The sequence below is a fragment of the Homo sapiens genome, chromosome 3, assembly GCF_000001405.40.
Source record: "Homo sapiens chromosome 3, GRCh38.p14 Primary Assembly".
NCBI lineage: Eukaryota > Metazoa > Chordata > Mammalia > Primates > Hominidae > Homo > Homo sapiens.
In genome coordinates, this window is record NC_000003.12 from 14,219,492 (window position 1) to 14,773,012 (window position 553,521).

Here is a 553,521-nt window from a genome sequence, read left to right on the forward strand (position 1 = left end):
CCGAAGTGCTGGGATTACAGGCATGAGCCACCGCACCTGGCCAGGGTATAATTTTTTTAACATGCTGCTAGAATCAGTTTGCTAGTATTCTGTTGAAGATCTTTACATCTATATTCATAGAATATGAGCCTCTACTTTTTTTTTCTTGTTATGTCTGTGTGTGACTTTGGTATCAGAGTAATTTTGGCCTCATAAAATGAGTTAAATAGTGTTTCTGCCTCTTCTATTTTTTGAAAGAGTTGAGAAACATTCATGTTAATTCTTCTTTAAACATTTGGTAGAATTCACCAATGAAGCTATTTGGTCCTGAGATTTTCTTTGTTAAAAGTTCTTTGATTACTAATTTCATCTCTTTACTTGTTATAGGTCTATTCAGCATTTCTATTTCTTCTTGAGTTAATTTTGGTAGTCTGTATGTTTCTAGGAATTTGTCCATTTTATCTGGGTTTTCTAATTTGTTGGTGTACAATTATTCGTATTATTTGCTTATACTCTTTTATTTCTGTAAGGTCGTTGGTAATGTCTCCACTTTTATTTCTGCTTTTTGAGTAATGTGAATCTTCTCTGTTTTTGCTTAGGTAATCTAGCTAAAGTTTTGTCAATTTTAAAACACCTTTTCAAGGAACCAACTTTTAATTTCATTGATTCTCTTTATTGTTTCTACTCCATTTCATGTATCTCTGCTCTTATCTTCATTATTTCCCTCCTTCTGCTTGCTTTGATTTAGTTTGCTCTTCTTTTTCTGCTTCCTTAAGGTATAAAGTTAGATTATTTGAGATCTTTCTTCTTTAATGTAGGCATTTACAGCTATATATATATCCATCTGCACACTGCTCTCACTGCATCCCATAATTTTTTATTGTGTTTTTATTTTCATTTATCTCAGAGTATTTTTTAATTTCCCTTGTGATTTTTTTATTGAACCATTGGTCATTTAAGAGTGTGTTTTTAAATTTCCACATACTTGTGAAATTTCCAGTTTTTCTTCTGTTATTCATTTCTAATTTCATCCCATTGAGATTGGAGAATATACATTTTATGATTTCAATCTTAAAATTTATTAAAACTTGTTTTGTGACCTAACATATGTTCTACCTGGAGAATGTTTCATGTGCACTTGAGAAGAATATGTACTTTGTTGTCCTTGGGTGTTTTGTATATGTGGTAGGTCTTGTTGGTTTATAACTATAACTATAATTATAGTGTTATAGTTATAACACTATAAACTTGTTCAAGTCTCCTATTTCTTTGTTTATCTTTCATCTAGTTTTTCTATCCGTCATTGAAAGTGAGGTGTTGAAATATCTAGAATATGTAGAGCTGTCTATTTCTTCCTTCAATTCTGTCAGTTTTTGCTTTATATATTTTGGGTCTCTTTTTTGGGGTGGATATATGTTTGTAATTTGTATATATCCTTGATGGATTGACCCTTTTATCATTATATAGTGTCCTTCTTTGTCTCTTGTGACAATTTATGCCTTAAAGTCTATTTTGTCTGATATCAGTGTAGCCACTTCAACTCTCTTTCAGTTACTATTTGCATGTGTTGCCTTTTTCTGTTCTCTCACTTTCATTCAATTCATGTCCTTGGAGACAGTGTAGAGTTTGATCATGGTTTGTTTGTTTAATCCATTCTGAAAAATCTGTCATTTAATTGTAGAGTTTAAACCATTTACATTTAATGTAATTGCTGATGGAGAGGGCCTTACTCCTGCCATTTTGCTATTTTTTCTATATCTCATATTTTTTGTCCCTCAATTTCATTTCATTGCTGCCTTCTTTTATGTTAGATAAATATTTTCCATATGCCATTTTGATTTCCTTCTCGTTTATTTTACTATATACTTTTTAGTTATTTTCTTAGTGGTTGCCTGGGGATTACAATTAATTTATAACAATTAGATAAGTTCAAATTAGTACCAACTAATTTCAATAGTATAACAAACATTACTTCTGTATTCTGTTCTCCCATCTGCTTATGTTGTTACTGTCATCAGTTACATCTTTATGCATCATGTGCCCATCAATGTATATTTATTATTATTTGTTTATGTAGTTATTTTTGAAATCATATAGAAAAAAAGAGGAGTTACAAACCACAAATGCCTTTATACTGACTTTTCTATTTATTTACATGATTACCTATACTGGTGTTCTTCATTTCTCCATGTAGATTCAAGTTTCTTTTTAGTGTCCTTTCATTTCAGTCTGAACGACCTCCTTTACACTTCTTGCAGGGCAGGTCTACTAGCAATGAACTCTCTCAGTTTTTCTTTATCTGGAAATGTCTTCATTTCTCTTTCATTTTTGAAGAATATTTTTCCTGGATATAAAAGTATTGGTTAACCATTTTATTCTTTCAATATTTTGAGTAAGTCATCCCACTGTCTTCTGGCCTCCTTCGTTTCTGATAAAAAACCAGCTGTATTTCTTATTAAGGATGCCTTGTATGTGATGAATCACCTCTCTTCTGCTGCTTTCAGGATTCTGTCTTTGGTTTTCAACAGTTTGATTATGAAGTGTTTCACTGAGACTTGAGGTCCTTGGATGTGTATATTCATGTCTTTGATCAAATTTGGCAAATTTTGGCCTTTATTACTTCAACTATTATTTCTCTCTCTCTCTCTCTCTCTCTCCTCTCTCCTCTCCTTTTCTTTCCTCTCCTCTCCTTCTGAAACTCCTAGGTACTCTTGAAAGTGTACCTCAGGTATCTTAGGCTTCATTCGTTTTTCTTTATTTTTTTCCTTTCTGCTCCTCATACTGAGTAATCTCAATTGACCTTTCTTCAAGATTGCTGATTCTTTCTTCTACTTGTTCAAATATGCTGTTGAATCTCTCTGAAAAAAAATTATTTTAATTATTGTAGTTTTCAACTTTAGATTTTCTCCTTGGTTCCCCTTACAATTTCTATCACATCATTGGTAATCTCTATTTTTTTGAAATATAATTCTCATTATTTCCTTTAGTTTTTTGTACATAGTTTCCTTTAGCTCTTTGGGTATATTTTAAATAGTTGGTTTATATTCTGTTTAGTAAGTTCAATGTCTTGTCTTCCTCAAGAACTGTTTCTATTATTTCTTTATTTCCTGTGTATGGGCTACACTTTCTCGTTTCATTGCATGACTCATAATTTTTTGTTGAAAGCTGAACATTTTGAATATTATGATATGGCACATCTGGAAATCATCTTCCTCCCACCAGGGTTTATTGCAGCTGCTTTTTGTGATTGTTGTTGTTTGATTGCTTAGTTCTCTTTCCTTAATTAATTTTGAAAAGACTTTATTTGTTGTTGTATATAGCCACTGAAGTCTTTGTTTTGTTAGCCTAGTGGTCAGCTGGTGATTTAAATACAGACATGTATTCTTTGCCTGGAACAAAAAAAGAAAATAAAATCTCTCGGTGTCAGCAAATGGACTCTATGTGCATGCTGGAGTATACCTTCAACACCTGGAGAAGCACTTTACCACTCTGCCTTAGTCTTCACTTCCTCCTTGTGGAGAGCCTTGAGGTCAGCCAGAAGTGAAAACTTCTCAGGTCTTTCCTGAGCATGCACCCATTTCTGGGCATGCAAGCAGGCTTCTAGATTCCCACAAATATGTGAGAGCTTTTCAAAGCCTTTATTTCCCAATGTGTTTTAATCCCCGCTCCTTTTTCCCAACCTTTTGGTTTGTCTTTAGTTTGTCCCAACCGTTATCTATTGCCCCAAGTGGCAGCAGCTGTTACATTTGCCTTTTAAAATTTTCAACAAATTCCCCTTGAGTAGCTGCCTTAGCCCTTGGAGATCTCAGCAATGAGTCAATTCTTCAGGGAGCCACAAGACAGGTCAAAACAAACAACCAAAGTTATTTGGAAATTAGGTCGATTCTGTCCCTTATGTACTAGGAGCCTATACAAGGAATATGGGTTGTTGGTTGTTATCTTCAAGGCCACTGCTGAGCCAGGGTAATTTAAATACCATGAAGCTCTATTATCAAGATTCTGGTGGTTTTTTGTTTTTTTCTTGATTAAATATTGTCTTGGTTGCTGTCAACTTTTAGTTAGTTTCCCAATTTCCAATAAAGTTGATTCTGACTGCTTTTGCCAGTTTATTTTCTCCTTTTGTGGAGGGATGGGCTTTTGTAGTTCCCTATTCTGCCATTTTCACTTTTGGGGTGCTGACTTTTGAGAAGCAACGTGCACTTCAAAACAGCAGGCATTATGTGGAGCTGGAGCCCCATCAGATAGACTACATGGGAAACAAGCAGTGGAAATAAAAGTGGCCCCATCACCATTGTACACAGTGACTCATCTCAAGAATACCTTTAACTTTAGGCTCCACTGGACCAGTAATGCTGGTCCCTCAGCATGTCTGGGGTTGATGGGGAGAAGATACTTATCCCAGGGATGCCTAAAGCTGTAGCTGCTCCTTGTCATTTTAGGTTTCTCATGCCAACAGAGCAGTAGGCAAAGAAAGGAGTTCTTACACTTGTAGGAATATCAGATTCTGCCTATCATGAGGAAATAGCACTGCTGCTAGATAGTGGGGTCAGAGAAGAGGATGCCCCAAAGCTCAGGGGATTCAGTGGGGCTCATTTTGGTGTTTCACAGCCCAATGACAACACTTATGGGCAATTGCAGCAATGATAGTCTGCCCAGTGCACAGTGACCAGGGCTTCAAACCTCTAGGGATGATGACCCAGTTACCTCAGCAGACCAGCAAGCTCATATGCAGGAGTGGTGGTCAAGTATGAGGGCTATGCAGAATGAGTAGTGACACACAGGGACAATGAACACCAATGATGACCTTAGAATTCATGGTAATTGATGGGGTCTGTAGCTTGTTTCACAAACCCTCTTTCTTAACTTCTTTGTAGAAATTGTGACAGGCAAAATCCTGAAAGAAGCAGTATCAGGAGGGAGTGGACTTAATATGGGAAAGCAGTATCCCCCAGGTCTCAGCATTCCTACACAAGCTGGCCTGACTTCTATATCCCAACACATGCATCTCTTTGCCGAGGGCTTCCTCTGGCTGCTGGAGCCTGCTGTAACCACAGGCATGGCAGCCTAGAAGTGCCTAGAGTACTAATGCCATATCCCCAACTGCAGCCCTCGACCAGCCCAACCTCAGATAAGATGTCATGGAGGACGTCAGGATATCATTGTGTCCTCCACTGGCTCCACGTACTCACGGGGGTAGGTTGTATGTTAACAATTCCTTTCTTGCCTCCTTGCATTCTGTCTCGGTTCACACTCCCCTACAGTACTGATTGGCATGAAATAAACTACTTGCACTCAAATCCGTGACTGAAGGTCTGCTTCTTGGGGAGCCCAGGATAAGATGCCCCACGTCTCTCCTCCTTCCTTCGAGGAAGCCTAGTGTCTTGCTTCTGACTGTTTTCCTTCTTTTTCAAGCACAGAAAAATGGGCCATTTCGACAGACATAACAGTTTGCTCACTGAATTGCTGCCCATTGTACTTGGAATGAGTAATAACAACAAAAGCCTCCCTAACACAGTCTACCAGAACCTGCAGTATCTGAGCCCAGCCTGCCTCCAGTCCTGTCCTCAATCACTGCTCATAGTTTTATTGCAGGGAGCCGAAGGCCCATGGGAAATGACCAACTCGGCATTCCACTGGAGGCTATATGATCAAACAGCAAACTGTTTATCATGAATGCAGGATGTGGGCAAACTCACGACTGCTCCTGCCGACAGAAGGTTTGCTGGAGGCAATCACTCCCTGGTACTGAGGTTATCTATGGTGACATCTAGAGCCTCTTGTTCGAGGAATGCAGTCTTGCAAGCCTACTCTGGACTGAGCAGCTGACCCCTTCTTCCACCCCTCTTCTCACTATCTCTTTTGCCTAATAAATATGGAGGGCTGTGTAAAGCTCAGGGTCCTTGTCCACTAGAGGCAAGGTGCCCCCTGACCCCTTCTTCCAAATATACTCTTTTGTCTCTTGTCTTTTATTCCCAGGTTCGCCCCCTTGGTTCAGTCCCCCTAGGTCCATGCAGGCTACAAGTGGCACTTGAACAGGCAACAGTCCGAACACAGGGACTATGAGGACATGAACGAAGAAGGTCTGCCGGAGCAGAGGAACTGAAATTGAAAGGTGAACAGGGATGCCGGGCCGGGTCTGCCAGCAGCGGATATAAGGTCAGTGCCCTAAGGAGGTACTGGGAGTAGTGCTTTAAGGAAGTGCTGGGAACCGGAAGTTTTCTGAATCAGGCTAACAAGGGGAAGAATTTGTCTGTTGAAGACAAACATTATGTGCAGCTGCTTAAAGTTCTGTTGAGACAGTCTGGAGCTCAGGTTAATTCGCAGGCACTAACTAACCTCCTGCAGAAGCCACAAAATGTTACTATGCATAACCCATGGTTTCCCCAGGCAGGCACTCTTGATGTGGAAAATTGGGACAGAGCACGAGAAGGATTAAAACGGGCTCATCAAAAAGGTCTTAAAGTTGATTCTTCTGTTTTCTTCACTTGGAGTTCAGTTCATACTGTACTTCTGACATTATCTTCTTCTTATTCTGCAGGAGAGCAGGCTGAATCTAAATCTGAAAGAATATGTTGTCCCACCCACAGCTCCAATTGAAAATAAAAAACAGGAGAGGGAGGATAAGAATTGACCTATACTCCCTCCTCCAATTGCAGAAACATCTGTACCGCCTCCTTTGGTAGCAGAAATAGAAACCCCAATACAAAGAATTTTATGCTCTGCTGCCATAGCTGGAGAGCCCTTAGGACCTCTATGCGTAATGCAAACACAGGTTGTAAATGTGCGCTGGCACCTGTGAGATGTACAAAAAACATGGGAAATTTTCTCAGAACTTGTCAAGATGTAGGAACTGAGCTTCATTGCTCTTCAATGTTAGCTGAAGCAATGGCTAATTTAGTAGTTGACAAATCTAAAAGGAGCCAAGGGTCAAACCCTAAAATGGGAAAATAATTGTGGAAAAACTGGACATTTAAAAAAGGAATGCCACCAGATCTCAGGACAGAAAGGATCTTACAATGCAGTTCCCCCCACCCTGCCCCACAGCGGAAAAAATGCCAGGACTTTGTCCTTGCTGTAACAAAGGAAATCACTGGGCTAATCAGTGCTGCTCAAAATTTCATCAGATTGGCACAGCCCTGTCGGGAAATGAGATGGGGGCCTGGACCCCAGCCCCACAAACAATGAGGGCATTCCCAGCCCAAACCTCAACCCTGTTTCAGGGATGGGTTCCCGGAGGTACATTGATTCCCTCCCCCCAGGAACACCAGGAAGTGCAGGATTAGATCTCGCAGTCAGAGAACAGGTAACGTTAGTTGGTGGAGACAAACCTATCAAAGTTCCCACTGGTATTTGGGGACTTTTACCAACAGGATACACAGGACTAATTTTAGGCAAAAGCCGGCTTAACTTGCAGGTCATTACTATAGTCCCAGGAGTTGCTGACTCTGATTATGAAAGAGAAATTCAAGTAGTTTTAATGTCACAAGATCTTTGGGTTTTTGAACCTGAAGAATATAATGCTCAATTATTGCTTGTTCCCTGCAAATTACACCCCTCTCCATGAAAGGAGAAATGAGGAAATAAAAGGTTTGGGAGCACAACTACATGGGAAATCTATCTATCCCAACCCATAGCCTCTAATAGACCCACATGTGTAGTACAAATTAAAGGAAAGAAATCTTATGGGCTTATGGATACGGGAACTGATGTGTCAGTAATATCTAAAGACAATTGCCCCCATCCTGGCCCTTGCAATTAACTTCTACATCCTTAGTGGGAGTAGGAACAGCTCAACGTGTTCAACAGAGTGCTGAGATTTTACCTCGTCTCAGTCCAGATGGACAGTCATGTACTTTTCAACTTTATGTTGCAAATATAGCCATCAATTTATGGGGTCGAGACTTACTTACAGCATGGGATGGGAGACTTACAAATGAAAACTTTGATAACTCAGAATTTAAAATGTAGAAGAACATGGGATATCAGAGTGGAAAAGGTTTGGGGAGGTTTCTACAATGAAATCCTAACCCGGTATCAGTAACTGGAAAAACAGATAGAAAAGGGCTAAGGTGTCAGGATTTCTGACAGGGGTCATTGATATTTCTCCTCCGCCCACTGCCTTACCATTAGAATGGCTCTTTCCACCTAATCAAACAGTCAAAACCTTGCAAATTTCTCTTTCTTTAATTACACAAATTGCATCTACGGGCAAGCATAGGTCAAAAATGCTTATGGGATATGATCCTGACAAAATTATTGTTCCTTTAGACTCCCAGCAACAAGCCGCAACTTGGGAAATGGTGACTGCCTGGCAAACTCTTTTGCAGATTTCGTGGGTGCTATAGATAACCACTACCCCTTAGACAAAATTTTACAATTTTATAAAATCCACTCTTTCATTCTTCTTGTGATTACTCATCACACGCCTATTCCAGGTGGACAGACTTATTTTACTGATGGCTCTTCCAAAGGTCATGCCACTATCTATGGACCTAAACACACTCAAACAATAATGACCCCTGGTGCTTTAGCTCAATGCTCAGAGCTAATTGTAGTCATTCAGGTTTTACAGCTTACAGCTTCAGATCCTGTCAACATTGTCTGTGATTCAGCTTATGTTGTAAATGTAGCCCATTGCATAAAAGCTTCTACAGTTAAAAGTACACTAGACCCAGAACTGCTTAATTTGTTTCACTTATTCTCATATGCTGCATGCTACATGCCAAACAGGTGAGACAGCTGTTCATGTACAGCTACACTGTCATCATTTGCTCATATGGGGCTACCTAAACAAAAACTGACAAGGGACCCACTTAATCTAGTCATGCTTTTCAAAATTTCTTACAGCTTTGGGCTATAACCCAAAAAACAGGAATTCCTTATAATCCTAGAGGACAAGGCATTATAGAACAGGCACATCAAATATTACAACGCATGCTGAAAAAACAAAAAAGGGGTATAGGAGGCCAACTACCACCTTAATCAAAACTACATTTAGCCTTATTTACTTTAAATTTTTTGACTGCTGGTATGGATGGTAAGACTCCAGCAGAAAGACATTGGCAAATGTTAGAGGAAAAGAGGAAAGTTTATCCAAAAGTGTTATGGAAAACGCCGGAAAAAGGAAAATGGAAAGGTCCAGTGGATTTACTGATGAGGGGAAGAAGGCATGCTTGTGTTTTTACAGGAGATGGACAAACCGTGTGGGTGCCCTCAAGGTGCGTGCGACTATGGAATGGGAGACTGGAGGAACACAGGGTGGCCAACCATGGGCCCAGTCCCTCTGATACAAGCCATGAGTCAGCTAAGCCTGAGTGCAAAGATGGAGAGAAGGCCAACCGGAGTCACGACACAGTTCTAATGTTACATTTGTAAAGAGTATCACCACTCAATTTACAGTTTGTGTTTTTAATCCTTATGTCTTTTTGGCAGCTAAGAAGGACCAGCTCTAGGTAAACAATACCCAATTGACCTATAAATCTTGCCAGTTATATCACTGCATTAATCATAGCACATTGCAAACATGTAATATCTCTACTTTGTTGATTTTAGGTCTCATCCCTGGGCTATGGATTCCCGTTAATCTGTCTGAGCCTTGGGCTGCCACACCTGCTTTGCATTTTGTAAAAACTTCTTCTAACTCAGCTAACTCATTGTGTCCATAGAGCCTTAGGCACGATAATTTTTGCTATTGTTTCCTTGATCACACCAATAACTTCTGTTGTGATATCTTCTGTAGCTTTGCATAGTTCTATTCAAACAGCTTAGTACATGGAGAACTGGACATGCACAGCCAGCCAAGCGTGGCTACTTCAGAATAAAATTAACACTGAGTTACAAACTGAAGTGGTAATGTTGAAATCCATGGTTCTATGGTTAGGGGAACAAGAACAAAGCTTGCAATTGCAGCAACAATTGTGTTGTCATTTTACTCACACTCATATTTGTGTAACCAACTTAGAATATAACCAAAGTAAGTATCCGTGGGACCTTGTGGAAGCCCATTTTCAGGGAGCTTTCACATCCAACATCACCTTTGATATTGGTGAATTACAAAACAAAATTCTTGATTTAAACAGGCAAACTCAAGAATTTGAGCCTTCTTTAGAAGACTGGACCGGATTCCAGCAAGGCCTGGAGAGCCTCAACCCTTGGAACTATCTAACACACCACAGTTACATCTTTTATGTGGTTCTTGGAATAATGTTGTTTTGTCTCTGTCTTCTGTTTATAGTCTGTAAAATCAGATGGACTGCCAATTGGAGAATGAGAGCTGCCCAGCCTGGCCTTATGTTCTTTCAATTAATTCATAAACAGAAAGGGGGATATGCAGGGAGCCGAAGGCCCGTAGGATTCGGCATTCCACTGGAGGCTATGTGATCAAACAGCAAACTGTTTATCATGAATGCAGAATGTGGGCAAACTCACAACTGCTCCTGCCGACAGAAGGTTTGCTGGAGGCAATCACTCCCTGGCACTGAGGTTATCTACTGCGACATCTAGAGCCTGTTGTTCGAGGAATGCAGTCTTGCAAGCCTACTCTGGACTGAGCAGCTGACCCCTTCTTCCACCCCCCTTCTCACTATCTCTTTTGCCTAATAAATATGGAGGGCTGTGTAAAGCTCAGGGCCCTTGTCTACTAGAAGCAAAGTGCCCCCTGACTCCTTCTTCCAAATACACTCTTTTGTCTCTTGTCTTTTATTCCCGCATTCACTCCCTTTGTTCGGTCCCCCTAGGTCTGTGTGGGTTACACAGTGGCACCCCGAATAGTGACAGAATCAGGTGTTCCACATTTTATGAACACCCTTCCCATCATTTGTCATTTGGTGAATTATTACTCATCCTTCAGATTTTAGCTTTCAAGCCATTTCCTTGGAGAGACTTCCCCCAAGCCCCCTCATATTGACCATTTCCCTCTATGATTCTCCTTCAAAGGACACTCTGCTTTTCCATTTTATGCTTATAGTAAGTTGCCTTCCTATATTTACTGGTGTGTTTATCTGATTAATATCTTTCTCCCAACTAAACTGCACAGAAATGTTGAGATGGGCCCTGAAGTTCTCCAAGGTAGATAGATGGTGGCAGTGAAGTTGTGATAAGGAGGGAGGGCAAGAGGGGACGTGGCCAGAAGCCCACAGGTCCCTGGCTGATGGAAACATGAGGTGTGAAGAGGGACAGCATTTTCAGAAACTTTGAGTGCCGTTTTCCCTCTTGACCCCACAACCCCCTCCACCTAGGTCCTCATTTCCTTGCTCCTCTTGATAATAAAAGTTTTCAAAAGAATCATTCATGCCCCTTGTCTCCTATTGCTCTCATCACAGTCACAAAATCAGGCTTTTGTACCCACTACACAACCAAAATATTTTGTCAAGGCCAGCTATGCGCCTCCAAGTGGCTGAATCCCAGGGACTACAGTCACTCCTCATTCTCTCTTGGCCCATCAGCGGCAGTAGACACAGCTGTGGGCCCCACCTTCCTGAAGCCTTCTCTTCCCCTTGCAGACCGCTCCTCTGCTTCTCCTCCCTCGCCAGCCACTCCTTCCCAGTCCCCTTTGCTGGTGTCTCCTGACTGCCTTGACCACTGAATGCTGGGGGCTCCCAGGTTCAGGCCTGGGTCTCCGCTTCTCTGACCACAATCACTCCCTTGGTGATGTTCATTCTGAGGCACACAGGTTTTAAATGCCTCCTGTAAGTCAACAGCTCCCAAATCAGTATTACTAGCTTAACCTCCTTCCTGGACGACTGACTCTATACTCAGCTGCCTGCCTGCAACCTCCCCTTAGAGATTGTAGATATGTCAAACTACACATGGCCCAAAGCAAGCTCCTGGCTCTCTTCTCACCCCACCCTGATCCTCCTGCTTTTTTCCCCATCCCAGTAAATGACAACTCTGTCTGTCCATGAGCTCAGGCCAAAACCTCTGTGTTGCCTTGACTCCTCCCCACGTCCAATTCATCACCATCGTCAGAGGTGGTCCTCCTGTGTCTGCCTTTGCCTTCTTGCCGCTCTTTCTCAACCGTGCAGCCTCAGCAACCTTTGGAAAGGAGAGTCAGGTCATGTCACTTCTTGGCTAAAAAGATTTCAGTGACTTGCATCTACTCAGAACAAATCCAAAGTCCCAACAGCAGTGCACAAGGCCCTACCTGACCTGCCCCCAACCAACTCTCCACCCTCCCTCCTCATCTCTGACCCCTCTCCTTCTTGCACCCTTTTCTCCAGCTTCCCTGGTTTCCCTGATGTTCCTTAAATGTGACAAGCTCACTCCTGCCCCAGGGTCTTTGCACCATTGGTTTTCCTGCCTGCAGTACTTTTTGCAGATGGCCCCGAGACTTGCTTCCTCATTTTTTCAGAGTTCTGCTCAATATCAGCGTCTCCATAATACCTTCCTTGACTGCCCTGTTATCAATGGCAACCCCATGTCCCCAGAGCTTCCTATGCCCTTAAGCTGCATTTTAAAATTTCACAGCATGTATCCCCATCTCATTTTCTATATTCGCTTGTTCGTTTATTGCCCATCTCACCGGCTAGAACCTGAGTTCCATGAAAGTGAGAACTGTATGCCCAGCTCACCTCTGCAGCTGGGAAGAGGCCCTGCTAAAGGAATGAATGAGACTCTGCTCAATAAATATTTATAGATTAAACCAACAAGTAAGTGGATTTATATTTACTTCCACGTGGATCTCAGGGTTATGTTCAAGATGTCATCTAGTAATGAGAGTTGTGAACTGGGATTCTGAGGAAACAGCTCATTCCTGACTCCTTACTAACCCTTTTGTATGTTTTCAAAGCAAACATGCAAAGCATGAAGACCTTCAAAAACCCTTCTCTTCCCTCTCAAACCCTGATTCAGCTTGCAAAGGACAAAAGAGCCCTTCCTTTTCTTGTAGGAGACCTGAGTCTCTTAGATGGTTTCCCTATATGACCTTGGTCAATCCAGATACTCTCGTTGGGCCTCATTTTCTCCTTCTGTAAAGCCTCCGAGATCTTCCAGCTCTGACGTTCTATGGTTCATTTCCACCTGAGATGGCTGTGGCACTTTGACTTCACTGGGGGAAGCATTTCAGATAAGCAGGCCCTGCTATCTCTGGAGCCTTTCTCTTCACCTTCATCCCTTCACGTGAAACCCAACGCCAGAGCTTCTGGGACAGCCTCCTCATTGATAAAGTGTTCCCTGACTTCTCAATGAGCTTGCACACTGTAGCTGCAGCGATAATGGGCTATATCTGGCTGGCCCGGAATCTTGCCTATGTTCCAGTCAGTGCTGTGACTATCAGTTGTCTGCTGAGCATGAATGGCCAGAGGCAGAAAAAGGACAAGGAGCCCCGCTGGTGAGAAGTGGAAGTGATTAACTTATGTCGCATGCTCCAGCGGGAGTCTCAGCCAGCGATAGGCGAATGAGTGTATGATGACAGCTGCCTTGGAGTTCACACCACACCATCAGCACTCTGCAGGAAACAGATTACTTCAGGGCTTGAGAGCTCGTTGACAGCTGGAGCTTTCTGATAAAGTTGTCAGAAAGTGAAAAGGACAGTCCCAGGAAGTTGTAAGCTTCCTGTCCTTGGAGGTGTTGTGGTAGAGGAGGAGAAGTGGTGGATGGGATGTTGTAGACGAGGTTGAAAGTGCACTGATGGGCTGGGTGCGGTGGCTCGTGCCTTTAATCCTAGCACTTTGAGAAGCCGAGGCAGGCGGATTGCCTGAGCTCAGGAGTTCGAGACCAGCCTGGGCAACATGGTAAAACCCCCGTTTCTATTAAAAATACAAAAAATTAGCTGGGTGTGGTGGTGCATGCCTGTAATCCCAGCTACATGGGAGGCTGAGGCACAAGAATGTCTTGAACCCAGGAGGCAAAGGTTGTAGTGAGCTGAGATCATGCCACTGCACTCCTGCCTTAGTGACAGATGAGACTCTGTCTCATAAAAGAAAGAAAAAGAAAGAAAGAAAGAAAGAAAGAAAGAAAGAAGAAAGAAAGAAAGAAAGAAAGAAAGAAAGAAAGAAAGAAAGAAAGAAAGAAAGAAAGAAAGAAAGAAAAGGGCAGTGATGGGCAGACCATGTCTGTCCTGTTCTTCACAATGTCATTATAACCTAACATGGTCTCCTCTTCTGTGCTCAGGGGCTCAGGGCCAAGGTGTATCTGTCTGGGCATCAGTTGGGGCCCCAGGAAATGGTGGAATGAGGGGAAGGTGGTATAAGCAAGTTGGGCTAAACTTCTAGAAGGAGAGCCAGGATCCAGGTGTCAGGAAAGGGCAAAATCCAGAGATAGTCAGAAAGAGAGAGGAATTCAGGGTGGGAAGCAAATATTCACAATAGGAGAAATGAGATAAAGTGAAAACAAGTCAAGATCAACTAAGATCGGAGGACAGTGGGTCCAAGTGGTCACTTATAAGTTGGAAAAGGTATGATGCCAGGTGCATTGGCCTAGATTTAAAAATGACCAGAAGTGGGGTGTACATTGTGTCTTGCTGATAACACTGCACTGCAGAACACTAGCGATCATCTTTTCAGGAAGGCCAATTCAGAAAAAACAGAAGGACTCATGGGCCACGTTTACCACCACCTAAAATACTTCTGTTAACTCTCATGAAAAAAAATACAGATATTCTTGTAACTTGGATTACATACTTTGTGCAATGTCACTTAGAAAATTGGTACTGCTTTTGGCCACTTTGATGTTACTCTCCAGGCCTATTTGAGAAGATGATAAGAGGTGGCAACTTTCTAATCTTTCACCTTAGTATAGCCCAAGCAAAGAGCTATATAGACCCTTGTGGGCTGTCCACATGATCTCATCTCTGCTGTAGAATTTCATCAAGTGGAATTTCAACTTTGGAGAAAGCAATATAAACTACATGGTTGCGTAAGGAGTCCACAAGTCTGAATACTTATTCTGTTAGCAGCCCCACCCCTCTCTTTTTCACTTTGATTTGCATGTAGTTTTCAGTCAGGCCAGAAAAAGCACTTAAAGCTCTCCATTCCATGACCCCCACCCTCCCAAAGGCGTGAGCCCTGTTGGGCTTTGGCGTCAGTCTGAAAGATCGTGCACGTTCTCTGTTTCTACCCAAGCATGTCACAGGAGAGAGCCTGACCTGGGTGGGGTGAGATGAGGAAACTGGATGACTTCCCAGCCTCTCATGAGTCAGGTGTTCATGGCCTCATTCTTTTATTCAGAGAGGATTCCTGGAACATAACCTATTTTCTGATATCAGTGCAAAAACACCTTTAGCGCCAAGTGGCACCCTTTGGGGTCACATCGATGGACCCTACAGGCAGCGTCCTCTTCAGAATGGGAGAGACGGACTGGGAGAAGCAGCCAGGAGGCCCTCTTTGCAGAGTCTCTGGGGCGATGGTGCAAAGTTTAAGTTTTATTCTAAGAGCAATGGGAAGTTATTAGAGAGTTTGATGCAGACAGGCCATGATGTGATAACCATTTTTAGAAGATATCTCTGTCCGCAGAGTGGGTGATGAAACTGAGGGAGGGAGGGGATGAGGGAGACAAGTTAGGAGGCTACTGAGGTCTCCATCCATTCGCATATTCATTCATTCTCCAAATATTTCCTGTACTCCAACTGTATGGGCAGCAGGCACTGGAGATGAGGCTCCCTACCCTGCCAGAGCTTAGGGGTGAGAACGACAATAAAAAAGGAAACAACTAAACAGAAGAGATCATTTCAAAGTGTGATGAGTGCTATGCAGAACATGAAACAAGGTGCTGTGATAAAAGGGACTGGAAGGGAGGTGACAGTCACTTCAGAGGGCTGAGGGGACAGAAAGCCTTTCTGAGGAAATGGCATTTGTGTTAAGACCTAATACTGGGACTGTGTGAGTCATATGAAAGTGTGGAGTGGGGGTAGGGGAGTGTTACAGGTAGAGGAAACCGTGAGTGCAAAGGCCTTGAGGCAGGAATGAGCTTGGCTTGTGACCAGGGAGTGACGTCTAGGAAGAGAGGTCAGCAGGGGCCAAGCTAGGCAGCTCCTTGAAGCCCCCAGTTAGTAGCTGGCTTTTATTCTGAGAGGATGAGGAGCCATGACAGAGGGTCCAATGATAGAATCCAGGGGCTGGCAAACTATAGCCCACAGGTCATGTTGGCCCACCTACTGTTTGTGTAAATAAAGTTTTATTGGAACACAGCCTCACCCATTCATTTACATGTTGTCTATGGCTGCTTTCACACTACAAGGCAGAGCTGAGCAGTTGTGACAGAAACCAGCTGGCCCACAAAGCCTAAAATACTTTCTCTCTTTCTGGCCTTTTGCAGGAAAGTTTGCTGATGTCTGATTTAGTTTGTGTTTTCAGAAGGTGACTGATTCTGGCTGCTGTGTGGGGTGGCATCATGACATGGAGCTACAAGGCCACTGTGGGACAAGAGATGAAGATGAGGTCTCTGCTTTGCATCAGTGCCTTTCGGCTGATGTTTCCTCCTCCCTCTGTCCCTCCATCAGACAGAGGGAGATGGTGGCTCAGCCTGGTGGGCTTATCTTTCTGGGTGCACACTGCTTCTAAGGACAGTGGCTGCCCGGCACACTGTGGCCAGCCAGGCAGACTCTGCTTTGCCGGGTGAACTTGGCAAGAGGAGTTCACTGCTGCTTCTGGAGCCTCCACCCAAACCAAAACTGCCTGTCTTTTGTCTGCGACACCTCGTCACCAATTTAGGGCTTAGGAGACAGCATGGGCCAAGCAGCTGCTTCCCATTCCCCGCTTGTCCCATGTCAGCAGCTGCTCATGATTGCCAAGCGTGCCCACACCACTCCCAGCAGACGGCAAGAGGCGCTGTGAGAAAAAGATCTAGTGTCCAAATTGCAGGGCAGATTGCTTTTGTTTTGTTTCTTAAGAAAAACATGAAATAAGTAAAATAGTTGAGTATTGTATTAGAAAACTAACCCCAAACATCTGGGTTTTTGGTACTGTGGTAGCTTATTTTCATTCTTTTGTTTGTAACTGACAAATATTCACAAAATAATTGAGTTGGTACAATTTTTTAAAGAAGGAAAACCATCCACGTTGTGTAAAGACATGGTGAGGATGAGAGCAGGGACAAGAACAGATGATTTGGAATGATATCACAGCTGTCCCCAAGTAGCTCTCTCTGGTGGAGCTTATTTCAACCAGAATTTATTGAGCACCTACTCTGTGCCAACTATTGTCAGGTACTCGGGAGGCTGAGTGAAATAAAACAAGGTCCCTGCTGTCTGGGCACTCACAATCAGATAACAATGACTATAAGAGTGGCAATATGACAATATAACCAAAACAAAGCACTTGTGATAGTCCTTCATCCCCACAACATCCCTCTAATGTAGGTATTCTCCTCCCAATTTTAAATTGACATTTGAAGAGGAAATGCCAGAGTTGGGATTTGAAACCCATTTATTTGCCTTCAGAGCCTTCTGCTGCCCCTTGGATTAGTAGAGCTAGAACTAGTCAGTGTAAGTTCTAGGGAGGTAGGTTTCAGCCCAAGAACAGAAGGGCAACTAAAAAGGTGATGAGCTGTGTGTCAAGGGTGTTGTGTAAATCAAGGCCTACGGAGGCATGGCTGAATCCAGACCCTCCAAAGAGATTCTCAGAAATTAATCTCTCTCCGTGTCTTGGCTCTGCTTTTCCCTGGCTTGACTGCAGTAGCAAGTAGATTTTTCCCTATGAAATGGCAGGATGCCATCAGGAGCTTCAAGCTAACATTCTATCTACTCCACAGAGTCTCAACAGAAAGAGGGCATCTTTTCTAAATGGTTTCAGCAAAAGTCCCAGGACTAACTCTCATTGGCCTAGTTTGAGTCACATGCCCGTGTCTGAGCAAATTTCTACAGCCACATGAATGTGGGACTCTCATTGAATAAACTCACCAACACACATGGACTGAGAGCAGTCCTCATCCCCTATCTTCTGGGGTCCCCTAATACCACTCTTCTCAATGGTATAAAGGTACTGGGCTCTTTGAGGTCTTTGGATCAGAGGTCATGGGTTCCATTATAATAGAAGGAGGGTGGATTTGGAGTTCAACAGCTTGGTTAGTCACTTAATGTGTGACCTTGAATAAATACCCTTCTCTGAGCCTCATCTATAAACTGGGTATCATAGCACCTTCCCTGCTGGCTGCAGGAATGATTAAACCGGCACTGGCTGCACAGTGGATGCCGAGTCTCAATATCCAGCTCCTGGGATAGGGGCCACTTGGACAAGGGCTGTTTGTAAAGGGCTGGCCAAGCCAGTTTCCCTCTCCAGCTTCTCTAGCTCCAGCCGGCTCCCCAGAACGACGTTCCCAGAATGAATTGGCTCAACTCCTTGCAGAAATGCTTCCAGAAAAGGCAATTCGGGATCAGGTCCTACACTTTTTAGCTGTGTTAGACACAGCTGAGTGGTAGAAAATGTACATTCTGGGTCTTCTTCATGGCATCATTAGGACAAAGGTGAACGGTTGACTTCAAGTAAAGGAGGTTACCCCAGATAATCAGTGTGGGCCTGCTTTGATCAGTTGAAAGTCCTTAAGAGCAGAACTGAGGCTTCTCTGAAGAAGAACTTCTGCCTGTGGACAGCAGCTTCAGTTCATGCCCAAGTCCAGCCTCCCCTTCCTGACAGCCCTCCAGTCTCCACAATCATGTAGGCCAATTCTTTGCAATAAATCCCTTAATATGTATCTCCTACTGGCTCTTTTTGTTCGAACCCTGGCTGATACAGACTTTGGTACTAGAAGTCACTCTAGAGGATCGCGATCTTAAGGAAGAGTTTTCCAAATCAGTTCAAGGTCTTCTGGAATTGGTTCTCTAATCTGATTAGATTTTAAAACACTAATGACTCTGTTTTCAGTGGCAAAGAACAGCCATCTCCAACATTTTGGGCATCATGGACCCGTCTCATGGAAGACGATTTTTCCACAGATGGTTGGGTTGGGGGATGGTTTAGGGATATAACTGTTCCACCTCAGATAATCAGACATTAGATTCTCATAAGGAACACGCGACCTAGATCCCTTGCATGTGCAGTTCACAATAAGATTCACACTGTGAGAATCTAATGCTGCTGCTGATTTGACAGGAGGTGGAGATCAGGTGGTAATGCTCACTCGCCTGCCCCTCATCTCCTGCTGTATGGCCCGGTTCCTAAGAGGCCACGGACCAGTACCGATCCGCAGCCCAGGGGTTGGGGACCCCTGGCAAAGAGGACACTGGTAGTACATGGCATGCCATAGCAATAGAGATATGCCAAATATTGCCATTGGTAAGGAAAGGAAGAACATGCCTGAAATACAAGAGCTCTATTAGGGCTTCTCTTAGTACTACCATGTCCTGTCAACCCAATTCAGGCAGAGCTATTAATGGCCTACACCCTTCAAAAATGAAAGTTTGGGTCACTCTACGAGGTAAAAAAGCATGACCAGCTGAGGTGCTTGCTGAGGGCAGAGGGACTATGGAATGGTTAGTGGAAGAAGGTGGTTATAAATGCCAGCTACGACCATGTGCAGTTGCAGAAATGAGGACTGTAATAGCTATAACTATTTCTGCCTTATTTTGTTATGTACATGTTGGTATATATCTGTTAAGCAAATATGTTTGTTTTCTTACCTTTCTTATGCCCTTATCATATGACATAAGGTGTATGAATAATAGTTAACTTTACATCACAGTATTTACAGGCTACCAAAGGGAAGGGTGAACATCACCCAAGGACTTTGCACACTGCTCTGGGAAAAGGGTTAATGTGTTTTCAGTTGTACTCAGGGTGTTTGTATCATGTTAGATGGAAGTGTGACTTAGCTATCTTGTTTATTTGGATAATTATGTATGGTTTAAGGAGATGATCTGGGTGCCAATTTGACAAAGGGTGGACTGTGATGGTCAGTTTTATCTGACAGCTTGGCTGGGCTTTCATCCCCAGTTATTCAATTAAATACTAATCTAGGTGTAGCTGTGATGGTATTTTGTAGATGTGATTAACATTCATAATCAGTTGTCTTAAAATAGATTATTTTTGGTTATCTGGGCGGGCCTAATTCAATTGAAAGATCTTACAAGCAGAACTGCAGTTTCCCTGAATTCCTGTGAAATTTCCCTGAAATTTTGCCTGTGGACTGCAGCTTCATGTTGTGCCCAAGAGGTTCAGACTGCCTGTACTGACAGCCCAGTTTCAGAGTGCCCAGCCAGATTCCACAGTAGTGTAGGCCCATTCCTTGCAATAAATCCTTTAGTATGTATCTCTTACTGGTTCTGTTTCAGTGGTTGCACCCTGGCCAATACCCTCCTATTTTCTAGAAGAGATTGTATAGAATTGATGTTAATTCTTCTTTGAACGTTTGGAGATTTCTTTTTTGACAGTTTTTTAAAATTACAAATTTAACTTCCTTAATATTGGAGCACTATTGAAATGATCTATTTCATATTGGGTGAGTTGTGGTAGTTTTTGTATTTCGAGAAGTTGTTTCATTTCATCTAAGTTGTCTAATTTATGTGTATAGAGTTGTTCATATTATTCCCTTATTATTGTTTTGATGTGGGTAGGGTCTGTAGGAATATCCTCTGTTTCCTTCTTGATGTTGGTAATTTGTGGCTTTTCTTTTTTTCTCTATCAGCTTTGCTAGAGGGTTAGAAATTTCATTTATTTTGTATGAAGAATCAGTTTTTTGTTTCATTGATTTTCTCTGTTTCTAGTTTCATCAATTTCTGCTCTTTATAGTTTCCTTTTTTCTGTTTGCTTTGGATTTGTCTTGCTTTTCTTTTTTAGGTTCTTGATATGAGAGCTTAGATGATTGATTTGAGACTTTTCCTCTTTTCTGACATTTGCACTTAGTGCTGTAAATTTCCTTCTCAGCACTGTGTTAGCTGTTTCCCATAAATTTTGGTATGTTGTATATTTTCATTCAATTCAATGGATTTTTTGTTTCCTTGAAGACTTTGCCTTTGATTATTTCGAAGTATGTCTTTTTGTTTTCCACAGGTTTGGAAATTTTCACTTTTTTTTTTTGTTATTGATTTCTAGTTTGATTCTATTGTATTCAAAAAAATACTGTGTCTGATTTCAATTCTTTTAAACTCAGTGACATTTTTCATGGCCTAGGATATGGTCTATCTTGATATGTGTCTTGTGGGCACCTAAAAATAATACGTACTCAGCTGTTAGTGGTGGAGTGGTCTATAAATGCCAATTAGATCCTGTCAGTTGGTCGTGTTGTTGAGTTTTCTATATCCTTGATGATTTTCCATACAGTTGGTCTATCAGTTGTTGAAAGAGCAGTGCAAAGTCTTCGACTATAATTGTGGATTTGTCTATTTCTCCTTTCAGTTCTATCAGTTTTTGCTTTACGTATTTTGCAACCCTTGTTTGGTGTAGACACATTTAGGATTGCTATGACTTCTTGATGGGTTATCTTTTTTATCATTATGTAATGTCCCTCTCGTCTCTGACTTCCTCTCCTTTGAAGTCTACCTTACCATTTATTAATATAGACATTCCTCCTTTCATTTAAGTAATGTTTGTATGATGTATCTTTTTCCATCCTTTTACTTTCAACCAGTCTATATTATCATATTTGAAGTAAGTTTCTTGTAGACATCATAGAGTTGGTCATGTTTTTGTTGTTGTTGTTGTTGTTTTTGAGACGGAGTCTCGCTCTGTCGCCCAGGCTGGAGTGCAGTGGTGCAATCTCGGCTCACTGCAAGCTCCGCCTCCCGGGTTCACGCCATTCTCCTGCCTCAGCCTCCCAAGTAGGTGGAACTACAGGTGCCCACCACCGCACCGGGCTAATTTTTTGTATTTTTAGTAGAGACGGGGTTTCACAGTGGTCTCGATCTCCTGACATCATGATCCGCCCACCTCGGCCTCCCAAAGTGCTGGGATTACAGGTGTGAGCCACCGCGCCCAGCCGAGTTGGTCATGTTTTTTAATCCACTGTGCCAATCTCTGTCTGTTAATTGGTGTAGCTGGCCCATTTATATTTAATATAAATATTGATATTATAAAGCTAGGTCTGTCATTTTTAAATGGTCTGTTTATTCTCTGTTTTTAATTTCTTTTTAATTCTTTTTTAATTATTATGTTAATGAGATGGGGTTTTACTCTGTCACCCAGGCTGGAGCACAGTGGTGCAATCATAGCTCACTGCAGCATTGAGCTCCTGGGCTCAAGTGATCCTCCCACCTCAGCCTCCTGAGTAGCTAGGACTATAAGCACCCAGATTCTGTTTTAAATTTCTTTGTTTACTTTCTTCTGCCTTCCTGTGGGTTACACTAGCATTTTTAAAATTCTATTTTGGAACAGACATGGTGGCTCATGCCTGTAATCCCAGCACTTTGGGAGACCAAGGTGGGAGAATCCCTCGAGCCCAGGAATTAGAGACCTGCCTGGGCAACATAGCAAGATTTGGGCTCTATATAAAACTTTTAAAAAAATAGCCAAGTTCCATGGTACGTACCTGTAGACCCAACTACTCGGGAGGGTGAGGTGGGAGGATCACTTGAGCCCAGGATACCAAGGATGCAGTGAACCATGATTACACTGCTGCACTCCAGCCTGGGTGGCAGAGTAAGGCCCTGTCTCTAAAAATAAAAGTAATTTTGTTTTGATTTATCAATAGTGTATTTGAGTGTATCTTTTCATATAGACTTTTGATGGTTTCTCTAAGTACTAAATTATGTATACATAACTTATCAGCCTACTGATGTAATTATTTTACCAGTTTAAGTGAAGTATAGAAACCTTAGCTCCCTTTCTGTCCCTTTACCTGCACCTGTTAATAGCTGTCTTAAATTTTTCTTCTACATACATGTGGAACCACAGCAGCCGGTGTTGTAATATTTGCTCCATCCATCAAACATGATTTAGGGAAGCTTATCTGGGGGAAAGGGAAAGCCTGTTTGGTTTACCCATTTTTTTTTTGTTATATTCTTTCTTTTTTCCTGATGTTCCAAAGGTCCTCCTTTTATAGCTTTCTTTCTGTTCTTTTTATTATGGCTATTTTGAGATCCTTTTCAGATGATTCTAATATCTCCATCACCTTCATCGATTAGTTGTCTTTTATTCATTCCATTTGAGATCTTCCTGATTCTTGATATGTCAAGTGAATTTTTATTAAAACCTGGAAATTTTTGTATTTCGATGAGACTCGGGGCCTTATGGAAGCCTTCTCTGTAGCTAGCTTTCTCTGAACTGTTCTCACTGGGGCATGTGTGTGGCACTCCTCGTGGCTGACATGTGAAAGTAGAAGTCCAGGTTTCCCACTCAGCCTCCGCTGACACCAAGGTGTGGGGGTTCTTATTACTGCCAAGTTGGGGGAGAGAGTTCCTGCTCCCCAGCAGTCTCACTGACAGTTTGATGGAGGTGGCCTCATTGCTGCTGGGTGCTGCTGAAAGTCCTGACCCTCCCAAGACCTCCTTGGACACACTGGAGAGTGGGGAGAGGGAGAGACTCCACATTATTGCTGAGTGGGAGTGAAAATCCAGAGTCTCCATGTGGGTGGACTCCATGAGGGTGGGGAAGGATGAGCTGATTGCCAGCCAGCGAGGGTGAGGCCTTCGGCTCTCTACTTGGCCTTCTTGGACACCGCTCCAGCCAGGCTACTGGGATCCTTGTTACAGCCTCACAAGTGGGGGCGTCTAGGCTCCCACTCACCATTTGCTTTGTATGATTTGTGTGGTGTTTAGCTGGAGTAGAACAGGTTGCCTAAAAGTTTTCTCTCTTGCTAAGCTGCCTTTTCCTGGCCATTTGGTGAGAGAGCAGGCTTTTGTTGAGGTTTTCTTTGTGTTTCCAGGTCACCAGCTTCTTCCGCTCCAAGTCTCTTCCGAGGACAATTTGATTCCTATCTGAGCTTGGGAAGTCTGTGCTCATATTACTCAGGGGAGTCGCAGCAGCACCGGACCTGCCTCAGAGGATCTCCTGAACTTGGAGAGAGATGATTATGGATTGCAGACAGGAACATAATATGAAAAATGGAAGAAAACCATGTCATTTGTACTTTCAGTATGTGTTGGGTGTTTGAAAAGTGATTTTTTTCATCACGTGTCCTATCTTTATTACTCCTTTTTTTTTTCTTTTTGTTATTACGATGAAAAGTTCATGGTCATTGTAGAAAAATGAGAAACCAAGGTTAAGTAAGAAGAAAACTTTGGGCAGGAGGATCACTTGAGCCCAGGAGTTCAGGCTGCAGTGAGCTATGATTACACCACTGCACTCCAGCCTGGGCAGCAGAGTGAGACCCCGACTCAAAAAACAAAAAATTTACAATAAAGTTGAACTTTACTGGGCATCAAGAAAAAAAAAAAAAGAAGAAGAAGAAAACATTGACCTAAATAAGAGATACTTGGAAGCTGTGTAAGTCGCAGGTGGTACGACCACAAAGCCGGCCTGCCTGTGTCCACCAATGCAGCCCCTCTGACATTTCTGTTTCCTCCCTCTAAGCCTTCAGGGGCATCTGCCCAGTGCCAGGTCCTATGCTGAGTGCAGGTGGTGGATGTACAAGTCAGACCTGCAGAGCAGAGCCTCTGCCTGTTGACAAGAAGGAGGGGAGGCTGCCCCAGGCAGAGGGAGTGGCATTGCAGAGACGCAGAGACATGAACAACTTGGTGCAGCCCTTTCAGCGTTGCTAGAGCATTGCGGGGAAGGAGGCTGCGGTGCTGGGCTGTGCAGTCCTAAGTTTGCACCTGTTCTGTGGGCCACAGGAGAGCAGAGTCTGAGATGAGGACAGTATTAGTTTGCTAGAGCTTCCATGACAAAATACACAGACTAGGGGGCTTAAGCAACAGACATTTATTTTCTAACAATTCGGGAGGCCGGAAGTCTAAGATCAAGGTGTTGGCAAGTTTGGGTTCTCCCAGGGCCTCTCTCCTCGGCTTGCAGGTGGTCACCTTCTCACTGTGTCTTCACAGTCTCTCCTCTGAATATGCCTAGCCCTGGGGTCTCTGTGTGTCCAATCTCCTCCTTTTATAAGACCTCCAGTCAGATTGGATGAGGGTCCACCTTAACAGCCTCATTTTAACTTGACTATCTCTTTAGAGGCCCTATCTCCAGATATGGGCATGCTCTGATATACTGGGGATTAGGACTTCAACATAAAAATTTCTGGGGTGGAGAAGGAGACGCAGCACAGCCCCTAACAGGAAGCGAGCAGAGGAGTGGCTGGATCCTAGCTCTGTTACATAATTGGATTTCTGGCATCATGGAGGATGGATTGCAGGGAGAGGGGGCTCAGAGACTGTCAGATTTTTAAAGAAAAGGCAAGAGACAGTGGAGATACAAACAAAGGTGGGAGCCATGGGCGTGGAGAGCAGCAGGTGGGTCAGGGTGGGAGGGACAAGCAGAGAGAGGCGAGAGGGGCATCAGTGAGCCCACGCACAGGTCTTGGAGGCTCCTGGCCCTGGCACCCCTCTAGGAGAAGCCCTCTCACTGGGATCAGCCTCCAAGGCTGGCCTCCTTCCTCTTCCCTCTTGATCCCATCTGGTAAACCTGCTTGCTGCTTTCCCCAAACAGAATGCATCCAAAGAGATCCACAGGAACACACAATGCAATTAAATTTCTGGAAACTAAAGACAGAAAAAAATTGTGAAAGTAGGTCAACTGCAGTGTAGCTGATTTACAGAGTCAATAATAACTCCACAGGTGTGCGCAGAGCGGCACACTCATTAATGGGCCCCTTTTGCCAGGTTTTCTGTATCAGAATTATGCTAGTTTCACAAAAGGAATTTGGAAGTTTTCCTTCTTTCTCTGTGCACTGAAATGCTTTAAATAGCATCGGAGTGATCGTTCCCTAAAGATTTGGTTGGGTTCACTTATAGGCCTGGTGATTTTCCCCCCTTTTCACATCTTTATGAAGGTGGTCCGTTGAGACCATCACCACAATCAAGATGGCAAGCATTTCCATTGCCCCCAAAGTCGCCTCGTGCCCTCCTGTTTACAACCCACCCCTCCTCCACCCCCGTCCCCAGGCAATCCTTGGCCTACTTTCTGTTTTTATAGATTTGTTTGCGTCTTCTAGAATTTTATGTAAATGGAATCAAACAGTACTTTCTTTGGCCTTTTTCACTTAGCATAATTATTTAGAGATTCACGCATGTTGTGGGTATCCAGAGTTTATTCATTTTTATTGCTGAGTAAAATTCCATTGTATGAATATACCACCATTTGTCTATATATTCACCAGTTGGGGGACATTTGAGTTGTTTCCAGTTTGAGGCTATTATAAATAAAGCTGCTATAAACATTCTCGTACAAGTCTTTGTGTAGACATATGTATTTTTTTCTCTCTTGGATAAATACCTAGAAGTGGAAAGATTGGGCCATATGGTAGGTGTATGTTTAATGTTTTAAGAAACTGCCCATTTTCCAAAGTGGCTGTTCCATTTTACATTCTCACCAGCAGCGTACGAGAGCATTCCGGTTGCTCCATATCCTTGCCAGCAGTAGATACAGTCTTCTTCTGATTTTTTGAGTGGTTGCAAATTGACAACTTTCTCAAATTCTTCTCTTTATCTTCGACTAGGTTACCTAACCCACAGATTCTCCAGTGAAGCTCAGGTACCTGTGTGTCATTCCAGGGTGTGAGCTGGGGGAAGACTGAGGGAAGACGGGAAGTGAAGCAGGGAAGGAGAGAAAGAAAACACAGGGTGGTGCATGATTGAGCATGTCACAGCTTCAGAGCAAAGCACACCAGGTCACTCAGCCATGTAACATCTCCAGAGAGCCAAGACTAGCAGAGGAAGAAAGAGGCATCTCCTGGTGATTTTCCATCATCTGTCTTTCACTGGTCCAAATTGACCCTACGGGCCTTAACTCCCCTGAAAGTGTTGTGGCCCCTTCAGACAGCTGCTGGGGAAGCCACATGCTACATCTCAGGGCAGAGTGCTTCATCTGGGTCTAGAAACAGTGAGACAAGCCAGAGCCTCTGCATGACCAGTCAGGTTGGACCAGGGCACCAGAGTTGCTGTGGTTCCACGGAAGGTAAGAGGCCAGGCCTAGGTGCAGACGTTGCCCCGTGGGAGGTGGAGCCCGTGGCAATTAGGAGATGAGCTGGTGTGGGGCCTGTGCTCCCCTGAGCAAGTAAGTGAGGCTGGGGGTGTTGGTGGGGGTGCAACCAGTGGAGCTGAGCAAACCCGGAGAGGTCCATGAGTTGAGTCAAGTACAAGCTTCACGGAGAGTTTGCATCTGTGAGCTCCTCTTATCTCCCGCACAGTCCTGGAATGTAAACAGGATGTAAAATCTGAAGCCCTGGATTTCTGATGAGGAAAGTCTGGTCTTCTCCAAGTGACCCATCCAGGATCACACATCAACCAAGGGTGGCACACATGGGTCTTCAGACTCTGAGCCCAGTGCTCTCTCCACTGTGCTAGGTAGTTTCAAAACATTCTCAGATTTACGTTTCTGGGACTATGTTTGGTTTGGGGGCACCTGCTGGAAGACCGAACAGCACATCCCGAATCTTGTTTTCTATTTTCAGCCACCTTGGGGGAGTGGAGCAGCAGCAGATCCAGGTAACAAGGCTGCCCAGGGGCCACATGGCAAGGAGATGGGGGATCTTGAGATCTAGTCCTGCTTTGTGTGACTTTGGGCTAATGATTGTTTGCCTTGAGTCTTGTTCACTCCCCTACTTCTGCCCTCATTCATTCAGCAAACATATGGCAAGAGGGTATGACCTATGTGCCAGATATTGTGCTATAGAGGGAATATCAAAATGAGTGAAGTCGTCATGAAATTTCTAATCCTGACCCACGTTACATGGGAAAATCATTAATGTACATCTTATAGGGACATTGGGTGAATTATAATAAATGAATTAATCCATGTAAAGCACTGATAGCATCTGCACATCACAGATATTCAATAAATGTGATGATGGTGATGATGATGGCAATGATGACAAAGACAGTGGCCTCCTGGGATGCTGACCTCCTTAGGTCTTTGTCTGTGAGTGGAGTGGGCAGTAACTCACAGGGGTTAATAACGTGTTGTCTGTAGAGTGATAAACACCGGGGTTTGAATCTCAACTCTATTAGCAGCTCCTTGAGCAAGCTCCTTTTCTTCTCTGTGCCTCAGCTGCTTTACCTGTAAAACTGAGCTTTGACTTTGTCTTTTTGAGGAAATGAGATAATACCTGTGAAATTGATTGTTTTCAAAAGTGACCCAATTTTTCACAACCTGCCATATCCATGTCCTTTTGCCTTGCTTCCTGTCAAGCGGCAGAGTCTCTTTCTTCACTTTCTTCAATATGGATGGCCTTGTAACTCGATGTGGCCAACTAACTATCCCTTCTCACTTTGAGTAGGTATCTCTTCTTATGCTGAGACCTCGCCACTACCATATGAAGAGGCCCAATCTCACCTGAAGGATGAAGACATATTAATCAGTCATCCCCACTGACCCAGCCAACAGTCAATCAATCCCCAGAAGCAGGGGCAGCCTGCTGGCCCACAGTTAACCACAGACATGTTAGAGAGGCCAGTCAACACCAGAAGAACTACCCCACCAAACCCAACTTGTACTGCCAACCCACAGAATTGTGACCAAAATAAATGGTTGTGATAATAAATCACTATTTTAGGCTGTTAAGTTCCACAGCAACAGCTAACCAATACAGCGTATAAAATGCTTGGCCTAATTAATGGAGCCCATGATGAAGATGATAATGATGATGAGGATGACAATATTGCCCATGTTTTGGCCTCTGTTGGGAATATAAGAAAAGGTTGTATCATGACTTCTGCCCAAAAGGAGTGCATAGCACTACATTATTCAAAGGAAAAGAAAGACAGCAAACAATGACTTCCAACAAACTCCCAGTCACTTGCTTGTTCTTCAAAGTCTTGACCAACTATTCTGACCTCAAGCCCTCGCTAAGGAGATTTGACGTTGCATCCACAGTAAAGAGTTATTGGAAGGTTCTAAGGCTGGGAATGGTGGGATAAGAGATGCTTTAGAAAGACCCTGCAGCAGGAAGGGTCAGAGGAAGAGCCTGCCTGTGGGAGGTCTCATGCGGTGGTCAAGGAGAGCAGGGACACCAACCTTCTGCTCACACCTGCATGGCTCCCCAGGGCTCTAAGAATAAACTCTAGACTCCACAGGGCCTGGTGTGACTGGCCCTCTACCCTTTTGAACCACTCTTCCCCGTTCTCATTCTGCTCAGCCCATGCTGTTCCTCTTACCTCCTCACACCTCCTCACTGTGCCCTGATTCCTCTTCCCTTGGTGCCTTTGCATGTGCTGTTCCATTGCCTCCCCTCCCTTCCTGTGCTCATCCTTCAGATCTCCATAGTTGAGATGTCACTGGACACTTCATCTAAGTCTAGTCCCCCTGATATGGTCACTTAAAAACCCTGTGTCCCTCTTTTGTGGCAGTCACCATGGTTTATACTTACGTATGTAATACATGAGTGATGGTTTCATGGGTATCTGCCCCCGCCAGGCTCTGAGCTCCTCTGGGGAGAGACCGAGTCTGTCCTGCTTGTTGCTGTGCCCAGAGTCTGGCCCAATGCCTGGTGTGCATCAGGCATAAATGGAATAGTTGTAAAATGAAGACTCCCTTGAGTAAAAACCCTTTGGGGCAGAACACTCGTGCTTATCCAGAATCTCCCAGTCCTGAAATCATGTGGGAGGAGAGACAGGCCACAATTCTTAGAGCTCTTCCCTCAGGAGACAAATCAGTCTCGTGCTGGAAGTGTGGCCCAAGACTCTGGCACCAGTTTTATAGCTTAAGGACACATTTAATCAGGCCAATAAATAATCCATCCCACCAGCCCCAGCAGCTGCATGGAAGGTCCTTAAGGAGAGAGAAACACCAATGTGGAACATTGAGTTCCCCAGCCCCAAGGACATGAAATTCTCCTGCAGGGTTTTAATCATCTAGTTGGACTGGAAATGCTTTCACAAGCCTTGCTTTGCAAACAAGTCTGTGATCAGAAGCAAACAAATAGGCTCTGTGTGGACATCTGACATCTAGGAGACTTCATTGGGGCCGCTACAGGAAGACGGATGCAACAGAGAAAAACACAGAGCTGAAAGCAACAAAAGACTCTGTGGCCTGACCCCATTGTCCCCAGAGAGGAGAGTCACTGACATCTCTCCCTTTCATCTTTTTTTTTTTTTTTTTTTGAGATGGAGTCTTATTCTGTTGCCCAGGCTGGAGTGCAGTGGCGTGTTCTCGGCCCACTGCAAGCTCCCCTTCCCGGGTTCACACCATTCTCCTGCCTCAGCCTCCCGAGTAGCTGGACTTTCATCTTACAGAATCCTTCTTCTCACTTGGAGGTGTGGGCTTGTATATAGCACTTGTGGGCTTATGTGTCCATCTGTCCGTGTCTCTCACTAGACCATATGCTCCAAGAGGGCAAGGACAGAGCTTACTCACCCATTGTTTCCCACTCATAGTGCAGTGCTTGGCATGGAGCTGGCTCCATAAATGTTTGCTGATTGAGTAAGCAAAAGAGAAACACTGAGCTGTAAGAAGGGATGGAAAGGTCAGCCTCACGCATACACAAAGATATAGCTGAAAGCATAGTAGAGAAATGGAGTGCGGTCTGGAGCCTCTGGATGGAGCCATTCCTGAAGACTTCACCACCAGTGGAGTTTTCATTCGTGTGCTCCAGGTTATTCCCTTTGTTGGTTAATCCAGATCCACACAAAGACTGTTATACAAATGTTCTCCTCATTCATAATAAATAGCCCCAAACTGGAAACAAACTTCATGTCCTTCAACAGGTGGTGAACAAACCAGTTGAGATATATTCATACAACAAATCCATGTAATGGAATACTACTCTGCAACTCAACCATGAAGGGAACAAATTGCTTGTTATGGACAGAATGTTTCTGACCCTCCAGAATGTGTATGCTGAAGCCCTAACCCCAGTATGTCTATATTTGGAGATGAGGCCTCTAAGGAAGTAATTAAGGTTAACTGAGGTCATAATTAAGGTTAAGTGAAGCTTTAATTCAGTAGGATTGGTGTCCTTATGGAGGAAACACCAGAAAGCACCCTCCTCCTCCTCTCTCCTCCCCCTCCCTCTCCTCACCCCCTCTCCCTCACTCCATGTACACACTGAGAGGAGGCTGCATGAAGACATAGCAAGAAAGGTGGCTGTCTGCAAGTCAAGAAAAGAGCCCTCATCAAACCAAATTGGCTGGCACCTTGATCATGGACTTCAGCCTCTGGAGCTGTGAGAAAATGAATTTCTGTCATCTAAGCCCCCCAGCCAGTGGTGTTTGTTATGACAGCCCAAGCAGACTAAGACACTGCAGATACACACAACAATACACCACGCTGAGCATAATGCGCCCGAGTCAGAGGCCTGCATCCAGTGTGAGTCCACTTAAATAAGGTCTATGAGCTTAAGCTGGTCCAGTCCACCTTATTTTGTTGTTGTTTTTGCTGTTGTTGCTGCTCTGTTTTGTTTTGTTTTGTTTTGTTTTAGGCTTTTAGCAGTCTGAAGCCATGGATTTTCACCTCTGTCTCTAGTGATAAGCGGAAAAGAGGGATGAGGAAGGGGATTTACTGGCCCAACCAGAAAGAGAAACTAAGAACCCATGACTATATTCTCTCCCTTGGACAGCACTGGACAAATCTGTAATCACCCAACAGGTTCTTCTTGCCCACTGCACAGACAAAATCCATTTACTGAGATAATGGTATTGCAGTAAAGACATTTCATTGACAGGAGATCAGTCATGCGGGAGACAGAGTTATTACTCAAATCAGTCTCCCCAAAGGCTCAGAGGTTAGGGTTTTTCAAGGATAGTTTGGTGTGGAGGGGTCTAAGGAATGGGGAATGTTGATTGGTTGGGGATGAAATCACAAGAGTATGGAAGACGGTCTTCAGGTGCTGAGTCTGCCTCTGGGTGGGGGCCACAGAACTGGATGAATCACAGGTCTGGGTGGAGTCAGCCAGTTATGAGAAATGCAAGAGTCTGAAAAGACATCCCAAAAGGTCAATCTTAGGCTCTGCAATAGTGATGTTATCTACAGGAGTAAGAGGGGACGTTCCAAATCTTGTGACCTCTGGGACAATGGCTGGTTACATTTAACTACACATACATCTTAGCAGAATTCAGGCCCCCCTCACAGCCCTAACCTTGTGGTCTTTCATTAGTTTTACAAAGGCAATTTAATTTTGGGATAGGTTATCATCATCCTTGCTATAGGTCAAACTATAAATTCCTCCCAAGGTTAGCTTGGTCCACACCATAATTGACCAAGGACAGCTTGGAGGTTAGAAGCAAGATGGAGTCAATTATGTCAGATTTCTCTTACTGTCAGAATGTTGCAAAAGGAGTTTTAGAACATGGTGAAAACAGGCCGGGCGCAGTGGCTCACGCCTGTAATCCCAGTACTTTGGGAGGCCGAGGTGGGCGGATCACGAGGTCAGGAGATCGAGACCATCCTGGCTAACATGGTGAAACCCCATCTCTACTAAAAATACAAAAAATGAGCCAGGTATGGTGGCGGGTGCCTGTAGTCCCAGCTACTCGGGAGGCTGAGGCAGGAGAATGGCGTGAACCCGGGAGGCGGAGCTTGCAGTGAGCCGAGATTGGGCCACTCCACTCCAGCCTGGGCAACAGAGCGAGACTCCATCTCAAAAAACAAAACAAAACAAAAAAAAAAACATGGTGAAAAGATTCAGACCAGTTGCTGCCTCTGGGAAGGTAGGAATTGACTGGATAGGGAGAAGAACTTTCAGAGGAGCTGGAGATGTGGCAGGTCTTGATGTGAGTGGCATTATGTGCATGTAGACATGTAGAAGCCATCAACCTGCACATTTAAGATGTATGCAGTTTACTGTATATAAATTACATCTTAATTGTTTTTTAGCTGGACTAGATCCTCTCTGAGCTTCTTCTAATTCTCTTGCCTTTAGGGTTCTGGGGTAGAGTGCAGCTACTCTGCAGCCTCACTTCTGTGGGCTCCTTTGGGGGCAGTGTGCTGTGGCCAGAGGGGCCAGGACAGGAATTCACAGACCTGGGCACTGGACACTGGCCAGGTACAGTCATGGGGAGCAGAAGCAGAATGAAAGCAGAGGAAGCCAGTCGGTGGCAAGAAGGTGAAGCAGAAAGAGAGAAGAAAGAAGAGAGGAGGAAAAGGGGAAAGAGAGAGATAAAGGAAGGCTAAGAGAGAGACGAAGAGGAGGGCAGAGAGCCCAAGAGTGACAGACGAAGGAAGAGACTGAGAGAGGTAGACACAGAGAGAGCTAGGGAAAGAGACAGAGAGAGGCCGATTGCCATGTGTGGCCCCAGCGAGGCAGCTGTTTTGCATTTTACTCAGTTTGTTTTCAGCCCTGACTTCCATATCCTATAAGGCCACCTGGGTTCCAAGCCTGTCCCTGAATCTCCACGACCCTGAGCTGTACTTGCTTCCAATGAAGACCCGATTACCTTGTGCGGACTTGAGGGAGGCCCTCTTTCTCGTGCAGCCTGAAATGTGTCCCCGGTGCTGGGTGGTCATTCCTTTCTTGTGTGTCAGCCTCACCTCAAGAACTAGGAGTGTCTGGAGGGTAGGAAGACGCTGCCACCCACTTGCATCCTCTAATCTTCCACAGCTGACCCCAGTGGGTGAAGGTCAGATAGCTGAGTTGAGCAGTTACTTCATCATCTCTACCAGGAAGCATTCAAGGGCGTTACAAGGTGCTCATACCCTTCAGATGTGCTTGGGACAATGGCCCCAGCCCCTGGGCCTCCCTGCTAGGTCCTGGTTGTGGGACTGGGGAGAAACTGGTGGGGGCAACAGAGGGGGTAGGGTGGGAGCAAGATGTCCAGGTTGGAAAACAGTGGAGGCATCTTCTGTGCTGGGCGAAGTAGGGTGGGCCCTAAATGGGAAGATTGGTCGCACAGTAGAACTGGAGGCATTAGAAGGTGGGGCTCACTCAGCCAAGAGGTGCAGGGTGAGTCAAGCAAGGCTGTGGGAAGGCCTTGGGGCCGGTATGCTGGAAAGACCTGGGCAGGCGTGGTATGTCTGTTGCACAATTTTCCAGTGGTCACTGGACTTTGGCTGAGTAGCCAGAACCCAAATCCTCCTCTGCCTGCCTTCCAGACAGCCAGAAGGCCCAGGGTCCCAGCTGAGTGGATTAACTACCAATCACCACATAAGCGGCCCAGTTTGAAATTTGAGGGATGGCACGAGGTCCAGCTTCTGCTAGGACTTCTCTCATCCACTGCCAAGAGAGTTTTGTCTGAAGGCAGCCCTAAGCGCATGCTAGGCATGCCTCAGTTTTGTGTCCGGGATGACTGGGCTTTCTGGAGTCTACAGTGTGCTTACCGACTGTGGGCTGTTTTCTGCCTGACGGCCCAGCCCTGAGATCTGGGACTTTCCATCTTTTTGTTCTCAGATGGCCTGGTCTGAGGCCTTAGATCTTTGGGAATGTCTTTGCCTGTGTCCCAAGGGTGACACTAAGGAGGTCTGAGTTCTCTTCCATTCCCTCTGGCTGGAATGCTGTGAGTGTGGCTGGAGGATGTCTTGCATGTGGTTCCCATCTGCATCTTCAATAGCCTTCCAGCAAGACAGGAGGCTGACAGGGTCTCTGTTCTAATGGGAGCTGCATGGGTGTTTTAGTCAACAGGGAGACTTGTCTTTGAGGAACTGGGGAGAAAGCAGAGATACTTTTCACTTCTCCCACATCACTTTTATTCCATGTTGTATCAACAGCCGATCTTGGGTGTAGAATTAAAATCTTATTTTTGAGCAGATTCTGGCCCCACCACTAAGTTGCTGTGTGACCTGGGGCCACCCACTTGCCATCTCTGTGCCTCAGGTTCCTCGCCTGGCTGTACCTCTTCCCACTTAGTGATCCATGGCTCCTGTGAGCTCCAAACCTGCCAGTCCTCTGAAAGAAATCACAATTTTCCTTGTGTTTCAAAAACCAAGGACAAGCACTGATATGCAATCGTTCATCGCTCTCCTGGCCCCCAACAATGTAAGCCTTGGTTTCTCTGTAGGTGGAGTTAGTGTAATCAGCCCTCCCAGGCTGCAGAAGGAACTGGTACTTGTGGGATTTGCAAACTGAAATAAGTGATGCAAAGATTTATACCAATATCCGCCCCAACCCTCCCAGGTCCCACGAGTGTAATTTCCTTGCCTGTGTTCCCCACAACACCCTGTGTTCCTCGGGCCTGTCCTCCCTCAGCAGGGCCTGCAATGGCCAGTCCTTACATTCTGAGAGCCTGTGCCTAATGTCTTGTGTCCCTAATATCTTGTGTGTGTGTGTTGGGGTGTGTATGTATTGGGGCGTATATGTGTTGGAGTATGTGTTTGTTGGGGTGTGTGTGTGTTGTGTGTGTGTGTATTGGGGTGTGTGTTGGAATGTGCCTAATGTCTTGTGTCCCTAATATCTCTGGGAGGTGGGGAGCAGTATCACTTCCACTTTAAGGACAAGACGCCTGGATCCCAGAGTTTAGACCACGTAACTGCACCTACGGTTCTTATTTCTCCCCAGGCTTAGCTTTAAGCTGTGCCTTGAAGCTGGGGATGTGTGAGACTGTGTGTGTGTGTGTGTGTGTGTGTCTGTGTATGAGTGCATTGGTCTGTGTGTGTATTGAACTGTGTGTGTTGGGTTGTGTGTGTGTTGGGGGTATGTGTTTTAAGGCGTGTGTTGGGGTATGTGTGTTGAAGTATGTGTGTGTTGGAGTATGTGGGTGTTGGTGTCCGTGGGGGGATTGTGTGTGTGTTGGGGTGTGTGGGTATTGGGCTATGTTGGAGTATGTGTGTGTCAGAATGTGTGTTTTGGGATGTTTGTGTTGGGGTGTGTGTGTTGGGGCATATGTGTATTAAGGTGTGTGTGTTGGAGTATGTGTGTGTTGGAGTATGTGTGTATTGATGTGTGTGTGTATTGGGGTGTGTGTGTTGGAGTATGTGCGTGTTGAAGTATGCGCGTGTTGCTGTGTGTGTGTGTGTTGGGGTGTGTATGTATTGGGGCATGTATGTGTTGGAGTATGTTTTTGTTGGGATGTGTGTGTGTTGGGTGTGTGTGCATTGGGGTGTGTGTTGGAATGTGTGTGTTGGGATGTGTGTTGGAGTGTGCATTGGGGTGTGTGTTGGGGTATATGTGTATTGGGGTGTGTGTGTTGGAGTGCGTGTGTTGGGGTGTGTATGTATTGGGGTGTGTGTGTGTTGGGGTGTGTGTGTGTTGGAGTATGTGTGTGTTAGGGAGTGTATGTGTTTTGAGGGTATGTGTGTTGGGGTGTGTGTTGAGGGCATATGTGTGTGTTGGGGTGTGTGTATTAGGATGTGTATGTATTGGAGTATATACGTGTTGGGGTGTGTGTGTGTTGAGGATGTATTTATGTATTTGTTGGGGTGTGTGTGTGTGTGTGTGTGTGTGTGTGCATGGAGTGATCTGCTGCATGAAATGACTGGCCCTGAAACACAGTAAGTTCTCAGTAAATGTGGGTCACTGTGAAGGCTTGGAACTTCTATTTCTTAACTTAGTTTTTTTTTATCAAGTGTAACATTCAGCAAAGTGCGTGCATCTTAAGGGTGGGGTTTGATTAACTTTTGCCTGTGTATATAAGCATACAACCACCCCCAGGGTCAATCAATATATTGGACACTTGCAGCTCCCCAGCAAGCTCCCTCCAGCCTCAATTTCTCCATTCTCCAGACTTCTATCATTACAGATTAGTTGTGCCTAGGTTTGGTCACCATGTAAATGGAGCCACACAAGTTGTGTGTACTGTGTATATACACACAGGATATGTGCACTCTTCTGTGCCTGGTTTCCTCTGTTGAACACAAAGCCTGTGTGTTGAATCCATGTTGTGTGTAGCAGCAGCCTTTTTCCTTTTGATGTGCTGTTAGCATTGCATTGAACTGCCCCCCACGTGTCTATCCATTCTCCTGATGATGGACATTTGGTCTGTTGCCAGTTGTGGCTATTACGCATCAAGCTTCTGTGAACAGGGCTTCTGAGGACATAAGCACTGATTTCAGTTGGGCATCTACCTAGAAGAGAATGTGCTAGGTCTTAGGGTCTATGTAGACTGAGTTTAGCATTAGAATACTAATATATAATATAATGCTGCCAAAAGTTTTCTGAAGTGGTGTTAAGTGATGATCCAAACAGCAATAGTTGAGGGTTCCAGTTGCTCCATACCCACATCCTCACTGTGCAGGCTGGTTTCTCTGGGAGCAGATTTGGCCATGGAGTTTGGATCTGGAGACAGTTATTGGGGATCCACACCTGTGAAGAGAAAAGGAAGGAACAAGTTGGGGCAGAGAGAAGAGCTGAGCTGTGACTCAGGCTAGACAAAGCCCCAGTTAACCTAGCAGGGAGCTGGCTGGCGTGAGTTCTGCCCAGCAGCGTGACCCACATCCAGTGGAAACAAAAGGCTGACCTCTAAGCCCTGCTGCACTCTGCCGCCTGATCTGGGCTGCCCCAGGAGGGCCATGACCTAGGGCGGGGTGGCTCTCCTAGCAGAGGTAGACCTTGGAGGAGCCGACAGCTGCAGGCCACCTGCTGACAGCAGTATAGCTGCCAGTGCACCACACCTGCTAGCCATTTTAGTGAGGAGTGTGATGGCATCTTCCTGTGACTTTAATCTGCATTTCCAAGATGTTAATAATGCTTATATGATAATTGGCTATTTAGATGTGCTTTTTGGTGCAGTCTCTGTTCACAGCTTTTTGCCCACTTTAAAAACTGGGATGTCTGTCTTTTTCTTTCTCTTTTTCTTTTTGAGACAGGGTCTTGCTCTGGCACCCAGGCTGAAGTGCAGTCACGTGATCACGGCTCACTGCAGTCTGGATCTCCAGGGCTCAAGCAATCCTCCCAACTCACCCTCACAAGTAGCTGGGAGCACAGGTGCCCCTACCACACCCAGCTATTTTTTTTTTTTTTTAATTTTAGTAGAGACATGGTCTCGCTGTGTTGCCCAGGCTGGCCTCAAGCTCCTGAGCTCAAGTGATCCTCCTGCCTCGGCTTCCCAAAGTGCTGCGATTACAGATATGAGCCACTGTGCCTAGCCTGTCTTTTTCTTATTAATTTATAAAAGTTCTTTGTATGTTCTGGATATTGGTATTTATTTTCATAGATGTATTTCAAACATCTCTCAACCTGTTTGGTTAAGAAATTTTTGTCTACCCCAGGGTCATGAAGATATTCTTGTATTTTATTTTCCAGAAGATTTTTTGTTTTAATTTAGGTCTATGATGGATCTCGAATTAATTTTGGGGTATGATATGAGGTAGGCCCATTTTTCCCCCATATGACTCTCCAATTGAACTAATACCATTTATTAAATATCACCTTTCCTCACTGAATTGTGCATCTTTCTTGTGAATCCAGGGATTGAACACGTGTGGGTTTGTTTCTGGGCTCCCTACTGTGTTGTATTGGTCCACTTGACTAGGATCACAGTATGCCACACTGCCTTCTTACTCTGGATTTAGAAAAAACCCTTGACATCCAGTACATTAAGTCATCCAGCTTCGTACTCTTGTGAGATTGCTTTACCTATTCTAGGTCCTTGGAATTTCCACATAAATTTTGAAAACAGCATGCCAATTTTCTTGTAAATACCTGCTGGAATGGGTTTGTATTAAACATACAGATCAATCTGGCAACTTAATATTGTAATAATATTAAGCTGGTCAAACAACAAGCAGGCTACAGTCCTCTATTTAGGTCTTCTTTAATTTCTCTACACTGTTTTGTGTCGTCATAGAGGTCTTGTGCTTCTTTCATTAGACTTACTCATAAGTATTTGATGATTATTTTGGTATTATTGTAAATGGCACCTCAAAATTTTCATTTGGTAATTGTTGCCAGCACATACACACTAAACTAATTTTTGTATGTTGATTATATCCAGCAATCTTGCTAAACTTACTCATTAATACTAATAGGTTATTATTGGATTTTGGATTTTTTCCATATACAATATTATCATCTTAAATAATGAGTTTGTATGTTTCATTTCAAACTTTATTATTTTTATTTTTATTTCTGCCTCATCGAAACAACTGGGCTCTGCTGTATAATGTTGAATAGAAATGATAGTGGCGGACATCCATTTCTTGTTCCTATCCTTAGGAGAAAAGCATTCAGTATTTTACCATTAATGATGATGTTAGCTGTGTGTGTGTGTGTGTGTGAGCGTGCGCGCACACACATTTCTTTGATGGAAACTCTTTATCAGATTAAGAAAGTTCTCCTCTGTGCCTCTTTTGCTGAGAGTTAAAAAAAAACATGAATAAGTATTGAATTTTAATGAATCTTTGCCCATATGTATTGATTTTCATTCACATCTTCAGCTGCACCTCTCGAAAGCTGGAAAGTGGTATGTGGCTGGTGTCAGGCCAGAGGTTTCAGAGGGAGTCCTGCCCCTGTGGAGACCGGATGTGACGGTTACAGGAGGGCCGGAATGGGAGACAGCCCTAAAGGCACAAGTCAGCCCCAAAGACACAAGTCAGTGACACTGACGTGATCACGCACCTCGGTCCTTGTGAACTCCTCTTCTACTCACTCCCAGCAAGCACTTGGGATCTGTTTTCTGAATGGTAACTAGTGCCATGCATATAACCCTGTGGCAGGAACTGTGCTAGGCATGATGGGAGGGCACAGGACATAGCTACTGCCCCTCCAGGGCGCTGGGGGTGTCTCCATGTATCACACCATCCTGCAGTTCCTAGGAGGGCCCCAACTCTGGGCTAGAGCTACAGGCCTGTGTCCCTTGCCTCCACCAGCCCCGCAGCACCCCCTCCCTGCCCCCGCCAGAGACCAGGGCCCTCAGGAGCAGTCAGACCGACCACGAACAAACAGGGCAAGAGCAGTGGAAAATGCCCCAAATGGTCCCCACCCTCACCCATCTCTCCCCGCTGGTCAGTTGTCTTGTGGATTCTTGGCCTTCCCAGTGCGGTCTGGGAAGACTTAGATGGTTTCCTTCCAAAGCCCCAAGAAGCCAAGAACAGGAGCTGCTCCAGGCCATTTCTGTCCCTGGGTCTCCTTTCAAAGGATTTCTGGGTCAATGAAGACACAATGTGGCTTGTGGGCAGTCAAGAGAGAGGGCCTATCGTTGTTTCAGATTTCTGGCTTGGCTCAGAGATTCAGACTCTCCAATTCCCACACTAGATGCCTCAGTCCACTGGGATAAAGGCCTTGCCTCCAAAGAATGGCCATGACATTTGTTGTTTCTGCCGTGTCTGCTCAGCCTCCCTCACTGTCTTCCATAGCAAGCCTCTGTTCCAGCCAGCTTAGTGTGGAACTTAGGAATTTTTGGGTTATAAATGATAGACACTCACGATAAACTAGCCCAACTCCTAAAGCGGGGATTTATTGGTTCACAGATCTAAAAAGCCTAGGAGAAAATGGCCTCAGGTTGGGCTGGATCCAGGTGCTCAAACACTGTCACCAGGAATGTGACTGTCTCCATCTGTGGCTCTGTTTTCTCCCGTATGGGTTTTATTATCTTCCTTTGTGGTGGCAAAGATTGGGCTTGCATCCTTCCAGCTTGACAACTCTGTTGGAAAGACAACACTTTTTTCAATAGGTGCAGCAACAATCTCAGGAAAGGCTCTCATTGGCCCAGCTGAATTCACACACCCATATCATGAGAATCAGCCTCACTAGAAACACATGATCTGAGGATGTGGGAAATGTGCATCCTCAGAGGAAAAAAAATGGGTGTTACAACCAGAATTAAGGGTTTTAAACAAGCAAAATCAGTAGGTGCCACCTCTTCTAGCTGCCCTGCCACCTCTATGCCTTTGTTCAAGTTTCCCTTTCTGGAATTCTGTTTGCCTTCCTGGGCTCAATGCTTCCTTTTCTTCAAGCTCCCCCTCCCTTAGGAAGCCTTCCCTAGCCTTTGAGCCTCCCCCTGCTCTGAACTCACCATGTGCCAATGGTCTAGACATTTGATTTTATTTTAAAATGAACATTATCTGATTTTTTTGATCATAGCAAAATAATACTTATTTCCCAAACAAATCAGAAGATACAAAAGTGAAATCCTATATCACCCACAGAGCCTGCTCTGAGGAGGCGGCATTGTGCCCAGGTTTGAGTAGAAATTGGCAGGGATGGGGCAGGGCCAGGATTGTCTCAGGGCCGGGAACCAGCAGTGGGTGGAAAGACCAGGATGGGAAAGAACTCAAAAGATTTGAGGACCTGAAGGAGCCCAGTGAGCAGGAGCAGAGAGAGAAGGGGTCAAGGGTATGGAACAAGGTTGGCTTGAGGGTGCTTTTACTCTAGTGAGGCAGGAAACTGCAGGAGGAGTTTAAGCAGGGAAGCAACATGATCCAGCTGGCGCTGGGGCCATTCTCCGGGCTGTGTACTGGAAAATGCAGAAGGGCAAGGTTGGAGGCCCCTGCAGTCATCCAGGCCAGACATGATGCTGGTCCGGCCAGAGGTGGTGGTCGTGGAGAGGATTACAAGCCGGTGGGCTTCAGAGACAGAACTGACTTGGCGATGCGCTGGTGTAACAGTCAGGGTGGGGGACATGAGGCTGAGTGATTTCTAGGTTTCTGGCTTGAGCAGCCATGTAAATGGGGTGCATTTACTGCCATGGGAAAGATGGTGAGTTGGGGACATTCTCTCTAGATGTGAGCCCGAAATGGATCTATACTTACATTTTGCATAAGTTGCATGGTGACACTCTGATTCCTGCTCTCTTCCCCACTCAACTGAGCATCTTTCCATGTCAGCATGGCACTCATGGCACTTATGACAATGCCTGCACACTATTCCCGAAGATGATATCCCATAATTTCTTTAACCAAGTCCCCATGGTGGACACATAAGTTGTTTCTGTAGTGCCCATTTAGGACTTGATTAGATTCCATATTACAATTTATTTTATTTTTATCGAATTATTTGTTTCTCAATCATTAGTCCCTTTATCTTTTCTCCAGCTTTCCCAATTTCAGGACCTGCAAACTTGTCTCCAAGTTCCTGCCCTCGGTGCCTTGCACTCTGGCCACTAGATGGCGGTGTTGCATAGGGTCCCCGCTGGCTCCAGTCCACAAGAGACTCCACTTAGCAGGACGCCTGACCTCCAGACTCCGACCTCCACCCAGCAGGGCAAGACCTTCCCTGGAGACCCATGGGTGGACCTCCCATTCTCAGTGCCCAAAGAATTCCTGCCCTAGGTGTGACCTGCGGCCCATTTGTAAACGGATGGCTTTGCTCTCCCCTGCAGAAATAGGTTGGGGGTTGAGGGACTGGCGTTTTTGGCAATGGCTTCTGAAATGTGGTATCCCAGTTGCCTGTGGTGCCTGAGATGGTTCGAGGTGCCAGGAGCTACGTTACCAGAGCTTATTTGGTCGGTTTTTAGAAAAATAGAATTTGTCCTTCAAACCCACAGTTTCATGTACTATTATTATTTAGAATGAGATTAAGTCCAAAGAAAAACTTTAAATTAAATTTAAATGTTAAATGTAAAGAAAAATAGCAGTACGGATAGAACATAGAGAAATCACTGGATTCACTGCAGATTGCTGGCTTCCAGCTCAGTCTAAATGGGAAATGTTGATGGCTTCATAAAATCTTAGAAGGACTGAATTTTAAAACTTAGACCCTGGAGAACATCACACCTAGAAGGAGAACCTTAGAACCACAGTATCTTTGCTGGCATTTTCAAAGATAACGCCATCTTAATCAATACTTTATCATCTTTATCTCCGTACTTAAGAAAATGATCTTGCAACTCTGAGAATCCATAACAGCTTGGGATCATAGTATTTTGGAAGATTAGACTTATGGAATCCTAGACTTCCAGAACTTTAGTGTGAAGAAGTCCACACTAAGGTCAGGTGGAAGAGGAAATTACAGTTGGAAAAGAGAGATTGAGGTCCTGCAGAATGGTGGCCCCTGAGGCTCTCACCTTCTTCCTCCTGCCTCCTGTCTGACCCTTCACCCCAGTGTGCTCAGGGCTCCCACTCTGGGCTCTGCTCCCAGCAGAGAGCATCACCCAGGACAGCTGTCTTCTCTTTAGCAACACTCACTCCCCCATCTCCTTCCTGGCACTCCTCTATGCTAGCTAATCTGACAGCTTAATGAATCCACACTGCCTCAGACTGATGGGCAAATGAGTGATTTATGTGAAGAAATGACCTCCCCCTCAAGTAATAAGTGCTTTCTACGGAATGTTGCAATCTACATGGTGGTGCTGATGGTGACATTTGAGGCAGGATGGCCAGCAATGAGGAAAATATCATGGCATCTTTGGATGTTTTTCAAATCATCACCTACTAGTGCCTCCATTTTTGCTTTTTATTTCCACCAGGGATTGCAGAGATTGGATTTGGGATTGCAGGGAGAGATATCCAGAGGAAACTTGCTTCTGCTTCTTTTCTGATCTCAAAGTTCAGATGTCCAACTAGAGACCAAACTCATTAGCTTCTGGAGGCCTGAATATTTACAACTCCTTCCCATCTTTCTTTCTTTTCTTTTGAGACAGGGTCACACTGTCACCCAGGCTGGAGTGCAGTGCTGCAATCATGGCTCACTGCAGCCTTGCCCTCCTGGGCTCAGGTGATCCTCCCACAGTTAGTGGTGGTGAATCCACACAGGTCTGCAGCAAACTCAGTTCTTGCCTCCTCAGAAGAAAGAGTCTGACCAAAGTGCATAAGGCAGAGTGAGAGACTGAGGAAAGTTTTAGAGCAGGAGTGAAAGTTTATTAGAAAGTTTTAGAGCAGGAGTGAAAGTTTATTAGAAAGTTTTAGAGCAGGAACGAAAGGAAGTAAAGTACACTCAAAAAGAGGGCCAGGCAGGAGACTTGAGAGGTGCAAGTGTATGGTTTGACCTTTGACTTGGGGTTTTATACATTGGAGTGCTTCCAGGGGGTCGTGTCCCTTCTCCCCTGATTCTTCCCTTTGGGTGGCTGTCCACATGCACAGTGGCCGGCCAGCACAGTGTGTTTACTGGAGTTGTGCACGTGCTCACTGGAGGTATTCTTCTCTTACCAGTCTAGCATTCCTAGAGGAAGTTCATATACCAATTAAACCCCACCGTTTTGCCTCTTAATGCACATGCTTGAGCCCACTCACCCAACTCCTGAGATCTTATCAGGAAGCGGCTGATCACCAGCTTCAGGTGTTTCTATCTATTGGGAGACCGGCTTTCCCAGCACTGGCTGTAACCAATTATCATTATTTTAGAGGGACAGTTAACAACCGCCTGACCGTCACCTGATGGTCACCTCACATTCCTGATCCGGAGGCAGGGCCCTCTCCTGCCCTGCTCATGTCTGACTAGCTACCTACTGTAACACTACCTCAGTCCCCTCCCCCAAGAGCTGAGACTATAGGAACACACCACCACATCCAGCAAATTTTTGAATTTTTTTGTATAGATGCTGTCTCAATGTTGCACAGGCTGGTCTCAAACTCCTCAGCTCAAGTGATCCTCCTGCCTTGGCCTCCCAAATCCTTCTCATTTTTCAAGACTACTGAGATGTCACCTCCTCTGGAAAGCCTTCTGGGATTGTTCTTCCTAGAGAGCTGAACATCTTCTGAGGACTTCGTATCAGCACCATGCATTTGTCTGCCAGCTGTACTCGCTGAACTGTGTTCACTAATAACCACTGGGGAATGATTATTCCCCAATGTCTTTCTAATGTCTTAGAATTCGTGACCTAGGGTTTGCCAACCTGAGGGCCCATAGCGGCCAGTTCAGGATGTCGGGGACTGCAGTAAACCAGAGGATTTATCCGGTGGTCGCTCCTTATTTTGGCCAGCAGGGCCGTCTGGAAATGACAGTTCAGTGTTGCCAAATCTTCTACCAGTTTTGAAACACTGACGATATGGTTTGGCTCTGTGTCCCCATCCAAATCTCATGTTGAATTATAATCCCCAGTGTTGGAGGTGATGCCTGGTGGGAGGTGATTGGATCATGGGGCGGACTTCCCCATTTGGTGCTGTTTTTGTGATAGAGTTCTCACGAGATCTGATTGTTTAAAAGTGTGTGGCACCTCCCCTCTCTCTTCCTCGCACTCTGGCCATGTGAAGTGCCTTGTTCCCCCTTCGCCTTCCGCCATGATTGGAAGCTTCCTGAGGCCCCCCAAGAAGCAGATGCTGCTGTGCTTCCTGTACAGCCTGTGGAACCATGAGCCAAATAAACCCATTTTCTTTATAATTACCCAGTCTCAAGTATTTCTTTATAGCAATTCAAGAATAGACTGATACAGCCGATAGTTATTTTTACATAAAAACCTCTCCTTCCAGGCAAATAAAGCATATCAACAGATTTATCACTGGAGCCCAGGACTCTGGGAGGCTCTGCTTTAGGTCCTTGTTGGTCTGCATGCTTCTGGGTGCTTGGAGTCATGCATGACAAGGGTGGTCCTTAGCGGACACTGCTACTCATTCACCTTCTGCCTGTCGGAGCATCTGGAACCTTACATTATTGAAGGCATGTTGCAGAAGTCAGGTGCGTCAGTTTTCACACATGACCCCCAAATTCTTTGATGTTCCTTCCATCAGGAGGCAGGGTGCAACCTAGCCCCTCCTTCCCCTGGAATCTGCAGCCTGTGGCTGCTTGACCAATGGAGTATGGCAGAAGAGCCACTATGACAGCTTTGGGATACTGGTTCTCAGAACCCAGACAGGCCCTGAGGAAGCCCAAGCAGCCCGTAAGGAGGCTGAGTGGAATGAAACCAAGACCCTCATCCCACCCTTATCCTCCCCTGAGCTCCCCCTCATAGCCAGCCCCAACTCGCCATGAGTGCACCATCTTGGAAATGGTCCCCCCCGCCAACCTGTCACAGCTGACACCACACAGAGCAGAGATGAGCCTTCCCCTCTAAGCCCTGCCTGAACTGTGGATTCATGAGCAAAATCAAACTACTAAGCATGGGGGTTGTTTGTCACACAGCAATAGATAACTGCAACATCCGTAGACCTGGGCTCCAGTACTGGCTCCTTTTGCCCCTGACTCTGGTATCTTGGACCCCTTGCCTCCCCACAATCTCAGCCTACACACTTAAGAAGGGAGGGTTTGGTCTGCTCACAGTGTGGAATGCTGTGATGTCTATGCAGCTGTGGGGGTGTGAAGTGGCATCCCCACCTTGGAAAGCAGTTGGGCATCATCAAGGGAAGCGCAAGACGCCCTGACCCTGTGACCCAGCCATTGCACTCTGAGGTTAACTCTGCACAAGTGCTCTGGAAGACAAGTTCAGCTGACTTGAGGGCAAACAACTGGAGACGGCCTAGGAGTCCATCCTCGGGAGAAGGGCTTCATGCATCGTGGCTTATGTACAGACTGCAGATGAATGGATTCACGCTCTGTGCAGCCGTGTGCAGGAGCCTCCATAACGTGATGTTGAGTCAAAACGATAAGCTGAAGGGTGACTCATCCAGCATAGTCCCATTAAGTTTGAGAGCAAACAAAACCAATGTTTATAGATACAGATGTATGTGTGAAAACAAATATGGGAAGGTAAACTCCAGATGCAAGGAGTTAATTCCCTCGGGAGGGAGACAAAGACAGAAATGCAATCAGAGAGGGCTGCCTGAGGGCTCTGACTATATCCCGAAAATGATCAGTGAAGGAGGAGGAGCAGGACCAGCAACCTGTTAGAACTGGAGCTGGAGCTAGTTGTGGTAGCAGACATCTGTAATCCCAGGGACTCAGGAGGCCAAGGCAGGAGGATTGCTTGAGGCCAGTTGGAGACTAGCCTGGGCAACATAATGAGACCCTGCGTCTAAAAATTAAAAATAAACTAGCCAGGTATGATGGCATGCACTTGACATCCCAGCTACTTGAGAGACTGAGGCAGAAGGATCGCTTGAGCCCAGGAGCTTGAACCTGGAGCAAATTGTAATTACACCACTGCACTCCATCCTGGGCAACAGAGCGAGACCCTGTCTCTAAAAAAAAATAATAAAATGAATTAATTAAAATAAAGAACTGGAGCCAAGTGAGAAATCCACAGGTGTTTGTTACATTACTTTCTGTACTTTTCTATATGTCTGAAATATTTCATAAGTAAAAAGAACAGATTTTCCAAATGAAGAGTTGAAGTCAGTGGTGAGCGGGGCCTCTTCCAGTTTTCTGAGTCATGCAGAAGCCTCTGGCAGTTCTAGAGGGTGCATCTGCGTCTCCCACTCTTCCAGCGCAAGCCGGCTCCATATTACGCTCCCAGTCCTAAAACAGAATGACTAACGTGGGATTCCCACCGTGGCGAGTGTGTGTGCATGTGTGTGTGCGCATGCACTCTCCCAGGGAATCTCCCACCCGCCTCCAGGCTGGCCCGCAGCCTCTCTGCCTTCTGTACATCTTCCAGAGTGGCCATGTGGGAAGCAGTCCACGTGAGAATGTCAGTACAGGGACTGAGGAGGCTGGGCCTTGGGGGGCCCCCCTGGCTCCCTGGCCTAATTGCCTCTGACCTTGGGTTTTGCATTCCTCACTTGCAAAGTGTATACAAGGGTAGTGTATGAATCTAAGCTTTCTTCTGGACCCTCACAGCCTCTCCATCTCTATGCCCTAGACAGCCTTCCCCACAATGAGATAGCAGTAAAAATGACAATTGCAGCTGCTGTTTACTCAGCACCAATAGTTGATTATCTCATTTAACCCCCACAACAGACCCCTGATGGATGAGAAGGCTGAGGATCAGCGAGGCCCCGTGGCTTGTCCCAGGAAACACAGTGGAGATGCAGTGTTGCTGGGGCTTTGAGGAGTGGAGGGAGGAAGGCTACCGTTGCACTGGCTTCTGCCCACCCCAGCCTTTGGCCACCCTGCCCGAGATGCCTCCCTCTCAGCCCCCGGCTCTGGATTTCCACCCTGAATCCTTCCCTAGCTCAGGCTGGATGGGCTTTGCTGGTTGAGAGTTCTGGGAGCCGGGCCCAGGGAAGCTGGGGCAGCTGGCAGAGGCCCCTAGGTCCCACGCACACCAGGGCTGCCCAGGGCCTCCAGCCGTGGAGGCAGGGGCAGTGGATAGAAGAGGACACGGGGCTCTCTCTTGGGAGCTCTTCCCACCAGAGGCCTCTGCTTCAAAAATTCGTGACCCACCATTTCCATGGTGGCCTCTCATGGGGCATCTCCACACCCACAAGTCACCTGCCATCATCTGACCCTCGCGACACCCTCAACAGGCAGGGCCATTTGTGAAATCTTCTTCCCAGAGGAGGAAACTGGGGGTCAGTGAGGCCCTGTCTCGGGTCACCACTTCCCAGCCCCTTGAAGAGTTGTCGAAAGTGAGCACATCTGTGCCCACCGTCCCCCAAAGCCTCTCTGCCTCTTCCCCAGAGGTCCCCGCGATCCTGATTTTTAACACCATAGGTGAGTTTTGCCTAGTTGAAACTCCATGTAAATGAGGTGGTCCAGTCTGTACTTTTCCTTCCCTGGTTTCTTTTGCTCATCACTCTTGGAGATCCCACGCTGCGTGTGACTGTAATTGCTCTTGTTCCTAGCTACATGATATTCCGTGCATGGGTGTGTCACAAGTTCCCCTGACACCTGCTGACAGGGGTCTGGGCCGTTCTCAGGTTTTGAAGCCAGCTGGCTTTCTGCAGCTCCTGCTGTCCCCTGCCTGAGCCCTGGAGCCTGGCAGCAGCCTGGGTCGGGAGCAGGTGTTGCAATGCTCCTCATTTTAAAGAAGGAATCAGAAGGCAAGTAGAGACAGGAGCCATCTGCCAAGGTGGGAGCTGGGGTCTACCCGGGAATACCTGCCTCTAAGCCCCAGCCTTTCCCAGCTCACTAGATCACTCCCGCCTCCCCTGCCCCAGCCCAGGGCTGCTCACATCTGCCTCTTTGACAGTCATCTTTGCCATTGGGTGGCCCTGTGTGCTGTCTGCCTGCCCTTCCCCAGCAGGATCCATGAGTGAGTCTGTGCCCGAGGCCAAGCAAGTGCTCAAGACATTTGTCATCCGCCCATCCTGCTGCTCCACCCCTGTGTCCTGTCACCTCAGCGTCCAGGGCCTGGGGCTGGTCAGGAGGCCTGAGGTGTTAGAGGGCTACAAAGTCAGGTAGGGCCTTGGGCAAGTCTCTTTGCCTCTCTGTGCCTCAGCTTCCTCCTCTGTACAGTGACATTGTTGAGAGGATAACGTGAGTTAACCCCTGAGAGGTGCTTGGCTGAGTGCCTGGCCTGCGGTGAGTGTCCACGGTTGTGGAGGCTGTGATGCCTACCCCTTGTTGCTGTTGTTATAACACAGGTGAAGAAGACGTCAATTCCCAGGCCTGGCCAACCTCAGCCCAGTGCCCTCCCTGCCCCATTAATTGTGTGTGTGTGTGTGTGTGTGTGTGTGTGTGTGTGTAGAGCCTCCCTTGAGCTTAACAAAATATTGACTTCCTGATAAAATCCTTGTCCCTAGGCTACTTTCCCTCTCCTTACTGAGCTGACCCTTCAAGGATCTCAGAGCCAAACTGATGGCTCCACAGTTCCCCCACTGCCTTGGGTCCTACTCTTAGTTTTTAAGACAATTAAATTTAAAAATTTACATGGAGATTGCTATGGTCTGAATGCCAAATCCATGTGTTGCAACCCTCATCCCCAAGGTGATGGTGTTGGGAGGTGGAAACTTTGGGAGGTGAGGAGGTCATGAGGGTGGGACCCTCATGAATGGGATTAGTGCCCTTATACAAGAGGCCCCAGAGAGCTCCCTTGCCCTTCCCACCATGTGAGGACACAGCAAGAAGGCACCATCTATGAATAAGACAGCAGGCTCTCCCTAGGCACCAAGTCTGCTGGCACCTTGGCCTTGAACTTTCCAGCCCCAGAACTGTGAGAAATAAATTTCTTTGTTTATAAAACCACCCAATCTATGGCATTTTGTTATAGCAGCAAGAACAAACTAAGACAGTGGTAGACACCTGCAGTAAAAAAGTCAAAATTCTCAGAGGAAAACTGGAAAATCAGGCTTTCTTTCTCATCCTTGTGCATTTTCGGTTGCATCTCATGTGGCTCCAGTATTCCCAGTTCCTTCTGTATCTTTCCAGAGATATTCTATCATACACAGGATGACTCCTGCATTTATCTTTCACACAAATGGTATTCTCTACATACCTTCTTCACCTTGCTATTATTTTTTACAGCAAGAAAAAAAAATCAAATTGAGCGAAACAGTCCCAAACCATTTCTACTTTAAAAATTTTTAGTTTGCAACAGTTTAAGACCCACATGAAGTTGCAAAAATAGTACAGAGTTCCCATGCACCTTTCACCCAGCTTCTCCCAGCTCCCCTAGTGCTAACATCTTACATAATCATGCTACATTGTCAAACCGGGAAATTGACATGGGTACAGTATTACTAAGTCAGACCTTATTTGGATGTTACCAGTTTTTACATGTAATAATTGTTTTGTTTGTTTTTGTTTTCTGGTGCATAATTCTCTGAAACTTTCCCATGTAGATAGATTTTGTAGCCATCAGGCTGTAGAACTATTCCAAGCACCGCAAAGAAATGCCCTCATGTTAACACTGTAGAATTGCACCTTCCCCCAACCCTATCCCTAGCAACCACTGATCTGTTCCCCATTACTATAATTATGTCACTGTGACAATGTTACATAAATGGAATTATATAGTATATAACCTTTTGAGATTGGCATGTTTTGCTCAGCATAGTGCCCTGAAGATCAACTCAAGTTGCTGTGCTTATCAATAGTCCATTCCCTTTTATTATTGTGCAGTCTTCCATTTCATGGGTGTCCCACAGTTTGTTTATTCACTCACCTGCTGAAGGACATTTGTGCTGTGTCCAACTTTTGGCTGTTATAAATAAAGCTGTGATAAATGTTCATATAAAAGTTTTTGCATAAACCTGTCTTCATTTTTCAGGGATAAATACCCAGAAGTAATAATTGCCAGGTTATATGGTAAGTGTGTGTTTAACTTGATAACGAACTTTCCAGAGAGGCCATACCCAGAAGCAAGTATGAGGACTCCAGCTGCCCTGCGTCCTTGCTAGCACTCGTCATTGTTCCTGTTTTTTATATTAGCCATTTTGATAGGTGGTAGTGATATCTCACCATAGCTTTAATTTGCGTCTCCCTGATACCCGTGATGCTGAACTTCTTTTCTTGTGCTTATGGATTTGCCATCCCCAGATCCTCTTTGGTGAAGTATCTGTATGTGTTTCTTGCCAGTTTTCTAATTGAAGTGTTTGTTTTCTTACTATTGAGTTTAGAGTGTTCTTATACATTCTAGATACAAGTCCTTCATCAGAGATCGGATTATTTGCAGATCTGCAAAGACTTCCTCCCAGTCTGGGGCTTGTCTTTCCATCCAGAGATTTTACATAGTGAACATTTTTATTTTCTTGAGACAGGGTCTTGCTCTGTCACCAGGCTGCAGTGCATTGGTACGACCACAGCTCACTGCAGCCTAGACCTCCTGGGCTCAAGTGATCCTCCTGCCTCAGCCTCCCAAGTAGCTGAGACTACAGGGGCATGCCATCACTCTTGGCTAATTTTTAAAATTTTTTTGTAGAGACAGGGTCTTCCTGTGTTGGCCAGGCTGGTCTCAAACTCCTGGCCTCAAGGGATCCTCTTGCCTCCGCCTCCCAAAATGTTAGGATTGCAGGTATGAACACCGTGCCTGGCTGAGTGAACATTTTCAATTTTGATGAAGTCCAATTTATCAATTTGTTCTTTAATGTCTAGACACCTTGCCTTTTACTTTAATATAGCTTATAGATAGTTCCCTATCATCATGTAAAGAACTCCCTTATTTCCATTGTACAGATAAAGCATAATTTATTTAACCAGTTCCCTGTTGGGGACCTAACTATCCAAACTTGTGCTACCCTAAACACCACTGCAACGAATAACTTTAAGCAGACATTCTTTCTCACACTGTGGGCTCCACATATCCACATGCTAGTCAAAGGGTTCAAGCATTTGACAGATTAATGGTGTCCTTCCCTTGCTCTCCCACTAATGTCTAGGTGATACTGTTCCCTTTACCTTTTACCAGCACAAGATGTTATCAGATTGTTTTGGTCTTTGCCAATTTAAAAAATGAAGAATGGTTTCTCTGTGTGATTTTAGTTTGGCTGTCTTGAAGAGCTTTCTGTGTTTTCTTTTTCTTTTTCTTTTTTTTTTAAGACAGTCTCTCTCTGACCCCCAGGCTGGAGTGCAGTGGCGTGATCTCGGCTCACTACAACCTCTGCCTCCCGGGTTCAAGTGATTCTCCTTCCTCAGCCTCCCAAGTAGCTGGGATGCTGGGATTACAGGCACCCGCCACCATACTAAGCTAATTTTTTGTTGTTGTTTGTTTGTTTTTTTTTTGAGACAGAGTCTTGCTCGGTCGCCAGGCCAGAATGCAATGGCACGATCTCGGCTCATGCAACCTCCACCTCCCGGGTTTAAGGGATTCCCCTGCCTCAGCCTCCCAAGTAGCTGGGATTACAGCCATGCGCCACCATGCCCAGCTAATTTTTGTATTTTTAGTAGAGGCGGGGTTTCACCATGATGGCCAGAATGGTCTCGATCTCTTGACCTGGTGATCTGCCCAGCTCAGCCTCTCAAAGTGCTGGGATGACAGGCGTGAGCCACCGCCACGCCCGGCCTAATTTTTGTATTTTTAGCGGATAGAGTTTCGTCATGTTGGCCAGGCTGGTCTCAAACTCCTGACCTCAGGTGATCCACCCGCCTTGGCCTCCCAAACTCTTGGGATTACAGGTGTGAGCCACCACGCCCAGCGCCTTCTGTATTTTCTTCCTCGCAACGTTCAGTTCCTGGCCCATGTATTCTTTCCTACTAGGCCCTGGCATTGTCAATTGGTAGGAGCCCACACTTGACTTTCTGAAGGGAGTGGGCCTGAAAATGCCAGGACTGCCTCCTGCGCCAGTCCTTACCCGCTGATGGGGCTGAGATCTTGGTTTATGCCTTGCCCCTAACTTGCTGCCAGGAGTCTCTCCTGCATGAGCTCAGTGTCTCCATCTGTGAAGTGGGGATAAAAGTAGCACCCACTCATAGAACTGCTGAGAGGATGTTTATTGATTTATTAGAGACAGGGTCTTGCTCTGCTGCCCAGGCTGGAGTGCAGTGGTGAGATCGCAGCTCACAAGAGACCACCAAACAGGCTTTGTGTGAGCAGTAAAGCTTTTAATCACCTGGGTGCAGGCGGGCTGAGTCCGAAAAGAGAGTCAGCGAAGGGAGGTAAGGGTGGGGCCGTTTTATAGGATTTGGGTAGGTAAAGGAAAATTACAAAGGGATTACAAAGGAAAATTACAAAGTTGTTCTCTGGCGGGCAGGAGTGGGGGGTCACAAGGTGCTCAGTGGAGGAGCTTTTTGAGCCAGGAGAAGGAATTTCACAAGACAATGTCATCAGTTAAGGCAAGGACCGGCCATTTTCACTTCTTTTGTGGTGGAATGTCATCAGTTAAGGCGGGGCAGGGCATTTTCACTTCTTTTGTGATTCTTCAGTTACTTCAGGCCATCTGGGCGTATACGTGCAAGTCACCGGGGATGCCATGGCTTAGCTTGGGCTCAGAGGCCTGACAGTGAGATCGCAGCTCACTGAAGCCTTGACCTCCTGGGCTCAGGTGATCCTCCCTGTGGGGAAAAGAAAGAGATCAGACTGTTACCGTGTCTATGTAGAAAGAAGTAGACATAAGAGACTCCATTTTGTTCTGTACTAGGAAAAATTCTTCTGCCTTGAGATGCTGTTAATCTGTAACCCTACCCCCAACCCTGTGCTCGCAGAAACATGTGCTGTGTCGACTCAAGGTTTAATGGATTTAGGGCTATGCAGGATGTGCTTTGTTAAACAAATGCTTGAAGGCAGCATGTTTGTTAAAAGTCATCACCACTCCCTAATCTCAAGTACCCAGGGACACAAAACACTGCGGAAGGCCGCAGGGACCTCTGCCTAGGAAAGCCAGGTATTGTCCAAGGTTTCTCCCCATGTGATAGTCTGAAATATGGCCTCGTGGGAAGGGAAAGACCTGACCATCCACCAGCCCAACACCCTTAAAGGGTCTGTGCTGAGGAGGATTAGTAAAAGAGGAAGGCCTCTTTGCAGTTGAGATAAGAGGAAGGCATCTGTCTCCTGCTTGTCCCTGGGCCATGGAATGTCTCGGTGTAAAACCCGATTGTATGTTCCATCTACTGAGATAGGAGAAAACTGCCTTAAGGCTGGAGGTGAGACATGCTGGAGGAAATACTGCTCTTTAATGCATCAGATATATTTATGTATGTGCACATCAAAGCACAGCACATTTTCTAACCTTGTTTATGACACAGAGACATTTTTGTTCACATGTTTTCCTGCTGACCCTCTCCCCACTATTACCCTATTATCCTGTTACAGCCCCCTCTCTGAGATGGCAGAGATAATGATCAATAAATACTGAGGGAACTCAGAGACCTGTGTCGGCATGGTTCTCCGTATGCTGAGTGCCAGTCCCCTGGGCCCACTTTTCTTTCTCTATACATTGTCTCTGTGTCTCTTTCTTTTCTCAGTCTCTCATCCCACCCAACGAGAAATGCCTACAGGTGTGGAGGGGCAGGTCACCCCTTCACTCCCACTTTAGCCTCCTGAGTAGCTGGGACAAAAGGCGCACGTCACCATGCCTGGCTAACTTTTTAAATTTTTTTGTAGAAATGGCGTCTCACTGTGTTGCACATGCTGGTCTCAAACTCCTGGCCTCAGGTGATCCTCCTGCCTTGGCCTCTCAGAGGGTTGGGATGACTACAGGCGTGAGTCACCCCGCCCAGTCAAGAGGATGCTTGAGTAAACTTGCATGATAGCGCTTAGAACCGTTTCTGGCACACAGTGAGTGCTATGCAAGCGTCAGCCCTTCTATTGTGGTCATCATCTGCAAGTACTGTGGCTCTAAGAAGCAGTCTTCCCACAAAGTGGTCGTCCAGCCCCCACTGCACTCTCCCACTGGCTGGGGGGCCTGCCTCTGAGGCAGGTGTATTGCAACCCAGAGGTCTGCAGGCAGCCACCAGACAGCTACATACTGCCCCAGGAGCCCCTGTGAGCACGGCTTCCTCCTGCTAGCTGCAAGCTATGGCCTTCCATTTACTCCATCCCTGAGGGAGGCCCCAGTGATGCAGAACAGGCAAGCCCCAAAATTGGAGCTCAGCTGGGGACGGTTCTTGGCTTCACCCAGGAAACAATTCAAGGATGAGCCAGTGGTGTTAGCAACTTTTACTGAAGTGGCAGTGTGCAGCAGTAGCAGAGGTACTGCTCCCTGCGGGGCAGGGCTACCCCATAGGTAGTGTGCCCAGAGTGGCAGCTCAGAGGCAGTTCTGCAGTCATATTTATACCCACTTTTGATTATATGCAAATTAAGGAGCAGATTATGCAGACATTTCTAGAAAAAGAGTGATAACTTCCGGGTCATCGGGTTGTTGCCATGGAAAGGGGTGGTAACGTCTGGGTGTTGCCATGGCAATGGTGAACTGACATGACACTGGTGGGCATGTCTTATGGAGAGGTGCTTTCACCTCTTCCCTGCTTCAGTCTGGTCTGGAGTTCAAGTCCCGGCCCTCAGAGTCAACCCCGCCTCCTAACTCACCTCTAGCCATCCCCAACCTGCGTGCCTAGTTCTGTGTCAGGGACAGGGCCTGTCTAAAGGTTGACCAAGGACAGGTTGGAGACAGGGACATTTGACATTGTACAGTCAAAACCACAGAGGGACGCTGCTTGAATGGGCAGCTCAGGCCCCTGGGAAGTCCCCCGGTGTGGAAGGTGTTGGCCTGGGTGACACCTCAGCAGGAGGGTTGGGGGCTTCCCTCCTGCCCCTGGTCTCTTTTCCCCAGGGCCTTTTAGACCCCTTACTCTCCTGAGGTGAGGGAATGGAGCACTGGAGAGGACCCACTGAGAAAGCAGGTCTGTGTTGATACCAAGAGCATGGACTTGAGCATCTTTATTTGAACCCTGGCTATTGGCTGTGTGACCTTGGGAGAGTCACTTAACCTCTCTGAGCCCCAGTTTCTCTATCTATAAAATAAGGCTGATAACAGTGTCTGCTTCTTAGAGTGGTTGTGAGAGTTAAATGTGGCAATGCTTGTGAAATGCTTGGCTGGCACTTGGCATATGGTGATCGCTCATTGGGGATAGCAGAGGTAGTAGTTGTTGTTGTTGAACAGAAGGATCTCAGGCCATTGCTCCTACCATGCCCTCTACCTGGAGCATCTTCCTCACTCCCTCCACTTGTCTAATCCCACTCATTCTCCAGGTCTTAGCCCATGCAAGCACCCACCATGTACCAGGCCTTGGGAACATGAGGGGAGCAGGTCACCCCCGATCCCTTGGGAGCACCTTGTCAAGCAGCTCCTTGCAGCTGAGTGGGGCCAGCCTGGGCTAGAATCAGAAGACCTGGGTTCTCATTCCACATCGGCCACCAACTGCCCAAGTGCCTCAGGCAAATGGCTTCCCCCAGGCCTTAGTTTACCCAACAAGAGATCTAAGGAAGCTCTGTAAGTTTTCCTCCCTCCCTACAGGGGGCGTCCAGACCACAAAGTGCACAGGCCCTTTCCCCATGTGATGCTGTTCAGCCAGAAAGCTTCCAAACTCCCCTCGAGAGCACCTGGCATGCGTCCTCTCCAGTCTGCTCTCCCAGGGCACTGTGAATGGTAATGCAGGCCTCGCTCACTGATGGTGGGCCCGCATTGTTTCACTTGCTCCCCACCACCTCTTCACTGATGATAGGTTTCACAGGAAGCATCATGGTGGCCACGTCTTTGTCGGGGTGAGCCTTGCTTCCCAGGAGTTGTGGGAAGGACTCAACTGTCTGGGATTCCCTATTTTGGGGGCTGTTTTCTGCTAGGCAGGTTTGGGTTCGTGCCTCAGCTCCTCTGTTGCATGAGTGGAATCTCTTGCAGTTCATTGCCTCTGACAGAAGACCTGGCTCAGAGGGTGGTGAGACATACTGTTTCCTATAACCGGCAAGCCCTGGGGTTTCAGGCATGGCTGGAACCACATGCTCAAATTATGTCTCCAATTGACAGATGAACAAATGGAAATCTGTGACTTACTGGAGAGAACACAGTACACATGTCCTTTCTCTTGACTCCGCTTCTTCTGTGTTGGCTTCATTCTCAGGAGCCATTCTCATCCTCCTCAGTGGGAAGGTGGCTGCCAGCAACTGCAGGCTGTTCTTGAGCAGAGAGAGGGTCTAGTTCCCCCAGCATCTCAGCAGAAGTCCCATTCAGGTCTGTCCCTGGCCAGGCTTGGGACTCCTGGCAATCCCTGGACAGGGGCTTGGAGATCCCAGCTGGGATGGTGGAGGCTGAAAGACACCCTCCTCGAGCCACACAGAGAGCTTCAGTGGAGTCCAGACACAGGAGGATCAGCTTCAGAGGTCAGAGCAGGGGTGTCCCTGCAGCTGGAGTCCCTGCAGCTGGGCAGAGTGTGCTGGACCACAGAGGCCTGGAGGTGAGGAAGGAGGAAGGAGGGCGCGGCCGGCCCGATGGCTGGGAAGGGGGCTGGGGCTCGCAGCTCTTCCTGGGAGGCCCCAGCAGGCAGCTGACCTGAGGGAGTGAACCCCACCCACTGGGAGCTGGAGAAGGGATGGAGCCTGTTTCTCCTGGGCTGGGGAGAACAGGTGGGTGCGAGGGGTCTGCCCACCTTCTCAGGGGAACATCAACACTGTATCCTGTCACACAAGCAAACACAACCCCACTGACCATTAGGGGTACAGCCTCCAGCACAGAGCATACATTTTAAAGACTTTTATTTATTTTTATTTCAATAGCTTTAGGGGTACCAGCGGTGTTTTGTTACATGGATAAATTGTATGGTGAAGTCTGGGCTTTTCATATACCCATCACCCAAATAGTGCACATTGTACCCAATAGGTGACTTTTCATCCCTCACCCCTCCCCCCACCCTCCCCACTTCTGAGAGTCCATTATACCACTCTGTCTGCCTTTGTGACCCATAGCTTAGCTCTCACTTATAGGTGAAGACATGCAGTCTTTGGTTTTCTGTTCCTAAGTCACTTCACTTAGGATAAGAGAGCGAGCATTTTAACCACCATTTATTAGATACCTACCACGTGCTGGGCACCTTGCCTCACGCCAGACATGCATTATTTGAAATCTTCACAACAGCTTTGAGAGGGAGTGGGTGTGTGGCCCACTTGCCAGGTGGGGAAGTTGAGGTTCATAGAGCTGGTCTGTTCAAAGTGTAGCTACAGTAGTGAGGGCACACAGCCAGACATACAGCAGATATATTGTAACAGTGTGTGTGCCAGGAACAGAACTGAAGTGGTTGAAATGTAGAGAGGGTTTGCAGACGAAGGGGTATGTCTGGTCAAGCTGGGGCGAGGAGAGGGGAAAAGGTGAAATTTTCGAGAAGGAGCAATGTTCCAGTGCAATCTGGAGGAATTTCCATGAGAAAATGATGGTGAGAGCGTGCACTGAGCAGAAGGCACAGTTGGCCTTTGGGGAGCTGGGAGCAGTTGGGTATTTCTGAGGCATGATGCGGACAGCAGAGGGGAAGTGGATGCTGAGGGTAAGGGACCTTGCCACAGTGGCCAGCAACAGCATCACAGCTGGCCAGTGGGGGCTGGTGGCAGAAGCAGTGACTCTGAGCTTGTTGCCAGGACAGGAAAGCTGAGGGACAGAAAGACCCAGGACTCAGGACCTGTCATGTGCAGGATTTCCAGAGAAGGCCACAGTCACCAAGTGAGCGGCCACACTGTGCCTGGTGTCCTCACCCTCGTGGCACTCTGAATACTCAGTAGAGACCCATGGGTACGGGAAAGGAGTATCTGCATTGTTTAGAGGGGAAGTTGAGGCTCAGAGACAGAAAGTGACCGGCCCCAGGCCACAGAGTCAGGAAAGGACAGAGTGGGACTGGAACCCAGGACCCTTCATCTCTTTCATCTCTGAGCTGCCCATCATCCCTGAGCAAGCTTTAAACCAAGTGTGCCCATTGCCACTGCCCTCCAGAGACACCTTGAGTGCCTTTCATTAAAAGTGTCCTGTTTTGTAGAGATGAGGCCTCACTATGTTGTTCAGGCTGGTCTCAAACTCCTGGGATCAAGCGATCCACCTGCCTCGGGCTCCCAAAGTGCTGCAATTACAGGCATGAGCCACTGTGCCTGGCCTCTCTTCCCATTTCTGACCCTGGTTTTCTATATAACTGTTTTTGTCTCTCTAGGCCTGGCCCCAGGTCCCCTCTCACAGCTCCCACCATCCCACATTTCACCACAACCTGCAGGCAGCCCTCCTTCCCGCACCAGCCTCAACGTCTATGAGGCTGAGCCAGAGAAAAGCAGATGTGGTTGCAGTGGGGTGGCGGGAGGCCTAGGCCCTGAGAGCTGTGCTGGGGCAGGGACACCCTGAGGAGGCACCCTAGGGGTGGGAGAGGGCAGCCCCAGGAAGGAAGGCCTTTCCCGGCCAAGGCTGCCCAGAATGGGCTCACTGAGTGGGAGGGAGTAAGCCTCCTCGCCTCCTTTCCCCACCCCAGAAGTTTAAGTGGGCTTGGGTGCTGCAAAAGGAATTTTGGAGCAGAAATGTGAGCTGAATCAGTCTCCTGTATGTCACCTGGGTCACATGTTAAAATGCAGATTCCTGGGCCCTGTCTCAGAAATGCTGACTCATTAGGTCTGGTGGGATGGGGAGATCTGCAACTCTGTATTTTAACAGCACCTCAGGGCATTCCCATGGGAACCACCGAGGAGGAACTGGGAGTTTTTCCTAACTCTGAGGCTCTGGGAAAAGTTGTCTATGCCCAGAAGCCAGCATCAGGCAAAGTTGCCCAAGACCTGCTCCGCCAGCCCCTTGCAGCTGGGCTGGGCTTCCAGGAGCAGACGCCCGGTGTCGCACTGCAGGAAGCAGACCTTTCTGAGCCTGGGGAGGACTCTGAGGGGCGAGGAGTGGGAATGCAAAAGAGGAGCCTGGGGATGGAGCAGTTAATGGGGGCAGCCACAGGCTCCTTCTCTCTGAGACCCTCAGTGACTCGCCCAAGGGCACACAGCTGGGTTCCCATAACCCAGCACTAGCAGCTGGGAGGGGGTTGGGGATGGTGGTGTGTGCCAGCTACACAGATAATTAGATGCAGTCCTGCCCTCCTGTGACTTGGAGTAAAGCAATCAAATGTTAACGGTTTTTAAACTGAGCAATGCAGACAGAGCTACAGGTGCAAGATGGGGAGGGAAGTCTCAAAAGTAAGTAGTGGGGAGGTGGAAGGTGCCCCAGGTCCAGCACTGCATGGATGGGTGGAGGTGTGGAGGGGCATCCCAGCGGCAGTGGGCGGGGGTGTCACGGGTGGAGCTGATTCCTGCCCTTCCGACCACTCCTGAACCCCATGGGGGAGCCTGTGAGCTGTCTGCGGGGAACTCAGACCATCTACCCTTGGACCCAGGAGGAGAAGACCCAGACATGTGCTTGAAGAGGTCTGCAGAGAAAGCTGAGGAGAGCTGAATGTGCCCAGCTCAGCTATTTGTGTGGATTGAGGCGCAGTATCACAGGCTGGCATGCAGGAGAGAGGGTTTTATTTAGAGAGCGGCCGTCTGGAGGGGCCTTGCCAGCAGAGAAGTTTAGAAATCATCTGATGCTGCCCCTCATTTAACAGAGAAGCCAGGGCCCAGAGAGGGCAGGAGACCATCTGAGGCCACACAGCCACAGCTGACAAACTCCGAGTTGGAACCTAGGTCTCCGATTCTGAACCAGCACCTTTCCAATGGGTGGCAAGTGCATAGCGTGGGCAGGACTTCCTAACCCCGCAGAGATCCCACTCTCCCCACCACCGCCTCGCACCCAGCCTCAGCTCCTTTATAGCACGCGTCCAGGCAGCTTCCACCAGGCATTCAAGGTTGGTTCCAGAGAGGAAAACTATGTGCCATCCCTGCTCAACATTCAAAAGGGCCTCTCCCAAATGTGTTCTCGGTGGCAGCACCTGCTAAAATTCTGGATTTTAAGGGGTCCTTCCCTGCCCATTATCACTGCAACCTTGACTCCTCCCCGACCCCACACCTGTGGCCTGGTGCCAAAGGCTTCTGCATCTTTGGCAGAGAAACGTATGTCCTCCCCAACCCCTTGGAACTGGTTGCAAACTTGGGTGGGGTTGTGCATTGGGGTGGGGGTAGAAGGACTCTAACGTTTACAGTTTTAAAATCAGATTTTCAAAGTCTGTGACTTCAAAAGGAACAGAGTCACTGATTTGCTTCATAGTATGTGCCATGAGTCAAGCATTTTTCTGTACTGTGCCTGGTGCTGTGGGTTAGAGCGCTTCTCTGGGGCCAGCCTGCTGGGTTCAAATTCTGACTCAGCAATGTGTTGTTACCTGTTTGACCTGGGACAAGTGACATCACCTGAAAACCCTCCAGAAGTGTTGGCTGTACTTATCCTCTCATTCCTTTGAAATAGCCCAATCCAAGAACTACTGTGTCAGAGAGGATGCTTTTTGGCTGCAGGAAACAGAGCATCTACAAGTAGTTTAAACAGCAAAGAGGTTTGCCATTTCACACCATGAGCAGTTCGGAGAAACCACTCAGAGTTAATTTTGCATCTCAAGAAAGTTCTCAAGGACTCAGTTTTTATCTCTCTGCTCTGCTGTCTCCTTAGCCAGCTGACAGACATATTGGGTGGACCAACAGACACCCCCGCAGCCAGGTGATCCAAGCCAAGGATTCCTTGGTGCCCCTGGCTAGTAGGTAGAGGTGTCGAGCATTTGTGATGGTTCATCTCAGGTGTCAGCCTGACTGGTTTAAGGGACACCTAGATAGCTGGTAATTCTGGGTGTACCTGTGAGTTTGTTTCAGGAAGAGACTGGCATTTGAATCAGCAGCTGAGTCAAGAAGATTGCCCTCACCCAATGTGAATGGGCACCATCCAATCAGCTGAGGACTTAGATAGAACGAGAAGGCAGAGGAAAGGTGGGCAAATTTCCTGTATCTTCTGGAGCAGGGATACCCTTGTCCCACCCTTGGACATTAGAACTGCAGGTTCTCAGTCCTTCAGCCTCCGACTAAGAGTTGCACCATCAGCTCCCTTTGTTCTCAGGCCTTTGGCCTTGAACAGAGCCACACTACTGGCTTCCCTGGTTCTCCAGCTTGCAGACAGCCTATCATGGGACTTCTCAGCCTCCATAATTGCATGAGCAAATTCCCCTAACCCGTCCACTTGCAGATTCTTGGCAATAAATGGTTCTTGTTTCCAGCCACTGTGTTTTGGGGTGGTGTGTTACTTTGCATTCTTATAGCACAGCTGACTGGTACATCCTTCCCAGAGAGACTGATGTTCAGAGATGACGGCCATCCCATTAGCCACCTGTCTGGCTCCTCTTTACTCGGACGCCTGATATAGCTTGGATGTCGCCTCCAAATCTCATGTTGAGATGTAATCTCCAATGCTGGAGGTGGGGCCTGGTAGGAGGTGTTTAAATCATGGGGGCGTCCATCCCTCATGAGTGGCTTGGACCATCCGCTTGGTGATAAGTGAGCTCTCACTCTGAGTTCGCACGAGATCTGGCCATTTTAAAGTGTGTGGCACCGCCCTCCCCAATTTGCTCCTGCTTTCACCATGTGACATGCCTGCTCCCACTTCACCTTCCACCATAATTGTTAGCTTCCTGAGGCCTCCCCAGAAGCTGATGCTGGAGCTGTGCTTCCTGTTCAGCCTACAGAACCATAAGCTAATTAAGCCTCTTTTTCTTTTATAAATTAGCCAGCCTCAGGTATTTCTTTATACTAATGCAAGAACAGCATAATACAACCCCCTTCCTATTGTGAATCTGTCCCCTTGCCGGTGGAGTTTTGGGGAAGGCAGGGCCCACCTCCCACTACAAAATTTAAAAGGGCAAGATCCTCCCTCTCTCTCCTTCCTAATGTCCAAATCATGGGCCCCGACCCAGAAACTAAATATGCTGTGACAGATGCAAAGATGCGGGGTGGAGGAGCAGTTACGCACAGAGATGGCGGCAGCCAAGGTGGCCCAGCAATGGCAAAGACCCCGTTCTCGTCGGTGCTCCCAGCTCATGGGAGTGGCCCCTCGGCAGTGCCCCCTCAGCCTCCCTCATCCTGGCTCCTACCTGTTTTTCTGAGTCTGGTTCTCCAGACTTCCTGAAGATTCCGTGAGCTACCTGATATCCCTCCAGGAAATTCCTTTACATCTTAAGAAGGCCAAGCTCTGCTTTAATGCCTGCAGACACGAGCCCTGACTGGCACACACAAGGAGCAAGTGACCTAACCTTTCTCTGCCTCGGGTCCTCAAGGGAGACAGGGATGATAATAGCACTTACTTTGTAGGACTGAAGTGAGGTCATCCATGCAGCAAGCATAGCACAGGGCCTGGCACACAGCAAGCACTCAATAAATGTTAGCTGTCAGCACTACACATCCTTCAGCTTCCAGGGAGGTCAAGGGAAATACAAAACTAAGATTCTTGAAGCCAGATATGTCTCTCTCTCCTTTAAAGTCATCCCAGAAGCCCAAAGGGTTGCCATCGCTGGTAAAGGGGTAATGGGAGTGACGGCGATGATGATAATGATGATGATGAAGACAGCAAACACTTCCAACGCTTGCATAGTGCTTTTTGTTTTCTTTTCTTTTGTTTTGTTTTACCGCCAGGAACTGTTCTAAGTACTCCACAAATTTTATCTCATTTAAACCCTCATAAGCATACCATAAGGAAGTGTTACTTCACATCGTGAGAAGTTCAGAGGAGCCACTTGAAGTCAGTTCTGCATCTCAAGAACGTTCAAGCAGATTGCCCTCACCTAATGTGAACAGGCACCATCCAATCAGCTGAGGACCTTGATAGAACAAGAAGGCAGAGGAAAGGTAGGCAAATTTCCTGTCTTTTCTGGAGCTGGGATACCCTTCTCACACCCTTGGACGTTAGAACTGCATTGGAACTCATTTTACAGATAAGAATACCAAGACACAGAGAGAGCAACCGGTTTGCCCAAGGTCATATGAGCTGTGGGCAGTGGCACTGGGGTTTGATCCCAGCGCTCTGGCTCCAGAGTCAGTGGCAGCAGGACGAAGCTGTGGAGAGCACAGCAGGTGCTCACTAGTGGTTTCTCTTGTGCAAGATCCCTCACTCACCCAGTCCCTTGGACTGGTCTGCCCCTGTGCCCACCAGAAACAGCAAGCTTGGGAGCCCTGGCTGAGTCACTGGCTTCAGGAATCTGGGGCATTTGGGACCTTGGTCCTTGGTGTGGATGTGTGGTTCTGGTCAGGACCATCTCTGCACCCTGGGGATGGTGCAGGGGTGGCAGGCCTCCCCTCCTTGGCCCCACCTCACTCTAGGGGCAGGAATACAGCCTTCCCACCACCAGCCTCCGAGTTTTGGGGTGGTGTGTTACTTCGCAATTTTGTGGTATGGCTGATTGGTACATCCTCTCCAGATAGGCTGATGTTCAGAAATGACAGCCATGGGACCATGGGAGGCGCCCACTAGCTCCTCAGCCCCCAGCCTGGCTGTGCTGACAGCTGACATCTAGACTTTAGGCTTGGTACCCAGGCAGAGCGGGCAGTCAGATGTGACCACTGGGGCCAAGAGGGCTGAGGTTACTTGCCTGGCACCTCATGGCTACTCATTGGTGGACTCTGGATTTGAACCTACATCTGCCCGCCTGAAGGCCCCTGTGGTGTAGCCAAAAGGAGCATGTGGCATCTGTTAGGCTCACATCTGGCTGACAGTGGCTGTTTTGTGCACTGTTTTTAATTTTAAAAACTATTTTAAAAACCAATCTCTGACATTTATGGAGTGTCGGTTACAGAGAGCCAGACCCTTACGTGTGTGACATCATTGAATCCCTCAGCTGCCCTTAAGGGCTGAGCCACACTCAGTCTTGTTTATAAAGGGGAAACCAAGGCACCCGAGGCAAGGGGCCTGGTGCACTTTTGTGTTCCTTGCCTGCCTAGCATTCTTCACCCCTTTTTCTAGGAGGGGCACCCCAGTTTCCCTTTGGGAAACCTCCCACCCTCATTGCTGCAGTTAGGTCAAGACTGTCAGTCAAGGTGCCCTATCCTCCTCTGACCAAGGGGTAGGCACATGACCTGGGCATGGCCAATCAGACACTCTCTCCTGGGCTGGCCCCACTCAAATCATATGACATAAACAGGCCACATCCAATGCTGCTTCACACTGAAGACTGTCTCCTTGTCCTTGCTACCTAGGCCCACTCATCTGAATCCCATAGATTTTGAGATGTTGACTCCAAGAATTGTATTTCATACTTCCTATAAGGCCCCATATCTCTAGCTGAAGTTAGCTGAGCCTGTTTTCTGTTGCTTGCTTGCAAGCCAGGGCCCTACCCAAATTTGAAGGAGCACCCCAGGTTCATGCAGGTAACACAGGAGTCACACCCAGGAGGTCTGATGCCAGAATCCGGAGTCTAGGCTGCTGCCTGGGGTAGGATCTCCCAGGTCAAAGAGGGAACCAACATTACCTGGGGCCCAGGGATATTGCCCACAGTAGCTAGCTGTGAATTTGCCTTCATTCCTACAAGAAAGCCACATTGTTTTCATGAAAGAGTAATGTCCTAAGCTATTCAGAAGTGATTTTCATTGTCCTCAATCTTCCCGGCTCCACAGATCCCACAGAACAGCTCCCCTGGCACCCTGAGAAGCATCTCCCTTACCCACCCCACCACATTCCCCTGCTGCTCTGGAGGCACTGGGAGGGCTTGGCCCCCTGGGACCCTCTCCGGGGGTCCAGGTGGATGGAATCCAACGTGGCAGTGTCTCTTAGAACCCTGCAGGTCAGCCCGTCAGGCTTTTTCCACCTCCACATTTGTGTCATAGCCACATCCCTCCTGTACTAACATTTTCTTTACTGAAATCACTTAAAAATCTAGAAGACTTCATTCACTTCACTGCTGGAAAGGGCACTAGTGTCGCCGTATGTAATCAGAATGCAGCCATGCACAGAAAACAACATGTGCTACTGTCCAGCTCGGCACCATGGCCTGCCCAGGGCTCGCCAGTGGCCAGGGCTTTGCCAGGGGGGTTGACAGGGGTTAGAGGGGTATCCCAGATACAGGCACCGCCCTGACCTTCCACCCTGGATGCGGTCAGAATCAAAGGTTCAAAAGGAACCAGGAGGGGCACATGTCATCAGGACCTCCTGAGGCTGTGTCATTTAAAAAAAAAAAAAGGAAGCAGGAGAGACGCAGTTTCTCCGTTAGTAAGCTGATGTTACTTAAGGCCATGGCATGTGCCATGAACTTCACATTTTGGGAAACACTGATCCTCACGGCACAAGTAAAAACAGAGAGGAAACGAGTCTTGTCCCAGCCACACAGCACATCGAAAGAAGAGAGGCTGGAACTAGGCTGTCCTGCCCACATGCCAGGTCTTCCAGCAGCACCTTGCTTTGTCTCTTTAAAGCATTTCAGATGCTCCCAGGCAACTCCTGGAGATCTAGGACCACATTAATCTCCGCAGCCACGCCCCTTCCATCTGTTGAGTTTGGGCTCTCCTCAATCCCCCCACCCCCACTGCACCCACAGCACCAGTTGGTGTGGGCTCTGCGAATGCAAACTCATTTAAACGTCAGCTGGAGCAACAGAGCTCAGCAAAACAAGCAGGCAACAGAAATAGACATGACAATCACTGGCATCCTAGACTGTCAGCAGGACTTCCAGACCCTCTTAGCCCTTCCTGGGACAGGTAGCCCTTGGAGACACAAGATAACTAGGGACCCCAGCCAGGGGAAACTCATGCATATGCATATTTTGCATGTAATTTTGGAGGGGTCATGGGACCCATCTCACCTCAACATCTTGTGGGGTTTTTTTCCGTCTAAATGAACTGAGGTTCCCAGAAAGATTTTGTTTGCAAAAAGTGATCTGATTCCAAGAATTTGGAAATGACTGGTCTCATTGATTTTTCAGGCAGCTTCCAGTTAATAAGCTGTGAAAAAATGCTCAAATCCACTCCAGAAGCAGCAGTTCAGGGTACCTCTGTTGCAACCAGAAACCTCTTCCAACCCTCGACTTATCTTTTTGGAAGGGTGAACCTTGGGGTTTATCTTAAACGTGGAGGCACTCCTGCAGCATCAGTAAAAGTCTTTGACACTTTGAAGAGGAACCAAGGTTAAATTTCAGCAGGGAGGAGACACCCCATCTCTGTTCCTCGCCTCCACGGCCATGGCTCCTACCTTCTGCCTTGCACAATTCAGGCACCATCTGACAGAATACAAAAGCAGCCATGCCCTGTGGATTATTTAACTCTGAGGTCACAGCCATTCCCTGTGGATTATTTAACTCTGAGGTCCCAGCCATGGTCCTGAGTGGCCTTAATGTGTAGGCCTTGCCTTTGTGATTTCAGTGTCCCCCATCTTTTTTTTTTTTTTGAAACATTGTCTTGCTGGGTCACCCAGGCTGGAGTGCAGGGGTGCAATCTCTGCTCACTGCAACCTCCGCCTCCCGGGTTCAAGCAATTCTCCTGTCTCAGCCTCCTGAGTAGCTGGGATTACAGGCACCCACCACCACGCCAGGCTAATTTTAGTATTTTTAGTAGAAACGGGGTTTCTCCATGTTGGCCAGAGTGGTCCAAACTCCTGGCCACAGGTGATCCACCCACCTTGGCCTCCCAAAGTGTTGATTACAGGCGTGAGCCACCGTGCTCGGCCAATGTCCCCATCCTAACCAAAGGAGAGAGTGGAAGGTTGAACCAAAGGAGAGAGTGGAAGGTTGGGACAGGGACCAGCCCCATGTTACGTTCCCCTTCTTGTTCTAGGACTTTGCATGCTTAAGTTCTTGGCATTTGAAATCTTCTCTGTTCTCCTGATTGCTTTGTTTCTTAGCAAGGATTGGGGTAAAAGATCTCCCCCAGAGGAAGTGGTAAGGACAGAAGCTGAACAATAGGGCTGAGAGGGCTCTGGCACAGGAAGGATGGGAGACTGATGAGAGGGAAGTAAGAAATTGTTGGAAAGAGGCCAGCAGGAGAGGAGGGAGGTACTGATGTTACCTGGCTGTGGCACCAGCAGTTTGAGACCTGGAGGGACAGGTGTCTATGTGGGGTATCACGTGGTTGGGGAGGGGTAATTTCCACCTGCAACTGGGGGCTGCCTGAAACCCGATCAGAAGACTCATGGCATGGTGCTAATGGCCTCAGGGAGCTGGCAGGAAGCAGCTGGGCTGAGAAGTGGCTGCTGTGGCTCAAGGTGCCTGCTGGGTCCCTCTGCACTGCATTTGCTGTCGAATGTGCTCTCTGGCCAGGAACGCTGGGCTTTCACGTGCCACCAAGCACAGGATCCAAGGAGGAGAGATGGCCTATACTTGGTTGCCCCGGTTTCCTCATCTGTGCTGTGAGGTTGATCATCCATGGCAGGCCCACTTCCCAGTGTTGATCATCCATGGCAGGCCCACTTCCCAGTGTTGATCATCCATGGCAGGCCCACTTCCCAGTGTTGATCATCCATGGCAGGCCCACTTCCCAGTGTTGATCATCCATGGCAGGCCCACTTCCCAGTGTTGATCATCCATGGCAGGCCCACTTCCCAGTGTTGCTGGGAGTCAGAGCCGGGTGGTGGACGGAGGGAGTCTGTCCTGGCTCAGAGAGTGGCACGTGTGTCTTCTCCTTGGGTCAGCCTTCAGATCCAGTAGATGACCTTCTGGAACCCACAGCTCAGAGGCTAAAACTCACATGCCAACAGCATTTGCAAATGAGGGACGCAGCCCCAGCGCCATTCCTCACGTCATTGAGGGGAAGAATAGTATAGTGGCCATGAGCACAGACTGGTTTTGGCTAGACTGGGTCCAAATCTTGGCTCTGCCACTTACCAACCGCAGACCTCTGAATCTCGGTTTCCTCGTCAACAAAGGGATTAATAAACAGTAAAATAAATCATTGGCAAATAGCATATCGATACCTTCTGTTCGCTTATCCTGCAGCCATGACAGACACTGCTAATCATTCAAGATATTCTTTCTCACTGACCCTCAGAATCTTCTGTATGTCCAGAGCTCCAGGCAGCCACTCCCAATAGGTAGGATTTGGCATGTGAGATGAATCTTTTTTGTCATCTCATTACGATACCTTTAGAGCACAGTTTCTGGCACATAGCAGATCCTGCATAAAAGCTACCATTCAGCCTCTGCTCATTGCAAGAATCCTTATCCATTATCCCCAACTTCTGCTTACTCACCTCCAGTGACGGGAAGCTCACTGTTTCCTGAGAGTAGCCATTCCATTGCTGGACAGTTCTGATGATTAGGAAGTTCTCAAATGACCCTCCCTTTTTCCTCAAACAGTCTATAATTCTATGGCAAAGAGCCCCCTTCCTTCCTGCATGAGCTGTCATTTACAGATTTAGGTGATTTATTTTTAGGTGATAAGTTTGAACCTCCTGAGGAGTAAACCCTTTCTCTCAGCTTGCATATAGTTGATCCCAGGCTAGCTAAGCATCTTCAGCACTTGATGGACATGTTTGGGGGAGTGAGAGTGTGTGTGTGTGCATGTGTGTGTGTGTGTCTGTGTCAGAATGTATGGGTGAGTAGGAGAGATTGAGAAAGAGAAAAAAGAGAGAGAAGACAGAATGAGAGAATGTATTTTAAAGCATACCAGCCAATGTCACTCCTTATGTAAGCCCAATAGCTTCCCAGGGGATTGGGGTTGTATTCAGGGCCCCATCATTAGCTGATTAAGGCTGATTATTCCAAGGGGAGGGGGTAGTGAAAAGGGACAAGAAGTTACATAACTATCCATTTATTTAGATTTAATCCATGTTTCTAAATTTAGGAGCTGGAAGAATTCAAAGGTGCGCCCCCTGGCATTAGAAGTGGTGCTGGCCACACAGGGGAACGTGGGTGTGGTGAGTGTTGGAGACCAATACCACCCAGGGTCACAGTGGGGGATTTTTCCCAGGGCACAGTTCAGGGACTTCATCTCACAATCCCAGGAGAACTGTAAAAGGACCCAGTATTGCTCAACCCATTTCATACCCTGGAGCAGGTGCATAATGTGACTAGGATGGGGGCAGTGTTACAGAGGGGTGGAGAGCATGCTGATGTGGGAGAGGGAACCAGAACTGAATGTCCTGTGAAGGGGAGCAGCTCTAGGAAAACCTGGACAGTCATGGTCACCCCCAGGGTATCGCATGTGTTCATGCATATGTCCTAGTGTGGCCATTTCCAGATGGATTCCCTTTCTGCGTGGACTCATAGCTTTGCTGTTCTAAACATTTTGTGCAGGGGTGTAGAAAATCATGAAAGTCATTCAGGTTCTGCCTTCCACAAGGTCGCTGCATTTAAGTGGGCCTCTCTCATATCAAAAATAGTGTAGGTTCACATACATAAAGAGGTAATTTATTTGCAGATGGCTGCAAAGGACACTCTAACAAAATAATTATTACAACTTTTTTGGAAGCTAGAAGTATCTTGAGCAAAGGGAGTCATTTTCTGATTTGAGCAAAGACACCACATGGGCTCACAGTGACCTGCCTCTAACTTCCACGGATGCTGACTGTATCCAACTCCGAGTTCACATCAATAGTGATCCTGTTTAGAGAGAAGCTGCTGAAAGCTGAGGATAAAGAACAGCTGCAGAGCTGTGACTCATCATTCAAGGTCTCAGAAACATTGCAAAGGCCATTGCAAAGAGGTGACAGCACTCTGTAAGAGCGCATGAGGTAAGGTGCATATAAAAGCACTTTATTAACTGTAAGGAATCCACATTCATTTGAGGAAAGGCTGTGAAGTTGTGTTATAGTAGAACACATGCCAGACTTGAACTCAGCGGCTTTCTAGTTCTGTTACCAGTAAGAATCACATGGAAAAAAGGCTGCAAGAGACCCTGCTCCAGAGCCTGGCTCACAACGAACCCTCTATGAATGATTGATTTCTCTCTCAACACTACTTTTAAAGCACCCCGGCAGTGTGGACACTGGAATGTGATATTTTCTTTGAAACCCTATGTACTTACAATAAAATTCCAATTTGTTACCCTGACTAAAAATCCTGTGTCTGACGCCCTGCCCCCCAGTCCCACTCATGCCCTGCCACACTCTCTGGGCTCACTCTACTCCTTCCCTTGAACACACCAAGCCCATTCCTACCCCAGGGACTTTGCACTCACCACTCCTCTTCCTGGAACACTCTTCCCTCATCTTTCCTTGACTGGCTGTTTATCCTCATTCATGTCTCAGCATGAATGTCACCTCCTAGATGGAAAATAGCCCCTGGTGCCTCCAACCACCTCACTCTACTTCAACTTTCTGCATTGTCCTTACTGCTTTCATACACTTTCATCCTCTGCTTGCTTATTTTCTGTCTCCACCACCAAAATTTAAGCTCCACAAGGGCAGAGATTTTTGTCTGTCTTGCTCACTACTGTAGTCCAAACGGCGGGTGTCTGACAGAGGGTGTTGATGAATGACCGCACTTTGTGAGAATGGAGAGGTCAGCACCTTCCACGCTTAGGAGCCCCTCTCAGCTTCATCCTTCCCCACTCCCCCGCTTTTTCTCTCCACGGATTGCCTCTCCTTTTGTCCACATTTCTCTCATATTCCACTAGATGACTTCCCACTCTTTTCCTTATCCCCTTGCTTGCTCTGCAGAGAGCTTTGAACATCTTGTTCTTTCTGTTCTCAAGGCTGGGATGACTTAACCTTCCCCCTGTCTCATCTTTCTGAATATCCGTCTGTTGGCTTGGATCCTCTTCTCTTTGACCCTGGGAGAAAAACATGAAGCCAGCATGGGAGTCAGGGGTGGGAGAGAGTTTAGATGACCAAGGAGCCACTGCCTCCAGAGGCAGGGAGTCCTCATTCCTGAGGCTGTGAGTGGAGGCTGAATGACCACGGCCTTCTCACAGTCCACCCCACCCTCTGGGGAGGCCTGCAGACTCTGCCGCTGCTGCAGACAAGCTTTTACTTCCCTTCTTCAAGCCACGCTTTTAAAAAATCTGCTATGTGAGCACTCCAATGAATTGGTTTGGCTTCTGCCGGCTGTTAGCTGGACTAAGGAATTTGAATGGCACTTTACAGCTTACAAGGCTCTTTCATCATTCATTAATTTGGCAAATGTTTACCTAGCATCTGCATGACAGGCATGCCTTTATTGTTTTATTGGGCTTCACTTTATGGCACTTCAAAGACATTGTGTTTTTTACAAATTGAAGGTTTCTGGCAACCCTGTGTTGAGCAAGTCTCTCGGCGCCATTGTTTTCAACAGTGCATGTGCACTTTGTGTCTCTGTGTCACGTCTTGGTAATTCTCAGAATATTTCAAACTTTTATCAGTATTATTATATCTGTTACGGTGATCTGTGATCAGTGATCTTTGATGTTACTATTGCAATCGTTTAGGGGCACCATGAACTGTGCCCATGTAAGACGTGAACTTAATCTATCAATATGTGTATTCTGCCTGTTCCACCAACCGGCTGTTCCTCCATCTCTCTCCCTCACCCCAGGCCTCCCTATTTCCTGAAACACAACAGTATTGAAGTTAGGCCAATGATGGCCTCTAAGTGTTCAAGTGAAAGAAGGAGCCATACATCTTTCACTTTAAACCAAACGCTAGAAATGATTAAGCTTAGTGAGGGAGGCACCTCGAAAGCCAAGACTGACTAAAAGTGAGTCCTTTTGTGCCAAATAGTTAGCCAATTGTGAATGCAAAGGAAAGTCTTTGAAAGAAATTAAAAGTGTTATTCTAGTGAATTCACAAACAATAAGACAGTGAAGCAGCCTTGTTGCTGATATGGAGTAAGTTTGAGTGGTCTGGACAGAAGATCAAACCAGCCGCAGCATTCCCTTAAGCCAAAGCCTAATCCAGAGCAAGGCCGTAACTCATCCATTCTTGTTTGTTTGTTTGTTTGTTTGTTGGTTTGTTTTGAGACACAGTCTCGCTCTGTTGCCCAGGCTGGAGTGCAGTGACACAATCTCAGCTCACCTCAACCTCCATCTCCCGGTTCAAGTGATTCTCCTGCCTCAGCCTCCCAAGTAGCTGGGACTATAGGCACGTGCCACCACGCCCAGCTAATTTTTGTATTTTTATTAGAGATGGGATTTCTCTATGTTGGCCAGGCTGGTCTTAAACTCCTGACTTCAAGTGATCCACCTGCCTCGGCCTCCCAAAGTGCTGGGATTACAGGTGTGAGCCACCACACCCGGCCCTTACTCATCAATTCTATGAAGGCTCAAGAGAGGAGAGAAAGCTGCAAAACAAAAGTTGGAAGCTAACAGAGGTTGATTTAGAGATTTAAGGAAAGAAGCCATTTCTGTAACATGAAAGTGCAAGGAAAAGCAGCAAGTGCTGATGTAGAAACTGCATCGAGTTGTCCAGATCTACTAGCTAAGAGCATTGATGAAGGTGGCAACACTAACAACAGGTTTTCAATATAGCTGAAACAGCCTTCACTGGAAGAATATGCCATCTAGGACTTACATAGCTGGAGAGGAGAAGTTAACGCCTGACTACAAAGCTTCAAAGGACAGGCTGACTCTCTTGTATAGGGGCTAGTGCAGCTGATGACTTTAAGTTGAAGCCAATGCTCATTGGCCATTTCCAAAACAGTAGGGCCCTGAAGAATGATGCTAAATCTACTCTGCCTGTGCTCTAGAAATGGAACAACAGAGCCTGGGTGGCAGCACATCTGTTTACAGCATGGCTTATTGAACACTTTAAGCCCATTGTTGACCTACTGCTCAGGAAAAAAATATTCCTTTCAAATATGACTGCCCATTAACAATAGACTTGGTCACCTGAGAGCTCCCACGGAGATGTGCAAGGACATGAATGCTGTTTTCATGCCTGCTAACACAACATCCATTCTGCAGCCCATGGATCAAGGAGTCATTTTGACTTTCTTATGATTGAAGAAACACATTTCATAATGAGAGGTGACAGTGTGCTGGCAGTCCTCACAGCCCTCGCTCACTCTCGGTGCCTCCTCTGCCTGGGCTCCCACTTTGGCGGCACTTGAGGAGCCCTTCAGCCTGCCGCTGCACTGTGGGAACCCCTTTCTGGAGCCGGCTCCCTTAGCTTGCGGGGAAGGTGTGGAGGGAGAGGCGCGGGTGGGAACCAGGGCTGCCCGCGGTGCTTGCGGGCCAGCACGAGTTCCGGGTGGGCGTGGGCTCGGCAGGCCCCGCACTCGGAGCGGCCGGCCGGCGGACCCCGCGGGCCCCGGGCAGTGAGGGGCTTAGCACCTGGGCCAGCAGCTTTTGTGCTCAATTTCTCGCGGGGCCTTAGCTGCCTCCCCGCGGGGCAGGGCTCGGGGGACCTGCAGCCCGCCATGCCTGAGCCTCCCCTCCCTGCCGTGTGCCCCTGCGCGGCCCAAGCCTCCCCGAGGAGTGCTGCGCCCTGCTCCACTGGCGCCCAGTCCCATCGACCACCCAAGTGCTGAGGAGTGCAGGCGCAGGGCGTGGGACTGGCAGGCAGCTCCACCTGCGGCCCCCGTGCGGGATCCACTGGGTGAAGCCAGCTGGGCTCCTGACTCTGGTGGGGACTGGGAGAACCTTTATGTCTAGCTAAGGGATTGTAAATACACCAATCAGCACCCTGTGTCTAGCTCAGGGTTTGTGAATGCACCAATCCACACTCTGTATCCAGCTACTCTGGTGGGGACTTGGATTGGAGAACCTTTATGTCTAGCTAAGGGATTGTAAATACACCAATCAGCACTCTGTATCTAGCTCAGGGTTTGTAAACACACCCATCAGCACCCTGTGTCTAGCTCAGGGTTTGTGAATGCACCAATCACACTCTGTCTCTAGCTACTCTGGTGGGGACTTGGAGAACCTTTATGTCTAGCTAAGGGATTGTAAATACACCAATGGGCACTCTGTATCTAGCTCAAGATTTGTAAACACACCAATCAGCACCCTGTGTCTAGCTCAGGGTTTGTGAATGCACCAGTTGACACTCTGTATCTAGCTACTTTGGTGCGGACTTGGAGAACCTTTGTGTCCACACTCTGTATCTAGCTAATCTAGTGGGGACGTGGAGAACCTTTGTGTCTAGCTCAGGGATTGTAAACGCACCAATCAGCACCCTGTCAAAACAGACCACTCTGGCTCTCTGTAAAATGGACCAATCAGCAGGATGTGGGTGGGGCCAGATAAGAGAATAAAAGCAGGCTGCCTGAGCCAGCAGTGGCAACCCGCTCGGGTCCCCTTCCACACTGTAGAAGCTTTGTTCTTTCGCTCTTTGCAATAAATCTTGCTGCTGCTCACTCTTTGGGTCCACACTGCCTTTATGAGCTGTAACACTCACCGCGAAGGTCCGCAGCTTCACTCCTGAGCCAGCGAGACCACGAACCCACCGGGAGGAAAGAACAACTCCAGACGTGCCGCCTTAAGAACTGTAACACTCACCGCGAAGGTCTGTAGCTTCACTCCTGAGCCAGCGAGACCACGAACCCCACCAGAAGGAAGAAACTCCGAACACATCTGAACATCAGAAGGAATGAATTCCGGACATGCCGTCTTTAAGACCTGTAACACTCACCGCGAGGGTCCGCAGCTTCATTCTTGAAGTCAGTGAGACCAAGAACCCACCAATTCCGGACACAATAAGGCTATAGCTCCCATAGATAGTGTGTACTCTGATGGATCTGGGCAAGGTACGCTGAAAACCTTCTGGAAAGGAGTTACCCTTCTAGATGCCTTACAAACATGCATGATTTATGGCAACAGGTCAAAATATCAACATTAGGAGTTTGTAAGAAGTTGATTTCAACCCTTGTGGATGACTTTGAAGGGTTCAAGACTCCAGTGGAGTAACTGTAGATGTGGTAGAAAAAGCAAGAGAACTAGAATTAGAGGTAGAGCTTGAAGATGGGACTGAATTGCTGCAATCTCATGATAAAAGTCAAGTGGATGATGAGTTGTTTCTTAGGGATGAGCAAAGAAAGTGGTTTCTTAAGATGGAATCTACTCCTGATGATGAGGCTGTGAACATTGTTTAAATGACAACAAAGAATTCAGAATATTACATAAACTTAGTTGATAAGGTAGCAGCAGAGTTTGTGAGGATTTACCACAATTTTGAAAGAATTTCTACTATGGGTGAAATACTACCAAACAGCATCGCAGGCTACAGAGAAATCTATCATGAAAGGAAGAGTCAATTGATTGCGCAAACTTCACTGTTGTCTTTGTTTTGTTTTGTTTTTGAGGCAGAGTCCGTCTCTGTCACTAGGCTGGAGTACAGTGGTGTGATCTTGGATCACTGCAACCTCTGCCTCCCAAGTTCAAGCAATTCTCCTGCCTCAGCCTCCCAAGTAGCTGGGACTACAGGCGCGCACCACCACGCCCGGCTAATTTTGTATTTTTAATAGAGATGGGGTTTCACCATGTTGGCCAGGACAGTCTCCATCTCCTGACCTCATGATCCACCTGCCTTGGCCTCCCAAAGTGCTGGGATTACAGGCGTGAGCCACCATGGCCGGCGCATTGTTGTCTTTTTTAAGAAATTGCCACAGTCACCCCAACCTTCAGCAACCACCACTCTGATAAGTCAGCAGCCATTAACGTTGAGGCAAGAGACCTTCCACCAGCAAAAAGATTAGGACTTGCTGAAGGTTCAGATGAGACTTAGCATTTCTTGGCAATACAGTATTTTTAAATTAAGGTCTGTATGTTTGTTAGACATAATACTATTGCACACAATAGGGTACTACTATTTTAGGCACAATCCTATTTCACACTTGTAGAGTGTAATGCTGTTGCACTCTACTGATTACAGTATAATGTAAACATTAACTTTTCTATGTACTGGGACACCAAAAGACTTGAGTGAGTCACTTTATTGTTATACTAGCTTTATTGCAGGAACAGAACCTTCAGTCCCTCTGAGCTATGCCTGTATTTGCTAGTCATGGCTCTAAGTGCTTTGCATATAATAACTTACTTACGAAGCAGGTAGTGGTATTATAATTATCCTTATTTTACAGACGAGGAATGTATGGCACAGGACCGGATTTATGATAAAGTTCAAAAACTTAAGCTTCAGAGTTTCGCACACAGGCTCATCCCCAGATACGGTCCACCACTGTGTCAGGTGTAAAATTAGCAAAAGTAATATAGTTTACCTGCGAACAGCTAAAATCACTGTCACTTTCTACTGTGAATCTCATCTCTGGCTCTTTCTCTCATCCTGATTAGCACTGGAGTGGCTGTGGGCATTTTGCGGACCCAGCTTAGGGTTAGTAGAGTTGAAAATACACTGAGTTTGGGTTTACTGAGCTAAATTTATGCAGTTCAAAGTCCTTCCATGCATAGTTAGGTTACCACTAGCCACCAGGTGTCGGAGATAGTTTCTAGGACCATCCTACCGCTCAGTTTGCTAACTAACCTAGATCTTGATTCAAAGACAGTGACTCAGAGTTCCCATCATGATATGAATTTATTCTCTGCCCCCCCAGCACAGAAGGTATGCAGAAAGTGAAGGAGAAGCTACTCTATAGAAAATTCCTTCAACCATTAACTACGTAAGACTGTAAATGGAGGATTGGCTTCTCTGTGTATCATCCATGTGCCTGCTTCCAAACAAAGCCCTCTCTTGTCAGGAATGTACTCAGTAATGCAGGGTATATCATAAATACACAATATGGTTTTTTTTTTCTTTTTGGGGAGGATTATACCAAATGCAATTCATCAGAATTTCTGTTTGTAGGGCACAGATTTATAGTGTTACTAAAGGCAGTGAGGATATCTGTAACCAACCAAAATATGAAAAAACTTCATGGAGGTTTTTCCAGATTTGACAGTGGTGCTAAAATGTGTTTGCGTGTGTGTGTGTGTGTGTGTGTGTGTGTGTGTGTGTCTGGGTTTATAGAAAACATTTCCAAGTACAAGTTGTGAAACTGAAAGAAACTTTCCTAAACTTTATTCAATAGGCCACATTAGAGGAAAGACGGAATTATCTTTTAATTTTCTATGAATATGACAAAATTGTCATCATATAAAGGTGATCAATGACATGTTGGGGAAAAAAGGATAAAAGTATGTCAGACAACTGATAAAAATGTTATTTTTCTGGATTTTGTGATGTTCGTGACATTTGTAAGCTTTCTAAAATTTCTAATTTCCTGTGATTCCTTTTTTCATCTTGGTACCTAATTTTCCATTATTTTTCTTAAGTGGGCCCCAAACTGGGCTCATCTAACTACCAGGATAAGGTATTATAGCTTCCTTATGCAAATATGAGCACAAACAATCCCTCTTCTTATTTTTTCTACCCTCTTTACAGTCAAGGTGGCTCACAGCAGCCTCACCGCCTGCTGCAGCAGGACAATTGGCGGAGTGAGGAGGCCACTGCCTAGTCCCGGGAGAGGGTGGTGGCTGGAGGGATACCTGGGGACTGCCGGGCTGTGAAGAGGTGGCTGGCGTTGCAATCAGTTTTAAAGAGGGTCAACAGGGGTTGCTGAGGGTGAAAGTGAGGGTAGGGGTGGAAGAAAGAAAGGATGGGTTCACAGCTCGTGTCTGCCACTCTGATTTTTCCCTGGGGGCTCTGACTCAGGAAGTCTGGATTTTGGGAGGGCTGGCGTTGGTAGCCGACAACAATACCTCTCACCTGGCATCCGCAGCACCTCCATGCCCCCAACGCCAGCGCTCCGGCCGTCGCCCGCGCAGAGCCGTGAGAACACCCGGGAAGCGCGCAGGCTCTGGGCACCCCGTCCCCGCCGCAGCCTGGCCCGACCCTCCTGGCCCTGCGTGGGCGAACACGTGCAGGCCCTCCTGGCGCGCGCCCCACGTGCAGCCCCGCGTGCGCTCTCCGCCTGCTCCCTCCCTGGCCCGCCGCCGCCTGGGCCGCTGCCAGCTCCTGGAGGCACTGACGCCCGCAGATGGGCAGGGGATGCGGGTGGGGGCTGCCCTTGGGGTGGAGGCCGTGGAGCGCATCCCGCTGTGTGATCGGGCACGTGGCTTCGCTGCCCTGAACCTCCCTTTCCCAGTTTAGGCCTAGGAATGCCGGCTTCCTGGAGAGCCTGTGCTGGCTTGTTGAGCGTTTCCAGCGCTTAGAAGACTATAACAATGATAGTAATCATAAGAATGACGGTCATTTACGGAGGGCTCACGCTGTGCCAGGCCCTGCCCTAAGCACTCAACCTTCCTAGCAACACCATGATGTCAGCCCGCTTATTGTCCCCATTTTAGGGGTGAGGAAATGAAGGTAGGGCGATAATAGGATGATTATTACTACTAAAAATCATAACACAATGGCTGTTGTCAATAAGAAGGATAGTAACAGGGCCATGGCTTACTGAGGGCTTAAATGTGCAAGCAACTGACACCTAGGCTCACATCAGCTCCTTACATCTTTCCAGCAGGGGCACTGGTATCATCCCCACTTTACAGATGAAGACTGAGTCTCCAGGAGGGAGGGTCACTTGCCCACGATGACCCAGTTGCTCCAGTGGGCGAGCCAGGACTCCAGCCCATGCCTGTCTGAACAGACTCTTAGCCATGGTCACTACCAGCCATTCCTGAAGGCATCTGTCACTCCAGGGTGGACTTCTCAGTTTAAGACGGACAGGGCACTTACTGTCTGTGACCACAGAATGATGATTTGGGCTCTGAGGCTCCACCAGGGAAGTGCTGCACCGGAAGGCACTCAGCGGGGTAGAGGAGGAGGTGGATTAAAAGTGGGGCTCAGGTCCTCACCCACCTACCACACCACCCTGGCCAGAGTCTGCTTCCTGTCTCAGGGTTCAGGTGAAGGAGCCCAGAAGAGCCACTTCCTGTAAATGTTCCTCCTCTTGTAGATTTCAGGCTGGGCAGTCTGGCAGAAGACACCTGTGCTTGTTTTCTGCCAAGTCCTGGTGGTCTTGCCATCTCCCCTGTAGATCTGCTGGCCCCGCCATTCGTGAGCCCCAGAGGCCTGGATTGAGAGGCTGCCAGGGAGGCCTGGAGCGTGTCTGAGGGGTCGGCACCTTGGCGCTTGTCTGGAAGTCTCCCAGGCTTGGCCCCAGCCCACTCTTTAGACCTCTGCTTCACCTCCCTGCCATGCAGACCCCTGGCCCAGCCCAGAAAGCCCCTGGGGCTTGTCAGGAACCCGGATCAACAGAACCTGATGGGCCAGAGAGGATGCCAGCCATGCAAGGTCGCACAACAATCAGGAGGCAAAGGCCACTCTCTGCCACCTGAGAAGGATGATGGGAATTGGGCCCCTGCCCCCTGCACCCCCATCCTGAGGTTAAGTGTGAGGCCTTGGAGAGGTGCCCATCTGTGTGCCCAGTAGGGGCTGTGTGGCTCTCTCTGACCCAGCCTGCTGGCATATAATTGAAGGTCATCCTGGGGATCAGTTGGGGCCCCCAGGAACTGGCCCCAGGCTGGCTGGCTAGCTGGGGTCCTCTGCACACGGATGTCCCCCTCCTCTACCCAAGGTCTTAACCTGAGAGACCCCTCTCCCTGCTGAAGGTGTAAGGGGGTGGCATCTTCTTCCTACACAAGAGGGCGGTACCCAGATCCCTGACTGTGGAAGAGGGAGTGTGGTTCATGAGAGAGCCCAGGCCAGGTAAGAAAGGCCCCAAATGTTTACGAGCACTGGCCTTGTGTCAGGGACCCAGCTGGCACAGGGTAGAAGGCCCCACTCACAGTGTCCCCATCATCAACACCCACCCCTACCCCACACACAGTGTCCTCACCACCAACACCCACCCCCACCCCGTACACAGTGTCCTCACCACCAACATGGGGCACCAGCAGGTGCACTTGTTAATGAGTGAACTACCTTGACACATCATCATCACCCCGACTCCATAGTCTATGTGAGGCTCACTCTTGGTGTTGCACATTCTATAGGTTTGAGCAAATGTATCATAACGTGTCTGCCATGACTAGATCATACTAGGTAGTTTCACTACCCTAAAATTCCTCTGGGCTTCACCTATTCTCTTTTTTCACTTTGTTTCTTCGTTTTCAGAATGAAAACAACTTTACTGATTTTAAAATCATGCATGCGCTTAATAGCACCCTCCTATTCCCCAGACAACCACTGCTGAGAGTGTGGGGTATGTTTCCTTTCAGGTGTTTTCTGTCTGTATCAACATAGCCCACCCAGAGTATATAAGGAGTACCCAAGAGTCCATAGGAGCTAATATTGGGAATTGGCATTGACTGAGTGCCTACTATGTGCTTGACCTCACTGGACATTAAAATTTTTTTTTTTTCTGAGACAAGATCTCACTCTGTCACCCAGGCTGCAATGCTGTGTGGCACGATCATAGCTCACTGCAGCCTTGAACTGAGCTCAAGCGATCCTCTCACCTCAGCCTCCTCAGTAGCTGGGACCACAGGTGCACACCACTGTGCCCTGCTAATTTTTTTTTTTTTCTGGTAGGGACAGGGTCTCTCTGTGTTGCCCAGGCTCGATCTCCTGGCCTCAAGCGATCCTTCCACCTTGGCCGCCCAAAGCGCTGGGATTACAGGCGTGAGTCACTCCACCTGTCAAACCTCACTGGACATTTAACACTCACAGCAACACTGTGCGGTGGCCACCATCTCTGCCTCCGTTTCACAGATGAGAAAACTTAAGGCTCAGAGAGTTGAAGGTCCTTGCCCAAGGTCCCAGGAATAGAAAGTGTCAGAGCTGTTTCTAATCAAGTGACAAAGAAAGAGTCAAGGCTGGAATTTGAGTCAAGTTAGCTCTGACTCTGCACTTGGAAAAGCAGAAAGCATCTTGACGTGAGGAATTCTCTCCTACCCCAACCGTGGGGACGGAGGTTCTGAGCCAACATGGAAAGGGCCTGAAGAAACAGCTTGCTGGGTGGCGGGCCCTTGGAAGATGGAGTGGGAAACCTCAGCACCCTGCGGGTGCCCTTCTCAATCCTGGCTCTTAAGACCCAGGAGCCTGAGCCTGGGAGAGAGGAGGTGATCTCTTTTCCTCAGCCTGTGTCTGTAGGACTCACATCAGCAGAAAGTACACACCCACTCAGAGGAACACACTGCCACATTCCACACACTCACATGTGCACACCCTACCCCTCATGACAGCCAAGCTCTCTCCTGTCCACTCTCCCATTTCCGCCTCATATCCGGGCCACCTCCTCCAGTTGCCTACATTGCGCACTGCACAGTTGCAAGGGGATCAGTCACATGGACTGCAATGTGAATGGCACCCCCTGGAGTTGTGTGACACTGCTCACGTTGAGCGGGGAGACTTGGCTTATTTTACACTTGGCAGAAACTGATGCTCAGAGACAGCCAGTGACTTACCCACTGGTCAAAGAGTGCGTCAGTGCTTGGAACAAAAATCTGTCATCTTTTATCTCCCTTCCCCCATGCCTTTCAAAAAGAATTATTTCTAAAACTTTGATATGTTTTAAAAACAAATTGTTGTTAAACTTCTATCTAGTTGTTTTTGAGGAGGTTCCATACAAAATCTTAAGGGTACCAAAGAGCATAAAAAGAAAGTCATTCCCCTCCCACCTGTGAGCCCGGGACACCGGTTCCTTTGCCCAGAGGCAGCCGCTGCTGCTGGTTGTCGTGTGTCTGGTCCAGAGACACTCTAAACATCGTTTACACAAATGGGAGCGTGTGATGCTGCCCGCACCCCAGTGAGGGCTTTGTATGCCCTGCACCGTGCCGGAACCTTGCAGCCGCCTGACTCTGTTTTACTGTCCACAGGATTCCCTTACATGGAGGCCCCGCTGGCTATTTCGCAACACCCACTGGCATTCACTTAGGGCGCTCTGATCTCTCGCTGAAGCAAACCATGCTGGTGAACTCCCTTGCCTGTGTGTCATTTCACATGTCGGAAAAATCACCTGAAAGGTAAAGTCTTCATTTCTTTTAGACCTAAATATTTCATTTTTGAAACAAACTGAAATGGCATAAAAGGACATATAATAAAGTAAAAGAGAAGGTCCGAGTTGCCCCCACCCCTATTGATTCTACTCCCTGAAAGTGGCCACTGTTTCATCTCATATTATTTCACAGTTGCTTATGGGGCTTAAGATATGTGGTTGATTTGCAAAAATGGCCGTAGGCCTTTCCCGGGGCCAGCTTGGTGGAGACGGCAATCCAGGAGTTCCCTGCATTGGGAATGGTGGTGGGATCAAGCATGTGGAAGCTTCCTGAAATCTGGAGTGAACCTCTCAACTCCAGCCCTCTCACCATGCCCATTCCCAGCAAAACTACAGTCCCTTTGTCCCTCCCAGCCTGACCCCTTCTGCCAACACCAGGGGCCAAGGGTGGGAACCTAGGGTCTCCACAGAGGTGAGCAGACAGGGCTAGGAGCTCAAGGCACAGGGGAAGGCTGTCCGCCTGCCCAGTCAGTGTGCAGAGGGTAAATAATTCCCAAGTGTGTCTTAGGGAGAAAAGATAGTCACCAGTGACTCTACCTCACCACCTCTCACCTGCTTCATTGGGTCACTTCTTTACCCAACACCCTTTTATTGAGCACCAACTGCATGCCTGGTACTAAGTGCCAGGCATACATCCAGGGCAAAACCAACAAATTCTCTGAGAGTTACATGTTCATTGGATGAGACAGAAAATAAGCAAATAAGACCATGAATATATACTATGTCAGGAAGTAGTATGTTCTCAGGAAAAAAGCAAAGCAGAATAAACAGGAGGTCAGGGAGAAGAGGGTGGCCGAGGAAGACCCATAAGAGGAGGAGACACGAGCACAGGTGAGTGATGACTAGGAGTGAGCCCTGCAGACAATGGGAGAAGGCTTTCTAGGCCAGGGGAACCCCACACACAAAGGCCTGGAGACAGGAGAGTGCAGCTATGCTGGAGGGGCAGCCAGGGGACCCACATGGCTGGAGCAGTGGGGTAGAGGGGTGGCGGGGAATGGTGGGAATGAGAACAGAGGTACCACCTGTCACCCTAATCCCCTATCCAGTCCTCAGCACCCCACTCCCAGCATCCACAAAACCACCCTCTGCCTTCTCCTTCCTTCTGCCCACCCTGAGGAAAAGGCATCTCTCCTCTTGCTCAGGGCGGGTTCCCTCTCTCCTCTGGGCTGAGTCCCTTCTCATCTTTCCTGCCACCGCAGATGCAGACGCTGGCTCCAGCTGCAGAGCCTTGGCCTCTGCTGTCGCCGCTCCTTCTGGGTCCTCCACACCCCTTTCCACCTACCTGGCTCCTGTTCAGCTTTTCAGATCCAGGCTAGGACCTGCATCCCCACAAAAGCCCTCCCTGCTGCCCAGGCTGGGCCAGCGGCTCCCTGGCTCCTCAACCACCTGCACTTTCCCTTTTCCACTTCTGACTGTTTGACAAGGCAATGAGCTCCTGGGGTCAGAGAAGTGCTCAATTCCCCTGTGTGTCCCCAGCTCAGAGCTTAGGGTTTGGCCAGATGTGCAGGCGACACTCCTGTGGCTTCAGGCTGAGGCCTCAGGCTCCCCAGAGCCTTTTGGCACCCTGTCTCCCTGCTCATCCCCTTGCTTGTCCTGCTACCCCAGGGACAATTGTGTCTTAACCACATTGACCTACTTGCTGCCCACAAAACTGATCTGGTGCTTCCTGTCCCTCCCCCTGGCCCTGAACTGCTACCACCACTCTCATCTTCCTAACCAAAATCTCCTCCATCAAAACCCAACTCCAGCCTACCTGGATGGGGGCAGAGGAAGACACGCCAGACAGGAAGGCCAGCGAGGCATATTCACTGTGTGACCTCCAGCACCTCCTCTTGTCTGGGTGACCCTCAGCTTCCTAGTCCACAGCCTGAGGATGCAGCGGTCCCCAGAGCACAGGGTGGGGGTGAGCGGCAGATGGCAAGACCCTGTCCTGGCTCCTCCCCTTGGCTTTGGGCTCCCTGAGATGCTGTAGTCATCTCTGGATCCCTCCCAGTGCCCAGAACTTAGAAGCTTCTCAGCAAATATTTATGAAATGTATGAGGACACCATACTTTATCGTTTACATTGGCACACACGTTATTGTGCTCTGTCCTTGCTGGCATCCCTCCATTACAGGCCTGCAAGCCCAGGTTGCTGGACTGAGTGGGCAGGGGATTGGTCATGAGCTTCAGAAAGAGCCCTACCAGACATTCAGGGAGGTTGTGGAACCCACCCAAGGCCACACAGTCAACAAATCACAGAGCCAGCCCTGGACCCCGCGCTCTGCAGAATCCAGGTCCTGTGCACATCACCTCCGTCCTCCCTGTGACTCTGCAAGGTGGGCCCTCTCGCTCTTTCCTTTGGCCTTTTGTTATTTCTGAGGGCTACAGATCCTGGAACTGCAGCCGTGATGGGAAGAACAGGACACAGGGTGCCCAGCAGGAAATGCCAGGCACTGAATGGAAGGTGGGGGCTGAGGAGCAGTTGGCACCTCTGTGCCACAATGCACCCCTGAAGGGTGGAGTTGCTTAGAGACCTGGTGAGGCAGGAGCCAGCTCCCCTCTGCAGTGGCCATGTGTTCACCTTGGAGCTGGATGTGGCTCTGGGCACTGCTTACAGATGGAAAGTGGCCAGAGTCCCAGGAGGGAAAATAAGCACTGTGTTGGTGTCCTGCCATCCCTCTTTGGTGTCCCTGGGCCATGACAGAAGGTTAAGGCTGAGGGCAGAGATGTGGTCTTGGGGCTTGGTTGCTTCTTGGCACTAGGAGGGAGCCTATGGGTGTCCTGCAGTGTTTGTCTGGCACTCACAACCAGTAAGGAAATTGTCTTCTGCTAGGAACGCTCCTGAATACTCAGTCTCCCTGCCTGCAACACACATGCACAGGCTTGGGGAGCCCTGGGGCTGAGAAATCCACTTCCAAGCACATATTCAGCACCTACTCTGTACCAGGCATGCCCAGCCAAAACGTCAGCTGGGGATGTTGCTGTGTGAGCTTGGCAAGCGCCTTCACCTCCTTGAGTCTCAGCTGCCTTAGCTGGAAGGTGGAAATAATGACCTCACCTGCCTCGCAATCCAGTGGGCAGAATTAACATGACTGTGGAAGTCTCAAGTGGGACCATTACAACTGCAAAAGCCCTGGTCAGCAACTAAGACCCTACAGGGTTTTTTTTTTGTTGTTTTTTTTTTGAGACAAGGTCTCACTCCATTGCCCAGGCTGGATGCAGTAGTGCAATAATAGCTCACTGCAGCCTCAACCTCCTGGTCTCAGGTGATCCTTCCAGCTCAGCCTCTGGAATAACTGGGACTACAGGCGCGCCACCACATCTGGCTAATTTTTGTGTCATTTTTTGGTAGAGACAGAGTTTTGCCATGTTGCCTAGGCTGGTCTTGAACTCCTGGACTCAAGCAATCCTCCCGCCTCGGCCTTCCTAAGTGTTTGGGATTATAGGCGTGAGCCACTGTGCCCAGCCTGAGACCCTATAGTTAAATCATTTGAGTCTTCCGAATCTCAGGAGAAAGAGAAGAGGGAGAAGAGTGCATGCTGAAGTACTTAGTAAATCATCCGAGAGAGATAAGCCAAGATGGGAGGCACGGGGGAAATCTTTCGCAAGTATTTCCTTCCAGCCTGAGGCTTGCCCTTTCACTTTCTGAAGGGTGTCTTTTGATGGAGAGAAGTTGTTAATTTTAATGAAGTCCAACATATCAATTTCTTCTTTCCCAGTTAGGGATCCTTGTGTCCTGTTGAAGAAACGCTTGTGTCACAGGGCCATGCAGACTGTCACCATGCTCCATGCCCAAGCCTGGCATCCCTTTCGAGTCATTTTTATATACAGATGAATTGAGGGCCGAGGTTCGCGGCTCTCCAAGCAGCCGTCCGGTAGTCCCGGCACGATGCATTGAAAACCGTTTCTGTTCCCAGTGAACTGCAGCGGTGGCCTTTGGTTATGGCGTACCACACAGCCATAAAAATGAGAAGTCACTGCCTCGTGCAACAGCATGGGTGAAGCCGGCCGACGAGATGGTAAACAGAAGGAGTACATGCCTGGGGATTCCATTTATGTGACATTCCAGGGAGGCCACGCTGACACAGGCCAGGCTTGGTCACCTTGGGTGGGTGTGGTGTGCCTTCTTGGGTGTGGAAATGATCTTGATCCGGGTGGTGGCTCCACGGGTGCGTGCAGACGAAAAAAAACGTGGAGGAGCCGTGCTGTGAAGATGAGCACGCTGAAGGGTCCGTATGCTGTACACAAATTTAAAAGAGTGTTTCTAAAGTGCAGAGGAGGAAAAGATGAAACCCTCAAACAGAGGTGTTTGCTGTGGAAGCTTTGAAGAGGCTTCTGAAAGGTGACGACTGAGAGAGAAAAAAAAGGGGCAGCTCCTGCCATCTGGAAGCTGGCTCAGTGCTCACAGCTGGGCCACGCCGTCCTTCTGTGGGACATAAACAATCTAACGAAACCAACCTCTGCCAAGGGCGCTCTGAGACCAAGATAAAGGGAGACAGAGTGAGGTCACTGGACAGAAGCACGGTCCCTGTATCACCCACGGAATACGAAACACCCCCTCTTGACTCCTTCCCTTGGCTTAAATGGGTGACTGCTAGGCCTCCACCAATTCTAGCTCATCCTCCTTCTACTCTCCCTCCCTGCAGGTTAGCATTATTGAGATCCACAATCATAGGATTGCCCCCACTTTCTGACAGCAGCCAATCTAACGAACCCTCACTTCCTCAGATTCTCCCCAAATCACCCACCCAAAGCCCCAATCCTATAATAGGTTCTTTCTAACACCCTCCTACTGAGACACCCACCCTTCCCCATGGGGGTGCATTCTCCCTCTCTGGCTGGAGGGCCCTGAAATCTTGCAGGATGATCAGATGAAAACAAAAAGTCCCTCAGAGCAGTCTGAAGAATGTGACGCATGCAAAATATATCAGGCCCATGGAGGTGTTTTTGTCCTTTCTTTCCTCATAATTTCAAGACTAGCTGATTAAGTTACCTAAAATGCCATCACAAGTTGCACAGTGCAACCCTCACCTATTATCTTCATGTTCCTGGAACTGGTGATACAAGAACAGTAGTCAATCAATTGCCTATGTTCAACTTAGAAACTGTGCCTTCTTTTTTCCTCTAAAACCCAGGAACAACTGCTGCTACTCGGAACACATATTCAGGGCAACTTGAATCTGTATCTATAAGGCTGCCGTCCTCAAATTCGGAGGGAAGGATGCTCTGAGCAAAAGCAGACACTGAGGGGCAGGTGGTGCTGACGGAAGAGGGAAAAACGTGCTGCCTCTGTGCAGGGCTGGGGTGGGGATGCAGGGGAGGTGGGTTGGAGCCAGAGTGGCATGACCTCGAATGCCAAACCACAGCTCTGAGACCTCAGTGGGAGCAGGGCAGGGCCAGGGTGAAATCGGTGAGGCCGGACTGAAACTAGTGAGTGCCTCCTTCAGTGGTGCCTCCTTTCTTCCCTCTCTCCCTGGTCCTGGGGAGGGGCCACAGCAGAGCTTCTGTAACTGTCTCTAATTCAAGACCTGGCCCTGAGCTGCTGGTGGCCACCCTGGCTTCTGGTCAGGATCAGCGTTGGCAGGGCTGTCACCAGCCCTGTCCATAGGGCAGCTCTGTCTCCCTCACGTGGCAGTGACCACTTCCAGCCTGGCACCCAGGCCTCCCACCTGCAGCAGGACACGGGGCATGGAATCCACAGGCAGGGGTGCTATCAGTCTCTCTCCCCCAATCGCCAGCCCCGCCGCGCCTCTCCCACTGGGACATTTCTCTTTTCTGCTTGTTTGCCACTGGGAATGTGGCTGTGGGCCCCTCCTCCTCGAGGCCAGCGCCTAAGCTCCTCAGGGCTTCTCAGCCTCTGGCCCCTCTCTCCTCCTTCTCCAGCATCTGCTCCAGCCCCTCCTCCTCCAGCACATACTGGCTTCCCACCAGAATTTAAACATGTCCCATGTGCACCCATCCCAAATAACAAACAACAAAAGCCGCCCTGGACTTCAGGCCCTTCTGGCCTCTGCCTCTGTTTTTCTGTCACCTCTTTCGAAGGAGTCGCCCACCCCGGCTCTTCCCTCTTCCCCGTGCTGGCCTGGTCTCCATCCCTCCTTGGGACCTCTCCTGTCTAAGGCCTGGCCAGTCCAGGGCCCTTTCTAGGTCCCATCTGACTCCCGATGCCCAGAGGCGTGCTCCTCCCTTGGCCTCCGGCCACCCTGGCCAGTTCCTCCTGGACATCTCAGGGCTCCTCCTCAAGTTCCTTGGCTGGCTCCTCCTCCCCCGGCTGGTGAGCCTCGAGTGCCGGGGCTTGAGGTATTTCTCAGCCTCTTCTCAGGCCTTAGGTTCTCCTTGGGTGATCTCACCCCCTCGGCTGATTTCTACCACCTCATCGACCCCCAGATCTCTTCATCTCTGGCCCCACCCTCTCTCCCAATTTCCAGACCTGTGCATCCTGCCACCTGCCAGATGTTTCCACCTGGGCCCCCAGAACTCCAAACACCCATCCCAACTTGGGTTCCCTGCATCACATCTTCATGTGCAAGGGATGGAAGAGGCAAAGACGTCAGAGAAGCAGGGTCATGGAGGGGAGGAAGCCAACCAAGCAGGGCTGCAGGAGGCAGCCCACCTGACCCAGGGAGCTCTGCAACAGGAATCACATCCTACAGCAAGCCTTCCAGATGGCAGGCAAGGGAGCTGTGCTTTCACATTTTTGCTCCAGGCTGGGACTGGGGGCCCAGCAGCATCTGGAAGGCAGCCTGCCCAGGAGCCCCTGGAGCAGCTGAAGGACACATGTAAGCAGGGGGTGGGGAGGACAAAGGGATCAGAGGAGACAACATCCAAGGCTACATTCACCATCTCCCTAGGGTCACTTCCCCTCTGGAGTTTGCCATCTCTGGGAACCAGCCAGTGAGTTGGAATCACCCTCAAGCCCAGTTCTCTTTAATTCAAACATCTTGGAGGTAGAGAGATGGCACAGAGAAGCCCCAGTTACGCCCTGCCCTCAAGGAACTCCTGGTCTAGCAAGAAAGGCACCCTTCCAAAGAGACCATTAGGAGTCCATGAGACCAATAAATGACAGAGGAAAAGGGCTGCCACTACCCTTCCACCCCAGGAAGAGCAGCTCAGGGGCTGGGGACCATTACGGAAGACAGTCAGCTTAGGATTGCAGCAGGATGGTGGGGTTGAGAAAGACACTCACAGAATGAGGAAGATTGATCAAGTAAGGAGGTAGAAAGGTGACCCAGGTGGGAGGAACAGCAAGAGCAAAGACAGGGAGGTCAGAAACAGCCCGGGGGTACAGAGAACAGCAAACACTATGGTTTCATTGAGAATTCCCTAAACTTTATCCACGTGCCACCTAGACTATTTTTGACCTAATGGTTTTCTCTAAATATGATTTTTTAACTTAAATAAATTTGTTTCAAAAGGAAACTTCATATTATTATTTATCTAGAAAGTAAACACTACTTGCTATAAAGAGAGATAACTAGAAGTCAAGATGGTGAAACGAAGCAAAACCATTCAACTCTAGCTGGAAGCTATTGCCTGCCTGGACTCCAAGCCTGAGTCCTGCCCGCTCTTCCATGAAAAAGAGTCCAGCTACACACACCAATTAGAATGTCCAAAATCCAGAGCACTGACATCACCAAATACTGGCAAGGATATGGAGCAACAGGAACTCTCATTCATTGCCGGTAGGAATGCAAAATGGCACAGCCACCTTGGAAGACAGTTTGGCAGTTTATTGCAAAACTAAACATACTCTCACCATATGACCGGGTAATCACATTCCCTGATATCTATCCAAAGGAATGGAAAACTTATGCCTACACAAAAAGTGCATGTGGATGTCTACAGTAGCTTTTTCCATAATTGCCAAAACCTGGAAGCAACCAAGATGTCCTTCAGCAGGTGAATGGGTAAATAAACTGTGGCATATCCAGACAATGGAATATTATTCAGTGCTAAAAAAAATGAACTATCCAGCCATGAAAAGACATGGAAAATGTAAATGCATATTACTAAGGGAAAGAAGCTGCTCTGAAAAGGCTGCATAGTATGTGATTCCAACTGTATGACATTCTGGAAAAAACAAAACGATGGAGACAGGAAAAGGATCAGTGGTTGCTAGGGGTTGGGGAGAGGAAGGGATGAATAGGCTGAGCACAGAGGGTTTTTAGGGCAGTGAAACTACTCTGTGTGATGCTATAACGTTGGATAAGTGCCATTATGCATTTGTCCAAACCCACAGAATGCACAGCACCAAGGGTGAACACTAATCTAAACCATGGACCTTGGGTGATACTAATGTGCCCACATAGGTTCATCGATTATAACAAATGTTCCATTCTGGTGGGGATGTTAGGCTGTTCTTGCATTGTAATAAAGAAATACCTGAGATTGAGTAATTAATAAAGAAAAGAGATGTAATTGGCTCACAGTTCTGCAGGCTCTACAGTAAGCATGGTGCCGGCATCTGTTCAGCTTCTGCGGAGTCCTCAGGAAACTTAGAATCATGGCGGAAGGCAAAGGGGGAGCAGGCATATCACATGGTGAAAGCAGGAGCAAGAGGGGAGCGGTGCTACATACTTTTAAACTACCAGATCTAAGGAGAACTCATTCACGATCATAAGGACAGCACCAAGAGGGTTAATGCTAAACCATTCATGAGAAAACTGTCCCCATGATCCAATCACCTCCCACCAGTCCCCACCTCCAACATTGGAGGCTATATTTCAATATGAGATTTGGGTGGGGACACAGATCCAAGCCATATTAAAGGGTGTATGGGAAATCTCTGTACTTCCCACTCAATTTTGCCATGAACTTAAAACTGCTCTAAAAAATAAATCCTATATTTTAAAAGTCTATCAATTACCTGAGAGGTGTGAAAGACACACCAGCAGCAAATGGACACTTGTGCTGGTGCTGTCTGGCAGTCACAGTCAGGCCGCGAGATCCACGTGATCCCATGCCAACACGTGGCCTGGCCTCGCTCTATGTCTTCCCAGGAGTAATCACTTCCTTCAAATTCTGGAGAACTCTGAATTTGGCCCGGTGAGACCACAAAGGAAGGCCAGGGTCAGGTTCTGAGGGTTCTCATGAGCCAGGCTAGGGGATTTGGGCTTTCTCATGAGGGCACTAGGGAAACATGGGAGAGCTGCAAGCAAGATAGGAATGCAAAATGGCACAGCCACTTTGGAAGACAGTTTGGCAGTTTATTACAAAACTAAACACACTCTCACCATATGATCCAGCAATCACACTCCTTCGTATCTACCCAAAGGAATGGAAAATACTGGCAAGGATATGACGTGGTCCATCATGGTGCAGTTTTTAGCCTGTGTCCTGGGGTCACCTTCTTACATGGCAGGGCCATGGATGGACTTCCCTGGAGTCCACGTGGCTGAATTTGATCCCTCCTCTTCCTACTAAATGGAGTCTGTGGCCACAGGGAACAAGGCATCCTCTCAACCTGGGAAGTTGTCTATGGGGAGACCTGCAGATCCACGGGGACAGGAGGTGAGCTTTCTTCAGACAGCTTTAGGTTTGCACATCACACATTTCCCACAGTCTCCCCGGGCACATCTGCAAATTAAAGAAACTCTGGGTTATACCCCAATGCTAGAGATGGTGACAGAAATGCAATGGACCTGTGGGATAAGTGTTCCAAAAAATGACTTTCATTCTCCTGCCTTTCTGTCTTCCCTCCTTCCTCCCTTCGTTTCTTCCTCCTTCCCTCTCTTCATTCCTTCCTTCTTCCATCCCTCCCTCTTTCCCCTCTCCCTTTCTTCCTTCTACTCTTTATTTTTTTCCTCCCTTCCTCCCTTCCTCCCTCCCTTCCTCCCTCCCTTCCTTCATTCTTTCCTCCCTTCCTACCCCCACCCTCTCTTTTGGATATGGGTTTGATTTATGTAATGTTTCATGGTCTGCAAAGTTCATTTGGATAGAGGTTGTCCATAATATGTGTCTCTCCCATTTGTCAATAAGGAAGTAGAGGCATCATGAAGTTGACAGCATTCTATGTGTATTCAGGGATAGAACTTGATCCCAAATATTCTGAATCTCAGTCCCATGTCAGCTAGGAGACTGCTGGACTAATGCAGGCAAGAGATGGTGGTGGCTTGAACACAGCAGTCCATGTGGAAGTGGTGAGAAGTGGTCAGATTTTGGATATAATTTGGTTGTTGGCACAGGAGAGAAATGGAGGTGTTAAAAGTGACTCTGAGGTTTTCACCTGATCAACTGAAGGAAGAGCAGGCACGGTGTGGGGGCACACAAGGGAGTAGGGGCATATGGGCATGCTCAGGTTCCATGAAACTCATCCTTTTCAAGTGGAGACATGTGAGGTTTGAGATGTCCATTAGACAACCGAGGGGCATCCAGGAGGCAGCTGCACACACAGGTCTGGAGCCTGGGGTGGGATCTGCAAGGAGATGCACGTTTGGCATCATCAGCATGTGGAACGAGGAAACCACCAAGGGGCATGCATGGACAGAGAAGACAGAAGGGCAACAGATTGAGCTCCCGGGTACCCCAACATTCATCAGTTGGGGAGCAGAGCGGACAATGAAGCCAGCTTGGAGTGGTCACGGCGCTAGGTGGAGCAGCAGGGAAGGCTCAGTCAGGGCTGAGCTGCTCCTGGCGGTGTAGGGCACAGGTGAGGAGGCAAGGGGCAAAGGAGGTGGGTCCCTTCGCAGGCAGACATGCACCTGGAGAAGAGCACACAGCCCTTGTGCAGTGCGTGGGCTGAAAGGTCAGAGTCCTCCTTTTGGCACACAGACCTCAGCATTTTGCTGTAAAATGCTTTTTCCACCACCGCATCCCACCCCGTCCAAATGTAAACTTCCCTTTAAAAAAATTTTTTTTGCAAGATAAACATGTGATGATTGATATCTTTCCAAGGGATTAAGTGACTAAAAACCAGCTTTCACTTGATCCAGAAATTGATATCTTCAACGCATCCCTTTCCAAAAATAACAAAGAAAAGAACAAAAGACATACACAGACACACACACACACACACACACCACACACACGTGGGCTATTAAACATCATGGTAGGAAAGTTTCCAGAAAGATAAAAAGAGTTTGTTGAAGATTTTAACAACTAAACGGACACTCCCTTGGCTTCCAGACTCTAATCAGAGCTGAGACATGAAGCAAAGAAAGGTGTGTTTTCCACAGGTTGCTGGCCCATGTCTGCAGATTAATCCATGGGTGTCTGGTCCTGTCCAGGCCTTCTAAGTTGGCTTCATGCTTCTGGGCTGCTGGGCAAAGTGACTCTGTGCTAGTCGGGATTCTGGTTTGGGTTTATAGTGTCTGTGCCTTCTTCCACAGCGTCTCCTTGGCACAATGGCCTTAGGGCTTCAAAGTGAAGCAGGAAACCCCCTCCTCCAGGAGACCCCCGGTTTGACCACAAGGGACTAGTCTTGGAGTTTGGCTGAGGACTACTAACTCTTGAGGGTAGCATTCAAGACTCTTCCTAGCTTCCCAATACTCTGAGATCTTCCCAGCATGCGTCTGGTGCTTTTTATTTTTTCCACCTCTGAGCCTTTGCAGCTGCTGTTCCCTTCATCAGATATGCCCTTCCTTCCTCTCCTCCTCAATCTCTGCATATTCAAATTCTCACCATCTCTTAAGACCAGGATGACCATAGAGTCTGGTTTACCTGGCATTGGTTTATATGTGCTCTCCTACTGTCATGATTAGCAGTGCCCCGTTTCACTTTCAAAAATAGCCTGTTGTAGACAATTGATTCCATAGTTACCCAACAAGAAGTCCAGCTCAAATGTCTCCTCTAGGAAGCCATCCCTGATTCCCAAGGAAAGATCTCCTTTATGCTGAACGTACATAGCTGCAGCCCTCCAAGTGTATCATGCTAACCTTCTCTGAATGTGGCCTCTCTCCCCTGCTGGGCAGATACAGTCCCTTTATGAAAAACATTTACACTGAGATACATTTGCATTGAAGATACATTGAAGTCTTACCTCCAGGTTTCTGGCAATATGCCCTTATTTGGAAATAAGGTCTTCGCAGATTTAACAAGGTTAAGATGAGCTCATTAAGGTGGGCTCCACTCCAGTATGACGGGTGTCCTTATAAAATGGGGGAATTTGGAACAGATACTGACACACACAGGGAGAAGATGGCTACGTGGCCGGGATGATGGGTCTACAAGCCAAGGGACACTCAGGACTGCCAGCAACCACCAGGCCTGGAAGAAGCAAGGAAGGAGCCCCCCTTGAAGCAGGCAGAGGGAGCAGGGTCCTGCCCACAACGTGGTAGGGGACTTCCAGCACCCAGAACTGTGAGACAATACCTTTCTGTTGAGGGCCCCCATTTTTGGTGCATTTTTACAGCAGCTCTAGGAAACTAGCATCTATAGTAACTACTTCTTTAAAAGACTACTTTATTTGGATACAATTCATACATCACAAAATTTTCCCCTTTAAAGTGTACAGTTCAATGGCTTTTGGTATATTCACTATATTTAGTATATTCATGCGTCACTAATTTTAGAACATTTTCACCACCCTCAAAAGAAATCCAATATCCATTAGCAGTCACTCCCCAGCCTCCTCACCTCCAGACAACCACAAATCTGTTTTCTGTTTTGGGGGCTCAGAAACAGATACCCCAAAATATGGCACTGTGACACACAGAACTGAAGAAGCCTCAAGGTCTGTCTGACTTCCCCCAACTCCATGCTTGCCTCTCACGTTCCCTTATCTGTGTAAAGTCTGGACTCACCAAAGAAGAAAACAATTACCATTTGTCCCTTCCCTGATTTTTCTTTAACGAATTCATATCGCAGGAAGACTGAAGTCTGTCAACACACCTGGACAGACTTTTGTCATAAACCATTGTCTGCTCTGCGGGCCCAACAGACTTTGTCCCAGGCCATTATATGTTCTTCAAGCCCAGTGAATTCCCCTAAAAGTCATTCGCTATCCTAACATCATCCACACTTCCCCATCTCCCTTTCCCCTAAGAAGTAGGGTAGAGAAGGATCCATACCCCATTGGGATATTGGATAGTCACTCTGTAATATTTCCCCAGTGCATGCTAATAAATGTGTATTCCATTTCTCCTCTTAATCTATCTTTTGTAGACTATGGAATGACTATGGGTGACTATGGAATCACGGGTCTAAAACAGGATATTTTTCAGCAAACCTTCTGAGAGTGAATGGAAAGTTTTTCCTTCACCCCTACACTGTCTCTATAGGTTTTCCTATTCTGGATATTTCACACAAATGGAATTATACACTATGTGGTCTTTTGTGATTGGCTTCTTTCACCTAGCATGATGTTTTCAAGGTTCATCCATGTTGTAGCATGTACCAGTACTTCATTCCCCTTTGTGGCTGGATAATACTCCATTGTGTGGATACACCACATTTTATGTGTCCATTCATCAGTTAATGAACATTTGAGTTTTTTTCAGTTTTTGGCTATTATGAATAGTGCTGCTTTGAACAGTCATGTAGGAGTTTTTGTGTGGGTGTGCGCTTTTAATCCTCTTGGATAAGGAACTCTTTTTCATTGAAAAATAATGCCTGTGCATGGTAAACAAAATTGCCAGTGCCAACCAAAAGTCAGCCCCTTTCCCTCCCCTGGCGGAGCCTCCCTCCCACAGACCAGCTATTCGTTTCTTTTGCGTCGTCTCAGAAATGTTTTCTGCACGTAGGCACGTAGGCACAAGGTGAGTGCACACTCCTGCTCTCCAGGGAGAATACCAGCCTGCTCTGTCCCTCATCCTTTTCCCAGATCGATGCTTCTGGATCTCTCAGCATTGGTGTATAGAGCTGCACTTTTTTTTCCTTTCAGTGACTGTCTCAATAAATTGTTTGAATGTGCCCCTGCTCCCCTTATTATTATTATTTTTTTTGAGACAAGGTCTCGCTGTCACCCAGAGAGTACAGTGGCGCGATCACAGCTCGCTGCAGCATCGACCTCCTGGGCTCAAGTGATCCTCCCACCTCAGCCTCTTGAGTAGCTAGGACCAAAGTCACGCACCACCACTCCCGGCTATTTTTTTTTTTAAGAGATGGGATCTCCCTATGTTGCCCTGGTTGGTCTCCAACTCCTGGACTCAAGAGATCCTCCTACCTCAGCCTCCCAAAGTGCTGGGCCACAGGCTGAATGTGCCCATTTTTACTGACCTATCTAAAGGCCATTTAGGCTGCTTCAAATCTTGCATCACTGCAAATATGGCACCCTAAATATGGTTGTGTGCTCATACAAAGATTTCTGGGAGTTTAAGTGCCACAGATGGACTTTGGTACATAGAAAGTGAACTTTTTTGGTTGGAAAAAGATGGCCCTGAGTTTCCCGATGTTGAGACTGAGTCGTAGTCACTGCTGGGCTCCTCCAAAGCCCATGCGCAGCATAGATGTAGAGGGGATGGGGATGCTTGCCCTCAACCTATTTCCTCCCTTAGACCTGAGAGGTTTGACTATCACTGCCAATTCACCAACCAGTTGATGACCCCATGTGGTCATCATAGAGACCCTTTGCCAACCAGTTTCCATTAAAGTTAAGAACCAAAATAAATTATCCTCTTAAAAAATAATAACTTTTAAGAAGTTGGAAACCTACAACTTTAAAACCAGCCAGATTTTTAAAAAAATCTTTCTGAATTATGAACCGGGTTTTAGACAGTCTTCTTTTTTTTCCATCTTGCTAAGTCAAGCACAGGCTTTGAAAACAAACCACATTGAATTTGCACCCACTCAACGAAGATTTTTTGACAAATCAATTTTATTGTGTGGTGTGCCTTCAAAACTGAGAATCCAGTGAGGCAAACTCTATCCCACCCTGACACTGAGTTAGCTGGGTGCCCTTGAGAAGAATGTTTTTTACCTTAACCAGGTGACAGTTTGCTAACAACAAACAGAGGGGTGAGATAAGACTAAGACTCTATGATCTTAAGCTTCTAAACCAAGCTAATCTATATACTTTCATAGCCTTTACCTGCCCACTGGTGGACAGAGAGGCCTTTCTTTTAATATGGAACCTTAACCACAGATTGGGTTTAATCTCAGACTTAACACTCTAAACTTTCTTTGAACTTGAAGTGCAAACAAAGCGCTAATGTCGGATGTAGCCATCTACACGGAATATGAAAGACACTTTAGGGATGCTGTTTGCCTAAGTAAGCTCCAGAGGCTGGGATTGCCAGTCTCCTTAGCCTGTGCAGGCACCTTTGGCAGAGGTTTCAGGTTGGATATGGGGCTTGGTAATGGCCCAGGGATGAATTCATATTTCCCCCCCTGGCTCATTACCAGGGGATAAAGGCACCTTCCGCAGCTCCCAGCAGGTTCGGAGCAGGAAGTGGGGTGGTTTGGACAGCAGGAATCTGACTCCTCAGAGGCAACTGAGAAGCCATTGTTCCAGGGCTTCCCGGGGCGCTTTTGTTGGCAATTCCTTCATGTCTCAACTGGAGCTAAGGTCTTCACCCAGCCACTGATAAACAACACAGTCAGTGCCAGAATAAGTCCCAGGACACTCCCCTTCGGCCAGTCACTACCCTGCTCAAGTACCTTCAATGACTCCCCAGTGCCCACTAAAGCACTGCGGTGCTCCAAGCTGGCCACAGTCTGGCCTAATTACCTGGCTATCCTTAATGCCTGCAACTTCTCATTACTTTATCTTGCCCAGCATGTATCTAGCATCCACTCTGGGCCAGGTACTGTGTTAAGTGCTCTGCAGGCATCTTCCAGGTTCATCTTGATGAGCATTCTAGAGGAAGACCTCATAGTATCATGTAGATGAGGAAACAGAGGCACCAAGTTGCTAAAGTAGCTTGCCTAATGCCACACAGCCGGGGAGCAAAGAGTCAACGCAAACCCCATCCCTGTGCACTCTCTGCTGCCCGGGACTGGGGCCATGCCCTGAGTACCAGTGTGTGCAGCGCAGAGTGACGAAGAAGCACCAGCCAGGCGATGAGTGGGGGAAGAACACTCCAGGCAGAGGCAGTAGCAAATGCATTTCTTTCTCTGAGCCTCAGTTTCCTCACCTGTTAAGTGTGTGCACGTATGCACACCCTTGTGTGCCCACTGTGTGTGTTTGTGTGGAGGTCGGGAGGCGTTGCCTTCCGGTTGTCTGAGACTCCCCCTGGAATCTGGAAATGATTTTTGGATGCCTCTTTAAATTTTGTGCCTCTCTTGTCTTACCCCTAGCCCTATCAGGCTGCTAGCTGTGATTGCCAATTCAGAAAATAGATAAGTAAACAGACTGACCAGGACCAGTGAGCTGGGGCATAGGGAGCATGAGATTGGGGTCTTCTGGCCACAGTCACCTGGGCTTGAGCAGGGGCTGTCCCTGTGAGACAGGGTGCCCTCTCTGCTACCCCTTGCTGTCTTGTAAACCTGGTCTGTTTTCCTGATCTTCATCCTCTGCAAGTCCCTTGCAGACGCTGGAGTTTGCGATTCCTGGGCAGCATGTTTCAGAAGGCTTATGAGGATATGCTGTTTAGTTTCTGTTCTATTTAACACATCTGCAGTGGCCATGTTACATCTCCTTTGCTGCTTTTCTTTTTTTCCTGTTTTCTGCTTTCTGTTCCATCATCTCCCACTCTTTTCCCCCAACTTCTCTCTCTTCAGCTCCCCAGAAAATCTCCTTTCCACCCCAACTTCTTTCTCTATCATATCATATCTAAACATTATTTGGCATAATAAGTCTTCCAGAAGTCAGGGAGGGCTTCAGAGAGGTGAGTAGGGCTCTTGAGCAGGGCTTCGAGGAATGAACAGGAGTTGGTTAGGAAGAGAAAGAAGGAAAGGGCAGGAAACTAAGGTGCTTAAATACAAAGGCTGGATCCATACAGGCAGGGTTTGAATCCTGGCTTAGCCACTCTGTGGCTGTGTGATCTGGGGCAAATTACATAACCTCATCAAGCCCGAGTTAACTCATCAGCATAATGGGAATTTCCAGATTATCTCAGTGTCAGAGTCTCTGGGCTGGTCCTACTGGCTGATGAGAGCCAACTGTGCATCTCTCTTCCAATGCTGCATTTGACAATGTCACCCTGGGAGCTTGAAATCTGCCACTGTGGAAGTATTTGCACCATGGAAATCGGCAGACTCTACAAGTCAGAACATTTTTTTCCCCCTCCAGAGAGCCAGTTCACCAACACATCACCACCTGCAGCTGGGAAGCTGGGTTAAGATTAGATTTGATTGCAAGGGGCTTTGAACAGCAAGGCCTGGAGATGTATTGTTCAAATGTTTGCTGTGGAACTTCAGAGACACAATTTGACCCTACCTAGTCTGAGGGGAAAAAAAAAAAATTTTTTTTCTTTTAGAAATAAAGAAGGCCTGAGTTTCTAAACTCAGAAGGCTTGAGTTTCTAAAAAAAAAAAATCCCAAACACATTCTCATATTATATTTACATAACTCTTCAAAAGATCTCCTAGAACACCTTAATTAAAAATACATATATATTATTTCTGTTGAATGAGCAAACCTTGAATAAGAAAATCACCAACGTTCTCAAGCTGAAAAACGGGGAGATTTTTAACTGGGAAAAACTGGGTGTGGAGGGGTCAGCAGTGGCCAGTTCACACGTAACTTAGCTGGGAAGGAAGCTGGCCTGTATCCTATTAGCAGTGGGAAATCATGGGAGGGTTTGAAGCAGACAAAGGCTATGATCAGATTCTGGTCTTGGAAAACATCCTTCTGGCTGCTCTTTGGAGAAGAGTCGGGAGAGAGCCGAAACAAATTCAAGGAGACCAGGCAAGAGATGAAGGGGATGTGGACAAGCATGTTTCTGGAGAGACAATGCTGTGTGTTTGCCTTACTTCCTTTTTCTCCTGGGCACTCAGCTGGACTACATTTCCCAGGCTCCTCTGCAGTGAGGTAGGACCATGTGATTTAGTTCCGGCCAATAGAATGTGGGCAGAAGTGATGTAAGGAACTTCCTGCCCTGGCCAAGGAAACTCTCCCATACAATCCTCTGGGCTGTTTCTCTTTCCCGCTTGCCTCCTGCAGAGGGTCCAATGCAGAACTCCAAGGCCTGAGGGGTGGCAAAGCCACTGGCTGGAAGGAGCCTGGGTTGCTGAATGACTGTATGGAGCAGAGACTCACCATTCACTGCATTGGACTGTGCTGAAAAGGACAAACCTTCCTTGTGTTGAGCCCTGAGACCTGGGACTGTTTGTTACAGCTGCCAACCTGATGGATGTTGGGTGATGAATCAGAGACAGGGGTGCAGACTAGAGAGCTCTTTGGGGTAAAGTCGTGGGACTTGGGATAGATTGGAAGTGGAATGAGAAAAGAGGAGGCATCGCGGACAGAGTCCATGTTTCTGATTGAGCAGTGGTGCCTTTTGCTCAGAGAATGTGAGGAGGTCTTTCTGGAGGGCTGTTTGGTGCATTTCAGATACTGGAGTAGAGCTGTCAAGAGGCTCTTTTCTTGGCCTGTGCCATGTGGGGCAGTCCAGCAGCTCCTCCAGAAGCATGTTATGGTGGCAAATGCTGCCCGTCATTCATCCGAAAGAGGAGACAGGGAACATCTGCCTGTGAAGTCATCGTGCTGCCCTCAGCCAGAGCCTACCCAGGAGAGCTGGGGAATACTAACTGCTTCCTGCCCAGCCCAGCAACACCCTACCATGTCCATATTTGTGACCCCAAGCTGTGACAAGGCTAATGTTGGGACCTAATTTATTTTTACTTCCTTTTAACAAATGTTTCCTGAGGGCCTATGATAATCATAATATTAAAACTATTATTTATTACCCACCGCTAGTCCCAATTACTCGAAAGACTGAGGCAGGAGGATCACTTGAGCTCAAGAGTTTGAGTCCAGCCTGGGCAACATAGCAAGACCCCGTCTCTAAAACAAAAACAATTTTTTAGAAAACTACTGAAACTACTGCTATTTCTTAAGCACTTACCATGTTCTAGACAGTATGCCAAGTGCTTTACTACATTTCATTAAATCTCCAACAGAGATGGGAACTATTATTGGCCGCATTTGACAGGTGGGGAAACTGAAGTTCAGAGAGCTAACTCTGCACGAGCTAGGCTTTGGACCCAGGTCATCAAATTCTATAGTCTGTTATCCCCATATGAAGCCAATTCTGCCTGGAGCACCAAGATTGACATGATCTCACAGAACTGAGCGTGGCCCCATCTCCTGCATTCCCCGGAGAGGCCCTTTTAGTCTCTCACAGTTCTTGTTCCACCAGAGTGGGTAGTGGCTGCTGTCTGCCACCCAGCACATTGGCACATTTTGGAGACCTCTTCCTTTGTCTTTGGGAAGCCTGGGGCTGGGCTACCCCATTGCATTTCCCTCCATGAGAGGAGACTGTCATTTTGCCAGGTCCTGGGTCCTAGGTTACTGGGCCACCCACTGTTGGCATGGTGACCAGATCATGACCCAAATCATGGCCCCTGATGGGCACAGATTCCTAGGCAGCCACCGTCCTCAGAAGGGGCCAATGGGCCTGGCATCCAGAGCAGTTCTTGAGCTAGTGTGGAAACCCATTTACACCACCTTAGCCCAAAAGTAGTGTTTAAGGAATCACAGAATCCAAGGGAAAGTTTGGGCCAAAATCTAGAATCAGCCACCCAGATGTCACCACAAGCCTCTCCCCATCCCTTATCGCTACTCCTTGAAGACTGCCACAGGACAGAGGCAGGTGGTTGCCCACCTAGCATCCCTTCTCATTTAAAAGAGCCCTGGCCGAGCCCTGCAGTGGGTCACACCTGTAATCCCAATACTTTGGGAGGTCGAGGCAGGAGAACCACTTGAGCCCAGGAGTTGGAAACCAGCCTGGGCAACAGAGCGAGACCCTACCTCTACAAAAAAATGAAAAAATTAACCAGGTATGGTGGGGCATGCTTGTGGTCCCAGTTACTTGGGAGGCTGATATAGGAGGATCACTTGAGCCCAAGAGGTTGAGGCTGCAGTAAGGTATGATTGCACCACTGTACTCTAGCCTGGGCTGCAGAGCCAGACCCTGTCTAAAATAAAATAAAATAAAATAAAATAAAATAAAATAAAATAAAATAAAATAAAATAAAATAAAATAAAATAAAATAAAATCCCTGATTTTCTTCAGCAGGATGCTCTTTCCCAGCCTCACCATCTCAGCCATGAGATGTAAGCAGACACCTGCTATGAGTTCTGGGAAAGTTTTTGTATCCTTGATAAAAAAAATGTCGAACACAACTGGCCTAGCCCTTCCCCTTTTTATCCTTCCTTGAATGCAGATGTAATGACTGGAGCAGAGGCAGCCATCTTATACCCATAAGAGAAAGGCAAGAAAACCACAAAATTCCAGTTCTAACCTCATTGAGTGGCCGAACCAATGCCTGTGGTCACCTGTCTCTAGATGTCTTGTCACATGAGGAAAATATAACTTTAGTTATTAAGCCATTGAGGGACAGATTTGTTCTGACTTGCAGGAGAAAGCCATCCTAATGGAGACTATTGCTGTCACCGTCACTGCTGCTACATAAATGGAAACATAGTTGCCTCTGGCCCCTGAGTTTTGTATTTTATAGGCTCTGAACTCAACCTTCTGTGTCCCAAGTTTTAAAAAAAACATTCCTGGGCTGAGACTCATTGGCCCAGTTTAGATTGTCTATGCCTGGGCCACTCTTCCATGGCCAGGGAGGGTGGACTGTGATTGACCCAGTTGGTGCCAACCCTTAACCCAATCAACCATGGCCAGAGGAATTGGTGGGGAGGGGGGGTGCCATTTGAATATGAAGATAAGAGAGCTCCAGGCAGCCTGGCTCATTAGTGTGTCATTCTGGTCACCCAGATCAAGGGCACTCACAAGGTCGTCCTCACTCCCGCCTCGCTTTCATCCACTCTACCATGTTTACTGCACGTTCACTGTGTGTGCTGCACGGTGCTAGGGCAAGATGGAATTTGAACTGGATTATCCAGAGTCCAAGATCTGGCCCGTATCCACTGCTAGACCCTGCAGGCAACCTGGCTCTGTCCCCTTAGAGTCCTTGGTCTCAGTTTACAGGCTCGGGTTCAAACTCGGGCTCTGCCACCCATGGCTGCTGACAGTTTCCCCCTGCTGCTCAGCTTTCTCGTCTGTAACAGGTAGGGGTTCCCTTGCTGAGTTCAGAGTCCTTTCCTGGCGTCAGTGAGCTTCGGAGTCAGCAGGCTGGATTCCATTCCCAGCTTACCCTCTCCTGGCTGTGTGACCTCAGGCGGCCACCTCACTTCTCTGCACCATGATCCCCTGTCTTTAAACCATGGGGATGACCCTGCCCCCAGGTTATGGGGTAGAGTAATTCATGAGATGACCCTGGGTCACACAGGAGGTGCTCAATAAATCCTAAAAATAAAAGCTTAGCAGCCCCAAGGGAATGTGTGACAAATTATAGGCAGGATTTCCTGAGGCTGGCAGTCCAGGAAGAGGTCAAGCATTGGGTGGGGTTTATCCCCCACCCCCCAGGCCTGGAGAAGCTCCTGAAACAGGCAGACAGGACAGGAATGGGGCTCCCAGACCCCTGCCCTTGCCTGCATAATCTTGTGGGACTGGTTGGCAGATGTGGGTCAGTGGTGCATACGCGTCCCTGGAGTGAGGGCAGCGGAAAGCTGTTCCTGTCCATCTGAGGGCTGGCAGCCACCAGGGCCACATCCGCATAGAAGAAAGAAACCAAGGGCAGCACTTGGGTCCTGTCACTGACAGCTGCTGGCCACAGAAGAGAGGCTGACCTTCTCTTTGTCCCCCCGGGAGGCAGGCGGGGCTGGTGAGGGGACGAGGGTTTCAATCCAGGCACTTGGGCAACCCTCCCCACGTAGCTGGCGTTTCTTCCCAAGCCACAGCCCCGGGACTACATGAAAAACAAAGCTTCCTGGCCCCAGCAGCATGTATCACTGCCTTCCTGGGCCAGTCCCTGGGTAGGGCTTTGGAGAAGGGGCAGCACTCACAGACTGATGGAGGATGGGAACTGCAGGCCAGGTTGGAAGAGCTCCCTTTACCGACAATCTGCAGAGCATTAGACACTGTGCCCAGCACATTCACTTAGGTACACTCTGGCCCTTGGAAGGAGGACCCGTTATTACCCCCATTGTACAGAAGAGGAAACTGACGCTCAGAGAGGCAGGCTGGCTTACTGTGGGTCACACAGAAAGTGGGAGCTTGGATTCCAGACCAAGTCTGCCCAACCCCTAAGAGTGGCCTCTTTCTCTCATGTGACGTAGTCTCCAGGAAACAGGCGAAAAGTCCAAATGGCATCATGGTAGGGTGGGAAGCATTTGGGCCGGGTGTCAGGGAACCGCTCCTAGTTCCTCAAGGGCTTGAACCACCCTTCCTTCCTTTCCCCAGCTGAGCTCTTCCTCCACCTCCAGGTCTCCATTTAGACGCCTCCTCCAGGAATCTCCCCTCGATTTCCCCTGCCTGGGACTCCACCTCTCAGCTCCCGTAGCCCCCTTGGTCTGAACCCATCTGTCCTCCCCAGGAGAATCTAAACTCCATAGGGCAAGACGACGTCTGCCAAATTCCCCACAGAATCTTCAGGGGTTGGCAGGGTGGCTGACACATAGTAGGCCCTCAATAAATATTTGTGGAATACATGATAGACCAGACACCCCAGCCCCAAAAGCATGGAGCATAGACCCTTTTCTGGGGTAAGGGCTGCATCTCTGGGCCAAGGAGAACAGGATGGGAGAGATCCCAGGAGTCCCAGGGGTCCCAGAGACTCCCTCTCAGGACCGTGCCCCCTGCCCACAGTAAAACGTGTCCCCAGAGCCCAGCCCATCACATTTTTTCCTGACAACTCACTCTGTGATTCATTCTTAGCCCCTGGCATGCCTGGGCCTACCCAGAAGCCATAGGCACTGGTGCTAAGTTTAGTGACTGCAAAATGTCCCCGTGAAATTCCAGACAGAGCCAAGGGGCTGGCGGCGCATTCCGCAGAGCTTTCTTGGGTCCTCCCACTCTGCTGCTGGGCGTGAAGGGGAACCAAAGCGTCCTTCCAGTAAATAGCCTGGAAGGGCCAGGTCCCTATCTGAGGGCCTTGACTAGTGGCCACAGAGCTCAAGGGCAAAGGTGGCCATTATTGTCAGAGGAACTTGGTGTGGAGGACTGGAAGCCTCGGAAAGCCTTCAAATAATACACCATAATGAAGAGGGGACTTGAGGTTCAGGACAAACCTCTCTCTCCCTTGGAATCCTATAGAGATGTTGAACAGTGCATGCCCAGGTAAAACTTCCCTGCTTAGAGCTGAGGTCTGCCTGCCTATGCCTATCTAGAAGATGGGAATGTCCTGGCTCTGCCCTTTGGACCTCAGAGCTACCTGTCTCCCGCTCTTCATAGGACAGGACCTCCAGCCCTCTCCCTGCTCTGTAGCCACCTCTAGATTTTTCTCTGTCTGCTCTGACCCTTTCTCAAAGATGAGCCAAAGATCCCAAAACAAGACAGAACAGAGGAGAGGGTCTGAGATGTACAGGAGGAAGGTCTCGAGCTTGTGGTCCATTAAGACCTTCAGATCTTATTCACATTAACATATTCCCTGGGAAGGCCTCCCTCGGCACACGTCTAGCAATTGGTTTCCATTAATTTCTCCTCCATGAGGGAGAAACCATATCCACCTCATTATTTGACTCAGCAATCTCAGTCTCATTGCTGGACTGTCAGCTCCACAGGGCCAGGGAGGGGCTGTCATAACACCACACTCTCCCCAGCCCTGAGCATGATATCTGCACAGAGGTGGCACTGAGAGGGCAGCCTTTTTTCAAATGTGAAATATAAATACAACAGAAGATTATAACCACTAAAAAATAATTTTAAAACAATAAGTCAAAGCAAATTAAGTCAAATCAATAGGGTAATAAAAGCACTTTTTTTCCTTTTTGAGACAATCATGATCACTGCAGCCTCAACTGCTGGGGCTCAAGCAATCCTCCTGCCTCAGCCTCCCAAGTTGCTGGGATCACAGGTGCATACGACCACACTTGGCTAATTTTTTTGTTTTTGTAGAGACAGAGTCCTGTTATGTTGCCAGTCTGGTCTCAAACTCCTGGCCTCAAGTGATCCTCCCACCTCAGCCTCCCAAAAGGAAGTGGGAGCTGTTGGCTCATACAGGCATGAACCAACATGCCTGGCCAAGGAAAGCACTTTCAACTAATGGTGCTGAAACAATGAGACATAGATATAGAAAAAAATATATATGTCAACTGCTGCAATTGATTCAAAAATCAATTTGAAATGGATCTAAATGTAAAAAGCAAAGCCAAGCTTATAAAGGAAACACATTAATATTTTTGCAACATTAGAGAGGCAAGGGTTTCTTGGTCAGGACACAAAAAGCACTAACTTTAAAAGAAAAAAAATGGATAAGTTGGATTTCATCCAAGTTCAAATTTTCTGCTCATTAAAAGACAGCATTAACAAAACTAATAGGCAAACCAAAGACTGGGAAACAATATTGACTCTGCGTGTGTGTGTGTGTGTGTGTGTGTGTGTGTGTGTGTCACAAAGGGTTTATTTGAGAACATATAAATAACTACAAATGAACAGTAACAAGATGAATAATCCTGGCCAGGCTCGGTGGCTCACGCCTGTAATCCCAGCACTTGGGGAGGCCGAGGCGGGCAGACCACTTGAGGTCAGGAGTTCAAGACCACCCTGGCCAACATGGTGAAACCCCGTCTCCACTAAAAATACAAAAATTAGCTGAGCCTGGTAGTGCCCACTTGTAGTCCTAGCTACTCGGGAGGCTGAGGCAGGAGAATCACTTGAACCCAGGAGCCGGAGGTTGTAGTGAGCCGAGACAGCGTCACTGTACTCCAGCCTATGTGACAGAGCGAGACTCCGTCATAAAAATAAAAAAAAAAAAAAAGAAAAGATGAATAATCCAATTGTGAAACATGGCAGAAGACTTGAACAGATACAAAAGAAGGTATCTGGCTGATAAGCACATAGAACGATGCTCAGCACCAAGGAAACACAAAATGTTAAAATTATAATTATAACCAGATGCCATTTTACACCTACCAGAATGGCTGCATTTTTTTTGTAAAACTTACAACACCAAGTGCCATGAGGATGAGGAGCGGCTGGGGCTCTGACTCTGCTGGAGGATGTGTGAACTGTGCAGATATTTGGGAAAACATCGGCAAGTTTCCTATAAAGTCAGGCAGCTAATGGGATTTTTAAGATACCTTAAATTAAGCAGACATCTACTGAATAACTCAATCATTCCACTCCCAGCTTCTTTACCCAGGAGAGATGAAAACATGTCTCCACAAAGACTCATATGCAAATATGTGTGACAGCTGTCACACACATATGAGCCCCAAACTGGAAACAACCCAAATTTCTATCACCAGGGATGTGGATAAATAAAACTGTGGAGCATCCGTACTATGGAATACTACTCAGTAATAAAAAGAAATGAACTACTGATAGACACAATAACCTGGATACATTTCCAAAACAGCACACTGAGGGAAAGATGCCAGACCCCAGAGAGAACATCCTGTACAAGTCCATTTACGTGAAGCTCTGGGACAGGCAAAGTTGAGCTGCGCTGAAAGATATCAACACACAAGGTGGGGTGTTGTGGCTCATGCCTGTAATCCCTGTAATCCCAGCACTTTGGGAGGCCGAGGTGGGTGAATCAACTTGAGGTCAGGAGTTCGAGATCAGCCTGGCCAACATGGTGAAACCCCGTCTCTACTAAAAATACAAAATTAGCTGGTCATGGTGGCATGTACGCCTGTAGTCCTGGCTACTCGGGAGACTGAGGTGGGAGAATTGGTAGAACCCAGGAGGTGAAGGTTGCAGTGATCTGAGATGGTGCCACTGCACTCCAGCCTGGGCGACAGAGTGAGACTCTGTATCAAAAAAGAAAGAAAGAAAGAAAGAAATCAATGCACAAGTTTCTGGGGGCTGAAGGTGATTGCAAATGAAAACAAGGGAAGTTTCTGGGGTGTGGGAAATCTCTCAAATCTTGCTCAAGTGATAATATCAAGGGCAACTACAAGTGTAAAAAACTCATTGAAGTGAACACTTAAGATGTATACAATTTATGCTGCCCTAGTTATATTTGTCTTCAGCAAAATATCTTTTATTTATTTATTTTTTTTTTTGAGACAGGGTCTTGCTCTGTCACCAAGGCTGAAATGCAAGTGGCACTATCATGGCACACTGCAGCCTTGACCTCCCAGGCTCAAACGATCTTCCCACCTCACCCTCCCAAGCCTCTGGTCCTACAGGTGTGAGCCACCATACCTGGCTAATTTTTAATTTTTTTGTAGAGACAGGGTCTCACTATGTTGCCCAGGCTGGTCTTGAACTTCTGGGCTCAAGCAATCCTCTTGCCTCAGCCTCCCAAAGTGCTGGGATTATAGGTGTGAGCCACCATGCCTGGCCAAAATATATCTTAAGAAAAAAAAAATTCTAAAACAACTAATATTAATAATAATTTAAAATAATAATAATATTGCAAACTGTGAACTTCTACCACCAGCTTATAAAATAGAACATTACTACTATGCATCCTTCTCCCTTTCTCAGAGGTAATCACTAGCTGGGATTTTACGTTCGTTATTCCTCTGATTTTCTTTTTAATTGTACTACCTCTAGTCTATTCCCTACATAGCATATTGTTTTGTATGCCTGTCTGGACACTCTATAGGAATGGACTCATTCTGTTTGTATTCTTCTGAGACCTGCTTTTTTCACTCACATTGTGTCTCCATCATTTATTCATCCATTCATTCATTTGTTCATTCACATAGCTATAACTCATTCATTTTCATTGCTGTATACTATTCCAACGTAGAGCTATTTATCATTCTTCTGCTGATGGCCATTGGGTTACTCTAGGTTATAGCAAATTGTGCTTGTGCATGTCTTCTGGTGGGTGTGGGTATGAGTTCCTCTAGGGTAAAAAGGCAGGACAGGACTTGCTGGGTCATGTTAAACATGTCTCTAATTTACTAAATAATTCCAAGTTTACTAGAAATTACTGGGTAGTTTCCAAAATGGCCACCCCAATTTAGACTGCCACAGTAGAGGATGAAAATTCCAGCTGCTGCACATCATCACCAAACCTTGGCATTATCAGAATTTTCTATGTTTGAAAACAAAAATAGGGATCACAAACTCAAATGCCCTGGGCACCATTAATGTAACCAGTGACTAGACTGGGAGGACAGTAAGGACTGGTGGGGACTGCAGCAAACATCTGAAAGAGGCAGACTTAGCTCCGCTCCCTGACTGTGGCCAGGAGGGAATGCAGACCTTGGGCTGCCAAAGCTCTGGCGTTTTCCAAGGAAGCTAGATATCTAGATTTTTACAGAAAGTCTTCTTTTGAAATGTCAGCAAAGATTTCAGATTTGTTTAAAACACAGTACGGCCGGGTGTGGTGGTTCACACCTGTAGTCTCAGCTACTCAGGAGGCTCAGGCAGGAGGATCGCTTGAGCCCAGTTGTTGGAGACCAGCCTGGGCAACACAGGGAAACCTCGTCTCTTAAATAAATAAATAAAACACAGTATGGACCGTGTATATTTGTGGGACAAGCCCAAACTATTCCTTTTAGATTTCTTCTGTTAAAATTTAACTCAGTTCAATGTGTAGCTCTTGGAGCCTATTGGAGCTTTGGCAAGTGACCTGACTCTCCACAACACAGGTGCCTATGCGCACCACCAGCTATTGTTCCGTTCTGTACCAGCGTGAGTTCATTGTTCTTCCTTCTGCTTTGTTGTTGAGAAAGCTCAGGTTTCCAGAAGTCCTGCTGACTCAGAGGAACAAGGGTAATGAGGGTAATTACTCTAGTGTGCTGTGAAGTAAAAGCTACTCACTCCAAGCTGCTGGAGGAATCGTTCCTCATTCATCCATGCATCCCCTCCAGCTCTCTGCGACTCATTCTTCTCTCAGCAGCCAGAGGGATTCTTCTATCTTTTTTCTTTTTTACTTTTCTTTTTTTTTTCTGAGACAGATTCTCACTCTGTTGCCTGGGCTAAAGTGCAGTGATGTGATCACAGCTCACTGCAGCCTCCACCACCTGGGCTCAAGCAATCCTCCCCCGTCAGCCTTCCAAGCAGCTGGGACTGGAGGCACGCACCACCACCCCTGGCTAAGTTTTTTTATTTTTAGTACAGATGGGGTCTCACTATGTTGCCCAGGCTTGTCTCAGACTCCTGGCTTCAAGTGATCTTCCCGCCTTGGCCTCCCAAAATGCATGGATTACAGGCGTGAGCCACCACGCCCAGCCCAGATGGATTCTTTCAAAACATAAATGAGATGATGTCACTCTCTTGCTTGACCTGTCCATTGATTCTCATCATCCCCATACCCTTGACCGGGGCTCATCATTTGCATCTTTGCCACCCGCCCCTCCCTGGCTCCCCTACAAGCCATCAACGCCCCACACTCAGTCTCACCTGGGGGTGTTTGCACATCAGTCTCCTCTGCCTGCATCACCTCTTCCTTCACCCCTCCCCTGGCTGCTTCCTTCTTAGCCCCCAGATCTGTCTGACATGAATGTCACCTCCCCAGGAAGGCCTCCCCTAATTCCTTCCTAAAATAGCAAATCACTACTCCAGCGGCTCTCCGCACAGCTCCCTGTGCATCTCACTCTTGGCACTCCACGCCCTGCAGGGACCTCCTGCATTTGTGTGCTTGTCACTGACTACCTTCCCTACCACGGTACGAGGTTCCCAAGGGGCAGGGACCTGGAACTGACCACCACATCCCCCGTCCCTAGCGTAGGGCCCAGCGTGTAGTAGCCTTGGAATGAATGCCTGCCTGTGAAGCACCTACTATGTGCCGGACCCTGTGCGCCAGGCCATGGCGCGGTGACATAATGGAGGACTGTGGCCCAGGCCTCAAGGAGCCCAAGACCTAGAAGAGGAGACAGAGACATCCACAGAGAACTGCAGTCCAAGGCAGGAAATGTCACTTGGGAGCAGGGATGCCGTTGGGTGCCCTGCAACATCCAGCTTGGCTGTTTGCTGCTGGCATCCATGCCAGTGGGTTGCTTTGTCCTGCCAGTTGTGAACTATTTTAATTTTCTCCCCCGGATAAAGCTAGAGGTTAGAGCAAACTCTGCTGGGGTTTTTTTTATTTATAAGAAAGGACTTAAGGGCAGATGAGCACTGGATGCAGAGTCAGAATCCCAGCTCTGCCCTCTTAGCTGTGGGCCTCGGGAAGTGTCAGTGTGGAGGGAGGACAAACACCACGCCCCACTCCACACACACAGGAGGGCAGAAGAAGTCAGCACTATCCTGTGTCGAGTGATGGGGAGCGTTTTAAGAAATGTGTCCTTAGGCAATCTCCTTGTCGTGCAGACAACAGAGAGTGTCCTTACACACCCACGTGGCACAGCCCACTATACACCTAGGCTGCATGGGATGGCCTGCTGCTCCTAGGCTACCCACCTGTACAGCGTATGACTGTACGGAACACTGCAGGCAGTTGGAACACAGTGAGAAGTATTTGTGGACCTGAACATATCCAAACATAAAAAAGAAACAGTGAAAATACGGTGTGAAAGATAAAAAGTGGTTCCCCTGTACAGGGCCCTTACCATGAATGGAGCTTGCAGGACTGGACGTTGCCCTGGGTGGGTCAGCGAGTGAGTGGTGAGTGCACGTGAAGGTGTAGGGCATGACTGCACCACTGCAGACTTCAGAAACACTGGAAACTTGGGCTACTCTAAATTCACTTTAGTTTACTGTCACTTTTTTACTTTATAAACTTTTAAACTTTTTAAACTTTTTGAGTCCTTTCTAATAACACTTAGCTTAAAACACCTTGTGCGGCTGTACAAAAATATTTTATTTCTTTATATCCTTATTCTATAAGCTATTTCCTATTTTAAAACTTTTAATTTTTTTTTTTTTACTTTGTAAACTTTTTTGTTAAAAACGAAGTCACGAACGCACACATTAGCCCAGGCCTACATAGGCTCGGGATCATCAAGACACCACTACGCGATAGGGATTTTTCAGCTTCATTAAAATATTGTGGGACCGCCATCACGTACACGGTCGGCCATTGACTAAAATGTCATTGTAATTGTATGACTGTGCTTACTCTGTGCCTGGCAGTATCCTCAGTGCTTTGCATATATTAACCCGTTTAATTCTCACAGCCATCCTTTGAGAAATGCGCTATTTTTTTCCACCTTTTATTTTATTTTATTTTTTGAGTTAGGGCCTTGCTCTGTCGCCCAGACTGGAATGCAGTGGTGTGATCACAGCTTACTGCAGCCTCGACATCCCAGGCTCAAGCAATCCTCCCACTTTAGCCTCCACAGTAGCTAGGACTATAGGTGTGCACTACCACGCCCAGCCAATTTTGTTTTAATTTATTTTTTGTAGAGGTCATGTCCCACTGTGTTACCCAGGCTTGTCTTAAACTCTAGGGCTCAAGTAATCCTCCCACATCAGCCTCCCAAACTGTTGGGATGACAGGCGTGAGCCACTGCACCAGGACTCTCCTCATTTTATAAATCAGGAAACTAAAGAAGGGAGAGGTTGAGTCCTTGCCCCCAGGTCTGTCTTACTCCTAAGCCTGGGCTTCACCAGCTGTGTGGTGCGCCTCCATACTGCGCCAAGGCAGCCCACTCAGACCTGTTCTGCAGCCCAGGAGGGCAATGCCAAGGCCAGCCTGAGAGGTAGCAAGCCTCCAGTCTCAGGGGGTGTGCAAACCAAGGAGGTCAAGGATGCTGTGGGGATGGGGCCCAGGGTGGCCTGTATGCTCCTCTCCCTGCTGCACTAGGGGGGCCCTGAGTTACATGACCCACTTGACCCCCGGCTGGTCACTTCTGCTGTGGGCACCAGCCAGGGCACATGGGACGATTTGGCCCAGATGTATCAGCTGCCTTGGGGACCAGCTTGGGTTGAAGCTCGGAATTCCAGGGGCTCCACAGGGCCTAGCAGGGCCCTGCCCTCACCTTGGGAAGGTAGTGACCTCTCCTGTGCCAGGGCTGTACACACCAAGGGGCTGAGCAGCCAGCAGAGCAGAAAACATTGCTCTAATTAGTCTAATTAGGCTCTGCGCAGTGGCATCTGAATCTGCCCCAAAATATTGTAGGTTTCTGTCCCCACAGGGGCCCAGCTGGGCCTAGCTGCTTGGTGGTGCCAGTGGGTGGGAAGCCTGCCAGGCCGGAATCTGCCATGAGCCCTTTCCTTTCCTTCCTTCTTTCCTCCCTTAGACATTTATTGAGCACCTACTTTGTGCCAGGCACACTCTGCTTGATGCCTTAATGGTTGGTGTTCTATGTCTTAAGGCTCCTGGGGTGGGGGTCACCTCCTCTCCTTCAGTCCACTGTGCTGAAGAGTAGGGCTCTGACAGTCCTAGGTGCAAATCCAGAGACTACCATGTGCTCACTGTGTGGCCTCAGGCAGGTTGCTTTTCACTCTGTAAAATGGGCTGACCACTCAGACCATGTAGAATGTGTCCATGGGAGCCCCTCCTCGAGGTTAGTTGAAGTCTCACCTCCTCCAGGAAGCCCTCCTGGTCTCCTAAACCCAACTAGCCTCTCTCTCCTGGACTCTGGTGGTGCCCCTTGCCCCTACCATGCACTGGGGAACATCAGGGCTGAAAGGCTGGAAGTGACCAATGAGTTCAACTTTTGCCCCATGTTACCCAGGGGAAACTGAGGCCCTCTCTGGGGATTGCTTGAGATAATACAATGAACCAATGGCAAAGTCAGCACTAGAACTCAGGTCTCAGGACTCCCTGCCCAGTGCTCTTCCCACAACAGGGCTCTCCTGGAGGCAGCTCGGCTGGTGGTGAAGACAATGGACTGAGGAGTCTGTTGGACCTGGGTTCGAATCCCAGCTCCACCACTTACCAGCTGGGAGACCCAAGGCAGGTCCCTCGGCTTGCTGAACTTTGGCCTCTGCATCTGTAAACAGGGGCGGTGATCACATTGTTGTCAGGGCATCTATTGCAGCGTGCCCTTGGGGAAGTCAGGGGTGTCAGTCTCACGGGCTTTCCTCTAGGCCCTGTCCGTGGGTAGATGCACTCTGGAACCAGGCCTGGCTTTGTTCCTTCCCAGCTGTGTGACCTTGGGCAAGTTACTTCACTGCTCTGCGCCTCAGTTTCCCCTCTGCTAAAACAGAGCTAACACAGAAACACTCCTTGTTAAGGATGAAATGAGTTACTGTTGTGAGGTGGTTAGAACAGACCTTGACACATGGATTAAATGTTAAAATACAAATGCCTGCCTTGCATTCCCCACCAATACCCTGGGGGAGGTTTAATCCCTCACTTCCCAGAGGGCTCTGCAGTTACTTCGGCCAGGTACCCCACAGGATGGGGGCACCCAGCCCAGCCCCCTCTGCCCAGAGTGTGAGCTCCGGGCAGCAGTCACTGGGTGGGTAAAGAAAAGATTACACATTTGTGAACCTTTTAGTTTCTATTTTGTGTTTGTTTTATAATGTACATAAGATACTAGCTCAGTAATCACATCTGTACTTTCCAAATAAGTATTCAACCATGAGGCCATATGCTCCCTCAAGTTTGGAGACCTTTGCCCTAAAATCCTAACATTCGTAACAGCAAACCCTCAGGCTGCCCCCCCAGGAGCCAGGCACTGTAAGGAACACCTTCCCTGTGTCCATCCACTGGGTCCCCTGACGACCCAACAAGGTGAGTGCCATCAGTGTCCCCACCTTCCAGCTGAAGCAACGAGGAAGTTGAGGACTCACTGAGAGGACACAGCTGGCACCAAGCTATGCCCTTGACCACTGGGCTATGCTGCCATTTTAAACCCAAAAGGTCTAAAAGGAAAGGAAAGATCTCCTTCATGAGGATGAGTTTTCTTCCTTTATCTCTCAACACACACACACACACGCACGCACACACACACACGCACAGACACACAAACACACACACGTACACAGAGACACACATGCACATGCACACAGGCATGCACACTCAACAGCCACTTGTACTACTGCTGGCTCGTTGGAAAAATTGATGTTACTTCTATTAGCATAATTTTTGCTCCATCTCCTTTGAACAAAGATCCCAGGCTTGGAAAGCTCAGCGAGCATCGTCTCCCTGCAGTGTCAAGGTCTCCAGTCACATCCTCTTCCCTCCAATTACAAGGCTTCTACCCAATGTCTCCCCTGGTAAGACTGGGGAAGAGAGTGCAGGCGAGCCAAGCCCAGGGCTGGGTGCAGTGGGTACATCTGTCTGTCTGTCTGATGGCGGCTGGAAGCCTCCGTTCTCCTCCACTTCATATGGTGCAGCCATCTGGGCCACGGCTCCCTCTTATTCATCTCTGCATCCGACTCAGGAGATGCTCATAAGCACTTCTTGCAGGAAGAAACACAGGAGCCACTCCTGCGAGTAGCCTCCTCTCTAAAATGAAAACCCCAGCCCCATCTTCAGAAAGTTGGCCGGGGCATTCTGGGCTCCTGGGGCAGGCTGAATTCCAAATTCAGCTCTGAGGAAGATTCTTGGGACAGAAGAGGAAACCAAAGGGACTTTGAAAGACCAGCACCCTTCAGTGTGGTGCTCAACCTTATATTAAAGAAAAGGACACTGAGGCCCAGAGAGACACGGTAAGTGGGCTAGAGTGTCTTGCCACAGCAAATGGCAAGGCTGAGACAGGGTCTGGGTCATTGGGATGGATGAGGGCATGCAGAGCAGGGCCTGGCACATCTCCCACCCCAGGAAAAAATCCTAGGCCTGTAGAACCCCACCCCCACCCCAGAGTTTCAAGGAAGGAGCTGCGAGAGCCTGCCATAGGCGAGGGGAACCAGTTGCCTCAGGCCTGAGACAGAGCCAAGGAAATAGCTAAGGCCAGGCCTTCACTTACTTGTCCCACCTGCCATATGTGGGTGTCTAGCATGTGTGTGTCCTCTGGGGTCCTGGAGGGGAAAGCCTGGCCAAGTGGGTTAAGATGAGGTGTTGGAAGCTGGCATGATTGCCTTCAACCCCAGCTCAGCCACTCCAAGGCAGCTTGGACAGATGAATGCCTCTTGTGAGCCTCAGTTTCTCCATCTTCACAACAGGAATAATGACAAAACCACAGCCCTACTAATAACAACAGGGGCCTCAGGTTCACCCCACTGAGCACTGTGCATGCCTGGCCTGGCCAGTCCTCGGGGCAGCACTGAGCAGCCAAGATTGTCACCGTCCCTGTTTACAGACAAGAAATAGAAGGCTACTACCCAGGAACGTGTCCACCTTTGCACAGCTGTGCAGCTGTCCAGGGTCAAGTTCGGGCACAGGTTGTCAATCTCCAAATGCAAGTTATTTTTACCACGGCTAGATTAATTACCCACCTGTCTTTTACCTGAGGGAACAAATGAAACAATATATGTGCAAAGGGTCTAGTACTGTGCCTGGCACAAAGGAGTGCTGGTAAGCAGTTAGGATTAGATTGACTGTGGTTACCATGGTAACACCAGACTTGTCCACTGTCCCCAACACTGGGAACTGCAGAGTAGTGGAAACACCTGCAAGCCAGAAGGAGGGGTGTTGAGCAAGAAAGTGTGGCCTCGGCATAGAAGCATTTACATTTTTCTTTTTTCTTTTTAAATCTTGTAACGATCAGTCACACTAGAGCCCCATCCCTAGGGCAGAAATTTTTTTCCCTTTGAGCCTCAGTGCTGAGTACTGAATTACACCCCCATCCCCGCCATGTGCCAGGCACATGATCCTCATTGGCCCAGGCAAGCACCACCCTCCATGCCAATTTCCTTATTTACTCTTCTCTTTTCCTGTTTGCCAATGCAGGTGACGAACTTGGCCAGCACAGGTGACCAGTCTACAGGGTGGAATGCCTGCCCTTTTGCACGCATTCTTGCAAAATGCATAAGCTTGTATTTCTCAGTAAACTTTTCAAAGTAAAACATTCATGCAGAAAAAAGCACAAATGACGCATGTAGAGCTTTATGCATTTTCACAACCTGAGCACACCCGTGTCACCCAGAATGAGAAGCAGAATATAACGGGCATTGTGGAAGCCCCCACATGCTCCTTCCCCCAAGGGGGTCACTCCCCTGACTCTGACTCCAGAAAGCAGAAGTAGCTGTCCTGTGCTCTATACAAATGGCATCCTGCACCATGTACCCCTTGGTGCTTGGCTGCTGTTGCTCAACTGCACATCTGTGAGATTCACCCAGGTGGTTGTGTCTGGTTTGCTCTGGTTCGTTCGCTCTCATGCTGTCACATATTCCCTTGTAGAAAACTACCCCAGGCCATTTGCCCAGTCTCCTGTTGTTAGATGTGTGGGTTGTTTCCAGCTTGGCGCTATTACAAACAGGGCTGCACATTCTGGAACAAGTCCTTCGGTGATCATAAGCACACGCTTCTGTTCGGTAAACGGCTAGGGGTGGTATTGCTGGGTCACAGCATATGTGTATGTTGAGCTTTGGTAGGTTCTGCCCAAGTTTTCCAACGTGCCTATACCGTCTGATACTCCTGCCAGCTGCACGTAAGAGTTCCAGTCGCTCCACCTCTTCACCAACTTGCCATTTGTCTGTGTTTCTCCTCGCAGCCACTGTGATGGGTGTGCCTGGTTTTGGATTGCTGTTTTAGTTCTCACTGTTGCCTCTGCATCCCTCTTGATAGCTGGAAGCAACAGCTCCTATGTGCTGGACACTTCATACATACTAGCCTCTAGAGCTTAATCTTACACACATTATCTCACTTAATCGTCACAGCCACCATTTGAGGGAAGTACATTTTACAGTCGAGGAAACCGAAGCACAGAGAGGGGAAGACTCCTCCTCCCAAGGCACAGCTGATGATTTCAATTGGCGGGAAGAGAAGGGGTCAAAGTGAGAACTTCAGCATGACTTGGGGGTGCTCTGACCTGACCCCTCCGTTGTCTCGAATGTGTCTAAGGGACAGGAAGGGTCCCCCGTACTTGAACTCACTTCCCTGATTCTGGGAAAATCCCAATCCTTCCTGGTCTTCAGTCTTCCCAGCTGTGAGATGACAGCAGCCAGCACAGGGCAGGAATAAACATGTGTTTGCTGCACTGACATCTACATCTTGTACTGAGCCCCTACAGCATGCCGGGCAGGCTTCAGATATCACATTTAATCCTCACAAAATCCCTTCGAGTTGGATGTTAATACCTCCCTTTCATAGCTGAGGACGCTGTGATCCTGAGAGGTGGAGACACTTGAGCAAAGTCACACAGCAAATGGCAAAGCAGGATTTGAACTCACTGAGACGTGCCTAGTCCCTTCAAGAACCCTCTATTTGGAGCTCAGCCCAAGCTTTGCAGATGCTACAGGATGGCTTGGCTGTTGGAATGTATTTTTAAATTGTTCAAGAAAGATTACCGTTAAATAGTTCCTGACCTCCTCCAAACTAAGAAGGAGCAAAATGCTAAGCGTAGAGTTCCTATAGGATTCATCAACTCCACTCCTAGGTATACACCCAAGAGAAAGGAAAACATCTTTTCACACAAAAACCTGTACACCGATATTTATAGCAACATTATGCATAATGGCCAAGAATTGAGAAAAAGTGACCATGAATTGATAAATGGATAAATAAAATGTGGTGTATCCGTACAGTGGAATATTATGCAGCCATAAAAAGGAATAAAGTACTGACACAAGCCACAACATGGATGAGCCTTGAAAACATTAGGCAGGTGAAAGAAGCCAGACACAAACGACCCCATCATGTACTATTGCATTTATATGAAGCGTCCAGGATAGGCAAATCCATAGAGACAAAAGTAGATTTGTGGTTGCCAGGGCATGGGGGTCAGGAGGTAGAGATGGGGAGGAGCTGCTAATGGGTAGAGAGTTTCTTTTGGGGTGATGAAAATGTTCTAAGATTAGATAGTGCTGATGGTTATGCAACTCTATAAATAAACTAAAAAAACCCACTTTACTGTACATTTTAAATGGTTTAATTTTTTGGCATATGATTATATTTCAATACATTTTTTTTTTAAATCTGAGTAAGTGACCCAGCAGGAAGCATGCTGGAGAGGACACTCTCTGGGGGCCTTCCAGGAGCTCAGCTGCCTCCTCACCTGGGCAGCGTGCCCCTTGTCACCCTGCATGGCCAGTCGTCTCAAGCACATAACAAAGGTTGTCAGAATGGACTTAGTGTCCACGTTCAACTCACTGCTGCTTCATTTGCAGGGGAAATTATGGGCCACCTTCCTCGCTGTTTATCTTTTTAGGCCTCTAAACCACCTCCTCTGGTTCATTCATTCTTTTGTTTATTCCCCAAGCATTTATTGAGCACCTACTGTGTACCAGGCTCTGTGCTGGTCATGAGACAAATACCAGCTTGTCCTGGCCTTCAAAGAGTAAAGATTTTATCAGGAACATAGACCCAGAAAAAGCAAAGTGTAATCTGATAGGATACTTCTTGTCATCCATTTGACAATGATTTATTGAACACCTACTACATGCTGGGTCTGTATGAGGTGCTGGGGAAGTAGCAGAGCCATGACTTGGGAACACAGACCGACTGCAGCTGTGCTGCTTGGGTTCAGGCCCGGGCTCTGCCACTGACCAGCTGCATGACCTTGGGGAAGCTGCTGCCCTCTCCGTGATGTGGAGGTGAAAATGGAGTCTATGTTATACGGCTGGTGTGAAAGTTAAATGACTCCACATACACAAAGTGCTTAGAAGTGCATGGTGACTACCAAGGACTAGATGAGCGTGAGCTATTGTCACTCTCCTTGTTGTTACACTAGATATGGGCAGCCTAGGGAAGCCAGGGGGCAGTGGGCTTCCAGCCCGTGGGAGACTCTGAGCCAGCCTGGTGATGGGCAGCAGAGGGGCATAACGAGCAGAGGGGACACACGCAGAGGCCTGGAGGCAGAGCCACCAGAGGCACAGGAGAGGTGGGCGAAGGTGAGAGATGAGATGGGCTCTGCGGACCCTTGGTTTGGGTTTTTTTGTTGTTTGTTTTTAGAGACAGAGTTTCACTTTGTTGCCCCAGCTGGAGTGCATGCAATGCGGTGTGATTACAGCTCACTGCATCTCGAACTCCTGGCTTCAGGCAATCCTCCCGCCTCAGCCCCACAAAGTGCTGGAGTGAGCCACTGTGCCTGGTGCTCTGCAGGCTCTTGAGTCTCCCGGTTCTGTCTGCTCTGCCTCTACGTCTTTCGAGGGGGTGGTGGTGGTCTCTCCCTCTAGGCCCCCGAGCCACCTCCCAGCCTTGACATCAGGGGAGGCCTCTGGGGCCAGCACAGGGGAAAAGGGCTGGTGGGAGTGGGCAGAGAGTGGCTGGGACGAGCTGGGTGCAGCTACTGAGGGCCGGATGTGCAGAAGGTATCGGCTTCACAGATTTCCTTCACTCCATCACCACTACTTCTAGGAGGGTGGCACATCATCATCCCCATTTTACAAATGATAAAACTGAGGTTCCAGGAAAGGAAGCACCTGGCCCAGGTCACCCAGACAGTGAGTGGAGGTGCTGAGGTTCAAACCACATCTATTTCCCAGAACCTTCTATCGTTAGCCATCAAGCCAGGGGGAGGGTGGTGACTGGGGAGGCTGAAGCCTTCGGTTAGGGCTAGGGTTAGTGTTAGTCAGTGTCAGTCTTATAGACGGGGGCTAGACTTCTTGTGAGCCCTGGTAAACCCTCCCCATTCCTGGACCTGTTTCCTTCTCTGTAAAATGGAGCCACCAACACCCAATTCACCCAGTGGTGGTCCGAGGGGCGTTTGAAAGTGCCAAGCACCACCCATGTGTCCAGGTCAGATACCCACTGTGTGGCTTCAGGCAAAGCCTTCCGCTGTCTGGACCTTGGATCACAAATGGGGAAATGTGTCACTCTCATCTGGGGCTTCTTGAAAATGTGTGCCTGGGCTTGAACCACAGGGGCCCTGGAGATAGTTTTGGAGTTTCTGTTGAGAGGTGAAGCTGTCACAGGCTAGGTAGAAGTAAGGTTGCAAAATTAAGCAAATACAATGAAAGATGTCCACTTACATTGGAATTTCAGATAGAGAACAAATAATTTTTTAGTATAAGCATGTCCTATGCAATATTTGGGACATACTTATATATATATTTTAAAACTGCTTGCTTATCTGAAATTCCAATTTAACGGAGTGTCTTGAGTTTGATCCTGTAGTCCAGGGCTAGATCGAATGTCTGCCTGCAGATGCTGGTCCTTGGTCTCTCTTTACCACAAAAACATGGCCCTGGGAAGCGAGGGGCTTTGTGGGAAGGTTTAGGAAAGTCAGAGGAAAAACATATCTGCCCCTCCAGCGTCCTCCTACTTCTGTTCTTGCTGTTTTGAAACTCACCCCTATGGTTGGCTAAGAGCTGGCACCATCAGTGCTGGGGGCTGAGAGAGACATGATGTAAGAATACCCTTTATCTGATGGGCAGGCTCAGAATGGCTGTTCAGGTATTTGGGGCCAGGACGCTGGTGGGTGGCTTAGGGCATTGGCAGGCTCCAGACCCCTGGCTATCTGTGCCACTCCCTCCCACTTTTGCCACCGCCCCACCATGATCTGTACCCAAAGAGCACCCCTGGGCGTGAGGACCACCCCCCTCCCAGAAAAGGCTGTATCCTGTGAACCGGCTTGCAGCCAAACAGGGTCTGGGCCGCTCAGAGGAAAGAGACCTTTCTTTCCGTGAGCCCTGTTTCCTCTCCCTGTGAAAGAGGATTTGATTACTCTGACCACTGCAGCCTGGGGAGAGGATGTGCCAAGTCCTCCAGACCTGGTGGGCGGCAGCCTGCTCCCTGCCCGCTTTCCTCTGTCCGGTCACAGTGCCTGCCTAGAGTCCTCGAATGTGTCCTGCCCCAGGTCCACTCCCTAATTTGCAGGGCCTCGTATAGAATGAATATCTAGGGCCCTGTTCGAAAGACTCTGTTTTATTTTATTTCTTCTTATTATTACTGAGACAGGATCTCGCTGTGTCTCCCAGGCTGAAGCGCAGTAGCGCGATCATGGTTCACTGCAGCCTCAACCTCCTGGGCTCAATCGATCATCCTTCCTCAGCTTCCTGAGTAGCTGGGACTACAGGTATGCGCCACTACAATTTGGTATTTCTTGTAGAGATGAAGTTTCGCCATGTTGCCCAGGCTGGTCTCAAACTCCTGGACTCAAGCAATTCACCCATCTCGGCTTCCCAAAGTGCTGGGATTATAGGTGTGAGCCACCGCATTCAGCCAAAAGGCTGTGTTTTGAAATGTCATTAAAAGTCTAAAATATGAAACTCTTCTATTCTTGCGTCGTTTTTTCTCAACCCATCGTGGTGTTTTTTCTTGGCCTGTCATGGTGTTTTGTGTTTACAATTTAATGTCACATTCTCTTGAGTGCAGGAATGCTCGTGGGGGACTCTCCCAGGGGCCTGGGACTCAGGCTCCCCTACTCATCGGGCACGTGTGAAGCAGCTTTCAGGTTTTCTCTCCTGCCAACTACCCAACAGCAGGCCATGCCGCAGACAAGTGGGGAGACCAAGTCAGGCATCTCCCCTTCCCGTGGGCATGCCACTCCAATGCATGGTAGACAGGCAACCCACAACGGTACCGACACTTCCCGGCTGGGGCAGGTCTCTTGTGTTAGGTGCCTTGCCCCCCGCCATCTGGAGCTGCCTACCCAATGTTTCCAGTGCTGCCAGTGTGGAGCAAGGCCTGCTCCTGCCTTGCCCTTCCCTGAGACACACACCCGATCCTGACCCTCTGTGTGCCAGCGCCCAGGCCCCTGGAGAAAGGCGGCAGCAGTGATTGGGTAGGGCCTGGGGTGCCAGAGGATGAGGTCATGGGTGGGACCTTTAATGTCCTGGAGAGGTGCCAGGAGGCAGGAGCCCATGTGAGCAAGCCAAGGCTCCAAGTCCCCTGGGCACACACTCCACTGTCCCACAGGCTTTCACTTACAAAACACACATTCAGCTGGGTGCGGTGGCGCACGCCTGTAATCCCAGCACTTTGGGAGACCGAGGCGGGCAGATCACGAGGTCAGGAGATCGAGATCATTGGGCTAACACGATGAAACCTCGTTTCTACTAAAAATACAAAAAATTAGCAGGGTGTGTTGGCGGGCGCCCGTAGTCCAAGCTACCCAGGAAGCTGAGGCAGGAGAATCGCTTGAACCCAGGAGGCGGAGGTTATAGTGAGCCAAGATTGCACCACTGCACTCCAGCCTGGGTGACAGAGCAAGACTCCATCTCAAACACACACACACACACATGCACACGCACACACACAGACACAAATTCAGGCCAGGCCTGGTGGCTCACATCTGTAATCCCAGCACTTTGGGAAGCCAAGGCAGGAGGATTGCTTAAGGCCAGGAGTTCAAGATCAGCCTGGGCAATATAGTGTGACCCCATTTCTAAAAAAGAAAAAAGGATCCTGGTGTGGTGGTGTGCACCTGTGGTCTCAGCTACTTGGGAGACTGAGGTGAGAAGAGGGTTTCAGCTTGGGAGGCAGAGGCTACAGTGAGTCGTGATTGTGCCACTGCACCCCAGCCTGGGTGACAGAGTGAGACCCTTTCTCAAAAAAAAGCAAACCCCAAAACATCACAAAATCAAAGATAAAGTTATTACAAATTTAAAGCCGGCAACCAGGAGCATTAAACACAAATGGCAGGCTCTGAGTGCCCAGCCTGGCCCAGGCGTGCGGCCAGCCTCACCCTGCTCCCACCCGCCTTAGGGCCCTTGCCATGCTATTCCCTCTGCTTGGAACACTCTATTCCTGCCCTCCTTCCTGATTCACTCCCACTCAGACACCGCCCCTGGGGAGCCCACCGGGATCTTTCAGCCCGTGTCACCCCTCCAGTGTCGTGTCCCTCACGTCTGAAGCCCCGTCCCAGCGTGTGCATTTATTTGTGTGCTCCTTTGAGTCATTTCTGTCCCCCAGCCCAGACTGGACGGGTCATGAGACCAGGGAACAGATTTTTGTTCTTCCATCTCAGAGTATCCAGGGCCTCTCACAGTGGGTTAGTAGTCAGTGTGGAATGAGTCATTAATGGGATGAATGGCCCAGAGGAGGGGACGAAAGAGCAGTGCAGAGGCCCAAAGTGTGAAGGACCAGTTGTGTTTGGAGATCGGTGTCTCTGGGTCCGAGGTCGCATGGGCGGTGCTGGTGCGAGATGAAGCCGGGATGTCTAGTTGGGGTCAGACCGTCAAGGGCCTTGAATGCCAGGCTGAGGACTCAGACTGGCTTTATAAAGGGGTTGTTATAAATGGTGAGATATGGTCACAGCTGTGCCAAGGACAGACTGGAGAGGGGTAAGACTGGAGGCCGGGAGCCCAGGGGGAGGCTGGTACCAGTATCCAGGCCAGGGGCAGGGAGGGAGGAAGGAGGGGAGCTGAACGGTTTAGCAGCTGCCCTGGGCATGGGGTCACTTGCAGCCTAATTCCTTTCTCCGGCACAGGTTAGAATGAGGTGTTTAAACATCACGTGGTGCTGAGCCCTGTCCCGTGGGATTACTGTGCACTCCTGTACTTCTTGGGCCCTGAGGAGGGGTGGGACCCACCTAGCCCACCTCTGAATCCCGTTGCTGCTGTGGAGTTTTTCTCACCTGATTCAGATGAGTCCCGAGTTGGAAAGCCCCCTCCTAGAACGAGAAGGGGCGTGAGAACACTGGAGAGTGTGCCGACAATTGGGAAAGGAAGAGCGCAGAGATGGGCTGACACCAAGCAAAGAGAGCAGTGGTGATTCTGAGCATCTGAGAGCCAGGGGCCTGGCGGTTGGAAGGGCTGAGACATCCTAGAAAGGCAGAGACACTGCTGAAAGGGAGGAGGGGACATGGGAATGTGAGTAAGGCAGCTGAGGACTGCAGGGGATAGTGTCGTGCTGAGCTTAGCCAACCTGTCTCAGCTGGAAAAAACTCACTGGATTGGGAAGAGACCCTGAGAAAGGGGGAGACACTGGGCTGAGCTGGGGACCTTGTGCTGGGCTATCCTGATCAGCCATGGAGCACAGCTGCTCACACTGCCCTCTCTGTCCAGGCTATGCCCAAGAGGAATGGAGGGGGTTAAGTTGCCAAGGAGTGGAGGTGGGGGAGCAGAAGAGCAAGTTAGCCAGTAAGTAAACTGTATAAAAGAGAGCTCTTAAAAGGCGTTAATTTAATGAGCACATGCCAGGCATGGTGATGGGGCCTTAGAAGACAGGGATGAAGCCGATGTCCCTTCTACTCTCAAGGACTTCCCAGTCCTGGGGGGAGAAACATCAGTAAGTTACTTTCAAGGCAAAAGAAGTTATCCTATTCCAAGAAAAGCACCTATTTTTGGTGGGGAGCCCAGAGGAAGAGGAAGGTGCAGCTAGAAGACAACCAGTTTGGGTTCTGGGCTCTGCCATGAGCGAGGGAGACCTCCCTGGGCCTCAGTTTCCTCTCTTGCATTGGACTAGGGCAGGACTTTTCAGCCTTGAGTGAACCTCAGAATCCCAGGGCAGGGCTGAGGGTTCACACAGAAGTAGGAGCATACCCCCACCAGAGCATCTGGTCTGAGGAGGGGCCAAGTTCCAGGGGAGGCTGCTGCTGCTCCGGGGAGCACACAGGGAGAACCAAGAGACTTGCAGCAGGACTGTCTTCAGGAAACCCTCCGAGGAGCTCTGAAAGAGCAGCGGGTGCAGCGGAGCGCATGGAAGGCACCACTGCAATGTTGACACGCTGCCTCCGGCCTCCTCCATTCCACGTACACTGAAGGCACCGCCACGATGCTGACACGCTGCCTCCGGCCTCCTCCATTCCACGAACTCAGACTCAGCTGGCTCTGGGTTGGGTGCTGGAGTATCCACAGGGTGAAGACCTGGTAGACTGTGTGCCCTGTCTCAACCTCTGTGAGCTGGTTTGTAAAACGGGCTGGGAATGCAGTCAACATTTCTGTTGTTGGGACTTTTCCTGATGCCCTTTAGTAGCCGAGCTGGCTCCAAGCCAAGAACCTGACTGTATTCAGCCTCCAACACCCCTAAACCAAAGGCATGTACAGCCCTTCTGGGGAGGAGCAGACCAAGGTCAGTCTGGGCCCCAGGATCCCACGGCCTCTGGCTTTGGGACAGGCAGGAGAACATTTCCAATTACAGAACCCCAGACAGAGCAGCGGCTATCTGGGGCTAGCTTCTCTCTCTGTCCACCCCTTGCAAAGTCCCTCAAGCAGGGGCTGAGTCACAGGGTGTTGTTTAGTGTTTTGTTACTGAATTCTTCTCTAAGAAAGAACCCAGTGTGTCAGAACGCCCAGGGGGCTGGTGGGGCAAGAGGATCAGCCCCCATCTCCTGTCTCCAGGGCGGGTTACAGAGGGTAGAGGGGCCCACAGCCAGTCCCAGGGGCTTAGTTTTCTTCTCCCAACAGCTCCTTCCTCCAGGAGCAGCTAGCAAGAAGTCACATGGGTGCCTTATGCCCAAATCTTGTGCTTGGCATTTGGGGCCTCTGGTATCACGTTCCTCCTCTTTCTCTCGTTCCTGCTCCCCAAGCCCAGCGGGGTTCCCCAAGCCAGGGCAGCCATATTTGCAGCTCACACACTTCCATTCCCACATCCCAGGCTTTGCAGGGGCTGGGCCTCCCCTCGGGCCCTCCCTTCCCTCGAGTGCAACCAGCAGTACCAATTTGCCCAGTCCTGAGATGTTTCCCAGGAGGCAAGACTTGCAGTGTGCAGAATGAGAACATCCCAGACAAACGGGGCGAGTCGGTCACCTGACTTCACTCTTCCCAGTCCACACAGAGGCCCCATGCACTCACAGGCAGATGGGACTCAGACACAGAGGTGATAGAAATCCAGGGTCCAGCCACTCTGAGTAGACCCGCTGGCTGCCTTACTTTGTGGAGTCTGAGGCCAGTTTTATAGAGAAAGGGGCCAGCCACTCTGAGTGGACCCACTGTGACCCACTGGCTGCCTTACTTTGTGGAGTCTGAGGCCAGTTTTATAGAGAAAGGGGCCAATCTTAGGGAAGCCAGAGGGACAGGGACTGAGCCAGAAGAGGCAGCTGGGGGTTCCAGCAGGGCGTGGATGTGCAACCTCCACCCCGAGCTGCTGTGTGGCCACTGAGAAACCACTCCCCTCTCTGAGCCCTTTTCCCCAACTGTGAAATCTGGCTTAGATACCATCCTTCTAAGGGCATCGGCAAATGGCAGATGGTTTTCTTATCAGGTTTAACCAGCAGGTGGAGGGTCCCGAACACTGCAGCCCAGTTTCCTGTGCTCCCCACACACTCAGGACAGAGACTCTGGGCCTGACAGTGAGCAGGTGCCCCCTCAGGCACTGAGACCACCCAGGGAATGAAGGTACAGCCAGCTGGGCTGACCCCATGCCTCCGGGGGCAGTCAGGAAAGCCATCTCTGAGGAGGTGACCTCTGGGCCGAGACCCCAAGAAGGGAAGGAGCCAACGTCTGGGAGAAGAGGGTTCAGGCAGAGGGAAGAGCCAGTGTAAAGGCCCTGAGGTGGGAGCCAGCTGAGAGTGCCCTAGGCTAATGGGGCAAAGGCAGGAGATGGGATCAGGGGGCCCCACATGGGCCAGGTCACACGGATATGGGTCTAGAGAGGTCACATGCCCCACCGGGGGTCACATGGCCAACTCAGGAATAAAAGGCTCAGGAGGGGGAGATTCAGAGCCACCATCAGAGCCCTGCGGCAGCCTGGGTGCAGCAGAGGATGCTGTTGCTCTGGTGTCCGTGGGCCAGAGGATACCAAGGTCCAAAGTATGGTCCCCAGGCCTCAGATGCCCCACTGAAATGACTGCGTTCCAAGCATTTCTGGGTAGCATCATTTGTCAGCAAGATGTGAGAGTGAAAGCCACTGGCTCTGGGGCTGAGCAAGCTCTGCCATCCCCAGGAGAAGGAGTGTGGCCCTGCACCCACTACCCACTCATGCGCTCATTCACCCATTCATTCATTCATTCAAAAAGCTTTCATGGAGAGCCAGGCTCCAGCTCGTGAAGGAAAGAACTCTCTTGGAGGACTCCCTTCATTAACTCAGAGGTTTTGCCTTTAATGTCTTCACGTTCCTTGTCAAGCCCCCCACTTTCCTTTCCCAATGCAGCCAGGTCTAATCTGGTTGAAGTAACATACGTTAACAAGGGTATTAATGTCCACTAAAGTGTTAGCTGAAAAAGAAGACATTAGCTGATAACCAAAGCATTGAGAAGTATGATGTTTAGCTGAAGACAAAGATGGTAATTGCTAATTAAAGCATTAGCTAAAAAACAAGGAGTTAACCGATCACCAAGCGTTGAGCCCGTCGATCTGGGCTGAAAGTGAGGGCTGGCTGATGATTGAAGTTTGGTTGAAAAACTAAGCAGTTAACACATGGCTAACTGGTGATAGTTTTTAATATATTAATCCAAAAGTAAGATTTCTACAACTCAATAATCAAATGACTACCTAAAATTGAAAACAGGAATTAGTCTGGGCATGGTGGCTCATGCCTGCAATCCTAGTACTTCAGGAGGCCAAGGCAGGTGGATCATTTGACCCCGGGAGTTCAAGACCAACCTGGGCAACATGACAAAACCCCCTCTCTACAAAAAATAACAAAAATTAGCTAGGTGTGTCGGTGCATGCTGGTAGTCCCACCTATTTGGGAGGGTGAGGTGGGAGGATCACTCCTGGGAGGTGGCGGCTGCAGTGAGCCAAGATCATGCCTCTGCACTCCAACCTGGGTACCACAGCAAGACCCTGTCTCAAAAAAAAGAAAAGAAAACAGGAATTCAAACAGATATATTTGCACTCATGTTCATCACAGTACTATTCATAATAACCAAAAGGTGGAACCAACCCAAGTGTTCATTAACAGATGAATGGATAAAGACAATTGATCTCTGCACACAATAGAATATTATTTAGCCTTAAAAAGGAAGGAAATTCTGACACATCATACAACATGGATAAACCTTCAGGCTATTATGTTCAGTGAAATAAGCCAGTCACAAAAGGACAAATACTGTATGGTTCAACTGGTATGAAGTTCCTTGATCCTGGTAGTCACATTCATAGAGACAGTCGGTAGAATGGCGGGGTGCCTGGGGCTGGGAGTTGAGGGGAGAGGAGAATGAGGAGTTAGTGTTTAATGGGGACAGGGGTTCAGTTTGGGAAGACAAAAAAGAGTTCTGGAGAAGGATGGTGGTGACAACTGCACAACACATGAATGCACTTAATGTCACTGAATTGATTAAATTAAGATGGTAAATTGTATGTTATGTATCTTTTACCACAATTTTCTAAATGACAACCCAATTAAAAATGGTTAAAAGAAATGTGACGACGAATAAACACATGGGAAGATGCTCAACTTCACCAGCCACCAGGGAAGTGCAAGTTAAACCACGAGATGCCAGTGCACACCCTTTAGAATTAAAGTGAAAAGGACTGAACTATCAATGTCGGAGCAATCAGGACCTCAAACACGGCTGATGGGGGTGTGGGAATCACCCTGCAAGGCAGTTATGAAGCTAAACACCCACCTCCCATGCAATCTAGCAATTTTACACCTAGGTGGGGAAACCAACTAGAAATGAAAAGCAGGGCCATAAAAGACCTGTGCCCAGATGTGAGTGGAAGCTTTACCCATCATGAGCCTGACCTGGAACTGTCAGTGTGTCCCTTACCTGGTGAGTGAAGAAGCAGACAGTGGCATATCCATTTACAGGAACACCACTCAGCAATGAAACGGGAAGCAGCACAGATGCACACAGCAACGGTCACAGTCCTCAAGGTCATTCTGTGGAGGGAAAACACCAGCCATGAAACGAACACACGGCATGATCCCACTTACCTGACACTCCAGAGAAGACAAACTAAGCCTGCACGACAGGGGGCCACCAGGCATTTTCACCTGGTGTGGGGGTGCGAGGTGGTGACTGTCTGCAGGGGCATGAGGGCACTACCTTGGGGCGATGATCTGCTCTGCATCTTGGCTGTCGCGTATGCATTTGTAAAAACTCCTCAGATTGTAAACTTAAAGAGGGGTGCTAGGGGCTGAACTGTGCCTCCCGCCCCCTACCCCAATTCCTATGCTAAAGCCCTAACCCCAGCACTTCAGAATAAGACTGTATTTTGCAGACAGGGTCTTTAAAGGGTCGACTAAGTTGAAACAAAGTCATTAGGGTGGGCCCTAATCGACTGGCATCTTTATAAGAGAAAATGACACAGACAGGCACAGAGGGAAGATGGATGTGAAGATGCAGGGAGAAGGCTACTGTTTGCAAGCCAAGGAGAGAGGCTCAGAAGAAATCAGCCCTGCCGAAACCTCGATCTGGGACTTCCAGCCTCCAGAACTGAGAAAATAAACTCCTGTTGTGGAAGTCCCCAGCCCAGCCTGTGATATTTTGTAATGGCAGCCCTACCAACCTAACACAGGGTAATCTTCCTACATATAAATTCTCCCTCTGTAAAATACAATTAAATGAATTTTTTTTTTGAGACGGAGTCTCACTCTGTCGCTAGGCTGGAGTGCATTGGCGCGATCTCAGCTCACTGCAACCTCCCTTCCAGGGTTCAAGTGATTCTCCTGCCTCAGCCTCCCGAGTAGCTGGGATTACAGGTGCCCACCACCATGCCTGGCTAATTTTTTATATCTTTAGTAGAGACGGGTTTTCACCATGTTGGCCAGGCTGGTCTCGAACTCCTGGCCTTGTGATCCGTCTGCCTCAAGCTCCCAAAGTGCTGGAATTACAGGCGTGAGCCACTGTGTCCGGCCAAAGGAGTATTGTTTTAAAGCGAGCAAGCGTAGGTTATAAGTGGATTGTACATGACTCTTCAGGGCTTCAATACCCAGCACTCTGCTATGTTCTCAGCAAGCCCTCCATAAAGCCTCAAATGCTAGTGAAAGTCGTGGCCACTACCTAATGCATTAACTGGTCACTGAGGTGCTCCCCACTCTTCCCAGCAGATTCTAGAGGTTTTTAAAAGCTCCTGCAGTTTAAAGCTATTCACACTACTGCCCTACCACCATTCCCTGAATACTGACTACGTACCAGGTGGAGTGCGCCATGGTGGTGGGATGGCAGGCCCATGAGGGGGTTACTTTCATCCTCATCTCACAGGTCGGCTTTCTGAGGCTTGGAGTGGGGCATGACTTGCCCAAAGTCACTCAGGGAGCTGGTGGCCATTTCGATGTCCAGATGAAAGGCTTTATTCCCACAGAGGTGACTCACGTTTCCACAGACTCCCATTCCTCAGGTGATGGCTCAGTCCTCCCAGGGGAGGTTTCTGCACAGCTTGTCTTTGTCCATTTGGACAGGCAGGCATTCCCTAAAGAGCTGTGGGGTTTCTTCTCTCCTGCCGGGAGGCTCTGGGCAGACACTGACCTCAAGGAGGCCGGGGTATTAGAATCTCCAGAGAAAATTTCCACAGGGCTGAAGGCGTTGGGGAGGCGGGCTGCACCATCATGGTGTAGCAGGTGTGGAGGCCTGGGTAGTTACTGGAGGCCCAGGAGGTGTGTCCTCAGTGATGGGAGGTAGTGGGGAGGGTCACATCCCCATGACCCACAGGGCTAGGGCTGTGGCTGTGGAGGTGGCTGCAGTGATGTGTTCAGGGCGGCCACACACCCTGTTTGTGGCCCAGAGCATGTCACTCTGCTTATTCCATTTCATGTCTTCTGGGCAGCCAGCTCTGACCCCGCAGGGTCGAGGACCCATCTGGCCCCCACAGCCCACAGAGCTACTCACACCTCCTGCTCTCTGCTTGAGCCTTCCTCCTCCACCAAACTGTGAGCTCTGTGCGGCAGAGCCGGTATCTGCCTTCTCTTTGAGACCCCGACACCCGGCCCAGGTGGGAGCTGGACAGTGAGGCAGGGCAAACACAGCTGCTACAGCCCAACCTGGCTCCACTCCCAGCTCACCCACCTACCAGCTGCGCAACCCCGGGCAAATCAGCACATCTCCTACAGCGGCAGTTTTCACCTCTGTCAAATGGGGCCACCGAGGACTGTCTTGCCTCCCTAATTGCAGAGGAAATCAGATAGTTCGCACTCCCTGGGCTGGGCCCTGGGATTCCCTTCCCTCTGGATCCTACTGTAGATGGAGTAGGTGGATGAGGAAAAGATAATTATAGGGCCAGGCCTGGGGGAGGATGCTTGCCTGGAGAGAACCAGAGACAGCTTCAGAGAGGAGATTCCTTAAACGGGGCTTTGAAGAGGGCAGGGGTCGTCATACCAAGAATCACCACTGTGATGGTGATGGCTGGCATCTCTGGAGGACCTACTGCGTGCTAGACACTGTTTTAAATGTTTGTGTGTTAACTTGTTTAATCCTCAGAATAACTTAAACTCATGTGATCCCCATTTTACAGAGGAGGAGGCTGAGACACAGAGAAGCTTGTGACTTGCCCGAGTAGGAGATCGCCCAGCAGGGCATAACAAGCGAAGGGGAAAGCTTGGGCGATGGTGCAGAGGCAGGAAACAGCCTGGCGCTCAGGGGAATTGGTCGTAGGTTGGTACAGCCATGAGTGCCCAGGAGCCACACCCCTCTTGTGTAATCCTCTCCTACATTGGCCGCCGGCTTGGTCACATGACCCGCTTTAGCCAATGGGACAGCAGCAAATGCAATGTAAGCAGCGGCTTGGGAAGCGGTTGCACATGTGGCTTGCTCTGGGAAGGCTGCATCCAATGGAGGAGCCCAGGCTAGCCTGCTGGAGATGTACGGCTCAGCCAACGGCAGCTACCCCAGGCCAGGCAAGGCCAACTTAGACCATGCTGCACCAAGGTGTCTTCAGCTGCCTGGGTGAGCCTAAATGAAACCAGCAGAATTGCCCAGCCTAACCTGGACCAGATGACAAAGCTAATTTAGTGTGGTTTGAGTGCATTAATAGATCATTGAGACAAACTTTCAAGTGTCCAGTATCTGAAGAGAACAAGATGACCAATGCTGTGCAGATGTGACAGAGCAGATAACTGTACCTGCAGTGTCCTGTCCTTGGAAGCACTGTGGGAAGACAAGGCTTAAAGGAAAACTTCTGGTGCTCTGGGTTCCTGACATCGGCAGCCCCAAGAGAGGGGTTCTCAGTTCACACTCCCCTCTGCATTCTGAATCCCAAAGAGGATCCTTAACTCCCACCTCACTGCCTGCTTCCAAAGCACCCAGCTAGCTTCAAAGGCCATCACCCTCCATCCAGTACCTGGCATGAAGCCAGCACATAGGAGCTGCTTTATTTTATTTTACGTTACTTTATTTTATTTTTGAGATGGAGTCTCGTTCAGCTGCCCAGGCTGGAGTGCAGTGGCGTGATCTTGGCTCACTGCAATCACCGTCTCCAGGTTCCCTGATTCTCCCATCTCAGCATCCCGAGTAGCTGGGACCACAGGCACCCACCATCATGCCCGGCTAATTTGTGTGTGTGTGTGTGTGTGTGTGTGTGTGTGTGTGTGTGTGTGTGTGTATTTTTAAGTAGAGACGGGGTTTCACCATGTTGGCCAGGCTGGTCTTGAACGCGTGACCTCAGATGATTCGCCCGCCTCGGCCTCCCAAAGTGCTAGGATTACAGAGGAGCTGCTTTATAAACAGTTTTTAAATGATGGGGAATGCATGCAGCCTCGCATATACACCAGGTACTCTGAACCACTGCAGAAACACTAAATACAAAATCAAAGCTGCCTGTCATATAGCTGGACAGGTGTGTCCACTGCTCCCACACCCCCAGAATGGATGGACTGTTCATTTCCTCCTTAGACTCAATTGCTCTTCCCTCCTCCAGTCCCCTGCCCAGGTTAGACAGCATCTGAATCCCCCACTTAGAATGAATGGAGTATCTGCCTCCCCCCTGAGACTGGATGGAATGTCCACCTTCTCCCTTAGACTGGGTAAGGTTAACCCACCTCTCCTTTTGGCCTGGGATCTCCTTAAAGGCAGAGGCCTGCCTAATCCATCCTGTGGCCCCAACACAGGATTTGGCCCTGAGGTCCTGCAGGGTAGAGCCCTGTGTTTCCCAGCAGGGCCCCCGCCTGGGTTAATCCTCCACTTCCTGATCTTCTAGTGGCCTTTCTCATGCCTGGAGTCTGTGTGGGATGGTCAGAAAGATGGATTGACACACAGCCCACTTTCATTTTTACTAGTTTTCCTCTTCCTAGTTCATCCCCTCCTCCCCAGCATATTTTTTGCCTGCATTTCACAGACTATGAAACCAAGTCTCAGGATGCATAATGTGGTCAAGTTCATGACAGGGAGTAGACGGTGAAGCCGGGACTTGAACCCAGGTCTGTCTGGTTGCAGCCCCAGCATTCCTGAGAGCCACACCCACTGCTACAATGCTGGAGGGGCTTGGGCCCCTGTGCTGTTTGCTGGGGTCCCAGGTGAGCATCATGCTTTAGTTTTGAAATTCTGCCCTGGAGAGGGGCCCTCTGGGAAGGGAAGGCTCTGCGGCTAGACAGGGTCTCTGACGGCCACCCGAGAAGGGCTGGAGAAAATGGCTCCCAGCCCACAGGGACTCGCTGGCCTTGCAAAGAGCACTGGACAGGGAGCCATAGACACCCAAAGCCAGTCTTGGCTCCACAGCTGGCCAGCCACTTTGCCTCAATTTCCTTATCCATGGGCACAATAACAGCCACCGAGAGCGTGGTGCCAAGTGCCCTGTAAACATGAATTCCCCTGGCTCACAGGTCCCCCAGCCCACCTTGGTATCTCCTTCTTCCCCTCTCGCATCTGCTCACCCCATTTCTGGATCAAATGCCTGCCACAAATTTCTTGCTCCTTTGTTTTAACCAAGGCAAGTTGATCACAGAACTGAATGCCTGAGGCCGGGCTCAGTGGCTCATGCCTATAATCCCAGCACTTTGAGAGGTCGAGGTGGGCGGATCACTTGAGGTCAGGAGTTTGAGTCCAGCAAAACCCTGTCTCTATTGAAAATACAAAAATTAGCTGGGCATGGTGGTGCACGCCTGTAATCCCGGCTACTTGGGCAGCTGAGGCAGAAGAATTGCTTGAACCTGGGAGACAGAGTTGGCAGTGAGCCGAGATCGTGCCACTGCACTCCAGCCTGGGGGACAGAAACTCCATCCCCCACCTCCAGAAAAAAATGAAAAACTAGACTTGTAGCACAAACAAGCCCCCCAGCCAGGATGCCTCTGAGTGACATGTGAGGTGGGGTCTGAGAGCAGAGACGTGCAGCCAGGTCCCATCTAGCTTCACTTGGACTGCCAGGGCTCCAGGAGTTGGAGGGCAGCCCGGGGCTCAGGGCTACCAAGCTCTGCCTGTGAGTCTCAGCTCCACCTTTTAGTCACTATGTGACCTTTGGAAGGTCACATTGCCACTCCCTACCTCAGTTTCCCCATCTGTGAAATAGATGCCTGCCGGTCTGATTACCCTCTTGTTTGCCCATCAGATGTTCTGCAGAGGTCAGGGCACCAGCACATCGTGAGGCACACAGCGACTGGTATTCTTCCATCATCAGTGGGCACCGTGGGGGAAATTCACTGCCATGGACTGAAAGGACCCCCAGTCTGCACGACCCCTGGACACCCACGAGGGCTATGAGTAAAGTAAAAATTTTGGAGAGAGCCTTTTATTGGCTCCCAAGAGCCTTCCCAGGGCCACACATGAAATAGGCCCTTAATCAGTAAGTGTTTCAGCCCTGGGAATTCATTTTATTTATTTATCTATTGATTGATTGATTGATTGATTGATTTACTTGAGACAGGGTCTCACTCTATTGCCCAGGCTGGAGTGCAGTGGTATGACCATGGCTCACAGTCACCTCAACCTTCTGGGCTCAATTGATCCTCCCACCTGAGCCTCCCCAGTAGCTGGGACCACAAGTACATATCACCATGCCCAGCTAATTTTTTAATTTATTTTTTGTAGAGATGAGGGCTCACTATGTTGCCCAGGCTGGTCTCAAACTTCTGGGCTCCAGCAATCCACCTGCCTCGGCCTCCCAAAGTGCTGGGATTATAGGTGTGAGCCACTGTGCCTGGCCAGCCCTGGCAATTCATATAACCAGTAGTCTTAAACATTTTTCATGGCAATATTTTTTAGCCTCCTTCCTCTTTCTTCAAAAGAATTCTTACAAAGTAATCTATTAGATTAAAAAATATCAAAAGGCTTCTGCCCTTGAAAGAAAGTGGGGCCCCAAATCCTGTCTGGTCCTTCTCCTGACTCCAGCCACCCTGGACACTGCCATGAAACACTGTGTACACCCCTGCTCAAGCCCAGTAGTGATCACACCTGCCTGTAGCTATAGTGCACCTGCTGTATACCTGGCACTGCCTGAGCCTGTTGTCACCATCCCCTCCACTTCTCAATCATAGTCCTAAAATTGAGATCTTATCATCCCATTTTCCAGGTGGGAAGACTAAGGCTAAGAGAGACTAAGTAAGTTAGCTGAGGTCATCCAGCATGTGTGGGGTGGGTCAAGATTCACACTGAAACCTATCAGCGCCTCAAAGACTGTGTTCCTTCTACTGCCCTACTTGAGGCATGGGAAAACTGTGACCTAGAGCAGGGGAGGGTTGGTGACCTTCTGAGGCCATACTCTTACCTGCTGAACCTGGGTCAAGGCCAGTGTGGCCTTGATGACTTCTGGGCTGGTCAGCTCTTGTCCAACCCTGGCTGTGAGTGCTGGGGGGAGAATGCACTGGGCTAGGTTTATAACCGCCCTGGACTCTGTTCTGTCACAGATTGACTTCCGGGGCAGCTCAGCCCACAGCTAAGTTCAGGGGCTCTGGGGACTGAGTGTTGCCATCACCTTTTCCTCTGAAATCCAGCTACAGGGCATCCAGGGGTGGCTGGAACAGACGGACCATCGAGTCTAACCCCACAATTTACAGATGGGGAAACTGAGGCCCAGCCATCCAGACAGCAGTCGTTGGCCTTCCACTGGGCAATCACTGTTGCCAAGTGTAGCATTAATGACTGCATCCTCCCAACAACCCCAGCAGTCCAGGAAGGGACACTTATTAAGCTCCAACTGTATGCCTCATATTGCATTAAGTGTATTCTTAACTGTTATCTCCTTCACACTGCACAACTGCCCATCTAGTAAAAGGAGAAACTGGCCGGGCGTGGTGGCTCACGCCTGTAATCCCAGCACTTTGGGAGGCCGAGGCGGGCGGATCATGAGGTCAGGAGATCGAGAACATCCTGGCTAACACAGTGAAACCCCGTCTCTACTAAAAATACAAATAATTAGCCAGGCGTGGTGGCGGGCACCTGTAGTCCCAGCTACTCGGGAGGCTGAAGCAGGAGAACGGCATGAACCTGGGAGGCGGAGCTTGCAGTGAGCCGAGATCGCGCCACTGCACTCCAGCCTGGGGGACAGAGCGAGACTCCGTCTCAAAAAAAAAAAAAAAAATGGGGAAACTGAGGGTTCAAGAGGAAAGGTGACTTGCTCCGTCTGCCTGACTCTAAGACTCATTTCTTAGTGCCATAGGAATCCACAGTGTAGGTGTGGTGGTGTAAGGGAGGAGAGGGAGGAAGGTAATTTATAACTCTGGAGACGCTGACTGAGAAGTCTTCCACCCCCCACTAAACAGAATGTGGGTTCCATAGCATATAATACATGCTTACTGAATGCACAGTGGAATGGACGAACACTAGGCTCATTGGTGGTGCTCAGTGCTTGGTGCTCAGTGTTTGCTGAATGAATGAATGACTCTCAATAGGGCATATTAAAAAACTTCCAGCTACTGTCCTTAGTAGAGCAGTCTGCTGCTCTTTCCCCCAATACCATATTTCCTCTTCTCCACTTTTCTATTTCTCTGGTGGGCTACTTGTCCAGCTCAGCTTCTCATGTTTGGAAGTAACTGTCTCTGCTTCTCTCTGACTCCTACCCCTCAAGGCTAAGCTGTTCCATGATCCATTCCTTCAAGAGCATCTCTTTCTTGACCAAGGAATGAGCACTAACAGGCTGACTTGGTTCTTCTTCAGGAGACAGGCTTATACTTTGAAAAGGGAGGCCTTGTGAAAATAGAATCTGAGAACTTGGTGTGTGGTCTGGCAGCATCCGGGACCAGGGCTCAGCTTGGGACTGGAGTTAGAGCTTAGTCTATGACCACAGTCAGGGCTGTCTGGAGTCAGGATCAGGGATTCAGTTAGGGCTCAGGACTCAGTCTATAACTTGGGTTAGGATTCAGCCTGGGTTAAGTTAATTAATTTATTTATTTATTATTTATTTATTTTTGAGATGGGGTCTCGCTCTGTCACCAAGGCTGGAGTGCAGTGGTGCGGTCTTGGCTTACTGCAACCTCCGCCTCCTGGGTTCAAGCAAACCAATCCTCCCACCTCAGCCTCCCGAGTAGCTGGGACTACAGGTGCACACCACCATACCTGGCTAATTTTGTGTATGTTTAGTAGAGACGGTGTTTCACCATGTTGGACAGGCTGGTCTCAAACTCCTGACTTCAGGTGATCTGTCCACCTCAGCCTCCCAAAGTACTGGGATTACAGGCGTGAGCCACCATGCCCGGCCAAGCCTTGGTTAATGTTTGAGCTCAGACAGGGGCCAGGTTTGCATTCATCCCATGAGCTAGGATGGTGGATTAGTCTATGGTTAGGGTCAGGGCTCTAGGACCACGATCAGGCCTAAGTCTGTGGCCAGGACTAGGGTGCGGTGTGTGACCAGGATCAAGCCTCAGCCTAATCAGAGCTTCCAGAACTACTAAGCTCCCTCCCAAAAGTTGATTCCCTGGAATCAACTAGATTTTCCTCTATTCCTTAAGACGTAGCTTCTTTCTAGAGAGTGCCCTCCTAGTGCTGCTCACACGGCCCTTGCAGCCCTGCAGGAGAGCTGCCTCAGCGCCTCCGCCGAGACCCTGCCTCCCGCCTCCCTGCCTCCTGGCTCCAGGGTTATTAAAGGAGGAATCTGTGGGAAGAAGAGAGTAAACAAAATCCATCACGCGGGGCTGGGGCTGGCGCCCGTTCCTCCTGCGGCTCCGCAAGCTGACTCGGAAACCAACAGCGCTGAGCGGACAATGTTGACAGGAGACTTAATGAAATCCAGAGGGAGGCGCCCTGGCAGGGCCTACCTGGAAGGAGGCCCGAGCTGATAATTACATTAATTCTGGTCTATGTCCCAACAAGCGCAGAAGCAAGGGCTGGGTCCAGGGCCCGTTCACCCAGGGCTCCAGGAGTCTGTCATAATTACGGGGAAAAATAAGTTTCGGAACTTACATAACCTCACTGCTTGGGCCCTGAGGGTTAGACCCACTTTGCTTTGCTTTTCCAGGAAATGCACATATGGCAAAGCTACACTTGTGTGCCAGGATCACCTCTGTGGGTCACAGAATGTGTGAGAGCACTGGGCAGGAGCTTGGTTCTTGTCCGCATTTCTCAGATGAGCCAAACTGAGGCTCGGGAGCAAAATGGTCTCATTCAGAGTCCTGCAACCAAAAGGCACAGGGCTAGCATCAAGCTCCGTATTCCAGTTTTCCCTCCTCGAAACCACTCCAGCATGGAGACTGTGGGTGACCGGGAGCGGGGAGATGCATTCTGCCCAAGAAAGGAAAGGAAGAGAATGGTGCCCTTCTCAAATGGTGCATTGGAGGGGGCCAGGCTAAGAAGAAGGAAGAGCCGGCCAGGCAGAGAACACAGCAGATAGAAAGGCACAGTGGCTGGGAAGGATACAGCGTGATGGGAGGAAGGGGTCATCCCATAGGGCTGAGTGCTAGTTCAAGGGCAGAACTGGGGTAAGGAAGTTGAGGCAGGGGCATGAGGAGCATCATATGTTGGAGCCACAGAAAAGTCTCCCACAGCTCCTCTTATTTGAGCCTCACGAACTAGATGCTTTCATTGTTCCCATCTTACAGATAAGTAAACTGAGGCTTAGGAAATTTGAGTCTCTTGCCCAGAGCAACGCAGCCCAAAAGTAGTACTGCTGGGATTAGAACCATGTCTGTTGGGCTTAAACTGCTCCTTCAAACACACTTCTTTCCTGCCTTGCATGCCCCCTGCCGACTTTCCTCACTTTCCAGTTTGGCTCAGCCTGAGATGCCAGCCTGAAGATGCTCCTGGCCAGTGTGGAAAACCACAGAACCTTCAAGAACAGGGTGGCAGCAGGGGCACACTGCATACTCAGGCCTCTGCAGGGCTGTCTCCGGGCGAGGAAGCGGAGGGTCAGGGCCCTAAGGCCTGTGGTGGCAGGAAAGGGGGGAATTAAGGGGAAGCCAGTTCCAGGTGGGGTGAAGACAAATTGACACCCAACAGAACAATGGGCTACTTGGACAGGAAGTGAGCACCCCAGCCTCGGAGGTATAGTATGAAGGGGACAGACAGGGAGACAGGAGATCTATACGTCTTGGTCCCAACCAAATCTGCACACCCGAGTTTCCAGGAGCCCCACCTCTCCTGGGAAAAACCATTCCTAGCCACCTGCCACTGAGGTCGGCTCCAGGAAGTGTCAAGGCCTGCCTGGGGGATCTGTTGCCTTCCAGGGGTTCCTCCTCAGACGTTTCCAGCCCCTTGAAAACAGCACCCAAACAGAACCTGAAGAAAAAGTGCTCACATGTGCGGGACTGCTCTGTGGGATCCTGTCTCTCCCCTGAGCACAGACACAGGAGCACAGAGAGGGGGAGTGAGTAACCAGGCGTCACACAGCACAGTCCAGGTGGGCCTCCTGGAGAACGGATGTGACCAGGCTCACCCTCAGGGTGAGACCTCTCGCTTGGGTCAGAGGGTCCTTGACGTTGCCCTAATCAGGAATGAGAGTGTTTGTTTTCAGCCAAATATTTCCCTGACCGCAGACGAGACGGGATGCGACTGCACATTCCAGAGTCCTGGCAGCTTAAGAAACCATGCTGTGGGGTCTGCCTGGTCCCCTTGCCTCCTCCTGGGGGCCTGGTGCCCACCCCCCAGGCCCTGGGGTCTGGCTGCCAGCTTGGATGAGAACGTTGTTTGTAGCAGAAGGTGTTGGCAACACCCCAACACCTCTTCTCTCCTCATCCTTCTGGACCCCCCAGGTCTCAGCCCCATGGATGCTAATCTGGCTTGTGGAGGTTTCACCAGACCCTGGGAGATGAGCATCCCAGGCAGGGAGACAGCATGTACTGTCTTGTGGCCCAGAGGCATGACAACGGTGTGGCCTCCCTGGAGAAGGCGTGTGTGCTCTGTGGCTGGAGCGTGAGTCTCCTGCCCAGCAAGGGTCGGGGTGAGAGAGGACAGGTATGGCCAGCTTGCAGAAGGCCCAGAGCACAAAGAATCTGTGGTCTTGGAGCAATAGGGGGCCGTGGAAGTTGAACAGGGGAGTGCCAGGGTTAGAAATGTGTTCCAGGAATTTCCCTCCAGTGGACATCAGTGGCCAATTGAGTGGACAGGCAAATGCATGGGCACCAGAAGGCTGGGGAGTAGGCTGAAGCAGGGACAGCCAAAGCGGGGTGCAGAGGGTGGGACAGGATGAGAGGAAAAGGCAGAGTCAGGTCATCAGCTAGCCGTGAGACTGATAGATGTGGATATTAGGGTCCTCGTTTACAGAAGAGGAAACTGAGGCTTAAAAGGATGAGAAGTGATTTGCCCAGCTGCCTGGGGAGCAGTGGAGCTGGCATCATGGACTCCGATTCCACTGCCATTTCTCTCTACTGTATCCACGTTGGTGGAGTTCACAGCCTTGACCACCTGTGGTCAGGATTTCTGAGGTAAGTCACATTCCCCACCCAGGGCCCTGGTCAGAGGCAGCATGTCTCCAACCCCGGCCCTGCTCAAGGCCCTGGCTCCTGCCAGAACTGTAGTAAGCCCACTCCCCCATACAGTCAATTTCTTCCTCTCCACTCCTTGGTGATTCCTGTTGAACTCCTACAGATCCCTTGATAGCCAACTGAAAATCACCTCCTCATGGTTGCCCTCCAGACGACTGCAGACAGAATCAGTCTCTCCTCCAGACCCTGGGGTAGACACTTCCCAGTGTCCCATCACCTGGGAAGGCCTTGGGGGCAGAGGGCTTGTATCGTCTCTGCCTTCTCAGGACCCAGAACAGGGCCCGGTATACAGTAGATACTCCATAACTATTGATTACAGCGAGTGAATGCATGAACAACTCGATGCTCACGCCCCAGCACAGATGATCAAAGATAGGTTTTGAAGCCAGGCAGCCCCGGCCAACTCCTGTCTCTGTCTCTGGCCAGCTGGGTGGCCCTGGGGCTTCAGCTGCCTGAACCTCAGTTTCCTTTTCTGTAGACCGTTGGCAACTGTCCTGAGCGTGCAGCCTGAAAAGCAAATTCAGTAACAGACATAGCCCAGCAGAGCACTTGAGAGCATGGTCCCTGAAGCCAGCTGGCCTGGGTTCAAATCCTGACTCTGCCATTGACCAGCTGTGTGGCTTTGGGCAAGTTACGTGACTGCTCTGGGCCTCAGTTTCCCCATCTGTAAAATGGAGGATAGTAGTGCCAGTCTCATGGGGTTGAGAGTGAAATGAGGACATGCAGGTAAAATGCTTACAACAGGATGTGGCAAGTAGGAAGTGCCGGACACACGCTCGTGAACATAAAATGCCTAACACACGGTGTGCACTTGAGCAGGGTGAATCCGACTCCATCTCCTCTCACCTTCCCTCCTGCAGCCCAGGGAGAGCGCTGTAGGGGCCCTGTGCAGAAGCAGGGGGGCTCTGATTAGCTGTCAGAGCCAAGGCCCCTCTCTGCAGAAACATCAGTGGGTCAAACACTGCAGGCCCCGCTGTTTCTCCAAGTAGAAACCCCACACAGATATGGAATTAACCACCCATGTCAGCATGAATGGCACTCATTTCAGAGCCTTCCGTGGAGGGGGAAAATATCAAGCAAGTCCTGCTGAGAGAGGATTTCAACTCAACGGCTGCAGCCTCTGAGCTTGCTCTAGAAGCGCCTTTTTAATGAGCTTCTTTTATTTATTTATTTGTTATTTTATTTTATTTAATTAATTTACTTATTTTGAGATGGAATCTCGCTCTGTTGCCCAGGCTGGAGTGTAGTGGCATGATCTCCGCTCACTGCAAGCTCCGCCTCCTGGGTTCACGCCATTCTCCCGCCTCAGCCTCCTGAGTAGCTGGGACTACAGGAGCCCACCGCCACGCCCGGCTAAATTTTTGTATTTTTAGTAGAGACGGGGTTTCACCGTATTAGCCAGGATGGTCTCGATTTCCTGACCTCGTGATCCACCCGCCTCAGCGTCCCAAATTTTGGGATTACAGGCGTGAGCCACTGCGCCCGGCCTGATGAGCTTCTTTTAAGTCTCAAATCAAGTGTTTTCTTCCACTTGGCAAGGTGAGTATTGCTGTGAGCATGATTATTTTAGTTACTGCATTTTCTGGGCTCTAAGTATAGGTGATGCACCCAAATTATGTGACTTAGTCCCTTTAGCCCAGTGATGAGAAAGTATCATTCCCAGTTGAGGGAGGGGGACACTGAGGCTCAGAGAGGTTGCCAACCAAGCCCAACGTCACACAGCATGGAAGCAGAGTCACGATTTGAACTTATGTGAGTCTGATGCCAAAGGCAGTGATCTGAAACACCGGTCTCAGCACTGGCTACACACTGGAATCAACAGGGGAGCTTTGAGCAGTCCTGATGGCTAGGTGGAGTCCCAGAGGGGCTGATCCTGAGCTGCTCCCCAGGAGATTGCACCCAGCAGCCAGATTGGCAGGTCAGGTCCAGGAGACAGAGACACCATATCCAGGGGAGACACATCCAATCAGAAAGAGATAATCCACAGAGCTCTAAACCTTGCCCTTCCCCAAGGATGGAGGGACCATCTGTGTCTTGTGAACTGAAAAAGCCCCTACCCCTACCTTGGTGCCAGTTAATTAGTACAAACCCCAACCCCAGCCAAATCCAAGGTCAGCACCCACTGCTCTAACACACTCTGCTGCCTTACACCGTGACCCTCCTGTGCTGGAGGTGAGGATGCCCAGGCACAGAGACATGGAAACACCTGCCCAAGGTCACACAGCTTTGAAGCACTCAGCCTCAGGCTTCTTCGACCCCGGCCTCCTTGCAGTGAGGGGTGAAGGTGATGAGCAGGGTCATGGAGGCACAGCTGGAGAAGCAGGTGGTGTTTAGCAAAGATCACAGCAGCCCTGGGGACCTGAGACTTGGTCCTCTGGACTCTGAGGAAGCAGATGGTAGGTTTGGGGGCCCAGAGGCAGCATCAAGTCCCTTAGCAGGGCAAGTCACGGGGGACAGGGGGCCATGTCCAGGGAAAATATGTGCAAATGAGAGAGATGCAATCATGAACCTCTAAACCTTGCCCCGCTCAAGGATGGAGTGACCATCTGTGCCTTGGTAAGCAGCTACCCTGGGTCCCCACACCCTAGTGCCAATTTAATCGTTAAAGACCCAGACCTCAGCCAAATGCAGACTCTGAATTTCTGGAAAGCTCCAACGGTCAGCAAGGAGACAGCAGGTCTTGGGATAGAATTTCTCCAGGAGCCCCTTCTGACCTCCCTGACCATCGTCTAGGCTGGAGACTCACCACATCCTCCCCATGTGTCCTGGGCCCCCGCTTCCTCTTAGGGCTCAGCAGAGGCCGGGGCTTTCCCAGTTTCTCTTCTCTTATTAGCAGTGGGATCATTGCTTCAAACAGAATCTTTGGAATTTGGTTGATCCAGACTTTGACTCAGGCCCATTTATTTTGACGTTCCAAAGAAATGTCTCTGAGCCTGCATCTTGCCTGTAGGGACAATGTTTTCCTTCCTCTAAAAGTTCCTCTCAAATCCAAACACCAGTCCACATTCCCTGAGGCTGGTGGATTCCACATCCTCCGAAAGATGCTCCGTTCTAATTCTAGTTCTGCTACCTCCCAGCAGAGTGGCCTTGGGCGGGTTACCAACTTCTCTGAGTCTCAGTTTCCTCATCTGTAAAATAGACCCCTAGCTCATACTCATAAACAGGCCACCAAAATTAAATGAGATAATGGCATGACGATCTTTGAGGCATGCGGGAGGCATTCGGTCATGGAAGCTTAATTGCAATAAGAGGGGAACTGCGAGCCACCCAAGGTCCTGCAGACTCTGGGATCCACATCCCCTGTGGCCTGCAGCTCTGACCCCAAATCATTCATTGTTCAGTTGCCAGTGATTGATCCCAAGTGGCCGTGCTATGACACAAATACCTATGCACTCTCTCTCTACACCCAGGCCAAAGTACACATTGGCTTTAATAATTAATATAACGAGCCTGAGCCCTGGCCAAGAGACCCATTGGGTGCCAGCACCTCTCACACCCACCTCTAAAGCTCTCATGCTCCATCCACACTGCCGCTGCGCTCATCTAGACCCCCACTGGTGCTCATTCCCTCACTCCCCACCCCACCCCTTGCCCTGCTTCCAGGGTCAGCCCCTCCAGTGGATTCTCTGCCCAGCTGGAGCCATAGAGGTTGTTTTAAAGCACTGCAGTCATCTGGCTACCACCCTCCATGGCTCCCCATTCCCCTCATATCAGTCTCTGGAAGCCTTTTGTGACCTGGCCACAGCCAACCTCTCCATCACCCCTGGGCTCCGCTATACGTTCTTCCTGCCCTGCACCTCTTGCAGCTTCCCAAATATGCCAAATTCTCTCTTGCCTCTGAACCTCTGCACAAGCTGTTCCTTCTTTCTACCAGATACCCTTTCCCCAATTTCCCCTGCTGACTAACTCTTTTTCATCCTTCAGCTCAAGTGCCTGGGGCCTTGAGTCTTTTCTGTGTAGGTCTTCATAGGTGACGTGGGCTTCCTCACAACATGGTGGCTGGATTCTAAACATGAGCATCCCAAGAGAATTGGATGGAAGGGGTATTGCCTTTATGACATAGCCACTCAGCATTGTCCTGCCATTGTCACAGGCCCACCCAAATTCAAGAAAAGAGAATATGTGGCCTCACCTCTCAGAGACGGGTGTGAGTGTCACCACAAGAAGAATGGGATGGGAGCTGTTGTGGCCATCTTTGGAAAATATAAAATGTCACCGAGGGGGAAGGTACATGTAAGAACTATGTAAGTACTGTGGCTGGGGACATTCAGTACGAGGGCAAATGTCCCTGATCCTCATTGTCTTAACAGCTAGCCCTTTGGTAGACAGCATGGCCCCGAATCAGTCAGGAAAGCTTAGCTGTGTCAGTCCTGTCTGCAAGTTCATGAAGCATTGGGGAAGATTTCTGTCAGTAATGGGAGCATTTACCATTTAACATGTTTTGAATTTTAAAGCTCCAAGTGTTGGTGATCTTGAAAATTCCTCGGTGGGCCTGAAAAAGTGAAATAGGCCACAGATAACTCCTAAGAGGTTTGGGGAAGGAAGGCCAGGGACTTTTCCAAGTATGCCTGGCCCACTAAGGGTCACGTCCCCCAAAAATTATCCGGAGAAAAGGATATGCCTGGCACCCATTCCCTCAACCACAGGAAAGGCCTGGAATATTCTGGGGAGATGTTCCAAAGGGATCTGGTGTGTGCACATTCCGTGCAGAGGTTGTGGAACAGAATCGTAGGGCGGGGGTGAGGGTGCTGGCGTGGGCAGAACCCAACCCTAATTTCCTCTCTTCTTGTTTTTAACCCTAGGCTCTGCCTCCTTTTTCCTCTTGCCAGTTGGAGCCAAATCATTCAGATTTCCAGATTGTGAGGAATCCTTCAGCCCCCGTGGTATAGCCACTGACACACTATCCAGCTGCCACAGTTGTGGGTGTTGAACCCTACCCTTACCCTTAGGCCTTCGGTGGAACCACGTGGATCTCCCCGGGGCCTCCAGGAGGAGAAACGTGCTCTGTCTCCTTGGCCAGGAAAGGTGAAGCTGTGTGACCTAGAACACACACTCCTGACCTCTCTGAGCCACTCCTAGTAGCAGGCTGTGAGCTGCTTGTCTCACTACGTAGCTAGGAAATAACAGCATGAAAGTGCCTCAGAAAGGAACTACCAGTGGCTGTACAGTTACTACACATCGTTAGTAATAACGGCACTCCCCTCCCAAGACGACAGCAGAAAGGGATTCAGCAGCAGAAGGCACAGCTCTTTTGCTTCTGGGTGCCAGCAAACCCTTCATTGAGCACATATTGAGCATCTGCTGTATATCAGGGCCTGGGCAGCACCATGGACACAATAATGCACTCGGTGTGCACAGCCCCTGCCCTCAAAGGCCCCCCATGTTGGCTGTTCCAGAAACACAGGAGCTGGGGAGGTGGCATCAAAGCAGAGACCTAAAAGATACTGAGGAATTAGCCGAATGGAAAAGACAGGGTGATTTCCTGATAGAGGAACTGCATATGCAAGGGCCCAGGGTCCAGGGATCAGGGGGCTCCTGGGGAAAGACCAGCCATTCTGATGGCTGGAGCGTAGAGCCTCAGCACCCATGCAGAGCTTGAGGGGGATTAAATAGTAAGCGAATAAAGAAAGAAAATGCACAGAGTGTTAGGAAGTGGTGAGAGCTACAGAGAATCATAAAGAGACGGGCGTAGGGATGGGGGTGGGTAGGAATGGGGGTGAGTAAGGATGGGACAGGGAGAGGGATGAGGTGGGTGTAAGGATGGCACAGAGGGTGAGGCTGCCATTTCAAATAGCAGGGAGCCTGCACTCACACGAGGACATTTGTGCAGAGGTCAAAGAAGTGAGGGAGTGAGCCCCGTGGGCATTTGGGGGAAGAGCATTCCCCGCAGGGGAAGCAAGAGCAAAGGCCATGGGCCATGCACTCCACACCTGAGGGGAGCTGGGGGGCGGGGGAGGGCCAGTGTGGCGGAGTGAGCCAGCAGGACAGAGGCGGAAGGAGAGGCGTGGGAATGTCGGGAGTCAGACCACTCAGTCTACTGTGGGGACCTGGGCTTCCATCCCAAATGAAAGGCAGCCACGGGGCTGCTCGCCAAGGCAGGGACGAGGGTAGATGTGGGTTTAACAGGATCCCTCTGGGGCCTAAGAGGAGAGGCTGAACGGGTAAGGGAGGAAGGAGCAAGGGAGGAGGCGAGAGAGATGATGCTGGCTGCACCAGGTGGTAGCAGTGGCCATGGTAAAGAGTGACTGGCTTCTGAATATATTTTGAAAGCAGAGCCACCAGAAACCGGAGCAAGAGAGGGGAGGGGAGGAGATGGGAGGGAAGAGAGGAGGGAAGGTGATGCGGGGAGGGGAGGAGAGGGGAGAGGAGGGGGTAGGGGACAATGGTGACTCCAGGGCACGCATACTTCTCTGTCCTCTCGCACTGCCTGACAGACATAATTAACACAGACCTTTCTCCCGTTGAGACCAGATTGGTTCTTGGAATCCTCCTCAACCCAGACCTACAAGGTGTCACTCCCACTAATCAGGATTGGATGTCCAATGAGGCCAGGAGGCAAAATGGGTTCACACAGGAATACGCGCCATCATTTGTGGGCATCTACCATGTGCTTGGCACTAACTAGTTGCTTTTCCAATTCTCTCATTTCAAGGAGAGACAAACTCTGGGATTGGCAGCAGCATCCTTAACAGATGACACCAGGGCTCTAGCAGTCCACACAGAACTCCCCAGCTAAGACGTTTAGAGCTAGGATTCAAATGCGGTGATCACTTATTCCAGTGCCAGCCCCAGCTCCCCATGGGAGACCCCCTCCTCACTCTGCTGAGGCCTCACCCACCACACCTGGGCCTCCTGGCCATGCCAGGACTCCACATTCCAACAGGCTGGTAGAGGCGGTTGTGGGCAGAGCATGCCTGGAGGCTGAGAACCGCAACTTCCAGCCCCGGTGCCATCCTGGGGCAGGGTGGCGCAGAGGGGCATGAGCGCCTGTGCCAGGAGCCAATGCTGCGGAGGGGCCCCACCCCACCTGGGGGCTGCCAGCCCGCCTGCCGGCCAAGGTCCTCACCAGTGCCTTCTCTCCTCTAGCACACCCATCAGCTCAGCATGAAGACTTGCTAAGGAAAAGGTACAACTGGGAACGCGAAGCTGTCCATGCCTGGAGATGATTCCAGCAGCCAGGAGGTGGGGCTGGCCTCTTACCTGGGTACACTGTCTCCATGGGAGCATCCTCCACGCAGTTAGAGTGGGCTGTTGATGTGTCTGTATGGACTGTGAAGGTAACTAAATGCCTGGGACTTAGAAGGCTCCACGGGCAGGCTCCAGAGGCCAGCCAGCATGAGCTCAGGTCCAGCTCTGCCACTTACTTGCTGTGCCATCTCAGGCCGGTTACATTACCCCTCTGGCCCTCTTTCCCGGTAAAAAAAGGGCTGGTAATAGCATCCACTTCATAAGGCTCTGCAAGTACTGGGGGCAGGGGTAACTCACATGAAACAGTTAGCACAGTAAGTGCTGAGGAAGGTTAACCATTATTACCATTATGGGCATTCATCCCCGAGTTCTCAAGATTGACATGGACTTGAGCAAGCACCCAGGAAATCTGTAGGAAGCACAGTGAGGGCCAAGCTCCTTGGGGTGGTAGTTGAAGGATGAGGGGGCAAAGAAGACTAGAGGAGAGAGGAAGGAGGAGCTGAGTGTAAGCCCCTGCCAGCCACTGCTTTGCTGTGTGACCTTGAGCAAATCCATTGCCCTCTCTGGACCTCCATGTCCCCGTTGTTTACATTTGGGACATGCACAAAGGCCCTCTCAGCTCTGCATCTGTTTTTTGGTACCTGCCATGAGCAGGTAGAGCAACTTAATTAAATTAATTTGAATTAATTTTTAAAATTTTTAAATTTTTATTTTAATAAAATAAAAAAGATTTGGAGTGGGCTTGAGTCCCCCAGGGCCTCCCAGTTTCTTGGAGGGGGGCTCACTTTCCAAGGAAGGTAATTGGGTCATACTGGCTATGTGTTTTTTCCTGTGCACAGCCCTTCTAGCCCCGCTTCCCCACCAGACTGTGACCTCCTGGGGGTGGCCATGCTTGCTCCCAGTGCTCTGTGAAGCTCAGGCTCAGGCCTCCTTAATGCCAGGCCAACTCTTCCTCCTCCTGCCAGACTCATCTGGGCTCCACCTCCTCCAGGAAGCCTTCCTAGACCCAGGCTGAGTTATCTGAGTGGGCCTTCTCATGGGAGGGGGTCTGGTTTGGGGCCTGTCTTCCTTCCAGGTACCCAGAACAGGAACCACACTGGCCTGGCATCTGGAGTGAACAAAGGGATGTTGCCCAGCAGATGTTTGTGGAATGGACAGGTCCTGAAGTGCCCACAGGAGCTTGAGAAGAAATCCAGGAAGCCTGGTCAGCCTCAGCTCAGCCCCACCTGACTGGGACCTCTGGCAAGTGACCAACCCTGCCGAGCCTCCCTCCTGCCACCTGTTGGATGGGGACTCTCAGCACTGTGGTGAGGATTAAGCGAGTCAGGAGACTCAGAGCCTGGCGCAGCCCTAAAGACAACAGACTCACCTGGGAGAGAGTTCATCCCCTGCAGATGCTGTCCCGGCCAGCCACCTGGCCCGGGAGTTCACCTCGGCTCCCCTCCGCCACTTGCTGTTCTGACCTTTTAGCAAACAGCAAGCAGGTCTCTGGCTCTGAACTCTCCCAGGTAACAGCATCTACAGAAAATGTGAGAACTGTGTCCTGTCTTTATTATCTTTGTTTTCATGGTACCTTCTGTTTATAGCAGCCTCTTCTCAGATATGATGTGGTGTTTCCTTTTTTAAATATGCTGACCTAAGCTGGGCACGGTGTCTTGTGCCTACAGTCCCAGCTACTTGGGAGGCTGAGGCAGGAAGATGGTTTGAGCCCAGGAAGTTGAGACTACAATTAGCTAAGACTGCGCACTGCACTTCAGCCGGGGCGATAGAGTGAGACCCTGTCTCTAAAAAGATAAATGAACAGGCTGGGTGCAGTGGCTCATACCTGGAATCCCAGTGCTTTACGAGGCCAAAGCAGGAGGATCGTTGAGCCCAGGAGGTCAAGGTTACAGTGAGCTATGATCGCACCAAAGTACTCCAGCCTGGATGACAGAGCAAGACCCTGTGGCCAAAATAAATAAGTGAATAAATCAGCTGACCCAGCCCATAGCATCAGGTAGCAGGAGAGCTAAGCACAAGGACTCTGAGACCACGTGAGCCAGGTTCAAATGCCAGCTGTGCCTCTTCATTGCTGTATGCCCTCAGGTGGGTCTCCTTGCCTCACTTTCCCCACCTGTACAGTGTAAGGATAGCAGCAGGACCCCTGTCTTGCCTGAGGGCTATTGTAAAGGTTGATGTGTGCAAAGTTCCTACACCCGGGCTTAGGGCACAGTCAGGGTTCCCTACTTCTGTGAAGACGTTTTACAAAGTGAGCTGACACAAGCGAGCCTGGTGACTTGCAGACACCACAGCCTGCGAAATGCCAGCCCAGTCCACCCCTTCTGCCTGCCCTGCCCCAGGAGGCCTGCTGCTACCTGCCTACCTCCCTGGCAAGCCCCCGGCAGCACTGCTGTAATCCCCAGGCTGGGTAAACACATGATTAGGTTTCTCAGCTTTTGTCCTGTTACTCGGAGCAATTCTCAGGCCCTGAGCACTCCTCCCACCAGCATCACCCCACACCCTGACTCCCAAAGCCCTAGGCCCCGGGACCAGCTCAGCCCCTAGCCCATGCCTCAGTTTCCTCATCTGTGAAATGGGCAATGATACCTGCGTGTCATTCATGAATAGGCATAATGCTGTTCTTACCTCACGACCCATGGTGAGAAGTGGGGCTGCTGTCATCATGCATACTCACCATTCTAGTGTCGCAGGTATTGTTCACCTGTTGACTGAGACCTTTACTGAGGGCCCCGAGGGATGCCACTGTGCCTTCACCAGCCTGCCCATTCCCACCTCTCAGCCTCTTCCTCAGCTGGGACCCTCCCGGGAAAGCCCTTCCACTATCGGCTCATCTTTCCCGGCCTCTGAACATCCCACAATGTGGAACCCAGGGGCCATTAATTGCCACCTGGAGTGTGGGTTAGGGTGAGGAGGGAGAGAGCAGAGGCCACTCAGATCTGGAGTACCAATGATGTGGCCTTGGGAAGGCCACTTAACCCTGTGTGTCTCTGTTTCTGCATCTATAAAATGGGAACAGTAACCTCTGCTCCTCGTGAGGTTATGGTGGTGATTTTATAAGCCACATACCCGGCACATGGCCAGACTCCCGTGGCTATGCCCACTGGGTGAGAAGGAAACGGGGAGGAAACCCTGCCTCCATGAGGTGGCTTCTGGCACTGTATTTGGCCTTATTACATAGGGAAAAAATTTACCTCATTTGCACTGTCCGATCTGACCTCCCTGGGGAGATGCCCAGCACTTCTCCATAGCACCCCCATTCATTCTGCCTCCACAGTGGCCAGTGCACAGCTCCCAGACCCCCTATCTGAGCAGCTCCTCCCCTGCTCGAAGCCTCTGATGAGTCCTTACTGCCCTCAGCCACTCCCCTACTGCCTCAGCTGGTGTCCCGGCCAGGCCCGGTGACAAGTGATTCCCCATAAGTGCCTCATGCTCTTCCGGTTTGGCCAGCAGCCCAGAAGCCTCTTGGGCCAGCCCCACCCCATGACCTGCTGAAATCTTATTTGTACTTCAAAGCCTCAGGCATGCCACCCTCCTGGACAGAGCTGGAGACCTGGGATCAGCCAGGCCTGCGTTTATATCACTGCCCACTACTCACTTGCTGCCTGGTCTAGGCTAAGTTGCCTTGCCTCTCTTAGCCTCAGTTTTCTGATCTGCAAAACAGGTTCCTGCTGGAGATTAAGGATGATGTAATTTATTGGATGGTTCCAATGCTCTAGACATGCAGCCAGGCATATTACCAGCAGGATTCATTTTCTCTTCCCAACTGTTCTGTGACCTGGGGCACAACCAGCATTCGGAAGCAATGACATCATGTATACTCATTCATCTAGTCCTCAAAGCAACACCATAGGAGAAGGACTGGGATTACCCCCACTTTATATATGGAGAAACTGAGGCACAGGATGGTGAAGTGAGCAGCCCGAGGCCACACCCTAATACATGACAGGGCTAGGATTCACTCCAGGCAGCCCCGCCCCTGGACCCTAGCACTCAGCCATTGTGTGACAGGATCTCTGAACATCCCCATTTTAGATGGTGGAACTGAGATCCAGAGGGAAAAATGACTCCCCCAGATCTGCACAGCTGGGACCCAGCAGAGCCCAACACACAGCAGGTGCTCTGGAAACATTTTCCTAATCCTACTTCTCAGACCTGGGGAAGTAGGGTGGTTCCTAGCTGACACTGTCCCTCCATTACCCTTTCCTCACCCCAGGGGTCCTACTGGATCCAAGCCGGACATGGTGGGCAGGGAGGAGTGCTCGGTAGGCTGAGGCTGCTTCAGCTGCTGCCTCCAGCTGCCCCACGTTGGGGCCCTGTGCCTGCTGTCTGGGGACGCGGCTGCTGGGCTCCCTGGTGCTCCCCACCCCCACATTCCAATCTATGTATCCCCACCCCCGTGTCTACCTGTGTGCAGTTGATTCTGTTCTCTCCACTTTTGTCCCTGACTGTATCTGACTCCTAGGCTTCTCTCTCTCTCTCTCCCTGCCCCCTCTCTCTCCTTCTCTTTTCTACTCCATCTTGTCTCTGCCTGCTGTCTCTGTGGGGTATCCACTCTCTGTCTGGGTTCCTCTCTGTCACTCTCTCTCATCATCTCTGAGATATGGGACATATATCCATGGTTCTTTGCCACAGACATTTGGGGCTCTCAAAAGTGAGAACGTGCAGCTGGAAATGCCTCAGAGACCACCTTGTTCCACCAATGGGCAGTCAAAGCCAGATGTGCCTTAAGACTTGCCTGAGATCGCTCGGCAGGTGAGAGAGGGTAAGAAATTTCCCCACCCCACGGATTCAGCCAGAGGTGTGCCGCCCACGGGGTCCAGGCTCTGCAGCCCCTCCTCCTCCTACCCAGCTCCGAGACTGCTGGGGTCTCCACACAGCAGCCCACCCAAGGCTGGCGGGTGAGGGCCAAGGGCTCTGTCTGGTGAAGAATAAACTCTGAGGAAGTTTTAGGGCAGAAGAGAACAACTGGACCATTCCGGAGGAAGTTGTAAGGGGGGTAGATACTACACATGTGCCTCAGTTCCTCCACCTGTCTCTCTGCATCCATGATTTTCCATCCCTTGGAGGGCCATGGCTGGGGAAGGACAGTGGGACCATCCTCAGGGCCCTCCGGAAGTGGTCTGCCTGCTGGCGTCGACAAGCACCAGTTTGGGGGACATGTCACCCTCCTGTCCTCAGTCACAATCAACTTCTCACTGGACCCTCTCCCCAGCCCAAAACCCAACCCTTCTATGGAGTCCTCCAGGCTCAGCTCAAGAGCCTTTCTTTCAGGAAGGTTCAGTGTGCCCCACCCACAGCGAGAATGTCCCCCTCCCTGGCTGCCTCACTTGTTGTCTCTCTAGGCTCTCCTGCCTTCTCTCTCTCTCTCTCTCTCCCCCTGTCTCTCTGGCTCTCTCCCTTTGCCACCTGCCCCCACACCTCCACACCTCCACACCCTGACACTTACCAGTCCCGCTTCCCTTGCTGTCGGCGTTCATCCTGGAGTCATGTGACATACTCCCCACCCTGCCCCTAAACTCTGTTTCCTGACCTCAATGCCAGCCCCTCTGCAGGGCACTGCCCCCTCCATGTCCCATGGAATCCCACACCCCCATGCAAGGGGTCCTCACTGGACAGAAGAGAACGCCGGGGCTCAGACAGAGCAGGCAACCTGCCTGAGGTCACACAGCCCAAGTGGCGGCAGCACCGATGTCAACACCCAAGCTGTCCGACCCGATTCCCAGGCTCTTGAATAGACCTGCCGTCTCTCCAGCTGGGGTAGGGCCTCTGTTCAGCCCATATCCCCTCACCATGGGGTCTTTCTGAAACAGATAAACCACAGGGGTGGAGTGGGGGCCTTGACACTCAGCAACACCCCGAGGAGGCTTCCCCTCAGGGCCTGGGCAGCCTGAGCCCTGAGCCGTTTCTGAGGGTGACCTGAATTGGCTCTTCCTGCCTGGTCTGTGTTTGTGTCAAGCTGGTGCCTGAGCGACGTGAGGGTGGGCAGGCTCCCCTGGCAGCAGCTGCCCCTGCCAGGATGGGCAGGGCCTGTGCAGGCACCAAGGATTGATGGTCTTTGCAGGGTGGGCAGCCGGGGCAGGCTGCGGAAATTCTGGGAGAAGCAGCTGCCTCACCCAGGGGAGTGGGAGGGAGGAGGAGAGAGGAGGGTGGCAGAGACAGCAGGAGGAGGGGTTTTCCTTGGGCTGTCCTTGCAGTGACATGCCTGCATGTCTGGGGCATGAGCTGACTGCCCAACTATGTCCACAGCCACCTACCAGGGCCCGCCCACCTTGGGGACAGGGCCGGCAGCCGGCAGCTTCAGGCTCCAAGATGCTCACCAGTGGCTTTGTAGCCTTCTCTCTGCCTAGGAACCCAGGAGGAAAGACACAGCCCCACTTCCTATAGCCAGGTGAGGGTCTAGGCACCTCCCAAAGCACATTCCACAAGGGAGGAAAGAGATGCGGAGGGAGCAGAGTGGCCTAGGGTCACACAGCCAGTACCCTCTCTGTGATGACAGCTTGTCTGCTGCCCCATTCTAGCTCCTAATTCTCAGTCATTCTCAGCCCCCCAGAGCCCTGTGTAGCATTTGCCCCTAAACAGATGTCCAGTGCTTGCTTGTTGAATGAGCGAATGAATAAAAACAGACAAAGCTGGGACAGAGGCACCTCAATGCCCTGAACAGTGTTCCAGCCTTCCTCTGGGCAGGTATGGTGATGATCCCCGTGTTATCAGTCAGGAAACTGAGGCTTAGAGTCTTAGAGTAGCATCCAGCTCAGGACTCTCCTATTTGGCGTCCTGGCAGGAGGTGTCTTACGGAGCCAGTGTCCACCCTGTGGCCTGCATGCTGTGTCCCCAAGCTACCTCTAGGGTGAAATGAGGTCATGGACGGATTTGGGGCTGGGAGTGGTTTCTGACCACTGGGCCACCTGCCCAGTGGATGCCAGGTCAAGCCCCCCTTCTTGGCCACCCCCTGAGAACTGAGGTGGCCCCAGGGCTAGGCCAACTGAATGTCTCTTCCCCTTTTTGATCATATTATTGAATATAAAGGAGCCTGGGAACCACACCCTTTGGAGCTCAACAGAGTTTTTTATGCCCTTAAGAAGCTGGCTGACCCCACACAGGCTCCTTAACCTCTCTGAGCCCCAGTTTTCCCACCCGTAACACAGGACCCCAAACCATGCCACCTGGATCAGAGGGAGTCAGACATAGGAACAACAAAAGGGGTTGCAGCCTTGCATGAAATACTACACAGCAGTGAGAATGCATGAATGGCAGCTACACATGCTGGCATCATGAGCCTCAGAAACACTACGGAAGGAGAAAAGGCAAGTTCCAGAAGAAGGCATTCAGTGTGATCCACTTTACATGAAGATTTAAAAAACACATATTTGGTATATATTATTTGTCAATACATTCATATGTATTAATAGTAAAAGAATAAAAATATACTTTGAACAAGAAGCATCAAGTTCCAGACAGTGGTTAGCTTTGGTGAAGACACGGAGGCATAGGTAGGTGTATGTTTTTGTTTTTGTTTTGAGACAGAGTCTCACTCTGTCGCCCAGGCCGGAGTGTAGTGGCACAATCTCAGCTCCCTGCAACCTCCGTCTCCCGGGTTCAAGAGATTCCCATGCCTCAGCCTCCCAAGTAGCTGAGATTACAGGTGCCTGGGCCCACACCTGGCTAATTTTTGTATTTTTAGTAGAGATGGGGTTTCACCATGTTGGCCAGGCTGGTCTCAAACCCCTGACCTCAGGTGATCCGCCCACCTCGGCCTCCCAAAGTGCTGGGATTACAGGCATGAGACACCACTCCCAGCCTGGTAGGTCTATGTTCAACCGATCCAAGATACAGGTTTGTTAAAATTTGACCTGTTCAGCATCAGTAGTCCTCCTCTCTCCAGCTGTCCAGCTGAGAGATAATGGGGATAAGTGCTGTTTTGGAGGTGTATTTTGACAGGACTTGCTTAGGGGTTGCATGTGCCTTCAGGCAACTACTTAACCTTGCCAAGCCTCAGTTTCCTCATCTGTGAAGTGGGGAAATAATCCCTGCATGGAGTGTTGAGAGGATTCAAGGCAGTCATGCATACACATAAAGCCCTCTGTGCAGTGCCTGGTGCACTGAGACACTCCTCCAGCAGTGGAAACAACTGAGGTCATCACTAACTTTCGAGGCGGACTGGGGGTGGGGGTCTGTGTGGCGAGCCTGAGACTTGGGGCCCCAGAGCTCATTAGCCCACTAGTAAGCCAGGCCTCTGTAGCTACCCCCATGGAAAGAGGTCAGGTCTGAAGACACTTCACTCCATAGCAATCCCTGCAAATCCCTTCCCGTGCAACTCACAGGCCCCACTAATCAGTCACATGGCTGACCTTGAACACGGAGGCTGACCCACACTTGAGTCCACCCACCCCCTCCCACTGTTGTGAAGCCCTGGCCTGAGGCGTCTGCTGCCCGGGGAGAAGAGAGGCCCATCCAGCACCAGAAGCCCGACATGTTTCTGGGAGCTGGGCTGAGAGCTGCCACACCTGCATCTGGGATCTGGGTGCCCACTTACAAGGGCGGAGAATAGGCCTGGCCCTGGCTTGGCCTGGCTCTGTGACCTTGACCGGTGCTTTGAGCTGTGACCCTTGTTTCCTCATGTGCTAAATGGGTGTATGATGGGCCCGCAGCAGGAAGATGATGTGTGGAAATTGCTTGGCTGGATGAAGCTACCTTTACTATTGGTATTTATCTCAAGGTCATCTCTAGGCCCTCTCCCAGACTCAGCATCATAACTTTAACCCCATGAGGTCAGAGGCCCTAACCCCCCATGTGACACTGTCCCCTACTTGCCTAAATTCTCCTGGACATCAAAACCAGCTCAAATGCTACCTCCTCCTGGGCCTTCCCTGATTCCTTCAGGGAAAGAATGTGTGTTTGACTCCCTCTGATCCAGCTTTCTCTGTTCTCTGAGGTCCTGCTGCCCTTCAGCCCAGCTTTCCTGGCACCTCTGGTTGTGAATCTGAGACTTGGCTGTGTGCAGTACTCTTGCTAAAGAGGCTGCTTCAGGCTTTGGTGGCTGCGTTCATCCTTGCGCGGTGCATAGGGCTCTGTTCACTGAATGAATCTTCTGCATGGAGAGAGTTCTGGGCTTAACTGGAAACTCCATGAGGCCAGGCCTGCTTGCTTCACCACTGGATGCCCAAGGCCTAGCATGGTGCCTGGCATACAGGATGCCTGGAGAATGGGCAAGGAGGCTAGAGGGCTGGTGAGGCTCTTTCCTGTTCTTTGCCATCTGATGCCTGTGTGCCTGCAAGCTAGGTCCTGGGTATTCTCACCTCCTGACAGCCACACCCTGTGTGGGCCCCTCCCACACTGAAGGGGACTGACCTGTGTGACCCATAGGATATTGCAGAAATGATGGTATGTGACTTCCGAGGTTAAGTCATATAGGCATTGCAGCTTCTGCCCCACTCTCTGGAACCACTTCCTTTAGGGGAAGCCACGGGTCTGGCACCCTGTGCAGAGGAACTGAGTCCTCCCACCAACAGCTAGCACCGACTCCCAGTTTTGTGAGTGAGCTGCCTGGACAGCAGAGCCTCTGGCCCCAGGCAAGCCTCCTGATGGCAGCAGCCCCCTCTGACACCTTGACAGTGACCCATGAGAGACCACCCCACACCCCCAAGCAGAAACACCCAGCTAAGCCACTCCCAAATTCCTGACCACAGAATATAACAAAGAGTTATGGTTTTGAGTCTTTCTGTTTGGGGCAATTTGTTACACAGTGATAGGTAACTGATATGAAAAACCTGAGCTCCAACCATGTCCCTTGGGGCCAGCAGGATTTCAGGCAGAGGCTGCCCCAGGTTGCTAGAGGATGGCCAGCCAAGTAAAGATCACACACAGGGCCGCAGAGGCCTGATCCTCACCTCCCAGACAAAGGCAGGGAGGTGTAAGCCTGAGCCCTAGGCAGGGGAGAGAGTTCTCTGTTCCAGCCCCCAGCTGGGAACTTTGTGTTCCCAAGAGGCAGACATTGTTTGTCACTCTGGGGTGACATGCATAGTGCTCCCTAAAGGCAGAGGAGAGACACTGGGCCTCCCCAGTGATTCATAGTGTTCAGAAAGGAGGGGTTGAGCATGTTCCTAATCAGAAGCTGCTGCAAGGCCTGCCTGGTCACCATTTGTTCTGTTTCTGTATCTCGGCGTCAAACCTGATAAGCCAAGGTTTCCCCGAATGCAAGCACACCCAAGTAGGACCAGCACATCTTCTCTGCCAGGCCCCAGGCTGGGCACACAAAGGTGAACTGGCCATGATCTCCATCCTCTGGAAGATCAGCTCAGGCAACTAACATTGACTGAGCTCCTTCTGTATGCAGGTGCTAGGAGTAGCACCATACTACTCAGAACCCAGCCACTTCACTGTGGAACCATCATCGCCTGCTGGAACTGGTGCAGTAGGCTCCTCACAGGTCTTCCTGCTCCTGACCTTGCCCCGAGCCTTACAATCCATTCTGCAAATGGAGCTCAGCAGGGTCTCTACAAATGATAAATCAGATCATGTCTTGGCTGCTCGAAACCCTCCACTGACCTTGACATAAAAATGAAAACTTGCCTTTAGAGTGGAGAGATCTGGGGGGTCACCACATGACCAATCTGAAATCATTGGGACCACCTGACATTTTGGGCCTCTTGGTGGCATGAGATATAAGGAAGACACAGCCACACTTGGGCTCAACTTATTCAAGGCATTTCTCTTTATATAAAGTCAGGGAGGCAGAACCCATTAAAAGTCACTGTAAGGAAACCATCAGATACCACAACTGTCCTGGACTCTTCTTTAGAGTCACAGTTGCCAAACACACCCCAAATAGCCCTCAGTGGGAGAATGGGTAAACTGTGCTTCATCTACAGAGTGCCTACGGTTCAGCTCAAAAGGCTGCAGGACACACTCCACAATGTGGAGAAGCGCTCACTTTGTCTGAGCAAAAGAGGCCTTGGACACAGTGTACACACTGCATGTTCCATTTCCATGAAGTTCTAGGACAGCCTAAACCAATCTGTGCTGATAGAAATGAGGATCTGTGGGTGCCTCAGGCGGGGGTAGGGATTGCCTGGCAGGAGCCAGAAGGACCTTCTGGGAGGCTGGAAATGTTCTGTATCTTGATCTGGGTGATTACACATGTACAAATTCCTGAGCTGCACATTTAAGATTTGTTCCCTATATGTCTGGCACATCTCAATATTTTTAAAAAATAATCAAATAAATAAGCTTTTTAAAAAGTCTATGTCAGGGCCAGGTGCAGTGGTTCATTGGAGGCTGAGGCAGAAGGATCGCTTGAGCCCAGATCTTTTTTTTTTTTTTTTTGAGACAGTGGTCTTGCTCTGTTGCCCAGGCTGGAGTGCAATGGCACAGTCTCAGCTCCCTGCCACCCCCACCTCCTGGGCTCGAGTGATCCTCCCACCTCAGCCTCTCAAGTAGCTGAGGCTACAGGCATGCACCATCACGCCCGGCTAAATTTTGTATTTGTTGTAGAGACGTGGTTTCGTCATGTTGCCCAGGCTGGTCTTGAGCTCCTGGACTCAAGTGATCCACCTGTCTCTGCCTCTCACAGTGCTGGGATTACAGGCATGAGCCGCTGCACCTGGCCCACAAACAATTTAAAAACAAAAAATTGGCTGGGCATGGTTGTTCACGCCTGTAATGCCAGCACTTTGCGGGGCCGAGGCGGGTGGATCACCTGAGGTCAGGAGTTTGAGACCAGCCTGGCCAACATGGTGAAACCCCGTCTCTACTAAAAATACAAAAATTAGCCAGGCATGGTGGCAGGCACTGTAATCTTAGCTACTCAGGAGACTGAGACAGGAGAATCGCTTGAACCCCAGAGGTGGAGGTTGCAGTGAGCTGAGATTGTGCCACTGCACTTCATCGTGGGCAGCAGAGTGTGACTCTGTCTCAAAAAAAAAAAAAAATTACCCAAGCATGATGGTGCACACCTGTAGCCCCAGCTTCCTAGGAGGCTAAGGCGGGAGGATGGCTTGAGTCTAGGAGTGTGATGCTGCAGTGAGCTGTGATCGCAGCACTGCACTCCAGCCTGGGTGACAGAGTGAGACCCTATCTCAAAATAAAATAAATCAAATAAAAAGTCAATGTCAAGGATAATGAGTGGGAGACTATCTGAGTTTAAAAGAATTTAAAGTGACATAGCAATCAAGTGCAACATGTAAATTTTCACTAGATCCTAGGAAAGAAATGAAGGGAGGGAATAAGACAGCGAAGAAGGAAGGAAGGAAAGAAGGGAGGGATGGAGGAAGGAAGAGAGAGAGGAGGAAAGGAAGGAAGGGAGGGAGGGAGCAGGGGAGGAAGGAAGGAAGGAAATGAGGGAGGGAGGGAGGGAGGAAGGAAGTCCACCAGCTAACCCAGGTATCTGAAACATTTTGGGATTTGAATATGGGTTGACTATTAGGGAGGTATTTGAATTTGATTTTCTCTGGTAATAATGGTATTTTGCTTAGATGGAGGAACAACCTTGCCTTTAAAAGACACATGAACAATATGTAGAAGTAGGAGGCACGAAGTTTGCAAGTTACCTTCCAATGGCTAGGCAAAAAAAGGGCAATGCACCAAAATATGAACAGTGGTGGAACCTAGGTTGGGTATATATGAGTGCTTATTCTATAGTCTTTAAATTTTTCTATATTTTAGGACATTTTTATTAAAAAGGGTTGAGGGTACAATGAATAAAATTTAAGGTCCTGGCTATGGCCTGTGAGGCTATGTCATCCAGCCCCTGCCTCCTCTGATCTCAGCCCCTTCAATCTCTCCCTCGTTCTCCCTGCCCCCAAAACCTCCCTACACACACACAGGCACACATGCACACACAGGCACACACATATACACACAGTCACGCATGCAGGCACGCACGCACATAACTTTCTCACTGGTCAACCCTGGAGCTGGGAGAAGTGGGGAAATGGATGCTCCCCCTGCACAAAGAGGAATCCCTCTTTTCTCCAGATGGGAAATCTTTCCCAAAAGGCCCCACGCAGACTTTCTCTTATGTCTCATTGGCCAGAACCTAGTCCCATGCCCACCACAGGCCTGTTGTTGGCCACAGAGAATGGGATGGCTGGTACTGCTGAACCAATACAGATAGGTCCCCTGTGGTGGTGCCTATTACCCCTCCCCCTAAATAAGAGTTCTCTTGGCCAAGAGGAAAGGGGGCGGCCACTGGAAGACAAGGCCAGGGGTGGACATAGTGCATTTCTGAAACTTGGAGATGGTGAGGCTCTTTTGCATCTGGGCCTTCCAGCAGGTGTGGGGAACAGCTGGTGGCCTCAAACCCTATTCTCCAGATGGGGCAATAGAAAATCAGAGTGGTGGAATGACTTCCCACTCCTGGCTGGTCCAAGCCTCAAATCTCTGTAAGTGGAAAGTCTGCGAGGGCAGGATGGGCAGAACCTGGTGTGTGAGAGGTTCCGCTGGGCGGGGAGATACAGCAAGGCTTCACGGAGAGGGGTAGTGCTCGGTGCTTGGAGCGTGGAGCGGATTTCAGTGGAGGTGGAGAAAGTGTCAGGTGGGGCACAGAGGGAGCAAGGACAAGGAGGGCAGAGCACCAGGCACATGTGGGCAAGAAGAAGGAGGAGGAGAGCTGGAAAGGAGGGTGGGGCCAGATCTGAAGGCCACCGGAGTGCTGGAGTACTGTTCTCTGTTTCACAGGCAAAGAGGAGCTGCTGAAGATTATAGGGATAAGGGCAGAAGCATCTTAGAGAAGCTGAGAGTACCAGAGGAGTGAGATGGAGACCAGGAGACCAGGAGACCATGGAGGAGGCTGGTGCAGGGCTGTGGACACAGAGGGGAGACTCAGAGACAGCTCTGGAGGCTGAGGCTTGTGGGGCCATTTCTTTTGGGAGAAAGCCACCCAGGAAGGAAGTCCCTTCTGTCCCTGGCAACCCACATCAGCACTTCATAGCACAGATGGAAAGTTCTGCCTACCCTAAATCAAACGTGCAATATCTCAGTCTCAGATTCCCACGCCACTGGGCCAACATCCACTGAATGCAGTAAATGGGTGAAAGCCAAATCGTGGAAAGGTTAACAGCGTGGTCCTGGTGGACTTGGGAGCCAGAACACCCCTGCTGCACCCCACCAGCTCTGTCCTGATGAGCTTTGTCCTCTGCCCCTGGAGCCCATTCCCTGTCTGTGCAACTGGGACCTTAGCAGTCACAGTGACAGTGTCCACATATGCTGGGCCCTGGCCGGGCACGAGGTCTGCTCCAGGCTCTTTCCCCACACTGATCCAGGTGGACCATGGGAGGTCCACATGGCCCCGTGGCAGGGGGCGTGGAGACCACATTTTACGGAGGGAGGGTAGAGCCTGCACTTATGGAGCTGTCCGGAGGGTGACACGCATCAACACACGGCAAGCACAGCTTCAGTGTGAACTTTGCCCTGGAGAGGGGATGCAGAAAGTCCCCACAGAGCCTGAAGAAACAGCCATGGAGATCTTCAGGAAAGACCCTGGGAGGTAGAGAGGAGGTGAGGGAAGACGGACCGGGGAGGTTGGGAGACAGTCCTGTGAGCTGCCAGCATGAGGCGGAGGTTGCGCAGGGGGCCTGTGGGAACAGCACTGCAGAAAGAGGGAACAGCCTTCTCCCTGGCTCCAAGCTCTGGGGTGGCAATATCAGCGCTACTGCTATGCCTGGAAAGGACCACGCTGATGAACCCCTCCTCCCCTCCCCTCCACTCACCTGTGTGTGGTCTTGGGCAAGGCCCCCATGCCCACGAAGCTGTAGCTTTCCTGACAGAGGGGTCAGCCTGGCCCAGCTCTGAAGTCAGCTCCACCCCTGACCCAAGGCAATGACTGAGTTGAACAGGATCACAGTGCCTCTAACTCTCCCGGGCCATGGCTGGCATCTTCCATGGCACATTCTATGCTCACACACAGGTGCTTTTCCCACAAGATTCCAGGGAGCCACTGGGAGGCTGGCTGGTGCCCGCTCAAAGCATCAAGCTGTTCCTAGCCCCTAGCCCCGGGCCTGAGAGCCCACCCCTCAGCCTTTGCAGTGATCGTGCCCAAAAGGGCTGGAGGAAGGGGAGAGCCCTAAGGAACAGGTGCTGAGCCCTGTGAGTTGGGGTCCTGGCCAGGATGTCATTTCACAGAGAAGGCCCAAGCACCCAGGACATGGCCTAGTGGGACTCCCAGGAGCCACACTCTCATGACCATTCCCTTCCTGCCCCCTTGCTAGAAATGACCACAGCAGGGAGCCCTGGCCCAGCTGTGGCCCTGAGCCTGGAACACAGGACAGGCCAGTTTTGCTGGCAGGGAGGTAGGACCCAAGTCAGGGCTAGGGTCTTGGGCGCCTATTAGGACAGTCTCCAAAGGTGGCAGGGGCCTGGGGGAGAGACTGAGTTGGGACTGACCACCTGGTGCCTTGAAGCCCTAAGAAGGAACAGGAAGCGGCCAGGCGTGGTGACTCATGCCTATAATCCCAGCATTGTGGGAGGCTGAGGCGGGAGGATCACCTGAGGTCAGGAGTTCGAGACCAGCCTAGCCAACATGATGAAACCTTGGTTCTATTAAAAATACAAAATAATTAGCTGGGTGTGGTGATGCATGCCTCTAATCCCAGCTACTCGGGAGGCTGAGGCAGGAGAATCTCTTGAACCCAGGAGGCAGAGGTTGCAGTGAGCCAAGATCGTGCCACTACACTCCAGCCTGGGTGACAGAGCCAGACTCCATCTCAAAAAAAGAGAAGCAGGAAAGCACCAAGAGATGGGAGGCCCCTAGACAACTCGAGAAGGTAGGGCTCAACCCTTTGTTGCACAAGGCTGTGAGCTCCTGATCCTTGGCGCTGTCTGCACAGACAGGCACCAACTCTGTGCCTCCTCTGGAGTCAGGCAGCCAGGATTCCAGTCCTGCCTCTGACCCACTCCCAGGTAGATTATTTCCTTGTTGGCAAAGTGGGGCTAATAATAGCACTAGTCTCATTAGGCTATTGTGAGGATTAAACGAATTGATGGCCAACAAAGACAACATTGCTGCTGCCATTACCCCCATCCTCTCCTTCCTCCTGCCTCCCCCCACCCCCCACCATGTAAGCCTTTCTCCACTTCCTTTTTCTTTCTAAAAAGAAACATAAAACTAGGCATCCACCTGGTCAGACATGGTTTTTGTTTATTTGTTTGTTTTGAGATGGAGTCTTGCTCTGTCGCACAGGCTGGAGTGCAGTGGTGCGATCTCGGCTCACTGCAACCTCTGCCTCTCAGGTTCAAGCAATTCTCCTGCCTCAGCCTCCTGAGTAGCTGAGATTACAGGTGCCTGCCAACACACCCGGCTAATTTTTGTATTTTGGTAGAGACGGGGTTTCACTACCTTGGTCAGGCTGGTCTTGAACTCCTGACCTCGTGATCCACCTGCCTAGGCCTTCCAAAGCGCTGAGATTACAGGGCGTGAGCCACCACACCCGCCCAGACATGCTTTATAAAAATAAAAAAAGGTGAAGCGCAGAGCTCCCTGGAGGCTTTGCCGGCCAAGGGGAGCCGCTCACACCCACAGCATTGTCCCTTTGTGGGATCTCACCGCTCCTCCTTACCAAAGAGCCTAAAGTGCTGGGCACTGTCCCAGCTCCACGATCTAGGTGAGGACGCAGAGGCCCATGCGGTGAGGTCGTTTGCCCAAGATCACACAGCTCAGACATGCCAGTGGGGCTGCCCTACTCTCTGTGCTGGGGTCCCTTGGTGGGGTCCCCAGTGAGACTTCACTCATCATCTGTCATTTATTCATTCCTCCTTCATCTTTGTGTTTCCTGATGGACCTCACATCTCTTAGAGAAATGCGCAGACTGTCCCATTTACTTCTGCCACCCCCAGTCCCTAGCACAGAAGGCAATCCTGGACGGAAGCTGAAGAAACACATACATAAGACAGTGTTTGAAAACATAATATGCATGTGCTTCAGCCCTTCACGTGTGCATGTGGCTTCCTCCTTGAGCCACTTCCAGCACCTCCACTCCATGGAATCCCATCTCGCTAGGGCCAGGGAGGGCTGATCTCCAGGTAGGCACATCCACATCACCTGTTAATCCTCTTGCACTGAACCTTCCTTCGACTCTGTTCACCTCCCTCCCTCCTGATTCCCACGCTCTTCTTTTGGCTTCCATGACACTCCGTCTTCTGGTTTCCTTCAGCCTCCTGCCATTCCTCTTCAGGCTTTTTTATGAGCTCCTCTTCTGAGACTGACTCCTTTGAAGTTGGAATTCTTGTCTCTCTTAATGAATGCTTTTCCTGGGTGTTCTTGTGAGTTCCCCATGGTCTAACACCCTGGTCAAGGAAGGCTTTCCTGAGGGACATCTAACCCCAAAGCACCAACAGGAGCCTCTCCCTTAACCAAGGCAAGGAGAAGGGAACCAGTCCCGGGTGAAATGTAATAGTAGTAAAAATCACCATGAGGAGAGGCTTCCTTCCTTTTCTTTGGGTCGATAACAAGTATTTTGACACAGAAGCAGGAGAATATCAGCATTTATTGGGCATCCTTTGTGCCGGGCACTGTCCAAAGTGTCATCTTATTTACTCCTCACCAGCCTAGAGAGGATTGGAGTGGAAGGTGTTTGTTAGCTTAATCTGTGTAACAAGCTATCCAGAAAGTAAGGGGTTTCAACAATAAAGATCTATTTGGCTGTCAGTTCTGCAGGTTGGCCGTCTGGGCTTGGCTCAGTTGGGTGGGTCTGCTGCTGGCCTGGAGGGGCTCCTTATGAGCAGGTAGTCAGCGGGTGGGCCTCCCCCCACATGGCCTCTGGTCCCCATGGCAAGGGAAATACAAAAATTAGCCGGGTGTGTTGGCAGGCGCCTGTAATCTCAGCTACTCTTGGTGTCAAGAGCAGAAGCTGAGAGGCCTCTAGGCACCCATGTTCCCACCACATTCTCTTACCCCAAGCAAGACACAGGGTCAGCCCAGATGCATCCTGCCTCTTGACGGGGAGGGCTGTCAAGTATTATGGCCACTTCCCAATCTGCCACGTGGTCACCCAGCTAGTAGGAACAAAACGGCCAGGTGGATTCCCAGTCCAGCACCCGCTCCACAGACCCAGACTGAGGTACCTTTGTTCGGCTCCTTTCTACGGGTAGAGCTCAGGCCTTTGAGACTGGAGAGACAGGCCTCACCAGGAGGGCTGCTCCAAGGGTCCCAGGCAGGCCGGTGACAAGCAGGGGCTTGACTGAAGAGGAGGATTAAGGGCACTAAATCTGTCCCTCGGGCTTGAAGGATGGCCAAGGCACAGGGCACCTGGCCAAATGCAGGTCTCCGAGGAAAGGGGACAAGTGCGCCAGCTTTGCCACCCTGGCCCAAGGGAACTCTGGGCCCCCAGCACACACCAGACACCCTGCTGGGTCCCAGGAGCCGATGGTAAGCCATGCAGACCTGGTCTTCACCCCAACTAGCAGCACACACAGATGCCACAGGCACCATCCCTCAAATGATGTTTCCACTTAAGGACCAAGGCTGTGAAATGAAGGGGCTTTGGGGCCTGCCTGGGTGGAACTCCATCCTTCCTACTTTCTAGCTGTCAGACCTTGGGCCAGTTACTTCTCTCTCTGAGCTCTGATTTCCTCCTTATGAAATGTGTTTGGAAATTATGCCTTCTTCCCAGGTAATGAGGATTTGAGAAGACAGCGCGTAAAGTACTTCTCTCCAGCCCAGCACATGGACACAGTCTAGAAAGTCAGCCATCATCAACTATAGCCCAGAGTCCACAGTTCCCTTTCCAAGTTCCTGAGTCCAAATGTGCCTGGCTATCAGAAGGACAACTCGGAGCATGTTCCATAAGTGTTACACGTCACCCCAGTGGGGTGTGGAGTCGCTTCCCATAATCAATCACATTGATATTTCTACAGCAAAATCTATGACTATTCACAGTAGGTGGGCTGGACATGATAGCTCAAGCCTGTAATTCCAACCCTTTGGGAGGCCAAGGCAGGAGGATCACTTGAGTGATCAAGGAGTTCAAAACCAGCCAGGGCAACATAGCGAGAGCCCCATCTCTAAAAAATAAAGAAGAAGAAAGAAAGAAAGAAAAGAAAAAGAACCACAGTATATGAGCTAAATTGTTTCTAAATAGTTTCACAAAATTTCAAGTTTTGCCACCAAATTTGGGTTTTTGTTTTGTTTTGTTTTTCAAAACTTTTTGAATATGGAAATTGTGGATAGAGGGTTCTTTGGATCATTATAATTTTTTTTTTTTTTTGAGATGGAATCTCACTCTGTCGCCCAGGGTGGAATGCAATGGTGTGATCTCAGCTCACTGCAACCTCCACCTCCTGAGTTCAAGCAATTCTTGTGCCTCAGCCTCCCAAGTAGCTGGGATTACAGGTGCCCGCCACTACGCCCGGCTAATTTTTGTATTTTTAGTAGAGACAGGGTTTCACCATGTTAGTCAGGCTGGTCTCAAACTCCTGACCTCAGGTGATCCGCCCACCTTGGCCTCTCAAAGAGCTGGGATTACAGGCATGAGCCACTGCACTTGGCCTGGATCATTATAATTCTTAGTGACTCTCAACCTTGGCTGTGTATGAGAGTGAGCTGGGGAGTTTCTTAAAGGCAGACTCTTGGACCTCACACCACACCACATGAATCCATCTCAGGGGGTGAGACATCTCTTTAAGAAGCTCCTAAGATGAGTCTGATGTGGACCCCAGGATGAACCATGGTTCTATAGATTATGAAACAGGAATGCGGTGGGGTCTTGCTCACATAGGGAGTACCAGGGAAGACTTCCCCAAGGACAGGACCAAAGGATGCACAGAAACCTGCCAAGTGAAGGGTGTCAGAATGTTCCCAGCAGAAGGAACAGTGTGAGCAAGCTCCCTGTGGTCAGAAGGGAGGCAGCTGCGAGTCAGAGGAACTGAAAGGTCCCCAGAGTGGTGGAAGCCTGGGAGCAAAAGGCGACACTGCCCAAGCTGAGTTCTCCTGCTTCCTCTGCAGCTGAGACGGGGACCGTTCCTGAGGGGGAAATCTGTGTAAACAGGCAAATAGACACTTTCTTCCCAGAGAAAATTAAGCAGCAGCCCTGGTCCTTTCTTCCTAGCCAGAGCAGGAGGGTACATTAAAATCAGAATGTGTGGGGCTGGGAGGAGACACAGATCCTCTAACCTAATTTTTTTTTTTTTTTTTCAAGACAGAGTCTTGCTCTGTCACCCAGGCTGGAGTGGAGTGGCTAGATCTTGGCTCACTGCAACCTCTACCTCCCGGGTTCAAGTGTTTCTCGTGCCTCAGCTTCCTGAGTAGCTGGGACCACAGGCACACACCACTTCACCCGGCTAAGTTTTATATTTTTAGTGGAGATGGTGTTTCACCATGTTTGCCAAGCTGGTCTCGAACTCCTGACCTCAGGTGATCCACCTGCCTCGGCCTCCCAAAGTGCTGGGATTACAGGCGTGAGCCACCACGCCTGGCCTAACCTGATGATTTTAAAGTGCTTTTATCTTTAAAATTATTTGGGTGCCTTTTAGTCAAACAATTTTGCCACTGCCCCTATAGTGGTTGGAGCAAAGTGGAGGTGATGTTGGGTGTCTGGAGATCTGGATCTCCCCAGATCTCCTAGGGACTCTATGGAACCCAGTTTGAAAATCCTAGGGAACCATGACTCAGGGAGAGACGTTGGGATTGTCCAAGTCGCCCCCAGCCACCCTGCACAGGGCCGGAGTCCCTCTCCCAAGAGATTGGCCTGAGCAGCTCTCCCCAGACTTTTAGCTGTCAGGTCTTCCTGCATAAATTTTCCTTTTGCTGCAACCCATCTGTTATGGGTCACGTTGTGTTTCCTCCAAAAGAGATGTTGAAGTCCTAACTCCTGCTACCTGTGAATGTGACCTTATTTGGAGATAGTGTCCTTGCAGATGTAATCAAGTTAAGATGACGTCATTAGGGTGGGTCCTAATGCAATAGACTAGAGTCCTTATAAGAAGAGGAAAATTTGGACACAGGGACACAGAGGAAGATGGCTATGTGATGACAGAGGCCAGGAGTGCAGTGACGCAGCTGCAAGCCAAGGAACGCCAAGAACTGAGAGAGGCCACCAGATGCCAGGAAGAGGCAAAGAAGGATTCCACCAGGAGCCTCAGAGGGAGCCACCACCTTGACTTAGGACTCCAGCCTCTGGATTGTGCGAGAACACATTTCTGTTGTTTTAAGCCACCAGGTTTGTGGCACTTCATCACAGCAGCCCTAGGAAACAAACTCACCTCCTAAATCATTATTCATTTAATTTTTTTTTTCAAACAGACTCACTTCTAAACAACTTGCACACATTTTGCCAAAAAGTAAAGCTTTCATCGCTGCTACAAATGCAAGACCACAATCCTTTCTATAAATAGAAGACGCCTTAAAAATGCACACAATGAAAACCAGCCAACCTTGCTGGCTGCAGGTGCTCGATGGCTCTGATCTGGGGCCGCTTTTGTTCATCAAGGAGATGAGCAAGTGACCAAGGGGGTGAAGATGCTGGAGCACTTCACTGAGGCTTCTTCTTCTTCTTCTTCTTCTCCTTCTCCCGCTCCTTCTCCTTCTCCTTCTTCTTCTTCTTTTTTTTTTTAGACAAGAGTTTCACTCTTTGTTGCCCAGGCTGGAGGGCAGTGGCACGATCTCGGCTCACTGTAACCTCTGCCTCTGGGTTCAAGGGATTCTCCTGTCTCAGCCTCCTGAGTAGCTAGGATTACAAGCACCCACCACCACACCCAGCGAATTTTTGTATTTTTAGTAGAGACGGCATTTCACCATGTTGGCCAGGCTGGTCTTGAACTCCTGACTTTGGGTGATCCACCCCGCTCAGCCTCTCAAAGTTCTGGGGTTACAGGCACAAGCCACTGTGCCTGGCAGCTTCTTCTTGATTGAGCAACTGAATAAATGAGAATTGAAAAGGGAAAATTTATAATAAGGAAGTTATAGTTAACAATCATTTATTGTATATTTCAAAGTAGCTAGAAGAAAAGAATTGAAATGTTCCCAACACAAAGAAAAGAGAATTTTTTTTTTTTTTTTGAGATGTAGTCTTTCTGTGTCACCCAGGCTGGAGTGCAGTGGCACAGTCTCAGCTCACTGCAACCTCCACCTCCAGGATTCAAGCTATTCTCTTGCCTCAGCTTCCGGAGTAGCTGGGACTACAGGCGCACACCACCATGCCCGGCTAATTTTTGTATTTTTAGTAGAGACCGTGTTGGCCAGGCTGGTCTCAAACTCCTGATGTCAAGTGATCTGCCCGCCTCAGCCTCCCAAAGTGCTGGGATTACAGGTGTGAGTCACCATGCCTGGTCAGAAAAGATAAATGTTTGAGGTGATGGAGATCCCAATTACCCTGATCTAATCACAGCACATCATATACAGGTATCACAATATCACATGGACCCCAAAAATATATAAAACTATTACATATCCATTTTTTAAATAACAAAAAAAAAAGAGAAAAACTCCCTTATTACCTGAATACGTCTCATTCTGGGATGCTTCTCATGATTGAGGCTTCAGGGGTGGGTGTCCCATCCCTGCCCACCTTCCCTCTATGTTTGAGGGAATTGATGCCCAGAAAGGTTCAGTCATTTGTCCACAGTCACACAGCAAGTTACCTGCCAAGTCTGGATCTGGGCCAAACTCCTATGTGCTTTCCAGGAAATCGCATGTTAGATATTTCTTGGTCCCATTCAGAAGTCCCAAGTCATGCATGGTGGCTATGAGCTGAGCACATGGACACAGCAGGGCATTAAACCCTGAAGGCTGAACAAACAGATTCAGTGTGTGTGTCGTAAGCACGAGCAGTGACAGCCGGTGGACTGCAGAATTATGACTGTGCTCCAAGGCAGCTGGACTTGGGCAAAATTTGGCTCACACAAAAGGTTATTATAACCCAAGTGAAGATTTTTTTTCCTTCTCACTTCCCTAGTCCATCAGTAAGGAAAAGCGGGGTGCCTGCAGGCAGCCGTCCTGCATCTTGTCAGTAAGGTCACACAGTAAATGACAGAGGTCATAGGGCTCATGTCCAAAACCAGACACCCCTTTCACCCTCGTCCTGGCTGTGTGGCGATCTCCTTCCTGCCCTATCTCTGCTGCTCTGTCATCTCCTCTTAGCTTTTGTTGCTCCTCTGGCCCACGGGAAGGAGCAGGGCTCATAGCTTAGGGTCTGATACACTTAGATTCAAATCCCAGCTCATCCACGAAATGGATCCCTCCTCCCAGGCTATTAGGAGAGGTCCATGAGAGAGCATCTGTGAGCACTTGGCTCAGTGCCTGGCACACAGTAGGAGCTCAGTAAATATTCATGCCTTCCCCCTGCCGGATTGTGAGTTCCTGTTTTTCTCTGTCTTATGTAGGGCCAGCCTTGGAGGCTTTCCATGTCACCATCAATAATAATACGAGGCCGGGCGAGGTGGCTCACGCCTGTAATCCCAGCACTTTGGGAGGCTGAGGCGGGTGGATCACTTGAGGTCAGGAGTTCAAAACCAGCCTGATCAACACGGTGAAACCCAGTCTCTACCACAAATACAAAATTAGCCGGGCATGGTGGTGCACACCTGTAACCCCAGCTACTTGGGAGGCTGAGGCAGGAAAATCACTTGAACCTGGGAGGCGGAGGTTGCGGTGAGCCAAGATCGCACCATTGCACTCCAGGCTGGGCAACAAGAGCAAAACTCTGTCTCAAAATAAATAAATAAATAAATAAAATAATAATAATAACACAAATTGTATGTCTTTCCATGACCAGCCCTTTCCTGCATTCGGCTCTGCATTGGTGCTGTGTGGGAGGCACTAGGACTACCCTTAGGCCCCAGACAGAGGAGCCCATGCCTATGGGTTCCCAGAGGGGCCCTCCTGTGGCTGCACACCTTCCCACAAGGTCATATACACATTCCACAGGGTCCAGGGGATGTGACCATCATAAGCCAGCGCCCTCTAGCTTCTAAATTGAACCCTGGGTACCCCAGGCCCCAGAGTCCCTGCCCGTGGGCCTCTCCCCCATTCATTCAGCTGAGGGCGGAGAGGCACACTGGTGTGTACCCAGGCTTAGGGGGGAAAGGTGGGCTGTGCTTGGGGGCTGAGCTTGAATGGAAGGTGGGTTGTCCCTCTGCATGGACCAGAGCTGCTCAAGGGGTAGGACGGAGCTTGGAATGGCAGGAGAGGAGGGGTGAGGGGCAGGCCACAGGCCAGGGCCTCAGATGGGGGCTGGCACTCCCCAGCCACCGCTTGCAGGATCCAGCTCCAAGGAGCCTGGGAATTTACATTCTAAGCTGGCCTCCAGCTCACCATGAAAATAAGCACACCAAGGCGGGAGGGCAGGGTGGTTTGTACCTAACAGCGTATTAGCCTGACATATAACTTTTCAATACTGAGACAGTATTTGCAGCATTTGTTGTCTCGGGGTAGAACTCTGCCAGTGTCAGGGGTGTCCTGGTGTCATCCCAGTGGTTTTCTCGACCACTGACCCACAGGGGACAACACATTTATCAAATAAGGAAAGTGCTGGGCCCGAGCCTTTCAATACACAAGTGTAGAATAACAGGCTTAAAGGCTACAAATAGCATCAAAGCACGAGGGATGATAATGCCTCTAGAGACCAGGTTCAAGTTCCCATGTGGCAAATGTCACCTCCACCCGAGGTGCCACTTGCACAACAAGGGTATTAACTTCTCTCCTTCCCCAGGGCCTGTCTAGGATCCCCTTTGGTAACCTGGACCTGTCTCTTCCCTTCCCATACTCCAGAATGAGCCCCTGGGCCCAGGTCAAGCACCTGAGACTCAGATGGACAACCTCCTGTGCCCCCTGCCCCTCTCTTCTTGCTCATTCTTGCTGGTTTTGTCATCCTGGCAGAAATCATCAGAATGACAGTGATAATTATGAACACTCACCTTGTGCAGGCTCTGACCTTCACATTCACCCTAGACGGGGCTCTAGTGCCATCCTCATTTTACAGATGGACAAAATGAGGCTCAATTTGGGGCTGATCCTGTGCCTAAGGTCACAGTTGGTAAGAGGCAGATCCTGGAATTGAACACACATCTCTCTGAATCCCAGATCCCACACATCTGCCCCCAAGGCTAGAAACCACAGATCAGAGGGACCTTCTGGGCATTGCGCTGTGTCATGGGACAAGTCACTTGCTGACCTCTGTTTCCCTGGGGAAGTGGCTTTGGGGAATACCTGGGGTCATCTAGAGCTGAGGGATCCTGGGAATCCAGGAGTGGAGCTGGGGCAGCCTGAGAACGGGGCCCACCCCACCCCGGCTCAGATGACCAGTCCCGAGGGCCCAATCAGGTCAGCCTTGGATCAGGCCATAAGTGGGAACAAAATAGTCAGGGAACTCTCCTCTCCCGCTTTGTTTATGGTCTGGGAGCTGAGAATATTTTGAATTGTTGTGTTTGGGGAGGGAGGGAGAAATAACCAAATATAAGAAGGCAGTCACTGGGAGGCCTGGGCAAGAATGCAGAGGAATCAGGCCTGCCTGGGGATGTCTGGGCCACCGGAATGCTTGGAGGCCCAGCACCCTCTAGCTCAAGGATCCGGCACTGATGAGACATTCACGTTGCCTGGAGAGCTTTATTTTAAACAACGAAGGAGAAAGAAGAAAAGAAGAAGAAGGAGAAGGAGAAGAAAAAGAAGCAGCAGCCGCCACCACCATCTCATGCCCATTTAAATGAGAATTTCTGAGCGTGGGACCCCAGGCATCAGATTTTTTTCAGTTTCTCCTTGGGCCACCAAGGTTGAGAACTGGTACCTCCTGTAGCAGTGGTTCTGAAACGCCAGCTGCCTCGGAAGCTCCTGGAGGGCTTGTTAGATAGGACTGTGTCCCACCACAGAGTTTCTGATTCAGGAGGTCTGGGTTGGGCTGGTGCTTTGCTTTTCTAACAAGTTCCCAGGTGAAGCTGCTAGTCTGGGGGCCAGACTTTGAGAGCCTCTCGCCTGCATTCTCAGGACTCCTTTTGTGGCTTGTGGACCCACAGCCTGGGGTGTCTCCCAGAAGCTTGTTAGAAATTCAGAATCTTGGCGCAGTAGCTCACACCTGTAATACCAGCATTTGAGGAGGCTAAGGCTGGAGGATTGCTTGAGCCCAGAAGTTTGAGATCAACCTGGGCAACATAGAGACACCTAGTCTCTAGTTAAAAAAGCAGTCTATGGCCATACTACCAGGAACGTGCCTGATCTCGTGAAGCTAAGCAGGTTTGGGCCTGGTTAGTACTTAGATGGGAGACCACCTGGGAATAACGGGTGCTGTAGGCTTTTGGCTTGGCTGGGCGCAGTGGCTCACACCTATAATCCCAGCACTTTGGGAGGCGAGGGGGGTGGATCACAAGGTCAGGAGTTCGAGACCAGCCTGGCCAACATGGTGAAACCCCATCTCTACTAAACATACAAACATTAGCTAGGTGTAGTGGCAGGCGCCTGTAATCCCAGCCACCCAGGAGGCTGAGGCAGGAGAATCATTTGAACCTGGGAGGCGGAGGTTGCAGTGAGCCGAGATCACACCATTGTACTCCAACCTGAGCGACAAGGCGAGACTGTCTCAAAAAATAAAAATAAAAAAATAAACAAAATAAAAATGTGGGATGTGATGGCTCACACCTGTAATCCCAGCACTTTGGGAGGCCAAGGCAGGTGGACTGCTTGAGCTCAGGAGTTTGAAACCAGCTTTGGCAACATGGTGAAACCCTCGTCTCTACAAAAAATACAAAAATTAGCTGGGCATGGTGGCTTATGGCTATAGTCCCAGCTACTTGGGAGGCTGAGGTGAGAGAATGGCTTGAGCCTAGAAGGTCGAGGCTGCAGTGAGCTGTGATTGTGCCACTTCACTCCAGCTTGGGTGACAGAGCAAGACCCTGTCTCAAAAATAAATAAATAAATAAATATAAATATAAATAATAAATAGAAGGCCGGGCGCAGTGGCTCGCCCCTGTAATCCCAGCACTTTGGGAGGCTGAGGTGGCCAGATCACCTGAGGTCGCAAGTTTGAGAGCAGCCTGACCAACATGGAGAAACCCCATCTCTACTAAAAACACAAAATTAGCCGGGCATGGTGGCGCATGCCTGTAATCCCAGCTACTCGGGAGGCTGAGGCGGGAGAATCACTTGAACCCAGGAGGCGGAGGTTGCAGTGAGCCGAGATCGCACCACTGCACTCCAGCCTGGGCAACAAGAGCAAAACTCCATCTCAATAATAATAATGATAATCAATAAAAATAATAAATAAATAAGAAATTCAGAATCTCCAACCCCACCCCAGACCTGCTGAGTCAAATTCGTATGTTAACAACATCCTGTCGTGAGTATATGCACTTTTCAGTTGAAGCAGGGCTGGAAGGTCACCTTGGCTAACCTCATGCCATCCATGGGGAGACTGAGGCAGAGGGAGGTGGAGGTCCCTCTGGGTTACACAGCCACTAAGGATCCACTCAGGGCTTGGAACCAGGTCTCTGCAGGGGAGATGGGGAGGGGAGGGGGCTCTTGTGGGTGGAGCCGAATGCACAGTCTTAAAGACTGGCCCCTTTCTCCATAGCTAAACAAATGGTTAGTTTTGCAGTTTGTGGAATGGGGGTGGGAGCGTGGGGGAAAATTGTAGGCAGCTCCAGCTCCGTTCATTCAGCAGAATTTGTTGGACATCTGCCATGGGGCTGGCCACTGCTGTAGGCCCTGGGGACACATGAAGTGGGCAGTCTAGTGTGAAAACAGACATAAACAGGTCAATATGTAAATGATCAAGGTCCACTCACCCATTATCCAAGTTAGAATGAGAATAAAATGAGGCGATGGCTCAGGGCTGGTGCAGGGCAGGCAGGAGGCAGCCGGGGCTGTCTGAGACATGGTGGTCTGGGAAGGTCTCTGGGGATGAGACACTGGAGCTGAGGCCTAGGGAGAAGGAGCCAGACCTGGGAAGGGCTGAGGGGAAGAGCCTGGGGCAGGGAGCAAGACAGGGGCAAAGGCCCTGAGGCAGAGAGAGGGGAGCCTGGAGTTGGAGGGAAAGCCAGGGGGCCAGAGAGGCTGGGAGTGAGGGAGGCAGAGGAGGAGAGTGGCGGAGGGTCAGGTAGGGGGTATCTCAGAGGCTGCCAGGAGTGTGGCTTAGTGGCAGTGTGGTGGGGGCCATGAGGTGGTTCAAAGCAGGAAGGAAGCCTGAGTGGGTCTGGGGGTTTTCCTTGGGATTTTTACTGAGGTCTACACTTCCTACAGTGAAACGCGACAGCACACACTGGAGTGACCTGCCCCAGGTAAGGATGGAGCCCCTTCCCATCCCGCAGGTTCTCTCATACCCCACCCACCCCACACCACCCCACACCACCTCACCCCATCCCACTTCACCTCTGGAGGCAACCACTGCTCCTATTCCCATGGCCCTCAATTCACTCTGCCTGACTTTGAAGGCCATGTAAAGGGACCCACTGCAGGGCATCTGGTCTGTGGCTCTGGCTTCTCTCACTGGGCTCGGTGTTTTGGAGACAAACTCCGCTGCTCCCTTGGTTTGGAGCCTCTCGTAGCCGGTTCCTTTTCACCTGTGAGTTGCAGTCCTTCCATCTGTTTTTCCATTCTATTGATAGATACAACCAGGGCTGTTTCCGTTTTGGACTGTATGAATACCACTGCCATTCACAAGTCTTTGGGTGAACAAATATTTTCATTTCTTTCTGGCCAATTACCTGAGCGTGCAATTGCTGGCTCATAGTGTTGTGTTTAATCTTACAATAAATTTATAACCTTATCAGAAACTGCCAGAGTAGCTGGGTGTGGTGGTGTGCCTATAGCCCCGGTTACTTAGGAGGCTGAGGTGCGAGGATCACTGGAGCCCAGGAGTTCAAGGCCAGTTTGGGCAACACAGCATTTTTTAGAGACTTTGTCTCAGAAAAAAAAAGAGAAAAAAGAAAGAAAAGAAAAGAAGAGAAACTACCAAATTGTTTGCTGCAATGGCTATATGCCATAGAGAGTCCCAGGAGTGGAGATGGGCTGTCGGGGAGGAGAGGAAGCCAGGGAGGAAAGCATCCCCTGCAGTCACCCAGAAGGGAGAGAACATGGCCTGGCCTGGGGTGTCTGTGAAGCTGGAGAGCATCTGTCTGCAGTGCTAGTGAATGAATAAATGTACTGTGGGTCCCCGGTCCCCTGCAGAGCTGTCTCCAGTACTGACACCTTCCCTGTCTGTCCAGTTCTGGGGCAGTTTTGCTGTGCCCACTGAGGGAGAAGAGGAAGTGAGCCCAGGCACTTGCCACCCACAGACCACATCCTGCAAGGGTTTCCTGGGGTCCACTGTGCTCCAGGCCCCATGCTGGGACTGCTTGGCATCCCCGCTTCCTGCGTGCTCCCTTTCTGGGGCTCCAAGTTTGGCAGAGACCCAGGTTGCAGAAGGGCAATGGGCAAAGTGCTTGGCAGGAGGGAGCAGCAAGGGTGAAGGCCTGGAGGCAAGAAAGCCTGGAGCACACAGGTGGCAGGGGTAGGTGGGGGTCCTGCTTTCCAGAGTGTTAGACTGTGTGCCAGGGACCTGGCTCAACGCTTCACATCAATCATCTCCACTCACTCCACACAACAATCTGCAGGAGAGGGGTTATGATTAATCAGGCTGTACAAATCAAGAAACCAAGGCACAGAGAGGTCACATTATTCACTCTAGGTCACACAGCCCATGAGGGATGGAGCTGAGATTTGCAGGCAGGCAAGAGGAGGGTAGTGGGCAGGAAGCAGATCCCTGAAGGCCCAGATGCTCTGACAAGGCTCTGCAGCCACCTACACACCCAGGGACGTGGACACACTGCAGTGTGCCCAGGAAATGCTGGCCAGGTCAGGGAGGCAGCCACTCAGCAGCCCCGCCACTGACCCTTGGTCTCTTCAGGGCTGCTCCCAGGGATGATGTTCTGAGAGTTGTAAGAGGCCGACCAGACAATCCTCGATCTCCAGCAGGATCCCTGAGCTGGCCAGGTGGCCCAGCGTGGGCTGCACCTCCCACAGGCATTGCAACAACTCTTGTTGGTGGCCTGATAGACGAGACAAACTCTTCCCTAGAAAGGGGCGAGAAGTTTTGTTCAAAGTCCTAGATCAATTTTATTTTACTGTTGAGAGCTGCTAAAGAAAGTAATCATAAAGTAGGCTTTGAAAAATTTCGTTCACTGCCTCTACGTGGACGGCTGTAGACTACAGCCTGAAAATTGGCCCTCCGGGAGCTCTGTCCAGCAATCGATTTTCATTCTTGAAATGAGAAGAATTAGTCCCAGTGGAATTTCAGGCTAGTCTATGGTTCTGAGGGGAACCTCGGCCTGGCTTTCCTTGAAGCTCCCTTCTTGTTGCCAAAGCTTTCCATTTCCCTTGGTACTCACAGTTATCTTTGAGGGGGCAGGGTGCACAAAGTGCATCATGGGTCTCAAATTCAGCTCCCTGCAAGGGCCGGTAGGTGACAGAAAAGAGCAAACTAGCTAGGAGGGAGCTGTGGCACCCTGGGGAGCCCATGTGAGAGGGTGGCTAATGCCCCTCAGCTCCAGGACATTGTAGACAGGGGGTTAATGGGCCTGGGTGGCCCCATTTTGCCATATTTCAAGATAAACCAGGCATTCAGATTTTGTTGTTGTTGTTGTTGTTTGGAGACAGGGTCTTGCTCTCGCACCTAGGCTGGAGTGCAGTGGTGTAGTCATAGCTTACCGCAGCCTTCACCTCCCGGGCTCAAGTGATCCTCCTGCCTCAGCCTCCTGAGTAGCTGGGACCATAGGCATGCACCACCATACCCGGCGAATTTCTAAAAAAAATTTTCATAGAGATGGAATTTTACTTTGTTGCCCAGCCTGGCCAGATTTTTTAAATGTGAAATCTTCCAAGCTTTTATTCATAAAAATTAACTCCAAACACATTAAAGCTCAGTGACAGCCAAAGAAGCACATCTGGGAGCTGGATTCGGTTTAAGGCCTCCAGTTCGAGACTTCTCCTCTCCTCAGAATGGCTCATTGAGGCAGGGTGTATTTTATCTCATATTACAATGAGGAAACTGAGGCTCAGAGAGCAGGCCTGCAGGCCCAAGTCACACAACTGGGAAGCCACAGGGCTGAGGTGGAGCTAGGGTCTGTGGCCTCCCGCACTGAGCTCTCTCCACCCTGTGCATGCCTCTAGCTTTGGCATTGGCTCCTCCTGGCCCCTTCTCCGGTCTGACCATCCCTTTTCCACCTCATCTGCCACCTCTCCCTGGGGCTGAGGTTGGGGCTCTTCTTGCCTCCTTCTCCTCCTTTCTCTCCTTGGGGCTGGGTTTTTTTGTCTGGCAATCGCCCACCCAGAATCCCCTCATTCAAGATTGTAACCTCTGGAGCCAGGTGGCCTAGGTTTGAATTCCAGCTCTACTATCTGCCAGCTGAGTGACCTTGGGGAAGTTACTTAACTTCTCTGTGGCTCGGTTTTACCTTCTATAAAACGGAAGAAATAATTGTACCAATCTCATAGGGGTGTTGTCGGGATGAAAAGGGTTAACTTATTAAAATGCATTTAACTGTGCAGGGTACATAGTTAAGTGCCAAAGAAAAGTAAGTTAAAGCCAGGCACGGTGGCTCACGCCTGTAATCTCAGCACTTTGGGAGGCCGAGGCAGGCAGATCACCTGAGGTTGGGAGTTTGAGACCAGCCTGATCAACATGGAGAAACCCCATCTCTACTAAAAACACAAAATTAGCCAGGCGTGGTGGCGCATGCCTGTAATGCCAGCTACTAGCGGGGCTGAGGCAGGAGAATCACTTGAACCCAGGAAGCGGAGGTTACAGTGAGCTGAGATTGCGCCATTGGACTCCAGCCTGGGCAACAAGAGCGAAACTCCGTTTTAAAAGAAAAAAAAGAAAAGTACGTTAAAATAAATGCAGCAAACACTTATTGAGTACCTACTGTGTGTCAGGCCTATGATAGACTCCAGGAGTTGATGGAGGCAAAAGAACAGATCCCATCCCTCATGGAGCTGGTAACTGGATAGATGGTTCACTCGTGTGTCTTGCGCTGGCACTACCTGCATGAGGCTCCGCTGGCCTACCTGGAGGTCAAAGGATCCCATGGGCCTTTCCAAGTTGCAGCTCTGAACACACAACTCTTCCCTCCTCCCACAGCCACTGCCCTTGCTCACTCTCTCAGACCCTCAAGCTCAGCCCTGCCACCAACAACCTTGCTCTCAGGCCTTCGCACGGCAGGCACCTCTGCTAGAACTTGCTTCCTCTCCTGCCGGCTTCACTGCTCGTGGCTTAGTCAAAGCCTCCTTTTGGTTCAAACTTCAATCCTGGAGTCCCCTCCCCACGCTAGGACCTGCCCCTTTGCTTCAGTCTTTGTGCCCTGTGCGACCACACATGCACAGGGCGTCTGAGGAGTTTTTGCTTGACGTCTATTCCTGCAGTTCATGAGGGAACCTCATAGCTGAAGCAGAGGGATGTGGGAGACCCAGTCACTCCTCTTCCTCAGCTTTCGTTTGCTCACCTATAAAAGGGTACAGTGACCCTGAACTCAAAGGAGAGTGCTCAGGTGGCCAGAAGCAGATGTCACGTGGGCCACTGGGACCCTAGAGGCACTGCTGATCCCCAGGTGCTTCCTGGAGGAAGGGGCCACCCGGGGCCCGCAGAGAAGGGTGGGAAGGGTGACAGGAAGGCAAGGAAGGGCATGTGCCCAGTGGTCCTCGTCTGTCTTGGCTGGAGCCAGTATGAGGAGCACCCACTGGAAGGTCAGGTTGGAGTCCGATGGCAGGGGCCTCCAGGGAGAGCCAGTGTCACTTCGGGATGCTCCTTAGCATCCTGGGGCTGTACAGGGAGAGTGGCTGCAGAGCCCTTCCAGGCAGGGATCCTGGCCTGAGTGGGGGCAGCTCTTGGTCGGACCTGTGTGGTATTTCTTCTTCTTCTTCTTTTTTGTTTTTTTGAGACTCATTCTTGTCACCCAGGCTGGAGTGCAGTGGCGTGATCTCGGCTCACTGCAACCTCCGCCTCCCGGGTTCAAGGGATTCTCCTGCCTCAGCCTCCTGAGTAGCTGGGATTATAGGCACCCGGCACCACGCCAGGCTAATTTTTGTACTTTTAGTAGAGACGGAGTTTCGCCATGTTGGCCAGGCTGGTCTCGAACTCCTGACCTCAGGTGATCTGCCCCCTCGGCCTCCCAAAGTGCTGGGATTACAGGCATGAGCCACCGCGCCTGGCCGGTATTTCTTCTTTCATTCTCCGTGTAAATGGTGGAAGGATCGGCTCTCTCCTCCCCGCCTCCCAGGTGCAGAGAGAGAGAGAGAGAGAGAGGGACAGGAGAAGGCTGGGGTTCGGGGTTCTCACAGCGTTTCCCTCTCATGCTGCCAGGGCGGGGCAGTGGAAAATGGTCCCTGAGGGCCCGTTCATTCAAATAAGGACAAGAATAATGGCACACTCCCCATCTCCATTTAAAAATAGTCACATTAGCTGACACTGGCTTGGCACTTCCTAGATGCCGGGTGCGTTCCGAGTTCTCTACGCTGTTAACCTTGGATCTTCATAACAGCCGGAGGAGACAAGCGCTACTATTTTCCTTTCCATTTTATAGATGAGGACACTGAGGCAGAGAAATTGAGTCACTTGCCCAGGGTCACACAGCCATGGCAAGGCCAGGATTCTGGAGCTCTGTACCTGGCTTCACACCACAAGCTCAGGCCACCCTCCCGGGGCATACCGAGTCTCCCAGAACGTGGACGATCGCCCAGGGCAACGCAGTGGAGTGCGAGCCCGGTCTGGTTTGCACCTGGCTGCTCCAGGAGCCCTGGGCCTCATCCTAGGAGCCTGGCGGAAGAGGCGAGCGGTGGAGTTTGGAGGCTGCTGTGAAGGAAAGGACTAGGCGGGTCGGGTCGGGTCTGTCCTGCTCTTCTTCCGCAGGCAGGAGGCGCCCAGGGCGGGCTGCCGCACCTGGCAACGAACGTTCGCCGCGCGGCATGAGGGTGTGCGCGCGCGCTCGGCGAGCCCGGGTTCTTTGTGTGTCCGAGCCCATGCGCGCGTGCGTGTTTGCGTGTATGTGTGTGCATGTGTATGTGTGCGCGCGTGTGTCCGCACTTGGGGCGGGGCTGGAAGCCCCGGCCCCGCCCCGGCCCCGCCCCCGGCCCGGCCGAGCTGGTATTTTTCCACCCAGCAGGATGGGTGATGCTGAGAGCTGCCTGCTCAGACAACAGACACGCGAGGTCAGGAAGAAGCCGCTTATAAATTACCGCTTCCTTCGCGCCGCCGCCAACGCCGAGCCCCGAGGACCGCAAGCCCAGAGGACAAGCTGCGCCAAGAGGGAGTGCGGAGCGTTCACCCAGCGGGTCAGAGAGCGAGCGGGCAGGCAGCCCCCGGCCGGCGGAACCCGGCACAGCCGAGCAGAGCGCGGGCGGCGCCGCAGCCACCCCAGGTACCGGAGGGACCGGGAGCTGGGCGCGCAGCCGGCGCTGCCCGCCGTCTGCAGCCCCTCCCCATCCCCGCGTCGCCGCAGTCCCGGCCTCCTCCCCTCCGCGTGCGCCCATCCGGCGCCCCTTTCACCACCGCGGAAGGGACCGAGAGTCGCCTGCTCAGTCCCGCTGGCGGGGCTGTTATTGTTTCCCCGGCAAAAGGGCTCCGGCTCTTGGTGCGGGCGGCAGGAGAGTGTGTGTGTGTGTGTGTGTGTGTGTGTGTGTGTGTGTGTGTGTGTGGCATATCTGTGTGCCTGTCTCCGTCAGGATGCCTACATGTGCCTCCGTATCCCTGTGTCTGTGTTTCTGAGGGTGACTGTTTCACCGTGTCCCCAGCAGCGTGCACATGTGTGTTCCGGTGCATGTCTGTTATTCTCTGCGTGCTGGGCTGTGTGTGTGTGCCTCTCTGTGTGTGATACCTGAGTGTGCTGTCTTTGGATGTGTGCTCTTGTGTGTCCCCGTTTGTGTCTGCATGAATCTGTGTGTGGGGGGCTGCGTCTTCCAGGCCCTGGCTAGGTGCACGTGCGTGTCCCTGAGTGTGGTTGTGTCTCCAGGTCCCTGGTTGTGGGCACTCGTGTGTCCTCGGCTGTACCCAAGAGGGTGTCCCTGGTGCCTAGAGGGTCCAATGGCCAGAGCTGGTTCTCCAGGGCCGGCGCTGAGTGGGGAGAGGTGATAGGGCAGCGTGGCTCCATAGGTGCATGCACTCCATAGGTGGTGTGCAGGTGGCAGCGCCAGCGTCCAGCAGTCCTGAGTGGTGGGACCAAGGCCCGGAGGGGCAGCCAAGGGGTAGTGGACAGCCGGCAGGGCCAGCAGGACACTTCCCCCTCCAGACTATTTCTCTTCCTTCTGTGGGTTCCTCTTTTGAGTAGGAGATTCTCGTCCCCCTCCCACTAGGGAAGCCACACAGAGAGAATTCCAGGGACCTCCTCCTACAGCCTCAAAGCTTCAGCCTGGACTTCAGCCTGGACTGGAGAGGAGACCTGTGGGCAGCTCTCCCAGGCAGGGAGGTGTGTGCCGGGTAGGGCCACCGGCCTGGCTATTTTGGTCACTGTTGGGCCTCTGCCAGATCCCGGCATCCCCAGGACCAGCCCCAAAAGCTTGGGAGGCAGCCTGGGCCCCCGTTTCCTGTCTGGGGAAATAAATCAGCTCAGTAATTGCCCAGACACTTGAATGGAGGGTCTTCGGGCTGAGGTTTACTGGCGCATGGCTCCATTTGGACTTCACTAAATTGGCCCCCGCTTTGGCACAGCTGACGTTCAAGTAAATGTCACTGAGGAGATCTTTTTAAAATTTCTTTTTAATTTTTTGTTGGCTAGAAGGGAGGGGATCTTGTCCAGAGTCTCCTAGCCAGAAGGAGTTTATTTTTATGAGAGAGAGAGCGGGTGAGTGCTTAGCAACCACCTGCCTCCCTCTCGACCAGGGAGTCACCCAGGGATTGTGGGGTGGGCATGAGGAGGTGGGGTGGGGGAGGAATTTCATCAAGATGGTGTTGGAGAGGATCCAAAGGGGGCCTAGCACGGCTAAGAACCCCCAACAGGGTGGGACTGGTAGAATGGTGGGAGGTGTTAGGCCTGGCTCAGCCCCCAGTTGACCTTGGGCAACCCTTTTTCTGCCTCAGTTTCCTTACCTGTAAAATGGGTGGGGCAGACTGGTTATAGAGTAAACCAGGGACCAGAGGTAGGAGCTTGTCCCCAGGGAACTGATTTAAGTCCTATGCTTTGTTTTAATGGGTGGGTGACCTTGGTTGATTCCCTTGGTTTCTTTGAGCCTCGGCTTGGCTGCCTGGGCAGCAAGGACACCAGTGCCGGCCTCACTACGTCCTTGAGGGGATTGAGGGAGATGAGGCTGAATAAGCTTGTAGTAAGCTGTAAAGCCGGGCTCGGCTGTAGAGCTGCTGATTAGAGGGTGTCACGAGGTCCTGGGTCACTGTGGTGTATGGCAAGGGCCAAGGTGCATTCTGGAGGCTTTGTCCTTTGGGGACACCCTTGTACTAACCCATGGCTCAGCTGCAATCATCCTCCCCTGCCTCCTTCCCGTCACCTCAACCTGTGGTGATTGGACCACATCTGCTTTTCAGAGTCTGGAGGCCTGGTGAGCAGTACCCATTTTATAGATGGACAAACTGAGAGCCACCTAAGGGACTTTGCCTTGACTGGACAAAATTAAGTTTCAAAAGGTTTTCCCTAGCTCAGCTGTGAGTTTTGGCCCCATGGGGCTTTGGTCACTGATATCCTCGGGAGTTGAAATTGAACCGGGGCCTGGGGAAAATGAGGAACAAAGGTGTCCCAGTCCTTAGGGCAGGAAAGTGAGCCTATGGGACCCATTTGCACCTTGCTTCTGTCCCTAGTTACTCATTCTCCCTTCCTTGTGCCTTCCCCTGAGCCCTGCTACCCATTCTGCTGCAGGGGTCAGCCCTCCACAAGGCAGTCCGGGCTCTGGGGACTCTGTTTTCTAACCTGAACTTGTCCGCCTGTCAGTTTGTCAAAGGATTTGGGAGGTGTACTTCTCTGAAAGTCTTTCCAAAAGTCCTGAATGATAAGAAACTTGTGAGTCATTGAACACATTCCCGTATATAGAAAAAGCTGAGAAGTAAATTATAAGGGCTCCCCAGAATGCAGCTTAGCTGCAGCCAGAGGGGGTCTGCCTGGGAATTGGGGTTGGCCTGAAATCCCAGGGCCACCCTGGCAGGTACATGCTGATTCCCCACTTCTGCAGAAGGTCATGAGCAAGAGTCAGATTCTTTGGGGCTGCATCTCATTTTCCTGTGTTTGCCAACTTGGCCAGAGCGTTCGTTTGAATTTATGGGTTCTGGGCAGGAGCTGTGGATCTGGAAATGCCTAAGGAAGCCTTCAAGTGAGAATGAGAGCGCTTTTTTAATGTGCTTCATTTAGTTGATTAATAGACCTTGGTTAAGGTCAGCTCTGGGCTGGCACTGGGTTCAAGGTAGAGTGTTGGCTTTCTAGGAGCTCCTGTCCCAGAGGTAGAAGCATGTGGTAACTGCAATGGCCATTACCATCCGTAGGATACAGTGAAGAAGACCCAAGGAGCAGCTGAGTGTGCAGTGAGGGTGGGGTAGTGGGCAGGAGGCACTTTCGCTTCCTAGAGGACACAGTGTCGGAGTTGCCATTGTCTGTGGGTGGAGAAACAGGATGGGCTGGCATTCTCCACAGGGGGCAGAGTAGCCACAAGGGCACAGTGGCGTGAAATAGCCAAGCATGTTTGTAGAACAGGTTCCCCGGGTCCTAGCTGGAGAGAGGAATAGGAGCCAGATGGTGGGGAGGGGGGCGTTTTATTTTTTCACATATAAAAATAGAGACAGGGTCTTACTATGTTGCCCAGGATGGTCTCAAGCTCCTGGGCTCAGGCAATCTTCTCGCCTCAGCCTCCCAAGTGTTGATTATAGGTGTGAGCCACCGTGCCAGCCGGAGGGCCTTGAATGCTGTGTAAGTGGGTTTGGGCTTTCTCCTGATGGCAGCAGGAGTCATACTGGGTTTAAGGATAGTGGGGCAGAAGCCAGTCAAGCCTGGAGCCCAGGAGAACCCTGATGGTGAGTAAGGAACGGAACTGGGGTCCAGGAGACGGAGAGTCACCGAGCCACTAAGCATTTTCTGTACCAATGAGTCTTGCCCTGAACTCTTTCTGTAAACATGGGGGTGAAGGCCTGGACATGCTATTTAACCGGTACACAGGCCATTAACTTGCTGGCTTTGACCTCCCTGGAGCACACAGCCCTAGTGTCTCTAGGTGAGTTATGCCAGTCCTGGACAGGTCTGCGGAGTTTCCTTTCCTGCCTTACCTGGTCAGAGGCTTCATTTGGAAACCTGGGCAGAGGCTGATGCCAAGGGTGGGAGTTAGGGTTACGAGAGGGAAAGCAGAGAGAGTGAGGAATTGCTGTTCTGTTTCTAAAGCTCCAGCGTTGTGTGGCCAACCACCCTTCTCTTGGAAAAACCAACATACAAATAATAAACCACCTGAAACAAAAGAGTGGGGAGGGAATGATGGGGGAGGCAGGTGGGCTGCCCTAACTGTGGTCAGGTATCAGAATTGCCTGGGATACTTAAAAACAAACAAACAAACATATTCAGACTCCCAGGCCCAGCCTGGACATACTGAATCAGAACCTCCAGGGGGATGGAGCCTGGGAATCTGTATTTTTAAAGTTTTTCTTGTGGTTTTTTTTTTTGAGACAGGGTCTGACTTCGTTGCCCAGGCTGGAGTGCAGTGGTGCCATCACAGTTCACTGCAGCCTCGATCTCCTGGGCTCAAGTGATCCTCCCACCTCAGCCTTCCAAGTAGCTGGGACTACAGGCATGCACCACCACTCCAGGCTAATTTTTGTATTTTTTGTACGGAGGAGGTTTCACCATGTTGCCTGGGCTGGTCTTGAACTCCTGAGCTCAAGCGATCCTCCCACCTTAGATGATTTTTAAAAAATGTTTTTTAAATTGAGTTATGATTTACATGCAGTAATATGCAAAGATTCTGTTACGGTTTGATGAGTTTTGACAAATGTATACACCTGTGTAACCACCACCCAAATCAAGATATAGAACATTTCCAGCACCTCAGAAAGTTGTCTTGTGCTCCTCACCTCACAAGACAGCCACTTTCTCCGTTTTCTTTTTCTTTTTTTTTTTTTTTGAGACAGAGTCTTATTCTGTTTCCCAGGCTGGAGTGCAGTGGCATGATCTCTACTGCAGCCTCGACCTCCCCAGTCTCAGATGATCCTCCCACCTCACTTCCCAAGTAGCTGGGACTACAGGCGCACGCCACCACACCTGGCTAGTTTCTTTTGTATTTCTTGTAGAGACAGGGTTTTGCTGTGTTGCCAGGCTGGTGTCAAACTACTAGGCTTAAACGATCCACCCTTGCGGGCCTCCCAGAGTGCTGGGATTACAGGCATGCCCCACCATACCAGGCCCACTTTCTGATTTCTGTCACCATAAATTAGTTTTGCCAGTCTAAATCCTCATATAAATGGACTTATTTAGTGTATACTCTTTTGTCCATTTTTTTCTGCCTCACATTGCTGGGATCCATCTGTGCTGTTGAGTATATCAGGAGTTGATTTTTTTTTTTATCGCTGAGTAGTCTCCCATTGTATGGATGTTCCACAATGCGTTCATCCATGCTGTTGATGGACATTTGGGTTGTTTCCAGCTGGGGGGCAGCTATTACTAATAAAGCTTCTATGTGCATATTTCTGTACAAGTGTTTTTGTGGACATATATTTTCCTTTCTCTAGGACTAGAGCTGCTGGGTTATAAGGTAGTAGATATGTGTTAACTTTTTGAGAAACTGGTAAACCATTCACTTTTAATTATAAAAGTAATATACCTCAAGCAATACGAAACTGCATAAACTAAAAAGTGATCCTTTCGGATCATTATAAAAAAGTACAATCTGATCTTCAGTCTGTCCACCTGCCTGATTGACAGTCTATCATATCTCTTTCTTTTTTTTTTTTTGAGACAGAGTCTTGCTCTGTCACCCAGGCTGGAGTGCAGTGGCTTGACCTCAGCTCACTGCAACCTCCGCCTCCCAGGTTCAAGCGATTCTCCTGCCTCAGCCTTCTGAGTAGCTGGGACTACCGGCACGTGCCATTATGCCTGGCTAATTTTTGTATTTTTAGTAGAGACAGGGTTTCACCATGTTGGCCAGGCTGGTCTCTAACTCCTGACCTCAAGTGATCCGCCTGCCTTGGCCTTCGAAAATGCTGGGCAGTCTATCATATCTCTTTTTAATATAAGGTTATACATTTCCCTCTGCATACAGCTTAAACTTTATCCAGGTGTGCATATGGACATAGACTCCTTTTTGTTACTTACTGGATCAGTTTTCACTTGAGTTTTGATTTCCTCTTTGATCCAGGCATTATTTGGGATCTGTTTGGAAGCTAGCTGTAGTTTTGTTTTGTTTTTTTTTTGTTTGTTTGTTTTTGGGACGGAGTCTCGCTCTGTCGCCCAGGCTGGAGTGCAGTGGCGTGATCTCAGCTCACTGCAAGCTCCGCCTCCTGGGTTCAGGCCATTCTCCTGCCTCAGCCTCCCAAGTAGCTGGGACTACAGGCACCCGCTACCACGCCCAGCTAATTTTTTTTGTATTTTTAGTAGAGACAGAGTTTCACCATGTTAGCCAGGATGGTCTCGATCTCCTGACCTGGTGATCTGCCCGCCTCGGCCTCCCAAAGTGCTGGGATTACTGGCGTGAGCCACCACGCCTGGCCAGTTTTGTTTTGTTTTGAACAAAAATGACATGGTACTGTTCTTGGTTCTGCCACTTGGTCTATCCCAATAGCAGGCCATGTGGACTGCATGTCAGAACACACGGATCTGCCAGGCCATTCCAAACAGCCAGCCTGCATTTGGGAGCCACTGACTTTGCGTGTCCTGTCTGATCACCCCCAGTGCTGCCAGCTCAGTAAATGAAATACCCCCACCCAGGACTTGCCCCGGAGGGTGCAGAGGAGCCGGCTGAGCCGATTCAGCATTCTGAGAAGGGAAGGAACTCATATTTATTGAGCATCCACGGTGCTTTATCCCCCTTCCTGTCTCAGAGATGAGTTCATCAGAAAAATGGGTGGCCCCAGCCCACACTCAGCTAGGAAAGGGTGGAAGGAGCGCTGGACCCAGAGTCCACCGGATGCCTCAGCCCATCCTCGTCCCACTGACCGCACGGCAAACGTTCATGAGTGCCTACTGTGTGCCAGGCACAGGGCCAGGGCCAAGAGGGCAGGGAGGAATACACAGCACCTGTGCTCAAGGAGGGAGGGGAGATCCCTATCAGGAGGAGGTTAGTGAACAGTCTAAGATGGTTTATGCCAAGGCAGGCCAAGGATCCAGTCTGGGAACGCCGCCTCAGGTCTGAGGGAGAGCAGCCCCAGGCTGTGGAGTGTGGGGACTTTGGGGTTGTGGGATCATCCAGTTAACCTTCTCTGCCCACCCACTTTATGGATGAGGACGCTGAGGCCCAAAGGAGGCACTTATCAACACAGGAAGATAAAGCCATCAAAAGAGCCATTGTTGGCCAGGCACACTGGCTCACGTCTGTAATCCCAGCACTTTGGGAGGCCCAGGCGGGCGGATCACGAGGTCAGGAGTTCGAGACCAGCCTGGCCAATATGGTGAAACCCCATTTCTACTAAAAATACAAAAATTAGTCAGGTGCAGTGGTGGGCACCTGTAATCCCAGCTGCTTGGGAGGCTGAGGCAGGAGAATCACTTGGGCAGAGGTTGCAGTGAGCCAACATCTCGCTACTGCCCTCCATCCTATGCGACAGAGTGAGACTCCATCTCAAAAAAAAAAAAAAAAAAAAAGCCATTGTTCACAGATGTGGCTCCCTGTGCTCCCCCCTCCCAGCCGCACCCATCATTCATTGCTTGTGTGAACCCCCCCTTGACAGGGAGGGATTTAAGGAAAGGGTTAATGCCTCCACCTCAAACCTTCGGTGATATTGTTCATGACTCTCACATCCTGGTTTTGTCACAAGTCACTGGAAAGTGGGTGGGAGGGCAAAACTGTATCAATTGCAAAGACTCCTTACAGTTTGGCTGCTCAGGAGACACCCCCAGAGCCCAGGATGGGGTTCCTGGAAAGCTCAAGAAGGAGCGTGGTGAGCAGCTCTGGCCACTGCATGGAATAGAACGTGGAAGGTAGGGAGAGGGCTGGTGGTCTCCAGGAGAAGGGTTGGGCTGGCAATGGAAGGCTTCCTCCCTCAGCAGGTATCTGAGCAGGCCTAGGCTGGAAGGCAGAGGGCTGAGCCCTCAGGGTTCTGCTCACATCGGGTCCTTGCCGACCCAGAGGCTCAGGACCACTTCTCTGCGTGGTCCCTCCTCATGCTGGGGTGCCCTGAGAGGCTCTTCCTTTCCAGGACTTTTCTTTGCACATAAATGCCAAGTGACTCACTGTCATGTTCCAGTGGAAAGTCCTTAACCCAAGGCTGCCAGTTGCTTGGTTGGAGGTGGAGGAGTGTGGTTGGCCAGCGATTTCAGCAGAGTCATGCTTACTGAGTGAAGGGTGCCGGAAGGGGGAGGTCCTAAGGGACATCCTCTCTTGCCCCAAGGCTAGTCAGCACCATGAGGGAAGACTCAGGTCATGATTTCAAGGACATTCATTCCTTCAGAGATGACACCTGGTGTTTCCTCTGCAGGTGGACATCACACCAGCCCAAGACAACAGCCTCCTCACTAGCCTCTGTGCCTCCTGGATACCTCTCTGTACCATCTGGGGACCAGCTCTCTGCATGTCACTCTCTTGCTCAAAAGCCTTCAGTGGTGGCTCCCTAGTGCTTTGTGAAATCAAGTCCAACCTCCTTAGCCTGGCATTGGAGGCCCTTCACGATCTGGCTCTTGGCCAGCGTTCACGCTCACCTACCACAACTTCTTTCCTTGTTTGTAGTCTGGCTGGTTTCTGCTCCTAGCTAGACCAAGCGTCCAGCTCTCTCAGCCCTGCCCATGCTGGTCCCTCAGCCCGCAAGGCCCTTCCTCCCATCACTCCTTATTCCCACTCTTAAGGGGCGAGCTTGGAGCTGCCTGCTCTGGGAAGCATTCCTTGAGCCTCTTAACAGTGCCTGGCACGTAGTAAGCACTCAAAAAAGATGACGTGAGTTAAAGTGGACTTCAGCTCGCCCTGCTCTGAGCCTTGTGGTCCTTTCCTCTGGCCTGAGCTCGGACCTTTATGGTCTTACCTTATACCCATGCACTTGACTGGGGACACATCAAGGGGAGGGATGGATGCTCCAGCATCCAGCCTAGGGGTGTGGCACACAGTTGTTGCTCAACATACAAATCAAGAGAGCCTAATTCCTTCTACTCTGAAATGGGAACCTATGGTTTGAACATCTGAGTGGCTCCAGGCTTGGAAATTATATTCACCTGTCACCATCCATCAATCCATCCATCCATCTCACAAATATTCACTTGTTCCAGGCCCTGTCCTAGGCCCTGGGGATGTGGCTGGTGAACAAGACAGACCAAACTGTACCCTCATGGAGCTGTCTGTCTGGCAGGGCTATGGACGTCAGACAAAAGATTACACATGCATGGCTAATGCCCTTTTAAAATCAAAGGCCCTGCATCAGGCACTGCAACACCAGGCTTAGAATACCCCTGTCCTCTGGCTTGCTCTGTGACCTAAGTGAGTCCTTTCTCCTCCCTGGCCCTGTAAGGGGTGGCCCAGATAGGTTTTGTGTTTAAGGGAAATACCTTCTGAATAAAGGGAGGAAAGACCATTCTATCCATTGTGGAAGCGCGTGCCACCACACGGGGTGCTGTTCCTGCGGGACTCCTTTAAGGATGCAGTCATCCTCTTGGTGGTTTTTCAAGATGTCCTAGCCCTGGCTCTGAAAGGAGGTGTCCCGATTTGGGGACAGGAGTTCCAGAGTTACTCTGAGCAGAGCTGTAGCAACAGGCTTTTAGTAAAGAACGTTGCCTCGAGGAACAATAATGTGGATTCCTCTTCTGCCACTGGTAGAATATCAATTAGAACAGACTTTTAAAAAAAGAAAAGCAAAAACTCGTCCAGGTGTGGTGGCTCACGCCTGTAATCCCAGTATTTTGGGAGACTGAGGCAGGTGGATTGCTTGAGCTCAGGAGTTCGAGACCAGCCTGGGCAACATGGCAAAACCCCATCTCTAAAAAAATGCAAAAATTCGCCGGGTGTGGTGGCACGCACCTGTAGTCCCAGCTATTTGGGAGGATGAGCCTGGTAGGCAGAGATTGTACTGAGCTGAGATCGTGCCACCGCACTCCAGCCTGGGTGACAACAGTGAGACAGCAGGCCTAAGTGGGGCCTGGGGCCCTGAATTTCTAACCAAATCCCAGGCACTGTGGACGGTGCTGGTCTGGGGACCACTCTTTGAGTCAAGGAGATAAATAGTGCAGTTGTGAGCCTCCTATACATTAAAAGCCAGATCCTGTGCTTCGTCAACTCCTCTTCTTAATCCTCACCAAAGACACCACTATTCCCATTTTGCACATGAAGACCCGAGGCCCTGCTGAGGGCAGGTAACTTGCCCAAGGTCACACAGCTGGGAGCCTGCCGGCATTCGTGCTGGGCCAGCGCCACCTTGGAAAGGTTGCTGTTGGGGAAGCCTTTCACTACTGAACAGTGTCCTCGCTCCAAAAGCCACAGGAGGCTTTTCAAGGCAGCCAAGTCGGATGTAAATCAGGGGAGAGCCCAGGGCTAGCCAGGCTGCTGACAGCAGGGCGGCCTGGGTCACTGTGTCCGGACAAGGCCCACAGCGGGATTTGGGGCTGGCATGATGCCTGGGAGTGGGGGAGCCACTGGGGATGCTCTGGGCGCCTGGAAAACCAGCCTGGAGCCTGCTGGAGCCCAAGGAAGCACCTTAGCCTCTGACAGCCTCCCCCATTATTTAAATACATTCCAGGGAACACAGCTGGCTGGAAGGGGCAGTGATGGGACCACAGGAGCTGGGACCTGCTGCTTCCGTTGTTTAAAGGCTGGTTCATCCCTGCAGCCACGCAGGCATTCTCCGTAATCGCCGTCTGCTTTGAGGACAGAGAGGTCGTGGTCTTCTGCTGGCTGGGGCTTTATTTTTGCACTGAGCACCTGTCCTCAGCAAACTGGGAAAAGTAGAACACGTAGTGACTCTGAGTCCTCAAAATGCTGTCCCTGGCCCAGCAGTATGGGCATCACGTGGGAGCCTGCAGAATGCAGAACCTCAGGCCCCACCCCAGACCTTCTCATTTAGACCTTGGGGGCAGGGCTCCGCATTCTGGGTTTTCAAGAGCCCTCCAGGCAATTCTGCTTTGTATTTAACTTTGGGAAGGGCTGATGACCTCTCTGGCTGTGTGCCTGGGGCCGGGGGTGGGGCTGGGGGAAGGGTCAGGCCTAATCCTTGCCCGTGATAACTAGAGTGCCAGGGCTGCGGGAACCTCAGGTGTTCTGTCATCTGCATCCTTCCTCTTTTTTATAATGGGAGGAGTGTGTCAGAGACATGCATAAAATTACGCAGCAAGTTCAAGGCAGGGTATAGGTCTGGATTCTTATCTTGCAAATGGCAGAAATCAGTTCAAACAGACTTCAGTTTTATTTTTTTTATTTATTTATTTTTGAGATGAGTCTTTCTGTGTCTCCCAGGCATGAGTCACCACACCCGGCCTAAACTGACATTAAAAATAAAAAAGAACATTTACTGACTCTTTTAACTTAAAAGCCTGGGGCCATACTTCAGCCTGGGGCTGAGTCCAGGTGCTGAAAGATGTCATCGGGACTCAGTTTCCTTCTCTCTGTCTCCCGGCTCCGGGTCTCTCTATGCCTGCTTCATTCTCCATGGATGCCCTAGCTGCTCACCAGTGTAGTGCCGCCCCCTGCCCCAATGTAGCCATCTCAACCAAGAAAGAGCCTTGTTTTTCCCCAATATTTTTGGCAAAAGTCCTAGTCATCACTGTTTTTGACCAGGCTGGTCAAGTGCCTATCTTTGAGCCAATCAAGACAGCCCCCTCTGATTGGCTAGGGCTGGCTCACGTGCCCACCTAGGAGGAGGAGGTGGGGTCAGTCCATCTAGACCCCTTGGGCTGAGAGCAGGCCTATGTGGGTCTCCTCCTGGAACAGGTTTAAGCTGTCCCCAGAAGGGGCATGGGTGCCAGCAGGCTAGACATATGGACTTTAGTGCTATTCTTTTTTTTTTCTTTTTTTTTAAGAGACAGGGTCTCACTCTGTCACCCTGGCTGGACTGCAGTGGTACGATCACTGCTCGCTGCAACCTCAAACTTCTGGGCTCAAGCAGTCCTCCCACCTCAGCCTCCCAAGTGGGTGGGACTACAGGCATGTGCCACCATACCCAGCTAATTTTTAAATTTTATTTTTTTGTAGAGACAGGTCTCCCTGTGTTGCTCAGGTTGGTCTTGAACTCTTGGGCTCATGAGCCTTCTGCCTCAGCCTCCAAGAGTGCTGGGATTGCAGACATGAGCACACCTAGCCTTTAGTGCCATTCTTATCCTCCTCTCTGAGATGGGCTGGCCTCTTGTAATTGGTAAGGTTTTGCCCTATGCAGAATTATGCTGTCCTTCCTCTGATTCTCTTAACCTCGTGCTTTAAACAGGCTGCCTTCATCTTTCACTTTATCCCACTTCCCTGTGTATGGTCTAGGATAGCAAGGTTTACGTTGCTACTTCCACCACCCAAACCCACAGCAGACATCACTAATCCAGCCCAGACTTCACAGAGCCTAGAATGAAGCCTTGATGGCCTCTCATGTGCCCAGCCTCTAGCCGGTGGTTCCAGGCCTCATGAGCTCAGGGACCTTGGCTCTGTCATCCACTGCTGAGCTTCATGTGCCCAGTGCAGTGCCTGGCACAGTAAGTGCACCATAAGTTGTTGACTGACTGTTCCTACTCCACAGTGCCTTGTACCCAGTGGGTGCCAGTGTGAGCCTGTTGAATGTGGAGGCCCTAACAAAGCAATGAGATCATCTAATTTGGGGGACAGGGAGCTCTGTAGGCTGCCGGGACTGGCATTTACTGACACTGGCAAGTGCGCCTCTGGGTCTGGGAAGGAGGCTGCCAGGGCAGGGCTACAGCTACAGCAAGGAAAGGGGTCCTGGAGGCCTCTGTCTGCTCTCCCAGACCCACCCTCCCATGCCCTCTCCCCCTGAGACACCCACTGCCCATTTCTGCTGATCCCAGTTTAACAGTTCATTGAAAATATCTCATTTGAGAAGAAATGATTTCCTGACTTTGTACACTTAGATTCCAGGAATCCAGGAGAGCCTTCCAGCCTCAGGGCAAGGAGCTTTGCTGGTAGGAGGAGGTGATCTGCCCCCAGCTGCCTATTTCCCAAACTGAGCTTCTACTGAAAAAGACAACAGAACCCCCCCGCTCCAAAAAAAGTCTTCTGGGTTAGTCACGTCCGGGACTGCTTGGCTCAGCAAAGCTCAGCAGATTTCCTAGGCACAGTGATTCTCGCCCCTGAACTGGTTGGTGAATACCACATCCCCCAAGGATCTTCTCTGAGGCCCCTCACTCTGGCCCTGGTGTGTCCCTGCGCCCCTTGGGAATAGTCAGGCTATGTGACTGAGCTGGTGGGGCGCTCAGGAGTGTGGGCTTTCTGTGGCTAGGGCTGTGGAACAGCTTACCCATTTGCAGCTGAAACCTTGTTCCCCTCTGACCAAGGGCAATGTGATGGTTCTTGCTGCTGACTAAGTTTTGGGGACCCTGCATCCAAGAGAGGGGCGTGTGTGAGTGAGTGGGAGTGCATGTGTGAGTGTGTGTCCCATGTGGGTCTGTGTGTGGCTGTGAACATGTGTGTGGCTGACACAGGCAAGTGTGTGGGGCTGGGAGTCTGCATATGATTACACTTGTGTCTGTGCGTCTGCATGTGAGCTTGTGTTGGCATGTGTGAGTATGCATGTGTGAGCCTCAGCGTCCTGGCCTTCCAAGGGGTTTGGTCAGCCCCTCCCCAGCACACACGTCTGGTGGTTACAAGTGGGTGGACAATTAGGGGCCCTGTGCACAGTCTGCCTCTGACCAGATCTCTTTCTTCCGTCTTCGCTTCCTCTCTTTGCAATAGATCCAGAACCAGAACCACAGCCCTTCTGAGGAGCTCCCAAACGTAAGTGACCTTGGACCTCCAGGTGGGATGGGTGTCTCACACGTTGTGCAGTGACCCAAGGTGGGGGGCTCAGGAGCTCCGTGTCTCCCCCAGGCTCTAGGAGGACAAGACGGGACCCCTGAGGCCCACAGACCTTGTCCACACCTCACCTCCAGGTGGCAGATCCCCTGGCCTGGCTTGGCCACTCTGTGCCTGCTTGGTCCCCAGCCAGTCTGTGCCAGAGGGCACAGGGACGCCCTGCAAATGGGCCAAGCACTGGTTTTGGAGATCCAGCCTGTGCCCTGTCCTGGCTCTGCTGCAGAGTAGCCTGGGGCAAGTCTGCCGTGGGGAGGATGCCCTCACTGAGTTGATTCTGAGGATTGGGGTCTGAGCTTGGCTCTGTCTCTGTTAAAGGTTTGTTTTTGTTTTGAGACAGGGTCACACTCTGTCGCCTACGCTGGGGTGCAGTGGTGTCATCAGGGCTCACTGCAGCCTCGATCTCCCCAGGTTCAGGTGATCCTCCCACCCCAGCCTCCCTAGCAGCTGGCACTACAGGCGCGTGCCGCCGTGCCCAGCTTATTTTTGTATTTTTTGGAGTAACGGGGTTTCACGATGTTGTCAAGGGCACAGTGGCTCACGCCTCCAATCCCTGCACTTTGGGAGGCCAAGGCAGGAGGATTGCTTGAGGCCAGGAGCTCGAGACCAGCGTGGGCAACATAATGAGCCCCATCTCAGCAAAAATTAAAAATAATATAAATAAAATTATAAATAAACAAGTAAAATGGAAAACCTTTGCTAAAGTTGCAAGAGTATTACAGTGGCCTCGCATTATGCCCTTCGTTGAGATTTTCCCATGGGTAACATTTGCCACATTCGCTTCATCTCTTTCTCACTAATATGTTAAATAAAAACAGTCACGTGAACATTCTTCCATTTTTGCTGAATCATTGGGGAGTAAATTGCAGGCATGATGCCCCTTCACCTCAATCCTTCAGGCCTTTCATAAGAGCAAGGCCAGGCCGGGCGCCGTGGCTCACGCCTGGGATCCCAGCACTTTGGGAGGCCAAGGTGGGCAGATCACGAGGTCAGGAGATCGAGACCATCCTGGCTAACACGGTGAAACCCTGTCTCTACTAAAAAACACAAAAAATTAGCCAGACGTGGTGGCGGGCGCCTGTAGTTCCAGCTACTCGGGAGGCTGAGGCAGGAGAATGGCGTGAACCCGGGGGATGGAGCTTGCAGCGAGCCGCGATCGTGCCACTGCACTCCAGCCTGGGCGACGCAGCGAGACTCCGTCTCGAAAAAAAAAAAAAAAAAGAGCAAGGCCATTCTCTTATATAACCCTAGCACAGTTATCTACCCCAGGACACTGATTTAACATTGACGTGATTCTGTTATCTGTGGATCTTAATGGCATTGCACTGATTGTCTCAGTGTTTACAGCAGCCTTATTTTTCTTTTAGTTCAGGATCGTCATTATGTTTTTAAAAAGGGTTTAAGGGATGTCTCCTTCGCTGATTAAGACATTGCCTGCTCTAGGGGCTTTCAGAGTCTTATTTAATCCTCAGCGTTCATTAAATACATTTTACAATGGGATGTGGCCTGCGTGTGCATGTACACAAACACACACGTCAAACTCAAACCCTGAAATTGAAGTTTCTCAGATCATCCTCGTACTCGCCATCTGCTGTGCTCTGGTCTGCTCTGTCTTCCTTTAGTAAAAAAGATGGCCTTGACCCCTTACATTGATGTCAAGACCCACTGTGGACTCTGCTTTGGAATTAGAAAACCCTGGCTTCCTGGGCAGAAATTTCTAAGGGGGAAGGTTAAGCTCCCACTGGTCCAGGGTTCGGATTGGTTGGAGTGGGGTCCCCTGTGAAGCCGGGACTAGGCAAGCGTTTGTTTGTGGCCCAGAGCTCCTCAACCTGCTGCTGCTAGCAGCTGGACCAAGTCCTTCCTTTTCATCAAGCTCAGCTGGCCTAGGTTGCTTGGTCACAAGCAGCCCCACCCCATGGAGACATATTCTTTGTGCTGTGACATCGGGCAGGGGTGTGTACCCAGCCAGCCACTGGGCAGGCATGGAGGTGACCTACTCGACGTCAGCCTCCACAGGCGTCATCATAATAGTTATAGACGTCAATAATAATGATTGCTACCGCTTCCTGGACTCAGCATGCTCATATACTGCCGAGAGGTTTACTGTGTTAACTCTGTCAACCCAAAGAAGTGGGTGTGCTCTTACTCTTTTTGAAAAAATATGAGAAATTCATTGAGCGCTTATTGCACATCAGGCACTGCTAAACACGTCACAGACTCATGCACAGCCTCCTCAGGAGCCTTGTGAGGTGGGCGCTGATGTCATCCCTATTGTACAGATCAGAAAACTGAGGCTTGGAGAGATGAATTGATTGTTTCCAAGACTACACAGCTGGGAAGGATTTGAACCTGATTGAGCTGACTCTAGCCCACTTCCTCAGGCTGGGAACGGCCTCTGGGCCCAGCCCCTTCCCCTTCCCCCGGGACTTCCTCCTGGTTAATGAGTAGTCAAAGCACCTGGGAAATGAGGCTCCTGCTGCCGTGAGGCTGGAATGTGAGTTCTGCTTCCAGATAGAGTCTTGTGCAAGGGGCCCTGCCTGGGATGGGCTGTTACAGGCAGTAAACAGAGGTTGCCAATGTTCCTCTTTTTGAGGCTTGCTGATGTATTTGCGCTTGGGAGCCCATTTTATAGAAAAGGCTGAGAGGCAGATTTGCCCTCAGACTTATCTGATGCTCCTCCAAGCAGCCCTCTTGGCTTAACACTTTCTGAAAGGGCTCCTCGGCCCCCTGACATGGCAGGGGTGTCTAGAGGAACAGGGTGGAAGAACAGACCTTGTCAGCTCTGAAGTCTGAGCACTGCTAGGTGTGCGCCCTCCTCACTGGGCACGTCACTTGAGGGCTCTGACCTTCAGGTTCTCATCTGAGAAGGGGCATGATGCGGACATGGGAATGTGTGTTAGTTGTTCAGCAGAGCCTGAACTATTAATGGACCAGCCCAAAAAAGTATTGCTGACAGGGGGCAACCCATGTAGTGGAGTCCATGGAGCTGGGGAGTCAGGCAGTCCCTAGTTCAAATCTCTGTTCCAGCCCTGCCGGCTTCGTGACCTGGAGGAGTCACAGAACTACCCTGAGCCTCAGGTAACCCACCCCTGAAATGGAGCAATAGTGGCACCCAGGAGGGTTAGAAAGACGGTGATACTGGGATTTTGGGGTGGGGGTGACCTCATCACTTTGTAAGCACAGTGAGGTTAAGTGTGCAAAAGGCCTAGCACATCAGTGCCAAGCACCCCACATGCAATTTCTCATTTTATCCCCCAAGGTGAGCCCCCCCTAGAGCAACTCCCCACCCCCTCAGCTATGGGGCTGAGTCCAGAAATCAGATTCACCCTCCCGGTGCCTGGGGCAGCTTAAGGAAGAAAGAAGATTCTTAACAGGGAGACCCTCTCTGGGCTTGTGGTGAGATCTCCCACGGGGTGTCTGCCCCCATGCCCCGCACCCATTGTAAACTGGTGCATATAGGAGTGTTGATATAACAGGCCCATGACTTCCAGTGTTGTCAGAAAAGGCCACCTCAGGCCTGTTCAACAGAAGTGCCAACCTCAACATTCGCTTCCTAGAAGGCTCAAGACCGTAATAAAATGATATTTATTATTTACTCTGGTTATAAAAGTCATACATTTTTGAACAGGCACAGTGGCTCACGCCTGTAATCCCAGCAGTTTGGGAGGCTGAGGCGGGTGGATCACTTGAGGTCAGAAGTTCAAGACCAGCCTGGCCAACATGGCAAAACCCCATCTCTACTAAAAATACAAAAATTAGCTGTGCGTGATGGTGCGCACCTGTAGTTCCAGCTACTCTGGAGGCTGAGGCAAGAGAAAACAAGCTGCTGGATTTGGCCCAGTGGCCAGTTTGCTGACCTTGTTGTAAGCCATGATTTGTTTGACTAAAGCAGTGTTTATTTAATTAATCCCATAGTGATGGGAAATTGGCTGGTTACAGTTTCTCTTGTAAACCACTCTGCTTTTTTTTTTTTTTTTTTTGAGACAGAGTCTTGCTCTGTCACCCAGGCTGGAGAGCAGTGGTGTGATCATAGCTCGCTACAGCCTTGACCTTCCAAACTCAAGCCTTCCTCCCACCTCAGCCTCCTGAGTACCTGGGATTACATGCATGCCTCCATGCCTGGCTAATTATTTTTTTTAGAGACTGGGTCTCACTATGTTGCCCAGGCTGGTTTCAAACTTCTGGGCTCAAGTGATCCTTCTGACTTGGCCTTCCAAAGTTCTGGGATTACAGGCATGAGCCACCGCGCCCAGCCTCTATTTTCAATTGTTGTAAAAGACAAATAACTTAAAGCTGACCATCTTAACCCCTTGAAAGTGTACAATTCAGTCATGGTAAGTAGATTTAAAGTGTTGTGCCGCCAATTTCCCGAACTTTTTTGTCTGGCAAAGCTGAAGCCAGTGAACTTCTTTTGAGTGGGCGTCTTTACACGTTGGTCTAAGCAAGAAGTGGGCTTGCTGGTCGAATGGGGTGCACGTGTTTGAGATGCTGCATACGTGTTGATGAATCATTGACCCCGCAGGGGTTGCCCTCATTTTCACTCTGGCCTAATATCAGTGACAGCCCTGGGGCATGGAGATGGAGGGGTGGCACCTCCCTGGGGAGCTCCTGCCTTCGGGACTTTAGGAAACGGGATTTAAAACAATTCATCCCAGAGAAGCAGCCCCCAGTCTGCCAGCCTTTCTCATTTGGGGGAGATGAGAAAAAGCCGGTAAGCAAAAAATAGCTCTGAGTACTGGGCCAGACTCGAGGTTGAAAAACATACTCCATCCTCTAGAGATGTACTGTTAGGACCTGAGCTCAGGGGTCCCGTGAGCCTGAGTGTGAATGTCATTCAGTTTCTACCCTGCTCTGTGACTCTGAGCACATCGTTTAACCTCGCTGTGGGCTTCAGTGTCCTCTGTCAAAACGGGCCTGATGTAGAAGCTCCCTTCTCTGGTTGTGAGGGTCAGGGAAGAAAAATGGTGAAAGTTAGCAGTTCTAACTGTGAACGTTAGCTCAGAACGGCACATAGCAGTTCTTCAATAAATGAAGTTAACATCGTTATTGCTCGTAGTATTGTGATTATGTTTGGTGCCTCTATCTCAGAGAAGTCTGAATATATGCATAGTAATCGCATCTGCAGCCCTCTACAGTTTGCACGGTTTTTCCAGCTTTGATACCTACATCATCTTGTAGGGTAGTTACTACTGCCCCCCATTTACAGGTGAGAAAACTGGGGCTCAGGAAGGCAGTGAGAAACTGGAAGTCAGCCACGTGTCAGGACAGGAGCCTGGATTTAGCCCACATCTTTGGCTTTGGTTTTGCACACAGCTGCTGCTGGGAGCTGGGGCCAGGGCAGGCAGGTGCCTCCTCTCTGGCCTCAGCCTCGTGGGAAAGCTTGGGCCTCAGGTGGAGTGAGGATGTCTTGGGTGCATCTTCTCGTCTCGGCTCTTGGACCCAGCAGGGGTCGGAGGGGGATTTCTTAAGGGAGGGGGCTTTTTCAGAAATGGACAGGGACTTTCGGGACCATGGCTGCCCACCTCAGTGAAGTCTGAGGGGAGTTCCTGGAAGGCATTTCCATCTGTCCATGTGTTCTAAGTCAGTGGACAATTAAGTCCAGAAACCTCCTGGACTTAAAAAGCAAGCACCGCCAGGATCCCTGGGGCTGCAGACAGCCTCGGGGGTTTTGGAGGGCTGGCTCCTCAGGCACCCATGAAGGAAGGTGTCCTGGGGTCAGTATTCAGACCCAAATGCCCGCAGGGACCCTCAGGGTGCCTTTATCTACTCATGTCTCCACACACTTGCTGGCAGAGCTGGGACAAGTCACTAACCCTCTGTGTGACCTCTGATTCGCCATGGAAAAAAGAGTGAATAGAATAAATCATTTATTCCCAGGGTAGGTTCTTGGGGTGGCAGTGCCGAGCTTGGGTGAGTCTCCACCCCTTCGATTTAGGAGCCGATGCCCTGGTGCGGATCTCTCCTCTGAGCTGAGCGTCCTCCACTAAGTCAGGCACAGAGCACGTGCAGCATAGGGCCGGTGTCCAGGCCCCACCCCAGCTTGGCCGCTTAGTGGCTCACCTTCTGGGGGCCTGCATGCAGGCCACCTTGGCTTCCTGTCATTGCTTCTCACCCCCACCCTCCTCCCAGCCAGAGGTAGAGTTGCATCCCTGCTCTTCAGCCTTTCAATTCCTAGCCCCAGCTTGGCTCCCACCTCCAAATCCCTACCCTCACTCCTCTTGCTCTGTGGGGTCCCACCTGGGCCATTGTGTTGCAAAGGACTCACGCCTCCTACCTCCTTTGCTACCTCTGTCACAAGGAGGGGGCTAGGTTCTCATTTATATTTTCTGGGTTGAGTTTTCCTGAGAGCTTCTGCTAGTCTCACAGCCCCTCAAGTCTCTTCTGGGCATCCTGCCAGTCCTGGACAAGGGTTCCCAGACAAGGGTCTGTCTCTTGTCCCTTAAGTTACTGGGGACCCAGAGAGACCAGATTCTGATGAGGAATCCAAGACTGGGTCCACATCAATGAGAAGGAAGCCAGGATTGATTAGCAGTGTCTGTCAAGGGGGCAAGGTGGGAAGAGGTGGCATGTGTGTTGTCCACATGACACCCTTAGTAATGGGCATTTGCTTTGGAAAAACTGTAGAGGAACCCAGAGGACTTCAAAAGGACTCTACAGCCAGCAGGCAAGAGGTGTCTTCTGGATAGGAAGAAGGGGACGAAGTGCCTCTGGAAGGACAGACAGTGTGTCCAGGGGAGGGAGCCCTGCTGTGCCAGGCCTTCTCATGCCTCGGTGTGATCTCACACCTGGGATGAGTGTGAGACACTCACACATGAATGTTGTGAGACAACATTCATTCACTTAGTAAATATTGAGCAACCACTATACACCAGGCACAGTGCAGTTGGTAAAGAGCCAGGAGGCTGGACCTTGTCTCAGGTGGGTAGAAGGAAGCTGTTTGTGACTGTGGGCTCATGAGCCTGTCTGCCTCCACCTTTTCATCCACTTTCCTCATAATAAGCCTCCTGAGGCTCAGAGAAGTACAGTGACCTGCTCAAGGTCACACAGCACCTTGAGACCTCAGGCCTCTGCTCCTCTCAGAACCACCTTCCTGTTTTGGTGCTGTCAAGAGAATAGTATTTGGTGCTACTTCTTTGGGCAAGTCCATCTTCTGCCTGGGCCTCAGTTGCCCCATCTGTAAAATGGGCCCTATGATAACTACTGGGTTAGCAAGTGCATGTAGGAGAAAGCATCTTGGTATTTTGAAAATACCAAATGTGTCTTATTAATTAATATTGGTCATAATTCAGGGGTGATTTATTCACATTTAACAATCCAGACATTCAGTGAAGTCTCTCACCCTAAAGGAGACAAAATCAGGGAGTGTGGCCTTCTGTGGGCCAAGCGATCCCTGTGTGGCCGAGTCTGGAAGTCTCATGGCTGGGTTCTGGACCTGCAGGATGATTCTGGGGAGAAGGGTCGTCCCAGCTTAAGGTCATGGAGTCAAGACCTTTTGTTTTCCTTTGGCCTTTCTAGTCCATTTGAGAAAGTCACCTTTTCAAACCCCTGCCAGCTCTGCCTAGTACTGGAAAGGCCCCAGCAAGAGTGTTTGACGTTAGGGGAAGTTTGGGGAAAAATCTCTAAGCATATAAACATTGAGAATTGAAAGTCTGATCAGTCATCCAAAAGTTATGGACTTTTGCTGTGGTTCAGGCCCCAGCTGGGGCTAGGGACCCTGAAATGAGCTGCCCTCTGTCCAGCCTGGGAGCTTGTGTGGGAAGATGCTACAAATCAGGACCCTGTCAGGGATGGGGAGGGCCTCTTGAAGGTGCTTTGGGCACGCAAAGTTAAAAAAAAAAAAAAGCTCCCTGAGGTCTTGAATATCAAAAATATGCCAGTTGGGCACCAGACAGTGAGGGCATTCCCAGTAGGGGAAACAGCCCGTGGAAAGGCCTGGTAGAGAGTGGAAGCCTGTAGAAGCCCTAAGGAGTGCAGCGTGGCTGGGGTGTCCTGCTCTGGGCAATGGGGAGGGGAGAGGAGCTGCCTGGGGTAGGGGGTGGGGTTGGGTCTGGCTCAGTGGCCTCGGATCTGTTCAGAGTGGTTGGTCTTGATTCACTCTGGGGAACCAGCCAGAAACAGGAATCCTTATTTCATGGTTCCAACTGCCCCTTAAAGGTAGTGCTTGTTGTTTTGACAACTGGCTCCTGAACAGACAAACCCTGCCTTCAACCAAACACCGCTGCAGGAGAATCACAGGCACGGCCACAAGTCTCCAGAGGAAACCCACTCTAACGAGGTGTCTAACCCAGTTTGCTGACTCACGTGGTTTTGGGAGCCCGTGAAGTGCATTGGGAGGGAGGGGACGGGGACACGGCGCTATTGAAGGAAGCTCGGTCGAAGCCGCCTGTTTGACACACAACACCGGCTGGAGAAACCGTTCAGCTGGTATTTTCCCAGTGTGGCAGATCTGGAGCCCAGGGGTGTTTGTTTCTGCCTCTCTCTGCACTTAGCTGGATGCTAAGAAGGGGCGGAGTCAAGGTCAAGTGTTGGTTGAACGAAGGCACGCCATGAAAGATGGCTAATCTTTCTTGGGCACAGAGTATCCTGTTTCTCCTGAGAGCAAATCCAATTGTGTATTCGAGGCACTTCCTTGTACCTTCCTTGTGTAATTCACGACGATGACCCATTTTACAGATGATGCAACTGAGCCCCCCAGGGGGAAGTGACATTCCTGAGGTCACCACTTGCAGCTGGGAAGGGGTGCAGTGTTAGGTTCCAACTAAAACATAGGTGATGCAGCATAGGCAAAGGGTGGAACTAGGCAAACCTTATTTGGGAAACAGAGTCCCGCAGGAGCTGCCTGCACTGGGAATACAGAGCCCAAGCAGCAGAGGCAGGGAGGGCCCCTCCTCTCCACACACATTGTCGGGAGGAATTATGTAGAACTCGGCCATCTGGGGGTCAGCAGGAACTGCTTGACCAAATAAATAGATGAGTCAATTAAAAAGGACGGATTTCTTGGCTATATATAGTTGTGGCCTAAATCTCAGGTATCCTTGCCCCCAAGGAGTAAAGGGAACCGTTTTCAGATGGCCCAGGCTGTACATGGGAGAATAAGCTGATTACACCCGGGGCTGCAGTGGGTGACACACTTTGCAGGAGTGAAAGGAAGCTCTAAGGAGGTGAGGGGTGGGTGGGGGACTCGGGGCAGGGAGGGTGGAAGGCAACAATTGCGTTTCCAAAAATGGTGTGGGTTGGGAGACTACCCATGGTCCTTCCCCTCATCAGTTTCATTGAGATTGGTCACACCCCTGGATATCAGCCACTTAATTTCTCTGGCCAGTCTGAATTTAAATGGCTAAACATTTCTTCCCTAGCCTGCGGGGTCAGTAGTTAGTAATCACGGCAGGTATGCATGACTCTCACCAATTATGAGTATAATTAAATGGGAAGATGCCTTGCAAGCATTGAGCACTGGGCCTCGCGCAGCCAGGGCTGTTAGCTGCTGCTCTTATGATTGAGGCCAGCTGCCACCCGGTCCGTGAAAATACTTTTGATCTGGGCTGATTCAAGAGACCTGGATTCTAATCCTTGAGTTAATTTGAAAAATAATTCCCCTGCCTCCTGCTGGTTTCAGTTTCCCCCTGTGTCAGGTTGAGGGGGAGAGACTTCCTGGTATCTAAGGTCACAGCCAGGCGGTGCCCCAGAGCGCAGTGGTTACCGATCCAGACTCCAGTCCACCACTTCCTGGCTGTGCAACCTCGGTCAAGTCGCTTATTGATTCTGAGCCGTAGTTCCTCATCTCCATTTGGGGTAAGTCCCCCCCCAGCCATCCCAAAGGGTGGCTGGTTAAGGATTGGGTAAAATACTGCGTCCACCTGCTGATCCCCAAACTGCACATGCAAGCCTGCAGCCCAGGGAGCTGGGATTGGCCACGAGGTTGGAGGATTTTGCATACATTTAAAGCATTTCGAGTGTGCTTTTAAGCCCCATTAGACTCTAAGATGCTACACAGTCTCGCTACTTTCGGACTAATTAGGAGAAAAGTAAGCAGCTGTAATCAGTGAAAAATGATTTAAGGAAAGAAAAAAATATTTAGCCTGATTAAAACATTTCTATTAGCTAGAATTATGTAAAGTGCCCGTCACAGTGCCAGACAGACAATGTCAGCTGCAGTTATTATTTCAGTTATACAAGAACAGGTGGAATTAGGAGAACCAAGGGTTGCTATGACAATAAGCCGGGACCCTCCTCATCCCTACCTGGGAGGAGGGCTGGCCCTGCCCTAGAGCTTCCTGCGGTCTTGGTGAGGAAGAAGAAACTTCTGGGCCGGCTTCCCAGGGGAAGGTGCACCTGAGGATGAGCAGGAATGTGTCCTTCAGGGCCTGGGAATGGCAGGGCCTCCCAGAAACGGCGTGGCGATGGGGGTTCTGTGATAAAGGAACCCCTCTCTGGCTTTAGTTCTGCTGCAGAGCGTTCTTATGTGGTGTACTTTCCTGGAAAACACAGCCTCCCAGCACCCTGCGCTGTGCTGGAAGGAGCATTGTGACCTCATGCTCAGGTACTCTGAGGCACAGAGACCCTGGGTGCTGGGTGTCTTCCGCACTCTCTGGCTGCTTCTGTGCCTCAGAGTAGAAGCCCTTTGGGAAGACCTAAGAGCCAACCACAATAATTGCAGCTGTCCTGAGTCCTGCTACAGGCAGGCAGCTCTTCCAGATTAGCCCCAGCATGAGTAGATGTTCCCCTTCACACCTGGAGTTTTAACGTACACTTCTCTGGGCACCTGGCCCTGTCCTGAGAAATTAACCTGGTGGGATCGCCATCCACCCTGTGAGGTCGATGCCATTATCAGCCATGTTTTACAGGTGAGGAAACCGAGGCACAGAGCATATGCTGCCCACGGTTGCAGAGCTGGGGTTTGAGCCCCATCAGCCTGGCTTCAGAGCTTCCTGGCTAGCCCCGCCTTCCTTCCCAGGCCTCTGTCTGCTTACTATATGTGAACTCTGGGCATCAAGTTGTTGGGCTGATCTGTCATTCAATAATGCCTAAAGGAGGGGTCCCCGGTGCCCAAGGACCTTCAGCCAGGAGCTGTGGGGTTTCAAAGCTGCCATGTTGAGGGGTCCCAGTGTCTGACTTCTGCAGTTGCAGCCATCCTGGGGGCCACCAGCAAGGTAACATTCCTCTCCTGAAGGTTTTCTCTCCAGCTGCCCAAGGTGTCCCAGGGGCCAGCAGGTGGAGAGAAGCTGCCTGGCCACCCTGCTCCAAGGAGCTGCCCTGCTCTTCCCTCCTGTGGGTTGTTGGGGTTGCTCTGCAGGTCCACAGCAAAGTCCTTTTCTACTCTCGAGTCCAGTTCCCAGCCCCTGTAACTTCCATCTCCCCAGCTTAGCAGGTGCCACCATCCCAAGGGCCAGAAGGGTACTCAGTACTTTGCATGGGGAACTGCAGGCCCTGATCTGGCCCTCGGCTCCTCCACTCTGCTTTCTGCCCTGAGATGCTCCCCTAACTGTATCCTAAGGGCTAGGGGAGGGAGGTGATGGCAGGTTTTCACATCTGTGCTCAGATCCCCAGGGACCCACCAACACAGGGGACCCACATTGCTCAGCAAGAATATTGATGGGGACCCCAGGATCCCCCAGTCACATGCACTGCAGAAGAGGAGGCTGGCCCCTGAGAGGCCTGGGAGAGAGACAGTTGGAATAGAAGGGAGGGGGCAGCTAGGAGGAGGCCCAGCTGTTAGGGTGACACCCTGAATCTCAGAAGCGGTTGGCCAGTGTTTGAGCCCTGGTCTTGGCCCTGTAAGATGATCTGTAAAGCACTCGGCGGGCATGGTGCCCAAGAGATGCTCAGCAGGGCCTCGGCTCAGAGCCCAGGCTGCCCATGAGTTGAGGAAGAATGCCGGTCAATTTTGTCATCATCCTGATAGCTTGAACTTTCTAAGTGCCTGCTGTATGCCAGGCACTGTTCTAAGCAGTCCATACATGTTTGGTTCTTTAATCTCTCAACAGCCTCACAACTTAGGTACTGTTATTACTCCCATTCTATATTTGAGGAACCTGAAGCAGAGACAGGTTTATTTATGGTGTACAACTTTCTCTCCTGGGGAGGGTGCCTTTGCTGAGAGAGGGGCCCTGTGTGCAGGTGTGTGGGAGGGACATTTGGGACCCTGCACCTCCAGGCTGCTGAGTCTCCTGAGAGCAGTTCTGAACCACAGTCCAGAGCAGGGCAAGCCTCACCTTGGTCAAGCAATGTCACCAGAGCCTCCGCTGGCCTTTCCTGCCATTGTTCCCTATGCCTGGGGAGGTGGTGTTTAAGGGACAGGTGTTTCTGCTGTTGGGGAAGTCCCACCTGCTGCCTCCACTGGAGAAAGTGACTCCTCTCTGCTGGGTGACAGTGAGGGGAGCCCCTAAGTCCCAGGCAATGTGCCTTGCAGCTCATTCCTGTCCTTAGAGACACTGCCTGGGGCCTGCTCAGCTGAACTGTGCCCCTCGCCTGCTGCAGAGACAAGGCCAGGCTTCTTTTTCCCTCTGCACCCCCCTACCCCCAGGAATCGGGGTTGGTCTCCAAGGCTTCTCCCCCCAGTCTCAAACATGCAGGCCTCACTCAGCTGCCCAGCTCCAGGAGCCCTAGGTCACCCCTGCCAGCCTTTGCCTTGATTTCTCAAACTCCCTTTCTCTTTAGCAAGTGGATAAAGGCATGTTGGCTCTGTCCTGGGTCCACATCTGGGCTCTGCCACTTGCTATGGAGTAACCTTGGCCAGGTCATTCTCCTCTGAGCCTCATTTTCCTTATTTGTAAGTTGAGGGCCAAGGTCTTCATCTGCCAGGGCCTGGTGAGGAGCAGCAGCAATAGGGAATAAGAGACTCTCTGGCAAACTCTCAAGTCCGGGATAAATGGCTGTTGGGATGATCCTGGACTTAGTGAGGCTGGCAGAAGTGAAACTCAGCCTGGCCCAGCCCCTAGATGCTCACAGTCTGGCAGATGAGACGTCTGTGTGCACACACGCATCACATGCACGCACTGTCATGAGCCAGCCTTAATCTCTTTCCTGAGCTGATTTTGTTTGATGTTTTGCCCAGGTGCCTCCCAGTTCATTATTAGCACCGCCATTCCCAACCTCACCTGATTTTCAGATTCACCTGGGAAGCTGGTTAAACAGGACAGATTCGTGGGCCCCCACCTTGAAAATTCAGTCAGTAGGGCTGCATGGGCCCAGGCATCTGCATTTTTAGCCAGTGTCTCAGGCAACTCTGATGTTCCTCATGTGAGGATTTTGGTCATCCACTAGTCCCTCCTAAGATCCCACAGACTTCAGCAATGAATGACTTTACAGATTATGAGGCCCGCTTACAGGTCAAGAAACTGAGGTTTCCCAAGGAGAACTTTGAACTTTATCCAAAGTTGCACAGTTCTGAATGAGAGTGCAGTGTCTGGTGAATGGTGGGGGTGATTTGAGCTGGAGGATGCTAAACGGAAGAGTCTTGGGTGGGCGGGAAGGGCTTTTGCTGGGAGGTGACACTTGGACCAGGGTCTTCCAGGTGGGTGGGATCTACCTAAATGTAAGAGAACCCACAAACCAAGCACAGACTTGAAAGGGGCAGTGCCGGGGAGAGAGTCATGCTGGGCAAAAGGAGAAATAAGGTGGCAGAGATTGGGGGCAAGTCAGACAACTCTAGTGAGCCTGGGATTCCAAGAGGAGAAGTTCAGATTATTATCTAGGCAGCTGGGAGTCACTGATAGTTCTTGAGCTGGGGGCTGACATGGCAGGCATTTGGGGTTTGCTAGAAACAAACCCGGCTAAGCACGTGGGAGCAGAGGTCAGGGCACGCCTCCAAGGAGTTTCCAATGGTTGGTGTGGCCTCTTGGGCCACACCACGAGTGACAGGCCATCAGAAGGTATACCATGTCCCCAGCACCCCCAGAGTTTAAGCTAAATTGCAATGGAAAGTTGAGGGAGATGGCTACCACTGGGGGTTGCCCTGGGAGATGGCCCCTGCACGTAGGAAGACCACAGTTGAGAAGCGTCGGTCCTCCCTGCATCCTAGCCCCACCCGAGTGTGGATTTTAGCGCTGAGCTTTTCTTCTGGCTGAGCAGTAGCCGCTGTTAGGCACCATCTTGTAGTGCTGGAAGTCGCTGCCACCACTGCACCAACAGTTGCCAACCTGACAGAATTAGATATGAGCCTCATCCTCCCAAGTTTGGAAGAAGAGCTTATGTTCAGCCTCTGGCGTCCACTGTATCCCACCAAGTTGGGGTTGTCGGGAATGTCCCGCCCCTCCACCACATCTTTCAGGCCTCAGTTTCCCCTCTGTGAAATGAGTTCCCTCCAGCTCTGATGGGGCCGTCTGTGGAGGAGGCTAGAGACTGTAGCTTTGTCTTGTCACTGATCTGCTATGTGGCCTGGGCCTCAGTTTCCTCATCTGTAAAATGGGCTTGGATGTGGACGTGCCAAGACCTCCAAAGCCCCACTGTGAGTCTTTGATTTTGTGTGGGATCCCAGGGCATCCCCTGGCACTTGGCAAACCTTTAGGGGCAGGAAAAATTAACTTCAAAGTCATTATTGGAAGATGCTCAGGAATGGACATCGTTTAATGAAAAGTGATTTCCTAAAGATCTGGTGTTCATCTGTAGAGTTTTGACCATCTGATGGGAAACTGTGCTCAGATGTTGGGAGCACATCCTGGTCCACCCTTCCCCACTGTCCACATACCCCAGCATCTGTCATTGCAGTTTGCTCTGTCGCCCTCGTAGAGGAGCTCTCAGAATGCCTGACGTGGAAGGCTGTTTCTCCCTATGCAGAGTGTCCCCAGAGCCCTAAGCCCTAAACATTCCATCTGAAAAATCCTCATCGTGCTGGGCCTTGTATTAATACTAGGTGTCAGGAAGCAGGACCCGGGTGACTGGGGAGTAACAGACAGCAACAGTACAGGCTGGGAACGCAGGGACAGAGCTGTCCTGGAGGCTGTCCCATCGAGGCTGTGAGGGGTACCTGCTCATTAGGCAGGGGAAGAGTGTACCGGGCTGAGGGCACAGCACAAGCCAAGGGTGTTGGGGCTTGAGAAACCACAGCGTGTGCTTCAGGAACCCCTGGGGATCTTGGGCTGGTTCTGGATGGTGGAGGGGGCCTAGGAATCGGCTTCCAGTTAAGTAGAGCAGGCACCTGTGCTCCAGAACACAGTGGGCACCGGTGACCGACAGTGCTAGTTCCCCACCCTGTCTTGCTAAATCCCAGGCTGTTTGGTTCCTCTAGCACCACACTCTGGTCGAGCTGAATTTCTGAGTCCGAGTGAGGTGGGGCGGAGGTAGGAAGGAAGAAGAAAGTACATCCTCGTCAGGGGGAAAAACATGTTTAAAAGAGGAACAAGGAGGGGGAGGTTGTTTGCAAACATTTAATGAGGTAGGAGTTTCACATACTGTAGATGGGATATTGTGCCTACTTTAGAGAGGGTAACACTGAGGCTGAAGAGAGAAGGTGACTTGCCCAAGGCTGTACAGCAGAGCGCCCTGACTGGTTTCCATGGCACTGTGGCATCCGGCAGAGCCACAGTGACAGAGTTGGGGCTGGCCCGGCTCCTGCACGTGCACCCTTAGCTGACTCTGTCACTGGGGCCTGTATCCTTCCAGTTTCTATAGAGCAAGGGAGGGGCTGCCCTCTGCTTTTCATAGCCAACAAGGAGCAGGGCTTTAGGCTTCTTACAGCTTAAAAGGAGAAGGTCAAGGAAATGGCAACCAACCTTTCTCTTTTCTTGAGTTTCTTTTTTGTGGCCTCCAGAAATAATCCTGGGCTCTGCAGAGCCTGTTTCAGGCTCATGGTCTACCCTACCCCGCCCCCATTTCCGGCAAAACCAGGCTGAGGGCTGGGCTGCTAGCGAAGCTGACAGCAAGAGTGACAGCCCTGTCCTGTCGCTGGTGAGTCAGTGCCAGGAGGTGGCTGCCTGCTGACTCACCCACTCCTTCCGCAGGCTCCAGGGGCCCCTACAGCAGCCTGACTCCAGCCAGCCCTGGGCCATGGGGGAAGGAGATGGAAAAGGGGCTTGGCTCCCTCTGACCCTTCACCCAGCCCCTGCACCCTGGAGCAGAGCTGCAGGCAGTGTGACCGTTGTGCTGTTATTGGCCTAAACACATAGCAACAGGAAAACAACCCCAAAACCCCAGCCTTAAGAGCAAGTCCAACAGTGCGCGACTCCCCAGGTCAGGAGAAGCCCCGATGTGTGCAGAATCTGCAGATGGGGCTGCTCTCGGCCCTGCCTCTGGCTGTGGAAACAGGCCTCCAAGTACCCAAGGTAGGCATTTTGGTGGCCCTCCCCAAGCTCCTCTTTCTCCTCCAGCCCAGCTGTGGGTACCAAGTGCCCTGGAAGTCTACTGAGTGGTGTCCAGGGTCCCCTCAGACAGCATCCCAGAGACTTGACCTTCCTCTGTGTGTCCAGGCTGTCAGGCCCAGCTCTCAGGGACTCTTTGACCAGAGACGTCTTTGAAGCCTACCCTTGACCAGACACGGAACCTTGTCCTTCCTCTGAACTTGTAGAATAATTTTTGTTTCTTTAACAAAACGAGCCCCTCCCTCCTTCTCTAGTCGTTAGTGCTGTGAAGGTGGGACGTTAGTGCTGTGAAGGTGGGACGGTGACCCAGTACCCCTGTGATGGCCCTGGGCCAGGTGTGTAGCAGGTGCTCAGTCAGCCAGAGCTTTTGTTCCCTCCCGCCACCTCCCCCAGAGAGAATTGCCCCAGGTAAGCGAGTGCCTGCTCAGAGCAGAGTGGGCAGATGACTTCCCAAGAGCACATTACAGCAAAGGGTGACCCTGTTCCTTTCAAAGCATGGCTTCACCCATGGAGCCGGCAGGGTTTGGGCTTCCTGCACAAGGATGTTGTGTTTGTGCCACCAGTCTTAGGTGTTAGGTCCTTGGTCAAGGGGAAGACATTCTGGCCACCCACCCCGCAGGTTCTCAGCTCATGGTGAGGAACCCAGGCGGCCGAGGTGTGGGGTTAACGACTCTACAGGCCCCACCAGAAAGTGTTAGCTGAGCACGGTAGCTCCCATCTATAATCTCAGCACTTTGGGAGGCCAAGGCAGGTGGATCACTTGAGGTCAGGAGTTTGAGACTAGCCTGGCCAACATGGTGAAACCCCATCTCTACTAAAAATACTAAATAATTAGCTGGGCGTGGTGGCAGGCACCTGTAATCCCAGCTATTCAGGAGGCTGAGAAACGAGAATCTCTTGGACCCAGGTGGCGGAGGTTGCAGAGAGCTGAGATCGCACCCTGCACTCCAGCTTGGGCAACAGAGCTAGACTCTGTCTCAAAAAAAAAAAAAAAAAAAAAAAAAAGTCATAAGTACCTGCAGGGAAAAACCCAACATGGGCCCTTAAGTTCCCTTTCAGAGTAGAAGGGAAGGGTTGGTGGTCAGGGACAATCCAGGGCTTTTAGCCAAAAGCGTTGAGCCCTCACTGGGGCAGCACAAAACTTGGGATAAATCCAGGTTCTAACTCTGGCCTTGGGGGCCCCGTCCCCTCTTCCTCTCTGCCACACTCTGGCTTTCTGTTTCTTCACTATGTGCACCATGGCCCTCTTTACACCTGCTGTTCTCTGCTCTTAGAACAGTGTTCCCCCAGTTCTTTGCCCCCAGTTCTTTGCCTCAGCTTCAGTGTGGCTAAAAGCTTGTTCCCTAGAGCCGAGCTTCTGGGTTTGAATCCAGCTGTATGACCCTGGGCAAGTGGCTTTACTTCTCTGGGCCTCTTTCCATCATCCGGGCTGGTGAGGAGTAAGTGAGTGAGTTGGTGTCTGGAAAGGGCTTGGCACAGGGCCTGCCCACAGTGAGTCCTCAGCGAGCTGCTGTTGTTATGAAATGTCACCTCCGCAGAGGGGCCTACTTTGTTGTTTTCTGTGTGCTGGGCACTGTCATAAATAATTGCTCATTTATGTGTTTAGTGTCTATCTCCCCTTCTGCAGGTCAGCTTGGTAGGGCTCACCCACTGTCTCCAGTTCCTAGAGCAGTGCCTGGCACATAGTAGGGTGAGTTAACAGCCACTGCTTGCCAAAGCCACTCAAACCTTTGTTCTAACCCTGGACCTCTGAGATGCAGAGGGGAAGTGACTTGGCCTGCATGACCCAGCTTTCTGACCTCGCCCACTGCCCTTTCCCCGACTTAGCTGCTTGGGCTCTGCTGTGGGGCACCTCCGTTTGGAGTATGGTGTGTGCCTCAAACACCTTCATCTGGGGCAGCGCCAGCCACCCTGCCTCATCCTGGCCCTTCTCAGGCCATCCTGCCACCGGGAGCCTGCCGTGCCTCCACCCCTCCCCCTGCAACTGGCACGGTGGCACTCTCCTTGCTGCCTCTCCTCTGCTGCCAGACTGTGGTTCTCTGGGGCTTTGGGCCAGGTCCTGCCACTTCCAAGGAGATGATAAAACAGTTTGGACCCAGTCCCCAGACCTTATGTTCACCTGCCAATGTTTTTATGAGGGGAAGGTGACAAGTTGGCTGTCTATTAGACTCATACCGTGTCTCGCCACCCCCGGCGTTGTTCCAGAGGCTTGTTCTTTGCAAAACCTGCTCACTGTCATCCACTCTTCCCCAGCAAACCACAGACTAAGAAGAACTACGTGGTCTGGCTGGTCCCCATCCAGAGGTCACCTTGCCCCAGGGTGGCACCAAGGTCATGGAGTTGGGACGTGGGTGCAAATCCTGGCCCACTGTCCTGTAGCTGTGGGACCTGGGATAAGGCTTCCCCCTTCTCTGAGCCTCAGTCTCCTGATCTGTGAAAGGCAAGGCTGATGAGGCCGGGGGTGAGGTAGAGGCTTTTCTGCAGGGCTTAGTGTGATCCAGGCAGGAGGCTTCTAGCGGAGGTCGGGGGTCTCTGAGGGTAGACCCGTACTTTGGTGGGGTGGAGGTTGCAGTTAAATCAGGAGAGGGGAGGACCTCACCCGAGGATGCTGAACCCCAGGTAGATAACAAGCCCCTGTCCCAGAGACGGCATGCTGAAACGATTTCCTCAACAGAATTCACTTTCACTACGACCAGAATATTTTTGCTCATTGTTTCGGCTTTGTTCCGGGCAAAACAATGCCTGGCTTCCTGGATGACCTCACCGGGACAAGCCATCAGGGCTGTAGGCCAGCCTGGTCAGCATCTCCGCACGAGCCCATTCTTCCCTTTGCCACGGCCACCTTAGGTGACCTGGGGGCAATAGTGTGACCAAAGAGAGCAGACTGGCCACAGGCTGAGTCTGGCCCCCTCTGTGTTTGTGTTTGACCCAGGTGGTGGTTTAGAAACTGAAAAATGTGTGTGTGCATATAAACCAGATTTCAACATCTCTTGAGAAGCTGGAGGATCCAGCCCCAGTGGGCACCAGTCCCGAAGGCACCTGCAGTAGTGGGAGCTAAGGAGAGCTGCCTGTGAGAGTCCAGACTCCTCCTGTCCCCTGGTTCCCACTCTTCCCTGCGACCTCCCCACCCCAGTGGACTCCTGTCCTTTGCCCACCAGGCCTCTGGAGGCTTTGGAGCTCGCCACGCTTGAGTTAGCCTTTCCTTGGGAGCAGATAACCAACAGATACAGACCTCATGATACAATTCAATGATTCAATCTCTTAAAGGTGTACTTTTAAAATATATATAAAAGAGAAAAAGAAAGGCTTTGATTAATTTCCACTTAAAACAGCTACTCCACTTAGAGTGATGGAAAGAGCTTCTACTTTATTATTATTATTTTTTCATCTTTTTAGAAACAGGGTCTTGCTCTGTCACCCAGCCTGGAGTGAGGTGGCATGATCACAACTCACTGCAGCCTCCAACTCCCGGGTGCAAGTGATCCTCCTACCGCAGCCTCCTGAGTAGCTGGGACTGCAGGCGCACGTGACCACACCTGGCTAATTTTTTTTTAACTTTTTGTACAGACAGGGTCCAAATGTGTTGCCCAGGCTTATCTGGAACTCCTGGCCTCAAGCCACCCTTTCACTTCAGCCTTCCAGAGTGTTGGGATTAAAGGTGTGAGCCACCACGCCCACCCAGGAATAGCACTCTTAACAACAACTCCCTTTTTTTTTTTTTTTTTTTTTTTTTTTTTTTTTTTTTTTTTTTTTTTTTTGGTGCTTAATTGTTAAACACTAGGGCCAAGGAGAGTGCCCTTGGCAGGCATCACTAATAGATCCTGGCCATCCTGCTCACTGAGCCTGTACCTAGCCCAGAATCTATGGAGACAGTGGTCCAGGGAGCCCCATCAGAGTTCCCTGTTTGCTAGAGGAGGGCTCCAGTCCAGCACGCCATCTGTCCTGCCTGAGTCTGTGCTGTTTCATTAGCTGGCCTGGCCCAGCCCTGTGGCCCTTGGCACTGACTGCTCCCCAGGCCCTGTCCAGCCTCCTGAGCCCCGTCTCCATCATGTGGCCCTTCACTTCCCTGTTTGCCTTTGCCTAGTTCCCCAGTTTGTCAGCCGGCTTGCAGCTGGCTCCTTAAAGACACCAGACCCCATTTCATTTGATCCATAGCAGCTACAGTAGTTGAGAACATGGACTTCAGAGGCCAAGACAGACCTGGGGGGCATTTGGAGCTTAAGTGGCCTTTTCCTCATGTGTGACTGTGGACAAGTGACTTCACATCTCTGTGCTTTATCAGCACAGGAAGGATGGGAGCAGCACCCACTGAGGGGATTAGCTAAGAAAATGAAAATGTGCTTGTAGTCAGTGCTCTTTTTAAAAAGATGCATATTCTGCTTGTGTATATGGTCAGTGCTTAATAAACACAGCTATCTTTTTCTTAAAAGTAACTTTTTTTGTTTTTTTTTGGAGACAGGGTCTCGCTCTGTCACCCAGGCTGGAGTGCAGTGGGGCAATCATGGCTCACTGCAGCCTTGACCTCCAAGGCTCAAGTGACCCTCCCACCTCAGCCTCCCGAGTAGCTGGGACTACAGGCATGTGCCACCACATCCAGCTAATTTTTGTAGTTTTTGTAAAGATGGGGTTTTGCCATATTGCCCAGGCTGGAAGTTTTAAAATTGATAAATAAAAATTGTATATATTTATGGTGTATAACATGATGTTTCACATCTGCGTATGTTGTAGAATGACTGGATCAAGCCAATTAACTTACGTATCACCTCGCTTCCTAAGCATTTTTTGTGTGTAGTGAGAACGCTTAAAATCTACTCTCAACAGTTTTCAAGTATACAATATGTTATTAATTTTAATCAGCATGACACCATGACATACATAATAGATCTATCAAACTTACTCCTCGTACATAACTGAAATTTTGTGGTTTTTGACCAGCAATTCCCCAATACCTCTAACCATCCACTTTTTCTTATTTATTTATTTATTTATTATTTTATTTTATTTTATTTATTTTATTTTTTTGAGATGGAGTCTTGCTCTGTCGCCCAGGCTAGACTGCAGTGGTGCGATCTTGGCTCACTGCAGTGTCCGCCTCCCGGATTCCAGCGATTCTTCTGCCGTAGCTTCTTGAGTAGCTGGGATTACAGGAGTGCATCACATCATCTGGCTAATTTTTTTTTTTTTTTTTTTTTTGTATTTTTAGTAGAGATGGGGTTTTACCATGTTGGCCAGGCTGGTCTTGAACTCCTGACCTCAAGTGATCTGCCCACCTCGGCCTCCCAAAGTGCTGGAATTACAGGCGTGAGCCACCACGCCTGGCCCACTTTTTCTTTTTTTAAAACAAACACAGGGTAGAATGGTTGCCACAAAGTATAATAGAATTGCAATGTGGCTGTTTTTTTTTTTTAAAGCTACTATTTATTGATCAATTGGTATGTGCTGGGCTGTGTGCTGAATAACATTAGGCAGCATCCTGCTTAGTCCCTGGTCTTGTTTTTACCCTCATTTTTTACCAGTGAGGAAGCGGAGGCACAGAGAGGTTGTTACTTGCTCTGGGTCACACAGCTTAGTCATGGCCTCAGCCCAGAATCTGGCTCTGGAATGGGCAGAAAAGTGAGGAAAGGAGAGAGATGCCTGCTGTGGAAAGGGCGGGGCAAGGGGTCCAGCCAGGCACTTGATTCCACAGCAAGCCTAGTGGGCAGGGAGTTGTTTAGGCCTCAGTTTTCCCCACCTGTAGAATGGATGTCATCCAGGTCTCTTCTTGCCCCTGTTCTGGGACTCTAGGAGCTGCTTGCCCAACCCGCTGATCAGTTTGCTTAACCAAGAGGTTTGCTGAGAAACCTGGCCCAGAGATCCTTCTTAAAGGCCAGGTATGTGCTAGGCAGTTTGGGATGGGAGAAGCAGGCAAAATAGGAAACAGACAAGGACCTGGCCTCTTCCTAAAAGCATGGCAGAAGCTCCTGAGTGGTTATGCCATTGACAATATGAGATTTAAATCATTGTTCTCCACCAGAAAGAGACATGTAGGACACTGGTTGTTAAATTGAGAAGTGCAGGGTCTGCAGGACGGCAGGGCAGGTGCAGAGAACTCTCGAGCCTCTGGGAAGGTTGCCCAGGAAAAATAGAGGCAAGGGCTTGACTTTCCCCAGAGCCTTGGACTGAGGTGGTAGATGCTGGGGGAGGCAGCATCTGCAACTCAACTCAAAGCCCAGCTGGCTGGTGCTCAGGGCACCGGGAGGGATGCAGAGCAAGATATAGGGGTCCCCATTTGCAAGCAGTGCAGAGACCTCTTTCTAAGCTTTGCTCGGTGCCGGAGGCCCAGGTGGCCAGGTGGGAACTCTGGCCTTGAGCCTCTCTCTCCTTTCCACCCGTGTGTGTAGCCTCAGCCAGGCTGCTCGCTTCCCTGCGTGAGCCTCAGCTTCCTTTATCTATAAACTACCAAAGTCTCTTCCACAATAGGAGTGTTGGAGAATAGGAAACTGTGTTCATAAACAGCTCAGCCCCCAGAATAAGTCCTCACAAATCTTAATATTAAACAGGGAGACAGCAAAGGGATATTGTGGCAAGCCATGGCATCGCTGGCACGGGGCTGCACCTGCCTGCGTGTGTGTCAAATCTGACCAGGTGATCTGCAGTTGGTTTCAGGCACAGCTGGCTCTGGCTGTCACCTCTGGAACACAGAGACAAGGAGAATGTTTAGCTGGGCACAGGGAGAGGCTTCATCCCATAGCCTCTGTATCAGTCAATTCTAATCACTTGTAGCTGTAATAACCAAAGAGGAAGCTCTTAAAATGGGGAATTATGTATCTCGGCTGCTGCAAAATAACCCTGGGCCCAGTGCCAAGGAAAACAGCCCTTGTCGGCGGGTGCAGGGACGCCTGTGGAGGAGGACTCGCTCCTGAGTACTCACTGCGCAGCGGGGTGACCACTTGTGTGTGTGTGAGGAAGCTGGGGTGACTGGCCTAATTGCAAGTTTGCAGAGGTGCACAGAGATACTCCGGGGACTCCCTGGAGGGTGTCCTCTGAGGTCAGACTGAGCCGCAGAGGGACAGTGGAGGCTAAGCTCCTAAGGGTTTGGATACATCACGGTCACTGTTACTCCCAGCGGAGTGACCTCAGGGCGTCTCTTGTCATCTCTGGGCCTTATTGATCTCACCCTGGGGAGGATGAAGGCTTTATATACCCCAAGGCCAGGGGTGGACTGGATAGTAGTGATAGCGGTAGTAAGAGGAGATAGTCTCAAGTCATAATGTAGTTGCTGTGCATGGAGTGTGTGCCACATCTTGTTCTAAGCACCTCCTGTGCACCCCCCCTCATTTAACCCTCACAACACTCCCACAGGGAAGGTACAGTTACCCCATTTTACAGATGAGGACACTGAAGACTAGTGGGGTTGAGTGACTTGCCTTAGGTCACCTGTTTGGGGAAGTGACTTTCAGCTTCTGGGTTGAGGCTTATATTCTGGTCCCTGTAGGGGCCAGGGTGCCTGGGGCAGCTGGCAGGGAGCCAGGGGGCTTTTTATACTGCGGCTCCAACAGCCAGTGGGGAAGGTTCAGAGGGGACTGAGCCTGAGCAGTAGGAGGGACTAAAGCAGTTCTGTGTGGCCCGTGTCCCAAGGAGAAGGGGAGAGGGAAGATGGGGCCAGAGGGTCGGCAGGGGCATGTGCTGGGACCTGGTGGGCAATGGTGAGGAGCCTGTGTTTTCTTCTAGGGGTGAGCAAAGGGTTGGGCGGGGGCATGAGGACCTGATTCTGCTTTTTAATCTGCCTTCAGCTGCTGCATTGAGAATAGATCAGGGGCGGGCAGAGTAGCAGCAGGGAGACCTGTGAGGAGGCTGCCACAGATGCCAGTGCAAGGGCTGAGGGGCCTGTAGCTCGTGGTTGCCATGGCGATAGAGAGCTGTGGGTGGATGCCAGGAATGTACAGGCGGGTCTTGCTGGAATGGGCTTCTTCAGGGGCAGGGCTGCTGGCTGTGTGTTCTTCAAGGCAGGTGGACCTGTGACTGCAGCCCCCACAGGTGGAGAGGTGGGTGCACCTTAGAAATGAGGAGTTGGGAGACCCCCACCATGCCAGGCACGTGACAGGTCCCCACTCTGCCCTGTTGAAAACCCCCACCCCCATCCTGGCTCAGCCCCAGGTGGTGGGACGATGGGGTCCTGAGTGTGGAAGGGGGTGGAGGCTTCATTTTGTAGGAAATCAGAGCCTAGAGCAAAGGGACTTGGGGAACCCCAGTTGCTCCTCCTCCATGTTTCTAGAGGGTTCTCGAATATTAGTGTGGCAAGTGGGTCTGTGTGCCCAGAGGGCAGAGCCGGGACTCTCAGGGTAGCCGCAGTGAAGCAGACCCCAGCTCCTAGCGGGGATGGACTTGGCCCATCCCAGCTGCCAATGAGGTCATGAGCTTCTGGGTGAGGAGGCTCCAGGGTCATTTCCTGAGAAACACCTTCACTCGGAGGGAGTTGAGTCTCACATCCTCCAATTATGCGCCCACCGAGCCAGCCCACAATGGGCTGCCCTGATAACCATCGGGGGGCTGTGCAAGTCAATGCTGGAACAATGCTGGCTGCTAGGACTATTTTTACAGTAGCCATTGGCCTGTCGAATCCCGCGCCCGGCCCCGAGGGAGCAGGGCAGAGAAAGGCGGCGCGGATGCTCTGGCAGACAGAGGAAGGGCTCCATGAGCTGCCCAGAGGCTTCAGGAAGCCTTTCTTGGTCTGCTGGCCGCCAGATAGTGAAACAATTGGGGTCCCCCACCCCGAGCCAGGGAGAGGAAGGAGGTGTGGGGGAAACGGGGGTTTTGTTGTGCTTTTGTGCCTCTGTTCCTCGAGCACAGCCCCTGTGGGCCCAGCAGCTGGGGCCAAGCCAGCACATCCCCTCTCCACACCCCAAGTCCTCAGGCAGCTACTGCCTCACCCTGCCTGCAAGGCCCTGAGGCCAAGTGACTCGCCTGGTCACAGGATTGGCAAAGCCAGGGTTTGCAGTTGTCACCAGCTGCCTGTGGATGCCACTCTGGGATCCACCTAACCCAGCAGCTCTTGCCTGACACCCTACTGTGTGCCAGGCATGGCGCCTGGCTCTGGGACACAGTTGTGAGCAAGGCAGGTGTGGTCCTTGTCCCCAGGAGCCTCTATTCTAGTTGAGGAGATAGACGACAGGGAAGCGAGGAATTGAACAAGATACTTTCAGGTAGTGTTTGGTTCTCTGATGAGAAGACAAACTCAGATGCCCACTGGAGCCAGCCAAGCGAGTGTGTCCTGAGCTGGGTGGTGAGCTGGCCAGGGTGTGGTCGTGTGACAAGGGTCACGTGACAAGGTGGTCACATCTGCTCCAGTCAGCAATCGCCATGAGGAGTATGAGCTCACTGTGGTCCAACCTTCCAATTTTTCAAGAGAACTCAGAATTCTTGACTTTTCTCTGAAATCTGATTATTTCAGTGTTGGCCACCAGTTTGATCATGAAGACAAACAAGTTGTGTCCCAGACTGCTTGGCTCTGAGTCAGCCACTTCTGCTGTCATCCTTTTTATTCTGCAGATGGGGAAACTGATGCTCAGAGAGGGGCGAGTAGGCCTAGTAGCTCTGGTTTTCCCAGCTCATCCGTTTTCTGTGTCCCTCTGTTATGTTGTGGGTCAGCCCTTGAAGGCAGGGGACCCAGCCTTGAGCTGTTTCCTCACGCTGTGGGCTAGAAATCAGGATGCTCTTGGTAACCCTTGTCAGTTCTCAGAGAGCCAGGGGTATCCACCTTCTGCACAGACGGCCACACTGGGTGTGACTGTGGCCCTCAGGGTCGAGCTGACAGGGTGAGTGAGCACTTGGGGACCTTAGGAAGTACAGAAAGAAGAGGCTCTGGCCTGGCTGGTGGCAGACCTCCCTCTAGACTGGGAGCCAAGCATAAGTGGGCTGAGGGTAACCATGAACAGCTCCGGGGGCTTAGAGATTTGACCTTCTCTGGGGCCTCCCGTTGGCCAAACCCAACAGGGAGCCGGAGGGCAAGGGAACCTGGCTTATAGGATCTACAGGGTCAGCCCCTGGAATCACAGCAAGCCAGAGGATGGTTAGAGAAGGGTGGACAAATGGGGATGAACAAGCACACTTGCATAATCCTCACCAGTGCAAATCCCTTATTTTTTTCTGCTAGAGATGTGACTGGTTAATAAATTGCACATCTATTTCATAAACATCCATTCTCTATACTTGGATGGCAACCCATCTCAAATATTGTTTCCATTCCAGCCTGAAACCCCATTCCTCGTTCGTTTCCGTCTATCTGTTTTTTTAACTTACAGTTATAAATGGTCATCCCTGTGGGCTGGGCACTGTATTAAGGCATTTGCAAAAGAGGAGCCTCCATTTTTTTAAATACAAATCCAAATTTAGAAAATAGTATCTGTTAATTTCTAGAAACTGCTTGCAGGCTGTTATTTGGCAGATGCCTAGAACTGCCTGGGTGTGTTGTGTTTTGTGAAAGACGATGCTAGGGCTGGGGTGCAGGCTGAAGTGTGACACCCAGACGACAAACCTGGGGGCCTCTGGTGCTTCTCTTCAGCAGGTGCCCGGGGAATGGACCTGCCGATTCTGTGGGTTGCAAGTGTCCACAGCCTGAATCTTGAGGTCCCTGGTCCATGAAGGGGTCTGAATGACTCCTGATGTTGCTGTCAAAGCATTGGACAGACAGGGATGCCAGGCCCCTTGCCACAGGCCCGGGCAGGTGGGAGCCGGCTCGTGGATGAGGAAGCAGAGATTGTGTCTGAGACATACAGGTGGTCCCTCATCAGCTGCAGGATGCTTCTCTTTTGTCCCCCATAGAAAGCAAGGAGATGGCCACCAAGGAGAAGCTGCAGTGTCTGAAAGATTTCCACAAGGACATCCTGAAGCCCTCACCAGGGAAGAGCCCAGGCACGCGGCCTGAGGACGAGGCTGAGGGAAAACCTCCGCAGAGGGAGAAGTGGTCTAGCAAGATCGACTTTGTGCTCTCTGTGGCTGGCGGCTTCGTGGGCTTGGGCAACGTCTGGCGCTTCCCGTACCTCTGCTACAAGAATGGTGGAGGTGAGCTTGGGCCGGGCCACAGGGGAGCCCATCCAGTACAAAGCCGCCTTAGAGCTGGAGGCTGGGACCAGAGCGTGGGTGGCCTCTCTTTCCCTGCTTTCCCTGGCCCCCCCCCTTGACCTCCATGAGGTCAGCCTGCCATGCTCCTGCCAACCCCACCCTTAGAGACAGGGGATAAGCCCGACTGAGAATCAGAGTACTGTTCTGCAGGGCCTTTCTGTGTTACCTTGAGCAGGTCCCTCAGCCTCTCTGGTCCTCCAGTTTGCCACCTCCAAAGAGGCAGGACAAGGCCAGGCTTGTGTCTCCCAAGCCCCAGACATTCACACACCTCCTTATCTGTCCGCCATATCTACTTGCCTCTGACTCTTTATCTTTCCTTTAATATTCATGTTTGCTTTTCTAACTTTACCAAATGTACTCCAGAAAGCAAATTCTGTTACCCGCTGTAGATGGAAAACTGGTATCATTTGTCATGCTCCAAAGGTATCCAGGAATAAAAAGTACAGTGAAGATATTTTTTAAATGTAGTGACTGCACTTGGTTGGGTTGATGAGTTGGTTGGTTTGGGTTTTTGGATTTTGGTTTGCTTTTGTTTTTGTGTTTTTGCCTGCTGAAGGCTCCGAGCAGGAACCCTCTGACAGGTCTTCTGTTACGGGGTTGTGTTGAGGTCAGGCAGCACCTAACGGTGGTTTCTTGCTGGTGCCATGATGGGGTTGAAGAGAACCGGATAGGGAGGAACTGCTCACGGCTGGTGACTGCTTGTTGTCAAAGGCTTGTGTGTCAGCAGAGATGGGCATGCCTTGTGCTGCCCACATTAGTAGAACCACCTTTTGGGGAATTTTCCCTTAGAGCCTGGTTTCTTAACCTTTTGTAGGTCTCAGGCCCCTTTGGGACTGTGATGAGTGTCCTAGACGCTCCCCAGAACAAAGCACATACACTAGACCCAAGTTGCCCACAGTTTCAAAGGGTTTATGGACCCGCTGAAGCCATTAGTGGACACCAGGTAGGATCCCCTGCCCCAATGCTTTGCCCCCCCATTCTTCCCCTTGGTCCCGCCCCCACCGGAGATGCCTACCCTCTGCCCCTTACCACCTCACCCTTCCTAGCTGGTGCTTTTCTGCCTCCTGCCCTGGGCAGGCCTGGGGAGGGTAGGTGAAGGCCCCAACAAAGAGGCGACGTGTGAGTGGGTCTTAAGAGGCCAAGCCGTCCTTGTTCAGGGGACGGATGTGGAGGAGACAGGCAGGCAGTAGGCACAGCTGACATGAAGGCTCTGAGGCAGCCGGGCGCGGTGGCTCACGCCTGTAATCCCAGCACTTTGGGAGGCCAAGGCGGGCGGATCACGAGGTCAGGAGATTGAGAACATCCTGACTAACATGGTGAAACCCTGTCTCTACTAAAAAACAAAAAATTAGCCGGGCGTGGTGGCGGGCGCCTGTAGTCCCAGCTACTCGGGAGGCTGAGGCAGGAGAATGGTGTGAACCCAGGAGGCGGAGCTTGCAGTGAGCCGAGATCACGCCACTGCATTTCAGCCTGGGTGACAGAGCAAGACTCCACCTCAAAAGAAAAAAAAAAAAGAAAAAAAGAAAGAAAGAAAGAAAGAAAAAAAAGAAGGCTCTGAGGCTTGAAGTCCCTGGTAGATTTGAAGGTGAGAGGGAGGGCACACTGGAAAGGTGAAACCAGCTGGCCAGGTGGGCAGGGCCTGGAGCATTTCCCACCAGGTCCAAGAGTTTGGCCTTGAGCCTCATGCCCCTCATGCATTCTCTCTGGTTCCATTGGCTGGGAGGGCTTGGGAGCCTTCTGCGTCGGCGCTGCCATGGCCACAGCCTCACTTTTGCCCATTCTGCTCTCTGCAGGTGCGTTTCTCATACCGTATTTTATTTTCCTGTTTGGGAGCGGCCTGCCTGTGTTTTTCTTGGAGATCATCATAGGCCAGTACACCTCTGAAGGGGGCATCACCTGCTGGGAAAAGATCTGCCCCTTGTTCTCTGGTGAGTATGGGACGGAGGTCACTTGGGGCCTGGCACTCATCAGTTCCACACATTTTTATTGAGCACCTATTGTCTGCCAGGTCCATTGGAGCCTCATGCACATCACTTAGCTCTATGCTGACACAAGATAGCAGCCAGTACAGTACCAGTGTGATGCGGATGCTGCTGCTTAGGAGTACGGGGAAAGGAGATGTGGCAAGTGCCTAGCACGCAGTAGCTGCTCAGTAAGGCCCAGCATGCCCACTTCCCTAGGTTGTTGCATAGAGAAGCCTGCAGCTGCACTGTTCACAGTAGCAAAGACATGGAATCAGCCTAGGTGCCCATCGGTGGTGGACTGGATAAAGAAAATGTGGTGCATATATACCATGGAAGACTATGCAGCCATAAAGAATAGCAGTATGGCCTTTGCAGCAACGTGGATACAGCTGAAGGTCATTATCCTAAGTGAATTGATGCAGAAACAGAAAAACAAATACCACGTATTCTTGCTTATAGGTGGAAACTCAACCTTGGGTATACAGGGACATAAAGATGGGAGCAACAGACGCTGGGGACTCCACAAGGGGCGGGGAGCAAGGGCTGAAAGACTACCTATGGCATACTGTGTTCACTACTTGGGTGGCAGGAATCTATGGAAGTGCAAACCTCAGTTTCATGCAATATTCTTCTGTCACAAACCTGCACCTGCACCCCCTGAATCTAAACAAGAAAAAAGAAGCCTGTAGCTACTTGGCAGTAGAGTGCAGCAGATAAACATTCAGGTTCAGGAGGCTTTCTGTCTGGGTTCAAGTCTCATTAACTCCCCTTGATAGTTTTGTGACTTTGAGAAGGTCACTTTATACTTCAATTTTCTCATCTATGAAATAGAAATATAGTCGTATGTTTACTTCACAGGGTTGCTATGAAGACAAAATGACATAGCCACGTAGAATGCTTTGTACACAGTCAGCATCAAATGAATGGTAGCTTCCTTAGTCCTATGTTTAGTACTTAGTATGCACACAAAATAATCACTGTTATGATTTAATTGGCAGAGACGGGAGCATATGTGAGTCTCTTCATTCGGTCATCCACGTAAATCCATTTATCCTTAAGCCTTTCTTCCATTAAACCACTCAGTAATTAGACTATCCATCCATTTTCCATCCATCTATCCATCTATTCATCCTTCCATTCATCTACCCAACCTTCTAACCTACCACCATCCATACATCCATCTAACAAACTGATTATCTATGCAACAAATGGATATCTATCCATCAATCCAACATTCTTCAATTTAGCTGTTTATCCATTCATCTGGCCATTCATTCAATCATCCAACTATCCATCTGTTCATTCATCCATCTATTTATCTCATCTATTCAGCTATCCATCCATCCATCCATCCATCCATCCATCCATCCATCCATCCAAACATCCAACCATCCAACCATCCAATCAACCATCCTCTTTATTATCTATCTTTTCATCCATCCATCTATTTATCCATCCATCCATTGTTCTATCCCCCCTGCCCCCTGCCATCCATCCCATTTATCTAACCATCTGTTGTTTCACCTTTCCATTCAACCAGCCATCCATTCACCCTATAAATATTTGGTGGTCACTGTTGAAAGGCCTCTTGTGGCCTGGGGCCTGGGGATACCATGGCCTTCCAGTTGAGTATGTGGCCGTGGTGGGTCTGGCCTCCCTCAGATGTTTACTCATCTCATTTGCCCAACCTGCAGGTATCGGCTATGCCTCCGTTGTAATTGTGTCCCTCCTGAATGTCTACTACATCGTCATCCTGGCCTGGGCCACATACTACCTGTTCCAGTCCTTCCAGAAGGAGCTGCCCTGGGCACACTGCAACCACAGCTGGAACACACCTCACTGCATGGAGGACACCATGCGCAAGAACAAGAGTGTCTGGATCACCATCAGCTCCACCAACTTCACCTCCCCTGTCATCGAGTTCTGGGAGTAAGGCCACCTCATTGAAGCAAGGAGGAGGACATGGGTGGGGCAGAGAGGATGGCCCACTTCCTTATCTCCTCCCCTGGGATACAGGAGCCACTGTCTTCGGGGGAGTGGGAGGAGGGTGCAGATCTGGAGATAAATTTATGCCTTTGGCCATAGACAGGACTGGAATCCCAGTTCTGCCACTTACTGGCTGTTTGACCTTAGGCAAGCCACTCCTCCTTTCTGAGCCTCAGTTTCTTTACCTGTAAGATAAAAAGAATGAATCATTACTACCCTGTGAGGCAGGTATGCATACTTATGTTGTCTAAAAATGATACAGTTTTCTTAATGTATTTTAGGAAAAAATATATTCTGTTATTGCACAGAGAAAAATGCATATATGAAGCTGAAGTAGTTAAGTGGAAAGTGAGTAGGTAGAGTGAAAAAGATGCATCAGTTAGCTTTTGCTATGTAACAACCATCCCCAGACTTGGCGGCCTTAAACAACAACAATTTATTTAGCTCTTGATTGTTCTGCTTGTTGGCAGTTTGGGCTGAGCTTGGCTGGGCAGTTCTTCTGGTCTTGGTCTCCTCCACGTGTCTGCAGGCAACTGTAGGTCCTCCGGGTAGCTCTTCTGGGGTTTGGCCGGCTATTGGCTGGGGTGTGAGGGGCAACTGGTCCCTGTGGTTTCATCACCCAGCAGGCTAGCCTGGGCTTGTCACCGGCCACTAAGCAAGCACTCTAGGAACAAGAAACGGTCAATCCCCGAAACCCAAGTGCTTTTCAAGCCTCTGTCTGTATCATTTTTGTTCATGTCCCTTTGGCCAAAGAAAGCCACAAGACAAACCCAGATTCAAGAGGTGGAGGAAATAAATTCTGTCTCTTCATGAGAGGAGTGAAGAACTGTAGTCAGTAACTACAGGGAGGATACAGAGGACAAACATCAGAAAGGTGGGATGTGGAGTCCTGATCTTGGGGAACTCTTGAGTGAGCTGATGTGTGGAGACATTCTTCTAACATAGTGCTTAGAGGCTGATCAAAAATAGGCTACTGCATCATTTCCCTCTTCTTCATAAGCCAGCCTTGGGGCTCAGCACTCAAGTGCAGCCCCTTGACCCTGGAAATAACTGAGATGAGGCCTTGAGTGAAGGTTGTGAGCCAGGGGCAGGGGTGCTGTTAAGGAAGAGGGTGGTTCTGGTTCTGAATCATCACGAGATGACAGTCCCTGTCTTTTGTGTGTGGTTTTGCCATTTTCAAGGTGTTTACCCACCTCTTAGGAGCTGGCCCAGGAATGGGCCAGAGAAGAGGGAGCGGCCTACCGACTGGCCCCAGCCATGCTTTGGGGTCAGGGCTGGGACATCGTTGGCAAAGAAGGGGTCGGTTGCCCTCACTGGTGTGGAGCCCTTACTTGGTCGGTCCGTGTCACTGTCGCTGCTCCAGGCCTTCAGTGTATGCTCAGGGCAGGTCCTTAGGCCCACTGTCACTGGGGGTTCCTCTAGTGTGTATATTTTCCACTTACAAACAAAAGGGACATTGGAAGCACAATCATTGCCCCTCGGTTCCCCGCTCCCTGGGGAGCTGAGTTCACAGACAAAGAAAGGCTGGCACTTCCTTTTTCTCACTTGAATGGGGTCCAAGGCACAGCCTTGTCCTTTCTCTGCTGTTTTTGGAGTGGCCTGAAAACCGGGCCTTCCCCACTCCTGGACACTGGCACTCAGCCAGTTACTGAAGGCGTTTGCTGGGACCTCCTTGCCTCAGACATTGACTGGCCTGCCTGGGTTTGAACCCTCACTTTGCCACTTCTAGCTTAGGCGGAAGTATCCCGCTCTCTGGGCCGTGGTATCCTCACCTGCACCTGGGGAGATGGCAGTGCTGACATCCCAAGGTTGTAGGATGGCCCTGACTGCATGAGATCCTGGGTGGCCAGCCCTGAGAATCCATTATTATTATTATTATTACTGTTATTTTGTTTTTGAGACAGAGTCTCACTCTGTTGCCAGGCTGGAGTGCAGTGGCGTGATCTCGGCTCACTGCAACCTCCGACTCCCTGGTTCAAGCAATTCTCCTGCCTCAGCCTCCCAAGTAGCTGGGATTACAGGAACACACCACTATGTCCAGCTAATTTTTGTATTTTTGGTAGAGATGGGGTTTCACCATGTTGGCCAGGATGGTCTCAATCTCCTGACCTCATGATCTGCCTGCCTCAGCCTCCCAAAGTGCTGGGATTACAGGCGTGAGCCACTGTGCCTGGCCAGAATCCATTATTATTTATCGAGTGCCCTCATAGTGCATAAAACTACCCCTCAGGGCAGTTTCTTTGTGTGTTATGAACTTAAAGAATCACCCCCTATTGTAAAGGGGTCATCCTCTTCTGGGCTCTGCTTGTCTCGCTGTTGTCTAGGACCCAGGGGTCTTAGAGAGGGAACACTTGGGAGCAATGTGAGGTCCTCAGGTTGGCCAGTCCTCACTCACACCTTCCAGAGGGACCGGGCCCTCGGGGGTATTCTGGGACCCTTGCCTTCCAGAATCTCCATTCTGAGCACCCCAGCTCCATTTTCTGGCCTGGAAGACACTGAGACAGTATTTATCTTTGGAAAGTGTCTGGTTCTGCAGGCATCTTCCCAAGCTTCTGCATGATCCAGATGGATTTGCTCTGTCCAAAGAACCCTGGCTGCCAGCTTGGTACTCACCTCCCACTCCAGCTCTCACACCTCTCCTACCCCTGCACCCCTAGCCCCAGATTCCAGCAGAGCTTTGTGAGACCACCTGAACATTCACAAATAAGCTGCCCTCTTTCTAGAACCCTGGGGAAGATTGAGGGCCATGGAGCAGGAGCCTGGAAAGCAGGCTTAGGCAAGACCAGCACTGCCTCCTGTGACCTGCCTTCACAGCACAGGCCGAGGCCAGAGAGCTACACCAGGGGACAGCTCAGTTCCAGCCCTGAGCCAGGTGCCGTGGGCAAGAAAGACCCGGCCTCCTGCCTTCAAGAGCCTTCTCTTTTCTTGGCATGCAATGGTGGAAAGGCAAGAGAACCAGTAGGGAATAGTTGACTCCTGTGAGCATAGTACTAGGAACTTGCCCCTGTCATTTCTTTCAGTCTCTAAGTAGAGGAAATAGCTAGGCATCATCCAAAACTCTTCTTTCTACCTCAAATCCCACATCCAATTCACACATCTTCTTGGCTCCCCCTTCAGAGTATACCTACAATCTGAGCACTGTCCCCATGCACTGTCACCCCCATGGGACCCCCATCACTCTCCTGGACACCAGCACTGGCCTCTTGGATCTCTCCGTGCCTTATCCTTGCACCTCCGTAACCAATTCTGAATCCAACCTGTTAATTCCCAGCTCAGAACCCTCTCATGGCTTTTCCCATGCTATGATCTCACCCTGGCAGAAAGGATTGAGACTATTTCAACACAGCAAGTGCTCACTGGGTGCTGAATCTCCTCATTAGTTCCATGTCTTCATCCACCTGCGTGGAGCAGCAAATCACTACCTCTCTCTGGCTCACTTCCCCATCTGCAGATGGAGGAGCATATGAGCTGGGCTTTGAAGGATGAGTAGAAGTTCACTAGGCAGAAAAGGAGAGTGACAAGACAGTCTAGGTAGGAGGAACAGCCCATGCAGAGTCAGCATTCTGAAAGCACATGAGTATTTGGGATGGTTTGGCTAGAGCATAGGATGCACGGGTGAGGGCCAGGTAGGGCCAGGGAGAAGGGTCAAAGCCTTGAATGTTAGGCGGGTACATTTGAACTTTGTTCTCTTGGAGGAGGAACCATAGAAGGTATATGAGAAGGGAGGTGGTGTGACTGAATTGAATGTGATTTTTGGACATTCCTTAAGGAACACACTGGTGGGAAAGAGAGGCTGGATGTATGCTGAGCACTGACTGTATACGGGGCCTCGGAGACCTCAGCCTTCAGCAGGTCTGGGTTCCCTTTGGGTGAAACTTATCTGAATCCCCCTGAAGATAGCCACCAACCCTGCAGCGTCTGACCCTGGGGTTTCTCTCGAGTGAATCTTGTCAGGATTTTTTGCGCGTTGCTGTCTGGGAGCCAGTTGGGCGGCAGAGCAGTGAGGATACCCTCGAAGGTTGGTCTTGGTGACCCTCAAGCTGAAGCCCAGCCCCAGCTGTTGCTTCCTTTCACTTCTCTTATATGCCCCAGATGCATAGGTCCCTGGCCCGTCCTTTCCTTCAGCAGGAGTTGCTGGCAGGTGCTGCTGGCAGGTGCTCAGTAGTCTCTGGAAGTCAGGGGTACGAGGCACCAGGGGAGCGGAGCCATCTCCCAGCTTCTTCTGGGCAGGAAAGGTCCCTGTTGACCCTCCCTGCCAGCCCTTCCTCCCTCTGTTTTCACAGAGGAGGCAGCAGAGCAGCAATGGGTGACATTCCCCTTTCCTTGTGGGGGGAGACAAAGCTCAACTCTGGCTCCCACACATCCCAGCTGCACGACCTTGAGGCAGTGACCTCACCTCTCCACGCCCTCTTCTCTCCTCTGTAAACAGAAGTAGCGTGGTCCCAATGACTCACAGCCTGGCTTGAGTGTTTTGGAGCTAAGACCAGGGATGTGCTTTGCAGGGGGCCACGGGACACTGACGATGCAAGACGTGCAGTGCCCTGCCCGAGGTCACGTGCACAGCTAGAAGGAGCAAAGCTTCCAGCCCTGGCATTCAGCACTGCATCCTGCCTCCAGCTAACCTTTTGTCTGTGTCCCCACCAGCCACCAGCCCAGAGCCCGGGCCAGGCTTGGGAGCCCAAGTCCATGGTCACAGGTCACATTGTGCCACATGTGTGTCTCCCCGCTCCCAGGTTACTCTTGGGGTCTTCTCTCGGCCTGGACCCCCTACACCCACCCTGTGTGCAGTGCTAAGTCACCATTCTCAGCAGAAGCCAGTGAGCTGCACTTTCCCAGATCCTCATGAGAAGCCGCTGGGGCCCCAGAGACAGTCATTTCATGCTGGCTTTATAATTGAGCGCCGAGTTGCTCTGGGATGGGGAAGCAGAGCTTTTGTCCCCTGCTTCTCCTTGCTGTCTGGGGTCACCTCTGTCCCAAGGTCGCCCTGGAGGACAGGCGGGGCCAGACCTGGCCAGAGGCCCTCCATCAGGCTGGAGCCGTGCCTTCCTCCTAGGCTCCTCCAGACCCCCTGGGAGCTCGGCACGTATCATTAGACTTTATTAGAATCAAAGAAATGAGTCATATTTGCAAACAAGGCCTGCTCAGCCAATCTTCCCCTGCAGCTGTCGGAAAGAGGAGGCGGTGGAGAAAGGCTGCACGGCCCCGTGCTCTGGGCGGACGGGCCCTTTTATAATTGTTGCCTCTGCTAGTCTCCAGGGGAGAGCCATGGCCAATAAATGGCTGGCGTGCAGTCAAAAGGAAACGATTTGGCCCGCTAGGAGGACGTATTTACATCTCTGAGTGCCGGCTGGACGGCAGCAGGGCGGCCGACTCAAAACAGACGTCCAGGCAGTTCTTTTTTGGATCCCACCCTGGAGTGAATCATTACTATTCTTGGACAAGAATGCAGCTTACCTCGGAGTCTCCTCCCTCTGTATGAGACAGACGAGGAAGCTGGGGATGATGGGGCCCTTGCCAAGGCCAGCACCATGCCCGGCACATGAGGTGGCTGGCCCCAGGGTGGCATCAGTAAAAAGGAACCAGGTCCATGGCTGATTTCTATCTGAGTGATTTCAGGTGCATTCCTGAACTTGTCTCAGCCTCAGTTTCCCCATCAACCAAATGGGTATAATTAATTTACTCAATTAATGTCAGCTGAGCACCTATTAGGTACCAGGCACTGTTCAGTGATCAAGACAGACATAGACCCTGCCTTCTTGGGACTGACATTTTAGTGGGACAGGCAGACATTAAATAGATAGCACATGTACAATTATAATATAAAAGCAATAAGTGATGAGAAATAGGCTCAGGGCAGGGGAAGGACAGTGACCAGGGATGTTTTTTACAGAGGGTGGCCAGGAACAGCTGCCCTGGGGATGTGGCCTTTGAGCAGAGACCTGAAGGAAAGGAGCGAGGGAGTTTTGGAACAAGTGGCTGAGGGAAGCAGTTAGGTCCAAGGCCTTAAGGCAGGATCGCGTTCGACCTGTTCAGGGAATGGCCCAGATAGCAGCTAGGGTGGCTGAAGGAGGAGGAAGTGATGCTGCAGTCTGGGGGATGAGGGTAGGGCTTGGGCGCCCGCACCCGCAGCCTGCCCAGAACACTTCCCCTTTACACCCGTTCACCTGTGTGTTTACTAATTGGCACCCCCTCGCTCTTAAAAGTGAGTCTGAATGGCAGGGTCAGAAGGGCCGTGTTGGCCGGGGAGCGGGAGCCCTGGGAGGACGTGGAGCAGAGGAGGGATGTGGCCTGACATAGGTATTGATAGATTCCCTCTGACTTGTTGGGGCAGGAGTAGAGGGAGGAAGACCAACGAAGAGGCTGCTGGAAATCATCCTGGGGGCGTCAGGGGCCTGGACAGGGGCAGAGACTGTGCTGGGAGAGCTGTGTTAACACTGTGGGGAGCCTGTGCAGCTTCCTCCTGGGGTACTTAGGAGGCACAGGTGAGTGGCAGGGCGCCATGGCGTTCCCTCGGCACGACACTCTACAGTTTACTGAGCACGCCCTCACTGCTGGGTAGGGATTGGCTGGGATCCTGATCGGCTGCTTTCTGGCTGGGAAGACCCTGGAAGTCAGACACGGAAGGGACTGTGGAGGGGCCTGCCTGAGATTCAGCCTGCATGGCTGCCCGAGATGTCTTTGGAAAGAATGTCGGTTGCTCTGGCCCTGAGCCTGTGTCAGGCTGTGTTGTGACAAATCCTGATTGATGAGATACATTGGTTTCAGCCCTAGTATGTTCACGTGGCCCGTTATAAAGCTTTTCAAGAATTTAAAATAACTTTTATAAAGGTGATATGTGCACATTAAAAACATTGAAATAGTGCAAAAATACTTTGCAAAGTGCATCCCCCTCCCCCACACAGGCAGCAACTGCCACCAGCTTCTTGTGTGTCCTGCCAAAAATAGTGTGTGTGTATTCAAGTACAAATGTGTCTCTGTCTCCCTCCCTCTTTACACGGTAGGGAGCATGTCTCATGCACTGTTCTTCACCTTGCTTCTTTCCTGCATTTTGTCTCCAGGACCGAGCTCCTTAGTAGGACACAGAACTTTCCTGTTTTACACCGCTGCATTGTATTCCAGTGTGTGCCTGCTCCACAGTTTACAAGCTCCTCTTGATGGACATTTGAGTCATTTCCAATCTTTCACTCTACAGACAGCACTGCTTGAGGGGGGTACTATGTCTCTGGCCACCCATGCAGATGTAACTATAGGAGGTAATCCTAGGAATGGAATTGCCTGATCAAAGCAAACGTCCCTGGATGGCACCATGAGGTCCTACAAAGGGACTACCACCAGCAATGGAGAAGGAGGCGGAGGACTCATTTTCTTTGTTGTAGACTCCATAGCTGGTCAGCTGCCCCGAACAAGTCAGTGTGGCAGCCTCCCATCAGTATTGGGCACCACTGGTTTGACCAGCATGGTGGTAGGAGAAGGGCAGATGCTGTTAGATGAGCTGGCTGCAGGCTGGGTATGGTCAGAATCAGGGCTCTGGAGTATTAAGCTTCTCAGCCAGCTTGCCCTGAAGAATCAAAGGAAAGGCTGTCTTGTGACTGGGCATCTTATCAGCATATAAAGCCCTTGTCCTTGGGATGTCCAGGGTCTGGTGGGCAACACAGACATTTCCCCAGCGTGGGACAGGACAGCGGAAGACAGACAGGGGCTCTACAGTGAGTCTTCCAGAACCTCAGGGAGGCTTCCTTTGAGACGGAGGATAGTGCACCTGGTGGGCCTGGGAGATGGTGGAAAGGTGCTCTTCCTCCTCTCCTGGTGCTGCCCATTCACAAGGAAGTCTTGGGCCACTGCCCAGCCTGCCCTGGCTTTCACTGAAGGTGCTGAGCCCTGCAGAATGAGGAAAGGCTTTTTGTTTTAAAGCCGTGGCAGGCGCCAGATCCACATGCTTGGCAGGGCCCCAGCTGGGATGTGGTTGGCCGCCAGCCTGCCCTATAGGGATGCCCCCTGCCCCAAGGTGCCAGGTGATCCCAGCATATAGCAGAGGACTGAAGAGATTGTTAAATCAGCATATAGCAGAGGACTGAAGAGATTGTTAAAATTTAGGCTCTGTTTTCTCTTAAAACCAGACCAACAGTGTAGTGGAGTAGAGAGAGCACTGGTTTTGGAGTCAGACAGGTGTGGGCTTGGGGTGGCAGCTCTGTGTCACCTGCTGGCTCTGTGACCATGGGCAAGTGGACCCACCAAGCCTTCATTTTCCCTATCTGTAAAATGGGGTGAATGGCCTCTACTCCTGGGATCAGATGAGATAAACTGAAAAGGCCTTGGAAAGCAGGTGGTTGCTGGTAGCTTTTATTTCGTCCATCAGCATTATCATGTTGACATCCCTGGTGCCAGGGGGAGCCCACTGATGTCGCTGTGACCAGCAAGAAGAGGGCAAAGAAAAGCTGTCCTGTCTTATGGCTGTTAGTGGGAGTATTTCACGGATCGGTCCTACAGTGACATGTGAACTTGCTGTCCTCCCAGTTGAGTCCATTCATTCACTCATTCACTCAACAGGTCTTTATTGAGGTCCTCCAATGGGCCAGATGCTGTTCTAGGTGCTGGGAACACAGCAGTAAACTAAAGAAAGGCCTTGCTTGAATACCAGTTGAGAAGGGAATCTTGGATTTATTCAAAGTCCTTATGTTGAAGCTTCTCTAAAAAAAATAAAATAAAAATGATAAAGGGTCTAGCCTGGTGTGTGTTCCGAGAACCAGAGCCCTGACTGTGGGGGTAATCCCACGGACTGGCTGAAAGCTTGGGATGTTCCAGAATGCTTCCCCAAGAGCATCCTGGGCAGGAGCTGTTATTCTCATTTTACAAAAGGGGAAACTGAGGCACAGAGTCACACTTCACTCCCTGCCCCTCCTGCATGGGAGTGTGACCTTCAGACAGGGAGCTGACTCCCATTAGAAGGAAACTCAGCTTCTTCCAGGGGTTCGCAAACACCCTGGAGCATGCAGACCCTGTCTCTTGTGGCCAGCAGCCTGTGGTGGACAGGTAACCTGGGAGGCCCAGTGGGCAGGGCCGATGTCTCTGTTCTCAGCGTGGCTGTCCTCGATCACTGTTGCAGCAGTCAGAGCTCTGGGACCATGGGTGCCACTTCTGGGCATCAAGTTTCATGGCCTGGGCTGTCAGTACCCTGCATCGCCCTGGCCTGCTTTCAGATGCTGTCATCCATAAGAATGTCTGGGAGTAGGTACTTGTGTGCTTGTTTAGCAGGGCAGCAGGAATCAGCTCGGATTGGTGGGAGGCTTAAGTCTGGACTCCAAAGACCCACGCTCTGCCGTGTCATCCTGGGCAGGGTTGGTGACTGTCCCGTGCCAATTATCCTTAAAACCGTTTACCTGCCTCTCTCTGAGACCCTCAAAACCCTGGCAGGGCAGGGGAGGAAACCAGCATTGCTTAGGTGCCGGCTGTGTGCCTGAAACTTCCCTGGGCATCTGAACACCACAGTTAACATCTGCAAAGGTTTATCAAGTGCTAGCTGCATCCCAGACCCTGAATTTAGGACCTTGTGTGACTTACATTTTAGTGAGAGATCCAGGTTACACAGGGATGAATAAAATAATAAGGGACAATATTGGGGGAGGGCAACACTTTATAGACGAGGAGCCAGAGGTCTGGGAAAGTTGGCTAACTTCGTTCTGTCAGTGACGGAACAAACAGTAGAGCTGAGAATTGAACCTAGTGTTTGGCCCACGGTTGGCACTGAAGAAGGTTCTGCTGAAGTCCCAACAGAAAATCAGTGCCCATTTCACAGATGAGGAAACTGAGGCTCAGGGGTTCCTTAACTTGCCTGAGGCCAGACTAAGTTGAACCTGGGTTTGCCTGAATCTGGAGTCTGAGTCTATCCTTTTCTTTTCTTTCCAACAACTCTGTCTCAAGACAAATGGGGATTCCTGGGTTTGGAAAGGTGAGGTGACTTATGTAAATGCAGCGCCTCAGGTGGGATTTGACCCCCAGCCTGTTAATGTCCGAGCCTTGGCTCTCTCTACTCCAGGGCCAGGCCCCTCACTGACTCCTGGCTCTGTGTTTGCTTCAAGGCGCAACGTGCTGAGCTTGTCCCCTGGAATCGACCACCCAGGCTCTCTGAAATGGGACCTCGCTCTCTGCCTTCTTTTAGTCTGGCTAGTGTGTTTCTTCTGCATCTGGAAGGGCGTCAGGTCCACTGGGAAGGTAAGTTGGACTTCTGTCCGTCCCCTGCCTCCTGGAGAGCTGTGCCAGGCTGGCCCTCTCCCCCACTTCCCGCCTGCAATTAGCCACGCCCCAAGAGGGAGGTGGCCAGTGGTGGCGTGCTGGTAAGCCCGCCCTCTGGAAAAAAGTAAAACTCAGGTTTGTTGTAGCGTTTGTCCATTTCATGGTGTCAGTGCTCCCACCATGTTTGCTTTCAAGCTGTCCACAGTTTAATGACCAGCTCACAGAATTCCTGAATATTGAAGAGCCAGGCTCTCAGGAGCCTACACGAGCTAGCCCCATCCACCACAGCTTTCTCATCTCAAGGTATTGGCAGTCAGTGCAGATGGTAGCAGATAACTAATGTTGGGCTTCTAATAAATAGGTTAGCTGGTAACAGGAGGTTAGCCAGCAACCGTGGTAAGAGCCATTAGCCACAGCATGGACCCTCGCTTTGCAGAGGGGGCCACAAGCATTCCCATCAGCATTGCAGGGAGCTTCGTGGGCCTGCCCCAAACCTACAAACTCCAAGGCTGCGTTGTAACATTATCCCCAGATAATCCAAGAGCACTTTATGGGTTGAGAGGCACTGGCTTAGATTTTAGCTGCTAAATCAGATTAACTGAGTTATAACTAACATTTCAGCCGGCACCTCCAATGTTAGTTGTTCAGGAAAGCGTTAGCTGATAATTAAATCATCCACTCATGGCCAGGGTGTTAGCTGTTAACCAAAGTATTATTCATAACTGGAGTGTTTGCTGCTGATTAATATGTCACATAGTGACTAGGATGTTAGTGATTAACAAATGTAAAATGTTAGCTTGTAATTTTAAGGTTTTAGGTATAACTGATACATTAGCAATAGTGGAAATGTTAACCCATAACTGAAATGTTACCTGTTACTAATTAGAGCTGAACTGTTCCCTGAAAACCTAGACACTGGCTGTTGTCATGGCTTTGCTGATGCCAAAGGCTGGTGCGGGGGTATGTTGTGATCACAGGTGTGAGCCTGAACCCAGGGCCCTAAGCTATAAAGAACAAAGGCGTTTGCTCATCTGCCTTTAGATAGTGCCCTGTCAACGCTTTCCCCAGTGACTCACATCCCAAAAGAGGGAACGTCTCTTTAAGATCAAAAAACCCCCAAAAGTCAAAGGAGCGTCTTAAGGTAGCATTCCAGATGGAGCTGTGGGCAGTGACCTTAGCTGCCCCAGCCACACAGTGGAATTGAGGGTTGAGGAATGTGTCTCCCTGGATAAAGAGCCCCCAAAGAGGCAAAATCATAGATTTGTAGAGATCCAAGTAATTATTCCAGTCACTTACCCTGCAAGACCTGGGACTCCAGGGTTGCAAGAGGTAGAATGGGGGTGATCCTGTGCACCCCCCTCCAACACACACAGTGCCCTCTGCTTGTTTCTTGGGGCAGAACCACCCTGCCATCCTGAAGCCAAGGGTGGAAGGGAAGCAGTCCAGGCCTTGGACACCTGCCCGTGCCCACCAGTGAGCACGGTCCTGCCCGGAACAGGCGGGAGCAGGGGACATGGGTAACTCCTGCACCTCCTTGGAGAGCACCTTCACTGTGCTACCCCGGTTCTCTGTCTCACAAGCACACCATTTTATTCCTTTCTTTAAACAATGAGAAAACTCAGGCTTAGGGAGGTCAAGTGACTTGTCCAAGGTCACTTCCTCCTCTCTGAGCCTCAGTTTCCTCCTCTATAAAATAGGTGATAGTAGGGTTAAAATGAGGTGTGTTAAACACCTGGCACAATGCTTGGCACAGACGGTTCTGTAAATGCTAATTCTCTTCTTTTTTTTTTTTTTTTTTTTTTTTTGTAATTTGAGGTGGGGTCTGGCTCTGTTGCCCAGGCTGAAATGCAGTGGCTTGATCTCAGCTCACTTTCTGGGCTCAAGCCATCCTCAAACCATCCTCCCACCTCAGCCTCCTGAGTAGCTGAGACCACAGGCACATGCCACCATGCCCTTCTTCACTCTGCCTCAGTTTCCCCACACAGAAGTGAGAAAGTTTCTGTGGAGCACTGGTCCTGAGCAGTGCTAGAGACATCATCACTTACTTACGCACTAGTATTTTTTGAGCCTCTACCGTGTGCCAGGTGCTTTGTAGAAACAGGGCTGGGGGACATGCAGTGGTTCACAAAACAGACAAAAATTCCTGTGCTCCAGGAGCTGATGGCCTGGCAGGAAGAGTCAGGTTGTAACAAAACGAATGGGAAAAATATATAGGAGTCAAATGGGGATGCGAGCTATGGGAAAAAGTCAAGCAGAGAAGGAGAATGGGGAGTGTTGGGAGCAATTTTGAATAGGGTGGCCAGGCAAGACCTACCAAGAAGGTGACTCTAGGCAAAGATGTGAAGGAAGTGAAGGGCTGAGCCAGGTGAGTATGTGGAGGGGAAAATCTCCAGGTAGAAGTGACAGCCTGTGCAAAGGCCCTGAGGTGTGTTTGACCCAGACCCTTGGGGAGCACCCAGTCTGATGGAGGAGGCTGATGTCCGCCAGGGACAGTGAGCAACTTTTGAGACATAATGCAGAATACAGGAGAATAGTGTCAAAGCCAGAGAGAGGGTGCCAGGCTGCAGCTGTGGCCGAGCAAAGACGTGATCTTCCACGGGTCCTCCCTTCTCACCCTTAGCAACAACCTCCTTCGTGGGGTGGCTGTAGGCCTCCCAGGGGTGGGCGTGATTCCCAGAACAATAGCAGAGCCTGGGCCAGGCCAGAGAAGCCAAGACAAACACAGTCAGGCTCTGTGAACTTCCTCAAGCCCCATGGCTGAGAGGCTGCCTGCTCGCTGGCCATGGCTTCCAGCCCTGGCCACAGACCAGGTTTGTGGCTGACGTGGGGGCTGGGCCCACAGGCAGCAGATGGACCTCATCCTGCCAAGGCCCTGCTCTCGTGTCTAGTCCAGCAAGGAGGAGTTGGAGGGTAATGGAGGGAGAGCCCCAGCCTGAGAGGCTCAGGATCTGAGTTCAAGTCACTTTGCCTCTCTAGGTTGCAGTTTCCTTTTTTGTAATTTTCACTATTCCAGGAAGTTGAAACTAGGCTGCCATTAATCCATTCAACAAATAGTGATAACGGTGGCGAAAGCGCAGTAGCCTGTGAGTGCCGGGCAGCATTCTCAGTGCTGCTAGGTAGCTCATTGAATCCTCCTCATGGTTTGGAGTATGTGCAGTTATTAGTCCCATTTTACAGATGGGGAAATTCAGGTTCAAGGAGGCTCATTACCTTGCCCAGCATCCCACAGCTTGTCAGTGGCTGTGCTGGGATTTGGACCCAGGCGGCCCCACTCCCGACCTGGGTGCCCCACACTCTTCCGCCTCTTGTGCCCACCCCCGTGCCAGCCTGAGGATGCAGTAAGTAGGGCGTGTGGCAGGCATGTCCCTGCTGTCACAGAGTGGGGTCTGGGAAGGGGGCAGAGATCCAGACACTCACACAGGAAGTGCAAGCCCTGCAGACGCACAGGGGAGGAGGCCCCGGAGTGAGCATGGACATTCACTGAGGCTGGGGCTCTTCGCTGTTGGCCTCCGGAGCAGCTCTTTTTGCCTGGTTAAAAACAAAGCAGGGGGTAGTCAGAGCCAGGTCCTTTTAGCTCTGGATCCCCCAGACTGCATGACTTTGAACAAGGCCCTTTCACTTTCTCAGCCTCACCTTCCCCTTATGTGAAATGAGTTAGTGAAGCCCCTCACCAACAGCCAGGGCGCTGAGGATCCTTAGGGCCTGCCTAGGATCTCTGGGATCAATGGCGAGCCCTGCTGCCCAGGCCCTTACCTCCCAAAGGATGCCTGGCTCCCCCTGCTGCTGCTGCTGCCCAGACACTTACCTCCCAAAGGATGCCCGGCTCCCCCTGCTGCTCAGCCACCCTCTTTTCTACTGCCCAGAGGGGATGGAGAAAAGTTGTCCTTGTGAGTTTCCTGGACAGTTGGGCCACAGGGCTTTTGGGTCTAGGGCTCAGAGGAGCCACGGAGGTTCACCAGCAAGAGTGGAAAAATACCACGTCCCACAGCAAGGCCTGCTGGGCCACCACCAGAGGCCCCTGGCAGCAGCTAGCACCAGCCTGTCCCTTGGGGATCCCGGGGGAGCCACAGAAAAGTTGAAAGCATGGCTCTCAGGGGCTTGTCCTCGGAGCAGCAGATTCTGCAAAGCAAGGGTGGCTTTCAAACCTGCTACTGTAAACCAAAACCCATCTGAGACAGGGGGCTCGATGAGCTTAGAGGTTTATTTTGCCAAGGTTGAAGATGTGCTCAGGAAAGAGACTGAGCCACAGTAGGATCTGTGGCCTGCACTTTTTCCAAAGAGAGTTTTGAGAACCTCAGTACACTAAAGGGGAGGCCCAGCACAGTAGCTCACACCTGTAATCCCAGCACTTGGGGGAGCCGAGGAGGGCAGATTGCTTAAGTTCAGGAGTCCGAGACCAACCTGGTCAACATGGCAAAACCCTGTTTCTACTAAAAAATACAAAAATTAGCTGGGCATCGTGGCGCGTACCTGTAGTCCCAGCTACTCAGGAGGCTGAGGTAGGAGGATCTCTTAGGCCCGGGAAGTTGAGACTGCAGTGAGCTTTGATTGCGCCATTGCACTCTAGCATGGGCGACAGAGACCGTGTCTTAAAAAAAAAATGTAAGGGGAAACAGCAGGAAGGGACAGAGGAACAGGTAATTCAGGTAATTATGCACGATGTCTCTCAGCAAATCTGCATTTTCCATAGGGTAGAGAACACACACATTTTCCATAGGGTAGGGTGTGTACACACGGTGGAGGAAGGAGACACATGCCTAGATGTGTGGGTGGATGGCTCATTTCTTGTCTCTTTGTCCGGCACCTGTGAAGATGAGCTGTGAGTTTACATTGTCAGGGTGAGGGAGGCCGCCTGGGGAGATACGTGGCCTGTATCTCACAACTCTCTGCTGAAGAACAGAAAGCAGGCCGGTTTTGTGCGTGTGTGTGACTCACTTCCCAAGCTTAACTTTTTCCTTCTGCATAGTGAGTTTGGGGTCCTGAGATTTTATTTTCCCTTCACACGGCTGAGGTGGCGTGACCAGGATTTGGGGAGGAACAATGACACACATCCCAAAGGTGTGGGGACCTGACACCAGCTGGCCTGGATCCATCCCGCATCCACCACCAGTAACTGTGATTGCAGGCAGGTGCCCCCACCTCTCTGGGCAGTCTCCTCATCTAGAAAATGCAGGTGAGGCTGATGCCTGGCTCTTCTCAGTTGTCTGAGGATTAAATGAGTTAAAACTCACGAAGCCCTTAGCTGAGTGCCCCGCACAAAATCCGCACTGCATAAGTGCTTGTTAAATAAACTAACTACGTGAAAACAAAGAAAGCCACCTCCACACCCCTGTCCCTGACACAAAGCCCTCTGGTCACAGACCACTGGGTTGCTTGGCCCAGTGGAGGCCTGGCTGGCTTTGAAGTGGCCGCCCTCTGGAGACCCCTGCGGGGCTGCTGTCAGCAGCTATTGTTCGCCAGCCCGGGTGTGGCCCACAAAGGGCCCCAGAGGTGGGAACTGGTCGGGGCGCCTGGCCGCCTGTCCGCCTGTCCTCAGGAAGGGAGAGGCAGGTTGGTTTTCTTTTTTCACTTCTTTCCCCCCTTCTGTGGCTTCCTGATGTGCCCCCGCCCTCCACGTCTGCCTTCCCATCCTCGGGAAATCATGTAGGCTCCTGGCCTCAAGGAGAAGAGATGACGGTGGCTGGAGAAACTGAGGCCTGGAGGAACAAAGGACGCCCGGGGGCAGAGGCAGCAGTAGGGCCCAGCCTGTCAGTGTCGGAGAGCCATCCTGACAGTGCCGGCCAAAGAGGCTTCTTGAATGCTCACCGCAGGCCAGGGGCCATCGAGCAAGGTCAGCGTTCCCTTATCCTCAGTGGACAGATGGGGAAGCTGAGGCCCAGGTCACCAGCAAGGGGTGGCAGAGGCAGCGTGCAACCCCTGGTAGAGGTGGCTCCCCAGCTGACCCACAGCCTCTCTACCCCTCGACCTAGAGTGGCAGAGTGGGAGGCAACCTCAGAGCTCCTACGGTCCCAGCCCTTTACTTCCTGGTGGGGAAACAGTCTAGAGCGGACAGCGGCTTCCTGGAGGTCTCATGGCAAGCCAGCCTCTAAGCTTGGCTTCAGACCTGAGGGCCTCCCTACTGGCTGCCCTCTGGTCTTGGGGAGAATCAGTAAACTGCCAGTTGTGGGAGGCTTTTTGCTGGTCTGCTATGTGTGGGCTGTGGGGCAGGTCCCCATTCTGTTGCTTAAGCCCACGTGACCCTGGGCAAGTGATGGACTCTCTCTGGGCCTCAGTTTTATTGTTGCAAAATGGAGATAGTAATACAACTTACCTCAGAGGGTTAGGGCACGGGCCAGTGAAAATAGACGTCACAGCATTTGGAACAGTGCTAGGCACACAGTAAGTGCTCAATAAACGCTGCCTAGGGGTTGTTGGGCTGAGGGCAGCTGAGCTAAGCAGGCCCTGAAAGCTTCCTTTTTGCCCTTTTCCAAAGCCCCTTTCTCATTGTTTCTACTCAAAGGGATCATGGCCACAAGAATTTGCTCTGTCGAGGGTCGTGGTGCCAGCTAGGTGAGGTTTGGGGCTCTGTCACTATTGGTCAGTGTCTGTTACATACTTGGGCCCCAGCAGTGCCCTGGCACTGCACCCCCAACTCCATGGGCACATTTGTCCTGTTCTCTTCATCTCAGTTTCCTCTCCTGTAAAATGGGTGCATTGACTGTGCAGTGGTTCCTCCAAGGTCCCCTGATCCCCAGATGCGGCCCAGGGCTCTGCCAACCAGTCTCAATGTTTCAAGGTGGCCACCATGAACTTTCTGCATGTCGAAGTAAAACACTTCATGCCTTTCTGCACAGAGGTTAGCCCTCCACAGGCTCTGGGTTCAAATCCTGGATTCCGTTGATGCCCTGGGCACGTCCTTAAAGCCCACCAAGCCTCAGTTTCTCCACTGTAAACCACCGTCCTGGGGGGCATGGTGAGGATGAAGTGGGCTTGTGCCTGGGACGTTCCTACTCAGCCAGTGCCCTGCCTGAAACACTAGGATCGAACTGTCCATTCAGCCAGGCACCTTCGAACTCCTCCCAGGCATAATCTCTGTCTGGAAACTCCTTGTGTTGAATAAGATGGGAAAATCCATCCATGAGAACTGAAGCCACAAACAGCGCTTGCAGGACAAGAGGAGAGAAGGTCTTTGGGAGGAGATGGCCACATCGTTTCTAGTCCCCACCTCACACCTGATCTTGGCCTGTCTGGAACATGCAGTGTGACCCAGGGAAGGCCATGGGTCTCCCAGAGGCCCGGTGAAGCGGGGAGCCTTTCCTATTCCCAGTTAAGGGCCTTTGAGAGGCCTCATTTTCTTCCCTGAAGGTCTCGTCCTTCCAGCAAAATCAGTGTCAACAACAGGCCCTCTTTCTGGAGCACCTACTGAGTGGCAGTGTTACAAGCATCATCCTATTGAATCCTCAGCTCACCCCTTGTTGAGGGGCTTCTATTACTCTTATCTGAATTCTACTCATGAGGAAACAGGTCCAGAGAGGTTAAGCAATGTGCCTAAGATCACACAGCAAATGAGGGGACGGAGCTGGGATTTGAACCCTTGCTTATCTGATCCCTAACCATAGGAATCATACCAACATTGTAGTTAGTTGTTAACTAATATGACCTGCATGCAATGGGCACATGCCATGGTTGGCAACCACTGGGCTGAGGCTTCTACACACGCACTTGATAGCTTACTCTCTGATTTTGCTTTTTCCACCTCTACGCCCTGGAATGTCAGTTCCACGAAGGCAGGGATTTGTTTTCTGTCTTATCCACCACTGTATTTTGTGCTTAGATGGTGCCTGGGACAAACTATTTATAGGATGTTTTTCATTTAATCTCAGTAAATCTGTGAGGTGGGCTGGCGCTGTGGCTCATGCCTATAATCCCAGCACTTTGGGAGGCTGAGGCAGGTGGATCATTTGAGGCCAGGAGTTTGAGACCAGCCTGGCCAACCTGGTGAAACCCCATCTCTACTAAAAATACAAGAATTAGCTGGGCATGGTGGTGGGCACCCGTAATCCCAGCTACTCGAGAGGCTGAGCCAGGAGAATCACTTGAACCCAGGAGGCGGAGGTTGCAGTGAGCCGAGATCGTGCCATTGCACTCCAGCCTGGGTGACAGCGAGGCTCCGTCTCAAATTTAAAAAAAAAAAAAAAAAAAAAAAGAAATCTGTGAGGTAGGTACCTGTATATACCCAGATTACAGATGAGGCAGCTGAGACCCAGAGTGGTTAAGCAATGTGCCAAAGGCCGCACAGCAAGTAAGACAGCAAACCTGGCTCCAGAACTCCTGATCCTGACCAGTGCTCCCCTCTGCCTCTCTGAGAGGATGCTCAGACTTAGCAGCAGCAAGTGATGCCCATGGCCTCCTGAATCCCTCTCGCCCTTGCAGGTCGTCTACTTCACAGCCACTTTTCCATTCGCCATGCTCCTGGTGCTGCTGGTCCGAGGGCTGACGCTGCCGGGCGCGGGCGCAGGCATCAAGTTCTATCTGTATCCTGACATCACCCGCCTTGAGGACCCACAGGTACTGTGGGGCTGGGACACACCATCCTCCCTCCCATCCAGGGCTGGGCCGGCACAGGACAGGGCAGGATGTAGAGGCCACTGGCAGCACATCTTCCGTGGTTCTTCAGTGCACAGGTCTAGCTGGGCCACCGCCCCCTGGTACTTTTCCACCGGGCCTGTGGCGGGTGTGCCTGTCCACGGTGCTGATGGACCTTTCTAGCTGTGTGCATCTCTTTTCATGTCAAGGACGTCTGAGGGTGGCCACTTAGAGAGGCTGCTTTAGGCCCTGCACCAAGGGGGAGAAATCTTCTGATGAGCAAGTCTCCCGCTCGGACCCAGCTTCTGCCCACTGCAGCCACAAGGGCTGCTGCATCCTGGGGATGGGAGAGTCGGGGCCTGGAGAGCTGCGGGCTTCCTTGGCTGAGGGTGGAATTCAGAGTTAATGGCCTTGGAGGGTCCACGGGCAGATACCGAAAGCACACCTTCTGGCACTCAGCCTTGTGACCTTGGGGAGGTGGAGAAAGCCCTGGGAGATTTTCTGGGTTTGTTTGAGGACCTGAATCCCCAGGGCCTTCCGGTTGCTTCCCAAGGGCCTGTGCTCTCCTTCCCCACCACCCTTCCCCCTGGACAGGACACAGTTGTGAGAGGGGTTGGCCAGCCTTGGAGGACAGCTGGGAACGAGCTGCTTAGTGAAGATTCTGGAGAGCAGCTTTGCCTGCATAGTTCCTTGGGACCTCCTTCTGCATTCTAACTCGGGGGTCTGCAAACAGTAACAACAATGGTGGTGACAGCAGCCTTGACTTACGGGCTTGCCATGTAACTGGCACTGGGCTGAATCGCCACTCTTTGAACCTGGGAAATAGCTCTATGGGGTAGGGCAAAGGAGCCCATTTTATAGATGTGAAAACTATCTATAAACTGCAGGAGTGATATTTACTTGCCCACTGTCATTCCAGGGTTGGAATCCAGATCCATCTGCTTCTGAATCCTCTTAACCCTGATGCTAGGTCGCTGGGAGGTGGGGTGTTTGATTTCTGGGGCTCCTTGCAGCTCAGTACTGCCTTGAAAGGCACCTTGGATTCGAGCATAAATGTTCCATTTGCATGTGCAAGGTCCCGTCCCCAGGCCATCGCCAGGTGGACATAACCCTCGCTGCCTCCTCCAGGAAGCCAGCTCTGACAGCCCTCCTCTCTTTCCTTGCCACCTCCCTCCCCCTCATAGGTGTGGATTGACGCTGGGACTCAGATATTCTTCTCTTATGCCATCTGCCTGGGGGCTATGACCTCGCTGGGGAGCTACAACAAGTACAAGTATAACTCGTACAGGCAAGTGTTGCGCCGGCGGGCCTGGTGGACTTTAGAAATGATGATGATGATGTTTAAAGAAAAAGAGAAGTAGGGAGCGTGGCTTCCTTGTGTTGTGAATTAACTTGCTCCCTGACATATGTGTAACTTAGGGACTGTATGCTGCTGGGATGCCTGAACAGTGGTACCAGTTTTGTGTCTGGCTTCGCAATTTTTTCCATCCTGGGCTTCATGGCACAAGAGCAAGGGGTGGACATTGCTGATGTGGCTGAGTCAGGTACGGTGGTATCGGTGGCAGTGGTGGTGGGCACTGCCACCTAGTGTGTAAGCCAAGTACTGCAGGCATGAAGCCAGACCCCAGGGGGCTTTGAGGGGGGACGAGCCTGGTTTCTAAAATGGACCCCCCCCCCGCCACCAAGATATCCCCCAAATTTCAAAGAGTACAAAGCCAAATTTTAAACATTTGTATTGCAATTTGGCCCTGATGGGTGGCAAAAGCATGGGGGGTGGTTAAGTTGGGGAATTTTTAGCTACCTTAGTGTGGTCTTCCCCGCCCCCCCGTCCTTCCCCAGCAAACTCCTGGTTTCCACAATAGAAACCACTTTCCTAACTCAGGCCCAAGTCAGCCACCAATCGGCATTCCATCACCACCTTCTCAGCCTTGGTTTCTGTATTTTGCACTTTGCTCCCAGCGTGCTCCCTCTAAGCAGACGCATTCATCCATCCCACCGATTTCTCGTGAATGAGTCCCAACTCTGTGTCAGGCACCACCGTAGGCACTGGGTGCAGTGTGTGGGGGGAGGGCGTAGATGAGGGGACGACCTACTGGGACGGTGGCAGATCCAACTGGGGGTGGGTTGTAAGCACAGTGTCGCCCCTCGGGGTGTGGGCCCTGTTGACCAGGCACTCTTCCTCGGGCTACCTGGAGTCACAGGCATGGAGGATGCCAGTGGCTTAGAATCACGGACTCTGCACAGACGGGGAACTTAGGAATCTGGGATCCCAGAGTTCCAGCAAGGTGCTTCTGGAACCTGAGAATCATGGGGCCTTCAGTTGCTAGAATCTGCAATCTCTCAGGTGCCTCGATTCTGGGACTTGGCCATGGCTGCTTGAGGTCCTGGGTCTGTAGCTTTAATTGCAGTGGCTTGGGTTATGGGATTCCCTCAGGCTCCCAGGATCCTCAAAGTCCACCTTTCCGACCTCTCCACCCTTCCCCGGCCCTGCACAGTTTACTTGGAGGGTGGTCATCAGTTGGTTTTGTTATTTTACATGCTGAGCCCCCAGCCCCACCCCGTCCATGTCCTAATTTCATACAACTTCCCTGGGGCTACCTGGAGGTGGCAAGGTCCTGGGCTGAGGCTCCTTCCAAGCCGAAGGGAGAGCGTGGGGGTTATTAACTTCAGGGACCACCATAGACTAGGGCCAGACACAGCCGGAGGCCCTGCCATTCCACTGCCCTTGACCTCCTGTGCCATCTGTATTTGGAACATGAGGCGATGTCCCAGTCCCTGAGTCCTAGAGCCCTAGCACTGGGGGGTCAGAAGGTGCCTCAGCATCGCGTGTCCAGATGTTCCCTTCTCAGATGAGGAGACCAGCAACCTGAGAGCAAGGGCTTTGCTTGGGATAGGTGGGGCTACAACAGGGCTTTCTGAACATCCTGTCCACTATTTCTCCACTTGTCACACGCTGGACAGGCCTTCTGACACAAGGGTGTCCCCCTCCTGCCATCCAGCCCACCCTGGACACATGCAACAACCTCTGGCCCTTCCAGTGTGAGAATTTGGCCCTTGTGACCTCCCAGAGCCCCTGGCCCCTCCTCACTGTCTTCTTTGCTTGGCAGAGATGCACACTGCCCAGCCCCATCCTGAGACCCCTGACAACACTGCAGGACCCCCTTGGCAAATCCACATGTCACCCCCACACACCTCTCCACTGTCCCTGCTTCCAAAGTGGACCCTCAGATGTACTGTTCCCTCCACTGAGCCCAAAGAGCCCCCAAAAGCAGGCCAGAGACTGAGGACACAGAATGTAACTCCAGAAGTCCCCACGCCCCTTAGGGAGTTTGGCAATTAGAGTGGTGAGGGGGAGCCAGAGATGATTTATACCTCCTCTGTAGATGGCTTGCTTTCAGCTGAGGGCTTGCAAACCAATCGCAATTGAGTGGGAATCTCCAGGAGTATGGAGTGAATTTGGCAATGGGAGATACAGATAGATACATACAATGTATCTTCCTCCATGGACAACGAAGTATTTTCGTAGACACATATATTGTCAATCTCAGTTGTTTTTTCCTCCCGTCCACTTCAAACACCTTGTCATTTATTCCCCACGGTGATGTCTGAACAGCCGGCACATCAAGGGTGATTATTTCTCTAATAAGCTTTTAACAAGCACCATATTGAGTGAAGTGCATTTGAACAAGATAATTATTTAGCCTAACAGAGTGCAAACAAGACGTGGCATGGCACATTGTCTGCTAGCAGAGAGGCATCCAGAGGTTCTCGGAGTGGCTGGATTATGTCTCCTGGACTTCTCTCTCTTGAGTTCACCATGCACTTTTAGAGAAAGACGCTCAGACCCTCTCCCAGAGGCTCGCTTGAGAAAGGCAAAACTAAAATACAGAAACGAGCGAATTGAGAATCTTCACAACGTCCCTGGTGGGTTGGGGGTTGTGGGGGCCCATTTTGCATCTGTCTTGCAGCTGGCTGGACTCGATTCCTCATTCAGTGTGGACCAGTCAGGGCCAACGCTGATGTTCTGTAGGGACCAGTGGGGCCCCGGTCTGGGTGGAAACGCCGCGGCTTTTGACTCCAACTTCAACTTTGATTCAAAAGTCATCTCACCGGGTCCTGGGGTCCATATTTTTCTGAACCTGGCCCTGGTTCTTTTGGGCATGTTCTGAGCAGTTTTGGGCTTGGTAACCCCCGCTCCTGATGGGGGTCTCCAGCATCTCAGCGAGCAACCACTCTGTCGCTGCCCAAGGATATATTTTGGTCAGGTTTTCTCTGGATTGTAAAAGGACACACCCTTCCCTGGCACACTGGGGGTGTTAACACCGTATAATGTGGTTTCTGGTTCCAATTTATTGTAAAGTTGGGTTTTGCTTTTTGTTTTTCATTCTTGAGCCATTCGTCTGGTTTCTAATCCCTGCTGAACAGCTCCTGCTCTGGCCCTTTTTGTTTCCTGCTTCTTGACTTTTTTTTTTTTTTTTTTTTTTAGTTGTAGATTTTACTTTCTTTTGCTGCCCTCGCTTCTCAGACCCACAGGTCTCAGTTAACAATTAAATTATTTCCGTTGGCATCCGCTTTCAGGCAGGCTGGAGACAGGAGGAGACATTTCTCTCTGTCTCCGGAATGTCTCCCATCAGAGACATCCCCTGAGCTGACAGAGCTCCCATCTCCCCAGCTCTCCCTCAGGTTCTATCCAAGTCCCTTCTTTTGAAACCCAGAGCCCTTTTCTAGTGACATGGTGTCTACCTCTGAGAATCTAAACACAGGAAGGCTCCTTGTGAGTCATTTATGGCCACCTGCCCCTCACTTTTCAGGTGGGGAAACTGAGGCCCTGAGAGGGTATGGGGTGATTCAAAAAGGAAATTGGAAGAGGATGACTTGGATGCAGGCCTCAGGGCTTGCAGGCCTGGGACCTTGCCCCTGCACCCATGTTCCCTCAGCTTTGGGCCCTGGTTGGCCCAACCTTGACCTCATGGGCTTGGCTCTGACCTTGCCAGGGAGAGCCCCACAAATGCACCCCTGAAGAGACAGGCCTCCTGTTGGGCGTGGTTTTGTATTGGTTTTTCTTTCCACTCCTATGGTGTTTTAGCCATTAACTCAAAAATAGAAACTTTCCCTTTGCAAAGGAGACTGGGCGGTCAGGTCACCACCACGCTCCCCCGCCTCCTTCCAGCAAAGGCTGTCCACTCAATGGCTTTGCTTTGGGGTGGGAGGATCCTCCCTTTCCTTTGTCTCTGCAGACCAAGCCCTGGGCTCAGTCTGCATCCTACCCCAAATAACCACGCCCCGATGGATGCTGGTGTGTGAGGAGGCCACGTGTGCTGTGTAGGAGACAGATGCTAAAACCGGGCCCCTCCTGAGCCCCAGCGTGTCCCACCCAAAGGCGAGACAGGCCTGGTCTCTTTCCCCAGGCCAGAGTTCAGACCTGGCTCCCTGCTGTATTTGGGTCTGAGTGTCTTTGTGTGAGCCCAGGGTTCCCAGTGGCTTGGTGGCTGATGTCTCCTCCCCTGTGCCCCTCCCCGTTTTCTTTCCTTTCTAGGTCCTGGCCTGGCCTTCATTGCCTACCCAAAAGCTGTGACAATGATGCCGCTGCCCACATTTTGGTCCATTCTTTTTTTTATTATGCTTCTCTTGCTTGGACTGGATAGCCAGGTGCGTATAAGGGATGGCCCTGGGGCGACTGCCCCTGTGGGGAACCTGACTCTGGGAAAGACTCCTTATTCCACCTGGGAGGTGGTCAACCCCCTTCCCCCCTCCAGTCAGACTTCCAGTGCTTCAGCTGTGAGGGTTCCTCCAGGACACCAGGAATAGAAAAAGCTCTGCGTCCCCAGAAAGTGCATTTGAACAAGATAATTATTTAGCCTAATGGAGTGCAAACAAGACGTGGCATGGCACATTATCTGCTAGCAGAGGGGCATCCAGAGGTTCTCGGAGTGGGTGGGTTATGACAGGGACAACCAGGGTTTGTGGTTACAGTCAAGCCACAAATGACGAATTGGAGGTCATGACTCAATAAGTCATGATGTGCTCCAGTGGAGCGTCGGCGGGGCACAGGAGGACATGGCAGATGGGCGATTCGGAGAAGGGACCCACATTTCTGTGTGAGCTGATCATTGTCTGGGCCATCGTAATAAGTTGCAAGTGCCCAGGAGAAGCCTACGCCACACTCAGGATTCTGTGCTCCCTGGAGCGTGCGAGGGGCTGGGCATTGGCTCCCTCCCGTGCTTTATACACCGCACAGGCCGGGAGCCTCGCTCAAACCCGCCCTGACCTCTGGCTGTCCTGGCTTCTCCCCTCCCAAGGCAGGACTCCTGTCTCCACTGAGGTTCTTTCCTGCACTTCTAAACCCCGTATCCCACCCCTTCAGGGCTCAGGCCTCCACTAGAAGGTGACTCATGGCCAGGGAATGCCAGTGAGAGCCGATGAGTGGCTGCATCTGGCTGTAGAGTAGCCAGTGCCTAGTGTGGGGTAGTCAGCAGTGCTCGGAGGACAATTCACTTGAGCTCCTGGGCCCCTTTCCCTGGAAATAGGTGTATTTTTGACAGGGTCTTGTTGAAACAACAGTTCAGAGCACAGGCATGACTCCAGGAGTAGGGATTTATGGCATGTGGGACAGGCTGGTTGTGTGCCCAGCCCAGCATGAGCCCCTCAGGCAGCGCCATGCACATGGGCCACTGAGAAGCAGGTAGGATGTAGACTGTGTAGTCTGGGTCTGGAGGTCTGAATGCCTCTTGGGAAGCCTTTGAGCAACTGAGACCCCCTGAGAGGTTGGAGCTTGCAGCCAGGGCGGGAGAACCCTTTGTCCCCCTCCCCGCGGGCCGAAGTCTTCAGAGTCATTGTCCCAAGTGGGTCCCCAGAACCTGGTAGGGGAAAAGTCTCTGAAGGTCAAGCAGAGGAGGGTGAGTCCAGGGAGAGGAGGCGGCCAGCCAGCAAGGTCAAGAGCAGAGCAGGGGATTTGGCAGAGAAGGGGGCAGGATTAGCAGAGAAGACAGAACGAAAACATCAGGGAGACGGAAAACAAAATACTTCTGCAGTTGTTGATAGACTTGAGCTGAATAAACAAGCAGGAGGACTCCATTAATCATTCCTAGTTAATGAGTTTGGCCTTCAGAGGCCCCAAGCAAATGGCTTTTATAACTTCTTCCAGAGCTCTAAGTGAAAGAAAAAAACAAAAACAGAGGTTAATAAATGACAAGGCATGACATCTTCATGGGCCCAAAATAGGCCACTTGGGCTTTGGAAACGGCTCCCTGAGCAGGTGGAGGTGGTCACTCATTAGATTTTCTCCCCAGGAAGTGGGGCCTGGTGGAGGACACGCATCTCTCAGGGAGGCCCCGTGTCAGTGGCACACGGAGAGAATCTGGTGGGCTCTCACAGCCACTCCTCCTACTTTGCAGAGCGAGGAACTCAAGGCTCAGAGCAGTTAGATGACCTGCCAGGGACAAGGGTAGAAATCGAACCTAAGTCACTGGTCTCCCAGGCCCCATGTCCCAGGGAACCAGGATGGGAATCTGATCGCACAGGTGGGGCTTCCTCCTTTGCATCTCTTTGCTTTGTGAACTTGGGGAAATGGGGAAGGTTTTGCAGATGCCAGCAGTGTGCCTCACCCACTGCCAGCACTGTGACAGGATCAGAGCCCTCTGCCGTAAGAGGTGTTCCCTGGGTGCCGGTCCTCATGGCAGGCTTCTGTGTGTGCGTGTGTTTGGGGTGACCACACATTTACCATCTAAACCAGGTTTAAGTGCACAGTTCAGTGGCATTAGTACCTTCAGACATTGCGCGGCCATCACCACCGTCCGTCTCCAGAACTTTTTCCTCTTCCCAAATGGAGCCTCTGTCCCCATTCAACACTGACTCCTAACTCCCCAGTTTGCCCTCCTGCCGGCCCCGCACCTGGCTTTTTGTACATGAACTCCTTAAGCTGCAGTGTTGCAATGCCTGGGTACTATTTTTACCCTTCTTATAGCTGAGGAAACTGAGACTTAGAGAGACCAAGAACTTAGCCAAGGCTCCACACAGCTAGTGAAGGGCTTGATACCAGGTCTGCCTGTCTGCAGAAACTGTCTCTTACCTGCTAGTTTGTCCCAACTGGCCTTCCCCTTGAATTCCCCCAAAATAACTTCCTCCTGTTGGAAGTATGGAGATCTACAGCCCAGAGGCAGAGGCCTCCCGCTGATGTTATTGCGTCCTGGGCAAGGGAGCAGGGGGTGTCACCCTGACTCATCAGGGGTTCCTACCATTGGCGGGAACAGTCCGTCTGGCCTAAGAGCCATCATACTGCTGCGCCTTTCTTGGTGAGACAGGGTAGAGGAGTCAGCCATGTGGAGGCAGATGCCTGTTGCCATCCAGGCTACCCAAGAGGGACACGGTTTTTTGTTTGTTTTGAGATGGAGCCTTGCTCTGTCGCCCAGGTTAGAGTGCAGTGGCGCAGCCTTGGCCCACTGCAACTTCTGCCTCCTGGGTTCAAGTGATTCTCCTGCCTCAGCCTCCCAAGTAGCTGGGATTACAGGCATGTGCCACCATACCTGGCTAATTTTTTTTTTTTTTGTAGAAACAGGGTTTTGTCATGTTGGCCAGGCTGGTCTCGAACTCCTGACCTCAGGTGATCTGCCTGCCTTGGCCTCCCAAAGTGCTGGAATTACAGACGTGAACCACTGCACCCAGCTGGGACATGGTTTTTTTTAACAAATTGTGAGAGGAGATGAGAGTTGGAACCCACTCCTCCTGCAACCAAAGAGCTCACCCAGCCCGCTGACATGGGTTAACAGTTATCTCCCACTTGCAGATTTACTCTAATAATTTCAAATCTTTCTCAACATCCCTGCCAAGTGGACAAGATCCTCCCATTTCACGGAGAGGCAAGTGAGGCTCGGAGAAGCCAATCACACAGCTGTTAAGCGACGGAGGGCTGAAGAGGCTGGTGGAGAAGGGCAGTGTTCTCTGGAAGCGGCAGGAACTGAGAAATGGGGGTTTGTGCTGGTCTTGGCCCTGATTCACAGCGACACTGACCTTCCTGTCTTTAATTTCCCCATCTCAAAAAAGGAAAGAACCTTTGTTTTTAGCTCCTTTTGAAGCTTAAGTGTTTGAGCTGCCGGTTTGCTATAATTCGGTGGCAATTTAGGTTCAAAACCCCTGCGGCAGACACATGAGTCAGAGGTCAAAAAAGCAGCCTCTTCTCTTGGATCCCTCTTGAGAGCCTCCTGCTCGTCTTTTCCCTTATTCCTGGTGGCAGTCTCATCTCTCCAGCCCTTGTCAGCACATGAAAGGGATTTCTCCCCGTTTGTGTTCCTTCCCTGGATTTTCCTGCAATGCGTCCCAAAGGAGGAAGGGGTTAGATTTCTCTGGTAGGAATGCTGGGGAAACGTCCTTCCCAAAAGCCTCGTTCAGATGAAAGGACATCTGGGTCCAGGTTGAATAAGCTCTTCAACTTTTGAAGGAATCAGATAGGCCTTGGAGGGTGTGTTGGTTGGCAGGGAAGTTTGGGTGTAGCCATCCAAATTTAAAGTGCTGCTGTGTGCTCTTTAACCCCAAAGCTTCTCTTTTAAGACTGTGCTACATGCACAGATGCCTGCACACAGGAGGAGAGGAAGAGCTGAGTCTGGAGACCATCAGCTGGGCATTAGATCAATGGCGATGCCTACCCACAGGGTGGAGTTTTATCAATTAAAAAATGAGGCAGCTTTCTGTGTAATGATGTGGAACAACCCCCAAGATAAATGGTTAGGCACGAGATGGAAAGGTTTAGAAAGACTGAGAATTCCCCTGAAATGTTACCTACAGAGGGGCCTTTTCCAACCAGCTTCTTTTCCTTTGGGAGCCCAGGAAGGGGTTCCTGGAGTCCCAGGCAGCACACACAGCGTGTGTGCGCACATGCAAAGTCCTCTCATGGGCTTGTGATCCCCAAAGGATTGAAAGCCACTGTGTGAATCTGACCTGAACTGCCTGCCATTCCACTGATGGGGAAACTGAGGCTCAGACTTCCCCTGACCTGCCAAGCAAGTTGGTGCTAAGGTCCACCCATTCATCACATTTTCTGAGCAGCCAATGTGTCTGGCAGGGCTCGGCATTCGAGGCCCAAAAGTGAATGTGATACCACCCTTATCTTCCACGAGGATGGAGATCAGTGAGGGAGGTTGTCATGGCAACACATATATGCCCCTGAATGTGCCAGGACAGAGGGTCAGCATTGGCTTCAGAGGCGCAGTTGTTCTCAAGCTCAGCTTTGGAGGATGGGGAAAGGCATTCTGGTGGCAGGAACAGCCTGAGAGAAGATGCAGAGGTGTGGAATATTTGGCCAGCTCGGTGTGGACCACCGAATGTTGCGTTGTCTGGCTCCGAGGAGTGGCAGGCGGGACTCCCCAGGCACAGTCAGGGAGGCCAGGCTTCCACACTTGGACTTGATCTCACAGGCCAATTCTGGACACAAGGATGGTCACGTCTGCTCCTGCATTGTGTGTTCCTGGGCCCTTCCCTCCGAGCAGCAGGCAAGGGTGGCCTGAGCGTCAGCCGCTCACCAGCTCTCTCTCTTCCCCTCCTCAGTTTGTTGAAGTTGAAGGACAGATCACATCCTTGGTTGATCTTTACCCATCCTTCCTAAGGAAGGGTTATCGTCGGGAAATCTTCATCGCCTTCGTGTGTAGCATCAGCTACCTGCTGGGGCTGACGATGGTGACGGAGGTAGGTGGCTCTCTCAGCTGTGTTTCAGGCTTGGTGCTCCAGTGCCCTCCTCAAGGCCATAGTGGAGGCAGCAGCTGGGTGAGAGGGCCAGGTAGGGGCTTCATCTCCCAGCCCCACCCAATTCAGGGGTCCTGCTTGGACCAACACTGGGGGTAGCACGAGGGGGCTCAGGAGCCCACAGCTGACCCAAACTACCCAATTATTTTGCCTGTTGCTGTGGCAACACTGTGACCACCCGCTGCCCTCTGTCCTGGGAAGAGGATCTTCAGCTGAAATCCATTTCACAACATCTCTGTTCACCCCTGACTGTGTGCCCTTCTCAGGCCTGGGGGTGGGGTGGAGACATTCTCAAGGGTAAACGCAGGCCTCCCAGGAAATACCACAGCACCACGTAGAGGTGCACCACCTTGCAGGTCACCTGCCACAGGACCGAGTCCTGGTGGGTATGGGTTGATAGGGGGCACATACACTATTCAGAGGGTGAGCAGGGGCCAGGAGGAGGGGCGATTTCAGATGCAGACAAGGGAAGCAAAGAGCAGAAGGGAACGGGAACGTCTAAGACGTGTCTAGCAAGAGGCAAGCCAGATGAGATAAAGATTGTACTAAGAATGGAAGCCTAGCATCAAAGCCAGGGCACGCTCTCTCCTGCATGCCCCCCCCCACCACCTCCCCTGTTCCCCAGGAACGGGTCCCATTTAACAGTTCTCCGAAAACCCAATTCAGGGCTTCACTTCACCATTTTTCCTTACCAGAAGTAAAAGTGTTTTTCTGGAGGTATTTGTAAGAACCCCCACCCCAGAAGTCAGATTTTAGGGCCACTCACTGAGCAGCTGGGTGACCCTGGAGTCTTCTCTGTCAGCTGCACTTGGTGTGAAGCACCTCCTTGGGAAGCAGGCTCCCGTGGACCCATCATTTTGCTTTCATTTATCTGTATGTGTGTTTTTAATTACATTTGTCAAACATGAAGTTGAGCATCTTTTTGTATATTTATCTGGTCATCAGAGTCTTTGTCCATTTTTCTCTTGGGTTTTTTTAATCTTATTGATATGCCAGAGCTCTTTGTATATGAAAGAAATTGGAGACCAGGTAGGAAATCGACCTTCTGTGGTTTTTTTCTTCACAGGGTGGCATGTATGTGTTTCAGCTCTTTGACTACTATGCAGCTAGCGGTGTATGCCTTTTGTGGGTTGCATTCTTTGAATGTTTTGTTATTGCCTGGATATATGGTGAGTACAGATTTTTTCATGTCCTTTCTCAAGGCTCTCCTTTGGGCTTCTCTACTTAGAAGCTTCAGAAGCAGAGAATACTAACAGAAATTCAATTTGAGTTGAACAGTAGGCCCTCCCTACCTAGACTACACAAATAATCTCACTGTAGCCACACTGAAGATCCTCCTGGTGCTAAAGGTGTGAGGTGTGACTGGATGTTTTCACAGTTTCAGAACTTGGTTGTGCAGGACCTGGAATACTCCTTTTTTATCTCCTTGAGGCCTTGGGTTTGAGTTTGGGCTGTGCCTAAGATTGCACACCTAGGGTTTGGAGTGTGCCTCAGATTGCCAGAAAAATACAAGATGCAGAGTTATATTTGAATTTCATGTAAATGTCTGTTTTTGCCACACTTGTATATCCATGGTGTGGAGATGCAGAGGCCTGGATCAGGTCCCAGAGACCCCACTCATGGCCCCTGAGCTGCTGCTGGCCTTGAACGCTGTGTCAGAAAATGTCCCCCTCTGTCTCTTGCAGGAGGTGATAACCTTTATGATGGTATTGAGGACATGATTGGCTATCGGCCCGGGCCCTGGATGAAGTACAGCTGGGCTGTGATCACTCCAGTTCTCTGTGTTGTGAGTTCCATTTCTGTGGCTCTGGCTGGTGGCCTCTTCTCCCTGGGGCTTGACATTTTCACCCGCTAAACCATCTTTCATGCAGCATCTGTTCAGCGTGGGCTTATAATAAACCCAGCTTCAGCGCTGCCTGGGAGAGGGGAGGAAGGCTGCTCCAGGGAGTTAGCTTGAGTTGAGTTTTGAAGGATAAGTAGGAATTTGTCAGGAGTAGAAAACAAGAAGGGCATTTCTGGCAGAGGAGCCAGCCTGTGCGGGGCCAAGGCATCCTAAAAGAAGAGGGTGTATCTGGAGCATGTTGAGAAATCCAGGGGATCCAGAATTGAAAGCACATTCTTTCCCCAAACCTTCCAGAGCGCATGAGCTCTGTTTGGGTCACTGGGGAAGTAGAGGGGCCTTTGGGATATCTAGTAGAGAGGTCATAGACATTGGAAATGGGGTGTTTCCATGGAGAGGTGGGGGTAGTAGCTTAGAGAGGGGAAGTCCTGGGTTCTCCCAAGGATAGGGAAGCTTTGGACTCACCCAGGCCCAAGGGTATCAGTGTGCCACGTTGTTCTTCCCACGAGGATGCTCTCGCCCACCATGTTGGAGTTGGCCTTGGCACCTGCCCATGCAGTCTGCTTCATGGTCGCACTCCAGGGTGCCAGTGAGTGGAATTCCTCCATGGCAAAGCCGTCAGGGTTTGCAATCACTTGTGATCATTGGAGCTTATTGCCAGGGAGACCACATCCATCCTGCCATTCACGGCTCCACTATGGGGAGCACAAATGGCCCAATATTCCTTGGATTTAGGAGACAGGTGCTGAGGACAAATAGGCCCTCCCCTCCGTGACCTGCTATCAGGCCAGACTAAGTCAATGTTGCTGTTAACTCATGATATGACCTCAAGCAAGTCACTTCCCTCTGTGAGCCTCAGTTTCCCCACTTGTAAAACCAGGAGACTGTGAAGGAGGACCCCGGTGGCAGCTGACGACCTTAGACTGTTACTGTTATTTAATATGCATATGAAGCCTTTTCCTCTGAAGTGCAGACTTTCTCCCACAAAAATAAGTAATGGTAAGAGCCAGTAACCACAACAATTGGTGAGTTTATCTTTGGAGATGAGTTTAGTTGGCCCACCTGTGTTCTCATCCTGGTTTAATGTTTGCTTGTGGGCAGCTCTTCTCAGCACTCTGACCCTCAGTTTCCTTATCTCTCTCCCTGAGGAGCTGGATACGTCAGAGATAGGCTGCATTCCCAGGTGGTGAGATGAGGTCACCCTCATGGAGAGGAATGGGAAACAGGCAGGCACTGGCTCAAGCTCCTCCTGCTTGGGAGGGCCCAGGGCAGCATCTCTTGGGACTCACTCATCTGAGCCACAGCCCTACACGTAGGGACGGGAACAACAGCAGGGCCAGACGTGCAGTTGGTGCCCAGTAAAAGATGCCTGCAGGCTAGTGCTCTCCCTTGCCCATCACCGACTCTGCTTTAGAAAGATGCATCTTCCTGTCAAATCCCAGTTACTAGGTGTTGAAGAGTTAGGCCATTTTCACATTATGGAACAATCAGAGGCCACCCTGGGCCCTCCTCAGAGATGCTGTCATTCTGACTAGAAGCAGAAGCCCCGGGAGCCCCGAGCCAGCCTTAGGTGCTCTTCTCACAGGGAAAGGTGGGCTTTGCTCCCTTTAGAGGCACAGGGCTGACCCCACCCCACCATTCATGCATGCTGATGGCCACTAGCCATTAGCATGGACCCAGGGCTGGGCTGTGGACACCGAACAGGGCAAGGCTCAGGTGCCCAGGCCCCTGCTGCTGGTGGCTCAGAGATAGACATGGAGGGTGGCAGTGGGGGAAGAAAGGCTTTCATCTACGCTGCTAGCACTTATGGTGCACTTGTTGTATGTACCTGGAGCTGCACTGGGTGTTAAAGAACTAGGACAAGACACACACATTCCTACTCTCAGACTCACAGTCTGGCAGAACACGTGTGCCCAAGAGATGGTTACAACCACTCGCTTTCTGGAAGGAGAGGTATGGGTGGTGCCTGGGCAAGTAAGGCAGACCCAGTGGAGCCAAGTTAGGATGAGAAGATGTGGGGGAAAGAGGGCCAGGCAGAGGAAACAGCCCATGCCAAGACCCAGAGTTCAGTGACAGAGGAGCTAGAAGGAATTCTTCAGGGTGGCTGGAGTGTGGACACGGAGGGAGAGTTGAGGCAGATGAGGGAGGAAGGGGTACAGCTTCTGCTGACACTCCCGGCTGCACCGAGGAGTTTGGGCTGCATCTGCTGGCACTGGGAGCCACAGAAGGGTTTTGAGCAGGGAAACGACTTACTGTGTTTTTACCGGGGCGGGGGGGATCCTTATGGCAGCAGAGAGGGGTGTGAGTTCTGAGCCAGTCCTTTCCCAAGGAGAGAGACCCTTCCCTCAGGTTGAGGCCAGTCCTAGTCCCAGAAGCCCCCCACCCCCCGATGCCCAGGACCCCTCTCCTGACTGCCCCCATCTCTCCGCAGGGATGTTTCATCTTCTCGCTCGTCAAGTACGTACCCCTGACCTACAACAAAACATACGTGTACCCCAACTGGGCCATTGGGCTGGGCTGGAGCCTGGCCCTTTCCTCCATGCTCTGCGTTCCCTTGGTCATCGTCATCCGCCTCTGCCAGACTGAGGGGCCGTTCCTTGTGGTAAGTGCTTGGGCCCAGGGCCAGGGGAGGTGGGAGGCGCGAGGCCAAAGGTGATTGTTGTCAGTTTGCTGCGTGATCTCAGGCAAGTCACCTGCCCTCTCTGAGCCATAGTTCCCTCACCCATCCAGTGGTTCAGCTTATGGGCAGCAGAGTGCATTGTGGGAAGACGGGAAGCAAGTAGAGTTCACATGGGAGAAGGCTTTATGGAGACATTGGAAGCCGGGCTGTGGGGTGAGGAGGAACTTGCCAGATGGAGAATGTGAGAGGGAAGGTGTTCCTGGTGTTGGCAGAGTTGGGGTGGGCAGTGAGGCTGGAGAGGTGACTGTAGCTTTGGATGCCAAGCTAAGAGCTGGGGCTTTATCCTGGGACCAGTGGGGCCATGTTCCTGAAGCGGTGGGACAAAGCCAGGAGCCTAGGGAGGAAGCCTGAGCCCCACCCAGATGCCTTCTTTTATTGAGGAGCCAAATTTAGGATCATCCCAGCCCATGCTGGGGTCTTCTCCGGATCTGTGGCGGCAGCCAGACCTCTGCCTCTGTGCCTGCTGGGGCCTCCCCTGGCCCCACCTACCTTCAGCCTCCTCTCAGAAATTCCTCCAACAGCCCTGGAGATCCCAGGCCCTGGCAAAGGCCCTACTCTTTCCAAGAAATTCTTTTCTCAGAATCTCCCTTAACCTTTTGAGCTTGGGCTGGCTCCAAGAGTGCACTGTTTTGTTCTGGGCTGTTTTTATTGTTATTCTCTTTTAAAAATCTGGAGCCAGGATGTCCTGGGGCCCTGGCTCCCTGCTGGGCTGGGTCCTGTTTCCTCCTGGGCAGGGGAATGGCCTGGAGGTGGTGCTGGTGGCAGGGGAGGGAGGGGAGACTGAGGAAGCTGGCAGGGCAGGAGGAAATCCTTGAAACTGGGGGGGCCCCTGGGGTTATCCTGGAGCTTTTGACCCATTCTATTTTTTCAGAGGACAGAGGGCAGCACCCCAACCAGTCTTTAGCCAGAACGCTAAATGGCCCTATGAGCTGTTAACAGACTGAAATACTGGGCCTGGGGACAGGCAGGGAACAGTGACTGTCCCGAGCCCTCCAGGTGACCCCACAATACTCCAGGCCAACCCAACCAGAGTTTCCAGAATGTCCTTACTGTCCAGAAGCCAAAGGGTTCATTAGGGCACAGCAAGGGGTCTCTAAAGGTTCTGATTGGTCTAGGGGTCTCTGCTCTGATTGGTGAGTGCCCAAAGCAATTACATACCATTGGTTCAGGGGGACACCCAACAGGTCACTAACTTGGTGTCCTTCAAAGCCTCATTTTAAAATATTGGTCCAGCCCACATTTAGAAGTTTGGGTGGAGTGGGGTTGGCATGGGGGAAAGAGGTGGGGGAGTGGGTGAGGGCAGGCTTCACCCCACACTGGTACCCCGTCCTCCTGTGCCAGTCTGACTTCACCAAAGGCCCCTGTGAAGGCAGTTGAGCCACCATCTGTCTGTCTTTCTTTATGTGCCCCTCAGGGGCTCCCACCTGCACAAGTCATCAAGGTGTCCTCCCAGCCATGAGCTTCTCTCTGAGCCAGGTTCTGGCAAACCCAGATCTCTGTCCCAGGATGGTTCCAGCTCTGCCTGAGCCTCCTGTGTAGGCAGAGCCCCAAGTGGCTGCCTGGGGGTTTGACTCTCCTCCGCCCTCCCAGGCACAGCCCATTGTATGGATGTGGAGAGGCAAAGTGATGGAGGGAGAGCTGGCAGGTGGCTCAGGTGAGGGAAGTCATGGGGGTAGGGCTGGGAGCAAACTGGAGAAGGTGCTACAAGGAGGGGACCTGGGCCTGGAGTTGCCAGATCTTGCAGCTTTTCAAGAAAAGATGGAAAACTGGATTTAAAAACAAAAAAAATAGAGACAGGGTCTTGCTCCTTTGCCCAGGCTGGAGTGCAGTGGCTCAATCACAGCCTCAAATTCCTGGGCTCAAGCAATCTTCTTTCCTCAGCCTCCCGAGTAACTTGGACTACAGGCACGTACCACCATGCCTGGCTAATTTTTAATTTTTTTTTTTAAGAGTTAGGGTCTCACTGTGTTGCCCAGACTGCCTTTAAATCCTGACCTTGAGCGATCCTCCTGCTTCCCAAAGTGCTGGGATTACCGAAAACTGGGTTTTTAAATGAAATACTGTAGCTTTTAATAAGCAGCTTTTAAAAATTTGTAACATACCTAAGTTGAATATAAATGCCTAGAAAGAGGGCTTGTTGTTTTGTTTGTTTGTCTTTCAACTGCTGGCCTATTCAAGTCTCTGAGTTGACAGTTGGCAAGAGGTGGACTGGGGAGTGGGAGTCTGGTTGAGTCCCAGTTCTGACATGGATTTTCTGGGTATCCTTGGAGAGGGACACTCAACCAACTGTGAGGACAAAACTCACCCTGCTCAGGAGTGATCTAGAATTCCCATGCAGCTCCTATCTCTTGGAAGGGCAGCTCAAATGCGAGCAAGGTTCTCCAAGCCCTTAAGATGTAAACCCTGCTGGGAGGACTGGATGCCTTCAGGAAACTAGGGAAGACCTGTCTCTGCAAGAAGGCAGGAAGTGTAGCTTATGGGAGGCTGAGGAGTTTGGAGTTTCTCCTTGGGGAAGGTGGGAGCCATGGAGGCTGAAGACAGTTGTCCAACTCAGGGCATACAAATGAGAGGAACTCAACTGCTGCTTTGCAAGGCAGAGAAATCAGAGGGAGAGAATCACAGGGAGGCATATTTTAGTTCCATAGAAGAAAAAAAGCACATGAAGGTTGAGTCCCCCATCCCTGTAGGAACGTAAGCAGGGGTTTGGCCAAGGAAGGAAACCACCAACAGGAATTCCGCCTTGAGTCAGGGCCTAGTGGCACCTTAGGAGCGCCTTAGTTCAATTCCATTATTTCCAAAAAGGACAAAAACAGGAGATCAGAGAGGGTGTGAGTTTACCAAAAACCAAACAGCACATGAGCCAATTCAGGAGGAGGCAGATGGCCCTGGCGAAGGGGAGACCAGGCCGCCTGACGTTTCCCCCCTCACTCCTGTCATCCTTCTCCAGAGAGTCAAGTACCTGCTGACCCCAAGGGAACCCAACCGCTGGGCTGTGGAGCGCGAGGGAGCCACACCTTACAACTCTCGCACCGTCATGAACGGCGCTCTCGTGAAACCGACCCACATCATTGTGGAGACCATGATGTGAGCTCTCTCGGGTCGACGGGGCCGGCGGCTTTCCTGCTGTTTACTAACATTAGATTCTCATAGGACCAGGTTTACAGAGCTTTATATTTGCACTAGGATTTTTTTTTTTTTGTAATTGTCACAGAAAATGTAATTGTGGGTATGTGTGCGTGCGTGTGTGTGTGTGTGTGTATCGTGTGTGTGTGTTTTGTTTTGATTTGGGGGATATTTTGTACAAAAAGAAAACCCACGGGAAGATGTCCGTGGAGAGGCAGAGCTTTCATACTGAATTAGATGTATTTTATGGGAATTTGGTAAATTTTTCTTTGTATTTTTTTTTTTACATATAAGTATATATACACTTAGAGATTGTCATATACTTTTACCACTTGAATTGATCTTCTTGCCAGCAATAGATCTCATTTTCAAAAGCAATTCTTCGGTGCTGTGTAGCTGGCAGAAAGTTCTGTCCAGTAAACGCAGGATGGAATTTTCCTGGGACTCTACACCCATCTTAAGGTGGTATACCTTCCAAATCCTGGTTCAGATGGAAGAAATAGCAGGAGAGAGGACCCATTAGCTGGCAGACCCAGGGGGAAGAAAGGAGGGCTGTGAGGAGATACCTCATTAAACTTGGCTTAGTGAAGAAGAGAGATGCCAAAGGAATGAACCAACCCTTCACATAAAGGAGACTGGCTGAAGCTGAATGAGGAGGCCCTATAGCAGAAGTCTGATTCTAAGAGCAGTAGAAACTTGTACCAGAAGCAAAATCCCACTTTTAATTTTGAGATGGTGAGTGGATAGTCAGTAGACCGTCAGAACCACTGGCCAGAGAGGGAGCTGCTAGAGATCCAAGAAGGCTGGCAGGAGTGAGGCTCACAACTCAGCCTCGCAAGAGGTGGCAGAGGCACAGGAGGCCACAGTCCTTCCTGGGGCATTCCAGGCAGAGAAGGAGCAGAGGCTCTCCCGGCAGGAGCTGGGGTCTCAGGGCTCAGATGAGTCTGTTGCATTTGAATGGGGTCATAGCAGGTTCTGGTCATTCCCCAAGCAACATCTCAGCATCTCTTAAAGTTGCCTGCAGGAATGAAGCATGACATACCTGTTGAGGGACTAGGGGAGTGGTGGGGAGGTGAGTGGACCAAAGGATATAGGCCCCAGGCATGCAGATGGGCCCGGTGTCGGGGAGGGGTGCTTTCTTTCCTCATCTCCCCACTCCCCACTCTCAGCCTGGGAGACTCCTGCCAAGCCCTCATTAAAGATGCCACCCTGGGCTGCCCTGGCACCTAGCAAGGCACACCAAGAACAGCTTTTGAGTCTGTATCCTCCACTGGGGGAAGTGCTCCCAGTTCAGAACAAGGGCAGCCCGTGGTGCTGACCTAGGATATAACAAAGCTCTTCACTTCAAAACCCCTGCAATAGCTGGGTTTACAGACATTTACCACCTGCGGACCCAAAAGAGAAGGCCTAGGAGAGTTTTCTAGAAGGTTGGGATTGTCAGGGTCCTGGCCCCTCAGAACTGGCTTGATCAAGGGCCTTATGTGGAGCAGAGGTTGTCTCTGAACCAGGAGAGAAGGTACTATACCTTTCAAATCCCCAGGGCAGACACACCCCCACCCAGCCCCTATTTGGACCTAAACTGTGCCATTTGAACAGTCACTTCCAAGCTCAGTCTAAATGAAACCGAAACGTGACCACGCACAAAGGCAGTCACTGCCTCGAGGGGTGCAGACCGCAGAATTTTCACAGCAGGGGCTCTTGGAACCCTGGAAACCCCCTTCTTAAATTTGGGAGGAGGAGTATGCCTTTGGTGTCCCCCTCCCAAGGGGCAATTCTGAACCCCATCTTTGGCAGGCATACATATTTCACTGTTTCCAAAGCTATCTACTCTGCCAAACAACACCCAGTCCTATTCCAAACTCTCAACGATTCTATCTTGTTCCTGTTTTTCTATGTATTTATGGTTGCCGTTTGTGTCTGATTTGATTTTACTGTTTTTTCCCTGATTTTATGGAGTAGCATTGTGACCTGTTTTCCTTTGTCTTATATAACTTTAGTAAACTAACCACTGTCAATGATTGAGGGCAGGTGGCACGTGGGGAAGAGGGGACTTGGCACGCAGTGGCTACCTGGGCATTTGTGGTCATTTCAGTTTCCATCTCCCCAGCGGGGGCTCCCTGGGTGAAAGGCCACAGTATTTTGGGTTGGTAGGCAAATTGCAACATTCTGGACATGGCCTGAGGAAGGCCTCTTCTTATAAGATTCTCAGACCAAATTCTAGACCAAAGACACAGGCAGACCAAGTCCCCAGGCCCCGCCTGGAAGGAAGTCGTTCCTCAACTCTCCCCAAGGCACCTGTCTCCAATCAGAGCCCTCTCGCCCAGCCAGCCCTGGCTCTGTGTGCAGAGCATAGCTCTGCGAGTACCTGTGTAATAATGCTCAACCTTCATGTCTCCGTATAAACGAAACTTTCCATGAGAGCTCATGACTCTGGTCCACCTGTCTATAGAGAATGGGCAAAGTCCTTCACCTGCTTTCTGCTTGGGATGGGTCAGAAATGCTGATGCCCGCACATAGCCCAGCCAGCCAGATCTGGAAAGGAAGCGAGGGGGTTGTTTAAATCAATTTTTTAAGATGAAGAAGTGGGAGACACTGCGTTGAGATGGGCCATGCTAGGGCCACAGAGATTTCCTGACGGTCAGGGAGAGAAGGGCCTCCAGGGTCCCCTAACCCAACGCCCTTGTTGTAAATGAGGTAACTGAGGCTCAGGGAGGCACTGTGAGCCAGGAATGGATTTTCTTGAAACAGCTCTAGCTGCAGGTTCTCCGAGGTAGGTGCAGGGAATGGTGAGTGTCTAACCAGGGCTACATCCAGCAACATCCTCAAGGTCTTCCTGACAACCAAAGACAAGCCTTTATGGAAAAGGAAATGCGCTCCCCTCCATGTTCAGGGATGAGGGGAGCAGCAGCAGCCACACTCCCACCATCCTCACAGAATTCCTGGACCCATGCGGTGGCTCCGTGAGCTGGGTGACTCCAGCCTCACCTGCACACCCCAGCCCTGCACGGGGCCCTCCTTCCTCCCAGCAGCCCTTGGTGAGCTAGGAATTGAGATCCCTGTTTGTGAAAGAGGGAACTGAGGTGCAGAGAAGCCAGAGGTGTGCCAGATCCTTAGGCAGGATTTAGATGAAGTCGCCCTGGCTCCAGACTGACCCCGAGGCTCTGCGGGGAGTTTCCAGGCAGCAGGAAGTGGCCTTGGATGCTCTCCTTCCAGGACAGCATAACCCCTGGGCCATGTGCAGCTCCTTCACTGCCCCCTGGATCCCCAGCATACCCCCAAAGACAGTGGGGAAACACAAGGGGAGAGCACAGCATGGCCCCTCCAGCCCACTTCAGGGCACTCTTGTATCACCCGGGTACCGCCACACTGGTCCCCCACCCAGCCAGCATCTCCCAGCACAGCCCCTCTCCCTGGGGAAATGCTCTGGGTAGCCAGTCTAAAGGCAGAGGCACCTAACTGCTCCCCGCAGCCCACCCCACCCAAGATTCAGACACAAGCCAGGAAAGGACCCAAGAGAAAATCCTTCAAGGTGGCCTGAGGTCCCATCCCTCCCTCAGACCCATGTGGTCCCAGGCCAGGCTGCCTGGGACACGGTAAATACCACTGTGTGCAAAAATCGAAGTACAAAACCACAAGACTAAACAAAACAAACCCAGAGAGCCAAACTTGTAGAGGTGGGCAGTCCAGAAAGCAGGGGGCAGCCCTCCCCCTTTCCTTCTCTCCCTGATCCTCAGAATATATATTGTTGTAATAGGAAGCATTTTTGCATTGTTCTCTTGTGGGTGTCACTACAGACATGTTCTGGCGTGTTCTCCGAGGGATGGAGCATCCTGTTATATATTTGACTTCAAATTGAGATGTTGGCTTCATTTTTTTTTTTTACCCAATTAATCTCCCAATCCCTAGCAACTGTGACTCTGTATTTAGCACAAGAGAAAGCTGAGAATGTGGGTCTTGCCTCCTTCCAGAAATATGTCTGGCTCATCAGGACATTTTTTTAAAACTTCAAAATATTTTTAAGATATTTTAAACTTTTATAAAAAAAAAATCAACCAACAAGAGACTTTTCTGAGGAGGAACATTTGTATTTGAACAAGATCCTTGGTGTGTAGTTCAGTCTTGCAGTATACAAGCTTTTGTGTATAAATGTTTTATGATATGATTCCCTGTATTTTGCAGGGGTTTTTTTCTCTTTTGCTTTTTAGATAAATATGTATATCAATATTTTAAATTCATCTTTGCTTTTTTTAGAGGAGTTTGTAATCACCTTATAACATGAAAATAAACATTTCCTTTTTAACATCCAACATGTGTGGGTTGTGTTCTGGTGAGGTATTTCCCCCTCAACGTTTGCCAAACGCTTTACATTTTATAAAGGGCTTCCCGTCCAATCCCAGGACGCTCCTCAAAGGTAGGTATTTTCCCAGGTTAGAGGTTCCCACATGGAGGCTCACAGAGGAAGCAGCTTGCTCACTCAGGGGTACACAGCAAGTCCATGAAAGAACCTGGATTCGCACCCGGGCCCATGAGCTCTTGGCTCTACTGGCTCTACTGATTCTACCTGCTACATGCCCAGCCCTGTACAGCTGGGAGATCTGGCAGCAGTCACCTGAGCCTCAGTTTCCCCATCTGGAATAAACCATTGTCCCCATCAAGGCCACCAGGATGATTGGAGGTGATGCTCTTGGCCTTAGGTGCTCACCTGCTGCGGCTTTCAGTCCCTCCTCTTTAGCCTTGGGCTGACCTGCCAGAAGGGCAGAAAGCGGGTGGCGGAGTGGGGGAAAGGGTAGAGGGGGAGCAAACCTGATTGCCCTTCTCCCACTCCCCCACCGTCAGGTGCAGGCGCTCATTAATACCCAGTTAGGGGCTCTCTGGGGTCACAACAGGTCCATGTTTGGGGCAGCCTTCCTGCCAACAGCGCCCCCCACCCTTTGGGATGGACAAACTCGGGAGTCAGTTGAGCCCTTTGCCCAACTAACCAGACAAAATTCTCAGTAACTCATTTATAGACAATGTTAGAATAGAAGACCACCCTACCCCCATTTTCTGGCTCTTTCTGACAGCCTATGCCTACCTGCCTGCCTCTCTCTATGTGTACTGGGCCATGTGGCTTGTGTTCAAGCCCTGGTTCCATCCCTTACTACCTGTGTGGACTTGGGCAAATTACGTAACCTCTCTGTGCCTGTTTCCTCATCTGTAATGATGGGACAGGAATAGAGCCCACCTCCAAAGGCTATTGGGAGGATCCAGCAAGCTCTTGCAAAGCGCTTAGAGCAAGGCCTGCTGCCTCCCTTGGCCTTCCCCCTGCCTACACCACTCCCAAGACAGAGTACTCGCTTCCTGGAAAGAAGCTCTTCCTCTGCTCACAGAACTGTGGCCTCCCCAGTGGGGCCTGGCCCTGGCCTCTGGGTCCCAGACCCTGTAGCTCACCTGCCCTAGACACTCTCTGGACACTCCAGGGCAGCAGCCAGACCTGAGGCTGCCCTCCTGCCACTACCTTCCCAACCTGGGCTAAAGAGACTCCATATGCAGGCACCACTGCCTGCCTCTGGCTTTCTGCTGCGCAGAGAATCAAATTTGCTCCCCCTACCCAAGCCTTCACGACTGATTCCTGCTACCTCCAACCTAGTCTCCAGCCCCATTCCCCTCCCAGGCCTTCTTTCTCTTCCTTGAGACCGTCAAACTCGTTCCTATCTCAGGGCCTTTGCACTAGCTGTGCCCGCTGCCTGAGACACTCTTCCTCCAGGTCTCCATGGAGGCTGGCTCCTGTCTTCAGGTCTCATTGCAAATGTCGCCTCTTGAGAGAAACCCCTCCTAATATTGTGAGCTAAAGCCCCTCACCCTGGTCCCTCTATCCCGTTACTCCCTTGTTTTCTTTGTTGCACTTGATGCCTTTTGAAATAATTATTTATTTGCTTACTTGTTGATTGTCTGCCTGCCACCAGAATGTGCAGACATGACCTAAATCTGTCTGATTCATGTTGCCCAGGGGCTGGATGATGGAAGCAAATGGCAAACTTTTTGAATTAATGAATCATCAAAAGCAGGTGAGATGTCACCAGACCCATACAGAAGCTGACTCTTGCCAATCCATGATTTTTTTAAAAAGCAAACTTCTACTCTAGGTGGATTTAAATAATTTTATTTTAAAAAATCATCCCCATGGCACCTACCCCCAAGCCACTGCAACCCCTGGTGGGACAAAGACTTAGACGAGGGCCCCAAACAGACCATAAGCGGCCTTTGCAATACAGCCCCTTGTGCTTCCCGAGAGCCCTAAGAAAACCCGATGTAGAAAAATACTTTACAAGGAATGTGTTCTAATCTCAGCCAGAGAAAAATACAGCTTTGGGGGAGAGGGCAGGTGGAAGGGGACATGTCACAGGGGCTGTTCCCAAAATGCATAGGCAGGCAGGGCGCTCACTGGGGAAAGGTGTCAGGAAATTTCAAGTCGGGGATGAACCATCCCCATGAGAAGCCAGAAGAAATATTGCATATGAGGAGGCCGGCATGGCTGGGAGGCCCACCGCGGGCCTGATTGCATACTTTTGGGAGAATGGCAGAGGCCTCAGCCCGAGGAGGGAGGGGGGTATTAGTTAGAGTCGGGTGCATCTTCCCTCGCCTGGAGTCCTGGAGTCAATGCAGTTTTCCCAAGCCGAGAGGCCCTGAGAGTGTGTCCTGTCCAGCCCTGTTGCTTAGCAGAGGTCCAGAGAGGCTGAGCCACCTGTCCAAGGTCACACAGCTATGGCTGCTTGCATCCAGAAGCCACACCTCTGCTGTGCTGTCCCTCACCCTCAAAAGTGAGGGCTCTTGGCTTTCACTTGGTGCCCTGTGACAGGTAGACAGTGCCCTTTCACTCTGGGCTGAGTACACGGGAATCCAAGATAGCAGAGGCGCTGAGCACCCCAGGCACAAGCATGCAGGGCCCTCAGGGAGGGCACCAAGGGGCAGAGCCCAGCGAAGTGGAGGGGAGGGGTAAGGGAGGCAGGCCTCCAGGAGACAGCGTGGGCAGGTCCCCAAGGGGGCCTTGGTGGGTCGGCAGAGATGGTTCCGGCCCTGACCAGGAGGCCTGTGTCTGCTCAGACTGTCCACCCGTGATCGTCCAGAGGGGCTGGGGGTCCAACCCAGACAGGGTCACACAGCAAACAGGTAACAGACCCAGGGTGAAAAGAACAGACCTCTTGACTCCTCATCTGTTCCCTCAAATGGAAGAGCACTTTTCTGGCCTCCAGGGACCCCAGGTTGGAGACAGATGGAGGTGGGAGTGGGTGCCCCGTTTTCCTGAGACCCCTGTGAGAACTGGGCCAGGCAAAGCACATCCCCAGCCCTGGCTACACCTGCCCGCCCACTCCATCCCAGGCACCACTCACTAGACCACCAGGGGAGGCCCACACCCTTCTCAAAATGAAGAGGGTCTCTGATTTGTGGACACTGAGGACAATGATTTTAAGGGATGCTGGTGCTTCCAGATTTCAAGTGGGAATAGACTTCTTTGAATAAGCACTTTGGACACCCTCCACTGGGCAAGAGTGTCCCATCTTTTTCTCTGGCCCATTTCTCTCCCATCTCCCTCCCTCTTTCTCCTCTTCCTCCACTGATCTGGCTGTAAAGAGGAGCGCTACCGCCTCACAGGTCCTGCGTCCATCGCTTTTCAATTTTCACTGGATGGCAGGTGAATGGAAGCTCCAGGGTCTTTTGCCCCAAAATGACCCCTCCCACATGGAGGGGCTTGGGCTGAGCGGACGTGCAGATGGGTCAGTGGCCACACGGCCTACAGAAGAAGCAGGAGGGCTGAGAGCCCAAGGCCCATAGAGCCTGCCCAATGGGCCCAGAACCACAGTCTCAAGTCCCAGAAGCTTCAGACTGAGATGCTGAAATCAAAGAATCACCCACTTTCAGAATCAAAGGGCCAGCACTTCCTGGGATCCCAGACGCCCCAACTTAAGAGTCTCATAAGTGGGGACCAGATTCTGGGAATCTCAGAATCTCAGGACTAGCAAGCCCCAAACCCCTATTCTGGAGAAGCGAAGGAGCTGGGCTCCCATCCGAAGCAGCATCCTTCCTGGTGGCCGAGTCTCTAGATGAAGTGGCTCCCCATCAGGAAGCCAACCCCCAAGCGCGTGTGCACGCATCATGGGAATGCCTCATACCCCAATGCATGACTGCGCTGGGGTATCCAGCTCCTGCCTGCTCACCTCCTGTGACCGAGAACTCACTCCTCCTTGCAGCTCATTCCAGCTCCATGGCTTTGCTGGGAGGAAGTGCTCCCTACATCTTCGACCTCTCCAAGGAGGCCCCACAGAGACCTGGGACAGCCCCCAGGCCTCTCTCCTCTCGGCTGAGCAGCCTGTGCCAACCCTTCTTAAGGGAGGCTCCTCTGGGCATCTTGGAGACCCAACTTGGCGAGAGACCCCAGCTGTCACTCCAACTAGGGCAGGACCTCCCTGCCTGGCACCCCAGTCACCACAGACCTGGGGAACAGAGACCAAGCATCATCCCAGGCTCAGAGTCTGCCAGACCAACAGATGAATGAGTGGGTGGCCGCTTCTCCAGCCCAGCTACGTGTCTGGGAGCCAGGATCTGCCTGGGTGGCCCCTTAGGAGTTCGGCCCACATGCTGACTTCAGAGCATCCGGGGACTGCTGGGGCCTGGCGATCGGGGGGCCCGGCTGCTGTGTGCCGTGTGCGGCTTGCGGCTGATGATCAGCTCCAAGACATCACCCGCCTCGGCCAGGAGTGGCACCGCCAGGCAGCAGTCGAAGTCCCGTGTACGGACGTGGTTGACCTGCATGGGGCACAAGCAAGGGAACAGAACCGAGATGTCAGCCCTGCTGCGCTGAAGGGAGCAAGAGGCATGTGATGTCCTAAAGATGGGTCCTGCCCCAGCCTTGACGCAAGCCCTGACATCACCAGCACCACACACAGAGGAACATTCTTCCTCTAACTCTCTCTCAGTCCTTCTGTTAGGTTTCATCAAAGAGAAAGTTCTAGGAAGGGGCAGGTATACCTTTCATACCCCTCTAACTCTTGCTTTTCTCCCTTTCTCACATGAAAGAGCAGACCACACACTCAGAGAGCCTCCTGCCTAGAACTGTGTGATGTGACATTGTCTTCTTTCTATTTTATTTGCATTTTACACCCACTTTCTATTTCAAAGCAAGGGGTGCAAGATTTTCACTCCTAATGGAGACAAAAAGTTTCCTTTCAAAGTCAAATGTAAATTGAAAAAGTGCCATCAATTTAGAGAAAACATGAATTGAGTAAATTTCATATAAATATGGCAAAAAACACACTGAGGGAGCAAAAATAGCCAGGGCATGAGAAGGGGCGGCACGGAGTGCCCAGTACACGATGTCCCACGCTTCCCAGGCTCCCTCACAGTTAGTTAGGAAGGTCACATGAGGGGTTTGGTCCATCGGCTGTGAAGCAAGGTGATGAGTGTTGCTTCTGGGTGAAGGCGGAAAAAATCCACGTGTGACTTTCCAGTCTGTCTCCTCTGCTGTGGAGTCTGAGGAGGCCACGTGTCTCAGAGGGTCAATTCCAAGATGGGCGGATGCTCCATCAGCCCGGGACAAGAAGGCCCCCACCAGCCCACAATGGGCATGGGGTGTAAGAAGAAAGGTCTGTGTGTGCTCAGCCTCTGAGGCTGAGGGTGCTGGGGCCCGCAATGCAACTTTGGCTAACCTGACTCAGACTTGCATTGTCCTGCCCTCTTCACAGGCGATAGATGCAGGCTCTTTCCCCACCCTCAGGCTAGGAAACAATGCCACCCCCACTATGGAGCCCCTGCCCCAGCATTACCTGCAGGACCCTGTCGAAGGGCTGGAGGCCTCCACGGTGGGCTGGCCCATCAGGGCGCACAGTGTGGACATAGACACCTTTTTCCAGGAGGCCATCTGAGACGCTGAAACCAAAGTCATGCCGCATGGGGTCCTTGTGCAGGGTCACCTGGAAGCAGAAGGAGGAGGAGGTTCCTGGAACTCTGACCTTTGCCCCCAGCCTCTCACAGTAGCCCAGGTCCTTTGGTCTGGCATTCAGCGCCTCTGGCCAGCCACACCCCCCAGGCTGCAGCACCCCAGCCTCTTGCCCCTGGGCCTTCAGCCACCCCCGCCACCCCGCTCCCTGCCAACCTCCCTCAGCAGATGCTCCAGGCCACAACACTCAAGTACGACGGAGCCCTTAGGAGTGACTTCCTTTCAGCCCTTTCTCTGTCCTCTGGCTCTATCAGGGAGGAGGCCTGGCCAGGGCACTGTTACCTCCCCTGACCGTCACTCATTCCCATTTACCAAAGAGCTGCTCAGAGCTTCTGAGGGCCATTGGCTAGGGGTTGTCCTCCTCCATATCTTTTTTGTTGTTGTTGTTTTTGTTTTCGTTTTTGTTTTTGAGATGGAGTCTTGCTCTGTCACCCAGGCTGGAGTGCAACGGCGTGATCTCAGCTCACTGCAACCTCCGCCTACTGGGTTCAAGCAATTCTTCTGCCTCAGCCTCCCGAATAGCTGGGACTACAGACGTGTGCCACCATGCCCAGCTAATTTTTGTATTTTTAGTAGAGGCAGGGTTTCACCATGTTGGCCAGGATAGTTTTGATCTCTTGACCTCGTGATCCACCCACCTCAGCCTCCCAAAGTGCTGGGATTACAGGCATGAGCCACCGCGACCAGCTCGTATCTTTTTATATAATGACCTATAGATGGCACAAGACACTGGCTTCTCATTGAAGGTAGGGATGTAAAGGTGTGAGATACATAGACGTCACACACACACGTAGAAGGGTTTATATGTTATATGTAAATATGTGTGTATGAGATATAAAATAACTTAAGGCCAGGCACAGTGGCTCACACATGTAATCTCAGCACTTTGAGAGGCTGAGGTGGGCAGATCATTTGAACCCAGGAGTTTGAGACCAGCCTGGGCAACCTGTTGAAACCCTGTCTCTAAAAAAATACAAAAATTAGCCAGGTGTAGTGGTGCATGCCTGTGGTCCCAGCTTCTTGTGGGGCTGAGGTGGGAGAATCGCTTGAACCCAGGAGGTCAGGGCCGCAGTGAGCCATGATCGAGCAACTGCACTCCAGCCTGGGCAGCAGAACGAGACCCTGTCTCAAAAAAATAAATACATAGATAAAATAACTTAAGTGGGGGGAAAAAAAGCACATCTACTTAAAGAAAAATAATAGCCCAGTGTGAATCACAGGTGTGCATGTGTGTGAGTGTGCATGTCACCCAAATGATGAGCATTTTGGAAAACTCAACCCAGTTTTGTGGTGGAGGAGACTAAAGCCCTGAGAGGGGCAGGGCCCCTCTGGAGTCCCACGACAGTGCTCATGGCACCAGAACACAGGTCCAGGTCTCCTGTGCTCACCCCCTGTGCCTACCTTGTGCATCTCCAAGGGTGTAGGCAGCAACAGCTCCTCCATTTCTGCAGGAGAGGCTCGTACCTCCCGGCCCCTCTGCCAAGGCCGGTGGCCAGGCCTGCCCTCGAGGGCCACCCTCTGCACGGTGCCCGTCATGATGGATGCCTGCAAGGAACACGGCCTTTCTTTCAGATGCTTGTTGGCTTGCCCCATCAGGCAGTCAGCATCCACTGACAACTACTATGTGCCAGCCACAAAAGGGACAATGGTGAACAGGACAGACATGGTCCCTGCCCATTGGGGCTGGGTCCAACAGCGGTGGAGTGGGAAGTCATGAACCAATCACACTAACAATGAGAACAATAATCACTGGCACGTAATCATTCGTGCCGACCCAGGGCTAAGTCAGTTCTTAGCACTTTACACCTATAACTCATTTTATTCTCTACAGTACAATGATGCAAGTAAATACCACTTTTTTCCACTTTACAGATGAGGAAACTGTTTGTCTCCTTAGAGATATAAAAAAGATTTGAACCCAGAGTCTAGTTCCAAAGTCAAGACTCTTTTTTTTTTTTTTTTTGAGACAAAGTTTTGCTCTTGTTGCCCAGGCTGGAATGCAATGGCACAATCTTGGCTTACCGCAACCTCCGCCTCACAGGTTCAAGTGATTCTCCTGCCTCATCCTCCTGAATAGCTGGAACTGCAGGCATGTGCCACCATGCCCAGCTAATTTTATATTTTCTTTTTTAGTACAGACGAGGTTTCTCCGTGTTGATCAGGCTGGTTTCGAACTCCTGACCTCACATGATCCACCCACCTCAGCTTCCCAAAGTGCTGGGATTACAGGCGTGAGCCATCATGCCCAGCCCCAAAGTCAGGACTCTTAACCACTCTACTACATTGCTAATCGCCAACATAAATAAGATAAAATTATGCACTGCAGTAAGTGTTACAGAGGTGAGGCACTCGGGAAGTGAGAGCCTGGGACAGGTGGCCCTCGTCCTGTGAGGGGTGGGGAAGCATCCAGAGCTGAAATTGAAAGGACAAGGACGAAGAGGCCCAGGGAAGAGTCCCTGGCAGAGGAAACAGCACGTGCAAAGCCCTGTGGTGGGGGGATCTGGAAGCAAACTCGGCGGCTGGTGGTGGCTGGGGGCCAGTCCTGCGGCGCCCTCTAGACCACAGTAAGAAATGTGAACTTCATCCCAGGAGCAGCAGGGAGCCCCTGAAGGACTGAAGCCAGGCAGAGAAGGTGACATAACCAATGTGTGGATCTAGAAGCATCTTCCGACTGCCACATGAAGACTGGGCTGCAGGAGCGGGAGTGGAGGCTGGGAGGAGATCTGTTAGGGGTCATGTAGTGGTCCAAAGAAAAGACAGTGGTGTTCTGGACAAGGATGGTGCCAGTGGGGAAGGAGAGAAGGAGTGGAGTTAGAACGGGCTCAGGAAGTGAGGGCTGAGCAGTTGGAAATGCCGAGCTCTAAGCTGCCAGTCAGGAGTATGTGGCCCTGAGGGAAACAGCTTCACACTCAGGCTGGGAAATCCAGAGATGGAGGTGGGGGTGCTGGAGCTGCTGGGAGGGGAGGATGGACTTCTTACTCTAACATCGTGCAATCTCACAGGCACACAATTGTCTCCCCAGCCTAGAAACATCTCTCCTTCTACCCATCACAGTATCTGAATTCCCACTATTAGTGCATAGTTCTATCTGACCATTTGGGGTGCGGGGGGTTGGTCTTTTAGGGATCCCCTAAGGGAAAGTAGATTATGATTAAAATGTTTTACGTTGGTTGTGGTGGTTTATGCTTGTAATCCCAGCACTTTGGGAGGCGGAGGCAGGAGGATTGTTTGAGTCTAGGAGTTCAAGACCAACCTGGGCAAACATAGCCAGACAACCTCTCTACAAAAAATACAATTATTAGCCAGGTGTGGTGATGCATGTCTGTGGTCCCAGCTACTAGGGAGGCTGAGGTGGGAGGATCAGCTGAGCCTGGGAGGTGAAGGTTGCAGTGAGCTGAGACCATGCCACTGCACTCCAGCCTGGGCAACAGAGCAAGATCCTATCACTAAAAAATAAAAACTGTTTTAGGGCCAAACTGTTGGGTTGGAGTGGGGGGGAAGATAGGAAACCGAGGGAGGATATTGAATGAGGAGGCAGAGAAGCACCTTTTTCACACCTTAGAAGTGATCTTCACCTGCCTGGGAGCCAGCATCCAAAAGGAAAATCCAAGACTCCTCATTTTGGGATAATAAGAGTTATTAAAACACAGAATCAGGGAGTCCAGGCATCACAGGGTCTTGGACCCCTAAAATTGTAGAATTCAAGGACTTCCAGTTAAAATGCAGACTGAGCTGATACAGGAAGTTCACACCTCCCTTCAAACACGTAGAGATGATAGATTTCAATTTGTTAAATAAACACTTTCAAAGCAAGAAAGAAAAATTCAGAGACAGGCATGAGCAGGAGTGGAACTGTCTGGCTTATGGAAGTTAGTGGCCCATGGAAGGTAACAACGAGACATACGCGTTTGGAGCTGGGGTACTGTTCAGGGAAAAAGACAGTGCTGTCTCAAAGCAGGAAACTGGGTACCATTCCAGAAAGCGAGTGCCATCTCATTGCTGGATAGAGACTGGAAAATGTCTGCCCACAGGGGTACAAGAAAGGAACCACCAGGACTTGAACAGGCGGGGAGGGGGAGGATCACTTGTGACAAACTAGAACCCTTAGCGTGACCTCCGCATGAAGGTGGGGCCGGAATCTGCCTTCCACAATAGTGCAGAAACACTGAGCTGAGGAATTACTGTCAAAACCAGTCTGGAGCTGGTGAAGTTCAAAGGCCACAGCCAAGACAAAGTGAGGAGCGATCTCACTGATGCATCGACAACGCAGAGCGCAGCAAGGCGGGTGCCTGGGAAGGGACCACAGCTGGAAGCAGTGCAGTGATGAGATGAAAAAGCCCACCTGCCCACAGACAAAACAAGTCGGCGAATCCATACTCAGGGAACTAAAAATAATAGTGAAGTCAAAAGAAACTTGAGAACCGGCATGGTGGCTCACACCTGTAATCCCAGAACTTTGGGAGGCCAAGGCGGGCGGATCGCCAGAGATCAGGAGTTCAAGACCAACCTGGGCAACATGGTGAAACCCTGTCTCTACCAAAAAAAAGAAAAAAAAAAATTAACCAAGCGTGGTGGTGCATGCCTGTAGTCCCCAGCTACTCGGGTGGCAGAGGCAGGAGAATTGCTTGAACCCAGGAGGTGGAGGTTGTAGTGAGCCAAGCGAGCCAAGCCAAGATCATGCCACTGACTGCACTCCAGCCTGAGCAACAAACAGAGTGAAACTCCATCTCGAAAAAAAGAAAAAAGAAAAAGAAACTTGAAATAAGTCTGTTTACAGGGGTGTCCAAACTATTGGTTTCCCTGGGCCATGTGGGATAATTGTCTTGGGCCACACATAAAATACACTAACGTTAACAATAGCTGATGAGAAAAAAAAATCGCAAACAAAAATCTCATAATGTTTTAAGAAAGTTTATGAATTTGTGTAAAATTCAAAGCTATCCTGGGCTACATGCGGCCCGTGGGCCACAGGTTGGATAAGCTTGGTTTAAGATGTGTAGAAAAATAAGAAAATAAAAAGCAAAAGCCTTTAAAAAAAGACTATGAAGATTAAAACAAAACAAAACAAAACAAAATTGTAGGAATAAAAGATGTAGAAGTTGAAACACAGTATCTAAGAAATGGGTTACACAGTAGAATAAATACAGCCAAGGAAAGAACTAGTGAATTGGAAGACAGGTTAAGGAAAGCAGCTAGTACACAGTGCAGAGAAAATATGAAGGAAAAGTTAAGAGACATGGAGGGTAGAATGCATGGAGGACAAGTGTCCAACATACCTTAACAGAAGGAGACAATAAGAAGGAGGCAATATTGTAAACACCATGACTAGGAATTTTCCAGCATAGAAGGCAAACACGAGTCCTCGGACTGAAAAAACAGACTGAGTCTGTAGTAAGACAAATAAACTCTTACTGAGACACATCAGAGCAAGAGAGCCAGCCATCACAGAGAAAGAAATCCTCAAATCTCCTGGAAAGAAAAGACACAGGACTTTCAAAGGAACAACAATGAACCTAACAGGAGCAACGATCATTGCCAGAAGACAACAGGATAATATCTTCAAAGCCCTGAGTAAATGTTTAATTTCATAGTCAACTAAACTATCATTTAAGAGCAGGGGTGAAATAAAGACATTTATAAACTTCTAAATTGATTAGAAAAAAATAAATAAAGACATTTTCAGAACACAGAGCCTAAAGCAGTTTACCACCTAAAGGCCCTCGGTGAAAGACTATCTTAAAGGATGAGCTCAGAAAAAAAGGGGTATGCAAGAAGCAAAGGTGATAACAGAAATTGGTCAAATATTCTGATAAAACCCCCACGTTCATGAAGTTTGAGCAATTTATAAGAAAGTTGGGATATGAGAGGAGGTAGTTTGGAGAGAAGTGAAAGAATTCTATAGTGCCTATCTTATTCAAGAGGAGGACAAAGGTATTGCTTACACTTGTTAGAAAAACCAAGTTCAGAAAATATATTGAAAATGTAAGGTAAGGCCATGGCCTTCCCTTCAGTGATCTATCCTAATAATTATTTAGCCATAAAAAGGGATGAAGTACTGACACATGCCACAACATGAAGCTAAGTGAAAAAAGCCAGACACAAAAAGTCAAATACACACTCCACTTTTATGAAATATCCAGAATAGGCTAATCCATAGAGACAGAGTAGATAGCAATTGCCAGGGGATGGGAAGTGGGAGGAATTGGAAGGTACAAGTTTTCATTTTGGGGTGTTAGAAGTGCTCTGGAATTAGATAGTGCTGATGATTGCACAACACTGTGAATATAACAAAAGCCACTAAACTGTACACTTTAAACTGGTTAAAATTATAAATTTTATATATGAATTTTATCTTGATAAACAGGAAGTTTACATTAGTATCATGTAAAAGGCACTGGACTAAAGAGAGACTTAAGAGACATAATAACCAAGCTCCAAGCATGGATTAGACATTGGTTTGGACAAAACAGGTGTAAAGGACAATTTGGGTCCAACTGAGGAAATCTGAATATGGTCTTGGTATTAGGAAAGATTAAAATATATCGAAATGGAAAAATGAAATAACTAGCTAAAAAAGCAGTCTACAAAACAGTACATACATCATGATTTCATTATCTTAAAAATACACATAAACTCATTAAAGCAGTAACAGTGGTGATCTATGGGTGGTGGGAATGTTGTGTCCTTAAGTTTTACTTTTACTTATTTTTTGATTTACTTATTTTTTATTACTTATTTTGATTCTACTTTGCTTATCCAATTTTGCACCATACACACATATCACTTAGGTAATAATAAAAGATTTCAATGTAAAAACTGAATGTTGAAAGTAAAACAAATGAATTAAAGATAATTGCTACAAGAATACAAATAAAATTTAAAATCTCCAAATTGGAGATTGTGGAGAGAGTGAGCAGTAATGAAAAATGGATCAATAGAAAAAAGGAAAGATGGACGATCAGAAGAAGTATAAAGAAAATGGGATAAATAGGAAGTATAAATTATATACTAGAATTAAGTTTAATTATATATTTTTTCAGGTGTACCTCTGATTGAAAAGTTTAATTATATTAGTAGTCACAACAAATATAAATAGACTAAATTCATCTTTAATAAAAAGAGAACCTGCTATGTATAGTATACAATAGAGACACATTAGAAACAACGATACAGTAAATTTGAAAACAAGCAAATTGGCCAGGCACAGTGGCTCAACTCTGTAATCCCAGCACTTTGGGAAGCTGAGGCAGGTGGATCACTTGAGGCCAGAAGTTCGAGACCAGTCTGGCCAACACAGTGAAAACCCATCTCTATTAAAAATAGAAAAAATTAGCTGGGCATGGTGGCACATACCTTTAATCCCAGTTACTCAGGAGGCTGAGGCATGAGAATCACTTGAACCCAGGAGGTGGAGGCTGCAGTGAGCCGAGATTGCACCACTGTACTCCAGCCTGGGTGACAGAGTGAGACTCTGTCTCAAAAAAAAAAAGAGAGAGAGAGAGAGAAAATAACCAAATTGGAAAAAAAGACAGGCAAATAATCACTAAAATAAATTTAATGAAACAATATTATTATGAGACAAAACAGAATTTAATTTAAGGTGGAAAGTGCATTTGCAAAATCTGGGATGCAGCCAAAGCAATGCTTACAGGTAAATTCATAGCTTTAAAAGATACATTATTCAAAAACAAGAAAGACTGAAAATTAAGGCACTAAGAAACCATGAAAAGGATCATGACTTAAGCATAAATAAAGTGGAAGGAAGAGACTATCAAAGCTAAACAAACAAATGAATAAAATAGAAAATAATAAAGCCAAAAACTTGTTCTTTGAGCAACCTAGTAATTGGCAAGATTAATGGAGAGAAAAAAATGACCCCAATCAATAATATTAGAAATAAAAAGGGGGCAAAACACAGATAAAATAGAGATTTAAATAAAATATAATTGCTCTCAGAGTGGAAGCTTGGGATGTGACTTAGCGAGATCCTCTCTGGATCCTCCTGGGCAGTTTGTTCTATTCACTGAGCAATATTGACCTTACACAAAGCCACATTCACCTCTGGTTTCCCACAGCCCCTTATCTCCTGTGTCGTCACTGATGTCAACACTCACGCTTCTACAGGGCATGCCGACAACCACATTCATGATCACACATACATACAAAAATACCAAAACTGCCCCGTGTGCCTACATGTGCACAATCGGACACACATGTTCTGAAATACACTCTGCAAATGTGCATGCATGAGCATGTTCACATGCATGCATACACATATGCTCCCAATGTACACATGATGATGTCACACATATTCCATGTCCACACAGATAATGTGTAGTACCACAGTGCTCTCAATCACACTTGCACATGAATCCATGCACAGTCTGTACATATGTGAAGACACCTTTTCCCACAGGGTGCCCAGGTGAGTGCATACGTACACATTACACATGAGCATGATGCCATCAGCATGCCTTCCTCCCATTGCACACACACCAGAGTGAACAGCCCCGGGTGCCCCATGCAGGCCTGCAGGGCAGGCAGCCATACCTCCAGTTCCCTCAGCAGCTCTGACTGACCACATGACTCCAGGTCTTCGAGAGCTTCTCCAAACATGCGCCAGAAGCCCTCCTCTCGGGCAGGGCCAGGGGCTGGGCTGTAACGTAGGAACCAGAGAGCGTCAACTCCTGGCAGGCGGGTGGGCGGGCTGGGGCCTGAGGAGTCTTCGGGGCCCCAGGGCCCAGCGTTGGGCTCGAGGGGCCATAGGGTGGGTGGGCGGGCAGGCAGGCGGGCGTCCTCGGTGGCAGTTCTGGGGCCCCGGGGCAGTGGTTGGTGACACGGAATAGGGGAAAGACGCAGTTAGGGGCGACCAGGACTGTCGGTGGCCAGTTAGAACAGGGGCAGATGAGACGGGGTGGAGAGCGGTGACACAGGATGCCTAGGAAGAGAGACAGAGGACAAACAGACGAACAGACAGAGAGGAGATCCATGGTGTAGTCCCAGAGGACGGCCCCTGGCCCCACCCAGACACACGGCACCGTGGGACAGTGACAGGGACAGAGCTGGGGCCAGCAAGGACACAGATGGATGGAGAGGATGAAATAACTGTGCTGGGGAAGGGGTCGAGACCACCCATAACTCCCATCACAGGTTGTATGAGCCTGTTATCATCAGTTCCAACACTGAGTCTCAGAAAGTTCACAATTCACATTTTGACACTTCGCAAAGCCACTTGCTAATTACAAAGGCCTCAACGGTTACAAGGCATGCTGTGATTTACAAAGCACTTGCTTGTTTTTTTTTTTTTTTTTTTTGAGACAGAGTCTTGCTCTGTCACCCAAGCTGGAGTGCAGTGGCATGATCTCGACTCACTGCAAGCTCTGCCTCCTGGGTTCACGCCATTCTCCTGCCTCAGCCTCCCGAGAAGCTAGGACCACAGGCATGCGCCACCACCCCTGGCCAACTTTTTGTATTTTTACTAGAGACGGGTTCCACCGTGTCAGCCAGGATGGTCTCGATCTCCCGACCTCGTGATCTGCCCACTTCAGCCTCCTGAAGTGCTGGGATTACAGGCGTGAGCCACTGCACCCTGCCAGCACTTGCTCTTTTACAGGGGCACGCAAGCTTTGCTATCTTAGGGAGCTTAGGAACGAGGATGTGTTGCCTCCTTCCCTTTCCATGTAACAGATGAAAAGACAGAGGCTGAAGGACACTTGCTCCATTCAAGTCAATTCCACAGACATTTCCTGAGCTAAGTCCTCTGCTGGGCACAGGGATATGGAAGAGAATAAAGTGTGGCCCCTGTTCTTACAGAGCTGGAGATTCATTCGCAAAATATGTCTGAGCACCTACTAGGGGCCACGCGTGGAGCTGGGGTGCCACGCAGTAGAGATGATAGCCAAGTAATTAGCCAGATAGACACAAGGTGTTTAGGCTACCAGGAGACTTGTAGGAGCAGCTGTGGGTACCAGGAGGGAGGGAGGAATCCCTTCTGCCTGAGAAAGACAGGGAAGCTTCCCAGAGGCAGGAGAATTTGAGCTGAGTTTTGAGGGATGAGTAGGGATTTGCCAGGAGAGACCAGGGGAAAGGCATCGAGGCAGAAGGAACCGCCTGATCAAAAGCACCACGATGGGAGGGTGGCCTGGGCCAGATGAGGAACAGCATTTCTCCACAGCCTGCTCTCTGCAGGAGCCTTCTCCAGCGGCTCAGCCACTCGGCACAGCCCAGGGATGGTGCCGGTGGGCTGAGGGCCCTCGCAGGAGGCCATCAGGCCATCTGGGGTAAGTCAGGTGGGCCTGGGTTCAAGTTCTGAGTCTGCTGCTCTTCTGAGAACAGGAGATGACCAAAGTTGGGAAGGGCAAACCAGGCTGCTCTCCACCTCTATACCTTCGTCCCTGCCGTGCCCTCCACCAGTCTGCCCTTCCCTCCGTCTCAGCCTGGCTGAGGTGGCTCTGCTCAGTGCTTCTCTCCCAGGAGGCACCCCTCCTCAGGAGCCCGCCAAGACTCTCCATTCCCCCACCACTTTGGCACAGGCACCCTCGCCCACCCCAGCCAAGACACTGTGACTCCCTCCTCCTTCACGGTGCTCCCACCACAGACCTCGTTGGCGGCTCCCAATCATCCTCCTCCTCCTCCTCTGGAAAGCTCTCGTCAGCTGGGGTTGGGGTATAGCTCGTCCTCCGGGGCTCGGTGGGTGGGGGGCTGCCCCTCAGCCAGCCAGGCCTCCGCTCCTGGGGGGTCGTGCCCCGGGCTGCTGCCTGTGGTGTATAGGACCCTGGTGGTGGAGAGAGGGCCTCTGTGTTCCCTGCGGCCTCACCTTGCCCTCCTGCCTGCCCCATTTCCAGCTGTGCTGAGTGACCCTGGGGAGGTCGTTGCTCCTCTCTGGGCCTGCATCTACACAGCCCTCTGAGGGCCTCTGCCTCTCAGAATCTCCCTGGAGCTCCTGGTCATCCAGAAGTTAATGCCTGGGGCTCTGCGACTCTGTCTCAACTCCATCGGCCTGGGCTTGGCCATCACCCTGCCACGGAAGGAGGCTGAACATGTGGCCCACCCTCCACTTCCTGCCTTTGGGAGCTCTGAAGGTCCAGCCCCAGGGAGTGAGCTGAGAGATGCTGACAGAGAGCTGGAGATGGGGAAGCTGAGGCCCAGGGAGAGCAGGTGTCCGCAGGCAAGAACGGGCTGGCAGCCACCTACGGCCCGTAGAGGCCTCGCCCCCCCTACCCAGTCCTCTGAGTTGGACCATGGGGAGTTCCGGTGGCTCTGGGTCATTGAGGCCAGCTGGCCAGCCACCAGACTCAGACGTCTCCCTGCGGCCACCTCCGGGTCTCAACATGCATTGGCCTGGGAGGGAGCCCGAGGTGTCTGCCCCACATCCGGTCTTGTAGGCTGGGGTGGGAGGGGGCTTTTGGCCTCCCTATTTTCAACTGGATGGAATGAACATTGTTGAGCACCTACTGTGTGCCAGACATTGGGCTAGGAAGGAAGGCTACAGTAGAAGAAAGACCAACTTTGTCCGTAACTTCACAGTGGGGAAAGCTTAGCAGCCAGCATGGGACCCATGGTTCTAAATCAAAAGATATGGCTGCAGTCCATGCTTCCAGGAGCAAGGGGCCCTAAGAGTGGCTTACGGAGCCAAATCAGGTCTTCCTTCAGGAAGGGCCCCTAAAGGATGCCAGGAGAGGAGCGCAGGAGGGAGGAACAGGCACAAGAACAGTCCTGCACAGGCCCAGCAGCAGGGGCGGCCTAGAGAGAGCGTGCCACTTGTCCAAGGGCCCCAAGGTATTACCTGGGCCCCCAAAGCCACCCTCGGTGGCCGAGCTGTCCCAAGACTCCACAGCACTGTCCACACTGGGCACAGCCGGCGAGAAGCGGGCTGCTGGCAGGCCTCCTTTCAGGGCATCTGCTGGGTCCTCATCAGCATCACTGGTCTCACTGAGGCTGCCCGACTTGCGGGGTAGGAGGGGACCTGGGAGGAGAGAGGGGTGTCAATTCTGACTTCAGAGACACTCACAGTGAGCCTCAGTTTCTGCATTTCAGCCTGGTCTGGAAACTCACAGGCAGTAAGCCCTTCTGAGCTGACATATGACCATGGCACACTAATAAGCAAACCTGTTTCACAGATGGGAAAACTGAGGCTCGGGGAAGCTGAGCAGCATGCCCGAGATCACACAGTGAGCACCAGTGGAGCCAGGATTAGCTCAGGCCCCTTCCACTGCCTATGGTGGCCTTTCTACCAAGGCACGGGGACGTATTCAGGGGCAGCTGAGGAATGCATGAGTTATGGCCATGAAGCATACACACGTGAGCACCTTAAGAGGCAGGAAGTAATGAAGAACAGGGCTCAGACCCAGATTCTGCCCCGTGCCCACTGTGTGGCCCTGGGCTCATCACTTCCCTCTCTGAGTCTTATCTTCTTTGCCATCGCAGGCCCGCCTCCACAGGGCTGCAGTGAGGACTCTGTGAGGGTGTGCAGGCAAAGCCTGGCACAGAGGGATTGCCCTTCCTAAACCTGCTGGGTGGCTCCCAGGGGATGAAGCGAATCTCACGGTCTAGTTGCTTCTTGATCTTCAGTGTGACGGTCTCTCCAGCCACCTGCAGGAGGTGGATGGCCTCGCTCAGCGGCCGGCCCTTGAGGCTAACGTTGTTGATGGCCAGAATGCGGTCCCCCACGTGGATGGCACCAGTCCTGAGGAGTGGATGCAGGGCAGAGAATGGGAGTTAGACACTCAGGGCCTCAGAGTGGCAGTCTGCCCTCAGGGAATCCAGGAGAGCCACAAAGCAGAAGTCTGGCTGACCCCAGTTAAACCCAGCTGCCAAAAACAAAACAAAAGCACGCAAGTATGATCTTGGATCACATTAATAGAGACATAAAGTCTAGAACCTGGGAGGGGATTGTCCCACCTGACTGCAAAATTAGGTTCTGGAACCAGTGTCCAACACAGGTTTTGAGAATCCCACATACTAGCTGCCAAATACTTGCTATGTGATCTTGGGCCAGTTTCTTAAACCCTTGAGTTTCAGTTTCTTCATCTGTAAAATGGGGGTGATAATACTAATTTAATTATCAAATCATAACTGAGGCGTGAATGAACGGAATGGATTCCTACTTCCCTCCAGCAGACACCCTTGGTAGCCATTGCCCCTTCCTGGGCCTCAGTTTTCCCACCTGGAGAATGGGCATAATCACCAGCGCCCAGCAGACCTCACAGTAGGGCGTGAAGGGCTGGTGATGCCAGGCGGCAGCACTGCTGTGGCCCAGTGGTTTTCTACCTGGACACCCATTACAATGACCTGAGGAGCTTTTTGAAAATGCAGGTGCCTGGGCCCCACATCTGACCAATTAAATAGTACCTGTGGGGATGGGGCAGGAAGGTGATTCTGAGGAGCAGCCAGGGCTGAGCAGGGGAGAAGCTGTAGCAGGTGCTTAGAGTGACCTGAGCCAGGTGGAGGAAAAGGAGGCAGAGGACTAGGGTCAGGGGTCTTTAACCTCTGGGGCTGTAGATGTCACCCCATATGGGAGCTCCTGGAGAGTCATGCTTGGGCATTGCCCTGCACTTCCCCAGGGATGAGGATAGTGAGCGAGTCAGGGAATGGTGGGCTCCGGGAGGGGACCAGAGCTGTAGTGTCCAATATGGCAGCCACCAGCCACAGGTGGCTGCTGAGCCCCTCAAATGTGACTGCCCAAATTGAGATGTGCTAAAAGCAGAAAACTCACACCAGATACGGAAGGTGTAACATGAAAAAGAATATAAGACATGTTCTTAATGGTTTTTATTTGATTACATGTTGAACTAAATATATATTTAAGATGAATTTCATCTTTTTGCTTTGCAGATGTGGCTACTAGAAAGTGTCTGATTAAATTTGTGGCTCAAATTATATTTCAGTTGGACAGCACTGAGCTACATCAGCCCGGCGAAGGCAGGAGGGTTGTCTGTACAGCCCCAGCAACCAGGACAGAGGGGCCAGGCACACAGCAGGTGCCCAGTACATGCTCGAATTGATGAAGACATTGGGGTCAGAAGGGTTCCACACCGACCTCTGCAGTCTGCCAGGTGTCCAGCAGGGGGCGCTCCAGGAGCAGGGTCCACGTCCCGGAATCCCTCCCATCCTCTCCCCACCCGCCCAGCCACCGCCCCTCCTGCGCGGTGCCCTCCTCCGGGACGCGTCCTGCCCCTGCAGCCCCCACCAGGCTCTCCTTTTACCGCCCGCTCGTTGCTGTGCTGGGAGCTCACCGCTTCCTTGCCTGCCGGATTCATCCCTGCCCAGCTCGGGGGAGAAGGCTCGGTCTCACCCACACTGGGGGTCGGGTTCCATCTCTGACCTCCACCTCACCCTGGGACAGGGCTCCATTCTTACAGCTCCCTCAGCTGCCACAGTTTCAGAGTCTAGGGGCAGCAGGGACAGTCCCCCAATGCCTCAGGAAAGCCCTAGGCAGTGCTGGGACCAGGGTACTGGGGCACTGCCCCATCCTATTCCGCACACAGCAGGCGCTCCAAATAGCCTTGCAGGGCTGACCTTCCAGACACAGGTAGGAGCAGGAAGATGCACACACCTTGGCCCAGTGCTTACCTGGAGCCAGGAGGTCTGCTGGGGTGTGGGCCTCTGCCCTGGCAGGCAGGGGCTGACACTCATTTTACAAATGCAGACCTGAGTCTCAGAGAGGGGAAGTGACTGGCCCAATGTCACCCACAGTGTCAATGTTGGAACAGAGGTCAGAATCTTGCTTGGCTTTGCCATAGCCCCAGCTCTTGCTTCCTGTGTTCCCTGAGCCCACCATGCGTCCCCACAGAGCCCCAGTTCACCTCTCAGCCAGGCCACGCTTGGTGAGGCCTGAGATGACAATGGGGTCAAAAGGTTCCTCCGTGCCCGAAATGGTGATGCCCAGGGGACCCCCGTAGCGCTTCAGCTCCACTGTGTAACTGACGGCACCTGTGGTCTCCAGCTCATCTGCAAGCACGGGGACCCATGAGGAGGAGGCCCCCGAGGGGGTACCCAGCTTCCTAAAGCCTTGGCCTCACTCACTCACTCATACTTATTTATTAATTCATTCACCCAGTCACTCACGCTCTGATTTCATGTAGCACAACCTGGGGACCCTGAGGCCATCTTCTGCCCAAATACCAGTAAAGAAAAGAAACATCACACCTCACCCACAATAATGACAACATTGATGACAAGAAACAGTGGCCTCTTTTCCTCCAGCAGCCAGCAGGAAGCAAAGGGAACCCCGATCATCCGTTGTTTTTTTTTTTTTTTTTTTTTTGAGACAGAGTCTTGCTCTGCTGCCCAGGCTGGAGTGCAATGGCACGATCTCAGTTCACTGCCATACCTCTGCTTCCAGGGTTCAAGTGATCCTCCCACCTCAGCCTCCCAAGTATCTGGGACTACAGGCATGCACCACCAGACCCAGCTAATTTTTGTATTTTTTGTAGAGATGGGGTTTCGCCATGTTGCCCAGGCTGGTCTCGAACTCCTGGGCTTAAGTGCTCCACCCACCTTGGCCTCCCAAAGTGAGGGGTGTACAGGTATGAGCCATTGCACCTGGCCCAACTTTTCTTAAAAGAAAAGAAAAGAAAAGAAAAGAAATCTACCTCCCACAGTAACCTTCTTTCACAGAGTCGGAGTTGGTGATTTGGAGGCTGCCCCTTTGAATCAGGGATTCACTTTCCAGTTGGCGCAGTCCTCACCCGTCCCTTTTGCCTCTCCAATCCATACAGCTTTTCTCACTCATTTATATCACTATCTGGCGTCAGTGGGGCCTGAGTCTGCAGTCTTTGCTTATCCACTCATAGCCTGCCACTCAAAAGGGCAGCCTCGCTCTTCCCCTGCCCTACCCACTCATCTCTCCACCAGCTGCACCAGCTGCACCCAGTAGGTCTCCTCTGCCAGGCTTGGTGCTAGATGTGGAGACTACGGGAGAGTCTCAAACTCCTGTCCACCTCACAGAGGCTCTGGAGGGCCCCAGACGCCGGGGACAGTGAGAAATCTGTGGTGTTGCCCCCTCCTTCATTTGTTCATTCCAGCCAGCCTTCAGCAGCGCCCACCACCCTCCCTTCCTCGGCTGGAGGGAGCCCTGAATTGCAAGCTGGGAACCCGCTAGTCAAAGGGTGGGCCTCTGGAGGTAGGAGGCCAGCATGAGGGCCATACCAGAGTTGTCCTCGTCCTTCCGGATCTTCAGCTTCACCAGGTCCTCGCACTGCCGCAGGATTTGCACGGCGTCCTCCATGGGGCAGTTGTCCAGGCGGATATTGTCAATGGCCAGTAGCTTGTCGCCTGGCTCCAGGGTGCCCGTCCTGCATGAGTCGGGGGCAGAGGGGATGGAAGGAGCCTGGTGCATGCAGGTGCCATACTCACTGCTGTTGGCCACTTCCCTTCCTGTGCCCCAGTGCCCCTACCTGTGTGCCACGCTGCCTTTCTTGATGTCGGAGATGATCAAGGGCTCCCCTCGTTTCCTGCTGGCCGCTGGAGAAAAAGAGGCCATGAATCTGACCTTGGTGGCCTCAGCCTGGGGTGGGGTGGCGAAGCCCAGGGGTCTGAGTGTGGACTCGGAGCCACTGGTCCTACTCACATCCTGGTCCCACTGCTTCCTGGCTGGGTGACCGTGAGCAAATCAGCTCACCTCCCTGTGCATCAGTTTCCCCCCTGTAAAATGGGGGTGGCACCGCAGACCTCATGGGGATGTGGTGAGAGTAAACCAGATAACACAGGCACAAGATCCAGCATGGCCCTTCCAATGCCAGCTCTTCTTTCCTCCTGCTCAGCCCATCCCCCAGCAAACTGCGAGCTCTTTGTGGAGGGGGGCTGTCTGCTTGGTGTCTGTGTCCCCAGCACCGGGCTCAGGGCCAGCACCCAGGCTCTATTGTGTGCTTGGGGGTGGGAGACACAGAAGTGAACAAAACAGACAGCAATCTCTCCCTGCCCTCCTGGAGCTGGCACTCCAGTGGTGGTCACAATCAACAACATTTAAACACCGATGAAGTGAGCTGTGGAGAAACCTGAGAAACGGGCTTGTGTCGAGGGCGGTAAATGTTCAGTCAGGTGGTCGGGGAAGGCCTTGTCAAGTGACATTTGGGCAAAGCCATGAAGGAGGTAGGGAAGAGGCCAGAGGAACGGTCTCAGATGCAAAGGCCCAGAGGCAGGAAGGGGCAGGCATGGCAGGGAGCAGCCAGGCTGACTGCGGCTGGAGGGCTTGAGTTGGGGAGAGTCGGGAGATGAGGTCAGAGGTCATGGGGTCCAGAGCACAGAGGGCCTCACTGGGGCCCGAGGCCCTCAGCTTTTACTCAGAATAAGATGGGAGCCACGGGAGTGCTTTCACCTTTCCCATGCTCACCCATTCTACGTTTTTCTTCTGCATTCCTCATTTTCATTCCTTTGACAAACATGAATTAAGCACCTACTGTGTTCCAGGCCTTTGCTGGGCTCTGAGAACACAGAAGCAGGCAGAAAACCAAACCCAGCCTAAATATTTGTCACCTTCCAATGCTCTCTCACCATGGGCACCTCACAAGCCCCCTGGGAGACCCACGAGGCCAGGGGACTGCCATGGTGCAGAACGGGAAGCTGAAGCTTTGGGAAGCTGGGGTCTCGCTGAGAACACGCAGCTGGGTCCACGGAAGCCAGCCTCCCCACACCCCCAAGCCTTTTCCTCGGGCCCCGCAGGGTGTCACGCCATGGAAATGCTGGTCTGAGCTTGGCAAGCTCTTTTTCCCCAGCAGTTGAGCTCGCTCCCAGGGGCAAACAGCAGCGGGAGGAGACTCACAGCTGATGGTGATGCCCAGCTCCACGCTGCGCTTCTTGGGCAGCTTCACGTGGAAGGTGCCACTGCTTGGGATGACGGACTCTGGGGGTAGATGGACATAAACCGACGTGAGGACCCAGAGGAGGAGCCTCAGCGAACCCCAGCCCCATGCCCATTCTGGCTGTGCTGGGAGTGACCCCGAAAGTCACAGTTCTAATCTCATCCCCCTGCTTCCTCTCAACAGAGGAGGAAACTGAGGCAGAGTGAGCTGACAGATTTGCTCAAAACAACTGACCTGCTCTAGTCAGACCAGAGTCGGGGCTGGAACCAGGCCTCTTGGCTGTCGGCTAGTGTGGCGGGCGGGAAGGGAGCTCCCCACAGCCTAACAACCCAGTGTGAATCTAGCACATATTTCCTGAGCACCTACTATGTGCCAGGCCGTGGCTGGGTATTTTCATGTTTTCATTTCTCTTGGGCATATGCCTCACCTAACCCAAGTACCGCCCCTATAGTGAAAAGATCGTTATCAACTATTTACGGATGGGGAAACAGTGGAGGGAGTGTCCTGTCCAAAGCCACACTGTGTTGAGGTCACAGAAGCAGAATTCTGACCCAAACTGTTGTTCGAGGTTCTTTGCCTAACCCATGCTGAGAAGGAGCTTGGAGTATTTTCAGCTCCCCAACCCCATCCCCACTTGGTCCTGCCCCTCTGCAAAAGTCTCCTGGTGTGGAAACTTCTCCCTCCCGTGCCAAGGCTTCCCTTCCCACTATAAGCTGCAAAGCCCCTGGGAGAAGGGCACTGGGCACAGAGGGGGATGGGGTGGAGCGTTTGCACAGGCGAGGCAGGATAAAGAGAGGAGGGGTGCAGGGCCCTGAAATATGAGGAGGAAGCTTGGGCCACTCACTCACCCGCCACATCGAACTCCACCTCCAGCACGACCTTGTGGGCCAGTGCGGCGTCCCGCAGGAGCTGGTTGGCTTCCTCCATAGTCCCGTCCTCGGTGGCAATGCCATTGATGGACAGGACACGGTCCCCCACCTGCAGCAGCCCACACCTGAACCCAGGGGGCCCGGCAGAGAGAAGAGGCTCCGTGACAGGTCCATTGGGAGACAAGAACGCCATGCAGGGCAGGACTGAACCTGGGTCACACCTCCTGGTCTGGGGTGACTCTCAGCTCTGCCCTGGCCCACCTGTGTATCCTCAGGAATCTGGCTAAGGGCTGGACCTTGCTGGACCTCAGTTTCCCTGTCTGTCCAATGGGGATGATGGCATGGGCCTTACAAGTTGTGTATACAGAGGACTCTGCCTTCAGGCAGACAGGGGTTCAAGCCCTGGGATTCCATGGGTGAGCTGTGTAATCCTGGGCAAGTGAGTCAGCTTCTCTGAGCCTCGGTTTCCTCATCTGTAAAATGGGGCTGGTGCTGGGGCTGATGCAATGGTTAAGTGAGATGCGCTTGTGAAGCTAGGGCTTGGTGCTGTGACTCAGTTTCTCTCAGAGAGTGGCAGGCTCAGTAGGGAGGGGGCAGGAGGCTCACCTCTCAGCCGGACTGTCAGGCTCGATGAAGCACACGAGGGGTGGGGAGGACAGGGTCTCGGTGGCGAAGATGCCGCCCTGGAGCTGGAGGCCAAAGCCGCTGAGGGGGTCTCCACAGAGCACGACCTCCGTGGTCTCCGTGTGCACAATCTGCCCGCCCGGCCCCACCGTGCTGGAGGCTAGCGACACTGTAGGACAGGTGGGCCCAGCATTCAGGTGAGCCGCCCCACGGAGGTCTTCCTGCCAGGGCCTGCCCATCCCGGGGCCCTAGGCACTGGAGCCAGAGTGCAAGGAAGTGGGAGCCCTGACTCAGTCTGGGACCAGACAGATCACAGCTCACTCTGAGCCTTGGCTTCCTCATCTGAACAATGGGATCGTTGATTCCCACCTCGTGGGGTGTGGCAAGGACTAGGGAAGACAGTGGCTGGGATTGACTGTCATGCTGTAAAGCAGGTTCTGGGGGGCAGTGTCATTTTATTGTATTATTGTGCTGTGATCTACTGTAGTATCTACTATATTATGTCACTCTGCTTTTCGGTAAGAGGTTTATTGAGATATAATTTACATACCACAGTAGTCACCTATTTAATGTGTACAATTCAGTGGTTTTTAGTGTATTCACAATTATGCAAACATCACCACGATGCATTTGAGAACATTTCATCACCTCCAGAAGAAACCCTGTTCCCTTCAGCCATCCCCAAAGATCTTCCTATGTCCCTCAGCCCTAGGCAACCGCGAATCTACTTTCATCTCTGCATTTGCCTGTTCTGGGCACTTTATATAAACAGAATCATGCACCATGTGGCCTTTGTGACAGGCTGCTTTCACTTGGCATAATGTTTTCAAGTTCATCCACATTTTGCAGGTGTCAGAATTGCATTCCTTTTTGTGGCTGAATAATATTCCATTGTATGGATACACCACATTTTGTTTATCTATTCATCCATTGGTGGATACTGCGTTCCTTCCACTATTTGGCTACAGTGAATAATGCTACTATGAACATTTGTGTATAAGTTTTTAGGTGGAGATGACACATGTTTTCACTTCTCTTGGGCATATACCTAGGAGTGGAATTGCTGGGTGATATGGCAACTCTATGTTTAACTATTTGATACATAAGGTTATTTAATAAATATTGTTTTACATTCCATATATGAAATATATTTGCATCATTAATATGAATCCTGAAAGTCATTTATTATTTATCAAACAAAATTTATTTGGTATTTCATTACTAATTATATTATTGTGTCATATTATATTATTAAATTATATTGTATATTATACATTACAAAATGTGTAATATGTTATGTTTTTAGGTATATTGTGTTTTTATATGTATTTATTTATTTATTTTGAGACAAAGTCTCACTGTGTCGCCCAGGGTGGAGTGCAGAAGCGCCACCTCGGCTCACTGCAACCTCCGCCTCCCGGGTTCAAGCGATTTTCCCACCTCCAGAGTAGCTAGGATTACAGGCGTGTGCCACCATACAAGGCTAATTTGTTGTATTTTTGGTAGAGATGGAGTTTCGCCATGTTGGTCAGGCTGGTCTCGAACTCCTGGCCTCAAGTGATCTGCCCACCTCGGCCTCCCAAAGTGTGGGGATTACAGGCGTGAGCCACCATGCCTGGCCTATTTGTTTCTTTTCACTACTATGTCCCCATAGTATGTACATTCAGTACTATGCCCCATAATTAATTAATTATAATTAATTAATAAATTACTATCAACAGCAATAATGATAGTACTTTCTTAGTTACACATCCCAGGAAGGAGACAGGCAGAGGAGTCGCAAGAGCCTCCAGTCTCCACATCCCCCACCTACGAACAGCATTTCTGCATCTTTTCATCTACATATTCCCCACTTTGGTGGCCAGGAAAGGTGGTTAGTAGAGATATATTTTCTCTCTCATCTGACTGAAATCTGTTTCCCATTTCCCTTTGGCTGCCAGGGAGTGTAGAACCATATTTAGCTTTTTTCAGACACCAGGTGACCTGTACTCCTCTCTTCTTTCACCTGGTTCTATCTCAAATGGCCCAGTTTGATCTTCTATCCTTCCTGGAGGCCTCTGCAGCTCATGTGGCAGGAGGCTGAGAACCCTTTCTGCATCAACAAAGGAAAGACTGTTCCCAAGAAGGGTTTCAAAATTTTAGGCATTATTGTGTTTTGCCACTTCCACAGGGCTCCTGCCTTATCATTCACTACTTTTGTCTTCTATTGATTTACTTTTCTTAACATGTAAATATCTTTATTTCAAAAGGGCAATTTTGAACAATAAATAAGCAGAGAAGTAAGACTGGAAATTATTACATTCTGGACAGCTAGAGTCTCAGGCCATGTCTTTGTCTTAGGGGAAATTAACAAATGGCAGAGAGGTGGTAAGGATATAGTAACGCAGCACTGAGGCTTTATCCATGAATGAATCAGGACTGAATGGCAAAAAATGTGAAAACTTCATGCACATCTGAAAAGACTTCCTTTCCTCAAGGACGTTATCACCAAATCCTAGGAATTTTTCATAATAAAAATACAAGAATAAAAGTGTACAAAGTAACTGGCACCTCTCAGTGGTCCTCTTGAGCAGTGCACAACCTGCCCAACCATCCATGACAGCCTGGTGTTCCACTCATGTTATTTAACATTCCCACGCATACACCTGGAGCTCTGCCCAAAATACCTCCCCTCGCCCTGACATACACCCTTTGGCAAGCCTCACTCTCAGACATACAAGCAGCCCAAGGAGGAGGGAAGAGACCACAGCTTACACGAGCTCTTGTGTTCCCTTCTTCGCTGCCTCCTCCGCCCCATTGTAGTTCGAGGACTCATGGGCTGGGATCCACGGGGAAGGGTGCTGGGGTTGTTGCAGGAAAAGGCGTGGTTCAAGGTCGGCGAGGAAAAGGGAGTTGAAGACAAGGCTGGGGAGATGAGAGCACAGCCCCGTGAACCCCAGCCGAGGCTCTCCACCCCACCACACAGTGGGTGCTGGGAAGCCACCCAACCACAGGGAGAGATGGGGATGCCTTCCCCCTTCACATCAGTTACTCATTGTGTGACCTCAGGCAAGTCCCTTTCCTCTCTGGGTCTCAAAGACTGCAGGGTTTCCATAGACCCTGTGAAACTCAGCTATTAGGGACGGGGCCAATCTTGCCACTGGCATGCTAGATGACAATGAGGCAGGCCACCTAATCTCTCTCTCTTTTTTTTTTTTTTTTTTTTTTTTTTAGTTGAGGTCTCGCTCTGTCACCCAGGCTGAAGTGCGGCGGTGTGATCTTGACTCACTGCAGCCTCAACCTCCCAGGCTGAAGCGATCCTCCCGCCTCAGCCTCCCGAGTGGCTGGGACCACAGGCGTGCACCACCACACCCAGCTCACTAATCTCTGAGTCTGAGTTTCCTTCCCTTAGACAACAGGCATCGCCCCCTCCCTAGGAAAGGCTACAAGACTGGCTGAGCTACAGCAGGGCAGGCACATTACATCGGCTTTGGTCCTGGCCAGCAGGTGTGGCCCAGGTGGGCATCCTGCAGTGGCCGGGCCGGGGGCTGTGGCAGGAGGGCACGCAGGGGTCCCAGCGGTGCAGCTGCTCACTCCTCTGCACTTTCACTGTAGCCAGCGGAGAAAGAGGAAAGAGAGGTGCAGGCGTTAGTGGCTGAGGGCACTATGAAGCCAGGAAAGCAAGAACCAGAAGATCCTCGTGCTTCCCCTGAGCCAGGCAAGGCATTTAGTATTCTGCTCACATGTCCCGGACGCCTACAATGTGCCGGGCACTGTGTTCAGAGTGCAGCTGCTGCCACATGGCAGCCTGAGAGGCAGGGACAGGAGAGAGAAAGGAAGCCAGGCCGAGGCCCACTGCTGGGAGGTTGTGGAGCAGGGATTTGAACACAGGCATCCTGCCCTGGAGCCGGAGAGGTCTATGGCTATGAGTGCTGCCATGAAGTTTCTCCAAGAAAGAATTGGTGAGGAGTGCAGCTGGCAGACGGTGTCCAGCTGCAGCACTTTGGGGATATGCAGTGGCTCTGCAGCCCAGGCAGCCTCGGCCAGTGGCTGAGCACCGGGGCACTAGGGCCTGGCTATTTCTGCCCCACGACTCTCCAGGACAGCCTTTGCTCCAGGGCTTCCTGCTGGGTTGGCCAAGGCTGAAGTGCACCACGGGCTGAGGCTGCTCCCCCTTCCCAGGCTGCAACCCTTCCCAGCCTTATCCACAGTGAATTCTTTGCACTCCTGTTCCAAGTTCCCAGGGAACCCCCACTGCCCCGACCCCCTAGGAGACCCTGCTTCCTCCATCTGATCCTCCAAACTGGCCACCATACAACACCTCTTCCCAGACCGCCCCAGGCCAGCTCTCCTCTTGCGCGGATGGACAGGTGAGGACTCAACTGTCTCAGCCCGTTGATTCTGTCTCCTTGAGCCACATCTCCACAGCCCCCCTCCCCAGGGCTTGGCCCACTCTGGAGCCAGTTGCCTGGGTCAAATCCCAGCTCTGTCCCTGACCAACTGCGGGACCTGGAGGAGTCACTTCGCCTATCTGTGCCTCAGTGCTATTATCTGTAAAATGGGACCAAGAGAGTGGCCACCTCCTCGGGTAATGGGGAGGGTTAGAATGAGTTAATAATATAACATGCTTAGAGCAGTGCCTGGCACTTAGTAGAAGCTCAGTTAATGAGAGCCAAGGGGTTGTACGCAGATGTGTAGCCTTGCAACGCTACCTCAGCTTTCCCTGTAAAGTGGGAGGACAGTAAGACTAAGCTCAGAGAGGTGTCATGAGGAAGTAATGAGGCGTGCAGGCCGCGGCACCGAACCTGGCACGTGGCAGATGCTCGATAAATGGTACGAGAATGAATGACGCTGTTTCAAGCCCTAATGTCACCCAGACCAGTCCCTGGACTGTGGTTCATTCAGTGTGGCTTTTTCAGAAGCTGGCAGAGACCATAGAGATGGACTCTCCCCAAGAACTGTCCTCCCAATCAGATGTGGGGGATTCCGTTCTCTTCCAGAAGATGGGGTTTGCAAAGGGTGGGGTGGACAGACTCCTTCCTCACCCTCCAGCTCTGCCCTTAGGGCTAGGATTTATAGGCCTGGGCTGTGCCTTGTCCTTTATCTCCGTCAGCCTCCCCCATGTCTGTGCATTAGAAGTCCTCCCTCCTTTTTACAGATGAGATGACTGGGACTCAGAGAGGGAAAAGCACTTGTCCAGCTGCTGGGAGCAAAGATGGGACTTTCACTCAAGGCCCAAGGTTTGGGCTGCTGGACGTGCTTTCCTGCCCTGAGCTGAAAGCTGCCCCTCTGTGGCCACCCCCCACCCTGCCCCTGGCCCCAACTGTGCCCTCTGGACCCCCAGACCACCCACTTCCTCTGCTCTTGGAAATGCCCAGCACCCAGCTCCCTGCTCATAGCTGGGAGACCCTGACTCTTCAAAGGAGAAACTCCAGGCCCTCTCTAACTTCCCAGCTGCCTCCTCTGGATCTGCTGAGAGTCACTGAGAAGAGCCCAGGATCTAAGCTCTGAGTAGCAGAGAGCACAGGACTGTTCCCTCCCTCATTCTAGCCCTTATACTCCTATTAATGCAACCAGTGATGAAACCAGCTTTGGGGCATCTATGCCAGCAGACTCAATTCAAACCCTCAAGTTGTTTCTCTGCCCCACCTTCCCACCCTCAGTTGCTGCTCTTAATAATTTGAGCTTCCCTGGGCAAATGAGGATTTGTCCTAGTACATTTTAGCCTGCTCCTCCCAGCCTGCCCAGGGCTCTGGTCCCAGGCCTCTCAGGCCTCATGACTGCCCAGGTTTGGGCCCTGAGATCTACTGAGGGGACCCACCTGCCTCTGAGGGCCTCAGTGGCCGCTGACTCTGGGGCACAGGCAGGATCTCCAGCCGCACCTTCTCTGAAATGCTGGCCAGGAGCTTGGTGGCCTCAAGCAGCGAGCAGTGTTCCATGCTGGTGCCATCGATGGACAGGATGTGGTCTCCAGGGTGCAGGGCTCCGCTCCTGGCCAGGCAGGGGAGTGAAGGCGGAGGCTGGTCCAGGCCAGACAAAGCTCTGGGCCGCCTCTCCCCTGCACACACCTCCATGGTGGCAGCACCCAGGGTGTGCCTTACCTGTCCACCACGCTGGCTGGCTTGATGCGGTCGATGGTAATGACTGACTTGTTCCGGAGGGAGGTGGTGGTGAGCGAGATCCCCAGGGCAGACCCTGGCGTCTTGACTATTTCCACCATCAAGGGTCCCGAAGCATTAGCCACCGTGTCTGGCATGACGGAGAAAAAAAGTTTGAAATGCAAATACCGAGCACTTTCCTCCCCAGCCTCACCCTGCTATCCTGATTTAATCCTTGCTGCCTGGAAGAAACTGTTATACCCATTTGATTAACATAATTTTTTATTCCTTTTCTTTCTTTTTTTATCTTCTACCAAATGTTATATCAATTTGACAGATAAGATAGCAGTGGAGGAGGGGCAGGAGCTCAGGTCTGAGGGGCTGTGATCCCAGGGCTTTGCTGGGTGAAATGAATTTGCTTGAGTTTATGAAGAGCCTGTGGTATACCAGCACTAAACTGTAAAGTTCACTACAACCCATCCCCATCTCAGGAAATGGCACCTCCATTAACACACCCAGTGGCTGGAAATTAAAACTTTGGCCGCACCCTTAGCTCCTGCCCTCGCCCACCCATGTCTAAATCTCAGCAGATCAGGCCAGCTGGACCGTCATCATATTTCCTGAATCCCGTGCCTTCTCCCCTCCTTAGCCACCAGCCTGGTTCAGTCCCTTAGCTCTCGCTTGGACAGCTGCTGCCGCTTCCTATGGCCTCCCGGCTTCCACCTCACCCTGCTCTGCCCTTACCTCCTTTCACTCACCTGTGCCAACCACGGCAGCCTCCTCACTGTGACCAACCATGCTGGCCATGCTCCTGCCTCAGGGCCTTTGCACTTACTCTTCCGCCCTCCTGGAATGCTGTCCCTGGACATTCCATGCCTCGCTCATTCCCTCACTCCCCTAGTGAGAGAGCATCCCCCAGCCTGTCCCATCTCTCTCCCCTGCCTCTTTTCTTTTTTCCATAGCACTTATTGCCAACTGACATACACCATATCTTATCTATTCTGGATACTGTCCTCTCTCCACCAGAATGCCAGCTCCATGAGAACAGACACCTCAATTCTGTTGTTCTAGGCTGGATCCCCAGCACATCAAACAATGCCTAGCACATACTATTTACTGCCCAGAGAAGCTGTGACTGGCCCAAGGTCATAAGGTCATGCAGCCTTTGCAGTGGTAAAGATCCATGGCCACTGCCACCTCCCCCCATCCCAGGCCTCCTCCTGCCCCAACCCACACACTCAGGCCCCCAACTCACCAGGGGTGGCCACATCATACTCCACCTGAAAGAGTGCCTCGTGGCTGCACTGCCGCAGGGTGGCCAGGGCGGTGGCATGGCTGGCCCCGTGCAGCGGGATTCCATCGACACTGAGCAGCCTGTCGCCCACCTTCAGGGAGCCCTCCCTGTAGGGAAGGGCCAGTCACCAGCCTGGCCCGGCAGCAGCACTGGGCACAGCCTGTCTGGGAGGGCGCTGGGAAGCGGGACATGGAGGATGAAGAAGCAGGGAATGGGTGGGGGAGGAAGGGGAGGAGGGGACGGGTGAAGGGGCGCATGAGTGAGTGAAGGAATGAGCCACTCCAGGAGTGGGGAGCTGCATAAAGCAAGGGGGGGATGAAGACAGGATGGGGTGGCTCTGCCGCCTGCCACTCCTCTGGGTGTGCAGTAATTCACAGACTCAGTGCAGAACCCTGAAATGTCTGAGCTGGGGGTGCTCTTCAAGCGTCACCCCCAACTCCTGCCTCAGGGACAAAGGACAGCACCAGGGCCCAGAGAGGGTGCAAGCTGTGCCCATGCCACACGGCATTGGGGGCTGCTCTGAGCCGTCCTGGTCCCTTCCCATTGCTCCACCCTCACCCTGGTTTCTCAGCGGTGATTCTGGCCTGATGACAACCCGCGCCTGGGAAAGAACTCAACAGGGGCCAGGGGAGGGGCCCCAGCAGGGTTCACCTCGGTTTGGGTCGCATCCCCAGCCTGGAACGCCTCTCCCAACAGGTGGCCAAAGCTATTCTCGGGGGTTCTATGAATAGCTCATCACAGGGCCCTGTCCCAAGGACAGATTTAGATTTCTGACAAGGCCGTTCCAGGCTTCTCTTAAAATGGCCAGGAATCTCCCACTGGGGAGGCCGAGGGATCAGGGGCTGGGAACTGGACATGTTCTTTCCCCACATTCTCTCCTCCTGGCCCTTCTGGGCTGGGCCCAGGCGGGGCCGAGCTGGGTCGATCAGCCAGGACCCAGGAGACTGAGTCACAGACGGCTACAGCAGTGGCCAATCAGCGTGCCCCCAAATCTCTCATAGCAACTCTTAGGGACCATTCCACAGACGGGAAAACCAAGGAGCAGGAAAGGGAAGAACGACACCAAGGCTGCCCCTCTCCAAACACCCCAACCCCTGAGACAGCAGTATGTTGGGGAAGAAAGGGCTCGAGGTTTCCCTCATTTGGGGTTACATCCCGGTTCCATCAACAACTCCCTGAATGACACCGGGCAGGGAGTGTTCCCTCAGGGCCTCGATCTCTTCATCTGGGGAAGGGGCATGGTGACCCCACTCCACCTTCTTCGCAGGGGAGTTGGGGCAGGTCAGTGCAGTGTGTGGATTTCTTCTGCCTCGGCTCACCTGTCGGCAGGGCCACCGGGCCGCACGTAGGTCAGGACAAGCGGGCGGGACTTGTGCCCATCTTCATGGGCACCTCCTGGACAGGATTTGACAAGAAGCAGGAATCATCCACCCACCCCTTCCCATCCAGAGGCTCCCACACAGCCCCTGAGCAGGCTCCTTCAATAAAACCTGTTTGAGGACCTTGTCCTTGCTATCCATGGACCCTCTTATGAGACACCAACAATAAATTCGCCCTCCCAAGAGATGGTGCAAGGGGTGGGTAACATGACCAAAGTCTTCTCTCTGTTAAATGGCTTGCCTCCCTTCTGTGACCTCACCTTATTTCCCCTTTTCCCTGATCTCTAGGAAGCTCCAGACTTTGTTCTCAGTCTCGGTAGCAGCTTTCACCATCATTTTCCGGTACAACTTTCTCCTCTCACTCTCCCCAACCAAGCCTACTTCATTGCTTGGCAGATTTTCCCACTGAATACTTACCTTAACGGTCCTGTGTTCTTCAAAGTCAGAACTGAGATACACATAAATTACATTCAAATCCAAACAGCACACACATGGAATTAGTATTAGCCTCTTTCTTGCTGCCCCAATACCAAGGGCAATTCTTTCACTGACCTCTAAGGACAAAGCCAAAGCTATTGCCCTCCTTGTAGAGGGAGACGTCCACTGTCTTTGAAATGATCCTGGGGTTATTCTCAGGAGCTGGGGAGAAATGGAGGACTCCTTTGAGTCCCTCAGTCGCATCTCCAGGCCGGTAGATGTGCCCAAAGCTCATTCCAGGAGGACTGGGTGATCAGTCACAGAGATTACAGGGAGGGTAAACCCTTGCCCATTTTACAGGTCGAACAAGTGAGGCTTAGAGGGATCCTCTCCCCTAATCCCACTTAGCCCACCACTGAGAGAGAGGAAAGGGCCTGCCCATGCTCACAGAGACGACGGCAGAACTCAGGCTTGAGTCCATGGCTGGTAGGCTCAGGCCAGGGCTGAATTCCAGACAGTTACTCAAACTTCAAGACTTTAGACCAGCTTTGAAAATCCCAAGCTAGGTGAAACCCTACACCACCGTTACTTAGTGCAGGGCAGTGGAGTGTGGGCGTGGTAGGTCAGGGAACGACTTATTCAGCTAATGCTTCCAAAACCCTCCCCGCTAAAGGAAAAGCATCTGGAGACTAAATATGTAAAATGACATTGGCTATAGAGTCCCACCACCTCCTGGTGACAGCATACTGCGGTTGTAGGCACAGCCCCTAGGCGAGGTATGGATGCTTGTGGCCAGTCTCCAGGTTCTACCCACTCCATCTGGCATGATCCCTGCCACCCAGGCCCTGGTGGGGAGGTAGCCGTGTCCACCCGCAACCGAGGCAGTGGAGAAAGTTCCCCGTCCAAGGGCACCCACCGGGCGGGGGCAGCTCATACTCCACCTCCAGCACCACGCGCTCGCCCACATTCTTGAGCAGGGTGATGATCTCATCGTGGCGGAGCCTGGTCAGGTGGATCCCGTTCACAGACCGAATATAGTCACCAATGTTCAGCAGATCACTCCTAGAGCAGGAAGGCCAGGGCACACATGGTAACAGGTGCTGGCCCATGCAGTCCTGGCATTCACACCCACCCTCCTCTGGAATCCCTATGATCACTGGATCCTCATTTCACAAATGGGGAAGCTGAGGCTTAGAGAGGTCAGACAGTTGTCCAGGGTCACACAGCACGTAAGAGAGTGCAGAGACTGACACCCAGGTCCCAGGCTTTCCCCCTTCGCTGGTCTGCCTGCTTTTCCTTCTGCAGGGGTGTCTCAGACGAGCCTGCAGAGTGACCAGATCATCACATCCTTTGCTGTTCCCTAATGCTCTTCCTGACTTCTCACCACCAACCTTCCTGCTGTTCAACTGGACATTTATCTGCACCAGCATTGTGTGAGGCCCAGGGAGGCAGTGACTGAGAGGCTAACTCCCAGGCCTCACAGTCCAAGGGAGCCACAGGGGCAAATGAAATCAGACAATGTGTGCAGAAATGTGCATGTGGGGCTTCAGGAACAGAGCAGTGCAGCTGCCTTGGCCTCGGGTCAGGGAGGGCTTCCTGGAGGCAGTGACCTCTGTGTTGAGTGTGGAGGGGTAAAGAGGAGTGTGCCAGGAGGATGCTGTGGGGAATAGGCTTTTGGACATAGGGGACTGCATATGCAAAGGCCTGGAGGGCAGATATGGCCTGGTGACTGTGGGGTGCTATGGCCAAGCCCCTGGTGTAAAAGAAAAGAGAAGCCAGGGCCTAGAATTACAGCCTCCATTGGAGGCCTTCCCTCTGCAGACACCAAGTTGATGGGTGCTCCTGGAAACAGCTGCCTGATTGCTTTGCCTAAGACCTTCAGTACATTTTCCACTGGCCCTGGGCTCCCATCATTGCCTCTGCACCCCCCTCCTGCGGCCGTGCCAAGCCCACTTCTCACCTGGCTGCAAGTCCCCCAGGTCTCAGGTTGGAGACCCTGGGCTTTCCATCCTTGTCGGTGCCACCTGAGATAGTCAGGCCCAGCGTGCTGCCTTCTTTCTTGATCAGCTCCACCACAGTGATCCCTCGGAACTCCTCTGCCAACAGATGGGGATGGGGGCTTGAGCGGGCAGCTGGGGCCACCCCAGGCCCCCAGCTCTAAGATAAGCGAGGCGAGCACCTGGTTGGTAGGGCACTCTGCTGCATTGCCCTGGGTGATGATCACCTCCTTTTTACAGAGGAGAATCAGAGAGGTTAAGTGGCTGGTCTAAGGTCACAGAGCAAGTCAGTGGCAGAGCCGTTGCCATCTGACCCCCACCTAGGGCTCTCTGTGCCTCCAGGGCAGAAAAAGAGGGAATGAGGGAAGCCTCATTACCTGGAATGCTCTGTCTGCGGCACGCCAGGGAAACGTCGGCCCCTCCTGCGTCCTTGCCTCCTTTGGAGTAGGGCCCATCGTCTGCAGGAGAGAAAGAGGGAAAGGCCGAGTTCCACTTTCGTTTCCATTCCTGCAGACCTCTTCTGCTTTGGGAATTTTCCACTCTGTGGACGTGGCCTGTAAGATGGGTTCCCTCCTGCCACCAGCTCCACCCGATTCTCTGCTGGAGAATCCTCACAGCTCCTCCTCCCAAAGAAAGCCTGGCCCCTGCTCTTGGGGCTGAGTAACATTCTTTGAGCACTACACTACATATTGGGAGCTTCACAGCCATTCTGTGGTTCACTGTCTCAACAACCCTGTGAATGTTGTTACCATGGATCAGATTATTCCACTGTACAGATAAGGAAGCTGGGGCTCAGAGAAGGCCAACTCATGCCCATTGTCACACAGCTGGAGAGTTGTGCAATCTGCATTAGAACCCAGTTCTGCTGACTCTACTACCCAGGGCTGTGCTTACATACCTGCTGGGAGGGGGAGCTCTCTCAAACGCAGGCACAGCAGCTCATGTGAGACAGCTCTGACCGAGACGAAACTCAATCTTGGGTGGACCTGATTAATGCTTCCTCATGAGGACTGCACTTTACAGTTTATGAATCACATTCTCAGGCGTTCTAGGCAGCCTGAGATAAGTCTGTCCTCCTTCACTCTAATTCGAGAAAGCGCTCCCTTGTGTTTCTTCAAATGTTGTTTCCAACAGCTCTCTCTCTTTTGAAAAGCTTAATAGATGTACTTTAGGACTTTCCATTTTACTCTCCATGACCCACATCCACACCCACCCTTCTCTCATATTTTCCATGTCTTCTTTATCTCTCTAAGATACGTCAAGGGGTGCTTCATCTGCAATGAAATCTGTCTTTTTTGCTTCTTTTGAGTTAGTAGAAAATCTTTCATACATTTCAAACATAAAGAAGGTAGAACAGTATGATGCAGAGATTCTCAAAATGTGGTCCCCAGGCCCACAGCACCTGGGAACTTGTCAGAAATGTAAATTATTGGCTGGGCACAGTGGTTCATGCCTGTAATCTCAACACTTTGGGAGGCCGAGGCAGGTGGATCACTTGAACCCAGGGGTTCAAGACGAGCCTTGGCAACATAGTGAAACCCCATCTCTACAAAAAATGCAAAAATTGGCCGGGCATGGTGGTGCATGCCTATAGTCCCAGCTACTCAGGAGGCTGAGGTAGGGGAATCACTTGAATTTGGGAAGTCGAGACTACAGTGAGCTGTGATTGCGCCACTGCATTCCAGTGACAGAGAGACTCTGAGACCCTCACTCTGTCTCGAAAAGAGAGAAAGACAGAGACAGAAGAGAGAGAGGGGGTGAGAAAGAAGGAAGAAAGGGAAGGGAAGGGAAGGGAAGGTATTTCTTTTCCAAGGCATTGCCTTTCCTAGGCATTTAAAGTGTGTTAAAGCTACAGAAATTGGATTGTTTTTCAAATTTCATTTTCTAATTACTTGAAAGGAAAGGAAAGGAAAGGAAAGAAAGGAAAGGAAAGAAGGAAAGCGAGGGGAGGGGAGGGGAGGGGAGGGAAGAGGGAGGGAAGGAGGAAGAAAAGGGAAGTAAGAAAGGAAAATTCTTGGCCCCAACCAGGACCTGAAAAAGGAAACACCCTGGGGGTGGGCTCCAGGAATCTGTATGTGTGTGTATATTAGTATATTAGTCTAACTTATATTATTCTTCACTTTTTAGCATTTAGACCGGGGGATGGTGGCTCACACCTGTAATCCCAGCACTTTGGGAGGTCAAGGTGGGCAGATCAGCTGAGGTCAGGAGTTCGAGACCAATCTGGCCAACAGAGGCATGGCAAAACCCCATCTCTACTGAAAATACAAAAATTAGGGGGGTGTGGTGGCAGGCACCTGTAATCCCAGCTACTTTGGAGGCTGAGGCCGGAGAATCGCTTGAACCCAGGAGGCGGAGGTTGCAGTGAGTCAAGACCGTGCCACATCACTCCAGTCTGGGTGACAGAGTGAGACTCCATCTCAAAAAATAAAAAATAAAAATAAATAAAAATTTAAATATAGTAAAATTTACTCTTTGTGGTGAGCATGTCAATGAGCTTTGGAAAATGTCTCCTGACCACCACCACGACCAAGTTTTAGAACATTTCTATTGGCCCCCAAAATTCTCCCTTGATGTTCTACTGTAGTCAGTCCCTGCCCCAACCTCTGTTCCCCACAAGCACTTATCTGTTTTCAGTCTCTATCATCTTGTCTTCTCCAGAATGTCATGTAAGTAGAATCACTCAGTATGTACGCTTTTGAGTCTAGTTTCTTACATTTAGCATAACCATTTGAGATTCAGCCACAGTGTCGTGTGTATCAGTAGTTTGCATCTTTTTATGGATGACTTGGGTTGCATCCAATGGATATACCAGTTTGTTTAGCTATTGACTTGTGTTTCCAGTTTTTGGTGATTTTGAATAAAGCCATAATAAACATTTGCATACAGGTTTTCGTTTGAACATAAGTTTCTGTTTCATCCAGGAATGGCATTGCTAGGTGGTATGGCAAGAATATGGTTAACTTTATAAGAAACTGCCAAACTGTTTCAAAGTGGCTGTGCCATTTTGCACCCGACCAACAATGTAAAAGAGTTTCAATCGCTGTGCATCCTCATCAGCACTTGGTAATATCAGTTAGGGTTTAAACGAAAAAATTTAAGCTGGGCACACTGGCTTATACCTGTGACCCCAACACTTTGGGAGGCCAGGGTAGAAGGATTGCTTGAGCCCAGGAATTCAAGACCAGCCTGGGCAACACAGCAAAACCCTGTCTCCCTAATTAAAAAAAAAAATTAGTCATGCTAATACATGTGCAGAGGTATCTTACTGTGATTTTAATTTGCATTTGTCTAATGACTAATGAGGTTGGGCACTTTTTTTAACTTGCCATTCATCTATATCTTCTTTGGGGAAGTGCCAAAGCTTTTGCCCATTTTTAAGTTGGGTTGTTTGTTTCCTTGTTATTGAGTTTTCATATATTCCGGATACAAATCCATTGTCAGATGTAATAATGTGTGCTTTGAAAAGCCTTCTAGGTGACTCTGTGTCGCACTAAAGTTTGAAAAACATTTGTGGCTGGGCGTGGTGGCTCACGCCTGTAATCCCAGCACTTTGGGAGGCCAAAGGGGGCGGATCATGAGGTCAGGAGATCAAAACCATCCTGGCTAACACAGTGAAACCCTATCTCTACTAAAAATACAAAAAAAAAAAAAAATTAGCTGGGCGTGGTGGCAGGCGCCTGTAGTCCCAGCTACCTGGGAGGCTGAGGCAGGTGAATGGCGTGAACCTGGGAGGCGGAGGTGGCAGTGAGCCGAGACCGTGCCACTGCATTCCAGCCTGGGCGACAGAGTGAGACTCCGTCTCAAAAAAAAAAAAAAAAAAAAAAAAGGAAAAACACTTGTATAATGAATTGGTATTACCTCACAGGTAGTTTTAACAATCATTAACACTTTGCAGTATTTAGCCCATTTATTTTTATCTATGCTGAAATATTTTAAAACAAATCCTGGGCATAATGCAATTTCACCTTTAAATATTTCAATATGCATTTCTAAATAAGAACATATTTCTTATACAATAAAAGTATTATATCCCACCTTACAAAGTAATACCATAATTATTAGTCTAATACCCATTCCAAATTTTAATTCCAACAGTACATTTATGGCTCTTGAAAGCTTTGTTTGATTATTTTGCTTTTATCTTTGTTCTGTTTTTATATTTTGCTCTTCCTTTTTCTGTTGCTCCTTATCTTTCTAATAATTTTAAATATTTTGAACATTCACCTATTATTTTATTTTTCCATTATCTCAAACTCTTGGGAGGTATTTCTTCTGCCTAGTGTCTGATGACTCTCCCTTACAGTAGACTGTTTCCTCGTGTGGTTGGTAATTGTTGGATTGTGAACTCATCTTTAGTAGTGCTTCAACTGTGGGAATTCTATTCAGCCTGGTTGTAGGGCTCCAGGGTCCAGAGAGAATTTTCCATTCCTTCCCCTGGGTGCTTGCCAAAGTATCATTACCCTGATATCAATGATTATGGGTATTTACAACACTCATTAGAATTTATAATACCTCCATGGTATTGTAAATACCAATCTTGGCTCAAAGATTTCAGAACCATGGAGGTATTATAAATTCTAATGTTCACCAGAAACAAGGGGCACACCTTAGATCACAAATCCTCAAAGGAGACCACTGGAGGCTGAGTTGAGACAGATAAGCTTTTGTTTTAGCTCCCTGATAGACGGGTGAATATTTTCCAAGTCTCCTCTTTCACTGAGGGTAGATCTCTTCAAAGGTCCTGGCTTTATGCCGGGGTCTCAGTACCAACTTGGGAAAGTACAAGGTAGCTTTTCCTGTGTCTCTGAGCCATTAAAACCCAAGCCTTCGGCTACCAGACGCACAAACATCCCCCCATTCCTGCTGCCACCCCAGTAGAGAAGCCCCAGCATCACCTGCACTCATCCTACTTGTTTTCCATTTCTCTCCATTTTTTGAGTGGAAATGCATGTATAGGCCCATTTGTGGAGAATTGATGTCTTTTTCTTTGGGAGACAATATTGAATCTTCCAGTCAATGATCACAGTATATTCCTCCATTCATTTTTATCTTTAATTTCTCCTAAGAACACTGTGTACTTGTATGAGAAAAAGTCTTATACCACTCTCATTAAATGTATTCCTAGGCATTTAAAGTGTGTTAAAGCTACAGAAATTGGATTGTTTTTCAAATTTCATTTTCTAATTATTTGTTCCTGGTGTAAAAATATACAGTTCGTTTTATATTCTGAGCTTAAAAAATTTATTTTTAATTCTTGTGGGTATGTAGTAGGTGTATATATCTATGGGGTAGATGAGATATTTTGATACAGGTACGCACTGCATAATAATCACATCAAAGTAAATGGGGTATCCATCACCTCAAGCATTTATCCTTTGTGTTACAAACAATCCAATTAAATCTTTTTAGTTATTTTTAAATGTACAATTACATCATTATTGACTATAGTCACCCTAGTGTGCTATCAAATACTAGGTCTTATTCATTCTTTCTATTTTTTTTTGCAAAACTACGGAAGACTTCACAAATTTGTGTGTCATTCTTGCACAGAGGCCATGCTAATCTTCTCTGTATCATTCCAATTTTAGTATCTGTGCTGCCTAAGCGAGTACGTATTCTGAACTTTTAAATTCACTCATTAATTCTAAGTTTAGCCATACATTCTTTTGGATTTTCTATATACATAATCATATCATCTGTGAAAATGACAGTTTTATTTCTTACTTTCTAAACTTTATGCCTTTCATTTCTCTTATTTGCCTTATTGGACTGGCCAGACCTCCCTTACAAAGTTGATGGGGTGATTACACAGACCATCCTTATCTCCTTGATACTCTCACTCGCTTCATTTCTGATGCCTGAGGTTGTCCTTACTTTCCTGTGACTGCACCTGAGCATTTCAAAGGAGTTTGAAGCTGGAAGCTTGTCTGGTCACCTGCTGGACCCCAGCCTCCCTGCAGCATCCCTCCTTTTGCACATGCCTCATTTTGCGGGGCTCTGCCTGAGTTAAAGGCAGGGTTCAGCCTGATGGGGCATATTCTGGTTTCTCCTCTATGTGCTGACAGAGAGGGGAAGGAAACTCACAGATCCTGCAGCAGCCATGCCCTGTGCACACCACCACATTATCTTGTTCCACCTCATTCACTTCTCACAGTGGCCTTGGGAGGAGGTAGGTGCTGCGATCACACCCATTTGACAGACGAGGAAACAGGCTCAGAAAAGGGAGGTCTTTGGCGAAAGCAGCGTCTACCAAGAGCTGGAAGCAGACCCCAGGCCTTTTAGCGTTTTCTACCCTGTGCTTGAGGCCCCATCGAGCGGGTTATGTTTTTCACATTCCTCATCTAAGTCTCCTTTCTCAGTACTGGGCTGACACGGGCAAGAACAGGTGCCAAAGTGAGAAGGGACGCACCATCAAGCTGGTGGGCTCCCTGCGCTGCCTCAGGGCTCAGCCCTCCGGGGCACCTTCTGCTCCTTCCTCAGGCCTCGTCTGAGCCTGCACATGCCCCCGCCTGCCCTTGAAGAAGGGCTCTCCTACCACCCCAACCTCTGCGGCTCCAGCTTAGCCTAGTGTTAGCAGAAGAGGCTCAGGGGTCAGCCAGGCCTCAGTAGAGATCCTGGCTCTGCCATTCGCCAGCTGTGGGAACTTCGCTCTCCTCCCCAACCTCACACCCATGGAAAGTGAGACCTGACCCAGCGGCCCACGCGCCCTCCCATCCTCAGCGGCAGCGGGAGAAAAGACGGGAGAAGGTCTGGTCCCCGCAGGTGGCAGAGGCCACTTTCCCCACTCTGCTCCAGCCAGGTCTTTTTCATGAGGGGAGGGTCTGATTAGGGTTCAGCCTGGGTATGAGTGGCCTGAGTCAAGGTCAGGACTCAGTCTGGGCCAGCGTCAGGGCTCAGCCAGAACCGGAAACAGGGCTCAGTCTACGGGAGGTTTCTCAGCCTTCGCACTATGGGTATTTTTTGCCAGATGATTCCTGTGGTGGGGGCTTCTCTTCTGCATTGTAGGAAGCTGAGCAGCATCCTTGGCCTCTAACCACCAGATGCCAGGAGCATCTGTGGCCAACAAAAATGACTCCAAACATTGCCAAACGTGCCCTAGGGGAACCATATCGCCCCCAACAGAGAACCATTGCTCTATAGTCAGGAGGGGACTCAACCTGGGTCAGGGGTGGGGCTCAACCTGAGTTAGGGGAGGGGGTTCAACCTGGGTCTGGGCCAGGCTCAGCCTGAGTTAAGGGCGGGGCTCAGACTGACTTAAGGGCTGGGCGCAGACTGAGTCGGAGGTGGGGCTCAACCTGGTTCCGGGCCGGATCCTGTAGAGTTGAGGGCGGGGCTCAGCCTGGCTCCGGGCCGGATACTGCTGAGTTGAGGGCGGGGCTCAGCCTGAGTCAGTGTTGCTGGTCAACTTGGGCCTATGGAAGCCTGACAGCGTTCCCACCTGCAGCTGTAACCATTGAGAAAGGTCCCAGTTGCCAACTACCGTGCTCCGCCAGACCAGGGCTGGGCTCTCTTTGCTTGCCAGCAGCTGATAAATAACAAATCAAATAGCAGTTAAGCCAGGAATCATTTCCAGGTCCCCTGGGGTTGGGTCCTCAGCAGCTCCGCTCATCCGCCTTCCACCTCCAGTTCACATCAGCCACCACGGATTCAGGCGACACCCCATTAAGTATAATGCCTCCCATTACGGTTTCCTAATACGCACTTCATTTAGATTCAACAAGATGTTTCTGAGCTAATAAAATCAAAAAGACTGGGTTCTATCAACTGTGTGACAGTGAACGTCTCTGGTATTTCAGGAGGGCAATTCTGGAATTAAAATACGTCTTATCCTGTGCAGATTAGATTCTGTCCCTGGAAAATCCCTCTCTATCTCCAGCTGTCTTGGGAAGACCAGAGATAAGCTTGCTAGCTCCAGGTTTATGAATCCTAAGAGAAAAGTGGGGGAGGGAGAAGGATTATCTCTTAAGGAAAGGATAAGGAAGCCAAAGCCCAAGTTCACCAAATTCAGAGCAGTGGAATCCCAGAGTGGATGTGGAGCTGTGAGCCCTAATTGTAAAAACAAGTCAGAAATTCAGACGGAGGAACAACGGCACCCCCAAGAGCTGGATGCTGAAGCACAGGGTGCCCGATGTTGGCTGGCGAAGGGGGGGACCCATGCCCTGGGTCTCCGTGGTGCCCTCCAAGTTTGTCTCTGACACTGCCTGTCTTCCCTTTCCTCACCCCAATATTCAGATTTTGCTCCAGTGCACTACCGGGTGCTAAAGTGGGTTACAGTGACAGCTTAGGGACAGCGGAGGTGCCGGAGTCTGCTGGTCTCAACACCGAGTGGCTGCAACTCCCTTCCTGCTACAATTTTTGGCCGGTTTGGGGTTCAGCCTGTGAGCCATCTCTTTTCCCAGCTGTCAGAGACTTGACTGCGTGCTGCAAAACAAGTCATACTACTGTGCGCAAAGAGTCAGTGGGCAGCAGGCGAGGCCTCGAGAGACTTCCCTAGGCATCTCAGGGTGTGCCCTTGGTGGCCTCTTGTGGAAGTCAAGAAGCCATTCTTGATAGGCGAGTTGCCAGATGAGAGGCTTCTGAGCACCCAAGACCCCCTGGCATAGTCAGAAAGGTGCCCGGAAGGAATGCTGCAGTGTTTGCTGATGCCTATTCAGAGGGGACATAGGGCCTCTCTTTCACGAACATCCTCAGATGGGGGGGAACTGAGGCAGCATCCAAACCAAGAATCAAAATAGGGTTAGAATTACAATTGGCTGTGTGACTCGAGCCTCCATTTTCCCCTCTGTAAAATGGGGGTGTCTCTCCCATGGCTGACTCCAGCTGGCCAGAGCTTGAGAAGTTGAGGGGATTACTTTATTTATAGAAAACCCCTTGGGGGGGTCAGACCCTAGGCCCCCTCCTCAGAGAACATGCTTGCTCTCTCCCACTCTCTCTTTTTTGTTCCAGGACCTGGTAATTATATGCTTAGAGATGAAGGCTTTTCAAAAACATCTTTCCCACCAATTTTCAGCTGGAAACGTGCATAAAAAACAGAGATATTTTTATCCATGTTTTTTTTTTTCCCTGTCTCCTCCTTCCAGCAACGGGCAATTATGAGCTTTTGCCTTCAGTCAATCGTCCTGTAGGAACTCGCTTCAGAGGAAAATTCATTTCCGCAGTGGTGCCAGCCAGTCCCGGCGAATGTGGGGTGTGCAAGTCAGGGGAGGAGGGACAGAGGGAGAAACGTGCTTGGAGCTCAGACCTGTGCACCTGGTACTCAGGCCCACGCTGCAGCCGGGGTGGGTGGCCTTCTTTTTTATTTTATTTCTCTTGAAATCATGGCTAATTTGCCTTCATTATCTCCCGCTCTCTGGGGCCTCAGGGGGCTATTGAGCTTTGACAAAGGGAAAAGGAAGTCAACTCCTTGCCAGGCTGCCTTCGCCAGGGTCCTGCCTAAGCGGGTGGCTGGAAAGAAGCGTGGGGGAGTGGGTGGGACTATAAAGTCAGCCGGCTTTGACTGCTGCCCTGTTCTGTGAGCCTCCTGGAGGGAGGACTCAGCATCTCAAAAGGGACCACTGAGAAAACAAATGCCCAGAGGCTCCACTTGGGGCGAACAGGACATGATTTGCAGGGACGGTGAGCTGTCGGCCAGGACCATGCCAGCTCACCGGGACCCTGGGTGCTGAAGAGGACATGGGCGCTAAGTACTCCACCAAGTGACGGTCCAGCCCCAGCCAGCTTCGCCCCACCATGGAAGGGATTGTTGATATGGTGGGAAGGGAGGGATAGGCTTTGGAGTCAGTCCAACTTGGGACTTTGATTCTAAATCGGCTGCCAACTGGCTAAGGGATCTGGGACAAGTCACTTCTCTCTGAGCCTCAGACTTCTCCTCTGCAAAATGGGGGTACTGGTGCCCACCTCATGGGTTGCTGGGAGGAACTGTGGGGAAGTGTGCACAGAAACCATAAAACATGGCAGTTCCCTCCCTGCCTGCTTCCCTCACCTTGTTGAAAGGTTTTCCTAGATCAATCATGATGATGGCTCCTAGTGATTAAGTGCTGGTTTCTGTGCTTCCTAAGCACGATCTCATTTAATCCTCACCACTTTTGAGGCGGTATAATCATGATTCTCATTTTACAGATGAGGAAACTGAGGCACAGAGAGGTTAAGTGATATCCCATGATAAAGGGCAGGGCCAGGGTTTGAACCCAGGCCTAATGAGGCACAGAGAGGTCAAGGGAACTGCCCAGGGGCACAGAGCTTCTAAGTGGCAGAGCCAGGATTGAAGCCCAGGCCTTCTGGCTCCCTAAGGGGTCTGGCCCTACCCTCTGGGTACCTTCCTGCCTACTCCCCCATCCATGCAAGCCTGGAAGTTGCTGTAATGCCTGCAGCCCCGGGGCTGTTCGGCTCCAGGCAGAGCCCCAGCTCCTTTGGGCGTTCCTCCCTGGCCACTGAGGGCTGGAACAGGCCAAGGGCTCGATGGAGATGCCTCAAAGCCAGTTACAGGCTGACCTCTGAATGACAGTTCCAATCCCCACGGGCGACAAGCCTCCCAGGAAGCCCAGCTTCCATGGGGAGAGCAGCATAGAAAGATCAGATAAGCTCGGCAGAAGCACGTTTTTCAGGGAGACAAAAAGAAATGCATCAATACATTTAAAAATTTGAAGCCTCATTCATTTGTTGCCAAGGATTGCAAAGAAAAAAATAAAGAACCTTAATAAGTAGCACCCAGTGTTGGGCCCTTCCCTGGGCCAGGCCTGCTCTAAGCACTTTATGAATGCTAAGTCAGTTAATTGTCCTAAGAACCATGGAGGGAGGCTCACCGATTGTCCCCAGTTTACAGATAGGGAGCCTGAGGCCCAGAGAAGCCACTGAGCTGGTGAGCTGCAGAGGCACCTGGAACCCAGGGCTCCCTGACCTCACAACAGACCATGCCCTGAACCCTTGGCTCTGCTCTTTCCCTCCAAACAGGAGGGCAACAGACCCCAAATGAGAAGCATCAGGGCACTGGGAAGGTGACAGCTCCAGTATCCCAAGAATACCTAAGTTAGGGCTCAGGCACTCACAGGCTGGGTGCATCAGGGCTAGCAGGACCCATGGCATCACCTGGAGAGGCCGCCACCCCCACAATCCTCCTCCACACAGGGAGAGGGGCTCCTGTCCAGCAGGCCTGAGCCACACGCAGGCCAACATCCCACCATGGGAGAGCGGGGGCGCAGTCTCAAGTTGGGGGTTGGCCTTCTGCGTTCTGGGTCCTGCTCTCCTGCCCTACTCTAAAACCAGCAATGTCAAGGAACGTGACCTCAAAATCAGGGTCACCCACAGAACCATTCAGTTTCCCAATGGCGGCTGCCTGCAGTCACAAGAAGACTGTGTCTAGCTCAGGGAGAGTAGAAGCAGAAGTCCTCACCACAACTGTCAGTCCCCGGTCCCCTGACTTCACCTCCTGATGCTCGCCCTGGCCAGCTCCACTCCAGCACACTGCATTTTCTCACTTAATCCTCATAACCACACTGCCACTTGGGCACTGTTATTCTCCCCATTTTACAGCTGGGAAAACTGAGGCATGGAGATGCTAAGTGACTTGTTCCTGGTTACACAGCCAGAAGTGACAAAGCGGAGATTTGACCCTATGGGCCCACCCCACCTTGGCAACTGCACTCTAAAGGGAGGTGAAGCCTTCCTGGACACATCTGTCCTTTCGACCCAAGGCCCACCAGACTCACATCCCCCTAGGGCCTTTGCATCGGCTGTTCCCTCTGCCCACAAAACTCTTCCCCAGACATCATCAAAACTCCCGTCTCAGCTCCTTCGGGAACTTGTAGAAATGTCACCTCCTCAGGGAGGCCTTCCCCATCCGCCTGTTGGAACTTACACACGCACCCTGTACCTCCACACCTCCTCTCCACTCCCTCCCTGCTTCATGTTCCTCTGGGCAATCAACACCATCTAAATATTTACGACTATTTTTACTGGGATGTCAGCTCCAGGGGGCCGGGCTTCTGTCTGCCTGCTCACTGCTGTGTGCAGCGCACACATTGTCTGGCATGTAGTACATGCTCAGCAAATATTTTTTTAATTCAATTCCCATTTACAGATTAGGAGAATGAGAATCAAAGAGGTGGAATGAGTTTCTCAAGGTCAGAGACTAGGAAGAGACAGAGCCAGGACGCAAACTCAGGCGAAGGATCCCCCATGGCCACAGCCCCTGCTGTGGAGTAGGAGGCCAGGCCTGCCTGAGGAGTCTCAGAGCCAAGGGGTAGGCCTGGTGAGGGCCCCTCGGAGGAGTGGGTAGCCCAGGGCACAGCAGGGGGACCTTCACACATGTACACCCACACCCACTGAGACTTCCCTGCCCCCAGCATGGCAGCAAGTGCCTGCTCAGACCTAGCAGGCCTGGAACAAAGATGTCTTTGTGGCTGCGGAGTCAGAGCAGGCCTCCCGTCCTCAAGGCAGGAGAGTGAACATGGAGAGGGACTTCCTGCCAAAATCTGTGTTCAGGCCTACTGTGTGCCCCAGCCTGGGCCAATGGAGATAGGTCACAGTCCCTTCCTGCCAGAACTCTGGGGTTAGTGACAGGAAAGCAAGACTCCCTGGAGTGAGACGACATGCCCAGGGTGTGGGGCCTGAGAAGGGACCCACCCAGAGTCCATCAGGAGCAGAGAAAGGGCATAGGGCTGCCTGGTCCACAGAGCCCAGCTCCAATCGGGGCACTCACTGACGCACACTGCCAGTGGGCTGACTTCTCAGGGCTGCAGTCTTCTGTGCCAAATGTGGAGGTATATGGCTGTCCTTACCAGCAACAGGGGAGGTCACATGACCAGGCCTGGCCAATCAGAGGCTCAGCGATCCATCAGGGGTGGGCATGTGATACAAGTTGGACCAATGAGAGCCGTTTCTGGGGCATTTGCTGGAACTACTGGAAATAGGCTCTCTTTCCTTAGGGATGACTGAGCTGGTTGACCTTAAGTTTGAAGGTGCCAGGAACTCTCAAGGAGAGGAGAGAGTCTGCCTGGAAATGAAGCTCACTAAAGTGAAGCAGAGCAAGCTACGAAGAGACCCAGAGTCCTAATGATGTTAATTGAGCATCTGGATCCCACTGTGCCTGAAGCTCCATCTTTACACTTTTTGGAAGAAGAGCCTTGGTGCTGATGCAAACTGAAGCAAGTGTGATCATGAGGTTCTGTGACCTGGGGAGGAGACCTAGGGTGGAGGCTACAGTGGTGAGGGTAGAGGTCAAGTAAGTCATCAGAGAGAGAAAATGTCAGAGAGGTCAGGAAGGGCCTTGAATGCAAGGCTTAGGAGCTGAGCAGATTTGTGTTTTGGCAAGCTTCCTCCCATGGCAGCAAAGGGGTGGAGGCCAGGCCAGGGAGGAGACTGGGCAAAGGCCCAGGCAGTTGATGCTGACCCTGGGCCGAGGTGGAGGTCACAGGCCCATGAGGAGGGGGAGACACCTCCCTGGCAGTGCCCCAGGTAAGGTCTCCAGGGCACTGCTGCCTTTGTGGCCCTGACCACAGCAGACCAAGGTGACCCCACTCACCTGGGCCTTGGGTTGAAAGAACAGATGTGTCCAGGCCAAGAAGGCAGAGCCTCCATTTACAGTGCAGTTGCCAAGGATGGGTGGGCCCATCGGGTCAAATCCCAGCTTTGTCACTTCTGGCTATATAACCCTGAACAAGTCACTTAGCAGCTCTCTGCCTCAGTTTCCCCAACTGCAAAATGGAGAGAATAACAGTACCCAAGTGGCAGTGTAGTTATGAGGATTAAATGAGAAAATGCACAGAAAGCTTAGAAAAGAGCCTGGCCCAGAGGAAGCTCTCGACAACAGCCAGCTATTATGATTATGAGTGTTATTTTTCCTGGGTCGCTAAGGCTGGGTCCAGAGGTGACCTGGCTCTGCTCCTTGCCATGGGAAGGGAGGTGGGAATCAAAGTCCACTGGGCCCTCAGAAGCAGGGCTGGGGGCTCTGCAGTAAAAGTCATCGGGGTGTCAATCCCAGCTCGGCCACTGCCCTCCCTGAGCCTTGGTTTCCTCCTCTGTCCACTGGGACCACAGTCCTTGCCCTTGGAGCTGTGGTGCAAAGATATGTCAAGAGCGTGGGAAGAAACCAGTGAGGCAACCCCAGGGCAGTGAATGCAGTATGTTCTGGTCCAGGCCCCAAGCTCCCTCTTTGGAGGAATAGGGTGAGCCCAGGCTGAGGCTGGAGAGACAGATGGAACAATCGTGTCTGCCCCTCCCCTGGGTCCCAGCCTCAGCACACCCAGGAATGTGGCAGCTGTGATCCCCCATCCCACACATTCCCAGAGCCCCAGGGGCTCACCAGTCAGACCCCCAAACCAGAGTTTCTCCTCCTGCCGAGAACCAGTCTCCTGCCCAGCTGTGCCAGCACAGGAACTCCTCACCACCACCTTGCCCATGGGCCTTGGGCTCTCACCCCTCTGGGTCGGACACTCACTCCCACCAGGCAGCTGTGCAGATCCTGAGATTGGGCAAAAGGCTTCGCTCACACCCAGATAGGACCAGCCTTCCCCCTACAAGGCTGAGCACTGCCCTCGGAACCTCCAGACCCGCCTGTTCTGCCTGCCTGTGCTGGACAGCCCTGGGGGAGGCTCAGCCATCCTGCTACAGGACAGTGGCCAGGGTCAGACAGACAGCCCCAGCAAGTGTCCTGCCCCACCCTCCCCAAGCCCTGGGTCTCCAGGGAGTGGCAGTCCCAGGTCTCAGCCATCCAGTCCCCTCTCTCTGGGCAGCAGCTCCAGAGGGATCTATGTGTTCAGCCCCATCACTCTGCCCACAGACCCCCCATTACGTACCCGCCTCTCCAGGGGTCTCCCGGCTGAGCCCACACAGCATGTTCGCTATTGTCTCCCCTGCTGCCCACCAACTCCCTCGGGAGCCACGCTGCTTGGCCCTCCCTCCCCTCCCCAGGGAGGGGCTGTGGGAGGGAAGCTCACAGCTCCCACTGGCTGGGCACCGAGTCCACCCACTGCAGCGGGCGGCTCTCTGCTTAAAGGGGACATGGCTATTGTCAAGGCTGGCTCCAGGACAGGGTCCAACATGCCCCACCCCTGCAGCCTGGGTCTGGACAGGGGGTCTTTGAAGGTGGCATGCCTGGGGCTTCCCCCAGGGCTCTCAGGCAGAGAGAGAGCCTGCTTCTAACTTGCCCTGGGACTTTGGCAAACGACTCTTCCCTCACTAGGCATCAGTTTTTTCATCTGGAGACAGGGAACAGTGCTTTCCAAACTTTTTTTTTTTCTAAACGGCAGATTCCAAGAGAATTTGCACAGAACCCCAGGACATAAGCTAGATGAAGCACAGACTCTTTGACTGCATGAACAATGCCAGGGCGTCTCTGTAGGTCTCAGCTTAGAAACCCTTGAGCTTGGAGACCCTCCAGGGCCCTCCCACCAATGTTCCAACTACCTCTCCTAGGTATCAGTTTTCCCTCGGTAAAATGGGACTTAGGAAAGATGAACCCGGCAGCCTGCCACGTGGAGTGGCCACCCAGCTTTTTGTGAAGACCAAGTGAGCTGGGTGGAGGATCTGCCCGCCTCTGGGCTTGATAGGCAGGGCCAGTTGGTCACAGGCTCCAGCCACACCTGGCAGGCTCTGCCCCGTCCCAGACCCAGCTGGGCCTTAGCCTTGCACACTCCTGGGATTCCTCCACATTGGCTCAGGACTGACCAGGCTGATCTTAATGGACACCTGAGGCTCCTCCTCTACCTGTCTGTGAGAAGGGGTGGCAGGCTGCACCCAATTTCCCCTGCCCTCCATCCCACCAGTGTGTGCTGGCACCAACTGAGGGTCAGACACCAAGAAGGGTGGGGTGATGGTGACAGGGCACTGAATGGTGGATGTCAACAACCTGTACAACTGCACAGTGCGTCTGGCAACAGAGAACCAGACAGACAAGGCCTGGCTCCCATGGAGTTCCTGACCGCGTGGGAACACACGAGCCTCATATTTCTTCCATGTGCCCTGCAGCTAGTGGGAGAGGGCTGCCCGGTAGTTAGGGACCCGAGGTTTCTTGTGGGTTCCCTCCAGAACAGTGACCCCAGCATGGAATTTAGCCACAATTCCTGGGCCGCCCCACACTGGCTCCTGCCAGCCCAACGCTAGTGGCACCTTTAGAATAATCCAGGTTCTAAATCTGGGGCAGGGCTACTTGTGCTTTTGTATCTGCAAACTCAAGACCCTGCCCTGCCGCCCACTTCCTATGGTGCCTTCCTCTTTGGGCAACTTGAGATCTGTTTCTGGGGGAAGGGTCCAGGTGCCAGGCAAGTTTCCCTTGACCAGCAGTGATGCCAAGGTCTCAGCCACAGGGTGGGTGGTGAGGGTCAGATTGCAGAGGGAAGACCTGAATTTAGTGGACATTTCCTGGACGACTCAAATCATGCAGGGACGGGGGTACACGCACTCAATTTGGCCACCGGTACCCTGGCAGTGGTCAGGGAGAGGCTCGCCATGAAGACCCTGGCCTTCACCAGGGCACAGAGGCCACTCTGGAGCAGTCTTAGCTTCAACCACGCGGGAAGGAATGCATGTGAACTGCTCTAACAGATCCTCACCCCACTCGCCTCCATTCCCTCCATCTACAGCCTCTTCAGTCAGGGAGGACAGGCGCATGGCACCCAGGCAGTTGGAGTTAGATCTGCCCCTTCTTTCTCCCTCTTTCTCTTTCTCTCTTTTTATTTTTTATTTTTTTTATTTTTTTTTGTGACACAGCGTCTCACTCTGTCACCTGGGCTGGAGTGCAGTGGCGCAGTCTCCACTCACTGCAACACACTGGCTGGGCTCAGATGATCCTCCCACCTCAGCCTCCCTGGTATCTGGGACTACAGGCAGGTGCCACCATGCCTGGCTAAGTTTTACATTTTTTGTAGTGATGAGGTTTTCACCATGTTGCCCAGGCTGGTCTCAAACTCCTGTATCTGCTCCTTCTCAAAACAAAATTTGCTCTCCATACAGGTGCATTTAAATGAGTGATGAAGATTGGCAATTGGAAGCCTTGCCTCATTTCTCTGCTCCTTCTCTTAAAAAAAATTTGCTCTCCATACAGATGCATTTAAATGAGTGATTAAGATTGGCAATTGGAAGCCTTGCCACATTTCTGTCTCTCTCACTGCTCCTTTGGAGTTTACTTTTGTGGACCCCCAAGCTCCTGGAAAGGTCATGCCGTGGATTATGGGAGAGCTTCTGTGGCGTTTCTCTGAGTGCTTGCCATGCTATGCAATGTAGGCAGATGGGAAACAGCATCTCCCCTTTGCCCTCTGTCCTCGACACCCTACTGAGCACATTTTCATTTGATTTTATCCAAGTGCATGTTCAGAAGCAATTATTGGCCCATTTTGGAACAAGACAGAATTTAAATAAATAACTTGGCACAGAGAGGTTAAGCAACTTGCCCAAGGTCACACAGCTGGTAAGGATGGAGCCAAGTTTCACACTCAGGAGGCCTGGCACCAGCACCGCTATTCTTAATGGCACTGCTATGGGCCTCAGGATTTCAGGGATTTGTAAAGCTTCTGGGTGTGCAGAGGAAGAGGAATTAGCTCTGTCTGGGAGTCCACTGAGAAGGGTTTTTTAGACTGACTTTGAAGGATGGGAAGGAGTTTGTCCACGAAGGAAAAAGCCATTGCACGCGTGTGAGTCCATGGCCGAAATCCCACATGACTAAGTGAGGAGACAAAGAAGGAAACAGAGATACAGCCAGGCCTGGGGTGGTCTACTAGGGTCTCGCTCCTCCAAGTGCAGTCTGAGGACCAGCAGCATCTGCATCACCCGGAGCTTGTCAGACACGCAGATGCTCGGGCCCCGCCCAGGCCCGCCAAATCAAAAGCTGCATGTTAAGAGGGTCCTCAGGTGATGCATATGAAGTTTGAGGAGCGCTGTATTAAAGAGTTTGTCTTTCATCCTGCAGGAAATGGAGAGCTAAGGATAGCTGTAGTGCAGCGGGGTGAGACAGCTTTGCAAGCACCTCAAACACAGAGTGCAGGCTGACAGTAGGTGAGAGAAGGATTTCCGTCTGGGAGGCGGCCTAGGAATGAGCAGCAAGGGCTCCTTCTAGGACATGAGAAGAGGCAAAGCTGCTGCTTGATCACCCTCCAAAGACGATCCTTCTTGTCCAATGCTGCCAACTTCAGGGAAGCAGAAGAAAAGGGGAACAGATTGCCTGGGCATGCAAGGTGGCTGGAAGCCAGGCCTGCCAAGCACCCAGGCCACCAGGGGCTCCTGAGGACAGCATCTGACTGCCCCATGTTTCAAATGCTGTGGGTGACATGCGAGGGGGCTGAGCAGCCCAGGGGAGATGGCAGGGCCACTGAGCTGGCAGGCAGCCCCTCTTTGGTCAGGAGGGGCCCTGACACTTCCATGTCCCCAGGTTTGTGAGACAACTGGAAGACGGATTCCTGTGTGATCGGGGCACTTGTCCAAATCTCTCTGGACCTCAGCTTCCTCGGCTGTAGAATGAGAATAATAAAAACACCTACCCTCTAGGGTTGGGAAGACCACGTATTAATGAAACAGAAAGCATTCATCCACCCACTTGCCCGCCAAAAGTCTCAAACTAACGCCGTCAAATAGGCCAGAAACAGAATTTCAAGGGAGCTAAGCACACAGGTCAGACATGCCCAGGTTCGAATCCCAGCTCCACCACCCACAAGCTGTGTGACCCTAGGCAAGTCACATCTGTCTGAGATTCACTTTGCCCCTTGTGAGGAGTGAGGATCAGAGACCTTGGAAGCGTTTTGCAAACTCACGGTCACCACATGCTCTTCCCAACGCAGGGCCAGGCCTGCAGGTCCCTCACATTGTCTCTCAGTGGGGCACCACTGGCACTAGAGTTGGGGCATTCTGCTTGTGCGGGGCTGCTCTCACACTGCAGGGTTCCTAGCACCCCTAGCCCCTCCCACCCAGAGGCTAGTGGCCACTGTAGTTGAGAACCAAGCCCATGCTGCGCAGATGGGAAAACTGAGACCCACAGAGGGCCTTGTCGGGGGTGCCCCACCAGCACAGCGAGGGCCTGGACCCAGGCCTCCGTCCTTCATCTCTGACTCCAGGGCTGAGTCCGTCATAACACAGGCGAGCCTTGTCCTGAGCCCACCAGGGGCCCTGAGTGACAGCCGGAAATGAAGTCTGGGTGAGAGGGAGGCAGCAATGGCAATTCAAGGACAAGAGAGATAAACCTTTATTGCTCTGGGCTGTCCGTTGCTTCTTCCTCCGACCCTCCTCCCTCCACCCCAGGGGCCGGGCCAGGACAATTGCTCCCTCCCTGCCTGGTCCTCTCAGAACCTGCATCTTGTTGTTAAACATTTCAGCCAGGTAGGCATTATCGTACCCATTTTATAGATGGGGAAACTGAGGCTCAGTCTGGGATTCCACCAGCCACAGGGGAGGGGCACTAGGGGACCCCCTCTTAGGGGGCGCTGTTTGGTCTTGTCCTCACTCTGTCCAAGGTATTCCACATCTTCCCCAGCCCTCATGGCCCCTCACTTGACTTCAGGGAAGGCTGGGAGGAGCTTCAGGAGTAGTGCCACCCAGTGGGCTGCCCCAAGCTGTGAGCCTCAGACCCACAGAGCCTGCCAGCCTACAGGAAAACACGCAAGGCCACAGGCCAAGGAGGCTCCGACAGCCGCAAGAGCAAAGCATGGCAGCCGTGTGGACAGGCCCAGGAGAGGGGGTGTCCAGAATGTTGGGAAGAGCCACCGTTAACATAATCGGAGCAGAGACTCCACGCACCAGGCCTTGTGACCAGCATTTTGCACACATTTTCTCATTTCATCCCAGGAACATCTCCACTTCAGAGATGAGGAAGCCAGGGCCCAGAAAGGTAAAGCCACTTGCCCTTAGGCAGAATGTCAGGGGGAGCCAGGGTTTGAACCCAGGCCTGCCTGACAGCATCCCCACCCAGTGGCCCCGAGAAATGCACACACCGAACCACTCTCCACAGCCCAGGCATGTGAACACAGAGTCAGGAGGGCCAACGCAGCCAGCCAGCGACAAACACATGTTGAGAGGGGCTGGGAACCCCTGACTGGGCAGGGTCAAGTCACCAGCAGGCCAGGGGCCTGGCCACGGATGGGGCAGCTCCCAGGGGCTCCCTCTTGGGCTCCATGCTTCCCTTGACACCCACAATAGCTTCCCTCCTGGAGGACAGGACATGGGAGCACAGCTGTACAGTGGGCCTCTCTGAGCCTCAGGTTCCTCCTCTAAAATGTGGATGATGAAGTTGTCTGTACTAACAAGGTCTTTGTTGAGAAGCTCAGTGAATGAGCGAAACACCTAAAAAACTATAGCATGTGGGCACAGGGAGATGGCCAGCCTGATCATGGCCCTGCCCTGTCTCTCTGGTTACTTGTTCACTCAGAGAATATTTACTAAGCACCTACTACCTTCCAGAGGTCAGCTGGGCCAGACGTTTCAGCAGTGAACAGAGCAGGCAGACCCTCCTTTCTTAGAGCTTCTGGTCTAGGGAGGACCAGAGATCCAGCAAGAAAGACAGACAGACGGACAGACAGAAGGCATTTGAGATGGTCCCGAGGGCTGTGACAGACACAGTCACGATGTTGGCACAGAGAATACAAGGCAGGTGGTCAGGGAGAGGCTCTCAGAGTAGGCGACCTTTAAGCTGAGCCCCAGGTCTCCTTCACCAGCATCTTCACACCCCGTAGGGACCTGTGGGTGGGGTAGAGGGAGGGGACTGCTCTGCAGTAACTGCCTGGAGCTGGATGAGAAGGCACAAAGGGAGGAGGAGGTTCCAGGTAGGCCGACCAAGCTTGGGTACCAGGAGCAGCTGAGGGGCAGGTGCAGCTAACGCACAGAGACAAGGTCGGCCGAGGCCAGGGAGAGGAGTTGGGATTCTGTTGAGTGTGAGGGGAGGGTTTTTAGCAGGGTCGTGCTGTGACCTAACTTCTATTTTGCAATGGCAACTACCGGGAGTGGGCTGCAAGGGTCAGGATGGCACGGGGGTGAGGGGTCTGAGGGAGGAAATGGGCCAGGCACTTGAGAGGCGGGAGATCTGGAATCCAGGTCCCTTCTGCTCTGAGCCTCATTTTCCCCTTCAGTTGAGCATCAAAGCTCCTCTAATGACAGCCAATAGGGCACGTTTGAGGAATTGCCAGTGGGAGAGGTCAGAAAGCATGGAGTCAGGATGTATCTTGATGCAAAACAGGAAGAAAAAGAAAAATGGGCACCAGCTATAAACAGGCGAGGCACAGGGCGTGGAGGGCAAATGACCCCAAGTTCATGCAGAGGTGTCCCAACTAACTGTCACCAGAGAAGTGAAAACAGAAACAGCGAGCTCCCACTTGACTCTCCTCAAAATGGCAAATGCTGGAAATGCAGACAAAACCAAGAGCCGGTGAAGATGTGGGGAGATGGAGATGGAAAGTCACAGCACAGCTGGTGGGGGGTAAACTGAGGCAGCCACAGTGGCAGCACCTGGTGGTGTTAGGAGAAATTCCATGTCTGGCCACCTGTGTCCCAGTACCCTCACTCCTGGAAGTTATTGCAGAGTAATTCCACCCCCTACCCAGGTCCCTAAGGGGCATGAACTCTTGAGAATGTTGGTAAAGGTGACCTGGGACTCCATCCTAGGGTAGGGGACAGGTAACGTGGTGACTGCACACCGTGTTGTGTGACACAGCAGTTAGAAGTGCAGCCACATGAACAGATCTTAGAAAACCTAGTGTCACATTAAAGAAAGAAAGGAGGGGAGAAAGGGAGGGAGGAAAGATGGAAAGGAAGGAAAGAAGAGAGACAGAATGAGATCTACCCCGTGGTATCATTTATGTATTGAAATGTGGTGTCATTATGTATCGAAAGCAGACACATAAAGCACTATCTATGCTGCAAGGGCACACACAGACGGAAAGACCTGTTTCACCTATTTCAAGTGCAAGTTTAGAGGGAAGGAATTTGGGGTGGGGATAGGGCATGAAGGAGAAGAAATAAGATTATACAGAGCCAGATCTGGCGCTGGGATGGCCCAGAACCATGTGTGCTTTGAACTGAGAAATTTAGCTCAAGCTTTGGAACTTGGAGTTCAAAAATTAAAAATAAATAGGTGCCTCAAATGGCATGTTAGAAGTTGGAACTCTCTCCTGAGGATGCTGCTGGAAGAGTTTGGAGGGAGAGAGGGATAGGGTCAGCTAAGTGTCTTAGAAAACTGACTTGAATGGGTGCTCAGAGCGCTCCTGGGTGAGGGGTCAGGCCTTGCTGTCTGTCCACCCTCCCCATCCTCCTCCCCTCAGGGGCTGCTCTGACTGTCCACCAGCCCTCTCTCTGCCTTCCTAACAAAAAGCAAAACATGGAAATAAATGGACAAAGCTATTGGGGCTCAGCTCCAGGAAAAAGCAGCATTAAGCATCCAATCTCAGGATGCAGTGGCCCCTCCCTGCCCTGTCCTAGAGAATGTTGTCAAGAAACCCAAGTTCAAAGTCCAGTCACTGCTCACACAGGGCCTACTGGGGGCCAAGAACATTACACATGTTGAAATGTCAGTATCTCTTATAAAAGGGACTACATCCAAAGAGGATCTGCCACAAAACCACCCAGAACAAAGGTGGCCACAGAGTCAGGGATGGTCAGAGGAGGAGTCCAGGAAAGCTGCCGGGTGGAGGCAGTGTCTGAGCCACGCCTTGAGGGACAAAGAAACTCAACACTCAAAGGTGAGGTAGGCAGGGATTTCCAGGGAGAGGGCACAGCCTGGGCAGAGGGTGGGAAGTGGGAAGGAAAGGCACCACCAAAAGGGGCCCTAAAGAGCAGGTGGGCTGGCTAGGCACGCAGGGCCGGGTTCCGCAGACACAGTTCTGCGGAGAAGAGAGGTCACCGAATCGGGGCATTCCCGGCACTGTGACCGGCCATGTGGATGACATTTAGGAAGGATCAGGCTCTCCGGAGGCCCCTCCGGTGAAGACACAGAGAGCTTGTGCAGCTGTACACAGGCCAAGCCGTCAGAAGCAGTGCACGGACCTCCGCACACTGGAGTTGATGCAGCGACTCCCCCTTGTGGCTGGTAATCAAGGCATGAGGGTAGTGGATCAGGCTTTGGGAGGGGTGGGCACAGCTGTCATCCCGTGCCTGTGACCGGCTTTGGTGCCAGCGTCAGCCTGTGGCTAACACTGTGCCCAGAGTCCCACCACCCACCCATGGATCAAGCATGACCCTCCGTCCAAACGCAAACGCCTTAGAGAGAAGGAAAGGGCCAGCATTTGCTGAGCACCTACTGGGTACACAGCACTTTATGTACACTGTCTCATGGAATCTTTCAAGAATCCTATGGGATAGACATTGCAGTTCCCATGCTACAGTGCGAAACTGAGGTCGAGAGAGGGGAAGGGGCTTTGGTAAGACAGCCCAACTAGGATGGGCAGAGGGCCAGACCATGAGAACCAGGTGCTCCCTCCTTGAGCCCTTTGCACAGACTCTTCCCTTTGCCTGGAATGTTCTTCCTCACTTTCATCCTTACAGTCCAGTCTAATACCCTCCACCCAGAGGCCCACCCTGGCCATGTGGGGTGTGTCTCCTTTACCTCCCTCAGCCTTTCCTCCAATGCCTTTCCTCTCAGCCCTTCCTCCACCTGTTCTTTTCCACTAAATGGGAGATCCACAACTGTCTTGCTCACTGATTTCAACCCCATGCCCAGGGCAGCGTTGTGCACACAGTAAGTGCTACACAAGTGTTTGCAGAATGAATGAATGAGAAATATATGATGAATGTACATAATCTCTGAATTGCCATATTGGAAAGAAATCAACAATTCATCCCTTCTAACACTGTAGTTCAATGCAGGAATCCTCTCTGCTGTCTAGTACAGCTTGTACACCTCCATAAATGGGAGCTCACCACCTCTGAGCAGCCCACCCTATTCCTGAACAGTTGTAAGGGGTGACAGTCAGTCTGTTATCCCAGCTGCAGCCTGCCTCCCTATGGCTCCCCCTAGTCCCACACCATGGCCTCTGAGCCCTGGCAGGAGAGGCCACAGCTCAGTCTGGATGCGGCTTCAGTGGAGACCCAGTGTGTGGCTGAACACGGTGGTGGCCATTCACCCCGTTATTCTGGGGCCACTTCCTGGAGGGTTCCCCAACCAGGAAGAACAAACCATCTTCCCAGATGCCACAACATCTGACCATGCTGGACAGACATCCTCTACGCCCAAGTGGGGAAACTGAGGCTCAGAGAAAATGGGAACATAAGCCTCTAATAATGACAATCCCGGCTGGCCCCCAGCTGGCACTCTACAGATTTCATACTACTTCTCACCTCTAGGGGCATTTACTTCAGTCCCATGAGGCTGGGATCATCAATCGTTTCATTTTACAGACGAGGAAACTGGAGCCCAGAGACAGCTCAGTTCTCTGGCTCCAAAGCCTTAAATCACAGTTCAATTCACACACATTCTCAAAAGGGCTTGGTGGACGTGGTGATCACCAGATTCTGTGTCCTCATGGTAGACTTGAATATTGAAAGAGAACCCTGGAGCTGTGGACCCACGGTGGACCCTCAGGCAGGGTGAGAACATGGGAAGGACCATCCAAGGACCCCAGGCCACCCAGCTGAGAATATGCCAGAAAGATCAGCAGAGGTATGGGGGTGGGAGCCCTGCAGGGTTTGGGGGTGGGCCCTGGCAACGACCACATGTTTGAGGACAGGGCTTGACCCTGGGATTTCCAGGCCAGTGCCTGCTGCCTGGCAGCTGAGCCCCCTGCGCCCCAAACTGACCAGCCCTCTCCAGCCTCCCCGCCTCCCATTCCCAGCACCAAGTAGCAGAGCCAATTCCCACCTCTGAGCCTTTTTATCACCATCCTCCAGGAATGCCCTCTTCCTAATCCCTGTCTGCCAGGCCAAGTCCTACAAGCCCTTCAAGACTGCTGCCCCCAGGAAGCCCTCCGGCTGGCTGGGGCCTCATCTAGGGCTCCAAGCCCTCGGCACCTCTCAGTCCCACTGTGTCAACTCACTGCTGGCCATCCCACTCTCTTCCTTGCCCATCTACCCCTAGAAGAAGACACCAGCATGGTAATGAAGTGTGAGGAACATTCTAGTATGCCACCCTCCCCGCAGCGGCACCGCTGGTGCCTCAGAGGGGCCCTGAGTTCAACTCCTAGATCTACCTCCACCTCTGACTGGCTGGATGACCTTGGGCAAAACCGGCCTCAATCTCCTCATGCATAAAATGGGAGTATATGTGGGGCTGCGGGAGGAGTAGGGCTTGCGGTCTTTAGGGGCTGCTTCAGCTCTGGCCTCAGCCACCCTGGAACCCCTTCACCTCCATCCCCAGCTTGAATTCCAAATGACCCTCGGCTGCTTACAAACCCCAAACAAACCTTCCTCAACAAACCCACTCTGCGCATGGGCACTGAGACACAGCGAGGAGCAAGGATCTTGCCCAAGGTCATCCTACAGGGACCCCAGCACCCCTAATTATGGGCTGCTAGTGGCTGCTGGCCATGTGCCCCGCTTCGCCTGCCCACCTGCCCACCACATCTGCTTATGAGTCACCATCACCTCGGCCAAGATAGCAAAATGTGGGAACCAGAGAGCCAAGGTTGGCCCAAGGGGAGTGAGTGAGCGGGAGGGGGGAGGCAGCAAGGCTTCCAGGCCCGGGAGAGCAGGGCTGGGGGCCCAGAAGGGACGCTGAGGCCAGGAGGAACACGGACCTGCCAAGGACCCATGAAGAGTTGCGGTCAGCCTGAGTCCCTTGGCTGATGGAGGTGCTTTCCGCTCCATCTGACTATCTCCCCAGTGGGTGGGGAGACAGGGCTGGGAGCCTTCACAACGATCTGGACAATTAAGACAGGCAGATGGTCCTGCTGGACTGAACATTCAAGCCGACAGACAGAGACAATGCCCGGACCTGAGCTGAAGAGATCAGCATGCATTCCAGAGGGAGACACGCACAAGCAAGGCCAATGTGCGGTTGGGGCATTCAGGGAGGAGCCTGGCACGTCTGTCTGCTCTGCCTGGCTCAGACCTCCCCAGGCCCTGGGCTCCACTCTGGGCTCTGCTCTGCAACAGGGACATACAGAGGATGGGGTATGGATGGAGGTGACAGCCAGGCGGAGAGCGGGAGGAGACTGTCCTGTGGGGAGCGGGGCTCACTCAGCCTGGAGCAGGGAGACTTGTGGAGAGGCATCGCTGTTTCTGCAGGGCTGTCCCGGGACAGGAGAAGCACAGAGAAGGCAGAGGACTTGGGGGAGCCTGGGGATAGCAGAGCAGTGGCCACATGTTGGGAATACAACCGAGGGGTCCCTTGGACCCAGCAGGGGAGGCTGAATAAGCTGACCGTGAAGGAACGCCCCCGGGGTGAAATGTTTGGACTTGGAAGTCAGGCGGCCTGGGTAGGCTCATGCTCTACTACTTCTTTCCTAGGTGTGTGACCTTGGAAAGTAACTTTGTCTTTAAGCCTCAGTTTCCTCAACTGCAAATGGGGCAATTTAGTTCATAACCCACAGGCCTGTTGCAAGGGTGAGAAAGTACATGGGAAGTGCCTGGCACACAGCAAGTGCTCAATAAATGCTTGGGAAACAAAGAACAGATCTAGAGGTTCACTCCAGGCTGCCGGGATTCTGCAATTCTAGGACGAGAGTTTATCCTTGTCTTCTTGATTCAAAAAAAAAGAAAAAAATTATCTGGTCTCCGAGCCACCATAGCTGATCTGAAATTCTGGTGCCCCCAGGCATGGAGGAGGGCAGAGGCTCAGGAGTGGCGCACTGGAGAGAGAGGGCTCATTTCCACTCTGGGAGTCAGATTTGAGGCCCTGATGTGGCTGCCAGGAGAAATGCCAGGAGCTGGATGTGGTGGCGTGTGGGAGGCCAAGGGGAGTGCCATTAAGGAGCGGAAGGAGGGAGTGAATAATTCATCACAGACATGCACCACGGAGTGGGCACAGGCAGACAAAGCTCAGGAGGGCAAGGACAGGGGTTTGTGTCTGTCTTGTGCCCTGTTGTACCCCAAGGGCCTAGAACAATACCTATGACGTAATAGATGCTCAATAAATATTTGTTGAATGAGTAAATGACACAGGCTATTCTCCTGCCTTGACGTCTGTCGATTCTGCCCACCCTATAGTCCTGGCTCCTCACCTCCTGCCTGGGTCCCACCCAAGACTCCTTCCTCCAACCCTACCTATGGTCTGTAGACCACAGCCAGAGCTTATTCTTTTCTTTCTCTCTCTCTCTCTCTTTTTTTTTTTTTTTTGGCACAGTCTTGGCTCACTGCAACCACCGCCTCCCAGGTTCAAGCGATTCTCTTGCCTCAGCCTCCCAGGTAGCTGGAATTACAGGCGTGCGCCACCACACATGGCTAATTTTTGTATTTTCAGTAGTGATGGGGTTTCACCATGTTAGGCAGGCTGGTCTTGAACTCCTGGCCTCAAGTGATCTGCCCACCTCAGACTCCCAAAGTTCTGGGATTATAGGCGTGAGCTAGCTACCATACCTGGTCCAGATCCTATTCTAATACTCGAAGCAGTCCTCCACTCTCTCCTGCTCAAGGACCATCCATGGCTCCCACTGCCCCCAAGACAGGGTCCAAGCTCTACAGCCTTTCACCTCCTCCACCCTGCCTCCCTCCTCTCCCCACACCCTTCTTGCTGACCAAGACTCTCATGGGGTCTTGAGGCAGATCTTTCAAGCCTCCAGGCATTTTCTTTCCTTTTTTTTTTTTTTTTTCAGAGACGGAGTCTCGCTCTATCACCCAGGCTGGTGTGCAGTGGCATGATCTTGATTCACTACAACCTGTGCCTCCCTGGTCCAAGCTATTCTCCTGCCTCAGCTTCCCAAGTAGCTGGGATTACAGGCACGTGCTACCACGTTCAGCTAATTTTTGTATTTTTTAGTACAGATGGGGTTTCACTATATGTTGGCCAGGCTGGTCTCGAACTCCTGACCTCAAGTGATCCGCCCACCTCGGTCTCCCAAAGTGCTGGGATTACAGGCATAAGCCACCGTGCCTGGCCACCTCCAGGCATTTTCATGAGCTGCTCCCCTCCTTATCTACCTGGCAAACTCCTACTCATCCTTAAATACGCAGCTCTGGGAGTCTCTTTTGACCTCTCTCAAGCAAAGTCATTGCTTCCTTCTAGAGGCAATAACTACACCCTCGAGTCTCAGTTTGGAGGACATGGGAGGGGTCTCACATGGCCATGTGGCTCAGGGACCTCCGCCCAAGTATTCACAGACTGAGAAACCTGGGGGCCTTACCCAGAAAAGATGAGCAACAGGACAGCCCATTAAAATAATATAGGCTGGAAATGGAGAAATGTTACCCAGGCATCTTTTGAAAAAAAGATTTTGAAGAAGAAGACAGAAGAAACACCTTGCCTTCTCCCACATCTCTTGGATTCTTCTCCTTGAGGTTTCATTTTCGTGAATGTGCAGGCTCACTTAATGGGCAAAGCAAGTTCCTTGTGCCTCCCTCAGTGCCCTCCGTGAAGGAGTGGAGAGGGGTCGGGCAGGAGCCTGGCTCAAGTCTCCGCAGTGTGTCCTCAATCAACCAGGTTGAGCCCTCCTTTTTCCTTTGCTTATTTTCTATTAAGAGCTATGCTGGCCCCAGATGTGACTGCCCTGGGGACAGTGGTGTGTGCATGGGGAGAGGAAGGAAGTGGTTGGGTCACTAAGGGGAAGATGGAATTAAAAATTCCAGGAGTCTACTGTGTGTCCCAAACTTCCTCAATCGGCACTGCAATCTCAGAAGGGCAGTTTTTCTTGGGCTCACTTCAACAGGGGAGGAAACTGAGGTTGAGTAGCCATCCAAGGCCACACAGGGAGTAAGAGCCAGAACAAGATTTGAACCCTGGTCTGTCCGGGCCAATACAAGCATTTCCTGCATCTCCAAGATGCAGAGCCTGATCCACAGCATTTAGTAGGCTGCTCTCCAAATCCTGGGGACGCTCAAATCTGGAGCCAACCCAGGATTTCATCTGTCCCTCCAGCCTGGGAGGATCCCACTGGGCCCTTACGGTCTGTGGACCTGAACAGAGGACAGCAGCCTCAATGGGGGAGGGAGTGTCTCCTGCGGGGGTGGTCTCAGCAGAGGAGTCTCTGGTCAGACCCAAAGAGAGGCCTGTTCCTGATGTTCTCCAGGCACCAGCTGCTCTGTCTCTGTGGACCAGGCTTCCAGGGACCTCTAGGATGTCAGGCCACCAGCTGCCCTGAGGCCAGTGAAGGACCTAGAGCCCTCTGCTGCCCCACGGACACCCACCCCCATCCCCGCCACCTCCCTAAGGAAGACTCCCTGTGTAGGCACCTCAGAGTCTGGAAAATGCTCAGTTACAAGCTCACTGGCTGGAGACAGCCTCAGTGAGTCAGCTGTTTGGCCTTAGGCAAGTTACTTAACCGCTCTGTGCCTCACTTTCCTCCTCTGCACAATCAGAATGAGGATGGGACCAGCCTTGCAGGGCCACTGTGAGGAATGAATGAGTGAATGTACTGCTTGGCACAGAGTGGTGCTGAGTGCATGTCTGTCACTGCTGTTCCTGTTGACAGCAAGATGATTCTTGCTCCTCAGCCTGAAGCATAGAGATCGTGAATCCACCACCTCCCTCCTCCCCGTGCTGTAGATGGAGACATGGCAGCAAAGGTGAAGCCTGGGGTCACACAGCCTGGGGGGTTTAACTCCAGCTCCTCCCCACCCCCACTCCAATCTTGGTCCCACCCTAAGCCCCTTCCTAGCACTCTGAGGGGCTGAGCATGTGTCCAGGGATGGCACCCGGCACAGGCTGGGGCTCAGCACAGAGAGTCTTGCCCAGAGCCAGGCAGCCTTCACCTATGTCCCCCTGTCCCAACTCCCCACGTACAGCCCCTCGCTCCCTCCCACCCCTCCTCCCCCACACACAGCGCCCCTGCCAGGCAACCCCAGCCCATCTGGACAGCCCCACGGCCTCAACAGGAAGGAGAGAAAAGGCTGCTGGGGACATGGCCCTGGGAAGGGGTGGGGGCGGGGGCGATGAAGGAGACACACAGGAAAGTCCAGAGAGACCCAGGGAGAGACAGTGACAGTGCAAGAGGAACAGAGAAGAGCAAGACAGAGACAGACAGAGTGGGAGAGAGAAGGCAGAGCAGAGGCGGGGGCAGAGAACCGGGTGAGGGAGGGCAGACAGCAGGAGAGACAGACACAGAGAGACCCAGAGGCCAGACAGAGAGACAGCAGGAGAGAGAGGAGAGAGAGACAGAGAGACAGTGGAAGAGAGAGGAAGGGACCCAGAGAGAGCGGAGAGACAGAGACAGAGAGATGGAGGAGACAGAGAAGGAAGCAGAGCGGTGGAGAGACTGGGAAGGGAACTGGAGTGATCTGGGACAGAGACACGGAGGGAGAGAGAGATGCAGCAGAGAAACCCAAAAGGCTCCGCGAGAGAGACGGGGAGGGAGAGCAGGGGTGACTGAGGACAGGCAGGGAGCCTGGGAAGTCCCTCTGGGCCCCTCGCCCTCCACCCAGACTCACCGGCACCTTTGAGACGCCGCCTCACCACGCCCAGCCGCCACTTGAGTGACACCGCCAGCATTGTGCCCTCCTGCCCTCCGGCAGAGCCCTGTGCAGCCTGCCCCAGCCTCCCACGCCTGGAGCCGGCGCTCCTGTGCCCGCTCCAGAGCTGCTTGCGCTAACTGGCACAGGCTGGGCGCTCCCTTCCTCCGCCCTCCCGGAGTTGCTAAAATAGATAATCCTCCCCGGAGCCAGCGGTGGCATTGGTGGCGGCAAGGCCCTTCCTCCAAAGCAGCCGGGCCTGGGGAGTGCAGTGCCGGATGTTCTAGCCTCTGCAGCAAACCTCCAGCGGGCCCCACCCTCAAGTCCTCTTCCCACCAAAGTGCTCACCTGGCCCACCCCACCTTTTGCTGAAATCTACCAATCCCCTCCTCCCCTCTTCCCTGGGCTGGCTGTTTGATACTTCCAGGCCTTTGCACCTGCAAGGCCCTCCCCCTAGAATGTCCTTCCCCTCTAGTGGGACTCCATGCATCCTCTCTGCCTGGGAATGTTTGCTCCCTTCAGGGCACCCCGCCTGCTGGACCTCAACACATTTCATACTAGGTTGAGATTATCTACCTGCCCCCAAGACTAAGGAGCTCTGAGACAAGGACAAGAGTCCACTTGTCCTGTGTCCCCAGCAGGCAACATCACACTGGGCATGTGATAGGGCCACCAGAGTAGAACGAGGAGACCTAGGCCCCGCCTCTTAACTCCTAACCCCTACAACTATAACACGTAGCATGGGGATACCCAGAGAAGCTGCTCAAACTGCTGGTTGGGTGGAGTTTTGGGGACTATGTGTGAGTGCTCAGAAAACGCATCCAGCATCCCTTCTTGTCGTACACATGGCTAGCCTCCTCTCTCATCCCACATCCTGACCCCTGAGTTTGGCAGGGCAGTGTTGCCCTAGGGGAGACTGAGGCAGATGGGCAGTGACTTGCTTATGGTCACAGAGCACATATGTTGCAGAGGTGGCTCTAGAACCCCAGGTTCCTGCCCTCTCTCTACCAAGGCAGGTGTTCATGCTTCCTCCATCCTTTTCCCAAACCATGAAAGCCCCTCTGATGAATCAGGCTACAGACCACACTCATAGGAAGGGCAAGACACCCGCTCGGGAATCATGGCTGCCACAGAAATCAGGCTTTGCCTGTGAACCAGCAGTGAGAGCCTCCCTTGAGAAAGTCGGAGGGTTCCCCCACATGCAGAACTCCTGCCAATCCCCATCACTTCGCAGCAATCCTATCTCTGGAATCCTTTGGCCTAGCATTCACCAGCACGCAGGATTCCTAGGACGGATGGAACACAGGGCAGTTCTGGATACACAGATCTGACCAGTAATAAAAATGAATTACACAGCGAGGAAGTGATTCCCTTCTCAGTAATCTCCCAGCCCTTCTGATTCCATGCAGGAGTCTCCTTTCGGCTCTTCCACACTACCTCCCTGAAACTTGCAGACAAATAATTTTAAACAAAGACAGAGCAGGCTCCAGGCTCAGAGGCCCCACAGTACATGGATTCCAGCCCAAAGCATCAGGAGGCACTACTGGCAGAAGGTGAGGCTCAGGGAGGCTCTGTTGGGGCAACTCAGCTAGGCTGGAGGTTCTGGGCTCCTTTACACAGACTCTGCTGAGGGATTCTGTCTTCATCCTAAAGGTGTGGGTGGCAGAGGCCTCTCAGGGCTAGCCGAGGAAGCAGGAAGTGGGCACTTGAACGGCATCACCCAGCTCCTTCTCGAGACCTGAGGACAGCGTGAGGGCTGCCCCACTGCCATAGCCCCTGTCCCATCCCCACTGTAAGCCTCTCCTCTGCAGTTGAGAGGCGTGAGCCTCTAGAGGAGCAGCAAAGCTGTGGCTTAGCTGTGCAAACAGAGAGGAAGGGAAGGGAGCAGAGAACACATGCCTTTAGGGATGGGCAGATCTGAGGTCAAATCCCAACTCAGTGTGCCTTAGTTTCCTCATCTGACAGATGGGGCTAACAGTTCCTGCCTCTAGTATGGCAGGGTTACACGAGATCACAAGCATAGAGCACTTAGCGGAGGGTGGCACACAGTAGGTGCTAGATAAATAATATGTAACCGTTATTAGTGTTGTGGTTATTCCGCATGGAGCCCAACCCCTTGTGTGTGAATGGGGATGGGAGGCCCAGTGAGGTGAAGGCAGGAAAGTCAGGAATCTGATGCGTTCCATGAACTATCACATCAAATCCTCAGAGCGCATGAGGGTGGTCCTAGGAACATCCCTATTTTACAAGCAAGGAAACTGAAGCTCAGAGAGGTGCGGTATTCTACCAGAGTCACACAGCATGCATGCGGCAAAACAGGTCTCAGGTCCTAGCCACCAGACTAGGCCGCTGCCACATCTAGGCCCAGGGAGCACCCCTTATAAAACCCCTATTGTGGGCCAGGCTGTGGGCCGAGCCCCGCCTGGCTGGCTTAGCCCAGGGAGGGCAGGCTGCGTTGCCTGGGGTTTTGCAGACTGTTAAGTGGCAGAGCACGGTTGGGAGCTCTGGCTGTGGATGAGGCCGCTTCCTAGCTCCATCAGTGCCTTTGGTAGGAAGAGAAATGGCCCAGGTGGTCTGCAGTGCCAGCTGAAATTGACGTGTGGAGAGCACAGCAATAAATAAGTAATAAATAAATAAGGAGGCCGAGGCTCCCAGGGTGCGGGAGAGGCAGAGTTCCGACCTGGTGGGGTTTCCTGTCACCAGTTAACCCTGGAGGGTGCCCTGTAAGTGTCCCAGGCCTTACAGGTGAGGACACTCTGAGGACCACATCCAGACCTGCATAGGGAGGTGGATCTGCCAGCTCCAGGCCCAGCTCTGGGTCTCTGTCCCCTACACACCCACCCCAGAGACCCCACAGGCCTCAGGGCCCACTGCAGGAGCCTACAGTTATGTGCAAAACTGACTACGGAGCCCAGCCTGAAAACTCCCTGACTATGTGGCACTTCCCTTCCCTGGGGCCCCTTAGCTCTTCAGCTGCAAGAGGGATAACCTCGCCCTACCTGCCACCTACGGCTGTCCTGGGTCAAATGAAGAAGGGGAGCTCCGAGGGCAGGGTGGATCTGTCCATTACGCCTGGCACTGACTTGGAGGGGGCAAAATACTTGTTAGGTGCAATCTCAGGAGTGTTTAATGGTGTGGGCTGTGGAGCCAGCCTGCCCGGGTTCAAATCCCAGCTCCACCACCTTCTAGCTGTGCAACAAGACCGTGTTACTTACCTGACTGAGCCTCAGTTTCCTCACCTATAAAGTGGAGATGATAATAGGATGTGCCTTCCTGTATGCTGTGAGAGTGAAACGGGATCAAATGAACATGAAGCTCCTCACACACATTCATTAAAAACACAGAGCATTATCTTAAGATTGGTCTTGCAGAGTTCCAAGTGAAATTGGAATTCAAGTAGACCTTGGGGAGTCAAGTGGACCAAGGGCCAATTCCTTGGTTTAAGTGGAATTCAGGTAGACCCTGGTGGGTCTGGTAAATTAGGAGTGCAGGTGAGCCAAGGTGTATGCTGAGAAAGAATTTATCAAAAAAAAAAAAAAAAAGGAGCCAAGAGAGATGCTATGATCCAGTAGTTTCTAATGGTAGCATCCCAGCATTATGTTGGGCCCAAGAGAAGACAACTGTGGGAGGCAGTGGTCGGTGTATTTCTCTGCCTCGTCCCAAGCTCAGATGTGTCACCTCTGTCTTGGGGGTGCAGGATCCACCAGAAGTCACTAGGGCTCAGCCTGTTCAGAGCTAATTTGGGAGGTGGCTCCATAGATCCCAGAAGATCCAGGTCCCACTGAGGAGCTGCCTGGCTACAGTAGGTGCAACACAAGAAACGGAACTGAGGAAGACATGGTCCCTGTCCTCTAAAAACTCCTGGCAGAGACAGACGCTGCTTCTCCCTGAGCCTCAGTTTCCCCGTCTGAACACTGGGGTCAAGAATCTGCACCTCATAGTGCTGCAGGAAAAGAAATAATGAGTCCACATAACTCCAGCCCCATCCCTGTGTCAGCAGAGGCTGGGGAGAACTTGAGGCCAGTTATGATTTGATGATTTATGCTAGGCATCTGAGGATGGGCTTGGTGGCTCAGACCCGTAATTCCAGCCCTTTGGGAGGCCAAGGTGGGACAATCACTTCAGGCCAGGAGTTCAAGACCCGCCTGGGCAACATAGTGAGACTCTGTCTCTATAATTTTTTTTTTTAATTAGCCTGGCATGGTGGTGCATGCCTATAGTCCCAGCTACTCACGAGGCTGAGGCAGGAGGATCACTTGAGCCCAGGAGTTTGAGGCTGCAGTGATCTCTGATCGTAGCACTGCATTCCAGCCTGAGTGACAGAGGGAGATCCTGTCTAAAAAAACCCAGCAACAACAAAACAAAAACAAAAAGCACGTGTATGTATACAGTATACAGTCAATATGCTTCTCTGCCCATGTGCAGTCCAGCTTCTCTAGACTTCTATCCCCTTTTCTCCCAGCAATGTCACCCCCATTTCCCTTGGGGAGCTGCTCCTTCCCTGCATCCAGGGGAGGAGCTTTGTCTTTCAGCTCCAGGAGAGCCTTGACCCAAAGCAGACCAAGTAGCCTATCCCAATCCCCAGCCACGGCAAGCAGCTCAAGGATGGGCACATGACCCAAGTCAACCCAGTGAGATGCTATTCTGGGGCTTTGGATGAAGCCACTAGGAAAGGGAATCTTCTGGAGGTGTGGAGAAGCTGTGTCAGTCAGGCTGCTGGCGGCCACTGTGGCACCAAAAGAGAAGAGAAAGACAAATCCAATCCTGATGATGATGGCATCTCAGCACCTGGAACCCACCATGCCTGAAGTTGGGTATCCCTTTTGAACTTAAGCCAATACATTCCCTTCTTTGTTTAAGCCAGTTTGGGTTTGGTTTTTGGTAACTTGGGCCCAAAAGTATCCTGACTAATCCAGTGTCTTCCTCATCTCAGAGTTCCAGATTCCAGCACACAGCAGGGGCGCAGCAAGGGCTCAGTGAATGAGAGATGGAACATGGAATAATATGCTCCCCAAACTCTACCTTCAGCAGAGGACCCCTGGGCCCTCAACTTTAGTCAAAGGAGGCCACAGCTGGATATGAATTACTTTGGGTGCAGGGGCCCCAGCTGAGCAGTTCGACTGGAAGATCAGGAAGACAGCAGAGGGAGGCTTGGGGTCCTAGGTTCCAGCCATCTGAAGCTTGCTCATTACCTGAGCCACACCTGCCAGGCTCCCCTGTGCTCCCCAGATTTTTGCAGGATCCTTCTGCAGACAGCAGCCCCAGGGAATTGTGAGGGAACAGAGGCTCCCTTAAAGGAGATGAACCCATGGATGCTTCAGGCTGAGTCATCAAGAAAACAGCAAGGGCAGATCAGCCCGGCTGGGAGCCAGGAGGTCTGAATTCAGGCCCCAGCCAGTGTGCACTACTGTGTGGCCTCGAGCAAGTCTCTGCTATTCTCTGGCCTCCATGGGCTGTACTCCATGGTCTTCCCTAAGTTCATCCTCCCTATAGCATTCTCACTTTCTCGGTCCCAAGGCCCAGAGAGGTTCCCCCTGTTGTCAAAGGTCACACAGCCACTAAGGTGGCCAAGCCAGGATTCAAACACAGGACTATCTGGCTCTCCTCAAAACTGAGGCTGCACAGAGCCCAGGAGATAGGTTAAAGAAGGGAAAAGATCACAGAGGGATCCAGGCCAGCCTCCACCAATGCTGCTTTTTCCATTCCTGCCTCAGCTTCACAAAGCTCCAGAGGCCCCAGGTTGCTGCCATCCCCGCCTGCTTCCCGAAACAAATTAGCATCTCATCAGAGATGCCTTTAATCTTCTCAGCCTTTTCTTCCCCACGGGCCAAGTGGTGACATTTCTGCTGCCCAGCTCTACTGATCTAAATAAGACCAAGGCCGCCAAGGCTGGCTCTGTGGGTGGAAGAGAGGAGGCTGGGTGCAGACCCTCTTGACCGTTTATCCAGGCTGGGGGAGGGAGAGGATGCAGGCAGATGCAGGTCATCCATCCATCTCTCCATCCATTTGCTCATCCAGCAGATCTTTATTCAGCACTGTCTGTGTGCCAAGCGTGGAGGTACAGCCACCAAGGCTTCGAGGTGCTAATATTCTAGTGAGGAAGACAGGGTAAATGACAGATGTAACAGATAAGTAAAGGATGCAACATGTTGCGAGGTGAAAGCTGCGAAAAATAAACAGAGCAAGTGAGGAGTACCGGAGTACAGAAGTTGATGTTGCCAGTTACAAAGGGGCTGGTCCCCCCAGAACCCAGACTCTGGACTCTAAATTCCTTTGCCCAGCAAAAGGACCCCCAGGACTCCTGAAAGCAATGGATGATTGCAGGGCTGAGGCAGGGAAAATGCAATATGAGCCTTTCTTGTAGTCTCAGAAAGTAAGGAAGTGTTCAGGGTCTGAGTGGGGGAAGTTGTGAGGACACAGAAGCCAGCTGGAGGGGTCTCCCACCGGCCAAATCTGGGACAACTTGAACATCAGAAAAGAATCATGACTACAAAACTGCAGTGATCCATGTGTTCCTATTGATTCTGAAAAGAAAAAAATAAAATCTGGCTGGTTCCTTTGGGGGTGGTTAAGATACCACATCATTTTTCTATGAACAGATACATGAAGGTAAAGAATGAAGCACGTTTCCTGTGTTTCCTGTATACGCAGTGTTTTAGGAGGCCCTAATAAGGGAAAGGCATCCTTCAGAGAAGAACCACAGCAGATAAGTGCTGAAGAAATGACGGAATTGGAAAACCACCTTTTTGCAATCCTAGTGAAATAAAGGATCCAGCACTGACTCTGTGACAGAGGGATGAGGCAGACGGTCCTCGGACTCCCGAGGCAGACGGTCCTCGGACTCCCGGACAGGTCTCAGCATCGCCCAGAGTGGAACTACGTGGCATTACGTGCGCCAGATGGGATGTGGAAGGAAGCCCACAGCATTCCCTGAGATGGATTCTTTCCTGCAAAATTGGACCTGAATCAAATCCAGCTTTAGCCCCAAATATCAGTGGGGAGAAAGTACAATGGGGCAGAAGAATGAATTAAATGATACCACGAGAACATTCCACAGGAAGAATGGCCTGGGTTCTCCAACAAATAATGAGAGTGGGGGAAAAAAAAAAGGAGGGAAAAGGGACTGTTACAGATTAAAAGAGACACAAGAGACTGATCAACCAAATGTGGCAAGGGACCTTACTTGAATCCTGATTTGAATAAACCGATCATGAAAAGACATTTTGGAGACAACCAGGGAAAATTGCACGCAGACTGGGTACAAGATGATATGAAGAAATTATGGTTAATTCTGCTGGGTTGCTGCTGCTGTTGTAATTAGAGTTGAGAAAAAGTCTTTATCTGTGGAGATACAGATGAAACAAAAAAAAAAGTTCTGTGGTTTGCCCTTAAAATGCCTCAAGGGTATTTCTGTGTTATATGTGCCATTTGGAAGTAAATGAAAATTTAAAATTTAAAATAAAAATTAAAAGAGGGAGTCATAAAAGGCCTCACTAAAAAGGTGACATTTAGAGAAAGGGTTAAAAGAGGGAGGGTGCCTTGGTGGGCGGGGGCTGGGGGAAGAGTGTGCTCCTGAGGGAGGAGGAGCAGCGTGGGCCTGGAGGGTCCGAGGAAGGTCAAGCAATGCAGGGTCTCCTGAGGATCTGGCTTTTCCTCTGAGGATGTGGGAGCTTTGCCTGGGGCTTTAACACCATCCCTCTGGCTGCTAGAGGGAGAAGGCAGGGAGGAGGGGTGTAGGGGAAGGGCACAGAACTCGGGGCTCCACAGTCATCAAGCCTCACCTTATCATAAGGTGATGTCACCTGGCAGCTAGAATTACAGGGGAGCTTAAAAGAACTAGTGCTGAATCAGAAACTTGGGGGGTGGCATCCAGGCAGTGGCCACTTTTTAAGCTTCCCCAGTGATTCTACTGAACACTGGAGTGGAGAGTCACTGTCACCTTGCTGCCCTAAAATGAAGACGGGAACACTGCCATTCGGAGAAAGAAAGCGGCTGTTTCTGCTTCACATGGCGACCGAGTGGCAGAGGAAGGATTTCCAATAAACCCCTCCACCCTTACCCATCTTCTGCCCTCCACCCTCACCAGACCTGCTCTGAGGCTCAGGAAGCAGAGGAAGCAGCCCCAAGGGAGGCTAAAACCCTGCCAGGGGAAGCAGCTCATCCATCTGATGGCTCCCAGACAATCCCGAGCCAAGAAAGAAAATGCCACCAAGCGTTTTCAGTATGGGCTAGGGCGGCTGGCTGACAGGTGCACCCACAGAGCCACCTGCCAAGAAACAGGTGGCATGTCTGTTAATATTCCTGGCACTGCCTTTAAAGAGCAATAATTAGGAGCAAAAGCCTGGGCAGGCACCATTCACAAGTACGCAGATTAAATCGTGGGCCGCGTGGGTGGAGGTGTCGGAAATGCCACTACGGTCCTCGTGTGCCACGGGGCAGCAGCTCCACCGGGGCTCCTCCTCAAGCCAGGCCACGGCAGTGCCGGCCACCTCCTCCACTCTGACCCCAGGCTCCCTCCCCACACCTGCCATGTCTCAGGGAGGGGACGGCCTGCCGAGGGGGTTCAGAGTCAAACAGTGCTGGATTCAAATCCCATGCTGCTTAGCCATCCCTAAAGTCAGTAAGTATAGTATCACACAGGCACCCGGTGGTGTGACATTTCATGAAAATGACACAAGTCTGGGGCCTGCAAGGGCTCCGTGCGTGGGACCTGACTTAAAATTATGTACCAGGCATTTCTCTTGCTGAGCTTCAGTTTCCTCATCTGAAAAATGGGGAAAGGGGAGAAAGATGAATCACGTTAATGATCACTCTGTGACAAAGGCAGACACTGTTCCCAGCCCTGGATGCACATTAACCTTCTTCAACACCCCACCACAGGGGGCCTGATTATGCTCATGAATAGGGAGATCAGGCAGGAGGCCAAGGTCATGCAGCCTGAAGCCGAGTGGGAATCTGAATCAGGTGCTGGCCAGGCCTACCCTGGGACCCACCCTGCTATTCTAAACACAGACGCGCCTCTTGCTCAGCTCCGTGCGAGCATGTGGGTGGTGTGATTCAATAGAGCAAACACAGCACCCCGAGCACAAGGGGCACGGCACAGCCCACAGCCGGGCACCCGAGCTCCAGTGACCCTGGGTCTCTGTGCCAGGGGGTCTGCCCAGCATTTCTGGGGGTTGAGAGGGCTTTTCCAGGTCAGAAGTGGGAGATGGGATCAGGCTCCCGCTCTTCCCTGGGCACCAGCCAGTGAGACCCTCATCTGGGAAACGAGGCAAGAATTAAGGGAAAGGGGCGAAGGCTGGGTCTACCCTTGGGGAGACAGTGTTACATGAGGGGTTCTTGTCCCCTCTGGCAGGTGGGTTAATTGAGAAGGGAAAAAACAAGCTCAAGGTCACAGAGTCCATTGAAAGCAGAGTCAGGGCTTGAACTCAAGTGCTGGGCTCCCAGACGGGGCTGCTGTTCCCACTTAGCAGATGTGCCTGTTGGGCCAGTGGCTGGAGTGGAGCTGGACCCCCACGCTAATAGGGCTTCTCAGGCCCTCACAAACACAGGAAAAGGCCTCCAGCCTCCACATGGCAACAAGAACCAACCCGCACAGCTGGGCAGGACCCTGCCTCCTCTCTCCCTACCTCCCCAACAAATCCCACACCCCAAGTCCCGAAGGCCCGGAGAGGTGGGAGAGCAGGGTTGTGCCACAGGATGAGAAGGGGCTGTGTAAAATTTACCCACTCCGGGCCTTGGCATCCTCAGTGTAAGTGGCCAGCAGCACAGCACTGCCTTGGGAACGGGAAAGTGGGTGTGACAGACCCTTGCAGGGAGCTATGTCCCAGCATCGCCCTTCACGCGGGCAGTCTGCAGGTCTGTACCTCCCACCTGGCCCATAGAAAACTGGAAGCCCACACAGAGGGGCGCTGGAGCTTGTCCCGGCCACCTCGTCACCAGCACAGCCCCCATCCTGCCATGCATCTCACCCCCACAACTGCCAAGCTCAAGCACAGAGAAAGGAGCGTGCCCTAGGTGACACAGTTCACTCATAGCTTGCTAGTGGCAGGGCCATCTCTGGGTGCTGCTTCCTGTGGGTCACAGCACAGAGGCTTCTAGCCTCAGATGAAGAAAGGGAGGAGCGCATCCCAGAGGTGCCCTGAGGCTCTCAGACAGCCCAGCCTTGCTGCAGCATGGCCAATAACTGTGTGATCTTTCTCCAGGTCAGCAGGGTCAATGATCTGGACAAAGTCCTGTGACTCTGGCCATTCAAACGAGCCACCGTAGTGTGGGAATCGGAGTCCAGCAGGAAACTAGGTGACAGACCATGAGAGCCACAGGGCTCTTAGACAAGATCACAGAGCCACATGACCACAGGGGACTGGATGATAGCCCACAAGGCCACAGAGCTCCCAGGGATGGGAACACAGAGTCACACACCACAGGACTGGGCGACAGCCCACAAGGGCACACAAAATTGAAACCCTGGAGCCACAGAATGTTAGCTTCAGGAAGCCCCAGATGGTAGCTCAAGAACTGCAGGCATTACGCTCATGGATCCATACCCACCACGCTGTGGTCTGGCCACAGGCCATTAGAACCGCAGCAGAGAATGCCAGAACTACAGACAGAAGCCACAGCAGCGAGTGGAGCCAAACCACAGGTTATCAGAGTCAGGGTGGGGACAGAGCAAGGCGATCAACATCATTGGACCTCAGACCATTCAGTGTTCAAAGGGACAGTGTAAGCCATCCGTGTTGCTCACCAAGCAAGCCGTGACCTCCTAAAAGCTCCTTTTCACAGCCCCTGACCCCTCCAATCTTGCCCTTAGCTCCAGAGAGCTCCAATCTTGCCCTTAACCCTGGAAAACTCCCCTTTCCATGGCTTCCAGTGAGAGATGCAGTCACATGGCCACTGTGTGACCTGGGATGATTCTCTGCCTACTCTGGGCCTCAGTTTCCCCACTGTAAAATTAAGAAGTTGGCCCTCTCTGAGGTCCTTTCTGATTATTGGAGGTGGGGTCCAATAATCAAAGGTAGGGTCAACCTCACCTCCAATAATCTGTGAAATGATCACATCACTTCTCTCCCTCTCTACAATCTTCTGTGGCTCCCAAAGGACTCACTTGAATGAATGAATGAATGAATGAATGAATGAACGTCAACTGCCCAGCCTTGAGGCATCTTTTTGCCCTTTGCCCTCAGTCCTGCTGCTTGAGGCCAGCTGGAGCATTCAATGATTCCCCTCGATTTCCCTTTCAGTTTGGGGCAGATTCTTATGCAACTCACTCAGCAGTGAGGGCAAGGCTAGGACTCATACCCAGGACTCTTGGTTCCAAACACCCTTCCAATCTGTTCCTGAGCACTGGAAAAAATACCTACAAGAAGGGAGCAGGCCCCTAAGACGAATCTTGGCTACAAGTCATTCTAAGCCCCCTGCCTCTGCAGCATGGGATCCCGCTCAGTGAGGCCAACCATCCCTCATGCCCTCCCTGGGGACCCTGCATGCCTCTGGGCTGCAGTGTCACATGGCATCCCAGGAGTCATGGCATCCCAGGAGACATGGCATCCCAGGAAACATGGCATCCCAGGAGTCAGGAGAGACAGCACGAGGTTCAGGATGATGCCACCACTCCAGGGACAAGGAAAACCAGGGGTGATAACAAGGTCACAACACACACTGGGGACTCTTCTAGTCCTCAAACAAGGATTTTCATGAGGCCCTGGCAGTGGGAGCATTGAGAGAACCTGTAATGATGATGACAGCGGTATAATCCAGTAGCATTTATTCCCAGGCCCAAAGCATTCAATAGTGCCCGTCATTCATTCACTTGCTCATGTGCTGGGCAGCTCTTATGCTCCAGCAGTGAATAAGGCTTCCAGCACTTACGTTCTACGCAGAGAGACAAACAAAGACATGATAAATATGTAACACACCACAGGTTGAAATAAGTGCTTTGAAGAAAAATGAAGTGGTGTGAGATGGTTATGAGGTAGGGGGAGGTCTCTGTGATCAAGTCTTCACACAAATGAAGGGAATAGGGGACCCAACCATGCCCAACCATGCAGATTGCTGAGCCAGGCAAAGAACACGGCCCATGCAAAGGCCCTGGTTTGAGGCCCAGCAAGGAGGCCAGGGCTGAAGCTGAGTGATGGACGGAGTAGCAGAAAGGATGTCAGTGGGGTCCCAGGGGCAGACCACCAAGGGCCAGGTTGGCTGCAGTGAGGACTTTGGTCTTCCTCAGAGGGAGGTGGGAGCCATGGGAGGGTGTTGAAGAGAGGAGGGAGTGATCTGACCTAGGTTTTAACAGTATCCCTGTGGCTGCAGGGGAGGGACAGACTGAGGAGGGAGTGAGGGTGGAGGTGGGAAGACCAGTGAAGAGGCCACTGCAACCATGCAACTAATAGACACCGGGACGTGGACCAGGTCCGTAAGAGGCAGCCAGTCGTGGACATGTTTTAAAGAAAAGTAGTGACTCATTATAGACACACACAGCCCTGTGAGGCCAGGAGAAGTATGTTCACTTTACAGAGGAGGAACCTGAGGCTCAGAGAGGTTAAGTCACCTGCCCAGTGTCACACAGCAAGGGAGTGTCAGAGCTGGGATTAAAACCCAGGCCATCTGGTTCCGAGGCCTGTGCTCTCTCATTCTGTCATGAGCGTCTCCTTGGGACTCATACCTGACTCACGTGGCACAGGTCTGGGGTCTGAGATTGGAAGTGGACCATCCCCACCCCCAACACTAGTGCCAGGATCAGCTACAGAGCAAAACTGGGAAGGGGTCCAGAAGTATACCTGTGTGGCAGGGAGACAGAGATGGGATGGGGCCCCTGCATAGGTTGGGACAGGTGAGAGCGAGGGAGGAAGTAGCTAGGGATGTATTCCAGCTTTCTGGACCTAGATGTGGAGTGTGAGGTCAGCACACCATGAGCACTCAGCAAACCACCCCCATGGGCAGGCCGTGCAGTCAGACAACCGAGGCTCCAACCTCGGCTCTGCCCTTCACCAGCTGTGTGGCCTCCAGAGCATCACTTACCCTCTCCATGTCTCGGCTTCCTGACCTGCTCACTGGGGCTGTTGTGGGGGTAATGCAGGGAAAATGCTGGGGAAAATGCTGGCCAGGCAGCTAGCAGAGTAATCAATCCAGCTGACAGGCAGAAGCTGGGCCATCAGGATTACGGGGAGGGGTTGCAGTGCCAGCCTTCCCCACTCTGCCCAGACGCCCCCGCCTTATGGGGCTTTGCCTCCCACCCACTTTCCATCTTCTGCAGTGGACTCGGGGCCTCCTTCCTGTCCCTGATTCAGAAGTGACAGCCAAGACTGAGTTGTGCCTGCTAGCCTGGAATTACAACTTCTGGGGAAGAAAATGATTAACATGGTTGCAGAAGGCTGGATTCTTAGAATCGGGCTGTGTCAGAGAAAGCTTCTGGTCCAAACTACACCCCACCCATTTTACAGTTGGGGAAACTGAGGCCAGGAGAGAGGGCACATTTTCTAAGCCACTGGATCCTTAGGGCCTGGTGCCTAGTCCCCTGCCTTGGGGGAGTCCCAGGGAGGCCTAGGGGATACAGTCAGGGCAATGGGCTTGGCCAATCAGGATTGCCAGAGCCCTGCTGGGCCACGCATTAAAGTTCTGGTTGCCGGATCGTGGGAGATCCAGGGGTCCTGGGGGAGAGACCTGGAGACATTGGGTGAGGAGACCTTGGGGAACCAGTTGTTTCCCAGCCAGTGTGGGGGTGCTGCAGTATTTTAACACCAGCCACACACATGCCAGCGCCGCTTCCTCCACCACCCCCCTCTTGCTGCAACTGGTGCAGCTCCTTCCAGCCTCAGCCTCTGCGCTACACCCTTTATATGCGTTTTCCTCCAGAGCCTCACAAGCACCCTGTGAGGATGCATTTTTAACTTCAAGGACCACCACTTGCCAAGGGGAAGTGACCTGCCGTGGTCCCACAGCTAGTTTGTGGCAGAGGCAGAAGTCGAGCCAGGCCCTGTTCTAAGCACTTTATGTATATGAACTCATTTAACTCTCACAAAAACCTTTGCACGAGGACTATAATTATCCCAATTTTACAGTGGAGGAAACTGAGGCTCGGAGAGGTGACATGGCTTGCTCAAGGTCACCTACTTGGCTAGTGGCAGATCTGGGATTTGAACCCAGGCTGTCTGGCCCCAGAGCCCAAGCAAAGGGAGAGGGGTTTGTAGCAATGGGGTGAAGGTGAGAGGAAGGATGCGGGAAACATGCCCCAGAGGAGGAAGGACTTTTGAGAACAGGGGTGTCTAACGTTCACTTGTGTGTGTGATGAAATCCCCTTTGTCATCTCCTTCCTGCCAGCATCACAGAGCTATTCCTCTTTGGTCTTCAGAGCATGTGTGTCCCAGCCTGACCCCAGATCAGCATCTTGCCGATAGAGACAGCCCACCTGGGATGGCGTCATGACCCTTACACTGAAGCAGCAGCAGGAAGTCAGAGCCAGGGGGCCAGGAGGGGAGCTGCCCTGGGCACAGTGGAGGGTGTCTGGGCCAGCTGGGGCCAGGACCAGGGGTGCTGAGGCTCAGTCAGATTAAAAACAGAGCTATGCAAAGTGCGGCTGCAGGTCCCGTCCTGTCTTTGAACTATTTGTTGCTGGACAGTGATTTTTACGTTTGGAAACAAACATTTGAGAACCAATGGTTAAAAACTATTACAGCAATTTCACACATTGCCACAATATCTAAGTGCCTGATCAGTGGCTTCTATTTTTCAGGTCTTTGTTTTTTAATTTCATTTTTCAATAACTCATTGTTAGTGTATTTTTCTCAAATGTATCAGTCTCCAGTGGATTGAAAGTAAAAAGAAAATACTGGCCTTCCCCAGATAGCCCAAGAGGCACTGCTTTTACCGGAGCTACCCAGTGGTGAGAAGCTGGCGCTCGACCTGATGTGCAATTCAACCTAAAATAAAGCTGTAAGGTAAAAGTTCTGCTTTTGAAATGAAGGAAACTTTTATGTGAGCTGAAACAGATGTAACTTTTTTTAGGTCAGGGTTTCTCAACCTCAGGCAGTATTGACATTTTGGACCAGACAATTCTTTGTGGTGGCGGGGAGCTGTCCTGTGCACTGCAGGGTGTTGGCAGCATCCCTGTCCCCTACCACTGGATACCAGTGGCACATACCCTCTCCCCACTTGTGACAACCCAAAATGTCTCCAGAGATTGCCAAATGTCCCCTGGGGAAAAAAAATCACCCCCTGTTGAGAACGGCTGGTTTGGACGTTCTGCTTTCCTGTGTGTGTGAGAGAACGTGTCTAGGAGAGTGTCTGTACGTGCAGGTGTGTGTCTGTGTGTGCCTGGGCATGTGTGTGCTTTACTCCAGGCCCACCTTCCTCACTCACATTGCCTGGCCTCGTAGGCATCTGTGTTTGCAACCCTGGTGTCACCCATTAGTCTCAAGTAGCGCCCGTCAGATCTCCCCTCCCTCCAGGCATGGCTGTCACTGAGGCACAGTCTATGAAGGTCGCAGTGGAAACCAGGGGACCCTCAGAGCCACTGTCTGCACCGGATGAAGCTGCCCTCCAATGCTTCCCACCCCCGCGCACCTCAGATCCCTACCCACACCGCACCTCCCAAGACACCGGGGCACAGACAAGATCTCAGCAGTTGGACAGAAACCAATGCTCCCGACAGAGAAGGGCCTCAGGCCTGAAGAATGACAGCCTGAGGTTAAGTAAAGTGGTCATCGAGAACCAGGGATAAAGAAGAAGCTGAACCGTCACCTGGCAGGGGAGCTGGAGGAACAGAGGCTCACTGTAGGGAACATGAGGGAGTACAGCTTGTTCAATCTGCACACATCTGTGCCCCAACCCTCATTCGGGGGACTCTGACTCAGAATAACCTGGGCAGGGTCCCAGGATCTGTATTTTTAAAGCTCACCAGGTGGTGTTGATACACAGCAAGAGTTGAGAATCCCCTGGGAAGCTTGATAGAAATATAAATTCATGGCAAAACAAAAGTAAGGAGTCTGACAGTACCAAGCATTGCTGAGGTTGTGGAGCAACTGGAACTCTCAGACGCTGCTGGTGGTGATGTAAAGTGGTACAGCGACTTTGGAAAGCTGTTTGATAGTATCCATTAAAATTTCAAGATACGTATATTCTAAAATATATCTCAATAAAGCTGTTAAAAATATGCATATCCTGTGGGCTGCTGATTCCACTTGAGGGTATATACTCAACAGAAATGTGTGCATTTCGGTACCGGAGGCATGTTTAGGCACCGGAGTATTCACAGCAGCGTTTTCCATAAAAGTCAAAAATTGAAACAAACTGAAAGTCCAACCATGGTAGAAGAGATCAATAAAAATGGCGGCATATTCACGCAATGGAACTTTTTTTTTTTTTCTAAAACGCTCCCAGGTCATTTACTGGCCACATGAGGTGGTCGTCAAGACACAAGCTAGGCCGGGCGTGGTGGCTCACGCCTGTAATCCCAGCACTTTGGGAGGCCGAATGGGCGGATCACGAGGTCAGGAGATCGAGACCATCCCGGCTAAAACGGTGAAACCCCGTCTCTACTAAAAATACAAAAAATTAGCCGGGCGTGGTGGCGGGCGCCTGTAGTCCCAGCTACTTGGGAGGCTGAGGCAGGAGAATGGCGTGAACCCGGGAGGCGGAGCTTGCAGTGAGCCGAGATCCCGCCACTGCACTCCAGCCTGGGTGACAGAGCGAGACTCCGTCTCAAAAAAAAAAAAAAAAAAAAAGACACAAGCTAGAAGATTATCACAGGAAGTAGTATAATAAATGCCCAGCAGTACAAGGGGTTCAACAGAAGTGAACAAGGCACAAGAGTTCTGTCTTCAGGAAACAGGCCAGTTCCCACATGGAGCAGGTGACTCCTGGTAAGCCTGTGAGGCTCAGGGTTGTCGTGTCTGGCTCTGGCCTGCTGGAGCGCATGGTCCCTGGAGCCCGCAGCCAGCTCGGTGGAGCTGAGCATCCAGTTCGTACTTCTCGCAGAAATTATCAGTGAAGGGGATGCAGGTGAGGAACTCACACCACTCACGGCAGACAGGATAGAAGTAGAAGAGGACCACCAGGCCAGCCAGGAGGCCCAGGAAGACCACCTGAAAGATGATGATCAGGCAGCATTTCCAGTACAGATGGAACTTGCTGAAGCTGATGTAGCGCTAGAAGGCGAAGGAGAGAAAGAGGCCACTGATGAACCCCGAAATGTGGGCAAAGTTGTCGATCCAGGGCAGCAGCCCAAAGGTGCAGAGGAAGAGCACCACAGCCAGCAGCTTGAAGAAGGCATGCCAGGGCCGCTCCAGGATCTGCCAGCTCTGGAAGAGCTCCATGAAGAGGCAGGCCAGGATGCCAAACTGGGAGCCAGCTGGAACCACCTCTGCTCGGTACAGCAGGAAGATGGCACTGGCCAGGTTGCCAGTGACACCACTCAGCAGGTAGATGATGGCTATGTGGTGCCACCCTGCCAGCTTCTCCAGGTCCCGCGGGATGGTCATCTGGAAGCAGATGGACACCAGGTAGTGCAGGATCCTGGTGTGCAGGAAGAGGGACAGCCACAGGCGGTAGAACTGGTCAGGCACCTCAGGGTTGAGGAAAGGCAGGAGCCCACACACATCATCCATGCAGTGCACCTGAGAGCAGAGCATGGCCTCCTCATGGAAATAGCCCCTCATGAAGTCACAGTACTCCCGGGAGGTGATCTCACACTCGCCGTTGGTGCCAATGCAGCAGGGCCGTCCTGTGATGACACAGTCCATGTGGGGAAGGTTGGTGTGGTTCCCGGGGTTGTTTCTGGTGCAGATCGGCCACTTGGTAATGTCTTCTGGCCACTCACGGGGGTCCTCCCAAGAGGGCTCATCATATACCCTGGGATCCTGGTGGCAGACAGAGCCAAACTGTCTCTTGTGGCCGGCAAGCTCTGGGGCGCTGGAATGGATGGGTCACTTCACCCACATTGCCAGCATGGGCGAGCACTCCTCCTCCGAGGTCTGCAGGCAGCCCGACCTGTCGTTGTGCATGCAGCAGGCCGAGTGCTTCTCGTGCTCGCGCCCTGCGCGAATGAAGCTGTGCACCTGCGGATCCTGGCATATGCAAGGCGAAAACTTGGCACCCAGGTGGATGAGGGCCTCCGAGCTGGGCCCGATCCAGAAGTTCTCCTGCTGCACGTACTTGACGTTCTCGTAGACCCAGTGGTTCCACAGAATCGAGTCCATCGTTTCATGCTGTGAGAAGTCCACGGGCACGATGCCATAGATGCACACGGCTAGAATGGTGACGAGCAAGTGCACGAAGGTGAGCCAGTGGGTGAAGAAGGGCCTGTGGCTGTCCATGTCCTCGATCTGTCGCTTGACGAAGCTGTCGATGTGCTTGTGGTAGGTGTGGTTGTTGAGCCGTCCCACCATGCTCAGCCCATACAGCCGCTTCTCCCGGGCGAAGAGTTTGCGCACCGGCACAGCGATGCGCTGGTTCCGCCGCGGCCCCGCGGTGCTCACCATCTCCTGTCGGAGCCGCACCTTGGGCTGCGAGGCTGCGGTGTCTTCCCGCTTCCGCCAGCCTCGCTCCAAAGGCAGCATCAGGTGGCTGGGCTCAAGCTCACTGCGGTCCAGGGCCCTGCCAGTGAGGTACTCCTGCTCCGGTGCCTTCTCCCAGTCCTTGAGTGCTGCCTCTGATGGGGACTCAAAAACTTCGTCCGGGTATGTGGACAGCTCTTCATGGAGGATACCTTCCTGGGCAAAGAAGGATGTGTCCATCTCATCAGGGAAATTCGTGTTTTCCGCCAGAAAGCTGGCTGGAGTGAAGCTTCGACGCTGTGCCCAGCGCAAGGTGCCATCCCTAATCGAGCAGCCTTTCATCAGTGCTGCGGCTGCATGGAAGCTCATCTTGGCCACCAACTCTCGCTTCCCACAATGGAAGTTTACATAACAATGAAAAAGAATGTGCAACATACAACAAAACGGATGAATATCAAAAACATCATGCTGAATGAAAAGGGCTGGACAGTGAAGCATATACGCTGTATTATTCCATTGATAGGAAATTCAAGCACAGGTGAAAACAAACTTCCCTGTGCAGCGATACACATAAGGTGATAACACCATAAAGAACAGCCAGGGAATGATTTTCAAAAAAGGTCAGGAGGGTGGGTACCTCTAGGGGAGCAGGAGTGGGATGTGATTGGAGATGAGCCCATGTGGCAGGGTGGGGGGATCTTCTAAGGGGATGGCAATGCTCTGTTTCTCAACCAGAGTGGTTATAAGTGTGTTTACTTTTCATTACTCTCTACGCGGCACCTCTATGTTAAACTCACACATATATTTTATAATTTTAACTAAAAGAGGAGAAAAAAGATGCATCTGTGCCACTGTCCGCAATGCTGATTCCTTATGTTTGGGCTCAGGCCTGGGATGAGCATTCTGAATATGCCCGCACCACCCCCAGGTGATTCCAGTTCACAAGGTTCTGGGGCCACACTGGGGTCTAAGACGTCTGCTGAGCACACGTGGGGTGAGGAATCCAGAAGCCAGCCTCAAATGGGTGGATCCCACCTCTCCACCCATTGCTGGTTTTGAGTGGTGTGTGGTAACTGAGGTGGGGGCCCAGCAAGCCCCCAGCATAGCAGCCGGTCCACAGGCCACCCTCTGTTGATGCCAGTCTTCTACAGAACTGTCCTGTGGGATATTCGCTTTAATAGGCACATGCTGGGCTTATAGAGGGACTCTGGACAGGAGGGTGGGAGCTCGTCACTAGTCACTGGAATCCCACAGCCGAGGCTGGCAGCCTAGAGAACCCACCCTGAAGGTCAGGCCCTTTAACAAAAGGGTGGAGAGGAAGCAACCTGAGGGGCTGTCGTAAGGGAGGCAGCTGGCATCTTCTGGGGCATCTGCTGAGGCCCGCCCTGTCTCCCCAGAGCTTGAGGGGCGGGCTGGCAGGCAGGCAGGAGAAAAGGGAAGCTTCAGGCCCATCCTCTGTGTGAGAAGTCACAGAAGATGGCAGCTGCATGGAGGCTGTGCCCCCTTATCAGCCAGGACAGGCTTGGGTAGGTGAGTCTGGACGCCACCCCATCACCACCTAAGGTGATGATTTATTAATCACCTGCTAAGTGCAGGCAGCCATGGCCAGTGCTGGAAATGGGAGGACCCACCCCTGTGGGGCTCAGGACTGTTGTGTTATAAAAGGCAGTGAGTGGATCAGGGGCGTGGTGAGAGGGTGTAGCAGGCAGCAGCTCCAGGAGTCTGGGGGCAAGGTCTGGAGATCCGTGGGAATTAGCCACACCAGGAACCCCAGGCAGATAGAAGAGCCTGGGCAGGACATGGGGTGGGCTGACAGTGAGCACAGGCTGAGCCTTCCACGCAATTGGCGTGGCTCTCAAAGCTTTCCTGCATTCACTCTGTCCATCCTCAGGACGGCACTGAGATGCGGGTGCTGTGAGTCCCATTCTACAGATGGAGAACTGGGCCACAGAGAGGTTAAGTAACCAGCACAAGGTCACACAGCTCATCAGCAGCTGAGGCTGGATTGGAACCCACTTCACTACACGGCCTCGCATTTGGCTTGTTTTTCCCCAAGAATTGAAAGGCCAGTGAGCAAGGAGGGCGGGGAGAGGCGAGGGTGAGAGAGGCCTGGTGCTGGGCCACGCTGGGCCAGAGGGCCATGGAAGACTTTGAACTTGATCCTCACAGCAGTGGGGAGCCACTGGACCATAGAGAGCAAGTAATGATATCAGATACGCATTTTACAGGTGCTCTCCTGCCACGTACAGCCTGACCGTCGGGCAACACCGGCCAGTCAACAAACATGGCCTCACTGGTGCAACATTTGCTGAGCACCTCGCGGGCACTATCTTCTCTTCAGGCCGTAGGTTCCATTTTGACCCCACTGCTAGACAGCAAGGACATCTCAAATACCAATGTATGAATTTTACCGACTTTGATGACTGTAAGGAAGCCCTGTCCTGCACAAACCCCATCAACCACTTGAACCATTGATTCATCCTCTAAAAAGCACAGTTAGGCCACTCTCAAGCTTTTCCACTTTCAGTCTTGCTTTGTTGAGATAGGTTTCATGAAGCCTTTCCTAATTAAAGTTTGTAATGAGGATTTGATTCATCAACACATTTCTTTGCTCGTAGCTCCTACACCAGTTGTAGACAACTTCTACCACTGTGGAGTTCCTTTTTTGCACATTATTTCCTTCGGCTCCAATTCTCTCCCTTCAAATTTTTGCAGAATTTAATGTTGGCATGGAGATTGGATTCATCTGTCAATTTTTAGATCAATAACTATTTTTACTGTGCACAGTTTTAGTTGATGCCAGTTTTATTTTGTGTTATTTCTACTAGTGATGTTCATGTTGAATTGGATAAGAGACAAATGGTGCATGTTTCTTTCTTAGGAAACCAATGAGAAATAGAAAAATGTTTGTGAGTCAGAAAAAGAAAAGAAGACAGACAACCAAGAGAAAGAGATCCAGAAAGAGACAGAGGCTGATAGAGAGGCAGAGACAGGAAGACACAGAGACAAAGCAGAGAGAGACACATGCAGTGATGGTTTGGCTCCTGGCCACTCAGTGGAGTCAAATGACAGTGTCCATCCTAGTGTGCCCCATTGCCCTGCTTCCTCTCCAATCAAAAGCTGGACATTCCCACTTCCAGGAAGTTGCCTTAACCTGGAAGGTCCTTTCCTTCTGGACTTAGCTCAAGGTTGCTCATTCAATTGCTCAGGACAGCTTTATCAAAATAAGATAAAAGGTCACCCAGATGGTGTCCCAGCAGACATGGCCTCTGGGAAGACACTGACCAACAGATAACACCCCAGGCCCAAGTAAAACCAACTCATCCCTTGGCCTAAGCCAAGTTGCTCACATGCACCCTAGGTGCATGTGAGGCTGGGGGTCCCACTTGTGAAGTATCTAGCAGGGCACTGGCACACAGTGGATGCTTAAACAGTGTCCCTCTGCCCTGATGTCATCATGGTCCCCACCTCAATGGGCTGGCTAAGGATGGTGCAAACCCTCTCAGCTCTGGTTTCACTTGCAACAGAACAGTGGCCTCATCCTCGCCCAGGGCCTGTGGGGTGAACAGGATGGGAGCTTAAGGTCTCCCTGGCTCAGCCTTCAGGCTGGTGAGAGGTCCTCCTTTGCAGGACAGACCTAGACTCAGATTGAGCAGAGGCAGACTCTCGTTGCCCTTCTCTTCCTGCCATCTCCACTGTGTGGAGCTCCATGTTAAGAAAGCCTCTGAAGCTGAGCCTTTGGGAAGAACTGTGGTGATCGATAAGCACTGTCATCGACGAGGGCCAGGGGAGCTTGTCTTGTGTTTCCTGCATCTTTAGTTGCTGCTCTGCAAAGACCAAGAGCACAGGGACCTGGGTCTGAGCCTTAGCTACACCACCACCAGCTAGTGACTGTGGGCAAGACTTGTCACCTCTCTGAGCCTCAGTTCTTCATCTGGGAAATAGGGATAATATCATGATTTATCTCACAGGGTTGTCATGAGGACTAAGGGAAGTGGTGCATATGTGGGTGCTAATAAGAATTTATGAAGGGGCTGGGCACCATGGCCCACGTCTGTAATCCTAGCATGTTGGGAGGCCGAGGCAGAAGGATCACTTGAGGTCAGGAGCTCAAGACCAGCCTGGCCAACATGGTGAAATCCCGTCTCTACTAAAAATACAAAAATTAGCCAGGCATGGTGGCAGGGACCTGTAATCCCAGCTACTCGGGAGGCTGAAACAGGAGAATCACTTAAGCCTGGGAGGCAAAGGTTGCAGTGAGCTGAGATTGTGCCACTGCATTCCAGCCTAGGCAACAGAGCAAGGCTCCATCTCAGAAAAAAAAAAAAAAGAATTTATGAAGGAATGGGTTTTTTCTCCCTTATTTGTCAGGTGAGTCAGCAGTGGGGTAGAAGAGCTGTGGTCTGAGCTTCATTATTTTCACACATGGTGACCCAGGCCAGCTGTTTTTTTTTTTTCTCTCTCTCTCTGGCCCTCAATTTCCTCTCCAATAAAGTGGACCTAACAGTTTCTTATAAAGAGCTAAACACACACTTAGCATGCAACCCAGCAATCCCACTCCTAGGTATTTAGCCAAGAGAAAGGAAACACATATTCACATGACACTTGCGTATCAGTGTTTAGGGTGGCTTTATCCACAGCATCCCAAACTAGAACCCACACAAATGCCCACCAACAAGTGGATGGATGAACGCTCTGAGGTACATCCACTCCCCGGAAGAACAAGGCACTGACACGTGCAACTACATGGGTGGGTCTCAAAACAGGCTGAGCCAAAGAGGCCAGAGACAAAAGATATCCATGCTGTGATTCGGTTTATATGAAACTCTTAAAGACAAACTGAATACATACCAATAGGAAGATCAGTGGTGGCCTAGGTCTGGTGGGAATGTTCTAATTGTACCTTGATTGGGTTGGTGGCTACATAAAAATGTATACACTTGTCAAAACGTACTAAACTGTACACTAAAAATGAGTGTGTTTTACTGTATATACATTAGACTTCAACAAAGTTATTTTTTAAAAATGTCCCTGAGGCAACCTTCCTGCAAACTTTCTAGGGCTCGTGTGTGATCGGATGGGAGGACGGGCATGTAGGAACTTTGTCAGGCGGGAAAGCCCTTCACAGGTGGGAGGCATTGTGGTAACTTCTATGGCTGGTACTGAAAACAGCAACCACAGCCCAACCACGCCAGTTCTACTGAGAGTCTCCCACCAAGATGAGAACGCCACAGCCCTGGAGTCAGGCCCACCCAGGCTGGCGTTCAGTCTCCCGCCTTCACAACCCTGGGGAAAAGGCTTCCTCCCCAAGCCTCTGTTTCTGGAATATTCCTCTCAGCTTGGCTCTGGGCTGAACACAAGATGTGCCATCAACCCTTATCAAATGTTGATTTCTCCAGTATCCATTGACCACGAGACCAGGGCTGAGAGGAGCAGCCTCCCTGGGGCTCACAGCACTGCAGCAGCAGAAGCAGCCAGAACCCCACATCCTTCCATGCCATTCCTGGACTGGCCTTTGGGCTGCACTCGGTGCCATACGGGGTGGGGTGATGGGGTGAGGCTGTCCATCACATGGGTAACAGGTTCCCTGTGTGGCTTTCGTGGCAGTGTATGGCAGCCTCTCCTTTCAGCACAGAGGCTGATGGCTAAGTCACCGCATGCCAGGGCACTCAGAGAACTACTGTGTCCAACACAGGACTTCATGTTGGTCCCTGTGGGGCAGGGGCTGGGTCTGGTCACCTCCATACCCCAGCACCCAGAGCAGGTGCTAAGCCAACACTCATTTACAAGTAGTCCATGGAGACCACACCGTGCCAAGTCCTGGTGGCCCCAGAAGGTTCTCCTCCCTCTCCCTCTGCTAAGGCCCCATGGCCTCTCCTGCCCTTCCCTGAGTGGTTTCTTCCAGCCTCAGGTAGGAAGGGGACCACACATCTTTAAATTGCCTCATGGTGTTAGATAAGCACCTTTGCTTCCCTGTAATGGTTCATTCATGCATCAACTTGGCCAGGCTGGGCTGGACGCAATGGTGCACACTTGTATTCCCAGCACTTTAGGAAGCCGAGGTGGGAGGATAATTTGAACTCAGGAGTTCCAGACCAGCCTGGGCAACATAGTGAGACCTTGTCTCTACAAAAAATAAAAAAAATTAGCCGGTGTGGTGGCCCATGCCTGAGCTTCCAACTTGAGAGACTGAGGCAGGAGGATCACTTGAGCCCAGTAGTTTGAGGCTGCAGTGAGCTGAGATCGCACCACTGTACTTCATGCACTCCAGCCTGGGCCACAGAATGAGACCCTGTCTCAAAAACAAAAGAAACAAACAAAAAACCCAAAAACCCACTTGACCAGGCTTTAGTGCCCAGTTGTTTGGTCAAACATAGTCTGGATGTGGCTGTGAAGGTATTTTTTAGATGTGATTACATTTAAATCAACAGACTTTTGAGTAAAGCATTTTACCCTCCACAATGTGGGTTGGCCTGATGCAATCAGTAGTGAAATTAAGAGCAAAGATTGAGATTCTCTAAAGAGGAAGGAATTGTCCTCAAGGCTGCAACATAGAGACCCTGCTTGAGCCTGCCTGGGCTGCCCTGCAGATTACTGACTACCAGCTCCACAATTGCATGAGCCAATTCCTTTAAATCAACCTCTTCCTCTGTCTTTCTGGATAGACATGATAGATGGATGGATGGATAGATGATAGACAGATGGATGGGCGGATGGGTGGATGGGTGGATAGATAGATGTTCGGATGGGTGGATGGATCTATTGGTTCTCTTTCTGTGGAGAACTCTGACTAATACACTCTTGGAGCCCCACCCTCCTCATCCAAATGAACTGAGGCTCCCACAGTGGACATCAGCTGTTTCTGCCCATCCAGCATACAGACCTCCTTTTGGTAACAGCACCCTGATTTTGCTCTGGGGAGACCCCCTCCCTTACCCCCTGTCCATGTGATTTCCTGGCTTACGGATGAGTTGGGTGAGAGCAGCAGGAGAGACTGACTGCAGAGGGGGTCTCCCTCCCCAACCCTGTCCATGTGGTTCACAGGGCTGACACTGCTTCCAAGAAGGGCATAAGCCAGGTTTATCCAATCATAGCAGTCCTTTCTCCAGGCCACAGTGACTGGCTGAGGGACAAGCACGTGACCCCACACTGTCCAATGGGAGACAGCCCCAGGACTTTTGCTGGAGCCATCTGCATGTTCTTTGTCCACTGGAAGGTAGAATGATATAAGTCTGGAGAGCCTGCCCAAAGCAAAGCCAACAGCCCAGAGAAAGAGAGAAGTGAATGATGGGAAGACCAAGCTCTGATGTTGTCCCTTGAGCCCCTGGATGTAGCCCTTCCTGATGCCAATATGAGCATTGAAGGTCTCTTTCGCACTTGGGCAAGTTGGGGTTGGGTTTCTACCACTTATAACCTAACACTGCCTGCCTGCTACTGCCTTCTTGGAAAGGCGTGAGAAGGAACAGGTGGTTGTGGCTCAGCTGATAGAGTTTGGCCTGGCCTCTGTTTTGGATGCTGGTGTTGGCAAGTTTGGAAGAGAGCTGAGGAGTAGGGCAACAGAGGAAAGACTTGAGAGAGGGGAGAAGTAGTGGGAAAAGGAATCCAGCAGCAGGGCTACCAGGGAGACAGGCTAGGGGAGACGAGAGATACTGGTCAGGAGCATGACGTGTTGCTCCTCATATCTCAGGGACTCCTCAGGAAAGCCACAGTTATACTCCCACTGCAGGGTATAAGAGTCTCGCAGCTCCACTGCCATGCAAATGTGCAAACACTTGGCATTGTCAAAGTTTCTAATGTCAGCCCTCCTGGCAGGTATCCCACTGTGGTTTTAATTTCCATTTTCCTCAAGTAAGAAGCTGTTGAGCACCTTTTCATGCATTTACTGGCCGCTTGGATCACTGCTCAAGTCACTAGCCCAGTTTTCTATTGAGTTGTCTGTCTTCTTCTATAGGTGTTAAATACGGCTGCAAGGTAGGCACAGGGTGAGACCAGAGGCCACCCACAAGATTTAGGGACATCTGGATGGATCTAAAGGGGGTCTTTGCACAAATCACCAAGTCTTTCTAGCTTGGATGTTTTAGGAATCTTTGACCCTCATTCCTAGATTACAGGAAGGATTAAGGCAGGAGGTCTGGAGAAGAGAGGAAGGGAGGGCCAACAGATATCTGCTTCGTGTCCAGAGCCACTTCACCTTATTGTGCTGCAGCCACCCTTGTCTTCCCTGAACATGCCAAGCTTGTTTGCGCCTCAGGACCTTTGTATTTGTGCATGCAGTTCCTTGCAGGGCTGGCTCCTTCTCATCATTCAGGAAGTCTTCTCCGAGCATCTCAGCTGAGAGGGTGTCTCCCTCCCTCTCTATCCCCTGATTCTGCTTCATTCATTTTCACTCCGTGACCTAATTAGCATGCACATCTGTTTGTTGACATGTGCTTGGCTGGCTTGCCCATTAGAACTTAAGATCCATCAGGGCAAGGTCCTAGTCTCTGTCATGTTCACCACTGGGTCCTGAGGGCCTAAGGCAGTGCCTGGCACATAGTAGCTGCTCAGTAAACATTTGTTGAGTGAATGAGTGAACAAGTCTTAACAACAACCCTGTTAGGTAGACACTGACTATGTGTTCATTTCCCAGATGAAGACACTGAGACTCAGAGCAAGTGGCTGAGCAGGAGTGGAACCCAGGTCTTTCTCACTCCATAGGTTGTCATTGCTCCCCTACCCCTCTCCAGCTTTCTTTCGGCTCTGGGGGTGGCAGTTCCATGAATTCTTACCCTGTCTTATGACTGGATTTCCTGGCTCGTGGATGAGTTGGGTAAGAGCAGCAGGAGAGACTGACTGTAGTTGGGGGGATTTTGGGGGCTGAGAGCCCTGTGATGAGGCCAGTGCATGAACCGGATGCAGGGCAAGTTTACAAACCTAGGCCCACCTCAGTGGTCAAACCATCATGAGAGATGTCTCGAGAGATGTCCTGAAAGCCTCTTAGTCCAACCCCCAGCCAGAACAGGAACCCTTTTGACAGCAACCTTGATGGGGGCCCACCACCTCCCAGGGAAGTCCAGTCCAGTCTTGCCAAGCTCCAAGGGGAGCAAAAGCTACTGGGGCCTTCCCTGACCAGAGCTCAGCTGGCAGGCCGGGAGGCTGGGAGGCTGGGAGGCTGGGAGGCTGAGAGGGAAAGCCCAGCGCCTCCTAACTGGGAATTCTGAGCACTGCTGGATGTGTGGCAAGAAATTAGGTTAAAGGAAGAATAATCAGCTCATTAACCCCCTTGCCAGACTCCACATGCTCACAGAGGCCTGCTTCTAAGCTACGCTGCTGACTGTCACTGCCTGCCGGGATCCGGGTGGAGTGGTACAAGTGAGATATTTTATTTATGTGTCATGCATATTTATTAGGAAGAGGTAAATAAATTAGCTGCCTGCCATCTGCAACCACCAGTGTACGCCAAGTTCCTTCCCTCCTCCTCCATCTTGGGAGGGGCCACACCAGCAAAGCCCAAACCCTGTGAAAAGGAGGGTCTCCTTTCTAGTCAGATTTCCTCCATAGTTTGAGCAGCCCTAGAATTAGAATTTTTCCAAGAGGAAATGGATGCCAGTTGCTATCCTAGACCACTTGCCAAAATCTGATCTTCCCAGCAACCCTGAAAGGTGGGCATATTGCCATCTGCATTTTATAGACAAAGACACTATGGCTCAGAGAGATCAGGTCACTTGCCCAGGTCACACAGTAGGTGAGGGGAGTAGCTCAGCTCAAGTCACAGAGGCCTAGGGACTTCTGTGACAAGCTGGAGAGAAAGGCTGGACCAGGAGGTGACTGCATTCTTGCTCTGACACTAGTTGCTGTGGGGTCCAGGCCGGTCCCATAACTCTCTTGGCCCTTCTCTATTGAAAGGGAAAATAAAACACAACAGAACAGACTCCACTTGGGGCTGTGTGGAGAATCAAGTCACCATTCATCCAAGTCCTGAGTGTCCTTCAAGCCCACCGTGGAGGCTCCTGACTCTGTGAAGGGGCCACACGACCCCCATCGCTGCCCCAGGCTTGCTGCGTGACTCTGTGCATATCAGTGGACCTCTTGGAGCCTCAGTTTCCTCCTCTGTAACATGGAAAAACAACTTGCGGGGAAGGTGTGCTCGCTACAAGGAAGAGGATTTCGCTGTGTGGAAATCCTTGTAAAACACGTGTCCAGTGGGAGGTAGGCAGCAGCCTGGGACCGCGGACTATGGGCGGAGGAGGGGCTCCAGAATGCCCAGTGGTGCTGCAGGGCCCAGAGAGGGGCCATAACTTGCCCAGGCTCGCACAGCAAATAGAGCTGTTGGGAGCCCTAGAACACCTGCCTCTCAGACGGCAGAGAAGGATCCCAGAGTACTGAGCCTGGATCTGAATCTTTTACGAAGCACCCATACATCTCCCCTGGAATCACTCCTGCCCGCAGCCCATAGACCCTGCCTCACTGCCTCGCTGCCTCTGCCTCCCTACAGGGTCTTTTCATTAAATTAAGTGCAGAATCTGATGCAATTGCTGTTGATTTTCCCCAAGGGGCCACCTGCCACCTCTTTCCAGGATGCCTGCAGGGCCAGGACTGAGGCAAGGCACTCACACACCCACAAACAAATATTATGGAGTTGTTTTTTGTTGTGGTTTTTTGAGATGGAGTCTCGCTCTGTTGCTGAGGCTGGAGTGCAGTGGCACGATCTCAGCTCACTGCAAGCTTTGCCTCCCGGGTTCAAACGATTCTCCTGTCTGTCTCCCGAGTAGCCGGGACTACACTCACCCGCCACCATGCCCAGCTAATTTTTGTATTTTTGGTAGAGATGGGGTTTCACCATATTGACCAGGCTGATCTTGAACTCCTGACCTCGTGATGCACCTGCCTCGGCCTCCCAAAGGGCTGGTATTACAGGCGTGAGCCACCACGCCTGGCCATATTATGGAGATTTCAGCATAAAATATTATTTTTAAAGGTGTTTGATTTAATATATTTGAACCTGATGTTAGTGAGCCCCCATGGGGCCCACACAGCCTCCATATAGCTCTGGGAGGTAGAATTGGCCCATTTCACACGTAAAGGGCAGTTCAGAGCAGACACAGGCCCATTAGGCCCCCACTTCTGGGACCGAGGCAGCTGGAGGGGAAAGGGACTGCAGCTGGGCAGAGCCACCTTGTCCTAGGGTGACTGTCAGAGGAAACAGACGTGAGCTGCAAGGAGGAGGCAGGCTAGGCTTAAAGGAGACCAGAGAGCAGCTCCAGTGAACTCTGCACAGCGAACAAACCTCAGCCCCCCAGCTTCCTTCAGGAGGAATATACACAGCTAGCTCAACCAAGCACCCACTGCATACCAGGCACTGACTGTCACACTGGCTCATTTAACTCTCACCACCTCTCCAGCAGAAAGGTACCATTTTTATTCCATTTTACAGATGAGGAAATGGAGGGTCCCTTCAGCCTAAAGATGACAGAGTCAGAGGGGACAGCAGGTGCAAGGTCTCAGGAATGAGAAATCAGGTCCCACATCAGCCCCCCAGCTTAAAGCACAACAAAGGTTTCCCATGATGCTCAGAAGAAACCCAAATTCCTTCCATTGGCCTGGCACCCCGGCTAAGCTCTCTGCCCTTACCCCATTTCACTCTCCGGCTTTCTCACAGCATGGCAACCACACTGGCCTCCGTTCTTCAAACACACCAGGTGCACTCTTGCCCCAGGGCCTTTGCTCCTGTGGTTCCCTCTACCTGGACCACTTTTCTTCCAGGTCTTCCCTTGGTTGGGCCCCACACAAATGTCACCTCCTCTAGAAGGCCCTCCCTGACTACCCCATCAACTTCTATCATTCATCCCCTTGCCCTGTCCTCCAAACAGCACTTCTTCCCCCAGTGAACTCTTACTTATTTGTCCCGTTTCTGGTCCATCTTCTCTGCTCCACAAGAATAAAGACTCAGTCTTATTCACTACTGTACCCCAGCACTTAGTGACTGGCATGTGCGAGTTAAACAGTTGTAGAATGACTGAAAGAAGAAAAAAGGAATCTGCCTGCAGGGCTGGGTGCCAGGGCCAGGAGGCAGGCAGGAGAGGCAGCAAATGCCTAGGTTCGGGCAATGGTGACAACAGCCCTGCCCTCCCCCGGAGGCTGGTTCCCTGAATCAAAGGTGCTGGGGTTAGGGGCACTTCCCAGAGGAAGTGGGGAGGCCTCATGGAATGTAGAGAGGGATAAATGGCCTAGAACATGAGGAATAGCCATACTCCAGGAGATTATGTGGCCCTTAAAAATGACAAGTGTAAGAAATAACATCTGCGGGGGGAAAGCCTATATGAATTGCATGATAGACTGATGGCAGCCCCAGGAAACGTAAGTCTTACTGCAGCCTTATTTAAAAAGCCCAGTGCTGAGACAACCTTGATGTCCAACCATGGGGGAACAGGTAAATAAACCATGCCTGGAATGACCACTCCATGATGCATTCTGCCACTCAAGGGCTTTTAATAATCCAGGGAAATACTGATCCTGTAAAGCCAGGTGAAGAAAAAACAAAACATAAAATAATGTGTGTGGTATGACAGCAACAAAAATAAATGATAGATAAAAGACTGAAAGGAAATACACCAGAGTGGCCCTGGGGAGGGGGCAGGTGGAGGATGATTTTCATTTTCTTCTTCGTCTTTATTTTCAAAATAGTCTATATTTAACAACAATTACATGCTTAATCTGAGAAAAAGTCATTTCACTTAAGAGGATTTATTTTCTTAAAAATAGCCAGAAGCCAGAGAAATGTGTCCATATCAGTTCTGTATGGAGAAGGAGGTCCACTGCATGGCAATGTCTTTGTTTATTGATGTCGCTGTGTTTAATTATTAAAACTAGTTTAAATGTCCAACAAACATCTTATGTGGTTTTATAAAATTAGAAATGTAGAAAAAGGAGGAACCATGAAACTGGCCAACAGGAGGGCCAAGAGTCCAATCCTAGCTCAGGTACTAAGTTAGGCAAAACTTTTCTCTTTTAGGCTGAGGTGTGTGGATCACCTGAGGTCAGGAGTTCGAGACCAGCCGGGCCAACATAGTGACATAGTGAAACTCCATCTCTACTTACAATACAAAAATTAGCCAGGCATGGTGGCGGGCACCTGTAGTCCCAGCTACTAGGGAGGCTGAGGCAGGAGAATCGCTTGAACCTGGGAGGCGGAGGTTGCAGTGAGCTGAGATCATGCCACTGCACTCCAGCCTGGGCGACAGAGTGAGATGCCATCTCCAAAAAAAAAAAAAAAACAAAACAAAAAAAACCCTTCTCTTTTCTGGGTCTCAATCTTCTCATCTGCAAAATGAAGTTAACTGTCCCTGCCTCCCATTGTTTGGTAGGATTGTGGCCTCTACAGAAAGGGTTGTGCCTGTGCCCAGCACATGGTAGTAAATGCTGGGTGCGCTCTGCCCTCCAAGACCCCAGCTCAGGGTCCTTCCAACTACTATACTCCCAACAGGTAGGCAGGGCTCCTCCTCAAATCTTTTCAATCTTGCACTCCGTCTATAAAAAATGTGCATTCCTCTGCAGTGACATATACATATTATTCATAAAGTAGCCATGTATTACTATATTTGCATATCATGCACATTATACAACATACCCAAAAAGAGAAACAAATTAAACTGTGATAGAAGATAAATGTAAATGGAAGCTCTTCATATTTGTTCCCAACCTCCTCCTCAGGAGACTGTCCTGGGCATGGCTCCTGCACCCAACCTGGGAGACCGTTAGCTCTGTCTGTGAGTTCCTGGAGGGCAGAGTTCACTGAGGTCTTAGTCACTGCTCTGGTCCCAACAAACTGTTGGCACTCAGTCAAGAGTTGTTTAGTGAGCTCTGTGGTTCAGCCTGGTTTATATTAGAAGAAACAAAAGAACAGCAAAAAGCAAGTCACTCAAGCCAGAGTCTGACTCCTTGGGTGTGAGGAACCCCGGCCTCCCCTGGGACCCTGGGCCACCCTCTCTCCTTCTCTGGACACTGTCTCCCTACCTACTACCCAGGAGAGCCAAACTGAGTGGTCTCTGAGAATAGGTCCTTTCTGCTGTCCTCAGACATCAGCCTCAAGCCCCTCCCCACTCACTCAAGGTGGGTGGCCTCTCCTGGGACCCAGGTGGCCACTGATGTGTACCCTTCTGGGGTCCAGCCTCACTGTAAAATACAGCTGCACCCACCTGCCTGCCCTTCAGGACTCCCGCCGGCCCAGAGCCAGCTGCCCACAAACCCCTGGATATAAATCTTGAGGCTCAGTTCCGTCAGCACAGAAGGCAAGCAGTAAATTTAAGGCTCCAGGGTCTCTGGCAGGAAAGCTTCCTGGGAGAATTCATTTTTCACCCTAGAAAAATTACCATCCCTGGATGAGAGAGGGGAAGCATTTGCTCATTTGGTTGAAAAGTGGTTGTTTGAAGGGCCCCCCACACCTCCCACACAGGGGATTCCCCAGCAAGCTTCTAGCTGGCTCCCAGCTTCCAGGGCTATCCATCCAGGGACCTCCAAGACAGGGGCCTCATGGCGGGCCCCTCACACCCAGCCCCCCAAAACCTGCCTCCATCCCTCTCCTCCAGGCTGTGGTCTCCACCCCACTGAGCAGAGGCCTGGGGCTGAACAGAAAGCGCCTACTCACTCGGGACCTTGAACAAGCAAAACCATCTCAAGTCTTTATCCTTTTTGCAAACTCACACAAATCCTAAGTGGGAGCATAAACTGGAACAGCCTTCTTGGGGAGCCATGCAACACCAGGCACTAGACACAACCTATTTCTTTAGCTAGAGAACGGGTGCACTGGGGACGTCTTTATGTTGCTCTTTAAAAAATACAAATGTACCCATCACTCTTCGTTGTGTACAATATACCTCGTGATAAAACAGCAAAGTGTAGAAATGCATGATAGTACACAACTATTTGTCTAAAAAGGGGGAAAGATGTATTCACAGTTGCTTCTATAGGCATAGAAGAAATTTCTAGAAGGACAGTCTAGAAATGGATGATGGTAGTTGTTGCCTACCATGGGAGAGGTGGGGACTAGCAGATGGAAGACAGGGGTTGGAGAAAGGTTCTTCAAGGATGTGTTTTGAGATTTTTTTTACCTGAACAATGTGACTGAGTTCTCAGGCCAATCCCCTATAGACAGTTGGTTTATTCCTTTTTAAAAGTTTATTGACACTGCAACAAATGTCCTTATTCATGTTGTCTAGTGCGTCTGTGATAGGTTTTTCTCTAGAATAGATACTTGGAGAAGGAACGGCCGGGTCAAAGAGTGTCAGCACTTGCCATATCGACAGGTAACTGTCAAACTAACCTCCACGATAGCACTACCCACTTATTGTAGATGTCAGCCTCTACTTCCCCCACAATCCCACCAACACTACAGACTACACTTTTTTTTTTTTTTTTTTTGAGACAAGGTCTCACTCTGTTGCCCAGGCTGGAGTGTAGTGGTATGACCATGGCTCACTGCAGCCTCAACCCCACATCTCAACCTCCCTGCTCAAGCAATCCTCCCATCTCAGCCTCCCAAGTAGCTAGGACTACAGGCATGAACCATCACACCTGGCCACTTTTTGTATTTTTTGTAGAGATGAGGTCTCACCATGTTACCTAGGCTGGTCTCAAACTCCTAGGTTCAAGTGATCCTCCTGCCTCACCTCCCAAAGTGGTAGGATTACAGGGGTGAGCCACCACACCCAGCTAAACACCACGAATTTTAAAATTTCCCATTAAAATTGATATTGCATGTGGCTTTTATGAGTGTTTTCCTAATGCTAACAGAATAATCCCTGAGAAGGTGAGGCTGGCCTTCTTTCAGCCCTTTCTGGCCACCTGTGTTTCCTCTTCTAATCGCTGCCTGCTCAGGCCTGTTCCCAGGCTCCTGGACGCTTACTTTTCTTATTGATTTGCAGATCTTTGTGTACTCAGATATCATTCTTTATCTGGGATGTAGGTTGTAAATACCACTCCTCCTCATCTGTGTCTTGTCTTTGAACCTTCTGAATGATTTCTTTTGTTATACAAAATGTTTTACTTTTTATTTTCCAATTTTTCAATCATTTTCTTCATCACATCTGCATTTGGACTTTTTCTCTCATCTGATAAGGCTGATACCCCGCCTTGCAGGGTTATTACAAGGAGTAGAGAGAGAATGAATAAGGCTCCCAGAAATGCTGAGCAAATGCTCCTAACATAGCAAGGACGGTCATTTCAGGGGTCGCCCTGCCTCCACTTGCTTCTCTCCCTCTAATAGCCAGCAGGAGCTTTCTGAAGATGTCACTCTTGCTTGAAAACCTTTCAACCGCCTAACGAGGATGAAGCTCAAATTCATCTAGCAAGTGAGTTCAAAGTCTCAAATACAAAGGCCTCTACCAGCTGAGCAGGTGATTAAGTGTATAAAGGGGCTGGGTGGAGAGTACCACAATGTGCCCCCAGGGGGAAAGCAAAAATGCAAACCCAGGGTTGCCCGATCTTCCAAAGAAAGCAGTAAATCTACATTTTTTTATGTGAACGTTCTACTCCATTGAAAACTTACTGGTAACTGATTTTTTAAGCCACTATCAGAGTCAAACAAGACCCACCTGTGAGCCAGATGTGGCTATCTCTGCCCTCCACAATCTGGCCCCAACCCACCTCTGCAGAGTCATCCCTCCACATGTGCACCTCACACAGCTAACAGGCCAGTCACACTACTCAGATGTGGGCACAGCACACTTCTCTCCACTCTGTGCTTTTGCACATGCTGATCCCTCTGCCTTAAATGCCTTTCCCTGCTCTTTCCTTCTGGCCAACTCTCAACTTCATCTTGAAAACCCAGATCAAATGTCAACTCCAATTCCCCAGCCCCAGACAGAATTCCACGCTCCTTCCCTGAGTGCCCGCCCCATCACTCCTGTGGTATTAATATTCCCTGTATGATCTTGAGCACCATACTTCCAGGAGAAGCTGCCTGAGGACACAGGAAGAGCCTTGGCTTGGCAGAAAGACATTCCTGGGGTGAAATCCCCACTCGGCCACTTCCCAGCAGCGCATCTTTGGGCAATTGACTTAACCTCTCTGTGCTTCAGGTTCTCAATTATGAGATGGAAATAATCAGACCTACGCTCAGTCAGGCTTCTGGGAAGATAAATGAAATGATATAAAAGAAGTATCTAGAATGCAACAGGGGCTTAATAATGGTTTATGCAATGAAAGAACAAATGGAATAAAGAATGACTATTTCCTCAGAGTTCTATAGACTCAGCAAATGGAAAAGTTAGCTAACTTTCTGGAAGGGAGCCTGGGTTTTAGCCAAACCGTGCCTCTTGCCTTCTTTTCCAACCTCCTGATTTCAGAGAAAGCTGTGGGCCCTCTATCTCCCAGTGCCAGGCACCCTGAGGACCTTCTGGGAGTACACGCCATTCAAGGGCAAGGACTACACAGGAGTGAGTCCCAGTAGGTAAACTGAGGCAGACCAGATGTCAAGAAAAGTAGAGAAGAGATGTAAGTACCTGGTGCCCAGGAGGCACATCAAGAGGAAGGGAAGCAGCAGCAGCCTCTCGGGCCTCTGTATCCACATCTGTCTGCTCTGTTCTGTGAGATCTAGGACCTTGTCTATCTACTTCAGCTCTGTATTCTGATGTCTGGCACATAGCAGGTACCCAAAAAAGTCTAATGATTGAATGGATGACTTTAAGTAATATGAATAAGGCTGCTCAGTAAAATGTAAATGGCCACGTGAATGCATCCAGCAGCTCCACATAGAGGGGCATCTCTGCCCCCTCCACACTCGGGCCTGTCCTAGCTGCTCCCAGGCTGGGTCCTTGAGCTCAGCTCAGAGTTGGAGTGGGGGAACTTTCAGAGAAAGGATGACAGATAGGACCATGCAGAAGTAAGTGCCTGAGAGGCTGATGATCCATGGGGCCTTCCAGGGCTCTGAGGCTCCACAGCTTCCACCCTGGGAGGTGCCATCCAAGTTTAAAGAGCCCCGAGGCCGAGTCTCCTGCCAGCAGACCTGCATGGACAGGCTCTGTGTCTCCAGCTGGTAAAGGAGTCGGGGAAAGAAAGAGGGTGGGAGGCCATCAGGCCCTGGGAAGCCTCTTTAAACAGTCGACCCCACACACTCCACTGAAGAAACCGGGCTCAGAGAGGAGAGAACTTGCCCAAGGTCGCCTACCAGGACGTGGACCCATGTTTAGCTGTCCTCACGGTTTGGGCTCTTTTCCCTGGCCAGATATTAGGAGACCCAATTCCCAGCACCGGCGGGAGTGTTTGATGTCACACATGAAGCTCTGGGTTTCCAGGCACCCAACAAGCCACGCTTCCCCTGACTCCTTGTGGTGGCCTAGCACAAAGAATAGGCTGCTACCTCCATTTCCCCATCTGCAGTCTAGTGTCTTGCTTGACCCTGTTCTTTGGAATTCTGGCCCCAAAACCCCGTGATCCTTGTTCTTGGCCAGGATCCTCCTCCCAGAGCAAAAACATGGAGCCACAATGCTGCTGCTGTCTGACTAGCATCCTCTTCCCAGACCAAGGACTTGGAGCCACAATGCTACCACCATCTGACTCGTGCCCTTCTCCCAGAACAAGGACACGGAGCCACAATGCTGCCACCATCTAACTTGAGTATTTTCTGCTCCACTGATCGCACCCCTGCCTGGTACACTCATAGGCCAGGACAAGCCTGGTGTCACCACACACGTGGACACCACTGGGAACTAATGTCATCCCCAACCCAGCCCAGCCTGGCCTGGATTTTCCCAGCCGCTGGGGTCTCAGCCCAGCACAGCTCAGGTGCCAAGTTCCTGACACCCTTGTCTGCCTGGGGAGCACAGTATTTGTCTCTGCTTTTGGCTTACATCTTGAGAGAATATTATTTGTATTATGGAGAAAAAAACATTCCTGAGATAAATATTTGCTCCAAAAGCCACTCCGACTTTCCTCTGACTCAGTGTCTTGTCTGGTTTCTCAGACACAGGCCTAGGGGCCTCCCCACTGGGCCATGAACATGACTGATCCTCATGGCTCCCGCTTCCGGCAACGCAAGAATCAAACGAGGACAACTTACGACCATTTGCTGTGTGCATCACCAAGCCTCGTTCAGTCCAGGCCAGTGGACAGAAGGCATCACACAAACGAGTGACACAGTCACCATGTGGGTCCAGAGCTCCTATAGTTCTCCCAAGATGACCCTGAACATGGGTTTTGTGTGACAAACCACCAACGATGCCACCCCATGGTTCACGAGGCGCAGGCCATCCTCCCTTCTCACAGTTCCAGTGCGCTACAGGTTGACAACATCCCTCATACTCCGGAGGCTAAAGGCATTGAGGTTCCTCGATAGGGATGCTGCTGGCATTTGGGGTGGAGAGTTCTTTGGGCAGGACTGTCCTGGATATGCCAGAGACATAGCATCTCTGGTACCCTCCCACTAAAGGCCAGCAGCCCTGCTGTGATTGTGACAACACAAAGACACCCCCACCCAGGCCCAAAGAGTTGAGAGCTAGGCTCTAGTCCAAACTTTCAAACCACACCCCCAGTGAAAGCTCATCCAAGCTCTATTTGCATGACCCTGATGGTGGGGGACTCACCCTTCTCAAAGCCCCCAGCCCATCCCTAGCCAACTGTGACCAGCAGAAAGCCTTTCACTGCAGTTGCTGCCTCCCTGTGACTCCTCTCCTGGCGAGGTGCAGCCCTGCCTTTTGGGGGCCTAGACCTGCCTGTTCTCTGTGCCTGGGATGGCCCTGAAGAGACCTGGTCTCCCCAGCCCTCAAGTACTGCTCTGAGCCCTCCCAGGACAGGTGCTCTGTCTCTCTGCCTCTGACTCTGGTCTGTCCCTATCCCTCTCCCAGGGTAGCAGGTACAGCAAACAATTGTCTCTTTCACAGTCTTGCTAAACACTGGGCCAGTCTGTGCTGGGAGCTAAGGGGTCCTGGCCCTCCCTCAGCCCTGCCCCGGGCTCTGGGGATATGGATCAGATGCCCCAGGAGGAAGAGCAGACTCGGGGCACGTGTGTAGGGAAGCGGTGACGTGCTGCCACACCGAGGGCAGAGGCTGGGAGCAGGCGTGACTCCCAGTGGCAGCCTTCCTTCCCTGGGGAAAGAGGCGCTCCCTCACCTTGCCTGAGGCCTGTCTGGAGAGTCCCAGACTGAGACTCAGTCTCTTGGGATCAACACTCAACACATGGGTGAATCCTGGGGAGGGAGAGGAGCTCCACTTGGGCCAGGGCAGGGCCACTCTAGGACTAGGACAATCACATCCAAAGGACCCTGCAGGAGCCACATGGAAACCTTAGCCCTCATTCACTTCCCAGTGGTTAAAAGCACAGCCTCTAGCCTGGGTTCAAATCCCAGCTTTGCCCCTTAGCTGCTGTGTGCCCTCAGGCAAGTCACTCAACATTTCTGCCTCAGTTTCCTCATCTGAAAAGTGAGATTAAGTATAGTACCTACCTCACAGGGTTGTTATGAAAATTAAAATAGTTAACATATAAAGCGCTTAGCCTGCATGGAGTAAACCATTAATAATGGTTAGCTGTTATTATTATTATTAAACAGAGTCTCACCCTGTCACCCAGGCCAAAGCACAGTGGCGCAATCACAGTTCACTGCAGCCTGGAACTCCTGGGCTCAAGTGACGTTCCCACCTCAGCCTCCCGAGTAGCTGGGACCACAGGTGTGTGCCACTACACCCGACTAATTTTTGTATTTTTTTGTAGAGATGGTGTCTCACTATGTTGCCCAGGCTGGGCTAGAACTCCTGGGCTCAAGTGATCCTCCCACCTCAGCCTCCTGAGTAGCTGGGACTACAGATGTGCGCCACCACACCCAGCTAATTTTTGTGCTTTTGTAGAGATGATGTCTATGTTGCCCAGGCTGGTCTAGAACTCCTGGCCTCAGATGGTCCTCCTGCCTCAACCTCCCAAAGCGCTGGGATTACAGGTGTGTGCCCAGCGCCTGGCTGTTATTATTGTCATTGTTTTTTACCTCACACACTCTCATCAGTGCAGCCCCTGCTCCAGCACACTCTTCAGCCCCTCCCCCACACCCATTTCAGGGACTTCCACAGGTATGAGCCGCCTGCACTTTCAAACCACTTTCTCCTCCATTTTTAAAAATTAGACGCACACAGCATCCCCTTGGGACAGAGCTATTTTCTGATTTTTCTGAGTAGGAAACTGAGGCCCCGAAAGGTCAGACAGTCGCCACGGGGATCACTCACAGAGTTGGGAAGGACCACAGACTTATGCTCCTGGCTCAGGCACTGTCTGAGACACCCACCCAGCCTTGGTGTGGCCCTGTGGGTGCTACAGCCACAGAGCAAGTGGGATGGAGATGCACACACGCAGGGAGGGGCTGCCTGGCTCCGCAGGTTGCCCCTTGCAGACCAGCAGCTCCGGCCAAGCCATTTTCCCTGAGCTTCAGCATCCTCGTGGTGGGGCCATGGTGAGGGCCGGATGTGCACAGGGGCAGCCCAGGGCCTGGCTCGCAAAGGTTGCTTCCTCCCCCTTCTCTTCTTTATTTCATTCACCACTCACCTAGTGAGCACCTACTGCATGCTGGCTTCTGAGCTGGGCACTTCAGACTCAAGGAGGAATGGGACGGGGTCCCTGCCCCCATGAGGCTCTATATCCAGTGATGGAGATACAAGCACATGCCTTTGTTCCTACAAAGTGAGAGGGGCTAATTCTGTCATGTTAGCAGGGACAACAGGAAGCTGCACCCACAGGCCTGGCCTTGGGGTCAGAACTGGAGGAAACCACCACTTACAGGGTGAAGAAGAGGATGGGAGAGGAACTCCAGGCAGGGGCAGCTGCCTGAGAAAGGCTCTGAGGTAGGAAGGAGCAAGCCCTCTGGCAGGTAAGGAGGTAAGAAAGGTTACTGCAGCCAATCACAGGGCTTTGAGTATCAGAGGCATCAAAGTAGGGACTCCTGGGCTAAATCCAGCTCAAAAGGGAGTGCGTTTGACCCTTAGGGCTTTTTGTTTAGATTGGTGGTTAACATTTTTAAAATTGAGAGAGACAGTAGGTTAAACTCTAGATTTTTAGCTTCTCTAGAAAAATCAGAAACTCTGGTGGTTGAACCAGAAACCCATAAGGCCCACATTCTCTGGTTCAACACTGTCCCCAGGCCCATCTCACTCCCTCACTCCACAAATACCTGTTGAGCACCTACTGTGTACCATGCAATATACTAGTCACCGGGAATACAGTGGAAAGCAAAATAGACACAAGCACAGTCCTCACAGCACTCACTAGAGGGAGAGAAAGGTGATATATGAGCACTTAACATAAAACCCAGCAGTGCAAAGGGCTGGCAGGAATAGGAAACTCATAGGACCAAAGGACTGCTATCTTATGTGGGATGATTAGGGAAGGCTTCTCTGAGGAGGGGACAGTTGTATAGATTTTTTTTTTTTAAGGCTGGAGCGCAGTGGTACAATCATGACTCACTGCAGCTTCAACCTCCCAGGCCCAAGTAATCCTCTTTCCTCAGCCTCCTGAGCAGCTGGGACTACAGGCACACGCCACCATACTCAGCTGATTTTTTAAATTTTTTTGTAGAAACAAGGTCTTGCCATGTTGCCCAGGCTGGTCTCAAACTCCTGAGCTCAAGTAATTCTACCTGCCTTGGCCTCCCAAGTGCTAGGATTATAGGAGCAGCCACTGCGCCCAGCCAGCTGCATAGATCTAAACGAAGTGAGTTACTGAACCAGTGGAAGATCAATCCAGCAAAAGGGAACAGCAAGTGCAAAGGCCCTGGGGTCCCCTTCACTCATCTTTTGGGTGAAGGCATTAAAGCCTGAGACCTTACTGTAAGTAATGGAGCATAATAAGCAATGTGTAAACAGGTGAAAACCACCTTCCAATATGTGTTTCAGATAAAACATCTCTGATCAGTGGTGGAAGAGACATGAGAAATAGGGAACTGGGTGGAAGGCATATGATAATTTTTTCCAGTGGGGAAAAAAAATCCCCATTAGGATGGCAGGGAAGAGGCAGAGAAGGCTCATGCATGGCATGCTAAAACCTGAGCCAAGGACAGAGAAGCCAAGAATGCGAGGGGGAATTCTCGTTTCCTTCCTCACCAACTGCATCATCTGCCAACCCCTGCAAAGTGGAGGCAGGGCAGGTGGAAGAGAGACCGAGAATGCTAAATCTTCTGCAGCCCTGAGGCTTTTTTTATGTGTTTTGGTTTTTTTAAAAAAAAATTATTTTCCAAGCCTACCCAGGCTGCTGCCTTAGAAAGCCAACTGCAAAGAAATCACTTTGATGGGTTTTGTGTTTCTCCACCACCTTTCTAAGCCAAATTAGAGTGTAGATTCCTTGTCCTTTTACCCACAAAGCAAAAGCAAAAGAGATGATTTTAAAGGAGAGGGTAAGAAAAACAAGTCTACAATCTATATCACCATTTGTGGCTGGGGTGGGGGTTGCGGGGGGCAATTCTGCATGCTGACATCATGATCCATGGCATGGGAAATGACTTCCACCATTCAAAGCTTTATTTGCATTTTTTGGAGGTACAAGGAGACATTTAAAATCAGCTCCGGTGTTGACACTGCAATTATTAAACCCAAACAAAAGATTCCTTCCAAAGTCTAACTGGTCCTCTGTAAATTTATCTGGGCCCCCACTACCTGATTTAAGGCAATGAGCAGATGTTTCACAGCAGGAAGTGCATTAGCTCCAGATGCCGCTTTGTTCAGGAAGTGTGTATGCACCCACGCACTGGAAACCACACACAAACACAAACACAAACACACGCACACACAAACACACACAGGACCTGGGGCAATGAACATTCATGGCTCCCCTTCCAGCATTTGGCATGACCTCGTGGACCATTTGTAACCTCTGCTTGCGGTTCTGACAGGGAAATGAGCAGCAGGAGTGAGGAGCCAATCAAAAGCCGCCTTATCGTCTTCCCGTTGTCTCCTAGGTAACCGGCATAGGGACACATCAGCTAGCTGGGTACCACAGGGGGACACACACACACACACACACGCACACACACAACCATGCTCCCTTAACAGTCCATAACTGCAGAAATGCCGGATGTGCCTATCAGCACCCTGGACAGATCCCCACCCCAACCCAAGACTTCAAAGCCTTTGGTTAACTACGTTGACAGCCTTTTATCTCCCACAGCTTTCTCACCTCCACCCCCTTACTCATGCTGTTTCTCTGCCTGGGATGCCACTCCCTACTACCATCTCTATCACCCAAAACTTTGGTCATTTTCGGAGCTAGCCCAAGCTCTTGGTCTCCCAAGAGCTCCGAGCCCCTCCTTCAAGGGCTCCCATCACAATAAGATCCACACTCCTTTCCCTGGCAGTAAAGGTCCTACACTGATCTGACTTTCCATGATCTGATTCCTCCAACCTTATCATTCTCTCCCTTCCTCTATTCTTCTTTCTCTTCCTCCAACAGGTCAAACTGTCCTCCCCACACAACCCCCTGAAGACCAGGGCTTTTCTTTATATTTGCTGTTCCCTCCGCCTGCCTTGCTTTTCCTTCTGCTCTTGGTGTGGCTGGGCCTTCTCACTCTTTAGTGCCAGCTCAAAGTCACCTTCCAGGGATGCCTCCCTGATCATCCTAGGCCATCCTGCTATAGAAGCACCCTCCCGCGGGACTCTCTTCTACATCACCCTGTATTCCTGTGTTGTCTTCATATCACTGATGACTCTCTGAAACTCTCCATTCACATTTATTTGTTCACTTGTTCTTTGTCTCCCCCTCTAGAATGTAAACTCTGTTTCACAGGGTCTTTTTCTTGTTCACAGTTTTATCCCCCAATACCCAGAACAAGGCCCAGTAAATATTTGTTGCATGAATGAAAAGTTGTTTCCTTCTTGCTGCATCTATGTTTCCCCCATCTCTCTAATAAGGGTTGGATCTGATGACTTCTATAACACTTCTGGCTAACATTCCAAGGGTCTATTAGAGACAGAAAGGGCCAGCATAAGGAGGGAAATTAATCAGGCCACACCACAGGAAGAATCTGCTGGTGGAAATCTGACCTTCTCAACTGGGTCGCAGCGCCTTCCTCCTCTGAGCAGTCTCCCTGATAGGAATTTGCTGCCGCCCTCAACTCCACACTCCCTAAGCACTGGGCACCTTGAACTTTTGTTATCTGAGGGATTGGGGGCAACTTGAGGCTAAGGACTGGCTTTTATTTTTCTGATTGTGCACAGAGGCCAGCCAGAGCCTGGGGAGGGGGAGTTGGAAAGGGGTCCTCTGGAAGCATTTGCTGCAATAAAAGAAAGAAAATGTCAAGGGGGAGGGTCATTGAAGCACAAGTCTCTCTCTCTCTCTCTCTCTCTGTGTGTGTGTGTGTGTGTGTGTGTGTTTGTGTGTGTGTGTGTGTCAGCTCCAGCTGGTCTCTGCACAATCAGAAAAATAAAAGCCTGTCCTTAGCTTCAAGTTACCCCCAATCCCTCAGATAACAGAAGTTCAAGGTGCCCAGTGCTTGGGAAGTGTGGATCACACACAAACACAGTCACACACACACAGACACACATACACACACAACTCAAAAACGTAATAAAGCAAGAATCACAGAGTATCCCAATCCCAGCAGCTACATGTGTCTCTCTTCAAGGAAGATGACTGCTGTTTAAGATTCTAAACCCTGTGTGAGTGATTCTGACACATGTGCTATGTAAGTCTGTGGTGTGTCTTGTCCATTCTCACTGGGCAACAGTAGGCCATGAATTCAAGTAGCCACATGGTAGACACAAACCTACTGGATCCCCTCAAACCCTAGCAGTGGAACATCTCAAGCTGGCCACTCATGACCCAGAAATCCACCCTGAGCCCTGAGTTCTCCTCTGACCAACGAGCCCAACAATGCATCAGATCATTTCTCCAAATCTGAAGTTAAATCAGATATAATAATCAAGAAAGGGAGAACAGAACTGGCATTTCTTAAGCACCTATTACGTGCTGGTTCCTGTGCTAGGATATGTTAGCATTGACTCTTTCTGACCACCCCGCGAGGCTGCCCCTCCAACTTTACAGGTGAAAGCAACTGAAGCTCAGAAAAATTAAGTAGTTTCCCCAAGGTCACATAGTTAGTAATCAGAGGGACTTAAGAAGGACATGAGTCTGGTCTTCAAGCCCACTCCTCTTTGTTGAGGCCTTAAATTATACAACGTGTAGGCAGATGAGCTGGTCTTGTTCAAAACATCCCTCCCGCTGGCTGGGGCCCCTCTCTGAGAGATGCCAGGTGGATGGCCCTGTCCCTGCATCTATCCCTGTCACTCCTGGGCCTGGCTGACCTCTCCCCACAACCTCTTGTCAAGCAGGACTCACATCTCCAAACCTCTCATGTGAGACCCAGCCCACGGGGACTAATTTTCCTGTGGCCCAGAGAAAGCCGGAGATTTTGCCTTTTTAAAATAGTAATTTCCTGCCAGCGCGGGTGGATACACCAGCCACCCTCTGATTTAGTGCGGAGCTCAAGGATCAATCCCAACTCAGATTTTCCAAGGAAAATTCAAATGTGGGGCACCTCCTGGCATTGAGGAAGGCATTGGCCTTCTCTCAAGAGATGTGTTCAGTGTGGGCAAAGCCATTGTTGGTGTCACAAGACTCTCATGCCTCATACATGTCACACACATGCCTTGTACACACCCACATGCATCTCAAACATGCCACCCACATAGACACACCATCCACCCGCCTCACCCATCTCTCTCTCTCACACACACACACACACACACACACGAACACACACACGAGGCAGGGGGTGTCAAGAGCAAGAGAGCTACATAGTCCCTCTCAGGACATTACAGCCCCCACTTCCAAGCCTGTTCTGGACTGTGTGCTTTGCCAGGGTGCCTCATTTCATCCTTCCTAGGGCCCCAACAGGACAGGTTGCCCCCCACCCCTTTAAAGAGGCAGAAAGTGAGCCTGAGAGAGGCTTGTCCAAGATCACAGGGCATGCTCAGACGAAAGTTAGTGGTGGGCACCTGGCTCTGCGAGATTTCCTTCTTAATTAGCCCTGCTCCTTGGGGGCAGCTCCGTTGAGTAGAGGCACTCCTCCAAGACACCGCCCCCCTCCTTATTGGCAGCCCTTCTCCCCTGCCTCCTCCCTCAATCTCAAGGAAGGAAACCTAGGCACCCTCTCTACCCTAAAGCTGCTCCATCCGCACCAACTCAGGTCAGGCGAGGAGTGGAGGGTCTGCTCCCTCGCTGGGCACACCTATAGGCCCACCAGGGTCTGAGGCACTGGCTAAGGCTTAATGGCTGTCTAAGCAAGACCCTCCACGGGCTCTGCCTGCAACCCCTCACAACCCAGGATCTCAGTGGGGCCGAGAAGACAGACCCTACTTGGCCCTGGGACAGGACAGGAGGGGCAGGGACCAGCTCTCTCCGTCTTCCTCCACCCTACCCCAAGTCCCACACAGGAGCTCTGGGCCTGGGCTGGAAATGGAAACTTTCCCACTAGACTGAGAGAGGCCCAACCTGGGGGGCAGACTGGAAGAAGGTGGGAGGCCTGGAAACTACTAAAAGCTTGCGGGTCACATAGATTTAGGTTCCCGGGCAGCTCTACCACCTGCTGGCTGTGTGACCTTGGGCAAGGGGCTTTACCTCTTTGAGGCTCAGTGTCCTTATCTGCAAAGCGAAAGAAAAATAGCGCCCTCCTAAGGGGGTGATTGTGAAGGTCAAAGGCAGGGGCGATGTGCACAGTCTGCGGGGCCTCGAAGTCAGCCATTATGCCCCCCAAAGTGAGCAGCGGGTGAGCAGCCACCACTGTGACCTCACCCTGCCCCCGACTCCCAGTTCTGAAAATTCTTCATTAGCACCAAATCCAAACTTTTCCTCAGCAGTGGCAGGACCCAGGCGCGGGTCCTCCTTCCTCCTCCCGCCCCCTCGCGGTCAGACAACAGGTACGCGGGGAGCAGCCCGGGCGGCCCCGCGCAGGGGTTGAGCCGCAGCGCTGCTGTGCAGGGGCAGGCCCGGGCAGGGGGCAGTGCGGCGAGTCAGCCCCCTCCCTGGCCTCCTCGCAACTTTGAGTAACCGCGGACTCCGGGGTCGGCATGGGGGTGGCGCCGGGCGTTCAAAGGAAAGTTGGGTGCGACGGACCGCAGCCTCGGGGGCCAAAGGACCCCCACCGTGAGCGCGGCCACCTCCCGACACCCGGCGGGCTGGCTGGAGGGAGCAGGTGAGGCACGTGGCCGCCTCGCCAAGCCAGGGCTCCCTCCAGGAGCCCGACCCGCCGGCCGGGCCGGTGGATGCCCCCTCGAGGGCTCAGACCCTTCGCTCCAGCCCCCGGCGGGCGCCCTGCCCCGGGTCCCACACTCCCGCGCCCCGTGGGCCCCACTGCTGGCTTTCCGGGACCAGGCTCCGCTCCGCAGCTCGCGTCCTGAGGTGATCCTCCAGGCTCCCCACTTTGGGACCCCCTCCTGCGCCTCGGGTGCCGGCGCCTGTCTTCGCCTCCCGCGGGGACCCTCCCCGGCGCCCCAGGCGTGTGCGCCCCGGGCCAGCTCAGCTCTGGGTCCGCCCTCCGCACCCCGCGCCGCGCGCGCGCTCACCGGCCGGGCAGCGGCCGCGTCTTACCTTCGTCCGGCAGCCGCTGCAGGCAGAGCGCGAGGTTCCTCCGCCAGCCCCGCATCCCCGCGGCCGCCCTGCGGCCCGGCCCGGCCTCGCCAGCCCGGCCCCGGCCCCGCCCCCGCCGGGCAGGGCGGCGCAGCGCAGCGCTGGGGAGGGCCGCGGGCCCAGGGAGCCGCGGGCATGGACGGCCGCCGAGGGTGGGGGTGCCGGGGCGGCCGCCAGGCGCTCCGCTCCGGCTCCCGAGCCCGCGGCTGAGCAGCTACGCTTTTCGAGCGCGCGCTTTCCCGGGCGCCGGGGGCGGGATGGCGGTGGGGGCGGGCGCGGAGAGGACGGCTGGAGGGGAGCCCGAAGGCGCCCCAGCCGTCTCGCACCCTCGCTGACATCCAGCGGCCTCACACACCGTCCTCAGTCTCCCCCACACACAGGGCTCTCCAACTCATACCTAAATGACTCTAATCACCACGAATTAGTGAATGAATGAATATGTGAATAAGTGAGTGAATGAATGAATCAGCGCATAAGTGAGTGAATACACAGGTATATGGATGAGTGCATAAGTGAGTGAATGGGCGAATGAATGAATGGAGGAATGTACGAGTGAGTGGATCAAGGCCTGAATAAATGTGTCAATAAGTGAATGGGAGAGTGAATGAATGAATGAATTAGTGCCTTTATCAATGAGTAAATTAATAAGTGAGTAAATGGGTGAAGGAAAATGTAAATAAGTTACTGAAAAAAATCAATCAATTGAGTGAGTGCCCCTTGGCCTCAGGCTTGTAAGAGGCAACAGTGATCTAGGACCCTCCAGAGGAGCCCTCAGCTCTGTCCTGGGAAGGAGGCCTCAGGGTTGCATCTTGTTGATGAGGCCTAAGAGGCCCAGAGAGGGCACAGCTTGTGTTTGAACACACAGCAAAGGCTGGCGTGGTGGAGATAATAATGATTCCCTCCACCAGGCTGAGGCAGCTGAGCTCATCTGATTTCAGAGGCTGTGGGGATGAACCACCTGGGGATGGAGCAGAAACGCCTATCTTCAGAAGTCAGATTTGCTTTCTCCAAGGGAATGAGTAGAGAACAGGTGTGGGGCACACACACACACACACACACACACACACACACACACAAAATCCAGCCAATGGAGTACTACACAGCCCTGAAAAGGAGGACGGCCTTCTTTGTGTCCCAATGGGGAGCCATTTCTGAGGTGCCTTGTTAAGTGAGAAAGGCAAAGTGAAGAACAGTATTTATAATGTGCAGAAAGGAAGGAAAGCTGCATTCATATTTGCTCAGATCTGTGGGGAACTATCTCTAGTGGAAACACTGGCCCTCTCTAAAAGAGGACTCATGAGGCCAGGAGCAGGTAGGAGAGGCCCACTTTTCATTGAATCCCCCTTTGTGCCTCTTGAAATTTTGAACCCTAGAAATGCATTATCTACACAAAAAATAAGTTGAAATTTTAAAATAGACAAATTTTTACAATATTTAAAGTGTTTATACCTTAGTAAAGGCTGCCTCCTCCCACCCAGTCAAGTCAGCCTATATGCCAGGATGCTGTCTCTCCCTGCTCTGGCTCAGAGAGGAAGAGGGTCTTGCTGGTCAACAGCACAGTAAAATATGACCCTGGTGGTCAGTGCAGAGCACATGATAACCCCTGTGAGGGTTGGGAGGAAAGCAAGCAGCCTCTGCTTGAACGCTGGGTTTGCCACATTTAAATTGACTGTCTCTAGGCAAATCACCTTGTCTCTTTGAACCTCAGACCCCCCATCTGCAAACTAGGGATCATCATAATGCCCTAACAGGGCTGAGTAGAGTTGACCCAGCTGCTTGTGTTCCAAAAGAGAGTTCAGCAGTGGAATCCCAGGCATCTTCATACCGTCAGTGAAGCCATCCGAACTTTGGCATGCAGAAGTTCCACTTTCGTAACGAAGGGAATTATCTCAGGTCCCCAATAATCCTTCAAGGTTGGTATAATTAGCCCCATTTCACAAATGAAGACACTTGGCCTCAGACAGTTTAAATATCTTGCCCAAGGTCACACCACCAGGAGTAGCAGAATGGGCATTTGAACCCAGATCTGCCTAGCTCCACAGCATCCCCAGACAGTGCTGCTCACAAAGTCCATCAATATGCTTGTCTCTTATTTATGTTCCTAAGACCCTCGATGGGTCACATTGCAGCCCTGTATTCATCCTGAATTATTAACCACTTTAGTAAGCAGGGTGCAGGGCCCAGAGGTTGAGTAAGGGAGGGGCAGATCAGCAGGCAGGCCTGAGTCTGAGGAGTGCTGACTCCAGAGCTTGTCTTAATGGCTGTGAGCTCTGACAAGGAAGTGAGCCTCCCCCGGCAGCAGCATTGTGAATCACTCCTGTCTGCACTAAGATTGATGGCCTCCACAGCTAGGATGCCCACTGCTCTGAGGATGACAGAGCTGGAACTGCTGATGGGAGAAGCGAAGATACCAGTGCCAGGAAAGGAGGCCCCAGCGAAGGAGACCAGTTAGGAGGGCAGGGTGCTGGCCCAGGAACTCCCCATGAGAAGAGGCGGGGGTCCTGTTAACGCTGCATAACAGGCCCCTCTAAACATAAGTGTCATAGAACAATCACTTTATTACGGTCATGAGCTCTAGGGGTTAAAATTTGGGCACAGAAGGCAGAAAGAATATGTCTCAGCTCCACATGGGCTAAGGCCTCAGCTAGGAAGACTCAAAGGGTGGAGTGGTGTGGAGTTGGGGCTGATCCAATAGCTGGGGGCTGGAATCATCTGGAGGGTCTTCACTCACTGGTGCCTGGCATCTGAGTTGGAATGACTCAAAGGCTGGACTCAGCTGGAACAGTTGTCCCAGTGCCTACCACAGTGCCTCCATGTGGCCTGGGCTTTCTCACAGCATGGTGGCCTCGGGGCAGTTAAACTTCTTACGTGGGGCTGAGCTCTAAGGGCGAGTGTTCCAGCTCTACAAGGTGAAAGCTGCATCCCCTTGGATGACCTAGCCTCAGAAATCGTGTCCCAGCGCTTCCCGCCATCCGGTATCCATCAAAGCAGTCATAAGCTGCCTGGATTCCAGGGGAGGGCGGGGGAACCCCACCTCTCATGGGAGGAGTGACAAAGAATTTGCAGCTCTTCCAGAAACCCATGAAAGGAAAGAAAGTGTTAGAGGAAGGAAGAGGAGGAAGAGTAACAGAGGATGTCCTATGAATAGAGGAAGTAGTAAGAGAAAATGCAACAGGGCTGAGGAGGAGTCAGAGAGGAAATTAGTTACCAGGAGGAGGGATAGAAGAAGTAGTAGTAGGAAGAGGAACGATACTGGGAAAGGTACTATTCAGAATAGTGATAAGAAAAAGAATGGTGACGTGAATAGGAAGAACTGCAGTAGGGGAGGAATGAAGGAGGAGACAAAGCCATCAGGTAGGGAGAGTAAAGGGAGAAGGTGCAAACAGAAGCCCAGTGTTTGAGGGGATCATATAATAAGAATAGTAGCTAGAATGGCAGCAAGAGCAGTGGACAAAGGGAAAAGGTAGAGGTGATGGGGCCATAACAGGAAGATGTAATCAGAGGAATAGAAATAGGGGAGAAGCTGAGGGGAGAGCATCAGGAAAAAGAGCTAATCCATGCTGGGCTTAATACCTAGGTGACGGGTTGATAGGTGCAGCAAACCAGCATAGCACACATTTACCTATGTAACAAACCTGCACATCCTGCACATGTACCTGGAACTTAAAAAAGAAAAAAAAGAAATAGGAGGAGAAATCACAGGAAACTGGCTATCTGGTCTGAAATCCCCTCCAAACTGTGTGGCCTCTGGTGAGTTCCTGAACTATTCCTCAGTTTTGTTATCTGTGAAATAGGGATGGTGATACTAAAAATACCTCCCTGATAAGGTTGTTGTGCAGATTAAATGAGTCAATACATGTAAAGCTCTTGGTGCCTGACTCACAGGAGGTGCTATGTAAGTGTTTGCCACTATGATTAGTTGTATTAATATCGTGGAAATGGGAGGGGCACCTGAGGAACCACGGCTGCAGGGAAAGCAGTGCCAGCTGATCTGAAGGCCTCCTTGGTTGCTGTTGTCTTGGTGGTGCCCAGGGTGTGTTCCCCACTGCACCCTACGGCCTCTGAGTGAATCTCAGCATGACCTTGTGCGGGAGGCTGGGTGAGGACTGTAAGAGCTGTCGCAGGCAGGAACCAAGCTCAGCCAAGCTTATTCACCAAGAGGTGGCAGGAGCTCAGCCCCAGCCTGGCCTCCAGGCCCCCAGCCAGCGCTCCCTGGGGAGAGGAGGGAGAGGGCTGGTGCACTTCCCAGGAACCTGCCGGCCTTTGGAGGGGGCCAGGCACAACTTGGTCTGGTGAGGGAGGAGATGCTGAGCCAAACCACTGGGGTGCAGGAAGGAACTATTACTACTTATCTTTCTTTTTATTATCTAAAATTATAAAGAAAGGAAGCTTTACTGGTATTTAGTATATGGATTGACAATGGTACATATGTTCAGTTTACAAGTGCGTACACATTTTGGGGGCATATGTTCCCAAATAGTTTTATCAATAGGAGTGAGAGATCACAAAAGTTCTGAGGTCCCTGTGCAAGGGTAATCGCCCTGGTGCCAGTGGGCTCTCTGGGGGACATTTGCATGCAATTATGCACTGACAATCACTCTGCAATTACTGCAGGACCCAGCAGAGCTCCAGAAAAGCCTTTACATTCTGGTTTAAGCTCATGTACAAGGCCTCACACCTCGCTTCTCTTTTCAAGCTGTAAGTCCGGGACTGGCCTCCCCATTACCCTGAGCTTTCACTTTGCCCCTTCCCTGATGATTGCTATCAGGCAACCCATATTGTATATTTTTATATGTCCTTCCTCTTCCAAAAAAGATAATCCACATATTTTCAATAGGTCTACCTGGAGAAAATGTTGAGCATTAGAAAGAGCAAAAGCTTCGGAGTCGCCCAGCTGCAGATCCAAATCCCAGCTCCCAGCTCCACTGTTCCATTCATTCGCTCGCTGGGTATTTGTTGAACATCTGCTACATAGGAGGCACTGTACTTTGTGTTGAGTACATCATTGATTTGGATGAAAATCCTTGCTGTCACAGAGCTCACATCCTAATGGAACATTTTATTTGCTACTTGACCTCAGGCAAGTCATTGCACCTCTCCAAGCCTCAGTTTATCCATCTTTAAAGTGGGACTTGTAACCCCCAACCTTGCAATGTGGCTGAGATACAAGCAGGTAAGGGGCCTGAGACATTCGATGAAAGGCATCCCAGGCACCTAGAGCTGGAAGGAACCTCGTTCCAAGATGATTCTGCAGCTGTTGCCAAATGCAGATGAGACAGGGGCTGCAACATGGTTCATCCAAGGCCACTCAGTGAGGTGGGGCAGAGCAAGAATGGCGGCCCAGGTGCCCTCTCCTGTCCTGCTTCCCTTGAGTCTGATGCTCTCTGTGTGGTCCAGTCAGGGCTGAGAAGTGAAAGGAAATAGAGGCTGCCCTTCACCTCCCCTCCAGCTCCTGAAGCTGGAAGCTGCCTCTTCTCCTCTCACATCACCACCAGGCAATCATGGGGAAAGCATAGCCTGACTACCTTTTGGAAACAGCAGCCTCTAGTGTCTGGGCCAGAACAAGGGCTCAGGAGGAGCCCCAGGCAGCCCAGCTTTTGAGTCGGATGGAAATTACTATTCTCTAAATATCAGTTCAGCCACAGTTATTCAGGGAAGAGGCCCAGCACAGATTGGGGAGGGTGAGGAGGATGCGGGGAACAGAATTAGCTTCTCTGTTGTCAGCCCCTGCAGTTTAGCTCTGACAGCAAACCTGCACATTTTACTCAGCAAAACCAAGGCCCGATCCCTGCCTCGCCCTCTTGTTGGCAGTCCATGCAGTGGACCTGCTCTCAAAGATCTCACCCTTCCTCAGGCTGCAGGGCCTCACCCAACCACGATTCCTTTTAACCCACAGAAGACTTTATGCCGAGGAGTCCTGGAATATCTCCTTTTCTCCATCTTGGGACATCTGTGGGGCGGTTTTTCCCCCTCTAGATGGGGGCATCAAAAACTGCCTTGCTTTCCTGACCTTAACCCATCTCAGTGCCCATGGGGTTGCGCTAAACATCTCCAGAGAAATGTCTTTAAATAAACAGATTTCATACTTGAGAGGAGACCAGAAATGTCTAAAACCATCTCTGTTTACTCTCTCACATTTGTGAGGTTTGTTTGTTTGTTTGTTTATTTGTTTGTTTTAAAGCCAATCATGGTCTTTTCTTCAAAAACCATGAAAGAAGAAAGGATGCTAACAGCTCCATTTCACAGATGGCAAAACTGAGGCTGAACATGGGAAAGTGACTTGTTGGAGGCTCTGTGGTTAAGAAAGATGTGTATCTCTCTCTCTCTTTTTTTTTCTCAGACAGAGTTTCACTCTTGTCACCCAGGCTGGAGTGCAGTGGCGTGCTCTCAGCTCACTGCAACCTCCGCCTCCCGGGTTCAAGTGATTCTCCTCCCTCAGCCTCCCAAGTAGCTGGGATTACAGGCATGCAACACCATGCCTGGCTAATTTTTTGCATTTTTAGTAGAGACAGGGTTTCACCTCATTGGCCAGGCTGGTCTCGAACTCCTGACCTCAGGTGATCCACCAGGAGCCAGAGAGAGTGGCTGCCGGGCTTGGCTCTGATACTTTCTAGTTGTCCGGCTTTGAGCGAGTTTCCTGACTTCTTTATGCCTTGGTGGTCTCATATATAAGATAGGAACCTACCTCCCTAGCTCTGGGACTGGCCATGAGGATGAAATGAGCCAATGTGAGCAAACTGCTTGGCACAAAGCCTGACACACAGTAAGTGTTGCCTAAATGTCCACTTTTAAAAATTATTTTTATGACTTACATCACATAACCAAGCTTGTTTTGTTTCTTCCTTTGTTTTACCTCTATTGTCTCACATGGATTTTTATAGACTTTATCTAGAAAGAGTTTGGTGTTTTAAAATCTAAGTTTTCAGCTTAGTAATTTTTTTTAATTAAGGTATAATTTACATAAAGTAAAATTCACCCTCTTTAGTGCACAGTTCTGTGAGTTCTGACAAATGTATACATTGGTGTAGTCACCACACCATCTACATATAGAACTGTTTGACTGCTCCTAAAATTCTCCCAAGCCCCTTTGTAGTCAACATCTCCTCTCACCCCCAGCTCCTGGCAACTCCTAATCTGTTTACTGGTTCCACAGTCATATCTTTCCCAGAATGGAATCATACAGTATGGAGCCTTTTCAGTCTGGCTTATTTTACTTAGCATAATGCATTTGTGATTCATCCATGTTGTTGTAGATGAAAGTAGTTTATTCCTTCTGCTGTGGTTTGAATATTTGTCCCTTCCAAAACTCATGTTGAAATTAATCCCCAATGTGACAGTATTGAGAGATGGGGTCCTTAAGAGGTGATTGGGTCATGAGGGCTCTGTCCTCACAAGTGGATTAATCCATCCATGGATTAATGAGTTAATGGCTTAGTGGGTTATCATAGGGGTGTGACTGGGAGCTTTATAGGAAGAGGAAGAGAGACCTGAGCCAGCACATTCGGCCCCTTGCCATGTGATGCCTTGCACCACCTTGGGACTCTGCAAAGAGTCCCTACCAGCAAGAAGGCCCTCACCAGATGCAGCCCCTCAACCTTGGGCTTCACAGCCTCCAGAACTGGAAGAAATAAATTTCTTTTCTTTATAAATTACCTAGTTTCAGGTATTTGGTTATAAGCAACAGAAAACGGACTAATATACCTTCTAATTGCGAAGTTATATTCCATCATATGGATGTACCATAGTTTGTTTGTCCATTCACCAACTGAATGACAGTTTCGGTTATTTCCAGTTTTTAGTGATTAGGAAGCAGAGAGAAAGAAAGAACTGGGTCCTCAAGGATATCACTGAACAATTGAATTAAAACCCAGAAAACTCCCCATCTCAGCTGTTATAAACATTCATGTACAGTTTTTTGTGTGGCTGTGGCAGGGCAGGTGAGCCTCAAATTGGGGCTTAGTCCAGGAAACTTCTTGGCTTCATTCAGGAAATAATTCAAGAGCAAGCTGGTGGTAGAAGAAAACAGCTTTATTGAGGCAGCATTTTTAAAGCTCGTGAGAGTAGCAGCTCAGGGGCAATTCTGCCCACTTTTTATTACATGCAAATTAACAAGCAGATTATTCAGAATTTTCTTAGAAAAGGGGTGGTAACTTCTGGGTTGCTGTCATGGAAAGGGGCAGTAACTTCTGGGTATAGCCATGTTAATGGTAAACTGATATGGCACTGGGTATGTCTTTTGGAGAGGTGATTTTTCACCTTTTCCCTGTTTTAGCCAATCTTCAATCTGGTCTGGAGTAAAGTCCTGCCTCCTGCCTCATGACCATAAGATTTCATTTCTCTTGTAGAGATAACTCAGAGTGGAATTCATAGATCATATGATAAATGAAGTTTAGCTTTATAAGAAACTGCCAAGCTATCTTCCAAAGTAGCTGTACCACTTTGCATTCCCAGGAGCAATGTATGAGAGTTCCAGTGGTTGGCACCTGGAATCTCAGCACTTTGAGAGGCTGAGGCAGGAGGAACACTTGAGCCCAGGAGTTTGAGACCAGCCTGGGCAACATAGTGAGACCCCATCTCTATGACAAACAAACAAAATTGTATGAGAGTTCTAGTTGTTCCACATCCTTACCAATACTTGGTATTTTTAGGGCTTTTTCTTTTTTAAAAAAGCTACTTGAGGCCAGGTGCGGTGGCTCACACCTGTAATCCCAGCACTTTGGGAGGCCAAGGCGGATGGATCATGAGATCGGGAGATCGAGACCATCCTGGCCAACATGGTGAAACTCCGTCTCTACTAAAAATACAAAAATTAGCCGGGCATGGTGGCAAGCACCTGTACTCCCAGCTACTCGGGAGGCTGAGGCAGGAGAATTGCTTGAACTCGGGAGGCGGAGGTTGCAGTGAGCCGAGATCGTGCCACTACACTCCAGTACAGCCTGGTGACAGAGTGAGACTCTATCTAACAAAAAAAAAAAAAAAAAAAGCTACTTGAATAGGTGTGTAGGTGTAGTAGCATCTCATTGTAGTTTAAATTTGCATTTCTCCAAGCTTGTTTTTTGTTTATTTCCTTCACATCTCAGTAGTGTTTTCTCTATTCCTCCTTTTTCCTTACTGGCAGGGTGTGGCTTATTCAGGTGCTTATCCCATATCTGAGTGATGCAGGAATAGGTGATCTTTTCTCAGTCTCCAAGGATCAAATTAGATTGATCCATATCAGTTATGGGAACCCCATAATGGTTCATGATTGGTTGGAGTGGGCTTAGGGCTCAAGTCTGTCCAACAAGACTTGAGGGGATGTCAATTTGGGGACTTCAGGGAAAGGTTTCCTTATCCCGCATGACCACGTGCTAAGATGTGATGCCTGGAACTGTGGCATTCACCTTGTCAAAATGAGTAAGAGACTGTGAGAGTGAAGTAGACATTTCTAGAGATTGCAAGGTAGAGAGAAGGAAAGAATTGGGTTCTCAAGGGTATCACAGAACAACTGAATCAAAACTACCCATCTCAGACTTTCTTTACTGTTTAACATTATTGTTTAAACCAGTTTCAGTCAGTTTTTTTTTGTTATTTGTAGTCTAAAACATCTTGACCATGTAACTCAGGGGGAAAAGTGGCATACTTGTTCTATGGAGCCCAAGAAGACAAAATTAAAACCCACAATGGTGGCAGTATATTGTGATTAACAGAACAAGTATTCAGTTCCTTGTACAACTGACTTCACCTCTCAAAGTCCCAGCTGGCTTATCTGTAAAACGAGTAAAATAATAATACCTACCTTAGATGACTGTTGGGAGGATTCGAGACTCTACACAGTTTGGCTGGCACTTCATAAGCTCTCAAAATGTTATCTATAATCATTATTATAAAGTATTATTTGGAGGCCGAGGCAGGTGGATCACTTGAGGTCAGGAGTCCGAGACCACCCTGGCCAACATGGTGAAACCCCATCTCTACTAAAAATACAAAAATTAGCTGGGAGTGGTGGCACGCACCTGTTCTCAGCTACTCAGGAGGCTGAGGCAGGAGAATCACTTGAATCTGGGAGACAGAGGTTGCAGTGAGCTGAGATTGCGCCTGGGTGACAGAGTGAGATTCTGTCTCAAAATAATAAATACATAAATTAAATAAAATAAAAAAGTATTATTTATGCGACTTTGATAATGTCCCCATCAGTCCCTAGTGTAGTTTTAGGATTTGTGGTTCATATCGGCTTTGAAAGCTCTTCATTTTAGATACAGCCAAAGGGATATGCTTCTGGCTGTGATAAAGTATTTGGTACCCACCAGCCTGCTACCAACTACTTTATCATAGCCAGATGTAGTGTACATATATACACACCATTGTATGCGTGTGTGTGTGTGTGTGTGTGTGTGTGTGTGTGTGTGTGTGTGTATCAGGGGCCTGCAAAGGCATTCAGGACTTGAGGGATCAAGATTCCAGATACAGAGAAGTTCATTGAGATGAATTTCTCTTGGGGCATTTGCCAATTCTTGGCACAGGGTGAAAGACTGAGAAGCCAAACAAGCTCTAGGTAGTTTCATGGGGCTGAAGAGATCAAATATGAAGTTTGGGATGACCAAGCCATCAGGACAAGGATCCTGGAGAGAAGGGAGACACAGAGAAGTAAGCCTGACCCTCAGTACCAGTTTTTCCTTCTAGGCATTTACCATTTCTTAAGCTCTGTACAAGAGAAGACTGAGAAGTTAAGGGGAAAGCAATGGAAAAGCAGAGTGGGGTATTTTCAGTCTCACAGCACTTACGAGAAAAAATTGGAGTTCAGAGCCCAGCAGGAAGGACAGGCCCTAGTAAATAGCCCAGGCTTTCAGTTGAGACCACTGGATGGTTATAACCGGATGGGTGAACCAGAGGTAGAACAAGACTTACAAAAGTTGCAACCCAGACTTGAATCAGCTCAGTCTGTGATAGATTTAGGTGATATGTTCTCACTTTATCTACTGTCACAGGAAACAGCAATCTTCTCTAGGGGAAGGTCACATCATGAAGATCCTCTTCAATTTTTCGTGCACAATATCTGGCATGAAATTTTTTAAAAATCTTTTTTTCCAGACACACCAATAAACAGAAACAAAATGAAAAAAAATAGGCAGTAGAAATAGGCTCAAAGGTGATCCAGATATTAGTATTATCAGGCATGGACTTTAAATAACTGTGAATGGTATGTTCAAGAAAATGAGACAAAATAGGGAATTTCTTCAGAGAACTAGGATCTTTAAGAAATAATCAGTTGGATATTAAAGAACTGAAAGATACAATAATTGAAACCAATAACTCACTAGATGGGTTTAGAGACAATTGGACACACCTAAAGAGGACTAGTGGATTGAAAGATGAGTCAGTATGCAGAAAAATATCTCCAGAATGAAAAGCAAAAATAAAGCTGGGCACAGTGGCTCACACCTGGTAATCTTACCACTTTGGGAGCCTGAGGCAAGAGGATGGCTTGAGCCCAGGAATTCAAGGCTGCAGTGAGCTATGATCACGCTGCTGCACTCCAGCCTGGGTGACAGAGCAAGATCCTGTCTCTTAAAAAAAAAAAAAAAAAAAGCAAAAATAACAGAAAATAAAGGAAAGAGATACATGATACACAGTGAAAAGGTCTAACGTACACATAACTGGAGGCCCAATGGGGAGAACAAATAAAATGCACTATCAATATTTCTGATAAATAATCAATAATTTTCCAAAGTTGATAAAAACACATCAAATCACAGTTCCAATAAGCACTACAAGCCCTAAGCAGGATAAATACAAGACAAACCACACCTAAGCATATACGAGTAAAGGTGCTAAAATTCAAAGGCAAAAAAATAGAGCAATCAGAGGAAAAAAGACACATCATCTTTGAAGGATCAATAATAACACAGACAACTAACTTCTTAATAGAAACACTAGAAGTAGAAGACAGTAGAACAACCTCAAATACTGAAAGGAAACAACTACCAACCTCAAATTCTGTACTCAGAGAAAATATTCTTTATAAATGAAGACAAAATAAAGACACAGACAATTAAAAGAATTTTTACCAACTGACTCACACTGAAAGAAATACTATAGGGAGTTCTCCAAGTGGAAGGTAAAATAGTCCCAGATAGAAATATGAACATGCAGAAAGGAATGAAGGGTAAATTTGGAATAAATTGAAATAAACTTGACTGTACAAAAACAGCTATAATAATGTCTTCTGTGGTTTAAAATATATGTAGAATTAAAATGCATGAGAACAATGGGAGAAGTGTAAATGGAGTTAAAATAGTCTGAGATCTTAGCATTGTCTCTAATGTGACAAAAGTACAAATTTGCATTGGACTTTAACGAGTCAAAGATGCATGTTATAATATTGAGGTTTAACCACTAAGTAAATTGTCAAATAATGTATAACTAACAAACAAACATGGGGGGAAATGAAATACAGCCACCCAGGAATCTGGCGGTGGGGGGATTAGTGCCAAGATCTCCCCAAAGATAACCAAAATCTGCAGATGCTCAAGTCTCTGATATGAAATAGCCACAGTATTTGCATATAACCTGTGCGCATCCTCCCATATATATTAAATCACTTTCAGATTACATATAATACCTAACAGAATGTGACTGCAATGCAAATAGTTATTATACTGTATTGTTCAGGGAATAATGACAAGAAAAAAAGTCTGTGCATGTTCAGTATAGAGGCAATTTTTAAAAATACTTTTGATCCACAGTTGGTTGAATCCACGATGCAGAACCCACGGATATGAAAAGTCAACTGTAATAAAAATTGCTTCTTGATTAATCCAAGATAAGGAAAGAAAAAAGAGGAAACAAAACAGGTGGGACAGATAGAAAACAAATAGTAAGATGGTGAATATACAATAGAATCAATTTGATAAACATTTTTAGAGCACTTATTAAGCACAGGGGACTGTGTTCCATGCGAGATACACCGATAATTAAGGCACAGTCCCTTCCACTGTATGATTTAGTAAAGACTTAAAGGAGAGAGAAAAATCTGGTAGCATCCTGTTGAAATTCAAGTAAGGCTTCATGCTGAAGGTGGTATTTAAGCTGAGCCTTTAGTGATGGGCAAGATTTTCACAGGAGGTAGAGTCGGCCTGCTAGGAGGATATGTGAAACACGGGCCAGAGGGCAGGGGCAGGAAGGGGCCCTGGGGAACCAGAGGGAGATCAGTTTGGATAGAGCAGGATATTTGCACACACAGAACATGGGAGAAAGAGTAATGAAGACCTATTGAGCCTGATAAGGAGTATACCTTATCTGCCAGCCAAAGGAGTAGGGACCACATCTCCAAATCATGAAAATAGAAGGAGCAGTGGAGTTCATCTACTCAACCCTCCCATTTTACAGATGAGTAAACTGAAATTTGTAAGCAAAAAGAAAATTGTTTAATATTAGCATAATATAGACTGATCTGGGCTTTAGAGACCTCACCCTATGGCCTTTGGGAAGATGGATGGGAGGGAGCAAGGCTAGTGGCAGGAAGACCAGTGCGGGGGCTGGTGTGATGATCCCTGTGATGACAAGGAGGCCTGTACTGGAGCAGTGACCATGGAGACAGCTGAAGAGGAGGCACATGTGGGTGACATTGTATGATGTGGCCATGTTCAAGTGAAAACACTGGCTGAAAACCTGTGGTAGCTATCAATTAAAGAAGGAAAAACTTCAAAAATTTGGAAAGGAGAGCTTTATTTCTCATAAAGGGTTGCAGCCTGCAGGTGGCCATTCTGACAGGCTGGGAAGCATAGCTTCTGGCCAGAAGCCGGAAACAGGCACTTTGAGATCAGAAGAATAAGACAGGGATTTATGCTGAATAGGGTGGCTGAATATGCATACTCAATAAGCCATGGGAGGAGCCATGAATAATTACAAAGAAGAAACACACATGCACAGTTGAGCCCCTTCATGGGTCATAGGTACAAAAAAAGGGTGGTATTAGCACGATCCCAGAGTGCGGTTTTCGGCCTTCTGATGTCAAAAGGTGAAGCAGAGGACACAAAAACCCTCCCTGAGCAGCATCCATATTCTGGCCAGAACCACTCTGTGGTCGGTGGTCTCTTATCAGGAAAGGATGCTGGCCGGTTATGTGTTGAAACTGCAAAAGTGGAGGGCAGCTTTAGGCAGCTGGCTGCAATCAGTGGTGCGGCGAGTCTTTTGAAAGGACTGGTTTCTGTGCAGCCCTTAGGGAAGAAAGCCTCACAGCGGTTAGCCAGGGAGGGAGTAGAATGAGGTGGGTCTGACCTCCCATCACATTGCAGTCAGGAACTCATTTTTTTTGGAGTCCCCTTAACCAAGAGGGGGTCCATTCAGTTGGTTGGGAGCTTAGGATTTTATTTTCACTTTCCACAGCCATAGACCCTTCCACCCAGCATGGTCATGAAGAGGCTGAGGCCCAGGAAGTGTGACTCAAAACTCAGGAGATGGCATCACGAACCTTTAGGGGAAAGGAGCTAGCATTTATCAAAGCCCTGTTTGTTGCCAGGCTCAGCACCATGGCTAAGTGTTATCTCATTTAATGCTCACAATGACCCTCAGAGGAAGGACTTATGATTTTTTCCTTTAGAGGTGGGGAAATTGAGTCTCAGGTGGGATGACCTTCACAAGGTCACACAGTGTGTATGGCAAAGGTGGAATGCCTCGCATTCTTTCCACAGCATCAGTCAGGACTTGAGGGTCAAAAGTGACTTAACCTCAGGTGTGTGAGTCATAGTAATGTTATCTGCTGGGTCAAACAGATTCCCACATGTATAATAGCTCAAATACAATAGATGTTTATTTCTCACTCATATAAAGTCCAAAGTCAACCCCCCATGCAGGGATTCAGGGCTCCAGCTCCCCCAATCTTGTGACCCACTGTTTCAACGCAATCACACACATGAAGCTGATGAAAGGGGAAACAGGAGACAGGATGGGATTTGGGAGGGTTTCCGGGTCCAAGCCTCGAAGTGCCTTACATCACGTGAAAGACATATATTTAAAATGCATTGTCTTAGATTAGGTTCCCTGGAGGCAAAGCCTTAGACAGATACTCGTACTCAAGTGTTTATTGAGGGAGAGCTCTTGGGAGAAACCGGTAAGGGAGGAGAAAAGGAAAAGTCCAGCCTCACCCGACCCCATGGGAGCTCTGGAACAAGAACCATACCAGAGAGGTTTTTCCACCATCCCACAGGAAAAGCACAACTTCCCAGACATCCTCCTGGGAGGCTCCCGTCAGCTAAGGGCCACTTGCAGGATAAAGGTGCTGCTGTGAGATGTTCACAGCCAACACTCCCAACAGTGGGGAGATGGGTACAGGATCTGGCATAGGATCTGGGTGGGACACCAACGGTATCCACTACAACAGGAGAGAAAGGGCAGGTTCCATAGAGGAGAGGGCATGACTGGGTTTGTGAGAGGTAGGGGGAAGGGCTTCCAAGATGGGGACATTAAAAGTTGATTTGGCACCTACTATGTGCCAAGCACTTTCCTCAGACCTGAGGTGGTTTTCTCCCCGGGGCAGCCTGGTCACACTGTATGCTAATGAGCAGACTGTCAGTCATCTGATCATTAACAAATGATCCTGGGTCCACTTCAGTCTTCAACAGTGCCCTATTATCCAGCTCCATGCTGTGTGCCAGGCTGCAGGTGCCAGGAGGTCTTAGAGGAAGTCCCTGCTTCCAAGGTGCAGGGGGCCAGCAATGGGCAGGAAGAGGCAGGTAGATGGGCCAACTTGAGACAGGACTAGCAGGAAAAGTCTCCAAGGATATTCCCAACACCTGTCACTGGGCTGGTGCAGAAGGGCTGCTAAGTGTTTGCCGGATGAAGGAGAAGAATGTCCTCCCTAAAGCTCTTCAGGTCCCCAAAGGCCTAGCCTGGTTCCCAGCATACAGTAAGATGCTCATGAAAAATGTGTGGAATAGATGTCCCTGGGGTTTGACTGGGGCTCAGAAATGACTGTACTTCCTAGTCACTCTAGAAGGTGGCGCTGGGGACTGTGTCTCTATGGACTCCCGAGCTGCCATCCTGTACGTGGGTCCCCATCCCCCTGGACAGGCCAGACCCACGCTGTTTTTTCCCCTCTCCCCCACTCCTCCTGGTGTCTTTGCAGGAACAGGATATTAAGCACCTTGAGTGCTGGAATGAGAAACATGTACTTTAGTTCTTCATCCACAATGACCAGCTTCTATGTGACATGATAGGGCATAAGGGTGAACAAGATGCACAAAATCTTACCCCCATGGGGCTTACATTCTAGTGGGAAGCAGGGAAGAAAATAGGGGAAAAGTTTAAAACTATCTGGGATAGCTGATCCCAGACCACATGAACAAATGGGTGGTAAGGAGAAAACAACAAGGGGATGTGACAGAGACGAAGTAGAATTGACTTCAGGAAGGATCATCAGAGAAGGCTTCACTGAGGAGGTGGCATTTCAGCAGATTTAACTGGAGTGGGGATGCGATCATGGGAGGGGTAAGAAGAGAGTGTCTGGGCCCAGTGAATGTTCAAGTACAGGGGCCCTAAGAGGGGAGCCACCTTAGCTCATTACTAAGTGAGGACCCCGTGGCTGGAAGACTCAGCAGGAATTAGACAGTGGTCAGAAGAGAAGTTGGGAAAAATGGCAGGGCCCGATCCCAAGGGCCTTCTAGGTCCCAGTTAGAAGTTTGAATTTCATTCCAAGGGCAACAGAAAGCCATGGAAGGATTTTAAGCAGGATTTTAATCTGCCATAGTCAGATTTACATTTCTAGAAGTTGCCTTGGATTCTGGGTGGGGAATGGCCTGTAAGTGGGGGATGAAAGTGGGGTGGAAGTCAGAGGTTGGGTGAGGTCTAGAGTTGAGCTGTGGGTGGCATGGAGTGAGGCAGTGGTTTGGGAATGCAGAGCAGGTGGGGGAGATTACACTCAGAGGTCCTCATTCTTCACCCCCTGCAGCCTCCTCCTTGCCATTTAACTCCGCAGCATCCCCACTCCATGCTGGGCTTGGCCTCATGAGTTGCTTGATCCATAAAATGCCGGCAGGTGTGACATCAGCACAGACTGAGATGGGCCTGTGCCCTTGGGGGCAGGCTGACTCTTGTGCCTCCGCCATCACTGGCCATGGGGCTAGTCTGGTGAAGAAGAGACATGTAGAGTTGCCCCAGGCCAAGGCCAACCTAGATCAGCCCACAGCCAGCCAAACCCCAGACACATGTGTGAGCCCCACAGAGATGAGCAGAGCTGCCTAGCTGACCCCAGACACATGAACAAATGCATATTGTTGCATACACTAAGAGTTGTCGTTGCTTGTTACACAGCAGCCTTGTCAAGCCAGACAACTGATGGAGAAGGAAACAGCCACACATGGATGGTCTGCACGTGAGAGGGAGAGCACAGGAGTCAAGGAGGACTCCCAGGTTTCTGGGTGATCGGCACACCCTACATCAGATGAGGAAGGGTCAGGAGGATAGCAAGGGAACAGGTTTGGTGGAGAAAATCAAGAGTCCTCTTTTATCTGAAGGATAACAGGGAGCCATTGAGGGCTCTTGAAGCAGGAAATTGACCTGGTCAACATCACGGTGATGAAAGGGGGTCTTGAACTGAATGCTCTCATCACCAAATGTGTTTCCTGCCTGGGGCTTTACCAGAAGGTTGAACTTACACAAATGTCTTTTGTCCATTCTATTCCCAGAGAAAAACAGACTTCGTTTTCCCCTTTTCCAGTTGCTAGGACACTAATCTGCCTGAGAAAGGCGTGGGAACATCTGGTTGGCGGGAACCTGCTTCTGGGAATTTCTTGTGTATCTGCAATTCTATTGATTCTCCTGTCACTCCTGATGGCCAAGGCTTTCTAGCCGGGGAGGAGGTAGATCCTGGCTGGTCACATGGGCAGCTGTGCCGGAGAGTAGGCAGGGAGGGGAAGGACACACCGTTAGTGAGCACCAACTAAATGCCAGGCCTGTGCTCAAGACAGGTGCATGGGCTCCTTCATTAACCCCAGAGGGGCCCGTGCTCAGAGAGTAAAGGAATTGCCTGAGCCTTATCCTGTTTCTTTCTTCCAAATACAGATACTAGATTTGGTCTGGTATTATCTGTCTCCCTCCTTCGAACAGAAGCTCCATGCCATTGATTATCTTGTTTTGTTCACTCCTGTACCTCTGTTGCATAGAAAAAAGTCTGACACGTAGAAGTAGTACATAACATTTATGGAGTATTTGCTAAGTGCGTGGCACTTTGTGAGTTCTTTAGATATTACTAAGGCCTTTAAACTTCAAAATGACCCTAAGAAGTGGGTATTGATTTTGTTCCCATTTTATAGATGAGAAAACTGAGGCACAAGGGGATGAAATAACTTGCCCCAGGAAGAAACAGAACTGGGAATCCCAGGCAGCTTGACCCCAGAACCTGCGCTCAGAGAGATAACCCCGCAAAGAGCATGTGTTGAATGAACTAATGACCTTGCCCTGGACCCCACAGGGAAATGGGGTTTCAGCCCCTGACAGTGCTGACTCCAAAGCTGAGGTTCTTTGAATTCCAATTTGAAATCAAATCAGCAGGCCTGGTGTGGTGGCTCACGCCTGTAATCCCAGCACTTTGGGAGGCAGAGGCGGGCGGATCTCCTGAGGTCAGGAGTTCGAGACCAGCCTGGCCAATACGGTGAAACCCCATCTCTACTAAAAATACAAAAAGTAGCTGGGCATGGTGGTGCACACCTGTAACCCCAATTACTTGAGAGGCTGAGGCGGAGAATCGGTTGAACCCGGGAGGCAGAGGTTGCAGTAAGCCAAGATCGTGCCATTGCACTCCAGCCTGGGCAACAAGAGCGAAACTCCATCTCAAAAAAATAAATAAATAAAAAGAAAAAATCAGCAGTTCTCCCTCAGGGACCTTCTGTCTCCCTCCCTCATACACACCACCACCACCAAACCTCATCTGCCTGCACCTTCTTGAGGTGTAGGGGCCCAGGAGTTGGGGGGCTAGGGTTCCCCACTGAGGAGGGAAGACCTCAGGTGGGCCATGCTCAGAAGCACTCAGGTGTGGGATCCTGCGCTTCCCTCAGTACCTTGCCAGGCTCCGGGCTCAGCTGGAGTAGGTGAGTAGGGGTGAACACACAAGGTGAGTCCAATGCAGCTGAGAACAACCCAGGGCACAGCTGGCGTCCTCCTGCTGCCCCGGAGCAATGATCCTCACTGGGGGCTGACAAGGACAGCCAGGGCGCCGCAGGCCCAGGCCCCTTGCCGGGACCCCCTGCTCATTATGGCCCCTCATCCCACCCTTCTTCAGGTGGGAAACTGTTCAATATTCTGAGGTCTAGGTCACCTAGTTCTTCATTTGTTCTTTCCAAATCTATTAATTAGAACGTGAACCTACGCTCTGGCTCAGGGATTGGATTCCAAAAACCAAAAGGCCAGGCGCAGGAAAATCTTGGTCTTGGAATTCAAAGTTCTGGCATTTGAAACTAAAAAATCTTGGCTTTTGAAACTCAAAGATTTCTGCCCCCCCCTGCCCCCGATGTTTCTGCCTTTCATTTTTTCCCTGAAACAATGAATGCCACTAGGAGACGGGGAGAGAGCAAAGGATTCAAGGAAAGGGCAGGTGTGTGTGTGTGTGTGTGTGTGTGTGTGTGTACATGCATGCGCATGCACGTGCACTCACACGTGTGGGGGAGGGAGGCCGTCAGCAAATATTTGTGGATAAACAGTTAAGAAACCCTTTCTCTTCTTAAGAACAAATTGGATCTTGGGTTAACTTACCAGCTCTGTCAATCCTAGAAACCATATAAAGGTTGAATGTCAGCTGTGTTGCCAGGCAACACTGTTTATATTAAAATGACCCTTGATTGGTGAATTAGACCTGGACTGGGAGGACCACGAAGGAATGACAAGTGTCCGATGGAGACATCATAATGCTTGGCTTTCCCATGTGCAGTGACTCTTGTAAATGGTTATATCCCTTGCAGGCACCTGTGGGCTTTGCACATGGAGCTGTTGTTATAAGGAGCGTTAGTGCCTATGGGCATGAGTCTTTAGGCCCACGCTGCAGTGCAAGTGTGGCTCTCATCTCCTGCGACCTCAGTGGTCATCTGGTGACCAAACAAGATCAGCTCCCTGACTACTGCGAAGACTCTGGGATGGGAAGGGCCTGGTGCCACCCTCAGGGAGGCTGCTTTCTGGACTGTGTCCTGAGTGACAAGTGTGTCCTATGGTCAGGTGTGATCATTCATTTTCTAGTTGAATGCAAAGAAACCCCCTGGTGGCATTCCCCATTAGCTTACTTCTCTGTTTCAGTGACTGCCAGGGAGGCATTAGCTGGAGCGACCTCTACAAAAGGGAGGAAGGCAAGTGCCCACTGCATGATCAGGGCTTCTGCATGCTGCACAGAGCTCACACCATCCCAAGCACTCTCTTCAGGTAGAATAACCAGGCCCTTTTAACAGAGGAAGAGACTGCGGCTCCCAGAGGTAGACACTTGCTGAAGGTCACACAGCAAGCTGGTGGCAGAGCCTGGATTTGAACCTGAACTGGTCTGGAAGACTTATATTCTAGTACTGGCTCTGCCAGCTATGAGCTGGGAGACTTGTGTGCTGCTCCAAACCTCACTTTCTTCCCTAAAATAAACGAATACAATCACACTACCATACAGGGAGGCTGTGAGGCTCAAGATAAACTGCTTCCAGAAGCCAGGCACTACAGTGCAGCAGAATCCAAAATCTCCCCCTCTCCCCCACCCTGTCTGCTGCCAACCCACCCCAGGGGCTGTACTAGCTGACAAGTTTCTAGTTGCCATCAGCTATGTGGCAGATGTCCCCAGTTTGGCAGAACAGCATTTCCTTGGCACAGATTGTCCCAGGGCACAGCTGAGACAGAGGTTCTGGCTATGTCAGTGGCCAAATCTGATTTAAAATGGGGAGGCCGATTGCCAGCATTCCAGATCGTCCCTAGTAAATGTGAGTAAACAGAGCTGTTGTTAAAGCAGTTGGAGTGAGTCCACTCATTCAATAAATATTTCATGAACACCTACTTTGTGTCAGGCATTGTGGATACTGTTAACCGTGAGCACACATAACGTCTGCTCTTAGGGTTTCAATCTCAATGGAGACAGACACTAATCAAGGAACCACTCAAATTACTATATAGTTTTTAAAAGCCAGTAAATGTTACAAATGCAAATTACAGGGTGCTATGAAACCTTGTAACAGGAGGTCTGTTGTAAACTGCTGTTGTATTGCCCACTCAGCCTCGTGACCTCATCTTCTTAATTTTCCTTCAGGGACGTACTTTTTCCTTCCATCAGCCCATGTAACTCAGGCGGGAAGGAGTTTATGGTGGGCACATGACCCTGCCTGATGGGAACACTCCATTCTCTGACCACTCCAATGACTGGTCAAAGATATGCATGTGACCTAAGTCGGGCCAATGAGATTCGACTCTGGGACTTTTGTAGGGACAACTGGAAGAGGGTTGTTCTCTCTCAATTGGGGTTTCTAAGCTGGAAGCTCAAATATCTTGAGCTTAAATAGGAGCCCCAGGGGAGAGCTTGCTTAAGCCTGGAGCCTCACAGAGGAAAGGTGAGAGATTTTTCACTAGGCAGCTTCTGGCAATGTCATTTGAGACCCTAGATCTAGCTATACCTGAAGCCAGATACTAGCTGGGCTTTTCCATTATCTGAACCAACAGTCACCCTTTTTGACTTAAGTCACTTTAAGTTTGTTTTTCCACCCCTTGCAATCAAGAGCTCTGCCTGATACAGGACTAAAGGGTTTTGGAAAGCTTCCCTGAGAAGTGACATTCATGCTGAGTGCTGAAGGACAAGTAAGAGTAAACTAGGCAAAGAGGCCAAGTCTGAAGTCAGCAGTTTTGGGGTTTAAAAACCTTGAGAAATTTGGGAAAGGGAAGGGGCCTTCATCCTGTGTAGACAGAAAAAGAATTAATGAAGGGATATCACCTGGGAGAAAAGGCAAGTTGCAAATCACACTTAACCCTTAAATCATTTGTTGTTTTTCATTTCAATAAACATGGAAATTTTCATCCCTATTCACTTTTGAAAAGATCTATATTATAATAAGCTCCCTTTGCAGACAGAAGGTGCCCTTCCCTGCACCAGCCATTCCCAAGGGGGTGAGGCCTAAGCCTGCCTTCAAAACCACCTCTGCTTCTGGCTTTGGGGTACTTTTAAAAGAAAGGAAGAAGGCAGGGGGAGGAAGAGAGGGAGGGAGGAAGGGAGGAGAAATAAGAAAGCAAGAAAGAACAATTAAAGCAAAAAGCAATTACAGACTGTAAATGGGACCTACTTTTAAATGCAAATAACCATTTCATAATTTACTAGTTTTATGACATTGTGTAATTTTGTGCCTCAGATTTTCTTAAATTTTAAGCGTTTATTTTTTTCATCACAAAAGTAATATAATCACATTTTGGAATGTGTAGAAGAGAAACAATAACTCTTTCTAATTTCCTTGTTTCAACCCAGCCAAAGTTAGTTTTTGCCACTTTTCTTCTTTTTGTTTGGCTAGTTCCGTGCAACATACAGAGTGCACTACTTTTCAAGCTTCAATGTGCATATGGGTCACTTGGAGATTTGTTAAAATGCAGATTCTGACTCAGTAGGTCCCGGGGCCGGGGATTCTGCATTTCTGATAATCTTCCCAGTGGTGGCAGGGCCAGTCCCAGACCACACATTGTGTCAGCGGGAGCTGAGGTCAACTCCAGGCTGTGTGGCTTCACGCAACCCACTCAGCATTTTTGTCCCAGTCCCTGAGTTCTGGTTTTTAGGAGTCTCCTGTTGGCCCCTGAACTGGATGAAGGGGACAGAGAGTCAGAAGATGTCTAAGGCACCAATGTCTAAGTGCTGCTAAAACGTCCCTGGGAGAAACATGTGGGTTTGAAAGGATAGCTTTGAGAAGCTACTGAGGTAGGGGTGACACCCTTGAGGAGGCTGTTCCACAGGGGGCTCCACAAAGGGTGGGCCCCAGTAACTCCTTCTTTTTTATTTCTTTTTTTTTTGTGGGGGACGGAGTCTTGCTCTGTCGCCAGGTTGGAGTGCAGTGGCATGATCTCGGCTCACTGCAACCTCCACCTCCTGGGTTCAAGCGATTCTCCTGCCTCAGCCTCCCGAGTAGCTGGGACTACAGGCGCCCGCCACCACACCCAGCTAATTTTATTATTTTTGTAGAGACGGGGTTTCACCATGTTGGCCAGGATGGTCTTGATCTCTTTTTCTTTTTCTTTTTCTTTTTTTTTTTTTTGAGACGGAGTCTCGCTCCGTCGCCCAGGCTGGAGTGCAGTGGCGTGATCTCAGCTCACTGCAAGCTCTGCCTCCTGGGTTCATGCCATTCTCCTGCCTCAGCCTCCTGAGTAGCTTGTACTACAGGCACCCACCACCATGTCCAGCTAATTTTTTGTATTTTTAGTAGAGACGGGGTTTCACCATGTTAGCCAGGATGGTCTCGATCTCCTGACCTCGTGATCCACCCACCTCGGCCTCCCAAAGTGCTGGGATTATAGGCATGAGCCACCGCGCCTGGCCAGTCTTATCTCTTGACCTTGCAATCTGCCCACCTCAGCCTCCCAAAGTGCTGGGATTACAAGCGTGAGCTAGCGCATCTGGCCAGCCCCAGCAACTTCTTTTTTTAAATTTAATTTAATTTAATTTATTTATTTATTGAGACGGAGTCTTGCTCTGTCACCCAGGCTGGAGTGCAGTGGCACAATCTCGGCTCACTGGAACCTCCGCCTCCCGGGTTCAAGCAATTCTCCTGCCTCAGTCTCCCGAGTAGCTGGGATTACAGGTGCGTGCCACCATGCCCAGCTAATTTTTTGTATTTTTAGTAGAGACAGGGTTTCACTGTGTTAGCCAGGATGGTCTCGATCTCCTGACCTCGTGATCTGCCCGCCTCAGCCTCCCAAAGTGCTGGGATTACAAGCATGAGCCCCCACGCCCTGCCAGTCCTAGTAACTTCTAAGAGAGTGGTGAGGTAACTGCAGGGCTGCCTTAGGGGGGTGGGCGTGGGGTGCAAGATTGGCAGCTGAGTGCAAATGCTCAGGCAGTGGAGCAGAGGCCAAAGCTGCCACTCACATCTTCCTCTCCCCTTCCTTAGACAACACCACTCCTCTTCCACAGGAATGCTAAACACATAGTTAATTAGATTTGGCTGTGTAGGTGGGCCAGATGATTAGCTTGTCCAGGTTACCTCAGACATCAGCTTTGCCACGTGTTCACAGAACGCGTTCCCAGCTGAAATCTTAGGATATTAAGTCCTTAAGATGTCTGCTTGCAGGCAATGAGGAGATACTTTCTGCAGGAGACATTCATTAAGTCTCCACGGCCCCAGCAAGGTCTGACTCACCCTCTCTTCTGCTTACCACACACAGGCATCTGCCCTCCCCCTACTCCCACCCTCCCACGCACCCCCTAAACCTCCAACCCCCGCCCAGGCCTCCCACAGGAGAAAAGCCTCCTAGCCTAGCATTCAAGCTCCATGATCTGGCCCCTGCTCACACCTCTGCCTCATCTTCGGTACACCAGCCACACAGAAGCACTCCTAGTTTCCACCTCCACGCCTTTGTGTGCAATTTCCTCTGCCTCAAATGCCCTTCCCTGCTTTGGTCACCAAAAAAACACTTCTATTCATCCCTCGAAGCCTAAAATCAGAGGCTCCCTTCCTCAGAAGGCTTCCCAGTCCCTTTCATGAAGTGCTAACCTCCTCCCCGTGCCTTCTTTGTGACTTGTACAGACCTTACAGAAGGCATGAACTTTTGGTAGCAAATGGCTTAGGGGGAAAAAAAGGAGGAGGAGGATTCACAGGCTCATGTAGTAGAAAAGTTCAGGTGTTAGACACAGGCTTCCGAGGCAGCTGAGGCAAAGGGTGAAAACATGCTGCTGGGCCCCTGCCTCTAGCTGTCTATCGATCCTACCTTCCTTCACTCTCAAGCAGCCCCCAGGAGCCCCTGCCTTTACCCTGCCTGCTTTAAGTTCAGCAGACAGCTTCCCTCTCCCAGTAGCTACACAAGGTCTCAGAATTGATTCTCAACGGTCCAGCGTGGGTCACAGGCTGGTTCTTGAACGAATCACTCTGGCCAGGGGATCGACAGCTCTGATTGGCCCAGCCTGAGTCACATGGCCACCCATGGGGGGCCAGAAGGTCTGAAGTGGGCAGGGATGGATTCTGGAGGGAAATGAGGGTTCCAGAACCAGAGGCCCTGTGGGGATCCCACAACCAAATGCCGCAAGTGCCCACCAGAGACATCTCTTAGTGCTCTTTTCACAGTGTACCATGATTTATGTCTCTCCTCCAGCTAGGTAGGGTACCAGCATTCTTTTAATTTATAACTCCAGAACATCATTCCAGCCCAGGGGAAGAGGAGTTTACGAAAGGATCATTAAATTGCACTTTTTAGGCATTTACTTGCTATGTGACCTACATAGCAAGTAAATCAGAACAGAGTCTGACAAGGATTTTTGTGACATGTATATTAAGGTAATACTTCTTGACATCTTTAAAACCATAAATTGAGGTTTTGCTCAGTGTCCATGTTGTTCAGGGTGAGTCCATGTGTCTCTCCTTGAATCTTCATGACACAGGGGGAGGAGGACTTCCTCCTTGACAAGTGACAAAACTGAAGCCCAGAGACCTTAAGTAGCTTATCTGAGGTGACACTGCTGGTGAGCGGAATTGCTAGAGGTTCATCCCAGGCCGCTGCCTCAGAAGCCGTGCGCTCTCCACTGCCCCTGTGCAGAGAGGGTGGCATACCTGGACTTTCTGGTGGTTTGCTGAAGGAGTTCTCAATTCATTTGGGGCAGGGAGGGGAGGATCTCAAAAGCACCTCTATGTCTTGTTGAAAATATTCCTCTGTCTTGGTCCAGGCTTCCTCAGAGGCAGACCCTAAGGCAGGGATGCAAGTGCAGGTGTTTTCCTTGGGAGAGGAGGCTGGGTGCACTGCTAAGAGAGGGCCTAGTGAGACAGGGAGGGGAAGACAGCCCACCAAGAGAGTTCAGGCACCAGCCACCTCCACAGGCAACTGGAGCGGAATGCCATGGAGATGTGCTGAGAGCCAAGGAGGACCAGAGCTCACAGTGTTGTATCTGAGGGGAAAGGGAGTGGGCATGTTTATTCCCCACTATATTCAGCCATTGGTCAGGGCTGCTCCCAGGGGCAGGAAGTTGTCAGCCCATCCAGCAGCGAGAAGAAGGCCTCGGGCACTGCCAGATGGATAGGGCAGTGTGGCCTGAAGAGGCTGGGGCCTCCCACAGAGCACAGACAGAGGCTGCCAGAAGCCTTTTCCTCCCAAGCTAGGAACCACTCTTCATAGAAAACAGGCCCAAATACTGAAATCAGGGCATTGCAGACCCTTACTGCTAGAGCGTCTCAGGCACCTGGTCTGCAAAGCCTGGGGCAGCCCCTGGCAGATGTGGCCGGTTGGCCCCATTCTTGCCAGGATTGTTTCTTCTCTTTGCTTTTCCCTTCGCCCTTCTTGCTGTTTTCCTCAATTTTTATGAGTATTGCACAAAGATGCTCATAAAGAATATACTGGGGGCTCAAAATGCAGCATCTGTGGTTCGGTGAACAACACAAGGTAATTACTTTCCATTTCTTCTAAGAAAATTATAAAATATCCCAGACACACAAAGAGAAGAAACAGTAACGCAATGAACGAACACCCATGCACCCACCCCCAAGCCAAAGAACTAGGCCATTGCAAGCTGATTCCATCACTTCAGGAACCCCCAACCCCTGAGAGAGCATGAGACACAGAGGCTGGAGCCTAAGGACTCTGCTCTGCCCCTCGCAGCTGTGGACCTTGCACAGTTCACTGCTTTGAGCCTCAGTGTCCTTATCTATGAAATGGTAATGCTAGTACCTACCTCCAGAGAGAAAGTGAAGAAATCTGTGAACTGCTAAAAATGTTTAAGTAGCTGATGCCTTTTCTTTGGGTCTCCCTGTGTCGGAGTCCCTCTGCGATGTGGCCTTGAAGCTCTTCCCATTAAAGAGAGAGTCTGTTTCCCCGTCACTTGAATGTAAGCTGACTTCCTGGCTTGACTTGCTCAGGAGAATGTGGCAGGGGTGACTGTGTGCCAGTTCTGAGCCCAGGCCTGACAGGAGCTTGCATGCTTCCTCTCGCTCTCATGCCATGAGAACAAACCTGATCTAGGCTGGGTGCAGTGGCTCACACCTGTAATCTCAGCACTTTGGGAGGCCAAGACAGGCAGATCACTTGAGGCCAGGAGTTTGAGACCAGCCTGGCCGACATAGCAAAACCCCGTCTCTACTAAAAAATACAAAAATTCAGCCGGGCACAGTGGCTCACACCTGTAATCCCAGCACTCTGGGAGACCGAGGCGGGCGGATCATGAGGTCAGGAGATCGTGGCTAACACGGTGAAACCACATTTCTACTAAAAATACAAAAAATTAGCTGAGCATGGTGGTGAGCGCCTGTAGTCCCAGCTACTCAGGAGGCTGAGGCAGGAGAATGGCGTGAACCTGGGAGGTGGAGCTTGCAGTAAACTGAGATCACGCCACTGCACTCCACTCCAGCCTGGGGGACAGAGAGAGACTCCATCTCAAAAAAAAAAAAAAAAAAGATTAGCTGGGCCTGGTGGCACATGCCTATAATACCAGCTAGTCAGGAGGCTGAGACAGGAGAATCACTTGAACCCAGGAGGCAAAGGTTGCAGTGAGCTGAGATCACACCACTGCACTCCAGCCTGGGCAACAGAGGGAGACTCTGTCTCCAAAACAAACAAACACCTGATCTAGCCTGCTGGAGGGCCAACATTTTCACTGAGTTTCCTGATAAACTCAAAAAGTCCTCTCCATCTCTTTTCCTTTTTACACGGCTGCAATCTTTGCTGAGGAAGTTTCCACGACAACAGAGGTCTTAGCAAAAATGGGCAGCAGTAAGTCTGGCCGCTTCTCAATGCTTGTCAGCAAACAAAGATGCAAGGATACTCACATCCTCCCACCCCAGCAGGGATCCTGTGGGTGAGCTCGTCAGCGCCAGGGAGCATGTCTGTTACAGCAGCAGTATTAATGTATTTGCTTACACAGGTATCCCCACTGCTTGCGGGGGAAAAAAGATGTGCGTGAACTTGGTGTCAGTGAATGCTGCCTCCTGACACATTTTTCTTGTTACATTTCTTTTCCCTGTCACAGTCATTTTTGGTCATTTTTATCCTGTTACAGTAACATACAAATATCCTGACATTTCTTCAGAGATCTTTGGAAGTCCTATTTTCTCCTGACTGCCAAGAAAAAAAGGACAATGAGACGTTATATCTTGTCATCCTAAGTCACACCACCCCCGCCCATCAAGAACTACTTCAGAACAGAAACGTGTCAGTTAGCTACTGCTGTGTAACAGACACTACAAACTCAATGGCTTAAAACAGTAAATGTTGCTTATGAGATTACAGGTCTACAGATCAGCTGGGTGATTCCTCTGGTCTCAGCTGGGCTCCCTCACATATCTGACGTGAGCTGACAGTCAGGTAGACAGCCCTGCCGATCTGTCCTGGGCTCTCTCCCTTGTTTGGGGGTCAGATGGCTGCTTCATGCTAGTGCAGGATGTGTGTTGGGACTCATGGGCTCTCCTCCATGTGGTTCAGCATCCTCCAGCAGGCTACAGAGAGGGTTTGTTCTCATGGCATGAGAGCGAGAGGAAGCATGTGAGCACCTTTCAGGCCTGGGCTTAGAACTGGTGTACAGTCACCCCTGCCATATTCTCCTGGCAAGTCAAGTCAGGAAGTCAGCTCACATTCAAGTGACAGGGAAACCGGCTCCCCTTTATATAGGAGGAGCGGCAAGGTCATATTGCAGAGAGATGCAGACACAGGGAGGCCATTAATACAATCAATCTATTACAAAAGGGAAACATTCTGGAATGGCTGGCCTGTCTCATCTGCCACTACCCACAGCTAAGGCCTGCGGTCTTCGAACTGGCAAGGTTCAGCCTTGCTCCAGAGTGGAAAGGAGGGAGAGAAGAGGAAGGGAGGATTGGGACGTGGGCAACCCTCTTTTCCCTCCCTGTCTACTTACACCTGAAGGGCTAGGGAGGATTTGCTGGAATACTGTGTGCTCCATGCATCCAACTTGGAGCTCCTAATACTTAATAAGTCCCCAAGATAATCCTGTGAGTTGGCTTATTAGGGCATTACTGTTACATAAACTAGCCACTAATTGTGAAATGTATTTACTCAAGTCTCTGAGCCACAAGATAAACACTCATGTTCTGGTGGCATCACTACCTTGACAATCAAGCTCATTTAATCCAGAGCTCCTTGTAAGAACTGCACGTTGAAGGGGTGCTCCCTGTGTGAATTTTGGGGGACTCTATAAGAGATATTCCAAGGAGGCTGTCCCCTAGTCACAGCACCCACCGGCCTGGACTTCAGGGCCTTCTCTATGCCAGATGAGGCCTTGTTGCCTGGCTGGGCCCTCGACCACCCCCACTTGTCTCCCCTGTGCTGGTCACTCATCTGCCTGCTCAAGAGAGACCACAGCCTTAAGAGTCAGATTTGGCTTAGGATCTGAGCTCCACCACTCTCCTGAGTTGGTCTGGGACATTTACAAAATATTCTCTGGAAGATCCACAAAGTGGATGTCAGAAGATCAATATTGCTGTGGAAGTTTACTCAGAGTAAAAACCAAAGTCCTTACAAAGCTCTTAAAGGCAAAATAACCTGGCCTCTGTTCCCCCTCTGAACTCATCCTCTATTCACCTCCCTCACTCATTTCCCTCCAGGAACATGGGCCTCCCCACTCTTCCAGGCACTCTGCTGCCTCGAGGCATTCACATATGCTGTTTCCTCTGCTGCAGTGCTCGTCCCTTAGACACCATGCGGCTTCCTCCCTCACCTCCTGCAGGTCTTTGCTGAAATTCACCTTCTGCCTATCTGCCAGGACTGTAAATGCAGCCGCCCTCCACAACACCCCCACCCTCCTTCCCTGCTTAGCTTTCTCCTTATTTCTCAACATGGTCTAACTTACTGTGCAGTTCATCAAATTCAGATGTCATCAGTAGCAAGACGAGCTATTAGTTTATGCACCATAAAGAAAGATAAACATGCCAATTAAACAGCAGAACAAGACTAAGATACCATTGAATGTAGGACACACTCTGATTTCAGAAATGTTAAATGTCAGGGGGAAATCAGCATCATAGAATCACTGAAGTCTGGTGTATTTTACTTATTTATGTTGTTTATTTTCTGTTTTCCCCGCTAGAATGGCAGCTCCATAAGGGCAGGGTCTTCACCCGGTTTGCTCACTGCTCAGTGCCTAGGACAGTTCCTTGCATGTAGGAGGTGCTTTTTAAATACTGTTGAACATTGAAAGATTTATCTCTGCCCCCTCAAGAAAGTCCAAGACCTGGAACTTCCTTAATACTGTCCAAATGGGCTATGTGAATATTCGACCCAAGATGGGGCAAGGACTTTCCTGGCACCAGAGCAGTAGCCAGCGCACAGTAAATGCCCAATAAATATTCACTCATTGGATTAGTGATTGGATAGTCTGAGATGCTGTCTTGGATCCAAAACTCAAGACTGATGTAGGGCTGCTAGACAGCCTGAGAGCAAAGGGTTTGCCTCTGACGGGGCTGTGCTCGGGTCATTGCTACACACGGATGGCACGCCCAGGCCTATGGGGCACACTGCTTGTGTGGCGGAACCTGGTCACTCTGGCTTCATACCTCCATGCCCTGGTGGCTGGACCAGTGGGAAAGAGGGTGTGGACGATGTATCATCATGGGACAATGTGAGCATGGCAGCTCCCAGGATCTGTCAGGGGCTAGAGAGTGGTAACTTGTGACATCTTCACATTCACAGGGGCCCTCACACATTCACTGGTGATGTTCTTGAGATGGGGGTTACATTTTATGTGAATTTGAGGCAGTGTTGTGTTAAAATATTAATGAAGTCTCATTCTAAATACAAAACTGGAAATAATACAAATCTTCCTACCCACTATCTCCCGCCCCGCACACACACTCTAAGCAGTAGCGGGAAATTCAAGTGTCCTGCAGCACTTCCATAGTGGGCAGGTTGGGTCTGTGAGTCCCATTGCACTTGTTGCCACACGGTGGCGCCACACTGGCAGTAAGCAGAAGTGTCCATGTTCGTCTTGAATTATGAGTTTTGAGTTATGCAAGGTCTTCAGGAACACATCCCTCACATACACCTTCTAGTGCCTTGGGGTTATATTGTTAAAAGTCTTCATTCATTCATTTGAACTGTTTAAAAATATGCCACTTTGTGACATTATTTCTCCATGATTTATGACATCAGGAGCCCTCCCAATATGAAAGTGGCCTAGTGTCTCTCGCCTCTGAGTCAACCCAGCACCCCTTCTTGATGCAGCCTTCTCTGTGAACCCCCTCCCCACGGGACAGTCAGCATCTCCTCCTGCCTCCACCCATCCCCATGGACTTCCCCACATACAGTCATGAAGCAAATACTCCCAGCACCCAGTGTAGCAAGGTCTTATGCTGGGAACTGGACGTTGGAGATGAACCAGACAGGGCTTCCCAGCACCTAGGAGCCATGCGTGCCCAGGGGAAGCATCAAACAGGAGTCAGGGGAGGTCTCCTGGAGGAGATGATGCCTGAGCTGAGTCTTGACATTCTTTGGGTTGAGAGCGTGGACATGAACACAAAATTATCAATTACCCATCTAGGCGCTTATGTCGTTTGCTGGACCACGATCTCCTTGAAGTAGGTAAACACATGGGATTTATCTGTTTTCCTGCCTTTCTGCTTAACATTGGAAATGGCCAAGTGAGTTAAGCATGGCAAAGGGCTTAGAACCATGCCTCATGTGTAGTAAAGATTATGTAAGTGCCAGCTGCTATTCTTGTTTTCATTGCCGCTATTGCTTTTATAATTAGCCAGCATCAATATATATGGAATAACTCAGGAAATGAAAGAGTGAGGGATGTGTTGGCAACAGCCTCAGACCAGAGATCAAAAGCTTGGACTGAGTCCTCAGTTCAACTTCTATAAAGTGGGGATAATTAAACCATTCAAGCCCAGGTGTTATAATGGTTAGAGGAAATTACAAAGCACACACATGAAGCAACCAGCATATGGTAGGTGCTCAGTGTGAATTCTGTTTACCTTCCTTGTCTTATGGTGCCCAGACACTTAGCACAGGACTGTGTGCGTGTATGTGCTCAATAAATATTTGTTAATGAATTGATGAGTAAAATTCTCATTGTTTAAAGAATATTAGTCATGGAACATGTTCACTGTCTCAGACAAACTCTTAGCCAGGAACAGGAAATACATGCTGAATGAACCTCTGCTCCCCACTCACTCACCCAAGGCCGACATTACTAATCAATGATGGCACTCTGTGTTAGTCAGGACTCTTTTTGTTGGAAATGACCAACCAGCTTGAGCAAAAAGGGGTTTGTTATATGGATACTGGAGTAGCTCAGAAAACCAAAGAAGAAGCTACAGGCAGCAGCGCAGCCCCTGGGCCCTCCTGGGAACCTCACTGGACCCCTCTCTCCCCTCTTCATTTCTCCTCTAGGGATCTGTATGTTTGCAAGCATTCTTTCAGGCAGGGCTCCTGCGGATGGCAGCTAGAAGCTCTGAAGTTACCTCCTTCCCAGTTCATGTAAGATGGTAAGATGGACAGCATGCTTCCCCTCCCCATCCTGACTACTTCAGGGGAGGCTTCTGATTGGCCTGCTGGGATCATGTTTTCAGTGGAAGGGGGGCTCTTTGTTACCAGGACTGGCAGCCCAGAGAAAAACATGAAGTCAGAGAAGAGTCATTTTCCAGAATAAAGGAGAAAGAGAAGCTGAGAAGACACCAGTGATGAAGGTTCACTCCTGACCACAGAGCTGGGATAGCACCTCAGAATCCTTCTCAACACAGTGCCCAATCAGAATCAGCACTCAAGACAAAATCTACTTGAGATTTAGACCAAGCCTACATAGAGGGAGGTTCATGGCATTGTATGAATCTGCAGAGGATTCCACTGGAAACTAGCTGAGCCTGGGTTTGAATCTGAGCTGTCAGGACAGCAGGCAAGTTGCTGCACCTCTCCAAGCCTCAGTTTCCTCATCTGGTACAATGGGCTGAATGCTTCTGTTCCCCCACAAATTCATATGTTGAAATCCTAATCCCCAGTGTGATGGCATTAGGACGTGGGGCCCTTGGGAGGTGATTAGGTCATTAGGATAGAATCCTCATGGATGGGATTAGTGCCTTATAAAAAGACATAACAGAGCTTACTTTTTGGATGTGAGGACATAATAATAAGATGTCCATCTGCAAACCGGGAAGCAAGCCCTCTCCAGACACTGAATCTGCTGCTGCCTCGATCTTGGACTTCCCAGCCTCCAGAACTGCAAAACATAAATGTGTGTTGCTTAAGTCAGCCAGTCTATGATAGTTTGAGCTGGCTAAGACCTCTGGTAAGTGAGTATAATAATGCCAAACTCAGAGGTTTTGTAAGGGTAGATGAGACACTCTGTGTAAACTTCAGCACAATCCATGGAAGACAGTCAACATTCAATAAATGTTACCTCTTTTCTGAGTGTGGGTTCCCTTAGAAGCAGACTCTGAGACTAAGATTACCATGCAAGTGGTTTAGTCGGTAGGTAATCCAGAAGCCAAGATTCTCTCTCACAACCCACACAGGGAAGTGAGAGAGAGCAATGATGGTACTAATGGGCAAGTTACCACTGTGGGCAACTGAGGCTCAATTCTGCTGGAGACCTTTGAGAGGTTGTTGTTCCCCAACCCCCATCCCACGAGGGGTGAGGGAGCTGGGGTATTTATGCACCAGCTGCCGTTGATCACTGATTGAGGGCTGCTCCTGGGCATTCACTCCCAGGCATTTCCAGCCTGCACTTTGCCTCAGCTGAGCTTACTCCCATAGCCAGAGAACCACCGCAGGCAGAGACACAGGTGTTTTCAATAAGAAGCCACCAGCAGGAGGGCACTGACAGTGGCAGCATCACTTCAGATGTTATCAAGGGAATCCATAAACCTTACAGCATGGCACACACAGAGGGATGATCTTACCAAAGTGTTTCTTCTAGGGGAGCTGGAGTTAAATGGCATGGTCCTTCTTCAGTCCACAGATCCTGGTACCCCATTGTCTCCTCTGAGTTCCTGACCTCAGTTTTTATCTGCCACATACAAGTTTTTTTTCCTAGTACCAGAGTATACCATTCTTCACCTCCAATGTAGGCAGAGCTCTAGCTCCCTGGAGAGCAGGAGCTTTCTTCATTGGGCAAGCTGGAGGCTAATTCCCCCACACTGAGGCAAACCCAGAAGAGTGCTAACTTCTGGAGCATCCATGCTGGGCTCTTGGAGGCCAAGTGCTGGGCATTCAACCAATGCATAAACAGGGCATTTCTAAAACAAATAAGGTTGGTCATAGATCCCAAGCACCCCTTATATTCTTACCCAACCATTCATTTCTGGGCTGCTTTCTTCTAACCAACCTTCATCCACATGAACTAGGTGCTGCCTGGCTTCTTCCAGCTCCTCCCAGGACATCTAGTTTTTTTCTTTAATACAGCATGTATTTAGAGACACTTCATATAAAATAAAATCATCATTTTAAAGTGTAAACTTCAGTGGTTTTTAGTACATTCACTATGTTGTGCAACCGTCACCATGATCTAATTCCAGAACGTTTCCATCCTCCCCAAAGAAATCCTTTAGCAGTTAGTTCCAATTCTCCTCTCCCATTCCCTGGCAATCACTAATCTACTTTATGTCTCTATGAATTTGCCTGTTCTGGATATTTTATATATGGAATCATATCACAGGTGGCCTTTTGTAACTGGCTTCTGTCACTTAGTGGAATGTTTTCGAGGTTTATCCATGTTGTAGCATGACTGGTAAGTACTTCATTTTTAACAATGAACAATATTGCATTGTATGAATATACCACACTTTCTCCATCCATTCACTCATCAATGGACACTTGGGTTGTTTCCACCCTTTTGCTATTGTGAATAATGCTGCTATGAATATTCATCCACTGTACAAGCGTTTGTGCAAATATGTTTTCAGTTTGCTGTGGTTTAAATGTGTCCCCAAAGGGTCATGTCTTGGAAACTTAATTTCCAATGCAACAGTTTTGGAAGATGGAACCTAATGCGAGGTGTTTAGGTTCTGAGGGCCCTGCCCTCATGAATGGATTAATATCGTTACTGTGGGAGTGGGTTAGTTTTTGCAGGAGTAGATTTGTTATAAAAGCGAGTTCAGCCCACTCTTGCCCTGTCTTGCTTTCTCTTGCCCATGTGTTGCCTTCCACTATGTTATGATGCAACAAGAAGGCCCTCACCAGATATAGGTGCTCAGTCTTGGACTTCACAGCCTTCAGAACTGTGGGCCAAATAAATTTCTGTTCATTATAAATTACCCAGTCTGTGGTATTGTTATAGCAGCACAAAATGGACTAAGACACAGATCTCTAGACTATCTAGGTTGGAATGGAATTGCTGGCACATATAGTTATTCCATGTTTAACTGTTTGAAGAACTGCTGCACTCTTTTCCAAAGTGACTACACCATTTTACATTCCCACCAGCAATGTATGAGAGTTCCAATTTCTTCATATTATTTCCAATATTCATTCTCTGTTTTTGAGGGTTTTTCCATTCTAGCCATCCTAGCGGGTGTGAAGTGATATCTCATTGTGGTTTTGATTTGCATTTCCCTGATGGTTAATGATGTTGAGCATCTTTTCACAGAGCATCTAGTTTTGATCACCACCCAACATGAAGGGAAACTCTTAGTCTTGGGCTTCAGTTTTTAGCATCTGTCAGACTCAAGTTTTGCCTCTCATTGGCCATAAGTGGCTTCTTCAATCTGCTCTCAAACCGAGCCCTGTCCTCAACTTCCTGGGAGCTTTGACCTTCTGGTCAAATCAATGCCTCCTCTTGGTCAGGATTCTTTTCATTGAAAGTGTTAGAAACCCAACTCACACTGGTTTGAACACAAAAGGGGATTTATTGCCTCATGCGCCTAATAAATCCCAGGGCAATAGTAGCTTCAGGCATGCCTGGATGTAGGTACCCAATGGATGTCATCTAGAAGCTTTCTCTTGCTCCCAATCTGAGCTCTACTTTCCTTTAGGTCAACTTTACTCTGTGATGGGCTCTCTCCTCTTGGTGGCAAGAAGACTTTTGGAAGCCACAGTCTCACCTCTTTGCAGTTAGCAACATCAGTGGAAAGAAGCCTTCTCTTTCTCAATAGCTCCAGCTAAGGTCCGAGGATTGTCTCTAACTGGACTAACTTGGGTCATGTGCCCATCTTAAAATAATGACAGTGGTTATGGCAATGGAATTTGCTGAGTGGCTGGGCCTGGGTCAAATCTGCAACCTTAGAGCTAAATGTGGGGTCAGCTCCTCCTAAACCATGTAATCTGAGAGTGAGAAAGTTGTGGCTTCCCACAATAAATTGGGGCCCTACTGCCAGAAGGGAGAATGGATACTGAACAAACAGAAACTTCAGGTCTCCATTGGCCCTCTAGATCCTCTATTCCTATGTCCCAGCAATATACTCACTGTCGTGTCTCATTCCATGACAATGCAATAGGTTAATGTCTGGGAACTTATCTCAGGTGAAGACAGTCAGAGAGAGTGAAAAGTTGGTCCTTCCGAGAGACCAGGGGAAGAATAAGCAGAAGCCATTACAAAACTCACAAACTCACACTTTTGCTTCTTGGTTTAGTTCATTTGGGCTGTGATAACAGAATACCTTAGATTGGGTGGCTCATAAGCAATAGAAATGTGTTTCTCACAGTTCTGAAGGTTGGGAAGTCCAAGGTCAAGATGCCAGCAGAATTGGTGTTTGGTGAGGGCCTGCTTTCTTGTTCATAGATGGTGCCTTCTAGCTATCGTCACATGGTAGAAGGGGTAAGGGAGCTCTCTGGGGCCTCTTTCATAAGGGACCCACCTTCTGACACCATCATGTTGGAATTTAGGATTTCAACATATGAATTTTGGGGGAACACAAACTTTCCATCTATAACATTTGTCCAGAATTGATTGTGAGAAATAAACAGGCTTCTTTGTTGATTTGTTTACACAAAGAGAAACCCATTTTTTTAAATGATAAAATACTTCTCACACTAATGATCCTCCCTAGAGCTTATAAGAGGTGCGGTTTGATTTGGGATGTTTTTGTTTGTTTGTTTGTTTCCTTTAAATTACCTGGAGGACTTTTTTTTTCTTCCAGCGGCAGGAAGCAGCATTCCACCTGAAGAAAAATCGTCATCATCATGCCTCTCTGTTCCTCGGCAGCCAATGGCTGACTCACTCCCTTGGCTCTGGGAGGCTTGGTTGCTCGACTCTGATTGTGAAGCATGTGCAGATAGTGTGTTCACATCCAAAATCATGCATGCACACACAACTCCTAAACACAACCTCATGTGTCCTCTGTGCCAATCACGCAAACGCACCATGCCTGAAGGGGGTGTGTCCTCCCCACACAGTGGGGTGCTGACAGAAGCCATTCTGCAAAGGCTTGTTAATTCTTAGACAGTCGGGTGTGAATATCATGCTGACATTTATAGCGTGTCTTCACCACACTCCGTCTCACCCACGCTGAACCACGCACCTGCAGGAGGGAATGCTGGTATCAATGCAGCAGATGTTGTGTGCCCTCGGAATGCTTAAATATGTACTCTCTACAGAAGGCGTGTGTTACCCAAACACAGACCTGAGGGAGGGGGACTAGGAGGGAAGAGAAAAGGGAAGATGTGGTCTGGCTTCTCCAAGCCTATCTTTGGGTGCCCTGGATGCCTGATAAATTCCAGCCTTGGACGAAAACAAAAGGCTTTATCTTTTAAAACAAGTTTAGGAAGATGTTAGAATTTATTATATAGAAAAATATAACAAAACAAAACATGGGCTGTGCAGTCAGAGAAACGTGGTTTTAAGTCCCAGTTCTACAATTTAACAAGCTACATGACCTGGGTCAATCACTTAGCCTCTCTGAGCCTTCTCACCAGTAAAACGGAGCTCACAGAGGTATCTATTTCTCAGAGTTGTGGTCAAGGAAAGTTAGGTTAGTGATTCATTTGCTGGAACATAAAGAAATAAATACTCCTTTATTTGAACTTCTAAGTCATGGGTGGCATGCCAGGGTGACTTTGTCCTGATATTAGGGTTACTAGGGTCCTTTTCTAGTTGTCCTGGATCTCAGCATCCTGCCTCCAACCCTGGTATTCCCACGCATACCAGAGGTGGATCCACAGGTCATCTCCCCTGCAGATTCAGCCCCTTCCCAGTTCCCAAGTATCTCTGGGCTTGAGGGGAACATGTATTATGTTGCTCAACACTGTCCTGGTTGCAAGTGACAGAAAATGGAAATTTATTGGTTTGTGTGATTAGAAAGTTTGAGGGTGAGTGGGTGCAGTGGCTCACACCTGTATTCCCAGCACTTTGGGAGGCCAAGGCAGGATGATCACTTGATGCCAAGAGTTCAACACCAGCCTGGGCAAGATAGTGAGACATGTTTCTACAAAAAAAAAAAAAATTAAATACCCAGGCAGGCCACCAGCAGCATCAGGCTCATGCCCAGCTGAGAAAAGACAAGTCTCTATCCCCTCATCCCCAGCAGCAACCCTGAGATGTGCGCTCTGGCCGAGCAGGCACAGTGCCTGGAGGAATGCACCACACCTACTGGCTCAGACTTGGGTCATGTGCTAAACCTGAGTGGGGAACCTCAGCTGGACAAATGGTGGGAGGCTAGCTCCCCAGACAAAAATCGGGGGTTCTTGCTAGCAAAGGAGGGTGGGATGCTATCAAGACAAACCGTAGCCATCTACTGCATGTGTCAGCCTCATGTTGTGGCCCAGGGAGCTTTGCATGGAGCCTGGTCCTGGGTGCTTTCACCTGGGACCCCATGTCCCTGCCCTGACCACTGACCCCTTCTACAGATCAGTCTTGGAAGAATGGGTTTAATACCACCTGCTTGTGTGTTGTGAGCATTCAGTGGAGCATGTCAGGAAATGCTTAGTTCATTGTGCAGAGGCAAGTCTTTATGCCACCCAAGTCATCTGCTCCTCCTGGATCCAGGAGCCTTGCAGACAGGCTGGGGCCATGACACTGAGTTCTGGCCAGTGGAATGTGGATGGCAATAGTGTACACAATTGCTTCCAGACCTGGCTATCAAACAACCCATGCCATCTTCTGTGGTATCTCCCTGGCCTATGATATGGAAGCAAAGGGCTCTGAGATGGTGGAGCCACCTGATGCAGTAAGTCCCAATACCTGGGTGCTGTGGTTTGAATAAGGTGACCTGCAAAACACATATTGAAGTATAATTGCCATTGTAACAGTATTAAGAGGTGGGACCTTTAAAAGGAGATTAAGCCATGAGAGTGGGATTAATGCTGTCATAAAAGGGCAAATTCAGCCCCTTCTTGCTCTCTTTTGTCCTTCCACCTTCAACCCTGTACAGACAAGATATTCTTCCACCATGTGATAGTGCAGCAAGAAGGCCCTCACCAGACACGAGCACCTTGATCTTGGACTTCCCAGCCTCCAGAACTGTGCTAAAATAAATTTCTGTTCATTATAAATTATCCAGACTGTGGTATTTTGTTATGGCAGCACAAACAGACTAAGAAACGTAGTCACCATGTGTAGGAGAGCAACAAATAAACCTTTGATATGTTAAGTCAGTGGTTCTCCAAGAGGCAATGTCTGGAAATATTTTTGGTTGTCACCACTGGAAGTAGGGTGGGGAGCTAGTACTGGCATCTAGTGGGGAGAGACCAGGGATGTGGCTGAATATCCTACAATGCACAGGACAGCCCCCACAACTAAGAATTATTCAGCCCCAAATGTCAGTAGTGCTGAACTTTAGAATCCCTGCTCTAAAATGTGGGCACCTTGAGAGACGGATGTTGTCATTGTCCTTCTGAAAACCTTCCAATGGCCTCTATCACACTCAGGATAAATTTCCAGTCCCTTACTTTGATCTACAAAGCCCCACAGGACCTGGATCCTGCCCACCACCCCTCCTACCTCACATCCCACTTCTCTTTCTCACCCACTTCTGGACCTCTTTCCAACCTAAGGACTTCATACGTGCTGTTAAATCCTTAAACACATTTCTCCCTGTTCTTCCAGGTATTCAGTTATGGCTTAAACATCACCTCCTCTGAGACACCTTCACTCGTCACAGTCTGTATTAGATTCATTCCCACCTCTTGATTCTCTATTATCGCACCACATTGCCATGATCCTTTCACAGCAATGACCGTGATGTAATGTGCCCTGCTTCCTTGTGGGGGTGTGGTAGGGGTGGTGTCTGCCTTCCCTCTGGAGTGTGAGGAACATGAGGACCAGATAAATAATGGATAGAAAGAGCCATCTTTGCAGTCAGACAGCCCTGGATTTTACTTCTTGTTCCAGTACCAACTGTGAGTCCCTTCACTCTCCCGGCCTCCATCTCCTCATCTGCAGAATGGGAATAAGAATACTCACAGGTTGCTGTGAGGATTAAATGGGATAGTGTAAAGAGAGCACTTGGCCCAATTCACAGTAGAGAACAGTCACTTAGAAAGTGTCTTGACTATCAAATGCATGAATAAAAGTGTAAGCACAGTCAAGTCCCTGCATGCTGTTGTTTTTAGGGATGAACTCTTGGGAGGAAGGTGGCATTGGGGTGCCTGGGTGGAGGCTCCTTGGAATGGAAGGATGAAGAAGGTGTGTGCTTGAGAACAGAGCTCGGTTTCCCCAGGCAGCTTCTGCATCTACCTCTCTTGACACAGCACCACAGGGGCTGGCAAGCCCTCATTCCTCCTTTAAAACTGCGACCCTAGCTCCCATCCTTCAAGTCACTGTCCCCAGGACTGTTCTCCCTGATGCCTCTCTCTTGCAGGACCCAGGAGGGAGGCGGCCACCGCTGTTATGGTCCTTCTTTGGAGAAACACACCCCTCCCCCCAAGAGTGCCTCCTAGCACTGTCTCTATCTGTGTCTGTCTAGACCAGGCAGGAAATTAAAGTGGGTATCAGGACATTTGCAACAAATAGCTCAGGCCCCAGGCTGAGACCCACGTGTCTACAAAAAGGAATGTGATTGAGGGACCTCTTTCTTTCAAGTACAGTCTCATATCAGACTGTTGGGGCCACACAGAAACTTGGATTGTTTCCATCTCTGCATGTATGAAGGGTAAAAAGACAGCAGGGAGGATGCAGAGATGATGGTGAACCAGGGGAGACAGGTCCAAGAGCCCTGTCTCCTGGGAGAGGCAGGGGACTGCGAGCTTAGGCGCTCCCGCATCGCTGCAGGTGGGCCAGTGGAACTCCCTGAGCCTCCATTCCCTCATCTGTGAGGTGGACATGTTAACATACCTGCAGCTTAGGCTGCAGTGAAACATAAACGAGTTAAAATATGTAAAGCACTCTGATCTTTATGCTTTCCTTCCTTCTCCTGATTTTGGGCTTAGTTTGTTCTTTTCCTAATTCCTTGAGTTGTAACGTTAAGTTACTTATTTGAGATCTTTCTTCTTTTTTTGATGTAGGCACTTGTTATAAATCTTTCTTCTTTTTTGATGTAGGCACTTGTTCATTGCAGCATTATTCACAACAGCTAAGATATGAAACCAGCCTAAGTGTCTATCAATAGATGAGTGGATAAAGAAAATGTGGTGCATATATGTATGCAATGGAAAATATTCAGCCTTAAAAGGTGGGGGGAATCTGTCATTTTTGACAATGTGGATGAACCTTGAGGACATTATGCTGAGTTAAGTAAGCCAAGTACAGAAAGACAAACACCGCATGATCTGACTTACTGTGGAATCGAAGAAAGCTGAACTCACAGAAGTGGAGGGTGGGATGGCGGTTAGCAGAGGCTGTGGGAGAGGGGTGGATGGGGAAAGGAGATGTCGATCAAAGGGCACAAAGTCTCAGTTGGACAGGAGGAATAAGCATTAGTGATCTACTGCACAGTACGGTAACTATAATAAATAGAAATGCATTGCATATTGCAAAATTGCTAAAAGTAAATTTTAAATGATTTAACCACAAAAAAGAGGTATGTGAGGTGATGGATTTGTTAATTAGCCCAGTTTAATCATTCCACATTGTCAACATCTATCAAAACATCACTTGTACCCCATAAATATGTACAATTATTTGTCAATTAAAAATAAAATTTTAAAAACTATTTACAGTGCCTCTTGAGAGTGGGCTGATCTAGGTGACTTGCTTCCAAAGAGTAGATAAGGAAAGTGGGGAAAAGTGACTTTACAGTGGAGAAACCTGGCAGACACTACCTCGAGCCAGGTGACCAAGGTTACTATCCGTGAAGTCATTTCAACAGCACATACCCCTGATATGATGCGATGAAGATGCCACTTCACCTCTGCGGTGTTCCTCCCCAAAACTCATGATCCCATGCAAACTCTGAGAAAAATATCACATACATCCACACTGAGCCATATTCTATAAGATACCTGATCTATATTGTTTAAAACGATTGAGGTCATCAGAAACAAGGGAAGTCTGAGAATTTGTTACTGACCAGAGGAGACTAAGGAGATGTGACAGTTAAATTCAATGTGGTGTCCCGTATGGGACCTTGGTCTGGAGAACAACATTGGGGAAAACTGGTGACATCCAGTAAAGGGTGGAGTTTAATGAACAGCATGTATCAAGATTGGTTTCTTAGTTGTGATGAATGGACGATGAAGAAAAGTAAGACGTTAGCAACACAGGAAACGGTGTGGGGTGCGTGGGAACTCTGCACTATCTTTGCAACTTTTCTGTATGTATAAAGGTGTTTGAAATTTTTGTAAAGTTTATTCAAAGAAAAAAATACATAACATACTTACCAGAGTCCCTGGCACACAGTGGCTGCTATCTGAAGGCTCACAGCTAGTGGACATAAAGCATGTTCTGTCTGGTCTCTTAGGCATACACCTGTCCTTAAAACAGAGGTACATGGTCGCCTCCCTTGCTGTGTGTCCATGGGAAGTATGCAGATAGGGAACTGTTCTGGCTAAAATGGTCTCTTCTGAATCTGGCAGCCACAGGGATCCCATGAAGCCCTAAGTTGGGCCACAGACCTCTTCTGCTCAGTGTCCTCCACGGCTCCCACTTCACACAGAGTAAACGCCAAGTCCCTATAAGTGGCCTGTGAAGCACCAGGAGATGTGGGCGCCCCACTTCCATGTTCTCTGGCCTCCATCCTATCCTGACTCCTTCAGCCATGTGAGCCTGCTGGCCTGGGTGCTGCTGACATCTGGCCATACTCCACCCAGATAGCTCTGCTCCCCAGAGCCCTGCAAGACAAGAAGGTCTTCTCTGTGTGCCTCCCCAAATGTGAGTGCTCTCCTTTTCACTCTTTAGTTCCTGCCTGCGCCCCGCCGTGGTTCCAACCAAAGTTTGTTTCCTCCTTCCTGCTGTGGGGGGTGAGGGTTGCTGCACCCCACTGACTGGCCTCACTGGCAGGAAAGGGCAGCCAGCTCCCCAGCAGCTAGGCCTGGACAGGGCGTGCACACAGAGCAGTTCTGTTCTGTCCCATCTCCACTTCAGGCAGCCCCTCTGGCCCCCCACCACTGTCATTCCTTCATGACCCCTCTGGCAGTCCCTTTCTCAGCCAGTTTATAAACCCCGGCTCTCTGGGACGGGTCTCAGGTCTCCTCTCCCATTAGTACTGAGGGTCTCTGCTGGCCTTTTTCAAGACTGACACGGAGGGCCTGTTCTGGGTTGAACTGCACCCCGCCCTAAAAGAAGATCTGTTGAAGTCCTATCCCTCAGTACCTCAGAATGTGGCCTTATTTGGAAATAGGGTTGTTACAGATGCAATCAGTTAAGATGAGGTCACATTGGAGTACAGTGGGCCCCTAACCTCATATAACCGGTGTCCTTGTAAGAAGACGGCCATGTGAAGACAGGCACAGGGAGAAGGCCACGTGAAGACAGGGCTGGAGGGACACATCTAGAAGCCAAGGAAAGCCAAGGACTGCCACTCACTATCAGGGGCTGGGAGGAGGAAAGGAAGGATTCCCCCTACAGGTTTCAGAGGGAACCTGGCCTTGCGATGCCTTGATTTAGGGCTTCCAGTCTCTGGAACTGTGAGACAATAAATTTCTATTGTTTCAAGCCATCTAGTCTGTGACATTTTGTTATGGTGGCCCTAGGAAACTAACGCAGGGCCAACAAGAAGGGTCGGGGACCTGGGCTGCTTCTAGTTGTGATGTTTCTCTGCTTTCTCTACTTCTTACTGTGGCATTTCTCTGCTTTTCCCTACTTCTTGCTGTGGCTTTTCTCTGCTTTTTCCTACTTCTTGGGTTCAGCTGGGTCACCTTCAAGACTCCCCACCATGACATTGCCAGATCTCTGATTTGAACTCTGTTCCTCATCTTTGGAGCCCCTCACTTGGCTTTAGGAGTTTAGAGAAATGTCCCTCCCGTCCCTCTCTATGAGGCCAACATCTCATAATGTGGACAGCTCCCTCTACCACTTCCCTGCTGCCTCTCTAAATCCAGTGGGGTCGGGTGGATTTGAGCACTATAAAGCATCTTCTCCTGTTCATAGTAAGCCATTGGGTTGAAGCTGGGGGGCAGCACTTGGGCCCCCATTAAGAGTTTGAGGCTGTAGTTTTTAGCAACTCTCATTTTTTTTTTTAGCCATGGCCTCAGGCACCAATTCCCCAGGCTGCAGAAAAAGCCCCATAGGCCATCCTGTTACTCCAGATTTGCAAGCTCGGCTGGGCTCTCCGTGATACCAAATGATGCTTGTCCAGTTCTAGCTTGCATGGTCAGGACTCCTGGCACTCACCTCCTTAGTCATCTCTGCTTGCAATGACCTAAAGACAGGTCCCTCCTGCAGAACTATTCTGGGGTAGCTCCCTAAAATGTCCCCTTTCCCCAACAGAGTTAATCAATGAATGAATGCAAAGCTAACGTAGTCTCAGATCCAGCGAGGGAGGAAGGACAGTGTGGGGATCCCAGAGCTAGGCTGCCTCAACTCAAATCCTGGGACCAAGACTGCCTGTGTGACCATGGACAAGTTATTTACCTTCTCTGGGTCTCAGTTTTCTTCATCTACAAAATGCGAATAATAATAGCATCTGCCCCTGAGGTTGTCGCAGGGATTCAATGAGATAATGCCAATGACGGATGTCATGACTGACGCTAATGAAGCTTAGCTTCTTTGTCATGCAGGGCACGAGTCCAGGTATCTTTATGCCTCATCCTGTGCTGTGCTTAGAAGCTAATTTTCCTAGGTCCAGCCTAATCTTTTTTCACACATTGGACTCAGCTAATTCATTCACTGCTGAGTAATTTGTTAGAGCCAGCGGTGTTGAAGATAGAACAAAGGTTAAGATGCTTCGGGCTGGACACATGGGGGAGAGACACATTTTTAGTTTGAGGAGGCAGAAAACCATTTTCACAAGCTTAACGGAGCCCGGTACTAAATTAAACCTCTTGACTTAATCACTGATTAAAACATTACAATAGCTGCACAGGCTACAGTCGGTGAGTCCAGCCTGTAATCATGTCCTTCTGAGGCTTCATGTTGGAAAATGACGCAGATCATTCAAAATAAGAGCATGGCTTGGTGGCTGTGCTTGGGGGAAATAATTGTCATCTGCTTCAGAAGATTTCCTCTCTCCCCCTTTATTTAAAGCACCTAAAAGACTTCATAGATAATTAAAATCTAGTAAGATATAAGAAGGAAGAAGATAATCAATCTCCCACCCAGTCCCACTCTCTTGGGACTCAACAGGGGTAAGGACAAACCGGAGGTCAAAACACTGCAAAATATGCAGTGTCATAACACAGACTGTTGGTACGCACACGCCTTCTGCTGTGAGAAAACTGGCACTGAGCAGAACTATCCTGCAAGTGATGCAGGCACAGCATTTTCAGTTTGCAAACCATTCTTACACTCTTTATCTCAAACATCCTGTGTGCCCAACTGGGTAAAAGAACCGAGGCTCAGAGGGGAGATGGGAGCTGCCAAACTAACTAAAGGAACGTAGCTGGAACGGAGTGCTAGCGGCCTCGGAGGAAATCCTGTGCTCTTTTCACCAGACTAGGATGTCCCTGCCCTCCCTTTCTTCCAGAACAAACCCAGGTCCATGTATTTAGAGGGTGACTGAGTAAAGAACATACTGGGCTGGGCTTCAACTTTTGTACTTGGTAGAGGAAGGCAATTCCAGATAGACCCAGATGCTTGGAACACATAAACAAAGAGGAGAGAGTTTGAGGAAATGGGGGGATATGTGAAAAATCATTTGTATGACAGGGGAGCATTCTGGTCAATGCAAGATTAAGTTATTTTGTGCTTTTGCAGCCTGCAAAATGAGTGAGCCTGGGAATAAAGGGGACTCACTAGCTTGCTCCTGGTCATTTAAGTGGCTTGGGAGGTGGTTACAATCAGCTGGATGCCACTCTAGGGAGAATTTCTGACAAGGGTGAGGGTGCAAACCTGCATCGCTAAGATGGAGATGACAACCAAGGACCCTGACAGGCATCGTGCAGAGGAAGCTAAATTCTCATGGTCTTCAGGGACATTCACGTGCAACTAGAATTACTTTCTTTCTAGCTTTCCAGGATCAGAACACTCACTGGCTTCATTGCCAGGGTCCAGCTAGGCAAAAAAACCAACATTCATAGTTTAGAAGCTGTGTTTCTTCTATATAAATCCTTTCCTCGCTTTCTGAGATGAAGTCAGTCTATACTGGTTCCACTAGTTACAAGTAAATAACACGCCAATAATTAACTCAATGTCTTTGAGTTATTTTTTAACTGAAGGCTCCTTCACTTGCTAGCTGGGAAATGACCCCTGGCATGCCATTTAAGCAACTGAGCCTCATTTTTTTTCCTTTTAAAAAAAATTATTATTAATACCTTTTAATGTTTCACATTTTCTTTCAGAAGATTTGTAACAAAAACACATGGAATTTAGTATGTGTTTCAGTAAAATGGGTAAATACAGAATCTGAACAAGACAAGTCTATAAGGTATAATCCTTCTTGTGGGGACAGAACATTCCACTCCATTAAGAAAAGAGAATCACAACATTATTAGGCCCGATTATCTCATATTGCTTACTGTTCTAATTTCAGAGACTGGCGGACTTGGAGAAATAAACAAATGAAAATAAATAAATAAGACTGAACACAGTCAACTGCCTCAATTCCCCTCTCCTTTTCCCTTTTCCCATTTTCTCCATAAAGACAGATGAGATGAGGATGTGATGAGTCTCATTTTTCTTCTCTCTAATATGGTGGATAATAGGTCCGCTTCTAGGATTCTTGCAAGGATTATATAATATAATCTATGCAAAGAGTCATACACATGCCCCACATATACTAAATGCCACTGTTACAATCATTATGATCACTTTCGTCTTGCTGCTGTAACAAATTGCCACAAGTTTGGTGGCTTAAAACAACACAAACGTATTCTGGTAGAGTTCTGGAAGTCAGAAGTTTGAGATGAGTGTTACAAGACTAAAATCACCGTGTCAGCAATGCTGCATTCCTTCTGGAGACTCTGGAGGAGGGCTCATTTCTTTGCTTTTTCTAGCGGCCTCCTGCATACCTAGGCATGTGGTCCCACTCTCCCTCTTCAAAGCATCTCTGATCTCTGTCTGACTCTGGCCATCCTGTCTACCCCTTATAAGGATGGTTTTGATGATAGGGGACCCACCTGCACAATCCAGGCTAGCTCCCCATCTCAATCGCTTTAATTTCATCATCTCTGCCAATTCTCTTTTGCTATATAAAGGTCACCATATACCCAGATTCTGGGGATTAGAAGGTAGACATCTGGGAGTCGGGGTGAGGGTGATTGGTCTGTCTACCATAATCATTAACATTTTTATCAAGACTAGCTCATTTAACTCATCTAATCCTCACTAAGACCCATTAGGTAAATAAAATTATATCCCCCTTTGGAAACTGAGGCACACGGAAGTTAAGTAACTTGCCCAAGGTCACACAAGCAGTAAGCCGTGAAGAGCGATTCCAACCCAGAAAGTCAGCTTTCGAGTTCACGTGTTCTTTGTTTTTTTTTTTTTTGATCTCGACTCACTGCAACCTCCACCTCCCAGGTTCAAGCGATTCTTCTGCCTCAGCCTCCTGAGTAGCTGGGAATACAGGCGCGCACCACCACGCTCGGCTAATTTTTTTTTTTTCTTGTATTTTCAGCAGAGACGGGGTTTCACCATGTTGGTCAGGCTGGTCTCAAACTCCTGACCTCCTGATCCACCCGCCTCAGCCTCCCAAAGTGCTGGGATTACAGGCGTGAGCCACCGCGCCCGGCCCAGGAGTTCACGTTCTTAAGAGCTGAAATATGTAAAGTGGCCCATAATAAGCACTACATTAATGTTAGCTATTATTCTTGTTATTTCTACTAAGATTAATATAATAATCCTTATCTCGTACGCTCTTTTAAGAACCAACTATTTAACGTGTGAAAAGTGCCAGGCAGCAGGTCCTGGAATTGCAGTTAAGATTCTTCCGGTCCTCCCAATCCACCTTTCCCGAGACGCTCGAGTTCACTTACTTAAGCGTCAGCCTTCCCCAAGATGGCGTTATCTTTGTCGCCAACCCCACATCCGCCCCACCCAATATGGCGTCCATCGCAATCAAAAGCTTTATTCCGCCCTTCTCAAGATGGCGCCCACACCAATCCTTGTTACCTTCCGCCCTCAAGATGACCTTAGCAGTTAGCGTCAACCTCCGCACTCTATGACCTTTCCAAAATGATGGTGAACGTAATACGCACCACACTCTGACCTTCTCAAGATGGCGCTGAGCTGACAAACTCGCGTCGCAAACTCACGCAAACTCAGTGTCGCTGTCGAAGACACTTCCGGTTGCGACGGAGGTAGGCTTACGAGGCCTGTGTCGGGTAGAAAGGGTCCTTCCTGGACCGGGACCCTCTGCCACGACCATGGACCGTAGGAAAAAGCCTTTGGACGTCACGGCCTCCTCGGTGAGTGAGGGTATGAGGTAACTCCACGGGCTCCGGGTTCACCGTGTCTCCATCAGACAAGAATGTCGACCTAGCTTGTTTCTTCACTCGGGGACCCAGAGACCTGACCTCTCCCCTCAAACAGGAACCCCCGAACTGGATTTTCTTCTCCGGCGGGGATCCGGTTCAGTTTTCTTACAGGACCCTGAATTGGGCTACTCTCCTCTGACATGCGCCCGGGCCAGAACCCTCGGACACGGATCTGAACCTGGTGTCCCGTGGGTTAGGAAACTCCGTGCCTCACCTCTGCCCTGCCCACAAGGACCTGCACCTCGTCAGCCTTCTCCCTTACAGTCAGGAGGAACCCTAGCTTCTTTTTGCTATGCAGACATATCCTCTTCCTGGTTTCTCCTCCATCCAGGGACCCACAAAGTCCTCCCAGAACTTTAGAGTGTGACATATTTCGCAGGACCCGAAAGTGTCCAGCGTGCCCTCCCTGGAACTAAACAGTTGTTAATGCAGGCATAGGGAGTTGTGAGGTCTGAAAGGATGTAAGCAGATTTATTACATCAGCTACTCTAGAAAGAAAACTTGTTCTAAGTACACATTTTGTGCCAGCACTTTATATGCACTATCTCATTGAATCCTCCCAATGGCTTTAGGAGGTAGGTGCTATTAATATCTCCGTTTTATGGATGATGAAATTGAGGCCTGGAAAGATGAAGTAGCTTTCCCCAGCTTACAGACAGAAATCTTAGTGATAGCCGGGCGCGGTGACTCACGCCTGTAATCCCAACACTTTGGGAGGCTGAGGCGGGCAGATCACCTGAGGTCGGGAGTTTGAGACCAGTCTGACCAACATGGAGAAACCCCGTCTCTACTAAAAATAAAAAAATTAGCCGGGCGTGGTGGTGCACGCCTGTAATCCCAGCTACTCGGGAAGCTGAGGCAGGAGAATCGCTTGAACCGGGGAGGCGGAGGTTGCGGTGAGCCGAGATCGCGCAATTGCACTCCAACCTGGGCAACAAGAGCGAAACTCCGTCTAAGGGGCGGGGGGCGGGGGGAAGAAATCTTAGTGATAGACCCTTTCTCACTCACTCTACTTGACTCCAAAGCTGCTGCCTTTTCATCATCAGAGCAAATTGCCCAACCTTTGATTTAATCTTGAATTTACTTCAGAGTATTAGGACACAAAGTGAGTAGGAAGGAAAACATATAGGTGTCCCAATATTTGAGTACTAGTTATTATTGGTAACTATTATTGGTTAAAATTGGTACCAGTTATTATTTTGTTTGAAGATCAGGAACCAGAAAGCTATAAATATTAAAGCCAACCTATACTGACAGGTTAGCAGTAATTGTAATAAGAATGCTATTTGAGAATTTACATTTTTTTGAGCATCTCTTAAAGTTAAAGGCAGTTGTAGACTAGGAAGATATGTGGCTGGAAAATTTGGTGTGGTTAAGTAAGCTTAGAAGAAAAAGTAGAAGTTTTTCATTTGTTTTTAAAAATTTCCAGTATTAGGGTCTGCAGTGAAACTGCCCTTTGCATTATTAAATGGTTACCTTTTAAATCGATTTCTTCCAAAACGGAAATTGAACCCAGCCATTTTTATCTTCCTTAACAAATAAAGTGATTTTTTTAAGTATCTGATGATTAAGACAGTGATGAAGTATCTGATTTACAAATGCCCATCCATATAAGCAGCTGTACCTGGACCATTAAAAAGGAAACTGTTGTTATATCCTTTTTTGCAGAGTAGGCAGGGGTAATTAATGTAGCTGAGGGAAAGGTACTAATATTCACCCAACTGCCCCACTCCCTATGCCTTGGCCTTCTTTCCTGTTCTTGAACCGTGTGATTCAGCCAAGCTTACGGTTTTTGAAATGGATTAAGTCAAACGTGGAGCTGTTATAATTCACCCAGTCTATTTTATTTCTAGCTGTTGAAATAATGTGTCTTTAAAGGCTCTGCTCTAAGCTTTCTCTGATCACTCTGCTCAGAAGGAAATGCTCTGTTATCTGAACTTATGTGCTACTTTCTTCCACTCTAGAGTCATTTGTTTTATTTTGTTGGTAGTATAAATTACTTTCCTTGTTACATTGTAGGCTCTTTGAGGCAGAGAGTATGTCTAATTCATGTTTATGTTCTGCTCTTCAGCGTTATTTCTACAGCATTTCACTGTAGAAATAAGTTGTGATGATGAAATGAGTGCAGTGCTAGTCAGAGAGAAGGTGCTTAATAATGCAAGTTTAATCTGAAACTAAAAGATGCAGACTTTATTAATTTATTTTGCTTTATCACTTTCTCCTTGCCTAAGGAAAGCCTCGAGTGTTGAAAGTCAGAGTAAAAATGCATTTGCAGCAGAGGTAGAATGAAACATGACTTAGCTTAATTTGTGTACTGGATTCTACATTTAAACATTTAGTTACTTAAACATTTAGTTTTTTAGCCATATTTGTCCATTTAGCGGAACTTGAAATATTCCTTTGGAAATTATAATAATTTAGCAATCCAGTCACCTGCAGGAATTTAATATTTTTGTTTACTTACTGCTTTCATTCTAGTTGGTAGATCTTAAGGCTGAACTCTTCCGAAAGCAAGAAGAATTCAAACAAGAAAAACTTCTAAAAGATTCTGGAGTTTTTGGAAAACCAAAAACAACTAACAAGGTAAAAAATAAGATCTAATTATCTCCATTGGTTCCAAACATGGGAGAATTATACCATATTTAAGTGTTTTAAAATTGTCAGTGGTATCTGTACACATAAATGTTAAGGAAAAATCTCTATCTTGTATTTAACATCTGCATGAAATGTTATTAAAATAGAAATTAGTAAGATTATATAAAAGTACATAGTAATGTGCTAATTCTTTAGCACTTCTTTTGGAAAAATGTGGATTGTTTACATTTCATAAACAGATGGAAGGTTATCTGGTTCTATAAGTGTTAGGTATCCAAATAGAGATAAACAATTAGATAATATAGGAATATAGCGGAAAATATCAGGGTGTATAAGAGCTGTGAATTTTTCCAGTTTTATAGGTAATAGTGTCTACTATTTGTATTACTAATTCTCTGTAATATGTACATTTTCATTAATCTTGATTTAGGTTGTAATCATTCAGGAGATAAAAGATAGTAGGAAGTGATTCTGCACTCAGGAAGCTCTTTAGGCTGGGCGTGGTTCCCACGCCTCTAATCCCATCTCTTTGGAAGGCCGAGGCAGGCAGATCACTTGACCCCAGGAGTTCGAGACCCGCCTGAGCAACATGGCAAAACCCCGTCTCTACAAAAAAAAATTAGTCAGGCATGGTGGTGCGCACCTGTATTCCCAGCTACTTGGGAAGCTGAGGTGGGAGGATCACTTGAGCCCAGGATGTTGAGGCTGCAGTGAGCTGAGATCGCACCACCACACTCCAGCCTGGGTGACAGAGTGAGATCCTGTCTCAAAGAAAAAAAAAAAAGTTATTTATATAATTGAGGGCTCTTTTTTTAGCTCCTGCTTGCCATGTATAGTCAGTATCTTTGTAGGACACAGCTTATCTAGTTATCTCCATTGATTCATAAGAACTCATGATCTCCTTTGTTTTTTTTTTTCCTGATGCACAAGTAGAGATTTTTTGGCAATCATGTGGTTCTGTTTTGTCTTCTAAAATTATTCTCCAGAAACCAAGTATCTGGAGCAAACAGAATGTAGGCGTTTCAAATCGAGCTGAGAAGGATGCTGAACAGAAGATTGAAGAACAGAAGACTTTAGACAAAGCAAGGTAAAGTTATAAGCTCTGGTAAATATAGTTAGCTTTGAGGCTACCCAGGCAGAGAAATGGAAGTTCAAATTTTGTCCTTTTTGATTTACAAATTTTATTTTTAACATCCTTCTAGCCCAATGCTCTAAGTACTCTAAAAATAATATAATTTGCAGATATATCTGTAGTCTTATAAAAAGGTAAAACATAGTCACAGTTTATAAGATGAAACATTCTTGCTGTCAGCCTTTGTTAGACACTAAGATTATCAATACATTTTTAAGAGGTTTTCCCATGGTGTGGGCTAGGTGGGATGACACTAGAATTTAGAAACCCTAAACTTCCCCCCCACCTTTTATTTTGAAAAACTTCAAGGGTACATAGAACATTCTAATATTCTTCACCTAAATTCCCCAGTTAACATCTTGTCACATGTGCTTTCCCTCTCTCTCTCTTACACACACACACGCGTGTGTAGAGAGACTTTAAGCTTCATACTTTCCCTGTAAGTCGTTCAGCCTATATCTTCTGAGAACAAGGACATTTTCCTACATAACCACAATACCGCTATCAAACCCAAGAAATTTAACACTGATAAATTAGTATTATCTATTTTGTGGTCCATATTCAGATTTCACCAGTTATCCCAGTACAATTATGTATTTTATAGATTTAAAAAAAAATCCAGGATTCAAAGATTACCCATTGTTTGTAGTTGTCAAATCTGTTTAGTCTTCTTTAATCTAGAACTGTTCCCTTGCCTTTTGGTTGTCTGTTATGCCATTAACGTTTTTAAAGGGTCCAGGCCAGTTATTTCTGCAGTGTCCCACAACCAATTAGAGTCGTATGAAATGTTTTTGGTAAGAATACTATGTGGGCAGTGGTGTGTCCTTCCCATTGAATCACATCAGGAGGCTCATAAGGTCAGTTTGAGTCGTTATTGGTGTTGATAGGTTTGATTACTTGGTTAAGGTATATATGCTTGGTTTCACCACTGTAAAGGTGCCTCCCCAATTTGTAATTAATAGTAATCTGAAGTGGGAAATTTGGAGACTGTGTGAATATCCTCTTCACCAACTCATTTCCATGCAATGATTTGTTATCATTGATGAATCTTGATAGTTATCAGTTATCACATTGCTGGTTTCAGAATGATGATTTTTCTAATTCTGTCATTCCATCTTTATTATTTTTCTAAAGAAAAGACAGCATCACCCTCAGAGAGAATCCCAAGTTTCAATGTTTGGCATGACTGCTACATGTGCTTTTGGATATATGGAATAATAAAATTCTGTGGTCCCAAACAGTAGTTGCCAAGGTTGCTCAGCAATCTTGGGTCTGAAGATAGAAGGCAGAATATTAGCCCATTTGGGGACATTTTCTTAGCATTTGACCTGTCCCCAACAGACCTCAGGCTTTACTTAAAGATATGATCAGTTTTGAGACATTTCCCACTCTTGGACATATTCTCAGAATTTTAATTTTGTCCAAAGTTACCATGATCTTTTATTATTTTGCTCTGTGTATCAAGAGTTTTTCTTGGCACTTTGCTGTGCTTTTTCTATGCAGTAACTTTTATGAAGCACTTTGGTTTTGCTGTGTTGTGGGAGTCAAGACAACTGCAGGATGTCTGCCTCCCTCCAGAGCTCAGAACACGCAAGCACAGTCCCAGGCTTTTCTGAGGTAGAAGGCCTTGGGCAAGTTAGTTATCTGTTAAGACTCTTTCTTTATCTATGAAGTGAGGTGGTTAATACTTAGGTTATGAAGTCCTTCAGGGAATTAAAGGAGATAAATAGTGTCTGGCACTTAGAGGTTGCAGGCAGTGTCCCTGCTCTCATGCTCTGAATCCCATCTTTCTAACTCAACAGAAGAAACTGTTCTTTAAAGTCACTAGTGACATCCTCATCCACTAAATCCAGCGGCCGTTTCCCTGACACCTTCCTTGATCTCAATTATCCATTTGTAGTCTGTTCCTAACCCCTGAAAACTGTTGCTACACTGCACCAAGTTTCATATCCTTTCTCACGTGCTCTCATCCCTGCCTGTCTCTGTCTCTATTTTGCACCATTCTCTATTTTGCTCAGCACCCTCTGCTCTACTGGTCTCTCTTGAAAATGTCAAGCTCATCCTCACTTAATCTTTCCTTTTTCTGACCTGCCTTCCCTGCCCCCAGATCCTCCTGTGGTTGGCTGCTTCTTGCTGTGCAAGCCATGGCTCCGTTTTCATGTTCAGAGAGGTTTCCCCTGACTGCCCTCTCTCAGTTAGTGTCCTGCCCACTCACTCTAACCTGACACTTGTTGCTTTGTGTTCTGTTTGACTTTTAAATTTTTTCTAGTTTTCTTTTCATTAAAACAGTAAGATCCTCTGATGACCAGCTAGTTACAGTAAGAGCCCTCCAAAATAGGGGTCTTAGAAGCCTGATATGAGTGAGCCGGTCCACCATGCACTGCATTACTGCATGTCAAGGGGCCTCTCTGCTGGCATGCGTTTCTTCCCCTCACAGCTCTTCTCACAGTCTCAGGTCCTCCTTTTCATTCCTTTCTTTATTGTCCTTCTCCATCTCTAGAATGGGAACTCCCAGGAAGCTGGGACTTTTTCTTGTTCCTGTGAGTCCTCAGTGCCTAAAACAGTGCTTGGCAGGTAGGAGGTGTGCAATAAGTACTTGGTGAATGGATGTGTAAAATAAAAGAGGAATGTTTCTGACATTGTGATTAAGAGTGGTCATTCACAAGAGAACTCGCAGATCATCCACAAGAGAACTCTTTGGGGCTTCTCTTTACCATCATTAAGTATTTCCAGAATAAAGAATTGCTTACCCTCTCATGGTCTGTACCACTGAAAAATACATGTCATCAGAATTACTGTGAGCAGAGAGGCTGCTTTGTTGGAATGTTGACATTTGTTTTAAGTTGGCAGTTAAATTAAGTTGTTGGATTCTTAAGTCAGTTGATCCACTTATTCATTCATCAAATATTGATTGAGAACCTACTGTGTGCCAAGTGTTATTTTAGGCCCTGGGACCAAGTAATAAATAAGAGGACACAGGCCATGCACTCACGGAGCTTCTGTTTTCCTTGGCAGAGCAGACATGGGGCAGGGTGGTCTGAGGGTCTCCTCAGGATGGTGTGGTCTGTGCTGGTTGTGGTTGTCTTGACAGGCTGGGCCTCATGGGCAGATGGTACCTGTCAGGCAGGGAGTGTGGGGGCAACCAGGATGAACAGTTATAAGACCATTTCTAATACTTGTATTTTTTTTCTCCTAGGGAAAAATTGGAAGAAAAAGCCAAATTATATGAAAAAATGACTAAAGGAGACTTTATAGGTAAATAAAATTTGTTATTTCTACTTCATTTTCTATAATGCATACAGCCCTTTGATATTACATTACTTGTTAAAATAACTGTAGGAGTAGAGAGAAAATTTAGACGTCAAAATTTTACTTTCCATGGCTGCACAGAGACAAGAAAATCAGCAATAATTTACCAATTGTCTAGTGGGTGCCTGGCAGCATGTTAGGTGCCTGGAAGGGACAAACAAGTACTGGAAGCCAGATCCTCTGTCTCTGCCCTCAAGGCAGGGTCATCTGGTGGAGGAAAATGACACAGAACAAAGCAAAGTTAGGGAACAATGTCTGAGTAGGCCGCAATTACCTACAATTACAGCTGTGCTAAAACAGGGTGGGTTGGGCTGGGTGGAATTGTGGTTCTGTTAGGTGCTAGAGTTATGTTTCTTCTTTCCCTATTTTCCCTCTATTTTCAATTTTTTTTCTGTGCTGTGCTTATAATTGCTTTAAATCTGTTTGGGTGTAGTGGCTTACGCTTGTAATTCCAGCACTTTGGGAGGCCAAGGCAGGCAGATCACCTGATGGCAGGAGTTTGAGACCAGCCCGGGCAACATGGTGAGACTCTGTCTCTACAAAAAGTAATTTAAAAATTAGCTGGACATGGTGGTTCATGCCTATAGTCCCATTATTTAGGAGCCTGAGGCTTGAGCTCAGGACTTTGAGATTACAGTGAGCTGTTGATCATGCCACTGCATCCTCGGTGCAGTAAGCTATGATCCAGCCTGGGTGACAGAGTGTGACCCTATCTCTAAAAAAAAAACAAAAAACTCCCTTTTCTCATATCCCCCAGAAAAAACCCAATCCATAATTAGACAACAGTAGAAGAGATTTTATGAGGCAGGGAGAGTGAATATGTAATCAGGGAAGTCTTTTGGGAGAAGTTGGGCTTAGCTTTGGCAAGCTGGAGAAAGGGATCCTGCAGGGGTAGATTGGTAAGCAGACCAGCTGAGGAGGGCAGGGCCAGAGGTCAACAGAGTCACCTAGCCTAGCATGGCTGGGGCCCAGGTACAGTAGGAGAGAGGCCAGGCTGGTCCTAGGTCCCTGACCGCTTCTTCCCAGACAGCAGGGGCACTTTCCCTGTATAGCAGGAGCCTGGCACAGGAAGGTCAGACACTCAACAAAGCTAGGTACTGTGGGAGAGGTTTTGCCTTCTTCCTGAAGGGGCAGCAGGATGGCCGCCTACCAGGAGGCCTCACTAGCCTATGGCCTTATAACTCAGACATTTCCTCTCCATTTCAGGTATTTCATGGTTTTAAAAAATAAGTTTATTTCAGGCTAGGCGTGGTGGCTCATGCCTGTAATCCCAGCATTTTGGGAGGCCGAGGCGGGTGGATCACAAGGTCAGGAGTTTGAGACCAGCCCAGCCAACATGGCGAAACTCCATCTCTACTAAAAATACAAAAATTTGCCAGGCGTGGTGGCAGGCACCTGTAGTCTCAGCTACTCAGGACGCTGAGGCAGGAGAATCACTTGAACCCGCGAGGCGGAGGTTGCAGTGAGCCAAGATAGTGCCACTGCACTCTAGCCTGGGCGACGGAGTGAGATTCAGATTCAGAAAAAGAAAAAAAAAGTTTATTTTATTAAAGTCTTTTCTGTTTTGATTCAAACTTTACTTATGTTGTTAATATAGAAATCAGGTCCAAAGGAGTGTGAAGGTAGAGACCTGGTTTTGTCAAAGCCAGCAAGCCTACCTCCTGATAGATATGTCAGACCTGCAAGTTTGGGCAAGTTATATTTTGGAGCCTCAGTTTTTCTTCACCCTAAGGTGGGGAAAACACCACCCCTGGTAATAGGGAGCTTAATGTGGGTTCAATGTAGCTTAATCTCTGTCATCAGAGAAAAAGACTCAAATGACTGTGTCCTAAATCCAGCATAGTGAAACTTTAGGTATACATTATTTGTGCTACATGAGCTATCCTGGGTTAAATTAGGTAAGTCATGGATTGTTGTTTAACTTTCAGTGTGTGTTTTAGCTCCTCGAGTGGACCATAAGCCCTGCAGGCAGAGGGTGTCTTGCATATCTGTATATGCCCTGCAGGGCCGGGCTCTATGCCTTGCCTGGAATTGGTGTTCATTGGCTTGACAAGAACTCAGATGACTTCTTTTACCTGTATTATGACCTTTAAAACACTTACCATACCACAGCAGTATAATCAGGGTTAGTGATCCAGCCCACATGGTGAGACAGATATATAACGCCTAAAGCAAGAAGTTCTACTGTCCTGATCTGATGACACGGAAAATGCAGTTTTGCTTCCGTATGATGTAATTGGTTGGATGAGTTGCATAAAATCAGACTGTTGTGTTATCTTAAAATGACATTCTAAGATGGTTTTGCTCACTCAGGTAGTGTATTGATGAGGCAATAGAAAACTTTAGGCTTTTTCAAGATTTTTTTGTGTAGTATATGTCAGTTCCCAAGGTAGCTGTGTGTCTTTGTAAACATTTGGGGAGTGGAGGCATTGGCTGATGAGCTGTCAGGGGTGATGGGGCCACCAGGCAATGAATGTGACTGCTTCTTGTCCATTCCATGTGTGATTTTCCTTTTTGATGTCTGAAAACTGATTTTTATGTCCTAGATGAAGAAGTAGAGGATATGTACCTTGTGGATTTCACACAGAAGATCATAGACAAGCGCAAAGAAATGGAGGCATCTGGTGCCCATAGAGATTCTCAAAAGGCAGGAGAAAGGGACGACGATGAGGAAAACCTTCCTGAGGGAGAGATCCCTCCTCCCCAAGACCCCAGTGAAGAATGGTTGGTAACATCATGGATTAGCTCAGAGGAACATCCTCAGACTTGCGCTGACATTTTGGGAGTGATTTTGTTGGGTTGTTATCGAGCCATTTCTCTTTATTCTTCCTGGGTGTTCTTTTGAGACTTCCCTTTAAGTTAGGTTGGATTAGGTTATTATAGTTGTAAAAACAGTAGCTCAAATGAAGACATAATTACAATAATTACAATAATTACATATAATTACAAATACTGACTGGGCTTCTGCTGTGTGCCCAGCTCTGTGCCAGGCCGAAGGAAACCCAGTGCCTGGCAGACTTGGCTTGCCTGGCTCACTAACATGAAACAGTGAGGGCAGAGCGCCTTCCTTTTGTACCTGTGCTGCTGCCTTACCCGTGTTCTTGTTCTGACATGGTGGAGAGCTGTCATCTAGGAGAAGGAAGCCGGCAGAGGTGGCACAGTGTGTTTTACTCCGCCTGTGACATTGTTTGGCACTGTGGTGTGGACTCGTGGGCCTTGGATGGTTCCATCTGCACCTTTTACTGGCTGTATGATCTTAATCAGGTTCCTTAGTCTTTGAGGCTCAGGATCTTCCATTATAAAATAGAGATTATAATGCCTCATTCCCATGGCCCTTTGCTTTAACACCCCCCCGCCCCCCTTCAAGAAGTAAGTGTTCCAGGCTACACAAGAAAGTGCAGCCTGTGGAGTATAAGCAGGCATTTTGTAAACTTTTATTATTGTCATTTTCCTGAATTTTGCCTATATGTAGATGAATGATAGAAGAACCAAACTCGTCTTTTCCTTAAAGAGACTTTGTATCAATAAGTAGAGAGACCAGAATGGGAATTCTGTTACAATGATTTTTTTCTACCTAAGATATTATTGTTTGGAAACTGTTCAGCAGTGCTTGAAATTGCTGAGAGCTGTACTGATGCTCTGACAATTTCCTGGGAACCCATCCTCTTGCCTTTGGGATTCTTCTTATCCTCCTTTCAAGGCTCAAATGTCCTCCTTGTGGTGGGCATTTGTTAGGAACTGCTCAGGACTCTTTGTAGCAGGCGTTCATCTTTTGTCAGCCTTTGGCCTTGTGGGCAGTCATTGATGAGCTGAAGAGAGCAGTCCCAGCTACTGTGGATGGCAGAGAAACTGCATCTTCATTCTACTGAGGGTGTCCATGTTGGTTTAGAAATAACATTCTCATTGGGATAAAACAGGTATCTTTTTACCTACTGTCTTAAAAACTTAGATCTAAATAGTTTGATACCATTTGGAACAGGTGTCAGCCTGCAAGCTATAAGAAACCAAAAGAGAAGAACATGCAGTCTCTTCTTTTGGTGTCTTTCTTCATCATTTCTTTCTTTCTTTTTTATTTATTTGTTTTTGAGGCAGGGTCTCCACACTCCGTCACCCAGGTGGGAGTGCAGTGGCATGATCATGGCTCATCACAGCCTCGACCTCCTGGGCTGAAGCAATCCTCCTGCCTCAGTTTTTAATTTTTTTTGTAGAAACAAGGTCTCACTATGTTGCCTAGGCTCTTCTTGAACTCCTGGGCTTGAGCAATCCTCCTGCCTGGGCCTCCCAAAGTGCTGGTATTACAGGCGTGAGCCACCACGCCTGGCCTATCATTTCTAATGTCTAAGTGATTGCTCCCTCATCTGAAGTCAGGTAGCACTTAATATACTTCCTGCTCTTCGGGTATTACCTTTTATTTATTACTGACACATACTAGGCCTCATTATCAGAAAAAGATTTTAGCAAACTTTTGGTAGTCTTTACGTACCCAGTGTTGTTAATAAGCGTTTCATGGGTGTGTGCCTTAACTTCCCTAGACCCTTGGAAGATGGCATGGCTGTTAGCCCTCTTGTATTACTCTCCTTGCCTGGGGAAAGCTTTGTTTGCCTGCAGGGGTTGCTCAGTGGGTGATTGCTGATTAGATGGAGCCGTGGCTGACTACTGTCTTGCCTCTTCTATTTAATGAGATCTGTATGTTTTGGAGGCCTTCTCCAGAAACAGAATGGTCTATGATTGCTTTTCATAGCAGAAATCTCATCTCCTTTGAAAGGTCTAATGTCTTTTTAAAAATTTTTGCTTATTAATGCCTGTGTGATTACAAGCAATTTGCTAGTGATTTGAAGAGTTTGGAGGGCAATTGAAGGTGTCACATGCCACCATATGGTGAAGGAAGACGCTCTGCAAGCAGTTCTGACACATTTTTTTGTTTTTAAATTAAGCTCCAGAATTGTAATTGCTTGTAAAATCCTTTTGATAGTTAAATTCCAGGTGGTAGAAAATCTTTCCGTAAAGATACTGTAAATAATTACACAGACCATCTGGCTAGATGGTTTTCTTCCCCCATCCATTTGGGGGGAAAAAAAGGAAGAAAGAAACTGCTTGCTGCAGTTGGAGGTTTTATTTCTTGTGATAATCAGCTTCAGTACTAGAGTAAACACTCAGTTTTTAAATCACAACTAACAATTGAAATCAGCATTGCTTGAGAGGAAAAAAAATTGCTAACAAAAGCAAAGCCACATACCTGCCAAATCTGACCTTGAATTGGTCTGCCAGCTAGTACTTATTGGACCTTACTGTGTATTCGGTACCCTGCTAAAGGCTCTAGGAGGTTCTCTGCCCATAATTTAAAAAGTAAAATATCTGTTGCGTCATAATACAAATGAGATGTTTTTCATGAACATCTGTCCGTATTTTCCATTGTAGGAAGTCAGAATATTTCACTTTGCCTTGCTATCTGCCTGGCTTAGCTGTCTGACCACTGTCTAGTTTGAGCAAAGATGAGGAGAGAGGTATGGTGTTTGGCTTCCTCCTAATTAAGAAGAGTCCAACTCTGAAAAATACTGTGCATTTCTTACATTAAGAGTTTGCTAATACATTGGGTAGAATTATACCAATTAGAGGAAATAAGAGAAAGAATAAAAAGTCAGACTTGAAGACTGTGAGGAAATGAGCAAGTTGAGAATCTCAGGCACAAGGCAAAGTTATTAAGATACTGATAAAATGTCTGGAATTGTCTCAACTAGGTTAAAGTAAGTTCGTAGATGCTGCAGCAAAATTCCGTGTGGGTGATTTATCTGTGAGATCAAAGGCATAAATGATCAAAATTATTGTTAACAGTTTCTAAAACTAATATTTAATAAGGGGCACAATGAGCTTATTGTGTGTCAGCTTTAAAAAGCATATTCCTATCAGTGGTAGTGGTCTCTGAGGTTGGGGGCTCTTCTTGGTAGTGAGGCCTATCTTCCCCCTTCACTGTTCACCTACTCCCTGACTTAGGGGCTTGTACATGTGTACAAGTCCTTCTTCACATCTTTTTGCTTTCATTTCAGGGTGGATTACGTGGACTCTTTGGGGCGTTCCCGGCGCTGTATGAGAAAGGATTTGCCAGATCTGCTGGAGATGGATAAAAATCTTCAGGGGAGACTGTAAGTGTGTGTGGTATACAGAGCTCTGCCAAGGTCTGAAATGCAGCCACAGGGATTGTTTTGTGAGGGGAGGCTGTTTTATAATTAATGATCTCTGTTGCTCCAGTAAGGAGATATTGATTGATTGATTGATTGATTGAAGCACTTTTTAGTGGTTAGCATGCACATACACACATAATCCACACTTGGGGAACAACCTGACTGGTGGATGAGTAGAGCTGTCTCTTTTACTTGGAAGGATGTCTGACAACAGAGTAACAGAATAAACCCAAACGAAACCAGCAAACCAGGCTTTGTGGAGACAAGTGGTTTGAGAATATACACTTGATTATCCCACAAACAAGTGGCTCTAGGGAGAGAACTTACTCACTTTTTCTTTATGTATCATTGCATTTTTGAAGTAAGGGCCTTATAACTAGATTTTTCAGCAGGGCCTAAGACCTAAGACATAACTCTAAAACGTAAGACCTAAGAGATAACTCTGAAACATCCAGGGGAATAAATTCCTCTTACCATAGGAACTTTTATGTGAAAAGTGTTGGGAGAAACTCCACCTTGTCCAAGTCCTGCAGGTTCAGGCATCCAGCACATAGCCTTTGGCTTGGCATAAGAAAGGGAGAATGGAGGCTGGGCGCGGTGGCTCACGCCTGTAATCCCAGCACTTTGGGAGGCCGAGGCGGGCGGATCACAAGGTTAGGAGTTCGAGATCATCCTGGCTAGCACAGTAAAACCCCGTCTCTACTGAAAATACAAAAAAAAAAAAAATTAGCCAGGTGTGGTTGCGGCCGCCTGTAGTCCCAGCTACTCAGGAGGCTGAGGCAGGAGAATGGCGTGAACCCAGGAGGCAGAGCCTGCAGTGAGCCAAGATGACGCCACTGCACTCCAGTCTGGGCTACAGAGCGAGACTCCGTCTCAAAAAAAAAAAAAAAAAAAAAAAGAAAGAAAGGGAGAATGGAAACCTTTGAGCCTCTCAGGGCCCAGCCATCTGCAAGGACAGGAGACACCACTCAGGCCACAGTGCTAAGCAGTTTTCATGTCCCCAGATGAGAGACCATCCACAGGAGGAGACCCAGAGTTCCTCCTCCCTGCCTGGGCCACCTCCCATCTGGTCAGCCCAGGACCTGGGTGGAAGGAAAGTTTTTTGTCTTGAGTGCTCAGGCAAGATTCCGTCAGGCTAAGGTAACAAGTCTGGTGCTTGAGTAAGAAGGGTGAAGGCTGGCCGGGCGCAGTGGCTCATGCCTGTAATCCCAGCACTTTGGGAGGCCAAGGCAGGCGGATCTCCTGAGATCAGGAGTTCAAAACCAGCCTAGCCAACATGGTGAAACCCTGTCTCTACTAAAAATACAAAAATTAGCCAGATGTGGTGGTGGGTGCCTGTAATCCCAGCTACTCGGGAGGCTGAGGCAGGAGAATCTCTTTAACCTGGGAAGCCGAGGTTGCAGTGAGCCGAGATCGTGCCACTGCACTCCAGCCTGGGCGACAGAGCAAGACTAGTCTCCAAAAAAAAAAAAGGCGAAGGCTGTTTTATTGATTTTCCAGCAGTCTTGTGGGTCAGAAGCCTCTGTAGTTCCCTGTTTTCTTTATCAAATAGTGTTACTTATGCATGATGCAACTGACTGTACTTAAACACTGATATCTCAATCCTTATCTGAAGATAGTTTTTGCTCTGTTTTCCTGCTAGTTTTATTAGTCCTGCTAATGAAAAAACCCTATTATCTGAAGATATGAGAAAAGAACTTCAGCGCCAGCAATGGGAGGAAGAAGAAAGAGAGGCCCTGAAGAGGCCCATGGGGCCCGTACATTATGAAGACATTCGGGAAAATGGTATGACTATTTTCTTGCAGCTTTGCAAATCTTATTTTTAACCTTAAACTGATGGCAAACATAAAGGGAAGTATTCATAAAGCAATAGCTTTTACATGGAAATTAAAGATCCTGCTTTGGAAATAGAAAATATCTCCTTTGTTCACTTCATAGCCTTAAAATACTCACATTTGGGAATATCTTCCTGACAGAGGGTCTGGTAATCCAAGGGATTGTTCCCTGAGAGAAGTGGAGACAGCCCATGGCTGAAAGCAAACGAACCCTTGTTATGCTTCCCTTGGCAAACAGGACGAAAACTTGGTCTAACTTTTGTGTTTCTTTGGTTTTTTGTTTCTTCGCTTAGCTGTTTTCTTTTTCTTTTTAAAACTTGTGCCAAATATCACTGTGTTTCTTTTTGCTTTGGTAGGAAATGTGGCTTGAGTGTAGTTGAATGATCAGGACAGTCTGATCTTTTGGGTAATTCATACTTCTTTCAGAGGCCCGGCAACTTGGTGTTGGGTATTTTGCCTTTGCCCGAGACAAAGAGTTGAGAAACAAGCAGATGAAAACCTTAGAGATGCTGCGTGAACAGGTACAGATAAATCCCAAGTGACTGTGAGGAAAGATGTGAGCGCTTGGTTTCTTGCTGGACCATACTGCAGAAAAATCTAGTAAATTAGTTAGAAATTAAAATTGATATTCAGAATTGCATAAAGGTAGTTGCCATACTATTTTTGTGTTTCAAATTTTATAACTGCTCACAAGTAACCTGTGTAACTTTGATGTTTTAAATCTGGTCCCAAATGTGGTACTTTTGGGGTGGCTTGGATGGGAAAATAGAAAGTTACTTAAAGGATTAAGGTGTAGGACGGAATGGGTTGGTTTTCTTGAGTGTTAAGGCTTGCAAGATGCTCTGTGAACTCTTATGAAACTTTGTAAGACATCAGAGGGTTCATAGGAGAGTACTTCATAGGGCTTCATTGTGAGGATCTCAAGGACAGCTTCTTAGAGGTGGCCTGAAGATCAATTAACTAGTCTATTTTTAGAAGAAAATTTCATCTTTTTGGACAGGAATATTGCAAATTTGGCTTCAAGCAAATAATTTTCTGATTTTCTGTTCAGACAACAGATCAGAGAACAAAACGAGAAAACATAAAGGAAAAGCGAAAGGCTATCTTAGAGGCAAGACTTGCCAAACTTCGACAAAAAAAGATGAAAAAATCAAAAGAAGGTGGAACAGAAGAAGAAAATAGAGGTATATCATGGCTATGTTGCTGAACTTCAAAAGGGAAAATTTTATTTCCATTGATGTCTTGCTAATAGGGCTGGCAATGTGAAAATTAGCCATTTAGTTTTATATTTAAGCAAACAGTATACCTTTGAGGTACTGGCAGGAGCAATTTTTATAACCAAAGTGATGCAGAATGACATTCAATATTTTTAGGCTATAGATGAGGATATGAAGCAACAATACATTGTGTTGCATCTTAGAATGGCATAGTCTTGTAATTGAGACTTAGTAAAGAGATATTTTAAGATAAAGTTTAGCTTTGCATATATATGTTTTAGACTTAAATTTTTTGCTATTGGTTATTTTATATATATATTTAAAGAAATTTATATTCATAAAGTTACATAGTAAAAGAATTTAGAAATATGAATATCGACAGCTTGCCAAAGCTTACCAAAGAACTGTGCTCCAGAAGTTGGTGATGTGGAACTTGGAGCACGGTTCCCCTTGGAAACACTGTTAAATGCTATGTCAGACTAGCTTATTGCATGAGTTGTGGTAGTACAGGCTAAATTGCCATCAATCTAGAGACTCCTACATAGAATGGCTCAAACAAAATAGAGATCTGTTTCTCTACTTAACAACTTGGAGGTAGGTGGGTGAGTGGGTATCCAGGGCATGTGAGTAGCTCTGCCCTAGATGGTCATCTAGTCCCAGGCTTCCTCCAGGCTTGCTGTTTCTGCCATTTCCTAGAGTATTTTTCTCTTCTGCATAGTCAAAGCTTGCTCCCCTGCTCACCTGTTCATGATCCAGCCTAGGGGTAGGCAGGGAGACTGGGAAGGGGAGCCACCTTCCTTTTTAGAGATGTGAGTGGGAAGTTACATACAGCCTATGCATTTACATCCTGCTGGCCAGAGCTCAGTCCTGTGGGCCACACCTCACTGTAGGAGAAGCTGGGAAATGGCCTCTCCAGCAAGGTGGCCACATGCTCAGCTGCAACCGGGGGGCATTCTGTTACCCAAAGGAAAAGGAGGAGTGTGGGTATGAAGGGACGTATAGCTCTCCAGCTCTCACAAAGCTTATGTGAAGCCATGGGCCATTTCCTAATGTCTGAACAAAACAGACCAGAAACATTTAGGAATTTGAAAACCATCTGTTTAGTTTCAGATAAATGCTCGCTCTATAACATGTTAAGCTGTGCAGATTGTTTCTCAAATTTTGCTCCATCTCCTGAACATCTGTCATGTCCAGAAAATGTGAAGCGCCACCACAGTGTTTTTTAAAAATCCATTTTTCTTTTACATTTTAAAAATGTGACCAAAATTGAACAGCCTACACCAGACCCCAGCTGTTCATCCCCTTGGCTCTGCTTGCTTCGCCTGAGATTGTGATGTTAGTTGAGTGATTTGGGGATTTCTGGTCCTGCAATTGCCAGTTTGGAGAAGCAGAGTGGCATAGTGAGGGGCACAGAGACTAAAATCCATCCAGCCCAGCCCAGGACTCCAGCCCGTATCACTTTCTACCTGTGTACCATTTCTGAGCTTAATTTTCCCCCTCTATAAAATGGGGATAATATGGAAGTATTGAATTTATTAGGATTGTTACAAGAATTAAATGACCTGTTGTATACAAAAGACTTAATCCACTGCCTGGGACATGTTAGGTACTTCATAAATACTGATGGTTACTTTTACTTTCAGGATTAGCATGTTCTGTATTTTTAAAAATAGCTTTAGGCTTTTTTATAACAGTGTCTTATTCTTTTACAAAAAATAGATGGAGATGTTATTGGGCCTTTGCCACCGGAGCCAGAGGCTGTGCCAACCCCACGTCCTGCTGCCCAGAGTAGCAAAGTAGAAGTCATTGTCCAGGAGAGGAAGGACACCAAGCCTGGAGTGCCACACATCCGGGAGTGGGACCGCGGAAAAGGTAAGGGAGGTGGGCTCTGAGGTGTAAGAACTCTCCAGTGAATGGAAAATGGTTTTTTTTCTAGAAGCACTTGGGGTAAGTTTTAACTTCGTGCTGCCTTGTGTGGTTTTACAGCTTTGGAATGCCATTTCTCAGGACCTGCCTTTAAAGTATTATGAAAGTTTGGTGTTCTCATATGCTCTGTTTTTAGCAGCCTCTTTTATGTTCAGTTGAAAATGGTCTACATGCCAGTGTACTAACCTGGATTCACACATGGTTCCATTGGGGAATTTCCCTGGACATTTTTTCTGTAAATTCTCCAGAGTGTCCACAGCAGCCTCTCTGGAAGACTATGGTTTATGCCTCTTTGAAAAAGATCATTTCAGTAGAACATTAGCCCATGCTGTCTGAGCTGATAAGATCCAAAGCTAAAGTAAGAGAAATGCAAGAGCCACTGTTAGAAATAGAGATGAAATACCAGACAAGGTTGGACAGTTCCCTTTTGTGTCTTCCAAAACTCAATAACGGACAAAATTTGTATTTTGGTATGAAATACCTACAATGTCATGTCAAGCAGATAATTTGTCTGTATTTCTCTTTTTCTGTATTTCCCCATCTAGAGATAGTCACTCCCTTTTCTTAGCCTGGTCTTTTATACTCGTTGTAGGTATTACTTATACCTTGTAATATAGTTTTGCTGTTGCCATTCTTATTCTTTGGATAATTTGTGGTGGCTTTTAAGAAATATATGATACAATTAGATAATAGTAACAATAAATTCAACTGATTCGTTAATCAGTTCTAATAACTTTCTTTCTTATTTTTACCAGAATTTTCCTTTGGATACTGGTCGAAGAGGCAGTCAGATCTCCGGGCTGAGAGAGATCCTGAGTTTGCCCCGCCGTCAGATTACTTTGTGGGTCAGAAGAGAACTGGTTTTTCCAGCAGCCAGGCATGGAGCAGACCTGGGCCAGCACAGAGTGACCCAGGGCAGTGCCCTGACCAGAGCCACGGACCTAGCCCTGAACATACGTCACCCACTCCTGCCCCCGACAACCCACCACAAGCCCCCACAGTTACTTTCAAAACTCTGGATGACATGATTTCCTATTACAAACAAGTGACATGATCTTTCAAAGCACGCTGACTTGGGTTTGTACTTTGACAGTGCCTTTCTCTCCCAGAGGGAGAAATAACTTTAGGAACTGAATTGTACCTTTGTCCTGTCCTTTCCCTAGGAGGCACAGACTTCGGGTTGGATTTGTCAGCAAGGAGGAAAGTTATGGAAACTTTGGCCACTTGGCTGTTCATTTTATTCTAAGTGGGATAGGGACATACCTACCTGGATTTACATGTGAGCTGCGATAGAATAGAAGTATTTATTCTGTAAAATTAGACACTGAGATGTGCTTATAACCCTGTTTCATATCTACTCCCACGACTTACTCATATTTAAGGGTTCTTTTCCATTCCTTTTGCAAATCCGAGCATGCAGGTGTCTTTATTCCAAGGGTTCAGCTTCCAGATCAGCCGATGGACCATAGGTCACGAGGAATTTCTCCCTGTCAAGCAGTGGAAAACTGCATGGGAGGCAAAATGCTCTGTTCTCCAAGAGGACCCGGAAGTAATCACATAGGAAATGATAAGGAAGACCAGGAGGAGCTCTTCGTAGTCCAGAAAGGTAGAAGTGGGAGTTGTTTACTTAATTTTACTGTCATACCATGCTATTACCTACACTCCTGTGTGCAGTGGGCATTCAGTAAATGTGTGTTGAAGGACTGGGACGTACGTGGAGGCTGCTGGACCTGGTCAGAGACTGATGTGCCTTAGCGGCAATGGTTAGAGCTTTTCAGTGCATCCCACCTCCCTGTCGCCCCCATGCTCGGCTTCCTCACATTCAGGAGCCTGACTTGGATCAGACTTGGGGCTGCACAGTGGAGCAGGTGGGTTCCCGTGTCATTAGTAATAAGGAGAGGGTTGGGGGTGGGCAGGGCTCCAGAAAGTCAGCAGTGTGCCTGGGCACCCACCCCATCCTCTACCTGCCACACCTCAGAGGGTTCCTACAGCTGCACACAAGCAGTTGAGAGTTGATGACCAGGCCCATAGGGCTCCCACAGCTGGTTCCCAGGCCAGTGAGTGCTGTGAGAATACAGTAGCACAAGTCCTTGTTCTCTGAAGAGTGGGAAGGAGAGGAGTGAGTGAAGTAGCCTGTCCCCTGCAGGTCCTCTGCGATGGCATTGTCTCGGTTCCCGCAGTGCTGCAGTGTGGAAGGGAGTGCCCCATCCTCATTACAGATGACACACTGGAGTGTGGAGGGGTCGATGACTTGTGCAGGGTCATATGGTACCTAAGGGGCAGATCTCAGACTTAAACACAATTGATGTCTAACCCCTAGACAGTCTTTTTAGTGCCCTCTGCTCTCAGTCTTGTTGCCCTAGTATCAAGCAATCTTAGACAAACATCCTGAATTCTTACAAACTTACCTCTAAACTCTGAGGATAAAGTTGCCAGTCCTTTTAATGGTCAGCCTAATCATTCTGTCAGCCTAATCGGGTAATTGCTTTTTTTAATAAATACACATAAAAACCAACTAACCCAGCTGCCTTTTTTGCAGAAATTGACAAGCTAATCTTAAAATTCACATGGAAATGCAAGGAACCCAGAATAGTCAAAACAATCTAGAGAAAAAACAAAGAGGACTCACACTTCCTGATTTCAAGATTGACCACAAAGCTACGATAATCTACACAGTGTGGTAGTGGCATAAGAATAGACACATAGATCAGTGGAATAGAGGCGAGAGTCCAGAAATAAAACATATATCCGTGGTCAATTGATTTTTGACAGTGGTGCCAGGACCATCCAGTGGGGAAAGAGCAGTCTTTTCAACAAATGGTTCTGGGACAAGTGAATATTCCATGCAAAAGAATGGGTTTGGACTTCTGCCTCACACCACATACAAAAAATCAACTCACGATGAATCAAAGACCTAAATGTAAGAGCTAAAACTACAAAACCTACTGAAACAGCTTGTAGGATAAAGAGGGAGGAGACAAAAAGAAAAATTGGAATACTAAAAAGAAAAATAGAATTATTAGACATGCTAGAATCATAGGAAAAATAGAAAAAAGAAAGGGTAGAAAGAAAACAGCTGGGCACGGTGGCTCACGCCTGTAATCCCAGCACTTTGGGAGGCCAAGGCGGGCGGATCACGAGGTCAGGAGATCGAGACCATCCTGGCTAACACGGTGAAACCCTGTCTCTACTAAAAATACAAAAAATTAGCCAGGCGTGGTGGCAGGTGCCTGTGGTCCCAGCTACTCAGGAGGCTGAGGCAGGAGAATGGCATGAACCCAGGAGGCGGAGCTTGCAGTAAGCCAAGATCGCGCCACTGCACTCTAGCCTGGGCAACAAGAGCAAGGCTGTGTCTCAAAAAAAAAAAAAAAAACAATGAATAGACAAAGAAAGATGGAAAGAGGATGTGTGTGTAACCCAGAGCAGAAGGACTTGAGGCTGACTGTGGAGTAGAAAGGAGAAGGGAGACAGAGACAAGGCAGGCAGCAGGAAGAGCTGTAGGTGTGGGAGCCAGCATCACAAAGGGTCCATCCCAGGTGACCACATCCATGCCTGCAGCACCCGGGTGGACGGCGAAGCAGTTATGCTCGTTGGCTCATGGTCACTGTTATCTGAAGATAACTGTGAGTCACATTTTCTCTGGGATTTCAAAAACTAAATAAACCTATTTATAATCCCCTCTTAACAGTATAATTTAGTTCAGTGTTTTGTGAGCCCTTTTCTGTTTCAGATCCAGTTCTTTGAGTATTGACACACCATCACAGTCTTACTGTGACACGGGCCTGTCTTGTACCAGTGTATCCAGCAGATGGCATTAGAATTCTTAAATGTCAGCTCCATACTCTTAAAACAGCACACTCCAACAGAAATAAAAAATAAATCTGTGGCGCATGCCTGTAATCCCAGCTACTTGGGAGGCTGAGGCAGGAGAATCGCTGGAGCCTGGGAGGTGGAGGTTGCCGTGAGCTGAGATTGCGCCATTGCACTTCAGCCTGGGCAACGAGTGAAACTCCGTCTCAAAATTAAAAAAAAAAAAATAAGCCCAGAGTGTCATTTTCAATTTTCTAGCAACCATATTTAAAAAGTGAAATTATAACATATTTTATTTAACTCAGCATATCCAAAATATTTCAATATGTACTCAATATATGCAAATTATTAGTGAGATCTAAAATTATTCTTCACACTAAGAATTCAAAACTCACTGTGTATCTGGTTATAGCATAATTTGGATGCTAACGTTTCATCAGGAATACTTGATCTGTATTTAGATTTTGTAAAATATGCAGTTGAAAAACACAAATTCATATCCAAGTTGTTCCAAAGATAGTTAAACATAGTAAAGTTTTTCAGTAACTGAATTGAACATCAAGTTTGAAAAAATAAAACCCAGTTCCTTAGTCATGCTAACCTTATTTCAGGTGCTCAAAGGGCCCATGCATCTAGTGCTGCTGTCCTGGACAGAGCGGCTCTAAGTGATCTGCTTTTACACGCTTTATGGTCCGACTATACATAATCCTCCCATTAGTAACTAAAGTATTGGCCAATAAATTTTTCCCAGGCATACATTAAACATTCACAATACTCTGTGGCCATGTTTAACTTGGGAGCAAGTAGTGGCAAAACCTCCTATACAAAAACGTGACCACACCTCATTCATGCCTTTGTAGAGCTAAGCAAAATGCTTTAGATCAAAAATTGCCTTGAATTATTTACGTTCATTGTAATCTCTCCTCTAGGCCTTTGTGTGTTTTGATAGAGTTCGTTTGAATTGGCTCAATAAATCATTTTATTTGCTGCAGAATTCCCAAAGAACATTCAGATCCATATACATGAGATTCCTGCTGCGTTTAGCCATACATTTGCCAGACTTGTGATGTCGTTTATTCCCTGTGAAAGCTCAAGTGCAGCCCACAGGGAGGTTTTCAGCTGACCTTGTTGTGACATGCAGATGAGGTAGTAGAGTTTAGAATTTGGAACGGGGATGGGTACTGGTCTTTACAGTTAACACAACCTGGAGTAGCCCATGCCATACTGTGTCCTTTTAAGTCAGTAAATTGAACTAAGTCGGTTATTCGGCAAGCAGTTCCTATAAAAAACTACATGGCTAAGGTGAGTGATGATCACTGAAAGGAATTCATTGACCCACTGAAAAAATGAGAGTAGATGAAACTACTGCAGTCATCCTGCCTGCCCCTGTTAGCTGGCTGAGTGAGGTGTTTTGCCCCGGTGGGCTGTGGACATTATCTTCATGTTTAAAGTGTGTGTACTGGGGGCGAGAGGCCAGGAATGATATGATGGGTGTAGGTCATTGTCTAGGAAAACTAGAAAATCCAAATGTTCAAAGGAAGTAAGGTGTTGTAGTGAAAAGCTGTCACCTGGCCTATCGATGTTCTGTTATGGTGTTTCTTAGTAAATCCCAGGCTGCATCTATATAGTCACTCATAGTAAGTGTGTGTTTGTCCAGTGGTAGGAGTGGCCAGAAATATTGCATCTGTTCCACCCTCAATTGAAACAGCTTCTTTCTCCACTGTATTTCTTTTGTTTTTGTTATTTATTTATTTATTTATTTATTTTTGGAGATGGAGTCCCGCTCTGCTGCCTAGGCTGGAGTGCAGTGGCTCACTGCAACCTCCACTCCCCGGGTTCAAGTGATTCTCCTGCCTCAGCCTCCCGAGTAGCTGGGATTACAGGCATGCACCACCACGTCCAGCTAATTTTTGTATTTTTAGTAGAAATGGGGTTTCACCCATGTTGGCCAGGCTGGTCTCGAGCTCCTGACCTCAGATGATCTATCTGCCTCATCCTCCCAAAGTGCTGGGATGACGGGTGTGAGCCACTGCACCCGGCCCTCCACTACATTTCTAATTGCCACATTCTCCCTAAGTCTGAAAGCTCACATGCTTAGTAACAGTTTGGCCAGGTTTTAAGCATTTTCTGTGGGGTGTACTGCATTCCTTCCCCCTCCCCCCCGCCTTTTTTTTTTTGGTCATTATTCCCTGCGGTTGAACAGAGCACCTCCCCGCACCCCACCCCACACCAGCCTCTCCATGCACAGCCATAGTTGTTCACGGTTTTTGAAAATCAAAAAATACAAGAGTGGACCTTGCTCCCAGCCCAGGTCTCCCAGGTTGCAAGTGAGTCTGGTAACTGTGCCACTGTCTTTGCTGGGAACCCAGGTTTTATTGCTTTTCCAAAAATAATCACCTTTTCCTTAAAAAGAAAAGGCTTTGTATCTCTGTGTCCAACTTATGATCTGCACAGGTTTCCATGGAATGTGTAATCAGTGTATACACACCATTTGGTTCTTCTTTCTTTAACATTTCTAAAACCGAGCTTCCTAGTTATTTTTAATTGTTGCCTAATAGTTCATCAGCTTAATGTACATCATTATTTCACTATAGGGAATGAAGTGGCTATAAGCATCTTTTAGTATGGTTTAACAAACATCGATCTTTATACAGATAACTTCCCTGACACTCCTCCCCCCCATTTTGAAACTGTCCCCTGGGGTGCCACTTTCATAAGCAGGAAAACTGGGTCAAAGAGATGGTCAATTTTATGTTTCTTCATGGGTCTTGTCAGGAGACCCATCACAGTAAGGGCCCTTTGATACCACAGTGAATCTCCTTGAGAATCCACTCTAGGATGGCTACCATGAGATTCCAGTGTCACATTAAACCTTGGCTTCTCATGAAGTTAAGCTCAATCTTATGTGCAGTGGCCCCAACTCTGCTCACCTTAAGATCCACTTCTCTCTAGCAGAGCCCTTCTTTCCTTTTCTCTGCCAAGCATCTGTCCAGAATGCTGTTTTATATGCTTAACAGTACAGAGAACAGCATCTATTAATTTTCCTAGGTCCACCTCCATTTCTTTTATGCATCTAGTGAGGGCTGATTCTCAGACCTGTCCTAGCCTAAAGCCATGCCTGCTCACAAATTGCAGTCACGCGCTGACATCTGGACTCGCTGCCCTTATCAGAAGTATTTCTGATTAAAATCAGAGAGCCAGAAACTAGAGAAAATAGCAGAGAACACCGTGACCAGATAACCTGAGGAGGCTTAGTTTGATTGTCTTCTTAAGTATACAGCTGTGTATACTTTGACCAAAAAATGTGTTCTGAATCAGTGCCAGTAAAGGGGTGGAGGTATGCCCTCTCTCTGCTTTTAAATCTATGCTTATTTCCCCTCAGCTGCCTTCTGGCCGGGTACCCTTGATTTTCCTGAAGCTCATTCAGAACGTCTTCCCTTTTCCTCCCTGTCCTGCTTTTGCACCATCATGTACCCCTGGCAGTTTGCTGGGTCTGTGCCTTTTTATACCCTTCCAGGTGCTCCTAGGACTGGACATCCTTTTTTTTGTTTTTGTTTTTGTTTTTTTAGACGGGAGTTTCGTTCCTGTTGCCCAGGCTGGAGTGCAATAGCGCGATCTCAACTCACTGCAACCTCTGCCTCCCGGGTTCAGGCGATTCTCCTGCCTCAGCCTCCTGAGTAGCTGGGATTACAGGTGCGCACCAGCACACCTGGCTACTTTTTGTATTTTTACTGGAGACGGGGTTTCACCATGTTGGCCAGGCTGGTCTCAAACTCCTGACCTCAGGTGATCTGCCCGCCTCGGCCTCCCAAAGTGCTGGGATTACAGGTGTGGGCCACCATGCCTGGCCTGAACATCCTTTTTTGATCGTAGGCAGAAATAAGTGTGCTGTGGGTGCAGCTCACATCCTTGGCTAACCCCTAGCAGCAGCTATCCATATCCACTCACCCCACCACACTTCCCTCCACGCTGCCAGCAGCAGAAGGAGCACCCTACAATGCAGATGCCTCCTTTGTTTGCCAACTTCAGTAGTTTCCCATCAGCTACAAGATCAAGCTCAGGCTCCTCTCACCTGGTCCTACCCTCCCCACCTCTACACTACCCTGTAGCGGCATCCAGTTCCTTGCTGTTCCACAAACTTGTCAGGGCTGTTTGGAGCCTTCAGCCTGTACAAGAGCTGTGCCCATCGCCTGTAATACAACCTTTGACCACTTCAAATAATGACCTTTTTTCTACCTAACAATTACTGAGCATTCAACTCTGTGCTGCGTGTGTGCTGACCCTTCACACACACCACCTCACTAATCCTCACAGTCCTTGAAGGTGGGGACTAGTGTCACACGTGGCCATTGGGAACATCACACAGATCAAAGGCTGGGCTCAAGGTCACATTGCCTAAACACACATTCATGTGACGTGAGAACCTTAACTCTTGCCCTCCCAGTGACACTTCCTTCTCTGGGTTTCCATTCCGCCTTGCAGAGAGCACTCTGACTTACTGTAGCCTTCTGTGTGTGTGTCTCCCCTCTCTACTGTGAGCCCCTCGAGAGCAGGGCCCATGCCTTCCCCATCCCTGTCCCAGAAGCTAACTGGAAACAGTGGAGACATGCAGCAGATTGTTGACTGAAGAAGGTGCTGCGTCCATGGTCATCCCTCATATCCTTTATAAATTTCTTATACATTTCATTCCTTTGTGGGAATTGCATCTTGAAGCTTTGTTTATAGCCATCTGCGTGGGTCCCTTAGGCTATGTGGCTGACTTTAATGCTACAGATATTTTTCCGTTTCTGGCATGTAGCAGTGCTGGGCTTAGCATTGTAGAGATTATAAAAGAGAAGACATGGCCCCTGCCCTCCAATTGCAGAGATGAGACCATATGGAACACAATTAGCCATTAAAGACAATACATTTCAGTATTTGCATGGAGTATTTGATTATATAGCACATGCAAATTCTTTGGAATGACATACAAGGCCCTGCAAGATCTGATTCTAGGCCACTTTCCCAGTTTCATCTGCTGCTCTCCCACGGATCCCCCCACATCCCAGACATACTGAGGTGTGTGCAGTCCTCTGAGCCCACCATGCTTCCAATGTCACCATCTCTTTGTAGGTGCTGTTTCTTCTTCCTAGAATGCCTGTCTTGTTCCTATCTGCCTGGCAACTTCTTACTCATCTTTTAGAACACTGTCTAGTGCCAGTTCTTTCCTTTTTGTTTTTGTTTTTGTTTTCATGGCCTTTGTATGTTTTTCTGTAGTGTGACCCTTATCACATAAGTCAGTTTTGTAAGTCTGCTCTGCCTGTTCATTGTTGAGTTACTTTAGGTCAAGATCCATGTCTCAGTGATGGAAAAATGAATGACAAAATAGAAATTGGATAAATGGGAAGGAAGGAGTGATGATCTAACATGGCTGGGGGTCAGTGGGGAATCACTTTCATTGGCCAGAATAGAGAGCTAAATAAAGTGGCTTAAAGGCATTAGAGGTTCATTTGCATGTGGAAAAAGCCTGGAGGTGGATGGTTGAGTGCTGGTGTGGGTGCCACAATGTCATCAGGAGCCCGGGCTCTGCTGCGCAGCTTGGCCACCTTTAATGCGAAGTTTCCCTCTTCAGGGTAACCTCGTGGCTCAAAATGGTTGCTGGAGCTGCAGCCATCTTATCCATTTCAGGCAAGAAGGACTAGAGAGGTCAGCTGGTACAAAAAAAAAAAATTATGTTCATTCCCTGAAGGCAGTCTCCTTCAAACAGATTTCTCAGGGTCCTTTACCCAGGAGCTTCATCTGCATCTCAGGCCAGGATGTAGTCACATGTTCACCTCTGAGTTTGGAAGAGATGTAAATATACAGCAATAAACATAGGTTATCTCCACATTTAATTTAAAATGACATTGCTTTTTAAAACAGTTTTTAGGTCTGAATACACATTTCTCAAAAAAAGATATAAAATGGCCAATAAGCATATGAAAAGATGCTTAGGGAATTAGTCATTAGGGAAATACAAATCAGAACCACAATGAGACATAATTTCACATCTACCAGGATAGCACTAGAGTCAAAAAGGCATAATAACAAGTGCTGGCAAAGAGAGAAATTAGAATTCTCAAAACGCCACTGGTGGGACTGTGAAATGTTACAGCAGTCTGGCAAGCCCTCACAAAGTTAAACACTTGAGTTACCCCATGACCCAGCAATCCCACTTCTAGGTATACATATGTGAGAGAATGAAAACATACATCCACACAAAAGCTTATGTATGCATATTCATAGCACTATTCATAATAGCCAAAAAATAAAAATAACCAAAATGCCCATTAACAAATGAGTGGATCAACAAATTGTGGTATATCCATACAGTGGAATATTACTCTGTCATTAAAAGGAGTGAAGTACTGATACATGCTATATAACATGGATGAATTTAAAAAACATTACAGCAAGTGAAAGAAGACAGTCACAAAAAAACCCACATAGTTGATGATCCTATTTTTATGAAATGTCCAGAACAGGCAAATCCACAGAGACAGAAACTAGACGAATGGTTGCCTGAGGGTGAGGGGAAACAGGGAGTGACTGATGATGGGTTTTGTGTGGGGGCAATAGAATGTTCTAAAATTTGATAGTAATGGTTATACAACTCTGAATATACTAAAAGCCATTGTACACACGTTAAAAAGGGTGGATTGTATGTGAATTCTATCTCAATAAAGCTGTTCAAAAATTCAGTTTTTATCTGTAAGATATATCTTCAAAATTAACCTCAAAAAACAAAGGAACTGGTGGCAGGGGGGATAAGTTTCCCAAACCAGTTAATATTTCAAGACTTATATTAGTTATCTCCTTCTTCTCATTTAAGTCCTGACTTAAAAAAAAATCTGCCCTGCACAGTCAGGATCAGATCCCTCTGGCTGGTTGCCCAGATGACCGGGATTCTGAGTGGTTTCTTTGTCCTGTGGACTTATCATTTCAAAAACAAAGCTCTTTTTCCCAATCTGCAAAGCTGAGGAATGGAGATGCCAGGAGGTCAACAAATAGGCGTAGGAAGCCACTATCTGCAAACCAGCAGGATGCTGGAAGGGTTTGCTCTTTGGGGCTCATGTTCCTTGGAGATTTTGTTATTGATAGATGGACAGAGGCAGGTCAGAGGCCATGAAAAATTAGTGTGGTGTTTGGAAAGGCCTCTGTGCCAGGAGTCTGCAGATGGGTGACTCCTGACCAAGAGCTCTGATTCCCAGCAAAACAAGAAAGATGATAGCCTTCTCACCACTGGGTGGGCACACGAGCTCGTGGCTGTGAGCCTGCCCTGTAAACATGGAAGGTGGGCACCAGGCAGGCCATCCTGGAATGGCGAACTTGGGGTGGCTCCAGAGGGTTTGAAAAGGGAAAGGGAGCATTGTCTAGTGGAAAAGAAGACGTAGGTGTGTTGGCTGGAGTGGTTGTCAGGATAAAAGGTGGTCGAAGAGATGGTTGGACAGCTGCACTCACTCACAAGTGTGGTCAGAAGCCTTGGGCCAGCAGCCCTTCCTGGTAAGTGGGCTGGTTAGGGTTGTTGGAGTTGGGCAACAGGAACAACTCGCTGACTCTGCATCAAGATGCTGGAGATGGCCATCAGCATCTAAGTCTCCCTGGGGTTGACCTTTGCTACGTGCTGTGGATTCTTGAGTCTTTCACGGAGGCTCACACTCTCATAAAGTCCCTTGGGAATTACAAGAAACAAATCATTTTTGTGTAGCATAAGATGTGACTAGTTTTAATTTGATATATTATTAAAGACTGCTATCAGGTTCATTTTGTTCAGAAAAATGAAACTTTCAGGATCTGGTTACAAAACTCTGCCAGTGTATTTACAGGTTTTTCTAGCCATTTTTTTGCTTATTAAATTGTTCTTTATGCTTCCTTTCTTCAACCAGTGGTCTATTTTTGGTATAAGTTAAGAAGGTAAGAATAAAACACAATGTAGAAATATGTCAGGGTAAACATTACTGTAGTATTAAAGTGGAAAAATATTTATTATAGTCCATTGATTTTCAGGCACATTTTCCAACTTTAACATCTCTGAAATTGTAATATGTCTTACAGTCAATGGCAGCTTACATTCATTTTTTTCTTATAAGATGGTGCATCTTTTGATCACTAATGTCTTGGATTTGATGAAATTTGGCAAATTATATTAGTGATTGAGCTTAGTAAATGCATTGTCCTCATTCTTTCCTGTCTGCCCTCAGATGTACACGTTGGATAATTCCATGCCCATCTTGGCATTGCGACCAGGAGCTTCTGCATCCCTTGCTTCCAAAGCGAACCAGTGAAACATCTTTTTATTCTTGCAGGTTCTTAATGATTGACCACAAGCAGATCTTTCACCCTCGGATCTCTAGCTACAAAAGGTGCAATGGGACCTTTCTCTCTTCCCCAGCCCTTCCATTCCTCCAGCCCCCCCAGGGTCCTATACCCAGTTTGTGTGACTGTCCTTGAAGCTTTCCTGGAACCATACTTATCATCAGACCTTTCCCAAAGTGACTCACTAACATTGGTCTCTCTGATGGTGTCTCTGGGTAGGTAAGGGACGGGGGACCTCCCCTTGCCCTACTATGGGGAGAGTGACTAACTCTTTTCTTGTCCTTTCCGGATAGGAACCACTGGCTCAATGACCTGTAAGGGCCGTTTCAGCACATCCATTCTGTCCATCTCCAAGCCTTCACCGTAGGGAAGAACTTTTGCTCTCAGTCACCTCTCAGAGAGCTCTCTTTATAGCTGAAGGTCCCTCTCATGAGTTACATCAAGAGTAACCTAGAATTATATCAGCAATACACAGCCATGGCCCCCAAGCTACTGGCCCGCATCTCCAAACTCCTCATGATCTGCCAGAATGCAGGCATTTCTGTACCAAAAGGCATCAGAAACATCTTTGAGTTCACTTGGGAAGAGCTCATCAGTGACCCTTCAGTGCCTACCCCGTCCGACATCTTGGGCCTGGAGGTCAGCTTTGGAGCCCCCCTGGTGGTGCTCATGGAACCCACCTTTGTGCAGGTCCCCACACTGAAGAAGCCACTACCTCCACCACCACCAGCACCACCACGTCCAGTGCTGCTGGCAACCACTGGGGCAGCCAAGCGCTCCACCCTCTCTCCCACCATGGCCCGTCAGGTGCGCACCCACCAGGAGACCCTGAACAGGTTTCAGCAGCAGTCCATCCACCTGCTGACGGAGCTCCTCAGACTGAAGATGAAGGCCATGGTGGAGTCTATGTCGGGTAAGGCCCAGATGTTTGTGTATGTGCCCACCACACCCACTACAGACGGGCGTCTCAGAGGCACATGCTGGGAACAGGTGGCAACTGTGGGTCTGCTGTAGGAATTGGATGCCTTCCCTCTGCGGCTCCTGGAATCATCCTCTCACTCCTCCCTGTTCTCCCATTTTTCCTGCCATTGCCCCAGCTTTCCAGAGTCCAGATTGGAAGGTTAGTAATAGGAATGTGCGAGGTCAGAGGCACTAAGGGGCAGTGTTTGTGAGAATGATGCTGAGGTGCGGAGACAGCACCCATGTCCGGGTGGCATATGAAGTTTTCAAACCAGCAGGGCTGATTGGGAAGTAGCCAGACAGAGCCCAGTAGAGCCAGAACAAGGGGGAGTCATAAGAACCAGGGTCCCAGGCCAGGCGCGGTGGCTCACCCCTGTAATTCCAGCACTTTGGGAGGCTGAGGCAGGATGATCACAAGGTCAGGAGTTCGAGACCAGCCCGGCCAATATGGTGAAACCCTGACTCTACTAAAAATACAAAAATTAGCCGGGCATGGTGGTGCACACCTGTAATCCCAGCTACGCAGAAGGCCAAGGCAGGAGAATCGCTTGAACCCAGGAGGTGGAGGTTGCAGTGAGCCAAGATCATGCCACTGCACTCCAGCCTGGGTGATAGAGCGAGACTCCATCTCAAAAAAAAAAAAAAAAAAAAGAACCGGGGTCCTTCCAAAGTGAAGGTGTCATCCCAGGATCAAGGCCAGGACCTACAGCAGCACCAGTGATGGAGCCTTCTGGATGCTGCATCATTTCAGAAACCAATAGCATCGGTACCCAGGCCTATGGGTAGGAAGAGAGACAGGCAAAGGGAGGAGAGCAAAGCGACATCTGAAGGGTCCTCAGAGCTTGAGAGCCTTTCACAGTAGCCCCCTCACCCCTGCATACCCTAGGAATAGCGCTCTACTCTACCCTTCTTTCCTGGGCCATTTACAGAGGTCCTTTTCTGGAAGCATTAGCCCCATGCTAGGAGGGACACGTGTTGCTTTCTATCATTGCTTTAGTGGGTGCCAACCCCTTGGACATCACCAGGCGCTTTGTGGAGGCCAGCCAGCTCCTCCACCTCAATGCCAAGGAGATGGCCTTCAACTGCCTGATCAGCACAGCCGGGAGAAGTGGCTACAGCAGCGGACAGTTGTGGAAAGGTGGGTACCTGAGCTTCAACCCTTAGGTAAGAAGTGCAAACAATATCAGCAGGAATGCAATGGAAAGGCAAAACCCCCAGTTTGAAGGTTTGACATTTCCAAGAATTGAGGTGGATGTGGAGCAACAGGGATTTTCAAATGCTACAGGTGAGTGGATGAATTGGTGCAATTCCTGTGGAGAGTGGTTTGGCGGTATCTGCTGAGTGGGCAACAGCTACACCTCACAACCCAGCAGCTCCTCTTAGAGGTCATTCCCTAGAGCCGTGCTCTCAAGCTACGTGCAGTGAAGGACTCATGTTTAAAATTTCCAGTCTGTTGTGGACTGACCCTTTTAAACACATGATAAATGTCACAGCAGTGTCAAGTTGCTGCACAGGCCTCTCAGTGCTCACCTTCAGTTTTTGTGCTCACCTGGTCATGGCCTATGTGGGTCAGTGGCAGTCCACAGGCTGCACTCGAGTCATACAGCCCGAGGGAAGCTCACACATGTTCCAGAAGTCATACAAGAATGTTTATTGCAGGCAGGCATGGTGGCTTATGCCTGTAATCCCAGCACTTTGGGAGGCCAAGGCAGTAGGATCCCTTGAGTCCAGGAGTTCAAGACCAGCTTGGGTGACATAGTGAGACTGTCTTTAAATTAAAAATAAAAAAAGAAATGTTTATTGCAGAATTCTTTGGACTGGCAAAAATTAATCCGAATGTTTATCAACAAGAGAAAAAGATATAAATTAAGGTCCATTTAGACAGTGGGACATAATGAATCACGAAAATGAGTGAGGCACTAAAGCATAGATATTTACAGAGAGAAATCTCCAATGATAGTATTAAGGAAAAAAAAGAGGAAGCTGTGGGAGGATATTACTTTTCAAAGTTTAAAAGCATGGAAAGTAGTAATATATCATTTATAGGTACATTACACAAAGTACAAGTATAAAAGCATGAAGGGGGAAATTCGAGGAAGTGATCTCTGGGGAGAGAGAAGGGGAACAGGATCTGGAAGACAGCAAGCAGTTGAGTCTGTAATGTTCTTTTTGTTGCTTTTTTCTCACCCAGTGACCTCTCTCTCTCTCTCTCTGTTTCTCTCTCTCTCTCTCTCTCTGTGCGTGCGTGCGTGTGTGTGTGTGTGTGTATGTGTGTTAAGAACACAAAATCTACTCCCCAAGCAAATTTTGAGTGTGCAATACAGTGATATTAACTATAGTAACCATGCTATATATTAGTTCTCCACAATTCATTCCTCTTATAAGTGAAAGTTTGTACCCTTTGACTAATATCTTCCCACTCCCCCGCTGCCACCCTCCAGTCCCTGTCAACCACCATTCACTCTCTGCTTCTATGAGTTTGAGTTTGACTTTTTTAGATTCCTCATGTATGTGAGATCATACAGGATTTGTCTTTTTTTTCTGGCTTTTTTTTCATTCAGCATATAATGTACTCTAGGTTCACTTATGTTGTAGCAAATGGCAGGATTTCCTTTTTTTTTTTTTTTTTTTTTTTTGAGACGGAGTCTCGCTCTGTTGCCACGCTGGAGTGCAGTGGCACGATCTTGGCTCGCTGCAAGCTCCACCTCACAGGTTCACGCCATTCTCCTGCCTCAGCCTCCCGAGTAGCTGGGACAACAGGTGTGTGCCACAATGCTCGGCTCATTTTTGTATTTTTAGTAGAGACGGGGTTTCACCATGTTGGCCAGGATGGTCTCGATCTCTTGACCTTGTGATCCGTCTGCCTTGGCCTCCCAAAGTGTTGGGATTGCAGGCGTGAGCCACCACGCCCAGCCCAGGATTTCCTTTTTTAATAGCTGAATCATATTCGTGTGTGTGTGTGTGTGTGACATTTTCTTTATCCATTTATCCTTTGATGAACATTTAGGTTGTTTCCATGTCTTGGCTATGTGAATAATACTGCAATGAGCATAGGAGCGTAGATATCTCTTTGAAATACTGATTTCTTTTCTTTGGATAAATACCCAGAAGTGGAATTGCTGGATCATATGGTAGTTCCATTTTTAAATTTCAGAGGAACTCCATACTGTTTTCCATAATGGCAGCACCAATCTCCATTCCCACCAGCTGCATACAAGGGTTTCCTTTTCTCCACACTGTTGCCAGCACTTGTTAGCTTTTGTCATTTTGGTAATAGCCATTCTAACAGGTGTAACGTGGTATCTCATTGTGGTCTTGATTTGCATTTTTCTGATGATTACTGACATTGAGCTTTTTTGTCATATACCTATTGGCCATTTGTGTCTCTTCTTTTGAGAAATGGGTCCTTAATCCATTTTTAAATCAAGTTATTTGGTTTTTGCTCTGCAGTGTTTTATGTCTTAAGCTTGGTAAATACACAGGTGTTCATTTTGAATGCCTGAAAGTACTCACTGACAAGAGGTTTTATAGGAAGCGTAAAAAAATTCTATCTCCTAACTATTTGCTGTCACCTGTAGAGTCAGTCCCCATTTAGTCTCTCTCCCTGTCCACTGAGTCAGTAGCTTTGTCAGGCTCCCCTGATGGTCAGAGATTAAACATCTGCTAATACACACATACAGTGCAAATAAATTGCATAGAAAAATTGCAGATCTTGGGGAAAAAATGTAAGATTTCATGAAGTCAATGAAAGTGATGCTGGAGAGCTGCAGAATGCCCCTCCAATGCCCCTGATGCCTGATGCGGGGGAGCAGCACTAGCCGCCTGCCGCAGAAGGGAAAACCGAATACAGGATCATGACTCCATGGAGAGAAAATAAAAAGCAGTAAAGCTCTTCAATAATTTTGCAAAAGGAAAACATGAAGGGCCTTATGTTTTATTGCCATGATACAATCATTCAGGAAGAAAGAAACCATACTGCCTTGAAAAACCCAGCAGTCATTTTTATTTTCTTTGTAAGACTTAATGTGTTCTTAGAGTACCAACTAATTTTTTAAAATACAAGATAAAATGTTATTTTCATAAATTTTGGCTTCCTTTTCTAAGACAAAGTTGTGATAAAACACTCTTACCCACAGTGTTTACCATGAAATGAAGATCTCTGTTTTAGGGGAAGTTACACTGTGCCTGTTTTGTTTAGGATCAGCTAGGCTCTGAGACCACAGGTCCTCTAGTTGTGCTGTAATTATTTGTGCAGGTGGTGATCGCCAGACAGAGCTCTGCACCTTGCATTCTGTTTTGGGGCTTAAAGATCTCCCTCATTTGGGGGCACAGCTGCTAAGTAGTCTGTTGCACGTGCATGAGAGTCCCATGGCAGATGTCAGGGTAGCTCCAGCCCAACCCTCGGGCCTGACACCTGCCTGAGCCACTCCCACCTGAATACCATGTCTCCTCACTTTTAAAAGGAAAATGGTCCTCACCACTAACACTCCTTCTGATAAAGTGTTTCAGCATTCTTTCAGGATGAGGGAGGCACAGTGGCTTCTGGCATCCTCTGTGGGCTGCGATTCATCTAATGGAGGAGAATGGGAAGAGAGTTAAGCTGAGCTGGGGGCAGGGGGCCTTTTGGGTGATCTCTGCATCTTGCTGTCCTGCTGCACCAGCCGATTGCTGAGAGCGCCCCTCTCCATCACACTCCCTAGCAAGCATCCCTGTCTTGTTGGCACTTGCTGGTGCAGACGCTCCTCTCTTTAATTAAGCCTAGAGTTTCCAGACAAAAATCTAAGTAGCAAAACAAAAACGAAGGAGTGATCCATTTATTTTGGAAAAACACTCATTCATCCTAAAAGGACTTTACTTACATAGCACTCCTGGGGCATAAAAAAGAAGATTCAAACTCTGATGATTTGTTTTGCATGAATTATGTTTTTCGGGACCGTCCTCTTATGTGAGGTAGACCAAAGCTGTAACAGGTCTAGAGTTAACTTCTTTTAAAGTTGGGACCAGGCCGAGTGTGGCGGCTCATGACTGTAATCCCAGCACTTTGGGAGGCTGAGGCAGGAGGATTGCTTGAGGCCAGGAGTTCAAGACCAGCCTGGCCAACATGATGAAACCCTGTCTCTACTAAAAATACAAAAAAATTAGCCGGCCGTGATGGCACACATCTGTAGTCCCAGCTACTTGGGAGGCTGAGGCTGGAGAATCGCTTGAACCTGGGAAGCAGAGGTTGCAGTGAGCCGAGACTGTGCCACTGCACTCCAGCCTGGATGACAGAGTGAGACTGTCTCAAAAAAAAAAAAAAAAAGAAAAAAAAGAAAAGAAAAAGAAAAAAAGCTGTATCCAGAATATCCCCTGTGCTAAGTAGTCTTCCCTCCTGTCCTGATACCTACTAGCCCTGGCTTGTCACTGAAGAAAACCAGACTGCTCCTTTATTTTTAGTTGACGACAATATCATTAATAAAAATGCAAAAAAGAGGAAGCAATCCTGCCATCTTCATATAAGAGCTACTTTTCACCTTTGCAGTTTCCTTTGTGGTTCCTGTGCTCGTGTATGTATATATATATATTTAGAGTATTGCAATTTTTCTGTTTCTTAGTTTCTTTTACTTAACAGAGTACAGCTGTTTTCCAACATGGCTATATACTTTAAATAATTGTCATTTTGAGTGGGCATAGACTCCTTGTAATGTTCATGTTCCACATTTACCGAAATGCTTAGGTTTCCAGGCTTTTTGTTATTTGTATAATGTGCATTGTAATAGGCAACTTTATGCACCTGGCTTCTTATTTCTGTTGTATTTAGTTAACTTCACAGGGGAGGGATCATTGGAGCAGAGGTCTCAGTATATATATATAGCTCTTCTTCTGAAATCACACTTAATTTGGATTCTCTCTACACCAGCAGGGTTGATGGGTTTTATTCCTTCTTTACCATTACTGGCTATTGTTAGTTCTTTTCATTTCTACCAAGTTAGAAGGTCCTGAAAGTTGTCTTAATTTCAACTTCTGGATCACTAGCAGAGGTGATTACTTTTGTGTTTTATCATCCATTGTGGAATCTCTATAGTCTTTGTCCACTTAGGAGGTCAAATTTGCCATTTTCTTTTTGAATTTGAGTGAGCTGTGATGAGTGAATCACCTAAAATTTTCTAACAGTGGTTTCACGCCTAACCAGTGAAATGACTATATTTGGGGGAAGAATAAACAAATGATTTGGTGAGGTTTGTATAAGAATGAACAAGATTTTCCACTAGCCATAAGGGTGCTACATTTTAATTCTTAAGTGGTCAGATATCAAACGATTCTATAAAAGATGGTGTGATTCTGCAAGAGACTGATATATTATTGAAGAAGCATCTGATGTCTGTGGCTTAGATAAGGGGGAATAGATGGTTCTTAATTTCCTTCTTGCTGGCCCAAGGCTTATCCTCTTGACCTGGTGCAGCACTGATACCTGCCTTTGCCCTTGGAGTAATATCACTTTTCGTGCTTGCTTGCTGTTCCTTGTTCCGGTCCCCCTCTTGAGAGGGTTGGGGAGGAGAGGCACTGCAGAGGGGAACTGTAAAGATTTCCTCTAATTGCTCTGCCGGTGCATTGCAAAATCTTCTTCCAAGATCTAGGTGTTTTGTAACAATGCGGCACTTTACAGTATGTGACCCACCGTACTACTAGAACAAGAAATCCATGTTACATTTTTGGCTAATAAAATTAAAAGTAAACAGTTGAAAGAAGAATCTCTCTCTCTCCCACTCCAGAGTCCCTCGCAAACATGTCCGCCATTGGGGTGAACTCGCCTTACCAGCTGATCTACCACTCTTCCACAGCCTGTCTGAGCTTTTCTCTCTCTGCTGGAAAAGAAGCCAAGAAGAAAATAGGTAAAAATGGTTCCTCGTGGCCTACCATTCATTGGTGGTGGCGGTGGGGTGGGGGATAGGTTTCCGTCTACCCTGTGTAGGTTGGTGGGATGGTTTGATTTGGTCTTCTGATTAGAAGGATACATAGCGGCTCTGCCTGGAGATCCAGCAGCTGTCCACACAGATTTGCTCATGGAAAGGTTGTCACAGTCCAGCCCTATCACTGCATAGCACAGGCTCATCATTTCAGCTTGCTCATGCCCTACATTCCCAGCGATGTGGCGTCCCTCCTCTGGGACAACATCCCACCAAACCCATCTCTTCTATCCCTACAGTATCCCAAACTCACGCCTCTGCTCAGACAGCTCTGTCCAGTCACACAGCAAGTGGGGGAACTAGTATCTGAAGAGAGGTATTTGGATACCAAACCTGGTAGACCTCAGTTGCACTTCCCAAATTGGGCAAGTTTTTATGGGCAGGAAACAAAGACATAGGAGATACTCCTATTCTACTGAGGAAGACACACACAGGAGAGGCTTCAGGAAGAGAACAGGTGGCAGACAAAGACAACCAATGTGACAATACCTGCTCAGGAAGAAGCTCAGAGGAGAGACAGGCTGGGGCTGCAGACAACAGGACAAGGTCTGGCAGAACTCCCAGGCCCACCCTGCTAGCCATGACAGCTGGGTTGTGGGGACAGGGTAGGTAGGAGAGGACCACGTTCCTGAAGGTGGTGGGAGGGTGGATGGCAGGCAGGAATGCTCAGGCTGTCCAGATGACTCCCACAGACACTGGAGGTAAGGCTGGAAGCCAAGGAGCTTGGATTTCCTCCGTGCCCCAGCCCCTGGCTGGCTGTTTGACCCGCCTTCCTCAGCCCTCACCTCCATGTTGGTAAAAGGGGGATGGTCATCATGGGCGTGCCTTGTATTTCATCACTCACCATATCGAGCTGATCCTATACTCTTTCCGTTATTGAACAAATGGTTATTGAACACTTGCTAACTGTCAGTCTCTGTACCAAATGCTGGGGATACAGATGTGGACTTGTAAGACAGAAAATGCCTTGCTTAAAGGAGCTGACCTCCTCCTTCCGGGCACGGAGTAGCTTCAGCGGCCGCCACACCTTCCTGACTGCTCTACCTGTGTTGATGTGCTTCATCTCATTGTGGTACAATAACCCACAGCACCATTGCCAGCACCCCATTGCATGTGCGCCTGGCTTAGTACTCCATTATCATGTGCCCTCCTGAGCTGGCCCTAGATCTGGCCCTGTGATCCCACAGTCAGTTTGAGGGAAAAGAAAGTACTCTCAAGACACCTGGTGATTTAATGACTTTTTCTGCGTAATGAACTTGAGGGTGATGTCTTGAGCAAGGCTGTTTCAAAGCAAGAGTTAAATACAGAAGTCCTCCGTATCCAGGGTTTCCCCTTTCTGTGGTTTCAGTTACCCATGGTCAACTGCGGTCCAAAAATATTAAGATATTTTGAGGCAGAGAGAGAGAGGGACCACATTCATATAACTTTTTTTAATTTTAAATTTTTGTGGGGATAGTCGGTATATATGTTTATGGGTTATGTGAGATATTTTGATACAGGCACACAATAATCACATCAAGCTAAATGGGGTGTCCATCACCTTATGCATTTATCCTTTGTGTTACAAACAATTCAATTGTACTCTTTTAGTCATTTAAAAATATATAATTAAATTATATTTGACTGTAATCACCCTGTGTGCTATCAAATACTAGGTCTTATTCATTCTTACTGTTTTTTTTGTATCCATTAGCCCTCCCCACTCCACACTACCCTTCCCAGCCTCTGGTAACCATCTGCTCTCCATCTCCATGAGTTTAATTGTTTTAATTTTTAGCTCTGATAAATTAGAACATAAGAAGTTTGCCTTTCTGTGTCTGGCTTATTTCACTTAACATAATGATCTCCAGTTTCATTCATGTTGTTGCAAATGACAGGATCTCATTCTCTTTTTATGGCTGACTAGTACTCCATTACGTGTATGTACCACACTTTCTTCATCCATTTATCTGTTGTTGATTGACACTTAGATTGCTTCCAACTCTTGGCCATTATGAGTGGTGCTGCCCTAAACATGGGAGTGCAGATATCTCTTCATTATACTGATTTCTGTTCTTTCAGGTATATACCTACGTGTGGAATTGCTGGATCGCATAGTAGCTCTATCTTTATTTTTTTGAGGAACCCCCAAACTGTTCTCCATAGTGGTTGTGCTAATTGACATTCCCACCAACAGTTAGGAGGGTTTCCTTTTCTCCACATCCTCACCAGCATTTGTTGTTGCCTGTCTTTTGGACAAAAGCCATTTTAACTGGGTGAGATGATATCACCTTGTAGTTTTAATTTGCATTTCTCTGACTATCAGTGATGTTGGGCACCTTTTCATATACCTATTTGCCATTTGTATGTCTTTTTTTGAGAAGAATGAGCTTGAAAGATCACTCAATCAGATTATTAGATTTTTTTTCCTGCAGAGTTGTTTGAACTCCTTATATATTCTCGTCTGGTCAAATGGGTAGTTTGCAAATATTTTCTCCCATTCTGTGGGTTGTCTCTTCACTTTGTTGATTGTTTCCTTTGCTGTGCAGAAGCTTTTTAACTTGATGTGATCTGATTTGTCCATTTTTGTTTTGGTTGCCTGTGCTTGTGGGGTATTACTCAAGAAATCTTTGCCCACTCCAACGTCCTGGAGAGTTTCCCCTAATGTTTTCTATTAGTAGTTAATAGTTTGTGGCCTGAGATTTAAGTCTTCAATCCATTTTGATTTTATTTTTGTGTATGGTGAGAGATAGGGGTCCTTCTGCATATGGTTATCCAGTTTTCCCAGCACCATTTATTGAAAAGATTGTTCTTTCCCCATTGTATGTTCTTGGCACCTTTGTCATAAATGGGTTCATTGTAGACGTATAGATTTATTTTGGGGCTCTGTATTGTGTTTCACTGGTCTACATATCTGTTTTTATGCCAGTACCATGCTGTTTTGGTTACTATAGCTCTGTTGTATAATTTGAACTCAGGTAAGATGATTCCTCTAGTTTTATTATTTTTATTTATGATAGCTTTGGCTATTCTAGGTCTTTTGTGGTTCCATATAAACTTTAGGAATGATTTTTCTATTTCTGTGAAGATTGCCATTGGTATTTTGATAGCGATTGCATTAAATCTGTAGATTGCTTTGGGTAGTACAGACATTTTAACAATATTTATTCTTCCAATCCATGAACATGGAATAGCTTTCCATTTTCTGATGTCATCTTCAGTTTTTTGCATCAGTGTTTTATAGTTTTCATTGTAGAAATCTTTCATTTCTTTAATTCCTGACTATTTTAAATGGAATTACTTTCTTAGTTTCTTGTTCAGACTGTCCACTGTTGGCATATAGAAATGCTACTGATTTTTATATGTTGATTTTTGTATCCTGCAACCTTACTGAGTTTATCAGTTCTAATAATTTTTTGGTGGAGTCTTTAGGTTTTTCCAAATATAAGATCATATCATCTGCAAACAAGGATAGTTTGACTTCTTCCTTTCCAATTTGGATGCCCTTTATTTCTTTCTCTTTTCTGATTGCTCTAGCCAGGACTCCCAGTACTATATTGAATAATGGTGGTGAAAGTGGGCATCCTTGTCGTGGTCCTGATTTTAGAGGAAAGGCTTTCAGTTTTTCCCCATTCAGTATGATATTAGGTATGAATCTGTCATATATGGCTTTTACTATGTTAAAGCATATTCCTTCTATACCCAGTTTTTTGAGGGTTTTTATCATGAAGGGATGTTGAATTTTATCAAATGCTTTTCCAGTATCAGTTGAAATGGCCATAGGGTTTTTGTACTTCATTCTGTTGATAGGATGTATCACATTGATTGATTTGCATATGTTGAACCATCCTTGCATCCCAGAGATAAATCCCACTTGGTCATGATGAATGATCTTGATCTTTTTAATGTGTTGTTGAATTCAATTTGCTAGTATTGAGGATTTTTGCACCAGTATTCATCAGTGGTATTGGCCTGTAGTTTTCTTTTTTTGATGTGTCTTTGTCTGGTTTTGGTATCAGAGTAATATTGGCATCATAGAATGAGTTTATAAGTATTCCCTCCTCCTCTATTTTTCAGAAAAGTTTGAGTAGGATTGCTATGTTCTTTAAATGTTTGGTGGAATTTGACAGTGAAGCTATTGGGTCCCAGGCTTTTCTTTTCTGGGAGACTTTTTATTATAGTTTCAATCTCGTTACTTGTTATTGGTCTGTTCAGGTTTTGGATTTCTTCATGGCTCAGTTTTGATAGGTTGTATGTGTCTAGGAATTTATCCATTTCTTCTAGATTTCCCAATTTATTGACATATAGTTGCTCATAATAGGGACTAATGATCCTTTGAATTTTTGCAATATCAGTTGTAATGTCTCCTGTTTCATCTCTGATTTTATTTAATTGGGTCTTCTCTCTTTTTATCTTAGTCTGGCAAAAGGTTGGTCAAATTTGTTTTTAACTTTTTAAAAAAACAGCTTTTGTTTTTATTGATCTCTTGTATTGTTTTCCTTGTTTCAGTTTATTTATTTCTGCTCTTATCCTTATTATTTCTTCTACTAATTTTGTGTTTGGTTTGCTCTTGCTTTTCTAGTTCTTTAAGTTGCATCATTGGGTTGTTTATTTGAAGTTTCTCTTCTTTTTTTTTTGAGATGAAGTCTCACTCTGTTGCCCCAGGCTGGAGTGCAGTGGTGTGATCTCAGCTCACTGCAACCTCCACCTCCCGAGTTCAAGCAATTCTCCTGCCTCAGCCTCCCGAGTAGCTGGGATTACAGACATGCACCACTATGCCTGGGTAATTTTTGTATTTTTAGTAGAGACAGGGTTTCACCATGTTGACCAGGCTGGTCTTGAACTTCTGACCTCAAGTGATCCACCTTCCTTGGCCTCTCAAATTGCTGGGATTACAGGAGTAAGCCACCATGCCTGGGCTGAAGTTTTTCTTCTTTTTGATGTAGGCACTTAACAGCTATAAATTTTCCTGTTAGTACTGCTTTCACTGTATCCCACAGGTTTTGGTATGTTGTGTTTCCATTGTCTTTTGCTTCAAGAATTTTTAAAATTTCCTTCTTAATTTCTTCACTGACCCACTGGTCATTCAGGAGCATATTGTTTAATTTCCATGAATTTATATAGTTTCCAAAATTCCTCTTGTTGATCTCTAGTTTTATTCCATTGTGGTCAGCGAAGATGGTTGCTGTTATTTCAGGTTTTTTTTTTTAAATGTTTTAAGACTTGTTTTGTGACCTAACATATGATCTAGCTTTGAAAATGACCCACGTGCTAAGGAAAAGAATGTGTATTTTGCAGCCATTGCATGAAATGTTCTGTAAATATCTATTAGGCCCATTTGGTCTATAGTATAGATTAAGTCTGATGTTTCTTTGTTGATTTTCTGTCTAGAAGATCTGTCCAGTGCCGAAAGTGGGGTGTTGCTATCTCCAGCTATTATTTTATTGGTGTCTTTCTCTCTCTTTAGCTCTAATAATATTTGCTTTATACGTCTGGCTGCTCCAGTGTTGGGTATATATATATTTACTTATGTTATATCTTCTTGCTGAATTGACTTCTTTATTATATAGTGACCTTCCTTGTCTCTTTCTATAGTTTTTGTTTCAAAATCTATTTTGTCTAAGTATAGCTACTCCTGCTCTTTTTTGATTTCCACTGGCATGTAACATCTTTTTTTCGTTCCTTTATTTTCAGTTTATGTGCGTCTTTATAAGTAGAGTGTGCTTCTGATCATGGGGTCTTGTTTTTTTATCCATCCAACAACCCTATGTCGTTTGATTGGAGAGTTTAGTCCATTTATATTCAATGTCATTATTAATAAGTAAGGACTTACTCCTGCCATTTTGTTGTTTCTCTGGTTGTTTTGTGGTCTTCTCATTCTTCTTTCCTTCCCTCCTGTCTTCCTTTTACTGAAGGTGATTTTCTCTGGTGATATGATTAAATTTCTTGTTTTTTTTTTTTATTTTTTGTGTACCCATTGTGTGTTTTTTGATTTGAGGTTACCATGAGGCTTGCAAATACTATCCTATAACTCATTATTTTAAGCTGATAACAACTTCACACTGTTTGCATAAACAAAGAAACAAGCAAAGAGAAAACTAATAAAACTCTACACCTTAACTTCATCCCCCCACATTTTAACTTTTTGTTGTTTCTATTTATATCTTATTGTACGATATCTTGAAAAGTTGTTGTGCTATCATTATTATTATTATTATTATTATTATTATTATTATTTTGAGACGGAGTCACGCTCTGTCACTCAGGCTGCAGTGCGGTGGCACGTCTCGGCTGACTGCAACCTCTTTCTACTGAGTTCAAGCAAGCCTCCTGCCTCAGCCTCCCAAGTAGCTGGGACTACAGACACATGCCACCACACCCAGCTAATTTTTGTATTTTTAGTAGAGATGTTGGCTAGGCTGATCTCGAACTCCTGACCTCAAGTGATCTGCCTGCCTCGGCCTCCCAGAGTGCTGGAATTATAGGCGTGAGCCACCATGCTGACCTGTAGCTATTATTTTTTATGAGTTCGTCTTTTAGTCTTTCTGCTTGAGATAATAGTAGCTTACACACCTCAGTAACAGTGTTGTAATATTCTGGTTTTCTCTGTACTATTACCAGTGAGTTTTATACTAACACCTTTTCTTTCTGATTGAAGTACTGCCTTTAGCATTTCATGTAGGAGAGGTCTGGTGTTGATGAAATTCCTCAGCTTTTGTTTGTCTAGGAAAGTCTTTATTTCTTCATGTTTTAAGGATATTTTCACAAGATATACTATTCTAGGGTAAAAGGTTTTTTCCTTCAGCCCTTTAAATATGTCATGCCACTCTCTCCTGGCCTGCAACATTTCCACTGAAAAGTCTGCTGCCAGACAATTGGAGCTCCATTGTATGTTATTTGTTTCTTTTCTCTTGCTGCTTTTAGGATCCTTTTTTAGGATCCTTGACCTTTGGGAGTTTGGTTATTAAATGCCTTAAAGTAGTCTTCTTTGGGTTAAATCTGCTTAGTGTTCTGTAACCTTCTTGTACTTGAATTTTGATATCTTTCTCTAGGTTTGGGAAGTTCTCTGTTATTATTTCTTTGAATAAACTTTCTACCCCTATCTCTTTCTCTAGCTCATCTTTAAGGCCAGTAACTCTTAAATTTGCCCTTTTGAGGTTATTTTCTAGATCTTGTAGCCATGTTTCATTCTTTATTCTTTTTTCTTTTGTCTCCTCTGCATTTCCAAAGAGGCCGTCTTCAAGCTCACTAATTCTTTCTTCTGCTTGATAAATTCTACTGTTAAAAGATTCTGACTCATTCCTCAGTATATCAATTGCATTTTTAAATCCAGAATTTCTGCTTGATTCTTTAAAATTATTTCAGTCTCTTTTTTAAATTTTTATTATTTTTTTATTATACTTTAAGTTCTAGGGTACATGTGCACAATGTGCAGGTTTGATACATAGGTGTACATGTGCCATGTTGGTTTGCTGCACCCCCCAACTCATCATTTACATTAGGTATTTCTCCTAATGCTATCCCTCCCCCAGCCCCCAACCCCCCTGCTGCCAACAGGCCCTAGTGTGTGATGTTCCCCCCTCTGTGTGCAAGTGATCTCATTGTTCAATTCCCACCTATGAGTGAGAACATGCAGTGTTTGGTTTTCTGTCCTTGTGATAGTTTGCTGAGAATGATGGTTTCCAGCTTCATCCATGTCCCTGCAAAGGACATGAACTCATCCTTTTTTATGGCTGCATAGTATTCCATGATGTATATGTGCCACATTTTCTTAATCCAGTCTATCACTGATGGACATTTGGATTGGTTCCAAGTCTTTGTTATTGTGAATAGTGCTGCAATGAACATACGTGTGCATGTGTCTTTATAGTAGCATGATTTATAATCCTTTAGGTATATACCCAGTAATGGGATTGCTGGGTCAAATGGTAATTCTAGTTGTAGATCCTTGAGGAATCTCCACACTGTCTTCAATCTCTTCGTTAAATGATAGAATTCTGAATTCTTTCTCTGTGTTATCTTGAATTTCTTTGAGTTTCCTCAAAACAGCTATTTTAAATTCTCTGTCTGAAAGGTAACATATCTGTTTCTCCAGAATTGGTCACTGGTGCCTTATTTAGTTCATTTTGTGAAATCATGTCTTCCTGGATGGTCTTAATGCCTGTGGATGTTCATCAGTGTCTGGGCATTGAAGAGTTGGGTATTTATTGTAGTCTTCACAGTCTGGGGTTGTTTGTACTTTTCCTTTTTGGGAAGGCTTTCCAGGTATTTGAAAGGGTTTGGGTGTTGTGACCTAAGTCATGTCTGCATTAGGGGGCACCCCAAGCCCAGAATGTTGCGGTTCTTGCAGACTCAGAGAGGTACTGCCTTGGTGATCTTGGATAAGATCCAGGAGAACTCTCTAGATTATCAGGTAGAGACTCTTGTTCTCTTCCCTAGTTTCTCCCAAACAAATGGAGTCTCTCTCTGTGCTGAGCCACCTGGAGCTGGGGATGGGGTTACACAAGTACCCCTGTGGCCACCACCACTGGGAGTGCACTGGATGAAACCTAAAGCCAGCACAGCACTGGGTCTTGCCCAAGACCTGCTGTAACCACTACCTGACTACTGCCTATATTTGCTCAAGGCCCTAGGGATCTACAATCAGCAGGTGGTGAAGCCAGCCAGGTTTCTGTTCTTCCCTTTAGGGCAGACAGTTCCCTCAGGCCCCAGGCAGGTCCGGAAATGTTGTCTGGGAGCCAGGACTAGAGTAAAAAACCTTCAAAATCTACCTGATGTTCTATTGTACTGTGGCTGAGCTGGCACTCAAACTGTGAGACACAGTCCTTCCCACTCTTCCCTCCCTCTTCCACAGGCAGAGGAGTCTCACCCTTTGGCCACCACCACCAGGTCCATGGGGAGTACTGCCAGCCTACTGCCACTGTTCACTTAAGGTCCAAGGACTCTTCAGTTAGGCCTGGGACTCACTTTTCAGGGCAGTGGGCTCCCCTGTGCCCCAGGACAGGTATAGAAATGCCATCTGAGAGCCAAGGCCTGGAATCAGGGACCCCAAGAGCCCCTTAGTGCTCTGCCCCCTCATTGCTGAGCTAGTACATAAGGTGCAAGACGAAGTCCTCTTTACTTTTCCCTCTGCTTTTCTCAAGCAGAAGGAGTCCCTCACTGTGACCATCACATCTGAGAATGTGCTGAGTCTCTCCTGAAGCCAGCATGTCTCAGAGTGTCACCCAAGGCCCACAGCCTACTACCTGGGTATCACTGCTGGTTATTCAGGGCCCAAGGACTCTTCAGTCAGCGGGTGATGGGTCCTGCCAGGACTGGGTCCTTCCCTTCAAGGCAGTGGGTTCCCTTCTGGCCCAGGATGTATCTAGAAATGTCATCTGGGAGTAGGGCCTGGAATGGGGGCCTCATGACGCTAACTTGTACCCTATCCTACTGTGGCTAAACTGGTATCCAAGATGCAAAACAAAGTCCTTTTTACTCTTCCCTCTTCTCTCCTCAAGTGGAAGAAAGGGGTCTTTTTTGGAGCCATGAGCTGTGCCACTTGAGATTGGGGTGGGGGGTGTCACAAGCACTCCCTTAGCTGCCCCAGCTGGTGTCTCAGTAGGTTGCATGCCCTCTAAATCCACTGGCTCTGAGCCCAGCTCAGCACTAAGGCTTGCCTGGGAGTTGCAGTCCTTGCGGCCTAGGCTGCCTTTCAAGTTTATTTAGAACTCCAGAGCCCACAGTGGACAGGCTTGCCAAAACACAGGATGCAGCCACTTGGGATGGGTAATTCCCCTTTGGCTAGGGCAGGTCTAAATGCTCCCTCCATGAGTGGGCTTCAGCTGAGTTCAGCCTGATTTTGCTTTCCACTGTGACAGGAAAGCACTGAGTTCAATGTAAAGTCTGACAATCACTGTACTCTCCCTCTCCCAAATGCATAGACTCTCTGTGCCTTGCAGCTGCTGCTGGGGATGGGGAAGGGTTGTGTCAGCAATTCAAGACTGTCTTTCCTACCTCTCCAGTGCCCCTTTCAGCAATATGAAGTTAAAATCAGGTACTATGAGTGCTCACCTGGTTTTTGGTTATTTTGAAGACGCTTTTTTTGTGTAGGTAGTTGTTAAATTTGGTGTTCCTATGGGGAGAACAATCAGTAGAGCCTTCTATTTGGCCATCTTTCCCCACTCCTCCACCTAACTTTCATTACAATATATTGTTTTAATTGTTCTATTTTAGTAGGAGTTATTGTTAATCTCTTAGGGTCTAACTTACCAATTAAACTTTATCATAGGTGTGCATGTAAAAAACTTAGCATATACAGGTTTGGTACTATCCATGCTTTCAGGCATTTACAAGGGGTCCTGGAATGTATTTCTCAAGGACTCGGGGGATTGCTACATGTCTATTGGCCTCTTGTCTATGTGGCTGCTTTCCTTTGCCACCCAACTTTTAGCTGCCTTGTTGCATCCATTGACACTGGGAAGTATATTCAGTGATGCTGCATTATAGGGTCTTAATCTTGTTTAGGAATTAGGCTGACACATGCATGCTAGCATGGGTGATTAGCCTTGCCTCATAGCTCGTAAGTAACTCTAGCCCAGCAATGTCCCAGTTTATGCCTGTTGTCCTATGACATATGTATGAATGATGCCTGGTTTTGCTATAGCCATTCTGGTTTGAAGTCACTTTGGGTGTCGGGGCCTCCACCATCCATTCCATGTCCACATGCTATTCCACCTCACCTGCTGACAGTTCTGGGGCCAGGCTGACTTTCAGCATCAGTTCCAGGAGTTGGGCTTACTCCCTGAGGGGACGGCAGCTATTTCTGGAAGGTGTCCAATGTTACAAGAAGAGAACTGTTAATAGCAGTTCCTAGTCAGAGCAAGAGACCGTCACCTTTGGGGAGCCCAAGGCACCTGGGGCAGGCCAGACATGGAGGCTCAATCCAGCAGATGCTCCAGGTGGCCTGCTAGCAGGTCGCTGGACCTCAGGCCCTAGGCTTGAGTTCAGGGTTCAGTCTCTGGTCCCTGTTGGCAGGAGAAGTGGGGGAAGTGACCAGGAACCACTCAGGGTGGCAGATACCAGAGATGGTTCCCAAGCACTGGCCAGAAACCCCCAGGCTTCACCAGCAGCAAGGAGGGCTCCATTCTGAGGCCCTCAGGGTTTCAGTTAGAGCCTGAGAAATGCCCCCACCCAAAGCCAGGTTTCATCCTCAAATCCAAGGTGAAGTTAAGCCTGCATACTTCGAGGCTGCAGCTGGGTGGGAGTCAGAGGTTCATTGTAGGTAGGACCTGACACAAATGACTAAATAGATGCCCCTGGAACCTAGGGTGGGATATCACTGCCACGACTCCACATGACCACATCCTCATACCACCTGACACCTATCATGGAGGACAGCTGTGAAAATTAGTATCACAGGCACAGATCGTTGTCATCCAGGTCATGCAGATCATTGTCATCCGGTCTGCAGAGACTCAGATGACAGTGATCTGTGCCTATGGCACTTGGGCTCCCTCGAGAAGACCCAAGATTAGCCATCATCAGAGAAGTTTTCAAGCTGATTGAGAAGAAATAGAGACTTTGTGTCTTTAATCAGGTGAATCAAAAGGGTCCAATTCAGTGAGGGCCGTCCAGCCCTGGAAATGCTCTCTTTTCCTGGAACCCGGGGAGACATGGCCAGTCTCATCACTTTGCACAAGTCAGTCCCTGACACATCCATCACAGATGACTCGCAGTATGAGTAACATCTCTGTTTGATAAATGACCAGTCAACAATTCCTGGTGAGCATCAATGATACCCCCAATATTCTGACATTTAAAGGATGCTGCTCTCCTGCTCTTCTTGGCCCCGTGTCCCCTGGTAAACACAATGTCTTGAAAAACCATTTTCTGAAACCCCTCCTGTATTAGTTTTCACACTGCTGATAAAGACACATCCAAGACTGGGAAGAAAAAGAGGTTTAACTGGACTTCAGTTCGACATAGCTGAGGAGGCCCCAGAATCATGGCAGGAGGCGAAAGGCACTCCTTTCATGGCAGCAAGAGAAAATGAGGAAGAAGCAAAAGCAGAAATGCCTGATGAACCCATCAGATCTCATGAAACTTATTCACTATCACGAGAATAGCACGGGAAAGACCGGCCCCATGATTCAATTACCTCCCCCTGGGTCCCTCCCACAACAAATGGGAATTCTGGGAGGTGCAATTCAAGTTAAGATTTGGGTAGGGACACAGCCAAACCATATCATTCTGCCCCTGGCTCCTCCAAATCTCATGTCCTCACATATCTTTTTTTTTTTTTTTTTTGAGTTGGAGTCTCACTCTGTCACCCAGGCTGGAGTGCAGTGGTGTGATTTCAGTTCACTGCAACCTCCACCTCCCGGGTTCAGGAGATTCTACTGCCTCAGCCTCCTGAGTAGCTGGAACTACAGGTGCACACCAGCACGCCCAGTTAATTTTTGTATTTTTTGTAGAGACGGGGTTTCACCATGTTGGCCAGGCTTGTCTCGAACTCCTGACCTCAGGTGATCTGCTTGCCTTGGCCTCCCAAAGTGCTAGGATTACAGGCACGAGCCACCATGCCTGACCATGTCCTCACATTTCAAAAGCAATCATGCGTTCCCAACAGTCCCCCAAAGTCTTAACTCATTTCACCATTAACCCAACAGTCCAAAGTCTCATCTGAGACAAGGCAAGTTCCTTCCACCTGTGAGCCTGTAAAATCAAAAGCAAGCTAGTTACTTCCTAGATACAGTGGGGGTACAGGTATTGAGTAAATACTGCCATTCCAAATGGGAAAAAATGGCCAAAACAAAGGGGTTACAGGGCCCATGCAAGTCTAAAATCCAGCGGGACAAATTTTAAAGCTCCAAAATGATCTCCTTTGACTCCAGGTCTCACATCCAGGTGACACTGATGCAAAAGGTGGGTTCCCATGGTCTTGGGCATCTCTCTAACTTCTTGCCCTCCAACTACAGGCAAATCTAGAACTACAGAAGATGTCAGCATGCCGCCCCTGCATCGAGGAGTGGGAACCCCTGCCAACAGCCTGGAGTTCAGCGACCCCTGCCCTGAGGCCCGGGAGAAGCTGCAGGAGTTGTGTCGCCACATGTGAGCACCTCAGTGCTTGGGTCGGGGGAGTCAAGGGTTCTCAGAAAGCCTGGCCCCCAGCTGGGAGTCCCTGTGTATATGTGAGTGGACAGTCACAGAAGTGTGTGAGACATGCCACCTGGGAGCGTGGGTTATGTGGTACTCCCCACGACAGCCACAGGTGCAGCATCCCTCACAGGCACACACACACCCGTGTCCTTCCCTGCTCACCACCCTCCCTACAATATCACTGCAACCATGCAAGGAAGACAGGATTGATGCCCATTTTGTGGATGGGGAAACTGAGGCAGCCTAAGCAGGTATGTGAGTAAGAAATTGCCTGAGCTCACACAGCTCCAGTGGCTTGCCTCCTGCCCCTGCCCAGCAATGCTTTCTGCCTCTGCAGCACCTTGCCAGGGATGCCCCTTTGCATGGCTCCTTACATTTAGGGCTTTTGTGCACTGTTTGTTTCTTAACTTAATTTGCTAGATGTTCTACCAGACAGACAAAAACCTCTCAAAACAAACCAAAAAGACCCTTGACATGGGTGATTAGTGGTTTTTATCATTCTGTGGGGCCATCCCACAAGCCCTAGCAATTTACTCAACATTTCTCTGAGGGCCCAGGCCACTGGGTGTAAAGGACTTAAGCACCTGTTCACATCTAATAGCTTGGTCATATACGTCTCCGGGGGTTGCTGGGCCAGAACATGGGGAGAGGGCAGCCACTGTTTGCCTCCTCACTGTGACACTCTGGAAGGAAGCTCTCTTCCCCACAACCTCAGGACTGGGGTGAGCAAGGTCTTCAAACCCCCAGGACCCACCCCCCAACTTCCACACACACTCCTACTCCATAGGTCCTCACCCTCAGGCTCAGGTGGAAATCAGGCAAGGGCTATTCTTAGACGGGCATTGGGAACTTCCCAGTTCTTCCCAAAAATTACCTTTATGGACGAGGGAGCATGGGTTGGGGATGTGTACTTTGGGGACAGGGGAATGGGATAGGGGTCTTGGGCACTAAGGAGGGGCTGTAGAGAGCATCCCTGGTGCTTGAGAACCAAAAGGCTAGACAATATATTGCTCTCCTTCTCTGCAGAGAAGCTGAAAGGGCCACATGGAAAGGGAGGAATATCTCCTACCCCATGATCTTACGAAACTACAAGGCAAAGATGCCCTCTCATCTAATGTTGGCCCGCAAAGGAGACTCTCAGACCCCGGGTTTACATTACCCTCCCACTGCAGGTGCTCAGACTCTCAGCCCCACCTCTCACCCATCTTCTGCCAACCATCATTTCAGTCAGCATTGTCAAGAGGGGAAGGCACCCAAGAAGGCCTTCAAGTTTCATTACACCTTCTATGATGGCTCCTCCTTCGTTTAGTATCCTTTTATTTGGTACCACCCTATCTCCCCAGCTACTCAACCCCAGAGAAGTCCAGGACTTGATACAGCCTAAATGTTTCCTTGGGCCTTTTAGTTATCAGAGAAGCCTGGTGATGGGTCTCCTGGGTATTAAGAGCTTGTCTAGATCAGACTCAGGAGGTCAGAGGAGGAGGTAATAAGTTTCAAGCCTCACGTTCAGTTCAGATCAACAGGAACATACCACACCCCAGCTACCTGTGAGAAGCTTGTCAGTGCAGGCTGGGAATGCAGACAAAGTCCCTGCCTTTGAGAACCTCTCAGTTGAGACGTGGTTAAAGACACAAAACAAATCATGTCTAGTGGAGAGGAGAGAATTAGGAGGCCTTAAACAATTGGGAACCTTCATCCTTCTCTCCCTGGCTCAGTGGTTAAGCTCTGTGGTCCTTGGATACTTCACCTATCAACATCCTTGGAGCCTGAGACCTCACCCCAAATGCGCTATCTCCTGGGCCCTGACTGCTCTGCAGCTGAGATCTGACTGGGCTCATGAGCATAGTGCTAGTTGTGTCCCAACCTTGGATGTGGGAGCAACAAAAGGAGACACATTTTCTCTTTGAGAATCTGATGAAAGCTATAGACCTTCTCCCTAGAAATAAGCACTTATCTATACATGCCTGTAAGGCGTTACCTGTGATTGCAGGGCATTCACCAACCTCCAAAGCCTGTCTTTGGATCTGAGTTTGAAAAGACAAATCTCCTTGGAGGGTGAGCCCTGAGGGCTGTGCATACCTCAGAGTGATTTGAGTCTGATTATTTTCTTCACTCACAGATGTGTATCGAGTATCTGTCACGTGCAATGAAGTCAGATAATGAAGTTAATAGACCATTTGTACTTCAGAGGGAGCAACTGTAATTGCTTCTTTTAAAGTGAAGAGGAGTTTGAATTTGGGTGGTAAAAGCAAAAAAGAGGGCTCCCTTTACAGAATGTCTGGGTAGGAAGTCACCTTGTACCCTATGTTCTTTGTGGGGGTCCGGTTGCCCAAACCCAACATATTCTAGAGCTGGACCAGATCACAGATGTCTCATTCATTTGACCACAAGGACTCTGAGGCCAGAGAGGGCAAAGCACTTATTCCAGGTTACACAGTCTAGAGTTACATAAAATGTCATGGATGTGAAACACAGTCATTTGTTTCTGCCCCTTCACTGTAGAAATCGGAAAACTGAGACCCAAAGGCATGGTGTGACTGACTGTATGCCACAAAAGGAATTCTGTGGCCAAGCTAGGCCTTGGTTCATGGCCTCCTTACCTCAATTTAGGGTCCTTTGTTGGGTACCATTTTTATACCTTTAAGGATTATTTCCTCCAGTACAGAGCAGGGTAGAGGGAGATGGAAGTGGATCTCATTTTAATAATAAAATCACTGGGCACTCAGGATCCCCTGCCCCTTTCTTGGAGGAGAGGACGGGTCTCTGGGCTGTCTCAACCACTTTCACAAAGGCTAAGCCCCCCAACCAGGCTCTGCTGGCAGCAGCCCCCTTGCTTCCTTTGGCCTCCTCTTGACTGAACTGGGAATTCAGATTTAAGCACTCTGTCAAAGAAGTGTTATTGTTTCTCAGACCGTATATGAATCCATTCATCACACTCTGCTCGGCCCTGCTTGCAGCGCATCCCTCCAGTATTTAACACAGCTGACTCCTTCGAGAGCCGCTGCTGCTTGCAATGGGTTGTGTTGTGCCCCACCCCTGCTTCTTTCTGACTCTTTGCTGCATTTAATAGGATGATCTCCCTGAGCTCCTCATGAAGCTGTGTCTATGAATTAGTCTTCTATCAGGGGCATCAGAAAGGAGGGTGGGCTTGTGTATGATTAGAGCACAGCACCCTAGCCTGCAGGAATCTCTGTTCTCTCACTTGTCCCAGAATTCTGAGCACCCTCCCACCCCCCACCCCCAAATGGTCTGAGAGATCACCCAAACTTTTGATCCATTGCTACTGGCACTCTTGACTCACACCCCAGCAATGATCACATCCTCGCAATTAATGCTCTTCTCTTTGGGAGTCCTAAAAGACCAGGGCTCTAGGCTCAGTTCTTTTTGGTGACCCTGCACAAATCACTTGATCTCTGTGCCTCACTTCCCTTGATTATAAGATGAGGAAGTTGAACTCAGTAATCTTAAAGGAGAAATTCTGTTACTGTGTTCAAATGGTCAGAACACATGTGCAGCTATTTGATCCCTCTCAAGTACAGAAAATGTTTGGAAAACTCTTCTTTCACCTAATGGCTTCCATAGAACACTGGGCTCAGCAGTCGATTCTGTTTTCATAGATATTGCTGGTCAAGCTCTCAGGCAAAAATTATATGTCTGGGCCGGGCGTGGTGGCTCGTGCCTGTAATCCCAGCAGTTTGGGAGTCCAAGGCAGGCAGATCACGAGGTCAGGAGATCGAGTCCATCCTGGCTAACATGGTGAAACCCCGTCTCTACTAAAAATACAAAAAATTAGCCGGGTGTGGTGGCGGGCGCCTGTAGTCCCAGCTACTCAGGAGGCTGAGGCAGGAGAATGGCATGAACCCAGGAGGTGGAGCTTGCAGTGAGCCGAGATCGAGCCACTGCACTCCATCTTGGGCAACAGAGCAAGACTCCGTCTCAAAAAAAAAAAAAAAAAAAGATACGTCTGCACTGGGAATATCATAAAGCTGTAAGCTATAATTGATTAGCACTTGGCAGCTTCAGACCCCAGACCTGTCTCAATGTTCATTCATTCATTCTAGTGGGTGTGAGTGGTATCTCACTGTGGTTTTAACTTATGTTTACCTAATGACGAATGGCGTAGAGCATCTTTTCTTGTGTGTGTGTGTGTGTGTGTGTGTGTGTGTGTGTGTGTGTGTGTGTTTTGGTGTATCTTCTTTGGAGAAATGTGTATTGAAGTCCTTGTTCATGTTTAGATTGAGTTGTCTTTCTTTAAAACAAGTTGTAAGGGTTCTTTACATATTGTGCATAGATAGTAGATGCTTATCAGTATATGATTTGCAAGTATTTTTTCCTATACTGTCATATGCCTTTTCACTCTCTCAGTAGCATCATTTAATGCACAAAAACTTTTAAATTTTGATGAAGTCCAATTTTTTCCACCTTTCTTTCGCTGCTTATGCATTTGGCTTTATGTCTAAAAAACCATCGCCAAATCCAAGGTTATAACATTTACCCCTGTGTTTTCCTCTTTTTTTTTTTTTTTTGAGACAGAGTTTCGCTCTTGTTGCCCAGGCTGGAGTACAATGACGTGATCTCAGCTCACCACAACCTCTGCCTCCTGGGTTCAAGCGATTCTTCTGCCTTAGCCTCCCGAGTAGCTGGGATTACAGGTATGCACCACCACGCTGACTAATTTTGTATTTTTAGTAGAGATGGGGTTTCTCCATGTTGGTCAGGCTGGTCTTGAACTCACTCCTGACCTTAGGTGATCCGCCCACCTTGGCCTCCCAAAGTGCTGGGATTATAGGCATGAGCCACCGTGCCCGGCCCCCTGTGTTTTCTTCTAAGAGGTTTATACTTATAGGTCTTGCGGTCTTTGAAGCATTTTGAGTTAATTTTTGTATGTGGTATAAGATAAGGTTCCAATTTCTTTCCTTTGCATGTGGATAGCTAATTGTCCCAGTACCATTTATTTAAGAGGCATTCTTTCCCCATTGAATGGTCATGGCACCCTTGTCAAAAATCAATTGACTGTAGAACTATAGATGTATGGGTTTATTTTTGGACTGTCAATTCTAAGCCATTAACACGTATGTCTGTCTTTATGACTGTACCACACTGTTTTGGTTATTGTAGTTTTGTAGCAAGTTTTGAAATAAGGTAGTGTGAGTCCTCCCACTTTTTTTTTTTTCAAGACTATTTTGGTTGCTTGGAATCTCTTACAATTTAGTGTAAATTTTCAAGTCAGGTTTTCCATTTCCACAAAAAAAAGGCAATAAGATTTTGATAGGCATTGCATTGATTCTGTAGATCACTTTGGGGAGTAATACCATTAACAGTTTGTTGTTGTTGTTGTTGTTGTTGTTTTTGAGACAGAGTCTCACTCTGTCACCCAGGCCAGAGTGCAGTGGTGCCATCTCAGCTCACTGCAACCTCTGCCTCCTGGGTTCAAGCAATTCTCCTGCCTCAGCCTCCCAGATAGCTGGGACTACAGGTGTGCGCCACCATACCTGGCTAATTTTTGTGTTTTTAGTAGAGATAGGGTTTGGCCATGTTGGCCAGGCTGGTCTTGAACTCCCGACCTTGAGTGATCCGCCCACTTCAGCCTCCCAAAGTGCTGGGATTACAGGCATGAGCCACCACACCCGGCCAACAATATTAATTCATCCAACCCATGAGCACTGGCAACAAGCAATACAAAATGGTGTATAAACAAGAACAAAAAAGCAATGAACAAAAGGAAATTATGCCATTTGCAACAGCATCAAAAAGATTAAAATACTTAGGAATAAATAACAAAGAGGTACAGAACTTGTACACTGAAAACTACAAAACATTGCCAAATTAAATTAAAGAAGACCTAAATAAATGGAAAGACATCTTGTGTTCATGGGGACAACTCTTTTGTGTGTGTTGATCTTGTATCTGTAACTTTTCTAAATTTATTTGTTTGCTGTAGATTTTTTTGTGTGGACTCTTTAGAATTTTCTATATATAAAATCATGTCATCTGCCAACAGAGGTAATTTTACTTCTTCCTTTCCAATTTTGAGGCTTTTTATTATTTTGTTGTTGTTGCTATTTGCTGTGGCCAGAACTTTCAATACAATTTTGAATAGAAGTGGTGAAAGCAGGCCTCCTTGTCTTGTTCTTTATATTAGAGGAAAAGTTTTCATTCTTTCACCATTTATTATGATGTTAGTTGTGAGTTTTTTCATATATGGCTCTTAATATGTTGTGGGAGTTCCCTTCTATTCCGAATTTGTTGAGTGTTTTTTAATCATGAAAGGGTATTGAATTTTGTCAAATGCTTTTTCTTTATCAGTTAAGGTGATCATGATTCCCCCCAACCCCCGCCATTCTATTACTATGGTACATTACATTGATTTTTGTGTGTTGAACCATACTTGCATTCCTGGGATAAACCACACCTGGTCATGGTGTCTAATCCTTTTGATAGGCTGCTGCTGAATTTGGTTTGCTGGCATTTTGTTAAGGTATTTTATGTTTATAGTCATAAGGGATATGGGAAGTTTTCTTTTTATGTATTTGTCTGGCTTTGGTATCAAGATAACCCTGGCCTCATAGAATGAGTTAGGAAGTGTTCAGGTCTGCTCTTCTATTTTTTTGGAAGAGCTTGAGGAGGATTGGTATTAATTCTTTAAATGTCTGGTAGAATTCACCAGTGAAGCCATCTGGTCCTAGGCTTTTCTTTGTTGGGTGATTTTTCATTAATGATTTAATCTCCTTACTTGCTATATACTTCTATTTAGGTTTTTTATTTCTTTTTGAGTCACTTCTGGTAGTTAATATGTTTCTAGGAATTTGTCCATCTACGTTATCTGACTTTATGGTGTACAGCTATTCATATTATTGTATCATTGTCTTAGGATTTTTTTTTTTATTTCTGTAAGGTCCCATTTTCATTTCTGATTTTAGGAATTTGAGTCTTTCTTTTTTTTAATCAGTCTACTAGAAGTTTGTGCTTTCTTGATTTATCAAAGATGCAACTTTTGGTTTTGTTGGTTCTATTTTTCTATTCTCAATTCTGTTTTTCTCCACTCTGATTCTTTATTGCTTTCTTCCATCTGCTAGCTTTGCTTTAGTTTGCCCTTCTTTTTCTAGTTCCTTAAGGTAGAAAATTGGGTTATTGATTTGAGATCTTTCTTTTCATTTAATGTTGGTATTTACAGCTATAAATTTCTTTCTGAGTGTTGCTTTGCCTTTCTTCCATAAGTTTTGACATGTTGTGTTTTGTTTTCATTCATTTCAAAGTATTTTATAATTTCCCTTGTGATTTCTTTATCCACCTGTTGTTTGTGTGTTGTTAATTTTCATGTATTTGTGAATTTTCCCTATTTTCTTTTGTTAGTGATTTCTAGTTTCATTCCATTGTGACCAAAGGAGATACTTTCTATGGTTTAATCTTTTAAAATTTATTAAGACCTGTTTTGTGGCCTAACATATTGTCTGTACTGGAGAATGATCCATGTGAATGTGAGAAGAATGTGTGTTCTGCTGTTGTTGGGTGGGATTCTGTATGTTTCTGTTAGTTCTAGTTGGTTTGCAGTGTTGTTCAAGTCCTCTATTTCTTTCTTTCTTTTTCTTTTTTTTTTTTTTGAGGTGGAATCTCACTGTGTCACCCAGACTGGGGTGCAGTGGCGCAATCTTGGCTGGCTGCAACCTCTGCCTCCCGAGTTCAAGTGATTCTCCTGCCTCAGCCTCCTGAGTAGCTGGGATTACAGGTGTGCACCACCATGCCTGGCTAAACTTTTTTGTATTTTTAGTGGAGATGGGGTTTCACCATGTTGGCCAGGCTGGTCTCAAAACTCCTGAACTCAGGTGATCCATCCGCCTTGGCCTCCCAAAGTGCTGGGATTGCAGGCGTGAGCTACTGCAAGCGGCCTAAGTCCTCTATTTCTTTATTGATCTTCTGTCTAGTTGTTCTATCCATTATTGAACATGAGGTAGTGAAGTCTCCAACTATTTTTGTAGAACTATTTCTTCCTTTAATTCTGTCAGTTTTTAAATTTATATATATTGAGGCTCTGTTATTAGGTGTGTATATCTCTATAATTGTTACATATTCTTAAGGCATTCACCCTTTTCTCAATATGTAATGTCCTTCTTTGTCACTTGTAAAAATGTTTAACTTAACATCTATTTTGCATGGTTTTAGTATATTCACCCCTACTGTCTTTTGGTTACAATTTGCATAGAATATCTTTTTCTATCATTTCACTTTCAACCAAGTTGTGTCTTTGGATCTAAAGTGAGTCTCTTAGACACGGCATATGGTTGAATTGTTTTGGTTTTTAAAAATTTATCCTGCCAGCTTTTTTTTTTTTTTTTTTTTTTTTTTGAGACTGAGTCTCGCTCTATTGCCCAGGCTGGAGTGCAGTGGTGCAATCTTGGCTCGTTGCAACCTCCACCTCCTGGGCTCAAGCAATTCTCATGCCTCAGCTCTGGCCTTTTTGATTAGAGAGTTTAATCTATTTCTGTTTAAATTGCTGATACAGAAGGACTTAATTCTTTAGTTTTTCTATTTGTTTTCTATATGTCGTATACCATCTTTGTTTCTCAGTTCCTTCATTACTTCCACTTTTTGTGTCTGACTTTTTGTAGCATGCCATTTTGATTTACTTCTCATTTCCTTTTCTCCATATTTTTAAGTTATTTCCCTAGGGTTGTCTTGGTATAATGGGTTAAATGGTGTCTCTCAAAATTTGTAACCACATGGAACCTCAGAATATTACCACATTTGGAAATAGGGGCTCTGAAGATGTAATTTTTAAGATGCAGTCATATTCTTGGGGTGGGCCCTACTGCAATGACTGGTGTCCTTATAAGAAGAGAAAACAGACACACACACGCACACACACGCGCGCGCGCACACACACACACACACACACACACACACACACAGAAGAAAGCTATGTGGTGACTGAGGCAGAGATTGAAATGATGCATGTACAATCCAAAGAATACCAAAGATTTCTGGCAACCACCAGAAACTACAAGGGGCAAGGAAGGATTCTTCCCCAGAGCCTTCCAAAGCATAACCCTGTTGACACCTTGATCTTGGACGTTCAGCCTCTGGAACTGTAAGATTATAAATTTATGTTGCTTTTAGCCATCCAGTTTATCGTACTTTGTTATGATAGCCCTAGGAAACTAATTTACCTGTGTATTACAGTTAACACACTAGTTTGAATTAATAACTTAGTCACAATAATATATAAAACTCTGCTCCTATATAGCTGTATCCCTCCCCCTTTATGTTGTTATCAGAGAATAATGTTTTATAGATACATTGTGTGCCCATTAACATAGGTTTACAATTACTGTTTTATGCATTTATCTTTCAAATCATATAGGAAAAAAAGAAAAATTATATGCTGAAAATACAATACTGGATTTTATATTTACTTATATAGTTAACTTTACCAGTGTTCTTTTTTCTTTGTATGAATTTGAGTCACTGTCTAGTGTCCTTTCATTTCAGCCTGAAGGATTCCCTTCAGCATTTTTTTGCAGGGCAGGTCTACTAGTGATTAACTTCCTCAATATTTGTTTATCTGGGAATATTTTAATTTCTTCATTTTTGAAGAATAATTTTGCTTGATATAGAATTGTTGGTCAAAGTTTTATTTTTTTCCTTCGAGGTCTTTAGATATTTCATATTGCTGCCTTCTTAACCCCATGGTTTCTGATGAGAAATCAGCCATTAATCTTATTGAAGTTCTCTTATATAAGATTAATCTCTTTTTTCTTGCTGCTTTCAAGATTCCCTCTTTGTATCTGTCTTTTGACAGTTGAATTATAATGTGTCTCAATGAGAATATCTTTGAATTTATCCTACTTGGAGTTTGCTAAGCTTCTTGAACATGTATATTATTGTCTTTCATCAAATTTGGGGAGTTTTCAGCCATTATTTCTTTAGATATTCCTTCTACCCTAATTTCTCTTGTCTCTCCTTCTGGGACTCCTATTATTCATATGTTGGTATGCTTGATGGCCTCCCACAGGTCCCTGAGAATCTTCATTTTTCTTCATTTCCTTTTCTTTCTGCTTTCATTCTGAAATGCTTCTGTGTCTGGAGTACTGCTTGTGAAATTCCTGCACACAGGACAGTAGCTGCCCACACCATGTCCTCCTTAGTCAGGACCAGGGCTTCTTGGGGCCTCTTTACTAGAAAATGAACAAGGCGACATTACCTGTACTCCTTGATTGGTCAGAAGTGGGAGCAGCCTGATAGCATTAGAAATATTGCTGGCCTCAGAGATCAAATCCTGGCTCTAGCCACTTCCTTGTGATGTGACATGGGGCAGATAATTTTCTGCACTTTGGATTCCTCATCTAGGGTGACCAACTCATCCTGGTTTGCCTGGGACTTTTTAGGTTTTATACTGAAAGTTCCACGTCTCAGGAAACCCATTAGACCCAGGGGGACCCTACTCATCTGTGAGAGGAAGATAATACTACCTACCACAAGGTGGTTGTGAGAAAATAGAAGATACAGAAAAGCAGCTAGGTCATCGTTGGGTTCCATAATCATATAATTGTTACTTATGCAAAATGCAAGGAGGGTGTTTGAAGATGGAGAATGATGCACCAAATAGCTAACACTTTGACATGTGGACTTGCTTCAATGGGACAACTGAGAGCAGAACCAGGGGAGTTTTCTGTTAGTTCTACCTGAACATTTCTGCCAGCTATCCCTCTGGAAACGTCGCTGTATGTCAGATCCCCACATGCTGCAGAGGGAGAACCATCACCTGCCTCTTTAATGACATACCTGGATTCTCCTTGCTGGCCCTATTCAATACTGAAGGCCAGGGCTGTGTTCACTACAACCTAAAAACCAGGTAAGTGGACTGGGAGAGTACTAGTCACACGGAAGTACCTCTGAGGGTGATGGAGGGAGGACTGAGGTGGTGACTACGAGTCCCTGGTTAAAGAAGAAGCCAGGCGGTGTCCAGAGATCTAGTAAGGCAGTGAGGCAGGGCTGAGGCTGTTTCTGCAGGGACATAGGAACTTTAAGGCTCAGCCCTTCCTTGCTGTATCTATGTCACAGCCAATAAGAAGGACACCTTCCCAAGTCCTACTCCACTTGGTACCCCACAGCACTAAGATCTTGATTGTTAGTTATATTAATGGAAGAATTATTTAGTGGAAAAAATATGTTTTATACCAGGAGTAGGTGAAGGAGAGGCATGAACACACTACTTCTATGGCATCTTTTAAGAAAAGTGCATATTCTTGCCATCCAAAGGTTGATATTGTCTGGCTTTTCTTTTTTGTTTTGTTTTTGTTTTTGTTTTGAGACTGGGTCTTGCTCTCACTCTGTCACTCAGGTTGAAGTGCAGTGGCATGATTATAGCTCACTGCAGCCTCGAACTCCTGGGCTCAAGTGATCCTTTCACCTCAGCCTCCTGGGTTAGCTGGGACTACAGACATGTGCCACAATGCCCAGATAATTTTTTAAATTTTTTTGTAGAGACAGGGTCTCACTGTGTTGACCAGGATGATCTCAAACTCCTGGCCTCAAACAATCCTCCTGCCTCAGCCCCTCAAAGTGCTGGGATTACAGGCATAAGCCACCATGTCTGGATTTGCCTGGCTTTGCCTGGCTTTTCATAAGGAACTGTTCTTGGAAGAAATGACTTACTCTTATGTTATAGGTATTCCAGTTCCCATCTTGGTGCCTATTATACACTCAGGCTACTAGGCAACAGAGCACAAATCCCATTTCTTCCCCTTCTGGGTTTGGCCTGAGACTTCATCATCTCTCTCAGAATAGGCTCCTCCGGTAGCATCAGCAGGTGTTAAGGGGCCTCAGACCATAGCAAGTGGGGAAAGTAAGGTTGACTGCAGGACTCCACCACTCCTCCAGCCTGGGACTGAGTCTTACAGACCTGTCTGCCCATAACCTGCGGTGATGAGAGCTTCCTTCAGGGGCCCGGTGGCAGCTACTCACTTCTGTATCTCTCCTAGTTGCCCATATGTCTTAATCTTGGATGAGGAAGGTGGGACCACCAATGACCAGCAGGGCTATGTAGTCCACAAGTGGAGCTGGACTTCCAGGACAGAGACCCTGCTTTCCCTGGAATACAAGGTAGGGATGGGCAGCACAGGTTGGGTGGCAGTGAGCACCACTGTCACAGGGAGGGTCTGGGCATCCTGCCATGCACTGCCTAGCATTAAAAGCCCAGGGCTACCCGTAAGACAGGAAGCCTGCCCTGAAGGAGCTCATAATCTCATTCAGAGGTTCCCAAGTTGGTGGATGGTGGTCCAGGTTGGCTGAAGGGAACTTTTCACCAGCCTAAACTATTGGCTGCTTTACAGACATTTCTTGGTAATATCCTTCCTGTGTAATTTTTATTATTAATATTATTCTGTTTTTACTGTTAAAATGTGTTTTATGAAGTCACAGTTATAGTAGTTGATAGCTTTATTTTTAATGCCTATGTGTGGCAATAATAAAAATTAGCAATTCTATATTGGTCTCCTCCGTTTTTGTTTTTATAACTTTATTATCTATAAAATAAAACAATCTAGAAGTCAAAAGTGACTGATAGATAGAAACTCTTTTTTCATTCATTTGGCTGTTCAGATAATTATTTACCAAAGATTTATTAAATAACAAATAATAAAGAGGGCTGAATTATTAATAATAAATTAATAAACTTATTAATAAAGCAACTAACTGTGCTTGTCACTTATCTGTGGCAGAGTTCCTCATCATTGACACTACTGACATTTTGGGATGGATACTTCTTTGGTATAACTGTGCATTGTAAGATGTTTAGCATCCCACTAGATTCCAGTAGTATCCCCTACTCCAGTTGTGACAACCAAAAATATCTTCAGGTATCACCAAATGTAGCCTCTGGGGGGCAAAATTGCCCCCAGTTGAGAATCACCAATCAGAGATTGGAAGGAGAAACAAAGCCCATCAAGGAACTCAAAAGTCTAAGGGACTAATAAGAACACAGGGTAGACACAGATTCAAGAACTGTGAGAGAGGGGCAAGTGTTGGGATTCAGAGAAAGATCACAGAACATAGCATCCACTCAAGCTGGCCTGAGATGAAGAGCCCCACAGTGAGGGTTGTGGACACAAGCACTTGGAATGCATGGGAGGGCTCCAGCACCCTACCCTTAGTCTCCTGTTTCTTGTCCTCTTGGTTCATCCTCTACACTGGCCACTGACTCTCCTCCTTATGCTCTGATTCCTCAGACCACACCTCTGCTTAGGAATATTCACTCCCTTGAACATGTCTCACCTTTCCTACTCCCTTGGCCTGAAATGCACCCCCTCCTCTCTTTGCCAGTGCAAATGTCCTCCCAAATTCCTTCAAAGCCCTGCCCAGACTCCCCTCCTTTGTGGCATCCCATCCCACACCCATTTCTATCTTCCCACAGTGCACACAGTTTGGATTAGTCATTTGGTAATTAATGTCAGGAAGAGGTTCTCATCTCTGGCTGCGTATCAGAGTCACCTCTGGGACTTTTTATAAAATAAAGATCCCAGGCACAGCCCCAGAGCAACCCTGACTCAGTTGGTATGTTAGGAGTTTTGGATTTCTGTGGTTTTCACAAACATTTCTGAGGCTTGGCCAGGTCTGAGAGCCCCAGTCTAGGGGTGTGTTGTGTTGTTTTCTTAATGTTTACCTTTTCATAGTTGTATGAAAAGTGTATAATCCAAGATTAGAAATCAGTTGAAGGCAGGCATCATAAGTTGTGTGTTAGTGTGTCCAAGCGGAGAACTGGGATAAGAACCTGAGGAGCTAAGTACTAGTGCCAACTTTGCCAGACTTTGGCTGTGCAACTTTGCGAAAACCTTTCAGCTTCTCTGAGTCTCAGCTGTCTCATCTATACAAAGTGGGTCACCAGAACTGCCCTCCGGCCTCATGGTACTTTCATGAGAAGAAATGACATAGCGGAGGGAAAAGTGCTTTGACATCAGTAAAGTGTTTTAGCAATGTATTTTAGTTGACTGTTATATATTTCCTGGAGCTGCATGCAGAAGAGCACAACAGAGGCATGTGAAGTCAGGAGTGGCCTGGAAAACAAGGTGGCCCTGGGGTTGTAGCATGGGGGTGAGTGTGTGTGATTCACATAGAGAGGAGGAGGAGGCAAAAATCTTCTGGGTAGTGGGAGCCGAGTCTGCAAAGGTTGAAGCTGGGACTAAATGTGGCATTTTTAAGAGGTCACAAGTGCTTCTTGTAAAAGACAGGTGGAGCAAGAGGTATGTATGGTGTCAGGTGGAGGTGGGAGGCACTGGATGTCAGGCTGGGGAGTTTGCATGCTGTCTTGGAGGCTGCAGGGGCCAATTTGTTTTTGCCCAGATGTTTACTATTTCCAGTGTTCTTCATTACTCTCTGAAGATCCAAGTTTCCCTCTGGTACCATTTCTCTTCAGCCTGAAGAACTTCTTTTGGCTTTCTTGAAGTGCATATCTTCTGGCAATGTATTCTTCTGGCAATGTTTTTTTTCCATGATTAAAAAAAAATCTCTTTATTAAAGGATATTTTTGCTGGATATGATTCTGGGATGATTTTTATTTTCTTTCAGCATTTTAAAGATGTTGTTCTGTGTCTGTCTTCTATAGTTTATAAGAAGTCTGTAGTTATTCAAGTCACTGTTTATTTTCTTTACCTGCTTGCAAGATTTTCTCTTTTCTTTGGTTTTCTAAGTTTAACTGATACATCTAGGTGTGGTTGTCTTCATATTTATTCCATTTACTGAGTTTCTTGAGTCTGTAAATTCATTTAAATTTGTTTCACCAAATTTGGGGAATCTTCTAAATCTTCTTTGGAAAATAAAAACCTGCTCCAATCTTTCCCCTTTTCTTCTGAGACTCCAATTATGTCTATTTTAGACCTTTTGATATTGTCCCAAGGGTTCCTAAAGCTCTCTTATGTTGTTGTTATTCACATTATTTTTCTCTTTACTTTTGAGATTGGATGATTTCTCTTGATCTGTCTTCAAGTTCAGTGACTTTATTCTGTCATCTCCATTCTACTATTATGATAATAATATAATAATTTAAAATTTCAGATTTACATATTTTCAGCTCTAGAATTTCCACTTAGTTACTTTTATATTTTTTATTTCTCTGCTGAGATTCCATATTTTATAATTTCTTACAAGTACATTTTCCCTTACCTCATCTAGTGTAGTTAAATTAGTGTTTTAATGTCCTTGTCTGAAAATTTCAATGTCTGGGTCTTATCAGACTGAGTTGGCCTCTGTTGATTATCTGTTGCTTTGAAAACAGCTCACACTTCACTGGTTCTTCACATATTGAATAATTTTGGACTGTAGGTGGACATTGTGAATGTTATTTGGTGGAGTGTCTGAATTCTGGTGTATTTCTCTGAAGAGTGTTGATATTCTTGTTTTAACAGGCAATGAACTTGGTTAGACTGAAACCACAAACTTTGTTTCACCTGCAGAAGCTCACGTCTCAGTTCAGTTTTTATGTTTGTTTGTTTCTTCAACCGTAAGATGTCTTGAGTCTTCCCTGCTCAAGGATGGTTCAAGGATCAGCCAGAGACAGGGACAGTTTATATACAGAATTCTGGCCTCTCCTTCTCTGGTGCTATCCTTTCTGGAATTCTTTCTACACTTTCCTGTGACTATGGTTGCTCCAGGTTCCATCCTCTGGGTTCTGCAGGCCAGAAAGATGGTGGAGTTTGGCCATGACTGTGGCCTGCCTTCAGGCTAAAGCCGTAAACCTTATCCCATGCTGCTCCTTTCTTTTGAATTTTGACTCCTCTTCAAAGTCTGCCTGCATTTGTTCACTCTTCATAGCCTTTGGGTCATTGTTTTTTTTTTTTTTTTTAATTTTTTCAAGCTTATAGTTATCTATGAGGAAGGCAGCCTGTCAGGCACTGACTCAGCTATACTGGAAGTAGAACCAGCTGGTTGATTTTTAAGCTGAGGGCTGAAATGCTCAGTCTAGCATTTTTGGTTGACTGGAGAGAGACCAGTGGGTGGGCTAGTGGAGAGACTAGTTGGGGAGTTACTAGCCAGACCCAAAAGCATTAAAAATAGCGGCAATATTTTTTAAAGGGGTCATTTCAATAAAAGAACTCAATGGTGCACAGGCATGGCCTGTAAGGGATAGATGAAAGGAAGAGGGAATTGTAGATGACTCCATGACGGATTATGTGTCTGGGAGGAAACAGAGAAGTTTCTGAGAGGATCAGTGACCAAAATGATTTTAGACATGTTTATTTGGTTCAGTGGCCATATCTCTCTGGGCTACTGTGACATGGACCCTGACCTAGGGTGAGAGACTGGGGATAATGGATATAATGGGCTGGCTAATGAACTCTCAAGAAGACAAGTCTGTGGTTTATAGAGCTGCCATACTTGGGAGTTTGGGGGAGAGAAAGAAAAACCATCCAGGGAGCAAGGATAATAAATGAAAGCTGTACTATGCTAAGCTATGAAATCTGCTGAAATTGACTAACCATCCTATGAGAAAATTTCATGGGATAAAACTTTTTACTTTTACCTTACTTTTTACTATTATTGTCCCCAGGCTCAGAGAGGCTAACCAATTTGTCTAAAATTGCCCAACTGGTAAATGGCAATGCTGGGATTTGACCCTTGCTCAACTGCAGAGCTTGAGCTCCCAACCGTGGCTCTATACTACATCTCTCTAGAAGGAGGACAAGAGAGAGGAGGGTTTTTTTTGTTTTTTTGTTTTGTTTTGTTTTGTTTTTTGTTTTTTGTTTTTTTGAGATAGAGTCTCACTCTGTCGCCTAGGCTGGAGTGTAGTGGCGTGATCTCAGCTCACTGCAAGCTCTGCCTCCCGGGTTCATGCCATTCTCCTGCCTCAGCCTCCCGAGTAGCTGGGACTACAGGTGTCTGCCACCATGCCTGGCTAATTTTTTTGTATATTTAGTAGAGACGGGGTTTCACCGTATTAGCCAGGATGGTCTCGATCTCCTGACCTCGTGATCCGCCCACCTTGGCCTCCCAAAATGCTGGGATTACAGGTGTGAGCCACCGTGCCCGGCAGAGGGTTTCTTTTAAGTGAGAGTGATCAAGTTCAAAGATGTCAAAAGACTTGGCAAGTCATAGTTCAGTGCTTTCAGGGTGCTGGAGGGAACTAGTCTCCAGACTGCAGGGTGTGAGGAAGAAACTCAAAAGGAAGTTAAGCGTAGACCCCTGGGCAAGCAACTGGAATAGTAGAAAGAAATGGAAGGAGCAAAGCAGAGAGTGGTTGTTGTTGTTGTTGTTGTTGTTGTTGTTGTTGTTGTTGTTGTTGTTGTTTTTGGTTCAGAGGCATCCTGGGGGTATTTGTAGATAAGGGGATATTGTAGGTCAAGGACATTGAAGACTGAGAGAAGCACAGCAGTGTAGGGCTGCACACTCTGAGGCTCTCCAGGAGGGTCCCTGCGTATAAATTGTGCTCTGCACATGCAAATTGTTCAACAGCCTTAAATGTGAATTGCTCTACCTTGTCTTGACAATATCTGCTCATGCTGGGCATAGGCCTTAATGGCTTACAAAGCCACTTCCACATTTTTATCTCATTTGATCCTAATAATAGCCGTTCAATGATTTCATGTGGAAGAAGTTGAGATTCAGCGAAGCTAACTGGCTTGTTATCAGGAGGCAGAACTGGGACTCACCCGTAGACCACAGAGCTCTCAGTAAGGCGTGAGTTGTTATAAGGGCAACTCACTCTCCCCAAGCTCCAATCTAGTACTGCTTAAAGGAAATCCCACTCTTTTGGAAGTGATGATAAAGAGTAGCTGCCCCTTTTCCACCCATCTTTGGCTCCTCCTCAGGGGAAGAATAATGACATATTTGTGGAAGGGGCTGAGTATGTGTGGCCCAGGCCCTTCTGGGTCCTCTTTGACCTCTTCCCACCCATCTGCAGAGGGCTTTCCGGCGCTTCCTGCCAAGTGGTCACCTTCCTACCACTGTAGGACAAGAGTCATAGTCAGACCTTGTGCCTGAGTGGACACATCTGTCTGATTCAGGGATAAAGGGTTACCCTCTGATCCAAGCTGCATTCCCAATTCATCTTTACCAGAACTGAAGCTGATTCATCTGCCAGACACCTGTGACTCTTTCACAGTGGGTTTCATGCTTGAGTTGGAAAGGGAAGGAGTAGGAATAAGGAAGCATCATTTACTTTTTCAGTGGGCCCCCAGGGAAACCTGGAATTTTTCTGTCTTCTCCATGAAGCGGAATTCTAACATAAGAACTGGAAAGCTCTTACAAATCTTCTGCCCCAAGCCAACAGGGGCTTTGTGCTTCGTGGTGGGTCAGGAAGGGGTGGCTGGGGCCGTTGAAGCAGGGATTCTCTGAGTACTGTTTCTTCATCTACAGGTGAATGAGGAAATGAAACTAAAGGTACTGGGACAGGACTCCATCACAGTCACCTTCACCTCCCTGAATGAGACAGTAACACTCACTGTGTCGGCCAACAATTGTCCCCATGGAATGGCATATGACAAACGGGTAAGGCAAGGCAGACTATGCACCCAGCCCTGACCCCTGGGCATCTCAACGTGGGTTGCTGTTTCATATCTCAGGGCCTTTGCTCTTACTCCCCACCACCCTTCCATGCAAGGCCCTGCCTTTTCCTCTGCCATTATTCACCACCTACTCTTAGTACCACCTTCCTGTGAAACTTCTTATATCAATTAAGGGTCTTCCAGTTGTAAGTGACAGAATCCAGTGTGGACTAGCTTAAGCATGAAAAAAGAATATAGTGGCTCAATAAACTGAGAAGTCTGTCAATATGCAGTTTCAGGCATGGCTGGATCCAGGCCCTGAAATGATTCCACCAGATCTTCGCATCTCTTGGCTCTGCTTTCCTCTTTGTTGGCTTCATTCTCAAGGAGTTTCTCTCCTGTTGATGACAAGATGACCATGAACATCTCTGGGCTATTATTATACCAGCTTTAGTGCCCCTGGAAGAAGGAGGGCTTCTGTTTCCTAAACACTCCAGTAGAAATGCCAACATCAACACTCATTGGCTCTATTAACTGCCCATGCGTGAAACATTCCCTGTGGCCAGGAGTATGTATTGCTCCCATTGACTAGGCTTGAGGCTCATGTCCATCCTGGGGGCCAATGTGTCAGATTACTCTCAAATGAACCACCTGGGCAAAGGATAAGGCAGAAGAGTTTCCCTAAAGGAAAATCAAGGTGCTGTTACCAGGAGAAGAAATGATGCTGAGTAGAAAACTACCAGTGCATGTTGATGACCCTCTCTCTACCACCCTCTTCTCATCCCAGGTAGAGTCAGTCTCTCCCTCTGCTCAGCCCCCCTGGCCGTGACAACGTCCATTCTAGACTGCTTTCGTTTCAAGTCTATCGTCTCCACAAATTGAAAATTCCCTGTGATTCCCTCTAATGTCTGTTGTCCCAGGGCCCAGCATGAGGACTACTTCAAATTAAATCTTTACCAAATATTTTTTGGGTGGATGAGAATACAGTGGAGACTGGGAGTCTCATTCTTTCATTCAGTGGGTCATCATGGATCCTACTGTGTATCTGGTGATGTCAAGTCAACATCAGGGAGACAGGTGGAGAGGATTAAGAGGACACAGTCCCTACACCCTGAGTGTATATCCCAAAAGAGAACACTTGACCTCAACACAAGATGGGGTAACCAAAGCTCAGGTGGGTAGAGCAGACTATTTGAGCTCCCCACAGGGCACTCTGCCCACTAAGGGAAGGCTCCTAGAAGCAAAAGCAGGGTGACCACACTTCCCAGTTTGCCCAGAGCCAGTCCCAGTTTATACCAGAGCAATTATATACCTGGAGAAATTGTAAATGGCACTATGTGTCCCCCTCAAAAGTGTCCTGGTTTGGATGATAGATTATATGATCATCCTGAGCAAGAAGCTCTTAAGCTGTGTGGGCATTTGCCACTGTATGCCACAAGCTTACAGACGCCCAAAGCTGGCAGAGCCCAGCAAGGGCAACCAACCCAACGTCCAATAAGGACATAGGGTGTGGGCATTTGTTAGGGGTCTCCTTTGTTACTCCTGGAGGAAAGCATTGCATCTGTTTTCTTTTTCCCACTACATTTTCATTCCAGCAGCATTTCACCTTCATTAATTCATTAACAAATTCAATAAACATTTATTAGCACCTGCAGCAGGCCAAGTTGGCTGCTGGAGATGTAGAAATAAAGAAGTCTCATTCCCTCTAAACTCTGAAATTCTCTCAATCTAATGGAAGAGGCAAAAGCATGGGCACCAATGATCATCTAGCTTCACCCTTGTGGTGTGCCAGAGGGTCATGTGGAATCTGCTAGGAGAGGAAGAGAGGAAGTACCGGAGAAACACAGGTGCCTGTGAATCCGGCATGCATTGGTTACTTCAAAGAGCAAACTACCCGCAAGAGTTTGAGTCCACCTGGGCTGAGATAAATGATCTTGCTTATTGATCCATCTACCCTGTCAATCTGGTTCCACACTCTCACTCTAAAAGGCCATTGGTTTTATTTTATTTTATTTTATTTTATTTTATTTTATTTTATTTTATTTTATTTTATTTTATTTTATTGAGACCAAGCCTTGTCTGTCGCCCAGACTGGAGTGCAGTGGTGCAATCTTGGCTCACTGCAGCCTCCGCCTCCTAGGTTCAAGTGATTCTCATGCCTTCAGACTCTCGAGGATTACAGGTGCCTACCACCACACCAGCTCATTTTTGTATTTTTAGTAGAGACAGGGTTTCACCATGTTGGCCAGGCTGGTCTCAAACTCCTGACCTTAGATGACCCACGCGCCTCAGCCTCCCAAAGTGCTGGGATTACAGGCGTGAGCCACCGTGCCTGGCCAGAAAAAGCTATTGTTAAGTGATTAAGTATGCACTGGCTATGAAGTCACCTATCTATGTTTCTTGGAAACCTTTTTAGGTTGCGTTTTTAAAATGTGAGTCTACTTTTCTTATCAAAGGCAACGGATATTAGAAAATTATTTATTCTCATAAAATTGTGGCAATGCTTCATTTTTCTGGCAACCTCTTGTCTGATTATCTCTGAAGTTTGGAATGCAGCTGAGAACCAAGATACAAGCAATTCAAGACCCCCATGAGCAGCTGAGAAAAATTACTCTCAGTCTGTGTACCCAACAAGCCCCTTAGGCCTAGAAAAGCCCCTAGGAATTCAAGTCTTATTTTCTTACCTTAAAGCAACCTCCTCAAGCTGGAATTAGAAGTCTAGAGCTGTGCTGTCCAATATTGTAGCCATGAGTCACACATGGCAATTGAGCCCTTGACGTGTGACAAGTCCAAATGGAGATGGGCTCTGCATGGAAACACACACTGCATTTCAAAGACTTAGTGTGAATTGAGAATGTAAAATTTCTCATTAATAATTGACTATTTTGGTGATATGTTGACATACCCTATTTTTGATATACTGGTTTAAATAAATAGATAATTAGAATTAATTTTCCCTTTTAAAAATTTTTTAATGTGCTAACTAGGACATTTTCAACTACACATGTAGCTCACATTATATTTCTAGTGGATCATGCTGGGCTAGAAGGTAGAGTCTCTATTAAGGGAAGCTTATCAAGGCATGGTTTGGCAGTGCAGTAGAAGACTGAGAGGTTATTTAAAATGACACAGTAAATCAAAGAGCATAACTGTCTTAAGGAAATGTAACATAGGGACAAACAGACCAATACATTGAGACAGATTCTGAAAACAGTGCTGCATTATAGAAAGCAGAAGCTGATGTTGACCAAGATTGACTTGCCAAAAAAGTGTTCCGATCATAACCTCTTTCGAGAGTGCAAGCATGTGTACTATGTATGACAACATTCTAACAAGATAAACAGAAACAATGAGTAAATATGCTTTCTTGTGGGTAATAGGATTTCCAAATGTTGACCTTAACCATGTGGTTAAGCATCTCAGGATATTTTACATGAAATCCTGAGGCTTAGAAAATTAGCTCATCTTGCATTCTTGGACCGTGAGAGCTGCAAGGAGCTTCCAAGAAAATGTGCCGAGTGTTGGGGCTCCTCCCTCCAAGTCCCTGTCACTGAGAAGCTTGTTAAATGGCTTCCCCAGACACCCATTGCCCTGGAAAGAGCCACCCATCAGAGAGACAGGCAGAATGGCGGTCCCAGCTTTTACAGCCCTGAGGCCTGGCTCCTCACTAAATATTTCCATCAAGGCAGCTCTTGGGAAGCGAGACAACAGCCTCTGTTTAAATGCTTTATTAGCCCAGTGTGCCACCTCAGGTCCTTTTTGGAAGCAGGCTGAGTATAAATTTCAAATAAATAAATAAGATGAGTGCAGAAGCAGCAACTGGGGCCAAGAATCAGAAGGATGGTTGAGACTTTGCCATTTGTTGGGGACATCCTTTATAGATTTCCTGCCTTCAGCATAAAGAAGGACTCGTGGGCTGACTTTGTTGTTCATCAGGAAATCTGATACTGCCCACCCCACTCTTGCCACTTGAGGATTAAATTCCACAGAAGAGAGTTTTTTTCCTACCTTCTCTATGTTACGTGGGAGATGTAGAAATGATAGATCTTCCTCTCAAGTTGCTGAATGAGTTTAGGGACAAAGGCAGTGAAAAAAAAAAAAAAAATGACCAGGACCCAGGGCAGAAAGGACAGGAAGGGACATGTGTGAAAGTTCAGCAGAGGGAGCAGTTGCTGTTGGCTGAGGAAATCAGGGAAGGCTTCCTAGAGAGAAAGACCGAATATAAATACCTCTGGAAACTGGGCCTGATTTTGCAGTGCCACTGACATGCCCCAGCTGTTCAGAGCAGGTCTTAGATTGGGTCTCCTGGGAAACAGACTGTGGAATGGAACCAAGTATGTAGGAGTTTACTGGAGACTGCTCTTGGGAACAGCCCCTTTGACGGTCTGAAGGAAGGCAGAGGGAGAGGGCAGCCATGGCAGAGGCCTCAGCGATCCCGTGGGGAGCCCTGGAGTCAGAATGATCCTTCAGCGTAATCCCAAATGGAAACAAGAGGCCTGGGCCTTTGTGGCCTGCAATTACCAGTCAGCTTCTGTAACCTTGGCCAGAGGCAGGTTCTCAGCTGGGCAATGTCAGCAGCCACTGTTTTGACAGCTGGAGGGATGAAGGGGCTCCTGGGGGATGCACCGCAGCATCCACTGCAGAGGGAGGCCGGCAGAGAACGCTCTGCAGAAGGCTTTATCGTCCACTTACTCACGAATGCAATAGCATTTACTGAGCACCTGCATGACAAGCACTCAGACACACAAGAGACCAAGACTCGGTCCCTTCCCTCCAGAAGCTTGCAGTCTAGTGGAAAGATAGGCTCAAACACAGCTGTCACTTGGCAAAGTGCTAACTTCCATCTTCAAGCTGCATTGAGCATGATGAGAGTTCAAAGCAAGAAGCAGTTCTGCCCAGTCGAATCAAGGAAAACCCTCCGAGGAGAGGCCATGAGTCAGGCCTGGGTCTGTGTGCAGGAACTCACTGGGCTGAGAGGGAGAGAGGTGTGTTCCAGGTAGGGGTAGGGGGGCAGGCAATAGCACATCCTCTGAACCGGAGCAAGTCTTAGTTATCCTGGACTAGGCAGCTGGCTCTTTGAGGGGATGGTGACACCCGCCCTCCCCTTTGCCCCTCTCCAGCTGAACCGCAGAATCAGCAACATGGACGACAAGGTGTATAAGATGAGCCGAGCCCTGGCTGAGATCAAGAAGCGGTTTCAGAAGACAGTGACTCAGTTCATTAATTCTATCTTGCTGGCCGCAGGTAAGGAGGCTGAAAGGTGGGCGAAGGCCTATCTGTTGGCTTCCCCAGTCCTGAGATTCTGGCAGGTCATCTCAAGGGACAGACCTTTACTTTACCGCCCATTCCATCTTCAGTCTGAATGTCCAGGGAAGTAGGCATAGCAGAGATATTTCCCCATTTTAGGTCCCACTGGGCTCAGGTCACTTAAGGCCACACAGCTAAGAATAGTGACGTGAGCCCACTTGCATTTCTGAGCTCTCTCCCAGAGTGTCTTGCACATCTCCATGAGATTGTCTTATTTTCCTGGGTTTCTCGGTAGCTGGCTGTGTCCCTCTTGTTCCCCACCCCACATCTACATTCACCTTTAGCTCCATTTCTCATATCACCCATCATCCATCTGGAGCCCCTGCTCCTCCCTTCTTTTTGTGGATCTCAGAAGAGAAAAATGCAATCACCTCTCTAGGCTGTCCCTGTTAGGCCCACAGAGATCCCCCAAGGCCAGCATGGGTGGCCTCAGGACCCTTCCACCTCTGAGCCCCTCTCCTGACTGCTGATGGGCCTGGGAACAAGGATACATTGATCCTATTCTGTGTCACCCCCTGGCTGGGCATGGAGGGGCTGTGCTTCCCCCACTGTCTCTCTGGGGAGTTTCTTCTCGTCCCCAGAGATGTCGATTGCCCCTTTCTCTGGGAAGCCTTCCTTGACTTCCAATCGGTCACACCTCCTTTGGGCTCCCATAGCACTTAATTATTTATTTTTTCTTTTTTTTCCACACAAGTGAAAGAAAGGATCCCACAGCACTTTGTACATGTTCTAATTATACATCTTACTACTTAGCATTGTGACTATGTCCCCCATCCTGCTCCCCCACTGGGAATTTCTGGAGTCTGGGAGTTCTGTCTTGGGGTGCCTCTGCATGCTCAGCACCCACATTTGAGAAATGCTGGTGAGTGAAGAGATGAGAGGTCCCTGGCCTTAGAAGTCTTCCAGTCTAGTAGGGAAAGCAAGACAAGAATATAAATAAATACAATACAACAAAGAAAGTAGTTGGAATTGACTTAAAGCTGGAGACACAGGGAACAGCATTCTCAAGGAAGGAATAGCATGGGCCAGGAATGCATTGTGTAGCTAGCCTCTACATTTGGTGCTGGCGAGGACACAGGCTGAATGGAACAGGCCCTAGGTGTCTTGAAGAATGAGTACGAAAGGAGACCTATTCATTCTTACAACACAACATTTGGCAGTGTCACTGATGAGTGCACTGGGACAGGAGTACTGTATTGGACAGCAGAGGGGAGGTGCCGGAGAATCAATGAGAGCGGAGGGGAGGAGATGGGGGTGAGCCAAGGTGCACTTAGATGTTTCCAGTCTGGGACCAGGGGCAGAGGAGTCCTGGCCATGAAGGGAAAATGACAGCAGCATCTTCTGTTAACAGGTCTGTTTACCATTGAATATCCCACCAAAAAGGAGGAGGAAGAATTTGTTCGGTTCAAGATGAGATCCAGAACTCATCCCGAGCGGCTCCCCAAGCTAAGTTTATACTCAGGAGAAAGTCTTTTACGATCTCAGTCAGGCCACCTGGAATCCTCAATTGCAGAGACTTTGAAGGATGAGCCTGAGTCTGCTCCTGTGAGCCCAGTTCGGAAGACCACCAAAATCCACACCAAAGCCAAGGTCACATCCAGGTTGGCTTGGTCCTTCACGTCTTCCGCAGCATCGGGTGTTGTGATGGGCAGTGGGCACAGGATAGTGAACCCAACAGATGGGGCCCCTCTCTTTTGGAGCTTAAATTCCAAGGGCAAGTAAAGTGAGGAGATAAACACATGAATAAATGATATAATTTTAGGCAGCGATAAGGACTAGGAAGAAAATAATTGGAGTAATGGGTTAGGGCAGGGGTTGGCTATGGACCAAATTTGGCCCAGCTGCCAATTTTTTGTGGGTGAGCTAAGAATGGTTTTGATATTTTTAAGTGCTTGAAGGGAGAAAAAAATGAGAAGATTTCATGACAGGGGAAATGATATAAAAATTTAAATGTCAGAATCCTTAAATAAGGTTTTCTGGGAACACGGCTACACCCACTCATTCACATATCATCTACAGCCACTTCCTTGTGACAGTGGACATTGAGGGTCAGGCCTGCAAAGTCTCAGGTATTCACTACCTGGCTCTCTACAGAAAATGTTGCCTGGCATCTGTGATAGAGAGTGGCTGGAAAGTGGTGTGGGATGGGCTGTGGTAGAGGATGAGGGAAGGCAGTTCTCAGGAGATTATACTGAAACCCAGATGCAAAGGATGATAAACAGGCGGCCAGGAACAGATGTGGGGAAGGAACACCAGGCAGCGGGCACAGCAAGTCCAAAGGCACTGAGGCAGGAGTGAGGTTGGTATGTGTGAGAGAGTAAGAAGGCTAGTGAGGCTGGAGTGTGGTGGAAAAGGGGACAACGACACGAATTGACGACTGAGACGTAGGCAGGAGTTTGGTCATGTAGCCTTGATAGTGTTATGGAAGGCCATTCCATAAGGAAGTGACATCATCTGATTTATCTTTGTTTTTTTTTCAGACAGGGTCTCTCTCTGTCACCCAGGCTGGAGTGCAGTGGCACGATCTCAGCTCACCGCAACCTCTGCCTCCCAGGTTCAAGCGATTCTCCTGCCTCAGCTTCCCTAGTGCTGGGACAACAGGCATGCACCACCACGCCTGCCTAAGTTTTGTATTTTTAGTAGAGACAGGGTTTTGCCATGTTGGCCAGGCTGGTCTCGAACTCCTGACCTCATGTGATCCACCCGCCTGGGCTCCCAAAGTGCTGGGATTACAGGCGTGAGCCACTGCACCTGGCCTGGGATTTATCTCTTTTTAACTTTAAATAAGTATTAAAATATTTTTCATGCTTTAACTTTTCAAAAAATATAAAATGCATACAGAAAAATGAGCAAATCCTAAGTGTGTAGCTCAATTAATATTACAAAGTAAACATATCCTATAACTACCAAGTCAAGAAATAGAGCATTACCAGCTCCTTAGAAGCCCCCTTTAGTCCCATCCAAATGACCAATCTCACCCTCCTTCCCAGGTGGAAGATTGCTAACACCAGAGATTAGTTTTTATTGTTTTCTAAAACCTGATTAAAATAGATCTCTTTGGTGTGTCTTCTTTGGTGTCTGGCATCTTTGTCCCAACATTATGATTGTGAGATTTGTGCATGTTGTTATGTATAGCAATAGTTTCTTCTTTTTCATTATTTTATAATAATCGATTTTAGGCCGGGTGCGGTGGCCCACGCCTGTAATCCCAGCACTTTGGGAGGCCGAGGCGGGCAGATCACGAGGTTGGGAGATAGAGACCATCCTGGCTAACATGGTGAAACCCCCTCTCTACTAAAAATAGAAAAAATTAGCCGGGTGTGGTGGTGGGCGCCTGTGGTCCCAGCTACTCGGGAGGCTGAGGCAGGAGAATGGCGTGAACCCAGGAGGCGGAGCTTGCAGTGAGCCGAGATCCTGCCACTGCACTCCAGCCTGGGTGACAGAGCGAGACTGTGTCTCAAAAATAATAATAATAATAATAATCGATTGTAAATACACCAGAAAGTATGCATTCTATGTTGATGAATATTTGGTTGTTTAGGTAGTAGCAAACTGTGCTACTATTGATTGGCATATGCCAGGATGTGAAATTGCTGTCATTGAGTATGTGTATGTTCAGCTTCTAGTACAGACTGTCCGTTTTCCGCCATGGTCGTTTTACGTTCTGCTCCCACCAGCAGTGTGTCTGAGAGTTCAGTTGCTCCACATCTTCACCAATGCTTGGTATGGTCAATCATTTTAATACAGCCATTCTGTAATGATGAAATGTGTTGTCTTAGTGACAAAGTGGTTTTTTATTTGCATTTCCCTGATGACTATAGAGGCTGAGCACCCTCCATTGTTTGTTGACCATTTTAAGTTCAGCAGTCCTTCTTTTCCTCAGGGGATACTTTCCAAGACCCACAGTGGATGTCTGAAACTGTGAACAGTACCAAGCCCTATATATACTCTGTTTTTCCCTATACATACACACACCACAGCCAAGATGCAGGACGATTCCATCACCCCCCAACCAAGAGAAAGAAATTCCCTTATGCTATTCCTTTGTAGCCAAACCCTTCCCTCACCCTTAATCCCTGACAACCACTGATCTGTTCTTTGTAGATATAGTTTTGCATTTTCCAGAACATCATGTAAATGGAATTCTACTGTATACAGCCTTTCGAATCTATCTTCTTTAACTTAGTATAATACATACAGGATTCATCCATATTGTTACATGGATCAGCAGTTCATTTCTTTTTATTACTGAGTAGTGTTCTGTCTCAGGGGGCCCCCACATCACCCCCACATTCAGAGATTAACTAGGACCCATGAGACTCATTATATAGTTGTATTCACGGATAAGGTTTATTATAATGGAAGGACACATGATATGATCAGCAAAGGAAAAAGACACAGGTAGAATCTGAAGGACACAGGTGTGTCTTCTGGTGCACAGTGAGAGGACACACCTAGCATGCTCCTTTCTCTAGCAGAAAAAAATGCAGTAACGTGTGCAATGTTTCTGCTAAGGAAGCCCACTAGGGACCCAAACCCAAGCTTTTTAGTGGGTACTGGTCACATAGGCACCCTAAGCCTAGCAACTAGCAAAATTCCAGGCTGCCAGAAGGAAAACAGGTATTCAGCATAAATCACATAGTTTGCAGTCTAGGCATAGAGCAGGGTGCCAAGTTCCCAGACACCAGCCAAGGGCTAATGTTGTAAATAAGTTCTTCTAAAGATAACAGCCTCAAGCCTTCTAATGTTAATTTTTTTGTGTATATAATACATGGCATGGATGGGCAAAATTTGTTTATCCATTCAACCACTGAAAGACATTTGGATTGTTTTCAGCTTTTTCTGATTATGATAAAACTGCTATAAATACTGTGAGCAGGCTTTTATGTGAGCCTAAGTTTTCATTTCACTTGGGTAAATACTTAAGAGCTAGATTGCCTGGTTTATAGTAAATGCATGTTTGACTTTGTAAGAAACTGCCAACTGTCTTCCCAAGTAGCTGTACCATTATCCATGTCCACCAACAATGTATGAGAGTTCCAATTGCTCCAAATCTTTGTTAGCACTTGATATTGTTGGGGTTTGGTTTTTTGCCATCTGATAGACATGTGGTAATATCCCATTATCGTTTTAATTTGCATTTCCCTAATAACTAAAGTTGTTGAGCATCTTTTCATGGCTTATTTACCATTCATATATTTTCTTTGGTGAAGTATCCAAGTCTTTTGCACATTTCAAAATTGGATTGTTTTCTTATTGTGAGTTTTGAAAGTTCTTTATTCTGGGTATAAGTCTTTTATCAGATATGTGACTTGAAATATTTTCTTCAGCCTTTGGCTTAATTTTTTATTCTCTTGACAGTGTATTTGCAGAGTAAAATGTATTTGGATGAAGTCTAATTGAAATAGGTTTTTTCTTTTCTGGATTGTGATTTGTTGTCATGTCTAAAAACCCTTTGTTTAACCCAGTGTTTCTCAACCAGAGATGAGTTTGCCCCCCAAGGGATATTTGACAATATTTGGAGATATTTTTTATTATCACGACTAGGGAGGGGGTGCTACTGCCATCTCGTGAGTTGAGGACAGAGATGCTGCTAAACATCCAGCAATGCACAAAACAGCTCCACATTACAAAGAATTATGAAGTCCAAAATGTCAATAGTGCCAAGATTGAGAATTCCTGGCCTAACCCAATGTCACAAAAATTTCTGCTATGTTTTCTTCTAAAAGCTTATTATAGTTTATGTTTTATATTTAGGTCTATGATCCATTTTGAGTTAATTTTTATATAAGGTATAGTGTATGAATTGAAGTTTGTTTGTTTTACATATGGATAGCCAATTGTTCCAACAGTACTTTTTTTTAAAAAGATAAATTTCTCCATTAAATTATCTTTGCACCTTTGGGTCTCTTTCTAGACTCTGTTTTGTTAATATGGTGAATTACTTTGATTTCAAATGTTGAACCAGTCTTGCATTCCTGGGATAAACTCCATTTGATCATAATGTATTATTCTTTTTCTGTATTGCTGGATTCAATTTGCTAGTATTTTGTTGAAGAGTTTTTCATCTATACTCATAAGGGTTATTGGTCTGTAGTTTTCCTTTCTTGTAATGTTTTTATCTATTGAGACAAGCATACAATTTTCCTCCTTTATTCTATTATTGTGGTGAATTATATAGATATTAATATGGATATATTTCAGATGTTCAACCAATCTTGTATTCCTGACATAAACTCAACTTGGTTATGATATATTTCCTTTTTATGTATTTCTAGACTTTAGGAGTTTTTGTATCTGTGCTTATAAGGTAGACTGGTCAATAATTTTTCCTTTCTTGCCATGTTATGGTCAGAAGTATTTCTTCTTTATCTATTATATGGTGGACTTTGTGTACATATGGATTATTTCTTCCCTAAATATTTGATAGAATTTGCCAGTGAAGTCACCTCTTCCTGGGATTTTCTTTCAGTGGAAGTTTTTAATTAAAATTTTTATTTTTAGTAGATATAGGACTATTCAGATTTCTTTTTGTGTTTATTTTGATAAGTTGGATTTTTCTAGGAATTTACCATTTTATCTAAATGTTTAAATATGTTGAAGTTGGTTTTTTTTTTTTTGAAACGGAGTCTCACTCTGTTGCCAGGCTGGAGTGCAATGGAGCCATCTTGGCTCAGGGCAACCTCTGCCTCCTGGGTTCAAGCGATTCTCCTGCCTCAGTCTCCCGAGTAGCTGCAATTACAGGCATGCACCACCACACCCAGCTAATTTTTGTATTTTTAGTAGGGACGGGGTTTCACCATGTTGGCCAGGATGGTCTCGATCTCCTGACCTCATGATCCGCCCACCTCGGCCTCCCAAAGTGCTGGGATTATAGGCGTGAGCCACTGCACCCAGCCTATGTTGAAGTTTTTAAAAAGATCCTTTTGCAATATTTTAAATGACTGTGTTGATCTCTAGTGATACCCTCTTTTACAATACTAGTGTTAATTATTTTTGCAATTTTTCTTTTCTCCTTGATTAGTCCCAGGATTTATTGATTTATTAGTGTTTCCAAAGAACCAAATTTTAATTGTGTTGATCTTCTTATACGTTTGTCTTATTACTTTATTAACTTTTACTCTTATCTTTATTGTTTCCTTCTGTCTACTTTCTTTGGGTTTAATTTTATATTCTTTTTCTGACTTCCTGAGGTGGATGCTTAGATAATTGGGCTTTTTCTTTTTCTTTTTTGAATATATACATATAATATTACAAATTTCCCTCAAAGTCCAGTTTTAGCTGCATCCCGCAAGCTTTGATATGCCATATGGTAATTATTAAGCTCAAAATATTTTATATTTTTCTTTCTTGTTCTTTCTTGTCCCGTTGGATATTTAGAGTGTGTAACGTAATTATACCATTTCGGGATTGTCTAGTTATCATTTTTTCTTTTTAACATTAAATTGTGTTGTGGTCAGAGAAAAAACTGCATAATTTCAACCCTCTGTAATTTGCTTAGACTTGTTTTATGGCCCAGCACATAGTCAATTTTGGTAAATGTTTCATGTGGAGCTAAAATGATGCATATTCTGCAGTTTTTTGATACAGCGTTTTATAAATGTCAGGTCAAATTTATTAATTTAATTTATTAATCATATTGCTTAAATCTTATATATACTTATAAATACTTTCTTATTTGTATCATTTACTGATAGAAGTGTGTTAATATCTCCCACGATAATTTTGGAGCTCTCTATTTCTCCTTTTATTTCTGTAAATTTTTGCTGTATGTATTTTGAAACTATGTTATTAGACAAATGCAAACTTAAAATTGTAAACATTGTGAATTTTCCATTTTATTAAGAACTCTCTTTATCTCTAGAGATGTTTTATGTATTACAGCCTGTATTCTCTAGTATTAGTTTAATTGCATCAGTTTTCTGGTTATTTTTCATAATATATCTTTTTTTGTTTTTTAATTTTTTACTTTCACCCTTTCTGCTCCTTTATTTTAAGGTCTGTCTCTTGAAAGAATTATATATTTTTTGTTTTTTAATTAAATTCAGTCTTTCAATCTTTGTCTTTTAATTAGAGTATTTAATCTTTTTACATTAATATAGTTACTTAAATATTTGGGCTAATATTTTTACATTAATATAATTACTTAAATATTTGTACCACCTTACTGTTTGTTTGCTGTTTGACTCACTTGCACTGTATTCTTTATTCTTTCCTTTTTTGCCTGATTGTGTATTAATGAAAGTTTTTTTTTATTCTAAGTTTCTCCATATATTATTTAAATATTTAAACATTATTTTAGTATTTCTTTAGTGGTTACTCCAGAGACTATAACACAAATCCATGATTAATTACTAAAGTATAATATACTCTAGCATTTTTACCACTTTGCAGACAATGCAATGATCTTAGAATACTTTGTCCATTTACCGCTTGTTTTGCACTATTGTTGTCATGTGTTTTAATTCTATATATATGTTATAAACTATCCCATGAGACACTATTATGAATTTTTTTTTTTTTTGAGGCGAAGTCTCTCTCTGTCACCCAGGCTGGAGTGCGGTGGTGCCATCACAGCTCACTGCAACCTCCACCTCCTGGGTTCAAATGATTCTCCTGCTTCAGCCTCCCAAGTAGCTGGGATTACAGGTGCCCACCACCACGCCTGGCTAATTTTTTGTATTTTTAGTAGAGATGGGATTTCACCATGTTGGCCAGGCTGGTCTTGAACTCCTGACCTCAAGTGATCCACCTGCCTCAGCCTCCCAAAGTGCTGGGATTACAGACGTGAGCCACTGCACCTGGCCTATTGTGAACATAATTATACAGTTTATATTTAGATTTGCCCACATATTTACTTTTTTCATTGTTCTTTATTTTACACATAAGACTATTCAGATTTTTAATTTCTTTTTGTGTCTATTTTGGTAAGTTGGCTTTTTCTAGGAATTTATCCCTTTCATCCAAATGTTTAAATATGTTGAAATAAAGTTTTTCAAAATATTCTCTTGTGATATTTTAAATGACTGTAAGATCTGTGATGATACTCCTTTTCACATTAACTAGTATTAGACATTTGTGCCTTCTTTTCTTTTTGCTTCATGCTTCCATTTGGGATCATTTTCCTTCTGTCTGAATAGCTATCTTCAAATTCTCCTTAAAGTATGCTGGAATTTTTTGGGTTTTGCCTGAATATGTTTTTATTTCACTTTTTTTTTTTTGAGACAGAGTCTTGCTCTGTTGCCCAGGCTAGAGTGCAGTGGCACAATCTCGGCTCACTGCAACCTCTGCTTCCTGGGTTCAAGCGATTATCCTGCTTCAGCCTTCTGGGTAGCTGGGATTACAAGCGTGTGCCACCATACCTGGCTAATTTTTGTATTTTTAGTAGAGATGAGATTTCACCATATTGGCCAGGCTGGTCTTGAACTCCTGACCTCAAGTGATCCACTTGCCTTGGCCTCCCAAAGTGCTATGATTACAGGCATGAGCCACTGCGCCTGGCCTTTTTTTTTTTTGTCACTCAGGCTGGAATGCAGTGGCATGGTCTCAGCTCACTGCAACCTCCACTTCCCAGGTTCAAGTGATTCTCGTGCCTCAGCCTCCTGAGTAGCTGGGACTACAGGCATATGCCACCACACCCAGCTAATTTTCATATTTTTAATAGACATGGGGCTTCACCATGTTGCTCAGGCTGATCTCAAACTCCTGACCTCAAGTGATCCACCTGCCTCAGCCTCCCAAAGTGCTGAGATTACAGGTGTGAGCCACTGTGCCTGGCCCATTACCTACATTTTGAGTGGTATTTTCTGTGTTCCTAAGGTTGGCAATTACTTTGTTTTAGCACTTTGAAGATGTCGTTCTGCTGTTTTCTGGCTTCTACCATTTTATTAAGGATTTAGCTGTTGGTCTTATTGTTGCTCTTTGAAGATATTGCATCTTTTTTTCTCTGGCTGTTTTTTTCTCTCACCTTTAGTTAGTGTTGTTTCTTTAAAGGCTTTTCTATGATGTGCCTAAATGTAATTTTCATTGTACTTATCCAGTTTGTAGAACTTCTTGATATGATGCTTTCATTATTTAGAAAAAATTCTCAGCTATTATTTCATTAAATATTTCTCCTCTTTTCTCTTTTTATCCTCCCTTTTTTCTCTTTTTCCCCCTCCCTTCCTCCTTTACCTCCTTCCCCACCTTTCCACTTTCTCTTTCTTTTCTCTCTATCTGGGACTCCCAAGTACACCTTTTTACTAAGTTTCATGTACAGGCATACCTTGGAAATATTGTAGATTTGGTTCCAGACCACTACAATAAAGCAAATTGCAATAAAGCAAATCACACAAATTTTTTGGTTTTCCAGTACATATAAAAGCTATGTTTACAATATACTATAGTCTATTAAGTGTGCAACAGCATTACCTCTAAAAACACAATGTACATACCATAATTTTAAAATATTTTATTGCTGAAGATATGCTAATGCACATCTGAGACTTCAGCAAGTCCTAATCTTTTTGCTGGTGGAGTGTCTTGCCCTGAGGCTGACTGATCAGGGTGGTGGTTGCTGAAGGTTAGAGTGGCAATGGTAATTTCTTAAAAGAAGACAGCAAAAAAGTTTGCCACATTAATTAATTTTTCCTTTCACAAAAGATTTCTCTGTAGCATTTGATGCTGTTTGATAGAATTTTGCCCATGGAACTTTTTCAAAATTGGAGTCAGTCCTCTCAAACTCTGCTGCTGTTTTATCAACTAAGTTTATGTAATGTTCTAAATCTTTTGTCATTTCATCAATGTTTATGGCATCTTCACCAGGAGTAGATTCTATCTCAACAAACCACTTTCTTTGTTTATCCATGAGAAGCAACTTTTCATCCCTTCAAGTTTATTCATGAGATTGCAGCAATTCGGTCACATCTTCAGCCTCCACTTCTAATTCTAGCTTTGTTGCTATTTCTACCACATTTTCAGTTACTTCCTCCACTGGAGTCTTGAACTCCTCAGAGTCATTCGTGAAGGTTGGAGTCAATTTCTTCCAAATTCCTGTTAAATGTTGACATTTTGACCTCCCATGAATCACAAATATTCCTTTTTTTTTTTTTTTTTTTTTGAGGCAGAGTCTCACTCTGTCACCCAGGCTGGAGTACAGTGGTGCAATCTTGGCTCACTGCAACCTCTGCCCCCCGGGTTCAAGCAATTCTCCTGCCTCAACCTCCTGAACAGCTGGGATTACAGGCATCTTCCACCATGCCCAACTAATTTTTTTTTTTTTAGATGGAGTCTTGCTCTGTTGCCCAGGCTGGAGTGCAGTGGCGTGATCTCAGCTCACTGCAAGCTCCACCTTCTGGGTTCATGCCATTCTCCTGCCTCAGCCTCCCCAGTAGCTGGGACTACAGGCACCCGCCACCACACCTGGCTAATTTTTTGTATTTTTTTTAGTACAGATGGGGTTTCACCATGTTAGCTAGGATGGTCTCGATCTCCTGACCTCGTGATCTGCCCACCTTGGCCTCCCAAAGTGCTGGGATTACAGGCATGAGCCACCATGCCCGGCCTTTTTTTTTTTTTTTTTTTTTTGACAGAGTTTCTCTCTTGTTGCCCAGGCTGGAGTGCAATGGCACATGGCACAATCTTGGCTCACCGCAACCTCCGGCTCCTGGGTTCAAGCGACTCTCCTGCCTCAACCTCCTGAGTAGCTGGGATTACAGGCATGCACCACCATGCCTGGCTAATTTTTTTGTTTTTTTTTTTTTTTTTTTTAGTAGAGATGGGGTTTCTCCATGTTGGTCAGGCTGGTCTTAAACTCCTGACCTCAGGTGATCCACCCACCTCAGCCTCCCAAAGTGCCGGGATTACAGGTGTGAGCCATTGTGCCCAGCCAATTTTTGTATTTTTAGTAGAGACGGGGTTTCGCCATGTTGGTCAGGCTAGTCTCAAACTCCTGACCTCAGGTGATCCACCTGCCTCGGCCTCCCAAAGTGCTGGAATTACAGGCATGAGCCACTGTGCCTGGCTCACAAATATTCTTAATGACATCAAGAATGGTAAATCCTTTTCCAAAGGTTTTCAATTTACTTTGCCCAGATCCATCAGAGGAATCACTACCTACAGCATCTATAGCTTTACAAAATGTATTTCTTAGGTAATAAGACTTGAAAGTCTACTCCTTGATCTGTGGGCTGCAATATGGTTGCTATATTAGTAGGCATAAAAATAATAATCTTGTACATCTCCATCAGAACTCTAGGGTGACCAGGTGCATTGTCAATGAGCAGTATTATTTTGAAAGGAATCTTTTTTCCTGAGCAGTAGTTCTCAACAGTAGACTTAAAATATTCAGTATACTATTCTGTGAATAGATTGCTGTCATCCAAGCTTCATTGTTCCATTTATATAGCACAGGCAGAGTAGATTTAGCATCATTCTTAAGGGCTCTAGGGTTTTCAGAATGGTAAATGAGCATTGGCTTTAGCCTAAAGTCACCAGCTGCCTTAGCCTCTAATAAAAAGAGTCAGCCTGTCCTTTGAAGCTTTAAAGCCAGACATTGACTTCTCCTCTCTAGCTATGTAAGTCCTAGGTGGCATCTTCTTCCAGTAGAAGGCTCTTTCATGTACATTTATAATCTGTTGTTTAGTATAGTCACCTTCATCAATGATCTTAACTAGATCTTCTGTATAACATGCTTTAGCTTCTTAATCAGCACTTGCTGCTTCACCTTGTACTGTTGTGTTATGGAGATGGTTTCATTCCTTAAATCTCATGAATAACTTTGCTAGATTACGATTTTTCCTTTGTGGCTTCCTCATCTCTCTCAGCCTTCACAGAATTAAAGAGAGCTTGGGCCTTGCTCCAGATTAGGCACTGACTAATAAGAATATTATGGCTGATTTGCTTTTCTATGCAGACCACTAAAACTTTCTCCATATCAGCAATAAGGCTGTTTTGCTGTCTTATTTGTGCATTCATTGGAGTAGCACTTTTAATTTCCTTCATGAACTTTTTCTTTGCATTCACAACTTGGCTGACTGGCACAGGAGGCCTAGATTTAAACCTATCTCAGCTTTCAGCTTGCCTTCCTCACTAAGGTTAATCATTTCTAGCTTTTGATTTAAAGTGAGGTGCGTGCAACTCTTTTCACTTGAATACTTAGGAATCATTGTAGAGTTACTATAGTAGTTGGTCTAATTTCAATATTGTTATGCCTCAGGGAATAGGGAAGCCCAAGGAGATGGAGAGAAACAGGGGAATGGCTGGTTGGTGGAGCAGTTAGAACACACACAATATTTGTCAATTAAGTTTGCTGTCTTATATGGGCATGGTTCATTGGTGCCCCCAAACAATTACAATAGTAACATCAAAGATCACTTAACACAGATTACCATAAGAGATATAATAATAATAAATTTTGAAATATTGCAGGAATTACCAAATGTGACACAGAGACATGAAGTGAGCACATGCTATTGGAAAAATGATGCCAATAGACTTGCTCAACACAAGGTTGCCACTAACATTCAATTTCTAAAAAAACACAGTATCTGCAACATGCAGTAAAGTGGAGCACAATAACATGAAGTATGTCTGTATTTCTTGTTCTCTGTTCTGTATATTTCATCTTTTTTTTTCCCTTTTGGTCAGCCTAGGTATTTTCTACTGACCTGTCTTCCAATTTACTCATGCTTTTTTTTAACTGTGTCTAATGTGCTGATAAAACTCATCTTTTGAGTTCTTGATCTTATTTATTCTATTTTTCACTTTTAGAATTTCCAGTGGATTCATTTTTATTCTTATACTCTGCTGAAATTCTCCATCTTGTTTCTTATTTAATTGTACATTTTAATCATAGCTACTATAAAGCTTCTGTCAGATAATTCTAATATCTGCATTTCTATAAGTCTGTTTCTCACTGTTTTCAGCCAATCCTTGACTTTGTATCTAATATTCTTTAGTATGCCAGATATTGTGTATGAAAAACCGTAGACATAATTTAAGACTCTGGATGATATCATGTTCCTCTGGAGAGGACTTATCTTTCCTTTCAACAGGCGAGTAGGCTGGGGGCAGATGACTCTCATCCAAACAAGGATTGAAACTGTGCTTCAGCCTTTGTGAGGTCTTGTCTATTTTTGTTTCACCTTTACTCCTCAGATAGATATAGCTCTTCGGGTCCTCAACTGAAAGCCAAGGTTGTTTATCAGAGTCTTCTACCTCGGTGGGCCCTGAATTCCTGTTTTTCTCTCTCTAGCTTCGTGAACATGTCAGGAGCTCTGCTTGGCTTCTCTGCCTGTCATCCCTGGGTTTACTTTCAAAATCAACACTTGCCTTGAAAGGTAAAAGAGTTCTAAATGTCATGCTCACTTTCATTAGTTTCTCTCTTTTACCAGATCCTAGCCCTGAAAATCCTCACTGACTTGTGACTCTAATGCACTTAGACTTACTTTAAATATACACTGTGTTGAACTTTCTGTGTTTTCTGAGAAGGAGGATTGGTCTAAAATACCCTAAGTCAGCCATTGTCAGAAGTGAAACACCTGTGATTGTTCTGTGGGGATTCTTGGCTTTGCCCAGAAAAGAATTAAAGTGCAAGCTAGTGGTGGAAGAAAACAGCTTTACTGAAGAGGTGTTACAGCTCTGGCGGTGTTACAGCTCTGGCAGTGTTACAGCTCTGTGACTGCTCCTGCAGAGCAGGGAAACCCCATAGGCAGTGTGCTGAGAGTAGCAACTCAGGGCAGTTTTGCAGTCATATTTATACCTGCTTTTAATTACATATAGATTAAGTGGTGGGTTACGTAGAAATTTCTAGGGTAGAGGTAGTAACTTTTGGGTCATCAGGTTATTTTCATAGAAAGGGGCAGTAACTCCCAGGTGTTGCCACAGCAGTGGTAAACTGACATGGCTCGCTGGTGGGCATGTCTGATGGAAAGCTGCTTCTACCTCGTCCCTGCTTTAGCTAATCCTCAGTTTGGTCTGGTGTCTGACTTATGCCTCCTACCTCAGCAAGAGTGGAAGCAAACTAGTTAGAAGACTGTTTTAGTAATCTATTAAGTTGGTGCAAAAGTAATTGCCATTACGTTTAATGACAAAAACCGCAATACTTTTGCACCAACCTAGTAAGTAACATTAGTGATATGCTGTCAAAGATGGTAGTAGGGAAAAGAGAATTTTAAATTTACGGAGGACTTTTAGATTTTTGGCTTAAATAACTGAGTAACAATGGCGTCACTGACTCAGATGGGAAGACTGAGGGAAAAGTAGGTTTGGGAGGCGTTAGATGAGAATAAATGTATAAATTGCAAATGTATCCCCATCAGGGTACATTGGGATGTATGTGAGTGGGGACACTGGCCCAGGTGGAGAGACCCCAGAATCCAGTCAGAGCCACTGTTATGAATTTTTGCAAGATTGGTCAGTGGGCTTCTGAGTCCTTTTCTCCTTTGATCTTAGAGCAATGTCTCCTCACTTCATAGAACCTAGTCCTAAAATCCTGAGAAAGTTATGAGAATTGGCCTCTTTAGGAGAAGATTTTCTTGTCTAAGACATTGAGACTTTCAAAATTTCAGTTTCTGTCAAATTGGTTGTATTAGTTCATTTTCATGCTGCTGATAAAGACATACCCGAAACTGGGAACAAAAAAAGGTTTAATTGGACTTACAGTTCCACATGGCTAGGGAGGCCTCAGAATCATGGTGGGAGGCTAAAGGCTCTTCTTATGTGGTGGTGGCAAGAGAAAACGAGGAAGAAGCAAAAGCAGAAACCCCTGATAAACCCATCAGATCTCATGAGATTTATTCACTATCAGGAGAATAGCATGGGAAAGACCAGCCCACGTGATTCAATTACCTCCCCACTGGGTCCCTCCCACAACACGTGGGAATTCTGAGAGATAAAATTCAAGTTGAGATTTCAGTGGAGACACAGCCAAACCATATAATTCCACCCGTGGCCCCCCTAAATCTCATGTCCTCACATTTCAAAATTAATCATGCCTTCCCAACAGTCCCCCAAAGTCTTAACTCATTTCAGCATTAACCCAAAAGTCCAGTCCAAAATGTCATCTGAGACAAGGCAAGTCCCTTCCGCCTGTGAGCCTTTAAAATTGAAAGCAAGCTAGCTACTTCCTAGATACAATGGGGGTACAGGTATTGGGTAAATACAGCCATTTCAAATGGGAGAAATTGGCCAAAACAAAGGGGTTACAGGGCCCGAGGAAGTCTGAAATCCAGCGGGCCAAATTTTAAAGCTTTGAAATGACCTCCTTTGACTCCAGGTCTCACATTCAGGTCAGGCTGATGCAAGAGGTAAGTTCCCAGGGTCTTGGGCAGCTCTGCCCCTGTGACTTTGCAGGGTACAGCCTCCCTCCTGGCTCCTTTCATGGGCTGACGTTGAGTGGCTTTTCCAGGTGCATGGAGCAAGCTGTCACTGGATCTACCATTCTGGGGTCTGGAGGACAATGGCCCTCTTCTCACAGCTCCACTAGGCAGTGCCCCAGTAGGGACTTTGCATGGGGGCTCTGACCCCACATTTCCCTTCTGCACTGCCCTAGCAGAGGTTCTTCATGAGGACCTCACCCCTGCAGCAAACTTTTGCCTGAGCATCCAGGCGTTTCCATACATCTGAAATCTAGGTGGAGGTTCCCAAACCTCAATTCTTCACTTCTGTGCACCCACACACTCAACTCCTTGTGGAAGCTGCCAAGGTTTGGGGCTTCCACCCTCTGAAGCCACAGCCCAAGCTATATGTTGGCCCCTTTCAGCCATGGCTGGAGCAGCTGGGACACAGGGCACCAAGCCCCTAAGCTGCACACAGCATGGGGACCCTGGGCCCAGCCCACGAAACCACTTTTTCCTCCTGGGCCTCCAGGCCTGATGGGAGGGGCTATCAGGAAGTTCTCTGATATGGCCTGGAGACATTTTTCCCATGGTCTTGGAAATTAACATTAGGCTCCTTGCTGCTTATGCAAATTTCTGCAGCCAACTTGAATTTCTCCCCAGAAAATGGGCTTTTCTTTTCTATCACATAGTCAGGCTGAAAATTTTCCAAACTTTATGCTCTGCTTCCCTTATAAAACTGAATGCCTTTAACAACACCCAGGTTACCTCTTGAATGCTTTGCTGCTTAGAAATTTCTTCCACCAGATACTCTAAATCATCTCTCTCAAGTTCAAAGTTCCACAAATCTCTAGGGCAGGGGCAAAATGCTACCAGTCTCTTTGCTAAAACATAACAAGAGTCACCTGTGATCCAGTTCCCAACAAGTTCCTCATCTCCATCTGAGACCACCTCAGCCTGAATTTTATTGTCCATATCGCTGTCAACATTTTGGGCAAAGCCATTCAACAAGTCTCTAGGAAGTTCCAAAATTTCCCACATTTTCCTGTCTTCTTCTGAGCCCTTCAAACTGTTCCAACCTTTGTCTGTTACCCAGTTCCAAAGTCACTTCCACATTTTCGGGTATCTTTTCAGCAATGCCCCACTCTACTGGTACCAATTTACTGTATTAGTTCGTTTTCACACTGCTGATAAAAACATACTCGAAACTGGGAATGAAAAAAGGTTAATTGGACTTACAGTTCCCCATGGCTGGGGAGGCCTTAGAATCATGGTGGGAGGTGAAAGACTCTTCTTACATGGCGACGACAAGAGAAAATGAGGAAGAAGCAAAAGCAGAAACCCCTGATACACCCATCAGATCTCATGAGATTTATTCACTGTCACGAGAATAGCATGGGAAAGACCAGCCCACGTGATTCAATTACCTCCCCACTGGGTCCCTCCCACAACATGTGGGAATTCTGGGAGATAAATGCAAGTTGAGATTTCAGTGGGGACACAGCCAAACCATATCATTGGTGTAATAATTCCTTCTTCCTGTGTACTCTCCATGTTCCTGTGAATAGCAAATACTGTTTCTTAGTTGTGAAAATGTGCTTTTTAAACAGTGAGTGCTGTGAAAATGTAGAGTCATGTGTTAATGTTTCCAGATATCCTCAGGGACATTAGTGGGAAGTAAGGAAGCAACTGACAAATCTGTTTGCCTGTTAGAGCAGGAAGGGGAGCAGTTGATGAAGCTAGGCTGAAGAGGTTAGATTTGATGTGCAGGACAAATTACTAGAACCCACAGAGAGAGAGAGAGCAGTGAGGGAGGACCTTCTGACAGAGCCATTGGCCTGCAGTTGAGAGGTGCATGACCCCACAGGGAGGGAACTAGGGAGGTGGCTCTCCAACCTTATGCTCCTCTTTCCCTCTGATCTCCTGCTGGTGCCCCTACTGGCAAAACCCAACTAGAGTTTCCTTATGCCTATGCAAGCAAGTGCAAATATGCCTTATTTCTTCCGCTTTGCTGGCTTAAAAAGCATTATATTAAAACAGTGTTCTGAACTTTACTTTTTCACAATATGTCATGAATAGCTGTCATTCTTTTTCTTCTTGCTATATAATACCCACTGTGTAGGTGTTCTGTGATTAGCCCAATCCTTTTTTCCTATTACAAGCAATGGAGGTAGTAACCATATACATTTGTGATATCACATTTGTACAACTATATCTGTAAATAAATTCCTAAAGATGAAATTATTAGACCAAGGGTCATGTGCATTTATAATTTTAAGAGATAGTGTCAAATTAATCACCATAAGATTATACCAATTTACATTCTCATCAGCAAAATATGTTACCTTAGTATAGTTTTAATTTGTATTTATATTATTAAAAGTGAAGTGGAGCTTCTTTACATAATTTTTATGAGTTACATACAACATATACATAATATAAAATTGACCATTTTAACCATTTAATGAAGTGTGCAGTTCAGCAGAATTTAATATACTCACAGCATCATACAACCATCACCACTATTTAATTCCAGAACTTTTTTAAATCACCCCAAAAGGAAACTTTGTACCCATTAAACAGTCACTTCCCATTCTCCCTTCCCTAGAAACTACTAATCTACTTTCTGTCTCTATGAATTTGCCCATTCTCCATGTTTTACATAAAGGGAATCATACTGTCAAAGTCAAATAAAAATATAGAGATGAATCTCTAAAGAAGAGCTTTTATTTGGGAAAACAAACTTGCAATTGGAGGCATACACACAAACCAGGCAGTCTTTGATATGTCCAATAACAAGGAAAGTTGGGGGTTTTACTAGAAAGATAAATGTTACATATTGTTTGGAAGGAAAGCTCCTTGGTGCTAGCAAAGTTTTGGGGAACTGGCAAACTCTGATTGATGAGTGATAGCAGTAGGTAAAACTAGTCTCAGAATCACAGCAGTTCACTTAAGCTGCTACTAGGTAAATTTAGTCTTAAGGTTATAGGAGGTCATTTCAGCAACTGGATTGCGATATAATCCCTGAGTAGGCTCTTGTGCCCCAACTGTTTTTTCCCTGTGGTCTTGACTGTAATTTAATTGGTTATGACGAGATAACTGCAACATATATTATCCATTTTCACATCTCCTCCTCTTGGTCAAGATCTTTTTCTGAAAGCATCATTGATCAACTATCTTGAAGTTAGGCTAGTTGTCCCTCAGTGTCAGGATGGACCTGTTCCAGTGGTCTCTGGTCTCACATTGTGGGGAAGGTGATGCAGTCAAAGTCAAGGACCCTAGACACAATTGAGCAACAAAGAGGCCATAAGGAAGGAAAAAAACTTTCTTTGGGCAGTTTTGCCTGGAGTTTGTCATTGAGTTCTGTCTTCTTAGATCCATGGGCATTAAGCAATCATCTCAAAATGTTGAGCTAACATTATCCTGTTGGAAGAACTGATTTTACAAATATTAGACAGACAACAAGAACAGAGCTTAAAGCTCATAATACAAAAAATAACCAGCAACAGTATCCTAAATTCAGTTTTGAACCAAGAGCCAAGCCTAAGGGCAATTAACTAAACAAATCAAAGGACAATGGGGGAACTGGGAACTGGGTGAGAACTGTTGTAGCCATTGAGTAGCATTTTATGACTGGGTTGAATTAAAGCAAAGAGTGGCAACTCTAAAAGGGACTTCTAGTACAATTTGAACAAGTTAGGGATGTTGTCAAAGTTACCAACTAGGTGGCCTAAAGGATTTATTAGGTTAGGTTCTGTCAAGTTACTCATAGCAGTTACTGACTGAAATTTTGATTACAGCCGTTACTCTGTTCAGTGAAAAAGGTAGGTATTACAAGGGGTAAGAGTCTCATTATGATATGAAATCTTGTTTGGCATCTTGGGAAAATCTGTCTACAGCATGAAGTTGGCAATATTGCAGCTTGAATATCTCTGGTTATAGTGGTTATGGCACCAGCTGGCTTTGTTAAACTCCCTGTGTGGCCCACCCATTAAGCGTAAACCTTGTCTTTTGAAATTTACACCAAATTATCTAGCCTCAGTTTATAGGTATTTAGGAAAGAGCAGTTTCTGCCCTTAGTAATTCAATGAGAGAAAACTGGATTGAAAGAACCAAGACAAATTTAGGATCCAGTCTAGTCTACAGATAGAAAACAAAAACTTGAAAACAATGCACAGGGCTACAGTCTAATAACAGGTATATTATAGTTTTTCTTTGGAAACATGATTTTTCTCTTCAGTCATCCCACTTTCTACCAAAGACAATCAGAGTAAGGCAATATTGTTTGCAAAATAAGTTTAGTCTCATCAATTTTGGTCTGGTCATTTACATAAGTGCAGAAAGAATAGTAACTGATCACATAGAAATCTCAGATTTGACCTTTTTTTAAAAAATGTTGAGGCTAGGAAGACAAAGGCAGGCTTTATATTATATATATATGATATATTTTCTATAAACAATTTTTAATATGACATCTTAGTCAAACTTTTGTTTGCTGGTATTTTGCTGAGAATTTTTACATCTATATTAATAAGGGATATTTGTCTGTTTTTCTTTTTTGTAGTGTCTTTGTCTGGCTTTGGTATCAGGGTAATGCTGAGGTTTCCATTTCTTCTGTTTTTAGGTGAGTTTGAGAAAGTTTTGGTGTTAGTTCTTCTTTAAATTTTAGGTAGAATTCACAAGTGAAAATATCTAGTTCCAGGCTTTTCTTGGGGGGTTTTTGATTACTGATTCAATCTTTTTACTTGTTAGAGGCTTATTCAGATTATATATTTCTTCTTGAGTTAATTTTGATCATTTGTGTGTCTTAGAAATTTGTCCATTTCTTTTAGATTATCTGATTTGTTGGCATACAATTGTTCACAATTTTTTCTTACAGTTTTTAAATTCTGTAAGGTTGGTAATAATGACCCACTTTCATTTTTTATTTCAGTAATTTGCAACTTTTCTCTTTTAGTCAGTCTAGCTAAATATTTAGTCTGCTCTATACAGAGAACCAACATCTGTTTTGTTGTTTCTCTCTATGGTTTATCTATTCTTTATTTATTTACCTTGACTGACTCCAATCATTATTATTTTCTTCCCTCTGCCAGCTTTGGGTTTAGTTTGTTCTTCTTCTTCTGCTTTAAGGTTAGGTTAGATTATTGGTTTGAGATTTTCTTCTCTTTTAATGTAGGCATTTACAGCTATAAATATTCCTGACTGTTGCTCTCAGTGTATCCCTTAAGTTTTGGTACGTTGTTTTTGTTTTCATTTCCTTAAAGTGTTGTTTTCTAATTTCCCTTGAGATTCCTTCTTTGACCCATTTGTTGTTTAATAATGTGTTGCTTAATTTTCACATATTTGTGAATTTTCCAAATTTCTTCCTGTTATTGAATTCTAATTTCATATCATTGTGCTTGGAGAAGAGATTTTATAATGTTTTCAGTCTTTTTAAATTTATTGAGATTTGTTTTGTGGTCTCATATATAGTCTGTCCTGAAGAATGTTCCATGTGCAATAGAGAAGAATGTGTGTTTTGCGGTGCTTGGATCAAATGTTCTATATGTGTCTGTTAGTTCTAGTTGGTTTATAATGTTCTTCAAGTTTTCTATTTCCTTGTCTTTTGTCTAGTTATCCTATCCGTTATCAAAAGTGGGATGTTAAAGTATCTAACTATTACTATAGAATTGCCTATTTCTTCCTTCAATTCTGTCAGGTTTTGCTTCATATATTTAGGGACTCTATTGTTACATGTGTATATGTTTGCAATTGTTATATTTCTAGATAGAGTAACTGTCTTCTAAATACATAATGTCCTCATTTGTCTCCCATAATAATTTTTTACTTAAAGTCTATTTTTGTCTGATATTAGTATAACCACTCCTGGTTATTTTTTTCCTTTAGGTTATTATTTGCTTAGAGTGTTTGTTTTCAATCTTTCATTTTAAACTTAGCTGTATGTTTGTTTGTTTAGACATGGGGTATCACTGTGTTGCCAAGGCTGGACTCAAACTCCTGGGCTCAAGAGAGCCTCCCACCTCAGCCTACCAAGTAGCTGGAACTGCAGACACATGCTACTGCATGCAGCTTTAGTTGCATGTTTGAATCTAAAATGCATCTCGTGTAGGGAGCATGTAGTTGGATTACAGTTGGATTTGCATTCCACTGATCTGAGTTTTGTTTAAGACTTTAATCCATTTATGTTTAAAGTAATTACTGACTAGGAAGGACTTCTGCCATCTTGCTGTTAGTTTTCTAGAAATCTTTCTGTTTTTCAATTCCTCCATCATTGCCTTTTTTACGTTTAATTGATTTTTTTTTTTTACTGTATGGTTTTGAATTCCTTCTCATTTATTTTTCTGTATATTTTAGTTATTTTCTTTGTGGTTACCGTGGTGATTATAAGTAACATCTTAAATGTGTAACAATCTAGTTTGAATTAATACCAACTTAGCTTTAGTAGCATACAAAGTTATCTGCTCCCGTACAGCTTCCTTCCCACCTCTCTACTTTATGTTGACATTGTTATAAAAAACGTCTTTATGCATTGTGTGCCCATTAACACATATGTACAATTATTGTTTTATGTATTTGTGTTTTAAATCATACAGAAAAAAAAAACAAAAAAGTTACAAACTGAAAAATATGACAATACTTCTTTTATGTTTACCTATGTAGTTACCTTTATCAGTGTTCTTTATTTCTTCATATAGCTTCAAGTTACTGTCTAGTATCTTTCCATTTCAACCTGGACTCAATGGCATGTTTTGTGGTGCAGGCCTACCAGGAACAAACTCCCTTAGCTTTTGTTTGTCTGGGAATGTCTTACTTTCTCCTTCATTTTTGAAGGATAGCTTTGCTCAATATAGAATTCTAGGCTGAGGCTGGGTGCAGTGGCTCATGCCTATAATCCCAGCACTTTGGGAGGCGTAGGCAGGCAGATCTCTTGAGTCCAGGAGTTTGAGGCCAGCCTGGGCAACATGGTGATAACTTGTCTCTACAAAAAACCTGTCTCTACGAAACAGCCAGGAGTAGTATCACGTGCCTGTCATCCTAGCTACTCAGGAGGCTAAGATGGGAGAATCACTGTGCCCTGGAGGTTGAGGCTGCAGTGAGCTGTGATCATGCTACTGCATTCCAGCCCAGGTAACAGAATGAGACCCTGTCTTAAAAAAAAAAAAAAAAAATTCTAGGCTGACAAGGTTTTTTTTTCTTGTTTCTCTTTCAGCACTTTAAATATGTCCGCCCACTGCCTTCTAGCAGCCAAAATTTCTCATGAGTAATTGGCTATTAATCTTATTGAGGATTCCTTGAACTTGATGAGTTGCTTCTCCCGTTGTTTTCAAGATGTTATGTCTTTTGATAATTTTATGATAATGTGTATCAATGTAGATCTCTTTGAATTTATCCCACTTTGAATTTGTTAAGCTATTTAGATATGTAGATTTATGTCTTTCATCAAATTGGGAGAGTTTTAGGCAATTATTTCTTCAAATATTCTTTCTGCTCCTTTCTTTCCTGTCCTTCTAGGATTCCCATTATGTGTCTTGAGTATGTTTGATGCTGTCCCACAGACATCTTAGGCTCTGTTAATTGTTCTTCATTCTTTTTTCTTTCTACTCCTCAAACTAAATAATCTTAATTATCCTATCTTCAAGTTTGCTGACCCTTTCTTCTGCCTGCTTAGATCTATCACTGAATTTTTATTTTAGTTATTTTACTTTTTAACTCTAGAATTTCTGATTGATTACTTTTCATAATTCTTGTCTCTTTATTGATATTTTCTATTAGGTGAGATATTGTTCTCCTGGTTTCCTTTAGTTGTTTTTCCATGGTTTCCTTTAGCTCTTTAAATATAGTTAAGTGGTTGAAGATGGCTGAATAGAAACAGCTCTGGTCTACAGCTCCCAGTGAGATTGACATAGAAGATGGGTGATTTCTGCATTTCCAACTAAGGTACCTGGTACTCCTCATTGGGACTGGTTGGACAGCGGGTGCAGCCCCCGGAGGGCAAGCTAAAGCAGGGCAGGGTGTCGCCTCACCCAGGAAGCACAAGGCGTCAAGGGATTTCCCTTTCCTAGCCAAGGGAAGCCATGAGTGAATGGTAAGAAAAAGAAATAAAGGATATTCAATTAGGAAAAGAGGAAGTCAAATTGTCTCCGTTTGCAGATGACATGATTGTATATTTAGAAAACCCCATCGTCTTGGCCCAAAATCTCCTTAAGCTGATAAGCAACTTCAGCAAAGTCTCAGGATACAAAATCAATGTGCAAAAATCACAAGCATTCCTATACACCAAGAACAGACAAACAGAGAGCCAAATCATGAGTGAACTCCCATTCACAATTACTACCAAGAGAATAAAACACCTAGGAATCCAACTTGCAAGGAATGTGAAGGACCTCTTCAAGGAGGACTACAAACCACTTCTCAAGGAAATAAAAGAGGGCACAAACAAATGGAAGAACATTCCATGCTCATGGGTAAGAAGAATCAATATTGTGAAAATGGCCATACTACCCAAGATAATTTATACATTCAATGCTATCCCCATCAAGCTACCACTGACTTTCTTCACAGAATTGGAAAAGACTACTTTAAATTTCATATGGAACCAAAAAAGAGCCCACATAGCCAAGACAATCCTAAGCAAAAAGAACAAAGCTGGAGGAATCACACTACCTGACTTCAAACTACACTACAAGGCTACAGTAACCAAAACAGCATGGTACTGGTACCAAAACAGATATATAGACCAGTGGAACAGAACAGAGGCCTCAGAAATAACACCACACATCTACAACCATCTGATCTTTGACAAACCTGACAAATACACACAATGGGGAAAGGATTCCCTATTTAATAAATGGTGCTGGGAAAACTGGCTAGCCATATGTAGAAAGCTGAAACTGGATCCCTTGCTTACACCTTATACAAAAATTAACTCGAGATGGATTAAAGACTTAAACGTAAGACCTAAAAACCATAAAAACCCTAGAAGAAAACCTAGACAATACCGGTAATTCAGGACATAGGCATGGGTAAAGACTTCGTGACTAAAACATCAAAAGCAATGGCAACAATAGCCAAAATAGATAAATGGGATCTAATCAAACTAAAGAGCTTCTGCACAGCAAAAGAAACTATCATCAGAGTGAGCAGGCAACCTACAGAATGGGAGAAAAGTTTTGCAATCTATCCATCTGACAAAGAGCCAATATCCAGAATCTACAAAGAACTTAAACAAATTTACAAGAAAAAAACAAACAACCCCATCAAAAAGTGGGCAAAGGATATGAACAGACACTTCTCAAAAGAAGACATTTATGCAGCCAACAGACATATGAAAAAATAGTCATCATCACTGGTCATCAGAGAAATGCAAATCAAAACGATAATGAGATATCATCTCACGCCAGTTAGAATGGTGATCATTAAAAAGTCAGGAAACGACAGATGCTGGAGAGGATGTGGAGAAATAGGCACGCTTTTACACTATTGGTGGGAGTGTAAATTAGTTCAACCATTGTGGAAGACAGTGTGGCAATTCCTTAAGGATCTAGAACTAGAAATACCATTTGACCCAGCAATCCGATTACTGGGTATATACCCAAAGGATTATAAATCATGCTACTATAAAGACACATGCACACATGTGTTTATTGCTGCACTATTCACAATAGCAAAGGCTTGGAACCAACCCAGACATCCATCAATAATAGACTGGATAAAGAAAATGTGGCACATATACACCATGGAATACTATGCAGCCATAAAAAAGGATGAGTTCATGTCCTTTGCAGGGACCTGGATGAAGCTGGAAACCATCATTCTCAGCAAAATATCACAAAGACAGAAAACCAAACACCACATGTTGTCACTCATAAGTGGGAGTTGAACAATGAGAACACATGGACATAGGGAGGGGAACATCACACACCAGGGCCTGTTGTGGGGTCAGGGGCTGGGGGAGGGATAGCATTAGGAGAAATACCTAATGTAAATGATGAGTTGATGGGTGCAGCAAACCAACATGGCACATGTATACCTATGTAACAAACTTGCACATTGTGCACATGTACCCTAGAACTTAAACTGTAATAATAATATATATATAGTTAAGCTGTTGATTTAAAATCTTTGTCTAGTAAGTCCAATATCTGGGTTTCCTTGGGGACAGTTTCTAGTAAATTTTTTTCCTGTGAGTGGTCCATACTTTTTTGTTTCTTTGCATACCTCAGGTTTTTTTTGTTGTTGTTGAAAACTGAACATTTTAAATATTAGAATGTGGTAACCCTGGAAATCAAATTTCACCTTTTCCTTAAGATTTGTTGTTGCTGCTTGTTGTAGTTTGTAGCTGTTTGTTATTTAGTTACTTCTCCAAACTACTTTTATAAAGACTGTACCATTTGTAATGTGTAGTCTCCATTCAGTTAGGTAAGTGGTCAGCTAGTGATTTGATAGAGATTATCTGGAGCCAAAACAAAAACAAAAACAAAAACAAAACTCTTCCAGTCTTTGCAGATTGGCTCTGTATTGAGACATTCATTCAATGCTTTTAGTCAGGCTGTTCACACCAAGACTAATCTGCATTAGCCTTTACCTTCTACTTTCAAAAAGTCCAGTGGTCAGCCAGAGATGAAAGCTTAGAGTGTTCTCAGGCCTTTTCAAAACATGGTTCCAAACCTGGTATCTATATTCCCTGGTATGCATGTGAGCCTTTCAAAGCCTTATTCTCCCATATACCTCCTTCCCCACCCTCTTTCTTCCCAGGCTTTTTAGCCTACTTATCTGTGCCTCTTCTGTTTCCCCTTGCACCATGAGGCTGTCTGGTATCTTTGTCTTTAAATGCACCTGACAGATGCTTCCCAGGAGGGACTGCTCCAGCCCTGAGAATGTTGCGAGTCAGATAAAACAAAGTCAAGCTCTGAGCTGATCCCTCAGGGAACCTCTAGACAGGCCAGCCCACAGAACCACAATTCCTTGAGAACAAGGTTCATATTGTCCCCTCTGCTACTAGCAAGGTGCACCAGGAACAGGGGCTGTCATTCCATGGATGCTACTGAGCAGGGCTTTGAGGGATGGCAGGGGAGTAAGCTTAAAATGCTACAATGCTCTCTTACCAAAATTTAGCAGCATCTTTCTTAATTAAGCATTCCTCTGGTTGTTGCAAGTTTTTTCATTAGATTCCAGAACCTTGGATAAAGTTGTTTCTGACAGTGTTTGCCAGCTTCATTGTTGATCTAGTCAACGGATGTGGTTTTTGAGTTCCAAAATTAGAGTAACCACCATTTTTGGTGGCTTCACTCCCCTCTTTTTATGAGTTTATTTTTAAATCTTTATTTTTATTTATTTTAGAGACAGGGTCTTGCTCTGTCTGCCAGGCTGGAGTGCATTGGTGTGATCATGGCTCACTATAACCTCGAACTCCTGGGGTCCAGCATTCCTCCCACCTCAGCCTCCCAAGAAACTGGGACCACAGGCATGTGCCACCATGGCTGGCTAATTTTTTAATTTTTAGTAGAGATGATGTCTTGCTATGTTGTCCAGCCTTGTCTGGAACTCCTGGCCTCAAGTGATCCTCCTGCCTCAGCCTCCCAAAGTGCTGAGATTACAGGTGTGAGCCACCATGCCCAGCCCTCCCTCCTTTATAATTTTTAAAACCTATATTCTTTTCTGTGAATTATTTGTTCACTACCTTTGTCCATATTTTATTGGGTTATTAACTTTTTCTAATTGATTTGTAGTATTTTACCTAGTGGAGACATTGGCCACTGTTCTATGGCAGGAGTTTCAAATATGTTTCTCGGTTTGTCATTTGTCTTTCATCTTTGGTTATGATAGTTTTGGTTTTTTGTGTATGTGTATTTTTTTTGCCACAGAGGGATTTTGGAGGCTGTTTTCTTTCATGTAGTTGACTTTATCAATCTTTTTCTATTATGACTTCTGGATTTTTTAGTCATAATTGTAAAAAGCCTTCCTGCTCCAAAATTATAGAATAATTTCCCCATATTTTCTAGTAGAAACGTTATGGCTTAATTGCCCCACATTTAAACCTTTGATTATTTTGAACTTCTCCCTGGGTAAGCTATAATTAATAGATCCAGTCTCCCCCACCCCCTGCTCTGCCCCAGATATGCAGGTTCTTGAGTAAGAGATATTCTTAACAAGTTTGTTCAGCAAGTACTTATCAGTATTAATAGCCCCTGAGAAATAATGCTCATCTTGCATTGCTCTTGTTTCAGGATGTCCTGGTTTCTAATCCTAGCCCTTGCCACTTAATTACCATATGAACTTGGGCACCCATTCACCTCGTGGGAACCTTCTGTTTTCTAATCTGTAAATGGCAATAAGAGTTTCTGGGCTGGGCGCGGCGGCTCACGCCTGTAATCCCAGCACTTTGGGAGGCCGAGGCGGGCAGATCACGAGGTCAGGAGATCGAGACCATCCTGGCTAACACGGTGAAACCCCGTCTCTACTAAAAATACAAAAACTTAGCCAGGCGTGGTGGTGGGCGCCTGTAGTCCCAGCTACTCAGGAGGCTGAGGCAGGAGAATGGCGTGAACCCGGGAGGCGGAGCTTACAGTGAGCCGAGATTGCGCCACTGCACTCCAGCCTGGGTGACAGAGCGAGACTCCATCTCAAAAAAAAAAAAAAAAAAAGAAAAAGAAAAAAGAAAAAAGAGTTTCTGTCCTGCCTGTTGCACAGAGTTGTTATAAAATTAACCAAGACAATGTCTATTCCAAGACTGTGATGCTGTAAAATGCTAAACATGCTACTGCCTTTCGTCATGTTTAGCATTTTACAGTATCCACAGTCTTGGAATAGACATCGATAAAGGTAGAATCATAGCAGCACTTTCTATTTGGATGGCGCTTATTCCCGTGTAAATACCACAACCCTCACAACAACCCGGTACAGTGTTTGGCACATAGTAGGGGCCCAACAAATATTGGTTTGAATATTTATTGAATCTCTGTTGAATCTTTACTATTTTTCAAATGCTACTGTTTTATTCCACTGAACAAAACACACCAAATTCATGAACTCATGGAACTTGCATTCTAGTAGGACAGAGAAGTGCAATAATAAAATTTAAAAGTAAAAGATATGTTAGATAGCAAGCAATGCTAAGAAGAAAAATAAAACAGGGAAGGGAAAGAGTGTTGGAAGAAGAGGGATGAAATAGGGCACTCAGAAAATCTCATTAAGAAGGTAACGTTTGGACAGAGCCTTGTGAGAGTGACATAATGGCTCTATGGAGGAACAGCAAAGGCCACTATCCTCCAAGACTAAAGGACAAGTGGAGGCCAGTGTGGCTGAAGTGCAGTGAGCAAAGGCAGGAATGCTGGAGAGTAAGAGATGTAAGGAGGATGAAATGCAGGGGGCAGATTCTTGCAGCCTTGAAGCACATGGCAGGGACTTTGGCTTTTATTCTGTAAAAGGTAGAAAGCCACCGGAGGGTTTTGAAGAGAGTAGTGACATGACGTGAGCTAGGTTTTAACAGGATCCCTTGGTCTGAGAACAGACTGAAGACAGGCCAGGGAAGAAAACACAGGACCCATTAGGAGGCATTAGCAGGCAGCCAGGCAAGAATGAAGGAGACTTGGACCACATCCGTGGGGGTGGAGGGGAGGAAAAGTGGTCAGATTGTGGGTCTGTCTTGAGTGTAGAGAGGACAAGCTTGCTGACAAGATTAGATGGGATGTGTTCGGTGTGAGAGAAGGGAGTTAAGGATGACACTAAAGCATTTTTTGACCCAATGGATGGGTGAAGGAGTAACTTGTTACTCTCATTTTGCACTGTGGAAAGAGGCCCAGAGAGGTTAGGGGACCTGTTCAAGGTGGTGCAGCACATTGGCAGCAGGGCCCAGACTAAAATCTGCCTGCAGCAGGGCCTTTGACCAGCAGGAGCCAGGGGGCTCTGGGAACCACAGACCTTCACCACCTTCTGAGGGTCCCTGTGCACTGTGCTCCTCCTTGCAGAGGGAAGGCCCGCGAGGGGCGCAGCCCCACCAGGTGGGCGGCCTTGCCCTCAGACTGCCCGCTGGTGCTGCGGAAGCTCATGCTCAAGGAAGACACCCGTGCTGGCTGCAAGTGCCTGGTGAAGGCGCCCCTGGTCTCTGACGTGGAGCTGGAGCGCTTCCTGTTGGCGCCCCGAGACCCCAGCCAAGTGCTGGTGTTTGGGATCATCTCAAGCCAGAACTACACCAGCACTGGGCAGCTCCAGTGGCTGCTGAACACTCTCTACAACCACCAGCAGCGGGGCCGTGGCTCCCCCTGCATCCAGGTTGGTCTGGGCCCAGTGAGGAGGCCCTGGAGGCCAGGGGCAGGGGTAGTGGGGCAGTCCGAGAAAACCCCCACAGTGCTAGGACTGGCTGAGCACCTGCCTGAGGGGCCACCCTCCTTCAGCTCCTTTCTCCTTGGAGTCTTTGTGTGTACTCTCCTGTCTGCAGTGTCCTCCCTCCCCCTGCTTCTGTCCTTCCCGCTCATCCTCTAGTTCTAAGGTGAATGTCACCACATAAGGGCCAGGCCCTCTTCTGACCCTTGAGACAAAATCAGGGCACTGTCCTTTCCTTCCAGTTTGTGACTGCTTGTTGGTGTGAATATTTAGAGCACGGGCAGTGCTCACCACTGAATCCTCAGGGCTCTGAAAATACTTGTAGACTGTCACAAGTACCCACTGTGTGCTGGGCATGGACCGGGCCCTGGGCACCCAGCATGACTCAGATGCAAACCGGGCCCTAGAGGAGCTCCCAGTGTGGCAGCAACTCCAGCACTGCCAGTGAGGCCGTGAGAGGACAGCTCTGGGCACACAAGAGCCTGGGAACATGTGCCTGCTGCCATCTGGGGGTCCGGAGGGCCATCCAGGTTAAATGGGGTTTTGGCAGGTGATTAATGTTCCTAGAAGAGGCAGTGGCCTGTGCGAAGGGGGACAGGAGAGAAGCACTGCTCAAGGTCCCAGCTGGTTATGGCTGAGGTCTAAAGGGAGTCTTCAGGCCCATGGAACCCACTCCTGCCTACTCATCGCTGCAGTAGAGTCGTTCCCACCTATCAGGCTTATGTAATCCTCCAAGCATGCAGTCATTCCCAGCAACATTGGCACAGTTTGAAGGCTGGCCCCAACCCCAGACCAACTGGAGCAAAGGATGGCACATGAGCACATGAGCTGGGTGTCCACATGGTGACTTCCTTCAAGCCCTGTTTGCCCTCCTGTCTCCTAGAATCCGCTGTCTTTGCCCATTTCCCAATTGCTGCTGCAGAGTTCTGGGTTTCATGTACACCAGGGGTAGGGGTTCTGCATGGACACCCTCCTCCCAGAAGTGGCCCCTCCCTGACTCTGGCACGTCCACCCTCGGGTCTGTGCTCCAGACCTTCTGAGCAGACACCAGTAGCCCTTTGACCATCTCAGTCCAAGAGTGTAGACTCAGCCACAAGCCTTTTCACTTGTCCCATACAGCAAAGCCATGTTTGTTTTCCAGAGCCAACCTCCAATTTAGTTCAATCCAGTGAGCATGTATTGAGTTAATTCTGTGTGTCCGTCCATGTAGAGACAGATAAAATCCCTGCCCACGGGGGAACTTAGAGTTGATTTTAGCTTATTATGGGGCTAGTCGTTGTTCGCTAACAGTTGTCCCTAAGCAATTGGAGTGCTCAGGTGGCCAAGCCCAGCCATGAACAGTGTGAGTGAGGACAGGGCGTGGCCTGAGGCAGTTGAAGTTCATAAAGGAGTGGGCAGCAGGCCTGGAGGACAGACTTGGAAGCAGGTGTCAGATTAGGGTGTCTTTGGTGAATGCAGAAATGTTCCCAGACTTTCTCTTTCCCTGACAGCTAGAACACTGGGTGTGGTTCTGAGTTTCATATTGTAGACTGAAAGGATAGCTGGAGGCACCTGGAAATAAGGCAGATAAAATGGGAAGACAGCACATTGGCTGTATTAATAGATCTGAGGCATCCAGAAAGAAGGAGGGGAGAGAGGCCAGCTTTCCTCTGAATTGCCCACACCCTACCTTGAGGTGTGGGTTCAGTTCAGGTCCTCTCCCTGGATATAGTGACTGGGAGGGTCCTGAGGGGCTTGCCAGGAGTGGGTAGGGAGTGGGGGAATTCTTTATGCTGTGTAAAGTAGACTCAAAAGCCTGGAAACGGGTCCACCTAAGAACACAGTTCCCATCTTCAAACCTCTGCAGTGCTACCTCCAGGGCAAGGGAGCAGTCACATTCTGTGGACCCCAGAGAGCCAGGCTAGTGGGAGTCACATGTGGGGCAGCCATCTCGGAAATGGCCTTCTCCCCTAGCGGGCTCTAATCAGATCCAGGGACATCCTCAAGGGACAGTCATGGGAGGTGTGCATGCAGGCCCAAGGGCCCCTGGAGCAGGAGGAGTTGGGGAGAGGGAGTTGTACAGGGCTCCAGGACTCAGGGGGAACCAGGCCTAGCCGAGAATATGGCAATCCAGGTACATCTTATTGGCATGGGGGTGACCAGTTCTCATATTTCTCTCCTGGTAGTGCCGGTATGACTCCTACCGCCTGCTGCAGTATGACCTGGACAGCCCCCTGCAGGAGGACCCTCCCCTGATGGTGAAGAAGAACTCTGTGGTGCAGGGGATGATTCTGGTGAGCCAGCAGGGACTTGCTATCCACTGCCTGCCACCCCAGCCGCAGCCACCTCTGCCCCTGCAGAATCACACATGTGGGAGGAGGAGGAGAGAGGAGAAGAAGGGAGGGGCTGCGGAATTATCTCCCCACCGTGGCTGAGGCCCAGAGAGCAGGAAGACTGACCAAGAGTCACCCAGCACACAGAGCTGGGGCTGAAGCCCAGGACCCTATGTGTCCCCCATCCCAGGAGACTGCAGGGACAGGTGACATTCAACCTAGCAAATCAAATTCCCTTCATCTGTTTGTTTTTAAATGGCTTTATCCTAAAAACAGTGTACTGTAAATACTTGCACATGTTCTTTATGGAAAGCTTAGAAAATATAATTTAGAAAATAATGACATCATCAGATCACTCAGAGAGTCTCATTTGCTCACCCCACAGATATGTACCTGGCACCTGCAAGGGCCACCACATGCTAACATTTTGGTGTCTGACCTTTGCAGTCCTTTTCTGCATATATTCTTTGCAATTCTTCTTTTTAAATTAAAATACCATGAGCATTTCCCCATGTCCTTATTTAGTTTGTAACACCTGATTTTTAACTACTGTGTAAGAGTCTGTCTTCTTTTTTTTTTTTTTTTTTTTTGAGACAGAGTCTCACTCTCTCACCCAGGCTGGAGTGCAGTGGTGTAATCTCGGCTCACTGCAACCTCTGCCTCCCGGATTCAAGTGATTATCCTGCCTCAGCCTCCCAAGTAGCTGGGACTACAGGTTCCCACCATCATGCCCGGCTAATTTTTGTATTTTTAGTAGGATTGGGGTTTCACCATACTGGCCAGGCTGGTCTCGAACTCCTGACCTTGTGATCCGCCCACCTTGACCTCCCAAAGTGAAGAGTCTGTCATTTTATCTATTTGTGCTGTTTTTGTTGACATTTAAGTTATTTGTATTTTTTTGCCATAACAAATAATGCCGTCATGAATATTTTTGCACAGAAATATTTGGGTAGGTGTCTACTTGTTGGGGACTGACCTATGGGGGTGGGAGCCCTGCCCTCAAGGGTTTCCCATTCCATGGGATAAGCTGAAACGTACATACACAGCAGGAGAACACATTTCTGGCCCCAGGGCTCTGTGGGGTTGTATGTGAAGTGCATTTGAGCTGGGTGGCCAAGCAGGCAGAAGGGAAGGAGTGCTGCCCTCCTCAGGTTGCCCAGGGAGATATGGCTGAGCCAAACCCCTGACCAGGCCCCCAGATCATAGGGCAACCCCACCGTCCCAGCCTGGGCAGGGGCTGGACTCAGCCATACCTCCCTGGGCAACTCAGGGAGGGCAGCACTCCTTCCCCAGCCACCCCAGGCCTGCCTCACGGCGTAAGCTCTGAGAGGCCTGTGGCGCTGTTCTAGTGAAATTCCAAACTTGCCTGTCTTATCAGTGGACACTGCTGTGCTGATGTGCTGAGGATCTCTCCTCATTTCCTTCCTGTCAACAGATGTTTGCCGGGGGGAAGCTCATTTTTGGGGGCCGTGTTTTGAATGGATATGGCCTCAGCAAGCAGAATCTGCTGAAACAGATCTTCCGGTCTCAACAGGATTACAAGATGGGCTACTTCCTGCCGGATGACTACAAATTCAGGTAAAACAGGAAACACGCAGGATGAGGGATGGGCCTGGGGAGGTATGGAGGGCAGAAAGGAGACTTGGGCTGTGAAAGGGGAACTGAGGGGAGCAGGCGGGGCTGAAGGGATGGAGTGGGGAGGGGGGCTGGAGGTGGGAAGCCTCCACCTGTGGCACACACATGGCAAAAACTGCGGCAGGAGGACTTTGCAGGTGGGCAGGGGAGAGATGGGAGCAGGTGCAGAGTGGGAGGGGGTGTGTGAGCAAAGCCATGTTGTGGGTTTCTTTGGGACACAAGTTTGGAAAAAGAGCCCCCTTGGGGAAAGAGGGACATGGGAATGCTTGCACAGTCCCTGTTTCTGTTGGAATATTCTAGACAGGTTTGGTGGGCAGGAGCTCTGGCTACACCCCCTCTCTGTCCCACCACACCCTACCACCACCTCATGTGCAAGCTGGGCTCTGCTTCTGCTTTGTTTTTTTGTTTGTTTGTTTTGAGACAGGGTATCACTCTGTTGGCCAGGCTGGAGTACAGTGACGCGATCATAGCTCACTGCATCCTTGAATGGCTGGGCTCAAGTGATCCTCCTGCCTCAGCCTCCCCACACAGACAAAGGCCATTCATGAAGTGATCCCAGGCCCCTGTAGCAGGAAATGCTGGCTTAAGTCTGCCTCTGGGCTTCTGAGCTTGGGCTTTTCAACCAGGTGATGCCAACTTGTTGAGCACCTCCTGGGCCCAGCTCTCGTGAGATGATCTTCTTGAGCCGAGAGACCTAGCTTTGAGTGGCTCAAGAAGAATACATCCTAGTCCAGGAAGGAGCCTGCGCTGCATGAAGCGCCTGAAGACTGCTTTAGGGGAACATGAGCAGATTTGAGAATGCCTGGGCAGCACGGTGCAGTGAGACACTTGCAGGATGAGGTTGGAGCCCCTGCTCCACTCTACTGGCTGGGTGACTGTGGTGAATCAGTTTACCTCCCTAATCCTCTGTTTCCTCACCTTCAAAATGAGGAAATAATGCCCACCTTGAGAGGCTGTGAGGATCTCATGAAAGTGTGTTCGTTAAAGAGCTTTGTGAACTGTGAAGCAAATGATGGGGCATGTGGAAAGTGTTATTTATATGCAGACCTGGGGTATGCAGCCCTAAGTCCTGTGACTGCACCCCCACAGCACCGAGTCTGGGTACCCCCTACTCCCACACAGGACCCTCAGTTTTCTAGGAGTCTTATGCCCTTCTCACTGCAGTAAGCTGAGTCTGGGCCTTGTCCGAGTGGGGCAACCCACTTCTGGAGGAACTGAAGAGGTCATGCCAAGTGACCCCCACAACTCAGAGCACTCAGCGGGGAAGGCAGGCCCAGGAGGAGCCTGTGGATGGTAAGGAGGAGCAGATGCTGAAAGGTGCAGACAGAAAAGTCACTGAGACCCCACTGCCTGAGACTTCAAGAGGGAGAGGGCTTGGTGGTCCTTGAAGACCAGTCACCAACAATCCCAGGGAGAAAGACAGAGGCACCAAGGGCAGGACAGGACAGGGGGACGCTATTGGGAAGGGCCCAGGCTGAAGATGAGCTGAGGCTGCAGGAAGATGCCAAAGAGGACCAGCAAGGGCATTTTCAGAAACATTCAGAAGAAGGCTAGCCTGCTATGGTGCATGGGGAGTGAATGTCTTAGCCTGTTGAACATTTATTTCCCACTGTCTGGAGGCTGGTAAGTCCAAGACCAAGGCGCCAATGGATTTGGTGTCTGGGAAGGGCTGCTTCCTGGTTCATAGATGGCGCCTTCTTGCTGTGTCTTTGCATGGCAGAAAGGACAAGGGTCTCTCTGGGGCCTGTTGTATAAGGGCACCAATCCCATTCATGAGGGTCCCACCCTCATGACTGACTGCCTTACCTCCCAAAAGCTCTGCCTCCCAACACCATCACCTTAGGGATGAGGATTTCAGCATATCAATTTGGGGGGACATAGACGTTCAGACATCACAGTGGAGGATGCCAGAAAGTAGTTACAAAGAGACATATTTTATTTGGCTCTAGATGTCCTCAAAAGGAAGATGCTCTTTAGTAGGAAATGACAGTTTAAGGAGTCCGGCCACCTTTCATAGCTGCGTGAACTGTGTAAAACACTCACCCTCTCTGTGCGCCAGCTTCTTTGTAGAGTGAGACTCACTGTATTGGGTTATGGGGATTAGAGGAGTCAGCACATGGGAAGTGCTGGCACATAGCTCACGTTTACTGAGATTACTGCCTACCCTTGTTAGTGATATTATTATCATTAAAATGAGCTCTGGTCTCCTAATGTGTTATATTCAAGGATTCTGAAAGAACTTAGTGGTATGCTTACAACAGTCTTCAACAATTGTTCAGGAATGGTGAGGAAAGAATCAGAAAACTAGACACACATACATACACACAAACCAGATACACACATATACAAACTATACACATACATACAAACTATAAACACATGTAAACCAGACACACATGTACACACATTAGATTCCTGCACTTACTAGATGCACAAACACACACAAACTAGACACACAGAAGTAGACACAAACTAGACACACATACACATGCATACACTATACACACATATACACAAACCAGACACACACAAACTAGATAGAAACATACACACATACATACAAACTAGAAACATGCACACAAGATGGTCTAGGTTCTTGAAAATGGAAAGAGGCAGATTCGTGAAACTATTAACCAGTAGGACTCCTCCTAATCCTAGAATAGCCAAGTGGGTTGATGGTTTAAGAGCACTTAGGTGAAAAAAGGAAATAGAATCTTTAATTGAAAGCATTGCCATAGCAGTTGTTCCTATAATCCGTATCTGTGAAACAAACCACCCAAGCTTTGTAGGATAAAACAACACAATCGTTTATTATTATTATTATTATTATTATTATTGTTGTTGTTGTTGTTGTTGTTGTTGTTATTCTCTGTCATGGTCCTGGTGCCAGCTGGGCTCAGCTAAGTGGTTCTTGTTTGGCAGGAGTGAGAAGGTCTGTCATACAGTTACAGTCAGAAGTTGTCTGGGGCTAAGTCATCTCCAAGGTTTGCGCACTCCCATACCTGGTGGTCAGTGTGGACTGTCAGCCAGACCACTCAAATGTAGCCTCTCCAAGTGGCCTGGGCTTCCTCACAACATGGTGGCTGGGTTCCAAGAGGGAGCTTCCCAGGAAAGGGCCAGCGAGAAGCTGTCTTGCCTTTCATGCCTTAGCCTCATAAGTCATGCAGCATTACACATTCCATTGCACTGAAGTCCCTGGGGCCAGCCCATATTCAAGGTCGGGGGGAATTAGACACCACCTCTTGATGGGGAAAGAGTGTTGAAGAATTTGTGGACATGTTTGAAAAGCACTCCATCCACCCCAGTTCCTCTTCCAGCAGGGTGACTGGTTAGTAGTACAAGACGTGCTGTTGGCCGGCCGCATCACCTGGATTCCAGAAGATACTGGGTGAAATCTCACAATGTCCTCATGGACAAGGTGGATGCATGTGGTTCAGATGGTAGCTTCTGCAGCCACACCCCAGTGAGTGAGGTTCAGCAGCAGCCTAAAGGGCAGGCCTCTGTGATTGGCCGGTCCATTTATTTTCTAAATATGCAACCAGGATGAATACATAGAAGGCTTGCTGATCAGTTGTGCCCTTGAGGGAGAAGAGATGGCTGAATCAAGGTCTCAGCAGGCTCAGTTGCTACGGGATGGTTTGGGGGAAAGAATAAATGTTCACCTTTAGATTTGGAAGGCTGATGGTCAGAGGCCATGGAAGGGGTAGCGTGAGGGACCATTATGCTGGAAACAGTCTCTGAAATCAGAAGAATCCATGCCTAGAGCAAGGGAGTCTGCAGTGCCAGGAGCTGACATTGTTTTCTATGTCCTCCGTTTACTGAGGGATGTTGGCCAACAGCTTTGCATCTAGAGTGCTAGGAGAGGGAGGCCCTCACTGTTGCTTGGTGGGAATCATGTCTTCCTTACCCAGAGTAGACTTGGCTTTGCACAAGTGTTGGGGGGGAGTCCAGGAAATCCTTCTGTGGAGGTGAGGAGGTGGAGAGAAAAGCAATAGGTGAGCAGAGCAGGTGCAGGGAAGCTGGGCTGGAAGCCAGGTCCAGTCAGGTTGGGGTGGTCACCAGGCTGGGGGCACTTCAGCCTTCTCTTTCCTCAGAGGAGCTGGCCACAGAAAGAGTTCTCAATGTGGGCCTGGAATCTGTGAAGCCGCCATGGAGAGGCAAGGGCCAGGAGCAGGAAGAGGAACCCACAAAGGAGTCGGACCATAGGTGCTGGGGAAGAAAGGGTCCCCACGGGGGCCTCATGAGCTCCAGCAGGGGCTGGGGCAAGCTGTCACCTGGCAGGTAGATTGCCTTCTGACAAACAGAGCAGAAGGGTGAGGGCCTGCCAGGCCAAAAACAACTGGGGGAGTCTGCAGGGCCTCTGGGAGTGGCGGGCCCAGTGGGCTGCACCAAGATAAGGCCACAGAAGGCTCCAAGCTTGGGAAACAGCAGCCCAGCTCGGGGCCAGGACTGATCAGAGACCAGAGCTGTGTGAGGCTTGGAGCCTCCCTGTCCCCCACTCAGCCTGTGCCTTTTCTCCTTTCTTGTGTGGCAGATAGTGATCCCCTCCCCAGGGCAGCCCTGTGCGGGGCGCTGGGTCACATCTGGCTCAGCCCCTGTCCTTGCCAGACTCTTCCCAACTGGGCACCAGCACAATAGGGACCGGAGAGGCCAAGAGCTCATCCTCACTCCCGAAAGCTTCCAGGCCCCCAGATGGAGGGGACTGAGGGAGCTCTGACACCTGGTAGGGCTCAGGAGGCTGGAGCTGCCAGGAAAGCTTTCAAGCAGCCAGCAGTAGCCAGGCTGGGAAGAACAGCCCAGAACACATGCAGAGCTCGTGAGTCTGCACCATGTCCACCTGCACACGACAGTCACTGCTATCCCCCTGCCTCCGTCATCACCCTCAGGGGCAGCCGGCGAGGGGGAGGGGGGTCACACACTAGTCACTATTTGCAGGCCCCTATCTGTGCCAGTGAGCAGAGGTGCTGCCCGGCTGCACTCATACAGCAGTGGGGACGAGGTACACAAGAGACCAGGACTGGACTTGTGACAGTGGTGACGGGGCGTGAAGGGCCCACCAGGCAGGGAGGGCAGTTGGCCCTCTTAGCTCAGCCTGCCAGCACCCAGGATGCAGAGAGTGGGTAGGTGAAGAGGTGGGGCGCCAGGGTAGCTGGAAGCCAAGTGCAGCCGGCCTGACCCCCAGCCAGGGCGGCTGTCCCCTTCCTGAGTGTGGCCAGAGCTGTGGGAGGCTTTGAGGAGCGTGGCCAGGCGGCTTTGAGGAGCGTGGCCAGGCAGCTTTGTCAGGACGACGGCTCCGACTCACTGTGGAAGATGTCTTGGAGCACAGGAGACCAGCGAGGGCCGGAAGCCTCTGCTTTGTCCCTCCATTGTCACATCCTCCTGCTGGGACCTCTCGGAAAGGCCATTCTCCATCTACCTAGGACTGGAGCTAACTGGCCAACTGTCTGCCTCGCCTGCTAGCCTGTTAGGTCCCCAGGATGGGAATGTGCCAGACCTGGTGTCCTGGAGCCCTCACAAGTGTCTGGGGTGGAGGCGCCTGGCAGTGCCCCTTTGTGGTGCTGCCCTTGGGCCTAGCATGGGGTGGTGGGGAGAGGAGAGTGAAGCCTTGGGCTCCAACCCCAGCTGCTAGGCAATGTGGGAGTCTGGTGGGTGAGCTTCCTGCAGAAAAGATGACCCCGGGCCCTGAGTGCCCATATTAGAGAAGGGAAAGTGGAGGCCCAGCCAGGGTAGGGAGGTGCCCTGGAGAGACAGTGTGCCCAGGTGATGCCACAAACCTGGCCTTGCCCTTGCTGGGCCTCAGTCCCCTCCCTGTGGGATGGGGGTGTAGTTCTTTCTGGACCATTCTCAGAGGAGTGAGTTGAGAGGATCAGAAGCTGTCAGAGATGACTGCACCTGTGATGACAAAGTGTTCCTTAAACTGTCATGTGCCCTGTGAACTGCAAAGCCCTGTGTAAACTTTAATGCACCCAGTAAGCCACAGAGTACTTTGCAAACTGTCATGAATTCTGTAAAAGACAAAATCCTTTGTAAATTGCCACATGTCCCCAAAATCACAAAGGGCTTTGGAAGCAGCAATGTGCCCTGTAAACCAGAAAGCATCTTCTACACTGCTGTGCGCCCTCACGGGCCTGCTCTCCAGAACAGCAGAGCACTCCGTAAGCTACTGTGAGCCCCGTAAAGTGCTCTCTAAACTGTAATGCACCTCCTACCCTTCAAAGCAGTTTGTAAACCATAAGACACTCTAGAAGGGACAAAGCACGGTATAAACCGTCAAGGGCTCTGTGAAACGCAGACCACACTACCAACTGGAATGAGACCTGATAAAGACAGAGCGCTACAGAAACACCAATGTGAGCCTCAAGAGGCTTTGTATCCTGTAACATGCTATCCAGATGGGAGGGGAAGCTCTTTACAGCTGCGCCACTTGGTAGCACCCCTGCCCCTTGCCCACCTCAGAAGAGGCAGGAAGAGACTAGGTGGAGGCAGGAGGGGTAGGCAGGGGAGTGGGGAGGGCACAGGGTGAGGAGACTGGGTCTCTAGTTGGATCAGCAGTGCAGGGGGCCCACACCCTCGTCCGCTGCATACACCAAGACCCCTCCAAGGATGGAGCTGTGGAGAGCAGGCCCCGTGCTCAGCAAGGAGCCAGCCACCGCCAGGCCCTCCCTCTATGATGCTGCTCTGAGGAACAGCAATCCACCCTTACCGGCTGCTCATGCCAGCAACCCCACACCCCACTCAGCCCAAGGAAGCCCCTTGGACAGGCAGGGGAAGGGCATGCAGACGTAGGCTTTCCTGACTTGATCCTACAGGCAATGGGGAGCTAATGAAGGTTCTTGAGCTGAGAGAGACTTGATCAGAGTTGGGCTTTAGACTCATGAACCTGGCAGGGACTGGGTTGGGGCTAAGCAGGGTATCATGAGCTTGTCACAGCAGCAGACAGTAACGACGGATGAGGATGGTGTTAAAACTACCTCTTTTCTGGACTGGGGCCTGAGGGGGCGCTGAGTAGAGAGAAATTACCTTCCTGAAGTAGACCAGGGGCTCAGAAATAGTGGGCTAGCCGCAATACCATGGGGAGGTGGGCTCCACACCCGACAAGGGCCTGTTCTTGTGGATGCTTTTCCTTTTCACTGTGGTGAGTACAAAGGCTTTGAAATTCCTGGAGGGACTGGCCTGTTGCAAAGCCCCCGATGGTCTTTTTTGCTTATCCCTGACCAAGGATGGTCTCAGAATCAACCTCTAGATTAGTCTTCCAGAGAAGCACCTGGCCCACTGTCAGCAGGGACATGTGTTCCTGTCACCCCAGCAGGACAGCTGTGTGGCTCTGCTGGCCTAGTCGTTCACGATCCTCTGATGTCCCCATCATTTGGTTCATTCGTTCATTCACTCACTCATGCCTGGCTAAGAGCCAGACACAGGAGGTGCCAAGGCGCTGAGACCAAATCCTGCTGAGGCACTTGCAGGGCAAATTCATAGAGCTGTGAGCAGTGCACCATAATAAGCACGGAGGCAGAGGGGACGGTGGAGGAAATCTCACCTTCTGCTAGAGCTCAGAGGGCTTGGCAGAGGAGGGGACCTGGGAGGCTGGCTTGAAGGATAAGAAGAAGGCCCAGCAAAGGAGGAGAGGGAAAAGGCACTCAGGAGGGGCTGGGGCAGGCAAGGGCTCAGTGCACCGCAGGAACCTGTGAGCAGGAGGGCTGTGGATTTAGGGGAGCCACCAAGACAGGCTGTTAGAAAAACATGCTGATAGTTTGGGCCATGTATCTGTAACATGCTATCCAGATGGGAGGGGAAGCTCTTTACAGCTGCGCCACTTGGTAGCACCCCTGCCCCTTGCCCACCTCAGAAGAGGCAGGAAGAGACTAGGTGGAGGCAGGAGGGGTAGGCAGGGGAGTGGGGAGGGCACAGGGTGAGGAGACTGGGTCTCTAGTTGGATCAGCAGATTCTGACAGACCCTGAAGCAGGCGTCATGCCGTGGGGGCTGGAGCTTACCCCTGCAAGCATCAGGGAACCACACACTGGCTTTAAGTGGGAGAGACAAGGCCAGATCAAGGAGGACCAGCCCTCTGGTGGGGCGCGGGGTAGGGGCACTGGATGGAAGAGGGTGAGGCTGGAGACAGGGAGAACAGGGAGGAGGCCAGTACCCAGGGTGGGGACATTTCCCAACTGCTGGGACGGAGGGGCTGGCTGTGAACTCAGGGCCTTCTATAGGTATTTAGTCCTAGAGCTGAGCTCAGGGAGGAGGTGCTCTGGGAATGAATGAAAGAAAGAATGAAATGTCCAGGTGAGGGGGACCATGCTTCTTTCCGAGCCTTTTCCCCTGCACTCCTCAAGCACTCAACACCAAACAGAGTTGCTGGGACCTCCTCCACATCCACCCTGGGCTGGGGCTCTAGGGGGGCCCTGGAGGAGCCCATCAGCCTACCCTGCGTCTCCTGCCCTCCACCCTGCCCCCTGAGAATGGCAGGGACTGGACCATAGGCCCAGACACTTCCACAGTCCACCTCTTCTCAAAGGGCCTCAGGCAGGCCTCTAAGAGAGGCGTTTAAAGGGTCAGCTTAGTTTAGTGTGTGTGCTCCTTGTGAGGCCGGATTGGAGGTAAGGGGCTGCAAAGAGGCGTTAATTTGCCACATGTAAACGTTGTGCATACACCCAGATTCTGAGGCCCGGTCTCGGCATTTCTTGGTGTTTAGTTTTTCTAGGGCCCTTGAAATGACGGAGTAGGCTGTGTCTCCTCTTGTCTCTGAAAGGCCCTGGCCTTAAGCAAGTCACCTGTGATTCCCTTGCTTGATCTATACAAACAAAACAGATTTAGACAGCCCGTAAACACTGTTTCTTGCTCTAGGCCTTGTAGGATGGCCCCTGCCTGGACAGTCCCTCCACACCCACTTCCTGTCCCCAGCCCAGCCTTAGCCACATACTCCCAGAGCTACCTCAAGCCCCCTCCCCAAGCCATGCCCCTTTCTTCAGCACCAGATACTGCTACCCATGACCCCCACCAGGTTGTAAACTCCTCAGGGCCGGACGCATAGTAGAGGCTCAGTAAATATGACCGAGTGACTAGACAGTGCATACATGGGCCAGTCCTGTCTCTGCCATTGACTTACTATGTGCCCGTGAATAAGCCCACTCACCTCTCTGGACTTCGGGGCCCTTGTCAGGAAAATGGGACAAATGTCCCAGAGTTGCCTGCTTCCCAGGGCTGCTGTGAATCTCAGAAACATCCCGTAACTCAGAAACACTGACAATGAATGGCTGCAAAGCTGTGAGGTGTGGCACAGAGGTAAGGAATAGCCACGTTTGTGTTGGCTGGAGCTGCTGTAACAAGGGGCTGTGGTCTGAAAGTGTGCCCCCCAAAGTTCATGTGTTGAAATCCTCACCTCCAAGGCAATGGTTTAGGAGGCAGAGCCTTGGGGAGGTGATTCATGGGATGGAACCCTCATGAATGGGATTAGTGCCCTTATAAAAGGCTCCAGAAGGACCCTCGCCCCTTTCCCTGTGTGAAGTTATGAGAACACAGCCATCTGTGATGCAGCAGGTCCTCACCAGGCACTGAATCTGCAGGTTCCTTGATGACGGGCTTCCCAGCCTCCAGAATGGAGAGGAACCTCTGTTGTTTCACAGCCACCCAGCCTATGGTATTTTGTAATAGCTGCTCGAACAGCCTAAGACACAAAGGTGACCCAAACTGAGTGGCTGAAACAACAGAAATTCATCCTCTCACAGTTCTGGATGCCAGAAGCTTGGACCAAGTTGTGGGCAGGGCCACGCTCTTCCAGAAGCTGCTAGGGAGGCTCAGTCCCAGGCCTTGCTCCCTGTTCCTGGTAGCTCCTTGGCCTATGGCCACAGAACTGCAGTCCTCACATGGCATTCTCCCAAATTTCCCCTTTGTAGAGGAACACCAGTTATGTTGGATTGGACCCACCCTCCTCCAGTATGGCCTCATCTTAACTAATGATGTCTGCAGCGACCCTATTTCCAAATAAGGCCACGTTCCGGGGTCTTGGGGTTTAGGACTTCTACATATGTATTTGGGGGACATGTGTTCAGCCCACAATACCACACATGATGACACATTTCCTTTGCCCCCTGTCATCTCTCCTGTGGTCACTTACGGAGCCCTCCCGCCCCACCGCAGGCATTTGCTATGGTCAGTGTTGGGGGTGCGAGTGTAGCAGCATTTGGGTTAGGGCTAATCCAGCCCAAAATAGAAGCCAGGGAAGCCAACCTCCAGCATGTCACTGGGTCCCCAAGGAGGTCAGAGTCTCCCTTCGCTGCCCTCAGGAGGAGAAGCACTTGTGTCCTTGTCTGTCCAGGCTCCCAGAACACTGATGGGACAGCGTGCAGTGCACCCTGGGCCCTGAGCACTGCCCCCGACCCTGCCTCCCCTGCAGTGTTCCCAACTCTGTCCTGAGCCTGGAGGATTCTGAATCAGTCAAGAAAGCCGAGTCAGAAGATATCCAAGGAAGCAGCTCCTCATTGGCCCTGGAAGACTATGTGGAGAAGGAGTTATCTCTGGAGGCTGAGAAGTAGGTGACCACATCAGCTGCCAGAATGGGCGTGGCTCACAGCAGGCCACCTCGGGGCTATTTGGCCTTGGGCAAGTCACTACCCCCAGGCGTGGCCTGGGTCATGTCCAACCATCGCTGACATCTAGCCCATGTAATCAACACAATATTGGGCGGGCATGCAGGCTGCCCTGGAGCTGCTCGCAGTGGTCTGGGTGGTAGAGATGGAGGCCTTTTGTAGACTTTGCAGCAGAACCCCACAGCCCAGACCCATTAGTCTGAGAAGGGTGGAGACTGCCCCGCTGTCTCCTTGCAAGAAACTTGCTGCACCTGTTAAAGGCCACTTACTTGCTGGTGCTGGTAACCATGAAATGAATCACACATTCGGCATGGCGTGGAAATCACATATTTCTCATGAAGATAGAAAAGCAAAATTAGGAGCATGTAGAAAGGTCGCAGGTGCCACCGGGGCCCTCTGGTTGGAACAGCACCCAACAGCCTCACCTGTGCAAGGGAGAGGGCCTTGCCCCTCCTGGCCCAACCGGGCCTGGGCTCTGGGCACTGTGAAGAACAGCCCTTCCGCCTCCCGGCCCTCTATTTTGATCTTTAGGACAAGAGAGCCTGAAGTGGAGCTACATCCTCTCAGCAGGGACAGCAAGATAACTAGTTGGAAGAAGCAGGCCTCCAAGAAGTAGCGCCATCCTGGCAGCAGCCAAGTGAGCCAGGCCCCGGCCCGGGGTGCTGGGGCTTCTTGCCAGCCCAGCCCTGCCTCCCCGGTCTCCCACCCTGTCCTCCAAGCTTCTATAATAAACCAGCGGGCCTCCAGCATTGG

General features: G+C 48.9%; 4 protein-coding genes, 6 long non-coding RNA genes and 3 pseudogenes across 42 annotated transcripts in view, besides 91 other annotated features; 6 read left to right on the forward strand and 7 right to left on the reverse strand.

The window, feature by feature from the left end:
• The first annotated feature begins 5,218 nt into the window (after positions 1-5,218).
• On the forward strand, positions 5,219-10,658 carry LOC105376958 (uncharacterized). Its single transcript, XR_940606.3, has 2 exons — positions 5,219-6,135; positions 10,214-10,658. It is a non-coding gene; the product is annotated as an uncharacterized LOC105376958 (long non-coding RNA).
• Positions 12,856-13,720: a transcriptional cis regulatory region, noted in NCBI's record as "candidate enhancer chr3.770 targeted for multiplex CRISPR interference". NCBI's record gives its function as "positively regulates LSM3, SLC6A6 and XPC gene expression with high confidence in K562 cells {active_cell/tissue: K562}" and the evidence as "EXISTENCE:mutant phenotype evidence [ECO:0000015][PMID:30612741]".
• Positions 15,007-15,122: a transcriptional cis regulatory region, noted in NCBI's record as "candidate enhancer chr3.771 targeted for multiplex CRISPR interference". NCBI's record gives its function as "positively regulates SLC6A6 gene expression with high confidence in K562 cells {active_cell/tissue: K562}" and the evidence as "EXISTENCE:mutant phenotype evidence [ECO:0000015][PMID:30612741]".
• Positions 32,778-33,977: an enhancer, noted in NCBI's record as "CDK7 strongly-dependent group 2 enhancer chr3:14293769-14294968 (GRCh37/hg19 assembly coordinates)". NCBI's record gives its function as "activates an origin of replication core promoter dependent on BRD2, BRD4, P300/CBP, MED14 and CDK7 cofactors, with strong dependence on CDK7, by STARR-seq in HCT116 cells {active_cell/tissue: HCT116}" and the evidence as "EXISTENCE:reporter gene assay evidence [ECO:0000049][PMID:35650434]".
• Positions 47,205-47,844: an enhancer, noted in NCBI's record as "H3K27ac-H3K4me1 hESC enhancer chr3:14308196-14308835 (GRCh37/hg19 assembly coordinates)". NCBI's record gives its function as "activates a minimal SCP1, AML or CMV promoter by ChIP-STARR-seq in naive and primed H9 embryonic stem cells {active_cell/tissue: H9 hESC(naive and primed)}" and the evidence as "EXISTENCE:reporter gene assay evidence [ECO:0000049][PMID:30033119]".
• Positions 52,277-53,049: an enhancer, noted in NCBI's record as "OCT4-NANOG-H3K27ac-H3K4me1 hESC enhancer chr3:14313268-14314040 (GRCh37/hg19 assembly coordinates)". NCBI's record gives its function as "activates a minimal SCP1, AML or CMV promoter by ChIP-STARR-seq in naive and primed H9 embryonic stem cells {active_cell/tissue: H9 hESC(naive and primed)}" and the evidence as "EXISTENCE:reporter gene assay evidence [ECO:0000049][PMID:30033119]".
• Positions 53,050-53,823: an enhancer, noted in NCBI's record as "OCT4-NANOG-H3K27ac hESC enhancer chr3:14314041-14314814 (GRCh37/hg19 assembly coordinates)". NCBI's record gives its function as "activates a minimal SCP1, AML or CMV promoter by ChIP-STARR-seq in naive and primed H9 embryonic stem cells {active_cell/tissue: H9 hESC(naive and primed)}" and the evidence as "EXISTENCE:reporter gene assay evidence [ECO:0000049][PMID:30033119]".
• Positions 53,824-54,595: an enhancer, noted in NCBI's record as "NANOG-H3K27ac-H3K4me1 hESC enhancer chr3:14314815-14315586 (GRCh37/hg19 assembly coordinates)". NCBI's record gives its function as "activates a minimal SCP1, AML or CMV promoter by ChIP-STARR-seq in primed H9 embryonic stem cells {active_cell/tissue: H9 hESC(primed)}" and the evidence as "EXISTENCE:reporter gene assay evidence [ECO:0000049][PMID:30033119]".
• Positions 56,915-57,686: an enhancer, noted in NCBI's record as "H3K27ac-H3K4me1 hESC enhancer chr3:14317906-14318677 (GRCh37/hg19 assembly coordinates)". NCBI's record gives its function as "activates a minimal SCP1, AML or CMV promoter by ChIP-STARR-seq in primed H9 embryonic stem cells {active_cell/tissue: H9 hESC(primed)}" and the evidence as "EXISTENCE:reporter gene assay evidence [ECO:0000049][PMID:30033119]".
• Positions 62,264-62,765: an enhancer, noted in NCBI's record as "H3K4me1 hESC enhancer chr3:14323255-14323756 (GRCh37/hg19 assembly coordinates)". NCBI's record gives its function as "activates a minimal SCP1, AML or CMV promoter by ChIP-STARR-seq in naive H9 embryonic stem cells {active_cell/tissue: H9 hESC(naive)}" and the evidence as "EXISTENCE:reporter gene assay evidence [ECO:0000049][PMID:30033119]".
• Positions 63,530-64,031: an enhancer, noted in NCBI's record as "H3K4me1 hESC enhancer chr3:14324521-14325022 (GRCh37/hg19 assembly coordinates)". NCBI's record gives its function as "activates a minimal SCP1, AML or CMV promoter by ChIP-STARR-seq in naive H9 embryonic stem cells {active_cell/tissue: H9 hESC(naive)}" and the evidence as "EXISTENCE:reporter gene assay evidence [ECO:0000049][PMID:30033119]".
• Positions 71,596-72,297: an enhancer, noted in NCBI's record as "NANOG-H3K27ac hESC enhancer chr3:14332587-14333288 (GRCh37/hg19 assembly coordinates)". NCBI's record gives its function as "activates a minimal SCP1, AML or CMV promoter by ChIP-STARR-seq in primed H9 embryonic stem cells {active_cell/tissue: H9 hESC(primed)}" and the evidence as "EXISTENCE:reporter gene assay evidence [ECO:0000049][PMID:30033119]".
• Positions 72,298-72,998: an enhancer, noted in NCBI's record as "H3K27ac hESC enhancer chr3:14333289-14333989 (GRCh37/hg19 assembly coordinates)". NCBI's record gives its function as "activates a minimal SCP1, AML or CMV promoter by ChIP-STARR-seq in primed H9 embryonic stem cells {active_cell/tissue: H9 hESC(primed)}" and the evidence as "EXISTENCE:reporter gene assay evidence [ECO:0000049][PMID:30033119]".
• Positions 73,922-74,422: an enhancer, noted in NCBI's record as "H3K27ac hESC enhancer chr3:14334913-14335413 (GRCh37/hg19 assembly coordinates)". NCBI's record gives its function as "activates a minimal SCP1, AML or CMV promoter by ChIP-STARR-seq in naive H9 embryonic stem cells {active_cell/tissue: H9 hESC(naive)}" and the evidence as "EXISTENCE:reporter gene assay evidence [ECO:0000049][PMID:30033119]".
• Positions 78,424-78,976: an enhancer, noted in NCBI's record as "H3K27ac-H3K4me1 hESC enhancer chr3:14339415-14339967 (GRCh37/hg19 assembly coordinates)". NCBI's record gives its function as "activates a minimal SCP1, AML or CMV promoter by ChIP-STARR-seq in naive H9 embryonic stem cells {active_cell/tissue: H9 hESC(naive)}" and the evidence as "EXISTENCE:reporter gene assay evidence [ECO:0000049][PMID:30033119]".
• Positions 87,769-88,503: an enhancer, noted in NCBI's record as "H3K4me1 hESC enhancer chr3:14348760-14349494 (GRCh37/hg19 assembly coordinates)". NCBI's record gives its function as "activates a minimal SCP1, AML or CMV promoter by ChIP-STARR-seq in naive H9 embryonic stem cells {active_cell/tissue: H9 hESC(naive)}" and the evidence as "EXISTENCE:reporter gene assay evidence [ECO:0000049][PMID:30033119]".
• Positions 100,031-100,340: an enhancer, noted in NCBI's record as "active region_19502". NCBI's record gives its function as "activates an Ori minimal core promoter by ATAC-STARR-seq in GM12878 lymphoblastoid cells {active_cell/tissue: GM12878}" and the evidence as "EXISTENCE:reporter gene assay evidence [ECO:0000049][PMID:35858748]".
• Positions 100,361-100,420: an enhancer, noted in NCBI's record as "active region_19503". NCBI's record gives its function as "activates an Ori minimal core promoter by ATAC-STARR-seq in GM12878 lymphoblastoid cells {active_cell/tissue: GM12878}" and the evidence as "EXISTENCE:reporter gene assay evidence [ECO:0000049][PMID:35858748]".
• Positions 103,449-104,042: an enhancer, noted in NCBI's record as "H3K27ac-H3K4me1 hESC enhancer chr3:14364440-14365033 (GRCh37/hg19 assembly coordinates)". NCBI's record gives its function as "activates a minimal SCP1, AML or CMV promoter by ChIP-STARR-seq in primed H9 embryonic stem cells {active_cell/tissue: H9 hESC(primed)}" and the evidence as "EXISTENCE:reporter gene assay evidence [ECO:0000049][PMID:30033119]".
• Positions 105,032-105,201: an enhancer, noted in NCBI's record as "experimental_64938 CRE fragment used in MPRA reporter constructs". NCBI's record gives its function as "activates a minimal promoter by MPRAs in K562 erythroleukemia cells, with activity observed for both the introgressed and non-introgressed 3:14366108 variant alleles {active_cell/tissue: K562}" and the evidence as "EXISTENCE:reporter gene assay evidence [ECO:0000049][PMID:34662402]".
• Positions 109,575-109,768: a silencer, noted in NCBI's record as "fragment chr3:14370566-14370759 (GRCh37/hg19 assembly coordinates)". NCBI's record gives its function as "represses an EF-1alpha promoter that drives an FKBP-Casp9 reporter gene in an ReSE screen in HepG2 liver carcinoma cells {active_cell/tissue: HepG2}" and the evidence as "EXISTENCE:reporter gene assay evidence [ECO:0000049][PMID:32094911]".
• Positions 112,663-113,192: an enhancer, noted in NCBI's record as "H3K27ac-H3K4me1 hESC enhancer chr3:14373654-14374183 (GRCh37/hg19 assembly coordinates)". NCBI's record gives its function as "activates a minimal SCP1, AML or CMV promoter by ChIP-STARR-seq in naive H9 embryonic stem cells {active_cell/tissue: H9 hESC(naive)}" and the evidence as "EXISTENCE:reporter gene assay evidence [ECO:0000049][PMID:30033119]".
• Positions 115,688-115,857: an enhancer, noted in NCBI's record as "experimental_64943 CRE fragment used in MPRA reporter constructs". NCBI's record gives its function as "activates a minimal promoter by MPRAs in K562 erythroleukemia cells, with activity observed for the non-introgressed 3:14376764 variant allele {active_cell/tissue: K562}" and the evidence as "EXISTENCE:reporter gene assay evidence [ECO:0000049][PMID:34662402]".
• Positions 128,960-133,077, reverse strand: LINC01267 (long intergenic non-protein coding RNA 1267). The gene is made up of 3 exons (NR_110135.1): positions 131,230-133,077; positions 129,862-129,974; positions 128,960-129,282 (listed from the first exon to the last, which is right to left on the reverse strand). It is a non-coding gene; the product is annotated as a long intergenic non-protein coding RNA 1267 (long non-coding RNA).
• Positions 133,074-133,631: an enhancer, noted in NCBI's record as "H3K27ac-H3K4me1 hESC enhancer chr3:14394065-14394622 (GRCh37/hg19 assembly coordinates)". NCBI's record gives its function as "activates a minimal SCP1, AML or CMV promoter by ChIP-STARR-seq in primed H9 embryonic stem cells {active_cell/tissue: H9 hESC(primed)}" and the evidence as "EXISTENCE:reporter gene assay evidence [ECO:0000049][PMID:30033119]".
• Positions 134,192-134,749: an enhancer, noted in NCBI's record as "H3K27ac-H3K4me1 hESC enhancer chr3:14395183-14395740 (GRCh37/hg19 assembly coordinates)". NCBI's record gives its function as "activates a minimal SCP1, AML or CMV promoter by ChIP-STARR-seq in primed H9 embryonic stem cells {active_cell/tissue: H9 hESC(primed)}" and the evidence as "EXISTENCE:reporter gene assay evidence [ECO:0000049][PMID:30033119]".
• Positions 134,750-135,307: an enhancer, noted in NCBI's record as "H3K27ac-H3K4me1 hESC enhancer chr3:14395741-14396298 (GRCh37/hg19 assembly coordinates)". NCBI's record gives its function as "activates a minimal SCP1, AML or CMV promoter by ChIP-STARR-seq in primed H9 embryonic stem cells {active_cell/tissue: H9 hESC(primed)}" and the evidence as "EXISTENCE:reporter gene assay evidence [ECO:0000049][PMID:30033119]".
• Positions 147,888-148,406: an enhancer, noted in NCBI's record as "H3K4me1 hESC enhancer chr3:14408879-14409397 (GRCh37/hg19 assembly coordinates)". NCBI's record gives its function as "activates a minimal SCP1, AML or CMV promoter by ChIP-STARR-seq in naive H9 embryonic stem cells {active_cell/tissue: H9 hESC(naive)}" and the evidence as "EXISTENCE:reporter gene assay evidence [ECO:0000049][PMID:30033119]".
• Positions 152,314-152,553: an enhancer, noted in NCBI's record as "active region_19504". NCBI's record gives its function as "activates an Ori minimal core promoter by ATAC-STARR-seq in GM12878 lymphoblastoid cells {active_cell/tissue: GM12878}" and the evidence as "EXISTENCE:reporter gene assay evidence [ECO:0000049][PMID:35858748]".
• Positions 156,987-157,505: an enhancer, noted in NCBI's record as "H3K4me1 hESC enhancer chr3:14417978-14418496 (GRCh37/hg19 assembly coordinates)". NCBI's record gives its function as "activates a minimal SCP1, AML or CMV promoter by ChIP-STARR-seq in naive H9 embryonic stem cells {active_cell/tissue: H9 hESC(naive)}" and the evidence as "EXISTENCE:reporter gene assay evidence [ECO:0000049][PMID:30033119]".
• Positions 157,506-158,022: an enhancer, noted in NCBI's record as "H3K4me1 hESC enhancer chr3:14418497-14419013 (GRCh37/hg19 assembly coordinates)". NCBI's record gives its function as "activates a minimal SCP1, AML or CMV promoter by ChIP-STARR-seq in naive H9 embryonic stem cells {active_cell/tissue: H9 hESC(naive)}" and the evidence as "EXISTENCE:reporter gene assay evidence [ECO:0000049][PMID:30033119]".
• Positions 163,463-163,988: an enhancer, noted in NCBI's record as "H3K27ac-H3K4me1 hESC enhancer chr3:14424454-14424979 (GRCh37/hg19 assembly coordinates)". NCBI's record gives its function as "activates a minimal SCP1, AML or CMV promoter by ChIP-STARR-seq in naive H9 embryonic stem cells {active_cell/tissue: H9 hESC(naive)}" and the evidence as "EXISTENCE:reporter gene assay evidence [ECO:0000049][PMID:30033119]".
• LOC105376959 (uncharacterized) lies at positions 170,251-182,916 on the reverse strand. Of its 2 annotated transcripts, XR_007095825.1 has the most exons (8): positions 181,170-182,916; positions 179,653-179,746; positions 178,838-179,018; positions 177,418-177,562; positions 176,754-176,889; positions 173,898-174,030; positions 171,624-171,771; positions 170,251-170,899 (listed from the first exon to the last, which is right to left on the reverse strand). It is a non-coding gene; the product is annotated as an uncharacterized LOC105376959 (long non-coding RNA). The 2 variants fall into 2 exon arrangements; XR_007095824.1 differs by lacking the exons at positions 177,418-177,562; positions 178,838-179,018; positions 179,653-179,746; positions 181,170-182,916 and having other exon boundaries at positions 171,624-171,732; positions 176,754-177,267.
• Positions 174,820-175,559: an enhancer, noted in NCBI's record as "H3K27ac hESC enhancer chr3:14435811-14436550 (GRCh37/hg19 assembly coordinates)". NCBI's record gives its function as "activates a minimal SCP1, AML or CMV promoter by ChIP-STARR-seq in naive H9 embryonic stem cells {active_cell/tissue: H9 hESC(naive)}" and the evidence as "EXISTENCE:reporter gene assay evidence [ECO:0000049][PMID:30033119]".
• RNA5SP124 (RNA, 5S ribosomal pseudogene 124) lies at positions 175,157-175,266 on the forward strand (annotated as a pseudogene).
• Positions 182,539-182,588: an enhancer, noted in NCBI's record as "active region_19505". NCBI's record gives its function as "activates an Ori minimal core promoter by ATAC-STARR-seq in GM12878 lymphoblastoid cells {active_cell/tissue: GM12878}" and the evidence as "EXISTENCE:reporter gene assay evidence [ECO:0000049][PMID:35858748]".
• Positions 182,599-182,768: an enhancer, noted in NCBI's record as "active region_19506". NCBI's record gives its function as "activates an Ori minimal core promoter by ATAC-STARR-seq in GM12878 lymphoblastoid cells {active_cell/tissue: GM12878}" and the evidence as "EXISTENCE:reporter gene assay evidence [ECO:0000049][PMID:35858748]".
• Positions 182,909-183,438: a silencer, noted in NCBI's record as "silent region_14093". NCBI's record gives its function as "represses an Ori minimal core promoter by ATAC-STARR-seq in GM12878 lymphoblastoid cells {active_cell/tissue: GM12878}" and the evidence as "EXISTENCE:reporter gene assay evidence [ECO:0000049][PMID:35858748]".
• Positions 183,085-269,858, forward strand: SLC6A6 (solute carrier family 6 member 6). 9 transcript variants are annotated; one of them, NM_001134367.3, is made up of 15 exons: positions 183,085-183,356; positions 196,921-196,962; positions 224,137-224,372; positions 226,226-226,360; positions 228,091-228,325; positions 238,459-238,591; positions 247,025-247,159; positions 248,362-248,465; positions 248,597-248,721; positions 252,714-252,826; positions 257,714-257,851; positions 258,975-259,077; positions 259,594-259,694; positions 262,180-262,350; positions 265,376-269,858. In NM_001134367.3, exons 1-15 carry the CDS (start codon positions 183,103-183,105, stop codon positions 265,514-265,516), a joined length of 2,166 nt encoding a protein of 721 aa, NP_001127839.2. In that variant the 5' UTR covers positions 183,085-183,102; the 3' UTR covers positions 265,517-269,858. The 9 variants fall into 9 exon arrangements, 7 of the variants coding, with proteins under 7 accessions (NP_001127839.2, NP_003034.2, NP_001127840.1 ...); NM_003043.6 differs by having other exon boundaries at positions 183,115-183,356; positions 224,133-224,372; NR_103507.3 differs by lacking the exon at positions 248,597-248,721 and having other exon boundaries at positions 183,115-183,356; positions 224,133-224,372.
• Positions 184,089-184,148: an enhancer, noted in NCBI's record as "active region_19507". NCBI's record gives its function as "activates an Ori minimal core promoter by ATAC-STARR-seq in GM12878 lymphoblastoid cells {active_cell/tissue: GM12878}" and the evidence as "EXISTENCE:reporter gene assay evidence [ECO:0000049][PMID:35858748]".
• Positions 184,219-184,298: an enhancer, noted in NCBI's record as "active region_19508". NCBI's record gives its function as "activates an Ori minimal core promoter by ATAC-STARR-seq in GM12878 lymphoblastoid cells {active_cell/tissue: GM12878}" and the evidence as "EXISTENCE:reporter gene assay evidence [ECO:0000049][PMID:35858748]".
• Positions 186,713-186,883: a silencer, noted in NCBI's record as "fragment chr3:14447712-14447882 (GRCh37/hg19 assembly coordinates)". NCBI's record gives its function as "represses an EF-1alpha promoter that drives an FKBP-Casp9 reporter gene in an ReSE screen in HepG2 liver carcinoma cells {active_cell/tissue: HepG2}" and the evidence as "EXISTENCE:reporter gene assay evidence [ECO:0000049][PMID:32094911]".
• Positions 190,821-192,020: an enhancer, noted in NCBI's record as "MED14-independent group 3 enhancer chr3:14451820-14453019 (GRCh37/hg19 assembly coordinates)". NCBI's record gives its function as "activates an origin of replication core promoter dependent on BRD2, BRD4, P300/CBP and CDK7 cofactors, and independent of MED14, by STARR-seq in HCT116 cells {active_cell/tissue: HCT116}" and the evidence as "EXISTENCE:reporter gene assay evidence [ECO:0000049][PMID:35650434]".
• Positions 191,469-191,658: an enhancer, noted in NCBI's record as "active region_19509". NCBI's record gives its function as "activates an Ori minimal core promoter by ATAC-STARR-seq in GM12878 lymphoblastoid cells {active_cell/tissue: GM12878}" and the evidence as "EXISTENCE:reporter gene assay evidence [ECO:0000049][PMID:35858748]".
• Positions 194,239-194,338: a silencer, noted in NCBI's record as "silent region_14094". NCBI's record gives its function as "represses an Ori minimal core promoter by ATAC-STARR-seq in GM12878 lymphoblastoid cells {active_cell/tissue: GM12878}" and the evidence as "EXISTENCE:reporter gene assay evidence [ECO:0000049][PMID:35858748]".
• Positions 201,887-202,710: an enhancer, noted in NCBI's record as "H3K27ac-H3K4me1 hESC enhancer chr3:14462886-14463709 (GRCh37/hg19 assembly coordinates)". NCBI's record gives its function as "activates a minimal SCP1, AML or CMV promoter by ChIP-STARR-seq in primed H9 embryonic stem cells {active_cell/tissue: H9 hESC(primed)}" and the evidence as "EXISTENCE:reporter gene assay evidence [ECO:0000049][PMID:30033119]".
• Positions 202,711-203,533: an enhancer, noted in NCBI's record as "H3K27ac-H3K4me1 hESC enhancer chr3:14463710-14464532 (GRCh37/hg19 assembly coordinates)". NCBI's record gives its function as "activates a minimal SCP1, AML or CMV promoter by ChIP-STARR-seq in primed H9 embryonic stem cells {active_cell/tissue: H9 hESC(primed)}" and the evidence as "EXISTENCE:reporter gene assay evidence [ECO:0000049][PMID:30033119]".
• Positions 208,606-208,875: an enhancer, noted in NCBI's record as "active region_19510". NCBI's record gives its function as "activates an Ori minimal core promoter by ATAC-STARR-seq in GM12878 lymphoblastoid cells {active_cell/tissue: GM12878}" and the evidence as "EXISTENCE:reporter gene assay evidence [ECO:0000049][PMID:35858748]".
• Positions 208,606-208,975: a biological region, named in NCBI's record as "ReSE screen-validated silencer GRCh37_chr3:14469801-14469955".
• Positions 208,802-208,956: a silencer, noted in NCBI's record as "fragment chr3:14469801-14469955 (GRCh37/hg19 assembly coordinates)". NCBI's record gives its function as "represses an EF-1alpha promoter that drives an FKBP-Casp9 reporter gene in an ReSE screen in phorbol 12-myristate 13-acetate-treated (for megakaryocytic differentiation) K562 erythroleukemia cells {active_cell/tissue: K562(+PMA)}" and the evidence as "EXISTENCE:reporter gene assay evidence [ECO:0000049][PMID:32094911]".
• Positions 208,916-208,975: an enhancer, noted in NCBI's record as "active region_19511". NCBI's record gives its function as "activates an Ori minimal core promoter by ATAC-STARR-seq in GM12878 lymphoblastoid cells {active_cell/tissue: GM12878}" and the evidence as "EXISTENCE:reporter gene assay evidence [ECO:0000049][PMID:35858748]".
• Positions 212,372-213,283: an enhancer, noted in NCBI's record as "H3K27ac-H3K4me1 hESC enhancer chr3:14473371-14474282 (GRCh37/hg19 assembly coordinates)". NCBI's record gives its function as "activates a minimal SCP1, AML or CMV promoter by ChIP-STARR-seq in primed H9 embryonic stem cells {active_cell/tissue: H9 hESC(primed)}" and the evidence as "EXISTENCE:reporter gene assay evidence [ECO:0000049][PMID:30033119]".
• Positions 212,661-213,070: an enhancer, noted in NCBI's record as "active region_19512". NCBI's record gives its function as "activates an Ori minimal core promoter by ATAC-STARR-seq in GM12878 lymphoblastoid cells {active_cell/tissue: GM12878}" and the evidence as "EXISTENCE:reporter gene assay evidence [ECO:0000049][PMID:35858748]".
• Positions 212,770-213,064: an enhancer, noted in NCBI's record as "tiled region #14405; HepG2 Activating DNase unmatched - State 5:Enh, and K562 Activating DNase unmatched - State 1:Tss". NCBI's record gives its function as "activates a minimal TATA promoter and a strong SV40 promoter by Sharpr-MPRA in HepG2 and K562 cells {active_cell/tissue: HepG2 | K562}" and the evidence as "EXISTENCE:reporter gene assay evidence [ECO:0000049][PMID:27701403]".
• Positions 215,108-216,019: an enhancer, noted in NCBI's record as "H3K27ac-H3K4me1 hESC enhancer chr3:14476107-14477018 (GRCh37/hg19 assembly coordinates)". NCBI's record gives its function as "activates a minimal SCP1, AML or CMV promoter by ChIP-STARR-seq in primed H9 embryonic stem cells {active_cell/tissue: H9 hESC(primed)}" and the evidence as "EXISTENCE:reporter gene assay evidence [ECO:0000049][PMID:30033119]".
• Positions 216,020-216,931: an enhancer, noted in NCBI's record as "H3K27ac-H3K4me1 hESC enhancer chr3:14477019-14477930 (GRCh37/hg19 assembly coordinates)". NCBI's record gives its function as "activates a minimal SCP1, AML or CMV promoter by ChIP-STARR-seq in primed H9 embryonic stem cells {active_cell/tissue: H9 hESC(primed)}" and the evidence as "EXISTENCE:reporter gene assay evidence [ECO:0000049][PMID:30033119]".
• Positions 219,906-220,406: an enhancer, noted in NCBI's record as "H3K4me1 hESC enhancer chr3:14480905-14481405 (GRCh37/hg19 assembly coordinates)". NCBI's record gives its function as "activates a minimal SCP1, AML or CMV promoter by ChIP-STARR-seq in primed H9 embryonic stem cells {active_cell/tissue: H9 hESC(primed)}" and the evidence as "EXISTENCE:reporter gene assay evidence [ECO:0000049][PMID:30033119]".
• Positions 231,975-232,782: an enhancer, noted in NCBI's record as "H3K4me1 hESC enhancer chr3:14492974-14493781 (GRCh37/hg19 assembly coordinates)". NCBI's record gives its function as "activates a minimal SCP1, AML or CMV promoter by ChIP-STARR-seq in naive H9 embryonic stem cells {active_cell/tissue: H9 hESC(naive)}" and the evidence as "EXISTENCE:reporter gene assay evidence [ECO:0000049][PMID:30033119]".
• Positions 239,880-240,380: an enhancer, noted in NCBI's record as "H3K27ac hESC enhancer chr3:14500879-14501379 (GRCh37/hg19 assembly coordinates)". NCBI's record gives its function as "activates a minimal SCP1, AML or CMV promoter by ChIP-STARR-seq in primed H9 embryonic stem cells {active_cell/tissue: H9 hESC(primed)}" and the evidence as "EXISTENCE:reporter gene assay evidence [ECO:0000049][PMID:30033119]".
• Positions 240,866-241,387: an enhancer, noted in NCBI's record as "H3K4me1 hESC enhancer chr3:14501865-14502386 (GRCh37/hg19 assembly coordinates)". NCBI's record gives its function as "activates a minimal SCP1, AML or CMV promoter by ChIP-STARR-seq in primed H9 embryonic stem cells {active_cell/tissue: H9 hESC(primed)}" and the evidence as "EXISTENCE:reporter gene assay evidence [ECO:0000049][PMID:30033119]".
• Positions 241,388-241,909: an enhancer, noted in NCBI's record as "H3K4me1 hESC enhancer chr3:14502387-14502908 (GRCh37/hg19 assembly coordinates)". NCBI's record gives its function as "activates a minimal SCP1, AML or CMV promoter by ChIP-STARR-seq in primed H9 embryonic stem cells {active_cell/tissue: H9 hESC(primed)}" and the evidence as "EXISTENCE:reporter gene assay evidence [ECO:0000049][PMID:30033119]".
• Positions 241,910-242,431: an enhancer, noted in NCBI's record as "H3K4me1 hESC enhancer chr3:14502909-14503430 (GRCh37/hg19 assembly coordinates)". NCBI's record gives its function as "activates a minimal SCP1, AML or CMV promoter by ChIP-STARR-seq in primed H9 embryonic stem cells {active_cell/tissue: H9 hESC(primed)}" and the evidence as "EXISTENCE:reporter gene assay evidence [ECO:0000049][PMID:30033119]".
• Positions 242,235-242,284: an enhancer, noted in NCBI's record as "active region_19513". NCBI's record gives its function as "activates an Ori minimal core promoter by ATAC-STARR-seq in GM12878 lymphoblastoid cells {active_cell/tissue: GM12878}" and the evidence as "EXISTENCE:reporter gene assay evidence [ECO:0000049][PMID:35858748]".
• Positions 252,532-253,423: an enhancer, noted in NCBI's record as "H3K27ac-H3K4me1 hESC enhancer chr3:14513531-14514422 (GRCh37/hg19 assembly coordinates)". NCBI's record gives its function as "activates a minimal SCP1, AML or CMV promoter by ChIP-STARR-seq in naive H9 embryonic stem cells {active_cell/tissue: H9 hESC(naive)}" and the evidence as "EXISTENCE:reporter gene assay evidence [ECO:0000049][PMID:30033119]".
• Positions 269,616-383,526, reverse strand: GRIP2 (glutamate receptor interacting protein 2). Of its 11 annotated transcripts, none has more exons than XM_011534142.4 (24): positions 383,437-383,526; positions 306,360-306,440; positions 305,946-306,081; positions 304,902-305,047; positions 304,121-304,207; positions 303,509-303,584; positions 302,151-302,296; positions 300,899-301,046; positions 300,619-300,788; positions 298,281-298,406; positions 297,573-297,722; positions 294,801-294,987; positions 294,174-294,319; positions 293,286-293,366; positions 291,922-291,988; positions 291,674-291,819; positions 290,329-290,473; positions 288,070-288,209; positions 287,310-287,489; positions 286,124-286,298; positions 284,075-284,180; positions 276,926-277,069; positions 275,352-275,498; positions 269,616-274,335 (listed from the first exon to the last, which is right to left on the reverse strand). In XM_011534142.4, the coding sequence occupies exons 1-24, from the start codon at positions 383,489-383,491 to the stop codon at positions 274,174-274,176; spliced, it is 3,147 nt and encodes a 1,048-aa protein (XP_011532444.1). In that variant the 5' UTR covers positions 383,492-383,526; the 3' UTR covers positions 269,616-274,173. The 11 variants fall into 11 exon arrangements, 10 of the variants coding, with proteins under 10 accessions (XP_011532444.1, XP_011532443.1, NP_001073892.3 ...); XM_011534141.4 differs by lacking the exon at positions 383,437-383,526 and adding an exon at positions 336,403-336,568; NM_001080423.4 differs by lacking the exon at positions 383,437-383,526 and adding an exon at positions 320,778-320,851.
• Positions 276,433-276,995: an enhancer, noted in NCBI's record as "H3K4me1 hESC enhancer chr3:14537432-14537994 (GRCh37/hg19 assembly coordinates)". NCBI's record gives its function as "activates a minimal SCP1, AML or CMV promoter by ChIP-STARR-seq in primed H9 embryonic stem cells {active_cell/tissue: H9 hESC(primed)}" and the evidence as "EXISTENCE:reporter gene assay evidence [ECO:0000049][PMID:30033119]".
• Positions 278,104-278,604: an enhancer, noted in NCBI's record as "H3K4me1 hESC enhancer chr3:14539103-14539603 (GRCh37/hg19 assembly coordinates)". NCBI's record gives its function as "activates a minimal SCP1, AML or CMV promoter by ChIP-STARR-seq in primed H9 embryonic stem cells {active_cell/tissue: H9 hESC(primed)}" and the evidence as "EXISTENCE:reporter gene assay evidence [ECO:0000049][PMID:30033119]".
• Positions 285,948-286,449: an enhancer, noted in NCBI's record as "H3K4me1 hESC enhancer chr3:14546947-14547448 (GRCh37/hg19 assembly coordinates)". NCBI's record gives its function as "activates a minimal SCP1, AML or CMV promoter by ChIP-STARR-seq in naive H9 embryonic stem cells {active_cell/tissue: H9 hESC(naive)}" and the evidence as "EXISTENCE:reporter gene assay evidence [ECO:0000049][PMID:30033119]".
• Positions 286,450-286,949: an enhancer, noted in NCBI's record as "H3K4me1 hESC enhancer chr3:14547449-14547948 (GRCh37/hg19 assembly coordinates)". NCBI's record gives its function as "activates a minimal SCP1, AML or CMV promoter by ChIP-STARR-seq in primed H9 embryonic stem cells {active_cell/tissue: H9 hESC(primed)}" and the evidence as "EXISTENCE:reporter gene assay evidence [ECO:0000049][PMID:30033119]".
• Positions 289,470-289,764: an enhancer, noted in NCBI's record as "identical tiled regions #227 and #3570; K562 Activating DNase unmatched - State 12:CtcfO". NCBI's record gives its function as "activates a minimal TATA promoter and a strong SV40 promoter by Sharpr-MPRA in K562 cells {active_cell/tissue: K562}" and the evidence as "EXISTENCE:reporter gene assay evidence [ECO:0000049][PMID:27701403]".
• Positions 289,630-289,679: a silencer, noted in NCBI's record as "silent region_14095". NCBI's record gives its function as "represses an Ori minimal core promoter by ATAC-STARR-seq in GM12878 lymphoblastoid cells {active_cell/tissue: GM12878}" and the evidence as "EXISTENCE:reporter gene assay evidence [ECO:0000049][PMID:35858748]".
• Positions 294,416-294,917: an enhancer, noted in NCBI's record as "H3K4me1 hESC enhancer chr3:14555415-14555916 (GRCh37/hg19 assembly coordinates)". NCBI's record gives its function as "activates a minimal SCP1, AML or CMV promoter by ChIP-STARR-seq in primed H9 embryonic stem cells {active_cell/tissue: H9 hESC(primed)}" and the evidence as "EXISTENCE:reporter gene assay evidence [ECO:0000049][PMID:30033119]".
• Positions 298,662-299,466: an enhancer, noted in NCBI's record as "H3K4me1 hESC enhancer chr3:14559661-14560465 (GRCh37/hg19 assembly coordinates)". NCBI's record gives its function as "activates a minimal SCP1, AML or CMV promoter by ChIP-STARR-seq in naive H9 embryonic stem cells {active_cell/tissue: H9 hESC(naive)}" and the evidence as "EXISTENCE:reporter gene assay evidence [ECO:0000049][PMID:30033119]".
• Positions 301,936-302,777: an enhancer, noted in NCBI's record as "H3K27ac-H3K4me1 hESC enhancer chr3:14562934-14563775 (GRCh37/hg19 assembly coordinates)". NCBI's record gives its function as "activates a minimal SCP1, AML or CMV promoter by ChIP-STARR-seq in naive H9 embryonic stem cells {active_cell/tissue: H9 hESC(naive)}" and the evidence as "EXISTENCE:reporter gene assay evidence [ECO:0000049][PMID:30033119]".
• Positions 302,778-303,618: an enhancer, noted in NCBI's record as "H3K4me1 hESC enhancer chr3:14563776-14564616 (GRCh37/hg19 assembly coordinates)". NCBI's record gives its function as "activates a minimal SCP1, AML or CMV promoter by ChIP-STARR-seq in naive H9 embryonic stem cells {active_cell/tissue: H9 hESC(naive)}" and the evidence as "EXISTENCE:reporter gene assay evidence [ECO:0000049][PMID:30033119]".
• Positions 305,633-306,134: an enhancer, noted in NCBI's record as "H3K4me1 hESC enhancer chr3:14566631-14567132 (GRCh37/hg19 assembly coordinates)". NCBI's record gives its function as "activates a minimal SCP1, AML or CMV promoter by ChIP-STARR-seq in primed H9 embryonic stem cells {active_cell/tissue: H9 hESC(primed)}" and the evidence as "EXISTENCE:reporter gene assay evidence [ECO:0000049][PMID:30033119]".
• Positions 306,135-306,634: an enhancer, noted in NCBI's record as "H3K4me1 hESC enhancer chr3:14567133-14567632 (GRCh37/hg19 assembly coordinates)". NCBI's record gives its function as "activates a minimal SCP1, AML or CMV promoter by ChIP-STARR-seq in naive H9 embryonic stem cells {active_cell/tissue: H9 hESC(naive)}" and the evidence as "EXISTENCE:reporter gene assay evidence [ECO:0000049][PMID:30033119]".
• RNU6-905P (RNA, U6 small nuclear 905, pseudogene) lies at positions 311,491-311,597 on the reverse strand (annotated as a pseudogene).
• Positions 312,048-312,838: an enhancer, noted in NCBI's record as "H3K4me1 hESC enhancer chr3:14573046-14573836 (GRCh37/hg19 assembly coordinates)". NCBI's record gives its function as "activates a minimal SCP1, AML or CMV promoter by ChIP-STARR-seq in primed H9 embryonic stem cells {active_cell/tissue: H9 hESC(primed)}" and the evidence as "EXISTENCE:reporter gene assay evidence [ECO:0000049][PMID:30033119]".
• Positions 312,839-313,629: an enhancer, noted in NCBI's record as "H3K4me1 hESC enhancer chr3:14573837-14574627 (GRCh37/hg19 assembly coordinates)". NCBI's record gives its function as "activates a minimal SCP1, AML or CMV promoter by ChIP-STARR-seq in naive H9 embryonic stem cells {active_cell/tissue: H9 hESC(naive)}" and the evidence as "EXISTENCE:reporter gene assay evidence [ECO:0000049][PMID:30033119]".
• Positions 316,664-317,623: an enhancer, noted in NCBI's record as "H3K4me1 hESC enhancer chr3:14577662-14578621 (GRCh37/hg19 assembly coordinates)". NCBI's record gives its function as "activates a minimal SCP1, AML or CMV promoter by ChIP-STARR-seq in naive H9 embryonic stem cells {active_cell/tissue: H9 hESC(naive)}" and the evidence as "EXISTENCE:reporter gene assay evidence [ECO:0000049][PMID:30033119]".
• Positions 323,586-324,086: an enhancer, noted in NCBI's record as "H3K27ac hESC enhancer chr3:14584584-14585084 (GRCh37/hg19 assembly coordinates)". NCBI's record gives its function as "activates a minimal SCP1, AML or CMV promoter by ChIP-STARR-seq in primed H9 embryonic stem cells {active_cell/tissue: H9 hESC(primed)}" and the evidence as "EXISTENCE:reporter gene assay evidence [ECO:0000049][PMID:30033119]".
• Positions 328,428-328,928: an enhancer, noted in NCBI's record as "H3K4me1 hESC enhancer chr3:14589426-14589926 (GRCh37/hg19 assembly coordinates)". NCBI's record gives its function as "activates a minimal SCP1, AML or CMV promoter by ChIP-STARR-seq in naive H9 embryonic stem cells {active_cell/tissue: H9 hESC(naive)}" and the evidence as "EXISTENCE:reporter gene assay evidence [ECO:0000049][PMID:30033119]".
• Positions 344,330-344,897: an enhancer, noted in NCBI's record as "H3K4me1 hESC enhancer chr3:14605328-14605895 (GRCh37/hg19 assembly coordinates)". NCBI's record gives its function as "activates a minimal SCP1, AML or CMV promoter by ChIP-STARR-seq in naive H9 embryonic stem cells {active_cell/tissue: H9 hESC(naive)}" and the evidence as "EXISTENCE:reporter gene assay evidence [ECO:0000049][PMID:30033119]".
• RHBDF1P1 (RHBDF1 pseudogene 1) lies at positions 353,163-355,301 on the reverse strand (annotated as a pseudogene).
• Positions 354,397-354,898: an enhancer, noted in NCBI's record as "H3K4me1 hESC enhancer chr3:14615395-14615896 (GRCh37/hg19 assembly coordinates)". NCBI's record gives its function as "activates a minimal SCP1, AML or CMV promoter by ChIP-STARR-seq in naive H9 embryonic stem cells {active_cell/tissue: H9 hESC(naive)}" and the evidence as "EXISTENCE:reporter gene assay evidence [ECO:0000049][PMID:30033119]".
• Positions 382,655-388,431, forward strand: LOC105376960 (uncharacterized). The gene is made up of 3 exons (XR_940609.3): positions 382,655-382,766; positions 385,184-385,388; positions 388,313-388,431. It is a non-coding gene; the product is annotated as an uncharacterized LOC105376960 (long non-coding RNA).
• Positions 400,557-401,056: an enhancer, noted in NCBI's record as "H3K4me1 hESC enhancer chr3:14661555-14662054 (GRCh37/hg19 assembly coordinates)". NCBI's record gives its function as "activates a minimal SCP1, AML or CMV promoter by ChIP-STARR-seq in primed H9 embryonic stem cells {active_cell/tissue: H9 hESC(primed)}" and the evidence as "EXISTENCE:reporter gene assay evidence [ECO:0000049][PMID:30033119]".
• Positions 425,483-432,630, reverse strand: LOC124909347 (uncharacterized). Its single transcript, XR_007095826.1, has 2 exons — positions 432,178-432,630; positions 425,483-431,735 (listed from the first exon to the last, which is right to left on the reverse strand). It is a non-coding gene; the product is annotated as an uncharacterized LOC124909347 (long non-coding RNA).
• Positions 431,812-432,470: an enhancer, noted in NCBI's record as "H3K27ac hESC enhancer chr3:14692810-14693468 (GRCh37/hg19 assembly coordinates)". NCBI's record gives its function as "activates a minimal SCP1, AML or CMV promoter by ChIP-STARR-seq in naive H9 embryonic stem cells {active_cell/tissue: H9 hESC(naive)}" and the evidence as "EXISTENCE:reporter gene assay evidence [ECO:0000049][PMID:30033119]".
• Positions 431,974-432,373: an enhancer, noted in NCBI's record as "active region_19514". NCBI's record gives its function as "activates an Ori minimal core promoter by ATAC-STARR-seq in GM12878 lymphoblastoid cells {active_cell/tissue: GM12878}" and the evidence as "EXISTENCE:reporter gene assay evidence [ECO:0000049][PMID:35858748]".
• CCDC174 (coiled-coil domain containing 174) lies at positions 432,271-453,164 on the forward strand. 4 transcript variants are annotated; one of them, NM_016474.5, is made up of 11 exons: positions 432,271-432,387; positions 434,935-435,039; positions 436,038-436,138; positions 439,380-439,438; positions 442,039-442,216; positions 445,537-445,632; positions 447,314-447,456; positions 447,933-448,027; positions 448,558-448,690; positions 450,443-450,595; positions 451,405-453,164. In NM_016474.5, exons 1-11 carry the CDS (start codon positions 432,346-432,348, stop codon positions 451,701-451,703), a joined length of 1,404 nt encoding a protein of 467 aa, NP_057558.3. In that variant the 5' UTR covers positions 432,271-432,345; the 3' UTR covers positions 451,704-453,164. The 4 variants fall into 4 exon arrangements, 3 of the variants coding, with proteins under 3 accessions (NP_057558.3, NP_001397648.1, XP_016862044.1); NR_135523.2 differs by lacking the exon at positions 447,933-448,027; NM_001410719.1 differs by lacking the exons at positions 447,933-448,027; positions 448,558-448,690.
• Positions 432,514-432,583: an enhancer, noted in NCBI's record as "active region_19515". NCBI's record gives its function as "activates an Ori minimal core promoter by ATAC-STARR-seq in GM12878 lymphoblastoid cells {active_cell/tissue: GM12878}" and the evidence as "EXISTENCE:reporter gene assay evidence [ECO:0000049][PMID:35858748]".
• LOC124906215 (uncharacterized) lies at positions 439,221-446,571 on the reverse strand. Its single transcript, XR_007095827.1, has 3 exons — positions 446,146-446,571; positions 439,600-439,699; positions 439,221-439,299 (listed from the first exon to the last, which is right to left on the reverse strand). It is a non-coding gene; the product is annotated as an uncharacterized LOC124906215 (long non-coding RNA).
• Positions 451,493-452,692: an enhancer, noted in NCBI's record as "BRD4-independent group 4 enhancer chr3:14712491-14713690 (GRCh37/hg19 assembly coordinates)". NCBI's record gives its function as "activates an origin of replication core promoter dependent on BRD2, P300/CBP, MED14 and CDK7 cofactors, and independent of BRD4, by STARR-seq in HCT116 cells {active_cell/tissue: HCT116}" and the evidence as "EXISTENCE:reporter gene assay evidence [ECO:0000049][PMID:35650434]".
• Positions 451,493-452,836: a biological region, named in NCBI's record as "BRD4-independent group 4 enhancer GRCh37_chr3:14712491-14713690".
• Positions 452,627-452,836: an enhancer, noted in NCBI's record as "active region_19516". NCBI's record gives its function as "activates an Ori minimal core promoter by ATAC-STARR-seq in GM12878 lymphoblastoid cells {active_cell/tissue: GM12878}" and the evidence as "EXISTENCE:reporter gene assay evidence [ECO:0000049][PMID:35858748]".
• Positions 454,162-454,211: an enhancer, noted in NCBI's record as "active region_19517". NCBI's record gives its function as "activates an Ori minimal core promoter by ATAC-STARR-seq in GM12878 lymphoblastoid cells {active_cell/tissue: GM12878}" and the evidence as "EXISTENCE:reporter gene assay evidence [ECO:0000049][PMID:35858748]".
• C3orf20 (chromosome 3 open reading frame 20) overlaps positions 455,650-553,521 on the forward strand; it is a 97,896-nt gene continuing 24 nt past the window's right edge. The window contains exons 1-18 of one of the 11 annotated variants that reach the window (XM_006713341.3): positions 455,650-455,761; positions 462,679-462,840; positions 463,087-463,706; positions 464,751-464,891; positions 470,506-470,625; positions 483,639-483,771; positions 484,846-485,127; positions 494,516-494,668; positions 495,798-495,918; positions 502,162-502,293; positions 507,410-507,533; positions 508,948-509,197; positions 537,880-538,183; positions 540,400-540,507; positions 541,982-542,124; positions 543,346-543,474; positions 552,576-552,710; positions 553,300-553,521. The exon at positions 553,300-553,521 is cut by the window's right edge and continues 24 nt beyond it. In XM_006713341.3, coding sequence (XP_006713404.1) covers positions 463,223-463,706; positions 464,751-464,891; positions 470,506-470,625; positions 483,639-483,771; positions 484,846-485,127; positions 494,516-494,668; positions 495,798-495,918; positions 502,162-502,293; positions 507,410-507,533; positions 508,948-509,197; positions 537,880-538,183; positions 540,400-540,507; positions 541,982-542,124; positions 543,346-543,474; positions 552,576-552,710; positions 553,300-553,384 — 2,844 coding nt within the window. In that variant the 5' untranslated portion in view covers positions 455,650-455,761; positions 462,679-462,840; positions 463,087-463,222 and the 3' untranslated portion in view covers positions 553,385-553,521. Of the gene's footprint in view, positions 455,762-462,678; positions 463,009-463,086; positions 463,707-464,750; positions 464,892-470,505; positions 470,626-483,638; positions 483,772-484,845; positions 485,128-494,515; positions 494,669-495,797; positions 495,919-502,161; positions 502,294-502,582; positions 503,117-507,409; positions 507,534-508,947; positions 509,198-537,879; positions 538,184-540,399; positions 540,508-541,981; positions 542,125-543,345; positions 543,475-552,575; positions 552,711-553,299 lie in introns of those variants that run through there. The other 10 variants (XM_011534153.4, XM_006713342.2, XM_011534154.4 and 7 more) reach the window with 10 other exon arrangements.
• Positions 461,287-461,487: a silencer, noted in NCBI's record as "peak4545 fragment used in MPRA reporter construct". NCBI's record gives its function as "represses an SCP1 promoter by STARR-seq MPRAs in K562 erythroleukemia cells {active_cell/tissue: K562}" and the evidence as "EXISTENCE:reporter gene assay evidence [ECO:0000049][PMID:32103011]".
• Positions 466,987-467,136: an enhancer, noted in NCBI's record as "active region_19518". NCBI's record gives its function as "activates an Ori minimal core promoter by ATAC-STARR-seq in GM12878 lymphoblastoid cells {active_cell/tissue: GM12878}" and the evidence as "EXISTENCE:reporter gene assay evidence [ECO:0000049][PMID:35858748]".
• Positions 469,310-469,369: an enhancer, noted in NCBI's record as "active region_19519". NCBI's record gives its function as "activates an Ori minimal core promoter by ATAC-STARR-seq in GM12878 lymphoblastoid cells {active_cell/tissue: GM12878}" and the evidence as "EXISTENCE:reporter gene assay evidence [ECO:0000049][PMID:35858748]".
• Positions 499,088-499,207: an enhancer, noted in NCBI's record as "active region_19520". NCBI's record gives its function as "activates an Ori minimal core promoter by ATAC-STARR-seq in GM12878 lymphoblastoid cells {active_cell/tissue: GM12878}" and the evidence as "EXISTENCE:reporter gene assay evidence [ECO:0000049][PMID:35858748]".
• Positions 522,107-522,206: an enhancer, noted in NCBI's record as "active region_19521". NCBI's record gives its function as "activates an Ori minimal core promoter by ATAC-STARR-seq in GM12878 lymphoblastoid cells {active_cell/tissue: GM12878}" and the evidence as "EXISTENCE:reporter gene assay evidence [ECO:0000049][PMID:35858748]".

Excerpts from the sequence above, each read along its gene's own strand:
- SLC6A6 (NM_001134367.3), top strand. The coding sequence starts at position 183,103 with ATGGGTGATGCTGAGAGCTGCCTGCTCAGACAACAGACACGCGAGGTC. Across the intron at positions 248,466-248,596 it reads TACAAGTATAACTCGTACAG|GGACTGTATGCTGCTGGGAT; the intron begins GCAAGTGTTGCG and ends TGTGTAACTTAG. Across the intron at positions 257,852-258,974 it reads GGCTGACGATGGTGACGGAG|GGTGGCATGTATGTGTTTCA; the intron begins GTAGGTGGCTCT and ends TTTTCTTCACAG.
- GRIP2 (XM_011534141.4), bottom strand. The coding sequence starts at position 336,463 with ATGCTGGCGGTGTCACTCAAGTGGCGGCTGGGCGTGGTGAGGCGGCGT. Across the intron at positions 288,210-290,328 it reads AAGCGTGGCCTGGCTGAGAG|GACTGGTGCCATCCACGTGG; the intron begins GTGAACTGGGGC and ends TCCACTCCTCAG. Across the intron at positions 274,336-275,351 it reads CCTTCGACAGGGTCCTGCAG|GTCAACCACGTCCGTACACG; the intron begins GTAATGCTGGGG and ends TGCCCCATGCAG.
- CCDC174 (NM_016474.5), top strand. The coding sequence starts at position 432,346 with ATGGACCGTAGGAAAAAGCCTTTGGACGTCACGGCCTCCTCG. Across the intron at positions 442,217-445,536 it reads CAAGACCCCAGTGAAGAATG|GGTGGATTACGTGGACTCTT; the intron begins GTTGGTAACATC and ends CTTTCATTTCAG. Across the intron at positions 448,028-448,557 it reads TAGAGATGCTGCGTGAACAG|ACAACAGATCAGAGAACAAA; the intron begins GTACAGATAAAT and ends TTTTCTGTTCAG.